Raw genomic sequence first — 452,568 nt, forward strand, 5'->3', positions numbered from 1 at the left:
CTATTTTATGCTGTTTTGAGGTGTTTTCAGTTATTTTTGGGCCATGTCATATTTTCACATTTTCGCCTTACTATAGCCTTGCCTTTTTGGTCATTTTTTCAAAATGCTATATTATGATGTTTTTGGCCATTTTTGCACCATTCTATGCTATGGCATTTCTGTGCACGCTATTTTATGCTGTTTTGAAGTGTTTTCAGCTATTTTTTCAACATGTCATATTTTGACATTTTCGCCATACTATAGCCTTGCCTTTTTGGTAATTTTTTCAACATGCTATATTATTGTGTTTTTGGCCGTTTTTGCAGTATTCTATGCAATAGTGTGTCTATGTACGCTATATTATGCTGTTTTTTTATGCTCAAAGCATAGTATGTTGCTCAGAAATCATAAAAAACAGTATGTCGTTTTAAAATATCATTAAAATGTTTTAGTACAGCATACTGTTCAAAATATTATAGTCAAGTCATAGTATAGTATGTCATCCAAAATATTAAAAAAAAAAAAAAAAAAACCATCATAATATTGTATGTCTTACAAAATGTATTAAAATTGACATTGCATAGTATGTTCCAAAAATCATTAAAATGTCATGATTTAGATTAATGTAATTTTTACCTTACAGGCAGTCCCGTTGCATCTGTGGCTGTTGATCCCAGTGGCCGTCTCCTAGCAACAGGACAGGAGGACAGCGGATGCATGCTGTATGACATCAGAGGAGGCCGAATCGTCCAGGTGTACCGGCCACACACCAGTGATGTGCGATCTGTCAGGTTCTCCCCTGGAGCACATTACCTGCTCACTGGCTCCTATGACACAAAGGTCATCGTCACCAACCTCCAAGGTACATCTGGTCTCATCTGCTGACACATTCAAGCAGCTACAGAGAGTTTTTAAGTGGCAATGAAGCAGTTTCAATGTAATACTGATCCTGTGTGTTTTTCCAGGTGACCTGACCAAGCAGTTGCCTCAGACCGTGGTGGGAGAGCACGGTGACAAGGTGATCCAGTGTCGATGGCACACACAAGACCTGTCCTTCCTCTCGTCCTCTGCTGACCGCACTGTTACTCTCTGGACACACAACCCATAACACACACACAGACAACCAGACACTATCTAAGAGCCTGTTCATACCTGGTGTTGTGTTTCCGTCATCTGAACTCGGCAGAGACACACCTGTATCTATCTTTCACCTCCATAGGACCACATGTGTTAGATGTTGTTGCTGCCTACGCCACTGGAAGGCCAGAGGGCATAGTGCACAGTTATTGAGGTCCCACAGTCGCTAGCTAATGGAAGCATTGGCAAACTTCTTCAAACTCGACATAAAATGGGCAAATTATAGAACACTAGCATGCTCTCACCAAACCACCACGCATCCTGCAGTAATGACGTAGTACTTATAGAGTACACGCATCACGATGAACTAGCATTTACACCACAAAAGATATGAGGTCAAATACATCCCAGACCACCTCGGCAAGTGGCTCGAGTGATCGAATCACAAAACGTCTCAGCGGTTCACACTTGTGTTTAGAGCCGTCTGCTTTGTGATCAATGTTGCACATTAGTACCAGGTATAAACAGGCTGTTAAAGACACACACCCCCCCCCAAAACAACACTGCTCCTATCAACATCGTCACACCCTTTCAACACAGTTAAAAAACACACACAAGTTAACACGCAAACAGGTGAATGAGCCTTTCACTTTCTGTCTGTCGGAAACCAAAATGAATACAAACCTGTGACACACTGAAAGCACACACGCTGCACGTCCTCTCCCCCTTTCTTCACGTCACTCACATTGCTTTTTTTCACGCTGATTGTCGTCATCTTGAGGGGTTAAACAGCAGGATCATTCATTATTCTCCACATCACTTTATCCTACATCTTACACACGCCACCCAGTTGCTGCATGTCCTTTTTCCCGGAGGAGTTTTTGAGGTTCGACAGGACAGAGTGCTTTGTTCATGATGGTGCCTTCCTTGAGTTCTCATAGCAAAAAACTTTAAAAGCAAACAAAAAAAAAGGTCATTTTTCAAGATCAAAATTTTGTTACATCATCTTGAGAAGCCCTACATTCCTTCTTTTGCATATGATTTTCTTACAGCTGGTGTTATGCTGCTATTATTTGAGGAAACAGGAGTTAAAATGGTGTAAAATGTTTTTTCCAGTGTGTCAGTAGTGAGCTTTTCCCGATCAGAAGGCTGAATTTGTGGAGATCATACTATCTGTTGCTTCCCTGTGGGACGTGCCGATGTCTAATGTCACTGTGTCCATCGCATCGCTACTACTCAAAATATGTAAAAATTAGCTTGTGCATTTATTTTAAATTTGAAATCAGTGTTTCTGCGCTGAAGCTGTTACAGTGTCTTGCGATGGCTTGCTTGCAATGGAAGATCGTTATTATGTTGCATCAAAGGGAAAAACAAAATGTAATTTGTTTTTGAGCGCCCTAACATTCAGTTTAGGAGTTTTCAGTGTTAAAAAGCTTTGGTTCGTCTCTTGCTGTAACAATATAACAACAGTAGGTGGCAGTGTATGCCCATAGCAAGGGTCTAACCATATGCACAATGAAATCTGAATGGGAGCACGGGTGTTTTGATATTTATTTAGAACCAGTATTTGGGGCATATGCATTGTATTTTTTTCTTGTATTTTACATGCGCACTTTGTCCTTTAACATTGTCTTCTGATATTGATTTACTTTCAAAGATGCATATTTTATGTTGATGTATAGTATAAATTGTTTTAACAAATAAGGCCAAACTAATACGTACATAGATGTATTTATTTCAGTTGTGTTTATGTATGTACAGTTATTCGTATGTTTTTGAAATGCTAGTGGCTCTTGTATTAAGCCTTTCTAATTCTTGTTTTTAAAAGTGACTTAAATTAATTCAAGCTAACTCAAGTTTGCTGGTACGTTCAATAAAGTGTCTTTTACACAAGCTCCATCTAATGTGTTAAGTGGAAATGAACAGCTCACATGCAACATTTCAAAAGTCAAAATAAGATGCCTACATGGACGGGGCTTTTATTCCTCGGACGTCATTAAATCATTTAGTAAAAACAAGCTTACGGGGCTGTACAGACGGGTTAAATTCATTCTTTTTATCAAATACTTTGCTTGAAATACAATTTCTTAGTCTGGCCTCTGTAGCTATTTAACAAAAAACCCTCACATACAAAAAACAAAGAATACATGGAAAGAGTGCTGTACCTGTGTGTCCACACTGACTCAGACAGCGAGTAAAACTATCTGATGAGTAAAACCAAATTACTTCAGCGTGGAGGGACGGCAGTTAATAGAATCATAACAATCATAAAATGTACAATAAATACAAACATAACTGCAGTTGTGTATTGAAAAATACACAAAGGGCGAAATGAAATCTGTAGGAGTATGGGAAGATTAAAAAAAAACACTTTAGTCCCTGATACTGCTGAAAATTTGTGTTGTGCCAAACAAGTCCATGTTAATTTGAAAATGTCCCATACTGTGTACTACATATGATGCTGTCAGTGCTTTGTTTCATCCAAAAGGACAAACGTAAAGATACGCCAGGTCAGTCCCGACACTGTCCACACCCTCGTGAGATGAGAAACAAAAAAAAAAAAAAAAAACCTGGCTGTCTCTTTAGTGCTTGATTCAGTTGGAGCTGGAGCCTGGTCTGGGTGCAGACGGCAGGGTGACACGTTGCTCGTCCATTCGTTTGGCCTGAGAGCGCATGATGAGGCTGAAGAAGTCCTCGTCCGGTACAGTCGGCCCTCGGACCGGAGGTGGGGGCGGCGCACAGCGCTGATCGTCCAAACGGGACCCCTGGTAAGTTAGGAGAAACAAGAGAGCGGCAGTTTGAGATCTGGTTATGGGTTTTTTTGCCCCTTGCGATAGACTGGAGGCATTCTGATCGTGTGAACTCGATATCTCAAAAACACCTTCAGGAACTTTCTCCAAAAAGGCATAAATGTCCACTTGGACCTTAATGATGGACTGATTCAATTTTTTTGACATTTTTACTTTGAACAATACTGTGACCTTGTTTGACATTTTTATGCCCTATAGTGTTTTTCATGATTTTCTCTGGTATTTTTTGCACCATGCTATACTATGATTTTTTTGACATGCTTATGCCATACTATTCATAGGATATCATCCAAAACAGCATAAAAAAGTCATACTGTACTATATCATCCAAGATGGCATAAAAAGTTTACAGTATAGTATGTCATCTGAAGCAGAGTAAGAAAGTCATCCCATAGTATGTTATTCAAAAGAGCCAAAAGAGTCATACTATACTATGTCATCCAAAATATCATAAAAAGGTCATACTACAGCATGTCGTCTAAAAAAAAACATTTAAAAAAACTCATAGTATAGTTTGCTGTAAATTTTGCCTGTTTTTCACATTTTTCTGGTATACTTTCATGACTTTTCATAACATTTTTGCAATTTGTGACTATTTTATACCATGATATATTGTGGCATTTTATTTCTGTGACATATTTTTCGATATACTACACTACCACTTTTTTTGACATTTGTTGTGGCTTTTAGTGTCATTTTTATGGCATTCTATGTATGCAATGACTTTCTGTGACATTTTATACACTATGAACATTTTTTATGGCTTTTTGTGACATTTTTTAGACATGCTGTACTGTAACATTTTTAATGCCTTTTTGTTAAACATAATACTATGACATTCTCTCATATAACTTGTGTGACATACTATATTTTGACTTTTTTTTTTTTTTTTTTTTTACAATTTTACTGGAGTACTATAGGATGGTATTTATGAATTTTTGTGACATTTTTCATTACATATTATACAGTGACTTTTTTGACATTTTTATTCCCTATTTTTCTACATTTTTTCACGGCTTTTTTGTCATTTTTGTGACAGACTATACCACAACCTTTGTTTACACTGAAAAACCATATTTTATTATGACATCTTTAATGCCTCCGGGCTGCGGACAGCCGAGGGTGGAGGCATTATGTTTTCCGGTTGTCCGTCCGTACATACATACCTGGCACTTGACAAGCATATCGAAGAAGTCGTCGTCAGGCTCAGCATTGTCAGCATTGGCCATCAGGTGGCTGAGCACGGCCTGGTTGCTGTTTTGATTGAGCCTGAGTCCGGGCAAGCTTCCCCCTGCTGCTGATGACTCCTCTAACCGCCGGCCGTGGGCACCGGAGACGTTGGCAGACTCTGATACAGCTTTAGAGTTTGACAGAATTAAAACAGAGAGGAGAAAGACAGCAGGAACATTTTTTTTAGTATGAAAGAAAAGATGTGTTGTGGGATTTGGATCTTTTTTGAGCGTGCACACATGGACTCACATTTCCTGATGGATCTGGGTGGTGACTCCGGGCCGCTGTTTAATGATAACCTGCTTCCCTTATCCTGTATTGAACAACGCTGGTCATCCATACGGTTGCTCTGGAAACGACTCAGGAGATCGAAGAAGCCCTCGTCTCCGAGCATGTCAGGACTGAGTCGCTGATAAAGTACAAAAAACATGAATTTGGAAAAACAACTCAACAGGACGTGCTTTGTCTGATGATAGCTGAAGGAAACTGAATAAGGTCCAGGGGCGTGTGTGGTTATCAGATGGATACACGCTATACTGCATACCTTCTGTGGTCCCTGTGCGGGTGTCTGGCTGGTGTCCAGGGTGTTGCTGGTGTCCTGGAGGACTTTACTGGAACCACCAGTCTTGTACTTCTTTCCACGCAGACGGCTGACAAAGAACAGCTTGGAAGAGGTTTTTGCCAAGGAAGGTTTGGACTGTTTCGTCAGGATGTCACTGTTCCACTTCTGACCCTTCAACACAAAAATTGATGAGTCACAACAATGCAGAAGGAAGTGAGGGAAATACTATAAGCTTGGAGAAGATTAAGCATCAAATTGAAGTCAAAACTTGAAAAAAAAAATGTTTGTCAAAGTAAAGTGTGACTTAGAGCCGTAATACAACATCCCGTGTGTTAGTGGGCGTCGTGTGACAGGAGTGACGTTCTTACATTCATCTTGTCTGGAGTGAGTTTCATCAGCTCCAGGTTCTCCATGCTATGTCTTCTGCTCATCCTGGGCCTCGCTCCTAAAGCACAATCCACAATTAAATCAATATAAACACCAATTAGACAAACTACACCATTAAAAGAAGATATATACAACCTCCGAAGGGTGTTGCGTTTGTAATAATAAACGCAAGATTCAATCAAATTTCTGTGGATTTTGGCAATTTTGTCCTATCACCACAACTATCCAGCAAATTTCACCAATCATCATAGTTCTCCATGAGTCTCAACGATCACAGCGGTCCCCCCAACAACGTCACTAAACTCACTTCCATTGTACTGACTGTGAAGAGGCAAACACATGAGACACGAATGTTTCACATTTACTACCAAAAATTACAAATGAATACCCTGTGAGGCAATACCCCGATGTTGTGCAAAACTGTTTTGCGCCATGTAGAACGTCATGGTGACACGCAAATGACATCAGCTGACAAACACTTTTCTACCACAAATGCATGGACGACTGTTGTGTCCAGATAGTGGTAGGGTTAGTGTCATTTAAATCGCACTCAGGGCGCTTTTATTCTCACTGGGAAAAAGTTGCCTTTGATTTCTCATGGATGCAACTCAATTTAATTTCAAAAGAATGCCATAGAAACAATGCAACATGCATCACAATTCTTCATAAAGGTGGCTTGAAATCAGGCATTTTAGGCCCCAACAATCCCTCCAAAAAAAGTCTGCCAAGTCCTGCAGGGACTTCATATAACTTATAACTTACCATGCACGTTGTAGTCTACATCCTTATTCTCTGAAAGAGTTGAGTTATTTGTGCTGTAACTCAGGCCCAGAACCGTCTGGAGATCAGACACATTCATACGAGCCGTCAGCTCTCCGCTCCTGTCACCGGTCTAGAAAAAAAAAGCCGCACAGAAACAGACGCACAAACAGACAGACACATACACAGGTTTTTAAAGTAAAACTGAATATCTGTTTGAATAATGCTGAATATTGTTTACAGTGCTTTCATTGACATGATGTACCTCTTTGCAGATCTCCAGATGTTTCTCAGCAAAGTGCATGGCTTGGTCATGGTTCCCCAGTGCAGTGTAAGCATTTCCGAGACTCCAGCATGCACGGCCCTCCCCAATCCTACGTCAAAAAATAAACGCATGTACAGGGGCATAGCTGCAATGAAGGAAATTCTTATTCTTGTAGTGTGTGTGTGTGTGTGTGTGTGTGTGTGGGTGTGTGTGTGTGTACCTGTCATTGAGGTCCTGGGCTATGATGAGGTGTTTGAGGTGGTAGTCTATGGCTCTTTCATAGTCCTGGAGAAGTGTATAGGTGTTGCCCAGACTGTAGCAGGCCTGGGCCTCCACAGCTCGATCCTTCAGCTGCCTCGCCAGCTGCAGCGTCCTCCTGACAAACACATCAGACAAGCTGCTTCAAAACACTGCAGAGAGACCTCAGTATTTGTGCCCGGCTTCTTTCAACGGGGACTTACTCTCTTCACACAGTCTGGAACCAACATATTTTGTCATTAATAGGAGAGTTTGCTTGTATTTTTCTCAGATATTAAGTCCACTTTTTACAGTGTATGAAGAGAAATATGTTCTCATAAAAGTGGTCTTGCAACAGATGAAATGTCGCACCACGCCCAACATTTATATCTTGGTGGCAGTATGTAGAGAGTGCAATGCTGAAATAAGAGTGCTTGCTGAGTTAACCCCTCTGTACCCTGCTGGTTCTAGCAACACTGCTGTTTTTAATAAAGAATGAGAAAAGGAGTACATTTTCAAATTCAACTGTGTATCTGTCCGGATAAGTTATTATTATCTATTCTGCCAACATTTTTTAAGGATAAATGTACTTGGCTGTGCAGTATGCATGTGTGTGAATAATTAGGAGAAAAAAATTGAAAGCCTGCTTGTGAAAGTAGAAATGCGTGAATATACATCCATAAAGCATCCTGCAGACAGGTCAGACAGGGCTTTCTATCACAACAATCCCAACGAAAAAAGGCTGTGTGGGCTGTGGCTTACTTGTAATGCTCAGCTGCCACTTCAAATTCCCCCAAAAAGATATAGGCATTCCCGAGGTTGCAGTAAGCTCGTCTCTCTGCAGAGCGGTCGCCAAACTCCTTAGCTATGAGCAAGCGCTGTTCAGAGAAAGAGACATAGAAACACATTTTATCATTTCAGAATAAATAACAGAAGATGTAATAACTGAGTCACACTTACAATGCTCCTCTATAGAGTGTGTAGACTTTCAAAATCTACTTTGACAGTAAAAAGTTTTTTTTTATTCACACCACACCTGTTCATGAGAAGCTACAGCTTTGCGAAAGTTTCCCAGAAGGTAGTACGTGTTGCCGAGGTTGCCGTAGGTCCGACCCTGAGCAGCGCGATCCCCGAGTTCCTTCACTATGGCCAAATTTGCTCTGAAAATACACACTCAGTCAATGCAATATATCTGCATAATAGCAGAAAAAAGGTCACCCAGACATATACATCAGTAGCATCTTGTACAGTCACTTACTCATAATACTCTGCAGCCTTCCGCAGTGCCGCCATGACGTCCTCGGGGAAATCTCCAGGCTCAGCTCCACTCCAACAGATACTTTTGCCTTTGGCATGGTACACGTTCCCAAAGTTATACAGAGCTCGAGCCTGACCCACCTAACACCAACCCAGGAAAAACATGTCAGTGCTGACGGTTGATGTCTTCTGAATCCTCCCACACACATAATACAGAGTAATTCCCTGCATGCCAGAGGTGGGCGATATATAAACATTACACTCAATGTATCAGCCCTTGTTCCATGTGGGATGTATAAAATAACTTAATTGTAAAGACCAAGAATAAATTGTCACTACATCTTTTTAAGGTGACTCACTCTGGCTTTGCTTTGTTTGTCAAGCACTTGGTCAACTCTGTTTTTAAGGTGCTATATAAATAAAGTTATTATTATTAGTAGTATTTTGATTTTCTCGCTCTCTCCTTATAGACACAACAATTGAACATTAAAAAAAAAAAAGACTCACAAACATGATACATCACACACACTTTTGAGCCATTACCTTGTGGGTGATAAAGTGTGAGCAGGCGAGGCGTGTTTTTGTATCTGCAGGGCTGCAGACTCTGACCGAGGAGCACCAGTGTGATATTAGTTACTTATGAACTAGAGAGCTGTTTATTTTATTTTTATTTTTATATTTCCAGCTTACAGTGAAAAGATCAGCTGTAACAGTTTGACATTTTGATAACTGCTAACATATAAGTGGCTCCGCTTTGATTTATTTAATTACAACAAAACATTGTTTAATTTAATTATAACAGTACTTCATTTAACTTTATTATACAATAACACTACTTATCTTTATTGTAACAGTCGATTATTTCACTTTATTATAATGATACTTTATTTAACTTTATTTTAAAATTCATTCATTTAGCTTAATTACAACTGCAGTATTTTTAAGTTTATTATAACAGAGCTTTTTTTTTTTACTTTACCGTAACAGGACTGGATTTATCTTTATTGTAACAGTAGTTTATTTAGCATTTACGTTTTTGAGTAGTCTACAGTAATTTAGAGGAGATTTATAGAAAAAACAATAGATTAGAAAGAGGAACAATAAATAGATTTTAAATATATATTTATATATTGCAATATATTCCAGCATCCCTATTGTATACATTAACGGACTAAAATATCTTGCTGCCTCACCTTGTCATTAATGTCTCTGCCGATGTCCAAGTGTCTCTGACAGCAAACCACAGCCTCGTCAAACCGCCCCAGCACCTTTAACGTGTTGCCAAGGTTTCCACTGGCTTTTGCTTCACCAAGCAGGTCACCGATCGTCCTGTGCAACACACATTATGTTAGCAATAATAAATATAGTAATTTAATCACTTACAGCAGTGTTGTGAGGTCCTTGTGCAGGTCCAACCTGGTCAAGGTGAGGTCATGGCGGTGGAACTCCAGCGCTTTAGCGTAGTCATGCAGGTGGAAGTAGGCATTGCCCAGCTGGCTGTAGATGGCACTGAGCACCTGCAGGTCCTCCGTGCCCACCTGAATGGCAGCTTCAAAGAAGGACACGCCTGCTCTGTAGTCGCCCACCTTACAGAGCCGCTCACCCTCCAACGCCAGCTCCAGGCAGGACACCTCCATCCTGCAGCAGAAAGAAGCAGTCCGTCGGGTGTCTAACAAGGATCTGACCTGCTGTTTGAACCAAAGTATCCAAAATAATGAAAACGTTGTAGAAAAACAGATCTTCTCTAGCCGAAACCTGCAGCCAACTGACCGGGCTCAGCTCACAACCAGGAAATAAAGCTTTCAGCCTTTGCTTAGAAAGAGGGCTTTGAGCTACTTCCTTCCACTTGCAGAGAACAATGGTTCAAACTGGGGTCTGTTTGTTATGGTAGATCTCACATCCTTTAGACATGCCACAAAAAGAGTGAAGTGGGCTCCTTTTACAGTAAAATGAAGCACAGAGCCACAGAAAGGTTTAAGTACACCAATGTTCACCATTCCCCTGTTTATTGGCAGTGCTTTAAGAATCAGAAATAGTTAAAATATTTGATGTTGTGTCTTTAGAGATCCACATTGGGTAATGTAGAAAAATCAGTCCAAAAATGGAGGTACAAATGAGGTAAGGCTTGGGCGTTTCAAGGCAAGATAAAAGCAGACAATGTTACGACAATGGCTGGTGGCTTATCTGCACATGAATGGATTATCTTTAGATTAAGCAGCATGTGTGTGCGAAGCAAAAAATTGTCAGTCTGCCAACTTTTGTTTTTCAGGAAACTGTAATGTTGGGAAGAGATCGGCTTCACACAAAGTCTATTCAGTTTGTTTATCGCAAGCTTCCCTCATCTACACGCCCAAGGTTTTTTTTCCCTAAAACACAAACATTAAGACACAATCTAGGGTCGTTACCTCACGTGAAGCAACAGTTTGCACAGTCTATGGCTGACAAAAAAATGTGTTGTTTCATCATCAGGCTAACGGCAAAGATGGCGCTCTGAATAGAGATTAAGCTCACGCAATCAGCAGTTTTAGGCCTTAAATTACAAAAACCTACTTTTTGTAGACTACCAAGTTAACCCCTTGAAACCTGAGCTAATTGTTTTGATTTCTTTCGAAAACATAAGGGGAGGGCAAGAAGCTACTTAACAAAACATGGCCCAAACATTAGCAAAAAAAATTATGAAAAAAAAAAGTTAAAAGAAAATTACCAGAATATGATTTTAAAAAGCCAAAAGCAAACAATAAAATGGCTTTAAAAAGTGCTGAAAAATAAATTAGAAATGATAGATAGATCGCTAGATCGATAGATATAAAACTATCATGAATTTTAGCAGATTTTTTCTGTGACATAATTTAAAAAATAAAATCATTATAATTTAAAAGATTTTCTGGGCATTTTTCCCTATTTTTTGCATCATTTTCTAATAATCCTCCCCTCTTTTTAAAGACAAATATTTAGATTAATTTTACTTGGATTTGTTGGGAAATTACTCAGCAAGTTGGCCATTGCCTTTTTTCCCCCATGTTTTAAAAAAAAAAAATCAAACCACTTTTCTCAGTTTGCAAAAGGTCATACCGCTTAAAGGCGACTGAACGCTGCAAAGTAAAACTGATGTCAATGCCAGGGGTTCAGAAGGTTAACAACATTTTTGCCAACACTGAGGGAAATACAGCTGCAACTACTATCCTACCTGCTTGCTTTTCTTGTCTTACAAAAACAACAAAAGCACAGGGAGCTTCGCAGAGGCATCTACCGAGGTTTCCACGAGAAAAACTTCCAGGCTGCACGTCCTTCTCTTTGTCTGAAGCATGGAGAAGGTAACTCATCCCAATTTAGTAGTTTGTACTAAAACAAGGTGGTCAAAAGCTAGTTTGTTCCCAATTTAAGAAAAAAAGGGTTAAAAATAGCATTCCTTCCCCGTGACATCAAAATCATCTGACATCATAGAGTTACGCATAGGAAAACTTTCAAGGCGACGCATGTGATGTTGTCACAGCATTAACTTCCAACGCATGGCAGCAAGAAAACTTCTCAGTCAGCATTTTCTTGGCTAATCTGCTTGTCTTTAAAGCTCTCTCTTCTGACCTGGTCACCTGAGATTATGGCTGTAGAGTGTGCAGCCGACAGATTACATCGCTGGTGAGCGCTAAGTGGCTTTATTAGACGTGTCAGGCACAAGCAGACGCTGTAGTGAAGTTTAATGGAATCAAGTCATTAACGATAACCATCCTCCCCACTGTAGTATGGAAAAAAACGTATCCTTCCAACAAGTAAATGTCTGCTCTATCCAAATAAGTTGTACACAGGTGTGGCGAAAAACAAAGCACGCAGTGATGAATTATTTAGGGCTTGTTAAATATTGAAGCTAACTGGAGCAGGTCGCACCTGCTGCCAGAGCTCTTTACCTGAGTATGTACTGTGCAGACAGCTGTCTGGTGCCTTTTTGGAAGACTCACCTGCCTTTAGTCAACAAACGCACAGAAAGTACTGTAAACAGACCTCCCACCCTATAATTTAACTTGACATTAAACACAATACCACACCACTTCCTCAACAAGGTAACACCAAATAATTAAGTACCTTAACTGTTCACTGACACGGATATGTTTAAATAATTAGAAATATACGGTGATTATTCTTCACTTAGAGTCCCTTTCAAACTAACAAGGGAAGGCAAAATGTTAGACACGGAGCCAGGAAGTCTACTTCAAAGAGGAGAGATTCCTACCTGTAGCGGACATGAAAGGACTGCTCCTCACTTCCCATGCTAACCACTGTGCCACTGGTATCCATTGATGTGCATAATATGAGGGAAAATCCCAGTTTAGTTCCCAAAAAAATGGTTGCGTTTAAAAACCAAAAGCCAACAAGAAAGAAAAAAAAAAGTCTTTGGGCAAAGAGGGCTGGGTGAGAGGAGGTAAACCGACCAAAAAGTCACGAAATGTGGTCAAGTGCGTGACCGTTCCTCTGCTGGATGCTGACAGGGAGAGGTAACCCCATGAGTGTTAGACAGAGCTGCAGAGTCCTGAGCATCAGTCCACACGGCTGCATTCGAATACTGTGTGATTTGCGTCACTGCACCTCAATCTGGTCAGCGGCCCTCTGTGAAGAGAACACAAGATGCTGTATGTGAAGCCTCACTCTGGCCACATGGTGCCATGGCAACACCAACCAAACAGCAGCGTGCACAAGCGGGGCAGGCAGACGGTGAGAGAGCAGGGCGGGCATGAATGGATGAAGGTCAGCACAGACGAGCTGTCTATCTACTGTAAGACGATGACTCAATTCATCCAAGCTTTGAGGTTTGCGTGTGTACTCCGAAGTTACTACAAGGTGAGAAGGCTATGAACGCCACAGAATGTAACCTGTGCAAGCAGAGATGGCAGGAAAAGTATCATCTCTAGAGTTTGTAAATTCAAACACGAGGTAGTTGCTGAAAAGAAAGAGAAACCAGCAACCTGTTGTATGATTTATGAAGGAAAAGGTCGCTAAATTAAAACTGAAGCTCTGGAAAAAAAAAAACAAAAAAAAAAAACGGAAGAACCTACTGTGCGTATGCAACTTCCACCAAAGGAAAGGACAGTGATAAGCAAGCTACATGGATAAGATAGACTGCAGAGTCAAGACCCGAGCCAACAAGCATTACCACACTTCTCCATGAGGTCATATTAACCACACCCATCTGCACCCCAAATTTAACCCATCAGCCCCTCCCCTCCTCACACACATACACACACACACACAAAATGGGAAATGGGGCAGACCAGTTATTTGCAAATGGGGTTAATTCTTTGTGCTAAAAAACAACTAAAAAAACAGCAGTCAGCTGGTAAACAAGCAGCATGTATATTTGAAAAGACACAGTTAAAACACATGGCATTAGTACATTAATGATATTGCATTTTAAAGACTGAGCATGTTGACTGACCACTTTTTCCAGCAATCCAAATATGTTCTGCCCTGCTTTACATATAGGTCACTTACTGGTATGCTATATTACCTTGTTCTTCTTCTTTTAATATTTTTTCACTGTGCTATAATTGCATTTCTTGATCGTATCTCTCTTGAATGCCTGCTGCTTACAGTCCGGCACCTGGTCACTACCTTTTTAAAAAGCCACAACCTCACTTGAGTGCTGTGGGGGTACGCAGCCACAGACATCGTCAACACAGAAAATAAGAAAAGACAGGCAGAGGGCAGAGTCTCTGCAGATAATTACACCACAACACACCTCGAGTGGGACATCAGTGATGATTGAGAGGGATTATTTTTGTATGAGTCTACACATTTTTTTAGGAAAATCCTGCATAGTATGTCTTTAAAAGTCAAAGAATTGACAAATATGTTCTGTGTTTAACAATCCAGGTGCAGTTTTACCTCCCGTACATAAAAAAGAAGGCCGGTGTTTATAAAGTTGTTGGATTAGGACCTTTGATCTACAATAGGTTTGCTGAGCGCTTCCTATTATTAGATCAGCGCTCAGCTCATACTGCAAGACGTATCACACATGACCACCAAACAGAAAAACTGCTTTACAATTGCAAAACTTATGCATGCCTCGGTGATGTCAGAATATTTCCTGATGAATAACATGGAACATTAGCTGTCAGTCAGAACCAACAATACAGTGACAACTGGTCACTTTGTTAGCACGCAGGTTGCAGTAACATAAGTTATAACAGCTTAAGAAAGATATTTTGCAAGATTGCTGTTCTTTTACATGATGATGATGGTGATTTGCCAAACTGACTGCAGATTTGTCATGAACTGGTTTCCTTTGGTATTTCTGGCACCTGACTTTCTGGGAGTCTTCTCTGTAAAATTTTAAACTATTCCAGATACCTGACCTTTTAACGTCTAGCTAGCGCATTAGCAAACATGACAAAGGTGGCCAAACTATCAGAATCACAAAACTAGGCCTCTTACTTAGTTTAAATATCATTGTCTGAGAAAACTAATGACCAATGATGATTTATAACAAATTATGCTGGATTACTGTTTCTTCATTTATGGGCTATGTGGGATTTTTGGGGTGAGGGGATAAAAAAACAGAGCATTCAAATACTGATTTGGAAATCCATTTGCATGGCCTGGATCGAAGCTTTTAAGCCTATGGGTCACCTCTACATTTTACAGTTAAGGACCCACTTAATAATAATAACCAGCTAAGAGCCTGCTTTGTGCTCATAAACAAGTGTGAGTATAAGGGAACTTTTCTAAAGAAGAAGCTTGAATCTCATGACAACCCATGCACCAACTAAACAAAACTGCCTGTGGCATCTTATGGTCAATATATGTTGACTACTTGTGTTTTAATAAATCTGTCCTGAACCTGAAAAAGAAAGGAAATAAAGGCATTTTTTTTCAGCAGCCTGATCTTCCTGCAGCTACATAAAGGTAAACAGTTGAAACACAAACTTAAGTCCTGAGCTTTGGGAGTCTGAGCAGTACATGTTCCTGCACATTATTATAATCACCAATTGATGTGTGCCAGTTTTGGTGCAGCCTTTTCCATCATTGTATGCCAACTGGGTGTGTTTAGGAGAGACCTGCCCTGCTCACACAGCTACAGTGAGCATAAGCAAGTGTGTAACCGGAAGAAATAATCCGTGACTAAAGGCACAACAAAAGAGGCAAGAGGTTGTTTTTTTTTAATGACAGCATCTAGGCTGGCAATCACTGACTCTCAAGTCACAAACAGGACATGATTTCATCTTAAACACGCAGCAGAATTGATCTATTTTCATTGTGCTTACAGCCCATTGATGCACTAAAATTGACTACTGCCACCGAGGGCAAAATCTAAATATGGAACCACTACTCAGCATTACACCATGAGCCAGCAAAAGCTTTCACCAAAACAAAAGAATGAAAACATAAGTAGTGTTGGGAAACTCACCGGTAAGTCTTCCACACAGGAGCAGGAAATCTGGGAAGCCTGCAAAGAAAAGTATGACCATAAATAACTTTGAAATTAAATATAATGGGGTTGTAGTAATTTAAGTTTGTGTATGAACCAAACATTTGAGTATGTTGCCTTAAGTGATTATGAGCGCTATAATACAGAATTTATATAATATTAAACCCACCCATAATGTGCAAAATTATTAAAGTAATAGAATAAGTAATAATAATTGGATTATTTTGACAATTGTTTAGTAGGGATGTTCTGTTGTTGTTTTTTTTTTAAATTTCATTTTCACTAAAAAAAGATTATGTTTTTTGCCGGTGTCTGTATAAAAATAAGCATACTATCTTGATATCTGGAATACGATTTGTAAGCTAGAATATCTTTGTTTCATCACAATACTAAATATATGATGTCACACATTTTAGGTTGGATATTGCACTTGCCAGATTATTGTTGATTAATTGCGCATCCCTACTAAATACTTGTTGATTTAGTACCCCAGATGATATACACCCTCAGCTGCCAATTTATTGCGTACACCTACCTAAAAGTAGAAGTACATGAACCAGGTAACTCATTAGAGGAAGGCTGTTTATCAGAAACATATCCCTAAACATTTTAATAATTCTCACAGGGCTGTCTCACAGGGCATTTCAGCTAAATGTACCTAAAAAAAAACTGACAAATGGGTGTAAATATGCTACTTGATGACATTACTGTGACATGATCAAAATATGAACATAATCTTAAACATTCTGTATAGACCATGCAGGTCCATAATAACTAGTAACTACCCTTGCAGTAACTACCTGAAATTTCACAGGTAGAAAAAATATATTTAAAAGGACACCAACTACGTTTACCATCCATACTGGGATATTAATTTGAAATAGTTTATATTGTATATTTGATCGCAACTTATGTTGAATAGTTTTTTATAAGCGAGGTATATTATTGCATATATTTGCTTTACATTTGCATTGTCTTTCATGCTAGTCTTTTGTATATTGCAGTCTTTGAAACATTTGTAATGCAACAGCTGCACAGCAAAAGCTTTATTTTATATTATCTTATCTTATATACTGATGTAAGCTTGAGTATGCCTGTATAATCGTATTACTATACTGGCACAGTATAGTAATACAATAATAATATGGCATATCTATGTGAAAGTGGCCACAATCACACATGACATAGTTTCACAATTACTATGTGCAATTGTTACAAGGTACTCTTGAAGTAAGGTTTAAAATACTACAACATGTTACAGCACAATTTTACTACTTGTAGATATTTCATATGACCGTAAACAAACAGCTATACTAGTGATTATCCGATTCCCATCGACTGATCAGTAACATGATGACTAATCTCTACTGTATACATCCCTGTTAGTATGAGCTCCATTAAGACATATTTTTTGGCGTTACTCTTCAATTGGAAAAGTTGAAAGAGAAGGCTGTAAACACTATAGGTTAATTTTTGGCACTATCATCACAATTTTAACACTAACTCAACGTTACAAACTCGGACAAACAGTGAGTTCACCACTTTCTGGTTACAGTACAACATCAGGCTAAACATTAGCAAGTTAGCTTGTTAGCTGCTTAACTTACGTTAGGCGATCCAGTTCGAACAATGGTGACTTATCCTCTTCGTGCCTTTACTGTCTCACAAAAACAAAAACATGAGGTCGATTTAAAAAAAAAACAACGGACGCATGTAATTTAGGACAAACTATTCTTTATCCGGCTTAGTACTTCATTATCCTTTAACTTTTGTAAAAACTTTAAACTTCGATGTGAACGGAGCAAAACTGTGCCTGTACTGGCGTCTGTTTTCCACAAGGAGCCAATCAGGACACGACATTCAAAGATAGCCCCGCCCTGAATAACAGTCATTGGACCAACAGATTTGAATAGAGATGACGTAGTGTCATTATTATCAGGGTACCTGACAGATCTGTATACATGTTCACTCCCTGTTGCTTGCAAAGTCAGCACAAAACATTACTTAATCGCTGTGTATCGTTATGGGAGGTGAGGGTGTAATGTTTTCCTTAATCAGACCTCATAAAAGACTCAATAAAAGACTTGATAAATACTTAAAATACTGAGATTAATTGTTTAAAACTGGGGTTACTTGTACACTCACAACTGCTGGATTATTTTAATAACCCAAAAACTGAGTTGAGGCTACTTTTTTTTAAATATATATTTTATGTTTGGGTTTTTTGCCAAGTAAGTTTTGGTATGAGGAGATGAATATGAACTGAGTTGTATACATTTATTTTATATAGTTTTATGCATTACAGCGTTAAATATAGGAAAATTTTATATTTTTTGCTTGAAGCAATAAAGAACGCCTGGGACATTAAGTGCTTGTTTCATCATTTCATAACAATTTAATTTTATCAAATCATTTCTCAATGCAGAAATCGACCACAATAATTGCATGCCAACACAAACATTGGGTACCTATCTATAATAATCTATAATATGGGTTGTATTTTTCAGCCCACTTTTTGGTAGGTTCTTTTTAAGCAAAAGAGCCTTTCTAACCAGTTTTGTTCTCTCCTTGTTTTTTCATTTCTACATTGTAGAAAACTGGGGCAAAATTATTTACTCTGTAAAAGTACGTGGACTAATTTGTGATTGTTGAGATGGGTAAATTATAAAACCTGTTTGTGCAAACTGAAGCCTCACAAATTCAAATTTACTATTTAATTACCTTTTAAGTAACTAGATCTGTCAAATAAATAAGTATCATGGTAAAAATCTACAATATTTGCCTCTGAAGTGTAATTGAGTAAAGTATAAAGTAGCAGAAAAATCACCAAAATTACATTATTTTTTAAGACATCAAAACAGAAATTTTTGATGGATTTATACATTTCCGGTGGTCTTTGAACACACTGTATGCGATAAACACAAAAACATAACCAAGTCAGAGCTTAAAATATTGATATTTGCTGTCTTCAACTCCAGGATCTCACCTTAATTTTTTTTTACTTTCAAACTTTAAAGGGTCAGTTTTAACAAATTTATGGTGGAGGGAGGGTCAGGCATTTTCCCAAAGTCACTCAGGGCTAAAGGAAAAGTATTTGTAGCTTAAGGAAGGATAAAAAAAAAATACAACCAAGTCACACCGCAGCCGCCCTTCTCTGATAAATAAAGAACAGTTCCTAGAGGTTTCACATACGTTACCTAGCAACCAGACTCCGCTTGTAGGCTGCCAGCCCGGCACCAGACGTCCAGCGCTGCCGTGCAGGCTGCATTATTAATGATGCCACAGACACTAAACCTGTCCGAGAAAACATATGGCAAGAAAGAAAGAGACAGAAATACGGCAGCTAGTCGCAACATGATGTCAGGAGCAACAACATGGCTGTGGATCGGATCAATTTAATGCCGTACTGCTGAAGGACAAGTCCAAAACTCGAGTAAGTTACCACCACAGCATCACAATATCACTGACAATTAGGCAGCATACAGAAAAGCAGTACAGATATTAACAAAAGCTTTTTTGACTGTATTAATCTGCAGGGTAGTGTAGTAGCCATACAGTCAGTCTATGGTGGGAGCCTATGTTAATAACTTTCTTGCATTGCCACAGAGCTCTCACAACACTCCTCATTCACTAGTGGTAAAAAGTAAGTGCATTTAGTGCAATTTTGGGCTACTTCTAGTCTTTAGTATTTTCATCTTCTGCTTCTTTATACTCATCACTACGACTCAGAAGCAAATATTGCAAATATTACTTTATTAAATGACAGGTATATTATATTTACATATTCTTACCATAGGCCTGCATGTTTTCATTTTACATGCAAAAAACCATGATGCCTTAGCCTACCCGACAGAATATTAATCACAGGTGTGGACTCGAGGCACATGACTTGGACTCAAGTCAGACTTGATTCATAAATTTGACTTGAAAAAATCACAAAAGACTTGCAACTTGATCTGGACTAATGAAGAATGCACTGTGACTTGTCTAGGACTTGAAATTCAAAGTTAAGGACTTGGGACTTGACTTGAGAATTGCTAGTCTTGACTTGGGACCCAAGGGCAAAGACTTGAGTCTTACCTGAGAACTGTAAAACGCTGACTTGGTCCTACCCTCTGAACTTGTTAATGAATACTGATAATTCTTCTACAACGTTAAAATGCCACTAACATGTTTATGAATGCATTTTTTAAAACTAATAATATACCGCTGACAATGTGGTTATGTTAACCTGCATTAAAATGTGAAATGAATATTTTTACTTTTACAGATACTGACACTTTGCTATCTAAGATTTAAAATGCAAGATGTTTCTTATGAGAGAATATTTTCAAATATATTCTAGTTGCTTCCCCTATTTAAATAACCGTCTCATTTCTCACACACACTTTCACCCATAAACATCATTCACACAGACACCTTACACATTTCACACAAACATCTGTGCACACAATGCATGATTGTTACATAATTGAACAGCTTAGCACATTTTGATCCAGTGTTGTCAGATCACGAGTAGCGTTGCTAAGTGATGAACAGGTGCTCTGTCCTCCTTTCTTACCCCCCGTCTTGACACGGGTGAAGACGACGAGTCCATGGACGGAGAACCAGAGGAGTCAGATGAGGACGTTCAGGGAGAGGACAGACCCACTGTGCTCTGGGAGAAGTGTATTCAGCAGAGCATCTTTGTTGACCTGAGTGAGGATGAAAGTCTCCACCTCAGTGATTTGGAGAGGTCTTTAGTGTTTCGTCTGTCCCAGGCAGAGTCTGCTGCCTCCGAGGCCAGCATCCATCTCACTGGTAAGTCCTGCAGTCACTATGTATTCTTTTTCTTCTTCTGAATATTTTGATGTAGCATTATGACGTAGGTAGCAAACTTTGCATTGAAGAGCAAGCTTTTACACAAATGCATAACAGATTAAAAAAGTGTTTGTTTTTGCTACTGACAGGCTCAGATTATTATTATAAGCATCTGACAACATTATGGAAAGGAGCCTGCAGAAGTTGACCTTTTTGTTAGAATAAGATCCTTTTTGTTTTGTTTTACCAGAAACAGACCCAATGTCCCCAAGCCCACCAGATTTCTTTTAAATAAAAAGTCATTTTAGTGTGTGTTGAGCCAGTATTTTCACATCTAACTGTGTGAATTAAGGGTCCATTTCAACCAAACCATTGGTGATTCTAACAGTGGAGGTGTTTGTTTTATCTTGTTCCTGTTGTCTTGAATGACGAGTGTTTTATGAAGATGAAATTATCTTTATTTAAATGATGTCTTGTGGGTTTGGCATTAGCAATTTCAGTGCTCTTTCTGGTTAAACAAAAACAATCTTACTCTTTCTTTAAAAGTTGTTACTATGTAGGGATCCTTTCCATAAGTTGCCAGACACTTATAATGACAACCTCAGCCTGTCAGTGGCAAAAACAAGCACTTTTTTTAGTGGATGTACATTGAAGGTACACAGTGGCTCTGAATGGTTACAGTGGTTGTTTCGTGGTTGCCACGGTTGTCGTGGTTGTTGGCTGTTGCTCTCATCAGTGACTTAGACACAAAAACATGGGAAGATGGGCTCCAGGTTAAAACATACCAAAGTTAACCTTTAAACTGATTCATGCAAACCTCTAATGTGGTATTTATGTTGTTGGGGTTCTTTAATTTGCAGAGAGCTCGGAGCTGTCAGCCTTGGATGTCACCTCCTCAGAGTCCAGTACTGTCAGTAGTCAAAGTGAGAGGGGGATTGAGAGCAAGACCAAGAGCAGCATACTGCACGTTTCCGCCCAAAGACCAAACACAATGCAAGATGAGCCCCCCTTAAAGCTGCGGGATGAGGACGCAGGGCAAGATACTAGTGATGAAGAACAGGAGGACCTACCTTATGACGGTGACCTTGGAAGCATCTACTTCAACCAGAGAGCTAACTCTGAGGGCAACATGGACTCGGATGGAAGAGAAACGGTTCATGCGAGTCCTGATGTTCCTGGGTTGCTTGAATGTAACACCAGAGATAGAGATGATATTAGTGAATGCTTGGTTTCTGCTGAGCAAAACATTGAGAAGCCAACATCTTTGTTGCAAGAAGATGCCAACACAAAACAGGACAACTTTTTTGATGCTTCCAAGCAAAGTGAGGTTTCCCCACCATGCCCTTATCCTGCAGACATTAGCCAGCTGTTGCTGAGGCATTTCTCCCAGGAGGAGCTGCTGTGGTCAGGTAGGCCGATCGAGGCAGAGACGCTGCCGGAGGTGTCCCTACTGGAGAGTGTGGATGACACCATTTTAAGCTGGGCTCCAACACACAACAGCACAGCGATTAATAGTAACCACTCAGAGAGCCCTGCTTGTAATTCTGAGATTAATCAGAGTTTCTGCTCCGACAGGACGGATGAAAAGTCAAAAAAATCAAGTTTGGAGGAAGAAGCAGAGAGCAAAAATGATAACATCAGCTTTGCTGCTTCTAACAGCATTTTATGCAGCTCTGTAAGAACAGACGTGGAGCAGGGCAGTGGAGATACAAGCGCTATAGATGTCGAGAAGCAGGAAAGCACAGAAGAAGATAATCAGATTCAAAGAGTCCCACTTGTGCGCACCAGGTCCTTCAGCGAGATGAAGTACGGCCAAGGCCAAGTCCATTACCCACTCCCTGACTTCTCCAAGGTCGCACCCAAGGTAAAAATCCCCAAAGCTCCAAGCGGACCAGCCAAACCTGTTCCTCAGAGCACCATGCACAGAGCCCAGTCTTCTCCAGGGATGTTAGACGTGATCAGCAGAGTCCTGGAGGACACGGTCCAGCCATCAGAGAAACCCTATGTTTTCAAAGACGAAGACAAACAGACTCCTCCAGCACTGGTGCATCACCTGCAGGTAGAAAACGTTCAGAATTTACTCTTTAGTGTTCTTGTATTTCCTCAGACAGTAACAAATATGAATGCCGTACATTGCACACAGAAATAACATTTGTCTCATATATCTTTAGGCTGAATATGATAAATTACTCACCAAATACGCTGAGGCAGAAAACCTTATAGATCAAATGAGAACAGAAACCAACGTAAGTAAAAAGCTGTTTTTTTGTTGTATAGGTGTGTGAGAAATCTATCATAATTTTAGAGTAATATTTTCAATGTTAGTTAAAAATGTGTGGATCTATTTTCACAGACTCAGCCCTCCTCAGAACTGATGCTTTATTTAGATTTTGGTGATGATGATGATGATGATGATGATGATCAGGGGAAGTTAGCTGAGGGAAGCCATCTTGGATTAAAGGCTCTTCGCCTTCCCCCATCAGGTACGTCTCTGTGTCTGACATCTGATATTATGACAGGTCGACGCTTTGCTTCGCTACCTACGAATTGCACAGCGAAGTGCAACTGGTTTCCATAGAGACAAATGGGGTCAGGTGACACTATTCTAATTACACAAACATCTTTTGGAGCATGTTAATGAAGTGGGAAATAATGGCTGTAAACTGGACAACCTCACCACACTTTCTTTGACTTTTTTAAGGCCCTAAATGATTTAACATTGCGATACTACTGTCTGAGTTCTTATTTGAGTATGTTACAAACCACTCAGTTACACTTTTTAGCACTGGCTTACTCAATGTACCAAAAATTAATTACAAAAGTATGGTAAGGAAGCTTTCTGTTTTTATGCATCTAGGTTTACAGTTTTAAGAAACAGCTGAAAACTTATTTTCATGATCTTGCTTTTAATTAATTACACCTTTTTCAAACAATATTGTAAATATTTGATACTCCCTTCATATTTCTTACTTTTTTAAAAATGTTGAATCTTTTTAAAAAACCTTTTTCATGAGTCTGTTTTTATGACAATTATCCTTTTTTAAAAAAAAGTTACTTCGTTGTTTTTGCTTCTTGTCTCCTGTTTTAATACATTTTATTGATTTGTTTTAGTTTTAAAACACTCTGAGCTGCATTTTATGTGCCATATAATAAAGATTATTATTACTATTAACTATGTCATATTTTTAAATCACAAGATTATCAGTAACTGTATGCATCATGTACAATTTTTTAACAGTTCACAAATTAAACAATTCTTTTCACGTACACTAAAGGCATAAAATACTAGCTTATTTCTACTATGAAGCACACTGTGATAAAATTATCCTTTGATTCACCTAAATCATGCTGTACCATTTCAATAGATGAGACGTAAATGTGAAAGTTCATCAAAGACTCAACATCAAGGACATGTTGCTGATAATTTAATGGCCAATGTTTGGTGCATATCACTCCAGTCTTGCTTCGCTTTCAGAAAACGTTGGTGAAAAACAAGAAACAATCCTCCAGAGCAACATTGAGGGGGGGACAACAATGTCCTCAAGCCAGCCTGAGGACGGTGTCAGTGATGGGGAAAGAATGACTGCTGAGCTGACAGACATCATCGACCAGTTCATGCAGCAGGTAAGTTTGACAACGTGCCAGAATGTTACTACCCTGCCATTAAATGCACAAAAGCATTTATGAACCTTTTTCTATTCAGGTGGAAGAGTTTAAAATGAGCGTGAGCAACATGTTAGTGAGCACAGCAGAACAGCAAATGGTAAGACTTGTTTAATTCCTGTACATAGTTCTTTATGTAATGCAACAAAAATAGGATCTACACATCTCAACTGTTTTTCTTTTTTTTCATCTGTATGTGCATAAATGTAAAAATGTGTTCACTGTCAGATGTTAAGGAGCATTATGGAGGCCCAGGACCAACTGGAGAGACAATACATCAGTAAAAAGGAAGAACACAGAGCTCTGGAGATGCAAAACTACATGGGCCTGTCCAGGAACACTGGCACCTTTGACCCAAACAGGTTAAGAGACTCTGCTGTCGCACCTGTTCGAATGTGTCAGTATGTAATGCACCTATTCATCCGTGTGCCTATGTGTGTGTTAAAATGAGTGCAGGCTGGTGGAGGGAGACATATTCAGGATAGGGATGCTCCTGGAGGACATAAAGGAGATGATAGACAAAAACATGTGCGAGCAGATTTCTCCTCCCCCCTCATCCTCCACCCCCACGCCCATGAAAGAGATGCTGCGTTTGAAGCCCGGTCCTCCCTGCATGCTCTCACCCTCACCTCCACCATCATTACATGAGGTAACTAGAACATTTCCCAAGAAATTTTGACGGGTGCCTGCTCCTGCGCTGAATACTAACTAGTACATGTACACATTTACTATATGTAGTAAAAGTATAACGATGTTGGTCAGTGTTTAAAGAAATCTAACCATAGTATTGACAGTAGCAACGCAAAGAGAGAGATATTTCTAACATTTATATCTGTCTATATTTATTATGTGTGTGTCAGTATGTTTGTTTGCGCACGTGTGTGTCAGACAGAGAGAAAGAAATTGTATTGGCGAACACACGCACACGCCAACATGTCTGTGTGTTTGTGTGTAAGTGGTGGTTGCTATGGTAATTAATAACCCACCTGTGGGAGTGGAGGGAGGAGGGGCAGACAAAGGAGACAATTAATTTAATGAGGATGTGAGTTCTCAAACTCCTCCTTTTCCCACCAAAACCATGGTCCCAATTGTCAAAATATGACATCTATCAGAGAGAGGAGATTCTCCTGACCGCACACATATCATTTTTTGTCTGGAAAATGTTTAAAAATGTGGGCAAAATCTTGAGTTAGAAAAAGGTACTGTCAGCTGATATCCAGTAATTTCTCATCTCAGTTTGTATTGGAGTAAATGGGGATTTTTTTGGCTCTCCCCTCATTTGGAGGCTCACTGAGCCAGCTATGTAAGGCTGTTTGCTTTCAAAAACACATCTGTGCAACTGGCAGACGTTTTCCTTTCTAGCGTTCTCTCAAAAAAAAAAAAAGCATACCTGAGCTTTAATGACCCTCTGATTTTTCCTTAAGCACCACCAGAGGGTTGACGTTTTTGGCTCTTGTGATTTGTAATAACTTTTTAAACCTCAGACTTTTCCTCTGGTACTGCCTTTAGTACAAAACTTTAATAAGTCATTTTGGTTCATGACCACTGACATTTCATCCGCCTCAACTGTATAATGTTAGTAACATAGTACATATAGTAATCATTATACTCAGTAAACATCAGCATGTTAAAATTGCCATTGTGAGAATGTTGTCGTTCTGACGCTGTCCAAATACCTGAATGTCTCAGGTTAACGTTACAGACTCCGGCCTGGCTGCAGGTCACTCTGTGTTTGTAGCATCTACAGCCTGCACCTTCATTTGTGATAAATTCTCTCCTGTGTGTCAATGTGTGTGTGAGTGTGTAACACTACACTAACTGTAAATTATCTGACTGGGTCTCATATTTCAGGGACCAAGTGCAGATTTTTCCACTGTGGGTTACAAAATGGAGGCACGGAAAGAGGAAGAAAAAGAGGAGGGAGTGGAGGACGTCAGAGCGGTCCATGGGGATGGTGGATGGCAGCAAAGCTGTGAACTCAAAACAACCACCTCTTTACTGAACAATACTGGACACATCTACTGCCATTCAGGGTTTGTGCTGTATTATTTTAAAAGCTGTCATCATTTCTAAGTTTTTAATGTGTAAAGCAATATTTGGATAGATTCTTATTCATCTTTTTGTTTTTTATAAATGTGAATAATGAATATCTTAGTTCTATTTATTTATTTAAAAGGGACCATGTATATTTTAAAAAATATTATTTGAAGCACCGCACCAGATTATATCACATCTGCAGTCCCTCAATAGGTCAGAACAAAGCAACAGCACAATAATATAATAAAGTGGTACAAGAAAAAAAAGAAAAGAAAAAAAATGCGACAAAGAATACACTGCACGTGATATAAAGTGATACAAAGAAGACAGGAGAAAGACAATGCAACATGAAACTACACAAAAAGCACATCACAAAAATCACACAATAAAAAGCCGCAGACAATAAAGTTCTGGACACGGAAGTTATTTGACTGAAATGTGAATAATTTGATGAGACAAAAAACATTGTTAATTCTGTGCAGACAAATATAAATATAAACCATCACTGTTGTTTCACCATTGTGTCCTGCTATTAATGCTTTGAGTGGTGCTTGCATGTGTGTTTGTGCTCAAATAATAAGCACATTCTCAGCCTCCCGCTGGCAGATAGTGTTTCAGATGCAGTGTTGGTGTTAGGTTCCACCAAGTGTTTGAGTTCATGGGTGCAGGTTTTCTCCTCTGTCCTGTTTCAGGAGCTCACGGGGCTCTGTGAACGGACTGCAAATCCAGACAGCTGAGGCTGAAGAAGAGAGGAGCTCTTCAGAGGTGACAGATCACAGTGACATCTTAGCACACTTGAGTGGAAGTGGCTCATCGTCAAGACGGAGGCAGTGGACATCCGACAGGTCAGAGTCGTGATATTAAGATCTACCATGCAAGAGCTAACTGAGACTATGTTGTGGTTTCTCGATACTGGTTTGCTCTTAAATAATGCACGGCTCATACAAGTAATCCGTCTTGTAATCCTGTCACAGTGTAAGTGTGATATCTCTGCATATTGTGTGTACTATTAATCTAAAAATAGTAAGCATCTTCCGCTATAATGTGAACTTTTGCACTAGTGTAGAAAAATATACAGCTCAAACAGCTGTATTGTACATATTTGTAATTATATAGTATTGTGACTATTGCAGTACTCTTATTTTTAGTTCCTTCTTATATGTGTGCACCAAAGGCCGAGGCAAATTCCCTCTAAGTGAGAACCTGGTAATAAATCAGCCTCTGATCTACTGTACCACAAGGTGTAAGCTTTATCACGCAATCCTTTTCATGCTATACTGTTAAAGTGCTACTTCCCAAAAACTTCATCCTTCCTAGATGCTCCTCATCTCCACTCCACAGACTCTACTTATCTAAATATCTCATTTATTGTTGTTGCTGCAGCCATAGCACCCAGGATAGTGTCCTGAACCCAGAGGGTGAATGTGATCTGGGTGATTGTGCGAGTCTGGCTGTGGAGGTCTCGTCTTCCTCAGGTGCACCCAGAGGCTCAAACACCCACAGCCTCTCAGAGCCTCCTCTCAACACCTCATCTGTATCACAGGTCAGTCACAGATAATAATTTACTTTGTTACAACAGAATTTCAGGCACTTTAAGGTTACAGTTACAGTAATGTAGAGTATGCATGGGCTGCTGGATTTTACTGTTTTGTTGTTTTTTGGGGTTTTTTTGAGGTGCAGAGGATTGTGAGCCCAGAGACAGACAGTGGCTTTGGGAGCTCTTATTTAAATCAATCAGCGTCTGGACCGTTTCAACCAAATCTGCTAACAGAAAGGTACAAATCTATATAAATAGTAACAATAAAATACTTTTTGAAGTAACTGAAGAGACAGTTTACCCAAAAATCAGCATATATTTCCTCTTACCTCTACTGCTATTTAACAGTTTAGATTGTTTTTGGTGTGAGTTGCTGAGTGTTGGAAATATCAGCTGTAGAGATGTCTGGAACTAGATGCCACTCGGCTTATGGTGCTCAAAGTACCAAACGAATATATCTGAAAAACAGTTTCATATATATATATAAGCTATTTTCTTTCTACTAAACTGCGCCCGCCAACCGTGTTTACTGCTAGCTCACCGAGCACCACTGACCTAGCTGATGTTACAGCTCAGCTGAGGAAGATCAATGGTTATATCTCACACTGTCACGAACATGAGCCTTTCGTCTACGAGTGCATACTTCTGCGCAGTGACATAGTTGGTGGGTGTAGTTTCGTAGAAAGTAGTAGTTCCTACATGAAACTGCTCACAACAAGGTGTGTGGATGATCTTGAGTAAGTGAGTCATGATTTCTAGAGAGAGACTTTGCTGCTGAGTTTTTCAAATGTATTTTTTGGCGCTTTGAGCACCACAAGCCGAGTGCCATCAAGTATACTGGAGAGAAGGCAGACATCTCTATGGCGTATATATCTCCAACACTCAACAACTCACACCAAAACAACCTGGATTGATAAACAGCACCATAGGTAAGAGGAAGAAAAAATACTTTTGATTTGGGCGTGAACTGTCCCTTTGATAAAATGATCCACAGACACTATCTACATACCACATAGATCTAATCTGAAAATCAGTAAGTTTAATCTTCCTGTCTACAGCGTGCAGTCTCAGAATGATGGTTTAAGTAGCTCAGACAGTGAGGGCTCCGGCTCCAACCTGCAGACAGCCATCCACCCAGCCACCCGGAGGTGGGCCAGTCCCCACCCATCTGTTCAAACACAGTCCTGTGGTGCAGCAGCAGCACTGGAGCGCTGGGTGGAGAGCACCACTAGGGAGTCTTCAGTCAGGCAGCAGGGTGAGCAAATCTGGCCCCATAAAGATTTTTTCCATCTGATTTAGTCAACATTGAAATGGTGAACACTTTTTTACCTCTGACCAAACAGGATCTGAACACAGTCTGCCTGCTCAGCTGCATCACCACATGTCTGAACCTGTGCTCAGCACCACCATGGATACAGAAGAGAGAAGCAGCCCGCTGTATTCCTGCTCTTGTAATAGGTGGGTATGTGCTCAGGAGCCAGACTGCTGCACCCGATGAACACTAGAAATTTAAAGGAATATTTTGCCAACAAAATGATCATTTGTATTTCAATTACTCACCACATGTTATACTGAATTTGTGAAGAAAACTATGTTTTTTTCTGACATGCTTTCACAGTGAGCAGAGAATCCAAAACTTGAGAAAATTATTGATGAATCTGAGTAAAAGGTGGACACGTTGTGCTACAGCAAAACTATTCCAAAAGATCTGTTTACAAATACTCACACAAGTTGTGCAGCATAATCCAAGTCAAACATTTCTGCATACAAGTAGTGCGCCTGGGCACACGCGTATGTTTGAACTTTGTACGAACACATGCAGATGCCCAGGTGCATTGCTTGTCCACGCATGAGACTGTTTATGCAAAACTGTTTAAAATCTTTAAGTTTCAGCAAAAATGCATCTGTTTGGGAGGTACTGAGCATAGATGAGTGAGACTTGGATTCTACTGCACAAGTTGTGTGAGAGTTTGTGAACAGATGTTTTGACATAGTATTACTGTTGTTAAACGTAGACCCCTTTCACCGTTTTTGGATTCTTTGTTCACCGTGGAGGCATGCGAGAGTTTTCTTCACAAATTTAACATAACACAGGATGAATAATTGACATACTAATGATCATTTTGTGGGTGAAGTATTCTTTTAAGTAGTTGTTTCACCAGCAAAGATAAAGATTTAAGCATCGTCTTCTGCATTGTTGCCTATTTACACAGTGATATGCATCTACGTGTGTTTCCATGCGTGTGTTTAGTGAGGCGATACTGGCCTTACAGTCAGAGGTATCCCGGCTGAAGAAGGACCTTGAGGAGGGCTTGATCCAGCTGCCTCACCTCACACAGAGGATGGACTATCTCACCTCTAAATACAGGCTGGATCGTCAGGAACGCAGGACTAAAACCAGAACAAGGACCCATCACAGACCAGCATGCAACAGGTGGGGATCCTACAGGCTTCTATTAGTGGAGAAGTAGAAATATAAAGGCCATTGTTTGGGTGTATCAATATGAACATTTGGTTGATATAAACATTTCTTAATAACACAACCAGACAAATGCACATAAAAAGTGTCCATGAGAAATACACATACTAAATATCAGATGATCCAATCATGTTCTTATTTAGTCATTATACAGTCCTTATCATGACGCTTTTTATTATCATCTTTAGTGAATGGAAGCTATCAAGTAGCACACAAAAAGTGAGCGACCTCAGTTTGAGTCAGGTGAAGACAGAGGACTGGATCTCTTCAGACATGGACCCCAGCAAGAGCAAAGGTGCTCCACCACTACCACATACTAATAAATTATATATATATATGTTGTTGTGTGTTTCATCCATCGTCTACTATGGTTTTGATCATTTGCTCCTCAGACACAGACAGTGGTGACACAGCCGGCTCTGAGATCATGTTGCAGTTTCACAATGTGCCTGTAGGGAGCAGGAGAGGCAGCGGCAGCATGCGCGGGGCACAGCAATCCAACAGAGGTCAGAGCCACAGCTGTTTTTCACAGTGTAGCACAGTATTTGTATTTTTATCATTTACATGTGTGTTATACTCTGTCAGGGTCAGAGGCAAACAGCTCAGTGAAAACCTCCGCTCTGACCAGCGACGTTTCAAAAGGAGGGACAGCTTCTGAGCTGTCAAAGCAGAGAACACAGAGTGAGTTATTTCATCATCTAATGTTTCTAACTCCAGCATTTTGTTGTCATCATTACTGATGAAACAATGTTTGTTGTCCAGTTTACGTATGATAGATATCAACTTTATTTTTCCATATTAGAGAAAGTGGTTTCAGAGTTCACTGTATGCTAGAAAAGCACAAGTGTAACAGCGTAGAAGCAGGGCAAAGACAACACATTGTCCTCAGAGTCCCTTCCACCATCATCACAAACGTCATTCATTGTCACTTCAAAATAAAATTCAGGGGCCTCACTTAAGAAAATTATCCTAACTGCTTGTTGTGGTTTAAAAAATAAGAAATTCTTTTCTGTTACTGAAGCAGTTCCTGAGTGTATCCTTTGCTATTTCAGACCGTCTATCTATCTATAACTGTAAATTATATTTTTTTAATTGGCACATGTCCTGTCATGCCTGTATGTATGTTTTGAATATACTGCTAGGCTTTTAGAGATGGACAAACCATAATATTAACTGGTTTTAACAGACAATATCCCATCACCCCAATCCTGGCCTCTCTCCACGGGCTTCCTGTGCGTTTTAGAATTGATATTAAGATTTTACTGATCATTTTTAAAGCTTTTCTGGGTCTGACCCCAAGCTACATAACAGAAGTGCTGACCCCAAATAAGCCAGGCTTAGATCCTCAGGTGAGGCCCTTCTGGCAATTCCAGAGTCAAAGCCTAAATCTAAAGGTGACTGTGCCTTTGCTATCAGGGCCACTCGGCTTTTGAACGACCTGCTAAAGGAGATAAGGCTCGCAGAATCACAGACTTCTTTTAAATCACTTCTTAAAATCCCTTTTTTAATGGACTTGTTTTAATGTGATGTTTTCTTTTTATTTATCTTTTTATTTTATCTTGATCCTGCTTTTTAGACTATCATTTGTATAATTTGATTGTATTTACTTTTACTGGTATGTTTTTTCTGTTGTTTTTATCTCTATTTCTCATTATCATTTCTACTTTCTAATATGTTCTGGCTTCTGACCTCTTGTTCAATTCTACCCTCATTTTGTCATGTTTTTAGTTCTATCGTTATGTTTTCTTTGGGGCATCTTGCTTCTGCTTTGCTTTGTTTATCAAAGTACTTTGTAAACTCTGTTTTTAAAGGTGCTATGTAAATAGTTATTTTTGTTATTATTTTAAAAAAGGTGTTCAGTTTTAGCTGGGAGGAGTTGGAGGCATTCATTAAAATGTTTAAATTAATATGATTAATATGAAGTAAAGCTTGGTCATCATCCATGCAGTCGATATAAAGCCATAGATACCAGGTCCAGGAAATTTCAAGCATCATCTTACAGTCTGAGTAGCCTTTCGATCATTATATTTCAGTGTTCATGTGTTTCTTCATCTTCACAGTCACTGCCACAGAGACCTAACAACAGTGCCTTTTTTGGTAGTTAGGAATTTAGGACAGGGTCTATGTGACCCTATTTAGGATTCCTAACTTGGGAAATCCCTAAATCAGGTCAGTCCTGTAAAAGCTAAATTCCTCCCCCAAGATATGATATGCCTTTTATCCCTACATGCAGTTAGGAATCAGGCTTCTGTGATATCAAAACACCTAAATGTCAACCTTAACTGAGTTAAGATAGGATTTTTAGACACTTTCTGCAATAAGACCACAGGGCTGTAAAAATGTGCAGTTTTGTATTTTATTGGTAAACATACTGTAATACCTCGTGCTTTTTATGTTCAGCAGCCGTCACAGAGAGTTTTTACTCCAACGAGAGGTGGTCTCTTTTCTCCTCTCCATCTCCTCAGAAGCCCCTTCTCCAGGTCAGCTACGGCTCCCACTGCAGCCTGCCTGCAAGGTAAACACAAAAACACAGCTTACTGAAAGGAGACAGATATTTATCAGCTTTTTCCCAAATTGAATAATACATAGATATAGTTCTGTTAAAGTGGAATCATTTTTTTTTGCCATCTGTCCTCAAACTCAGCTATAAAGTTAGGGAGCCGCCTCTGCACTCCATGTCTCATCACAGAAAACGCTCCACCCAGTCAGACACAGCGCTTCTACCCAGTAATGTGTACTTCCAGCGGACACCATCCCCAGCGTCAGTCCCCTTAAAGACTGGCAGCAGGACAGGCAGACGCAGAGGGAGCAAGGTGACATCTTTTCTCTATTCTGACATTTTAGAGACCCTGCCTGTACATAAAACTCTTTTAAAAGTCAGCTCATTGAGTTTGCAAAATGTTTTCTAGGAGGAAGAAATTAACAGGACTCTGGACCAGGCTATTGAGGTGGCCCGCAGCATGAAGAGGACGACCGCCCGAATGGCCAGAAGACTGTCAGCTGACCTGGCTGAGGCTCAGCTCCACAGGAAGCTGCACAACATGAAGCCACTAGGGGGCAGGAAACACCATGCATTATAAAAAAAAACAGAGTACAGATGGGTTTACTCTGTAATCATCAACCTGCCAGTCAGGATACCTGATGCTGATGTAGAATATGTCTTTATTTAAGGATAAGTCATTCAAAGACCTGTTTGTGTTCAGTTGGATTTTTTTTAACATGGTTATATGTTTGTGTATTTATACATAGAAAGTCAGAAATCACACTGCAAAAATAAAAACTGGATATTATATACCTGCATATTGTAAGGTTTTGGGATTTTTTTTCAAAAATTCTTCATTTTTTTGTAAATAAATATTTTTGTTTGTGCACTCAGATAACAGACATCTTTTGCTCTGTTTCACTGAATTAATGACACTATTTTCTTGCTAAATCAGAGAAACAAGCCGATTTTTCTGCCATGAAAACTTTTCTTCAAATTCTCAAAGAAAATAAGAAGAAAATACAACAGATGTTTTTTCTAAAGTGAATGCATTATGGCTCTTAGGCACTGAGTGTCTGTGAATTTTTAAGTGATGCCTTTAGTTTGTTGTGTTTGCAAAAATAATTCAGCACCTCAATTTCACTCTCATCAGTGTGCAAAATGTAACCAAAAATATTCTCTATAGTGAGAAAAAAATACTCTCTGACACAAAATGTTTGATAAAAGGCCAACATTAGATTAATGCAGTTAGATAAATTGCTTAGACTCTCATTAATTTTAACAGTAATGTTTGCATTATTGAAACTAAAAAGGAGGAACAATATGATTCAGTTGGGACCTTTAGTTAGGGGAAGACATCAGTTACAGCACAATATCAGTGATGCAATAAACACAAATGTCATCTTTTCACAGTTCTCCATATCAGTACTCTTGTCTCACCTAACGCTGTTGTTTTCTGTACATTACACCTGCTCCCCAAATCTTAGCTATCCAGTGCACACAAGCAGCCACAGGGTCAGGAGATAAAGTTAAATAACAGTAAAAGTGGGTCAGATATGTAATATTACATTTCAGGAAAATCCCTCTCTGTCTTTAGTTTGAATGAGTATCAACTTTGTCCTTTTAGCTAATAAGTTCATTTGACGCCTCTAATGTGCATCTCTGCTGGCCTGTGGCTGCTAGTGTCCTCTTACTGAGTTTCTGTTGGACGGCTTTATCGCTGTTGCAGCCTGCTGGTGCCGCGCTGCGTTCAGTTGTTGTTTGTGGGGTGTTGAGTTTCACTGTTGTTCTGTAGGGGGGTATCAGGAAGGGAGATGTGTCCAAACAACATTCCTGAGCTGCTCCTTCTGATTGTTTAAGAAACAGATGATCTTCTCAGTGTCCACTAAGCTTTAGGCCATCAACAGGGCAGACTGGACTCAGAGACTTCACAACCAGACTCAGACTCAGACACAGACCATTCAGTTTCTGAGACAGCTCAGGGTCACAGTCTGGAGCTTAGCATTTCAATGACTCATGTTGAATGCGTAACAAGTCATTTTTAGTTCATACAAATGTGGATACTATCTGAGGTCTTACCATATATTTTTTTTTACTTTTCAATACTAATCCTGTGACATAATTGCACAAGAGCACTCGTAGAATAGCTACGACATTAACATAACCACAGTAATTTCAAAGTAAATTTCTAGAAGGCAGCATTCTGGAGAAATTCTACAAATAATAAATAAAAACTGGCGACCTAATTTTTCTTAAAATAAATTATCTCGGATCATATTGGTGCATAGACTCATGTAATCCCCAAAACTCAATCTAGCTTTTCAAATAATACAAAAGGAATGTCCCACACTGATATCAATATCGGAACAATTCTGGATATTGTGCAGACTAATTTTAAATGATCAGCAGCACAATTTTTTGGAAATAATGATTCTTCATGAAACAGAAGCATGTATGTATGACTGAAAACTACAAGCCAACTTTGGATCTAAGGTTTCATTCCCTCATCACAACACTAGATGTTCTCACACCCAACTCATCACATACTGATGCTTGATCAGGCTCGATGGTCCTATGCTTCAAAATGTGACACTTCAGGTACTTCTCTAGCGTCAGTTTTGGACGTTCACAAGAAATTGAGAGTTTGATACTAGAACTACTTGGTTAGGAGTGATAGAAAATCATGGTTTGGGTTAAAAGTACATAGATTTTGGCCTTACGCCACCACAAACAGCAGTCTCCTGGGTCAAAGTCCAGTCCTGTGTTTGTTTCTCCATCCTTCCACCATGACCTCATCCTCATGCAAACTTTCTCACTCTTTATGCTACATCAGCTGATTTGAGTGTGTAGTATTGCTGCGGAAGGACATACTTTGGAATTATTGAAAGCCAGGTGAGTTTCATATAGATGTCAAAGCGTGACTTGTGCGTCAGTATCAGATGCTTAGGGTCATGACCAAATGTCAGTATTTGATGAGTTGGGCAATTAGAATGGGATGTGAGGTAGAAATAATTTTCCCAGATAAAAACAATCATAATTAGGAAAGAGAGATCATTAACTCAATACCTATCAGCAGCAACCCTGACACATGGAAAACTGTTGGTATTTCATCTATTCGTGATGGTCATATGACGATTATCTCAGTCAGAGATATCTTCTTTTTCTTAATGGTATTCCTGTACTCATCTGGAGCAAGGGTCTAAAGACTTGACTTGGATTGCAAAGTGTACAGTGAAAATAAATTGCAGAAAAAGCAGCTTTTCATTGGCCCCACCTACTATTAGACCTGCAGGGGGTTTAGGATTTTTCTTTAGTTCCTCTCTGTAAAGAATTTTACTGTTGGTTTTTCTTTGTTGATTTAGAGGGATGTCAACATTTTATTAATAGTGAGCTTTAGTGAGTCCTGCCCTTTTTATGCCTCTTCGGTGGTGACAGCCATGGCCAGAGGCATTATGTGTTTTGGATTGTCCATGTGTACATTCTCGTAATGCATTATCTCAGAAGGAGGGGATTTCTTCAAAATCAGCACAAACGTCCATTTGGACTCAAGGATTAGATTTTAGTGGTCAAAGGTCAAGGCCGCTGTGACCTCACAGTTGCTAAAACTTAGTAATTCAAGCGCAAATTATGACACATTTTCAAAAAAAAATCTAAAAGGAATGATGAAGTACTGGCATTGTCCAAAAGTTCAGCCTTCTTCACTTCCTCTCCCTGGACAACAACCAGGACAGGGAGCCTCCTGTTCCTCTGGTAGTCCTCCACATGCTCAAAGTTATGCTGATGTTCAGCTTCAGGTGTTTGTCATTGCAACATGTGACAAAGCTCTCTGTCAGTCCTCTCAATCCTCTGTAAAAAATAATCTCTATGGGGCTTCTGGTGGCTCAGTGGTTAGAGTGGGCCGTTGGTTTGATTCCGGCCTCGGTCCTTTGCTGCATGCCAACCCCTCTTTCTTTCCCCCTTTCACACTTGTGCTGTCCTATCAATTAAATGCAAAAAAACGCCCTAAAAAAAGTACAGAAATAATCTCTATGTGAAGACAGCATGTTTCTCACTGGAAATTATTCACTGGAATAATATTTCTATATAGTAATAACTTCAGTTTTGCCCAAAACATACACTTGATACTTTATATTAAATGTCTTCAAAATCTTCACTGCATATATTATGTGAGTTTTAACAAACATGGATGTAAACTGCAGCTTGACTGGATGGTCGAGGCATACAACAAAATCAATTGCATAACTCTAGTTTTCTAAATGTCCTTTGGGGATGTGAAACACATCGAACCAAACTGAAATTCAATGCTTAGAGCAGCCTGCAAGTCCGATCTGATGGCCACTGAGCAGCCCCACTGAAGTCATGGAGGGTTAAGGCTCAAGGGCATGTCAGTGGTGAGTGTCCTCGAGAATTTAGTGGGAAATGTACCAGTCTCCAAAGATATTCTACCAGTAAAGTATTATTATTAAACTTTACCATTACTCAGATGTGGGGGACAGAACTCGTGTTGTTTAAATGAACTAAGAACAAATAGTTTTCAACACTAATGTGGACTCATATCAGTGTTGATTCCTTTAAAGGTTGAGTTCAAAATTTCAAGTCTGTTTTAAAATAATACTCACGTGTATACTGAGTCAGTTTTTGCTTGCTGGAAATCAAAAGACTCTTTCCTAATGCACTTTTGCAGTTTCAAAGTGAGCAGTGGAGGAGAAAATCCAGTCCTCATTCTGTGAAAGAAGAGGAAAATTTGCAAAAATCAATTAATTTGGAAGAAATTCACCGTATCTGACTAACTTCAGACAACTTTAAAATACATTTTTGCACGTAAAGACAACTGTGGATTTCATTGTCATGTCATTTCCGCTGAAAATTTACGTATGGAAATGTGAGAACTGTACACAGTCTTAACTTTGGGTTATTCATTCTTTGTTAGTTGTTTCCAAAGATTCTTTAATGTTGTTAATGTCAAAATTTACCACACAGTAGAGTTACGCTGCATAATCCATATACAAACAATTTGACTGGAGATTTAGAAAATCTGACCCTGTTACTTTTTTTTTTCTTTTAACATTTTTTTTTTGGCTTTTTTGCCTTTATTAGATGGAACAGATTAAGCGTGAAAGGGAGAGAGAGAAGGGACGACGTGCAGTAATTTGCAGGATTTGAACCCGCGGCTTCTGCAGCGAGGACACAGCAACTGTACATAGGCATAGAGGTGCCTGCTCAACCAGGTGAGCTACTGGGCGCCCAACTTTTTGTTCTTAGCACTCTTTTAAAGCTGTGATCATCTCAGTTGAATGTGATCATCTCTTTTTCCTTTCGGCCTTAATGCACAAAAGATTTGATGTGTGATCCTCCCAGCCTACCTTCATAATACACACCTGACGCAGATACTCTGCCACTGGGGAGAAGAAAAGCTATTATAATAATGCCGCCTTTGTCACTTCAATTGGAACTATGTGCACGCTTGTTTCTATACATATAGTAATTCTAGAGAGTACAGTAAATTTCCTTGTAGTAAAGCATGTATGAAGTTACAGTTTTCAAAAAGTGTGCTGTGTGTGGTTACATAAACTGGCTTGTTTTTGCTGGTTTGATTCGTTGGTGTCGTGATGAAAGTGACGTTTTATTTATATTAGTGAAAATAAATAAGTGTTGTACATGTCTGATGGGAACCTAAGCAACTGTCTTCAGATGCAAATACAAACTTTGTCATCCAACCAACAGATTATATCCGCACTGAAAATAAACAAATCTGTGTTCATAAATTTGTAGTCGATAAATTCAGGACAAAATAATTAATGGCTTGAAAAGAGGTCACAGCATATAATGGAAGTGGAATCCAGGAGAGATCAAATATTGTTTGGATCAAAAAGATGTAGGTCATCATTTATCACATATCAAGTTATCTTTTTTTTCCATGTAACGTGTAATAATACCTATTTCTCAGCTAGGATTGTGATAAGTTTCTTCCATGGACAAAACATATCAGAACACAAGACAGGATAAAATTTGCCCTATTTGTGCACCCTAAAGACATGGTTTTCAGAAGAAAAAGTTTATAAGAGTTATTGTTTTTTGATCTACGTCCTAATCATCTAACAAAGATACTTACTCTCGCTCTGATAGGCCCCCTAAACACCCCTGTGGGGAGGAGTTACAGCCTCTGGGCTCTTTGGTATTTGCTGAAACAATGAAGGACCTGTCGTTCCATCTGAGAGAGGGAGGGATAGAGAACAAAAAAAAAAAAGTCAAAGTTAAGCCTGAGCTGCTTCCCTGCAGTCATTTTGAGAAACAGCATCACTCATCTCGCCTTCAGGCTGCAGGAAAACGCTGACGGCATGAGAACACTACAGTTAAAGATGCTGAAACTTTTGCTTTTGTTGACCTTCACAAAGGTAAGAGATGATGATTTTCTCATCGTACTCTGATTATCTCTTAAACGTTTTAACAAAAAGACAATGCAAAGAACACATGTAACGTCTTCAGAGTAATTAGTTGGCATGTTTTCTTATCTTTGCTATAGTTCATATTTTACATATCCAGATAAGAACAGTGTATGGAGGCAGGAGTTTTATGAACACAGGCTCTTTTGAGTGTCACTGCTTTCAACAAGTGCGTGTGGCATGCCCAACCTTAGCTCAATAGACAAATTCATTCGGACCTGAAAGAAATACCTGCGCTGTGACCAGTCCTGAAATCTGTGTTGAGTGAAGGTAATGTGCAGCCTGCTGCCTCTCATGCGCCAAGAATATGATACAGGCATTATATCCTGAGGCATAATTTGCCTCAGGATATAATGTGAAATACCAAAATTTTAGAAAGATCTTCTTGTTTTGAACATGCTGTATTTCCTGTTGTGTATCACCAGGTTATCTCCGCATTTCATTCATTAACTTACCATGTTTTGTCATTTTCAGATTTGTGCTGCTCAGAATGGTAAATTATCGTCTTCTACATTTGTTTTACCGAATGATGATGTCAGACTGTTTCAATGTATAGTATACATTAATGGTAAAGTCCCATAAGAAGATTTATATTCTCTTAAAAAAAAGCTAAAAGGAATACTTCTACTACTTCCCCCAAATTAACATTTGTATATCAATGTTGAATTTGCAAAGAATTTGTTTTTTTTACATGCCTCCACAGTAAACAAAGAATCCAAAAACTGAGAAAATTATTGATTAATTGAAGTGATAGGGGTTTAACAAAATACAAAACTATATGAAAACATTAATTTGCAAACCCTCACAGAGGTTAACATGACATTGCTGACCATAGGAGCAGCTGGTTTGTTTGTATTATTGTGTGATTTTGGTGTTTTTAAGGGTCAGTTCAGATTCACCAAAGTCACACAATAACACAAACAAACCAAGGACTGAGGCAGCGGTAGACTAGCAGCGTCTGCGTTCAGCGAGATAGAATTACTGTTTTTGTCAATGGAGTCTGGCTTTGAAGAGGGCATAGATCATTTAAATTTTTGATTCAGTTCCTTGTTGGAAAGTTCTGTCTGTTTGGGAAGTACTGAGCATACGACTGGATACAGGACACATGGATTGTTGTAAGAGTTTGTTAAATGGATGTTTTGATAAAGTTTTTGCTTTTGTGAAACATGGACTTCTATGACTTCAATTCATCAAGAATTTTCTCAGCATTTGGATTCGTCTTTAACTGTAGAAGCGTGTGGGAAAAACAACTTCCTCACAAATTTAACATTACACAATGCAAGTTATTGATATAAAAATTGTCATTTGGGAGGTGGAGTATTCTGTTAAGGCATCTTTTCTGAAATGATCCAAATATACAAATTTGCATTGCCAGTTTTTTTTTAATCACAATATAAAATCATCACCTATGAATCTTTTGAATGTATTCCATCATTGTTCTCTCTCTATCTTCCTCAGACATCCATCTGTCAGTATTTACAGTCACATCTAAGAGTATGACGGTGCAGTGGAGCGGCTACACCGGTGCCAGCTCCTACAAGATCACAGCTACACCCAAGAGCTCTCCAGAGCAGCCCGTCTTTGCTCAGTTCAGCGGCAACTCTGTGATGGGCTCTGTCAACTCCCTGTCACCAAACACAGTGTACACCATGCAGCTAGAGGCCATGGACAATGCCCTCAATGTCCTCAGCAGTGCAGAGACAGAGGAGACAACAGGTCAGTAACAGCAGCAGAGAGAGGAAAATGAGTGCAGATGCTATTTTACTGCCCATGAAGACAGACTTCATGTATCTTAAATTTCCACAGCAGTAGAAGTCCGCAGATTCTTTACTTATGAAAAAAGTAGCAACACAACATAGATAACTTTACTATCATTGTATGATTATAGTGATGCATCAAAATGGAGCTAATTTTAACTGCCTTATACATCATTAGTTTATTTAAAGCAATGCATCATATTTCAAGAGCTAAAAGTTGATTGACAGGATATTGATCTGCACCTATTTTGCTAAATGATTAATAATTACCTTTTCATAATATGCCAACCATCCTCTGGTTACTGCCTGCCATAAGGATTTGCTGCTTTTCTCTGTTTTATATCATTATAAAGTGAATATCTTTGGGTCAGCCGGACAAAACAAGACCACAATGGCTTCTGGGAAGCTTTTATGGACATTTTTTTTTACTATTTTTGTAGTACATTTGACCAAATAAAGAAAGAAATTCCAACCCTAACTTGTAAGACCTTATGAAACTAGTAGCTGTAGCTTTCAAATAAATTTAGTCAGATAAAAAGTACTATATTTCTTACTTAACTGTGGTAGAGTAAAAGTATACAAACTCAAGAAAATTACAAATATGTCATACTGTATCAAAATATAATACTGGAGTAAAAGTACTTTTCAGCACTACGTTTATAATACATTTTTATGTATATGCAAAATAGAGGAACAGTTTTAGAGTTTTAGAGATCTAGCAAAGACCTATTTTTGTCTTTTTTTAGGGGGACAGGGCGATCTTTAGGGGGAGATAGCAGGTCAACAGTACAAGACACACTGAAGTGGTACACATCCTCTGAAAGCTGGGAACACGAAGATGAATTTGATATCCAGCTTAGTATGGTGTGTTATGTTTTTCTATTCATAAATCTGAAAAAAACATTGTGTTTTGGTTGGGCGCCCATTCAAACTTTGAACGTTTAGAGTGTATGAGGGCTTAAAACATTTTGATGAAATTATATGACGGCCATTCCTGTGCTATATGGCTCATAAGTTGTTGTGGCAATTTTTTGGTTGATACCATTTGTTACACTTTTTGATGTCTTTCTCAGACATTCACAAGACATTCTATGAACTCTTATCTTCCATATTGTCAGAGTTACTTTAATCATTGAAATTCTGTTAATCCTGTCATCACGAGGATTAACATGTTCATTATTGTTATTCAAAAAACAGACTTTTAGCTGACTCATAGCACCTCACTGATTCATTTAAAATGCATTTCAGTTCGTAAATACAATTTTTTTAGTAATTTGTTTCTAGCAATTTTGTATCTATGCTTTGTCTTAAAATTTGATCAATTATGCAATCTTTGTTTTTATTTTTCTTTTTTGATGTATGATTATTGTTATTTAAGGGGGGAGGTATTTCCATAAGCCATTGTTGGCTTTTAACTTCCCCTACACAATGTTTAATCTTAAAAAAAAAAAAAAATCTGTATTTTCTTTACATACGTTACGATAAATAAACAAAACCTTAGTATTTTTGACCACTCAACTCTTGATAAAAATGGTCAAAAATCTCAAGTACTGTAAAGTACTGTGGTTGTTGATAAAATTAGTGTATTAAATGCATTTTATTTGTCATCTATTTAACTGGTTTTACTTCTATCATTTTGTTCTCCAGCTCCCGAAGTCCCCAGCATTGAACAGGCTTACTCCAAACACAGTGACAGCATCACTGTGGAATTCACAGAGGTTTCCGGGGCAACCAGTTACATCCTGAGGGCACAGTCCGAGATCGGTGATTTCTTCTCTGAGACCGTGGTGAGCAACTCACCAGGCACTGTAGTGCAGCTCCAGCCCTACGCAGACTACAGTCTGAGCGTCATGTCCGTCAACTCTGGGGGGAGGAGCCAGCCTTCGTACCCTATCGAGGCCAGGACAGGTACAGACGAAAAGTCTTTATGCTAGAGTCCTGAGATACTTCACCAAGTGACTTAAGGATTTCAAATACTGACAGAAGATCTTAGATTATCTAAATTTAGCTGTTAAGATCATTGAAAATGATTTTGACCACCACAATAATCATTTTTCTCCCACTTTCACTCATTCAGACATTTCATTTTAAAAGCAGTTTAGTCAAGATGGTAATCAGTGTATGAAAGGTGAAACGCAGCTTTTCTGTTGTTCCTGAAGGACAATAGTTTGTTGGTTCACTCCGCCGGCCATAACGGCGTGTCTTTTCACTGCCCATTGTCAGAGTCTCTGCTCTTTGCAGCCAAAGCAGGAGGGATGAAACTGTATCCAGGCCTTTGCACTATACTATTCTCATAATATGAAAAGTGAAACCATGAGAATTGGGTTGTCTCTTTTCCCGAAGGAGTAATGTAACATAATCACAGCGAAAGTTTTTCCATTTCACACCTCTTACAAAAAACATTCTTGAGTAGAAGTAAGAAATCAGTGTGTTTGACCAACCCTCTTTCCTCTGAACCCATCTGTAGTTGTAATGGCGCCCAAATTGAACACCACCTCTCCTGACAACGGCACCATAATTGTGACTTGGACCCCGGTGGAGAATGCCGTCAGCTACATGCTGTGTATCATCCGGGAGAGCTCCAGCTCCCGTTTCAAACTGAACACCAGTGACACCATGGTGACCTTTGATGGCCTTGAAGCAGGGACCACGTACTGTATAAAGGGCACAGCCTGGGACTCGGAGGGTCGAGCTGGAGACGACCTCACTGTCTGCCAGATCACACGTAAGCATGACAAGCCTACGCTTTTACACAGAGATTACATTACGGGGCCATTTGCGAAGTCCCTTTATGATTCCATTACATTTTTGCACACAACCAAACAACAGTGGCATCATACCACTCCTGTGTGTGATTTTAGACAGCATGCCGGCATTACTGAACCAAAAGAGGCATGTCGGGCATGCTAAACACAACAACATTGTCCTCTTGTGTAACATCTAACATAAGCATTGCCAACACTTTATAAACAATAACATTGTTATTGACATGTTATGCCAATAACAATCTTTTACCTTCCCCGTTACATGGCGTCCTCGTCCTCTGCTTGGGAGGTAAGGAGTATCCAGATCATATGGTTTTCCCAATTTTCAGACATTCTCACTTGTTCATAAATACAGTTTCTGCACTGTTACTGCCTTTCGTGGCGGCTTTAAGGTGAGACCACTCTGTCCCCCCATTCCGCAATCATACCTTACATACAGAACAACAAGACAGCATAACGGCACGATATTCCCGCCTTTAACAGGCAGTGTAAAAGGGGCTCCTGAATGTAGCAGATCTTGTTACTCATTTCTTTCTGGTTTTATTTTCAGGCCCTCCAAGTCCCGATGTGATCAATGTCCTGGTGTCTCAGGGTCGGTCTCTTTGGATCACTGTGTACTGGGTGTCAGTGCAGGGAGCTGAGAACTACATCGCTTGGACTACTAATGGTTACAACTGTACTTCAACACTTACTGGTTTCTGTTACATCACATCTGTGGAGTGTGGCCAGAACAACTCGGTAACTGTCGTAGCCTACAACAAAGCTGGTCCCAGCAGCCCCTCGCAGCCAGTACACTACATTACATGTGGGTATATCACACACAGCCACAGCCAAGCACAACATACTAACTAGCAAATCAGACACAAACTCCTATGTGTTAAAATAATAGTTTGACATTTTGGGAAACACACTAATTCAATTTCTTGCAGAGAGTTAAAGGAGAAGATCAACACCGCTCACATGTCTGTAGCATAAATGTGAAGCTGACTTAGCTTAGCTTAGCTTAGCACAAAGAGTGGGAACATGGGGAAACAGCTAGCATAATTCTGCCCACAAACAAAAGCAAATTTTGACTATCAGCACCTCCACAAACTCACAAATTAACATATAATATCTTGTATGTTTGTAGATTTTCAAAAACGCTGGTATCGAAAAATATTTGTCTCTATTTTTTACAAAATACCGTCCGATTGGTGGTCCACTGGAAGAGGAAGGACTTCACTTCTATATTCAACTACAAAAAAATGAGTGGTAACAGTCTATGATGAGAGCTATTCTCATGTAACTCTCTTCAAGAAAGCTAATTGCATATTTCCCAAAATGTTAAACTATCCCTTTAACAAGTGATGTAAAAGTACTCTTTCTCTGACAGATCCATGTCCCCCAAAGAACATCTGGGTGGAAGAGCCCGAAGCAGGCAACTGCTCCGTGGTGTGGGACGAGGTGCCACTGGTGGAGTACTACATAGCTTTTATAAAGAGGGATGACGGGACTGAGAAGTCATGCAACACCACTGAAACCACCTGCCCATTTTCCTGCATGTGTGGCTACACCTACCTCACCACCGTCTTCCCCTACAACCAGGCCGGCACCAGCCCTTACTCCCATGTCCGCAACTACACCACCAGTAGGACCAGAAGCACCCACATATAGTGACACCACCAATGATTGCTCCATTAACAATTTAAAGGACCATACCAGTGATTTTGCATTCTGATATTTAAAAGTTTCCATTGTGTTTACTTTCTATTACAAACACAACTTTTCCAAAGTATGCCATTGCTACATCTAAAATGTAACCTGTGGCTGCTCAACAGCACCCCTTTAAATATAAGAAACGCCCAAATCTACGTCCTTTTTACACCCCACTTGTCTTCTTGATTTGACTTGCAAGCTTTTTGGCAGCTAATTCTAAAATCTCAGATGATGGGGCTTCCCTTAATTCTTTACCGTGGCATAGTTGTGAAAAACAGATCAAATCCACAGCAGGTATTTTTAGATGCCATGACAGGTAAAGAGCAGGGGTAATTAATACTGTTTAAATGGCGTCATGCCACTTAGGTGAGCCACCTCTCCCACAATGCCAGTTCGCTGGAAATAAGTAAACAGGCATAGCTTTGTAGGACACATGGCTCAAAGCCTGTAGTAACTGTCACATGTGTGTCTTCTCTGATATGACAAGTCAAAACTTGAACATGCAAATCTTTAAGCAAATCAGGTACCTCTCATTTCAAAGACAGAGACCTTCCAAGGACAAAAAGCACACAATTTACAGCCTTAAGTAGAGCAAGCAGACTAATATTTAACAAAGTATAAAAGGCAAAGACAAATACAGGCAACTAACAACAAGTGAGCAGTTCTCATTGGTTGAACAGGACAGTGAATTCACAAGTGGGAGCTGCTTTTGCTATTGTTGATGCCACACCCCCTGCACCAAAATCACATCAAGAACCAGCCTGGTTTCTGTGTCCCCCACAGTTCAGCATCCATGTTTGACACACCAGACTTTCCACCAACTCCAATGTAAACCCAGCAACTGACTAAAGACCTTAAAAGTCCTCTCAGGGTGAGTGGGAGAGAAGCTGGATGGGTCAAACAAACGCCGGACTGTGACCCAGAAGAGCAGTATTCGAGACCAGCAAACAACATTGTTTGCGGTGTTTGTGGCACTCAGTGCTTGGCGTTTTTTAGCATCACGCCACTGCCATTCCCGCCACATTCGTGTCACTCAAAGCCAGATGCTTTTGGGTGACATCTAATATCTTTTCCTAACCCAAGCAGTTCTCTTTGCTTTACCAAACCAACCCCTTCTTACTGCCGACCCTTCCTGTGTCAACATACAATGCAAAAGGCAGGCCCCAGTGTCATGTTAGTAACACACAGGGCCTCTGCCCAAGAAATAAAAAACGACGAAAAGGGATAAGATCACCTTGCAGGAACAAAAAAAAACCCCAAAACAGCTATCTCTTTAAGTTATGAACATAAAAATCTCAAAGTACTGCATTTATCAGATGTAACAAATCTAAGAAAAAAAAAAATCACAAATTCAGTTCTTTAGGACAAAGGCCTCAACTATGTTAAGAGTATGAATCCAATATGCCTCAGTGAAGAATTGTGAGTGACACTGTCAATATCTAGGAAGAGCAATTTTTTTTTCTTTTCTCCAGATTTTTACTGACGCTGAAGAGCCATTTTTGGTCTGTGCATAGTGCAAAGCTTTAGTAAAATCCATGCTGTCTGTGAAAAAAAAAAACAATGGCAGAAAAGTGAGAAATAATTATTTTAAAATAATTATGTAAAATCATCAGTATGGTCCTTTGCACAGTGTTGATTATCATTCTCATCTGTTTTTTGTATTTCTCCTCCCTGCCTCTCCCAGTTCCTTGTTGCCCGCAGGATGTTAGCATAAAGCTGGTTTCTACAGAGACCCTGGAGATCATGTGGTCACCGTCAAAGGGGCCGAGCTGTACGAGACAACGGCAGCACAGACCAACGATGTCATCCACTGTAACGACACAGCGCCAGTGTGTGCGCTGTCAGATCTGAGGTGTAACACGGCCTATTCTGTGACCGTCACACCTTGCAGCGAGTTACGAGGATGCAACCGCACCTGCACACCACACACACATGAAACAGGTATTATGGTGCTATTTAGAGTGATATATCTCACTTTGTAAACACACACTTAACCACACGAGAGAAGGGAATCGAGAAATTCTCTGAGAAAGGATGATAAACCTAAAATTCCAGAAATAATATTGTATATATATCTGGTAGATTACATGATTAATAAAATAGCGCCTGCACAACAAGTCAATCCAATGATCTTCGTCTGGTCAAAATGCAAACTCTTTTTTTTTAAGGATCCAAGTAGGTTGAGTAGTATGTTGTTTCTTGATAGCCTTTCACCTATGTGATGTTGTTTGTAGACTGTCGTCACTCTCCTTCATATAGTTTGACATTTTCTCTACAATAATAACATGATAACATTGATACCAATCTCATGTCTAGACAATTAAGACTGGAAACAGCAGCTGGCCTGCCCCTGTTCAAACCTCTATAGGGAATTAAGTGGGGATTTCTTTTTACACTTTTACATTTTTGTTATATATTATCATATATTAATAATTTATATAATAAATTATATAATGCTCCATCTGTGAACTTTAGGGTTGTTGGTTTGTGGACTTTGCTGCGTGGCCATGCAAGAATATTTTTCTCTCCCAGTGCTAAGGAGAAGTTTGACCACTTGGTGGTGATGCTAAGAAAGAAGTTGATTTTTCATGACTTCAGTATTCAACAAAATAGCGATGAGCCTAACACAAGTGACCACAAGGCAATGATGAAAACGTGTTTCATGTGCAAAGGTGAAAGACGTCGGCACTGGACAGCACCAATCCTACAAACACATCTAAAATCCGCCAAAAACTATATGTCTAATCAGGCAACTGTGAATTGGTGATTAGGTTTCAGATGAAACAGCTATTATGTCCACCCATTCTCTGCAGTTCCTGTGCAAGCACACACACACTTACACGTCATAGGGTACATACACGGCACAAGCATGCAGCCAGGAATCTGACTGGGAACAGAACAGCTGGTTATAAACTTTTACATATTTTTTCATTTAAAGATAACAAGATACTAAAATGCCCAAAGGAACTTTAAGGTCCAGTGTGGAGGATTTATTGGCATCTAGTGGTGAGGTAGCAGAGCTGAAACTTCTCCTGTGTGCCAAGCATCTGTTCTGGGCTACTGTAGACTCCATGACTGTAGACATGTCAGACTCCACGAAAGAGATAAAAGCGGCTACTACACTTCCTGTCTGTCTTGCAGCGCCGTGTGCTCCAGAGATTCTGAATACTACGCAGACGAACAACTCCACATACAGAGTCCTCTTCACTACCCCAAACACCGCCACTACGAATTACACCATCAAAGCCATCGGACGCTATGAAACACACACCTGTCAGTCACGAAACAACCACTGTGACCTCACACATCTGCCCTGTGGTACAATCTATGAGGTCATGGCGGTGGCCAGTACAGCTGCCGGGCAAAGTCTACCTGGATTCAGTAAAACTTTGGAAACAGGTATGATAACATGATGGGATAAAATCAGTTTTATTTATGTAGGCCAAAACCGTGCTTGTTTAAGACGACCATATGCTACGGTCATATTGAGTGTTTATTATCTGAATGTGATTTTAACCCCTTTTTATTATAAACTGAACCCCTTAATACATATGTTTGACCATTTTAGTTATTTTGAAAATAAAACAAAACACTGTGCCAGCAAACAGTATGAAATCATGCAAATGCCAGATAAAAACAAAGGAGTTAAATGCTGATTCCGCAGGTAATAACAGGTTTACTAGCCTTCTTGCAACAAGAATATGAGTTTAGATATATTATTTTTAAATTGTTTTATCAACAGATGAATGGATGAGAAAGCATCATGAGGGCTAGCGGCAACTTAATATTCTCATTATGCATCCATTCACTCCTGTATTGATTATTAGTCTATAATTCACTCCCGAAGGTCCTTGCTGCCCCATGTCTGTGAACGTGACCCAAGTCACCCAGGCTATGACCAACGTGACCTGGACACCTGGCAGCGGAGCTCGCTCCTACATCACCACCTTGGAGTCCTCACGCGGACATGCTAAGTGCCACACCCTGGACACCCACTGCCTGATGGGATGCATCACCTGTGGCACAAACTACAGTGTCCATCTGGAGGCCGTCAGCAGCACAGGACACAAGTCAGAGTGCAAATACCGCGGATTCTCATCCAGTGAGGACGAACACATGCAAGCACGCACACAAAAATATACACAAGAAAGTCTGCTTGAGAGTGTGAGGCAAGGGGTTAATGTTAGAGGAATACTTCATCTACAAAATGATTGTTTATATGTCAATTAATCACCCCATGTTACTATGACATGTATGTATGCATTTTGATATTTTTGCATGGCAAATATTATTGTAAACAAACTCAAAGGATTGATTTTTTTTTTTTACTTATATAAATTATTAGTATTAAAACTACAAATCAAACTTTTGGTAGCCAACTAGAATAATAAATCCAGCATTTCTTCTTCCCACTTTACAGTTTGCTGCAATAAATATTACTGAGGTGAGATTAACATACTGAAAACTCAACAAAGTTTTCCTTTGGGGACATTTTTGCACTTGCATAAACATAATAAATCTCAGTGTTTATCACAACATATATTAATGTAATCAAAAAAAACATCAGCAAAATATCCATGACCACAGAAAAGGGCCTTGACATAAATAACACCACAAACTCACCATCTAAAAACTCATCCCTGTAGGTGCCTGCTGTCCAGCGAGCGTGAAGCTCTATCGCAGGGGCAACAACAACTCCCTCAGGGTGTTCTGGCGCTCTTTTGGCTCTCAGATGCAGAACCACACAGTAGAGCTGTACGGGACGGGAGCAAACTACACCTGCATCACAGCTGCCGGCAGCAGATACTGCGATATTGAGGAGAAAATGTGCGGGGACGTCTACACAGTAGTGGTGGCACCAGTGGGACAAAATGGGAACATAGTCAGCTTCTGTCAGCGCAGGACATACTCAGGTGAGTCATGAAGTGGATGGAGTGTGTAAATGGTTACTATTACACATTTTAATTTGTGGAAGCAAAATGTATTGATGCTTTTGTTGTTGTATTCTTAGTTCCCTGCCCAGGAAGTAATGCTGGTATGAGTAAGTATCCTTTAAATTTCACATTTTCTGTAGCAGCAGTTAGAGGGATAGTCGGATGAGGAGAATGATAACACTCCAACTGCTCTCGAGTTATTCCAAAAAACTGCTGAGGTTGGTTCACTAACATTTAAAGACAAAAAAGGCAGTATAAAACTGTCAATATTGTTTTCAATGGGTTAAGATGTTAATTCAAGTTTACTTATTAGCATCTAGTAAAATAAAATTAAAACAGTAAAATTACAATGTTTTTAACTGTTTTCTGCTAAACTGTAGTCTTTTTCTTATGTCAGTTCTGACTCTTTCTCACATTCATGTGAGATAACATGCGATAAATATTGTATCAATATCAGACATTTTTTTGGGAGTATATATGCTTCTTTCTTTATGGGAAATTAAAAAACATATCAAAATAAATCAAATTAAAAACAGACATTTTGGTTAAAATAACATGATTTATATGTGTTATATCATTAAACCAACGTATTTCTACACTTAATAAAGCACTGTTCCTTTACGTGACATTACAAAGAGGAAATGACATCATTTACAAGGTTGAGAAAGACAAATTCAAAGCCCGAACTCAGCCCGAACAAAACATCACTTAAAAAGAAACGGTGGTGCGTTGAACTCTCTGTTGTATTATGCAGCCAATGCCTTTAAATGCTGCCAAGCATAATTTAGTTCAATTAAGATGGGCTTTATTGGCATGAGAAACATACATTCACATTGACAACAATAAGGAAAGGTCTGCAATGATTTTCTTTGCATTGCCCTGGTTCATTTGCATATTAGCTTTTTCCATTACATTTGGGATTACTGCAGAAAATAAGCTCTTATTATACTTAAGTGTTTTGTTTAGCAAGATAATCTTAACAAATGAACATCACTTTTTATAAGCCTAAATGTAATAGCCAGAGGTAAAAAGCTAATGTTAGGCTATAAATGAACTACACCACAGTTGCATGACTTTAAAATACTACTACAACAAGAGTGTAAAGTCATGTTGAGTAGATGATAATGCTGTAGTCTCTTAAATCCACCTGTTAACAACAGTCTTTTTAAAGGCACATAAAAGCCTTAAAATTCACAAGTGTGGTATTAACTTTATATTTTATGACGTAGAACAAAGTCTCTTCAGCTTGTGTCAACCACACACCTTATGTCAGGCATCTAGGCAAAAAAAGCCATGAAATAAAATTCTGTTTTTGGTTATGCCAAAAAAAAAGGTCCAGTTTCAGCAGTTTCTATGGAACGACCCGCCCCCCTGTTTCCAGTCTCTATGCTATCAACACCTTGCTGTAGTTTCAGATCTAGCATACAGAAGGTGGATAATTGTATACAATAATATATGCTTTTAAATTGTTATTAAGTTATGAGCTGTTAACGCGCTGACACCTTATCTGTTTTCTTCTTAAGTGATCTCTCGCGGAAGGCGAAGCGTGGATTAATAACGGTAAGTTCATTGTGACTTCACTCCCTCCAGATGAGAACACACCGTCACCCTCAGAGCACTTGCAGTTATGTAACAACCTGAGACAAACAACAATGTGCTTTCCTTCACATTACACTGTTTTGTGATTATGAAAAAAAAAAAATGTGAAAGCTTCTCTCATAGGACTCATCCATTGTGCGACTTCACAGCTTGAAGCATATCTTGTGACAGCATCACAGGCATCCATAGAGTGTCTGTGCCTATAGTCCGCTGGTATAACAATAGGCGTGAATGTGTGAGAACATATAGTGTATAGACAAGCTCAGGTGAGGCTGATCTTTATCTGTCTTTACCTCTGGGACATCTCGGATATGCATCTGTGTATAAAACATGGGAATAAGAACAAGGGGAACGTGACTCAGGTAAATGAGGATGGACGGCTGCTGCAGCAACGTGACATCTTTTTGTGTCTGTGATGACAGATAGGATGATGGATATTTAATAGCCTGTGACTCAGTATGACAAGGCTGTATTTTGCTTTTTGCATATAAAGTTTCCCTGAACAACCACTTATTGAGCATGACGAATCAGTGCTGAAGCTATGATGAGCTATAACCGGTTTTCTCTCTCTCTCATCTTTCTTCCCTTGCAGTAAACATTACCCCCCCCCAGTACCACCCACCCAACATGAACAGAAGACTGTGTTTACACCACAACACCTCTAAAGATCCAATACACCCTGATGAAATATCACTCCTGTTTAGGAATGTAGGAAATGTCGTTTTTGCTGCTGTTTGCGAGAAACAAAACAACACAAACTGTTTGATACTGAATAAATGTGAAGAACTAAAGTTAAGATGCTGAATCAAAACCATAAAATATATTTAAAAAGTTTTTTATGCCTTTAAAGTAAAGCCAAAGACAGACAGGAATAAAGGGGGGATGACAGCAAAGGACTTGAAATTGAACCTGGGATGCTGCGAAGGCCTCAGTCTGTATGCAGCCTTATGAGCTAGAGGTCCCCGCTAAAAGAGGACTTCTGAATAAATAAATGTGGGCATTTATCCAATGTTTTTGCAAAAATGTTGTCTATATTCTTACTTTTTTAAGTATGCTGCATGTACATTTTGCTCTCCGATGTGCATCTCCTCATGTTAAATCAGATGTCCTTTGATAGGGACTTGATGTAACCCCAATTTGTAATAACATCCATCAAAAATGAAGAAGAAGCAGAAAGAGAAACTTTACATTGAGCCTCCCATATAAATATATCATGGCAAATAGTTATTTTCTATTAGCATATTATAATATGACGTGCATCATGTAATGTGACAAATTACGAACTGCTCATCTGTTAACTTCCTGTCAGCTTTTACAGTAAGGTTACCTTTAATGATCAAAGTGATCAAAGTGCTTTTTCATCGTTAAGCTAGTTACTTCACTTTTTAGTTAGCTTGTACATATTTATAGTATACTGTTAATTTAGTGTTTCTGAGTACTGTAATAGCAAAGTTTGTCAGTCAGCTAGCCCAGCTAGTACCTAAAATGAGGAAACATGTTGTCAACTATAGAAGGAGGGCTTTCAGCTCTAGGGAGTTTTACTGCTCGCTATCAGAAGACGGTGAACATAAGTCATGTTTTAAGCGCCAAGTGTAAACAAAACCATGACGACCTCACAGTAGCTATGGAGATACATGTGAGTGACAAACATTAGTTCATGGTTTTCTACTAAACAATTGAGGTGATAATTTAAATGATCAAAAACACTATATACAAAAATCAACATAACGTTAAATACTAGGGATGCACAATACAGATTTTTTTTGCAGATATCCGATGCCAATAGAAACAATCAATTTGAACCAAAAACCAAAAACCAATAGATATATCCACTTTTTTGCCTGACATAATTGTAATGATCATTGATCGTTGAATTAACATTGTATTATACATACTCTTACTGTGATGGCCCACTAGCAGTTGAAGACATCAAATACAAAGCTTTTCAAAGTATACAATGTTTATATAATAATTCACTGTGCAAAATAAGAAAAATAAATCAACTTAGGATTTATGTTTTGTGCAAGTTTACTTTGTCAATAAAAAAAAAGGTTGTGATGTCAGCAGACCGATGTACACTGTCTTGTGAAGTCCCGCAGTAAAGCTCGATTTCCACATAAACTTGGCAGTGCTTTTCCTCATTTTAGTAGCCAGCTAGGCTAGCTCAGGGGCTAACTTTGCTATTTAAAGGCTAAGGTGATGATCAAAATGATTAAAAACACAATATACAAAGCATTATGGTAAATACTGTTAACAATATGCACAAAGCAACTTGTGAAAGTGAAGTAATGTTAACCAACTTAAGAATGAAGAAGTACTTAAATCAATAAGGTTGGAGGGCAGCTTGTAACGTTACTGTACAGTTGACATTAAGTAATCAGAATTGAAGAACATAAAAGGGAAATACATCACTCTACACTGCGCAAGCAGAGAATTGACAAACAAAATAAATTTAATATAAGATGTTAGGACTTCTCCAAGTAGATGACCACCGCAGGGCGGCCATATGAAATGGCTCGGTTGTAACGCAGTTATGTGACCCAGAAAAGGGTCACAGTTAAAAGTGGGGCAGCAGGTATCGATCTCCTTAGCCTGGAGTCATGCACGTAGAGTCCTGTGGATGATATGTCTGATCAAATTGCTGCAGATAGATTCGGTGTTACCTCTGTACTCACTGTTTTCTCTCTGTTGACAGACGACAACAATAAAGCACATCGTTTTGGCATTACCACATTGTGTGCTGTCAATCAACTTGTGTGGCGTTTTCTTTATCAAGCAGAAGATGTTTTGTTCAGGTGTGTGGGATCAGATACATGAGCTAAATTAAGTCACCCAAAAATAATCCAGAAATGAATCCATCAGAGAAACTTCCTAAAATAGGTCCTATTCATTCATGACATTTGTTATTGAATCGCTCATGGGCTGACTTTCACTGAAAGGCGTATAATTGTCCCATGTGTCTGTGTTTGAGCTAACTGTATATTATACATTCTAGCGGTGGATGATCAGACTAGCAATGACAATAACAACAACTCTATCGGCAAAAGAGAAAATCTTAACATGCTTATTATATTTTATACCAGCTAATGATTTGATTACTTATTTCATTGTAATATGTAGGCTTGAAATTCAGTTGCACACTATCATATATGACCTACAAATCTTTCTAGGGTGGTCACAATATACAGGTGCAACAAGCCTGACATTACAAAATGAAACATTAATGTAAAGATAATAATAGCACCTGTGATTATATAACGTAAATAATGCAGCACCTCTGAGATAATTTCTGTTTCTTCGTGTTCTTGCTTTGTTTCACTGCCTTAACTCCATCTGGTTGCCTTTTCACTATCCATTAAGTGTAATTGTATGTTACGTACAGTTATAGTTACAGACTCAATTTCCACCTTTCTACACTCACATTTATTAATTTGCCAATACATAGACTAAATGCACAATAAATGTTTAAAAAAAAACTTTAAAATTAAATTGATTGATTTTTTTCTCCCAATTTTAAAGCATGATAGAGACTGATAGATGAATATAAACAGAGAAAAATATGTTTCATATTTAATTGTGGCAGAATTAACCTTTGTAACTGAAATGTTAGCAGAAACTAACATTTTTAATCTTTATCATTCTTGAATCTTTAGAATATATTGTCTGGGGATAATGAACGTCTAAAGCAGAGGACAATGCAAGATCCATAACCTAGCATGAGTAAAGAGAAAAACATTAGATAAAATCATCTGAGGCTTATTCTCTTAAGTGCAAAACATGTATATAATATATGATGAAGCACAACAAAACTATGCATTAATTCTTGGGTTTGTATCCTGTTTTTCTGCTATTGATCCAAAATAACAGATGGTTAACATGTGATTTGATTTAGGTACAAAAAACACTTGGATATGGTGAGGAAAAGATCATGTTCTGACTTAAAATCTGCTGGTTTGGTGGCACTATCCCAATATCCTGACAGGAGACACAGCAATGACTCACTAAATCACAACCAGTTTTGGTTTTTTTTTTGGTCTCAAATGGTGGTCTGTGGCTTGGCAGGTACCTCGCCTCGGTGATTCATTGTTTACCTTCCCCTACACCTCAAAATGTGAAAGTCAGCTCATGTACTATGTCACTTTCAAAATGTTTGATATTATGATATGTAGAAAATTACAGCTCAGGCAATGTCCCGATGCCACCTGGTACTCATCAAACCAATGTGCACTGTAACATCTTACTCAGCTGTGTTTGTGCTGCTGCTTTTATCTTTGCATAATCGTGATAAATTTTCCAGATTTTAATGCAATAGTCTTTGTTGTTTGGATTATTTCCACACTGTTAAATACCCAGTACAAAATAGATGTATGACTTCCTGAATGCATTCAGTTTATTCCCCACCCAAAAGGGCACATTGGCCAGAAATCCCAGAGGTGGACTTACAAAACAATTACTTGGCTGGATTCACAAAATGCAGAATGTGTCGGACAATAGCTAATCGACACTTAGGTGGATACATTTCACCATGATAATTTGCATGCTCACAATGGGACGTATAGCGGGAAGAGCTCAGAGAGGAGACAGAGGGCTGGACCTATTGTCAGCAGGTCTCACACTGCAACATGCACCAGGCTACCACATCCATTTACGTAACACCCTCAGGAGAATACAAAGAGCTTAAAACCAGGATACGGTACATATTATGAACAGAAAAACCCTGTAGCCATTAATGGTAATATAGGGACGAGACCAAAGTGGTTTGTGGTTTCAATATCCTGGGTCCCAAAATTCTTTGAAAGGTATTTTGTATCCAATCGTCATATGAAGCAATCCAATTGTATCTATTACAATTTCAACATCAGAAAAGATATCGAGAGATCGACTTTATCAGCTTTTAGTTTTGGACATCACATACGTTTGTATATTGTATCATAACTACTTAAGCAACCAGCAGAATACAAGGAACAAGAGATTTAAAGGGAAACAGCACATCAAAGGCAAAATGAAGAGCAACAGTAGACATTTCGGTCTCTTGTTTATATTTCAGCTTTTTTAAAGTAATACTCTTTTCCTTTTCCTGAGGTTTTCAATGGGGATTTTCACAGATAAAAGGTAAACTTGAGCTCCATTTGTAGATCAAAGCTTTTCACATGACGTGAAACGTGTTCGAAAAATATTTATCAAGTAGTGGAAAGAAACTGAATGTATCGCTTAAAACTTCCTTTCAGTATTTATCTACTGGAGTGCCTCAGGAGTCAATCATAGGGCCATTATAATTCTGTATCTATGTAAAAATCCTTATGCCAATGATACTTTTATTTATTTATTTATACTTTTATTTATCTTAAATTAGTAGTCTATTCAAATGCCAAAGGCCAAACAGTTTTGTTTTGGCTACATTTACAGCTGTGCTTGACTTTCAGGAGATACGTTTTAAGCATCTTCTTAGTTCCTACATGCTGTTTTAACAGTTTATTATGAGTATTGAGATTTCAAATACTTTATCTTGAGGTGGGCAATATATCAAATATACTTGATGTACTGCAGGTTGTTCCTCATGGGATGTAAAAACAATACATCTAATAAATAAGTTTACAGCTGTTTAAGGGAGATTGAAAATATTAACTATGATGATATAGCCTAAAAATATTGCGATGTAAATTTTTAAAGCCATATTGCCCAGCCTACTTTACAGCTGTGTTCAACCTTCAGGATATATGTTACATGCATCTTCTTAGTGTTCACTTTATTTATTTTTGGTTTATAAATACCTTGTTTTGGTAGATACAACTTTAACACAAAATTATAAGTAGACGTTCAGCCAGAGGAAATACTTCCAATTAATTCTTCCTGTGAATAACTTTGTAAACAATGTTTTGAAAAGTGCTTCAGGAATAAAGTTTGCCTGCTTTTTAATAACTTATTGTTTAGTGTCTTTAAACTGCTCCTAAGTTTTGATGTACGATCTTTCATAGGATTGTAATTTGTGATTTTACTTTAGAGTTTATGTGCCTGTTTTTTTTTTTCAAATTGCTGATCTTTTTGTGATATTACTGAAATCAATACAAAAACAAATTCCAATCAAAATATTATCAATACAACAACCACAAGATATTTTTTTTCAACATGGCACAAGTCCTGCAAGGGCAGCTACTATTCAATAATGAATAATGACAGAAAATTTCCCGGAGAAATGACCTCAATCCAGGAAGGATGTAGCAGGGACTTCACTCATAATGTCACACAAAGGACATCATATTACTTTACAGCAGGTAAATCCTGTTCCATATGCTAGAAAGTCAGCCGGTGCAGCAGCGTTTCAGAAATAATATATTCCGAGAACATGGAGGAAGTGCAGTTTGAGCGTAATGGGCTGGAAAAAACACCCCCACCTCCGCCTAACAGGCCACATACTTTGTTTCCTTCTCATGATGACAGGGGGCCCACAGGCATCCACCTGTCCTCATTTAGGACGTCCCCTGATTGGTTCCCATGAAGTTGATCTACAGCGCTCAGCCTGTAAAGATTTCAGATGAGCTGCTGAGTGCAGAACCCACATATGGATGTAACGCACTGAAACTCTGACACTTACAATGGATAAGATGTGGATGTTTTATTCTTCAGTTGTACTATTGTCTGTCATACAGGTAATTACACTTTTTAATGTAGTTTCTTTTCTGTTTTAATGTTGGCATTTAAGTATTTTGTAATAGTTTCTAACAAATTTATTTCTTATTTTTTAGACACAACAAGTTTTGGCTACAGGTGAGTGCTCTGTGTTATATATGTGAGGAGAGCCACAGGCAGTAATTTCTAGATCCTTAAATGTTTTTTTTTGGTCCTTCAGTGATATGGCAAGATAGACAGACATACTGATTTTTTTTATACTAGGTAATGTATAACATTTAATTGTCTTTCTTATGGCTTCAGAATATGAACCAAGAAACAGGGTTTTGGACAAACTGATGAGTCAGAAGTGGGCGTCGACAGACATACTGAAAGGCTTAAATTGGATTAGATTAACTAATTATTTGATTAACTGAAAGTGATTATAGCTGCTGTCCACCACTAGAGGGCCAATGCCTCATATATCATAGACATCCCACTTTACCAGTTAGTACAAGTGTTAATCATGTTTATGAGAGATAAAACTCCTTTAAAATATTTATTTCTTTTTTTTTTCCTGTTTCTTTCTTCAAAAGGAAAAAAATCAAATGCTACTGAAGTTTGTGAACTATATTTGTGCCTAATTTCTGAGGGACATTTGGATCATTCCTGTTATGTAGCAACATTTTTGTCCCCATGATTTACTTCTTCATATTTTCTATAAAATGTGTAAAATATTTTAACAAATGGCTCCTTTTATAGATGAAGGTCTGCTTAATCACGAGAATACCAATAATAACACGAATAATGCATATTCAATTAATCTTTTAACTTTACTGATTTTTTTGGAACATCTGCTTAATATAACCATTTCCCCTGTGCAAAGGGACAAATGTCTACAAGAAATAAAATCGATAAAAACATAAGATATTCTTTTCTTAAACTACTAATAATTTTACAGTTTTACAGGTTATGTTCAACTATATGTTTATGTCAGGAACAAGTTTTTTTTACCTTTTATTTTTAGTAAATTTATGATTCACTAGCCTTTATAACCCTGAAATTATTTTCCAACCTCTTTGTAGTTTCTCACTTTACAAAAAAACTTACTACAATTCCATTGAGACCATTTTCAGGAAGTGACATTTTTCTGGCGAGAGCTTGAAGAAGTAAAGTAGGTTGAGCATACATTACCTCCATTCATGTCTTTCTTTCCCTATATTTCATAATATAATTCTTTTTGTCACTTTAAAGTAAAATAAAGTTTCACACTTTCAGGCAAAATTATGAAGACAGTTGATCAGAAAAAAAATGTAAAACAGTTTCACGTTACTATATTGTTTTGTAATGCAAAAAGAAAAAGCTGTAAAGCCGAAATGTTGATGCATAACTGCAATGACTGCAATAACATTTTCCCCCATATCAAAAAAAATGTAATAAAATAAAACAAAAAATCTAACTGAAATCATGAATAAAATGCTCAATGTTAACACTACTTTACCTTTTTAACATCAAAATTTTGGAGAGTGATATTCCTAGACAGATAATGATCTTCTTCTTTCTTTTTTTCAGGATGTAATATTGTGTCAGTGACTTCTCCATCAGCATCAACACTGAATGTGGTATGGAGCAGCTTCTCAGGAGCTTCAGTTTATTTGCTGGACTTAAGAGTTGTGAACAGCACCAGTATCGCCCCAGTGGTGGTGATGCAGTCTGCACCCAGCACACAGAGAATGATTCAGGGGTTAAGACCCGGACATATCTATCAAGTCACACTGAAGGTCTTTGATTTTTTCACTATCGTATGCGAAGACGTGGATATAACCACAACAGGTAAAGACAAAATATGAAAAAAGTTGCCACTCAAATTAAGCATACCAATGCTTTGGTTGACTAATGTTGAAATCTTTCTCTTATATTTCCACAGTGCCCGCCACATCCCAGATCACCTATTCCAAAGCTATTTCCAGTACATCGATAAAGTTTGAGTGGTCCAGCGTGATAGGGGCGGATAGCTACATCTTGTTTGTTGTGAAGTTGTTTAGTTTTCCTGCACAAACGTACAACCAGACATTCACGACCCTGAGTGGACAAGTGGACGGTCTGACTCCGTCTACAACTTACAGCTGTTATGTTTACTCGTCAAACAGCGCTGGAAGAGGTGCCAGAAGTAGTACAAAGACTATCATGACATGTAAGTTTTTGTGATGTGTGAGCCAATCCTTTTTACTGAATGATATATGAAAACATGAATGGAGATTTCTAACGGTATAAGATATCACCTGTATTTTCTCTTGGAAGTGGTGCAGCCACCCAGTAGTGTGACTCTTGTTTCGACGGGAAAGAGCACGGCACGAGTGACGTGGATCTCTGTGAATAAAGTGCTGCTTTATCAAGTGACCATAAGTGACAATGACAACCCCAACAACGCTCCAGTCATCAGGAACACTTCAGCCACATCCATGGACATCAGTAACCTGGAGCCCTGCTCCACATACACAGTGGGAGTATCATCAGTCAATGTCTTCTTGGTTGCTGGGGAGGCCTTTAATGTTACACACACTACCTCAAGTGAGTATTTTATACAATCAATTTGTCAGCTTGGATACACTAACTTAATGTGTTGTGTTAACATTGGCCTTACTATTGGCCTTACAGACCTCCACTGCTACTTGTGTGAAAAAAATCAAAACCAATATGTAGAAAAATACTGAAGCTATAATTCTTCTTTTTGTTACAAACTGATCTTGCACATTTTAGGAAGATGACAAACCCAGAAATGGTCATGAAGTGCAACAAATGTTTCATCAAAGGTTTCATCAAAGGTGTAGATTAGATAGATAGTGCAGGACAAAGGGGACATGTCCACCTCTATATTTAGAACATATACATTTGTCTTCCCCAATGAAAACCTAAAAGTTGCAGAGGACTTCTATTTTAATTAAAGACATTTCCATCATAAATTGATGCAGAAAAGGTAAAAATTGGTGCATAAAATTGACCAGAAAGCAGGAAATTAAGTATTTGATGTTTAAAATTTGGTGGTTTTTGGAGAGGACCCCCGAACCCCCTAATTAAGATTTGTTCCCCCTGTTGAAACAAATCTTATGCCCGTGTGTTTTACGTCCTTTGGGCTCTGCATGAGCAACATGTAGTCATTTCGTTGGCCTAAAGGTAGTTCACATGGTAACATTACTTGTGTCGGAGGTCAAACAGATGCCAGAAAGGTCAAAACTCCCATTAAGACCTCCAATGAGTAAACTGTTATGAAACTCAAATAGCAAAAATCCAAATTAATTTATTCAGCTTTTCGTGTACAACAATCAGTGCAGGTCTCTCATACCCCAAACAGATGTATCACTGCATTTTCTACCACTGACTTCATGCTGAAACATTTTGAAATGATGTTTACAAGAAATCCTCATAAATGTGGAAAAATAATGTGTTTTTTGAAGTTGCTAAAGAGGTCCGAGTGTCTGCAGGACCATCCAGAACATTAACATGTAACACATTTTTCTTCAGCCATTAACCCGGTGACGACCGTCTCTGTGAGCTACAGCTGTACCAGCAGCATGGTGACAGTTACTTGGGATTTGGTATTCGGGGCCAACTTGTACAGGGCCACAGCTGTCGATGGCACCGGCGCATCCCTTAACTGCACATCGCCCACCACTACCTGCCAGATCATCAACCTCAAATGTGGTGAGAAGTACCAGGTCTACGTGACGGCCATCTCTGACGACTGTGAGAGCACCTCCAATGCCACCTCCTTGTTCGAGACAGGTGAGCGGAGCCTCTGTTCTTCTTGTTTTATTGTTATTATTCTTCCTCTATTTCTGTGCACTTCATAGGTATGTTTAGTTTAGCTATTAGGCTTTATCATGTACTTGCTCCTTAAATGCCTGGCCGCAACCCATTGCTGCGCAACAGCTATAATTCTCTTTTTAATGCTAGTATTGTCTCGACTTATGTGTTTCCCACATGCATTCATACACCTTCTCACTTTACCCGTCACTGTCACACACTCTCACACCTCTGGACATGCTCCAGGCTCTTTATCACAAACCCCCTATACATTAAGTGTGTCCTGTGGGAAGCTGTTTAGGTTCCTCCCATGGTGTCCTATGGTCTGTTCTCATGCTGAGCGGAGAAACACACCCTCCCATTACCCACCGAGAACTGCCATCCAACACCAGTCAATCTAAAGCTCTTTACAGTCTATTGAAGTCAGAGAGTTATCTCAAAGGTCAGCCATAGAAATAGTCTGGAAAGTGAAAAGGTGGAAGGGGACACATGTGCATACATACAGTCCGCCCAGGGGAATGATCTGATGTCTAGCACACACACCCAGCACCACAAACACCTTTAGTGACGTGGTCGATGCTTCAGAGAGGTAGATTACAAAAGAAGTCAAATGTCAGGTTCCTTTTAGGACTTTCAAACAATAGAAGGGAAATTGCTGACCAAGGAATCTCCTAAATTGCATCACAAAATTCACTGATGAATATAAACTCCACTTTTCTCTGCCTCTTTTCCCCTCATTCAGTCTGATTTTGGACATATTCCAACCTTTGCTTTTATATCCTCTCCGTTAATTTTGCATTAATGTCTTATTCCACTCCTCCAGTCCCCTGTGCTCCAGCTAATCCTCAGACACTTCACGATTGCTCCAGCAATGTGATCGTCTTTAGCTGGCAGCCCACCAACAACACCGCCTACTACGTGGCCACGGCTGTGGACAACACAGGCAAAGTGACCGAGTGCAGGACGCCAGACAACACGTGTTACTTCACTAATACGGGCTGCGGTCAGTACTACACATACACTGTGTACGCCGTCAGCTATGAGTGTAACAGTGAAGCCAGCCCACCGGAGTTTGTCAGGACCTGTGAGTAGGATTTGATTTGTTTTGTTTATATAGCTATCACTTTAAATGAGGGATTAATGTGGCATCTTTCCGACATCAACTTGAGGGAAAAGACAAAAGTAGACTAAGTAAAGTAAATCTAAATTTATATCTCTCCCTTTTTCCAGCTCCTTGTTTGCCAACAAACATAAGGACGGGAGCTGGGTGTCACTCCGACATGCTGATCACCACCTGGGACTCTGCTGCTGGAGCTCTTTCCTACACTGTCGAAGCACAGGGGAACACTGGAGAAACCTACAACTGCACCTCCCCCTCCAACAGCTGTGCAGTGACAGGGGTGCCGTGCGGTGAACACCTGAGTGTGTATATCGTCGCCTCCAATGACAACTGCTCCACTCACAGGGTGCTGGGAGAAGTTGCTCAGACTGGTATGAACTGTGGGAGCTCTGTGAGACACTTACAGCATATAATATCATTAATGCTTTGTTTTTCTGACTTATTTGCGAAATGTTCCCCTCTCTCCAGTTCCCTGCAAGCCCAAAAACTTTTCAGTATCAGTCAACTGCAGCCAGGACTCTGCTAGAGTTCACTGGACAACGAGTATCGGTGCTATATTCTACATTGCCACTGCTGAGGATGCAAATGGGAATTTGCACAGCTGCAATTCAATGGGCACTGACTGCTTGATTGAGGGCCTGAGATGTGGACAGAATTATACTGCCAATGTTATCGGCACCAATCTACAGTGCAACAGTAGCACTAGCCAGCAGGCCACCTTCATGACAGGTAGGTCAGATGGTTGGAATACATGAAAGACAAACCAAGTTGCTAAAATAAATATTGATATTGTCTGTTTCAGCAAACAACAGATATGTTACATTTGTATGTTTCTTATGTAGCAGATATGTTTATGATTTCAGTTTCCAATTTTATGTTTTCTCGGTTTAGGCACAAAAAACACTTGGTTAGGGTTAGTAAAACATCATGTTCTGGCTTAAAATACACTGTTTGGGCACTACAGACATGGCTGGACATATCACAAAGTCTTGTTAAAACACACCCACTTTTGTCACCACAAAAAGACAGACATGTCCCGAACTCTTGTCTCATTCTGTCTTGTTTTAGGTGTCTCATCATCCACTATCACCTCCTCCTATATACGTAATCTGAACAACGTTGCTTTAGAAATGTTGATGTTGATTGACGTGAGGGTGTAATTACACTGTTGGGCCACTATGAAAATTGGTGTCAAAGCCCAATGCACTTCCTGGTGGCCTGCAATGTAAATTCATGACTGTGTTAGTAAAAAGAAGACACTGTGACAGGAGATTTTAACTTACTGGAAACACTGGTTATTCATCTCCTTCTAGTTTTAGGGTTATGTTTAAAATATATATATATATGTCAATATACATCTCCTTTAAAAATGTGCCAAAGTCGGATGTGAATCTAATCGACTATATCTCTCTCCATCAGCTCCTTGTTCTCCAACCAACATTGAGGCATTCAGAGACTGCGACGCCAACCATGCTCTGATAGTGTGGCAGAACCATCAGCCCACAGGCCTCTACACAGCAACCATAGAGGATGAGAGCGGAGCTCAGCTCAACTGCACCAGCAACACAGTCAACAACTGTAAAATCACCTCTCTGCCGTGTGGAAAGAGATACAGCGTCGTTGTCACCTACAATGATGGAAACTGTCCGTCCACGTCGACACCTATCAGCATGGACTCAGGTAGTCAATTCAGAGGGGTGCACAGTTTCAGTCTGGAGGAACACTGAATGTATAAATGGCTGATGATGTCGCCTCTTCTTTCAGTGCCATGTGGTCCTGAGGATGTGCGGGCCAGCGTGGCCTGCGTTACCGGCGAGCTGAGGGTCAGCTGGAACATCTCAGTTCCAGCAGAGAACTATACCACCGTCATCACCAGAGGAATGGGTCAGCGTCTGTACTGCAACTCGACAGAGACAAACTGCACCATGGAGGGGCTGCTGTGTGGAAGCTCCTACATGGTGACCGTCTTCTCCGTCACTGGGATGTGCTTCAGTCTGCCGAGTGCAGAGGTCACAGTGCAATCATGTGAGAAACGCTAATTTATCATCTGTAAGGATGCAGACAAAGCAGGACTTCCTTAAATGCAGTCTCTGAATTCTCACTTTTTAATTTCCTTTTAGTGCCATGTCCTCCCACCAACGTCTCAGCCGCGCACACGTGTGCTCCGGATCCTGTCCCTGTGTCCTGGGTAGCCAGTGACACTGCCAAACACTACACTGCTGTCGCTGTGAGCGACAGAGGTCACAGATCAGAGTGCAGGACCAATAAAACTACCTGTAGCCTCCCTGGACTCCAGTGTGGGGAGGTTTACACCATTGGTGTTTCAGGAGCTGATGAAAACTGTACAGGTCAACTTAGTGACACAGTTTCTTTGAACACAGGTAAAACAACACCAGCAGGACTAAAAAAAAATAAGTGTTTTTATTCCTGTCATTCATAAAGACTTATAACTAAAATTTGATTTGTTTTCTATTTTAGAGCCATGTTCTCCCTTTAACGTATCCAGCCAACTGATGTGCAGCGCTGGCACTGCTCATGTGTCCTGGCCCGCCAGTGCGAATGCAGTGAGCTATGCTGTGACAGCCAACAGCAGCAGCCAGACCCTCACCTGTAGCGGCCCCAGCCCAAACTGCACGCTGAGTAACCTGGCCTGTGGACAGATGTACGACATTGTGGTGACTGCCTCTGACGGCACCTGTGTCAGCAACTTCAGTGCCCCCTTCAGACAAGAACAAGGTACTGAAAGACAGAAGTCGGGACACATATGATTGAGCCTACCATAGGTGCTTTGTGACTGGCACTCACTCTGATGTGGAAAAGCCCAACAGGTTTAAAAAAATACTAACGTCTGACGCCTTTCTAGCAGTTATTCCTTCAGCATGCACAACTATAGTTTTTCATATTAATGTGCTGATACCTGTGATACCTGAACAACTTTTCACCTTCTACTTGTGATACCTTGAAATCCTACATGTATCTTCTCTTTCGTTCTCTTTCACATTAAGTCTTCTCTTTCTTTCTTGATCAACTTTTGTAAAAGACACTTGATCTGATTGGAATCAGCAGTTTTTAAAACCTTCAGCCAACAGATAGTCAATGATGATAAAAGACTGAGATGTAAAGAGTGGCAGTTAGTTTGATGCGCGGAGAAGCCAGCTGTTAAAAATCCATAACTTAAAGTGGCAAATCTTGTTGTGTTGTTGGTCATTTTTAAGCTTTGTCTTAGCCTATATGACAGTGCATGTAAAAATACACAGAGTAATCATAGCATAATACATCAAAGGAATAGTTCCACTTTTGGGGAATATACTTATTTAATTTCCCATCAGGTATTAGATGAGAGGATTGATTCCACTCTCTTGTCTTTGGTGTATATATGAAGCTAGAGGACCATTAGATTGGAAGAGTAAACCCCCTTGCTGAATATGAAACTACCATTAGCAACAGATTAGTTGAGCGTAGTATACTGACAGGAAGCAGGAGGAAACAGTATCTAAAACTGTTTTTTACATATTTTAGCATGAAGTATCATACTTTTGGGTATCATCTAGTTATATGGAGAGAAAACAAAATTAATGGGCTTTACAGATGAAATATATAAACAAACACCATATCTCATTTGACTCTAGGAGGGCATTACTCCCTGACAAGAAATAGTCCCCCACATATTGCCGCATAAAACCAGGGTTTCTCAACACATTCATTTAGATATTTTTAGCAGATATACAGATTTCCCAAAATGTCAAACTATTCTTTAAAAAACTTCCCGTGTTGACTAATTTAAACAATGTTGTGTCTCTGCTAGTGCCATGCCCTCCAGAGAACTTCAGTACGAGGCTGATATGTGGCACTAATGATGCAACGGTCAGCTGGCTCACGTCTGCTGTGTCCCACAACTACAGTGTCACTGCTGTGCCGCTGGCTGGAAATATCAGTTCGGTCATGTGCCACAGCAGCAGTGGCAGCTGTAGGCTGAGTGATCTTCAGTGTGGACAAATGTATAATGTCTCTATCAAAGCGTCCTCTGGCAGCTGCGGTGGACCATCCAGCCTCCCACAAACTGTTGAAACAGGTAATAAAGATGTCGATGATGTAAGGATGATCATTTCCGTGAACTGTATTTTGTTACTTTGATGTATTTCATGCACTGTGATGTCCTCCTCCAGCACCCTGCCCTCCTCAGGGCCTGACAGCAGAGACGGTCTGTGGCACAAACTCTCTTCTGGCCTTCTGGAACGCCTCTCTCGGTGCCACCTCCTACAGAGCGACGGTGATGGGCCCCAGTGGCTTCTCTGAAACCTGCACCTCATCAAACCTCACATGTTCTGTCTCCGGCCTGCAGTGTGCCACTCAGTACAACATCACAGTGACATCCGAGGGCAACTGCACCAGCTCTCCGAGTCAAACTGCTCTGACCACAGGTTTACAGATTTTGTACATTTCATGTAAAGCGTTTTCTCGACTTGGATCATATTGTGTTACAAATAGCCTCTCTATCCCCTTTTCCACTAGGACCCTGTGACCCTGTCAATGTGACCAGCGTCCTCCACTGTGGTTCAGACACGGCCACGGTGTCCTGGAAAGCTGCTGCTGGTGCCGTGGCCTACACTGTACTGGCTCAAGAGGTCAGCTCTCATCATTACACTTCCTGTAGAAGCAGTACAACTTCCTGTCAGCTGAACCAGCTGCAGTGTGGAAAAGTTTATAACCTGACTGTGATGGCGGAGGATGACACCTGTAACAGCACCGGGAGCATCAGTACGGTCCTGATGACAGGTAAAAAAAAAAAAAAAGAAACCTGGACCAGGGTTCCCACACAGTTTCACTGACAAAATGTCCAAACTTTTCCATGATTTTATAAGGATCCATAACCAAATTCAATGACCAACTCATTGATGATTACCAAAGCGTCTTGCTGCCACACCAGAAAACAAACAAAAAAGCCTGATCAGTATCAGGCAATCACGCTTAACAAGACATTGTCATGTTATTACGTCATACAAACTTATAACGATAGAAGTGCTTATAACAGCAAACCCTTCTTGATGTAACAAGATCAAATTTATCTCGTAACATGAAATGTTTTATGTGAAAACATGATAAATTATAACATAAGTCAAAATAGCATAATTAATGGGAAAATATGGTGGCAGCACTAACCTTCCATAAATTACTGATTCCTGATATAATCAGTACTAACTATCACTTCATCACACAAAACAAAATTCCATGACTTTTCCAAAACTTTCAATGATTTTTACTAATTCCATGACTTTGACAGGCCAGAAAAATTATTCTGGGAAATACCATGACTTTTGCAGGTTTTCCATGACTGTGGGGACCCTGCTGGTCAGATGCAACTTTAAAAAACAACTAACTCATTCTCTGTTTCATCTCCCCCTCTCAGCTCCTTGCTCCCCCTCTATCCAGAACAGCACTCTGATCTGTGGCACCAATTCTTCCTCCCTGTCATGGACGCCGATGGCTGATGCCACAGGTTACATAGTGAATGCCACAGCTACAAACGGACACACAGTTTCATGCAGCCCAGCTACTGCTCAGTGCTCCCTGACAGATCTCCTGTGCGGTGAAACCTACACCGCCACAATCACTGCACGAGGACACCAGTGTGACAGTGCACCTGGCTCCAGCATCAATATCACCACAGGTGAGTGTGTCAAAGAGCATTTACTGTGTGCAAATTTCTTGCTTTTTGGTAAACCCACACCTTTAATGTTTGTTCTGCTTCCTTTACAGCGCCCTGTTCTCCAGCTATTGTATCTAAGCAATTTACATGCGGTGCCAACACAGCAGTGCTCAGGTGGACCGACCCTGTGGGAAGCCTCAGCTTCCTGGCTCAGGTAGCAGGAGAGGGGTATCGGGACAGCTGCCAGACTACAAATACAAGTTGTGTGTTTCAAAATCTTCCCTGTGGCTTGGAGTTCAATTTAACAGTCGAGGCTCAGGGGGCGCAGTGCGACAGCATCCCAAGCGTCTGTGAATCTCTTGAAACAGGTAATCCTTCTACCAATGCAGCTCTCATAAACAAGCGTAAACTGCTGAAGAGGTACTGCAATGTATGGTTTTAAAGTAGTAGTATCTGTTCAGTAAATGTAAGACTGCAGTCAGCACCCACTTAGCTCCAGCTTAGCTTATAATAAAAACAGGAAGCAGGGGAAACAGTTAGCCTGGCTCTGTCTGAGGAAACCCCTGAACATAAGTTACCAGCACCTCTTACAATAAACAATTTGCATGTTTTATGTCCTTCGTTTAAAAAGGAAAGCTCACCCCAAAGTCAAAAATACATACTTTTCTTCATAGCTGTAGTGTTATTTCTGAATCTAGATTGTTTGGGCATCTATTGTGAGCTCACCAAGCACCACTGAGCTGGGTAATGCAGCTCAGCTGAGGAGGACGACACCATTCATGTTTACATCTCTTGTTTATTTGTAGATGCACGCTTCTGTCTGCACCATGGTACGGTTAGTGGGTGTAGTTTGGTAGAAAAAATGTTGCAGAAACTGCTCATGACAAGGTCTGAGTTATCTTGAAAAAACGGGTTCATGATCTCTAATAATTTTTTTAAAATGTATTTATTTTGGGGGCTTTGAGCACCACACGCCAAGTGCCTTTTAGTTTCATTATATTGGAGAAAAGGCAGACATCTCTATGGCCGATATCTCCAACACCAAAACAAACAATGGATAAATAGCTCTACAGGAAAGAGTTAAAATATGTATTTCTGATTCTGGGGTGAACTGTCCCTTTAATCTGCCCTTAATCTGAAGTGTAAATAGTTGTCATGAGGTTGCTCCCAGTTTAATAGTCCAGCATACAGCTCAATTAAATTCAAGTTATGTGTTTTATAAGTTTGTTTTTGTAAGTATAAAACAAACAAGACATAATGTCTAACTGGTGAGCTTTAGAGAACCAGGCTAGTTGTTTACACCCATTTCCAGTCTTTCCACAAAACTGAGTTAACCAGCTGCTTGATCCTTTTTATATTTTTCCTTTCACTCCACAGTCCCATGTGCTCCGCAGAACGTTAGCGCCACACTGGTCTGTCATAATCACTCAGCCCTGGTCTCATGGGCGGGAAGCCCCAGTGCTGTAGGATACAATGTCACAGCGACGGGCCAGGATGGACACACACACCACTGCCACACCACCACTGCCAGCTGTCAGATATCTGGCATCCACTGCGGTGAAAGCTATGACATCACAGTCACACCGTACTCTCAGGCATGCACAGGAAACCCGAGTGCAGTTTACAGCCTTAAAGCAGGTGCAGAAAGAGTTAAAGTTAGATATCTGTATAAGAAAAAAACCCAACTTATTTCATATTTCAGCTCAAAGAGACAACTTTAACCCTATTTTCTCCCCTTCTCTCCAGGTCTTTGCGCTCCCAGTAATGTCTCCGTGTCTCCAGCGTGTGAGGACAGCACTGTCTCTTGGTCTCATGTAACAGGGGCTGATATGTACATAGCAACAGCAACTGCAGATGATGGACACAATCACACTTGCAGCTCAAACTATTCCAACTCGTGTAATTTCACTGACCTCCACTGTGGGGAAACCTATTCTGTTACTGTTGTAACTGTGGACAGGGGCTGCCGGAGCGAGCCAAGCCCAGCCGTGGAGCTGAGGACAGGTGAGAGGAAACTGTCATTTGAAAAATGTGCATGTAGCACTTGTGTAGTGACACTTTTCTCACCGATTTCTCTGTGTATTACCCTAGCTTTGTGTCCGGCTACTAACCTGACGGGCGAAGTCAGTTGCAATACCAACACACTGACCCTCACATGGGACCAGAGTGCAGTGCCTGAGGCCACTTACACTTTACAAACTGAAAGAGTAGGCAGCACACTCCCTCCTTCAGTGCACACTACCTCTAATACCTCACACATGATGACCAACCTGCAGTGTGGACAGAGATATGCTTTCCGCATCGCAGCACAGGATGGAAACTGCCGCAGCAGCTACAGTCCGCCCATAGAAATAAGCACAGGTAGGATGTGTTTCTATGGCAACATCTGCAAGAGTTTTACCTGCAGTCAAAAATGATCATAATCTAAAAATCTGTTGTTTTTTTTCCTCTTTCAGCCCCTTGTACGCCCACCAACTTCTCTGCTCGTGTAGACTGTGGGACTAACAAAGGAAATTTCTCCTGGTTTGAGAGCAGTGGAGCGAGTTTCTACACTGTTGAGGTGACGGGAGAGCACGGCCACGTAGCATCCTGTTCCTCCAATGACACCTCCTGCCCTGTCAAACTCCACTGTGGCCGGTCATACACGGCCACGCTGGTGGCTTCCACAGAGAGCTGCAACAGCAGCAAACATGCTGACATTACATTTGACTCTGGTAAGACACAAGTACAGGAACTTTTCCAATTACATTTCTATAAAAAGGGACAATCAAAAATAATAAAATATCAATAATTCCTAAAATACTCATATCACTAAACTGAAAGTGCAACATAACAAAGACACAATTCGATGTCACTACATGTCATTTATTAAATCAGACACTGATGGTGCAGCACTGTGTTGTACCTCTTTATATGTATTTCTATAGGCTTTTTTCTACCCAAAAACATTTTGCTGAAGTTGTCCAGCACTTGCCAGACAAAAATATGTCAAAGGGGGTACTTGAAAAAAAAAAAGGAAACCACTACTACAGAGCATGCTGTAATCTGTGATAAAACTCTCTCCTGTAGCTCCCTGTCTCCCAGAAGATGTCTTAGCTGACTTACAGTGTGACACCAACGTGATGAATGTGAGCTGGTCACAGACCCCTGGCTCAGACAATTACACCGCCTGGGCCATCAGCACTGACGGACACAGAGCCTCCTGCAACTCAACGTCCAATATCTGCTCCATTCATGATCTGCAGTGTGGCAAAGTCTACGAGGTGGTCGTCACCTCCTCATCAGTTCACTGCAAAACCATCGCTGGTTCTGACTACAAGGTTCAGTCTGGTCAGTGCAGCTCTTTTGTGTGCATAACTCAATATGAAATGTACATCTAAATCAAGTTTGCTAGAGAATAAATAATATGATTTTAATGACAGTGTTCCTCTTCTTTTTACCACTTCTAGCTCCTTGTAAACCTGAGAACACCTCTGTCGACCAGAACTGCAGCAGCAACGTCATGACAGTCAAGTGGAAGCAGAGCAGCACATCACAGAACTACACTGTAAAAGCCACGTCTGCCTCAGGTGTTAACTCCACCTGTGACTCCACTGGCAGCAGCTGCTCCTTCCTGGATCTGAGCTGTGGTCAGCTCTACACATTCGCTGTGATGGGACACACAAATGTGTGCATGAGCGAGATGAGCACTCCTATAGAGAAACTCACTGGTAGGCCGATTACGTCCACAAGTATTTCTCAAAGCAACAATGTGTCTGAAATAGACTTATTCACTTTCTTGCTGAGTTAGCTGATTGTCATAACTGTGTGCTAAATATTAAGCCACTGCTAGCCAGTAGTGGAATGTAACTAAATACATTTATTCTAGCACTGTACTTAAGTACAAATACTTGTACTTTATTTGAGGCTTTTCCTTTCATCCCACTTTATACTTTCGATCCAATACAATTCAGAGGAAAATATTGTTCTTTTACGTCATTACATTTATCTGAAAGCTTTGGTTACTTTACAATGTTTTTATTGTAAAAAAAAAACAAAAACATTTAAAAAGAGTTCAAAAAATATGATGTCAAATATTTTTATTTTATTTATTTATAATAGTCAATAAGCTGATTGACAGAAAATTTATTGGCAACTATTTTGAAAAAAAAACATGTAGTCATTTTCTTTTCTCTCTCTCTCTCTCTATTAAATAGATTTGAATTTGCAGGGGGGGGGTTTTTATTAAGATTAGTCTGAATTGGGTACTTTTACGCTTCATAATGAACATGTGACCCACTTTTAAACCGCAACCCACCAGTTGGGAACCATTGTGCTAGCGGTAGCTTCATATTTAGAGCACTAACATTCGAGTGTTGTCGATCTTCTCACAGAACTTAATCAAGTCAAACAAATCAATCAATCAAATCAAACAAATAGGCTTGTTTCCTAAATGTCAAAATATTATCCAACTTTAGTATATTTTTATATAACACTTCCTCTTTTCCACCTGTGTCGTCCTCTCATCTGTTCCTCTCTCCTTTTCTAGCCCCATGTCCTCCCACCAATGTGTCAGCTAAACTGAACTGCACCACGCGTAACGCTCTGGTCAGCTGGAGTAGCGCAGCTGCAGCCACGGCCTACAGCGTCTTAGCGACCTCCACAGACGGACACAACTCCTCCTGCAGTGAGATGGGCACATATTGTGATCTCAGCAACCTGGTCTGTGGAGGGGAATACTCTGTTGTTGTGGAGGCTATGCACACCGGCTGTCCTGGACCTGCCAGTGCTCCTGCCAGGCTCGCTACCGGTGAGTTTACTCCAACCTCACACGTTTTACTTTTTAACACAGCCCCAAACCTGAGGGAGTTTCATTATTCCAGTCAACATACCAGATCCTAGTCATAGTCTTGAAGAGTTATGTTTTTTTACCCTGGACCATACTTTCCCATGATTTTGTGTCTAAGTAACTAATGTGAGTGTTGCAACAGCAAAACAAGCTGCAATGTAACCACTCAGAGCAGTATGCATTGTCTATTAACTTCTAATAGACTGTCTATTAACTTCTAATAGCTTGTCTTCGCCACTAGCATGCTCATATTGTTATTGTATTGTCTGACATTATTAAGAAAATGATCCCTGCAGAGATAGACCTTTTGTTAAAGAATAAGATCCAGGGCGTCCAGTGGCTCAGTGGACAGAGCAGGCGCCCCATGTTTGAGCAGCATTCTTGCTGCAGCGGTCACGGGTTCCCCCTTTCAAGCTATTACTCTCATTTTTTTAATCAAGTCACCTTTTTAATCAAGCGGTATTGCACTCTGAACACTTTGTCTCATTGCAAGTCATATCATGTTGACATCTGTTGTATGTTACTTATGTCGACTTATTGTATCATTTTATGGTGTTGGTTGGTTTTCAAAAATCCTTGTTCCCATTAGTCACTTAGACACAAAAACATGGTAAAATAGGGTCGAGGTTGAAAAATACTAACGTTAACCGTCAAGGAATGGGGCTTTATTCCTACTTTTCTTACTATAAAAAGTGAATAATGAAAACCACAATCATCCAGGCATTTTGCTTGAATGAAACTAAAACTAATGCATCTTTTTCTCCCTCCAGAGCCTTGCGTCCCCATGAATCTCTCTGTCCACTACAATGTGAGCACTGCCAAGGTGATGTGGCGGGCAGCAAGAGGTGCCAGCTCATACTCTGTCAAGGCTGTGACTGACCAGGGCATGAAAATCACCTGTAACACCACCAACAACACCATGTGCTCCCTGTACGGCCTGCAGTGTAGTCAGATCTACAACGTGACGGTGATGGCACGAAACCTGGCCTGCGATAGCGAGATCTCTGAAACCCAACGCCTCATGACAGGTTCGTCATCTGATCGGTAAAAGATATCTCTGTGAAACTATGTACAGCGCAGATTTGATGTTCTTTAATGTGTCGTTTTTCACTTCCTTCAGTACCCTGCCCGCCCACAAACGTTCAAGCCACGGCGGTGTGCGAACAACACTCTGCGACTGTCTCCTGGCAACAGAGTGACCTCGCTGTGGGTTATGTCGCCTACTTTGACAACCAAAATGGCCATGATGCTTCTTGTATTGGCACAGACACAGATACCCAATGTGTTGTCTCAGGACTGATGTGCGGCACAGTTTACAGCGTCAGGGTTAAGGCCTTGGGACGGCAGTACAACAGCTCTGACAGCTCACCGACCACTTTTACATCAGGTAAAGACGTGCTCTCCATATATAGAGCTACACATATTACGCCAACACAGTTATCAAGATTTATCGCGAGGGGAACATGAACATCATCAACATCAAGTTTTATAGCAATCCATTTAATCGTTTAGACATGTCTACCTCACTGTGGACGGAGGAAAAGTGAAGGGATCACTTCATCCATTATAGTTCATCCTCTTTGCACAAAATATTATAGCAATTCATTCAGTTCAATAGTTGCTAAGATATCTAAGTCTGGATCAAACTGGTGGATCAGCCGACCAGTTGACTGATATAGCATCATATCTCAATATTTTGCGTGGTAATATTGCATTGATACATAGATGCCAAGTATACATTTCTAATTATATAAATTATTAATATTACAAATACAAATTCAACTTTTATTAACCTAACAGAATTATAAAATCAATTGCTTTTTCAAACCAATACATACATTTTGCTGCAATAAAAATGATAAAAGCGAGAAATTTTACCTTTAAAACTTAATCTCATTAGATGAAATTTGACAGTTTTTTTTTTCTTTGTGCAAAAAAAGTGATGAATCACAATATATGTTATCACAACATTCACAATACTGCGAAATGTTTAAAAGTGCAGTAATATTGTATTGTGATAATACCGTGTCACGGGGCTCTGGTGCTACGGTATGGCTGTGAATGAGAATTTTCTAAATCCCACAGGACCTTGCCAGACGAGCAGCATCGAAGCTATTATGGACTGCGAGACCCAGTCTGCTACCGTATCCTGGCAGCCAAGTGTTGGCGCCGAGTCCTACCTTACTAAGCTCACATCTTCATCAGGCCACATCATCAGCCGCACCACCAACTACACCAACTGTGAGCTGAGCTCCCTGCAGTGCGGAGAAGAATACAATGTCACTGTGAAGGCTCTGGGAGACACGTGCAACAACACTGCTCACATGGCAGGACGCCTCATCACGGGTACAGCCTGTTCACTTGTGTGTCTTTTTGTATCATGTCAGTCATTGTGTTTGTGGGAGACCAACTATTAGGGGAAGAGTAGTTCATATTCAGTTTCTATCGTACTGAATGTAAGTGCCACTAAGTTACCCTTCCTCTCTCCAGAGCCCTGTCCTCCCACGAATCTCTCTGTCCACTACACTGTGAGCTCTGCCCAGGTGATGTGGGGGGCAGCAAGAGGTGCCAGCTCATATTCCGTCCGGGCTGTGACTGACCAGGGCACGATCGTCACCTGTAACAACACCAACACCAGCTGCTACCTCAACGGCCTGCAGTGTAGTCAGATCTACAACGTCACTGTGACGGCACAAAACATGGCCTGCAACAGCACCGTGACCTCTGAACCCCACCGCCTCATGACAGGTTCGTCATCTATGGAAGTCCATTTCTGCCATTGTGATGAAATAAAACATCCTGTAATGTCATTACAAAGAGAAACTTTCTCGAAATGATAACTTAGTATCCCAAAAAGAATGACAAATCTCTTTTTAAAAAATATTGAATAATATCTCAAAATAATTTGGAAAAAATATCATTTTAAGAGTTTTATTTGTTTTTTAAGATATTAAGACATTGCTAAGTCTTCAAACTTCTTGTTATTTTTGGATACTAGGACATTATTTTGATATAATAAGTCATTATTTTAAGATCATGATTTTGAGAAATGTTTTCGATACTCTAAGAAAATTTCGCATTATTTTGATAATGTTTATCATTATTTTGAGATTGGATAAGATTCCAAACCATTATTTTGAGAGAGCCTCTCACTAGATATAATTAATTTTCAGATACCATGCCATGATTTTGAGGTACTAGGTCATCATGTCAATGTGTTAGGAAAATGTATCATTATTTAGAAAATGTTTCTCATTATTTTGAGATACTATGTCATTCTATTGAGAAAGATTCCCATTATTTAAAAAAAAAAAAAAAAAAAAAGAAATCATTTTGAGATACGTAGTTGTTATTTTGAAAAAGTTTGTCTTTCTTTTATAACAAGTCATTATTTTTGGATAACTCATTTTTTGAAACAGAAATTCTCATTATTTTAAATAATGATAATGATAGATAAAGGTTATTGAGTATTTATGAATTACTAATAGTCAAGTCAATTTATTATTTTGGGAAAGTTTCTCAAAATTTTAAAAAAAGTTTCTTTCTTTTTTGTCATCACACTGGTGGATATGGGCTTCCACAGTAACCTGATCTGGATGTGTAGATATTTCACTACATGCAGATGTGGCTCTTTATGTGTCTTTCATTACTGCTTATAAATGCATATTTTCACTTCCTGCAGAGCCCTGTCCACCCACCAACGTTCAGGCCAGTATGACGTGTGAACAACTCACTTCAACAGTTTCCTGGCAGCAGAGTGACCTCGCTGTGGGTTATGTCGCCTACTTTGACAACCAAAATGGCCACGAAACTTTGTGTGTCAGCACAGACACAGAAACCTACTGCGCTGTCTCAGGACTCACGTGCGGCACAGTGTACAACATCTGGGTCAAGGCGCTGGGTCAGCAGTACAACAGCTCTGACAGCATCGTGGTCCCTCTTCACTCCGGTAAAGACATCAGCAGTACATAATATGTAATTTTTGGTCCATTTTGGGGGGTTTTGGTGTCAGTCCATTCATATATGTCTTCATGCTGTTTCCTCAGCTCCATGTCTGCCCAGAGAGGTGGAGGTAGAGGTTGACTGCAACTCTGATGGTGCTGCTGTTGTATCCTGGAATGCCACTCATGGCGCAGCAAACTTTTCCCTGTCCGCCATTGTCAGTGGGAGTCTTCAGACTCTGTGTGAAACTCAGCACAACAGGTGTAATGTGACAGGTTTAAGTTGCGGGGAAACTTACAACCTCAGCTTCACTGCCAGCAACCAACAGTGCAGCCTCACAGCGCCAATGCACGCCAACCTCACCACACGTGAGTGTTTACAGCAAATGCTCGTAAGGGCAACTATCAGTCCAGGTTTTATTTATATGAGAAATAACCTTAATCTTTCAACACCTCTACTCAGGTCCTTGTCCCCCTGAGCGTGTAGCTGTGGACCTGCAGTGTGGCTCCCGCACCGCAGTCCTGTCCTGGGAGGAGAGGTCTGATGTTGAACTCTACGTAGCGAGCGCCGTCACATCATCAGGAGGGCCGGTGCACAGGTGTAACTCTACAGGCTCCACTTGCCAGTTTGCCAATCTGGACTGTGGCGAGATGTACAATTTCACTGTTACAGCACACAGTCAAGGCTGCTGGAGCCAGGAGGGAAACACTGTGATCATCCAGACAGGTACTGCAGAAACTAAACTGCTTTATTTATTTATTTAATGGTGAAAAGTAATTCAGTACACTTTGTGATTTCCGTTTTATGTTAATTTATATGAATAACTTAACTACATTTCAGGAGAAAGGATCACACTTTCTACCACATTTTTTTAAAAATTCATTAACTATGGCTACTTGACTGATTTTATATGATCATTTTATAAAATAGATGTAGTGTCAAATTACACGGCAGTGTGAAGTAGTCAAATTTAGCTCCACCAGTTGTTTCAATGATGCTTACACATCAAGGAGTCAGTAATACTAAAACAGTAATATATAACACTCTGAAAGGAAACATTTTGTATAATCAGTCATTTTAGATTCGATGCTTTCATATATTTTGTTGATAAAATTCTTATAAACTGTGACGACTTCAATCATCAAAACAGTTGCAGAAACATTTTGTCCATCTACTTATGTGTTTATTAAATTATCATTTCAGCTCTAGTAGTATTTCTTCTTCACTCAAGTAAAGGATCTGAGTAGCCTAACTGACTGTGGTAGACTAATAATCATTTATCTCTTTCTATTTCCTCTGATGCTCCCCTCAGAGCCTTGCCAGCCTGTGATTGTATCAGCCCAGGCGCTCTGTCAGAGTGAGGACGTCCAGATCTCCTGGCACCAAGCGAGCGGTGTTGTGAATTACTTGGTGACGGCCACCGGGAGCCTCGGCTATGTAGAAACCCACAATACAACCGACACCCTCATGACGGCTGCTTTACCGTGCGGACAAGACTACAACGTCACTGTGCAAGGACAAGGCAGCGAGTGTGATAGCGTACCCAGCAGCCCCGCCTTCTTCAAAACCAGTACGATCTTACACCACAACACACATGGACAACTTCTTTCACACACTTGTGTATACATGAGGTCACCACCTTACTCTCTCCCCAGCTCCATGTGTCCCCCGCCATGTGATGACCTATGTGCAGTGTGAGTCTAACATGGGTTCTGTCAGCTGGGGGCCCAGTGACGGTGCTGAAACATATGTTGCCATAGCAACTGGGCTTGACGGGCACACACACCGCTGTCATACTAACACCACCTCCTGCACGTGGAACGACCTGCACTGTGGAGAGGAGTACACGGTCGAAGTGAGAGCAAAGGATGCCAACTGCACCAGTCTGCCCAGCAACAGCTCTGTCATACATATGGGTATGTCTTTTTTAATCTTAATTAACTGCTAGTTTAATACGAGATTTAAGTCAGTGCACAACGGCAAGCAAAAAAAAAAAATTTGTCTACAGGCAAGCACATAATTTAACATGCAGCCCACTGAATAAGCACAGAAGTGAGTGTCATGCCAGCAAGTTCCCACTCAGCCCCAGACTTTACAATATGATCGACGGCGCCTCAGTGCGAGGAAAGTTTAAGAGATATAAAACCTCCATGGATCAGAAATTCATAACAGAGAGAGTCATAACTGGCCTTCTGTGTAGTTTGAGGTTTCCTGTCAACAATTTTACTGATGTCTCTTTTATAATGGTGGTTTATAGGAAAAATGTTTTTTGGCCGCAGGGGATTTTTTTTTGCAATAATACAGTAAGTGGCCACTGAGAAAAATTGGAGGCAAAATAGAGCAACATACCTGCGGGCCTGGATTAGCTGAAATGGGCACAGAACAGGAAAAGAAAGCTTTAGCTATATATCTGCTTGCTATACCAGATCTTCCAAAACGCTGGGATGGGTTCTTTATTGGAAAAATACAGACTCAAAAAACAGAACTTGACCAAAAAAAAGTTTCATAAATACATTTATATTCAGAGCGCCAGTGTGCTAAAACCTAACTGTAGTTAAAGATGTCTGTTATAACGTCCATCCTCTTTGTTTCTTTCAGTACCCTGTGAGCCCCAGAATTTCTCTGCCACTGTGAACTGTGATATGAACGTTGCGTCATTGACCTGGGACGCCAGTAATGGGACAAACTTGTACACGGTATCAGCTGAAGCAGGAAACAAAACATCTGCGCTCACCACTAATGCCACCACGGCCCACTTCTCTGATTTATCCTGCGGACAAAACTACAGCCTCACGGTCACACCTCACAGCCAGCACTGTCCTGGACGCTCCAGAGGGACGGCGTCCATACAGACATGTACGTACCAGTCAGATATGAATTTAGTTCACTTTTAAAGGCAAACAAGTAAAAGAAATACGAAAACATGATGGTAAGAGTTAGCTCAAACAGGCTTTAAATGAACCTTTACGCTGCTTTCCCAGGGCCATGTCAACCTTCAGGAATCTCAGCCATGCAGGACTGTCTCTCAGGCAACGTGATGGTAGCCTGGCAGGCCAGTAATGGGTCAGACTACTACACAGCCACGATGCACACACACACTGGCATCTCAAAAATGTGCATGTCCGACTCTAATGAATGCAGCGTCCCTGGCCTGAACTGTGGACACAACTTCTCAGTTTCAGTCACAGCCTCCAACCAGCAGTGTAACGTCACCTCCAGTCAAACCACGAGTCTGCAGTCAGGTGAGGAATCAAAAACACCGTGAGTGCTTTGTCTTTGTAATCAAGAGCTCACTGATATCATTTCCTTTTCTCCTCATATTAATTCCCACAGTATGTATTACTCTGAGTATGCAGCACAAAAGTCCTAAAATCAATTACAGCTTTCAAAATTATCTATCAATTTTATTTTAAAAAGTTCCCAAGATATCCCATTCTTTTTAGGAGTTTTAGGGGGTTTTCTAGATGATATTGTTTCACTGTAACTTAGCAAGCAGGTTAGATTTAAGATTGCTGTCATACCAAGCTTTCATGTCACGTCGACAAACATTCATGATGAGGTTGAGAAACAGGAATACGCCGGCTGGAGTACTGAAAGAAACTTGATTTCTCTGCGCGCACGTCAACACCATATTTATCCTGAATATAATCAGAGTGGGAAAACCCTCATAAAGGGGTTCCTCGTGTCCATGTAACCGACCTGAGAGATATTCCAAATAATATTTTTTGAAATCACATTTTTAAATCTATAAAAGAAAGACATACCAAATAAAGGAGCAAAGCACAACATCCACCAAAGGATATAAATGAAGAAACTCCTTCATCACAAGTACGAGTGATACTCATATTTGTAAAAAGTGCAGTATCTGTCCAGGACACTCGTTTCATCCAAATATTTGGCTCAACCCTAATCATGACCTGTTTCAGAAGTCTCACACTGAATTTGCCTAATTACTGCATTTTCATCATAAAAAAAATGAAAAAACCAAAAATCGAACCGACATAGATTTGATTAAACACAACATGGAATAAAAATAAATTTATCAAAATAACAACAGTTTAAAATTTGGAAGAACACATTTATATTTTTTTTTACCTATTTTGAGATGATAAATTTAACTTCACCATTAACAGACATCACAACTGATATATTGAATATTTTAAGCATCCTCAAATCCCTTTAAATGAGCTAGAAAAATGTATAACATTTAAATTAATTAAATCTATTATTATCACTTCAACATTAGTCTTTGGCGCTTTTAGTACAAAGTACATTGTCTGTACAGCATAGTTGTTACATCCTAATATTCAGCTCAACCTTAGAAAGGACTACTGTTACAATATGTTTTTATTAGCTTTACTCCAATATAACTTGACAGGGGAGTTTTGTGAAAGATGAGGACATTAAAATAGAGACAGCTCACTGGTCTGAGTGCAAGTCTCAGGCACCCCATGTCTTGATAATTGGTGTAAGGGACAGATGACAGTAGGGATACGCAACTTGCTTGGGGGCCACTTTTGCAAAAAGACATGAAGCAAAGGGGCCAGTCGCAGCAGCAGATTTTAGAACATTCTCAGGCTTTTAAGACATTTATAGGCTTTTAGGACATCCCTAGGCTTTTAGGACATTTCTAGAATTTTAGGACATTCCTAGGTTTTAGGACATTTCTAGGAATTTTAGGACATTCCTAGGTTTTAGGACATTTCTAGGAATTTTAGGACATTCCTAGGCTTTTAGGACATTTCTAGGAATTCAGGATGTTTCTGGGATTTCAGGGCATTACTAGGACTTTGGGATATCTCTAGGATGTTCTGTCTTTTCAGGGATTACAGGATGTTTCTAGGATTTTTGGACATTTTCTCGATTTTTTCAAAAATAAACAAGTTCTATTTTGCTGTTTTTATGCACTCTGGTACTTCATGTATACTAAAAGTAGCCTACAAAAACAAATGCCAGTGTGAATCACTTTATTTCTAAAGTAAATAGGGCCGTGAGTTGAGTATCGCTGCACTGCAGGAACAACGATGTTGATCTACAGCAGGGTCAGTGAACGCGTCGCCGTATTTTAAGCTAACATTAGCAGCTTTCACTATATCATACCGGTATATGTTTAAACCCAGTCCTAGCAAACAAAATATACCGCTTTGTTGAAAGAACAGCCTAAAACGTACACAATTAACTAACGTAAAGTTAAAACATGAGTAACTTCTAATTAATATTAACCGTCTTTGTTTGCTAATGTGCTAACTCGCTAACGTTAGTTAGCATCTTACCTTGGAGCAAATGAACATGTTTTTGTTGATCTTTGATGGATTCAGCTGTGAGTAAGGTCTTCCACATTTAGTCCACATCTCTCCTCTTGAGTTTTCAGCTTCGGAAAAGCAAAAATAAGTTCAACTTTGTGGATATCTGCGGTCGGACTTGCAGCTCTACATGCACACTTCACCTGTGCATGTTTTGATCCAGTTAATCCGCTGGGACTCTCGGTGATACCGGCACTTTGACCGTCCGAGGCGCTCTGATGGTGGTTAAAAATCCCCAAAATCCGGGATCATGGCTTCATGGACAGGTGTTAAAGAGATCACGTGTCACAGGTCACATGACATGTTGGTAGCGCCCACTTAAAAATGTCAATATTAGTTTCACCAAACATCAGTCATGTTATATATTATACATTTTTCACACTTTTTTGGTGAACTGTTCTTGATCGAAATTGTCACAACACACTAATACATTAATAACTGCTGAACTTTGAATTCCACATGATGAGAGTTTTATCCTGACTTTTTTGCAATAAATTAAATTAGAGTAATGTATTTTATATTTTCCCTAGCTGAAGCAACACTGTTACAAATGACAGTGTGTGGGTTGTTATTATTTATTTATTTGTTTATCACAAAAGTTTTTTTCACAAAAGTTTTTTTTTAATGCTTTGATTTTAATTTCTTTACTTTTTCTTTTAAATGTGTGGCTATTTTTACTGTAAACTTTACAAATGGGATTTTCTTTTTAATCTATATTTTTCTGGCAATTCTATAGAAAGTTAAAAATCTTGGGGGATTTTTTTCTTTATCTCTTAAACTTTTGAAAGACATCTTTTCATTAAAAATCGCCCAAATTACAGTATTTGTTACAGAAAATCTGTTAGATTTTCAAATTTCCAAAAGTCCTGAAACACATGATTTGGGGTCCTTGAAAAGTCATGAAAACGTTTTGAAATTTTGTCCATGACAATGTGTGGGAACACTGCATTATAGTTTAAACAGTCAAAGGTGATGACTAACCCTTGTTGTCTGTCCCGTACCTGCAGTGCCATGTGTTCCCACTAATGTCTCAGCGCTGATGGACTGTGTCAACAACACTGCGGTTGTGTCCTGGTCTGCCAGTCGAGGTGCTGTACAGTACTCAGTTACAGCCCACAGTAGTCATGGCAACGTCAGCTGCCAGACCTCTAATCTCAGCTGTAGCCTTGACAACCTCACATGTGGCAGCCGTTACACTGTTCGTGTAGTGGCTATGGATGACAACTGCTCCAGTATCCCCAGCCAGGCTATGATATTCAACTCAGGTAAGACGGGAAACACCAACAATTACACTCTCACACAGACTCCCAGGTGTATACTTTTGTGTTGTGTATAGCAAACATTTTAAACTTAAAACGTGTCCTTATTTCCAGCCCCCTGCCCGCCTCAGAATGTGAGCACCGAGGTCAGCTGTACCTCAAATGACATGACGATTTCTTGGGATGCCATCAGAGAAGCAGACCACTTTTTGGTGTCAGTAACTGCTGACAATGGAGCGATCACAGAGTCCTGTAACACAACAAACACTGTCTGTTCCATCAGCAATGTGACCTGTGGAAAGACACTCAGGGTTCAGGTCACCTCTGTCAGAGGCACCTGCCGCAGCTCACACAGTCAGACCCACAGCATCATGTCAGGTACGATAACGTCAAAAACCATCCATCCAATTACCATAAACCCTTTGAGACCCGAGCAAAGCGGCTTGATGTCTTTCAGAAGCATAGGTAAAAGGCCATGAGCAACCCAAAACTTAACAATCTGTAAAAAGTAAAAAGAAGATGACCTGAAAATTAGAAGAAGAAAAAAAGCAATCAAATAAAAACAAGTAAATGACCCCAAAAGAGTGCTTAAATAACCATATCCATTTATTTCAGGAAGTTTACTTAACAGTTATTGCAAAGCTGCTTGTTGCTTCTTTTTGTTTTCTTGAGTTTTTGAAAGAAACCAAACCAATTTGCTCAGATTTCAAAGGTTTAAATACTCATAAAGATGTCTGAACGCAGCACAGGAAAAGTGATGTTGATCTAGGTTTTAAAGGTTTAATTGTCATGTTTACTTTCTAGCTCCCTGCCAGCCTCAGGGAATTAGAGGCCGCCTCGACTGTGTGACCAATTCTGCCTGGATATCGTGGGATGCTGCTCCGGGGGCTGACTGTTACACTGTGTCAGCTGTGGGCGAAGGAGACCACACAGCCAACTGCACCACGTCCTCCAACACCACCTGTGAGGTGGAGGACCTGGCATGTGGCGTGCTTTATAACTTCAGTGTTACTGCCAAAAACAGCAAATGTGAGAGTAAGCCAAGTGCCACCATGGACCTGCAAACAGGTAACAGATTTCTGACTTAGTGAAAGACATATGCTGATGCCATTTTATGTCAGTGTTCAGTTAATAAGCTCTGTCTCTTCCCCCAGCCCCCTGCTCCCTCTCCAGCATCACTGCAGTACCTCAGTGCCACAATTCCTCCATCCTTGTCTTGTGGGACCTCATGGAAGGTGGCGAGGGAAGCACTGTGTACACAGCCACAGCAGAAGCCAGTGACCACACCTTCTTACACTGCAACAGCACCGGCACCAGCTGCTACCTCCATGGAGCCCGATGTGACCTCCATTACACCATCATAGTTTCTGCTTCATCAGACCAGTGCAGCAGTCTGAGAAGTCCACCGTACAGAATTAGCATGGGTATAAAGATTTCCTGCCATGCACTGCATCTTTTTAAGTACTAGCTTAGAAGAGCAGGGCCACATTCACGCTATATTGCTCAGTTGAACTGAACTGACTCATATGTGCAAAAAAACAATAACAAAGACATCACATGCAGCACGCTGTTGTACGGAAGAAAACAAGAAGGCCACTGAAGTTAGATCTTACAGTTTTATGTTTGCATTGCTGTGTAGCCAGGGGTCAATACCACATTCACATCTGTCCAGTAAACAGGTGGTGTAATGGTTACCCTGGTTCTGTCTAAAAATGACAAAATCCAGTTACCTATCAGCACCTCTCAAGCTCACTAATTAAAAATGCCTATATGTGATTTTATGGGGGATTAGGACTATTTCACTTATATACACCGTCAGAACTGTGTTGGGGGGGTTCGATCTGATTTCACAGTGACCATACAACCCAACAACTATTCATCCAATCAAATCCTGATTTGTATGCTGCTAAATCGTGATTAGTACAAGGGAGTACATCACCTATCTCTATGTTTTTCACAGAGCCCTGTCCACCCAGGAACGTGTTGGTAAATGCCACCTGTGAGGACAACAGCGCACTGGTGTCCTGGAGGCCCTCTCGTGTAGCTGAAACCTATCATGTTGTTGCTATGGGTACAGACGGACATGTGCATACTTGCAATTCCACGTCCAGTAACTGCAGCGTATCAGGGCTGCACTGTGACCAGCAGTATACAGTATATGTGACTGCCAGCCACGAGAACTGCACCAGCAAGACCAGCCAGAATGTCACACTCAACACAGGTATTTGTCTTTATATACAAAAGACACAGAGAACATGAGCGCATTTGCATGTCACCCAGTGTCACTAAACAATATTAGCTTCATCAGTTTGATCTTTTTGTTTCTGTGCAGGTCCCTGCCAGCCTGAAGGCCTCTCAGTTACTTTCCACTGTAACAATCAGTCTGCACTGCTGTCATGGACGCCCACAGATAACGCTGTGGACTACTACGGCTGTGCTCAGGCTGCAAATGGAGACATGCTTTACTGTCACAGCACAGATCCCCCCTGCAACATCCAGGGTCTTGATTGTGGAACAATTTATAATTTCTCTGTCCAGGCCTCAGATGATATTTGCAACAGCTCCTTCAGTGACCCGCTGCAGAGTGGAGCGGGTATAAGAGCTGCACCTAACACTTAATAACTTTAGTTTCCACCAAAAAGGTTCAGGATATCACCTTTGGAGCCGAAAGCAACCCCTATGGGGATGTACCTAGACCCTAGATCTGTTAAGCGTTTCCGCCGTAGACAGTACTCTTACATGTCGGCGGGGTAGTTGTCACCGTCTGCTTCGTCCAGCTTTTGCTAGACTTTTTTTACAGGGGTGGCCCAAGTGGGGCACTGACTTATGTGGGGGTGGTATGAAGTACAACGCGTCAGCATACCTTTAATTTATTATTTTTGTTTCCACTACCCATACCTACTTTAATTACTAACATTGTAGTGTCTTACATTCCTGATTAGAGTTTAGTTTAAAAGTTAAATAGACTTACCAATCACAACAGACTGACAGTCATGGCTGTTTCAAATCAAAAAAAAACTTTTCTGTGACTTTTTGGCAGGCTAGACACTACTCTGACGTTTTACTGCCTCTCAGGATTAAGACTGAATTGCACCTATAAATCGAAATTCAGTTTGCTTGTCAAACAGTTCCAACTGACTGGGCAGATAGCCAATCATAATGGGGTGGCACCCCAGGCCACTCCTTAGACATGTTTTTAATAGAAATGCAAAAAATGCATACCGAACTGAACTGAACTGAACTGAACTCCTTGGTGGAAACGTAGCTTTTTGTGTCATTTGCACTTAAATGGACTGATACATTCTCTCTCTTTCTTTTAGCTCCCTGTCCTCCAGACGCCATTGGGGTGCAGCTGTTGCCGATGCAGAATGAGATCCAAGTCATGCGTTTTAACTGGACACAGATCACCTGTAGAGACACAGAGTACCTGCTGACGTTAACAGGAAGTCTGCTGGGAGATAGCCAGGCCCTGTTCGAGCTGTCTTCCTATTGGACAAACTCAACGTACTTTGAGATTCCTCTGCCATGCGGTTCTTCCTACTCTGCAACAGTCAGGAGCAGAAACTCTGCCGGAACCAGCGACCCATCCGTGTCTCTCAATGGAACAACAGGTAAACTGAGCACTGTGTACAGTTTAACCCCTTGAAACCTGGACTGAGATCAGTTTACATTTAAACCTTTGAAACCAGATTGGGTTGGTTTCTTTTAAAACATGGCAAAAAAGGCAACAAGCAACTTGAGAAAAAATGTCCCGCAAATTGCAAGAAATAAGGAAAAGCTGACAGATAATGAATGAAAATAAGTTTTAAAAAATTCACCAGAGAGAGAGAGAGAGACTTGTTAAAAGATATATTTTAAAAATATATTTAAAAAAATATCCAGGAAACTAACTATAAATATTTATTCAAAATTATTTACATCCATAGCACTTTTTTAGGTGATCTATTTCTTTATTTTATTATTCAATCAGTCTTTTTTTTCATTCATTTTCAGCGGATTCCCTGTACCTTTTTACCTCAATTCTTGCTCATTTTGGATAATTTCTTGTTAATTGGCTCATTTTCTTCCTCCCTCATATGATTTTTTGTTTTAATTAAAAAAAAAACAGCTGAATTGTTTTGCCTCAGTCTGACTCACTAACACATTTTTAACAAAGCTGAAATTTCTGTTGTAAAAGAAAGCTTAGTGTTGTTTTATGGTTATAGGGGAAAGCATGACATCTGATACTGAGTTTTCAGATGTTTTACTTAATTCCAATTTCTCTTCTCTCAGCTCCTTGTCCACCATCAGGAGTGGAGTACTCTGGTAACAGCTCCTTCGCCACAGTTTCATGGGACGCTTCTGTGTTTGCCACCACGTACACGGTGTACGACAACAGCGTGACTCCAATAGAGCTGCTGTGCAGCACTTCAGGGCTGTCCTGTTCTTTTGCAAACATCTTCACCACTAACATGGTGGTCACATCCAGCAACGCAGCTGGAGAAAGTGAAGCGACAAGTGTCACGAATGGTAGGAACTGATCTGTGTGTGTGTGTGTGTGTGTGTAGGACTGCAACTAGTGATTGTTGTCACTGTTGATTAACTTAACAGTTATTTTCTCAAGTAATCGATTAGTCGTTTGCTCAATGGAAAGGGTGAAAATGTCTTCCAAAGCACAGGATGAAATCCTCAAATGTCTTGATTTGTCTTGAACCCAAAGATATATTCACTTCACTGTCATAGAGGAGAACAGAAACAAGAAAATAGTCAAATTTAAGAGGCTGGAATCATTTTTTTTTATTTCTAGAAAATTGATCAAACCAATTAATTGAACTTTGCATTAGTTGGCAATTAATTTCATACTTGACAACTAATCCTAACCAACTAAATATAAAGAGGATGCTATAGGGATTTGACACAGTTAAAATTGCACATTTACTGTATTTTTAAAACCCACCAATTGACCAAAGCCTCATCTCTTTAGTGGTGACACAAGGACGCAGGAGGAGAGATGTCAGTGGACAAACTTCAGAGAATGGTAAGTTTGTAGTTGTAAGAACAGTTTTTTTAAGGGTGACTTTAAAGGGTAACTCCGCTATTTTTAAAATTCATACATATTATTCCTATGGTCTAAGACAGTCCAAAATTGTTAGCAAACATGAACAACTTTTACAAAACCAAAAAGTAGAGTGCTTAAGTCTGGCTTTTGTTCAGTTTCATTGATTTCTAAATTATTGGATCCTAATTCATAACTGTGACTTGTTTTCTCTCTAACAGGCGGCCTCTCAGCTCCTGTGCTGAGTGCCACACCAGTAATTTCAGGTTTTTTCATTGAGTGGTCCGAAATAGACAGTGCCTCCCACTACAGCCTGTATATCACGAATCAAGCAAACTCCAGTCAACAGGAGATGACGGTGTACGGCCTGAGCATGATTCATACCGACCTGTGGCCCAACTCATCCTACTGTTTCACGGTGTCAGCCAGGAACTCCACCACCAGTGGGCCAAAGTCAGATCCTGTGTGTGTCCAAACAGGATCGGGGCTTACCCGTTAGGACAATTTGTGTAGACAAAGCTAGAGGTCTGCACACATATCCCGATTACAATGTGATGGCTGACTGTCAAAGTGGCAGCACTTTTGATGACTGGTAGAACATGGGAATTAGCATGGGTTTCTTCAACATTTACCTGCCATGAGCTGCACGATTGTTTGATAAGGCACGACAACACGGAGGATGTCTTTCTAAATAAGAGCCAAAGCAAAGAGGATTATCAAGTTCCTCTTCTCTGTATATGTAAAAAGCCTTATGTGATCTTTTGTCTGCTGTTGTTGGTTGAGGTTTTCTACTTTATATCTTGGGGTTTGTTTCTCTCACTTTTTTGTGTTTTAATCACTTTTTGTAAATGATGTATTAGTCATCTTAAAGTTAATATATCAGGAAGTGTCCAGAGTATTTACTATGATTTCTAAATGTGTATTTAATATGGAAAATATTTTCAGACTACATTCTAATAAAACTATCAAAAATATTGTTTGCTTTCATGATCAGGGTTTCTACAGCTTAGGGTAAGTGGGACTGAAGTGTTTTTAAGACTTTTTAATGCCAGTTGGAAATAAATTTAAGACTAATGTTATAGTAATCAATACTGAATGGAAAACATATACTGACATTACTTATGGATAGAGAGACTTATTTTAATTTTTTAAAATGTTTTTTGTTACAGAATATGACTCTTTAGTGATGTAAATGCAAGAGGCATTCTATTAAAAAAAAATTTAATTTTTGGATGTTACCCATTATTTTGAGCTTTTTCCCGTTTCTACATTTTTACAAATTTTTCAAAATCTTTTCAGGCTGTTCATTTATGTTTCAGTCCATTTCCATGACTTTAAGTAGTTTAACCTTTCGAAACTGAGAAAAATGACTTGATTTCTTTCAAAAACATGGGAGGCATCCCTAAGCAACAAAAAAAAGAAATTTTCCAAAACATAGCAAAAAATAAGTTAAAAAAAAAAAAAAAAAGCAAGAAAATTGCCGGAAAATTATTAGTTTTTGCAATTTGAGGAAAATTTCTTACCAAATTTCAGATTTCCTTTTCCCCATGTTTTGAAATAAATGAATCCAATTTTCTCAGGGATCAAAGGTTTAAATATTTTGAGAAGTTTCTGAAAGCTGCACAAGGAAAGTGATGCTCCAGGGTTAAGATGGACATGAACGCGCACTACCAAGGTTTTTGATAAGGAAACTACTAGCTCTTGCTATCTTTACTCTAAAGTTAGACATTCCTGCTGCCACCCAGCATGCGTCAATAGACCAGACCGGCACTTCACAAAACATCAACGCCACGCTTCTTTGTGAGAGGATAAAAAAAGAAGAACCCATCACACAGCACGGCACTAGATTTTAAAAACGTATTTTGCGTAATGTTCGACATGTTTTGAGTATTTTGGGAATATTATTTAAACAGCCAAAACGGTGTATATTGCTTTTTTCCCCCAAAACATCCCATTAATTTCAAACTACTCCCAGGCCTGGAAAACAGTTTTTCTAATGTCATAACTTTCGCAGGAATTTCATGACCATGGGAACTCTTTCAATGCAATGTCAGAAAAAAAGATTAACAAAAATCCTTCCTCCAATGTCTTGGTATTTTTAAGACATTTAAAGGCATTATAAGACATTTTAATGTCAATCAAGGACTTATTTTTAAATTAATGCATTAAATACCTTTTAAGACTTTTTAAGGATCTCCAGGAATCCTGTGTGACATCCTTTCGTTTCTGTAGTATTATCTGTCGTTGTACGACGCTTTCCCTTTTCTTCCAAAACCAGAACGATCTGTACTGTTTGTAAAAGTGTTTTATTAGAAAACAAAATGCAACAGAGCAATAATTCAAACACAGCACAGGCAGGGCTCAGTGTGTGCGGTAAAAAATTACCCTTTGCAGACGGCCCTTGAGAGGATGAAAACATTCTCAGGCTGTCTACGCACGACCATGGAGAGAGCTGCTTTGTGCTGAGCCACTGATGATCCACATCGCTGCTGCTGAACGCAGCACACCAAGAAGCTTAAACATGAAAAACTGCCAGACATATACGTAATATGTAATATTAGTCGAATTTTAAAATGCATGTTTTGGCTTTTGTGCTGCCTGAAAATAACTATTATTCTTTATAAATTACATAAATTATAAGATGACAATGTTGAGCCAAGCTTTCGGCACCGACTCAGCAAGTAAAGCATCTCGGACCATTCATCGTGTGTAGACAGCCTCCAGAGCTGCACGTACAAACCCACGTCTTGCTGGAGGGAGAGGACGAACGCACCATAGAAAATTAAAATGCCATTTTTTTCCACTTTTCAAATTTCAAGTGAAGACTAACAATTGTCTAATGGGGGAAGTGAAAAAGGCAGAAAAACATAAAATGGAAAGCAACATTACAATGGCCAAAGACAACAACTCCAGATGTCCAATGTGCTCACATTCCTTCTCTTTAGCACACGTGACAGAGCCGACAACTGTGTAAAAAAAAAAAAAAAGGAAAACACAGGAGTAAAAGAAGTAATATTGCTGGGAGGCGACATTTACTCAGTGCTCTGACTCCTTCTGCGTTCACTGTGTCTACTATGGTCATTACTGGACTCTCGCTGATGATGGCTCCTCTCTTTGCTACCGCTACGTTTGTGAGAACGCTGTTCTCCGTCTCTGTCCCTGTCTCTCTCTCTGCTGTGGCTGCGCTCTCTTTTCCTGCTCTTCTCCTCTCCCCCGCTTTTGTGCTTCCTCTCCCTGCTTCGACTCCGGCTCGACCTTTTGGCCTTCCTCTCATCTCGGTGCCTGTCCCTGTCGTCTTTATGCCTCCTGTCATCGGTCTCGCCTCTGCTCTTTTTATCCTTGGACCTCTCCCTCTCAGCGCCTCTATCTTTATGGTGTTCCCTGTCCTTCCTCCTGCTCCTGTCATCGCCGCCGTCTCTTTCTTTGTCTCTGCGTTCGTTCCTTCGGTCCCGGCTTCCGCTGCGACTTCTCCTACGTTCTCGTCGGTCTTGGTTCCTGTCTACACTGCGCGACCGCCGTCTCTCCCTGTCCCCTCGGTCCCCTCTGTCCCTATCTCGGTCGCGGTCCCTGCCCTCCCTCTCCTTCCTCTGGCGGTCACGCTCCCTCTCCAGCTCTCGGTCAAAACTGGGGCCGTGGCGTTCTTTCTCACGGTGGTGGCTCCTGCTCCTTGACCGTTTAGGCGACCTTCGGGGGCTCGGTGTCCGCCTGGGTGTCCTGGCAAAAAAAGTAAAATTAGCTTCAAGATATGATACCTTCTGGGGTCTGGCTGCACCAACTGGTGTTTACTGTAAGCCCGGTCCTAAACTGCTATTTTGATCTTTGTTAAGATCAGTCTTAAAAATAGAGTTTACATCAGTTACACCCACCAGACCTACGTAGATTCTTAACGGTCTTAGCGATGTATGTTCATATGCATGCCAACACAACTTTTGTTATTACCTGGCAGCATCTGGGTGACCAGGAAACATTGTTGACAATCGCTCACTGTCTAGATTATTTTTAACCGGATCATTTCTCGTTCGTGGTGGCGTTGCCATGGAGGATTGGAGAAAAAGACAAGGACACTTCTTGGACATCAAGATACTAAAAATAACAGAAATGTACAGGCGAGGCGTGTCTGTGTTTGACTGACAGCAGCTGGCAGGTAAAACTCCACAGGTTACGTGAATGAAGAGAATAAGTAAACAAACTTTGCTGCAGCTCACAGCTTTTGGACAGTGTGTTGCTGGCAGCGGTACACCAGCATCCAGCAGATAAGTTAATATACCTATGCTTTATGTGCTTCAGAAGAATCATCTGATAATCTAGCCATCCAGCTTCACGTCTGACATCAGCGGTTTGACTACATGCCTGCTCCTGACTAGACACAAGATTTACGCCTGGTTTTAGGACAGTTAAAGATGGTGCAACTGGTGCAGCTTTTAAGGCGGACTTAGAGTGCCAAGTTATGACCGACTTAGCCTAAGACCAGGGGTAAGCGCTGTTGGTGCAACCAGTTCCTCGTCATGTAAATTTATAGACTACATAACTTGCGATTACTGCAAACTGATAGGGTCAGGTAAGACTGGCAATGGAAAAAAAATTATTAAACAGTTTGAATAGTTTGCTGCATTACCTGGAGCGGCGTCGGTCCCCTTGCCTCCCTGCCTCTGCCACTGCAACCTCCTCCTCCTGCGTCTCCTTCAGAGCAACCTTACGAGGCCTAGCCTTCATCTGCTGGTCAATGATCTTCTGCACAGGCACTGGGATACGGGGGAACAGAGTGGAGAACCACTCCAGTTTGGTCAAGAAGGAACGCAGCATCTCTCCGATGGTCATCACACAGCCCCCTCCTGCCTTCACGTCGAGCTCCTGGAATATAACGGTGGGAGAGAGACGTAGAAAAACTCAACGAGCACATACGGGCAGGGCTTGGGATATTTTAATCGCTTTTTCAAAATTGCCTCAAATCAAAAAGTAATTTGTGATGACCAAGTACTGAGCCTTCACCTCTGTTCATCTAGCTTAATCTCTCATATTAATCAAATGTGTCTGCTTTACTTTGATAATAAAGAGGAAAAGAAAATGAAAAATCTAAAAAATAACAATAATGAGCTAAACTGTCTGGCATTTCTAGAGTCTGTATTTACAGTGTGAGCTTTAATAATCACGCAGATGTTATTAGCAATGTAAACTTCACCTCCTTTCCTTCATATCATCTGTTTAAAACAACATCTTCAAAAAGTGGTTGCATCTGCTGTTATAGACCAGAAATGAAGGGAAAGGAGAATGTCATCGGAAAACATTAATACACGTCCTCTAAAAGCCACGTGGCTTCATTCTGCAGCCTCCCAAAAGCACAATGGGCTCTTTAGGGGCCGTGGGAGCATAAAAACTGCCCACAGTGTAAGCACAGACTGGAGCAGGTAAGCAAGTGCACAGCAGTTGAAGAATTATTGACTTAATATTGTAGAGAACAGCTGCTTTCCACTCACACACGCAACCCAACAGTGCTGAGATACAATATCCAATTCACCTGCTGCACAATGGGCATCTAAAGAAAAAAACAGGGGAATTAACCAGTTGGGTAGGATTTCATATGATCAATTCAAATATAATACAACAGAACATCAGATGAGGCCTGGCTGCACAGCCTGGGATCAAATTAAATCAAATAACATTTAGTTAAATATGGCAAAAACACATTAGATTTATGCAACAGTTGACATGTGCCATAGTTTGCATTTACATCTGTTTGAGTGTGTATCCAAATGACGCTATTTATCCCAAATTTAGTTTTGTGCAACAAGTCCTGATAAAAAACAAAGGGCATGCCTTAATATATAACATTGGCCAAAAGATTTACTCAGCATTATATATGGTACTTACCCTGATAAAAAAAACAGCAGTAGAGCAGTGAGCGAATAACTTAGCTACTCAGGTTTACAGGACAAAAACTGGGGACAATTAAGCCAAATGAAGGCAAAGGTGAAAAATGAGCTAGGAGCATGAGAAGGGGGGGAGGGGGGGGGGGTGGGGGGAGGGACTGGCAGTTTTTAACATATGATATGCGATTGTGTATTTAATGGAGAGAAAGAAGCATCAAATTATTACCCGAGGTGACATACCTCCTCATCATCCAGGAAGCCGTCGTACCAATCTATCAAATCGGCTGGGGGCTGAGTATATCTGAGGCAAAGCAAAACAGAGAGCACAAAATGAGCATAAAGCATCACAGAATCATGCCGCAGTCAGAATTTCAATTATGTTTTTATGGATCTGTTCCAACGATACCTCACACGCTGATTTTTCAACAGGTGATATTAATTTTGGCGATAATTTAGTGTAATGTTGTTACTGCATATTATTATAACAAGGTAGTGTTGTCAAAAACATGTTTTTATGCACTTGCTGTAAGTAAGGTGTTTTTTTCCTTTATATGTGTTTTGTTTTTGTGTGTTCGAAATAAAGATTAATTCGTTAATTTATTAATAAATTCCCCAAATCAACATGTGCCAATTAATCTTTATTTTTGACAACACTAAAATGATTTCAGTAAAACCTTTTGTGATCTGAGCGCAGAATCAGAGATTTAACTAAAACATTAAAATTAAATTTCCATTATACATATTAGAAACATTTCAGCTGCATATTAGTAAATAACAGTAGCGGTTATTTACATCTATCTGATCACATCTTAAAAGTGATATTTTCAATAAAAATAGTTTTATGTATAAAGCATCTTTCTTCTGAAACATGCAGGAAAGTCAGCAAACAAAATGCTTCATATAAAACACGAAAATAACAAGCAATACGCAGCATCTTTGAAAGTATGAATGAAAAAAAACTTAACAGAAGAATTATGTTGGCCAACTTCGGCATTCTCAAACAACAAAAAAATACCTACCTTATGTACATGAAGCCAAGTGCTCTGATGTATGGAGAGTCTGTGTGAGTGATCAGACCCATCAGCTGTTTGCGAGTCAGCTTGAGAGTGAACAGTTTGTATAGAAGACAGAAAGCAGTGGACACAATACCACCAGTCCCAACTCCACGCACCTGACAAGGACGAAGACATATCCGTGAAGCACACTGTCGACAGTAAACCTACTCATAACGACACCAGTATTCCTGGGCAATAATCCAGGTACATGTGCATCACGTCAGTGTGTCATACTTGTGAATCATCAGTGTCCACACCGGTAAGGGAAATGCAGAGGGGGGAAAAGATGGGGAATATAAAAAGCACGTACTTCTCACTTACCCCTCCGCACATTCCTGTCTGGCCTGCGGTCTTTCTGCTTCCCTTTTCCCAAGGCTCTGCGTGAGTCACCTGTTGGCACACGGAGCAAAATCAAGATAGATTACACACTCAGACGTGTATATGGGAGCTTATTTGAGCTGCCATTACACATCTGAAAGATCCCATCCGTCTGCTTAACGACTCACATTAGAGGATTCCTGACAAACGCTTACTTAAGACTGAAGTGGATGTTCCTCATCCAAATAAATAACGCAGCTTAATGTGTTTACATAGCGATGGACTGTCATGATAATTCTTACACTTTTGGCCTACCGTTAAACTACTACATAATTATATATTTACTAAATCTGAATAAACAAAACGTTACGTTAAACCAACGACAGTTAAGCCAAACAACGGCACCTTGTTAGCTCAATCGCTAACGTTAGCCCTTAGCTTAAGAGCATTACTAATACGAACATTACATATTTGTGCTTAATTGTGTGGTATAAGCTGACACATTGGAGAGCCATGAAGCTAAGTAAGTCATAACTAACCCAGCCTGACCGCTATTTCCCTTGTTATTTGACTACTGCAGTAACGCACAGATGGTAACGTTAGCGGTAGCTTGACGGGTGGTTATTTAACTAGCATGCGGTTTAGCATTCGCTAACGTTACCTTGAAGTAGATTTCGTCCACAACTTCATGATAGGTCTTTAGTTCATAAAGCTGAACTTTAAAATACGGCGAAGACAGCACATTTGTAAGAATCATTGGGTTGAGGTTCATAGTCTTTTCGTTGCCCCACAGGGGCAATACATTTCCATGTTTTCCTGGTGCAGGCTTGCTAACGGCCTGTGTTGGTAGCTGGTTGCCGACGTTAGCCATGTTGGCTGAATCCCACGCCGCTAAGCTTAGAGAACAGTTAGCGTATTTCCGATTACAGATCCATCAATATAAAGTAGTGAAATGTCGATCTTTTACAATTTCTTCCGTTTAGTTGTCGCTGTTCGGTGGTTAAATTGATGATAGCAACTTCCCGCCGTCGTTGTAGCTAAGATGCGGTTGCGAGGTGGAACCGGAACTGTAATGTTAGTGGTGCAGTGTGAACCGACTGCTGCAAACGTCAACACGGTGAACGATTGTTTCGAAAATAAAAGCATGTCTGCACCAACAAGTTATTTGATTCTATGTCATGCACTCAAAAAACGCCACATTTATGACTACGCTAAACAAATATATCCAAATGTTTTCTAAAGATAATGTGCAATTATTTTATCGTGGTGTATTTAAAAGATGTTTTTATTTTGTTTTTCATATCAATGTTTTTTGTTGTGCCAACCGGGAGATATTACTGTTACAATATCCATTTGTCATTTTAAGCACAAATTTCCCTTTTCCCCCAGATTTTATTTTCTTTTTGACATAAAATATAGCCCAATAAGTAAAATATAATAAATTAAAATAAAAAATATAATGGAAAATTAAAATAAAATCTTTTTTTTTTTTTTGCCTTAATTTTGCCACCCCCTACTCTGATAAAGTGCAGTCCCTTAATGCTACAGGGGGAAATAATCCCTTCACACCCCCACTGCAAAAAATCCAAAACAAAGTAGCTGGGAATTTTCAGAGTGCATACTTTTTAATTTATTAAATCCTTAAATACAACATCAACATTCTACCATATTAAAAACAACATATATCTAAAAAAAAAAAAAACAAACAAACAAAAAAAAACATAATGACCTTTACACAGTTGATTTTCAATACATATATAGCTTACATACTTTAGATATGACGTCTTAAGTGGCAGCAAATATACATTTTACTAATTTTGGCACATTTACAAAAGCTGTGGTAAAAATAAATTCATTTCTTTTGACTTCAACACATATTCTCACTCAAAATAGACATCACAAAACATAAAAAAATGTCATTGTATTTTAAAAGCATCCTCCCTCACAACCAGGTGAACAGAGGTGTGAGGGCTACAAACACAATGGTGCTGTAACCATTGTACATTTCACAATGTCAGTTTTCTATTATTTTAAATACACAGGACTTTAAGGAACAGGCACAGTCCCATTCTCCAGACACTTATGGTATGAGTAAAATGTTGAAACAACATGTTGGATACATAGCATACTCCTTTCAATAACAGAGAACCCCCTTTACAGCTTTAAGATCATCGAGAAAGGTGAGCAAATGTGCAGAATTACAGTACTAATCCCTCATCTGACAGTTTTCATAGAGGACCAACAAAAATGTCAGTACACCAGTATTCTCAGTCACAAAATGTTCCAATAACATGGCCGTCACCTCCACTTCTTCAACACTAGGAGGCTCTCCTGCTCAACAGACATTGTAGGTCAGATCCAGAGGGATTGTGTAAGAGAAATTAAATCTCCTGGAGTGAGGCTGGAGCAAGTTGTGATGGCACCTCCACAACTCTGTCTTGTGTCCCCCGCATTGGTGTAATACAGCACCCTTTATGACAGGCACATGCTTCCCAAAGCCTAGCGCTTGATCACCACCTGCTCAAAGGCTCCAGCTGCGACCCTGAAAGAGAATGCCACAATGTGTTGCATGACAGGAAGTGAGGGTCGTTATCCGATCTGGCTGTGGTGCATTATTTTGGGTGCAGAACTAGCACTGTGTTGAGAAATCGAAAGCATCGCATCATGTGGTCAACAGATTCTTTCTTAGAATCCCAGTTTAGTGTATTTGCAATGAATTTAGATTTGTAATAAACGCCTGCTGCGTGGCACCCACAATCAACAGTTACATAATCACACCCACCTCATGTGCTGGCTTCCCAAGGCTGTACTCCCACCAGGACCAACAAACAGGCTGAGCCCCTCCTCTGCAGCAACACACACAACACACAAACATTAGAAATAAGGATGCTGCTAATCAGTCCAGAGTGGTTTGAAAATGATTTACACTTGGGCTACATCCACACTAATATGTCTTTTTTTAAAAATGCATAATTACTGCAACGTTTATGCCTACGACCACACTACTGTGGCGTTTTTTGAACACGAAGACCTCTGAAAATGTTGCTCACCCGTTTCTACTTTGTAAACCGCACGGTTACGTTTAAGTCTGGGGAGGCAGATAAAAGATTTTTAAAAACGATGACTGAGACATCCATGTTAGCTTCCTGATCTTATCAGTCATAAGAGTTAAGCCAAAACATTACAGCTAGGTCTGCACAGATTTTGTGGTTTCATCATTCTTGTGTGAGCGCTCTCTTCCCATCGCCATGGCTTCCTCCTGTGACATCACAGAATAGACAAACCGCTCCCTATTTTCATTGACAAGCACATGGCCAGTGTACATCAATCATAAAGTGATATGTTTTTTAAGACTGGTTAGTGTGGATGGAGATTATTTCTGAAATGTTGCTAAAATGCTAGCTTGTTAAGACCATCCTGACCATGTGAGCTCGACATTCTGTTTCTCTCCCTGTGTCAGTCTCGATTTTCTGCAAATCTTAAAGATTTCAATCCACCACGGTCTTGTTGAGGCAATCAGGGATCTGCTCTGTAGCTGAAAATGTCTGCAGCTAATCAGGGACTGCTGAAAGTGGATGATGTAGCATGCAGGCCCCTGTTTTTTAAACAGGAATGGCGGTTTATGACCTTAGTTTCTCGAAATTCGAAAAAATAAAACAACGTTCCATTATTGGGATATTGTAGCAAAAGGGATCAACTCTTTCAAAGTACATCCAGGTATGTAGTTGAAAAGATGTATTTTTACACTATGAAAAAATGCAACATCAGTCTCTACCTAGGTAGAGTCGCCATTTCTTAACATAATAAATGACTGACCTCATTTAAGTCTTTCGTTAAGGACATGGGCGTGTAACATGGCGGCCACAATGTGTGTTCAGCTATCAGTGAGGTTAAACTGACCTTGTAGTATTCATTAAAATGTTATGCAACCTAACCCCTGTAATCCTTTATCAAATAAATTGTAATATTAATATTCAAGCTGGTAATCAACACCCAATTTATGTTTTGCCAAAATGAACATCTAATATTTACTCAGCAACTCAACATTTGAAAAAAGTACTAAAAGACGTTGTGTTGTTGCATTGCAACACCTCTGAGTAATTTGATCCCATCAGCAGAGCGGTAGGCATCTTTCCAAGTCAGCCCTCATAAGTCCTCTTAAGTTACGGATTAGTTGTACACACCCTCTGCACTGGAGTCCAAGAAGCCATGGCTGAAATCCTGGCTCTGCAGGATTTTTTCTATTATGTCATCAGCATCCACCCTGGTGGCATCAACTCTCTTCAGCTGATTCTCCACTGAGTTCTGCTTTATGGGATGTCTGAAGGAAACAGAAACATGGTGGAATATTACACAAATGTGCTTCATAGGGGGAAAAAAAAAAAAAAAAAAAAGACATAAGACAATATATTTTGTGGAAATGTTAGAGTTTGTATAAAATGTGTGTGTTTTTTTTTTTTTATTTTAAAAAAGAAGACGTAAGAAGTAAGAAATAAAAACAACACCTTGGAACTTTAGCGGGGGTAGAAGGGTGTTCAGGTCCGTGGTGACAGGCTGCAGAGACTGGGGGAGTGGTCCTGCTCTCCCCCTGCTGATCACTGGGTTCCATGATGCTGCCGATGCCCGTGGAGGCAGATCCTCCTGACGCACTCCTCCGATGGCACAGATCTGTTAAACTGGAGTGATTTGAGCTGTAACCTACAAAACAGGAGAGGAAATAAACCCAACAAAGGTTATGCTCATGATTTTTCCAATTGGTGTGGTTGTAACAGTGCTTTTGTCTGAAGTGAATAAATATGTCTCTCTGTGTTTGGTACCTGAGATTTTGGATAGCTGACTTGCGTAGCTGGGTGTTCTAGAGTGACCATACGCTACCAGCTCCTCTGGAACTGATACAGACTTTCCTGGAGTCTCTGCAGTAAAATAAATACACATACATCAACATTTTACACAAGTATTCACAGGTCTTGTTATCAACATTTTTGTACACACAGCTAAAACTTCTACTCAGAAGACATCTTAATGGTAAGTCCAACAAGATTCATTTGTTTTTTTAAAACATGCTTTTTATTAAGAGGCTTGTGAAAAGAAAATAGTAATGATGCTTTTGAAACTGTTACTTTTGACTTTTGAATAATCATGGTACCCGATAAATCATGGGTCCTTGTAAATGCTATTAGAGTTTGTCAAAACTCCTGTCTACAACAAAAGCTGTTGCTCTGCTTTTGTAAAGAGCTGAGAAACTAAAATTAAAATCTTGCTATCGTGAGGTGCAGCAAACTCTTTTACACCTGTATGTACACACCGGTTAGTGAATGGGATACGTGCAGGTCCCCTCCCTTTCTGTCTTCAAGGAGACACTCTGCTTCAGCCTGTGGGATTCCCAGAGTCATGGCAGTTGATGGGGGACTAAAGGGAACACAGGGAAGAGTGATTTTACAGAGAGGCACGGTGGTGTCTGAAGTATCAGTGTTACGTTGGAAAAGAGCTCCTTCAGCTGCTTCATCAACATCAAGTATGTTTACATAGACACTGAAGTTTGACTCTAACCTGGTTAAAGTGAAAACAGAAACATTTTTGGAAAATGTAAGACTGCTTTCTTTGAGCCTAAACTTTACAAGTTGAGTTACTTCAAGGCTACGGGTAAGGAGAGCATGGGGACAAATGTCTTCTCAGTTTCTCCGTCACTTTAATGTCCACTTCATCAGTAGGACAACAACAACTCAACTGAACACACAGCAAGGTGATTCATCACTACACATCGCTCATATCACTTTGCCATCTAAACCATCCTTGACCTTAAAGGGAGGGTTCACCACATTATGTAGCTCCTAATCTTAACTTAAAGGGGAGCATAAAATATAGTGTATGAATTTACCATTAATGAAATTAACTTAGTTTTCTAAATAAATCAGAAAAGCCTTATTCAGATATTTTACCCTTACCATTATTTAAGAATATGCTCTGTGTTTTGCAAATGCTTTTAGATTTCTACCAATTTTCAAATGCTCACCCAGCTTCCTTCACACATATCTGTATCTCTACTGGTAGTAGAAGACACAAGGTATTGATTATTGTAACATCAAAATCTGCATATTCCTCTGCTTCACAGGCAAAAAGTGATGAGGCCAGAACCACAGCAACACTGGGCCGGTTTTTGTTTGCAGTCATCAAACATGTATAAACACTGTGTAATGGGTAAACAGTAGGCATTTAAACAAATCAGCAAGCAAACATCAACACCAACAGTCTTATGGTGGATAATAAGTCTATTAAAACAGATCAAAATTACTTTTTAGCAACTTTGCACCTCAGTACAGGAAACCCCACTTCCCTGCTACTGCGATGCAATGTTTAACACAGGAATGAGGGCGGTGAGGCAGACAAACAGTGTAAAAAACAACCAGCATCATCTCTCTTGTTCCGTCACACACATGAGTAACACTGTGTGGGATGAATGACTAGGCTTCCCTTGCGTTTGCACATTAGACATCCTTGGCTTGTGTATTATTATACTAAGAGGGAGTCAGAACCTGAAGGAGTACTGACTTGTACAGAAAGTTGTTTGCATATGGTGCAGGCTTTGGCCGGAGTATGTTGTTACATCACGCCCTTCATGACAAAGTGTTATGACAAAAGAGAAAATGCATCCTATGGCCTGAGCTGATGACATATCAGCTGTTGTTCACAACAGATGTCAGGTAGATTAATGTCTGGGTGAAGTGTTATATGCTCTCAGATCAGACTCTGATAAGAGCTCAGCTACAGTATAACACTTCACAACTTAACACTCGGTGAATGTTGGTGAGACGACCGAGTGTATTTTGAGTTTGGTGACAGACAGGATGTGATGAAGACGCTTCCTCTGTGGTTGCAGACTTTTGTAAGTGGGGGACATACTTCCTTTGTAACCACAAAATATAATGTGTGTATTTCACTTCAGTTGAGTACAAGTTAATAAATATGTAACAAGTTTCAAACTAAGTTTGTATTCAGACTTTCAGATTGAGTAATAAAAATGAACAGATACAAGATGAAGATAAGCTCTTACGTTTTAAAACAAGGGTCTCCAGACATAAGTTGTGTGGTGATGACAACCTGTAACAGGAAAAAAAACAATAGAAATAGTAATGTTAAAACTGTAAATGTGAGGCAGAAAAAAAGCTGCATATAACCTGTGCAGTGTTGGTTCAAAGGGTTACTGTTAATCATGGTCAGGAATAACATTTTGTGAAATATAAGCCTGTTGTAGATCTGAGCCCCAGGAAAAATATTTTAAATTCATTCCCATGTTTAGGGTAGTTCATAGCTCACAGACTCAGACATGTGTGGCATCTACTGTCAGGGAATCCAACTTTTCCATCCATGACATTGTTACTTTTGCTGGTGAATTAGTGATTATCAGAGCAATGCAGTTTCGCAAGAACAGGTTTTTGGCTCATCTACACTTTGCTAAATCACGTCATATTTGTACAGACATGTAAGAGCACATGATTAGTCTGAACCAAACACTGCCTGTGTGGTAGAGACTCCCATGGTAAAGGAGGATTGTGGATCTATGTGCTAAAACACTGCCGTACCTTCAGAATTGAGTTGTCCTGTCTGGTGTTCTTGGTGTCGTATCCCTCGAGGAGACACCGTCGTGTGGTGCTGCCAGACCCGGCAAACTCAGACAGGTTTAAGTCCGCAAAGCCCAGCTGCACAGGGAAATAAGAGATCAACAAGTTAGAAACATTTGACACTTAATGTCTATCAAAGTACCAGCTTTAACAATCTTTTCATACATAAAACATCTTCCTATGAGCTTGTTTACACCTGGTATAAGCTTGTGTCTTGGGTCATTCAGTCACCTGTGGAAAGTGCACTTGTTTTCAGATCACTGAAGCTCATGTTAATACCAGGTATAAACAAGCTCTATGATACTATGGTGTCACAGTAATGTACATTTGAAGAAATCCAGGCCAGCTCAAGTTTTTGGAAATGCACCACACGTGCCTGAGACATGAACTTCAGTCCTTAAGAATTCAGATAACCTAATTATTTAACAGACGTCAAAGTTATTGGTTAACATAGCGTAGGTTTTAATTTACAGGTTTTTCAATCAGTAACCAAAGCCGGAAACTAGAAATAAAAACATTCCTGATAAACTGACTCACCGAAAAGCCCTCTAAGGGCACTTGGAGGCCGACTGTTATCACATAAATTTTATGATAAGAATGCTCTAGCTGCTATGTTTACATCCAATGCCAGTCTACAGACTTCATAACAGGAGTATTACCTTTGCAAAAGTTTTTCCACCCTTCAATTCCTGAAATGTAAAAAACACAAAAATCAGTGAGGTTCCATTTGCCTGTTTTAGTACTATCTCGCACACTATTTTCATTAAAGCCTTTGTGACTTTTTTCAGTATGACTCTCTGCACAAAACACTTGGGATATGGTTACAGATTAACAGTTCTTCTGATCTCATGTGCATAAACATTTTCTTAGTACATTCATGCCCCAGTTAAGTATCTGGACTCTGCTGTGGAAAACTGCCATTATGCATTTTTGCAGTGTCAGCAAAATAGAAAATAAAGTCCTGTACCTTGCGCACAGACACCCGGCACACACAGGGGTCCAGTACACCTGTCCCAGCATTGGCACTCATCTTACACATGAAAGAGAATCTCTTCCTCCAGTGGACGCAGTTGGCCTGGACTGGCTCCCTGTGAGAGACGTGCATGTGGAAACACTTCTTCATACAGGAACAAAACCACAAAAGAATCCTGAGATAGCAGATTTTATTAACGAATCTACCAGATCTATGCATAGTTTACCCAGTGCGTGGAGAGGCAGATGTGTCACTAACCACCAGGAATGATGAAAGATAAGTTGTGCATTTTTGTAGAAGAATGTAGCAAATCATATTTTGTAGTGTAGTATGTGAAGTGTGCTCATAATCTTCATTCAGGCTTTAAGCCATTTCCAAAACCTTACATGATGCATATTCACTCATTCTTTGCAAACTTGATGAGTACAAGTGATCAGTTGTCTAATCCCAAATGTGCACAACACTTCATTCAAATAAAAATACTACTCGAAAGATGACGGCCCTTTAAGGCATTGATTTTTGCCTTAATTAATCAATTCAGCTTCACAGGGGACATGCAGAATGTACAGAGTAGACAATCACTGGCAGCAGCAATAAGGAGGTGTAGCTGTGCATTTTTGCCACTGTTATGTTATTATGACTTAATAAGATTAAGATTATCAAGTCATAATATAACTACTGTTCAAAATAATACTGTAATATAAAAAGAAACAATATACAAATAAGAAGAATTTGTTTGGAAAACAGAAGAAAGTTGTGGTTGGAGCAGGGTAAAACTAAGTATGCAGTGTTTGGAAAAAGACAGTTACCATGGCAAAGTAATGAGGGATAGCGGCTGACATGTGCGTCGCCTGTGTACTTTTTTCCAGAGTGACTCATGTAATGCTAACGTTAGAAGCAGTATAATCACAGGCCCGAGGGAATTTACCTTGTATGCTTCTTTGCAACAGAAGAAATCTAAAAGTACAAATAAAAAATAAACAGAAGACTTGCTTGATAAAAATTTGCCATCATAATTAATTTTAATCACCAGATAATCATTTTGATTGTCATTATTATTTGTAGCCAACTGCTGACTGAGAAACTTGAAATGTTAACTCACACTGTACTGGTTGCTTAGCAACTGCTCCGATCAACTGTGTAACATTAGGGATTATTCGTTATTTATGACAGGGAAGGGGATGGTGCAAAAAGGGATAAAAAGGGTAAGGCATGTCAATTATTTTTGTCAACATTAGTCCCTCCCGAGTTGACTAATGTTTGGGGTTTTTTTTATTTTGGCTTAAGGGAGTGGCATGCAACTTTAAATGGCTGTATTTTTGTATTTATTTTACAGCCAATTGTTAAAAAAAGCATGACTCCATGCTTTCTTTAAAATCGCCAAAATCACACCATAAATCATTGCCAGAAACTGTAAAAACATAAATTATCGTTGGATTTTCAAATTTAGATGGTCCTTGCACAGATTATGTAGGACTACGCTGCTGTCAGAAAAAAATAAAATACAATAAAATAAATCTAAAATTAAAATAGTGATAGGCCTATTTAATCAAAATCCCTTTATTCTACATGTCTTATTTAAAATGTCACTGAAGATCAACTTTTTGCATGAACTAACCAGCATGCATGTCAAGAGTGAAAAAATTGAGCCTTTTTTTTTTTTTTTTTTCAAATTCAGGATTTTGACAACTTTGAACTTTTACACGTTAAACAGTGCATTTCTAAAAATCTAATAACTATTTTAAGCTGGGGGGGGGGGGGGGGTCATGCATGTCCCTAAAGTCACTCAGGGACGCTCAAGACAGAGTAGTGTAGCCCCTGGGACAGTTTAAAATAATAATAATAATAAAAAAAAGTTCCACCCCAGCCACCCCCTCCTCTGATAAATACAGAACAGTCCCTTATATAGGACAACAAAAAAATATATTATTTCCTCCAATTAAAAAATAACGCTAAACCTCTTGTTTTATTGAACTTTTTAGTGTCGCTGGTTATTTTAAAGTTTGGCCAAACTGCCTCACAGCAGAAAGTCTTTAACTCTTGGCTCGGTACGTCAAGTGTCAGCTGGTAGCTAGCGTAAGTTTAACGTTAGTTAACCCATCGTTAACTACTGTGTTGTAGCTAAACGTTAACTACACGTTAAACGTTAAGTGTAAAGGAATGTAGAGGGAAACCATAACAGTGTCCAACAAACACGTAAACACGTTTCACTTAAATTCACCTACAGCTGGGTCAAACTGAACAGTTACTATAAATAGAAAAAAAAAGAAATCTTACCGAGACGACTCTTCGGCAAAGCCTCCATCCAGGAGTCTGACTTTACAGAATAAAACTCCGTTTACGAAGGGAACCGATGACAACTCCTCCAAGTCGAAGTCAACTTTAAACTTAAATCTCTTTTTCTTCATAAGAATGAACGACATGATTTCCTGAGCTTTGGTGACTGAAGTCCTGACACAGTCTCTCCCTGCTCCCTGCTGTCACCGCGGCTCGCTCAGCTGTCACTGACTGGAGCTGCTCACGATTCAAAGTTCAAATCTCCTCCTTCCCACCCACTGAAAAATATCAAACATGACGTGAGGGGAAAGTCCGCCGTCTGATTGGACACTGTAGCTGCACGAAACAAAGAGAAACACCGAGGTCACGTTGTTATGGTTGCACATTTCACGACTTCCATGCACTGGAGTGATCACAAGAGTGTAAAACAGAAGTGTAAAACAGAAGTAGAAGGGACTATTTCGTGCATTACGATGGCATGTGACAAAAAGAAGAAATGTTAAATGAACAAATGACAACTCTGAAAGAAAAAAATATATATACAGTAGGTTACTATGGTTCAACAGCAAAGGAGGTGACCATAAATGACACTGAAAGTAAGCCTATTCCACAAGAGCATATGGATATCTGCTGTGGAGGAAGTACTCAGATCATTTAGCTTTTCAAAGTGAAAGAACAAACCACACTGATTTCAGAAGATTTTTGCCTTAATTAATCAATTCAGCTTCACAGGGGACATGCAGAATGTACAGAGTAGACAATCACTGGCAGCAGCAATAAGGAGGTGTAGCTGTGCATTTTTGCCACTGTTATGTTATTATGACTTAATAAGATTAAGATTATCAAGTCATAATATAACTACTGTTCAATATAATACTGTAATATAAAAAGAAACAGTATACAAATAAAAAGAATTTCTTTGGCAAACAGAAGAAAGTTGTGGTTGGAGCAGGGTAAAACTAAGTATGCAGTGTTTGGAAAAAGACAGTTACCATGGCAAAGTAATGAGGGATAGCGGCTGACAAAGAAGAAATGCAAAATGAACAAATTACAACTCTGAAAGAAAAAAAATATACAGTAGGTTACGATGGTTCAACAGCAAAGGAGGTGACCATAAATGACACTGAAAGTAAGCCTATTCCACAAGAGCATATGGATATCTGCTGTGGAGGAAGTACTCAGATCATTTAGCCTTTAGCGAAAATTTTCAGTTGAATTCATTTGTTCATTTAGCAGTTTAGAGGTATCATCAGTAAAAAAATGGATTATAATACCAAAACCAACAGAATGGTCCTGTTATATACATATTATAATTTTGAATAATTATTACTAAACTATTAATGGTGTTGCTCACTAGTTGCCAACATGGAGGTTCCGACCCCAAACAGGGGTCACCAAATCTTCACAGGGGGTCAAGACGCCTTCTTGAGTTTATGGGTGTAAAAAAAAAAAAAAAAAAAGTATATATTAAAGTTACATATATATAAGTATATATGTATATATATATATAAAACTCTTGCCTCTGAGATATAAGGTAAGGTAGAAAAAACTGCACCTAAGTACAGTAATTGAGTAAATGTACCTAGTTATATTCCACCACTGTTTAATAGGTTATTATGCAATCATTTTACTGGTCTGGCCCACTTGAGATTTCGGCTGCATGTAGCCCATGAACTAAAATGAGTTTGACACCCCTGGCCTAAATATATCATGCTCAACAACAGTGGGGTCTCAATATGGCCAGTGAACTGAAGAAACTCTGACAGCCAATAAAACATACTTACCAGAAAAAAATAACAAGTCTATTTGTTTTGTTGAGGGACCCAGAGATACCACACTGGGCCCATAACCATAAAACTGGTGATGCCCAATTTAAATTCCACAGGCACAATTATGCCCCCAACAGGGTGCCAGGTGGCCTCCAAATCACAACTAATTCAAAATAGAATTAGTGTGATTTTTTTTTTATTTATTTTTTTTTTTACAAATCTTTTAGTATACATAAGATGCCAAATTGCATAAAAATACATCAAGATAGAGCTTCTTTATAAAAAAGTGCCAGTGGAAGATCCCACCCCACCCCTGTATTAAACATCCTAAAATGCAAGAAATATCCTAAAATCCTAGAAAAATCCTAAAAACCAAAAAAAGATCCTAAAACCAGAGAAAAGTCCAAAATCCTAAAAAAAATGCTAAAATCTTACACATGTATCAAAGTCCTATATGCTTAAGTCCTAGAAATGTTCTAAAATCCTAGAAATGTCTCAAAGTCCTAAAAACATCCTAAAATCCTTTAAAACTCCTAAAATCTCCAAAAACCCATAGATGTCCTTAAATCCAAGAAGGGTGGTAAAATCTGAGAAGTGTCCTAAAACAGAAATGTCCCAAAATCCTAAAAATGCCCTTAAATCTGAGAAATGTACTAAAATCATAGAAGAGTCCCCGAATCCCAGAAGTGTCCTAAAATCCTAAAAATATCCCCAAATTCTAGAAACATTCTAGAATCCTACAAACGTCCTGAAATCCCAGAAACATGTATGGGGCTGCTGTGACTGGCTTCGGGCCTCCAGACATTCTGCAAAAGTGGCCCCAAAGCAAAGCGAGTGGAGTATCCCTGCCACAGTGAGTATTATTTAGCCTCGGACTTATTTTCTTATGTGCACCACCTTTTGTGTGAGGAAACACCGCCCTCTGCTGGCCACTAGCGGTGCTGCTCTGCAGGAAACACGACGCTATGTGTTTCTGTCTCCACTGACACGTCCTGCTAGATGAAGAGATTAAACTCCCCTTATAATACACCACAACATATCACACAGAGCAAGGGTAAAAAAACAGATGGGGAGGTTCACTATGAGAAGCATAAACCGGATTATGCACACGGTTAATCCGGGGGTTGTTTATTCCACCTCTTTTCCTATTTTAACATCTTTCCTGCTTTTCCGTAGAAAACAAGCGGCTACGTCGCCTTCATCGCTCCGCCCTCGATTACTGCAGATCGCCTGAAACGTTACAGAGTCGCCTCCACCTCTGCGTGGGACAGAGTAAAGTAACCGGGGAGCGTTTTTCAACATCAAAACCAAGCGGAATTCTGGATTTTGCACGTTTTATGGTTGAATTTCAGTATGGATTCATAAGCAGATCCTGACTGCAGGGCGCTTCCTCTGCACCACAGCTTCCACATTTTAGCCCCACAATGTATCAAACAATACGGACGCTTTTACTATCAAATGCGCGGTGCTGGGATGCCGACAGCAAGAGGTCGTACCAGGACTTGTTTGAACGGCTTGATACCAATAAAGATGGGAAGGTGGACGTCGCTGAATTGCGGGCGGGCCTCAAGGCGATGGGCATATTCCGCCAGGGAGCCGCACAGGTAAAGGCTCAGGGGCCGGGGGTCCTGTACAGACAGGAGTTTAGGGCTTGGCCCGCTCGGTTTGCATGACATTCTTCAGCTGTGTTAAGTGTGTTTATGTTACTGCGCTAAGGGACTGTACTTTATTTATCGGAGTAGGTTTGTAGCTGGAGTGTGACTTTTTGAAAAATTTATTATTTTTATTTTATTTTATTTTATCTATTTTTTTTATTTTTTTTTTTACTTAAGCCTCTTTGAGTGACTGGAAAAAAAATGCACGACCTTTCCTTAACTATAATTAGCCATATTTAGAGATTCTGACTGTGATAAATGGTGTGATTTTGGATATTTTTTTAGAAGAAAAGTATGCATTTCAAACCCAAGTGCAGGTTTGATATTATTTAACCCTCCAAAACCTGGGCAAATGGGTTTGATTTATGTAAAAAATATGGGGAGAAGGCAATGAGCATCTTCACAAGACATGGCCCAAAGATTAACAAGAACAAAACAAAAAACTACACAAAAAAAGAAATCAAACTAGTTTGTTCGGGTTTCAAAGAGTTGAATAGCTGAAAACAAGTTGCATGTCCTTCCTCTAAGCCAAACCAAAAATGTAACCCCCTCCTCAATGCTTTAGAGATTGTCTCAAGTGACTCCTGTTTTTCACCACCTCCTCCCCCTCTCGTAAAAAATGAACAGTCCCTAATACTGCTGGCATATGAGCTATTAGATTTGATCTCCTCTCTGCAGAAAATTGTCTCATCTGGTGACCAAAACAAAGATGGGAGCCTGGACTTCAGTGAGTTCAGCAAATATCTGAAAGAGCACGAGAAGAAGCTGCGGCTCACATTCAAGAGTCTGGACCGCAACAACGATGGTAGGAGATTAGTGATTGCATATAATGTCAGTGAATGTTTACAAAACCACACATCCTCTGTTTATACTGCAGTATATTTGTGTGTTTTATGTTGTGTCAGGGCGCATTGATGCCTCAGAGATTCAGCAGTCCCTTGCAGAGCTGGGCATGGAGATAAGCAGAGAGAACGCCCTGAAAATATTACAGAGGTATGACCCTCCCATCTATATTTTTCTAAGTAGAGTGTGACCAAAATATTGATTGTGTGTAATCTGAAAGCTTGAAATGATAAGTAATGTGCTTATGGGACATAGCTTAAGAGGTTTTCTGTGTGTTTCCTGTAGTATGGACATTGATGGAACCATGATGGTGGACTGGAACGAGTGGAGAGAGCACTTCCTGTTATGCCCAGCTCACAACCTGGAAGAGATCATACGCTACTGGAAACACTCCTCGGTACAACACAGACACACACACCAAATTCATTCTGCAGAGTGGCAACTGCAGTGCAATGCATCACATGATATCTAGTCCTCTTGTGTTAAATGTTATGGATTTCCTCTGCAGTTTTGGCAGCAGCTTCGAAAGATTAGACTGCCCAACATAATTAGGTCACAGCAACACACTCTGCTTCCCTCAGCTCGCTCCTCCACTGCCTCCTAGTACAAATAAGGATGTCATTGTCAAGATATGTGCTCCGGCACGAGCAAAACACGGCCGCTTTTTTCTACAAGTGTTACTAGATGTTCAGTGCACTGCACATTTATAGCGTCTTGGGTTACAAAACCAGACAAACTGCATTCTCACACCATAAATGCGCCTTAGTTGTAACACATAACTAGCTGCAGAAGCCCCTGTGTTTGTCTGCAGAGTTGCATTAAATTGCCGCCATGTTTGTCACTGCCAGACAGCGTCATGCTTTTGGAAAAACACTGGATATGTTTATCTGAAACAGCGTATGCATGCAAAGGGAGAGTTCAGTCGGCTCAGTGATAATGATTTCATAAGCAGTTTTAGCTGCTGGATAAGGAGGTCAATTCATTGTTTGTTGTTAAAATTACTTGCAACCCCTGTGTTTTTTAGCCTTTTTCTCAACGTAAGAATGTTCCTAATAACTATGCTTAAACTGAAGTTTTAACTTAGACCAGTCGACTAGTCTAAAAGTAAGAAAACACCTAGAAAACTGTCAAAATTGAGCATAATTTAATCTTTATGTTTAAACATTGTCCAAAATAATATTGCATTTCAGAACTGTCTGCAAACCTTAATCACATTTTTCAACAAACAAATTGTATTTTAATTACCACTGAAATGTGTGGCACTTTTTTAGGAAATTAAATCTTGAGTAACCAAGCCTGATTATTACAACATTTTGACTGGGTGGACACAATTGTATAAAATAATAATAATAATTTTAAACTTAACTGATTAGTATTTTTTGTGTCGACTAGTGAGGGCAGCTACATTTAATCTACTTAATCCTGCACCTCCCTACCTCGTAGCATGACCTTTTTTTGCACAAGTTGTACCAAATATACAGAGAAAAGAAGTATGTTATGCGTCTAATGTGTTGACTAACTGGCTGCAACCTTACAGTCAAGGTTTTGTAAATGTTGCCCTCTCTCCAGCATACATCTGGTAATTTGTTAAGACTGAAAAGATGTTGCTGCATCATTGTGAAAGTAGATCTTAAAAGGAGAAGTGTTTGTACACTTGTGAAGTTTTTTTTCTTTCTTTTTTTTTGTCAGATTGACAACTGCACAAACACGCGCTCTGTGACATGTGCTTTCCTGAGAGAGAATCAATCTCAAAGTCAAAATAATTCTGCTCTAAGACTTCTTACAGTGCATATTATGGCCATAAACTGGCATATTACTGAGTTAAAAAGGGCTTGTTTTGACTGAGATGAAGACACTGTGGCACTGGTGTAATGGTAGTTGATGACACGGGTGGACTACTGGGTAGGCTTCAAAAAAGGAAGTTTGAATACTCTCCTATGTATTTCAGTGGCTTTCTGGCAGTGGGTGCACTGATACCTGCGTATACCCTCCATTCAGCTGCTGCATGGTGGTTTTGAAACATTAAGTCTGTTTGCGCTAATTAAGGCTGAAAACTGATCAGTGTGCTTCTTTTCTCCTTTCTTGGAAAAACACTGTCCTTAAACTGAGGGGGACCTAATTCAGCCACATGCTTTTAGATGATGTGTGGGGAACCCTGATACTCCTGAGCAGATATGTTTGTAGCTGTCACGGGAACAGTTATATTAACAGACGTGTCTTCAGTTTTTTCAGTTTTTCCCAGTGTCCATGTATGAAAGTGATCTGAGCAAAATGTGTTTATGTAATCACCAGGTGCTTGATATAGGCGACAGTCTCGCCATCCCAGACGAGTTCACAGAGGAGGAGAAGAGCTCAGGTGTCTGGTGGAAGCAGCTTGCAGCAGGTGCAGTGGCGGGGGCCGTCTCTCGCACTGGTACTGCCCCTCTGGACAGAATGAAAGTCTTCATGCAGGTGAAATATTTGGAGAGAAAGAAAACAGACAAGTGAATTGTTTTCTTGGATGGGGTGTGGTAAGAGGTATACTATGCAGGATTGTTGGTTACTGTTTGTAAAGACGCTCACCATCAAACTGAAAGTAAAAGTCAACCCCAAGCCAGCTTGCCTCTATTTTTGTGCTTTTTCAGTGCTGTGTGTCTTGGTTGCCTGTTGCGTACAGTCTTACACTGAGCTGCTACCTTTTAATAAATTCTCATCTGAGCACAGTGGGGGTACATGCCCATAAATGTCCCTAACACAGAAAACAAGAAAACACAGGCAGAGAGCAAAGTCTCTACAGAAAAAATGACACCGACACAACTTCTAGTGGGTCATAAGTGATGATTAACAGTGATTACTTCTTTATGAGTTTATACATAGTTTTTAAGGGAAATCCTAGAGAGTAAATCTATTGAGATGATCCTTACTTATGACCTACTCTCATGGTGTGACTGTATTTTCTGCAGAGACTCTGTATGCTGTCTGTGTTTTTTCATTTTCTTCTTGTTTTCTGTGGTCGGGACGTTTAAGGGCGTGTACTCCGCAGCGCTCAGGTGAGGTCAGGGCCTTTTAACAAAGTAGTGACCAAGCTGCAGGCATCCAAGACACACAGCGCAGAAAAAATGCAAATATAATTCAAAATGCCCAACAAGAGTGAATTTGGGGTTGGATTTTACTTTCACTTTTGCTGGCGAACATGTTGACAGACAATAACTGCCAATCCTGCATAGTATAGCTCTAAAAAAGTAAGTGTGTGTGTGTGTGTGAAACTGCCCTGTAAACCTTATATATGTGTACTGTAGGTTCATTCTTCTAAGACCAATAAAATAAGCCTGATAGGAGGCTTCAAACAGATGATCATGGAAGGAGGTCTGACTTCTCTGTGGAGGGGAAACGGGATCAACGTTTTAAAGATTGCACCTGAGACGGCCATCAAATTCATGGCATATGAACAGGTAAGCTCTAAAAATGCATATTGTATACATTTGATGGTGTTTAAATATTTGGAATATACATAATGTCTTGGCATTTGTGTGTGTTTTTTAGTATAAGAAGTTGTTATCATCAGAGGGACAGAAGACTGAGACACACAAGCGGTTCATGGCGGGCTCTCTGGCCGGGGCCACAGCACAGACGGCCATCTACCCAATGGAAGTAAGACAACTGTTGCGTCACTGTTACATCACTGTTTCATCACGAGAAAAAAGGAAGTCAGCTGTTAGCCCGAAAACTTCAAAAATCCACACAAATCAAAAGAATCTGTTTGTCAGTTTTCTTCTTTTGTATTTTCTTGCTCTCAGGTATTAAAAACTAGACTGACCCTGAGAAAAACTGGCCAGTACTCAGGAATGTTTGACTGTGCCAAGAAGATCCTGAGGAAAGAGGGCGTCAAGGCTTTCTACAAGGGCTACATTCCAAACTTAGTGGGCATCATTCCCTACGCTGGGATCGACCTCGCTGTTTACGAGGTATGCTGCCCCTTCAGTGATATTTCACAACAGAGTGCATTTTGTTTAATTAACTAATCAGTATGCTCGATAAAACGGTTTATATAATGGACTGCGGAGCTGTATTAAATCAGAGAAATACATTTTTGTGTTTTGCTGATGCACACTATTTAAAGTCATCTTTCTCCTGTGTGTCAGACTCTGAAGAACACTTGGCTGTCGCACCATGCGACGGACTCAGCTAACCCCGGGGTTCTGGTGCTGGTGGCCTGCGGGACCATCTCCAGTACCTGCGGCCAGCTGGCCAGCTATCCACTCGCACTTGTACGCACGCGTATGCAGGCACAAGGTAACCTTAGTCTGACATTTAAAAACAGTGATGACAAACTCATATATTATGGCACATAAATTACACAGTACATAATATTTTTCACTGTAGGCGAGATGTTTATGTGGGTACATACAGTAACTCTCTAAAGCCACCTTATATTTTCTGTAAACAAAAGCCCATTTAATAAGAGGTTTGTAGTGGAGAAGGGCTGCTTTTAAAGGGATAGACAGAATTTTTTGAAGCGGGGTTGTATGAGGTACTTATCCACGGTCAGTGTATTACCTACAGTACCTAAGCAGGCTGAAGCACTGCCATGGAAGCTAAGCAATGTACTGCTGTGGACTTGGGCATCAGAAAAATGTCTTTCAGCCACAAAAAATAGTCTGACCTAAAAAAGTTTTTTAAGTGTACATAGTTTCTCTGCTTTACCTTGTCATCAGACAGTCCGTTCTGATGGAAAAGCTATTAATTAGTTCAGTTTCTCATATATGCATTTGTCAAAGCCACCAGACTCAATTGACAAAAACAGATTGTAGATCACCAAACACAGGAGCTGCTGGTCTACCGTCACCCCAATCAGTCATACCCCTTTCCCACAGAAATTACCGCCTGCACGCAGGTTTTTCCAACATAAATAAATAGGCCATCGATTGCTATCCCATTGCCAGTAGAGTAGGGCTGTGTACACGGTGCTGCAGCAGACGAGTATGTGTGTGTGTGTGTGTGTGTGTGTGTGTGTGTGTGGGATGTTCTGGTGTGTCCGTTTGACATCACGGACAGACTGGATAGTAGGTTAAAAGTAGAAAGCAGCATGGACAGAGGTCTGTGAAATCTTAAAGGTAGTTACCTCTCTTTATATGTCTCTAACTTATACAATCTTTCAAACTCAGTGCAGACTAATGAGATTGATGTTTTAGCGCTGCTCAAGTGGGGACGGAGGGTAATTTCTTGAATCTGTTTTGTTGCTGCCCCCGTGCACATCAGTACGTTGCTCAGCTTCCGTATGAGTACTCCTGCCGTTTTCACTAAACCGAGAGCGTGCGTACTAACACCTACTGTATATAAAACATTGACCATGGATAAGTAACTCATACAGCCCCACTTAAAAAGATCCAAACTACCCCTTTTACATATAGTGCAAGAAAAAAAATGCTTTCAGGTGCAATACTGCCCCCCTTACTTACCTTTGTTTCTCCAGCGTCTCTGGATGCATCTGACCAGTCCTCCATGAGCAGCCTGATGAAGAAGATTGTAGCCAAAGATGGGTTTTTTGGACTCTACCGGGGCATCCTGCCCAATTTCATGAAAGTCATTCCCGCTGTCAGCATTAGCTACGTGGTTTACGAGTACATGAAGACTGGCTTAGGAATTTCCAAATGATGCTGCAAGCAAATGAAAAAGACTACTTATTTGTCAGACTTGAAAATGCCTGAAATAACTCCAAGAAAAACAGACAGATATTAAAACATACAGAGCATGACTTTCGCCAGCTGGCCACAGGAGCTCAGTGGATGGAAAACTATATGTATCCCACCAAGAGTCGTCAGTCGGTAGCTAAAGCATTTATCATTTCTGCGGAGCATGCTTTAATTTTTATCCTGCTGTTACACATGATGCACTCCCAAAATATGTACGCCATCCAAAGCAATACTTGACATAAAGATAGCACTGTACAGCCATAAGAAATAGAAATATACATGATGGGTTGTTAATTCATCCTGCTGTTTTTCCTTTAAAACTGTGATCATCCAAAGTTGTAGCTCATTGGGACATACTATTGTTCTTTTTGGTAACTAAGAAATATTGTCTTAAGAAGAAGCTGGACTTTATCCAGTGGGGATGCACAGCAGAGTTGATGGCCTTATTTTGAGGTCAAATTACACTACAGTAGGACTGCACGATATGCAAAAAATAAATAAAATTTTAAAAATCATATTGCAATTATTTTGACAGATATTGCAATATGAGTCACTTTTTTTGTGGGAATGGTAATTTTTGCATTTTATTTTAAGTGAGAAAAATATGAAAAATTAAGATGATTATTTACCTTTTGGTCTGTACCAAACAAGCATGTTCCCTTGCGTCTGAATGGAACATGATTTGTTAGTTGGGGCATCTCTGTAGCTCCAAAATGCTAGATTTATAATCGTATCTTGTGACCAATTTTATCCTTATCAAAAAATTGCAGCTCCTGGATTTTGGAAATTGCACTTGGCCATACTGCAATTTCTATAGTATTTCAAGTAATTGTGCAGCCCTACACTACGCCAGTTTAAATGTTAAAGTCCACACCCTAAAGAGGTAATTTAATACTTTTCAAAGTTGTAAACACCTGCCTCCAGAGTGACATCAGCTTCAGACAAACAGTGCTCCAGCCAGCAGCTGTTAACTAAAAATAACTGGCCTTAAAAAAATCAATAACTTAAACACTGGAAAACTGTGTGCATGAAGACAATGTAATGTGAAAAATTACTGATTCTGTGTGTTATTTGATAATAATTTCAATGTGCCTTACAGCCATTCAATGTGAACTCTGACATCAACAAATGTGTTTTTTACCATATATATACTGTATTTATGTACTGTATATATATCATTTGTCAGTTATTATTATTTAAAGGTTTGGATGATAGTTACTAACACTTTAAAACAGTAATAACTGCTTGTTGGACTGAAACACTTGCAAGGAGCATGGTTTTGTCTTGTGTCACTTGTCATTTCAACACACCAAGACCCCCACCCACAAACGCACACATACACACCCGCAACAGGATACTGTTACCTTTAACATTGTGTTACTTGTTCTCCCACACAGTGCTGGGACATATGTATCTGTTTACCATGTAAAAATGACAATCAGCCTATTGTCTTTACTACAAGTTACAATAATGTGGATTTAAAGAAACTTTAAAACTGGTCTTGATTTCATAGTAGTGAACCTGAACATGTGAAAACTTTACTTCGAAGTTTAAAGGGGAACTACACCCATTTTCAAAATTTATTATTATTCCTGTGGTTTGAGACAAGCCTAGAGTAGATGAGAACAACTCTCTCCCAAATCTGCAAACTAGAGTGTTAAAATTTGTGATGTCACATGGTACAAAATGCAGAGCTGCTCCATAGAAAATGAATTTGGAAACATGGTCTAGATTAGTGGTTCCCAACTAGTGGGTTATGGGTCCACTCTGAATGGACCGCAAGTGACTTGAGAATGTTTCAACTTTGTAAAACACACACACACACACACACACACACACACACACACACACACACACACACACACACACACACTTTATTTTGTAGTACAAATAATTTTCAGCAAGGAGATTTTATTTTGAAGTGCTGTTTCCTGCTGTAGAGTGAGTGAATAACAGACAACTACTTAACAGACATATCAAACCAGCTGGAAGACATGGCCAAAGGTCATGACATGCATGATGTATGATGCTGAATATATTAAACTGTGTGGACCTTGAATTGATGACTGAGGAGAAACCTGGACCCCTTGACTGGACCATCTACTATGACTGACACTGAGAGCACTCATGGGTACATTTTCTGTTTCAGAATTGAGAAAACTACAAAAAAAATAAAAACGATTTGGGTGTAAAAAAAAAAAAAAGACAACAAACAAATATGTGGTTCCACAAAATCAGACTCCCATTCATTATGAAGCAGCTCCATACTTTATACTTGATGATATCCCAAGTTTGAAACTGACCTCTCTGGTTTCTGGCTTTTAGAGAGAGTAGGTCATGTTCATTAATATTGATTTAACCTTCCCAGACTGTGGAAACAACATACTGGAATGCCTAACATCATCTTTGCTGTAAGGCTTACTTGAGATTAATGGCTGGGTGGTGTAAAGTTCAGCTCCACAGGGTGGGGATCGCTGGTTCAAATATCACTGAAGTGTGTAACAGCTCCATCTGGTGAATAATAAAGAAACAACACATGAACATATTTCCTTAAGTAGAATACAAATAAACCAGATCTGATAATATCTGATAATTATCTAATAATGCCTCCGAAATGGCAACAGCTGTGGATGAAGGCATTGTGTTTTCGGGTTGTTAGTCTGTTTGTCTCATTCTCCTGAACAAAATATCTCAAGAACACCTTTGAGGGAACTTCTTCAGATTTTGACACAAATGTCCACTTGGACTCAATGATAAAACTGAGATATTTGTGATCAGTTGTTAAGGTCACTGTGACCTTGCGTCCGTCTAATTCTGCTGAACAGTTTTTGGCAGTCACTGTAACCACACAAAACATGTTTATGACTGTACCTCAAGTTATATGCTAGTTGTGACAAAATTTCACACAAATTTTGAAAAAGATGAAGTGATGACATTTTATATCCAAAATATCAAAGGTGAACTTCACTCTGACATCTGGCCATCAGTCAACATCAACAGCCTCAACAGCAGGTGAAAATCATTGGGTGATGGAAAAAAAAAAAAAATTTTGTTTTGGTTATGGGGACATGCTTTTCTGACTCTTCCTCAAAGTCTGTCAGTTTTATTGAACTGGTTAAAAACAGCTTACTGGCAACAGGAAGTTATCAAACTAAACTGTCATAAAACACTTAAATTACTGTTCAACAATCTTAAAGCTGCTGAAAGTGCATAGGCTACTATATTATCACTGTGTGTGTATTGCATCTGTAAACATTCTTCTAGTTTTATGACAGTGATTAAGATAAATATTTGAATTTTAATGGCCACTGGAAACTTAATATTTAATCTAAACATCACTAAATTCATAGTATTTGAACACTTTACTTTGAACCACATTTGTTCAAATTTCACCTCTTGAAATAAGACATTTCTTGATTTGCAGTTTCAAAGACTGAATTTGATATTTGTTTCTCAAATCCTAAAATTATATTTTAGACTTTCAAATAAATAAACTGGAATTTTTAAAACTAAAATTTACCAATGGAAATTAAGCAAGTATAATTTTGGGGTAAAATTCTGAAATTTTAATTTTTGGATCTTAACATTGCAAATCAATAAATTCCATGTTTTAATTTCAAAGAGGTGGATTCAGAAAAGAAAGAAACGCCCAAAAACACATACATGGCTTTTAGTAGTAGTAAAATATTTCAATGCTATTTATTCAGTGGTGTTTATATTACAATACTGAGTATTCAGCGGCTGTTGGAATACAAATATTCACCACAATATTTCCACTTCTTAACCCACAGATTTTAAAAGTAACTTCACTCTGCTGATCTAAGACTGTATATATCACGGATGCATTATAGTGAAGGTATATATGGAGTAAAGTCTACTCTCCGCAAAGTCTATGCTGCCGATGGGTAAATTCTCCCTCTGATTTTGTCCTCGCCGCACACCGTAGTTGGGGCGCCACCGCGCTGCTATTGTTGTAAAGAGGTTGGCCCTCCGCTGAAAACAAGCTACATATTAACTTCAGCAGGTATTGTTGATTTGTCACTTTATCATCACTATTTGCGTATATTTTCGTTGTCATAATCGACACCGCCGTCGTAAAAACGACAAACGGCGAGCTAGGCTAGTAGTTAGAAAGTGACAGCTAGCAGCCAGCTAACTGACAGCTAAAAATATTCTCCAGCCGAAGTGATTTGAGGTTGGCACAGCTGAACTGGCAGAGGGTCAGCGAGAGAGGTGACAGCTAGCAAGCTATGCGCACTCTCTGCTCTTAAAAAAAGGACAAAATGATTATAACGTAATGTGGGAAGTTAAAACTTGTTGCTCGTTGAGCAGTCGGCTAGTGGGCGTTAACGGTCGGTGCTGCGTTATGTCTGACAGGATGATTGTGTTAACGTTGAGCGGTTGTTGCAGTCTTATCGGTTGTGCTGCCACAGTTCATGTATCTGAGACTGTCTAGTCGGCCGATAAGCTTTTTAGCCTCTCTGGAAAGCCGTTTAGCAGTATGGGAGAACCAGACTGAGACTCATTATGGGTGCATTCAATGTATCATGGAAATGTTTCCCATTACAAGTGTTTAGATTGTTTTAAGCCTTCAAAACCGGGATCAGCATCAGTTATCTTGTGCTGCATTCAGATGAACAAATTGGTTTGATTTCGTTATGAAAACAGAAATGTCCCACAAATAGCAACGAAGTTATTAAAAGGTGACTAGAAAATAATTTGAAAAGTACATATTTATTACATATTAAAAATGGAAAAATGTCCAGAAAAAAAAATAACAAAAAATAATATATATAATATATATATACATAAATAATTTTTTTTCTGGACATAACATAAATTATATATATATATATAATATATATATATATATATATATATATATATATATATATATATATATATATATATATATATATATATATATACATTTTTCCATTTTTAATATGTAATAAATATGTACTTTTCAAATTATTATATATATATATATATATATATATAATCAGTGGTCAGCATTTTGGGGGGTCATTTTTTTTGTTTATTTATTTATGTTTTTACTTCTTACTTTTTTGGCCATGACTTGTTAAATTGCTCATTGCCGTCTCGCCATATCTTTGAAGGAAAACTGGCCAATTTGCTCAGGTTTCTGTATATTTCTAATATATTTATTTATTCATATTAAACACGTATCACGCATTATATTTGTATGTTCTGCTATCACAATAGGCTGTGGCTAGCCCTGGTTTGTGCCTGACATTTATTATCATTAAAGTACTAAGGTATAGTAAGGTACTAAAATATTATGGTACAATAATACTTCAACACTTATAGTATAACACTTTAACTGTGTTATAATTGGTGCAGTAATTCAATTACAGTGATACTCAATGCAGTGCAATATTCTTCCCACTCCTGAATGTACATTTAACAGATGGTGGGCATATTGTATATATTTCTTATTCTGATTGCTGATTTTTGTAGCATTATACACCTATTTTATATTTCTCACTTTACTTTAGGGTCGCAACGGTATGACATTTTCACGGTGCAATAATTGTCTCAGAAAATACTGCAGTATTACGGTATTACAGAATTATTTTTATTATTATCAGTTACATTGACCATTACAGAAGTTTTTTAATAGATAAACCTTTTATTATTATATTAAAACTTGAAACCATTTTTTAAATGTACGTTTGAGTAAAAAGTCTCCCCTTTCAAAGTAAATAAACTAAAGGTGAGATTCTCCGTCCACACCAAAACAAGTACACCACTGCAAACTTACTTTACATACTAGATTTATACATTGTATTGTAGTATAAAGCACATATTCATATTTTACATACTAGTGTTTAAATTGTAACATTTTCTTTTTAGGTTTTTACATTCATTTGTACATCTTACATACATGTACTTCTTATTTCTGATTCCAATTTCGATTAAATTTGTCATGATAACATGAGAGACACAAATGTGGGCTTGTATTAGGCTAATATTCACAATATTTAGTATCTTCCATATATTGTTGTAGATAGTATGTCAAGATTATGCGTAGGTGGCATTGATCTTACATGAAAGCAAGTGTATACGTAACGTAACATAATATACCGTGATTCTTTAGGCTACTGCATTATTAAAACTCATTAATGTTCTCATTGTGATGCTTCTTATCTCATATACAGGCCCTATAAAAGGGACTGAAATCAACACCAGCTATTACGTTCTTCACTACCGATTCATTTTTAATCTATTTCTAGTTGCTGAATGGCCCGATTACAATAAAGTTGGTCCTATTTTTTGTGCCCGAGCATATAAGAAGTTGTCTTTTCTTTCCAGTAGCACTATAAATAGTGAGGCAACATGGGCAACACAAGTGACAGGGTGTCTGCAGATCGCCATGGAGCCAAGGCCCACCGCTCAGACAGCAGCGGCAGTCACAAAGACCACGAGCCCAGCAGCAAGATGGTGGACAGCACAGATGACCCCAACATTTTTAACACCCACGGGCCAGAATCGAAGGTACTACTGGAAAATACAGATTTACAGAATCTGGTGCTGGAATTTCCAAATTTCAAATTTCTGTGCTATTTGTTACCTATGATTGTTGAGATATCATTTAATTGCTTTTAGGCGTTAGGAGAGAAAGAATCAGATCTGGGTGACCAGGTGAAAACTGGTCCTCAGGCTCGACCCACGGTCATCCGCTGGGCCGGAGGGGGAAAGGAGGTCTACATAGCTGGTTCTTTTAATAACTGGAGCACAAAGATACCACTTAATAAAAGGTAAACTTGTTTTATTGTTGTCAGCACACTATAACTTACTGTCTAACAGGATTCCCATGCAAATGATCTCAGCTTATCCATTTTAGCTCAAACCACAGGTGACATTTGTTGAGATTTATGTGAGAAGACAGCCCAGTATTGCACTAATACTCTTTGTTTTCCTTCCTTCAAAGCCATAATGACTTTGTAGCGATCTTGGACCTGCCAGAGGGAGAGCACCAGTACAAGTTTTTTGTAGACGGACAGTGGGTCCACGATTCCTCAGAGGTACATCAGTGTCATTTTTATTTTACCATCATTCTTATCTTTTTGAAAGTTTTCCTTAAGCCCTGTCTACATGTATACTGATATTTTTGAAAACTGATATTTTTCTCTACATTTCAAAATATAATTCTGTCCACACAACCTTCATTTTATAAAATATCTCCAACAAGAGTTACCTTTTTTCAAAACACCTTCTGGAGATCTCATCATTGTTGATACCCACTCAATAAAAGGATGAACAAGCTCATTCAAACCTACAAGTGGTGCTCTGGAAACGCTAATGATTTACCTCCATTCCTCCTTGACAACAGTCTCACTCTGGAAATTGTCCCACCTTCTGCTGGTTCAACTGGGCCTGACCCAAAACTGTCTCTCCTGGCAGACTTTAAACTGAGATGGACCACTAACATTTGGTGCAGCAGACTGTTCATCTGTGAAGTGGTGCAGCAAGACTAGATTTAAATGTTAACCAACCAGTATTCCGCCGTAGTTACCGTTTCCGTATCAAGGTTATTACACAAAGCAACAATGGGTATAAGCGAATTAAGAAGATGACGTGGTCATTTCCCTAAATGCTCCGTTTTACATGCTGATGCTGAAACACATAAACAGGAGTTTTGAAAAATCTGCACCTAAGAAGGCGTCTCCGTTTAATGGACCCAAATGAGTTTAAATGAGAGGCCAAAACATAGAGGAAAACATCCTTTTATGAAAATAGCCTTAACCTCAGACAGTTCAGTTACAGACTCTTCATTTTGGCTTGTTACAAAGAGCTATGATGTTAAGTCAAGAAACTTTAGAAATTCACATTAAAATCTCATCCATTCCACACCCTAAAGTGCTGACTGACATTGCCAGTGTCATTGTGTTCATAATATTGTCTTTTACTTTGTTCAGACTACAGAAGAACCATACACACATTACTGTACGCTATTATAAAGTCTTCAGCCCTGCCTGGTTATTGTTTAAATCAAACTGCACTCATAGGATCATCATCAAACCCTTTTCTAAATCCAAGGAAAATGCATGCAGAGTGTTATAAACAACAATTATAAAAATGCCTCATCATCACCTTTTTGAAACTCTTTTGCAGCCGGTGGTAACCAGCCAGCTCGGCACCATCAACAACCTGATCCAGGTGAAAAAGTCAGACTTTGAGGTGTTTGACGCCCTGCACGTTGACTCTCTGGAGTGCTCAGATACATCAGGTGAGTTCATGTTCAGAATGATCTTGCACTACAATAAATACTGATAAAATCTTAAGTTATTTTGCAATGAAAAGTTTACTCAAGCCTTGAAACCCTGTCAGCCGTGTAATTGTTACTGTTGTATGTTTGCAGACCTGTCCAGCTCCCCTCCAGGTCCATATGGGCAGGAGCAGTACATCTTCAGACCAGAGGAGCATTTCAAAGCCCCGCCTATTCTCCCTCCTCACCTCCTTCAAGTCATTCTCAACAAGGATACCAATATATCTGTCAGTGCCACCATCTTTCCTATCACCATAACCCTTATCTACAGTTCTGACTTAACACCGTAATTTCCCCAGACCATAATTTGATATGTCTTTGTTGTTATTTACCAGTTTCTTGACTCTCTCTTGGCAGTGTGACCCTGCCCTGCTGCCTGAACCAAACCACGTCATGCTGAACCACCTTTACGCTCTCTCAATAAAGGTAGGCTTGCTGGCAAAAGCTGAAAAACTCTTTAACAGTCTCCAGATGTTACCGACACCACATGGAATACACATTTTCCCCCAGACTCTATAAACTCTAAATGAATTAGCAACCCGATTCAGTAGAGGGCGTTTGAAACTCTGCCACTTCTCAGCTTGTGAATCAGAAGGCCAGGCAATAACAGCTAACTAAAAACTCAGAAAAAAACCCTGTCTGAGCAGCTACAAGAGGGAAATGCTCAACCATGGTGTTGGCTGCTTTTTCACTCATGAAATATAAACTTAAAATATGCTAGTAATACCTTAAGACACATTATAATGCTAAATAAATACATGTTTTTATGATTCTCAGACATGCTGTTGTGTGGACCGGTTGGCAGTTTCGCGGGTTTAAGCATCTCGTCAATTTGCTGTGTGTGTTTTGATCCCGCTAATGTCAGCTTGCCTGTGTGTTGTGTTTCTGTCTGTGCAGGATGGAGTCATGGTGCTGAGTGCAACTCACAGATACAAGAAGAAATACGTAACCTCTCTGCTCTACAAGCCGATCTAAGCCTCAGGCTGGGTGCACCACAGTGCTTTTAGAGAGCAGCATGTTTGTATTCTGCTGTTTTTTTTGTTCCTGTATCATCACATTTAGCCAAATCTTGCACTGAAACAAGTTTACAGGCGAGCTAAAGGCCAGCGGCTGTGACTGTGGCTTGGTTTTTAAGAGGTTGCACTTCTGTCTACATAGGGCTCTGAACAAAAGTAGCGAAGTGTGTATGTGGCGGGTGTCGGAGAGAGATGAAAACTAAACTGTGGCTTTTACTTGTGACATCAACAGACAGAGAAGAGACTGACTAAATCACTGTGTGTACTTGAGTGTTTGCTGCACCTTGTGAATATATGCATGTTGTGTGTAAAATGAGATTTTTTTAATGTCAGGAGTGAAAGACGAAGGCGATCTGTGACGGATCAGTTTCTTTAAGATGTTCTCTTAAAGTGAGGGCTTTTGAGTGTTACTGATGCGGATTAACAGTTTGATTTTAAAGTGTTGTGCAGTCATATCTTTCTTGAACTGATTGTATTCAGTTTTGAACTGGTTTAATTGGAAGCATTCATGGCAAGTGCATGCAGAACGACTCAATCTGGCCCGAAGTGAGGGCCTGCAGGTGCTGAAGGGAGCAGCAGACTCGGCATTGCTTGAACATTAAGTGCAATAACCTGCTGTAAAGATAAGTGAATTTTAACTCAAATAGACTCACAAATATGATGAACTAGAACGGAAGGAGGAGGCAGCAGTGAGCATCATATTTTGTCTGTACATATTGTCTGTACAGCTTGAACTTAAGTATTAACAAATCCAAGATTGCGGTTTTGTTAATGTTACCAGTCCCTCCAGGATTTTGTCAGCTTTTTTGGGGATAGTTGCGGCCTAAAATCCCTGATTTCACAGCAGCTTCTCTTTAAAAAAAAAATGCAAATGCGTGTTGTAATATTTTTAGGTGCATTTAATGCAAAGAAATTGTGGGAGAAAGTGAGAATTGCAAATACAGTCGCGATTTCTTTTTGAATAATTCATAAAATGTTTGAGAAAAAAAATGCACCGTTCTGAGTTTGTGATTTATACCACACAAATGTACCACGAATCATGCATATTTAATCTAACTCGCCTCGATTATTTCAGCATGTGCAATAGATCTGGACCATAGACTGTGTGTAAAGATGGACAGCTCGTCTCCACCTCCTCTCACTGTACAAAAATAAAGATATAAAATATAAAATATCCCATATTTAGCTGCTGCCATCTCGCACTAATGACATTATTTAGAGCCAAAGTCTGCTCAGGAGGGATCTCCGCAATTTTGAGTTCCCACCCATACACCCGTCCAACCAGTCATGAAGAAACAAACATGACAGTTATAAGCACTAAAATGATTTAACGTGTACTTTGATCTTTTAGTTTGCCTAATGCTTCTTTCACTAACAGAGGGGGCAGAGTTTATGAACTTTTGCAGGCAGCCTCAAGGGAGTGATCAGATATTTTGGCTTCACTTTTGGGGAACTATCAAGTCTTCCATCTTTATACACAGTCTCTGATCTGTATCCAGCAGGCTCTGTCATGGTGAATTGTCTTGTCTCTTGTCCACAAGTTTCAGCCGTTCTCCGGTTGTGTTATGCGGTAGAAAATTGTTTGTCAATCAATGTAGTTTGTGTTTCACTCTGATGTTGAACACGATGCAAAAAAGTTCACCGCTGCTTTCGAGCACAGCATCAGGGAATTGCCTTGCATGATCGTTAGCAGTAATTGATAAATGTGAGATGTTCATCTTCCGCATGTCTGCATCCTCACAACCAGAATCCAAGGCTAGTAAATGACGGCTGAGGCACGGTCTTTTAACCAGTGGGAGCTTTGGGCTGTGACACGAGCATAATGTAAGTGGAGCTGTGACTTTTGTGCGCTTGAATTGATGGCGGCTGATATAAAAGAACGTTTTTACACAGAAAGCATTTGCTTATGGTCTTTTATTAATGACCTTTTTGATGATTGCAGAACTGTAATTCTTGCCTTTATTTTTATTTTTAATATAAAGTATATTCTTACCCAAAGCTGACTGTGGACGATAGTTGAAACAAATTATTGCCCATGTTCTGTGATAGTGCACCAGCTGTTGAGCCTTTTAACAACTGCATACCAATGACATGATGCGATATGATGTTGTGTCCCAGCCTTATTTAATAGCCTTGCCTGAAACAAAGAAGTGAGTTTTGTGACGCTGTGCGGGGGACTGCTGTGAATAGTGAAATTCCAGGCGGTGATTGGTCAGATTTGCAGCAAAAGTGTGGTAATTGGAAAAAAATTGTGAGGTTGGTGCAGAATTCACAGGAATTGGTCAAATTTGCATTGATTGTTATGATCGCGGGGCTGTGTTATGGTCACTATTGATGTTTGTGTCAACACTTTCCAGATGAGGAACAGAGGTCAAAGGTCAATGTTAAGTTCTGCTGTTGCCTTTATCCTGAGATAATTTTGCGAGCACTTTACCATCCTGTGAGCAGGAGTGTTGATATAAGCTTTTAACTATGCAGCAGACAACTCTTATTGTACTGTAGCTTCTTTGGATCATAGAACCCGATTTGTGCTTTTTCTTCTTTAGGTATGATGAAATTGCAGTGCTCTGTTTGTGTGTGCTTCTGTACTGAGTTTTAATTATCAAACAGGAATGTACTGTGTGTATCTGTGACACGTGTTGTCATACACACAGACAGTTTCCACTTGCTGCTTTGCATGCATTAAATGTCTGCAACTTGGGTTGATTCGACACATTTACTGAGCGTGGTGCAAATTCCGATGCTGATTGACGGCATTCGGATGAATTTACAGGGCTATGAGGATAGATAGTTGCCATAAATTTAAAAGTGTACAGTTTGCTCGTGTTCTTTAAAGTGTAACCATTTAAGGTAATCTGTATTTTGAGGTACGGTGGTTTTGAGAGTTGTTTTTTTTGTCACGTTGTGCTGTTTAATTGTCCGCATTTACAATACAGTATATATACCCACGGTTGATACACTCTACAGACTTTAAAAGGGGCTCTCATAAATCCTGTTGGTGTTCAACTAGACGCTCTGAAAGTATTTTGTGAATGTCGAGCCTAACCATGAAGTTTTGTCCAAAGAGTTTTTGAATCTTGGAGATGTGATAAGGGAGACTGGACAAATGGTGTGGATGTGGTGTTTTAAGGCTTAAACCAAAACTTGAATTTTACAACCGTTTCATGAATGTTTAAAAATGCTTTGCAGAATCAGTGTGATGATTCACTGTACAAGGTTTTACTTGTTTGCAAATAAAGAGAGGACACACTGTTCTTAATTCCTTTCTGTCTGTCTTTTTTTTCCTATGTTTTTTCCTGTATGTCCTATGTTTTTTGACCAGGACCCTATTTTTCCATATTTTTGTCTGAAGTGATTAATGAAGAAAACCATTTTAAATTGGTCTAGTACTAAGCAATACAGCTGCTGCTTGCAGCAGTGAAACAGGCTGCAATGTAACCACTTGGGGCATGTTGGTATTGTCAATGTATACATCCACTAAAAGTGATGTCCTTGTCACTGACAGGCTCAGACTGTTACTCGAGGTATCTGATAACATTATGGAACAGATCCCTTCAGAGACAGACCTCTTTGTATAATCAGAGACAGCCTTGATATTGTGATCCCAAAACCCACCACACTCCCTTTAAATATACATATCATTTTAGCATGACTTGTGCCAGAATATTTTCACATCTAACTTGGTAAATAAAGTTTTTTTTTAACTAAATTAGAGTTTGTAATTGCTGGGACAGTTGAAAGGTGAAACCAGGAGGATTTTTATTCATTACTTTTGTTCGTCGACTTTGAATAAAGTGTGTTTTACACTGACAAAATTACTCTTTATGGAAATGGAGTCTGGTGAGTTTGGCAGTTGCATTTTCAGGGCATTTTCTGGTTAAAGAAAAAGGATCTTACTCTTTAACAAAAAGGCCTGTCTCTTCAGTGATCCATTCAAGAGATATTGACAGGAATAAGCACTTTTAGTAAATTGACGATGCAAACAAGCCCCGAGTGATTACTTGCCACATTTTTTCTTCTTGCTGGCTGCAGTGCTCTTGATCAATACTAGACTAATTTCAAAAACTGTTGTCTCCATCAGTCACTTAGACACAAAAACGTGGGAAAATAGGGGCCATGCTGAAGACTAATGAACTTACTCTTTGAAGTGATAGTTTGGGATTTTTGAAATGGGGCTGTATGAGATCTATAGTCAGTGTAGAAATAATATACAGTAGCTGGCAGTTGGCAGGCTCTGTTTTGCAGAAACAGATGGGATTTGCACCCTAAAGTTCAGCATTATTGCTGTGGACTGGGTTGACAGCAAAAAATATTTTAGCCACTTAAAAATAGGCCTACCTAAGAGAATCCATATAAGTCTGAGTGGATGCTATATTTAGAGTTGTTTCAACGATTTACCTTGCTGTCACACGGCCTTTTCCTCTGGTTCATTTTTCCTATTCTTACGTAGAAGTGCAAGGTATTATGCTGTTTATGCCCAAAAGTGTTGTTGCACCATCAGACTGAAACAAAACTTTACTTTTCTAAAGATTTCACATGCTTGTGTTTTTCGGGCTGTTCAAACAAAGGAATGGAAACTGCTGTGGGCAGTTACACTGAACATAAACATCAACACTTCACCTGCAAGACTGAGACAACTCAGTTTGCAGCTAACTTCTCTCATATAACCACTAACAAAAAAAACAACAGGGACACAAACTGCGAGTGAGCACTGCTGTACCCAAACAATATACCAACATGAGCCTTGAGGTTTCACAAATCTGAAAATATATTTTAAATAATCTTAAACCTCTGGGATAATCTAGCTCAGATTTCACCAAGTATGGTTGTTTTTACGAGAGACCCGGTTTAATGATGTGGTCTATATGTGAAAAACGCTGTGAAATCTCTAGTTTATTTATTTATTTACTTATGTGCATTTTCACAAATAGAATTAAGATTTCACAAATACGAAACTATATTTTAAATAATTTTTAGCCTCTCTAGGATAACGTAGTCCAGATTTGAACCATCTAATTATAGTAGTTTTTGAACTGCACCTAGTTCAGTGTGGTCCACATGTGAAAGAAAGCTGTGAAATCTCCCTTTTTTGTATTGTCATAAATAGAATAAAAATTTCCAAAATTTAAGAAAGTGGGTTTCAGACAAAGTTGAGACTTAATTTAAAGCATCTAACATGCTTTCACCACAGCAGGAGGTGCAAAAAGCAGAGAATCAGTCATTAAGCATTGCAAATTAGGTTTCTCTTAACTCTCCACCTAAATTGCTCAATTGGAAGCTTCAAATCAGAAGATAACTTCAGTGTAGTACCATCACGTAAAATTACGTTAAATGCCTACAAACAAATGAAACAACTCACCAACCAGAGAGCAAGTGTGAAGTGCCGGCATCCTTTGATTTAGAAAAATCCTGGAGTTGTGTTGTAACAAACTTCAGGCAGCAGAAGCTCTCTGTGTCCATGATCATGCATTTGCAGTCTGCAGTTTCCCCTCCGTCTGTTTTTCAGTTCATTCAGACTCCCTCTGCAAAGTTCCTCTTCTTTATACTGGTTAATAAAGGTTTCCTTTTGTCTCTACAATGAGCGGCTTTTTGTCGCCATTGTCATTTTCTCATAGTTTTTGTATTTTCTTGTAAATCTCCTCGAGTACAACTTGTTCTGCATGTTTTAGATCTCTCCCTGCTGCAACACAGATGGATGAAATGATCAGTGTCATCAAGCTGCTTCAGGAGTTTATAACGAGCTGACCATTTGAATCAGCTGTGCTGCTAAAACATGAAGAACAAGTGGCACCCAAGGAGAGGTCTGGGAAACACTGCAGTAGGTGAATTAAATTATGGCCAGAAAAAAAAGTGAGGCATCACAGGGGGAAAGCTTGCACAGGGCACCAAAATTGCCAGAACCACCACTATATAGTTGAGAAAATGTAGCGCCAAATGAAAGGGTTGTGTGAGGGCTGGACAAAGTGGTGAAAACACTCTAATATAGCATCTACTTAGACTGATATTAAGTTTGTTGTGGGAGATCTCCCGATGCAGGAGGTTTATGTCTTTTTTTTTGCCTAATAAAATCCTGTCTGGATCATATTCATGTACTGTTGGATGATGGTGGGTAACAAACATACATTTTTGGCCTGTTTTTGGGTAATGTGTCTGAATAATCCCATTAGGGTCATGTAATTGTCCAGACACAAAAACTAAAATATTCATCGACTCATTCGATGTTGATTTTTTTTTAGGTAGGTTTTTTAAGTGCCTAAAATTCTTTAAATTGTCAGTCCCTTTCCACAGTAATGTAATGCTGAGCTTCTGTTGTGGTCGTGTCATCTGTTTCTGCAAACAGGGAGAACGCTGTTATTAAACCAAGGTACTAACTATTATCTTCCAGCAACAGCACAGACAGAAGCTCATCAGGATCCAGATATAAAACAAACCAGAACCAAAACTGAACAAAAGTAAAGCACAAAAGCTTTTTGAGTATTTTATTCATTCTTTCCCAAAATCGTTCATTGATAATACTTTTGCCAACACAGCAAACTGTTAACTGTCATCAGAGACAGGATCCATATGAGTCCTGTATCGGCTTCCTAGTTCATTATGCACAAACTCAGAAAAAGCTGCTTTCCAATCACATAAAAGCTTCACCAGTCAAATAGCAGTATATACATACGCAACTCAGGACCAACGATACATTGTTCAAACTGCCGTTTGATTCCCTTCTTAATATCAAAGAGCAAAAAGGCTTTGTTTACGCTCTAACAAGGTGCTTTGTGGATCCAACGTTTCACAATCTTTCCAGTCATTGGCTTCTTTAATTACAGTAGACAATTCATCAAAACTTTCCCTTCATAAATTTCAAAAGGAAATATCAAACTTTTTACCTCTATTTAAATTCTTGGCAACATTTGTCTTTTTTCTGAAGACGGGAGCGCAGACAAAACCTAATTTGGCAGATCTCAGGTAGACGAGCGTAGGTTCAAGGCCATTTCTACCACTGAGAGCAAACCCAAGACGCTCTCAAGCTAAATTTAAAGGCAAGCGAAGCAACATCAATCAGAGCTTTGTTATAGGTGGACGATACTGTGATCAGTGAAGTAGATATCATGAAGGCATAGTTTGTGATTTCTATGTGGCTAATTGATTCAAAGTGACGTAATCCTCTAACACACACTGCATATAAATCATACACTGCAGGAAGTGAACGCAGCAGACATACGCGTAATACAATGATGTTTAACATCAAAATAAAACATGTGAAGCTATTGCACAGCTACCCAGAAAATCAACTTTGCAAAAAGCAAATGTTGGATGTCTTTTTTTTTTCCACAAACACACACACACACACACACACACACACACTCTCCCACACAAAAGTTCATAAAGAAAAAGCTGGATATTTACAGCATAAAATGGCAAATGTACAGCGATAAAACACATCAAACTAAATTTGGACTGTTAGAAGCAAGTGAATTAAAGAACAACGATCCTACCAGTAGCCTGCCAAAGTTTGCGTCATCTATTAGAACTTGATAACCTATATTGCCATTGCCATGGGAATGCTAAGACGGCCTGAACCAAGAGAAATAACACAAAGACAATAGCATATGGCCACATGGGGAAAAAAAATCCACTCTGTTGGGTTTTGGTCCAAAAAAAGGAGCTCATTTCCATCGCACAATTCCAAATATACTGCACAAACTGTCTAACGGTTACCGTCTCTGTGGTTCTGGAGGCCCTAATATAAAAAGACACCTCGGTATCCCTGCGGTCTGATCCGACCCGGGTTTGTCATTCGCATGGATAAGGCAAGTCAAAGTGAAGTAAAGAAAGTTCAAACTTTGGCAAGTATTGGTAATCCCCTGTTCCGTAGCTTAGATTTTACAATCTCTGTCATGCATCAACACTCTGGTAAAAAGTACAATCTGACCGTGTCCTAACGTTATTAATGAGTGTGACTAATATTCCAGTGTCAAGCAAAGAAACAATAATAACCCGGTGCAGCATGATCATTCAAGAAACAACATCATTATTGCACATGCTCGTATGAGAACTCCTACAGAGGAGCGTGAATACGCGTGTTTAGCCCGGTTCCATTTCAGCACTTTCACCTCTTACTTTTGGTTGTTTTTATATATATTAGTACAGTGGTTCTCAAACCGAGGTTTGGGAAACCCCAGGGTCCTTGTGGGAGTTCTAGGGGGTCACCAGAATTTGGGGCTCCCACAGTTATGGGAAACTTGGAAAAGTCATGGAATTTCATAACCACACTTACCAGGCCTGAAATAAGTAAAAATCATTTTAAGTTATGGCACGGAGGGTGGAAAGAGGAGAAGTCACAGTTTTTAAATTACATTACACAGTTGAGGTATAGCACATGTGCAATTAAATCGTTGCCCGGCAACTGCAGACCACATTTTACTGCACATGTGTGGTACCCCTAATTGTGTAACATAACTTCAGTCCGTAACTTTTCCTCTTTCCACACTCGAGTGGAAAGAGTTTCGAAAAGTCATGGATTTTTTGTGTGTGTCTGTAATGTAGACGAAACAAAGCTCTAATATACGTTGAAGTATGACAATGTTTTGTTTAGGTCCGTGAGGTGAAATCATGGTAAATGATAGGCGGTGACCAAATGTGTATCAATTTAGGGATCCTTGATTTAAAAAAGGCTGGGAACCACTCCTCTAGCACACAGAAGTCACAACTAACCAGATTGTTCGAAGCCTTCGGCATAACTCCTTTTTTTTGGCCAAAAAAGCATCGTTAAGATCCCTAAAAGAGGAGCCTTGTGACTAAAATGGAACCTTTCTCCGGCTTTTGTTCTGCCATTCATAACTCTTGGGTGATGGCTGACAGAGCATTCATAAGCTTCCTCCACAAATACAGATAACAGCTAGTACACGACTACTCAGCAGTGATCGCTGACCTCCTCTACATTCCTCCACTGTGTGTAGTGATACGTCGTGGGTGTCATTGTTCTTTGCATTGCATTTGCAAACAAAAAAACGTCCTCGTTCGTAAAAGTGCCACGAGAAGTAAACTTGCATTTCTGTGGCAGTCAAAGTTGTCTTTGAGTGAGCCGATTTCGATCACACGTACAGATATGTGTACGCGTGTACATGTGTGCAGAATTCCTCTCTCAAGCCACGATTAAACATGCATGAACATCTATTTCGTCCACAGGCTGCCTGGCTCTCATGAAACGATGCTCGTAGATACAGACCCAGAGGTTTATTACAGAAACTTTTGATTTCAGCATGCAAGTTATTTTTTAAAAATCCTGCTGAAAATGTCTAAATCAGGTACAATTAAAAGCTTCTGTAATACAACCCCTGAAATGCAAATGCCTTCACTGAAGCCAGATTGAGCACACACACCTGGTCTGAGATCAGTGTCTAGGAGCATCTTGAGCCAGCTCCGTCAGTAGGACGCACATCACTGAAACCACCAGAGGCACATTTCAAACACCTTCTTCTGTCACACACACGACGAGGCAAACTGCCGACTGTATCACTCAAAGACAATAATACATGTGGCGGGAGAGTGTCATAAAATTGGCGAGGGGGTGCAGGGAGTTTGATAAGGCTCAAGGTGCGGATTATACTGCGCACATATTGCCTGGAGGAGGGAGGGTGGAAGCACTCTCATGGCTGGATGGAGGCTGAGGGAGGTTTGGGTGGGAGGAGAAAGGCTGGTGTCGGGGTCTGGGAGGAGGAGGAGGAGGGTGAGGGTGGGTCTTGGCTGTTTCAGCATAGAGGTTAGAGGTCAGAGGTGGTGGCGTTGAGGCTGGTTCTTTAAAAGTCTAAAGCAGGCATTGGCTGTTGCGCTTTCTCGCTGCTGGACGTTGATTGGCTGCGGCTCCGGAGGCACCGCTGGTCTTCAGGAAACTGCGATCAGCAGGCCGCTCTCTGTCAGCTCCTCCTGGGTCCTCAGCTGGGAAAGAGGGAAATTAAGATCTAAGTTAGTATTCAACTATCTTTCTGCAGGCTGATAAAACTGACAAACTGCTGGCGAGGTGAAATGTTAAAGGAATATTCAAGCATTTTGGAAAATTTGCTTATTTGCTTTCTTGCTGCGAGTTAGATGAGATGATCGAAAATAATATAAAGCTAGAGCCAGGAGACAGTGGAGACTGTGGAAACATGAGGAACATGTGGAGACAGTCAGGGTTAACCCTGACAAGTCCAACTGTCTCCTGGCAGTAGCTTAAGCTTAGAGTACAAATATGATTTTGGTGTTAATTGCATCATCTAACTCTCGACAAAAAAGAGAATAAGTGTATTTGCCTAAATGTCAAACTCTTCCTTTAGAAACAAGGAACGCCACAGCAAGAAGTTTGTTGCGTGTAAAGTTAGTTGAAATAACATTCCCAAAATACAACCGCTTGCAGATGAGAAGCTGAGAATGAGTGATTCAAGAATAAGCAACACTGTTACTGGAAACCTCTGAATCTCACAACACACACACACACACACACACACACACACACACACACACACACACACACACACACACACACACACACACACACACACACACACACACCCACACACACACACACACACACACACACTTGCTGTGTTTTTCCTGTATGCTGTGTGGCTGATGGTGTGTATGACTCCTCTCAATCCTAAAATTGAAGGGCAGCAGTAAATCCTTAAGTAGTAGTTTAAAGTAAAAGCTGTCACACACATGTTTTTGTGTGTACATCCTTAAGTGATACTGTGACAGCATACACACAGAATGGAAACTATGCAGCGTACGGTTATTTTGGTACTAACTGTGTGTGTAGAGGGCTCAAAAACTAAGAATAAATGGCACGTTAATACAGGGGACAAGCACAAGTAAACAACACTTAAGTGTAGTGGTGGATTAGTAAATGGGAGTGTTTGCAACTTTTGACCTCTTACTTATAAATACAGTTATTTACAAAAGCTGAGTGGTTGTAATGGGATTTTAAAAGGACCAAGAGACATTTATTTCCTCTTACCTGGAGTGCTATTTATTAATCTAGATTGTTTTGGTGTGATCAGCTTGTTTTCTACACAGGAAAACCTCCCATGTTTTATTTCACTCGAATAAACACTCCAGTAAAGCATAAACATCATAAAAAGTCACAGTCATATTTTCTGGAACTGTCCTGTTGTAAAAGTATATCTGCAAAAGATCAGCAGAGAAATTAGACGTGTGATTAACTTGGATATTTGTATAACTGATATTAAAGATAACAGCTAACAAAAACCTGGCTTTCAACATTAAGTCCAACTACAGAGAGGTGGAGGGACCTAGCATAACAAGTAAAAGAAATGCAACAACTTATATAAAGTATGAGGGTAAAGGGGGTGTTAGCCAAAAAATTGTAAATTGAAATTAATTTAACAGATAATTAATAATTATTAGATCAATTATGATTATGATTATTAATTATGATATTAATAATAGTTTTCTGTTCTTTCCCTTCTTTTTCTGTATTTATTTATTTTTCTAATGGTATATAAAAGCTACTTACTGTAAGAGAGAATGTAAGAGGAGTGGACCTAAAGGGACAATTCTCAAAAAATAAAGTTAAAAATAAAGTCGTAGAATGTCAGTTAAAACAGGATGCAGTTCGCTGTGACGGGATGGTAGAGCAGTGATGTCAGCATGGTTAGAAAAAGCAAATCCACACGGAGGTAAAAGCTGCCCCAGACCACAGAGTCACCCTCACATTTACGCTTACAGCCAAAGTTTAATCAGAGGGCCTAAAATATTATAGTCAGGTTACTGAAACAGCATCTGGGACAACATCCACCTGTTTGCAAGATCACGAGATGTCAAACAATTACCAGCGTAAGGAGAGGAAGAGGAGGAGGAGCTTAGAGAGGAAAGTCTCAGCTCATTCTTCTGTTTAAAGGAGGAGAGGAGAGACAAATGCAGGACGAAGGAACAGGTGAGGCAGGAAAGCCAAAAGTGATGATTTTACATCATAAAGACATCAGGGACAACACAACGTACAGTACTGATACACATCATACTGTGGAGAACGCATACTACGCACACTGATAACCTGCATTGTGTATGATATCCTGGATAAGTGAGGGTCTGTGGTTTTTGCTTACCTCTAAATTTGTCCTCGCTTTCTTCAGCACATCACGAGTCCTTGACACTGCAAAAAAACAGACAAAAATTATATTGTGAGCAAAAAACTGCACAAAACGCACACATGATACTGCACATCCAAGTCCAAATCCAAATTTTCTTTCATGTTTTTGTGCATTTGGACCTGGATACAAGATGATGAATGGCCTTGTTTATTGTTTCTGTGCAATCCCTTACCTGGAATGTCACCACACTTCCAAGAAGGGGCAAGTTATCTGCTGACTATCTGCCTCTCTCACTTCCTTTACTCTTACCATATTAGGATTTGTTTTACGCTTGCCCTTCCTAAATTTCTTTCCTCCCACACTCTTCTTGCTGCTGTGCGCCGGCCAGTGCAAGCACTGCTCAGTCTCTTTGGTATTTTATTGACCTTGAATTTTGTCTGTGCGCCTGAGACTCACTGCTTTGCATCAAGTCTTCCTCATGATGTCTTGCTCTCTTTCACACACACACACACAAAAATGCACAGAAACACTCACACTGGTTGACTATGAAGTGCTCCATGTTCTCCTTGGTGCGGCTGGTGCTCCTCAGTCTTTGAATCGTCCCCTTGAGAACCTCTTCCTGCTCTGACACACGCAGTTTCAGGGACAAGATCTCCTCCTGCATACACTGCTCCTACACACACACACACACACACACACACACACACACACACACACACACAGCAGGAAATGTTGCCAAATAAACACACTATTTACATTTTTTCTCAATTACCTTTGGGAAAAAACACAATGCCCAGCTGTTTTAGGAAACTATTTCATCTTTCTTGAAAATTGAATTATATATTTCTGACATGTTTCAAATATTTACTTCCTTACCGAGAACAAACAGGTTTGTGGCTGAGGGCCACAGGCATGCTGGGGAATATACTGAGACTAATGCATCGTTGATTTTGGTCCTTTCATGGGGATTGTTGACAATAAAACAAATACATCATATTTCCTTGGGGTGTCAGATTCACTTGAGTATCACTATATTATGTTTAATGATACTATATCTATTTTCAAAACACAATCAATTTTTAATTTATTTACCTAGAGAATCCTGCAAACACTATTATTTCCATGTTGTTTTTTTTATGATATCGGCAAGTAATAATTCCTTTGCTCAGATTAGACAAAAAAAATGAAGTTGCAGCCACTGTGAAAAAATACAAATACAGATCAAACTGTTTTGATTGTGTAAAACATGTAAGCTTCTTTTTTAATGCATTATGGTGGTGTGCTCGCTATACTGTGCGAATTTTTCTAAAATTGGATAGAAACATTTTGAATCATAACTCCTGTATAATGATACGTATTGTATTGCTAGATCTGTCATAAAAAATGGAAATGTGTCCCAAACCTTCTTAAAGTTCTGGATGGAGGGATCGGTGCTGGGCAGAGCTGCTCTCCAGAACATCTTCAGCAGAGACATCGCCTCCTCCAGGATCTGCCTCAGAGTCTTGGTGTTGGAAAGCAGACTCTTCACACATCCGTAGTCCAGGACCTGCATACAGGGCTCAGTTAGATACTTGTGCTCTGCCTTAATTCTTGGTGTCATTATTTTTTAGTTAAAACAATTTCTTTTGGTGTTTTGGCTCTCACCAGCTCACTGCTCTGCTTCTGGTTGCCCTCCAGCAGTGGTGGGCCGAGGCAGGCCTGCAGGGTCGTATCCATGCGCTGGACAAGGCTCCGTCCTTCTAGGACTTGCTGCTGAAGAGCGCTGAAATCATCCACGTGACCAATGGCGTGACGGCCATTACGGTTCGCAAATGATCCATCAGGGGCTTCCCCCTCCAGCTCAGAGTGAGGGTCAAGAGGGTCTGTTGGGGGTAAAACAGCGAGAATGTGTTTCAGAGTGTTTTGGTTTTATTTCATGTATTGCAAAAAGTTCAGAACTGGTTGAAACAATATTCTGTCGGGGAAAGTTAAAATAAAAAAATGTTACTGTTACAGAGATACAATACAACCTCTCAACACTCAGTCCACAAGTTAAAGACAGATTACGTAACAATCATGCAGTGCAGTTAAAGTCACACCATTGGCAGTGCTATGGCTGTCGTCCAGGTCTGAGTAGGGAGGACCAGGAGATCCACAGTTAAACAGACCAATGTCCCTGACTGGTGGAGACGGAGCTGGGTCTGTGGAGCACACAGAAACACACACCAGGCTTGGACACACAGCAAACCACTCCACAGCACACTGAGCCTCACAAACATTTTGTGCTGTTAATGTTGGCGACATATCTAGAAGCTGGTGTCTCACCGTGCAGCAGCTGTCGCCTGTAGAAGTTTTCTCTCTGAGGGCTGGCAGACAGAGCGGAGAGGGAGGGGGTCCGAGGAGAGCCGACGCCCAGCTTCTGCTCCAGCTGCTTGTGGAGCTCCAGTTGTTTGAGGGCGCTGTTCTCCTGGACGCTGTGTTGCAGCTGGGCTCGCAGACTCCTCACCTCCCCCAGCAGCTCTCCCAGCTCCACCGGGAGACCTGGGAGCTCACACAGGTAGCCTAAAGACAAAACACACAATCACTGGAGAGTCGGACTGGACATGCGTCTGCTTTGGTGCTCTGTTGCGGTTAGGAGGATCTCATCCTGGCTCAACGATACAAATATACCTGCAAGAGGTGATTCTGGGGTTCAAGCCAACATGGACCATTAAAAGTTGAAAATTGCTGTCAATATCATAAGACATAAATATCAGTTTCTGACACTTACATTAAAGATTAATAACAGTTTTTATGACAAATTAACAGATGCTCATCCATTTACAACCAAATCTGTGCTGTGTCTTTGGCAACACTGTGGCCCTCTACTGGTAAACTTTGAAAACACTGTGGGCACATATTTCAACAGAGTTTGATGATGTTTGACCAAACTGTCATATGGCCAAATTCAGCAACTGGCCCATGCGCATGTTTGAAACTGTTTGAAACATTGCACAAACAATTTCTGATTTGTAATCTGATTTAAGTTATGTTACCATTTTCTTTGGATTTGGAGTGCCCTCTTGGGATCTATTTCCATGAAACTTTCAGAGTATTTTTTCAGCTACTTATGTGGACATTTCAAACAAGTTTTGTGATGATTGCTCCAATATAATTTAAGATCCATGTACCCTTTAAAGTTCATTTGTCATTATCTTTAAAATGTAATGAGCTTTCAACAAGCTTTATACAAATTTTGATGAACTTGGTCCATTAATGATCAACAGAAAATCTAGAACAAATTAGATCTATGGTTTTGGAGGAGATGTCAGAAAAATGTTTTGGGTAAAAAAACTAATCAGGCAGACTTAAGTGATTCTGGAGGCAACTTTATAGAGTGCATAAATATGGATGTCAGTACCAAGTTTTATGTAAATTAGATTTACAGCAAGGAGTTGAGACTTTTGAAAGTTGACTTTTATTTATAGTGCCCCCTTCTGGTGGATTTGGATCATATTTGTTGTACAGCGTTTGCACACAGCTTCCAATCATTTGTGAAACTTTCCTGGGTTTTACGAGTACTATCTTACAGAAATCTGCAAGGACAATTTTGAAGGAAAAAAAACTTGTGTAGATGTTTTAAGTAGAAAATGTTCTGATGGTGTAACTAAAATGAAACAATCACAGGGAAAATTCCTCTGTGTTCCCTGTCTACAACATTGCCTTTCCTGATACTATCACCAGATGGCACCAAAGTATTTGATTTAAAGAGGCAGTACATTCAGCACAGCTAGAGAGCATTGAACAGACTGACCTTTGTTGGCGTTTGTGTTGGAACACACTCGGTCGTACACCTGTAGTTCGCTCTGCAGGGAGTGGATGAGATCTCTGCTCTCACAGAGCTGCTGCTGCAGCAGAGACACTTCATGCTGGAGCCTGAGGACACATCACAGCACATAACACTCAGAGAACATATATATATATATATATATATATATATATATGCACACAGACAGGAACTGTAACTCTAAGAATCAATCTGTAAATATATACACAATCCAACCTGTTGGTTTTCTCCTGACTGTTCTGCCGTTCTTGTCTCAATATGTGTATTTGCTGTCCCTGCTCCTGACTGTGAGCCTGAAGTCGTCTCAGCTCCTCCTTCCACTGCTCGGCCTCCAGCTCTGCTTGTTTCAGGCGGGCGCGTGCTGTGAAAACCGCCTCCCGCAACTGCACCACCTCCTCACACGTGTCTGAGGAGAGAGGAGAGCTCAAATGGGTTAACATGCATATATTTCGGAAGACAGTCATTTAAACCTCATTTAGCTTTAGGGTTGCAGTTGTGTACTGGTTTCAAGGTATGCTGTGATATGAAAAATGACACCATACCATGTTCATTTGCTTATGCACAGTATTTAACAGAATGTAAATGGATAGATAATCTCACCTTTATTTCTTTTCAAAAGGGAGACTTTTTATTTTTTTTATAATTCCATTAAAACAAGGCTTCAAGTTTCAAATATGGCAAAAAAATGTTAAACCAAATGAAAAACCATCTGTTTAAGGGTCATTGTTACAGATAATAACAATAATTCTGTAATACCTTGGTAATATGAAACTGTGATTATTGTACGGTGAAAATCTCACACAGTTGCAAAAGTATTTGACTGTCAGATGAAGTACCTGTGCTGGCCTGCAGGCGTGACTGTAGACCCAAGTTTTCCTCCTTCAGGACTCTGATCTCATTGGACAGTTGAGTGACTGTGTCCAGTCCTTGAATGTAGATGTTTGTTGGTGCCCCTGGACAAAAAAAACCCAGAACCTGTTATATTATGTTTTTTTCTTACAGAAAGAGAAAGAAATGTTAGAGTGAGGGCTACAATACCTCCATCGCGCCCAGTCGAGGCCAGTCTCTCTTCCAGCTGCTGTCGGAGCCTCTCGTTGGTCCGAATGGACTCCTCCAGACGCTGACGGAGACACCTCACCTCCCGCAGGTGCTCCTCTATCAAATTTTCCCCTAGAGATAAACAGTGTAACATTAATATTGTAATAATCATTTGACTCTTCTGTGTCAAGTGTCCTACAGAGAGACTTCAGCTCATTTAAAACTTTCTACCAAGCTACATTGCTATCTTTCGTCAATTATTTACCTTTACAAACACTGTGAACATCTGCTAGTGATTTACTGAAGGTTCCCAGCAATGACCAAAAAAAAACTGGGGATGTGGCCTTTGTCAGTTACACCCCAAAGCTATAGAAAACTTTACCTATAGAAACCAGCTCACTAAATATTTTTAAAAGAAAGCAAAAACAGATCTGCTCTCTCTAGCCTTTGACTAGCTCTGACTTTCTAAAATTCTTCTTTTTACATTTCAGACTGCTGCAATTCTTTTAAAATGTATAGTAATAATACTAATAAGTTATTTATATAGCACCTTTGTTTACAAAGGGCTTTGACAGACAAAGTAAAGGCAGGAACAGTCAGACATAAAGGCAAGACCAGAATGAATACACAAAAGGTCAACAAGAATAGAGCAAATGAAAGAAACACAAAAAATAAAACAGGCAGACCCTGAAAGACAGCCTAAATGAACAAATGCAATAAAAGACGATGAAAATAATATGAGATAACATAAGAAATATCTTACTTTATTTTATTATTTCTAGTGTTATCTCATAATATTATGATTTCAAGCACTTGGTTTTTGATTTTAACTCTTTGTTTTAAATGTTCTCTTATACTGAACTGCCTTTTTGGCCTGTATTATGTTCATTCTGTCTGTTGTGCTGCAATTTGTGCTAATAATGCCATTGTTGTACAGCAAAGATGCTATATCAATAAAGTTTATTATTATTATTATTATTACTGAGCAAATGAGGTGTGAACTCATGTTAATTACTAACAGACGACAGTATAGAGTCACACCTGCATGGCTGCTTCCTTGCTGGTGTCCCGATGATCCAGAGAAGCCTCCAACTTGCTGAACCATGTTGTCCATGTCCCACAAAGTTCCTCCTGTCACTAGACCTGAGTCGGACTTCAGCGAGTGGCCTTCAGAAATGCCACCCAGCTGATACTGTTGAAAGGCATGATGGGATAGCTGGCTGTAGCTGGAGAGGTCGTGCTGGTTGTGGGTGCCAGGTGAGAGAGTGAACAGAGTCTTGTCGTGGGGAACTGCAAAGCCTGCAAACACAAAGAAAGAGAGTGAAAATACTGATCAAAACAGAATAAACTGATCTGCTCGGAAGACGGTAGCTCACAAGTTAACAGGAGATATTATGACATTCACGTCCTTATTTTCACACACGACACACACACACCCTCTGGCCCCTCACCCCTGTTCTGCTCATTCATCTGTTTGTACAGCGTGTCCAGCTCTGGGCGAACAGCGATCACAGACAGGGCCCTGGGCCGGGGGTCAGAAATGACTTCTTTACCCCAGACGTCAGGGCCAGAGGGGACAGAGAAGGAGTAGGAGACGGGCTCACGGAAAAGGGCTGGAGGACAGGAAGTGACACAAACAGAACATGAAGGAGGAGGAAAAGAAAACATGATTTTGGGACACTTTGCAAGTCATCAGTGAGTCCCATACCTCTGAAGGACTGACTGGTCAAACCCAAAGGGGCTGAGCAAAGCATGTTGGGACAGCTGCTGGACGACTTGAGGAAGCCATGAGGAGGAGGGAGAGATGGACGGACTAAAGGAGGGGAATGGAAAGTGAAAAGATAGAGGAGACATTTCACAGACAGGCGAAGTGAACATATGAATAAACTTAAAAAATACCGTCTGGTTCTGATCCGTGTCCCTGCTGCCGCAGCCGGTGCTCCTCCTGATATTCTCTGGCGTCTAAATCAGAACACAGCTCCAAATCTTCATTGGTTCTGTACTCGTCGGACACCAAGGATGTTCTGTCTGATTGGTCGGTGGTCTCAGAGAGGGCGTGGCAGCTGGACGGGGTCTCTGGACGCTGCTGCAGCTTGGTGTGGAGTGACTCGATGATTTTATCCTTCTGCTGAAGCTCCTTGCTCAGCCTGCATGTGCACACAAGAGGATCAATAATCACATTGTGATGATTTTTTTTTTTTTTTTTTGCCATACATGACCTTGGATTGTGTGATCTTTGGACTGTTGATTGGACATGAGAAGACATAATATATGTTTGTAATATGTAATCAATTTCATTTATGTTGCAATGTATAAATCATTAAATATAGTGGTGAAGTCAGCCTGTCCAGCATCTTCTTTTTCGGAGCTCCCAAAATAAATATGCCTATATGTGAAGTGATTTCCCTTACTGTTTCAGTTGTCCAAGCATTAACTCCCTGTCTCTCTCCAGCAGCATCCTAAGAAAAGACATCTCTCTTGCTGGGCCTCGAGCCATAGAAACAGACCACAGAGAGTCCCTGTATATGGAGCTGTCCTTAGAAATCATCGATCTCCACAGAGGAGCCATCGTACCATCAGTCCAGTCCAGATAGCAAAGACTAAAGCTTTGATTCACTTCAGCCTGTTGTCTGTGAGGATCCAGACAAAAAACACAACTTTGCTGTCTTCTGATTCTGGTCACTTGACCGAGACTTCTACCTTCTGAATAATATCCGTATTCAGAAAGTAATTTTAAAAAAAAAATCTCCAAAGAAATTGCAGCAGTTACAGATGATTACGTCAAAACAAGAGAAATCCATAAATAAGTGCCTCAAAATAGATCCAACAGGAATAGTCTTCCACTAAGCACGGTACGACTGACACCAGTGAAGGACTGACACACAGTCACACTGAGCCTCTTACGCACGGCTGCAGGGACACCTGCACTTTAAGTCTATTCAGCTAATGCAACTTAACGGTAAAGGATCCATGCTGTGGCCTCTGTGTGTGGATTAACAGGAACCTTCTGTCTCCTCTGCACAGCAGGGAGCCATGTGGTGTGCCACAGAGCATCACATGACAAAGCAAACTAATCACTGAGGACAGAGTGCTCTGCAGAGTGAGCTAATAACTTCAAGCTTGGTCCACAAATCAAAATATCACAGATGCCTTGTGTTGTTGTTGCAAATGTTTAGTGGTTAAAGGAATACTTCACCTGCAAAATGGCTTTGTGTATCAGTTACTCACCCCATATTATGTTGAATTCGTGAAGAAAACGGCCTTCATGGTGAACAAAGATTTAAAAAATGGAAACTGATGATTTGGAGTAAAAGGGGGAAACTGTTATACAAATGATTAATCTGTGGGTGAAGTATTCCTTTAAGATTTTACAGTTTTAAAAGTGATTTTTTTTTTTTTTTGAAATGATAGTCTGTCAAATGATCCAGTAGGCATAACCCAAAGCAGTTCAGGACGCCAACTCACCGTAGAGCGAGCAGCTCGTGGCCTGTCTTGTCATCATGGTTCTCTGTATGGTCCCCTGTGGAAATGAAACAGGAAGGACAGAGCAAAGGCGAAAGAAAATGTTTTGAAAAAATACAGCGATGTGAACCACAAGAATAAGACACAACAAAAACTGAACTGGAGATGGATGATATGAGAAGATCTTCCTTACGTCCACTGATCTTGGCGACCACTCTTTGTGCCAGCGCAGAGTTCTGTGCCAGCTGCTCTCTGAAGCTCTGACCCATGTAGTAATCAATATCATTGGCTCGCAGCAGCTCCTCAAAGGCCTGTAAGGTGTTGAGAATAACACTCACAGTTTATTTTATCATCACATGTGGTTATTATGTAATAAAATGTGGTTTAATGATTGATTCAGTTTGTGCAGAGGGCTTTGCGGTACCTTGGTGGTATCACCCAGGTGCTGGGTGAGGATATGGCAGATTCCTTGACCCTCCCTCATCCTCTGCCTCAGGTGGGACAGCTCACGAGCTTGTGCCTGGATTAGAGAGTTGTACTTCCTGTGAGGGGGCACAGGGAAGCAGTGTATTAATAGAGTGTTGTAATCTTTCTCATGTGCATCTGTTAGCTGATTCTAGACTAAATAAAGGTGTCTTTTGGCAGCCATTACAGGTGAAAAGGGTAAAACTTTATTTCATTGTTTTTATTTATTCATTACCACATCCCCCTTTTTCTTTCCCCCCACCTATGTATTTGTTCATTCTGTTTTATTCATGTATTAATTCATTTTTTTATTTCATTTATTTATTTATTTGCTTATTTATTTATTTGCCCTTTTTACATGATTGAAAGGTCCTCGTGTTCATTTGGTTGTGTATTTTGTTTTTACATGTTCACATAAACCAATAAACCAATAACCAATAAAAAGAGAAAAAAGAGAATTACAAAAAAAAGGGAGAGGGAAAAAAATTGAACTGTTAGACATCACAATGAAACTTGCCTACTCAATTACTTACATTATTTTTTGTATAGCAATGATAACAATGTGCAATTGAGGCATTATCAAATGAGTGCTCATTTCCAGAACAGACAAAGTTTGGTTTATGTAACTGCTACTGAGGTGGAGATTTCTAGCTCAGAATATGAGAATTTTGTTTTTCAGTTTTAGACAAAAAATATGACTTTACAGGTGAATAGGGTAAAAATTTTAACCAACAGATAACATCGTGAAACCTCAAATTAACTACTTACATTAATACACATTTTCTGAAATGCTATATTTAAATATGCAAATTAGGCTTTATTTGATTAAATACACACTTTCTGAAGAAACCCCTAGAACAGAAATTAACTAAAATAAACAACTAAATGTTTATTTTGGATATTTTTTTAAACTACTCTGAAAGATGACGTTATGAAGCAAAGAACCCAAAATCTCAAGTTTGACCAATGCATCAAAAAAATGACTTTTACCTGCAGTGCCTCAGGTCCACATGGACAATAGAGGCACCAGCAGTAAGAGCTAACTTTATCTTTTGCTACTGTCTCTGTCTCTGTCCACTCACCCTGGCCAGGTGGCACATTTCCCCTCCTCTGCTTGACCTTTGCCCTCCAGTCTGGAGTTCTTCAGTTGCGCCTCCAGTGACGCAACTCGTGCCATCAGTTCTTGCAGTTCCCTGCTGGGCTTGGACCCTGGGCGAGTCCCCTGGGAGTCAGACATCCAGCCTTCGTCCTCTTCCACACCGCTGGGGGCTAGTGAGGTCTCAAAGGCCCAGTTCACCTAGAAGGTGAGGATAAAAGGCAAAAATACATTATAAAGGGCATCATCATTAAACTAAAATAAACTTCAGTATAGCTGGTTAATGTTAAAGTACCTTGCGCGGCGTTCGCTCCAGGCTGGAGGCGTAGTCGCTGGTGGCAGACAGGGAGCGCACACGCAGCTGCAGTCCACGGATCACCTTGTGGCAGCGGGTCAGCTGCGAGCGGAGATCCTGGACCAGATGCTGGAGTGACGCCGACTCTTCCCCCATTTCATAAGCACCTCTGCTACTGCTACCAGAGTACCAGCTGCCGCCCGCGCCCTCATAGTCCTGTTGATGGGACAGTGACGTGCACATCTCCAGGTCGTCAAACTCTGAAGGAGGGAGACATGAAGAGACATATTATAGATTATTGAGTGGTTTTTTTTGGGGGGGGGGGGGTTAAAAATGTTGGTTGTTAAAGTGTAAGAGAAACTTGGTTGTCACCTGGACTGCTGGCGTCTTCTCTCTCAGCTTCGTTCTCACTGCGGCCACAAGTCTCATAACCCAGATCCTGGAGATCCACCTGCACCTGCTTGCTCGCCTGCTGGACGGATGTCTCCGCTACAGAAACATAAGAAGGAAATGACTTTACTCTTGCATACTACAATTTGATTTTGAGAACTTTTTTTAGTTCTGACATGTGTCTAATAACATATTTGCACGTGTTCCTGAGAGAGACTCACTGAGCAGATCTCTGTAGTCCTTCAGTTGCTCTGCCTGAGCGTGCACCGTTGCCTCGGACACCATCAGCCTCTCCTGCAGCTCTCTGTTCTCCTGGTGGCTCAGAGCCAGATCAGAGCTCAGGCGAGCCGCCTGCTCGCGGAGACCCTCCTCTAGATCCTGCCAGAGAACGCTGCTGTCATCGGCAGGCTCCACCTCCTGCAACAGCAAAATGTTTAAGCAACACTGACATTTAAAAATGCACGAGAGGATATCACAGGCATGTCATATTCATCATTTTAACATATGTAAACTTTGTTTTTATTGACCTGCTTTATTACCACATATGGCAGGACACTAACTGCAGGCGCAGCAGTGAGGACTTGATTACTTGTACAAACAACCACAGGACTAAAAGAACAAAACACTCGTAAAGAGAGAGACTGTAAATGGAGACCCAGTGATGAGAAGAGGAGGGCAGGGCCTGGAGGCAAAGCTGCTCCAGAACACTTTTCCGTAATCTGCCCTTCAGCCAGCAAAGATTTAGCTTTATTCACAGAGATGGAATTTTAAAGCACTTTGCTAAATCCATCTGCCACCTGCAACTCTCCCTGTCCTTTATATATAGATGTTACTTACTGCAACCTGGATTATTGAAAATGTAAAACAGTTCAGTGGTTTAATCATGTTGTGTGCCATTGTTCTGTTATTTTTGTGTGTAATGTCTCTGCTCCATACTGTGTGATATGGTCTCGAGCTAAATAAAAAGAAGAAAGGAAATGAAATAATTATTTAACACTACTTTTGTGATTTAATCTTCTAAGTAAACGGTTTGTGGATTTTTTCCCCACCACCAAGTATTAAATTGTCATTTCATTCTCTTAAACACATTCTCAGATGTGTTGAAGAAAAAACAAAAATCTGTGTCGGTTTTAATGAATAAAATGACCATATTGTACAAAGGGAGGCAAAATAACATAATCTGATGCACAATCCTACAGACTAACACAACAATAAACCCATTAAAGGCTTATCACTTTTCTACAGACTATAGCAGAGGAGTGTTCGTGCAACTTTGTACCCTCATATGAAAACATCTAAAGATGAGATAAAGGGGAAAGAAGAGAAAATCTTTAACACCTCAGAATTAAAACCACTTGCAGATTCACAGCAGCTTCTGAAAACAATCTGAGATCACCAGTTAAAAGCTGCTGTTGTAAGTCACTCAAAGCTGATTATTTATGTAAATGTATAATGTGTTACCGAGTCAGGCTGGTGTGTGTGATGATGGGACGTCAGACAGCGTGGCCTCTTGCAGTGCCTCTCCCCTCGCTCGTCACTCAGACTAACGCACGGATGACCTCGCTTCCCCACCGGCGCTGGAGATGTTTCCTCCTCTTCATCCTCTTCCTCAATATCTGCCTCATCTTCCTCCTCCTCCTCCTCCTCCTCCTCTTCTTCTTCTTCCTGGTTCAGACCCCTGTGGTTCTTCTCTGGGTTTGTCCGCAGTCCCACCACTCTCGCTCGTCCTCGGCTTTCTATCAGCGCCTGGTTCTCCTGCTGCAGCCTCTGCAGTGCACTCCTGCCAGAGCAGAGAAACAAAGACAAAGGTGTCAGAGTTAACCTTCTTCTACAGCTCAAAAAAGCTATGGAAGCCAATTTCCATCAATGTTTTTAAAAATATAAAAGATGCTTTAGTCACTATAACGAGATTCAGTATGTATCTAGAGATAATAAGAAACTATCCTAAACCTCCTGATTATTTTGCAATACTTAAGATAGTTATTCATTATGTTACGATAAGAAAGTCATTATTTTGAAATACCAAGTAATTATTTTGAGAAAGTTTTTTTTATTTTGCAATGCTACATTTTATAATGTTTGAGATACTAAGTCATTATTACAAAATGCTTATTTTTTGATAAATTTTCATTATTTTGAGAAAGTATTTGGGATGCCAAGTTATTATTTTAACATAAGTAAGTCATTTTTTCATGAAAACTTCTATTTTTTTTTTTTAAATAAATAAGTCATTAATTTTGAAAAAAACTACTCATTTTGCAATATTTTGGATATTAAGTCATTATTTTGCAGACTGAGTCATTATTTTGAGATACTAAGTCATTATTCTGAGAAGGTTTATCATTATTTTTGCAATACTAAGTAAAATTTCTTGCTTCATATATGCATTTATCCTCCATGACAATCACAATCCAAACGTTTGCAGAGGATCTCAGAGACAAATATTCACCTCATCTGAGCCATAGAGGTATATCCATCCTTTTCCAGTTGTGACCTTATTTCTTCAAGCTGGCCTTCGAGTGTCTTCTTTGCGTCCTCCAGCTGCTTTACATCAACTCTCTGGGACACCAGCTGCCCAGTCAAACCTTCAGCTTCACAAGCCTGAGGAGAGGTCAAAAAAAAGCTGATGTTTGTTATCGTGCTGCAAGTAAAGTCACTGAGCAAAGAGCTTTCTTTGAGGTTTCAAACTGAGGTTACAAACTGCCTGAATTTAGAGGGATAAAACAGTGAAATGTATTTTACCTGAAAGGAAGCCAAACTTCTGGCTGTCACTTTATCATCATCGTCCTCTATGCTGTCCGTGAACTCGTCACTGCTGCCGTCTTCATCGTCTCCCTCCTCCTCCTCGTCCTCTGTGCTGAGCTCTGGAAACACAACAACCATATAAGGACACTTGATTTATTTCCTTTTTATTTCTTAATCCTCTCTTATTTTTCTTATTCTTGTATTTTGCCCCCCGTCTCTCCCTCTCTAGCGTCAACTCTCCTTCCCATTCTTTCCAGAACTGTTTGTACCCTGAATCACCACTTTGGTAGTCATGAGACGAAAGGGAAATGTTATGTCATACGCTGCCTGCCAGCCAAAAACACACTCAAGGCAGAGCAACCCCATACGAGCAGAAACAGAGACAAATGTAACAGATTTTTGGATTATTGACATTCACTCACATGGAATGTTTTGTGGTGATTTTGTGGACAAACTGAATATGTGTGCATGATCTTTGTTTTGTGTTATTTAGGTGTTGTACACACATGGGAGCACAGGCTGAGTGGAAAGTGACTGGCAGGAACTTCAAAGCAAAAAAAAAAGTTTTACATAATAGGCCCTGGTGATACACACCAGACACACACACGCCTCACATAACAGTGTGTAGCGGTAGATGTGCATTGTGTGAGTGGGTGTGTATCTACAGTTGCTCGGTACATTTTTTGGACTTATTATGGGATTATTTCATATAATCAGGGGAAAGTTCAAAAGAACTCAGTTACTACAAATGTCACGACCCTGAAACAAGCACTAAAGTTAAATATTTGAAATGACTTTGCACTACTGCTGCAGAGAGGGCAGATAGTTCATCCTGTGTTATTATAAATTGAACAATGTGCTCTGTGAGCTAAACTGTGTGAATGTGAGGCCCTGTTTACACACTGTGACACTACATACTGTGTCCACTATCATACTGCGAACATATACAGAGAGACTCTCCTTGAAACTGTGTAGGTTGTTGTTGGGTGTTTTTGCTATTTAAGGATATACTATGCAGTATATTTTTGTGTTTGGCACGTTTATGGGGCGAGCATGTTCACAAACAATTACCAACAGTCCTGCAACGTATATATTTAAAATGCCAATTTAAAAAAAATATATATATGTATTAAAGATGTTGAGCAGAAGGGCTCACATGAGCGTTCCTTCTTTGGTGTACAGTTTAGGGAATATTTATAACAGCCATGCAAACATGAAAACCATGCCACAATATCATGCATGAGGGAGGACATGAGGAAAACATTCATTTAGATTGGAAATATCTAGAACACTTTATAGTTTATATTTATGCATAAAGCCAAATTAATTACAGAAATCTGTTGACTCAAATATTTTTGGACATATTTCAACACATTTTTACATGTTTGTTCTCATGGTTATAAAACTATATATTAGGAGAAACCAGGAGTTTAGGGATGACATAGGGGTAAAAATTTGGGGTAAATTTAACACTGTGGGCTGATCTCGGGGGAAGGAAATAAGGCATATCAAGGATAAAGTGGGGGATTTCAGGTTTGGGATATTCTTCAGACAAATTCCCAATTAAACACAACAAACAGAAGTGCTTTTGACAAAAAGCAAGCACATTTTTATTTCTGTTGCATTAAAAATACAAAAAGAAGTGTTGACAAGGATTCCATCTCCGAGGCTAGATGAGAGATCAGGGCACAAATCCCGAGAAAATGTACTCTACCTAATATAAATATTTAACGCGGAAGTATTATTTCTGGCATTCACATCTCATGTGTCCTATAGAGAGCACAGTGCAGACAGTAAAATTAACCGATATTTTATCTTCCTGCTTTCTTGGTACAAATCTGAACTTATGTTCAACAAGCAGATTAACTAAAAACACATACTAAAATACCATAATGTTATTTTAAAGTGACAGTCCACCCCAAATCATTTTTTTCCTCCTACCTGCGGTGCTTTTTTTTCGGTGTGAGTTAGGATTGTAGGAGGTATTTGCTGCAGAGACGTCTGCCTTCTCTTCATTATAATGAAACTAGATGACACTTAGGTAGTGGTGCTTAAAGCGCCAAATAAAAATTAAAAAATCTTCACAGCAATGTCTCTTTCCAGAAATCATGACCTGGTTACTCAAAATAATCCACAGACCTTGTTGTGAGCAGTTTCATGAAGGAACTATTTTCTTTCTTCGTGCATCGACTAGTTAGGTTCGGAAAGAAGTTGCTATTGAGCTGTTAAGTTTTTCAAATATATGTATTTTTCTCTACGGCCGATATCTCCAACATTCAGCAACTAACACCAAAACAATCTAGATTTACAAATAGCAATACAGGTAAGAGGAAAAATATTTTTTTTGATTTATGGGTGAACTGTCCCTTTAAAGTGTCTACTGTGGCTGACCTTATATTTCATGCATATCTGTTTGACTAAAATGTAACTAGTGCAGAGCAGGTTTACGTTAAAACTCTAAGGTTAAGTTGAACTGAAGGAAACTCGGCCATCTTTTGGGATTTGTATCTTGGGCCTTAAGTTGAGTGTGCACATCCTGTCCATGAACAGATGATACAAAGACAAATGATGGATGGTGAGACGCTTCACTGTAAGGCATGAGCTTGAGTTTCCCCACATGACGTAACTTCACTGTGACAGTAAGGCTGGAAGAGCGACACCGGTGAGAGACAGTACACAGAAATGGCAATACAGAACAGTCGCACTGCAAAGCAATACGCAGGCCATCTTCAGAAACGATACAAAAACATATTCACACCAAACGCACAAAATATATTAATAAATAAGTCTCTGGGTTGCACGTTGCCACTTCATACCATTAAGGTTAATCTGAACAGGCTTCTGTTACGGTGAGTAGTGCTTGTGCTATCTGGATGAAGCTGCCTGAAGACTGAAAGTCAGCGTTTTCATCTATATTCACACTTACAGCAGAATTTTTCTCAATATATTTACCTTTTGCCCCATTTTTTTCATTAAAACTGACCATCAGTGGCTTCAGACAGCTCCATCACACATAAAGAGTGCTGTGGTCACACAGAGCATCACAGAGCGTTCGTGATAGTGCCCCCTGCAGCCCTGGAGGCTGGACCCTGCCCATCCCCACCTCCAAAATCAGGCTGCCTTTTAGCTGCCCGTTCCAGCACCAGGGCCATGTTACGGGTTCGGGCCAGGACCTCCTCCAGCTGTCTGCGGAGAGCCTGGACAGAGTCTAGCTCGGTGTGGAGGGCCTGGATCTTCTCCGAGCTGAAGAAAAGGAAAATGGGTTTAAAATTAAAAAAAGAAAAAAAAAAAGCCTGCAACTAAAGCTGAGTTTCAAGAAAAGTCAAAGATTTAGATTTAGTTTTAGAACATTGTTGTGAAAAGTTGCAGCGGTGTGAACTGGCTCAGCCCCACTCAAGCAGGCTGGTTGTGTCACCTGTGACTAAGCGTGTCATACTGCCAGAGACTGGTTTCAACAGCCAATCAGGTTGTAGCAAAGTCAGTTGGCGAATTCAGATACAAACTGTTCGCAGATAGAGCGTTCGTGTGCTGTGGCATCCTCCTGCAACAGCCCTATTTCCCTGTCGAGCCAGTCTCAGTTACATCTGTGGCTGTTGTATGTCGGTCTATGTCAATTACAGTACATCTGAAGCTCAGGTTGTTGTTGTTTGGGAAGATACAAATCATATTCAGCTACAAAATAAGCCTGAAAAGCTGGAAGTTAAATCGAAAGTACAAAGTCATTGCTATGTAGACGATACACCGTTTTTTTGAGTCGCATTTGTTCAAGTTATCAGAGCGCTGCAAGTTTTAACTCATCTCATTCCGAAACTTAACTGTATTCACAGGGAAATGGCCTTTCAGAGGACCTGGGTGCAGCTTCCCTACCTGTCACTCTTGCTGTGAATGTGCGTGAGATTTTGGTATAATCTCTTCTCCGCCCTCAGGGCGTCATTTAGCTTGTTGTACTCTGACACAAGCTGCTCCAGCACACACTTGATCACAGCAGGCAGGGTTGAGGAGAAAGGAGAGACATAATAAGTTCATAATATTAGTAGCACAAACAGGCAAATACTGTCAAATTGGCTGAGAATAATGCAAAATCCTACTAGATGGTCAGTGCCATCCTTAGTGTCCTGCTGGTGAGCCAAAGATAAACGCAGAGCAGAGAGCTCCTCCTGCAGGGAGAGAGCACACAGATATGACTTCTGAGATTTTTAAAAAAAGCACTATTGTTATGTTTCATCAAAAGATCCACACAGATACCTGAGCCTCCCTCTCCTTCTTCAGTACCAGCTGCAACTCCTCCTGGAGAGCCTTCGTCTCTGCCTCACTCTCTTTAGAGGACGGCAGCATCGCCTCCTCCTGGCCTTGCATCAGCTCCTGACAAAAAAAAGTGCTCTGTGAAGATCAGGTGTGCAGAGGATGGAGCGAAGGAGACATCTTATAGGGAGTAAATGAGCAGGTACCTTTATAAAGGCTTCTTTCTCTTTGACCAGACTCCGCAGATGCTCTGTCTCTCCTCCCATCTCTCTCTCCCTCTCCTGTTTCAGCTCAGACAGCTCTTGCTCTCTAGATGACAGCTGCCTGCGAAGCTCCTGCAGCTGGCCAGTCCGCTCACTAATCACAAGGGAGAGCCTGTAGGAGTAGTCCTGAGAAAAAGAGAGTGAGAAGGTTGACAGTTTACTGTTGTGAACAATTAGGACTCCTACAGCTTGAGGCAAGTGGGATTTAAGCCCTTTTAAGACTTTTTTTAATGCCACCTGGTTAAGAAATTTAAGACAAATTTTACCGTAACCAATATTGAAGGAAAAAAATGTACAGACATCAATTATCTAAGGTAATGGGATTTATTGTAACATAAAACATGACTCTTAGGTGATGTTAATGCAAGTCACATTCTGTATTTTTTCTTTTAAGTTACTACTATTTCAGCTTTACCAATGCAATGTCAGAAAAGAGATTTATAAAAATCCCACCTCTGATTTCTAAGCATTGTTAGAACATTTGAAAGATTAATTTAAGAAATTTTAATGCATATGAAGGCATTATTTTTAGATTAATGTATCAAATGCCATTTCAGACTGTTTTAAGGATCCGCAGGAACCCTGAGAATGTATCAGTTGCATCTCAGTAACCATTACCCATACCTGCAGATACTGGTCTTTGGAGCTGAGAGTGTTCAGCATGTCCTGGACCTGTGCTTGGTGTTCATTAGACTGACGGCTGCGGTCCGACAGCAGTTCCTGGAAGAGTTTTTCTTTGAGTGCCAGCCGAGCCTTCAACTCCTCTACGACCTCAGTGGGACCAGCCTGAACTCTGGCAACGAGGGCGGCTGTCAGATCCTGCACACACGCACACACACACACACACACGCACACGCGCGCACACACACACACACACACAACCACAAAATGACATACACCCTGAAAAACCTGTGTCAGCACACCTGTTGTGTTTGTGAGAGTGAAAACAAGTAGTGCAGGTTTGTCTATGTGGACTGGTTTTCCAGAGCTTTGAAAATACTACAGCAAACAATTAACAGCCACAACAACAAAGGCAATAAATGAGTGTGTGTGTGAGTGTGTGAGTGTGTGTGTGTGTGTGTGTGTTACCTGTGCCTCCTTGCTGTTTGTCTGTAGAGCCGCCTGCAGCTGGCTGATGATGGTGTCTTTCTCTCTCAGGGTGTTTCTCTCCTTCTCTTCGCTCTGCTGCTTCAGCCACTGCAGGTTCCTGTAGGCCTCGGCCGCCTGCTCCAGCTCCAACTCTTTGCTGCGCACCAAACCGTCCACACTCTGAGGGTAACAATCACAAGTGTGACCACACAAAAAGAAAAATATAGTATCCCATGTATGTCTAAAATGTTCACAAACCCTGCTGGCTGAAACCCAAAGCAGAGTGGTTCCTGCATGATTTAATACCCAAACTTCAAGCTGTGTAATGTTGGTTGCAAAAATGCATACCCATTTTATGTTAAAAACTTCCAAATAAGTTACTTTGTGAAGTAGTCTTTTCCAAAGTTTGGGTCACGTCCTATTTTTTTATTGCATCGCCAACTGGCAGAGTAAAATGCTAACAGTGTGTGAATTCAGTTTCCTAATTAAAATATAAAAAGAGCTGCGTTTTTGCTGCACTGGGGTGAGCTCAGATGCTGTCTGCCGGGTTGTTTACTCCCCATCTGTCCCTCTCTTTCTCTCCTCGCAAACCAGCACTCTTAATCACCTGCATTATGTCGAAATGAAAAAACAAGGAGTCTGTAGACATGAAATGCAGATGGGAGGCCATGTGATGTGTCTTCTGTGGGGAGGTGATCAGTGATCAGAGCCTAAAAATGAAATAATTCTCCAAACACGACATTCTCACAATTGGGGCAAATCAAAAGATTTTTTCTCATCTGAGTCTTTCAAGTGAAACTTTGTTTTTTCAATTTATTTTATGTTTTGGTTGCTTGTTGCTTATGTTATGTTTGCTTATTGACCCTTTGTTTGCCTAATTTGTTCTTATCTATCATTACCTATTTTTATCTGTATTTGGTTATTGGGGTGAGATTCCTCATAAGGTCCTTGAGGTTTACTAAATTTCACCTTCACAACTTGTTTTTTGTTTTGTTGTACCTCTGTTGTTTTGTTTGTGTGCAAGCACACCTTAAACCTTGTTCTGACAGCGGAAAAGTAAGTCAGTCATGTGCTTGTTTGTGTGCACTGAATTGTTTGTGCATTTGAATTGTGTATCTGTGAGGTTTTGGCTAGTGTGTTGCTAACAGTACTTGTCAGTGTAAGCCGCGATTGGTGACATCATCTTGCAAGCTGTGACTGACATTTTGTCCCAGAGTGACAGATTTGCCCCTAATATGGATCAGGCAGCAAAGTATATCATTGTTTTGATGGTGGAAAAGTCAGTAATGTGTGTGTCATGTTTGTACTGGTTCAGCTATGTGTGTCAGTTCCCATGCTGGACAAATATCAGAAAATTTGCATGTGTGTGTGCATGTGACTAACATTAATGTGGTGAAAAGTAAGAGAGGTGGTTATAAAAGAGAGTATCTGTCATCTACCAGGAATTTAAAGTAACTTTTCATACAGATAAAGACTGAGAATACTTTTTGAAATTCACGATTTGTTGTGGTCTTCATCAGAGGTTCATAAATGTAAATATTATGGCAATTCATGCTGTATTTTTCTATTTTTGCCTCACGCAGAAACACAAAATTTCTCTTTTTGGTCTCGATCTGATAAAGTCTGGGAATCCCTGTTTTAAAGGGGGGTCTCTATGTGACGAGCACAAGCCGGCAGGTCAGATATGTTTGTACTGTGTGCGATGAGCGTACCGTGATGGTCTCTTCGTTGTTGGACAGGATGCAGCGGAGTCTCTCCAGGTCTCGTTCCTTCTCCCTGAGGGCCAGCTGCAGCCTCCTCACCTGGCCCTCGCGCTCCTCCACACAGCGGAACTTGTCATCGATGGAGCGCTGCACATGGCAGAGGGGGGAGAAAAATCACACCGCTGCTATTCTGGGCAACTGTGATATTCATCACGTTCAGAGGAGGAGTGCAAAGCTCCTGCTCCTTACAAACTAATGCAATCAAATAAGTCAGGGTATGGAAATGAACATTATTTTTTAATCATCTGAAAAATGTGAAGCTTTTCCTGGTTAAGTTAACATGCACTTCTTTCCCACTACTGTACAGTTGTGACAGGACTTTAGGACAAAAATTATGTTTTCTTTCCTGTCTCACCAAGCCTTTTTTTACTACTTTTCTTTTTTTAGTTTTTACAAATTTCTTATTTCTTATTCTTTTATTTGACTATTTTTTGTTGGCTGAGACATTTTATGCTGATCAAATGATTTCCGAGGAGATTGCAGCATTACTGTCTTCCAGCTCCCCCTTTTTTTTACTGCAGCAGGACGCATACTTTGGTCTCTTCCCTCCATCTCCCCTGCACTGAGTTTACAGACTATCACATTAATCACACAGTATAGGGTAAATATAGAATATAGCTGTGGTCCTCTCACTCTTTTCTACCAAGCAAACATTAAATGAAGTCTCTGGTGTGTATATGAATGTGTGTGTTTTACCTCCAGAGCTCTGTCTCTATCTTTAATACGCTCTCTCAGTTTCTCCAGCAGGGTATCTCTTGGTTTGGAGCTTCCTGTTGACTCCAACATCTCTGAGTACTCCTGCAGGTATATCGTTTTTTTCAAACAGAGTCAGACATGTGTATGTGTGTGTATCTATGTAAGTACAATAAGGAATGTATCCGTCACCTCTAACTGTTGCTCCTTGTCCTGCAGAGAGCGTTTGAGCTGCATGATGCTCCTTTCTTTTTCCTGCACCACAGATTGTCTCTCTGCCTCAGCCTCCTTCAGAGCCGCTTCTTTTGCCTGAAGCTCAGAGCGCGTTTTCTGAAGGGCACAGCGCAGGTCCTGCAGCACGGAGAAGAAAAGTTGCACATGCTGCATCCTTCATACTTCCCAGACTTTCTTTCACACACACATTCACAACAGCACTAACCTGGTTGTGCTTTTCAGTGACCTCCCTGTGCTGCTGCACCTCCTGTAGATCAGAGTTAAGTCGGTCCTTGAACCTCGACAGATCATCTCCTTGCCTCTGGCTCTGCCTCAGGCTCCTCTGGCTTGCCTCCAGCTCCAGACCAAGGGAGAACAAGGAGCTTTGCACCCCCACCAGCTCGCCCTGCAGCTGGGCGAGCGTCAAGGACTCGCTGACCCCCTCTGGAGCCTAAACACAGAGCGGTATTTCATCAGCCTGGAAAGATTTCTCACAATCGATTAAGAATGATCCTGGATCAAAGTTTGCACCACTGTATGTGCACCGTGTCTCACCTTGCGTTGCGCAAGCTGGTTGCGGTGGACCATTTCCCTCAGCTTACACAGCGTGCTATTCTGCTCCTCCATCAGCCGGTACAGCTCCTGGGCCTGCAAGCAGAATAAATCATGAGTAAAAGCAACTTCTCAAACGCTGATATCATCTGTGTTAACAATAAAAACAAACTCTCACCTCACTGTCTTTGGTGCTGATGGACTCTGTGAGACCCTGAATGGTTCTTTCTTGACTGTGAGCAGCCTGGCGGATCGAACGCAGCTCACACTCCATCTCATTCAGCTTCTCCTGCAGCTTCTACAGATGGAAACATGAAATACTGTTAAGATCTCATCAGTTCTCAGATGTGGATTTATCAAACAAATCTTACTGTTATGAGGCGTACCATATTATTGGCCTCGCTCTCGTGGATCTTGGCCTGCAGGGATTGGACCTGGAGCTGGGCCTTCTGCAGCTCGCTGACACACTGACCAGCAGCACACTCATACTGGTTCAGCTGACTTTGCTGCTCCTCAACGAGGTTCTGTTATAAAAGTGAATAAGATATTAGAGTTTCAAGTTCTAAAAGACACTCACTGTGTCTGTTACACTACACCTTTGGTATTTTCAACCTGGCTCCATTTTCCCATGTTTTGGTATCTTAGTGACAAAATTGAGATGAGAGAGAGCACTGCAGCCAACAGTGACAAAACAGTCACGATGTAACCACTCGAGGTATTTGTGCAATGTCTATTTACGTCCACTAAAAGTACTTGTATTTGCCACTGACAGGCTCAGATTGCTGTCTGAAAACATTGTGGAAAAGGTCTATCCCTACAGAGGTAGACCTTGTTGTTAAGATCTTTTATGTTTGACCAGAAAAAACCCTGAAAACACTTTCAATTAAGTCACAAGACTCCATTCAAATAAAGTTTTTTTTTTAGCATGTATATAGCCGGCATAGTTTCACATCTAACTGAGTGAATTGAGGGCTTATTTCAACCAAACCAGAGGTATTGATTGTTGGAACAGTGCAAAGATGAACAAATTCAAGTTTTTGTAAGTTTTGTTTCTGTCGACTTTGAATGAAGTGTGTGTATTATAATGATAAAATTATTGTTTATTCATATTAAGTCTAATTGATTGGCAGTAGTGATTTTAGGGCCGTTTCAGGTCAAACAAAAAGAATCTTGCTCTTTGACAAAAAGGTCTATCTCTATATGGATCTTTTTTATAACAATTTTAGGCAGTTAGAAGTACAATCTGAGCCTGTCAGATGCAAAAACAAGCACTTTTAATGGATGTAAACTGATGATGCGCAAATGACCTGTAGAGTTACACTACAGCCTGTTTCACTGCTGCCATCTGTAGCAGTCTCACTCAATACTGGACCAAAAACTGTTGTTCCCATATGTCACAAAGACACAGGAAAATATGGTCCAGGTTAAAAAATACTCAAGTTACCCTTTAACCTGTTTGGTCCTCTGATCAAATCCAGCAGCTGAATTATTTGTGAGGAATATCTTTTGTTTCAAATTCATGAAAAATACAGGCTGCAGGCTGAATAACTCTCACAGTGGATTGTGTAATATGTGAACAACAATTACAAACTCTGCTCATTCATGTGTGTACTTAGTAAAAAAGCCATGTTGGGGTAGCGAGCCTCTGGGGCGGTGTGAGAGTGTCTACATGCATGAGTTAGCACGAGTGAGCGCTCTAAGTGCTCTGTGGGACTACTATCTTTACATAACCCTGTTTCTAACTCTCACTCACTATGGAAGGATGTCATTTAGATAAACTGACTTATATTTTGATTCACCAAAATCAATTTGTGGTTTAATGTGCTTAAGATTAAAAGAATCACATTTTTTTCTATTAGAAATGATTCTGTTGACATATCATTTAAATAGGGATATTGTATCAGCCAACCACAGTTGAGATGATAGGATGGTCTGACATTGCGTGGATCACTTTGCCTCAAGGGCTCTGAGCAAAAATAGGCCAGTAGTGGAGCCACTGTTTCTTAATGTCTCCCCACATCTAACCTACTTCAGTCGGCTCGAACATCACATAAAGACGAATACACACCCTCCAAAAATTATTGCTCAAAAATTGTCTAGAGAAAGTGAAGTATTGCACACATGCATACTGAAGAACACGTAGCGTCCTTGGGCAGAAAATCCTGAAACACACCAGTTTGTAACTGGAAAAACTGGGAGACTGTCATTGTCTGCAGGGTGTGTTCGTGCTTCTGGGTATTTGGCAGCTGTGATGAGAATCAGAGCGCAGATCCTGTAAAGTCTTAATTTGAAACCGTGTAATTATGAAAGCAATTGCATCTTAAATTTGTAAATATTGACTCGTCAAAAATTCACTGAATGCTTTCTCCTGGATTGACATGACTGATGATCTCTGTGCGTGCTCACAAACACACACACACACACACACTGAGTAATTAGGCCATGTCGAGTGTCACAGCTTACCCTCACCTGCTCATGTAATGTTATTCCCACACATAGGCAACTACGTGCATACACACACATATACACACACGGCACTGGAGCTCACATCCTCATGGGTGAAAGCTTGTTCGGGAAGCTGTAGGCAGGATTTAAGTGACTGACAGTGGGATTATGAGGCTAATTGAGCAATTAAAAAAAAGCGGAGAGAATGCTCGATTTGTGAGCTGACTGCACGTCAAGCTTGAATGCTTGTGGTGCTGGTTCACTCATAGCGCTGCAGATACTGCAAATTTGCAGTGCATAGCCAAAATGCACTACCCCGCTGTGTGTAATCATCCTGCAGTATCCTCATCACCATCCTTGTGTAGGTTTTGTACCTGGTGAGGACGTGGGGGAGGACACTCCTTGTACAAATCTTCCAACAAATCTTCCTCCATGTGAGCCAAGTTCAGATCCTGATCAACCAGCCGGATCAGAGGAGTCTCCAGCTCAGGTGTTGGCACGTGGTTGACTCTTTCTCCCTCGGGAGTGCCGTAAGACATTCCCAGAACAGGATCAGGAAAGGCCAGCCTTGAGCCTCCATTACTGGAGCTCTGTCGCAGCAGCACTGGCAGTTTGCTCCCCTTAGAGCTCAGGACGGGCCGATAGACGGCATAGCTCTGCAGCAAACAGAGGGCCAGAGAGAGGCTGGGTCCAGGTGAGGCTTGGCCATGTGGGGCCCCCATGTGCTCCTCAGAGAGGGAGTCTGATATTGGGTCATCTATGAATTCCCTTGGGGAGCTCAGCAGCCCATCTGTTACGGCCTCAGCGGTCTCTAGGGATGCTATAGAGGGGCTGGAGCTGGCTCGTCCAGCCAGGGTGCGATCGCTGTCTGATGTCCTCGATGGGTCCTGAGAACCTGGGACTAGAGTTAAAGAGGAGGCGGGTTCTTCTGATTCCTCCATGTTATTCTTTTCCCCTCCAACACCTCTAATTCCTCCAGTCACACTCCCGCCAATAACACTGGCAGAATATCTGGTTGATGGCCCACAGGAAATACTCCGTGCCAGCTTCCTGGGCACCTTACAAACCGCTTCATAGTCAGAGTCCGCCACCCGCCAGTAGGAACATCCCCGGCACCTCCTGGGAGTGCTGGGAACACGATGTGAGCCTGTAACCTCTGACCCTGGACCAGCAGGACACTGAGGGTGGTGGTGGTGCTGACAGTCCAAGCCGTCGTCGGCCCAGGACTCATACAAAGAGTAGACCAGATCATCCTGGAGTAGAGCGCAGTACTTTGCATGTGTGAGACCTGAAATGTCCACCATCCCATCACCTGGCCCTTCGTTAGGTAACGTCACAGCACCTTCTTCTGCGTTTGTTTTCCGGTAGAGCCCACCGATGCACTGCCTCAGCCGGTGTTTCTCCTGTAGGAGCCGCTGCAGCCTCTCGATGGACAGAGCCTCCACGCGGGCGATCACCGTGTCAAAGCGGTACATGCGGTCCAGCATGAAGGTGCACTTGGAGCAGGCAAACTCTCCTCTGCCATCCCGGGTCACCTCTTGCCCAAGAGCGTGAGACAGCAGCACCTGCAGATTGAGCTTGGGGGTGGGGTGGAAGATCCATCGCCGCTGGTTACCGCAGAGCTCCCGTCCACAGATACGACACATCTCCTTCATCTTGAGATCAAGCATTCCACAGGTTTATAATGATCCTTATTTACTCTGTCAGAGGGACACCTGAGTCCTTATGATGAATTTGATCCAGTGTGAACACAAAAGCTGCATCAGAGTGAGCACATGCTTTTAGAGCACAATAAAAGCTTTTTTTTTTTTTTAAATAGTATAAAGCTCCTCATCAGTCCTTGCAGTGGCTTTAAATCCAATGGCTTACCAATAAATTAAATGAGGTAGACAAGGAGAGGCTTGTAGAAAATGGTTGCACATGAGATTTTTGGCAGGACTGGAAACCACAAGGTAACAATAGAATTACAGATATGGTGACTCTTAATTAAAAAATATCAATCAGCCCGGGATCATTCATTCATTCATTTGCAGGAGGAGCAGGTGCAGTGGGGATATGGCGCATACTCCCACAGCAGAGTCATGTGAATGTGTCATCAATCAGATGCAGTATTTCTCTGGGAATCGTCCTCGCGCTGTCACCAAAAACGCTTTCTCGCGTTTCCGAACAGCACCGCACGCGCCTCTGCACCATCAGTCGGCTGTCACGGACACACGAGCCGCACCTCGCGCCGTCAGGTTAATAATGACCCGGGGATCCGTAATAATCCGGACACGGAGCAGTAACAGGCGTCCCGGGACAGTCCTCTGAGTCTCCCCCCGGTGTCTGCGTCCAAAGAAGGGACTCTTCATTCATTCCAGAGCCTTTACCGACAGCTCGAGAGGCAAACACGCGCTCACCGGGCTCGCTGCTTCGTGCGTGCGGAGATCCTCCGGGCTGATAGCGATGTGACTGCCTGAACCAGACCTGCAGCGGCGGAGCGCACCATTTACAGAAAACTGGGGGTGGAGAGGCACGGTGCAGTCACACGGAGATGTCCACGGATTAACATCCACCATAATTCCGATTCAGAACGGCGACTTTGACTTTAAAATACACAGCAGAATGTAAAACCCGCGAATATTATCTTTAAATGGGGTTTACTTTTAAAGAGACGGAGACGTGTTCCCCTGGGAGTCTGTTACTTCCTGCGGCCCGGTTTACTAAGCTCTGTGCGCCTGACTGAACAGGTGAAATTCCCAGTTAGCATGGTAACATTAGTGACGCTCTGTAAAATTAAAGAGTAGACACACACTCTATTCCATACCGTTATTTTCTATTTTTATTTATTTATTTTTTCTATACTGGTATGACCAAACAGTTTTGCCACCACATTTTGCACAAGCTTTAAGTCTAGAAATTCGTATTAGATAATAGCATATATATGGGCTGCCAAATGTGCAATTAAAATAATAATAATTAAAAAAAAATCGCGATTATTTTTATATTTAAAAGCAAAATCAAGATCTAAACCTTAGTTTAGCTTTTAATTGAACTTTATTCATCTATTGACTATTTCTTTGATTATTTTAGGCTGTTTCATAGTTTAACTACTTTCTATATAATTTTATTATTTTTAACATATTTATTTAGCTATTATTTTGCTTTGTGCTGTTATCATTTCTTTCACCTCTTACTTACAGTTTGAGTATTTTGTTTATTTTCTTTTATTGTTATTGCTATTATCATTTTATGTCTTTATTTGTTTTGTTAAACAGTTCCTGTTTTTAATGACTACTGTTCTTTATTTATTTTGTGTGTGTGTTTTTATTCACACGCTTGTGTGCATGTGTGTGTGTGTGTGTGTGTGTGTGTGAGGCTACTTTAAAGTTTATCATTAAAAAAATGAAAGAAAAAAAAAAAGCTAAAAGAAATGTTAAACTACAGAGCAGACCAATGACACTAATTATTTTCATTCTCTATTTTATTTCTATTTTTGTATTCAGCGTCACCTTTAGTGATTCATTTGTGTTTTATCAGGCAAAGCCAAGACAAAAGCATGTTTTCTCTACAGTGTGCATTAAAAAAATGACACATATCAGCAGTTAAAGATGGCTGCTGTGTGGTGAGGAAAACACTGCCTGAGGTTAAATATTACCATAAGCTCTGAATAGAGGTCATTATCATATTGGCAGCATAACAGTCAGTGCTTCATATATGATCATTTTAATAATAAATAGTCTGAGTCAGTTTTCATATATGAATGTCAGGTTGGGTTACAGCTTCAAGATTGCCAATATAATTGCTGTCTTTTTATTTATTAATAAACATGTAATTTAATGTCCAGTATATAGGATTTAGTGGCATTTATTGGCAGGATGATATATAATATTTGTAACTATGTTTCCATTAGTTTGTAATCAGCTGATATTGGGACTGATGTGTTTTTGCTACTTTTGAAAGAGCCTTTTATATCTACATATAGAGTGGATCCTCTTTCCCACCATGTTGGTATTAGGCACGACAAAGAATTCAAGCTAAATGAATAAAATATATAATACAGAAAAACATTTTTTGGCAATGTAAGAAAAATTGCATGTTTACAAAAGCTTACTGAGTTGACTTGCTATCATCTTGCTAAAGATACCGTTGTAATGGTATAATCATACTGGTGTGGTGATTTTAGTCCTTAAATAGCGCCCTCATCAGACCAGCATGACTTGTCAAAACATGTCATTGCTTCAAGGTTAGAGTCTGTATCCCTTGTTGCCGTGGTGCAGATATTATACAATGATTTGACTGTTTCGTCCAAACAAACAGGCCTCTCTCTTTAATTTGACTGTGCATCTCTGCAGTGACCACCAATTTTGTTTTTCCCGAGGGCACACAAACAGATGGTCATGCTGTTACGCTGTGACTCCCATGCAGATACTCCGTGCAAAATCTTCTATCCACCGTCTGTGTACTTTCGTCCTCAAAGCGCTTCTATAAGAGTACAGATCTTGTGCGTCCTCATTAATGTGTGAGTCGTAGAGGACATTGCGTCTGCTTCGAGATGCTTGATTGCTGATTGTTTGAAAGTTAATTAATGGGCCTGCGTCATTTCTCTAAATCTGATGTTTGTTTGAATTTGCCTAAAGGAGCAGCTGAGTATTGAGTCTGCTTAGTTTTTTAATCAGATATTTTGTGAAATGTTCAAAGATACTTGTCTGTAAATCAAATGCATAAAGAGTTAAGTCGTGTACCAATTACTACAAATTATTTTGGAAAATTATTGTCTAAAGAGGTTCCAGATGATATTTCCTTCCTGCCTCTTCCTCTTTCTCCAGACATAGATTTTATCTAAATGGCTGTGTCGTCTGGGGAACTAATTAAGAGCTCTTATTGCGAGTGTCTGTCTGAAACAACACAACTTGATATCAGTGTCGGGGTCGCTGAGCTCTCAAAGGTCAACCTGACCTATCGACAACCTGGCTGAAACCAGAGCCGCTAAACTGCTAACCAGCGAGATGCCTGCATGCACACACGCACATATGAAAGAAGGCACCTCATGGGAATGTGCGCATACACACACACACACACACACACACACACACACACACACACACACACACACAAGACCCCCGTCACAATGACCCCCGTCACACTGACCCCCACATGATTTCTGTAAGTAGATGCAAATGCAGCTGGATGATCAGTTTCTGTCACTGCTGCAGAACTTAAATTGTGAAAAAGTAATAATTTAGAATTATTTAACCGCAGTAAAAGACACGTGTCATTTAAAGCTAAAAAATATGGAAACACATTTCGTTTTAGCCATATTTTACCCGCAATGGAGTTTCCTTAAATTCTTAAAATCCAAAAATATTTCTCATAGCATACTGCATAATTTGGAATCACTAAAATGCTCTTTCTTTCTATATGCTGCCCCATTTCTGTGCACACACATGCGCCAACAACAAACAAATGTCCCCCCCTTCCCCCCTTTGCAAATGTCCTCTGCACTGACCCAAAAACCTGCATTTCAACACACAGTTCAAATTCACCCCTCAAAAGCAAACATTCTCTCCCCGCTGTACTCATACTAAGACTATGTCTTTTCTTTTCTATATAAACACTCAGACACAAATACATAAATAACTAGTCTTGTCAGACTCTAAGAAGCTATCCCACTTTTCTTTTAGTGCAGATACAGTATGCAGATACAGCTATCCATCTTCGAACATTCAACTAGTTTTGTTTATTTTTTCAGTGCACACTAATCGAGGCACTTCAATGGCCAACAAGGGCAAAAAACGCAACAGATGGACAAAAAACAATTCCATTAGGATGAGCCTGCTGCAGCTTCAAAAACACATACAAAAATACAACACTAAAAATGTGCTGCAAATGAAAAAAAGGGCTGCAGAGAGCCAAAACAAACACATATAAAGCAAACACACAACATACACAGAAATGATGTGGCTCAAAAAACACAAACCCCAAAAATAACAGCAACAGAGAGACGATGCATATCTCAGAGAGAGAGAGAGAGAGAGAGGGAGAAACAAGACAGGCTGCGTCAGCTCTGTCCACAGAGAGAGGCGGAGACAGAGACACATTTCCTGCTACACTGTAGCACATATGATGATATTACAACAAAGTTCTTCACACAAATTAAATGTAAATGCCAAGATTTTGATGCTCTCACTGACCAGACAAAAATACAGTATCTACTGGGGGAACACAGTAGATACTGTATCTACTGGGGGAACACAGTGTCTGTGTCATAGAAGCAGCGAGGTGTGTTGGTGCATGTCCCAGCCTACGGCACAACCTGAACATCAGCCTGACATGACGTTTATACTTCATTTCTTCTGCACATCTCACTTTTTATTTACATTTTTTTTGTTTAATTGCTATGTCTATATACAGTAGACATACCACACACATACACACACAAAACAAAATGTCCTTGCTCTTTTTTATTTATGCATCTATTTTTATCCAACGGATTGCTGTTGATTTGAATATCGTTATTGATTTTTTTTCTCCTTGTATTTATTTATATCATCATTTAATTGTATCTGAGGCTTTGGCAATATTGTTTTACAAACATTCATGCCAATAAAGCAAACTGAATTGAACTAAGAGAAGTAGAGAGAGGGAACAGCGGAGAGAGTGGGTTTCTTTTTGAAGTGGGAAGAAAAGTGAATTTAAGAAGTCAAGATGCCACATAAAAAGGCACATTTTTCAGCCTTTGAGTTTAAGATTATCATAAAAGAGCAACTGATTTATACAGCTAGTGTCAGTGTCATCCTGGTATTTCACTTAATACTCCCCCTAGATGCCTACAAAGATTTTGCTGTTTAATATAATATTTAATGCAACTTAATATAACTGTTGCATTTGTTTTCGGGGGTTTGTGACTTTGCATTGTTTCTGTATTAGCAGCGTGTTTTTTCATTTGCAGAACGTTTCTGTTGTATTTGTTTTGGATTTTCACATGAGTATTTGGCATCATTTCCCTGAATGGAAATGTTTTGGAGCACATTTGTCCTTCTCAGCCATAGTAAGGAACACACTCACACACACACACACTTTTACACACACATGCATCCAGTATGAAACCTAAGCAGAGAGCCTTTCCTGGTGAATACATTTGCATCTTCATTCACAACTGATTTCCAAGTTAAAATGCCTCACCCAATGACAAATATGTTCGCAGTAAACACTTAGAAGCATCCAGGCTGTATCCACATACCTCTAACACCAGTAACACTGCACTGCACCAGAAAAATGAATAATATGGTTCTGATTATTAATTCATAGAAGTGCAGATTGATGGTAAAGATTTCCTCTGGGTAGAGGAGCTGTCTGGAAGGTAATGGCCCCCCTCCATTTGTAGTTTCATTAGCCATCAGGACAGAAATGTGTCCTTGGGGATGTCAGAACAGCTTAAGCCTGTAAATGTAATGAGATTCTGGCACTTTGTGTGATGAGACGAACGCTCTGTAAGATCTTTCACTGAAGGCCTCACATGATGCTCAATGAATCCATCACAGTGTTACAGTACTAAGCACTTTCTTTTTGCGTCATGTTCCTCGCCTCTGTTTGATTTAGAGGAATAATCCACCACCAACGACTCATGAGGCATTCAGGGTTGGACTGCACAAAGACGAGCACAGTTTCAGATCACCACAGGATGTTTTTCTTGATGTTTACTTACTTTCTGCTATGCCATTGTATCACAGAGAGTAGCTGTACTGCTTTTATTATGCTAACTTCTTCACAAAACATTCTGCTAACACAGTACTGGGCATTTTGGAATACTACAAGTGTCTTCAATGAAAACATTAGAAAAAACTGTCAAATTTTTAAACAGTTTGTTGGTTATGTACAACAACCTCTGTGGTACTGTGTTGCATTTTTTTGATCTCCCTCTATCTTAAATAAATACTATAAGCAATTTTCAAATTATTCATGTCATTTTTGTCAGCTCTTGTGTGAAATAGTTTTGCGTCACTTCTCCGTAAGAGGGCAGAGTCTTTCTGATATTAAAACTGTGATACTGCTCTGACACTTAGTGGCCAACTCTATAATAACATGTGAAGACTAATGAACCAACATACCTGCATCTCCTGTTCGATGCGCAGCCTCTCTCGACCAAGTTCCTCCTGATAGAACTGTAACAGAGGAGACAGACTATAAACCTGCTGTGTGTACTAACACTAACACTAAACAATAAGATAAAAAAAAAACACATACTGAAACAAAAAAATGATCAAATACAGACATTGTGCCATGTCATCCATCTCATCATCTTTTCAGATTTTGATTAAGGGCAAAAAAGCCCTTAAGGCTACTCCTCCCATTTGTCATCAAAGACTTCTGGCTCTTACAAACACCATTTACTTGAAACAACGAGACAGGAATATAATATACACGTTGACATACAAATATGACATAAACATGTTCTTGATATTTCAAAAATGGGTGTTGAATAATATTTTGGACAGAGAGTGGATGTCACAATGTGACTGTTAAAACTGTCACTAAAATGTAAAAATAAATAAAAAGATACGTTCATTTGTTTTTTTTCAGAACAATAATATGATCAGTATTTCTTGGTTTTTTAAGAGAGGATCTGCCTGAAGCGTTACTGGACATGGAAACAATGTCACCGCCTGGCTGCCGCTTCATAACCCTGTTGCAGTTTTTGACTTCTGACCAGGACCAGTTTTGGTCACGACGTCACTGTCCCACTAGTGTTTGCTGTGCTGCAGCTGTGTGTTTGTTAAGTAGTAGTTTGTGCGTGTAAATAACTCCGTTGACCCACATGAATAGCTGTTAAAATAAGGTTTAGGAATGTCACATATGCTGCTTCAGGAGCCTCTTTCTAGAATAGAAGTCTGGCTGGAGGAGACATGGTGGTCCACAGGAATGCAGTAATATTAGAAGGCTCTTATAAATTGTACAGGGTTTGACTGATATGCTCTACATCAGTGATACTAAAATTACGGCCCACGGGCCAAGTCTGGCCCTCGGTAGGGCTCCGGGTGCCCCCCCCCAACCACTTTCTAATTCACTATCATAATAAAGTGATTTACACTGGAATTGTTTATGCACTTTTAGTGTAGATAAGGCATAGAGTAGAGTGTAGAGTGCATAAAAAAAGTATTAAAATAGAGCTTGCTTATCAAAAAATTGCCAGGAGGATCCCCAACAGCCCCTGACAGAGGTCCTAGCTGAGCTCCTAATGTCCTAAACTCCTAGAAACATCCTAAAATCCAAGAAGCTTCCTACATCCTAGACATGTTCTCAAATCCTAGAAACTTCCTAAAATCCTACAAATGTCCTAAAATCTGAGAATTGTCCTAAAATACAAAAAAACAACCTTAATTCCTAAAAATGTCCTGAAATCTGAGGAATGACTTCAAATCCTATAAATGTCTGAAAATCCTAGCAAGGTCCTAAAATCTTAGAAACATGTATGGGACTGCTGTGACTGGCCTCCTGTTATTTAAAAAGAGGCCCCTATGCAAAGCAAGTTGAGTAACGACAAAGGCTAAAGGGTTCCATCACCTTCTCAGGTTTGAAAACATTTTTGGTATCCATTTGCCAAAACCATTTCCTAAGAGGCCTTTTAACATTAGGTGTCATTCAAAACGGGAATAAAATGTGTACATACATCCACATCCTTGTCCTTCTGCAGCAGAGATGAAGACAGCTCCTGGACCTGTCCCTCCAGCTCTCCCACCCTGAGTGTGAGAGTCGTCTTCTCTCCGTTCAGCTCTGTGATGAGCGCCTCCTTGGAGTGAAGCTCTTTAGTCAGCTCCTCTATTAACCTGAACACAGACAAACATCTGAGAGGTGAGACAGGGACGTGGTTTGTGTGATACTGGTGATGGTTGAGATTTTTTTGTGTGTTTTGCACCTGTCTTTGTTGGTGCTGGATGGGGACAGGATGCTCAGAGGCCTCTCATCCTCTGGGATGTCCTCCATGGGGGTGTCTAGGGACAGTAGGGAGGCATGGGAGTGTGATCCAGCCAGTGAGGCCATCCGCTCCGCCTCACTGCGTGCAAGCTGGGCCTCCTGGAAGCACACAGGGATAAACGGTGATGGTTTGTGAATTTGAGGTACCTGTGTGTCAGTTCAACTTCAGCAGAAGGTGTGAGCGGACGAACCTCCTGCAGGAGCTGAATCTTGGTCTCAAGCACTTGCTCCATGTGGTCGATTTCTTGCTGTCTCTCCCGACACCGTCTCTGCAGCTCTGCCTCATTGTGATTGGTCAAGCTCTCTGCTGTTGTGCTGTTCAACAGAGAAATGGCGAATCAGCACTGATCGGAGGTGTTGCGCTGAATACCCAAATGAGTGCAACAGCTCAAATAAATTCACTTTATATGCAAGCACAAATACAGTCTGAGGGACCGCATTAGAAAATGATTTAGAGCCAAGAAACAATAATGTCATCACTTTCCTGTCAGCTGTGGTGTTCATGAGACACTCAACACTGTCCCACACAGTGCAATAACACTTAACCTTCTACCAGTGTGTGATCACACAAACAACGGCAGTCTCATTCACAGTCTCATATTATGACACAGTTCATTTTTATTTCGACTGTGTGTCCACACAAAAGGACAACCAATCACATCTGATAAAGGAATGCATCATACCTAGCAATGGGGTCAGCCACATCTTGAAGGAAAACGTTTCTGCTGAGGAAGTTAGGAGCTCTCAAATGTGAAAATGTGAAAACTCCTGAAACTCCTCACACACATCCTGTTTCTTCGCATTCCCAGTTCATGACGTACGTTCTCCTCTCACTCCTTCTGACCCCAACTGTGCGAGCATCTGTCTATATCACTTAGTCAGTCAACAACGCTACCCCAGAATTTCTGCTCCCAGAATGGCACACGCCACTCTGTCGCCATGAGCCCCGTCCTGGACCCTCTCTACATACGTTTTTAACTCTGTCCACCACATGCAGCAGCTCAAATAACTGGGATATTCTGAACCAGTCTGAGTAATGTAAATGTGTGTCTCGTGGACAAATGTGCCTTATGTGTAGTAGACAAGACATTCGTGTTGAGCCGCAGCCTTGCTGTACTTCAGTAATCTGGGTATGTCAACAATACCAACAATTTCAACTACTGAGAGAGGATGCAACTGCAAGTACACGAGGTTCAGATTAAGACACTGTTGAGACAGTGCTTATAAATGTGGCAAGAACATGTGCTGATTTGTCTGTAACAATGCTGACAGAATGTAAAGCGGGGGGAGAGACAACAGCAAACCAAAAAAAGGGACCAGTAATAAGAGCCCATTTATCCTGTCCAAGAGCTCCAACAGATGGCCAATTAAGAACCAGACCAATTTAAAGGTCGACAACCCTGACCTTTTAGCAGCATCTCTTTCCATTTCAGCAGCAGCACAAGGCCAACTGTTATGCAAGCCACACAGAGTGGGAACTGAAATGGCACCATGCTAACAGCCCAGAAAGTCATCTGCCTCAATGCAATCTACTAAACTCCAGAAGCAAGTTCAAGCTCCATCCTGGAGCGAGAGAAACCCTGCAGGTGGAGCAAAAAAAAGGGACAAACCATCGTCTTTAACTGGTCCTCTCTGTCTTAAACTAACAGTACTCATAACTCCTGCACATTATTACCTGAGACAACACTTCAATAATATGTAGCACTTTTGTTAACAAGGTCTCAAGGTGCTTTTCAGAAAAGCAACAGCTAAAACCAAGGCAGCAATAAAACAACAATAAAAGGCAAAAAAACAGTGAATATGTATTAATATAGAAAAGCACCAGTTTACCTTTCTTCTTATTATTATATTTTGGCTTTTGCCTTTATCAGAAAGGGAGAGAGGGGCTGACATGCAGCAAAGGGCTGCAGGTTGGAGTCCCACGGCAGCTGCGACAAAGACACAGCCGACTTGTACATGGGGCGCCCCCTCTATCAGGTAAGATACTGTGCGCCCCCACGCACCAGTTCAGTTCTGTTTGAACAGAAACAGGGTTGAATACTTGCTTTCCTGAATGCCTATTCCCTTGATTAAAAGGACAGTCTCTCTCATTATCATCACGTCACATTTACATCTCCAACAGTTGTCACAGCCTGTCAACAATAATCCTGAATAAGACCTTTGTAACATGTCAGGGGTTTAAGTTGTGGGTCTCACTCTCCTATCCATGAAAGTTTACGTGTTATGTGTGTGTGTGTGTGTGTTATCTCGATCAGCTGCTGCATGACATATGAGCTGTTAGAGATATGAGGTGTTACCACCCCTAAGACAGGACCACAGAGCCAACACCCATAGATGGAGGCGCACACACATACACGCACACACGCACAACTTTCAGAGGTCAAATGGGCCAACAGATGAATGTGAGCATGATAGAGGATTCATCTTTGTTATCAAAGCCTTAACGTCAAATAAGCATCAAAGTGTTGAAACTCTGAATTAATTACTGGAGCAACTTGTGTATCTGCTCACCAGTACACACTATGTCCTCTTTCAAGAACCAAAGAAAACATTAAAATAAGTATATCATGTTCAACAGGCTGTTTATGAATAAAGCAGTGAATATCTGCCTGTCTGGTGCAGAAAAACCCTTTTACAGTGTTACACTTTTAAAGACAGTGACTCATTTTGACTTCTTGGTTTAGTAAAACATTTACCTTAGTGTAATGTACCTATATAAGTAGTTGTTTTGACACCAACATTCACAATAACAAACTGACAAAACTTTAATTTATTAAAGTTGAGGGTTGCCCATTAATAAGTCTCTATAAACAGATATATGTATATGAATGCAGTATCTGTACGCCAACAGGACAAGCTTTTGGTATCCAAAGCATTCTGGTTTCTATTTTTCATCCCAGTAGTACTGAACATGAGCCGGTATAAGTCTGTACGGAGAGAGGCAGATTGTATTGGCCGAAATGCAACCTCGAAACCCATCAGCTATTGTCTGATGATGTTTCAGCTTTATATTCGCCTTTTTAAAATTCATTTATATGCAGAAATCTGTTTATAGAATTAAATACCTACTGCTGTACAGAGGAGGAAGTCTGGAATGCTTTATGCATGCATCTGCTGGCTTTATGGGAACCCAAAAAATATTGGCCATTGCCCCCAGAGGCTAAATTGTCGTCAAACTGATAATCGATGAGTTCCAAGACTGCACACTGATAAATAATTATTATAAATATATATAGACTTACAGTGCTTTGTCCAGAAGCTGCTGTTTCTCCTGGAGCTCCTGCTTCAAGCTCTCTACTTCCACCTTCAGCTCGATGTTCTGCAACAGATGAAAGAAGGAAAGTCAGTCATGAGTCACCAGGTCGTTACACATCAATACCACACATTATCCTCTTCAAAATCAGCGTAAAATCTTGGAACAGATAAATGACAATTTGTGGCTATATTGCAGTATCAGTGATATTGAATGGTGGCCATTTACTATAATATGCCTGTGAAAGTGAATTGTTTTTAATTTACAAATTATGCAATATCAGGTAATTGCAAAAAAAAAAAAGCTAAAAAATCTTCTACCAGGCTTGACTTTAAAACTTTTAAACACAAAAGGCTGGACATTTATACAGACTTGTTATTGTAATATTTATTTTTTAAAGTGTGAACTACAATTATCGCCTTGTGGTTATTTGCCTCGGTGAAGTAGTTAAGTTGCACTTATTAGTTTATATCCATGTGAAAACTGTGAAAATGTGGATGCTTCACACATAACCTACCGCCCTCGGGCAGCAGAAATGAGAAATGATGTTGAATAATGGACGGAAAAGGGTTTTTGCAGAACATTAAGATGTCACAGTGAAGTTGACCTTTGACTTTTGACCTTTTGGGTGTAAAATTTCATCATTTTATCATTTTATCCGAGTAGACATTTGTGTAAAACTTTGTCATGAGTAATGTATGAATTCTTGAGTTGGGGCCAAAAAAAGTTTTTAAGTACTGAATCAGTTCATCATTTCCAAGAGGACATGTGTGCCACATTAGTGGAAATTCCCTCAGGGTGGTTTTGAGATATCGCATTGATGAGAATGGGATGGGTGGACCGACGGATAAACAACCTGAAAACATAACGCCTCCAGCCAAGGCTTATGCCAACGCAGAGGCATAAAAAAGTTTAGAAATTTTGACATCAACTTGAATTTCAATTTCAACTTCTTCCATATAACTACTCATTTGGCTGATAAGCCATACTGACACATTCACCTTTTTCCCCACATAATTTCAGTGATACTCAAGTCTCATCTGTGGTGAAATTAACTTCATATTATGCTTATCATTATGGCCAACCAGCAGATGGAGACATAAAATACAATTATTTTCAGTGTATGCATTATTCTAAAAAGAAATTCTACCCAGGGCTGATTTGTGAATGTTCACTTTGTCAGTAACACAAAAACAAACAAAAAAACCCCAAAACAAATAAACAAAACATATATATATATATATATATATATATATATATTATATATATATATATATATATATATATATATATATATTACGTTTGTTATATTGGCAGAAATCATTGGCCAATTCTGATTTTATTTTAAAGCCAATTTCTGTTGATAGCAATGATGAGCCGATATTATCGTGAATCCTTGATTGATAGAATTAAAAACTAAATAAAGTCCTATTTAAAGTACATATGACGTTTGTGAATTTGTAAAGTTTGTAAACTCATGTATAGTATAATATGATTTAAAACACAAAAATAAAACCATTTACAAATGAGAGATATCACCTTACACACCTGACTTATCATGGCTGCAGCACAACATATAAACAATATCGACAAGAGCAACCTTGTCACATACTGCGGAGATAAATACAACACATATTTTAGGATCCTGTTGTCTATAAATCAGCTAACAATAAAACCCAAACATATCTCGAAACTCTCTGAGTGAGTCTGTATGTCTGCTCTTTATGTCAAATACTGATTCTATATTAAAAAATGTTTTTTCTAAACGTTTGACACACTGTATTTTATTGCTTAAATGTTCACTGGGTTTGTCTGAGTCTAATATATTTTTGCCTCCCTCACATCTCAAGCACCTTATTGTCGTGTTTGTCACATCTCTTCATCACACACTAATCTGTCAGTCTCTGCTGTGTGAATCAGAGCTGCTGAGTGTTGTGTATCATCAGTACAGAACATCTGACTGTGCTGTCATGGCCGGTATATTTAGAGCCGGGGAATTCAGGGCAGCTCAGATATTCACCCCTGGGGCCAAAGGCTCAACTCCACCGTTTGTTTACCTGCTGGGGTCCACAGGGGACATTAAAGGGCCAATCAGGGCTCTTATGTTAAGGGAAAAAGGATTTAAACAGCGAGGTTGGTGGAGGTCATTCTTTCCATTCTGACCTCAGAGAGAAGCGAGAGGACAGTTTATCTGTCTGTGTGTCTGTCTGTCTGCTGGAATAATCAGATAGCTGTTTTGATCACTACAGCTCAGCTCATGTTCATCTCAACTGAGGGTCCACTTTCTCTTGTCATTCCTCATGCTTTAGCTGCGTCTCTCTCCCTGTGTCTCCGTTTGTCTCTCCTCTCTTCCATTCTCTTGTATTATTTTCAGTATCTCTTTCAGTATGTCCAAGTCTGTTGACCTTCCCTGTCCCTGCCAGAGAGATTTTTCTGTCTGTATCACTCACAGAGAGCCGGGCTGCACGTGCACCAACACTCGCAGTCTGAAATCAACTCATAAACATGTTCCTGAGAGGCGACACGAGCGCTCACACACGCACATACTGCTGCCTACTACTTCACTCTGCACGTGACCAAGTACATACACATGAACTTGTCACGTCAAAACAGACAGTGACAAATCTCTGAACCACAGTCTGAAATCACACATTATCACATCTTTGCTGCCTGCAGATGGGCTTTCAGTTTATTTAAAGGGGCTGTGCACAACATTCAGAGTCTCATTCACGTTCCTGCACACGGTTCTCAACATGGAGATGACGGTGCTAACAGTGAGAATGGCGTTAACAATGGGTGCATTCGTAACACTAATCTGACACCCGACAATAAAATGAGAGAACAGTTCAAAGAAACAGAGCGTTTTTCTTCATGAATTAATGAACGATTAAGTGCACTATGCCGCCTCAAGAGTGAGGTGCTCTAGATAACCAAACAGTATATTCCAACAGCTCTCCGAATTTGCAAACAGCCCAGTTTGTGTCAGAGTGGGCTCCAGTGCTCCAAGTGAGGGTTTCTGAAGGCACCCAAAGGCAACAGTGTTGACAGAGTTAACACTGTTAACCTGGCAGAAACCAGAAGGTGGGCGCTATGCATCCACACGACACTGTGGATCTGGATTATGTTTTCAGCGGTAATCAACATATGAGCGGCGTGCAGAGAAGGGCTGCACCATTATGGCCTAAATGACAATCAAGATTATTTTGATCAGTATTGAGATTATAATTATATATCATGACCATTCATTGATTTTAGGGATAAGACATTTTTCTATTGCTCTTTCACATTTAAATAAACACAACACTGCTTTCACTTCCACATTATGATACATTCCTACCAAATATCTTTGCATAAGATGCAAATGGTCCATAATCACAGTGCGTCTCCTAGAAGAAGAATCTAGATAAAATCATAGCAGAAACCCAAAATTAAATCAACAGAACACTGCTTTTACTTTCACACTGTGCTACAATCCTGCTAATTAAGAAATATAAAATGTGATTGCGTTATTCCAGTCTGTCTTTGAGAGCTGGTTGGATTAGTATCTGCTGCTGTATTTCTTTAGTTTGACAGCAGACACTGTACTGCGATGTGCTGTACAGTGGTGATTTTATGGCTATCTGAGTTGATGCAAAGACGGGGATACAGTGAGGTAACTTTAGCAACGTTATTTATTTTGGCCTTGATGCATTTCTAGCGCAGACAAAAGTCTCAGGCACTCTTTGCATATCATTTGTTCTCTCCTAAATCTGAAATACCTCCAAAGAATGGATGATGATGGTTGATGAATAGATATTCGCTTTGCCCATTTGCAGTTGGAACATTCATTAAAGTTTTTCGCAGCTGCATAACAACACGACAGCTTTTTAAAGGTGTGGGCTGTTATTTTGTTGTTTATGGAGTGCTTGATTTCATCTGCAGTGGAGTGGCATTTTAAACATCAATATGGCGGTCGATCATGTTCATTTAATCGTGAGATATCAAAATCATGATCATGATTATTATTTGATTCATTCTCTGCTCAGGACACCATTACTCTACAACATCTTTACATAGCAAGAAATGATTTCTTTTCCTGCTATATTAATGTTATGAATATCGTATAAAAGCTCCTAAAGGCAAAAAAAGGAAAATGTATATTTTCTTACGATCATAATGTAGTTAATCAATAATGCTAAACTATACATGAGCAGTAAAAAAAAAAGGATGCCAGAAATAAATTCTAACAGACATGAAATTATTATAAGTAAAATAGATGCATTTTTTTAATAACCTACTTTTTGTATAATTCTTATAATGGATGAAAATCTATTTGAAAATCTGTTTAATAAAAATTTTAACAACTTTATACAATATTTTAAAGTTTGTTTTTGAGTCTTAAAGGACTCAAACACAAAGCTCGTACTGACAATTTTCTTCAGATTTTTTTTAACCTTTTAAGGACTCAACTGTACAGCACTAAGTGAAGTTCTGCAGCAGCAACTGCAAATTATGTAACACACGACCAGACATGTGCTTTGCATAGCTAATGACCGTAAATGATTCCTTTTAATGCTCTAATAATAAATAATGTAACATACAAGTAAGAGGAACACGTTTCACTGAGTGTGTGTGAGAGAAACTTGGCTTACAGTAAGAGTCAGTTCCCCATCTTGCAAACAGCTCTATATATAGATACCCATCACTGTGCACCTGCTATTCTGGCCCCTGCTGCCCCGCTGGCCCTCAGCAACAGATCCCCTAATAACCAAACTGTGCAAGAGGAGGGAGACGGCTGCACTAAAAAACACCGACATGAGTGTCACTCATAATTCAAACACAACTGCAATACTGTGATTGATCAACCATTGACAGATATTTGATTTATTTTCTGATGATGATGCTCATTTTGCCTTATCCCATACTAAATCAAAGAAATGGTCTGATCACTTTATTTACACAAATGACAACTGTTAAATGCCTTATTTGCAGATCAAGATGCTAAATTTGTAGCTAACAATTCATTTAATGATTTGATTTATCTGTAGATTGTTTTCTTTATGAAAGCTATTTTCAGTTTGTCTGTAAAATTTCATAAAATACAGAGGAATGAAAATTGAAATTAATTCTGCTTTTCTTCATTTTCATTTCATTTCATTTTGTGTCATATCATTATTTTCTCTTGTAAACAGCCGTGTTATAAACGAGATTATGTAAAGCCAGCTGATCATTCTTGCAAAGCAACCCCTACAGGGTGATGCAGGTCTTCAAGTGTACATGATCCCTTACCTAGATTTCATATCAAATAAATCTCTACATTTTACAGTGTATTAATGAAGTGACATGATGTAATATACATGCTCAATAAAACATAAACCAATGCAAAAATAGTGAAGTGAAGACAAACACCCACATACACGTGTCCCGATGCATGAGTTCTGTCGTATGGACACTCATATGAATACGTGTAATAAATAAATCAGAGCACTCAAGCTTGTGCTAAAAATAGAGTCTCTAGAGCTCTGAGAGAGATCACTATGTGCCCAGGACCAACACACCTAGTCTGTACTGTATTACATTGAAATGTTTTCAAGAGAGGACGGGAACACTGATACTCTGACAAAGCGATGAGCAACTCAGCTCAGATACTGCGGAACAAAGATTTAGTGTCCAATAAAACAGTGATTAGACCGATTAACCTTCAGCCACACAGAGTGAGAGATTGTGAAGAACAGGGATTAAAATCGAGTTGGATGACGTGGGATCAGCTTACTCAATCACTGTTGGTATGCAGTAATTGTGAAGGATAAGCGGCAGCACGCTCAGGTCTTGTTCGGCTGGATCAAACAGCCATTTAGTTTTTCTCATATCAAAGAGTTGCTGATGATCAGGAGGGATTTCAAATGAAAGAAGGAGACGCGTTTTAAGTGCTGACTGGCTCATGTAAACAAGACAACAGCTGAACCAAGTCACCTTATTGTAGGTGCACAGATACAGAGGGACGCACGCAAACAAACAAGAGTGCACAGGTGTACAGATCTGAACACTTGCATGGATATTATACACACGCACACACTAAGGATAGGAGTGAAAAATGTCAACATTTTAAGGACTGCAAACACATTGTCCGATTTTCTGTTGTGTCTTTGATTAATTGTTCAAGTAACATTGATGTTCATACTTTTGTGTTTGTGATATTGTCATGTTAACGAGAGAATTACCATTTCAGTATGAATAGATTGTAAATTCTAGAGGGAAGGATTCTTAACCTCTTCTGCACAATTCTTGTTATGTCTGTTTTTATCTACTTGTTTTTATCTAATCCTGTGTGCAAATAAAAAAAAAAAATAAAATAAAATAGCTCAGTGTAGCTAATTGTGAAAAATGTCTGCAGCAAATTTCCAGGGCCCAAAGTTACAGCTATATATTGTTTTTCTTTCATCTGAAAAGTCCAAACAATATGAAAATTATGAGGACCCAAAAAAAAAAAAAAAACACTACACATCCTCTCATTTGAGAAGCTGGGATGAGACAACATTAGCATTGACGTTAAAAAAGGCTCACAAGTATATCTCACTGAGTTTCCATCATAGGTGTAGTGCTCTGCCACTTTTTTCCTCCAAGTTAGGAAATTCAGTTCACAAAATCTATATACATTTTTTTATGCTTGAAGATCCAGTTGTTACCAACATGCATGTCATGCAAGAGAGCCAATACAAACAAACTGAATGGTCAAAGTTGTTATATTGACATTTAAAAGGATACTTTGCCAATTTTCAACCAGCTCTATATCATAACTATTATTCCCTCCATCTTCCCACCCAGCGAAACACCACCGCATCTATGTCATCTGAGACAGTTTCGCTGGCTCTCAAGGATGCTAACTGGACTACAGACTGTACCTCTATTTTTATATTTTTATATATTTTTATATTGCCCACTATCACTGACACAAAGAATATAGCAGTAAATCAAGATCAAGAGACAGACCTGCCACTCTCTTGCTCTCTCAAACTCTGATCAAATGGTAAAACGGATCAAATATTAATCAAGATTATGTTACTGCATTGCCTATTTCTTTCCTAAAATGTCTTCAGAAATACACTTTAGTGCGCTGTGTAGCTGTAATAGTGAGAGTTTGTGAACAGGAGGTGGAAGCCATACTGTTTCATGTATGGTGAAAACCAAGGCTGAGAAAAACTAGAACATCCCTGGTCCCTACATTTCCAAAGTTGTAGTTTAATATATCTGGGCTGTGGGGTAAAACTAAATGTACGCTGTTTAACTTGAGGGCATAAAATCTACAGAAACCTCCCTATCAGAATCTGAGTCAGCTTTAATTGTCAGATCTGTGTGTACGCATCAGGCCCCCAGATGGTACTGCAGAAAAAAACATGCCTAACGTTTTCCCCATTGACCACCAATGGGGTGATATGTTTGTAAAACTTGATCAAGAAAAGTGATTCAAATCTGTGAGTTCATCACAAAGTTAAGTTTATGAGGCAAGTGCAAACCTGCGCATATTCAGTGGCCCACATACTGTGGTAGTAAACCCAGAAACTTTTTTTGGCGCATGCACCAGGTGAGCAATTACATAGGACTGAATAGGCGCCATCTTGGCATCCAGTATCTAGTTATTATTATACATCTGTGGTACACACACACGGAGTTTGACTCCAGTTTTAGCTCTTTCGATGTACATACACAGAAACAGACATGCAGTTAAAACAAGGACAATAAAGCAGAACAAGGGTAAACACAAAACATTTGACTACTTATATGACACAGACACAATGCACAGAAAAAACACAGGTCCTGCTGGACAAATATCAGCTCGGTACACACAAACTAGATCAAATCAATTCATGAGCAAAGAGCTAGCTACTGTGTAGGCCCTCTCAGGGCAGCTATATCGAAAAACAGCCAGTTGGTAAAACACACATGGCAGGTCTCGTCACCTCAACCACATCAGTGCAACAGCTGGGTCAACAATATGCTCAATACAGCAGCTCTACACAGGGTTCCCACACATTTTAACAGTGATCTCAGAACTTTTCTATAACTTTTCCATAATAGTTTGCCCCGTTTCCATGATTGTATTTGAGTAGTTTAAAATGTGTAGGCCTGTAAACGTGCACTTTCCGGCAACGAGGACTTCGCAAAACGTCAATGATGTGCCTCTTTTGGGACGACAGACAACCACAGATCCAATCCATAGTCAAGCAATGATGCACAAGATTTTAAAAACAATGTATTTTAAGTAATGTCAGACATGCTTTGGGAATTTTACAAACGTAATGTAAACAATAGCCAAAACAATGTATATTCAAAACTTTTCCAACATATTCAGTTTATTTCCATGCATTTTCAGGCCTGGATTATAGTATTTCTAATTTCATAGCTTTTCCAGGAATAAGGTAAGACTGTGGGAACCCTGTCTACAGGATAGCATACCTGTATGCTGATGATGCATGATAACACTTACTTAATATGACTGATATGATAAGGGCATAAATTAGCTCTTTTGTATTTATATACTCTGATCTGTTTCTTCTAGATCCTCGTTTAGGAGAAATAAGAAGCAAAACAATAATTCAGCAGGAGTTCCCTTGCTGTGCTCATAGGCTTCTCAGAGGTTTTTCAACTCTGAGAACAGATAAAATACACAGAGCTGAGACTTGTTCAAATGTTCCCTTTGAATCTGAGAGCTGATTATTTCAGACACATACAAATTACTACAGTGAGAGAGGGAAAAGAGCATGAGAAAAGAGAAAAGAGTAAAGCTATTTCTTAGGAGCTAAATTTAAGAAGTATGAAAATATGTTCAAAATCTCATTTTAATGTTATACTGAGCTCAACTATGTCTAGGAGCAATAGGTGGGGCAAAAAAGAGATTTCATTTTAAATTTTCCTTTCCTCTGGGTTGACTCCCGTAGAGTAACTCCCCACACCACTAGTCCCTTTTTATCACCAGTCAAACAAGGTTTTTATGAGAAATTCCCTACTCACCGTACGATAGACATCCTCACTGCTCTCCTCGTACTTCTGCTGTATCCTCTCCTCCAGGAAGTAGATGCGGAGCTTGAGGCTGAAGTTCTCCTTCTTCAGGTCATTCAGGTGCTGTGACAAAGTACGGTAACCGTTAGACATGACCGTCAAAGAGCACCGTCACGTCTTGACATGTCCGTTATAGGTCAGAAATGAACAATCGTCTTCGACCTCTCCGTATCATGGGGGAATACGGAGTCCATTTTACAGGACGCCGACTGTCATGGCATGTCCATGTGTAAGAGTCCGGTAACCGTTAGACATGCTACCTCCTTCTCCAAAAGAGCATAATCTCACAATTAACAAATTATTTACAAAGTGGCATCCTAGCCTCTAACAGGCCACCAGGATACCATCGACAAACACACACTAAAACTAACACACACATACACACACACACACACACACACACGCACACACACACTCTATAGGGGTGTTTGCAGTGCAGAGGGCAACTCTGCTGCCCGGCCGGTCAGAGATGTGGCCATGTCAGCTCCATGGTGTGTTCTGATCTGCTAGGGGACGGGACAGGAGCTTATTTTACAGCAGGAGACATCCCTGGAATCCCAGACTGCCAGGGGAGGTGGGTGGAAGGGGAGTAAAGGGGAGGCGGGAGGCTAAAGGGGGGAGGTAAGAGGCTCGGAGCTCACAGGCACTTGTGATATGAAGGGAAATCTCACCCCTCTGCAAAACAGGGGCGCCAAAGGAACAAATAGGGACATGAAGAGAGAGGAGGGTGTTAGATGTGAGTCCCCTTCTGTCCTTTTCATTTTATATGTCTCCTTTCAAATGTACTGAATATGCATTTTGTTTGCCCCGTTTAAATTTGTTTTTAATATATTTTTGAGTTTGGAGGTTGATTCTCACTGAGAGAACAGCTGACACTCTGTCTGCACTAGCCTTCATGTTATATAATAGCAACAGTTTACATGCACAAAATACTCCAGATTTTGCCCTTATTCCGAAAAAGGCAATATTCCTGCAAAGCTGTTTACATGTCTAATGAAAATGAAAATTGCACTAATATTTGTGTTTACATGCAGCCCTGCACATTCTGATTAACCTGCACTAACATGTTGTTTATCACGCCAAAACATGGAAAAGTAGAACAGCTGGAGCCACTAGTCATTTTGCTTTTTTTGCATCAAAATATGATTTTTTTCCCCACAGTTTCTTACCACTGGGGGACTCTCATTCCTTCCTTCATGCAGGTCAGTGCTGTGATATTTGCTCATAGCCAAAAACCTATTTACATCTAAGTACTTCATAAAGTTTAAAAGCAGGTGTGATTCTCCTCCTAACCAGAAATGTGGGATTTCCTTTTGCACGCATGTCTACCCCACAGCTTTGCAAACTGTTGGTGAGTCGGTTTGTGTACAGCGCTTCTATGACAATGCACAGTGCCAACAAAGGTCCTTTTTTACAATTTGCAGAACATTTTATACCAAGTTACTAATTGCCTTTTTCCCGTGTTTTAGAAAGAAATCCAATTTTACAGGCATCCGAATGCTAAGCAAGAAAACTGCTGTCTATCCAGGTTTTAAAGGGTTTAATACATTTACTTAGTTACTTTCTATCACTGGCCTTATCTTTTCAGAAAATAACAATATTCTCCAAGTTTCAGCTCTGTAACCTCACAACTAGATGCCACTAACTCCAACACACTGGACCTTTAATAGGTGATAATGTCTGAATGGACAGTTTGTTTTGGGGATTTTGAGCCTCCTGTCACTCAAAATCCAGCTCATGTGGGCACATGGAAAAGCCCCAGAGACACACTGATATATTATATCATCTGACATTTGAAAGGGGATGCCACACCCACACTCAGTTAACCAGAGTTTATGCTTCTGTCTATTCCTTTTCGAACATGTAAGATGCAATTTCTTGTTGTTTGTTTGAACATTCATTGAGTTTAAATTATTATCCATTTTTTTGTTACTGTATTTTTTACTTGTTAGAGCTATCTATCTATCTTTGCATCTTTCTATCTATTTCTCATATACCTACAGTTTCAAAACATTTTGCTAAAAATCAGAAACTCCCTCGACAAAGGCTACACAGCGTGGGAAGGCAGAGGGGCTGATGCGAGCAGGACAGACAGGTGAGTGGTGAGAAGTTGGATGAAATAGGAGACCTGGGAGCTGTGAGCCTGGTGCTATTAATAGGGAGGTGTCCTGAATCTCACAGAGCGGTGAATCCCTGAATGTCCCACAGAGATATGAATGAACAGAAAGAAAATAACAGAAAGGAAGACAGGCTACACTAAGTCTTGAGTCTATGAGTCTCTGAAAAAAGCTTGATTAAAATCAAGTTTCACAACAAATGTCCAGTGCAATGAGCATTAAAAATGAAGTGACTGAGACGTATTACCATCACAAGTTACGTCATTGTTAGTTCTAAATGCATTCAGTGAGTGTGCCCATTAAAGTGTCACCTTACATGCTGTTTCTAAATAATTCTGAGCAAAGATAGGACAGGCGCCAAGCGGAGACTCCACACAACATTAGGGATGACATCATGTACACGGTGTGTGTTTTTAAACTCTCTCTCTCTCACACACACACACACACACACACACACACACACACACCTCTTGAAGACAAATACATGGGAGTGAATGTGTGTAAATATGTCCCTGTAGTATGTGTTTATTTCTGTGTAAAAGTGACACATCCAAGAATTAGCTGCCATGTAAGTGACTCCAGCTTTGAGTGCTTTCACAATGTAACCCCAGCTTTCGTGACTAGTTGGTGACACCTCCTGTTTTAACAGATCTCAGCACCACCTCCAGAATAGCATGAAAGGACTATCACTGGTGGTGAGTTAGTCAGTGACAGTTTTAGTGCTTGACCAGTGATTAATTCTGATCTGAGGCCTGTACTACAAAGTAGGATTTAGAGTAAACTGCCACACCTCTTATTATAACCCCAGTAATTATTATTACCTCAGGATGAGAAGGCTATCATCAGGCATTTATATGAAACTTTCTCCCAGAAAGGGCTTTCACCAAGAACACCAGAATTTGAGTCCCATGTAAACTCAATATTGTCATTCGACCGCAGTGTAGTTCCTCTATAGCAAAATGTTACCTCTTTATATCTGTGATTGCATTCACACAAAATGCCTAAGTATCATCAACTTTTGTCTGCAACAGAGCTTTTTTTCTTCATTCTCCAAAATTCAATGGAGAAATCCCATTGGCTTTTTGACAAAGAAACCAGGACAACACTAACTTCACCATCACCCTACAGACAAACATCATCCCTGCAGCACTCTATAACAGCCTTCTGAACTTACCAGTAGGTGTAGCAGGTCCCTACTAAGTCATATCTGCAAGGTTTATCACCACACATCATGTCCGTTTAATAGGCTGGTGACGCTGTGATCGGTGCATATCAGCACAAACTGCACAAAAACCCTTTTCATGTGTTCCATCTTAGACTCATCAGTTAGTCATTAAATGTTAATGTGTTAGTGATTTTTTCCACATTCATATTCTTGATAATTTCCCTTTAACCTCAAGACACCTACACTGTCAAATTTAATTTAAATTTAGCAAAAGGTGCTTCAGACACAAAGATCCTGCAGCTTACAGGAAATTACAACACCCTGCTGAAAAACATTAAAAGGGATCTTTAATATAGTTTTTTGTACAATGTGACTGATATAATGCCCAATAACAGTGCAGCAAGGACCGATGAGGAATCCTAAAGTGGGCCGTGATGTACCCAGAGGCACACTTTCACCACCAGGAGGGTTCAGGGTGTTTTCCATCAGATCTCATCAGCTGCGGGAATTTTCCTTCTCTGTACGTTAATAACACATATTCCAGTTTGGATGTGAGAATGGATTTTGGTATTAGACGTCCCTGATTTTCTCAACATCTGACCCTACAGTGAGGACACTGTGTCAGAGTAAACCAAAATCAGCTAATCACTTCTTGTAGGAAGCTGTGAAAGCCACAAGATGGCAGAGTGGAGCGTATTTTCATTGGGCATATCACCAGAGTATTGTTCTTCATGCTGAAGGACAAGGAAGAGTCACTCACATTCAGCTCCATGACAATTCAAAACAAAGTCTCTCACCTGTTCAAACTGCTTGAGTGTGTGGGGCTGAAGAGGAGGAGAGTTGTCTGTTTCATCGCTACACAAATCTAAGAAGAGGAAAAAAAAACATTTGTTTTGAAATCAACAGAAATTGTGGAATTAATAATTATCTTTTGACATGGCTGTAACAGATTTTTAATGAGGGCTACAAACCTGTCATGTGACCTGTGATGTTGGATGAAGGCTGCTCTTCCACAGCACTGTCAGGAGAAACAAAAATGAAGCACTGTCAGCACATTCATAAAGATAAAAGATAGTCAGATTATTCACCCTCTAAAACCTGGTTCGACATTAGTTTTCTTGTGCTGTGTTCAGACACCCCTCACAAGCTATTTAACCCTTTGAAATTGGTTAGTTTTCTTTCAAAAACAATGGGGGAAAAGTAATAACCAACTTTTCACAAAATGTGCCACAAATTGAAAGAAATAAGTAGAAGGTGATGAAGAAAATGACTTGAAAAATAATTTTAAAATAAAAATGAAATGAATCAAAATGAAAAATATATTTATAATCATTATATTAAGAATTTGGGAATTTTGAGATTTTTTTGCTATTTTTTTGGCAATGTATTGTTAAATTGCTCATTGCCTTCTCCCCGTGTATTTTTTTTTAAAGAAGTTGAGCCAATTTGTTCAGGTTTCAAAGGGCTAAATAAAACTATGTAATCAAAAATTTGGAGCAGTGTACACATCACAACATTTACAGAGGAGGGAACATTGTACAAAATTAGCTTTGTGATCCTGTAGTATTGTAAATCAGGGAGCTCATTGGGGGAAAAGAAGAGACAGAAATCTTTTCACTGCAACAGCATGATCTCATTTGCACCTCTGTGAGGTAATAGGGGTTATCTGGGAGTCCCAGCAGGGGAGAGCAGAGATAGGAGGAGCAGCTGAGGGTCAAAGTTCAACTGAACCAACCAACCACTGCAGAGGATGCTTTCATGACAGAAGCAATCAGTTGAATGATCCCCCTCTTAATCCTGTTATAACCACATGGTTAGAGTGCATTTTAACAGGGATGATTTGCAGAAGTGATTGACCAGCAGAGGCATAGATGTTAGGGGGGATGCAGAGTACACGTCCCCTTCAGTATTTTGAACACTTGCATCCCACCCCGAATAAAAACAATGAAGTGCTAGAAGGCAGCTGACACACAACACTGCCTCCAGTAAGGTAGGGGGTGACAGTGTCAAAAGAAATAACTGCAGTCTGCCATAAAATAGACGAAGATAAGCAACCATTCACAGTTGAAACATACAGTAGCATGATCTTTCCCACAATTGATGCAGAAAGTATTTGTGTTTTGCTACTGTATAGGTAGCCTCCTTTACAAAAAGACCACATTTCCAGCAGTGATAAATTTACACATGGCCCCCAAAATGTTTAAATAAAACAACCAAAAAACAACAACAGAAAAAAAAAAGCTATGCCCCTTTTGACAAGTAGCCTAAACAGACTGAGCACTAACCACAGCATACCAGCAGCATCATAAGCCCACCATACTTGTCTAATAGTTCTCCCCCTCTGGTCTCTGCCCTGACAGCTGCCCCACTAGAAAATGTAAAGACAGTTGGTGCATGCCAGAGGTTTAAAAGTTCACCTAAATAGTCCACATGCTGCATCATTGTGGTGGGCAGGGTATCACGACTTTTTCAAGAGCTCCTGTTTTCTTCGGGATTGTGCAAATATCAGTGGGATTGTCCATTTATAGTTACAGCGTGTGTCCCTGTATGTGGGAGGGATTTGATGATGCAGTAACCTACATGCAATACCACACATTGCATGCTGAATCTGAACTGAGTGCAATCACTCTCAATTAATAATAATGGGGGGAAACTTGACGTGGGTGCCTGTGAGGATATTTTTGATTATTTAAAGTCATACATTCATCATTATTCTTTCCTGTATGGCATCTGAGTTTATAAAGGAATTTAATCTTATCTATTACTCCTGGGCCTGCAATATTAAGTGTCTCCCGGGGCCCTATTGCCCCATTTCACAAGCGAGCCCTTAAAATATTTGCCACCGTATCGCAACGTAAGTTCAATCGTGCAAAGCAGGCCAAAATTAGCCCCTGAGGCGCATCCTTATAGAACATATTTCATCAGAAAATTGTGTTGCGAAAAAATGCAGACATCTGGAACCAATATGGCAATCAGAGTCAAATTTTGTATCGCCAGTGGCCTCAATAGTGTTAATATTTGATCCGTAAAGCATGCAGATGGCTACCGTATGTGATACAGCCACGGCCTTTATTACACCAGAGGATGCGCGACTGCTTTATGATACAAGACTAGAAACACCACGACAGAAAATAACGTTATGGTAACCGAAATGTGGGTTTAAATAGAGCAAGCTGCGGTTTGTAAGCCCTGGTCGTGTTTTGGTAAATACCTAATGAGGGCTATAGTGTTTCGCTGCGGTGTTCCGCTGCGGTGTCCCCCCGCAACACAATCGGCTGGATGCCGCCTCACCTCTCAGACTCTCCCCAGATTTGCTCCGGTGGCGATGAGCTCCAATCCATAAAGGCTGCTCCTTCAGTCATCCATGCCGGTGAGCCTTCAAATCAGCCGTCCATTATTCACTTTGACACAAAATACAACCACACGGGAACATGTTAATGTGCGCGGTCGACGCACCGCACACCGCTCAGGTTTGGAGTGTGTATGTGTGTGTGTGTGTGTGTGTGAGAGAGAGAGGATGCGCGCCCTGAGAAATGAAAGCAGAGCCCCATCCCACAGAGCAGAGTCCCTGCTGTTCAACCAGCCCACCAGCACATGAGCTACGAGGAAGAATATATCTGCCTCAAAAGCAAAAACGCTCTCTAAGGATACATGTTTCAAAATAATACTCTGAATATTCCCTGATTTTACTGATTTAAGCTGTTTTTTTCCAAAGTAACAGTACCACAAACAAGCTTATGGCATGCATTAACCCTTTGAGACCTGAGCAAATTGACTTGATTTCTTTCAAAAACCACAAGAAAAATGGCATGAGAAAAATAACAAGAAATTACTCCAAAATTAACAAAAAAAAGATACATGAAAATTTCCTGAAACTTAGCAAGATAAGAAAAGTAAAAAACAACAATGAATAAGGAAATAACCTGAAAAATACATTGCTAAAAATACATGTAATATTATACATACATAATTTGTAACATTATTTCAAATATGTAATATTAGGATACTTTTCTGGACATTTTTATATATTTCATATAAATTTCATAATTTCTTATAATTTTCTCTGTCTTTTTAAAAACTAATTTTCAGGTTGTTTTCTTGTCACCTTTTACCAATTTCTTGCTCATTTCCTTTTTTCTCATGTGCTGTGAAGAAATCAAACCAATTTTCTAAGGTTTCAAAGGTTAAAATGCTTGTGAAAGACATCTGAATGCTGCATAAGAAAACTGATGTCGATCAGAGTTTCAAAGGGTTAGATAGCATCATGTAGTCCTGCTTTTTATACTGCACAGCACATATACTGTTATTATACTGCTTTTAATGTACTCCTATACAGAACTGTACCAGAGTTCTCAAATATCAATTTCTTTGATTGCATCTTATCAAATGCATATTAGCCTACCAGTAGCTGAATACATTATTCAGATAAATGCCAAAAATGTATGCACAACAGCACCAGTGGGAGAAGAGGTATTTATAGCTTGTATTTAAGTAGATGATGCAATGCCACACTATTAAAAAATATACAATGCAATGTCAAGCAATGCATGCTAAATCTTGTAAAGTATAATTAGGTAAAATAAAGTAAAACTATTCATTTTGCAGCAAAAGAGCTCCTGACAGACTTTTGTTCTGATTATTTTGATATATTTGATTTTATTATGGACACTTTAGCTTGTAACATACATTTTAATTTAAAAGGTGGGGGTGGAGCTAAATTTAATTTAATTAGTACAAATGCATCTCATTTTACCACTTCTACTTGAAATGTAACTAAATGAGTACAAGGATTAAGGATGATCAGATAGAGATTAATGGAAATATTCAAATAAAGTACACAAAATTATACTTAAGTACAAGCACATCATCAATAAAAAGATACTGAATGAGAGCAGTGACATTTCTTCTAAGTGCAAAGCCTTGTAAGGCTGCATTTTAATCCCATGACATGCTCTCTCCCCTAGTTACTTATTTTAACAAGATTCTTGCTACATGCTTGCATGTTTGGAAAAGTGTTTCAACACTGACTTTGCACTTTGCTGTTCTAAGGATGTATACTTCAAAATAATTCTCTGAAGTTGAGTTTTCCAAAACGAAAGAACCACTGTTGTGTTTTCAGGATACATTTTACTGAAACTGAACATTCAACAGTTATCATTCAGGCCTTAAAAACATGTTGCTCTTATATAAATGTGGCTGATTACCTGGATTTTTACAATCTGACATCTGTTTTTAGCCACTTTTCCTCTGTAAAAACATCAATTCAGATACTGTTAAGTTTTGTAAGATCCCACTCAGCCGTTATTTGTATCAAGTTGCTTTGGTTACTGATTGGTTTATCTTTTTGAAGATTGACTCAGGAATCCTACTCTGAAAGAGTGGAGGGATTAGGGGGGGACAAAGTTAATGAGATTATGTCATTGTTTGCTTTGGCACTCAGTAACTGTATAAGTAGCCTATGTGAAGAGGGAGGCAGCTTTGGTTTATCTTGTTTAAGGGACAGTTCACTCCAATTTAACCCTCGTTTCCTGTGGTGCTATTTATCAATCTCGATTGTTCTGGAGTGAGTTGCAGATTGTTAGAGATATCATCCACTGAGATGTCTGTCCTGCATGAAACTGCTCACAACAAGGTCTGTGGATTGTCTTGAGTAACTGGACATGATTTCTGCAAAAACACATTGCTGCTGATTTTTTCAAATGTACTCTTTTGGCAATTTGAGCACAAATCAAAGTTTTTATCAATCACAGTAATATATAAAAATAAATCTATGAATGCAACAAATAAACATGGAAAATAACAGTGATAATGATCATACTACTACTAATAATAATAAAACTTAAAAATAAAATAAAAATAAATAAACAATGATGATAATCATCAAAATAATAATAATAATTAAAAGTTAAGGTAAAATAATATAATAAAGCAATTTTACAAGTTTTTATCAATCACTTATAATAATAAAATAAATCTATGAATGCAAAAAATAAACATGGAAAATAACAGTGATAATCATCAACTATACTAATAATAATAAAACTTAAAAATTAAGGTAAATAAACAATATAATAAAGCAAAATAACAATAACAAAAAAAGTTAAGGTAAAATAAACAATAAACAACAACAACAACAAAACAACAACAACAATAATAATAATAATAATAATAATCCTGAAATAATAATCAATACAATGAAAATAATAATAATAATGATGTCCAAATGTGCACACAAACTCATACCAGAACAATCCAGACTGATAAATAGCACTAGGTAAGAGCTAAAATGTGTATTTTTGATTTGGGGGTGCACAGTTTCTGTAAAGGCAACAGAAGAAGTGTTAAATTTCTCCTCAAAATATAAATACATCAGAGAGCTCTGGATGATGGATGCCTGTGGCAACACACATGAGCCTGAGGAATGAAGAATTATTACTTTGAGCTAATAAAAGACCCAAAATATCAAAACTAAGCATTTCTGTTTCACATTTGTTTCTCTACTGAAAGTTAGGTTTGTTGTTACTTCTACAACCATCACATTCACAACAGCCTAAAAAGCTTCCTGTGCCCTCTTACCAGAATGTTGTTGGGGGAAGTTTGCCTTCACAACTTTCAGACAGAGTCCTTCCTTGGTTCTGTTAAGAAAAAGATCACAGTTTGGGTTAAAATGAAGAGATTGCTTTTAGAAAGGACTTTCTGGCAGAGAGCCCTGAAGACTAACTTTTCTGATGTGCTAACAGTACAACAGGTGTAGTGGCATGCAGGTAACTTATGGGGACACTTTTACTACAGCGCCCTCTCCTGGAGTCATGCTACACCGCATCCTATATGTGTTTGTGCTGCAAAGCTCAAACAGCCCAAGCTTTGACCAGAGAACTGCTGGAGACTTCTGCTTTTTACAGACGGAGGACAAACTATAAACTACATGACTGATTGTACGTATATATATGTGCATTCAGATACTTGTCAATACAGGTGTAAATGGGAACATAATCCTATTTTATTTGGGTGAAATGACCCTTTAATGTGACGTTTAGCTTAAGTTAGGATGTTTTTCATGGTGATGATGCCTCTCAATCTCAGCAGTATGTATTCTGTGTAACATCAATGAAAAAACTCTGATTTCAGACCCCTTTAACCCTTTCATGTATGAATTGTGACTGCCTCAGTCAAGATTTTTTCTAAAGTGTTTTTTATCCCCCTTGTATGAGGTAAGTATGAAAAAAAGTTACATTTTTTTCAACGACTTTTTCATGTCCACTCAGGTGGACAGCATGCATTCGTTTTCAACTGAAACCGATCAAACAATTATAATTATGTCAAAGCATAAAAATATATTATTAATGCTGTTAAAGTAGTTTATTCACATGTTTGAACTTATTCTAATTCTGTTTAATGCCCCCCCTCCAACTAAATGACATGAAATAAACACCATTTTTCAAAAACATTGTCAAAATATTGTTTTGCTACAAAAACTACTGGTTACATTTTAAAGCATATATCCGTTGTTTCATCAGTCTCACTGCAGATTAAGTATTTTTCAGCGCAACTAAGTAGCAATGATAGTACTTATTGTAATCAAAACATTGCCAGCGATTCGTGATGTCCAGTTTAGTGGACAGACGATTAATCGTGATTTCCTCCGAACATAAAATCAGTACTTTGAAATTTTAAAGGCTGTGTTCCTGCTTAGATGTTACTTAATGTTATCAAATTGTATTTACCCGCAAGGTTCTCCTTTTTTCGAAGGATTGGCAAGATATTCCTGAGCTGCACATTTCTTGCAACCCGACGCCATTTTGGGTTTGATAAATTTGTGATGCAATTCCGTCACCTGGCCAGTAAGGGGCAGTGTGTGGTATGATGCACTGAGTCCCCTGTAGTGGCATATATGCAATCAAAACCCATGCATATACCAGAAAATGGCTCTTAAAAAGCGGTCTCTTGTACTGACCACGTGCAAAAGGGTCGGTGTCTTTAGTGTGTCATTTCAACAGAATTGTTGAGAGAACCTTATATATATATATATATATATATATATATATATATATATATATATATATATATATATATATATATATGATTTTAACTAATTTCTTGCAATCTGTGGAGCACTTCTTACTAATTGCCAATTTTCTTGCAGCATAAGAAAAGCGATGTCACTCAAAGTTTCAAAAGATTTATTTCTCACCAACAAACTTGTGCTGACACACTATCTGTGTGATGCAATTATTGCAGCAATGACCTCTAAAGACACTAGATGTCGTCATAACACCACTGTGCACTCAAGCATTCAGAGTAAAAGAAACCCTCCTGTGTCCACAATATGGCAACACATTTTCAGCCTCTCACAGTAATGCTTCACTACAGTCATTCACTTCTCTTCTCAGTCATTTCAGTCTGCATACAATCACAGCAGATACACAAGATCTGCATCAACAACAAGTCTATAATCAGATGTCATCTTCTCTTTCCTAAGTCCTCTTCTGAAAGACCACACGGGGGCCTGACTTGCTTCCCCGAGGTTCTGCAGATATGATCCAGATGGCGGGGGCTTTCATAAAGTCCCTGTCAATCACTTTGTTCTCCTCGGCCCGGGCCATCGCCTCAAGTTCGGGGGAGGTTTCTGGGCACCAGTCTGCCATGAACTTATCCTTGGCCTCACAGTAGTTCACCACCACTTCCTCAGGCTGTTCCCCAAACACCCAGTCTGGAAGACAGAAGGAGAGAGAAGAGAAGCAGAGAAAAAAACTGTGAGTGATCATATTAAATAGTGGAAACAGACACTTTCAGTGTCCTCTGACGTAAAGGAGCAGTATCAAGGATTTAATGGCATTTAGTGGTGCAGATTGCAACTGACTGAGTACCCTAGCCTAAAATCTGTCTTTTAGTAATGCATGATGGACGCACAGCCCATGGGTCTTGGGTGTCAGGCGGTTTGGGTGAGAAAGAAAATACAGAAAATATCACAGGTTTAGGGTGGGGCGGGCCATAAAATTAGCAAGCAGCATTCTGAGTAAATTCTTATAATTTACAGAAACATTGTGCAATGATCCAGTTTACACCTTCTCTTCCCATCTCCTCTCTGTCTCTCTCACACATCCATCAGTGCTGCTGCGCTCAGGCTTTCTGATTCAGCTTTTGACCAGGAAAATCTGTTAGGTCCAACATATTTATATCTCTCCAGTCAAATTTCCCACTTCAAATATGTAGGCCTAACAAGTGTTCGTACAGCAAGCAAAAATCTGTCCAAGACGACTGTGACAAATATGCACTTTTGCAACATCATGTAAGTAAACCACTGTACCAATCAGCTGTGCACTCATGTAAACAAACCGCATAGATTATCAGCTGTGCATCTGAGATCATAGGCTTAAGACATAATCACTTAAAAAGATGAGTAAGTGTTTGCTGTCTTTCTGTCCTTTGTACTTTTTAAAACAGAAAACATGTTTTAAGTTGTGATATTTACTGGAAATGACATACAATATAGCCAACACCAAGTGGGTCATTACCCAAAACTTTCAGCTCCGGTTCATGGGTTGGTGGTTTGTGTTCTGGTCATTGATTAACGCACATGTGTACAGGCCGGATGGGTCAGATTGGCTCTCATAGCATGCCGGGTTGGGTTGAGTTTAAAAAGTTCTGACCTGCGCATCACTACTGCCTTTCCAAGTGAACTTTCCATCAAGCTAACTTATGCTTATTTTTGTTCTTTCTCCCTCCATGACCTGAAATTTGCTCCTTATCCACCATTACTGAGGACTTCCAATCCCTAAAAAGCACCTTGAGGAGATGAGAAGAGAGGCTGATTCTAGAGGAGCTTAGAGTGAGGAAACATAGGTTCACACCTTCGTTGGAAGGAGCTAAGACGTAAGCAAAAGACACAAGTGACAAAAGTGAGGAGACACTTTAGCATAATGAAAAGACACCACAGCCTTAAGGTAAAAACTCCAAAGTTCCTCTCTATGTTTAGTTTATCCATTACAGGCTTATGTAGAAACCTTGTGGAGCGTTAGTGAGGACCTGATCCCTATGTAGAACTGCTCTTTCTAAGGAAATGCAAAACAATGATTTTTAGTTGTATGTGATTATACACTAAAGAAAACATACTTATTATATTATATTCCATCTCTGCCAATATATCCCTCTATATCCTACACACTGGTCCTTCAAGAAGAACCTAGATCCCAGTAACAAACCTGCAAAGTCATGGATGAGGTCTTTGATGAGGTGACCGATGATGGCGTAAAGAACGCCCAGCACGATAAAGATTGCCATGATCAGGTAGAGGACATAAGTAGGTAGATGGATAGCATCCCGAGAGGGGGGTATGTAGCTCTCAAACAACACTGTCCCATCTTCTTCTTTGAAACGAACTTTTAAGCTGTCCTCCATTGCTGTCTGTCTTCAAAGCTGCTGTCAGCCCGAGAATCCACTTAATATCTCAGAGTCATCGCTGTATCGAAATGAAGGCGACACAAAGGTTTCATCTTAGAACTTTGTATGCAAATCACAAAAAGATCAGAGACACACTCTCCAACTTTAGAATGAAATATGTATCCACAGTATTTGTGGAGAAACCTCATTGCTTCACACAGTGTAAAACAATAAACATGCATTTTACTTAATAAAGGTTTAGCATCCAGAATGTGAATAAAAACATCCACATACAGCACAAACGCAGGCGACGGTCCTCCAATTCACCGCGTGTCGTCACACTCCTGGCAGCACTGAGCAAGTAAGACTTAAATTAAAAGTACAACTATATCTCTCACCCTGACAAGTTCTTTATTTGGTTTCCTTGTACAAACTCCCTATCTGTCTGCCTGTGGTGCTACGCAGATGGAAACTAGATTAGCCTCAGCAGCTTGAGGTACTCAAGGTCAGAGGAACGATGCTGCGAGCAGTTTCCTAATGAGGCAGAGAATTTACCTGATGCATAGAAAAGCATGCAGATCTATCTATCTATCTATTATCTATCTATCTATCTATTTATCTATCTATCTATTATCTATCTATCTATCTATCTGTCTGTCTGTCTGTCTGTCTGTCTGTCTCTATCAATTTATCTATCTATCTCTACCTTCTTCTGCTTACATCATTATCAAACAGTATTTAATATGGCTAATGTGCAGTAATCCTCAGCATTGACAAATAAGGTCACTGCCCCTGACATACCCAGGTATTAGAGGAAGGTAAGATGGATTAAAGGACACAGATAAGACATGACAGCACTTGTGTATTATTCAGTTGTTTACTGGAGAGAAGCTTAGTCCAACACCAGAACAGGACAGATTGACTGGAAAATGCACAGGCAATTCATATACAGTTTTACAATTTTTCTTGACATTTTTCAAGATAAAATCTGGCATTTTTATTTGAACGTGTTTTCATGATAAACAATATTTGAGTTTCAATGTTAGTTATTGAAATAAAATGTACATTTTTACAGCTTTGACGTTTGTTTGGTACATAATTTACATTTCTTAAGTATGAGAAAAATGTTGTTGGGCAGTAGACAATAACACAGTGCAATGTATCTGGAATGACTGACAATATAAGATTTTTCTACATATATTTTTAAAACCATTCTATGCAGGATTTTTCTAAAAAAACAAGACTCATACAAAAGTAATCACTTTTCATGATCACTTATGAGCCACTAGGTGTGTGCAGCAGTGTATTAGTGAACATAGTATATCTTTAATAAGTTATCAAAGCATTTCTTAGCAAAATGAGTACAAACTTTACATATTAAGCAATGTGTTTTATATAAAACAGAAAAATACTTTAGCTCACACTTCACTACAGCAAAGAGACAACAACTGAGATATGTGTCAAAAACTGATCTGAACCACTGTTGTGACAAAGTGAAAATTTAGAGGGATGTGGCATAAGGGGTCACGGGGCAGGCGAAGGTCACACTATGAGTGGATATCCTTTTTTCTCCAATGCAAGATGGCGCCATTGTGCTTCTCGGAGGAGGAGGGGTGGATGGGCAGTGGCAGCCTCCGTCCTCCCGGTAGAAACCGGGCAGTGGGCCGTCCTTTTCCTTCTCCATCTTCAGCCCATCTTTCTCCATCAGCTTACTGCAAATGCTCAGCCACCGCTCCTCCTCTATTTCTGCTCTTGATTCCTCTGAGTCATTCTCCACTGGTTTGGGGCCAAGAATCCAGTCTGTGAGGAGAAACAGAGGAGAGAAAAACAACATGTGAGAGTGAAATGATTTTTTTGTGACTTGTAAGTGTGACTTTTGAAGGGGCACTCCACAAATTTTCTGTTGCTCTGGGAGGGGCACCCTAAAGTTAACCTTATAATGTCAGCAATGATGTCATCAAATTAAAGTTTCTTTTGAGTTACATCATGTGAAATACTGGATCCAGTGTTTAATGCAAAAAGTCCAGATATCTTCACTTAACTTCACTTCACTTAGCTTAAGAGAAAATAGCCCTTTTTTAGAGTGACTTTAGTGGTCATCCACTCAAATTTTAATCAGTTCTTGGCAATCATCTTAAAAGAATATGTCACACCCCAAATTACTTTTTGCTTGTCAGTTACTCAGCCCGTGTTATGTTGAATTTTGTTTTTCTTGCATGGCTCCAAAGGTTAACGAAGAATCCAAAGGCGGAGAAAATTCTTGATGATTTGGAGTCATCCGTGTTTTACAACAGCAAAACTATAACAAAGAGAAATGTGTTTGATGATGAGACTTGGATTATATATGACAGTTTGAAAATGGATGTTTAAAAACCAGAATGTTCTCCGTTTTTGGATTCTTCATGGACGCATGCGAGAAAAACATAGTTTCAGTATAGCACAAGGTGAGTAAGTGATATACAAATACTCATGGGAGAGGTGGAGTATTAATTTAATAGTAAATCATGAAAACTGTCAGGAAGGTTGAACTCTGCACACAAACCTAAGGGTGAATATGAAGGAGAGTCACTGAACAACACGGTCAATCAAATGGGGTAAAAAGGTAAAGACAAAACACTGGTGCACTTTGGGCCCAAGAGTTCGGAGAGGAAAAAGGACTCAAAGACACCAAAGAGGAGAGAGCGATGGGAAGGAGACGACACCAGCCAGGGGTTACCTGCTAGGTCATGCATAAGATCTTTGATCAGATGTCCCACTATGGCGTAAGTGGCCACTATAACCAGCACCACCCCGACTAGGACATAGACTACATTGCGTGGCAGAGTTATAGCATCTCTTGCCGGCGGTATGTAGTCCACGAAATACGCTTCCTCCTGCTTCCTCCTGGACAGCTGGAGGAGCTGCCGGTGCTCAAACACTAGCTGTGTGAGGTTCAGAAGAGCTCCTCCTGAGGCATTCAGGGACACAACTGGTTGTTTGCTCATGGTTAAAGTCGCTTTGGCAGAGGTGGTTTGTGCTGTCTTTATATGATGGTGTGTTCAGGTAACGTGGTGAAGCTTTGGAGCTGTTTCTTTGGACGATTTATTGTCTTGTTGCAGATCCAAGCTCTGTCACAATGCTGTGGAAACTTGAAAAATGGTTGATAAAGGCTTCATCAGAGACGAGGACGGAGAGAAAGAAGATCTTACGTAAACATTTTTATATTTTCAGAAGCTGGGAAGAATGGCAAGACTGATGACAGATGGAAATGTCAAGATGGTTCAGAAATAAGAACACGGCCTCTCATGAGTGACAGCTCGCTGTCACAAGACACTGCCTCAGAAAATGTAGTTCACCAGACGAGAAAAATGTGATACCGTAAGTGTGCCAACTGTCCTAATCTTTTGTCTAGACTTAAATCCCAACATTCCTCCTTCTAGTGTTTTGGAGAGGGGCCCTCGGTCAAATTTCCGGGGGAGCGAGAAGTGTGAGATGGGTGAGAGGTGAATATAGGACAGACAGAGTTAATAGGATTGAGTCTGTCACAGAGCAATATCAGCTTTCCATCTGTAGGGATTAGAGATATGAGCGAGGAGAGGTGGACAGTAATACAGCAAAGAGGCTTATGCTCCTCCATGCCCATGTTATGTGTATATATATATATATAGATATACATACACAGTATATACAGTACATATAATGTGTGTGATACATATATTATATATATTAAGTAAACCCACTTTCTCTTGGATTTATGGATTTTTCCCTATGGTTTAAATTCATCTTAAGCGCAGCAGGTCCATTTCTCATATTCCATAAATGTCCTGTCACATAATTCACTGATATGACACTTTATTTTCATGACTCATTTCTTGCTTAACAACAGAGCAGATGGTGATATCTCAAAATGTACCAATAAATATACCCATAGGTAAAAAAATGTACATCATCCAATGTAACTTATGAAATTTGCTAAAAAGAGAGATGAAAAAGAACAAATGTTGATGAAATGAAGATGTTATGTGAAGTTTTATGATTGCTTACCTTGAAATCAAGACCTGGAACAGCTCCTCAGTTTTTATCTTCAACTTGTGAATGAAAGGAGTTCCAAACTGGTGTGTGTAGTACACAGACAGCTCTGGAAATAACCAAAATCACACAGTAGAAAGTTAAAGTCATGCAGACAAATAGACTTACCATAGTGCTGTATTAAAAAAAACCAACCATCAGTGATTTAGGCAGTGATTCAAAAATAAGATTTTATCCACTCAGATCTTCTCGGTAAAGCATCAGGACAGGAATCAGGAAGACTGCTTCTCTACTCTTTAGGTTCATTTTCTTTTTGCTGCTCAGGAACTTTGCAAAACTGAGAAATGAGAAATTGCCATTCAATGAAGGTGATGGCAACATTCGCAATGAGGATGAACCAAGAGACCGGGTGGAGACCAAAGTAGAAGACGTGTTCTGTCATGTTGCGTGGAAGCCGAAAGAATTAGAAAGAAAAAAAAATTAAAGGATGAAAAAGCTGAATGAAAATCTTGCTGAAGAAAGAGCCAGGTGAAGAGAAGACAAAACAGAGGAATGGATGTAATGAAAAAGCAGTGTGAGGTCAGTGAATGTGTCTCAGGATGAGGCTGTCAGGAGAGACAGGCTGAGTCTGTCAGTGTCAAGGTGTTCTTTAGTAATCCATGAAAGGATTTGGGTGACACATGCCATTGTCACCAGCAACACCTTTTAACTGAGTCAGCAGATGGCAAAACAGAAGACGGGTTCATTTAACAACGGCTCAAGTACCTGTTGATGCTACAATGCAGCTGCTTCACAGCCATAAATATCACTACAAGTAGACATGCATGATAATATCGGCACGTCATCAATATCAACAAATATAAACTTTAAAATGAAATATTGGAACAACCGGCCAACATGCTGATATCACAAATCCTAAGTTAAAGTATTTTTCAGATTTTGCACAATATGAATGAATGAATGAATATTATACACACTGAGAAGCGTATATTTTATTCTTCATTTGATGTTTGGCCATCAAGATACAAGTATGCATAATATGATGTTAATTCCACAACAGAAGAGACTAAAATTATGTGGGGAAAAAAGTGGGTATCGATATGGGTATCGGTTATTGGCCAAATGAGTTGTGATATATTGCTATATCAGATATAGGCAAAAAATCTAATACCACACATCCCTAACTAGAAGACAGATCACAAACAATAAAAACAAGCAATTTGATGCATTTTCTACGCAAAATATTTAGATAAAGCCTGGGCATTACCTGTCAGAATGTCTCCGTCTCATCCACTGCAGTGTCCATTCAGTTAAGTGAAAATTTCAAGTTAACAAAAAGAATTTCCAGGTCTTCTTCACATGAAACAGGAAGCAGATCAATTGAAAAATCTCCACTGAGTAAACTACAAGCTTTTCTAGCTCTCTAGTACTACGCAAAAAACCCCTAAAGTCAGTCGTTCAGTCCATATTGACTGTGACTCCCTCAGGCCGGGGTGACCACCTTCTTGGGTTTGTCTTCTGGCTCCATCAGCCAGCTGAAGTAAACATCGCTCAGGAGGAAAGCCCAGTAGACAACAGTTAAAGAGGTGTTCACGGTCATGATGCCAATGATTAAAGGGTGCAGCATTGCTGCAGACTGGGTGGGTTCTTTGAAAGAATCTGTGTCACTTTGAAAAACGCCGCTCGTCTGCTGTCCAGGCCAGGGATTGTCTGTGCTTTAAACGCCTCTCTGTGTGCTTCCCCTCTGAACTCCCCACCCCTCTCCACTCTCTCTTTCCACTGGCCACTAAATTCGTGTGGCAGCAGCAGCAGCATAATCCTCTTCAGCCGCTTTGTTGCAGAAGATGAGGTTGCATTAGATGAAGGCCTGCTTTACAAATGTTCATCTGTGAGATGTTGTTGCGTAATTCACATGTTCATTCTTTACAATGTGCAGAAATAAGAGTGTATGAGACAGTATTTTGGAAAGAAACTGCTCAAGACAAGGCTGTTTTGGCTGTAGCCAAATCTAACCCCCTCCAGGTTCCACTGTTTGGCTGTATACTGTAATACTAGACCACCACCACCAATAACAATAACAATAACAATAACAATAACAATAACAATAACAATAACAATAACAATAATAATGGCATTTTGTTAAGTAATTTAAAATTAGGTATCAATTTACTGATGATTATTTCGGATGGTCGCGCAGATGTGAGTTTGCTTGTCGTAGCATAGCAAATTTTGTTTAATTTTTTGTTTTTAACAATATATTTCAGGCTACCGATAAAAGTGTCCCTGATATTCTTGGTGTATTTTTTACCAGAAGGCAGGACATATCTTTTTATTTTATTCAGATCCCAATTAGCTGCTACTAAAGTAGCAGCTACTCTTCCTGGGGTATACAAATGACAAAATATAAAATAAGACTAACACACACACAAAATGTCTAATTAAGAATGTGATCAAGCTCAAAAAAGGAGTGGGATGAAGAAGAGTTGAAGACTTTCTCCATTTGTTTAAAAGGCAGCAAAAAAGTTGAAAAAAGCTGAATATTATAAAAAGTATAAATAGTTGAAATGAGAAACTTCATAGCAGGAATGTCCTGAAAGAGCTGAATATTTTTGATAGTTCAGTGGTGTCAATAGCTGAAAGTATGCAGAAGAAGTTAAATGCCAAAAAATGTACATAAGAAAATTGAAATAGGAAGTTGCAGGATAAAGAAACAAGATAACAGTGTGGCTGCTGAAGCATCTACACTAATAAAGAAAAGGATAACAACAGTGTGGATGCTTTGAAGTGTCAAGTCATACTATAGCATGTTGCAAATGCCATACTATTGCATTTGGAAAAAATGGTCGAAAACTTCATCGTTCCAAATGTCAAAATAAGTCACAGTCTAGTATTTTGAAGGAGTTTAGAGTGTAGAATTTAAAATGTTGAAAAAATTCATACAATAGTATGTTGCAAAATGCCATACTATGGCATGTGGAAAAAATGCTCAAAAAAGTCATCCTTCCAGATGCTGGTAAAACTTATGGTACAGCATTTTGAAGTTTATAGTGTAGTATTTCAAAAGAACGGTCCAAAAAGTCAACATTTATAGGTAGCTTAGGTCATTCTGATAGGTACAAATGCCTATCAGAATGGTCTACCACCTATATACTGAAAAAAATGAACTATAGTAAGTCGCAAAATGCCACACTATAGCATGTGGAAAAAAATGGTTGATAAGGTCATCGTTCCAGATGTCAATAAAATTTCTGGTATAGCATTTAGAAGAATATTATAGTGTAGAATGTCAAAAAAATGGTCCAAAAAGTCAACACAAAACCCATACTATAGCATGTCTAAAAAAGCCATACTATAGCATGTGGTAAAAGCGGTCAATTAAAGTCATCGTTCCAGATGCTGATAAAACTTATGGTACAGCATTTTGAAGATATTTATGGTGTAGAATTCCAAAATAACAGTCAAAAAAGTCAACAAAACATTCCGTCGCCATTATAAATTCAGAAAACGTCTGAACACAGCATAAAACTTTGACAGCAAAATTACAAAAACCGCAAAAGATGTCTAAGAGCCGAATCATAGCTGAAGAGTTCAAGGTCTTGGGACCCATTTAAAGTTCAAATGAAGTTTCTAGCTGAAAGTTCAAAGTGGAGTGGCTTGAAAAGGATTTGAAGATTTTATCCATTCATTTTAATGGGACAAAAAAAGTTGAAAAAAGCTGAATATTTTAGAAAGTATAAAGAGTTGAAATGAGAAAAGTAATGGCCATAATGTCCTGAACGAGCTGAATGTTTTGATAGTTGAATGGTTTAAATAGCTGAAAGAAGCGGAAGTAGATAGGTGCCAAAAAACATATGGACATGGAAAAAGAATAATAAAGATTTGAAAACCAATAGTTTGGATGCTTTGAAGCTTAAAAAAGCTAATAATCTCCCCTTTTAATTGTGTACTCAGCTATTTAAAAACAATTATTTGTGTTATTCCATTAATAGATATATGGGGGGACATTTTGAATGTACACGAATACCTTCCTTTAGTCAAGAAATAGAACAATGACATAAAAAACCCCAGTAACTGAAAAACAAACATAATCTTTGTTCTGAACTTTATGCTCTCTCTCAGATATAATCCAGAAACTAATCAAGACTGGAGACATCAGATGGAGGAGTTCTTAATCTGACACAAAACAGGACAGATGGCTCTTTAATGGAACCCCAGGGGCCACAGGAGCCCAGACAACACTTCAAAATGTGCAGTGTGACCTGGATTTCTTTTTCATTATAGTGCATGTACCTAGAATTCGAAAATTTGTTGAAATTAGAAAGGAAAATGACAAAGGTCGAATTCAGTGTTTTCAAAAAACCATCCAGGAAATAAAGCTAAATATAACGGATGTTTCTCCAGCAGGTGGCAGTCTGTACAAGCAGACACTGAAAGGTAATTGACCAATTGCATGATTCAAATGGTTTCCTAGACACGTGGAATCACAAAGCAGATAGTTAAGCAGCAATCAGTTGCACCCAGAAATGCCATCGCGCTCGTTGTCACTAGTGCGCATTTTACGCATTACGCATGATCCAGAAGTCCATTTTCAGCACTTTGCACCGCTCATCTTTAAAGTTGCGCTCATTAGACGCGACTCCTGCCCTTAGCTGAACTTTGAGATCTAGCAGACAGCACACGCACTGTAGCTGTTTCATCACAGATCAAAAGGCAACAGGAGTGACACTCCTAATAACCTTTTTCCTTTGGAGACAGCGCAGAGGACATTGGCTTCTGACATGCCTCGCTTCACAGCCCAGCGTGTTTAGCGGGACATATTTCTATAGGGACATTTCTTTCTTTAAGAGGTCAAACTGAGTTTTCTACAATGAGGCCGCCGGTGGAAGTCAGCGTGTTGATCCCCTCTCTCCTCGCTCCTGGAGTTTTGTTTGCCATGAACAACATCCCCGCGCTTCAGGAGTAAGTGTGCACGCACTCTTTGATAATTTCACTGTGATCTCGGCCCGCTATATGGAGGCATCGGACGGTTATATTAATAGGCTTATAAAGCGGCCCACCGCCCGAGGGAGAGGGAGTTTTAGCGAGGGCGTGTTTATCCCGAGGTAACCTCGTTTAAAGTCACTGTTGAGATTCTTAAACCAACACAGAAAACAAGCCTCACTTAAGCCTTTAAGATGAGTGAATCTAAGGAACGTGTATTAACTCTCAAAGGTAAATTGCAGTGTGAGGCCTTAAAAATGCAAGTATCACGCAAAGTCTTTAGTCTTTAGTCTCTGTTGGTTCCAGTTTAACCCTTTGAAACCTGGAGTGACGTCACTTTTTTGTGCTGCTTACAACCGCCTTTCAGAAGTATTTCTACCTTTAAACCCTCAGCAGAATGGTTTGATTTCTTTCAAAAACATGAGAAAAAAAATCAACAGCAACTTGACAAGAAATGTTCCATAAATTGCAAGAAATTAGTAGATTTAGAAATGTATTTTTTAAAAGCGAGGGGAAAGGTCATGAGAAAAAGAAAAGAACAATGGAAAACTATATTCTAAATATCATAATTCAGACTACATAGATAAAATTATGTTACAAAATTATTATATTCAAAAAGCATTTTTGCAACAAGGTCATTTTGTTTTTTTTAAACTTTCCTTTTTTCGTTTTGTAAATAACAATTTTGAGGTAGCATCGGGTCATTATTTCTTTGGTTGTTTACTGCCTTCTTCCCATGTGTTTGAAATAAATCAAGCCAATTTACTTGTTTCAGTGGATTAATTAATCCATAGAGCTGCATTTATGCTGCTGCAGTAATGGCTCAACTATAGTTTCTTAACTTTCTAAGACCTTTGATTTTGTATAAATCTTGACCAGTGTGACACAAAACAGAGAATTTGAATATCAGCAAACAAATAAACAATCCCCAAAGTCAATAAAAACTCTTTCAATATGAAATTTAAATGATAGTTGGGGACTTAGGAAATGAGTAGAGGAGTTTGTTTTGGAGTTGTTGAAATGCAGCCTGTGTTTTTTTTCACAACCTATAAACCTATCTATAAAAATGGAAGAAATGCCTATGATGATTTTACAAACTACAATTTGTGAACTGATGTACAAACTCTCACCTCATTCCTCAGACCTTATCCTATCCTGGGAATGGAAATTATCGTCCTGGGGTTTCTTCTCCTCCTCCTCTTCCTCACTGTGCCAGACAAGAATAAAGTGGACCCATTATTCTATGGTACATCCCGACAAACACACTTTTTAACAGTGAAATTAAGGCATTATTTTCTAATTGTGTCTCTATGTGTCTGTACAGTATTTGCAGAGTTTTCCTTCACCTGCATGGTGGGCCTGATCAATGCTTTGGAGCAGGATGGGCTAATCTCTGGCTTCATGGGTTTTTATATAAAGAAGGTAAGAGGAACGACACTGAGCTGAACCTTTAATTTCTTTGATGGTTTAGATTTCAGATGCTTATATGTCAATAGTTAAAGGGGACCTGTTATGCTTTTCCTTATTTTCTGTTGTATATATTTATGGTTACAGTGAAGGATGTTCATAGCTAGTGTGATCAAAGTTTCAAATAACGAGGAAGATGTTTGTAAAAGTAATTCCTGTGAACTAAAACCTCAGACTTAGGAATACATAAGTCTCTGTTACAATAATTCCCTTGGCTGCAATGATGGTGCAAAGACACAGACAGCAATAATATGGAAGAGATGGGGAAAAAAACTGATCATGTGGTGATGTGTCTTCAGGGTGAGCCTCATCTAAGTACCGCCTACGCTGTGCTGATGTCTTACTGGGAGGGCATCGTTCACTTGATCCTCTTCCTCATCATCATCCACCGCATGTTTAAAGGGTATGCTGCAGCATCACCATCAGAAACCCATCTACTTTGTGTTCAGTGAGTCCTCTGATGAGACATGTTGATTTTCTGTCCATGCAGGAAGTCCTATCGTAGCCTGGGGCTGCTGTGGGCTGGCTCCTCAATCGCCCATCAAATCGTACACATCCCAGGAGTGGTCATTGGTGAGGGCTGTTTGCACTGGATTCATCGCATCATCTGTATTGGTTGTCTGTTTTCCATTATTGATGTCGTCGTTTGTGCAGGTAAATACGGGTCAAACATTCGACCAGCCTTTTGGAGGAATGTCCCATTATTTTTGGTGCCTTTCTGGGCGGCCTCGCTGCTCTTCAGCAGACCCAGAGAGATGCCAGTCATCACAGCAGACAAGGTAAATCTCAGCAGTTAAGACACTGACAATATGCAGTTTATCTTAGAAAAGTGGTATCCAACCCTTTTAATATCAAATTATTTCATTTCAGCTATTGTCAAAGGACTGAAGTGGTGAAACTTTAATCTTTGCAGTGAGAAAAAAAACAAAGATGAAAGAAAAGTATAAATAGATTAGTTTTTTTCTTGTTTCCTCGCACTGATAATAATCTTGGCAACGTCCCAAACACTAGGTTGGGAACCTCTGCCATAAAGGGTCCATTAATTTGTGCTTATTTACTTGTATTATTGTATCACAGCCTGACTGATGATGAATTTGTAAAAGCTGGTATCACAATTAGCTTGTATTTGTAAACAGTGGTGCATGGCTTTAATGTCTAGTCAGGACGCCATTCAGGGTTCCCACATACTCTCATGGACAAAGTTAAAAAACTTTTCTATGACTTTTCAAGGACCTTGTTTTTTTTTTCTTGCCCTACTTGCCTGTAAGTGTAATTTCAGCTATTTGGCAGGTATGAAGGGAGAGACTGAACGTTGGTTAAAAATGACGAAACATACGTGATGGTAAACAAACACATTACGTCGACAGCTTCAGAAAGTAATTTTACATTACATTAAACGCAACAAAATTCCATGACTATTCCAAAACTGTTAATGATTTTCACTAATTCCACAAATTTTCTAAGCCTGGAAAATGTAATTCTGAAATTCTATGACTTTTCCAGGTTTTCCATAACTGTGGGAACCATGGCCATTACTCCACTACATCTTGAAATATCAAATATTGATTTGCTGCTGAATGTATCGTACATTTGTTGACATTTTCCCTGTGTTTCTAGATTTCAGTAGAGCAGAAGAAAAGTCTGCTATCTCGACCTGTTGACCTGCTTCTGTCTCTTCTGTTAATTGGAGCTATGGCCTTCTCTGTTTTCAGAGGTTTTGTGAGTAAAACTACATGGAAACTGTTGTATGTGCCCAGCATTACTGATTTTGAATGAACCCACTGAGACATGAGGTCACATGTGCAGTGTGGATACTATAACTCCTGCTCTGCTCCAGGTGGTGCTTGACTGTCCTCTAGATGCCTGTTTCACCTACATTTACCAGTACGAGCCCTACCTCAAAGACCCAGTTGGCTTTCCCAGGGTTATGGTCAGTTTGGAGAAAAATACACCAAATTAAACCAAATAGTGTGTATATTCTTGACTAAAATGATAATGATCTTTGTGTGCATCATTCCTGCAGATGCTGGTGTATTTGTTCTATGCTCTGCCACTGCTGACTGTCCTCATATATGGTCTTAATACACCTGGATGCAGCTGGATGATGGACTGGACCATCTTCTTTGCTGGGGCCATGGCTCAGGTAAATGTCTTTGCTGTTAATAATATTCTTTGGAAAAACATAATAAAGCATAAAGCTGACTTCCTCCTGCTGATCTCACAGACCCAGTGGTGCCATATCGGAGCATCTCTGCACTCCCGCACTCCCTTCACGTACAGAGTCCCAGCAGACAAATGGTGGCCTGTTATCACCCTCAATGTGCTACTGGCTGCTGCGCCGGCTCTGCTGGCCCTGCGCTGCTGCATCAACCCCGCTTATTTTATGAAACCTGTTCCCAAAGGACAGACCAACAACGAGAAGAAGAAAAACTAGACCACACAACAGCCAGGGACTGTCGAGGAATACTTTACACTGTGACAAGGCTAATGTTTTCTGGGGACTCTCTTTGACGCACAAACTGCATTAAACACACAATTTTTCAACGTTAAACCCAGACGAAATCTAAAAATGTTGCTCTCTGAGTCAACTGTTCAAAATATGTCACCTCGCACGACAGCAGCTGCAGCACTCCCTGCATGGACTATTGGACCCTGATAAGAAGGCTGTTGATGGAGTTGAGGACTGTGACTCATGCAGTCACCCAGTTGGTATCTTCCCAAACTGAGACTATTAACCTGGATCATGCAGTTTGGCAACACACTGCTAGAGAGCAACAGTCATCATTATACACCTCTCATGCAGAAATCCACAGCACAGCTCCACAGCTTTAAGTTTATATTTACTGATCTAAAATCGGCAGTCACTGAAAACTATTAGATTTCATTGTTTAAAAACTGAATATTCTCTGAAGATTCTCTGAAAAGGCTGAATGACTGCAAGTTGCTGATAAAAGAGATGATAGCAGATGTTACTTAAGTGGAGAATTTGATGAAGGAAAAACATCACCTGGTGCCTGATATTGTGAAAAAAATTTGATCCTACATAATGTCACAGGGGTGCCAACCAATTAATTACTTCCTGGTTAATAGTTTAATCATTTGGTCTAGAAAATAATGAAAAATGTCACTCACAATTTCCAAAAGCCAAAGGGGACATCTTCAAATTGTGTCGCCCAACCAACCCCCAACGATATAAAACAGAGGAAAAGCTGCAAATCCACACTCTGGTGAAGCTGAAACTGGAATTTTTTCACTTTATTTTGTACACTAAAAACAAATGGAGCACTGGATTTGGCATGTTTTTTGTATGGGGCACAGATTATATGAGCCAGGTATTGGCATTATCTTTGCGTGTCTTAGCTGATGTCTGTCTGCACTTTAAATAAAGTTTTCAACGTCAATATTGTCTCCGGATGGTGATGTCATTGTGCCCTATGTGCGGTGAACCGCTGGCCCAGTTAACTCTGCTGCCGCTGTCAAACAGATAAGAGCTGAACCCTGGATTTAGGTGAGCAGTGGTACACAACGGCAGCACAAATGATCACATGACACGTCAGTCAGCTGGCCTTGAGCTAAACGGTTTTGTTTTCAGTGACAATGTGTAATTTTCACATGGTGGATCATGGTGGTTCTGTTCTTTTTTCTCAGAGGTTGTCGGCTGAAGTTCGCATTTTAAAATTTAAAGATACACTTAGTGTTTAGTTTTCTAAACAGTTACCACAGTCATGAAAAACCTGGAAAAGTCATTTCACTATCAGATTTTCCAGGGCTGGAAAAGTGATGGATTTAGTAAAAATCATTGAAAGTTTTACAGAAAACACGAAATTGTTTTGTGTGATGAAACTGTTAATTATCTTCCGTGGACAATTCCATGTACTGTAACATAACAACAAATTTATATTCTGTAGCTGACCCCATGACATTCCTCTAATATTCATCAATGTGTGACATTTTTGTTTGTCATCACATCCTTCTCTCCCTGCATGTATGCCAGCTCACTGAAATTATGTTTAAATAGAGTCTGAGTCTGGTATTTTTGAAAAACGCCAGGCAAGTTGGACAAAAAAAAGAAAAAAGTCATGGAAAGTTGTGGAATTTTAAACCATGAACCCTGTAGGAACCCTTTTAAAGGAAGATTATGTTTTTTGATGTAGTGTCCTGAAATTTGACACTCTGGGCAAATTGCAAAATAAATAAATAAATAAATACATAAATGAATGTATACAACAATTACACATTGATACATTTTCCAAATAGAATGGAGTAATGGCAGAGGAAAGAAAAGTAACAGAAAATTAGCTTTTGGACTATCCTGACGAAAAACACTGAGACATGGGAGCTATTTTAAATTAATAAAAATTGACAAAAAAAGAAAAGAAATATGAATTACTTAAAGGTCTAGTATGTAAGATTTAGGGGGATATATTGGCAGAAGTGGAATGTTTTATTTAGTGTATTAACAAACGAAAAAAGGAATTGTGTTTTTGTTACCTTAGAATGAGTGGTCCATATCTTTATGTGCAGCAGGTCCTCTTCCTCAGCACCCGCCGTGTTGTACCGTCATGCTTCTACGGTGTCCCAGAGTGGACAAACTAAACACAAGGTTCTAGAAAGAGCCATTTGTGTTTTTGTATCAGCCGCTGTAGTTCTCCTGCACACCTGGCACATGGGGGAATTTGAAGTTAGATGCAATCTGCAAAGTCAGCCACTAAGTACCATTAAATCCTACTAGACCTTTAAACATAGACAAATATCCAGAAAACAAAAAATGTTGATGAATTTCCATGTCTTCTACATAGGGGCTTTCTGGCCTTATTAAAAGTGTTATAAAATCTTGGCTATGGCCCTAAATTAATCAAGTTTCTACGGAAGGTAAAATCTACAGAGAGAGGAATCGTGCAAATTCCCGTGTTTGAACTTCAGTATCAGATTAAAATCAAACACTAATGTACCAGAATAAAGCTGAATGAATATTTTGACAGCAGGGTTTCTGTTGTTTTTTTTAGTCATTCTGGCAAACAGTCTTTTCTGTCCCGCTTACCTGGTGGGCCATCCTGCTCCCTAAAAATATTCTGCTCACAGACACAGCAGAGATGAGAAAATTGCCTTGTGAGGCAAACAGGATGAAACTATTGCTGGCTATGTGGAGTACAATATGAAGTGAGGAGGAAGGCTCAGAAAGATAAAGCCAAAATAAAGGGGTTTGATTGAGTTTCATCTGCTGGGCTACCAACCTGACGCGATAGAAACAATCTCTAAACAACACAGTGCTTTCCTGTCCAAAAGTAATGGATTATCTGAACACACTCCAGTAAAACAAAACTCAACAGTCTACAGCCAGGCAGCTCTCTGTGGGGTCAGTGTGCTAACATGATTACAGAGCTAACACGTTGACGTTTAGCACCTTTGATGTTCAACATTTAAGTTTTAGGTTGCAAACATTTGTTAATAAGAACTAAATCTTTTCAGGGTAAATGTCAATTTTTAAAGTAACCAATGTGCCGAGCACAGTTTTGACCTGATGGTGATGCTGTAGGGGAAAAAATCAAAGATTCACCAAAATAATCATTAATACTATAAGGAAAATAAATTTGTGTACCAAATTTTATGACAGTCAATTCAATATTGTTGAAACTTTTACTCAAAACAGTAAATGTCTTCATGGTGGCACTCAAAAAAAAGTTAGGTATCACCAATGACACAGTACTGCAGGGACGCATTTTCTCTATTCCAACCTGGAGGCTAGAATCCCCCTGGTTAAGTCAATAAAAAGCCTCTGGGATTTTCCCATTGGATTTTGAATTACTACAGAAAATAATGGTAATAATGGTTAACAAAATTTTATGATACTTACTAATTTCTTCACAAATGTACACAATTTCTTTTTTTAAGCACAGATGCAGAAGCCCACTGTCAGGAGAGAGAAAAAAAAATTAAAAGTGGGGCCCTTTATGGCCACTGACTCTGGGACATTGGCACATTTTACAATGTCAGTATTAAACTTCCTTAAAACTTGCATAAGTCATTATACAGTCCACCACTGTTGCCCAAAAGCTCTCTTAAGTGGGCCCCCTTTAAGTTACTTTGGGGCTTCGATGACCATCCTTGCCTGGGGCCCCCCACAGTGTAAGATCACCAATGTGGAGGCGTAATTGCCAGAAAAGCTTGAAGAACAAACAAGGCCTTTACCACCGGTGCATGACTCCAACACTTCCAATTTAAAACTCAGATTGGAAAACAGCCTCCAACAAATTTTCAAGTAGAACAACAAGGCTCTAAAGGAGGACCTGAATGAGTTTGCATGTTTGGCGTGACGTTTAACCAAATGTCCCCAGCAACCTTATTTAGCTGCTTGTGAGCAACTGCCTTTTTTCACCTAAAAGCTTAAAAAATTCACAAGTGTGTTAGCTTACTGACATATTTAATCATGTTGAACAAAACATGAAAATCTCTTAAGCTTATTTTAACCAAAAAGACCTTATTTCAGGCATTTAAATACCAACTGACTTTGAGACAAGGGAAATGGAAGTGAACTTGTTTTTGTGTTTCAGGACTCACCCTGCATTCATGTGTTGTTGGAATAATCACACAAATTAGCTCCCGACTGGAAAAATTCAGATGAAGACTCCCTCAAGTCAAACAACGTGAAAAGTTTTCAAAATATTTGGTACACAACTTGCCGAATTGATATCATATCATGCAGAAACATGGTGGATTAAAGTAAATATTTGGTTGATGATAAGATTTGTTTTCTATTAATCCATGTATTGAATATTGTTTTTTGCTCACACGAAGTTTGTAATATTATAATTGGTTGTTAACTGTCCAGGCAAAGTGAGCTAGATTTTAGATAAACAATGTGGGTTTTTTTTTTTTGTTTAAACAATCTTAGTGTCACAGTCTCACTCTACACAGTGCAAGACCCAAATGCAGAAGCAATGTATAAGACAGCAGGGAGAGTTTAGAGGTTTAATCAGAAAAGGGCTTATGACCACCAAGGCAGCCGTCTAACAAGTACATCCAAATTCCAGTAACACAAAACACTTGGAGAAAACTAAACTCGAGCACAAAAGGCTGGAATGATCAAAACAGATAACACAGACCTCAAAACTCCAGGAGACAAACAGAGAAAACACTAAAGAAAGAAAACACTACTCACTAGAGAAGCACAGACAAACTGACAAAGAAAAAAACACACAGAGAACAAATCACAAGAACAACACACAGCTGGAGTAGACTTGCACAGGAAAAAGGAGGGAAACAGCAGGATTGGCTGACAGTGAGGGTGTGGTGGGTAACTAAGGTGGAGCAAACATGACTGATACAGAACAGGTGTGCAGGGAAAACTCTCGGAAAAGGTAAGGACTCACCAATCTGATAGAAGGCAGGTGTGACAACAGACAAAAGTAGGAAGTAAAACATGACATGATATAACCTACAACATAATCAGAAAATGACTGAAAACATGTATACATACACAAAACAAGGAAAAACACAAAGAACCCCCAAAACAAAGTCCACAAGATAACAGACAAAAAAAAATGATTATGGAACTGAGCAACAAAATACAACAAATCACAAAAAAACATATTCCTTTAAGTGACATGAAAAGATTGACACCACCCTCAAATGATCCCTGTCCCCCACTGTATGAATGTTACCGCAGTCGTAGAATTTCTGCAGATGCAGAGGTAAGTAGTGAGTAAATCTTACGTAAATAAATTATTCTATAAACGTCACTATAATGGCTGCAGTAAATGGGCTATTATGAGCATTTTTTAGATAATAGGCTTGGGCAGTATGTGATATTTCATACCTTCATATCTTTGTGAAATTTCATGGGGGTATACGATATATGATGGTACAAGTGTGCAGCACCCTGCCCCCAGTGGACTGTGTGCTACTTACTTTCAGCTTTTCAGACTAATAAATACACAATAGAAACTCACAAAGTTAAGTGATGTAATACTCTCATCCATATTTTCCTGATTAACCAAAGAAATACAACTGTAAACCTTTTGAATTCAACTTTCTCTCAGTCACAGATGACTGGCGTTGTTTATTTGCCTCAGTAACTCATCGTAAAACACACTTCATTCAGACTGGACAGAAACAAAATAAAACTCACCCAAACCATCTTGGTTATATTGACTAGTAATCTAGTGTGTAAGTCCACTGTTCCAACAATCACCAGCTCCTGTTTGGTCAAAATAAATCCTTAAAACATGCCATTATTCCTCAGTCTCTCTCTGTCGTTGCTGGTTGCCGGCTGCTTACAGTCCTGTAACTTATCCCTCCACTACTTAGTGTTACGTGTCTTTCAGCACAGCTGCCTGTTCCATCAATATAGACCGAAGACTGAGCTCTGATGGTGCGTGCTGTGCACTACATACAATGAGTTTAATAGAAAGAGGAACTCTTGTATTTATGCTGGCACTGAGAAACATTTGGGATTTCTAAATACCCCAGTATACCGTAATACCGTGATACTGCTCAAGCCTATTAGATAATTTGTTTATAAAATATCCAAACGACTTATTCCTCTCATGCACTTCCAACTATTCATCAAAATGAAGTCTGCTGTATCAATCAAAATTAGCAACAAAACATTGCATTTTGTAACAGTTTTGTTGCCCCCTCTATTTTGCTCCAGCTCTGGAAGTTACACTGCAGTATTAGTTTTAGTGATAACGAAGGTGTGCTGTCATGCACACTCTAAATGTCTTGTTGACCAATCAAATTGCTTGGCTGAAACTACTTGCTGTACAATGAGATTTTTCAATGTGGAACAAGAAGCAGCAGCATGGCTAATTAAAATGTGGAAGGTAGCAGCTGAAACCAGTTTCTGCTTGAAAAAAAAAACAATCAGAAATGCTGTTGTTCATTTGTATACTTTATTAAGAATGGAATACAACAGCAGGACAAAAAGTCATAAGAACACCAAAAAAGTGGATGACCGATCAAATATCAAAGGGACAAAAGACAAAAAAGTGACATTCTACCCATCATGTAAATATAGCCGTGCAAAGATTGAAAGTGTTTAGCAATTCAGATACAATCAAGTGGTTATCTCCAGAAAGTATAATCCCATCCACACTATCTATGTCGACGGGACATATTCATTAGCTGAGAGTGCCTATGAGGATTGGGGGATCTAATTGATTAGACAAGGTCCAGCTATTGATCAGGGATCAGCCAATAACAAACACCACAATATTTACAATACAGAGATTAGAGGCAATCAAATGATTAATTTAGTTTATTGTTCATCGTTGGACTTATATACTGGTATAGAAAAATGATGTTATGTCGGCTCTCTGCAGTATAAGTAAAAAAGAAGCATATTCACTAGCAAACAATTCATAATAAATAGTAACATAACACAAAAACATAGCAAATATTAGAAAAAAGCATGTCAGTAGAATAAAGCAGACTAGCTATTCAGATGCTCTATGGAAAAAGTAACAGCTACAGTACACATACAAAAAGCTCGGGGTCACCAGGGACTGAACGCTATCTTGCATCAATTACATCTGTGCTTTGTAAACAGAAACTAGGATGAGAGTCATTTTTCATGTAGAACAAGCAGACCTTTGCAAAAAAAGAGTGACTCCGCACTTTTCTAAGTTTCTCTCTTACATGTATACGCTCACACACGCTCACACACTGCTGTCAGAGTGACAGACCAAGGGAGGGTTTTAGTTCATATACAGGAGGAGGAGTTACTGTACTGAGATGTTAGGGAGGGAGGTCGTTAATAAGAGTTAGTGTTATAGTTAGTGTTCGCATGGACCTCGGTTAAAGGAAGCAGGAAAACAAAAACAAGCATCAAAACACCCAAACTTGGGGATAGAGGTTATGGAGATAAACTGTAGAAGCAGGAAAGGAAATGGGGGTGATGTGAACTACTGTCTTTCTTTATGGGCCATGGTTAGCACCTAGGCTTTGCAGATGTTATATTATTTGGTTCAGTAGTAGCTGTGTGCGTCCTCTCTGGCCTTGTGTCCCTCTCCTCCGTGTCTCCTGTGGCCGCGGCGTTCGTTGTGCTGATTGTGGTGGTGGCGTCGGTATCGGTGTGACCGCCGAGCTAAAAGTGGAGGGAAACAAATGGATTTTATGTTGTACATTTACTGTAGTAGATACACCTCTCCTTAACACATCCATATTAATTTATGAATGTTTTAAGGGACCATAAGTTTGTACTAATAGCTTAACTACTTAGCTGATATTAGATTTCAGGCTGATGCTGAAGAGAGTTTTAAAATCCAGTAACATTGAACTGACAGATACTAAAAACATTTTTGATAAGGATCCATTCAGCTTGCTTTTTAAAGGGACAATCAACCCAAAAATTAAAAAAACACATTTTTCCTCTTACCTGTGCTAGTGCTTGTTGCCGAGTGTTGTAAATATCAGCTGTAGAGACGTCTACCTTCACTTGAATATAGTAGAGCTAGATGACACTCGGCTTGTGGTGCTCAAAGTGCCAAAAAATAAACTTGAAAAACTCAACAGCAATGTCTCTCTCCAGAAATCGTGACCCAGTTACTCAAGATAATCCACAGATCTCGTTGTGAGCAGTTTCATGTAGCAACTATTTTCTTTCTATAAAATTACACCCACCAACTGTAGCACTGCAAAGAAGGAAGTGTGCATCTACTAATGAATAATAGCCTTGAGATGGCATAAGATGTAAATCGTAATGTCATCCTCCTCTGCTGAGCTGTAATTTTAGCTAGTTCAGTGGTGGTGCTGATTCAACAAGGTGCATAGATTATCTTGAGTGACCGGGTGATGATTTCTAGAAAGACATGTTGCTGTTGAGTTTTTCAAATTTATTTTTTTGGTGCTTTGAGCACCATAAGCTGCATGCTGTCTAGTTCCATTATATTGGAGAGAAGGCAAACATCTCTACAGATGATATCTCCAACTCTCTCCAACTCACAGCAAAACAATCTATATTGATAAAAAGCTATACAGGTAAGAGAAAAAAATCTTTATTTTTGATTTTGGGGTGAAATGTCCATTTAAAGAATTGTGACCAATATATTTAGTGACAAACTACGTAATTGTGACACTATTTTTTAAATGGCCTCAAATATATCTTGCTATTTTTACTCTGCGAATCAGCAGATGTATCCACCAATAACTCCAGAAGGACTTGTTCGCAAGGAAGCAGGGACGTTGTGGCTCATGGTTGGTCCCCTCACCCCTATGCTGCAGGGCGCCCTTAGGTTATTTACAATCTACTCTTTGCTTTGAGTTGATTTTAATTACAGTGAATAAAAGAAATTAATCCTATTTTACTGCTGCACTAACTGTATTGTATGTTTTTCTGAATAATAGTAAAGACCAGAAATGAGATAAATGTAAGGCGAAAAGCAACGAAAAACAAATAACTGTTTACAATGACAACCTGTCAGAGGATGTAAAAGCTTGTCAGACAAGTCAGAATGTGATTGATTAAAAAACTGACACGGATCTTCTTTAACTTGAAACCAATTGGTAAAGAAGAGCTCTTAAATACACGACACATGACATGACAAGGTTTAAAACTGAACACTCACACTTTGTGCAGATGATCCGGGGTCTCTCCCAGCTTCCGTCGGCCCGGCAGCGAGCTGTAGGGATGTGACGTTGAAAGAAGCCCTCGGCACACTGGTAGCGCACCACTGCATGGATGTCATAGTGTGATCTCCGTCGGCCTATCAAATGGGCATTCTCAACTGCAGGCGGGGTCCCACACAACACTACAGAAAATAACCAAATCAAACAATAAAAATCAAACAGGTAATGGTTGGTATCTATTCAGCATCTATTTCACATAAACCTGAAGATGTACACTCTGCCAAAAAACTAAATTAGTATGACCCTCTATAATGAAACAACCAGCATAATAGTCTGAAGTTACTGTTCATCAGTTTTGACCAAATAAAATTTTTCAAGCACGGTATTGCAGGTGTGTTTGGCCTGTAGATGGCAGCCTTGTGTCTGTGTCTGAGCAGAGCTGTGGGGAGGCTAGAAGGAGGTAATGGGTCTCTGCAGTAGACAGGGAGTACAGCCAAACCACAAAGCCATGAGCCCACAGCCAGACAAACAAACACTCTTAAACTACTTAATCCTTTTTTCCATGTCCTCCTCCATCTTTATCCATCTTTTTTTTTAACTCCTCCTGACCATCCTCCCTGTCTTCAGTGTGTCTCAGTCTTTAGCTTTCTTTACATCCTACAAGCTCTGGGTGCATTTAGATTCAGGCCGGCTGAGTTGGGTCAAAAAGTGAGGGTTTGGGAAACTATTAGGAAAACCTGGCGAACTGGCTCAGAGGAATTTCAGATAATAATTGCGAACAAGGCGGTAATTGGCAATAACGGCAAGTAACGGTTCTGCTGTCTGGACAAGTGTAAGTGAGCCCCGAGGAGGGAGACGGCAATAACAGGAAGATTGAGATTGATATTGCTCTCAGAAATCAATACAGGTTTGAGATTGAATCACAATCTTCACTTAAGTTCGTGTTTGTTGTCATTTTTTAAGCATCTGACCTTCAAAGAGATACTTTGCCGATTTTCAGCCAGCTTTGTATCACAACAATGTGGGAGGTTTGTGTAAAAAAAAAACTATGGTAAACTTCCCGCTATCTAACCAGTGCCCAGATCTCCTGTTCCTTTGCCAGTGAGGATCCACTGAACGTTTCGTGTCATCTAGCGACTTTTTGCTGGCTCTAAGGCTGTTGCTCGAACTACAGATTGTATTTCCTAATTTTTTTATGCCCATCGCCACTGTGGATGGAAAGAGTATAGAAACAGATTAAGAGAGAGAGAGACAACCCCCTGAATCTCTCTCTCAAACTCAGACCAAACTATAAAACTGCATATTTAGGCAATACTGATCAAATATAAATCAAAATTCTGTTACGGCATTGCCTATTTATTGCTTTCAGTGTTTCAAGAAACATATTTTAGTGTACTGTTTAGCTTTGAAACAAGAGTATAGAAGTGGATAAAGAAACAACCACCCCTCTCTCTCTTAAACTCAGATCAAAATTGTATGTAAACATTTTTTAGCTGACTGTTTAACTATAATATGAGATTGTTTATTACCAGCCAGCTTTTGTTTTTCGGATGAGCAACTTAAATTACGAGCAGGAGCGTTAATTGTTAACATACAACTATTTATCTCTGTTTTTTTTTCTTTCTGGTCATACAGAGACAACCTTGAAGTATTTGCATCGTACTGCATAGACAGCCCAGTTTTGTGAATAGACCATCTTTCCAGCAGTAAAATACTTCCTTAATGGAGAAAGAGTGAAAGAGATGCAAAACAGCTGTTTAATTTTAAATCTTTTCTGCATCAAGAGCACAAGAACTGATGATGAGCAGTGATGACTAACAGGTGGCCAGCTGGTCAGCAATAACACACACGCAGCCACATAGAATAAAGACAGCAAAAAAAAAAAAAAATCTCTCCTAATAAACTGATTGAGCTTTGATTGCTGAAAGAGACACACCGGACCTGATTCTGTCAAACAAGCTCTCGTGTGTTGTTTGGTTACACAGAGTCCAGCAATGTTACAGTACCTGTGCCTTTCTTGCAGATGTAGGGCAGGTTGTAGTTGCAGGGCACGTCGTTCCACTTGCCGTCCTCATGGGCAATGGTCACCACACAGTCCTCTCCACCTGCGAAGAAGTTATCTGGCTGGCTCTCTCTCCAGTTCTCATATACCTGCACAACAACAGCAAATCAACAGAATTCAGCTGCAGTTGCTTTCATTTGTCAGCACTGTCAGACTGGGAGGCTCCAATCTCCTCTCTTGTTGAAAACAGAGATGAACACTTTCAGATGAATTCCATTTGTAGGATGACACATGAGATCTTTCACACAAATGGGGACACAGTTTTAATTAAAATGCTAAAAAAAAATGAAAAACTTTGAAGGTCCTTAAAACAAATTTTTTTCATCAGTTTCTTACTTTGAGCATTTGGGTCCCGAGTGGTTATAAAACTTTCTGCCAATGTCAGAACAGTTTTGGCTATTTAACAAGAGATTTTGTAATTTGTATTCTTTTTCTGTGCTATTCTCACTGGTTTGAAGTAATTCAGCCCAGCTCAGGATCTAGCAAAATTTGAATCACAAATCTGATGCCAGGCGTGGAATTGTCTGCTGATGTTAAAAAAGCTGCTATCTATTTAATCTGATCGATTTTTTCAAGCATTGAACTTTTAATCAATTAAAACTGATGCTTTTTCCAATACCCTAGCTTTGATTGTTGCTCATTTCTTAATTAATGTTATCAACAAAGACTTAAAGCAACACACCCCACACACACCCCAAATGACAGCTTCATGTTGAATACACAAAGAAAACTTGTTTGCATGTCCTCACAGTGAACAAAGAATCCAAAAACTGAGAAAATTCCTGATTAATTGAAATCATAAGTGGCTGACAACAGCAAAACTATAACAAAACATCCATTCACAAACTCTCACACAACTCGTGCAATATAATCCAAGTCTCATTTATGTAATTGTATGCTCAGTGCTTCACAAACATATATTTTTCGCTAAAACCTTCCTATTTTTAAAAATGAACAGTGAAACTTATCTATACTCCATTCAAAGCCAGACACCACTGACAAAACAGTACTTTTACCTTACTGAACACAGGAGCGACTGCTTCACCACTGCCTTTATCATTTAGATTGTGTTATTGTGTGACATGTTAATGTTTTAAAAGTTTAGCTCAGATTCACCAAAGTAACGCAATAACACAAACAAACAAACTGACTGAGGCAGCGGAAGACCAGCAGCTCTCCTGCCCAGTGAGGTAAAATTACTGTTTTTGTCATTGTAGTCTGGTTCTGAGGAGATCATAGACACATTTAACTCTCCATTCATTTTCAAATAGTAAGATTCATAGAAAATCTATGTGTTTGATAAGTTCTGAGCATACAACTGGATAAATGAGACTTGGATTGTATGGCATGCGTTGTGTGAGAGTTTGTAAACAAATGTTTTAATATAGTTTTGCCTTTGGATGTTTAGTTTAGCGGATGCAAATGACCTCAATTTCTCAAGACATTTCAACATTTTTGGTTAACTGGAGGTATTTGAGAAAAGTTTTCATCACAAATTCAATGTAACACAGGGTGAATAAAAGATACAAATGGTAATTTGAAGGTGGTTATGTATTCCTGTAAGATTTTAAGAGGGGCTGTAAAACTGAAGCTGGAGGTTCTTGCATGAGGGCACGAATAAAAACTGTTCACTGACCAGATCGTTGCTGTCAGTCCACTGAAAGTCTTCCTCCACTGTGCGGTCATTTAGACCGATCCAAGCGTTGTCATGACCCAGACCTGTAAAAAACAACAGGACAATATGTTCTTTTGACTGAATAACTTAAATAAAAAAACTCTGAAAAACAAACAAACTTCTCCTTCTTTTAAGTCCTTTTAAACCTGTTCTTTTCCCTCCTATTTGTTTCATCGCCTCTTCTCTCATCTTCTCTATCACTTTATTCTTGCATAATTTCATCTGTGACTCACTCCATCGTCTCCACTTGTCCTCTATGCATCACACAGTGAATAATCACATAAGGACGACTATGAAAATAAGTAAAATTAACATTCGTGTTTCCGGCTTCAAATTTATGCATAACACCTCGTCTTTGCTATATAATTCATGCCATACTTTTATTTTATTCTACATTTGTTTTGTTTCTGGATATACAAACATTTGCTACATTCACAGATGATAACTGAATGTGTGTCTTTTTTATTGGTTTTGTTTTGTGAATATTTGGGCAAGTGTGTTATGTGTAGGTTGTTTAAGACAGAAATGTACACACACCATTGATAAACTCCTGCTCAGTGGCTGAGATGACACTACTGAGGTGGGCACTGTGCTCTCTGCAGTCTTTCTCTGCGTCCTCCCAGGTGTGTCTGTGGGTGAAGTATCTGTAGGACAGCGCAGTGAAAGTGGTTATGAAAATACATATTTCATACATTACCCGGTGAGACAGGTTTAAATGGTAAGTATATCATGGATAACTCCAGGGTATAAAAGAGTAATGCAGATGGATGAGGCACCTGTGGTTGCAGGTAAATACATCTATTTCAACAGCACCGTTTTTCATCATTTCTACCTGTAACAGTGGCCGTGGAACTTCCTCCAACCGTGCTCGCAACCTTCTACGTCTGTAAAGATGAAGAGAAAAGAGGAAAGGAAGTGAGAGAAGCTAAAATTATTTCTTGAAGGGCACATGAAAGCACAGTTAAGTGCAGGGAACACGAAGTAAGATAAAATGGTCTGTATGAGATGGGAGGAGAGAGGAAGCTTTTATTTAACCATCCCATTTGGCAAATAAAGACTAAAATATATAACTCTGGCATCTTAAGAGGCTAAATGCATGAACTGTAATTGCACAGGCTCGATTTCAATTCACAGCACATGTGGCCTTCTCTCTGCACTATTAGTATTCATTAATAACATCACAGCCTGTGGATTCATTTATAACTGCAAAGCTTAGATATTCATTAATTCTCATTACTACTAGTGCAAGGCAGACTCAAACACATGAGGACATATTTGGAGCTGGAGGTGGCTGAAACCAGTTTGGTGATGAATCAGCGATTGTGTGCATATTGGCGTGAGTGTTTAGTATGGGGGGTGATTTGTGCCACCTACCACACAGACACACTTGCCTTATGCTCATGAGACTAGATTTCCTCCTTTTTGATGTATTAGAGGCTGCTGGCCCCATATTGGTGGGTTGATTGCAGCCATAGGCCTCTTTGATTAACTCACACTGATCCGAATCTGACAGACTTTGACACCAGATCGCTAGCATCAAACTATTTTACAACCAGCTACTTCTTTGCTATCTTAGCATGGTTTATATTTTGCAACAAATCCATCTGCCGTTTGTCTTCCCTGGCTTGTTTCTCTAGATTCCCATCCTTTGCTGTGACTGTTATTTACTTACTTATTTACTTTACTTACAGTAGCTTAAGATAAAGACTGGAAACAGAAGGAAACAGCTAGCCTGGCTCTGTCCAAAAGTAACAAAATCTGCCAACCAGCACCTCCAAAATTGATCAACACATTTGTTTTCTTTGGCTTTGTCTTGATTTTACACATCTTATTTTGTGATTTAAAAAAAAAAATGTATTCAATTTTTGCTTGTTTTTACATAATTTCTTATCTCCCTTTTTCCCATTTTCTTTATCCTACTAATCACCTTTTATGTTCTGTTTTGCAAAGTGCCTTTTAAATGAATTTTGGTTGCCTTCTTCATTGAGATACATATTAGTTTTAACTTTGGCAATAATTACTCTTGCTAAGGCCTATGTCAAAGGAATATTACAGTATTACAAGCAACTGTTTATTCTTAAAGGTACGTTGAAATTTTAACCACTAGTAGTAGGGTTTCCCTTAGAAAAGTTTTTAGGTGAGCGGCCAAATATCTTTTGACGTGGGGTTAAGTTTTATTATGTGTAATGTAACTTTATCATTATCATCAGCTCACATTGGGTGATGGATGACACAGTTAAAAACTGCAAGAGGTTCTTTTTTGCGTCAGTGTTTGTCACTGACATCACTGACAAAGCGGTGGTATTTGACGAATTGGGAGTGAGATCAGGCTCGTGGATACCACTAATTGACAGCTGATGGCACTGACACACAGAGACACATGGCAATACACTGACAAAAGCATTGAAAAAGAAGGCTGCAAGCCAGCAAGCACGATTATAAACAATGTAGGATTTAAAATGTTTTTAATTCTTTTAAAAAAAACTGCTTTGTAAGTATTTTTAAAGAGAGGAAATACATGCAACACCTTAATATTGACCTCAATAATACTGAAAGAATGTCAACATTACTTTTGTTTGTTTACAAATAAAAAAACTCAGGGTACCTTAAAACTCTATGCAATAAATTATACAGTTACAGCAATAATCTCTAACCACTAAACAGCATTGACTGCACCAAACACATGTCATGGCCATATGGGAAACTGTGCATGTACTGTATGTAGGATGCTGACTGAAAACTGATACATGGAAAACAGTGTGTCTATTGTTGTGCCTGCAGGAGATTCAGTCAGTATCTGTCACCCTGCAGCCCTGTGAGACACTCACATACACTGATAGCTGCTGAGAGATGCATCTCTGTGATACTGTTATGACATGCAGCTGTAACACACGCTGCACACTGATCAGGATTATTTCCACCATGCAGCACAGTTTGCAACAAACCTTTTTCCTGCAAGTATAAGATGACCGAGAATCTTAACAAGTTCACCACTGTGGTTGTGCACACGGCAGTGATCTGATGCAGTGTTCCCACTCTCACCTTTTTCACACGTGTCTCCTCCATAGCTGGGCAGGCAAAGGCAGAGGAATGAATCAATCTTGTCGATGCAAGTGCCTCCATTTTCACATGGCTCAGACTGGCAGTCATCAACATCTGTGAGGAGGGGAAAAAAAGAAGCAAGAGCAGGCGGGTTGCAAATCTCATTAGAGTTCAGATTAAAAGGATCCATTCTGCAGAAGACATGTTGCACACAAAGAAAGTGTGTGGGTGTGTGCTGTCATTCAAGCAGGTTTTGGTTTACGTAGTAAAATGCGTCCATGTTGGTGAGTACAGTATCGTAATTCAAACAGGGTGTGAGGAGAATACAGACAGTCTAATCCCCTTTACATTCCTTATTTGTCCTCATTCTCCCACTGAGGAGGACACGCTAAAAGCCCTTCAAGTGTTATTACATTGATTCTATGCATTTGCAGAACCTAAGGTTGGCTTGGTGTATGTATAATCTCTCCTTTTGTCTTTTGTCCATTGTCTCCATTTACAAAAAGGCTGCATGAGAGAGAAATAGCACGTTGCATTGCTTTTCCACTAAAGCAGTGAAAGTATAGACATAAACGTGATGGAGTACTCAGCAGAAAGGATGAACCCGACCGGAGGATCTGGGTTCAAGCCCTCATTTTGGCAGCCGTCCACCCTGCTGAAGCAGCCTGAAGCAACAATAGATACCCCACCAGCTCCAGGGCTGCTGAGCTGCTGTGCTCTCTAACCTCTCTGTGGGGGGAAAAAGCAAGCAAAAGGAACATTTCTCCACAGGGATCAATGAAATATCACTTTATCATTGTAAATGGAGGGCATGTAATCTCCTTTCACCACTGTGGGGGGTTTCTGGACCTGAAATAACAGAAATACCCCAGGACTGCAGAAATCTATTAAAAGTCACAGCAAGAGAGCAAAAAGAAAGCTCCTTAGAAGTTTAAACTCACCTAAAAGTATTTCCTCACATCTTAACGAGTACTTAGTCCCAAACAAAAAGCTGAAGACACTGAAAAAGGTCAGCGGCTGTAAAGAGCTAAATGTGTCAGACAGATCAAACTCGAATGACCTTTAGCCTCATACGAGACATTTGACTGTTGTCACTCCGCCTGTCAAGAAAACTACTATTGGTGGATTATATGTTGTCACAGAAATAATTGAGACAAAGGTATTATTAGCACTTTTAGATCATTTTCCCCACTGATATAATGGTTTAAATACCTTGGTGCTATCTAGTGAACCAGCCATTTCCACCACTTTTGAAATGAACAGTTGTTATCAAGGATGTGTCATCAACGGAGGGTGTTGCACAAAGCATTTTGGAGATAAACAGAAGTAGCAAGATGACAAGTTGCATTGATTCCCTGCAGGATTTTGTTCTGTTATTGCAGATATTTGTTTTTTTATCCAAAAAACAAACCACTATTAATAATAAGACTTATGCAAAACTTCATCCTCTTCAACATGTAGAATACGACACAGCCACTGTTGTCATCAAGGTTTACACTTTAGGTCAAGTAGAATATGTTTATTTTTTGTCTTTTTTTGGTTACAGCAGGGAGCCAAGTTTTGGGTTTCAAACCAATTTATTTTTGGTAAAAATACTCTGAATGTTTCAAAATAAGAGGGCCATTATTATTATGTCAACAAACATTCATATAAACACAAGGGCATCGAAAATCTTTGCTGACCTCATCATCCTGACAGAACCCTGTATGTTAATAACATACAAACATACAAATTATGTTTGTATGTTACTAAACTGCTTTCTGCTTATACACAATGTTTCTTTGAGCTAACAAAATGCTACATTAATGTGGCACATAGAAAGCACAGGACTTTGACATCAGAACTTCAGGTTCGCGTCCAGACTCTTGTCTTAGGTTTAGGTAACAAAAGCACTTATTAAGGTTAAGGCTAGGGGAAGATCGTGATTTCAATCATATGATGAAATAAATAATAAAAAATAATCCTGTGGTCACTACGATACTGTATTGCAACATTGCCTATTTTAGAAGCAAACAACTCAAATACGTTTTTGGTGAACATTTTGCTGACACATTTGGTATTAAGATTTTGGACTTGCCAGATTAATTATTGACAGTTTCCCATGCTCGACATCACGTTTCCCTCAAAACGTAGTTGCTGTGACAAATTAGTTGAATATAAACATAATTTCTAGGAGGCAGGACAGCTCACCTGGGTGTCACTGGACAATTTGAGGGATGGCTACACTAACAAGGTTTAATTACACATCAGTACTAAATTGTGGTTTATCAACACAGTATGATGCAGGGTAGCAGTGTGGGACAAAGTAGGACTGTTTTTGAATCTATTCCGTTTCTGCTGTGGCTTCTGATGTTTAAGGTTTGATCCAACTTTAATCTGACAGCTGAGGCTGTCTATCTGTTTATAAAAATGGCAGCTGAGGCAGTTTTTTGAGGACAGATATAGGAATTTAAACCAGAGATTTATGCTAATGCATTTTCTCTCCAACAGGCTCGAAGCTCTGCGATCCATCAAACAATGTTGTTTGTCTGTAAGATCAAATAGCAATTTAAGAGCATAAGTAGCCGGAGAGTTTTTCAAATGTCAGTTTTCTTATTGAAGACGTAGCCTTCTTTGACAGCTCGGTTCATTGGTTTAAATCACTTAAAGCCACTGTGTGGAGAATCTGAAAATGTCCTAGTTTTGCAGCACAAGGAATGATCCTTCGACAGCTCAGTTTAATTTTTCAGAGATTTACCAAACTATGGTGACACCGCACAACAACTTTGATAACTTCAATCAAGATTTTAAACCTGGTTTGTGCATAACTCATTTATTTGAGATAAAATAAAAACATGTGGGTGCAGCCTGACACCTTAACTGAAATGAGACAATCTCCAAATGTTTCAAGGCAAGAGAAAATTAATCTGAAAATTACACGAGTGTGTTTAACCAAAGAGTGCAGAGGCTGAATTTCCTGCAAAGTGATGGAGATTTTTTTTAATTTTGCTTTCTCTACACTGGAGAAAATACCAGCAGTATGTACTCAATACTCTTTATGAAATAAATGATAAATGGTTTGTATAATACTGAAACCTAACATATAATTTAAAAAATGTCATACAAATATGAGCTACTTATGCCTGGCTTGAACTTGGGTGACCCCTGGATGTGTTAGTTCATAGTTAAACACACACCACTGACTCTCTCTCCCCATTAAAATCCGCCCAGCTCTTTGTTGTTCAACATAAAAAGTCTGATCCCCTCGTCCCTCTCATCCATTATGCAGAGGGGAAGCTGCTCCTCAGAGAGATAATACTGCAAATTCTGCAAATCCATAACTAAGCCCTCCAGCATACCCACGCATCAGCTGCTGGCTGTCAGTTTGATTGTCTGTCTGTTCGTCCGTCTGTCTTTCTGTGACACACATCAGAAAAAAAAAAAACTTAGCACTCAGTAAGTATTCAGGTGTTCATTAGTATGTTACTGTACACTTATTAATAAAGCGATCACTCTTTGAGGACTGGCTGCCTAATGAGCTGAGCAGGTTGAGGAACAAATTAGGACCCTGAAGGCAGATTAATACCTTCATGTCAAAGTATCATAGTACTTCTGAGCAGGTGTTTGCTTTGGGATGTAGAGGGCTACACTGAAGCACGCACTAGAAAAGTGTCACTGAATCAAGGGCACGGTTTAGTTTTAAAGTAGATATGGTAGATATGGATGGATAAAATCTTCAGTCACAGTATATATAATCATGGGTATGTAATACGTAACCCAGAAAAACAAGGTATACATCACATTAATGCATGACCTGGTGATTGTATCTGCACCACAGGTATTAATCTGATAGCTATCTTGGTATAAACACTGTGGCAAAATGACAGTTGACACATTTTTACTGTCTCATATTTATCGTTGTGACTCTTACCTTGTTATTGTGCTGTGTCTATGTTCTGGCCTGCCGACGGACTACAGATGCGAATTAGCTCGAAGCTATAATCTAGTACTGTGCATCAAATGGTAACGTGTGTTTCAAACTGCTTATGGTCCCTTTTAACTGAATGAAATTAAAAAATATGGGTAGACATACTAAAATTTGTTTGTGTTAGAATATACTGTAAAAACTAAATATGGATTTAAATATGAACTGAAATCATAAAACCAATTTAAATTTTTTTATACTGTATCAGTGACCTAAAGGCCCTGGACACTTTTTATTTTGATGCAACCTCTGTTGAAGTTGAAAGTACAGCTTCAAACTGCATATACCGGTAAGTGCACAGTCAAACATGGACAAATATTCACCTCCCATTCACTTCCATTCAGTGCAAGCAACAAAGTAAAACATTGGCTTGCACTGGCAAAGCAAATTTGTATCTTATCATCGTGTGGAGTTCAATTTCAATGAACTTTGACTAGCAAAATTGTAGCCCCAACCGGTATAAAAGAACAGCATGTGGTTGATCTCGCTTGACTGTCTTTGGCTATAGTTTCTCAAGTAAGCCAGGATGAAGGAGATATTATTTGTTTCTGTGTCTAACCAGCCAATACTGTATAATATTGACCAAGAAAAATACAAAACACCCAAAGCGAGAGATGTTGGCTGGTTGGCATTGGAGACAGACATGGGTTATAAGAAAATAGAAAATGTACCAATAACATTCTCTTCCACGTTATTCATTAGCAAAGCAAAGAAAGGGAATTTTATTTATAGAGCACATTTCATACCCAAAGGCAACCCAAAGTGCTTTACAGATAACCACGTCAAAGTTTTTCTTTCTTGGCCAGATTCAAAGCATGGCCCAAAAGGCTGAACAAAAGTTACTCAAATTCAATTTCAACTTGATCTATGAAGTCTAATATCACATATCAAAATTTTGCTGTGAGGGCTTTACAACACACAACATCCCTCTGTCCTTGGACCCTCACAGTGGATTCGGAAAAAATCCTCTCAAAAACCCCCTTAATGGGGAGAAAGACTAGCTTTCGTATGCATCACACACTGGAATCCAGCATGAACATCTCCTCAACAGACAATGATCACTCGCCTGCAGTCCCTCATGTATGCTCGTGCTACAATAACGATAAAGATTTACCACCCGAACTGGTGCAACAGAAGAATGAGCGATAGGTCAGTACGCCGTTATTGAATTGTAACAGGAAAATAAAATAACATCAACAATGTCTTTGTGGGAACACCTATAAAACCTGGTTCTGAGAAAACGTCTAATCAGGAGAAGTGAGTGAAAATACCTTAGTGGGTGTGTTTGGGCTCTAAATCAGGGTCAATGATTTAAAGAAGAAATTGCAGTGGAAATAGAACGAGCCCGTGGGTGGAGTTATGTGAGTTGTAAATTTTGCTGCAGTCAATGGCTGCGTTTAATTTCAGTTTTCTGCTTTTTTTCCCCACAGTGGCACTGAAATGAAACACAGTGGGTGCACTGGAGGTAGCTGAATGGTTAAGGTACAAACCAAAGAAACACCATCATCTGCTGTTTGTCATACAGCACTCTCTCTTTTCCTCATTTCCTGTCTGGCTCTACATTATTAACTATCTAATAAAAGGCAAAAATGAAAAAAAGAGAGTTCCCATCATCCTCTTCAAACTGCAGCAGGTAGCTGAGATGCTGTGTTAAGATTAAATCAAAATCTTTATACAGCTTTTTGTACCCTCTCCATTTTAGCCACAACAAGCCATGTTAAAATGTTACTTTTAGTCTGCTTAGTTAGTTAATTAGTTTACACAATATGTATTGTACATGCTGCGTGAGGGAGTTGGACTGCACCTGATAATCACAGTCAGCTGATTGTCCGCAGATGTTATTTCTTACCTTGAAAAGACAGGATCACATCTGGCGCTGTGATACCACCACAGAATAATACAGTTGCTATGCACAAGCATAATTCAGAACTGACCTTACTATGCTACAGCTGAACAGATAGGGAAAACAAAAGGGGAATCAGCACAAAGAAAGAGGAAATTGTATGTAGATAAAGAGGAATTCAAGAGGGACGGTTCTGAGGCGAGATACTGTCACTACCTCTCTGTTTTGCAGGTCACAATTGGTTCTGTGCAACCAGGCAGCCTGTTGGCCCTGACCTCCTGCACTGAAATGTATCTAATCTCTACAGGTGTCATCACAAACAACAGTGATCAGCACCTCTCGGCTATCTTTCTATCTGCGCAAGGAGCTTTTCTCTGCTGTTAGTCGCTCCGTCTGTCAGCAGCTTATCAACGGATTCTATGAATGGATTTACCATGAAGCTTGTTGGGCATAGAGGCCTTCAGGTGAGGAACAATTGATTTGTTTTTGATGCGCATCTGAATCTGGGATTTCCGTCATTTAACAATTTTTTTAGCTGATGATAAAACTTCAATCGACTCAGACCTCCAGGTATTTTTGTAGGAACAAGAAATCAATTCAGCTTAAAAATTCAATTGACTGTAAGAAGATCTTTGCTACATGCCGGAGTAGGTAATAACACTTTACAAGTAACGCACATGAGATAGATTGTTGGCTAACATAAGTTTTTAATTTTTTTTTGTGTAATGTTAATCTTTAAAGTTATGATAAGGAAGAGAGGGGTAGAGAACTTTTTCTTTTCATTATTTTGCATTGGCTTGCACAGAAAGTGACTTGCAGAGGTATGGACTCAAAACTTGGACTCAAATCAGACTTGAGTCACTAATTTGGTGACTTTCTGACAAAAGCAAAACAGACTTGCAACTCAACTTAGTCTTAAACACCAATGACTTGTGACTTCACTTGTACTTGAGCCTTTTGACTTAAATATACTTGATACCTTCCACTGAGGCAAACGATTAAGAAGTAGCCCTATGCTTTTTCAAAAGTGTGCCATGAATCAATTCATTTCCCTTTACTTCCTTAACTAGCTCACCTATCGCTAACCCCATTAATTTCCAGCAAGTTGACATTTAATTCTCCAGATCCGCTATGTTTGAACCAATCCGAAAGGCATCCAATCAAGTTGCAGGAGAAAATCAACTTTACTTCACGTTTTAAGAAATGGTACCAAATATATTTTTTATCACATACAAACACTATGTGATTGTCAACAATCATGAATTACACAATGCAAAACTTGTTTTAACAAAAGAAAAGGCAAATTTAAAAAAGCAATTGATTTTCCAAATTTAATAAATTATTAATCTGTTGCAGAAACAGCATTACATTTGGTGAAGAGCATAATTGACTTAACTCGAAACTAAAAGTTTAGGACTTTTGACTTATCAATTTGGACTTAAGACTTGCTTGCAAAGACTAGAGACTTACTTGTGAATTTCAAAACAAAAGGTGGGAGTGGAATCGACACAGCATAGAATAACATTATTTTGTGGGCAATATTGTAATTACACACGAATGCCAAATACAGATTACAGATTTTTTTAAATATTTAAATCATAAATATTGCAAATATTCTACTGCCCACTGGCTACATGACACTACAATGTCAACCTTGGCAGTAAAAGCTTCCAATACTTTGACCTTGAGGTAGCAATAGCATTACTCTACTATGGGGTTTTGAACCTAACCTTTGACCCCAGCCTCCTTTCACCTCCTCTGTCAATGTGATGAAAAGCTCCACCTCTGACCTGCCAATAGCCTTACGTCAATATGTACTGAAGCAGGGCTGATTTTATCATGCCAATGAGTGGATACATGCCAGTGTGTGTGCTCGTGTGGGATGTGTGTGCGCATGTGTGTGTGCAAGTGAGTGTGTGTATGTGTGTGTGTGTGTGTGTGTGTCATCACTCACCAATCTCGCAGTTCTCCCCAGTGTATCCTTGTGGGCAGTAGCAGCTGTAGCCCGTTCCCTGTGGAAGGCACTTTCCTCCGTGCAGACATGGGTTTGTCACGCAGGGCTCTACCTCGTCTGCAAGAGACAGACGGATGGGGGATGGAGGGGGAATTTTTAGAATATAAAACATGAGTGTTAATTAGTGATACTGTAAAGGAGAAAGTTTCATCTTTTTGTAAATGTGATTTGTTTGGCGAGGATAGAACAGGTGTATCTAAGCTCACGGGCTGGATAAAGCCTTATTTATTTCCATGGATATGCTCTAAAGTTGGACGGTGCAGACACAATTTCCCTCGCAGCTGCTTTGATTTGAAGTAAAAATAAAATAAAGGCATGACTCAGAAAAAAAACATGCCACCCTAATTTTCCATCATTGCGGCTGAGCTGAAACCAGTGGTTACAACACACGCATATCCATTTCACACTCTGTCTCTTTTCAAAGGGATCAGAAGCCAGAGCGGCTCAACCTCGCCATCCACTCACAGCCACAGTTGTCATGGTTACCATATGGAAAGCGGGGCCTTGGCTCACTACAGCGAACGTAGTGGGCAGCGTGAGAACTTCAGACATTAGCCACCCTCAACAGAAATGAGCAGACCTCCCGCTGAGCGCCTCTGCCCCGCTATTCACCCCCTAAATGTGAGCGTGTGTGTGGTCTCCTTCCACAATTAGAAATTTCCATATCAATTGACACACCACCACGTGTTTCTCCCCTGAGCCGCTCATTATAGCAACTTAAGGTCTTTGAAAATCACCACTCGTTCATCCTGGCCGCAAAAGCTGGGCTGTGGGAGTCTTTGTTCTGCCAGCTCTCTCTCTGACACTGAGGACTGCTTAGGAGGGGGTGGTGTGTGAGGTTGACAGTGTGTGTGCGTATAGGTTTGTGTGTTTGTGTTTACACGGTACAATGAGTGAAAATCAATACCTTAGCTATGATTAGCCTTGAGGCTGATCCCATCCAATAACTACCCAGAGGCAGATATCACAAACTCACATCCTCTGAATTATCATGATGCCGGCTGCAGTGTCGGGCGAAATAAATGTTCGAGGATCAAAAAATAAAAGACTGAGGGTTTTCAATCACAAGAGCTGGATTTCTCAGTAGCGTCAGCTCCACAGATTTATGTTAAGTTTTGCGAGCTAATCCGCTGCTCATGGTTTGAATTCTGCTGAAGTCAGGTGCTAAAACCAGCCATGCATTTCATTTAATGTACATCGGTCCAGGCCGAAGTGCACTTGCACCCTCTGCATCAGTCAAGGTCATGGCACGGCGTGACAAATACCAACTGTTATGACAACCAGATTTACTACAGCATGTGTGTGTGTGTGTGTGTGTGTGTGTCTGCCCATGTGTGTGTGCGAAAGATAAACTCTGTGCGATCGGCCGTTCATTAAAGCGAGCGGTGCAGAAAAATCAATAGTCTGTAGAAGGAGCTGACAGAGTGGACTGTCCCTCGCTCTGCACAGCAGCCGACACCACCAGCACAAACAACAACAATAAGCTGGCAACAGCAAAATCCAACAAATAAGTTTACAGAAACAGGACAGAGAGGGGATAATATGTGGTAGCGACAATGCTGAGATACCTCAAAGTATTAATCCACACATCACACATTGCTTCGAGTAATAACAGCAGCGTTGGAAATATGGTTTACTTTTGAAATATGATTTTTTTGGATAAGCGCTTTAGAGCTCAGAGGCAGCGTTGACATTTCAGTGAGGGCAGGAGAGCACAGAGGAGAAGGTGGAAACAAAGATGCAGCGTGCAATTTAAATGTTACGGAAAGATGTTGTGATAAAAATCTGTCTAAAAAGATCAGACAATGCAAAGAAAGTTGATGGAGTTGAATCCTCTTGTGTAAAAACAGTGTGCTCTGCTAACAAAGGTCCTTGAATGTAACCTGCGGCGACTCTTTTTTCTCTCCTCTCTCATTGATTGAACTGACTGATGAAGTGCTCCGTGATCCAGTCAGGAGAGAAAACACTGACCACCACCATGAAACCAAACCTCAAGGGACTCAACTGGAGCTGAGAGTGTGTACACATCCGAGGGAGAGAGAGGTAAGCCATTATTCTGGTCCAATCTCCTGCGAGCGCATCCATCCACTTCTCCTGTTTGTGTAGCAAAGATATCACTGTGTGTTTGTGTGTTTATGGCCTTCTGCCTGCATGACTCCAGGGTGTCAGTCAATCAATCAACCCTCGTACTGTACACAAGGAGCCCAGATGGTTGCCCTCGGCTTCTTGTCGATACAGTTTACAGCTGTTTTCCATCCGCAGACTCCTCATACACCCCGAGCAGGCAGCTCAGCTATGTCTGCCGCAGCCATGAGCCGCTTTCAAAGGGAGCAGATAAATCACCATAGAAATGTGTGATAGCATGATGCCCACAGGGCTTTCAAACACCAGGCTGATAGGATGTTCCCTGTATGAGCTCTCATTATCAAGCGAAAAATAAGTAAACCAGGTGGCCAGCCAGGAGCTTCACAGAGATTTACCGTGCTGCAGACTTAATCAACAGATTGTGCATGGTGGCGGGAATGTGGTCTCTGCTTCTGGTGGGAATAAAAGGTGTGTAGCCGAGGGAATACATACTGGGGTTTTTGAATAAATATGCCAGTGGCGAGGTCAGGGGAGGAAATGAAAAGGCAATCTTAAAGGAAGTTTTTTTTATTTACAACATGGGCCTTTAAAAAGAAAATTCAAAAAATCGGTGCTCAATTCCTATCAGTTAAGATAGCAGTGTTGCTACAAAAATAGTCCCTGAGACATACCAGCAAGAAACACAAATAGATGATTAGACTAAAGGCTCATCTATGCTCAATGTTAGATTCGTACACGGAAACAGCTTTCCATCCATACTCTGCGTTCATTTAATCTGAATTTGTGAGCGCTTTCTAAAGCTTACAGATATGGATGAAACTGTGCCATACCAGTGGAAACTGGGGAGGCAGTGTAGCATAGCTCATACAAGATACAACTATAGGAGAGGACAAAGACATTTAAAAAAGGTCGATTGGAACAAATTGGTAAATTAGTGAATGATCCGTCCACATGTTGCAATGTTTTTCATCACCTCACAAACCACCGCCATCTGCAGCACCTTCTCCATTTAAAAGTGCATTATTACGACCTCCTCGACCTTTACCTTGTTTGTCTTAAAATTTTGACTCCGCCCTCTGGTGCCATCTATCTATGTGATCATAAATGAAGCATGGAAGTATGATGTCAGTGATGTTTACAATGTTGGAAACGGACACATATATTTTAAAAATGAGGCCTTAAGCTCTTCACACACTGGGGCCTGATGAATAATGGACATAAAAATGCAAAATATTTACCTTGCATATTTCACATCAAAACTATATATACCAGAAGTGCGACAGATGCAACAGGTCTGCATCATGTGATGTCAATTCTGCACAACTTGATTGGTAGAAAAATTGACCTTGTTCATTGAAAATTTACATTGCTTTTTTGTCATGTAATATTCATGTTCTTTGTGAAAGTACTATAAAACAGTTAGAAAAATCTTTTTCTGTGTAATTTAATCACATGGGGGGAAAAACGCCCCTGTTATGTGAAAGCCTTTAGACTGAGGTTATAAGGTTTTGGGTTAAGTTACCTGAATTACTCAACAGCAAAAGTAACTGTAACATTTTACAGTAAAGACAAGAGCCAGGTTTTAGTGGGATGCCCAGTAACTGCTCTGAGCCATGATATAGTCCCGCACACGTAAAAACATTAACTGTTTTTTGTACACTTTTGTACACAAGTTTTAGATACAGTGTGTTAATAACTGAGCGTTAGCATTGCTGGTAGGTAGCTTTTGTTACCTCTGAACAAATCCAGAATAGCTGTTTCTAGTCTTTGTGCTACACCAATCTAAGAGACATGAGGGCTGTCACAAGACAAGAATTTTAAACTTTTCATACAAAAAGGACAAAACTCCTAAGCACATAAAATAGGATTTTTTTCTTGTTTTACAATAACAACTTGCATACAGTATTGGTACAGAAAAAGTCACTAAACACACCTCCAGTTACATGTAGAAAATGCCTTAACAGCCACAGGTTGAGAATCACTTGGCTTTCATCCCTGTTGATACATTTGTGCAGATTTGGGTTCAAAATCTGGTACTTTTGATACTATCAAATATAATTAATGAAGATTGAATCGTTTTAAACACTGATCTCAAAAAAGTACCAGTACTTTTGACAAAATGAATAGCTACAAATTTAATGGGCAGACATGACAGTGGTTTTGATCCTGTCATGTAACTGCAAAAAGTACACATAAATGTATCAACCAAAATGTCAAAGTTTTCTTTGACAAGCCGCCAGCATCTGATTTTAAGGTATTTTGACCATCAACAACTAGCTTGTCCTCACAGTGAATCAGTGTGGTTCACACATTCCTTCTGTTGCCATAAATAAATGATAGACAAAACTACACAATAAGACCTAAGTTGAAACACATCAGAATAATCCCTTAAGGCAATCAAATCTGCTTTTTGTAGAAAAATATCAAATAATTTCAATGAATAATAATCAAATACATGGATGCAATTATTAGACAAAGAAAATCCTACCAAGAAGTGGATTAAACGTCTGAAAACAAGCAAACGATACTAACCTGTCATGGTACTGATGTTGACTCCCCCTCCTTTGCTCTCCTCCTCCATGTTGCCAGGTAACAGGGCCCCTGACCCCACAGCGTGAGACCAAGCGGGCTCCTCCACCTCTGAGGGTCCCGACAGTAATGGAGGATAATCCAGAGAGCTGTTCAGAACTGCTTTCTCCACTGGGACCCAGTGAGGCGATGTCAGCAGGTCAGTGGAGCTGTCCCGGTTGTCTGAGCGAGGAGGTGGAGCTTCTGATCCAGCAGTTTGGAATGGGGAGTGGGGTGATGATGGTGAGGTCGAGAGGGGCGGGCTTTGGGAGGTGGATGGAGGTGATGAAGTGGGTGAAGATGGTGAGGAGGGCGATGGAAGGGACGGGGATGGGGAGGGAGATTCAAACAGGGATTTAGATGGGGATGGCGATGGCGACGTAGTAGCAGATTGCGACGGTGCTGCAGATGAGGTGAGGAATTGGTGTGGATCTGGTGATGGCGATGGGGTTCCTCCTGGTGTGGTGGACGAGGATTCAGAGGTGGAGAACTCAGCGCCTTCCGACCCAGTTGTGGTCATCACTGTGAGCTCCAGAGGACTGGTAGTAGCAGTGGTGGTCGTGGTAGTGGTGGACTGTCCCCTCCTGTGACCCCTCTCTCGAGATCTTTCTCTGGATCTTTCTCTCGGTTTGCTCGTTCCAACTGGTCGACGTGAAACTTGTATTTCCCCTTTAGCTTCAGCGCCGGTGATTTCTCCACTACCCTCGTCTTCTCCTTTCCCCTTGTCCTCTCCTCTGCTCTTCTCCTCACCTCTGCTCCTGTCCTCCCCTCTGTTCTTCTTCCCCCTTCCTCTGCCTCCTCTCCCGCTGCCTCTGGAGGTCACCGTCTCCTCCCTCTTATCACCTGGCTGGGTTGTGGTCTCCGATTCAACGCGGACCCAAGTCTCCCCACTGGATGAGGTGATTCCAGGTGCAGAGCTGGAGGCGGTGGATGTGTACGTCTCTGAAGTCTCCCAGCGCTTGGTGCTCTCTGTAGTCACAGAGCTTCTGGAGGCGGCCAGAGTAGATGCCAGACGAGTGGGTGATTCTTCACTAGAGTTTTCCCTCGAGGGACCGTTGAACCATGAACTTCCCCAAGAAAACAGACCTGCAGAGGGCACAAAACAAACAAAAAAAAAGAAAAGGAAAAGAACGAGTGAAGTCAGTGGTGCAATTATTGTAGACAAAGAAAAGTGCAAAAGCGACAGTGAAGAGTAAAGAACAAAGCAAAAAATCATCTTATGGATTCTCTCTGGTTTGCCAAGGGAGACAAAACAAACACTTCTAAGCTGTCTGAGCTGTCTGTCAGCTCTTTTTCTCTTTCACTGTTCTCCTTTACAGTATGTTAAAGATTATTCTCACAGGGATAAATATAATTAGAAAACAGTGTATATATAAGGGATGGATAAACAGAGGCAGTGAGACAGGTGAGATGTATTGTTTGCCAATTAGCAGAATGATCTTGTCTGAGGTTTAACACTCTGTACTGAGTGTACGTAGGAGCTTTCAAAATAGCGTTATGCTGCCTTTATGTCACATTAGAGTTACCATAACGACCTGTTCCTGACTTGTGAATGCCGTTCATGTCAACATTAAAGTTGAAATTACAGCTAATTAATTGCCACTTTTTTTCCGAAAGTTCAAACATGTTATACTTGAAGCCATATTGAACTGCTCTTTTTTTGGCCTAATCAATAATAATAATAATTGAGCCAAATTTTTTTCTCTTTTTTTTTTTAAAATTTAGAGCCCTTTGAAACCTGGGCAACTTGGCTCAGTTCCTTTCCAAAACATGTGAAGAAAGCAATGAGCAACTTAAGACCCAAAAATTAGCACGAAATTAGGAAAAAGTACAAGTACATTACCTAAAAATTAGCAAAGAAAGAAAAAAAGACAGAAGGGAAAACCGAATAAAATATATAAAACAGAAAGTAAAACAAACAAACAAAAACACCATGAAAATATCTCAAAAGGCTGCTTGAAAATATTGATCATTTTGAAAAATAATTTTAAATATTTTCTGTGGTAATTACAAATATAGCTCTATGGACATTTTTACAACCTTTTTTTTCTTTAAAGCAATTTCTCTCTCATCCCTTTAGGCCTATAAATAATGCAACAAATAAAAATACATAACCTGAGAATAAAACAATAGCAGCATATAATTAAGACATAGCATATACTTAAGACAATAGCAGCATATAATGAAACATAATAAGTAATTAAGTGCTATTGTTCAGTGTAGACTGACCACCTGTGCTACCTCACTCCATGTTGTTATATTGCATTGTTCATTGACAAACCTCAACTGCACAGTTACTACCACCTGAAAACTTTACTGCTAATTTCTCTGCTCCGATCGCCAACACCCGTCTACTCTGAGCACAACCACCGTCACTCTCTCTAAACTACACACACACACACACACACACACACACACACAAACACAAACACAATATGCACTGAGGTGCTACACTGCTCTTATCACTTGATGATAGCTGACCAAATTGGAAACTGTAATTGGATCAAAATTCTGAGCCATCCAAAAAAAATGTAACACCAGGAATGAAACAAACCTTTCGAGTTTGATCCGGACCACGACCACCACTTTCTCATCATAACAGGGTCAGCTATTTGGTATTGCAACAGTAATTTTGGTTCATATCATAATGACAGGTCAAAAAGTCCAAACCACTTGGGGCAGAAGTGAAAAGGCCCTTAACCTTTATTTTAACAACAGAATTGTCACTGAATTTTCAAAATCTTTTACAAGGGGGCCCTGGCTCAGACAGCAGCAAACTAAAAACACAGGGCTCCCACACATTTTTAGAAATAAAATTTCAAAACTTTCAGACTTTCTATACATCAGATTTAAACTCTATTCAAACTCAATTTCAGCGAGCTGGCATAGGAGGGAGAGACGGACTGCAGGGAGACAAAGACGTACGCGACGGTACACAAAACATCACACCCTGAAGCATATTAGAGCTAGAGCTACGTTACGCGGTCAGCCACAGAAAATAATTTTGCTGTTATTTTACATTATGTGGAAGGTTTTCCATGGAAGGTACCTGTAACAATTAATTACACATAAAAAACTATGACTTTTCAAAAACTTTCAATGATTTTGACTAATTCCATGACTTTTCCTGGTTTTTCATGACTGTGGTAACCCTGAAAAACCCAAAATGTTTAAACAAAATCATAAAAGTTTTGCATACAAGAGGCAAGCATAAGACCTAAAACAAACATTTACAACAAACAGTTGAATTAGCAGTATTTAGTAATATAAGTGCATTCAGTGGTCAAAAAATCAAATTCAAAATCTCCCGTGCTTATTATGTTTTATTTAAGGTGACACTAAGACAAGGAAGCAAAAACTTTAGAAGCACTTTCACTTACAAAGGCAGTTAACTACAACAACTTCATAAATGAAAGGTCTAAAACCTCTATGGACACACATACAGACAAAACACACACACACACGCACACACACACACACACACACACACACACACACACACACACACACACACGGTCAGGCCAAACAGAACGAAACAACAGCCTCAGAATTGAATCAACTCTCTTTAACACAGTTTCAACAAACTGAATTGAGACGCCTGCCATTTGGAAACCATTTTTGTCCACATAAAGCGCATAAAGACGTGTAAACTTGCTGAGACAAAAATGAGGATAAAGGAAAGAGGAATACAGCCTGATGAGATTTCAATTTCATTTGCTGCACCCATGTTTGAACTCACAATGCTACACCTCAGTGTTGATAATGAACACCCAGCTCAAGAGGATTTCCCCTGTACGGATATCCCCCACATATACTGTAGAGATGTTTTGTTTACCTATTGCTTGTGGTTTTGGCATCAAGTCTGCTCAGCTTTGGATACAAGTTGGAGCTGTGTGATTCGCCATTAAAAGAGACATGCTGAGTGTGAAAGTTATGAAACCATTATATCTCAATTTGGATATCTCAGTAATTTTTTTCAATGACTACAGTGTTTGTGCTCCTCACCGTTCATGACTGTTACACTGACATAAAATCGATAATGTCCTCCAGCTGCCTCGGCTGTGAGATGGACATCCCTGGTGTTTAGTTCAGCTGTATGTACTGCAGAGACCTCATCACAACTGTATACTATAACAAAAGTAAACAACACCCTGCCTGTGTAACAACAGTGCCAATCCATGTAAACCCGTAACCCCTCAGGCTTCTGGAGTCACCTAAACAAGCAAAGTTGTACCTCATAAGTTGGCTTTTACAACATACACAGTAACATATAGGCTAGAGGCCTACAGTCCTTTACAACACTCTGTTCCCAGGACCTCTGTTTGTCACAAAGTTAAAATACAGATGTACCATAAAGTTATTCAGGATCTTTGGAGCTTGGCTATCCTGATTTCATTAGCATCTTTACCCCTCTGGTGTCGGTACAGATTTGAATAAATCACAGCAGATTTAAAAAATACTATATCTAGGCTTGTTGCTCAGCAATGTCCACTTCAACAAAGCATAAAGTATAAATCTATTCACATTTTGTGGAATTAATTCAAGAGTTTGTAGGATGATATTACACCTGAAGCCCAAAGTATCTTGCTCATGTGAGCATGGGTCAAGTTATAAAAACACTCATATTTTAGAAATTATAACAGCTGCAAATGGAAATTCAACAATAAATGAAACTTTAACACGACCTTTGTTATAAATATCAGTGTTAAAATCGCTAGCATTTGCTTGTATTACCATTGGATTTTCATCTGACTTTGTTCTGTTTATTTAACAAAAGACCTAGGACTTATCTGATCCCAAATTTTGCTCTCACCTACAAACATCTGCAAAAGGCTTCTCTGATCCATTTATGTGATCTGATCAGCTGTGAAAGGATCTACAGATCAATTATCCATCCCAACAGTGACAAACTGCTGCGGAGGAAAAAAAAGTCAAGGAAACTCCCTCTGCTGCACTGCATGCAGAGACTCACAAAAACACATTGCATTTTGGAGTTTTAGAGTTGAGACACAGAATGATACAAAGGAACATACAGGCATTTAGAAAAAAACAACCAACACTTAAGTCCCCACCACATATACACAAATATCCTGTGGGAAATGCTGTACTGTCAGGATATAGAAACAGTTTTAGCAAATATTACAAAATGTATTTTTTTATAAAAGTTACCGACTACAGCTTTAAGGAATGCTTTTGATATTCAATCTTATCCTTTATATCTTTAATGATTTAATGATAATTTTTCATTTCTAACACTTTGCTTTGTATCCAAATGTGAGGGGAATCACAGCTGGAGACCATCAGCTGTCACACCTGGTGTCACTCACATCTCATTAGTGGCCCTACAGGTGAGCCAGCAGCTACAGAGAGACGGTGAGCCAATTTTTGCAGAAGAAAGAGTTGATGCTGGACACACTCCCTCTGTTCTCTTCACCGCACACTGGGGCTCGGAGGCCTCTGCTCTCCCAGTTACCCCTTATTAATTCTGTGTTTCTCTAATGAACTTCATTCCTGCGGCTTCTTTGTACTGTAATTAATAAGCCATCCTGTTGTGTTGCCCAACTGATGTTTCCACAACATCACAGACCTGAGCCAATTAGTGCCTCAACAGCAATATGTTCGGAATAATGTACACGCTCGTAAATATACACCGTCATCAAGCCTTCTGGTTACTTTATAATCTCTATAAACAGATATCTACATGCAGATTCTGTAGGCAATGGTACAAGATTTTGGTGTCGGAGCTGCACTGGTTTCTGTTTGTAATTGGTTTGCAGTTCAAGTAGTACTGACCAACCACATTTGAGCAGGCTTTGGTTGCTAGTCGGTAAAGATTGTGGAAGGCAAAAGAAGCAGAGTGTATAGGCTAAAATGCAATTATGGAACCAATGGGCTATCATCTGATGATGATTAAACTCTTTATTAGCTTTTTTTCTAATTTGCCATATTCAGATAGCTATGTATTTATAGAGATTAGCTAAAAATATTGTCTGGACCTCTCTCAAGTTGCTAATCACACTATTAACAATGAGCACTAAATGGAAGAGGAAATCTTGGCCCGGATATCTGCTGGCTACACTGGAATCCCAAAAAGGTTTATTGCCTCCAAAGCCTTATTGTATTATACCAAGATTCTGAGATTGATGCTGCATATCCAAATGATCGTGGGTGTCCTGGTTCCAGACTACAAGCTGTACACTACCAACTGTAATGTCAGTTTACACACTAAATCATTTTGTTTGTTGAGAATGCTGTTGATGGAAACGATGTACACAGGAGCTGTTGTGGATGGCTTTGAGACAGCACCAGAAACATCTCAGAAAGCAAAAATAAAGCATTCAGTCTTAAAATCTTTGGCTTTCTCCTCCACAATTTTCCATTTTTTTAGAATGACACAAAATATTTATTTTTTTTAAGCTTTTTCCAACCTATAATACAATGTCAATAGTTTAGGTAGCAACCCCTAGTGGCTGTAGTAATAATAAGGGGACCAAAGGAGGAAGTGAGTTGACATAATATAACGAGAGACAAGTCAGCCCAGAGAGGATGGATGTTCAAGCAAACACAGGACGAGGATCCACGTATGCACGTAACATCAGATTTTTAACGGATGTATCGTCATGTGTGTGCAGGTGAATGCAGTTTGGCTTTGTTTCGGCATCTCGAAAACTGAGCAGGAAGCTGCATCAGATTGTCAAGTTACATAATTTAAGTAGAAAACAAACATACTTATTTTAAGTCAAACCATTATTCTTTTCCTGAACCTAATCACACCTGAATGGGGGTTACTTTAGGCAACTCTTCTGTGAGTCATATTAGAGGGTAGGAAAAACAATGTATGTGGTCATTCTGGTTGGAGGATGTTTTTCCTCTGTTATCCATTTTCACTCATAAAGCTCTCTCAGGGGGGCTCACCCCAGAGGAAAGGCCATATTAGTTCATGCATTAGGAGCAGTATAACTCCACTCACCTGGTGATGATGCACTGGATAGATCTGACCCCTCATCTGTCTTTTTCGTGGCCTTCTCCACTCCCTCTGTCTGCTCACTTGGTGCTGGGGTTTCTTCCTCATCTTCAGCCCCTGCCAGGTAGTTCCAAGGTTTCCAAATGGACTTGACAATCTTTGAGATCACCTATGATAACAGGTAGATACACAGAACCTTAGTTGTCTCAGTGATGCTGCTTCATATCTAAAATTTAACCGAAAAAGCTTCAACCCAGCAGTAGCCTCAGAAAATGAAACTAACGTGGAAGTACCAAAAACTGCAGTTCCTTAAGTGGTCACTTGGAGCTGCCTCCAAAACAGAATCTATCCCCATAGACAGTGTTAAATGTCCAGTGTTACAGCAGGAAAACATGTTTCATAACACACCCGTTTATGTTTTATTAAAGCTTACTTAATTATCAAAGCATAAGTAAGGGTGTGGCCACTTTGAGTTACAGGTGTTTGGTGTCCATTGAAAAATGACTACCTCTGCAATGTTAGTGAGGTAACATTAACATGACATAACCCCACATTCACAGAGTTAGCTGTCACCATTTCAGTGTGTTTTTCAGTTTATGAAAGTTACTTTCATGAAATGAGTTTTGGTCTTTGATAGTTTTGGTCTAAAAAAAAGTCTTGTTCAGCATTACGTTGTACTATAAGACACTCTAAGGAGTTGGATGTTCAGTATTTACGAAATGCACCGTGCTAACCACACAAGCACCTGGTGCAATGATTTTCTCTACCCTCTTGTCCAAATATTATCACTCCTGGCTCCAAAAATCCAAGGTGGCGAGGGCTAAAATGCCAAACTCTATTCTTCAAAACGAGAGTTCATAAAGCAATGGGTGACATCCATTATTTTATAAAGTCGATGGCTTAAAGCCAGACCAACCTTCTTTTCAGCAGGAGTGGGGTGGACAGGTGGTCGAAGAAACTCCTCTGAGTCCGGCCCAGGCTCCAGTGGCTCTCCCCAGTCTGAGAGGATTTGTCCTGGGATTAGCTGGAGGGTCACAAATGACCCTGAAGACTCTGAGGACCAGGGGTCTGAGGCTGCGGACACAATCAGTTGGATTATTATCGCATATCCACATTATTTAAAGATCAATACCCATAATTATTTTAATATTAGAAATCCGCCTTACAGGGATCAGTGCTTTGAAGGGACGCCTCCTCTTCAAGGTCAACCAAGCCGGTCCAGTTTGAAGGTGAAGCGTCACTGCCACCTGAGGACCCTGCAAGGATGTGTTTGCAAAAAAAGATAACGATTGTAAAACCAATTTCACGTTATTTGTTATACTGATTGTATGGCTGATTATTTGATTCTGCAGATCGGAGAGAAATGTAAAAACCTCTGGTAGTGTTAGTTTGCTGTGTAGTCACGTCAGGACTGCCGGTCCCCGCGGAGTCTGCATCACTTGAGCCTGTGAGGTAGCTCCAGGGCTTCCACAGGGAGGTGTAGATCTGAGAGATAGAGCCTGAATTCTTCACTTTACCTGAGAAACAAGTTGAAGAGATTTGCTGTTCACATGGAAACTCTGAAGGATTTTACCCAGTTTGTCTCAAAGCTTTGCTGCGTTTTAATTTTGTAGGAATTGGCCGACATCAGTCAACACGGAGAATGAAAGCCGAGCATCTAGATATTTAACCTCAACACTGTTCTCTATCTGTCTCTCCCAGAGCTGCTGTCAATCCAGTCTCACAAATATATGAGAAATAGATAATGCGGATCAGAAATCAGTGTTGCCATAGTTACAACAGTGGCAATGACATTTATTGTCATTGTAACTACATTAGTCTGACTTACGGCTTCAGCAGCAGCATACAGACTTCTGTTAGGAGTGGGATGGCAGTAATATAAATATGTATCCATCAATAGTGTGCAAATGCAGCCAGTCCTCTTATGGTACAATACCTCTGTAGCAGTAAGCATCATACAGCGCTGTGGTGTTGTCAGTAGTGCTGTTGGGTGTGATGGTGCGGACTCCCGGCCGGCTCCCTCCACAATCCGGGCGAGGCCAAGTCACTGGGTAGCGGACGCTGCCATCGGACAACCAGCCCGGCGCGCAGCTGTCCAGGCCGGTCTTCCAGGCCAAATAAAGCTGCCCTACTGTGGCCAGCTGTCCCCCGAGGGAGACGCAGCGGTCTGAGGCTGAGGACAGAGAAAGCCTGCCTGGGACTGACGAGTGAAACACTTCACCTGGAGGACAGAGACACAAAAACTTGTAAATGAAGGCACAAATAACATTGCCTAATTATCATGATACTTAAAGGATAAGGCTGATTATATTCTTTTTTTTTTTGTTATTTCAACAATTGAAAAGACCAACAATGTGGTTCCCCGCCCCGTGTGTGTTTTTCAGACCGCTGGTTGCTAGTAAAGACATAAATCCATAAAAACAGAATCAACGAATGCAATCCTTTATTTTTATACACAGATGTAGTGTGACTTTATTCTCTGCTCAGGACATCAGTATATTTGTACATAGCAAATGGTGGTTTGAGGCTTTACTAATACTAATACTAGTAGCAATGAGCTACTTCAAAAATCAAATAAGATGAGGAAAATAATATCACTGCTCCCTTAATATTGTAGATCTTGTAGCTGAATATGATGCAAACATCAGTGTTAAAGCCAAAAGCTGTGACAGGTTTTGATGTGTTTTGATGTGTTTTGTGTGTGTGTGTGTGTGTGTGTGTGTGTGTGTGTGTGTGTACCATCCAGTTCTTTTGCAAAACAGTACACATCAAACAGCTCTTTCGGGTCCCTCTTCCCATAATTCCTCACTCCAGCTGAGTACTCCTTGTGTCCATAGCAACCAAGCTCTGGCAACTGGACAGAATAGCTGCGGAGAAAACCATGTGGGAGTCATAAATGGGAATGAACCTACTTTTTTTTTTTACTAATCACAGAAAATAAGTGGCAATGTCTAGCGAATATTTTACTGTATAACCATTTTCTCATCTCACATATCAAAGCGTTTATTCTCATTAAGACTATAAATGTCAGTTAAGAATAAATTCTTATTTGCATTCTCTTTTAAAGGGCAAGAGATTAGAATAAATTAAAATACAATTAACAGCAAAGAAACAACAGCGGTAAAAAGAGGAACGTGAATCTGAAGCAGATGAGGTGACAAAAGAGAAGAACTGAATATTAATTGAGACACCATGATGATCCAAGAAGAAGGGGAACAAATTGTACATAAAACAAAACAAACGAAAAATAAGAATAAGCAGGCATACAAAAACAAAGCGTCATTCAAAACAGAGCTGAAATGAGCATGTGATTAATAAATCGACAATTTTAATAACTGATTAATTATCTAAGTTTTTTTTTGTTTGCAGTTTGACATTTTTGGGAAATACAGGTTTGCTTTTCTTTTTGAGACTTACTAATTGTCAATCATAAGTTGCAACCCTAGCCGAGACTCACATGTTGCCATGACAGCAGACTCCCTCAGACTGCCTCTTATATGGGTGTTACTACAAAGCTACAAATTTGACTGCTTCACACACATCTTTAACCTGGCAGCACAGAACATCTCTACACTGAGCACAGTTTTAAGGTGGGCACCAAAGATTAGTTTCACCAATTCAGTATCTGACCAAATGTCTCCCCCCCTGTTCCTGAGTTGTGATGTTGAGTAATGGCCAGAAAAGCGTTTTTGCAGAACATTATGATGTCACAGTGAAGTTGAACTTTGAGAACTTAGATATAAAATTTCATCACTTTGTCATTTCATCATGTAAGGGATTTGTGTCAAATTTTGTCATAGTCAGCAAAAGAATCCTGGAGGTACGGCCAAAAACATGTTTTGTAAAGTCACAATTACATTGACCTTTGACCACCAAAATCTAATCAGTTCATCACTGAATCCAAATGGACGTTTGTGCCGAATTTGAGAAAATTCCATCAAGGAATTCTTGTGATATTGCATTCATGAAAATGTGACAGAAAGCCCTTAAAGAAAATGTAAAAGCCACGTTAGCTGTTTCCTCCTGTTACCACCAAGTCTTGGAGCTAAGTTAATCTAACCAGCCTCTGGTGGTAGCTTTATATTAACAGCCATGAGAGTAGTATTGATCCTCTTATCTCACTCTCAGCAAAAGAGCATAAATAAGTATGAGTATTTCCAAAATTGTCGAACTATTCCCATAAGCACAAATGCCTAAAGCTCATGGCTCTCCAAATGTGAGATTCAGTTGGCTGTCTTTGTCTTGTAGCAAATGACCTCTGGGTTTTGGACTGGGAGTCCAGTAGGACAATTTGAGCACAAATACTTGGACTAATCAATTAACAGAGAAAATAATAAATATAATTGTTACCCTGCTTCAAAGCACAGCCGACTCACTGCAACTAGTGAGCAACACTACATGGGTGTGACAAGCAGAAGGAAGTTATTGAACGTCTCCTCACCGGACAGTCTGATCATCCAACCAGCCGGCTGCACAGCTGGCAAAGCCGTCATAGAACGCTGCCCACAGCTGTGCCGGCGTGGCCATCTGAGCCGAGTTTTCCTGGCAGGCCCTCTGGGCATCGGTAAATGAGAGGGCGTATCGGGTGCTGGGAGCCTGGTAGTGAAACACCACACCTATACGTGTAGACACAGGGACAGGTGGTGAGGTGAATTTATTAGAGAGATACGCCGACACTACTGGGTTTAAAATCAATAAATCAATAGGATGTATTCAATAAACATGCTATTGTGGCCACAAACAGATCAATCTAACACAGCTGAAATTTCACAGTTGGGCACACAGAAAAATTATCATTGGTATTCAGTCCAGACTCTTTAATTAAAAGAATTACACAATCACTCAAGTGGAAAACTAGATAACAAAACAACACAAACAGAGAGAGCAGTGCGCGATGTTAATTAAGTCAGTCATTATGATATTGATATGGAGAATCAATGTTATTAATGTTTAATTAAATTAAAAAGCTAAAAAGGGCTGGCGTTGCTCCTGTTCTTAACTTTATCTATGTTACACTAGCACGACAAGCCTGTAAAGCATTAAAACACAAGAATCTATTCAGTCAGAAGAGGAATTTTAAAGCTTTTTTTATGTAAATGCTGCTCAGTCTGTCAGCAGTTCCAGTTTAAATGTGTGGTTTGTGTCAGGAAACTTTTCTCACAGTGAAATCTCCTGTCAGTGGCTGTTGCACTCACCGGAGACCACCAGGGGCACAGCGTCTCTCTCATAGTCGTTTCCCATGACAACCTGACAGTGGTAAGTGCCTGAGTCGTTGGTACGGAGACTGGAGATCTCCATGGTAGCATTCAGAGGATTGGCAGTGTATCCTGGCAGCATGACGCGGCCACTGAAAGCCTTATTCACCTTGATTACATCACCTTTGGCACAGAAAGAGAGGTTTCTTCATTATGAGTGTCTACTGGCATCTTGCAGATTTTAGAGATAAACATAAACTTATAAGAGGCCCTAAAAAAACACATAGGCTGAGTTAAAGGCCTAGAAATTGGGTGACTGGGTCTATGTAAACAAACAACCGTCTGCCAAACACAGTTCAGGTTATTTCCCACGAAAGACTATTGCGTTTGTGTCTTTGTCTTTACTTTTCCCACTGGCTGGAAGTGGGCGGGGCTCAGCTGAAACAATTTCATGTCACTTCATTCTGTGGACCAATCAGGATTAAGCAACACTTGAATCAAAAACTGGCAATTGTTTGCTCCACTTTCCAGGCCACTATCAATCAAATGTGATCAAACTACATCCGCACATTCCTGACAAAGCAGATCAGCTCCGTTTTAGGTTTTCATTTCTTACTTTATATTTAATTGTTGCTTATTTAGTCATTAACACTTGACACTGTGGAGCAGGCATCACTAAATGGCAGCCTGCAGTCCGGCCCCGGACAGATTATTCTATCTGGATCCCTGACCAATTTACTATGACTATGAATAATAATCTTATTAGATCATTTTTTCAACGGTGGGCACAACTCATCCAGTTAACACAGCATTATTTTCACACAATTACCAATCAAACGGATTGCTTACTGTGCATAGAAGAGAGATGGCAACACAGAGCATGAAACAACTGACCTGCTGCTTTCTAGCTGTGTCTGACACTGTTTTCTCTGGTCTAACTACAGAAGTACTACACACCTTGTTTGATTTGACTTACAGCTGTGACTCAGCTTTTTCCATGATCAACATTATTAAAACCAAGCAGCATTTCTGGCTCACTGGTTAGCACCTAAATGTGCACGAGAAAGGCACTAACTTTGTTCAAGCCAAGATTCAAACTACCAGCAGAGAAGTCACAGGCCCGTTCCTCTCTCTAGGAAATTAAGTGGAAATAAATATGGTCAACAGAGCTCTACAGAACTCTACACACTCTACAGAGCACCAAATAGCTCCTCTGGTAGGGCGGGCGCCCCATGTACAAAGGCTACGTCCATGCTGCAGCGGACGCGGGTTTGACTTCAGCCTGTGGCCTTGTGCTACATGTCATCCTGTGTCTCTCACCCCTTTTACATTTAATCTGACCTAATCTATCAATAAAGGCAAAAATTCCCCAAAAATGATCTTAAAAAATTAATAAATTAAAATTTTAGAAAATAAATAATAGGGGCTCTAGATAGAGGAATTAAGTCTGAGCTTAGATTTGACTTTACTAAAATCCTTTCACTCAGGGAGGTTTACATGCACAGTAGAAAACCTCTACTAAGAAGGTTTATCTCATTTTAATTCCAGGAGCTGCTATTGTCAGCTTGTTAAGGTATTAGTCATTGCTTTACTTGTGAAGCCTTTATTAAATACCTCAAGCTGAGGGGAGCTGCAGAGTGATAACTGCCCGTGAACGCACACATCTGTAGCGATACTGTATTTAAATATCGTGCATAGTCTTCTTTGGATGTTAAATTTAGTATTTCCTTTTTATCTCCATCTTGTGTGATATCTTTTTTTTTATCATGCATCTTACTATTTTCTGAAATTCTTCTATTTATATTCTTACCTTGTGTTTGTGGGTCATTTTTCTTTTGTTGCTCATTGCCCTGCTCCCATGTTTTTAAAAGAAATCACTGGGTCTTTAAAACAGTGTCCAGAGTGAAAGGCAAACGAAGAATATCATGCCTTGGCCTTGACCATAGTCATTTGATCCACTTTCAATATTGAATTATTGATTAGAGCCCTTTATAAGTGTAAGTCTTACAATGCACTTGTAGAAATGTTATCTGACTGAGCAAAGTAGAGTTATGTAGGTCTAATGAACAGCTAAACTAGATCATCATGTCTTTGTTTTACCTTTAGCAGAAAGCACAATCTGCTCCAGAGGAGCGCCCTCTCCTTTTGCTGGTGCCCCGATGCGAGTCCACAGGAGGTGGGGAGGCTCACTGGAGGAGCTGGTTTGGAGGGTGAAGACACAGGGGAGGACAGCTTTGCCTGCAAGCGTTTGTTGCACTGTAGGATGGGTGATCCTACGCATGTTCACTATGGAGGAGGCTGCACCTAGTGAGAACAAACAACAGAGCAAAGCATAATTAGATTATGCAATTAAAAATGTTGGAGGACATTTTGCTTACAAGGAGGGAAAACAATGGACAGCGTGTTGCATATGTCTACTTTTCTACTAATCTCACGTTGCCAGTATCTCTGCTACGCTGTGTCATAGCCAGAAAAAGGTCTGAAAGTGTGTATTATCATTATGCCACAGGAGAAAAATGCTCTGGCTTATTTGTATTTCTTCAAACCAATCGCAAGTGTTTTCGGCAGCGCTAAACCAAGGATGCAGCAGCGGTAAGCTCGTAAAATAGTGTCAATGGTGGAACTTGTTTTGATGGAACATTTGCATGTGGCGAGACAAGCACTGCAATTAAAATTGCTTGTTTTCTGCAAAAGAAAACCCCACAAGTAATAGTAGGCCTTGCAGACATATGTCAACAGAGTGGTTTAACTTTTACTGATAAAAAAGACAACAAACATAAATGATAATTGGTGCCGTAGAGGTTGGAGCCTGACTTTAGCTCTAGAGGAGCTCACTGGACTGGTTAAAACCACAGATGATTTGCTGGCTGTATGTGACTCTTTCAGAACATTATTACAGTGATATCACATATGCTTTGAAGTCTGTCATGGTAATAAGATGTGTCAAATGAAGTCCGACTGGCTGTTTCTTAAAACAGATCAACATCGGGCACGAAACTGCGGCAAAATGGACTCTGGCTTTTTTTTGACGAAGGTTCACAAGTTGTTTTATTCATTGTAGATGTTTTCAGCAATTAACAGAAAGAACAAAGCAGGCATGTCTTGTTGCACAATCTGACTCTTCGTCAAAACCTGGCATTTTCATCGGTGTTGTGAAATAATGATTCAATATAAAAGTGTTTGTATGTCCTCATGTATAAAAACAGCAATTTTATGAATGTCTGATTCATCCATGGGCATGTATTAGTATTTTCTGAGGCCTCAGAGTCCTTTACTGTCTGCATGCAGGCATGTGAGGGGGCTCAAGGGTGTCTGAAGGTTAAAATACTGTAAGATAAAGTCCTTGTAGATGTTCAGACTCTGATGTTAGACATACATGATGTGTGAAATATACTTTATAAGGGTATGTTGTCATTAAATGTATATATTAAAGTAAGATCAACTGTGGCTAATTGAGTTTTATTGTTCATCAAAATAAGGATCGACGAAGAGAGCAAGTTTTTTGCCATATCAAGCGTGTAGGTCGTTATCTCAGAGGTTGTTATTTCATGTAGCGAAGGGCATTTCGAAAACAGTAACATGTAGATAGCGGAAGGAGGCTGGGAATGTCAGCCAATGGCAGGCTTATCATTTGATTGAGAGCAGCTTCTCTTCTCTCTGACCACATCGTCTTCTTAAGGTGGAAGATCACTCGCCACAATTTCAGAGCTTATTATCAGCGTATCTTTTTTTGTTTTTAAGTACATGCATTAAGACAGTCTTATTTGATTTTCACAGTCTACATTTGGTGAGTCCGACTGCTTTTTGACAGACATGAATAAGTTAGCTGTTTGATTAAATGTCAAAAAGTACTTGACACTAAGCGGTAGAGGAGATATATGGAAAGTGTAGGCTGAACTGTAGCTTCTAATCATGGTGTCTTCTACAGTAACAAGACCTCAGGGATTCATTAGCAGTTTCACACTCATGTTTCCACACGAGAACAAGGAACTGGTTTTATCATTCCAGCAGAGGAACATAACGCAGACCCATTATAAGGATCCCAGCCACTCACACACAATTAAATACGCACAGACATGACTAGAAACACACACACACACAAGTGACCATAGTTACTCACAGGCTCCAACTTAATTATTTCTTTTAATCGCTAACCTTCTCTCTCTGTCTTCGAATAAATGACTCCAACTGTCACTCAAACTAATTAATTTTTAGTTATTTCATGCAAAGAGAATCAACAATGTAAAGCCAATGTCGCCGGGAGAGTTAGGTTCACGGTGCTGCAGATTGAAATCAGCAATTCACTCTGTCTGGTTACCATGACATACAGGTTCAATGTAACCATGACAACAGGATCACCTGTACAGACAAACCTATTCCTGCCTCTTTGTGGCTTTATCCTCTGTGCATCTTATTGCAACATACCAAGAAACTTACCTTGCCCTCAACTTGCCTTAATTCTATTCATTTTAATTTTATTTATTTATTTATTTATTTATTTTATTTTAAAGAAGGCTGATTTTTTTCTTCTTAAACATAAAAGACATTTTCAAACCTTATAATTTAATTTTCTAAAAATGTCATTTATTTGCATATCATAATGACAACTGAGCTATTGCCATGACAACTGAGCTATTGCCATGACAACTGAGCACGCTTCATCCATTAATGAGGGTTGTGATATGCGGCTGAAATCTATAGAAACAGCTGGTTAAAGGACCTTGAATTAAAATGTATTTGTTGTTATTGCTCTTTTTTAAATTTATTTTGAAAAATGATCAAAAACAAACTATATACTCATTAATAATCCATAGTAAGTTAATGAGCTGCTCACAAAATGAAAAAAGACCACAGACAGGTCTGGCAACATAACAACAATCAGGCAGAAGACACAATTACAAAGCTTTAATAAGCTTAAAGCAAATTTGCTGAAGGATTTTTGCCTTGTTTTCTTTCCTGGTCCTCTTCATTCAAATTCTCACCATTAGTCAAATATACCAATTTGAAGAAAAACTAATATAAGCTTCACAAAAGAACCTGTGCAATAAAAACAACTAAGCTTTATTTGGAATATTGTACACACTGGAATTGAATCCCCAAAAGATATTTCCATCTGCATTTAGATTGGACGGTGTTCACAAGCAGAACCCCCTGAGAGCATCTCTCTGTGCTGAAGAACGCCTCTGCAGCCTTCCCCCCAAATCAGAGGTAATCACAGAATCACAAAAAACAGGGGAAAACATTTGAAGAAGACAAAGAGAAGGAGCGAGAGAGGGATGGAGAGTAAAAGAGAGGTGATGAAGATGGAGAAACGAGGGAGTCTAGGAAACTGAATGGAGAATATTGAGAGACTCTGGATGACAAGTGTAGCCTGTAGCATGGTGCTGACAGATGGGACAAAAGAAAAACAGCCTATAAAGAGGAAGATAGAGCTGGAAGTGACATGAAAGGACACTCTCTGTCATTAACAGATGCCATCTCTTATTCCTGACAGTCCTCTTCTGGAGTTCAGTGAGCCGTCCAATGAGGTGAACTACAAGAAGGCTTTAGAGGCCGGTATCAATGTTTCTTAGACTGAATCGATTGTGCTGGCTTATTGAATTTGATTATTTCGTGTCTACCTACAGACAGTACAGAAAAAAAAATGACATACTGGTATGTATTTTAAATGCTCAACATGAATGTTCACTTTTGAACTTGGAAACTATCAGCTGATCTTCTTATTAGCTTTTTCTGGTGCTTTCAGCTGCATCTTCCTCAGGGGTTTGCTCAGCTGTCAAGTTGTTGAAATGCGTAAGCAAAATAAAAAAATATAATAATTCTTTCTTGTGTGAAGTTTTTAATATTGTTCCAGCCATTACAAGGTTTAAAGCTCTAGAAAAATCCTGTAAGTGGACCTTTCATCAAGAGTACACTAGCTGTTTAAGCTAGTCTAGTTGGTTGCTTGCAATAGTGTCACATTCAACAAACAGACATGAGAGTTGTTTAAATATTCTCATATACCTCTCTGCAAGCAACCAAATTGCCAAAATAAATGTTGGCATTGTACATTTCAGCAAACCACGGATATATTGAATTAATAAGTTTCATATAGCAGCTAAGCTGAAACTTTACATTTCAGTTTTATGACAATGCTATGGTTAACGTAGTTGGGTTTAAGCACAAAAAAAGGAAAAGAAAAACATCATGTTTTGCCTTAAAAGACCTCATTTGGTCACTTCAAACATGGCAGGGTATATTCTGAACAAAGTTAAGACACCTCTTTTTGTTGCTGAAAACACAGATGCTTAAACTGTTGCTACAAAACACATGCATTTGTCACTACAGGCATGGCTGGACATGTCTGGAATTGTTAAAAATCACCCACTTTTCTCACTAAAAACACAGATAGACATGTCTGCTTCTTGGCATTATTTTAACTTAGGTGTCACATCATGCACTGTCACCTCCTCTTCCTGGGGAGAAACTTGGCTCATATATATGTGATGTAACTACATCAGACGTTTGAAGCCTAAAAATGTAACATATACGTAGTTTTAAGAAATATGCCAATGCTAACATTTTATGCTGGCAACTGGGCTGCGACAGGAAAGCACATAAACACTGTTTCCAACTTTTTTAGGATGAATTATGTACATCATAGGGCTGATAACATGATGCTGTTTCAAAACCCCTAAAAAGTGTGAGAAATGTAGCCATAAACAACTGGTTTATTGTTACTCTTACAGCATTTTGTATCCCACAATCCATTATGCACTAGCTAAAGGTTTACAGGCACATTAAGACGATTCTTATCAACTCAGGAAATATGTGACAATTAATTTACCAGATATTTTCGAGCAATGTGCATCTGCCACAGAGTCATGATATCATCACTGTGAGTTGCTGAAGTTAAAAAAGAAAAAGTTAAAATCTGAAACAAACAGCCTTAAACTGCACTTGTTAGCAGGCTGAACATGTTGTGAACAATAGCACAATACAGAGAGAAATGGATAAACAGTATTTACCATTAAGCTAGTACTGTACACCGACTGCCAGCTGTCCGTCATTACAACTCATACGGTAAACTCTGCTATCCAGATGTCCCAGTTTGTTTTTTGGCGCTTTGTTGACTGCTTGAGGGCAACTTTGTGATGACTTTTCATTACAAAAGTGAAATAATTCAAAATATAGATCTTTTAGCAGCTTTTACAACAACTTAAAACATAGAAATGATGTCAAGTTCTTTTTTTTTTTTTTTTAGTATTATGAGTACATCCATTTGGTTATTTTTTGATGCTGGATTGTGCAACAAACACGGATTAAAAAAAACTTGATTGAATGTGGAGTAATAATTTTCTGCTGTCAGAGCATGATGATTTGTAAGGTAATGTTTTAATTTTGCAAATGAGTTATTTGCAGTTTCTCCCTTTAATGAAAATCCAGGCTGACCAGCTACCGTCATGCATGCCAATTGCAGGAAAAGTAATTAAGGAGAGAAACTTATCTTTACTACAAGCAGTCAGCTGGCTGCACGTGGGACCTCAGACTGCGATACTATCCACCAGAGACCTGCGTCTCAGAGATGTTTTGTCTTTTTTGTTCCATAATTGTGAATTTTATGCATAGTTGTAATGGAACAGATGGTCGACTAAACTTGCATAAATGGGTTTGGAGGTGTTCCAGCTCAGTCCCACCGAGCATGTCTGCAAACATCCTCAGCATGTCAGCTCTCGCTTACAACACTCAAATTAGTACAGGCCTGTCTTGCGTATTCATGTCTCTGGAAAAATTTATGTAGAAACTGATGGTTTTTTTCTTTAATATGGTCCAGCTGCTTCTTCCCTCGCTCATTTCACTGAGCCAATTTGTGTGGCAACATTATTTGTTACTTTTTTTCTTTACATCAGAAACTGCTGGTTAATTTCTGCAGCACCTGGAGATGTAACAGAAACAGGTTGAGGCAGGAGACAGACACTTACCCAAGCCTAAATAGAGCAGCAGCATCAGAGCAAAGAGGATCTGCCGCCCAGCTGCAGACTGAGTGAGCACCATCCTGAACCTGCAGAGAGAGAGAGAGAGGGAGAGAGAGTTGGGAAAGAAAGCTGATATTCATGATAAAGTTTTATCTACATGTATAAAACATAAACTTTATACGCAGTGTCCTAGACCCCTCCAGACAATAAAGTTCATGTTTTATCTTTCAGTTTAATTGCAGCTATTTGACAGTTATCCTCCATCTTCCCAAATGTTATCATCATTATAAAACAATTCTTCATCAATAGTCTTACAATAAGATGATTTATTGGTGTATGTATCTGTGTCCAGTGTTGTCATCCTAATCATTAACATAATGATCTTGAAGAGAACAGATGTCTGTTAATATGAAACTTTTACACTTTCCCTTTAAAGTTTCATGGAAAGTGCTCACAGTGGTTTGGCCAGTGCCTTGCATGGTAGCTTGCTGCTGTTGGTATGAGTGTGTGTGTGTGTGAATTTATGTGAACTCAAAGAAATGTGTGAAATGACCACGACTTCTTACATGGCAATCTGGGCCTTCCAGACCAAACACATCAACGGCATCACTGCACTCTGAAAGCCATAATTTCCAATGACTTGTGACGCACCTCAACAGCTTTTTGTGGCATTGAACAAAGCATTAGCGCAGCCACAGCACAGCCGCCAGCGAGTTGCCAGCGAGCTCGCACTGTTGCTGCACCCTGAATTAAGCCAAGTTGCACAGCAATGCGCTGTGTGCACTGAAGCCAGCACAGAGCTCAACTAAAACCGTGTTTGGTCTAAAAGGCCCATGACATGGTGGCAGCACAGTTGGGTTTAAGAACTGAAAGGACAGTACTTGGTTAGATTTAAAAAAGAATTGCAGTTTTGATAAAAGTAACTTTTGTTATGTTGTGGGTAGAAGTATGTTATAAAATGACGTAAATACCATAGAATGTATAAAATAAAGGATTTTGAGGCCTCAAGTTCTGCATTTTGGCCATTGCAGTCTTGGTTTTTTTGGAGTCAAAGGGTACCATATTTGGATGAGAGGCTGTAAAAAAGTTTGTTTTTTTTCTTGTGCAACAGGCTGTAAACAACAATCACATATTTCTGCTGTAAGTTGGGCATTTTAACATGGGGATCTATGGAGATCAGCCATCAGAGAAAATGCTGTTTTTGCACTTTTGCTTCCTTTTTCAGCCCTGGAGGTTGCCACTTGGCAAGTAAATAAAGAACGTAAATACGTAAAGTAAAAGGAAGTCAACTTTAACTAGTTTTAGTTTGACACTGGACATAAACAGTGGTCCCCTGGGTGAATGTCTGTTGTTGGTTTGACCAATCCACCATCACAACCTTCGTCCCTACACGGACTTCTTTGTTCTGTATAATACCTATCAGGTCATAACATTTAAAACCTACTTCAGTGTGACGTCATTGAACCAGGGAATTCATTGGTCCACTACAACAAAGGATCCTAATTGAATTTCCATTGGCATCGTTTCCCTGGTGCTGGCATGTAATTTTAATACATTATGCACCACCACCTCGTAATGTGGGATTAAGAGTTTGTGGTCATGTCACGTATGTCTGTGAGATCATGTTGCTGTGAATGGGTGACTGAAAGGCAAACTGAAAAGTGCTTTGAATAAAAGTGGGATATAAATGCATTCCATTTTTCTGTCAGGTGAAACAGTTTAGTGATTTTCGTGTTTCAACATGCTGGGCAGCTTGTTCCTGTGTGTGCTGGAAAAAAAGCTCCAAAGCTCTTTGCTTTACAAAAACCTTTTCAAAACTAATTAGACCAACTCAAATCTAATGCACCCCCCTCCACTAACTCTGCTGGTGATGTTCACAGACAAACACACCAATACATGTCACTCATCCTGAGGAGCTGTCGAACATGAAAGCAGCTTTCTCAAGTTGAGGTAGTCAGCATCTACAGGTGTTCACGCTGCAGCATGAAAACTTACTGACAGCAAAAACTAACGCTAACCTTCACAAGGGTTTCGAATGGGCAAATTACTCACACTTTGTTTATCTCTCATCTTTTATGAGTTACTGCACAGTGGATACACCTATAAAATAAAATACCCCAAAATGGCCTTGAACACTGAATCCTTGAAAAGCCAATGTCACGCAAATGAAGTGATTTAGTAGCAAAGTATGCACATGGTAGCCTATCACAGACAGGGACAGATAATGTATCGTGTCCATTTTATTTATTGGTGTTATAATGTAATGAGAAATAAACAATATTGCATTTGTAAGGGCATTTGAAGGCCCAGACACAGTTCACTGGCTTGTATTCAAGCTGTGCTTTGCATTTAGCAGATGTCTGTCTACAGCCATTTTAATTTTTCACCCTTTCTGCCACCTGAGCGAGCTGCAGCTGCTATTTAACTCATACCAATATTGTCATCCAGCACTGGTCTTACACCTGGTTAAAGAAGTATTTTGCTGGTGGAAAATGGTCTTTTCATAAAACTAAGCTGTCGATGCAGTAGAAAGTGTCCTACTGAAGAGAAACTGAAACTGGTGTTACATGGCCAAAGAAAACAGAGAAAAAGAGCTGTGGCATTGCTTTTGCTGAGGTATGAATCCTACAACTACCAGTACTGGTGTTCTTGGTCAAAGAATTATTTCACTGCTGAAAAGATGTGTGTGTGTATATATATATATAGGCCGTCATTGCCATTGATGGTATAATCAAAGAAAAAGGGCTGTGCATTCACGCTTGCTCAAGACGTAGAAAACCTACAACTACCAGAATGAACTGTGCTGCATTGTACCAATAAACGCTCCTGCTGGTGTGTGATGTTATATGAGCGTTTTTCCACAGGAAACAATATGAAGGCCAGCTGGTGACAAACAATGTTGATTTACAGTTAAACTAAACTGTGAGCTAAAACACGTTTGCTAAAACATTTAGGAGATAAAAAGGCAATACAGTAGCATAATGGTTTACATTTAACCATAACTGATTAGTTTTTTGTTTTAGTTTAGTTTTCATCCAAGATTTTCACCAAATAGCAACACAGCATGGCGCCTGCCGCTTGTGCACAAATTCTCGTGTTACAGCCAGTGCACTAAAATATGTATCTGAAGACAGTTTCCGGGAAGAAATAGACAATACAGTAACAGAATCTTGGCTTATATTTCATCAGCACTGCTTAGTTTTACTGTTTGGTTTCAGTCTCACTCTCTCGATCCACTTCTATACTCTCATATCACAGCTGAACTGTGCACTAAAATATGTTTCAGAAAACATTTTAAGCAAGAAAAAGGTAATACAGTAACAGAATCTTCATTGGATCATCACTGCCTTATTTTTAAGCACTTCTATAATCTGTGTCCGTGGTGGTGGGCATACGAAAATGTGGAAGTACAATCTGTAGTTTGAGCATGCGAAACGAGATGAGAAAAGGTTTAGCACAGTTCATTTATACACACCCACATTGTTATGATACAAAGATGGTTGGAAATTAGCTAAGACTGCCTTTAAAAGCGGCGATCAGACATTATGAAGTCTGTTGGACGTTAAACCATACACAGAGTGATACATCTAATCAAGGAGCATGATTGGATGTAATGACAGCCACTCCAGAGTAAAAGATTGGATTAAGTTTTTGTACACTGCAGTGAAAAAGTGATTCTGGTGCATTCCTACTGCACAACATAGAGGAAATCCTACCACACATCAGAAATGAGCTGCTGACTTTGCCAGAGGATTTGGCTTGGGGCCCGAAGCTTCTTAGCTCAATGGAGAGACGCCTGAGAAAGAGCTTTATTGCCCCGTACTGGTCTGAAATGAAGACGAAGACAAGAGTATGCTGCTTGAAGAAAACAAGCTTTGTTTTATAACTCCTATTTCAAGGGGCAACACAAACTCTAAATGATTAATTTACAAAATATTGGTACCTTCCTGACTACACAGGCGTTACCCACAGAGGCTTGCAAATAGACCATTTGAAAAATTTGAAGTAGCTGAGCAGAAAATAGTCCAACTTATTGGGAAGGTCTAGATTTCAGTTACATAAAGTAAATAATTTATCCAGGAAAGCAAAAGACCTCTTTGCATTCACCAAGGTAACAGCAACTCATGGCACCAGCATCCCTGATGCTCAGAAAGAAGATTATGCAACGCCAGTTCAACCCTTTATAAATAACAGGAATAATGGTCGCTCTCTTCTTCGACCATGTGAAAGCTCAGTAAAACCTTCAGCCGTATAAAACTGGAGCGTGTGAGGAAAAGAGAAACATTCCTCTCAGATAAGTAAAGCACTCTGTGACACCAGCCAAATTATACTGTCATTAAACAACAATTTGTTGAGTGATTTTTAATGGTGGGCACAGAAGAAGTTGGTGTCTGGGCTGTTGGAGAAAGGGGGTTCTGGTGCGGCTGGGACCCTGCTGTGCCACACACTTTGAGGCATGCCATCTCTGAAGGTGGGTTAGGACCTCGTGATGGGCTGTGACAGATTGGGGTCGAGCCGTTGGACTCTTTGCATTTTGAAGGCCTGAACCATTGGTTGAGCTAGCTGGGTGGGTGACAAGAGATTTCTAAAGGCTTGGAGAGGGTCATGACACCGAGGGGTTTGCCCAGTCTTGTAAGCAGAGAGCGTTAGAAAGTGCTGTATTGGAGGGCCTGGGACTGGCAGGGGCCCAGCAGCCACTATCCACAGCTACAGAATACAGGGTTCAACCTATGGACATCTCTATAGATGCTATACAATGTACAGCGCTGTGTGCCTATAGACAACCGCCTTTCAAAGTTTTACCAGAGGGGATTTACGACATACAGTGCACTGGCCATCCAATCGCACCAGCCGCATACTAACCAGCACCACCTTTTGTTAAGGAGGAGACATCAGATGTCGTGAACGCCTCCCTCTAAATCGCCCCTCTTCACTTTCACAGGCACAGCTGTGTCTTGCGGAGAAAAGAGCCAGAAGTCTCTAAAATGCTTCAGTGGACTTCAATGTGGATGTCCATCCGACACATTTTCACGATGTTGTCTGAATAGGACGCATTCTCAGCTCATTGTAAGAGCCGGCGAGCGGAGTGACAGAGATCCAAAGGGAGCTAACAGACGATGCTGGCAGACCTACATCATGGCTCAGCACTAAGCTGTCAATCTGTTGAAACAGGAGACCAACTGGCCTCATGTTCATCATGACGCAGGAAAGACGGGCCCCTCGACCCAAATCTCCTTGGGTCGGTGGGAAAATTGCTTGAAAAAAAAAACATGAAAAGTGTGGAACTCATCATGTCAGCTGCTGTTGTGGCTCTAAGATAAATCGTGTTTGTGAGCACAGCACGACAGCTTTATGCTTACAATGCCTCGATCATGCTACAGTGAAGCATGTGTGTGTGAATGTGTTCACAGGCTGCAAAGGTTTACTTAATCAGGCCAGGTTGGGTCCCAAGTTGATTCATGACACACACACACACGGTGCTGTAATGGCACAGCTACTATAAAGCTCTATATCCAACACAAGCCAATGCACAAGGTAGGTCACTGAATCTCACCTTCTGCATTCATGCACACAGCATGTACACAATCATATAGGTTACAGGCATTAAAACACACACATGCCAACACACACAATGGCAGCTGGCATCTCTGTTAAAGGCAAGTAAAGAAATGAATGACTCACGTTGAAAGGATTTAGCACGAAACGGGGACTCTCTCGCAGAGAAAGGCACCATCAAGGAAAGTTTATCATAAACAAATCTCTGCTCAGGAGATCTGGGGTCATACACATGAAGGCAGTCAGCGAAGGCACAGAGATCCGTTCGGGGAAATCACAGACGGAACAAAGTTCATAAATCCAAGCAGGGTTGAAAACCAGCGCAGCAAACAGGAGAAAAAGGCTGGAGAGTATAAACACACTATGGTGACAATGACAAACTGGCAACTGAATGGAGGAAACACTGGTCTGAAAAAACACAAGGACTGATAACTGAATACACACAGGTGAGTGAAACAAGACACAGGTGAAACACATGAAGTAATCAACAGGGAAAAAAACACATGAACCATCTTTTCTCTCTTTCTTTTTTTTTTTTTTTTTTTTACATAGAGTTGAGAACAAAATTGCCCAAAAAATTATTTTAACATAAAACATTACATTTCCACTGAAAAAGTTAGATCTGGTTACAATTGGGACATACCTAGCATTTATTGGTAAATTTGAGCACTGATTTTATGTGTCTAACTCTCTATGTGGGATTATTCTAGTCCTTTAACACCCAATATGAAGAGTTTAAGAAGAGGGATTTGGTAAATTATGTAAGAAAAAAAAGATATTAACAATTATTTTGAGATTTTACAATGCATCCTCAGAAAAAAAAAATCATTTTATCCTACTTTAAATGTCTTGTTGTCTGCGTTTTTTTCTGACTTTCCAAAGATTGATTTAAGACATTTTAATACCAATTAAGGCCCTTTTTTCAATTAATAAATTCAATGCCTTTTAAGATGTTTTAGGGATCTGCAGGAACCCCAATTTACATTACGGTGCCTGATGTCCATCAAGAGTTTGGTGTTAGATGTATAAAATTTGTATTTTTGACTTAAATAATTTAATTCTACAATAAATGAAATGAAGGAAAATAAAGAAACATAACAAAAACAAAATCTTTCAAGGTCCGCTAAACTGATGGAATAAACTGAAATAACGTTTTTTGCCAATTTAAAATTAAAAAAAAGAAAAAAGTGTTTAAAATTTTCAGTAGTTGTCAGGTAAGTGTCAAAGTCAGTATCTTTTAAAACATAAGAGGAGGGAAATCTTTGAAGCCATGTAATTCTGTGTATATAAGATTTTGCTAAAATGATGATTAAATTAATTATGTAACTTCACAACATAAGATGAGGAATTGGGACTGCTGGATGGGAAATGGGTCAAATTAAGAAGCAAATGGCAAATAACTTTTTTACAAAAACAGCCATTTAAGGTGGTATGCCCCTCCCTAAACCAAAATAAAAAGCACAAGTTCCTCCCCAGTACTTAAAAAATGATATAACCTCCCATAAATAACAGTCCTTTACAATCTTGTGTTTTTGTTTTTGTAAAGTGTATAACTGTCGAGACCTTGATTATATGCAATATTTTCCTTTTTACAGAAGAAGAAGAAGAAGAATATTCTCCACCCAAAAGAAAATGGCTCAAGCTCTCTTGGCCTCTTGGGAAATTGAATTTCTGATGGAGGAAAAATCCAAGAGATTCTTTTTTTATTTTTTACAGGAAGTTCCAAAACCTTTCTTGGGCAACAGCATGATGATGAGAGGAAGCAACAGAATAAATGTCTAAAAATAAAATGCAGCTTATGAGGAGAGGCTGAGGACTTGAGATAAATCTGTATTATTAGACTTCAGGACAGAAACAGAGTCAGTTTTACAGTAAGGAGTCAAACTGTCAGTCTCATATCCCCCTCCAGGGACCTGACAGGAGAGGGTGATTTCTCTCCTTCACTTTTCTTTAATCATGTCTCACAAAACTATTACCTCCAGAGAGCGGCAGCGTGAACAGCAGAATAACAGCTCCGGATGAGTGACAGACAAAGTGGTGAGCTGGGAGAGGAAGAAGATGAAGGAAGAGAAATGAAAGGAAGGTCATCTTTATCACTGTTGTGATAATGCTACACTGCTATGATGAAAGCTCTCCAAAATAAAGCTCCATAATTATACTTAATTTTCTGTTTGCAAAAATGCTGCATCTTGAATAGATCTGTGGCTGAAATTTGAACTTCTCACACAGACACGATTTTCTTTAATGTATCATGAAGACAGAAGAAATTACACTGTGAGTATGTTGTGGTGGTGATTTGGCGCCATAAAAGAGACATTAAAGCAGAGTGCATGAACATTAATTGCTAAAGAAATTAAAAACAGAAAGAGGTTTGTTTCAAGAGCATAGTGCTGAGCTGAATCAGGTGTATCCCTGCTCCCTTCATGCATCCTGAACACTCTCACACACACTCGCACACACACAAACACAGACACTCATTGTGTTCAGTGTGCCTGTGTGGTGACTAATCACACTCAAAGCAACTAATGACTCATGCAGCTCTGGCCCTGGCTTCAGATGGAGAGAGGACTCTGGAAAGCTGGTCCCTCCAATTCAAGATTACACACTCTTTCCTCTCACACTGACACCATTGATCTCACTGGGCATGGAGACAGAGGTTATTTAAACCGGCTCGCTAAGGGGAGGCCAAGTTGAAATTTGGCTATATGTGTGTGCAGTAAAGCGCAGAAAGGAGGCAATTTAGATCACTCTGAAGGATCCTCAACAGACAAGACGAGAAAAAAAGAGACTTGTAGTCACTGTAAGTAGGTAGTTACAACTTTTCTGTACTTTTCTTTAATTATTCAGTGTTGGACCCAAAAGGAAATATACTGATGTAATGTTTAATGCATGTGTCACTAATTTGTGCATACCTGTGAGAGTGACAGCTCTTATAAAATCCATCTGTTACCGAGCTTCCTTTAGAGCAGTTAAGCTGCTGTAGAGCGACACTCAGCAGACCTGCAGCAGATGATCTCAGAAATGCTCATTTTCTCTCTCCACCTCTCTGTTCTCAGCCTCATTCTGGCACTGTCTGTTTTTCTTGAGTGTGCGTGTGCAAAAAGTGGAGGATGCTGTGTATGTTATCCAACAAAAAAAAAAAAAATCAATTTAAATGCATTTTATTAACATATGAGGGAGCCACTCTATTTATAAGTGTGCACATAAATATGTGAGAACAGAGTATTGTAACAGCTTTGAGAGGAAACAGAAACCAGGGAGTGCCAGACAGCGACCTCGGTTGAATCAATCGCCGCTCTTTTTCTGTGATGCATCAAAACGGATCAAATCACACCCACATCAATTGATTTGCTACTAGTGCACCTTTTACTGGAACAGGAACATTTTTCTTTTTTTTTTTTTCCAAAGAAGGACTTCAAAAAAACAAGCTGATTTTTTGTGTGTGAAAATTGTCAGGAATATGTCCTTTGAGTGATTTCCTTCAGATTTGATTCATTTCTGCCAGAAAAAATAAACAACGGATGAAATATCAAGCTGATTTAAAATAAACGTAATATTACTAAATTAATAAGAGTGGATTCATCTGCATTCTTGTGAAAATGGAGGCCGAGGTAGCTACAGCAGTTGCAGTTGCTTCAGTGATCAAGCAAACAAACAGGCAGATATTTTGACAGCAACAATCATGGCAATTTGAAAAAAAAGAAGAAGCAGCCAAATCTTACAGTTATCATTTCCTTTAGGTGCACAACAGCCTTGTTGATTCTGAGACACTATCCTGTCAAATTTCACACACTACGCTGCTGAGGAGTGTATACTGTGTGCTAACGTAAGTATCACACAACATATGTTCACCAGCTAGCTGCTAATTTTTCCATTTAGTGCTGGACAGCAGGAGTTATTTCTACAGGCGACACAGGTGGGGTGCTAACCTGAAGGGGGAGCGCAAAAAACAGAGCCAAACCAAAAAACCGAAAGATTCTAAAACGCTCCAGTGGAGGAAACTGCGGTTTTCTCTGTGGGTTCATCACGAAGAGCGCCCCCTTTCACAGACCATGTAGAATTTTAATCCGCTGTAACATGTAGAGATGAAATGGTTAATATATTCTATATCAGGATTAAAGTGACCGAAGTTATCACTGTTACCAGTATTATCATGGTATTGTTTAATGTGCTGAAAAAGTACTGATACACTGAAGCAAGTTTTCTAAAGAAAACCAAAACTTAGCAGCACTATGCAAAAAACATTAAAATATTACCATACTCAGTGCGTTATAGGAAAATATGAAAACCGTATCAACCGTGCATTAACGTTAAAGATAGCCTGCCTTGAAAATGTTTGCTCGAGTGTCTTTGTCACTGTACATGAGGACAAGGGACCAGTAGCATCACTGGGTTTGCTTGCTGCACGCCTACTCTGTAAACAAGGGAATAGAAAAACAAACCCACGTTGCATGCTGTGCCTGAATCTGGGAGACTGTTGTTAACTTTGGTTGAGTACTGCACAGTAAACAAACCTGGTTTTAATGATTATTCAAATTTGAAACAGCAAATTCTAACCACCAGGAATTTCACTGTAGTTTATTAGTGAAACCGGTAACTGTTTCATGAAATTTTTGTTTAAGTAAATAGCAATAGTGAAGGGGATAATGATTTTAAGGTCGGAGGTCAAATATGTGTTGCTTGGGATTGTTTAAGTAGCCTCTTCACCAGCTGCTCCTGAAAGACACCAGAGGTCAAAGGTGAAGGTTCTGAGGTCAGCACTTGGTGACAAAGTCAATAAAGGATCAGGTGCATGAGGCGCAGCTATGATCTTGAGTATATTAGTCTATGGCTTCACACACACACACACACACACACACACACACACACACACACCACACACACACTGGATCACACTGGCTGGATCATGAGAGATTTCATAAACAGGCCACCAACCACATTTTCATCCATATGGAAAGGTTGTTATAAAAACAAGTAGCTGTGACATTAAATGTAATAATAGACAAAACATATACATGTTGGTGGGACTTTATCCAACAAGCCCTCATCTTTGATGAGTCTGTGGAATATCTACACGGTTAGGAAAGACAAAAAACCCAGAGAGATCTGCCATTCAACTGTTCATCTCTAGCACCAATGAAGCTTTTTCCTCATTCTCAATTCATCATTGGAACAATAACAAGAAAGAAGTATTTCAAACAATGTGGCATTAGGAAAAAAAAAAACTGTGATGACTTTTAACTACCCTCTCCAAAAGTGACTAATCATTCTAATCTCTGTGTTGCAGAGGCGGATAAAACTTTGGTGCTGCCTCAGAGAGCTCCTTCTGTGAAGCCAAACATTTGTCTTCCACCAGTCACTACCTTAGAGGAGAGCCTCTGGCCAAAGACAAAGAGAGGGACCTTTCTCTTTGTGTGGGTGAGCTGTTCAGCTGTGGTCTCATCTACGCTTGTAATGATTGGCCTGGTGGGCTGCTTTAGTCCCTCCCAGGCTAAAGACGGAAGTTGATTGATGGATTGGTTTGTCCAATCCCTTTTGGGTTTTGGCAACTGGGGACTCACTCGGGTTTCAATATTCCAGGGAGAGAGGGAAACGTTATTCCATCCAGCAGCTCAAAACACAGCTGCTTCTTTTCTATCTGGCGAATGTTTGTGGTCGGACAGTTGGGCTCTGAGATTTGGGAGCTGTCCAGTGCTGAAAACATGGGCAGTTTTAGCCCCAGTCGCTGTGAAGTCATTGTTAGTCTAAAGCCTATTCTCCTTCTGCCTGTAAACGCACCACAAAGTTCAAAGAGATCATAAAATTCCCACTTTAGTCCACAGTCTAGTTGGATCTGCTGTTTATGAATTACTGCAGCAGCTAAGACGTCTCATACATTTGCTGCATTGTACAAAACAGCACATCACATTCAGATCCAAACACAGTCAACACATTCTCAGGGCAGCATAACCAACAAGCCTGTGGCTGACTCAGAGGTGAAGCTTATTTTGATCGTCACTTTGAGCGAGTGCTGGTGCCCATTTGCATTTTTATAGCGCTATTCTGTTAGCTATAAGCACTGTATTAAAGGGGAACAGACCCCATAATCACCTGAGTGACATATAAGAGAGGGCACTTGAGAGAATAATAGCAAACCTTGACTGAGATCTACCTTTAGTTTCTACTGAAAATACACTTCCGGCAAGACTTGTGACAAAACGGATCGCTTTTAACCAGCAGGGTTATTTCATTTTATTCTGAAAAAATGACTTGGGCCTGCATCGAACAGCTGTTTCATTACCAGTTATTCTGCAAGTGATTTTTTCAGTCATACTTTATAATGTCAGAAAATTTGGAAAAATCTTGTTCAACAGCCCAAAACACAAAGATATCCATTTTATGATAACACAAAAAACAGAAGAACAGCAAATCATCACAGTTGTGATGGCACCAGCTAATGTTTGGCATTTTTGCTTGAAAAATAACTAAAATTATTAATATCACAACAGTTGCTGTTGCTACATAATAGTTGCTCACCATTTATTTCACTGGTTTGTTGCATAAATTACTAGAAAATTGTGAAAAACATTATCGATTTTTGATTGATTTGTTCACGAAAACCCACAAAATAATCAGTTTAATATAGGCATAGGTTTATCAGGGGAGTGCATTTGTGCATTTGCCCCCCACAATAAAAACATTAAAGTAGCACAAGACTTGTTGGTGAAATGCAAGTGACATTTCAACCATAAATTAATGCAAGGGCAAAAACTGATGCAGAAATTCACCGAAATGCAGGAAATTATGTGTTTTATGCTGAAAACCCAAAACGCAATCAGTTTACTATTATGCCTAGACGTAGATTTCAGTTGGGACACAAGGGACACATCCCACTCAATATTTAGAACATCTGCGTCTGTCCCCCTCCTCCCCCTCAAAAAAAACATTTAAGTAGCAAAGGGCTTTTATTCTGGCAAAATTACCATAAATAATAATAATTACCATAAATTGATGCCAAAGAGGCCAGAATTAAAAAAAAATCATCACAATGCAGGAAATTAGGTGTTTGAAATTAAATTTTTCAGGAGGACCTCAAACCCCCAGATTCATGAGTCCCCCTAATTGTGAAAAAAATCAAAATGCTTAATTTAGAAAAATTAAAGTCTTTTCCACTTTTTTTAAAAAAAATGAACAAATAGATGTGAAAATTCATCAGAATGCAAGAAATTAGGTACTGGACAAGCAAATGTTTCTGGGGTAAGATCTTCAAACCACTGGTGTAATATGTTTCCCCACCAAATGTTGGAACAAAACCTATGCCCTTGCTATCAAATTAGACAGAAAAGCTACAAATCCTAACAATTAAACTGAGCAACAAGGAAATGTTTGGCATCTTTGCTTGAAATATAATAACTTCAGATATTCTTTTTCTTATTTCTAAGTGATAAATCGTCTCATCCTTTCACTTCTACAGTATTTCATCCATCTGAAAGCATCCAAAATTACTCTTTTTTTCCCATCTACCAGTAAAGCAAAGTGACTTCTGGAATTGCGGACATCTCAGAGCCCAGACATGATAAACAACACTGAGGCTGATTGAGTGCAAAGTGTGCAGCAACAGACTCGTCTATTTTAGTCAGACCTCTTATTTCCCAACAACACCGCTTTCTGATCCCTCTGCTCGTGTGAGTGCACTCATCTACATACACACACAACCCTACTGTATGCGTGCCGGGGCTCATGGATGCCCTTTCAAATAGGCTGCACACTCGCACACATCCGGACAGAATGAAAAATGCATGCTGTAAACTTTCAGCTGGGTCTCTTAGCCTCATTCCTCACTATTCTCCCCTCCTCATCCCACAGGCTCTCCGTTATCTCTCACACACATACGTCTCCTCAGCTTTGGCTTGTCTGTAGCGTTTCCTGGTTAACCACATCTTGCTTTGTGGCACTGACACACAGCTGGTGGTGGACGCACTAACAAGGCCAAAGAAGAAAAGACTTGGAGTTGGTGAATAGAAGCAGAATGGGCTTTATTGGGCTACAGGGGCTTTCATATTCTCAGACAATACAGCTCATTTGTCAAGGTGACCCAAACTGTTCTCCTCCTTCACTGTGATTTGTACATGCCAGTGCTTGTTTACAGAGCAGGCAGTCATCAATACAAGACTTCCCAAGATCCGTTCACCTGCTTGGCAACAGGCGATCACTCATTTTACACTCATTTGGCTGCTTTTTGTATCATTCAGGTTTAGTTTACAAGGCTTGGAGACTTTTATGCAACGATAAAACACTGTGTGATCACTGTAAATCCACTTTCTATACATATCAGGATCTTTGATGTCACGCCCAGGTGACAGCTCTGGAGTTGGACCAACATAAGATGTGACTCTGGCAGTTGTTCAGCACATGCTGTTTGTTCACCTGTGATTTACATAATACATTTGGCAAACACCTGTTCAAGTGTTCAGATGTGCTTCCACAATTGCATCACTCAGCAGAAGGCATCCTCCCCCTTTGATTTACAAAGATGTGCATGTAAAGTTCCTCAGAAGACATATCCTGAGAGGAAATCATGCAAAGGGCACACTAACAAGGTTATCTAGTGAGTTGATGATTTATGCATGCCTCTACATGCCTCGTAAATATAGACCAATATTAAAAGCTTTGACCTGTAAATAATTAAAGATATCCCAAACGGGTGCGATTTGTGTGCGTCTCAGAGGCTGAGGATGTGATCGTGCGAGAGGAGAGGCGTTGATTGGTCCACAGGAAATAGTTATCGCATATGCATATCATTATTGCACGGATTCGGGACGTTAAGGATACAATTTCCATAAATTGCCCTGCTTTTAAAAGTGCGTTTTATATTATAACCAAGAAATGAAATCACTTTAAATCTTCCTCCAGCAGCTGAGCGGTCTCCGGCGCCTCCTGCCACCCGGTGACTTGAGATATCACACACTGACCAAATAATTGATTTCATGAAAGCATGCATGCAAAGCAAATCGTCTCCGTGCTTTTCACTCTTACCTTTTCTCCTGACAAAAACCAGACGCGTCTCAGTGGTGCAGTCCTCAGGAATGTCAGCTTTGCGCCTCAGTGCAGGTGCTCTCCAAAGCACCCACGGGGTGCAGAGACGGCAAAACGACGAAACAAGGGTGAAACAGCACTTTGCAGGGACAGAAGAGACCGAGGGGTGAGTGTGTGCACAAGCGCTCCGCGTCCTGGACTTTTCACTCCCTCTCCAACGCTATCCTCTCCTCGCTGAGCAGCAGCACTAGGCGCCGTTCATCCTCACACGTTGATAGATCGGAACGGATGCTCTCTCTCTCACACACACACTCACACATACACACACAGCAAGGTGCTGCCTCCGTCCGTCCCCCTCCTCGCCAGCAGCAACGCTGAGGGAGAGAAGCGAGATCAGTTTGAACAAAGAGGCAAGCGGTGACAGGCAGACGGCTCCAGCGCCCCCATTCAAAGAGGGGGAGACAGGGTGGTGGTGAGGGTGGGAGAGGGAGGGTGGGGGTGTCGGAGAGAGAGAGAGAGAGAGGGAGAGAAAAGGGGGGTGTACTTTATATGACCATAATCCGATTCCTACATAAACCTCAAAGGTTGATCCGGTGTCTGTGAATTTAATTCAAATTTACCCATGAGCTTACAATGACAGTCTGACCATCAGCTCACCCCCTCATATCCTCATTCATACCCTCGTGTCTCTACACACACCTCATGTGAATCAACTTGTATAATTACAATTTCTTGGAGTAAGCATCTTAACTACGTTTCCTATGGTGTTCTTCTCCCAGTTTTTTTGATTCCTTATTTTATCATTTTTTAAATTATTATAATTTATTGATTTTTGGGGGAGCTTTAATTACTTAATAGGGTTTGGAGTGTGTGGCTGGGGTGTAAATATAAGGTGATGTTTTGTTTTGTTGTTCTGTCACACCAACTCTGTCACTTAAACTCTCGAGCATATTTGAACTTTGTATTTGACATTGTACAGTACTGGTTCCTAATAATAATTAAACAATTAAATAAAAAAAACTTGTGTAATCATAGGTGTAGATTTTTGGGGGGATGCAGGGGGCACATTCCCTTAATATTTCTAACATGTGCAGATTATATTTCTATATTTTTACAATAAACACACCAAATACTGTGTGTGTATATCAGTTATCCTGTGCAACTATTAATCATGTAGACACAGTATCTTTATAAGCAAAATGTATAGTGCATATAGATTATATATATTTTTATTTATTTTTTTGGAAATATTATCTCTTTTTTGCACTTAAATCACTGTTTTGAATTTTTCTCTTCTGACTCTTGAGCTGCTGTAATGTGTGAATTTCTTCGGTGTGGGATTAATTAAGTCTTATCTTGTCCAGTAACAAATAAATAAGCCTAGAACTTTTATTTGGGCAAAATGAATAACATTTACATCATAAATTGATGCAGAAAAGGCACAAATTGGTCCATGACAATTCACCAGAATGCACCTGGCACACAATGCTAAAAAAAGATGTTGGAATTTCCAATGGTGTGGGCACTGACATTGGGATGTTTTGCAGATGTTGGGTTTTGTTTTCCATACCTCATGACTAAATTTCATTATTATACGTCAAGATGCAGATTGTTCTAATGCCCTGTTCATACATTTTCCAACTCAAAGTACTGCACCAAAATTTGTACGTATCCAACATAATGATGAGCCACTAATTTGTGCATAACTCACGTATTTTGGAAGGCTGCGATCATGTGACCAATGTGCTGACAGGAGTAAAGAAGTAGGAAACAGGTTGGGGCAGTGGTCAGGTCACAAAACATAGGACTTTCCCCAGGAGACTGCTGTTCGGAACCATGCCATCCGTCATTAAATTTTTTGTCATTTTAAAGTATGCCCTTATCATGTTTCTTTTCCACAACCTCAATACAGTCACTTGACTTGCCTAAATCTAACCTACATAACTTAACATTAATAATGTAACGTTGCGCTAAGGACATACCAGATGACGTTGGCATGAGACCATAGACTATCCAAGTTTGGAATTTTAGCTTTTGCCATCTTGTTTTCATGGAGACAGAAGTGACCATATTTGGATGAGAGGCTGGCGCGCTGGAGGAGCGAGGGGTGGGTCTGACTGAGAAGCCAAGGACACTATTGGCAGACAGCCTTGTACTAAATGCAGCTCGCCTTAGTATACGCAAAATGTAAGTGGATGAGCAAAAAAAAAAAAAACAGTGTTAGTGGCCATTCATGAAACCAGAGGTTTTGGCACTTCAACACTGGCTTCACTTTTTAGCCTCAGCAGGTTGCCACTTGCATGAGATGTTTGAGAGACACAACTTAAAACCAACCAAATATCAGCATCTTCAGTATTCTACGTCAGATTGATATTAGCATCAAACGTTGTCCTGACATTAAATTCTGGTCACATGACGTCACAACCTAAAGTCAACCAGTCAATATTAGCGAGTAACAATGTTGGTGGCCAGCTGGGAAAATGAAGTTTTGGGGTATGGTGTTATTGTACGCCAGCAGACGGCTGAATGGCACCTGCTTCAACCGTCCAATATGCACACTGGTGGTGTCACTTGAGAACACGGCCAGACAGAACCTGTTGCATATGCATGAAATGCAGCATGACAGTGTCAGGTTGAAATGCTGGTGGTAACGATGTAATATAAGGAGTGCAAGGTTGCCTACAGGGCTGGTGGATGGGTTGAACAAACCCGGACTTTGATGTGGGAGTCAGGTGTTCGCTTCCTGTTTAGATGTGACATTTTATTCTTCACCTACCCATGTGGCTCCTTCCCCTAAACCTGACCATCAGTGACTTTTTCACTTAAACCTAATCATCTGCGCCAGCATGTGCATTTGTTGATGTCCCGGCATTGGTTGCCATGTGCTGTTGTTGCCTAAACATAACCACTCACATCCTCATTCCATCATGCGCATTTGTTGTCATTATGGCATCCTGGAGCGTAAAGAGCAGATGCAGACAGATACTGAAAACATAACATTTAGACGCGGAGGTCCACTGACAAATCTGTAATATGTGATGACTTGGAATGAAAATGTGTTTGTGCCCGTCACCCTCAAATCTTGAAATCAAAATCTACACCCTTGAATATAATAATTACATATAACCCCTAAGCCTCTTGTTGTAATAGGACAAAGAATAAATATCATACAGTATTCATCCAATTAATGCATGCATGCAGAGATAACATTTTGACTGATGCTGAGCCGAATTCATGGTGACAACTGCTGAGTGAAAACACAGCTGCCTCAGATGCATCTCACAACCTGGCAACAGCCATCATCTCATCACTGCAGCAGGGTCAATACACACCAAACAGTCAGTCTTCATCAGGGCGTAGTAAGGAAAGCCTGTTCGTCGCTGGTGGCAGCTCTGACCACAGGTTCAGCTCCTACACTGATTTCTCTCCATGATAAAGTGAGCGAAAGAGCAGCAGATTTCTTGTTATTCATCAAACTGTAGGTCTGCAGTCTGTTCCTCAAGATGGTTTTGAATTATGCATCTTCCCTTGTGTAATGGAGGCAGGAGTTGGTTTTTGGAATCTTAATAGAGCCTCTAATCATCATAATCACAATGACTTCTAAGCTGAAATCTGTATTTGAGGAAAACGTCTCCATTTCACCCAGTGACATAGTATGTTTGTTTGGAGAAGTCTGTGTTGGAGAGAATAATGGTGAAATGTTTCTGTCAAACTTTAGATTTATCAGTGTAGACACAAAGTTTTAAAGTATAAGAAATAAAGCCAAAGACAGCAAGTGATGAAGGACTTGTCTTGAGTTTTGTGCATCATCAATTTCAACCTTACGCTAAAGGTGCAATCTGTGAAATATGGCCCTGAATTTTAATTTCCGAAAGTCTGAAAAATGTCCCATTTGTCCACACTAACCACACCTTCACCAGAGCATTGTTAAGAAACGTTAAGGTTAACATAAATAACATATCTGTGGTTTACAGAAACATACAATGCAAAAAATTCTGGCAATTGGGTTGTCTAACTGCAGGGAGTGTATATTTTCAGAGAAATGGGACTTTGGAGCAATGAGCATTTGTTTTCTGGAAAAATTTGCTCTCGGTCCAGTGGGACATTTTTTGGACCAATGGGGCTTGAGAATTTAACAACAGGCAGTTTCTGTGGGGGATAATGGGGAAACAGACATATTTTTACATCCAATTTACCCAAGTTTGGTCAAAATAAAGGCTCTATTTTGACCAAACAAGAGTATGTGATTATTGTAACAGTGGAAAGTCAGTTGGTGAGTTTTACTTTGTTTCTGTTTGGTTTGAATGAAGCGTGTTTTACAATGAGGAGGTTTAGCTATTCTTATTTCTATGAGAGAGAGGCATGTAGTTGTGTTTTTCTGTTTAATAAGGAAAATAGAAATAAGAATATTTCCTTTCTTGACATTTTGTTTATTTTCTTCAACTTAAGAGAGCTTGTACTACTTGGCTTGGAGGTGAAATGTTGCCCTCTATTAGTTTGGAGCATGTGGCCATGCATTCCACACTTCACCTTTAACCCCGCTGACCTGCCTGTGGTTTCTGTCATCAGAAAATTACACTGTAAAGCCAAACTTTGCTCAACTTTGTTTCAAATTCTAGTGGAGATATAGTTTCCGAAGGCACCAGCCTGAAAAATGTTTTCAAAAAAATGCACAAGGCATTTAGAATCATTTCATTTGATGGTACAGCCATAAATACAGGGGTGTTTTGTTCAGGTAGAGCTCCCTGGGGCCTGAGCAGTAAAACTTTCAGAGTTTAGTTCTCCCGCATCTCCTTCCGGTCATCTTCCTGTTGTGTTCACAGGGAATAAAAGACGCAGTCAGAGCCGGATGAATCCCCCACTGCCCTGTTTGTCTCTGTTTTCCCCATCACTCTCTCAGCAGCGATGGGGGCCTGTAAAAGTGTCTGCTAGTAAAACAAACACACTGCCTGGTTTAGGGGCATCAGTGGTCTGCCTTAACCGCCGTTAGTATTTCTGATCTGACGTTTCTTTGACTGCAAGTTGTATATATTTTGTCTTTTTTTTCTCTCTAAGTATTACAAAACACACCATTGTCTTTTTAGGAAACAACAAAACTGAAGCCAAGTACTGACGGATACGACCGGATTAGAGGTGAACCCAAATGCAACTGTTTACACATTAAATACGAATAAATATGACTAAAACATGTTCTCTAACACACTAAACAGCTTTGTTTAATCTGAATTTATGCATTTGAAATGAAGATTTTTGTAAGAATGTCTTATTTTTTGTATTTTTGTGCAACAAAGTAAAAACACCAAGACAGCATGATTAGGTATATAGCTGGTTGAATGGACTAACATTTGCCTGGAAGATGTTTAGCTAGCTCGGGCCTTGTTGTCACTAATAACGTGTCTTATCGAGTCACTCAGCACTGCAGCTACTATCCTGTAGATTTATGTGCTGACAGAAAGGAAGAGCTTATGTGTTCAGGTGCACTTATCCATATTTGCACTTCATTGTCAATTCTGCAGCCTCGAACAGAGAACAAAACAATATCCATCAATCTCTGTAATATTTATGTCAGAAGACCACAAACTGTAAGTCTACACCGTTCAATAACAGTAATGGACTAGATCAATACTTGTTATTGGAAACTCTCATACCTCTGTGGACTGGAAACAGATCAGTGCCACTGTGGAAAGACAATCTGCCCTCAGCTTCAATTCCAGAGGATCAATTTCTGGCTGAATTATAACAAGTCTTTCCCCATACAGTCGACCTTGTTTATCCATCCTTTCCGGTCAGCACAGCGTTAGAACTACAGGTACCAGAAAACAAACACTATAAAGATGTGCCATATTTATGCCGGTGTCTTCTCTTCATCTAAAGTGTCTCCACTATCTGAGTTTATAAAAGAAATAGTACATTGCATTTCAAACCAGTATATGAGTGTTTCAGCACATTGTCTACGCCTGCAGATGCCTTGAAATATTCAGGAAACACTATCGTCAGCACATTTTAAAGCTTCACATGACTGTTTTATCCCCTAACATCAAATTTTACCATTATTTCACATTAGAGCAGCTAAAATTAATATTTTTTACGCAATGGATGAAAAGACTGTGTAATCTCCCTTGTAGTGATGAACTCACATAGAATGAAGGCCTTTGCACAGTCTGTATTTTCAGTATGTATTTTTTAAAATCCACTATCCAGTAAAAGTCATTACACACAGAGACCTTGCACACTGAGTCTGATGCCTGTTTGTGTTCTATTTTCAGCAAAAATTTGCAATGTGAGGCAAAATGAAAAGACTTATTTGCTCTCTTGCTTCTCTCCTCGCTATAGGTCGCCATTCTCTGCCTGTATCTTGCATTTGGCATTGGAGGGACCTGAGTTATGAAATGATACTGTGCTACTATTAAACTGCACACTGCTGTAAGCATCATCATTGCTGTTGTTTAGTCTAGATAGGCAAATGTTACTTGCTCTTTGTCACGAAAGATTTCAAGAAGGACACTTTTTCCACATATCTCCACTTCTTTTTAATGCTGGCCCCAGTGCATTTGCGGATGTATGTGTCCTGCAGATTTTGCCACATTTTCTACACTGCGTCTTGGTCAAACAACTCTGTAAAGGCTTTGAGAGATGCGGAAAAATTGTACCTGTACCTGTGTGTAAACTTTATTGACATAATGTGAGGTTGCCTTTATTTTCAAATGTGTGGCAACTTTGAATGAAAAGTAGACTTTGTGTGCAAAGGCCTTTCCTCTGCAGTTCCCTTCAGCCTTACAGGGATTATATAGCATCTTTTAGCTCATTGTTATGGTTTTACAGTGAGAAAATGTACCATTTTGGATCAGTTTGCAACCCAAATCAGCAGCATTGCTACATATAGCAGGCAGCTGTTGATAAAATCAAGGTTTCCAGTGTCAGTTTAAACATGCAGAGCTATGCCCGAGATGGACCATTTCTGGAGTCACGCCAAACTCACCTCCAACCACTTTCAAGCAGATAGCAATGACGTCTTGCCAACCACAGCCAACTCGATGATTCCCTTCTCCCTCTAACACAAGTGTGTTGTTTGTCCTTCCAGATATCTGCTTTATTTTACTGTTTCATGATAACTTTCACATATGTAAGAGGAAAAGTGCTGGGGGGCTTTTATTGTAAAGAATTTAAAGGAAATTAAATGTTTAGCTAGAACTTTGTTCATGGTTTTTCATCCATAAAAACAAACTAACAGCCTGCTGCAGGGAGGATGAGTACTAGCAGAAACAGCCACAGTCAGATGTTTGATGAAGAGCTGTCTTCTGCCAACACCTCACTTCCAACAGGTGAACTTCTTTAACCTGCTGCGCTGTGTGATGGAAAAACACTCACATCAAAATAACAAGGGACTTTAGCTGTGGATCAGCCAGCTGCTTTGACACGTCATCCCTCCAGACAAGCCCTCATCAGTTAAAGACACTCCATCAAGCCAGTAGCCCTGGTGTAATAGAGAAGCAAATTCCCCCCATGCTGGTTGACAAGTCAATTCAAGTCAAGCTGTGGCAGCATGTGTGTGTAGAAAAATGCCAAAAGTGGAGCATTTAGCAGCTTAAGAGGCAAATATTTCCTTCAGGAGTTGGTGGAGACCAAAAACAAAGCAAACATGACAGGAAATATTGGACTTTATGGAGTTATTGGACTTTTTGGAGATATTTACGTTTTACATGACAACTTAATAATGATAATATGTTACTGTTACATTTAAAGCTTGTTGCTTTCCCCACAGGGCCAAAAAATTAATTCATACAGCTTTAAGGTAAGAAGAAATTCTTATCTCACACTGTCTGGCAGTATCATAAATAACGGTTGTTACCAACTGTTCCAGCCACAGGGTCGATATTTCTTGTTAGTCTTAGTTTAAGGTCCACAAATAAGATAAATGACTACATATACTATATTTATTCACATAATTCAATCAACACATTGGCTTAGGACACAATGACATAAAACATATTGCACGTATACACAGCAATAGGACTTAAAAATGAAAGTTCTGGGGCAGAAATACACTGTTCTTCAATAAAGTCTGTATGTTTTTTTTTTTTTAAACAAATATGACAAGTTCACAAGTCACTTGCAGTCCATTCAGAATGATCCCATGACCCACTTTTTGACCTCGGCCCACCAGTTTGGAACCACTGATATATACTGTGTTCTGTATCAGTTTGTTCCAGCTCTGCATTGAAACCATATATTTAAAGCAACAGAGCAGGTGCAAAATATTCTAAACTCTGCATATCAAACATGTATTTCAATGCAGAAAATAAAAGTGGATATCTGAGCATACGTACGCTCAATGTTAATGAGCTTAAACTCTGAATTACACAGTTTTACAGCATATACATACTGCACATGAACTGCTCATAGTCACTAATTCATGCGCACGCACACACACATACATACACACAAGGAGGCTTGGCTCAGCCTTAATGTGAGCTGTGACTTTTAGAAATGTCAGGCGCCTCGCCAAAGAGACAAACAATGTCAATCACTCTCCAGCAAGGGAGCAGCCATCCACGCACAATGGAGAACACACAATACTCAAGGGAGGCAGGATGAGGATGATGACACAAAAATGACTTCTGGAAAGCTATTATAGCATCTTAACGGGAGCAAAATAACACAGCCAAGTAACAAACGCTGCCCTCAGTGGGAAACGAAAGAGCGTAATGAGGCTTTCAGTAGCGTTGTGATTTTCTTCACACCGATAGACACGTGTGGTGTCTTTAGGCTCCCGTGTTTGCTTATAATTTGCTGGGCAGATTCCGTCTTCATGGGTTTGCGTTTATGGTGATGCTGTTAATGGGAAGAGATCAAACAAGCCAGTAACCAAGCCACATAAAACGAGAGGAAACAGGATATCTCCCAGTTGAGAGAAGTCTAAACTAAACTGGATTTTATAAACTCAGCAGTTGCTCAGATTTGGTTTAGCCATCATGCTGCGTTTAAGTGTTTGCGAGCCAAGAGGCCCCATCTGGGCGGCAGCAGAGCAGTCATGGAGGAAGTCTGGGAGACGTGGGGGCACCGATGATAACCACATGGTATACCTCCATACTGTCTAACCACAGGCTGACTGGTTAATGTTTGCTCTGGCCTAATTTTTAAGATTCGTGGGACCACATAGATTGTCATTACAGGGATAATGTTATATTTGGTTATGTTTAGTGGCTGCACAGTAGAAGCTGTGAGATTTTCCTTTCTAGGCTTGCTGGATGTTAGTGGAAAGAAAAGGCTTTTATTTCAGTGAATAAGTGGAATATTCACTGTGAAACCTCAATGTGAGAGTTGAATACAACAGCTCAGCAGGCTGTTCTCTTTCACTGTAAATAAAAGCTTGTGAATTCCTGCGATCAAATTTTTACAGTGTGCACAAGAAGAGACCATATGAAAGCCCTGCTCTTGTGGTGTTCACAACCACTTAAGTTTCAAGTTCAATTGTAAAGTGTTGATGACCTTTTCAGAAATGGTGCAGGCCATGGACGTTCATTTTTCTGTGGATGGTAATTATAATATCATCATTTTATTTGTATAGAGTTGTTCTCTATATTTTTATAATGTGTCTAGGGTAAATATTGATATTTGCAATGTCCTCATTTCCTTGGTCGTTATGTCTTTGCATTTTCTGCATTATGTGACTTGCTCGCTAGTTTGTTAAACTGTTAGCCTCGATAACTTCATTTTCATACCTGTTGCCATTGCTGTCGCTCTCATGACAAAACCACTTGAACACATAGCATGTCATGTACACATCTTTCCATGTCGTAGTCACAAGCTTACAGGTTCCATCTAAAAAATCAGCATATAACCCATGTAGTCGTGACAAAGAAGGCTGTGATCATGAGACCTATGCACTGCAGGCTGTCAAACCTCATATGACAGAGGCAAAGAAAGTCAGTTGACATATTATGAGAAACAACAAAATCAGGTGGCAGCCAGGCTGGTGGACGGGTCAGACAAACACAGGACTTTGATCCAAGAGACTGCTATTTAAGTCCAGAGTGAAAGCAAAAGTCAACATTGTTTCGAACCTGCATCAGGTCAGGTCATGTTTATGTACTTAATATGGCATGATTGTAAGGTATTATATAGGTTGTCGTATGTGCATATTTTTTCGTAACATATCATGTGAGCAGTTGTATGAGGATATGCTGAGTTTGGTAGTTTACACTAAAAAAACACTTTAAAAAACACTTTACTCAATGTCAATTTAAGTTTAGGCAATGTTCAATTAGGAATACTATTTTTATGCTTACACTTTTAAAAATTTTCAGCCATGCTGGTGCTGGTGTGTTAATGGACGATATGTTGGTCAGTTTGACCACCACTGTGGCGGAGACTAAAATATCCAGGCAGCAGAGATGGCAGAGTACATTTTTGAAAAGAGACAGGTTAAAATGACCCCTATTGAACCACCTGATGGCTCCATTGTCATTATGTGACACAAATATTAGGGATTCACTGATTCACAATACTGACCTTAATAAGAAGACCGGATATCAGCCATTAACCATGTTAAATAAAGGGAGAAATAACATCATTGTAATATTCTGTGTTTTTGTATCAGTTGCATTCTTTCAGTTGGGCTGCCGAATTTTTAGTAATACATTAAACCCTGACCTCATGTAACCTTTATTAGAAATAAATCAATAAACAATAACATCCCAATGAGTTCCGCATGATAAAACCTGGACCATTTCTGTGACAACTAAGCAAACCTCATTTGTTGATGGGATGTGATCAAAAGCTGTGGAAAACGCTAGTTGAATACTATATCGACCATTACTTAAAGATCTAGAGTGAAGGACTTAATGGCAACTAGCGGCTGAGGCTGCAACACATTGACACTTCTCCTGTATGCCATGCAAGCAAAAACCCATAACCACGTATTGCCCCTTTAGAGCAAGTGTATGGTTTGTCCGTTCTAATCTAAAAGCATAGAGGTGCAACATAGCGGACTATGTGGAGGAGCACCCGCTTTGTATGTTGATAAACAAGGTAAGAAGATAAGGTAACAAAAGCACAATTATCCTTATTTTCAGGTGATTATACACAAAACAAAACATATTCTGTAGTATTCCATCTCTGCCAATAGATGCTTTTATATCCTACACGCTGTTCCTTTAAGATTTTTTTTTTTGTCAGTTATTTTAACTGTAGAGGTTGTTACAGTAAGATTTGATGGAGCATGTCACTGAGCCTGAGGCCTAAATGTAACTTTATAAGTTGATACATTAGAGAAGAAAATGTCAGGAATGAAAGAGAAAAGAGGCCTTGGCAGCCTGGACGAGATGAGAAATGAAGAAGAAAAATAGATCATAAACAGCAGTGGAGGGACTATTAGCAAACAAAAGAACAGAGAGTTTGGAGGAGGAGAGAACAAAAGAAGATACAAACTCCCAAATCAAAATGTTTTCTACAGTGATAACACAAATGTTTGTGTACCACGCTACTGGGACAGAACAAGACTTTTGTTTTTTCGGAGAAGGTTTTTTGTTACTTTTTTTTTTTTTATCTTTGAAGTATATTGTTCAGTTTCAGAGTTGGTTTGTGCATCTGAGCTCGTCTTACTGTTTGGCTGATGTGTGAAGGCTTTTAATTCAGACTGGATGACAGCTTTAACATCCCCAACCCCCCTGACAACACACATGCCAACATACAGACACACATGCAAGCACACGCAGGCTGGAAAAGGAAAAAAAAGAAAAAACCCTTTTACATGCTCAATTAAACCCTGATCTACCTCGGCAGTTAAAATTCAGGTCATGTGTGGAGGAGCAGCTGTGTGTTGATGCTTGTGCACATGTGTCTTTGTGTGTAATTGTGTACATTCTCAGGCGTGATTGGGTTGTGTAGCTATGACTGAAATTATGTATTTGTTTGTGTGTGTGTGTGTGTGTGTGTCTCTAATGAGCTCTCCTGTGCAGCATCTGTGGTCTGTGTCGCACTCAGCCTTCGTCCTTCTCCTCCTCCTGCTTTCATCAGGTATCTGTGGCAGTCGCTCTCCTCACAGCAGCAGATAAAAACCACAGAGCTTTGAAAAGAAGAAGCTCTGCTGTCAACGCTTTCGGCTATTACACTATCCTTTACACACATACACACACACAGAAACAACACACAGAGATACAAACACACAGGTTTATTATATTCATTAACATCACCCCAGATACACAACTTGACGACAAATATTCCAAGAGGAAAACATCATCATATATATTCTTACGTGCTCTGCCTCGACTCTGCTGCAAGTCGTCCTTCTTCTACTCAACTCTGCGGGAGCTAAACTGTACTCAGCTGTACTCTGCTCTTCTCCACTTTACAGTAATAACTCTACTTTCAGTTCACTCCATTCTGCTCTGCTTTGCTCAACTCTGTAAAGGCTGCTTTTAGCTCCATTTCTCTCTGCTTTTTTGTATTCTATAATGTTCTAATACTTTCCTGTGACATGATTCAAATCAAATATTGTTTACACTTCTGGTTCATGGTTATTATAGCGTTGTACCTGGGATATGAGAGTGCTGTGGCAAAGCTAAAATAAAGTCCAACCATGATGAGATGATCAGACTTCATTTTATGAGAACCTCTCACTCAAAGTAATAAAAACCAAAATAAATAATTACATTTGGATCACTGAATATAAACATCAAAGTAATGAAAACCTAAACAAATATATATATATAAATCTGGAACTGAACATCAAACTAACTGTAATAAATGTAGGTGGGAGCGATTTTTATTTTTTGCTGCGTCAACCTGTCATTCTGAGGTATGAAATGACATTACCTTGATTTCATGTATGGAGCCTTCATGCAAAACATCAGATTAGAGGTAGTAAGCCTATTTCTGTGGAATACCATTTTAGTCAATATTAAATGAATTCATAAATAAATAAGGCAAAAACAGGCATAAATAAATAAATTAAGGGGATATATTGACAGCAATGTAAAAAATATATATATATTCATGACAATGTTTTTTTTCAAATTTATAATCACCGGAAAATAAGAATTGCGAATTGTGTTTTCGTAACCTTAGAATGACTGACCCACAGAGTCCGCCATGTTTTTTTTTACAGGAGCCCAGAGGGGACTAATCAAACTCTTTGCCCGCCCACCTGTGTTGTGCCTAGTAGGAGGAGTCTGCGCACAATTTTACAGGCATCGTAGACAGCAGATACGTCAGATACGCTGCTAAATTTGAGCAGTGAGAGCGGCATATACAGCACTGTAACCACGTCTAAAACAAACACAAACAAATAAAGGGAGATTGATAAAACAGCAAACTGTTGAATGTCCTTCAGGCTTAAATAAAATCATATTGTGAACATTACTGTCCCTGTAGGCTATTATTTATCAACTAGGAAAGCCACCATGGCTTTTGTCCTGTCGACCAACATTGTATGTTTTGTCAGCTCACAATTATGTGGTCACTGCCGCTGGCTGACAGATTACACTCCATTTAAACATCCCTCCCAGCCTTCACTGTTACGCGTTGAGCCGGTGCACTAGTGCATTGAAATGGACCGGACCCACATTTTTGTGTCGGCCACCATGGTTATCCTACACGCTTTGCAAACGGGAGAAGTTTCATTTCTGTAACCTCACTAGGCAGGTGTCCATTACAGATTTGTGCAAAAAAACTGCAATAAATTTGAAACGTTAATAAAACACAATTGTGAGATGACTGCGTTTCCACTGAGTGATGATATGTTACTTTTGTTGTGATGTTATGAGCGATAATGGAAAGGCAAGCCCCTTATACGTGGGAGCGGACAAGAATGGGTGATATCTGGGAGGTGATAGTCCAGGATTTCAGAGAGGAATCATGGACTCAAAACTTACAGATGATCAGCTCAACTTTTGAAGTTATGCGATGCAATAACACCTCTTGTAGCACCTTCTGCATCATACCCAAGTAAGCCAGTTCCTAACAACAAGTACATTGCCACAGCATCATGTGACCTATAAAAGCGAAAAAAAAAAGTGTTTCTATTGCAGTTTTGAGAAATATGCCTGATTTTAATCACCTGAAATACTACCTCAAAAGGAGTGTAAAAACGTTTTATGATGAATGGGTGTTTTTGAAATTGAGGTCTTTCCATTGACTGTATTTTATATTCGCAATTTCTGTTTGTGCAGTTAGAGGGTTAATGGAACCTGCCTACGTTTAGATCCCATCCTAAACACAAGACATGTAAACAACAAAATTTCTAAAATCATACAGTGTGTGCCCAGCTACATTTTTTAAAACTTTGCAAACCTCCTCTAGAACCACAAAGATATTTCTATTTTCTTAGTAGTCGTGACAAGTAAAGTTAACTCCATGTATAAATTGGTGAAGTGCTCCTTTAACTCTCTTCAGCTGTTAATCCACTCTGCTCAGTCCAGTCCGCTCTGCTGTAACTCTCCTTCACTCTACTCGTCAGTACTCCTCTCTCCTGTTACTGTATGTTATCCGAACTCTACACAGTGATGGAAACTGTAACATAATGAAAGAATAAAACAAGTAGGTGAGCTCTTTATTTCCTCATCGCTGCAGGTAAGACTTGCCCTAGTTGGCCTGTTAATAGAGTGTGTTTCGGTCTTATTGCCTCACTCCGCCTCCCTGACACTGAGGGGAATCTAACTAAATGATCACATAGATCTGCACACTCACTCCTTAACCTACTTTACTCCAATTTTAAACCTGTTTCATCACCCAGGTCTTCAATCTATGATTTTTTTTTGTTGCAGCCTCATTCTGTTTGAGAGCAAGTTACTAAAAAACATGCTCCACTTTCTCTGCCGACCAATGATGCCTCCGGATGTTCAAGGACTATATTTCATAACAGAGTAAACACCTCTTGTGAAGCCTTTCATAATGCCCTTTCCCTGTCTGTTATCTGCTTTCTCTCCACTGCTTCCTATTGAAATTGACAATATGGACCTTGGCTATTTCCAGTTACTGAAAACACAGTATGGTGTGCACAGGAATGCATGAAATTCACTGTAGCATAGCCCACGAGTGAAAAAGCAAATCAGATTAAATTATAATGATAAAAGCCATAACAGATTGCTACTAGAGACTAAATTATCCTGCACTGTAGACCTATCAGCATGGGGATTAATGCTGAAATAAATTGGATATAAAAGGACAATTTCACAGTAGTTTTAGCATTGATAAATTTCTATGAAATGCTTATGGATTAACAAAAAAGCCCCACAGAGAAGCTTTAAAACAGTTTTTGTTGTTGATTTTGATAGGCTTTTTCGCCCCAAAACCTGTAAATTGACTCTGAAAACTTAGATTACCTCCCTCTCTCTCGTTCTCCCTCTCTCTTTCACACACACACACCCACGTTAAACGCCTCTAATGAAAATGCCCATCTGTTTGTTTTTCCTAATTACAACACATTTGGCTTGTCAGAACATTAACACAGCGTGAATCCAACATATTTTTTAAAACGCATAACTCCAGTAGAAATATTGTGCATCTTGTAGGCACATGACTGTTAAAGCGCCAATTAGTGCTACACAATCCCACACCGGCACTAACACTATGTTCAGGTTGATGTAACAGCATTTCTGAGAGTAACAGTAAAACATTTTGGGATATGATGCTAATTTGTTTACAGTCCTCCCAGGGAGAGCGACAGCATCAGTAGTTTCAGCGAGTACCCCAAAACAATATGTATGTAGGAATTATGAGGGGTACAAAGGATGAAGTCAGCGTTATAGAGCAGTAAGGTCCATGCCGAGAGGCTGGATCATCAAAACATTGGACTTTAACCAACAGACTACAGTTTTTTTCCTGTTTCTTTCTTTGAGACACTAACCACATATTTTCATTGTAACCATGATGGCAAAGCACCCCTCACCTTAACAGAGTACTAGAAGTTTTAACCCAAACCCTGATCTTTCCCTAAACCTAACCAAACCTTAACCCTTAAAAGTCTTAAATATCATTGAGAAGTTTTTAATAACCCAGATAAGTCTTAAATGACCCTGAAAAGTATTCAATAACACTAGACACTAGTCTTTCATATCCCTAAAATGTCTCTAATAACCCTGAAAAGTGTTCAGTATTGTAAGATGAGATTTGTTTTTGTGAAGATTCCCTTTATTTGGTAGTTAACCTCATTCCATTCAATGATTTATTTAAACAAATGAGTTAAAATTAAGAACTACATAATGTGGTGCACCTTCCCTTAAAGATCAAGGTGATATGAGATGTGAAGCGACAGATCACCTTGCTGTGTGTTCAGTGTAGTTGTTGTCCTACTGATGAAGTGGACATTAGAATGACAGAGAAACCGAGAAGACGTCCACATGCCTTCCTTACCCACAGCCCTTCAGTAATTCAACTTACAAAGTTAAGGTTGGGAGAAGGCAGCCTTACGATATTCTTGAAAAGTCTTTAAGTCCCTGAAATATCTTTAATAACACAAAAAAGTAGAAAAAGTTCCTGAAACATCTTTAATAATCCTCTTTTTTAAATATTCATGAAGTCTTTAACCATAGCACTGTCACATCATAAAACTGATTGATTTTCCAGCTGTGATCTGTAACAGTTTTGTTAGGCACAGAAAAAAAGCATCAGGTCCTCCAAACCATACAGCCACATATTTGCTGTTTGTTCTTATTCTCTATGCTATAACCCTGAGTAGCTTAAAAAAAAAACACAGTTAAGGGCTGTCAAATTATGTACTTGATATAATGTGATGGCATGACGTTATGTACATTATGTTACTGACAATATCTCAATGCTGACTTTTGGCTTCACACGGGACACGTGTCTCCTCGGTGAAAGTCCTGTCTTTTTTGACCAATCAGTCCAGACCTTGTCGTTGGTCAAAGATTATTGGCTGTTCTCCTTTATTGAAAGAAGATTAGGTGGGGGGGGACTCAGCCTACTTGGGGTGAACACTCAACCAGGTGAGCTTGAGGTCGCCACTTTGTTGCTCATTAAAATATGTCACCTGACTTCCTCCATTCTCCTACCATCATACTACTATGGTCACTAGAGGTCGCCGCCTACACTAAACATAAATCATAAATGATAAATGATCATAAAGCTCTTTTCAAATATTATCTATAGTGTCATCTCTGGTAGAGGACAGTCTCGCCAAAGATGTTACACTGCAAATAGAGGCTTCACATCAGAAAAGGCATAGATAAATGACATATCTTGTTGGTTAAATGAGAAGATTAATGCAACATTCATATTTGTACAGTGAATATAAAGCAACCAAAAGCAAACGCTTGGCTTAGCTTATCAAAAAGACTGGAGACAAAGGGAAACAGCTGGTCTGGCTCTGTTTAAAAGTTTTTAAAAAATCCACTAACTAGCACCACTAAAGCTGACTGATTAAAATGGATCTTTTTTTTTTGTTTAAAGGCCGTGACACACTACAACTAGTGTGTGCGGGACACACACCTAGATGGACTTTGGACTGAGCCAGCCGAGCTGTTTCTCTGTCCAGTGGTTTGTGCTAAACTAAGCTGCCTGTAACCTTATATTTAACAGCCAGAGAGAAATAAGGAACATCACAGCAAAGAAATTCCCAAAATACAACTTCTTGCAGATTTTTTGTTGAGGATGAGCGATTAGAGTATAAACAAAACTCTTACTCAAATCCTCCGTCCCTCATACACCATTAATTCTAAAATTTGCCCTTCATGCCTCATTGTCATCCTGAATAACCCAGTCGTCCTTCATTTGTCCACAAGACGCAACATCTTTCTCCTCCGTCTCTGCTGTGTTGCTGCGGTCTGTCTGGCGAGGTGAGGGGGACGTGTTGTGTGAAGATTATGCAAACAGGCCTATAAATCCTCCAGCAGCAGAAATATTCATGCATCACACAGCTGCAAATCACAGCACCATACCGTCACTGAGCGCTCAGACACCTTAAAGCAAAAGATCAGTAGATTTGATTGATTTTTAGCTTTAAGGCTAGTATACTCTCTCACACACACACCTGGCTAACAATGCCATTGATCACTGGTCTTTAACCTCCTGGGTAAAAAAAAGGTCAGTCTAATTGAAACCTCAGCAGCCTCAGGAGAGCTGAACTGTGACATTCACTGAGTCCTGATTTCAGGTCGCCTCCTCCTGCCCTCTGTCTCCTCCTTCCGCAGCACTGTGCCGCTAATGGTCTCATCACTGCAATGCAACCACTGTTTCTCACATCCACAGCTCCCTTTTTGCTCTCCGCTGTCACTTCTGTGCTAATAAATGTTTGGAGGAACTCTCTTGAAGGACACAGTGCTGCCGGTGCTTGTCCTCAGTGCTCCAGTAAATTACACCTCAGGGTCAGTTTGACCCGGCTGACAGAAAGTGATGAGCAAGGCTCGTCCAACTTCTGTAACACCTCTGACACTAAAGATGCATCCATGTCACCAGACACACTGCATTAAGTGTATAAAATAAACTGAGAAGTTTCCAGCTGTTGAAAGCTTTTGTTTTTTGTTCTGTGTTGAAATAAAATCTCCTATTTTCCTCCTCATTTGAGAAAGCACAAGTGTTTTAATGTATTAAATCTTTCACATAAATGAACAGGGCAAGGGGAGAACATTCAGGATGGTGCTGCAGCAGCCCAGATAATGATGTTTTAGGGCCATCTAGTGGACATAATTGGTTTCACATGCTATTTAATGGTCAAAGCAAGCAAACCAATCAAACCATCAAAATTTGAGAAATGAGGAGAGATAAAATTCAAGCTCAATTTTAAATGCATGAATGATTTACAGTTCCCAATAAGTTTACTATTCTTATTGAGTTGTGGAACTACTTCACTGGATTTCAATTTTTTTCTTATTTTGTCATGTTTTATTTTGACTTATTTTATTTCATTTTAATTAATCTGTTTTTATTATGTTTTGTTTTATCTCTTTTTACGTTATCAGTAAAAATTCTGAAATTTTTCAACTGTTTTACATAAATACAAAAACAACTTTTAACTAAACAATAAAACCATAATGATAATGCTACAAATCATGTCAGACATTATGAAAAGTAGATGCAATGCAACAAATTATGCATTCCCATCAGACTTAGTGTTCGACACTGAGGTGACATAGAGGCCATACTCTGATTTAATAGGTTGACAGACGGAGGAACAAAAGAGTTCCTCAAACTGTTCAATAAAGCCTGTGGGACTAAAAATCTTCTGGCAAAATCTAGTGTTCTTCAAATAAAGTGTGAAAGGGATCAGATGTAATATGACCTGTCAATGACAATATTCTTTTCGTATACGCAACTTGAAAAACCGACTCAAGCACTGACTCAGACTTCGAGCAGATACACAGCAGTCTAGTTTATAACTCAACAGAGAGACAGCTGTAACATGCATTGATTTCATACTACAAAACACTGTATTATAGTTTGGAAAAACAGTATCAGGATCTGTTTGTTTGCTCCAAATGACCTCAGCCTCTTACGAAAGTAAATGCATTGTTGCACTCTGCTGTAAATGTAATCTGCAATTTTGGGGGCTTAGCAACAAATTTTGAGCCTTAACAAACATTATATAAATTTAAATTTATACTTTTTTTTAAAATTTTTTTTAATTTTTTACTTTTTATTCTATAATTCCCTATGTAAGAAAAGTTTCACAGGTGTATTTTTTTCATTACTTATCACTGTATTTGTCACTGCCTCTGTCACAATAGTAGGGCTGTAATACATGATGCATAAATGTACTGTTTATTGATTGATTGATTGATTTTATTTGAAAAGAGAATGCCAAATATGTATTTCATTTGTTATGTCCTTTGGTTGTTGTTGTCATTTTTATTTAACCTGTCTTTATTTGCCCTGATATTTATGTGTTGTCAAAATGACAGCAGTGACTGGTTGATGTGTACCTGCAAGTTGCGTCGAAAATATATAAAAATAATTAGTCAAAATAAATTGAGCCCTAAGCAGTCTCAGTGGGCACCTGGTGTTTGATATTTATATTTTATGATATTTGATCAAAGTCTCTCTGGTGTAACTTTTGTTTATTGTTTTTTTTTTAGTTTGTCTTTTGTTTTTGTTTTTTACAAAGTCAATTTGCTTTGCTTCCTTTTCTTTTTCTCTCTTTTGAGAGCGCTGACTTCACTGTCTTGAGGAAAGACAGGAAAGTGTACTTTGGCGTTGCAGCAGTCACTCACTCAGCTTTAGTTGCATTTACAGAGAAATCCCAGTGCAGGGGGCAGTCTAATACCCTTTTCCCACCAAACAGTCAGTCTGCTAAAAATTGGCTATATACTCTTCTCCCATTGCCAGTTTTGTGTGTGTGTGGTTTTGTTTTGGTGTGTCTGTGCGACGTCAACCGGAGAACAGGTAAACAGTAGACAGCAGCAATAACAGAGGTTTGTGAAAAAATAACAGTGATTACTTTTCTTTATATATCACTTACTTATTCAGTCTCATGTTCAAAGTCAGTGCAGATTTATTTGGATCAATGTTTGAGCGCTACTTAGGAGGAGTTGGACAGTCATTTCTGGTGGTGCATCACTGCATCTTGCCAGTTAAAGAGCTGAAGTTAGCCCACTCAGCTGGGTGTTGTGCTCCCATCAGTGTCGATCAGACCCAGACCCAGAGTCACTTGACCCAGGTGTGAGTGCCGATCATACACATTCATTGCATTAAAATGCCAGATGTAAGCAAGTGTTAGCTTTTTTTTTTTGTTTGTTTGTTTGTTTGTTTTCTGCAGTGGGAATGAGGCATGAACCATTTTGTGCCTTTCAGGGACAGCTAAATTTAATGTAATAATGGAATTAATTTCTTATAATAAAAAAATGCAAACAAAATCACAAAATCAAACTTTTCATTCCATTCTCTTCAAGCCCCACCCACCGATAAAAGAGTCCTAATCTGACTTCTATAGGCCCCTCTCAGGTTAAAAGATTTGATTTGATGTGCAGCAGAGGGCTTTTTTCACACCATGAAACCAACTCAAAGCTAAATTATTCACTCGAGGTTCTTTATATGAACGCACACTGGCCCTGGTATTATAGATGCGTTGAGTGTCAGGCCACTTAATCAGTGAGAATACAAATAATGAAGGACATAGGCTTTTGCAGCTTCTAAACAGACGCCGTTTAGCTATATGGTGAGCTGGGTGTATTTGGTTGTACTCACTGTTTGGATGATCAGGGAGATTCACGTGTCGATTTGAAGGATGTGAGGGGAATTGCTGAATGAGGCTAAACCTATTTGTTTGACTGCCGGGTTGAAACGAGAAAAAAAAGAAACATTCATCCCCAAATAAACAGGCCTTTACAGAGTTCAAATCAATGCGACGATAAATGAATTGGTCAAACAATACAACTAAGATTTAACCAAACACGGTTGCGACTAATTAAGCACACCTGTCTTTAATCAGAGCGTCCTGCGATGCCAGGTCACGTGATGCACTCGTGAAAAAAATATAAATTATAAGGGTTTACGAGAAATATCTTAGTCTCTTAAAAAATATTTTATAATAATAATAATAGTAATAATAATAATATTCAGTTCTTAGTGGTGTTTTTCTTGTCCTTTTCTCTTGTTGAGATTTTTCTTTTTTTTAACAATTTTGAGTTTTGTGGTGTTTTAAAAAATAATTTAGTGTTTGGGGATTTAGAATTGTGTTTTGTTAACGATTTTTCTGCACTGGGTACTTTTACTTTTTATATTTTAAGTAGGCCCACATCTTTGTAATAATACTTGCTTACTTTTACTTAGGTAACATTTTCAATGCAGGACTTTTACTTGTAGAATATTTTTTGTAGTGTGGTATTAGTACTTATTAGTACTTCTTGCACCACAGGTGATATATTACATATATACTGTAATGATATTATGTTGCATTACCTGCAGTTTAGCTGGCAAACCACTTTGAATAATCAAAATGATACTCAAAGTAGCGTAACTTTTACTTTGTACTACTATTCAGATAAAAGTTGAGATGGTTTTGTATGTATACACCACTGCATTTCTGTTTCTGCCACTAATAGATTTTAAGAATTATTTATTAGAAAAAAGATAACCTGTTTGTACAACATACACCATTTTCAATTCATATGTTTTTTGCAAATGTATACGCATAAATAAAAATAGTAAAACGAAAACAAAATAAAAACATACAAACATGCAAAAAAAAATGCAAAAATTAAATACATTAATTGGTAAATAATGCAAATGAAACAGAAAAACAAGCAGACAAATATGGAAAGACAGTTAAGGGGTTGTTGAGGACAAACTGGGACCTCTGTAATGCCTGAAAGCCCCCAATAAAAGATCCCAGTTGAAGTTTTGAAGGAGCAGTTTTATATTCTGCTGTTTGTCCAGCAGGGGTCGCCTGCTGCCTCTGTAGCGCCTCTTCATGAGGGTCTCTCCTCTCAGATGGAGCTGCAGGCCCCCTCCCATTCATCAATCTTCTTTTATTCAGTGACAAAAGAGACATCAAATAGGGAGGTGTGGGAAAACACAACAATGCATTTCAGAACACAGACACTTAGCTAATATATGCAAAGTGGGAATAAAGCGAGTCCAGGCGCTCAGTGTGTGTGTGTGTGTGTGTGTGTGTGTGTGAATTAGTGAGTTTGTATTTATAATTTATTTGCCCTTACCTTGCATTTTTTGCATCTGTGTAAACAGAATGCAAATTAACTGTGACATTTCACAAAGCAAATTGCAATTTAAAATATTTTTTTATGTTGTTTTATTTTTTTAAAATATGTTCCTACAGAGACATTTGGGTCAGCACACATTCAGTGACACAATTTTCCTACACCAAAATCTAAACAGTTTTTTCTCCCTCCCTTCTCGTCAGTCTCACAGGATCCGCACCCACAGTCCGCAAAATGAACCTGAAATGATCTGTCTCTCTCCTGGCTGGCTGCTCGCTGTTTCCCACCCAAATCAAAAGGGGCGAGTGGCGGGGGGTCATGTCTGGCGACCCCTCAGGAGAATAACGGGGTCTCTGTCTGCCCCCCAAACCACCAACGGTTCTCCACTGTCCCTATGGCAACAGCCAAGGACCCTGGAAGACCCCCAGACTGGGGCGTCCAAGCAGATGCCCATAATTAACGTTGCTATACGGAGGTGTCAGTCCTGCCAGTCTGCCTTACATGGAGGCAGACCCTCTCCCAGACCTGTCAGAGGCCCGCAGGGCCGGGTGAAAAATGACTGCCCTGCGGTGTGTGTCTGTGAGGCTGTATGTGTGTGTGTGTGTGTGTGTCTGTGAGGCATGAGTGGTGGGTTGGGGGTGGGTAATGTCTGCCCACCAGTGTCTGCCCAGTCCTGTTTATGACTGAGCATCATGCAGTGGCAAAATAGAAAAAGGATTTTATACTTAACATCTAATTCATTAAAAAAAAAATCTTAAAAAATGTGTCATTTATGAGAAAGTCCAAGTTAAAGAAACAGCCATAAAATAAGTAAAAAGTAAAGTGAAAAATCTGTTTTCATCACTGAAGTTCATATTAAATCATACTAAATCTCAAATAATCTGTAAAGTCACCGTTGTACTTCACTGAATGTATGTCAGGTCAGTGTTGTTGGTGACGTGCTGGTGTGACACTGACTGACTGGGTGTCTGGCTTACACGGTTGGCTGAGGATGAGATTGTGTCCCGTCCTCTCATACAGCCAACCCAAACATGCAGAATTCTCCATAAATACTGAAACAACCAGACCTCGGACACATATCAGACCTTTGGACGTTCATCATGTCACAAGCATTTTGTCTGAGATTCATTATTGCCCCCCCCCCCCCCCCCCCCACACACACACACACACACACACACACTTTCCGAAAAAGGTAAAGAGAAGCCTTTTTGGTAACACTTTATAGCGTGGTGCAGGATGAGTCCTAAAACTCAAATAGCTTTCACCACTCCCAGTTCCCTCTTCTCAAAGTCAATGGGTTTTTGGTTTGATGCCTAGAATAAGGTCTGTGGTTAACACCAGCTTAAGAGCCTTTCATGTTTTGTTCTACAACATAAAATACATCAGTAAATACTCCACTTGTGAATTATGACCCCTTTATGTGTCTTTAAAAAAGGTGATTGCTAACAAGTAGCTAAATGAGACTACAGATATCATCCTGCCTGACGCGGCTCTCCGGCCTTAAAGTGATGGCTGAAGTTATGCCACCCAATAAATCGTTTATTGCCTAACATTAGCTCTTTTTTTCTGGCCATTGCATTTTAGGCTTCAGAAATCAGTGTGGTGTAAAAAAACATGTTGCCAAAGAGCTTGTTTCCTGCAATAATCCAATATCCAATGGAAAAATCTTATTGGCTTTTTGACAAGGCGACAATAACCTTCTTAGCAGCCTGCAAAAAATGTCATCCCTGCAAGCAACACTCTATTGTAACCTTATTTTTAGGATTCATTCATAGCATATAAACTGTAAAAGTTCTATAACACACTAAAGTGTAAATATAAGTAGACATGGGGGCATTTTCTGAAAATGTTCATGAATGTATTTGTGAACAATTGTTTTAATAAAGCATCAGTAACTTGTATCTAAACAGATACGTTTCGGGGAGTAACTAGCTACATGTAATCCAGTTAAAAAATGAATGTTTATGTGAAGAATAAAGCATTAATTTAGCAGAAACTTTTTAAACCTGCTTATAAATTATTCGTACATAATCATATCAATCAATATCAACATCGTACATTTTTTTTATAATACAGTGGAAGGATTTATCGATAACAGTTGTGTTATACTGTGTCATATGTACCAGTTATGAATGCTTCAGGAATTATGGTTATTAACAAATACATTGTAAAATAGTTGAAAATGTCCTCATAAATATGCGTACAAGTACATCATTTCCACCATTCCACTATCAAATTTTTGTTGCACATATTTTCTTTGCTCTATTGTGTTTTTTTTATTTATTATGGCAATATGCAACAAAAAAAGAACCTTGAAACTTGAAGTTATAGTAAGTAACTTATAAAGTGTGCATACTGCTTACAAAAGCTATATGTCTGTTTTAAATAAAGTTCTGCCGTTTGTTCTTGAAGTGACTGTACAAAGAAAATGTCCAGCTGGTTTTCTTTAGTCGGCCTGGATCAGATTCAATGATCCTCTGAGGCAACATCGTCCCTCCCTGTGGTTTCCCGCCTCTACAGGTCAACTGATCATCAGAGCTGATCGGGTTAAAGACACATCCGTCTGCTGTCCGGCAAGTGACACCAAAGGTCACCAAATGCACTGTCCAAGAGTCCACGAGTTCATCATCAGCCCTGTGGTCACCGGCACGCTCCGCGGGCTCACTGGGGGTCAAGGGGTCATCTCACCTCTGACCTGGCCAGCCCTCTTTGTGGTCATTACATAATAAGATGTTTCCCTCCATACTGATGAATCTGTTTCTTTCTTTTTTGCAGGACCACTGAGAGTTGCATGTAAAATAAATGCTTTACGAGGTTGTTCAGCCTTTAAAAGCCGAACTGAAGAGGTCTGTAAAAAGGAGGCTAGTGAAAAGGTATATGGGCTCGTAAAAGTGGAACAACAGTAAAGCTGCATGCTGCTCCAGAGGTTCTGTCAAATTTAGTTTTTGTTATTAGCTGCAGGATTGTGATGACCGCAGCCAGACTGGCTTCCACTGCAGATGTGAATGTTAAAATCTTAACAATATTGTGACAGAAGATTACAAATTATACAACACAAAGTAGAGCACATTTTAAAGATCTAGCATGAAAATATAAGTAGGGGAAATATGGTGGAGTAACTTCCTGATATGTTAAACTCCTCACTTCATGATCACAGACAGAACCAAGGCCAAATTGTGACTGAGGGCTTTATTCCCTCGGGGGTCGTGCGATCAGCGAGCCAGACACCGTTTTATGGGGACCTCAAACGCAGGAACATGGGGAGGTGGGACACGGCTGTCTGGGACTGAGCCGGCCAATTATACTCTGGCTAGACACATCACACTTACATGCCTCATACATGTGGGAATCTTCTGCCTCTGCTGTCTCAGCTCCTGCTTATGCTGGTGCTGAAATAACCAGGGAAAACTAAACAGCTGGTTCACACAATTTTATCTGAATACCATAAAATAAAAATACAGAAATAATGTACGAAAGAGCAGAAATGCAAAGCTTTGTTGGCAGTGTAAACTACAACAAAGACATATATTCGCTGTTTTTTGCATACACTATAAGAAAAAAAAACTAGTTCTTCACAAGTGCTCTGGAAAACTTGTTTTCTGCTGTTTTTGGTTCTGTGGAGAACTGCATGCAAAAAGAAATCCTTGAAGTCACACCTTGCAGCATTTTCGGGGCTTTGAAGAACCTTTTTATGTTTAATAATTTATTTTTTTAATTACTGCTGTTGTTGTTCTCCGGTTGTTCTATTGTAAAAAATAATAAAACAGTGACAGTTTGTGAAAATACACGTGACTTTAGCTAACAGCTATTAACCCCATACAGAACAATAAATCAGCTTCTGAAAATATGGTTGTTGTTGTTGTTTTCTCATATTTACACATTTAGTATGTTGTTTTACTCAATTTGTGAAAAGCGCCTGGACCAAATCTTAGAAAAGCATTTTTTAAAAGGTTTTTTTTCTGTGATTTTGTCAACTAATTTGAATTTGAGCAGGGTGAAATGTAGCCCCATTGTGTTTTCTAGCTAATACCTCCCAGTACCAGCAACATCTTTTTTCAAGAAAATATTCAGGCAAAAAAATCCCAAAAACCCAACACTTTTTTTTTTGTTTTAGTGCGTTGAAACTCTAACTCAGTGACAGAAGCATTAGCACTGATGCTGACTGCTGGGGGGAAAAAAACTTCAGTGTTACACTTTAAATGAGACCGCAGCTTTCAGTTTACTCTGAGTGTGTTGGATGGGGGTTTGAAGTGAATTTAGGTGAGTTTTACAGGATGCTAAAGAGGTTTAAGGATAAAAGTGACACTGAAACAAGTCCAGACTTTGCAAAGATATATCAAACAGAATATATTTCTTGCTTTTGAGTCATCATAATGCAACTGTCATAAATATATGTGTAAATGTATATGTAAAATGTTTTAGAAATGAAGGAGCCCTTGAGGTGTCTTTAATAACCCCTGACTGTCTGAACAGTAGTTGCTGTCTTGATTCAACTTTTATCACCCTCATAATAATAAACACAATTCAGTTTTAAAATTTTTTTAAAATTTTTTTTAAAAAATCATTTGTCTGCTCAAATATTAATCAGATGATGTGGCTGTCGAACAAAACTCTTTAACTTTTAAATTCACTGTTCTCAAAGGGAAAATTGTCTTGCAACGATGAATCTAAAAAACACACAAACTAGGACATAAGGTGTAGAGTTTGGGAAGATGTAGGGGACACATCCCCATTAATATATAGAACATTTAAAGTTTCAAGATTCAAGGTTTCTTTATTAACCAAGGGTAAAAATGTTGGGCAGATGGTACATTCAGTATTCCAAAACAAAAAGGACATTAAAACAAAACACATATACCGTCAAAAAAGTAAAAGAACTCTTATGAACCTCATTATAAAGTTTCTCATCCATACACACACACTCACTCCAAAGCTTTGAAGTGCCAAGTGCATCATCTTGTGCTAAGCTTTGTTCAGTAGTGCAATAGCTGAACATACAAAAGTATTCCTTTTGTTCTGCACTTACAGAAGCTGCAAACCGAAGGCCAGAGCTAAGAAGCTGAAATCCACTGAGGGATGGGAACAGTCCCGAGGAAACACAGCTGGCCTTTCACTTCAGCTGGGAGGAGTAAAGAACTGAGTTGTGACTCACCTATGAGCTTATTAGCCCATCTGGGAATTTGGGTTAATTTTTTTGTTTTACAGAAATGTTTCATGAGAGTTTTTGCTTTCATTTAAATTGTCATTGTCTCCCCCTTTAAACACAAGAAAGTAGCAGAGGATTTTTTTAAAAAATTTGTGCACATTCACCAGAATGCAGGAAACTAAGTGTTTTTTTTTTTTTTTTTTCTAATTTTCTGGAAGAGGAACCCCAAACTCCCTGTTCCATATGTTGTAGTGAAACCCACACCCTTTGACAAAAGATACAAAAAACGTAGACACATAAAAACATTTAAACTCACAAATAACAACTAACAAATAATAACAAATAACATGAAAACAGATACAAACAGCCCATATATGCCCACAGATGAACATTTATTATTTTAACAAACATATTAGTATCATTATCTGTTCATGCAGAGTCCTGCAACTGCCCCAAAACGAGCTCTTCTTTGCTCCTCCAGACCCTAAAAAATTTTCAGGAATTTGTTTCCTTGTAAAAGGACTGTTAAATTGTTAAATTGTGAAGTTTGTGCCAAAATGTGAAATATTTACACAATAATTCTCATTTCCTAATGTTTTTTCTTTGTCAAAGATTCGATTATTATTATTATTTGAGGACTCTAAATTAAAATTGAATTACTGCAAGTTAGTTACCATCTTAAGAAGAAAAAAATCAACTGAGAGAGGCTACAAATATTAATGCAAATATTAAAAAGCATTACATGATCATCACGCCAGAGCTATTGGTCTCTTTTTTTCTTTCTTTTGTTTGGTTAATATTTAGGCCCATTATATCTGCACCAATAAAAACATTAAAAATGTTGTAATACTAGAAAACAGAGACCAAAAAAAAAAAAACAACAACATTGTTTTAGCCATTAAGAAACATTGTAACTTTTCATTTTAGTAAACAATTTTGAAATGACATTTTTTTTGTTGTTTGTTTACTTATTTACAGTTTTAGAAGCCTTTTGTCTTGCTGTTTGTTTGAATGTTGATGACAGCCTCACAGTGGGCCTATCTATCTATCTGCTGCTGCATTTGAATACAAGGTGACGAACTCTCCCACGGCGGGGAGTGCGCGCCTTTTTGGAATTAGCCACGCGGCACGCCTCGCATAGTAATCGTGGCTCGCGCTTTGAGCTTGAACTTGACCGCAGGAATGCGGCTCGTGGGAACGCAGGCTTGAGGGTGCCCTCCTCTATTCATGGCGCACAGGTCGGTGTCAGCTCTGATTATCATAAAACCCAGCCTGCTTCAAATTAAGGCACGAGGGCTCGGGCTCGCTCTCCCTCTTTCACACCAGGCAGAGGAGGAATTAACAGGTCTCTCTGCACGAGCCTGCGGTAAGAAGTTTACTCTGTTTAATGCATGAATACTTGAAAGTTTGGCTAAATGTTTATCACACAGGGCCTGTCCTGACTAAAGATACTTAAACATTCACACAAATGTCTGAAATTTTACTGTGAGAAGTTTTTAACATTGTGTTTGTTTGGGGAAAAGTTCACCGTCTTAACGTTTCATCAGTGCAATGATTTCTTCATTTTGGGTACTTGCTGTAGATTGATTTATTTATTTATCATCATTATGACTTCTTTACATCATTTTGAGCAATATGCTTCTTTCTCTGCTCCTGAAATATAACGTTAAGGCTATGTTTAATTGGAATGTGTGTAAATCTCATATTTAAGTGCACTGGCTATTGGCTAAAACTAACATTGTCAATGAGGCGAAAAAAAAGACTGCCCTACTTATTCAGTTTAATTATAAATTTAGCATTTTTTTCCCTAATTTTTATTTATTTATTAACTGTCTGATGCAGATAACTTATAACAAAGTGTATGCTTTTAATGAACACAGTATTAAGCCTCATATTTGTTAAGTTGCCTCTGTTAAAACCTCACAGGCCATAACTTTAATTTATATATATTTATATATATCTTTATCAATAAAATTTAGCCGCTGACCCAACGAGATCGGAACAAAATTGAAAATGAGTGTATTCATATAGAATATTTTCTCTTTAAAATATATATTTTAGTATTAAAATTGTCATAAATTATAGACAGTACAGGCCATATTCAGAAATACTTTCTCAGTGTATTCTTAGTCTTGCATTTAACAACTTCTTTTCTCTGTCTTTTAAAAACCCAACAATGCAATCTTGTTGACTTTAAAATGTAATTGTTCACAAATTGTATTTATGGCAGTATTCTACAACCCAGTCTACGAATGTAAATTTAAATGCACAAACAACATTTTAATTGCCAAATACTAGATTCAGAATAAAATAATAGGCTATTTTCACTAATGTTAAAATTGTAAAACATACTGTACATGTCTATTTCTTAGATGACTTAAAAAAATTATCCTCACACAGGCCAAACTTGAGCCTGATGCTGTATTGAGCTGAGTTAAGCAGAGTGGATTCAGTCTAAAATGAGGCCTGCGAGCTTTAACATGAAACATTAACACAAATATTGTTGGCAGACAGTTTTTTAAAGGAGACACAGCCCATAAGAACATAAAGAAATAAAACATTTATATATTTCTGTCAAAAATTGGTTTCAGATCCCCCTTTTCTACATTTAATTCAAATAACCGAAAAACTGCAGAAAAAATATCAACATGATCACTGAAAAATTAATAATGTGCTCAATGTTTAATAAAAGAAGTGATACTGTTCACGATAGCATTTTAAAACAAACATCACATTTGTTTTACACAGAAGTTGGAAAATAAATTCTCGAAATATCTTTATGACCTTTGAGCTGTTTCTTTGTGAGTGAAAACGCTAAAATCATTACAAAAAACTCAGAGTAAATTATTTTCTCATTATAGATCAGCCCTGCACAATTCTGATGCTTCACTAAAATAAAGAAAACATTAACTAAGTTGAGTGAGTTTAAAATTTATTGTAAATGAACGAAGTGTTTTTAAGGTCGATATGCCGTACTCAATAAGATACTCTTTAATTCCTTTCTCCTGCATTAAATAATATGGTGCTATTAGTTTAAACTGTGAGGGGGGCTTATTTTGGGATAAAGTGTAGCCTACAGTACAGTCAAAAAGCAAATTAAATCATGCCAACATGCATAGTTATCTGCTTGAAAACGTGAAACATGAAATCCTATTGATTAATGGTAAAAAAAAATATATTTTAGAACATCAAAATAAGTTAAATATGTACAAACTAAACATTCAAACATGCAGTAGGCCCGAAAAACTCTTATTTTACATTTACAGTATTAGCTGAATGACCACAATAGTGGTTTGCTTTTAAATTTTGCAGTGTGTTGAATATGAGCATGCTTTTTATTCAGGCAAAATTGTAAGACTGCTTTAATATCACAGAAGATGCTAAAGAACATATAGACCAACATTTTGTCATGATTAGAAATTGCACACTTTTTTTAAAATTAAAATACAATTTATCTAACAGTATGTCAGCCTCACAGGCATTGGAAACGAATAAATGCTCATACTGTTTCACTCCTTGAAAATTTTTTATAATCATTACAGTACAGACTTATTGTCATCTGCTGTGTGAGAAATAATGGCAAGAAAGATTAGGAATATGTCATTTTGTAGCTATGTGAATTAAACATCATTACACTTATTTTTCAAGTTTTCTCTGCCTGCAGCCTGATGATGATAATAATAATAATAAATAATAATAATAATAATAATAATAATAATAATAATAATAATAATAATAATAATAATAATAATGATGATGATGATGATAAAGCATTTACAATACAAAGTATTTCCACCTGTGATGCAATCACCTTTAAATCTTTCAACCTTTTATTTTAGTTCCAGTTTCAACAGGTTAACTCATGATAAAAACTTAAATAATGTACTGAAGAAATGTTAATTAATCTAAACTTACATATCTAACATTATTCCCCACATTTCACATGGCCTATTAGTTTATTATATTAATATGAAACATATCTTTTTTATTATTATTTGATTTCTTAACACCATTTTCCTTTATATATTTTACAAAGTTTCCAAGACGTTACTATTTCTTGTACTAAAAATATGCATTTTATTCCATAAATGGAGACATTTGGATATTCAACTCTAGACTTTGGTATAACACGTTTTCACTTAAATATACAGTATATAATCAGCTTTGCACCAGATTAAATTTGGGTTTTCTAGTTTTGTTTTTATTCATTTTTTTTTTTTTTATCTCAGTGGAAACATAAACAAGCTTTCTTCAATAATTAAATCCGTATAAAGCAAAACCACGGTGTCACTGTACTGTAAACGGTCCTGTCGATTCTTACCAAAGTGTGTCGCTGTTTCATCCTGTAGATGCCTTTTTTTTTACTGTAGGCTTCACTGTATTAATTTTAACATGTGCCTTTTAGAAACGAGGTTTGCAACGTATCGTGTATTTTTTGGATCTACACAGTTAAAACTAATGTATCCTGCTGCTGAAACAAACACAGTTTCTTGGTCTGCAGGTGAGAAGTGGTCAAAGATAAACAATAATGTTACTGCAGTTATTATTACCTTAATGTAAATACCAGGCTTACACATCGGTCATAAATAGGCTGTAGTCACCCAGCATGCATTACTGCTAAGTAGCAACCTACATACAGTACATTATTAGATTTTTTTTCTGTATCTGAATCATTTTTGAATCTTTGTCCCGTATGTAAGACTGAAAAAGCCTATAATAGTCTGTGATGTTAAGTCTTTACTTACCTTCACTATATCGATTTGTAAATGAAGGTATAAAATGGTTGATCCTGGATATTAGAGGATTTCATCCCATATATGGTTCCTCCATAAAAAAAAAAGCGTGTTAAATAATACAAAAAAATGTAATTCAATAAATTCGTGTGCAGTATTTTAATTAAACAGTAACAGACAATTTTGGGTTCAAGGAAATTTAAAAAAGCAATATTTATAAATTGACTCACAAAAAATGCATATTTTGAGAAAAGTAACACAAATTAGAGATGTTGGATTTTCTTTTTTTTTTTTGTCTTTCTTTTTTTTCATTAAAAAATATCAGATTTTACACTAGAGGCTATTTGTCTAGGACGCTGACCTCCCTATATCGTTACAATTTTCCAGTGTGGCTCTAATAAGTGTAGCAACAGGCTTCTGACGATGCTTTTCTAATTTCTATGATAAAAACAAAACCAGCAGCAACCTACTTTCAGGCTGTTTTATATTCCCGTTTATTCCCCCCAAATATCATAGGGCCTGTTTGACACATTTGATAGGCCCTGAGCCGGCTCTGTTCCCTCCTCCTCCTCCCCATCATCATCACCATCACCATCATCATCATCCTCCCTCCCCTCGCCTCTCTCGCTGCCTGCAGCTCTCACACTCCTGTCTGACCCGCTTTATCCGGTAAGAGGGGATTTTTCTACATAATATGGCAGACAGCTCTCCGTTTATGCAGCATGTAAAAGAAAAAAAATAAGATTTAAAGGAAATTTGTTTCAAACAGCAGGCGCTGTGGTGCACTTTTGCCACGCAGGTTATAGGAGGCAGATCACTCTGTGAATATCGAGCCCAGTTTATTTGGATGGAGCGCAGAAAGGACGCGTTTTGAGACAAATGATAAAATACACTCAATTAGCCTTCGTATTTCTAAAATCCAGAGAATCTTTGTGGGCAAAATTTTTGGATTTAAGTAAAGTAAAATGTAAGTATAATTTCACATAAATGCAACATGTTATTTCTTTATTTATATTTTTATTTTAATTGTACAGATATATGTTTCAGTAAGAGGACATATTTTACTGTGTGTGTGTGTGTGTGTGTGTGTGTGTGTGTGTGTGTGTGTGTGTGTAACCTTCAGATGCTGAGAAGTAACTAGAAATTTTAGCAAAGCCTAAAAACCTTCTACAAATCTGTTTATTCTTGTAAAAATATTTTTTGTGACTGATTTAATTTATTTCCAGAACTATAAGCAAATTGTAACTGTAATATTACAGTAACATTATAACATATTGTAAAATACTATATGGCCTCTTGAGAACCACATCACCAGACATATCTTAGACATTTTCCCCTTCATGCATATCAATCAGTCTGCATTAAAGTTCATGCAAACTCCGGAATATTTAATGAGGCTCTTCGCTGCCATGTGCTCATGTGAGAAGTATTCATGTGTAGTAGTGGAGAAGGAGGAGGTGAGGGTGGTGGTGGAGGAGGAGGTGGAGGAGGAGGAGGAGGCCCCAGGCAGCGCTGCAGTGCAGAGTTCAGCAGAGAGATATTGTTGTGAGCCTGGGAAAGTGTAGCGGGGCTGACGCCAGACTCTGTTGTGCAGGGTGGGGGGAACTCGAGGATCCCAGACCTGATTGTCATGTAAATTTCTCTCCGGCACGTTGTTGAACTTGATGTTGACTTCTTTCTTTTTGGGGGGGGGGCCTGTGGTGGGGGAGGTGAGAAAGGAGGGAGGTGGGGGGTTAAATTTTCCCTGTCACTTGTTTGTGGGAAAATCCATCTGAGGACACACACAGACACCTAATTCAACAAATGTTTCAAACCTTCAGTACAGTGACTGAATACGGTTATATTATGTGATTTTAGTCTGTTAATGGCTTAACAAAGCATGTTATAAATGGTTCTGAATTAACAAAAGTTTCAAATTGTTTTATTTTATGAAAAAACAAAGACGTTTTCTAAGATATTTCACAGGGCTGCTCTAGAGTGTTTAGATGTTATTTAATTGGTTAAAAATGTATGACAAAAAAAAATGTTAAATTTGTGGGAAACCAACTGTGTAAAAGACAAAATGTGTAAAAGACCAAATGTGCTGGAGACAAAATGTAGAAGACAAAATGTGTTTGAGCCAAAATGTGTTTGAGATCAAAATATGTAGCAAACAAAATGCATAGAAGACAAAATAGGAGACAAAATGTAGAAGACAAAAGGTGCTGGGGACAAAATGTGTAGGAGACAAAAAATGAGTTGTAGACAAAATGTTTAGCAAACAAAATGCATAGCAGAAAAAATGTGTAGAGGACAACATTTAAACAACAAAATGTGTTAAGGACAAAATGAGTTGGAAACAAAATGTAGAAGACAAAATGAGTTGGTGACAAAATGTAGGAGACAAAATGTGACAGGGATAAACTGTGAGGGAGACAAAATGAGTTGGAGACAAAATGTAGGAGACAAAATGTGACAGGGATAAAATGTGAGGGAGACAAAATGAGTTGGAGATAATATGTGTAGGAGACAACATATAGGAGACAAAATATTAAGTCCATCATCTTATTTTTATTTATTCAATAATTCATTTTGTAAACGCATTTTAGAAATTAAAAAAACAGTGGTGATTGTAACATTTACTGTTGTTTTTATGAATACATTGAATAGGATAGTTTGCAAGCAGATATGCTACAATATAGGCATGCACGTGCACTCTGGTCGCGCATGCTCAGGAGCAATGAGGATTGTGCATCCAATCAAAATGAGCACAGCTCTCATGCTAATGTACCAGCAATGATTTTTATATATATATATATATATAATTGTGAAGGCCTTCCCGCTCATCTTAAACCGTGGCACCAGCACAACGTGGTGTAAGTTCAATTACAGGATGACAGCAGCAGAGGCCACAGCTGATTGCATCTATTTATAAATGATGCAGAGTAGAAAAGGATTCATACAGTAGAGCCGGATCTGTGTGTGCAGCAGCAGCAGGATGACAGGAGAGCTGCACCTCCATGATACTAACAGATTGCCCATGCGCAATAATCAGATATGTAACTGCTATCTGATGCAAGCTTCGTTTGGAAACCCAGACTGTAGCTCGCTGCTTCCTTTATTGGTTTACCTGCACACACACACACACACACACACACACACAGAGAGAGAGAGAGAGAGAGAGAGATTCCAGCCCCTTTTTAAATATCCTTTCAAACTTTGAGAGATATTGCAAGTTGCTATTCGGGTCTTGTCTCTGCCACTGGCTCCTTTTATCAAAGGGTGTGATTGTTATCGCGCGCACTATCTCATCTCCTCAGCCTCAGATATCACTCATATCATAATATCACAATCGATAAGGCTGCATATTGCCTGAATTTGCTATCAGGGGTTTGGCTAAAGGCGTGGGCCTTTTCTGCACCAAGGACAGAAACCCTGAATTCCTCTGCTCGGAACAGCGAGTTTTTGTATATTAGTCTATTAAAATAATAAACGGAGCAACATTTTCTCATCCTTTCTGGAGTCTCTGCATCCTGGAAACAGCATTGATTACAAGATATACTTTAATATTGTTGTCAAATGCTCTAACAAGGCTATTGAAGGTGTAATTCGTATGATAATGTGACAATAATGGCAAACAATAACCCCCAGCAGCTATAATCAGTTTGTGTGAACAGGTAAGGAGATTGTAGGGCAGCTAATTGGCCTTTTTGTCCCCTTAAAATGAATTTAATCAGCATTTTGCAGCACGCGCACAAAAGAGGACAGATGACTGACTAAAATATCTCATAGCGATAGTATTTTGTCTTTGCAAAAGTTGTGAGCTTTTGCGTTTTGTTTAGCATTTTTTGATTAGAGTTACAGTAAATATAGCATATCCAATATGAGATTGAACTATAACTTCTGTGTCTTGATGATGTCTGAATCAGAATTTTAGCTATAAAAAAGAGATTAGAGAATAATGTGTTTTTCATTTAAATTAATTTTATGAAGTTTGTGGTCCTTATACATGGTCTCTACAGGAGTACAGAGCATAGTTTATTTATTTATTTATTTATTTATTTATTCATAAAGCAAACGATCCCCACAAAACTTATTTTCCAAAATCTAAAATTTTAAAATATCTTGTTAATTAAAACAAAAAAAAATCAGCCATTGTTCTCGATGGATCATGTTCGACCCTGCTCCATTTGCCAATGATTTTACGCACGACTCCGTATTTTATTAATGGGGCACAACTGTTAAGAGTAAAGTCTTGATTTAAACACACTTGCATTCATTTTCAAATTGGCTTTAATGATTTCAGATTCCCGCCTCTCTCTCTCTCTCTCTCCCTCTCTCTCTCTCTCTCCCTCTCTTTCTCTCTCTGAGGCGGAGTTTCTCCCCTCTGCTCACCGTGTGGACTCTCTGCACTTGTCAGTCGCAGCTCGCGTGTGTGAGGGAGAGGACATATGCAAGTCTATAGAGAGATAGGAGCTCTCTTTGCAGCTTCAGTAATACTTTGTCTTTTCTTTAATCTAAACCATATTCTCTAACCTGGCGCGCTCAGGCGCATGCAGGCTCTGATTAAACGAAGGCGGGATTTGAAATAGCTGGAGGATAACGACTGTAGTGGAGTGGAGTTAGCCTGGTGTGCAAGTAAGTGGGATGCTGGCATTATTTTTGTTCTCTTTTTTGAGTTGATGTGATATAAAAATTAACCTTAAATTATAATTAATGGGCTTTGTTCTGTATTTTATCACATTGACTGTGGCATTGTGTTTCCCACGGATGTAAACTACAGCTGTGATATTATTTGAGGCTGGTTTATGGGAAGTTCTGTTGTCTTCTAGGCCTGACGCCGCGTAATAATAGCTCTAATGTAGCAGTATGAGCCCACAATGTTAACCAAATGCAGCCTGAACTCCTTAAAATGTTTTTATATGTATGCATAAATGGTTTTTGACAGGGTTGCAAAAAGACGAGGTTGGTGTGTGCGGCCTCTAGGTGCATCATGCACTTGTGCTGCTTTGTAAAACAAGATGCTGCTTCAGCACCAAAGTGGTGATGTTGGTTTCAGCAGCATCAGTTTACTGTGGTGATGCTATTAAGTTGATGGTGATGGAGCTAATAGGCAATCAAAGTGCGTGTGTGTGTGTGTGTGTGTGTGTGTGTGTGTGTGTGTGTGTGTGTGTGTGTCAAACTATACATGGGAGTCAGAGTTACATGCGTGTGGTTAAACTTAATTTCAACTCATTTCATGATAAATAAAAGCTTTTATGATGCCGAGCAGCAGCTTTGTTGCATCCCTCTCTCTCCCTCTCTCTCTCTCTCTCTCTCTCTGTGTGTGTGTGTGTGTGTGTGTGTGTGTGTGTGGCTCTCAGTGCAATGTGACCATAGACAGGCTCTCTCTCTCCCTCTCTCCTCTCTCCTCTCCTCTCTCTGTTTGTATCGGAGGAGAGGCGGCCCCTTTAAGAGACGACGGGTTAGTTTGTGTCTTTGGTTATCTAGCTGTATGAGTTTTAATTTCATAAAGCTAGAGAACCGAAAGTACGAACTGACGCCGAGCACTTCGGAGCATGGGGCTTCCTTCCTCTCGCCTCGGCATGGAGGAGGAGATGCCGGGGCGGGCAGCAGCAGCAGCGGGAAGAAGAAGCAGGAGGGACGGATGCTGAGGGAGGCTGCACGAAGCGGCTGCCGATGAGGAGGAGTGGTGGTGCTGTTGGGGAGGGGAGACTCCACTGAGCCAAAAAGCGTGATTTTAGTGTCCACCACATGTGGACAGGTGTTGGCACGTTCAGAGGAGCCACCTGCGTGTCTGTGAGGGCGTGCATGTTGCTGCTTCGTGTTTTGGGCATCGCGGTGATGCTGCTGGGGCCTGTTCAGGATCAGTGGGCTCAACTTAAGCTAGTGATGCATGTGGGAAAACATAGTTAAAAACCACATCTGTTGTGCAGTTGTCAAAACTGTGTGGGTGCTGTAACATTAATATCTTGAGGGTTCAGAGACAGAAATAGTTAAAGGATTCGCGCGATTGGTCAATCCAGGACTCACGTGATGATGTTGGCAGCAGCAGCAGCATTAGATCGCTTTTAAGATCTCACATGTTTGTGATTTTTACAGGCCCAGAAGTTCATTTAAGACAATAATTACCCTGCAGAGCTGCATCCACTATAGACTCCCAGACTCCTCTAACACTGAGTGTTTTTCCTTCATGAGTAGTGTAGGCTATAAGTGATGTCCCCTGGCTGTAATTTACTTGACATTAGGAGTGTGATGTATAATTGGATGCACATGCACATCACTTGGTGCAAGATGAAGCCTTATTAGAGCACAAGCAGGGAGTATAGGAGTGAACTTAAGTGTGCTAACATGCCTGATAACAACAGTGCTTTTGCATCATGTCAGTGCAGTTTGGGGTTTTTGCTGCCCGAACCTGCAGGGAACAACACATCAAAATCCCACTAGAGCAAAAAGAGACTGTGCACGATCATCTTCAGCCCATTTCGAACATGCTTTCATCACTGAATTCGAGTCAGACATGGCAGATATGCTCAAATTTGTGTTTTCACTGGGTGGATTATTTTTGTGTTTGCCTGCTAGATAAGAACAAAATAGGACATCGGCTCAGAGTTTGATCTATTCTTAGAGCGGAATCAGCAAGCCTTGGAGATGACTGAATATCCCTGAAGTCCCAGCATGCTCTATTTAGACCATGACTGACAATATTTGATGTGCGCCGTTAAACAAGAGTGCTTGGATCATGTGTGACTGTGTATGTGTGAAGTTTGCATACGAGAGCCAGTGTACAGATTGAGCCAGTGAACACACACGGTTTGACCTCCATGTCCTCCATCTTGTTGCGATACAAAGAAAATCAGGGATTAAAATATTGGGATTATGTATTCTCTATCTTTTGGTTTGATTTCATGGTCATAGCAGGGATGATTTCGAGAATTTAGACTCTATTCTGTCTACGACATCTTTGTGTTCAATATTCAGTAGCTTAGCAACTGCTGCCCAGATGAAGCACGCTCAATGCTTTGTGGTATACTTTCCAACTTAGTGTGGCTTTTCCGTCACATTTTCCAGTTCTTGCTTTTCCCGAAAACAGTTTTATCAAGCTTGACTTATTTTTCATGCAACAGAAAATATATTTAACCTTCCAAAGAAGCAAAATAATGAGAAGTGCGTGGGAGAAAAACACCTGCCAAGTTTGGTGGAGTGCTGTTAGCTGCAAGGTCAACAACGCTGTATTTATTTCCCCACTTTTATATTCCCCTCCACTGCCTTGCAATTTATTCCTGAAATATGCTGCTTTATTAAAGCATTGATTTCACACATTCTCTTTCTCTTTTTTCTTAAAAGGAACATGACGTCAGCACCGAAGTTTGCATCAGCTCACAGCGAAGACAAAGTGCCACCAGACAAGATGAGGAGCTTGCAGGTAAATATTTTTAAACTAAGAACACATGCATGTAGAGAAGTGGTTCAGCTGTTATTTCCACATGTGCAACACTACTGTTGCCAAAATGCTCAAGCAGTTTCTGTGTTTTATATTTTGGGTATAACCATGAGTCCATGGAGTTAAGAGGCAGGTTCAGGTCAAACTTCAACATGCTGGAGGCTTGCAGATAGTTCCAACGATGGTGCAGAAAGGCTGCTTGATTGTTGTCCATATTTTGCAGAGCTGTGAGAATGCTTGTGCCTGTGTGTGTGTGTGTATGTGTGTGTGTATGTGTGCGAAAAAAGACTGAAACCTGAATTTTGAAATATTGAGGATTTTGTATCTTGCATCAAGAATGCTTTTTAAAGCATGCAGCCCTGTAGTAATCATCCGTGTCTTATTCAAACCAAAAGGGGCATTAAGAGGGACATTTATGGCTGGTTTTATTTGCGCACAGTGTAAATGTCAGTTTTACATCATTCATGTATAAATAGCAGAATGCATACATACAGTGTGGGGCTGCAGTAGCCTACAGCTACAGAGTGTAAACGGTGTGAGGTAAGACCTCCATGTTGAATCCCATCATTCTTTTGAAGTATTAACATGTTTCCACTGCACATCAGCCCCCCCATCCTCCACACACACACACACACACACACACACACACACACACACACACACACACACACACACACACACACACACCTCTCTTTCATTCACATACATTCAGCGTTTTATCCCTTTAAACACTATGATCCTATTTGTCAGGTAGAGTGTGTGGTAGGTGCAGGGGAGGTGGCCGTGTAATCTTTGCTGCGGTTCTTTATCCCGTTAGGAGAGTGCGGGCAAGGTTTGGACCTGCTCATGTGGAAAGAGCGTTTGGGTGGCTCTGTCCTTTTTGGCCCTAATGCCTTCACGAGGCGCCCTCCCCTCATCCAGAGTCTCCTGATTACTGTGAGCAAAATATGCACAAAGATATAGCATATGCACAATGAGTCAAAATGCCTGGAAATACTGTGAATTTGCAAAGAAAACACATTGCAAGATCAGAGCGGTGAGATATTTTTAAAATTCCCAAATTTAAGGCTTCTAAGGAGGAGAAACGTGAGCCTGGAAGATGCTATTTCAGTTCTATCGTGGCAGAAATGTTCCCAGCTTTAAGGTTGTCAGTTCGTTCCCTCCAATTCCTCCTTTAATAGTCGAGCATTAGGAATTAAACAATAAGTACATATTGTTAGCAAGGTCAAATCTTCATGGTTCCACAACCTTGAGGCTCAATATAAAGCTCAGTTATTCAAATTTAGTGTGGAGTTCTTTGAGTCGCCCAGATTTTCCCAAGCTTTATATTAGCATATGCAAGGGCCGGCCTGTGCTGCTGTTTTCTAAAGTGGATGTAAATTATAACCTCAGTATTATACAGGCTGATAGGAGATAAATCTCTGCAGTAATGCATTGCAGCGAATGGGGTGGGGGTAGGGGGGGTGCTGTGGAGGGGGGGTTTGAAGTGTGTGTGTGTGTTTGTGTGTGTGTGTGTGTGTGTGTGAGGTACTGTACAATAGCCGATGGCAGATGGAATACAGACTAGCAGAGCACTTGCTAATAGTCATGCTAAACTCTCTTTTCACCGGCTTTAGTTTCTTCACATTTTCTGTCACGTTTCTAAAAAAGTAACAGAGTAACTTCGAGCAGTGTAAATGGATATTGTTAAAATATCAAAATAGCATATCATAAATCAAAATTTGGACAATCAGCTTTTTCTAGAAAGGGCTGTCAACTCGGGAAGGCTTTGCCAACTGAAATCAAATGACTCCAGAATTGAAATTATTCACAACAGAGCTGTACACACTCTCAGCTGACTGTGCTGTAAATTTCCAGGAGCTATTTGTTCAAGTTTATTAGTGTATTGTGGTGTGTGTACTGCAATATGTATTGTGGTATATGTACTGTAGTATGCGTATTATGGTATATGTATTTTATCCTGCCTTCCATGTTATGATGTTTGAAGCTCATTATTTTAATAACACTGTAGGTTTGTATGTAAAAGCCCAACTTTAGAGAAAAAATTAGCAATAGCTATAAACTCTTTGTGCCATACATCAGTCTCATACTCTGTATTGGAACTATGTTAAATTGCATCAGACTATCAAATAAATTAATTAATTGATTAAAAAAGGGGAGAAATTTTATGAGGAAGCTGCATAAAAATAGAAATTTTAAGATGGTTGCAGTGTTGGTTTAATAGTTTTGCAAGTGTGCACACGGCGTTTTAAAACAAATATTAACACAGGGAGATTACTAAGTCGAAATTTGCACTTGTGCGGTCCAAAAGGCTGAGGGGCTTCAGGCCTCACGAGCAGAGTGGAGATCTCTTTGGAATCCCTATGCAAACTAGGGCTTGAATAATGAGATGTATTTATGAAGGGCTGGGAAGGGGGTCCTGCTTTTGAAAGCCAGTAGGCCGGAGCCTGAATGGGATGGAAGGAGGAGGAGGTGGTTGGTGAGGGGGGTGAGTCGGACAAGGGGGATCGGGGGGTGTGTGTAGAGGGGGTACAGGGGGCCCCCAGCAGCCCAGGCCTCGTCCGAGGCAGCTGTGAAAAGGGGTCCCGTCTTTTTCCCACGCCCAGCAAGACGCGAAACACTGCTGCAGCTCGCTAGGGTCAAGTCCCATCGCTAATATATACACACGCATACATACACACATAGAGGCAGAGATGTGTGTAAAAGTTGTGCAAATTAACAAGCTGTCTGGGAAGCTCTGTGACAGGGGAGGGGAGGGAGGGGGGGGACACCTGCTATTCTCCCAGAATGCTTTGCACTCTCATCAGGGGCCACTGGGCTTGATGGGACAACAATTAGGTCATAACTTCAACTTGAACTCAACATTTTTTGAAGATAAAAAAAAAAGGCTGGATTGCGATATTCTGTGTGTGTTCATTTTGAAATAGATTACATAGTGCATTCAGCTCTTAAAACATTTTAACACAATCACTTTCACAATTGTGTAAATTGTTAATTTTTTAACCATATTAATTGTCTATTTTTTTACGTTTTAACGCAAAAAATTTTGAGGCAGTTTTGAAGAAATCGGGATGTTTTTTCTTCTGCAGTTGTTGATGAGTCCTCTTAGTCAGTCTGCAGAGACAAACTTGGCCTTGTGCTTGAGCTGAGACCCTAACTGTCAACTTGGCATTGTCTGCCTGCACACACACACGCACACACACACACACACACACACACACACACACACACACACACACACACACAAACAGCTTGCTTTAAGGTGCACAAAAGAAAAATTTAAACATGAAATGGAGGAGGGTTGGAGGAAGATATGGCAACTATGGAGGAATGTTTTTGGAGCTGAACTCTCACTGTGACCTTCTGTTCTCTAAATAAGGAGTAGAAAGACAACAGCATTGTTTTAAGAGTTGAAGAACACAGATCGCCATCTCTTTTATCAGAATAATCGAATGCATTGCAACAATATCTCGCATGCAAACAAAAAGCAAAGAAAGAGAAAAGCAGTTATTTAGTTTATTTGCTGCCTTGATTTCTTTTTTTGTATTTTTCACTTTTTTTAATGGCTCGTTTGTGTTTAAGAGCAGAGTCTCTCACACAGCTTTTCTGAAATGCCGTCCAGCTGCTCTTTTTCTGCCTTCCCCATGAAGCCGGTGTCACACCCATTCCTTCCCTCTATCTCTCTCCAGATACTGGCACACCAATCAAATCGGTGCAGCACTCAGTTCCCTCCCCGCTGCACCAGACCTGCACAGAGCGGTGTCACACTAATTCAGGTCCCCCTGCCTGCGAGAGCTCCTCACTTTAATTCCACCCCGTGAAAAACTGCTATCTCCTTTGAGTATATTAGCAAGCATCCTTTCTTCTTTCTCTCCCTTTCTCCCGCCTGTCCCTCCATCTCTATCTCCTTCTCTCCTCCTCGTTATCATCTTCCCTCCTATTCAGATGAGTTCCAAATAGAGAGGGGGACCCTTCTAATTAGCTCTGTAAAGATGCTTTGTTGTGGCCAGTGTGGCCACCAGTGTGTGCATTGAGAGGGGATGTGTGACAGCTAGTGTTAGCATTGAGAAAGTGTGTATGGGCCCTTAATGAGGTTTGTTAGCTGAGTGTGTATCCTGCTGTTTGAATGCACTCTCGGCAGCCTTTGAAGGAACAGAGATGAAGAGAGCGCGGAGGAGAGAGGAGTCTTTCAGCGTGGCAGGTTGCAGAATGCAGATGATGCATTATGCTCAGCGTGGTTTCTATTTGAGCTGCAGATGAGAGGAGAATAATGCTTTACTTGCATGTAAACTCTGAGAAATATATGGGGATCATCATGCTCATCAGATGTTGGGAGGAGGTCGTCACCTCTGAGATTTGTAGTGACTCCAATAAAACCTCTGTGAATTTGTTCTCAACAAATTAGCTGTGTCACGATACTGGAATTTCTAACTTTGATACAATACCTTGAAAAACATCGATACCATACTCACATCCCTGTCTCCTAGAAATTATGTTTAGGGTTCCCACCGTCATGGAAAACCAGGTAAAGTCATGGAATTTCACAATCACATTTCCAAAAGTCATGAAATTAGTAAAAATCATTAAAGGTTTGGGAAAAGTCATGCAATTTTGCTGTGTGCAAGGAAATTGTTAACAGTAACCCTTCGTGCATAACCTTCCATTTAATTTAACATAACAGCAAGTTTCTGTGGTGTGTTGACTATTTATTTACCATCATTTACATTTTTTTCTTTTTCTTCCTGCATGCATGCTAACTGAAATTATGTTTGAATAACATTTGCATCTACTTTATTTAAAAACTGCCAAAAATGAAAAAAAAAAAAAAAAAAAAAACATGGAAAAGTTTGGAAATGTTGTCCATTAAATTGTGTGCAAAGTATGGATTTTGATATACAACTAATTTGAAACAGCAAATACATTTTGATTTCGAACAAAGTAAGCAAAGTTTTCTATCAACATAATCAATAAAATTTTGCAACATACATATCTGACAAGTTACAAAAAAGTTGATACTAAATAAATCAGCAAACGGGTTTTTTCCTTAAGTCTAAATTCTTGCTTGTGTTGTACGTCGCTTTGGATAAAAGCGTCTGCTAAATGAAATTGTAGAACTGTAGAATTGTCTCTGAACAACTGGCACAACTAATTAAGAAAGAAGTTTAGTAACGCATAAATGAAATTTCTAAGTGACAGGGATGCATTTTTAATAGCACAGGAGAAATCTGGCATTGAGGGCATGAAATTTAAATTTTCTTTTAAATGATGAATAACCCTGATTCTAAAGTTGGAACGCTGTACACGTAAAAGAAGAATGTAATGATTTGAGAATCCTTTTTGACAAACAGTAGTGAAAATAAACATTCACAACTGTATGTCCATCACACATTTTCTCAGCGCAGCATTCACATGAAATTCAGACCAGTATTAACCCAATAAAACTACACTGATAGGTACATTTGAACATTTCAATTGAGAAAAAATATAAAAAAATGAACGTTAAATTTATTTACTACTCAGAGAAGCCTCTGTTTACAATCCCAGCTTCAAAACACTTCCTGTATGAAGGAACTAATGTCTCACAGTGTTCAGATGGGATTTGGGCCCATTCTTACACACAGATAGTCTTTAAATCTTGAAGATTTGTTTAGGCCAGCTTGTAAATCTTTAGAAAGACTTGAAAAAATTGAAAAAAAAAACTTGAACAATCAGAGTCCTCAATTACGCTCGCTGACTGTTGTTAAAAGACAAACACAGTGGAAAATGCTGCTGTCCCAACATGTTGCAAGCATCAAATTCATAAAAAATGTATATTTGCAAAAAACATTAAAGTGTCCCAACTTTATTGACTTCAGGATTGTAAAATAAGGTTATAACATGATGACAACTTTAGCATAGAACAGCAGAAAGACTGTAGTAAACAACAGTTAGAGAGCAAGAAAGTGCAGCTGTTAGCAATGTAATGATATTGCAAAAAATGAAACCATTTCATATATTCAAATTCTATATGTATCAATACATATCTGACCCTATTTTTTTCCTTTTATTTAACACTACAACAGATACTGAAGTAGAGAAACTGGATGCTGTTTTTTTTGGAAAAGTTAGCTAATAATTCATCCACTGGTTTAGTATGAAAGGTGGTGACGCTTTTTAAAATGAGTTATGAGTTTTCTGATGAATGGGAGGCTGAGTGCAGACAGAGAGAGAGGGTGATTCAGCTCATCATTTATGGTTATGAGATGAAGCCAACTCACTAAAGAAGAGCCAGCCTGTCAGAAATCTTTATTGTGCAGCTTCCCTATCAGGAAACCTAAAACTTGTTAGTATGGATGGATTACTGAACATACCATCTGGGCACGGGCAAAAGCTCACGGACCCAAAGTGTCAGCGGCCCCCATGGCCTTCACCTGCAAAATGTCAAATGTCAAATTAACAGGTACCAACAAGAGACCAACCGATGAGAAACAACAACAAATAAAAACACAAAATCACCTCAAAGAGCAATCTGATCACATTCCCAACTAACAACAAATACTGCTGCTTTGTCAGTGGATGTCAGCGTCAGACACGGACACACAGAGGCACCCTCTGTGGCAGTGTGTGAAGTCGCTGGCAACTACTGTAATATAAAGAGCAAGAAAGTCCATATGGAGAGGGTGTGAGGGGTGGCGGCTGGGATGCATACTGTACCAGGTGAGCAAGAAGTAACCACAGTTTTTTTTTTCTTTTCTAAACCTTGCCATGGACTTTTGTTGCCTAAAACTAATGAAATAAACCCAAAAACTCAATATTTTACTATTATGAAAAAGATCGTATGCACAAAACGAGCAGAAAATGAACATTTCCTGTGAAAACATAAGTTGACATAAGACAATGCATTTAACAGGCATAAACTGGCACACTGCCCTGAACATCCAAAGCAGATGCAGGAGGGTACTTCATTATATTTAGACAAAGTAGCAGTATCTCATGAATGTGTTTCAAAGAGATACAAATCTTCAAAAAGATGCATTACAACTACAAAAAGATGCAAAATCACCACAAACTCTCTGTGCCTCATTGTTATGGAAAAATGTAAAAATGAGCAACGATCACATATGCAAATTCAGAAGAATAATCCTTATCATCCTCTTTAAGATGTGCCTTTATTTTGAAATTATGTGTCACCGCCACAGTGTCGGTCAGATGATGGCAGCAGACAAGAGAAAGACCATGAGGATAACTCTATTTACTGGGGAATAAATTGTTTGTTTTCAGAGAAAATGGATGTGAACAGACAGAGCACGTCATATGTAAACAAAAGCCGTACTCAGGAAACAGGATGTACATGTGCCGGACATCTCGCTTTGATAACTTCTTGCTAGCTCTTAGCTGCTTTGTGTCAACAATGTTGGACTAGAAAAAATGCATGCTGACTAGATTCATCCATTTTCTTCTGTTGGAAGATTCAGTGACTTTAACCAGCGGTGAGTAAGAGAAAGCATAGATAATACATGTAAATTGATTAAGTTATGAGCAGAGGAAAAGTCTGCTAGCTGCTAAGCTAATTTATGCACTGTAAAATGCCATAGGCTTATGCTACTAACGTTAGCATGTTGTATCTGTCTTGAATACAAAGACAGTGGTTTTGTTTATGATACCTGACAGATACTATTGAGCTGATTTTTATACTTTTGTTACAATGTCTTCTTAAGAAGTTTGTCTTCCAGTCAGATAGCTCTGAAGTTTTCAGGAAAATCATCATTATTTCAGTTAAAATAAAAACGCTTCTTCCAAAAAGTGTTTTCTGACAGATTAATCTAGTTTTATTTATTTACAGTTATTTAGACGTTTTTATCTTTTTTGGCCAAAAACAAAATAAAAAAAAAAGCAAGGCAGCTTTACCCTATTTGTATAGCACATTTTATACAACAGGGGAATTAAAAGTGCTTTACAGAGCAATAAAATGCAAAACATAATAAAGCATACAGATTTACAATAAAAGAGTATAGACATTGGATATAAAAGGTAACATTAATTGGCCTGCTAAATTATTGAATTTGTTTTTAAATAAAAATTACCAAATAAAAATAGCAAAAGGAAAAATTTAAACAGAAACATTTACTCGCCTACTATTTAGCAGAGGTGGTGGGGCCCTTTGCATATGTGTGCCCATCAGCTCATTGTCTCATAATCCGCCCATGGATAGGACTGGCATGTTGTCGATCAGCACAAGGACAGCAAAGATAATGGTTAAAGTAATTGGTCATCAGTTGTGAACAGTGAGAGGAAACGTTATTTTTAAGATGTAGATAAAATGCAGAGGACAGGTGTTGGATGTGGAGATTAGAGATGGAAACAGATGAGAGCCAGAGGTGGAGAGAGAGGAGAGAGAGAGAGAGAGAGAGAGAGAGAGAGAGAGAGAGAGAGAGAAAAAAATAGGTTGAGAAATGAGGGATTGTGCGGAGCCAAAGAGCCGACCTGCTGGGCCTGCCTGCTGCCTCAGAGATTGTAAACTGTCACTCAGGATGCAGACAGACAAGCAAGACAGACATCATTTCCCCATATTACCTTCTACTACTGAAACTGGGGTCCATGCAGCCCCTTCTGCTCCTCTTCTTTCCCATCCTTCCCTCCACTTCCAGGTGATTTTTTCTGTGCACATGCATGAATATGAACTGCCTAATCTATTTCCTCCATCTCCCTCCTCTCACACTACTTTCTCCGCGTCTCTCTCTCTCTCTTTTTTTTTTTTTTTGCATTGATGAAATGAGTCAGCTTGCAGTATACTCTCCCCTCTCTCATTGTTCGATGGTTCGTTGCCTCTCCATAGGAGGCAGAGAGTGTTTGGACTCTTTCCCCTGTTTTACCAGTTTACCAGTGTAATCCTTTACGCTGGCACAATGAGCTCTCACTGCAGCCACAGGATTCTATTAGGCTCCCAGAGAGACACAGGATCTCCATAAACATTTTATGCCCCTACACCCCCCTCCTCGCCTCGCCACCTATACTGCCTCATGGCCTCAAACAAACTGATAGCTTCCTTTATACATTTTAAGCAGAACCCCCTCTTTGTTGAGCCAGAGGAGATTTTACCTGTCTGGAGGAGGAAGGCAGAATAAAAGCGTATACACTTACATTACCAACGGCTTGTTAACGCTGTCAGCTTCACTCCCAAACCGACTCCCAAAACAGTGTTCCTTTACAACCACAGAGTATATAACAAGCAGCTACGAACAAGCAAATGCTTGTTATACGGTCTTTGGAGGAACGCTTAAGATGTTTTTTTTAAAAAAAAATGCTGAAGTCATTGGAGGATGCGATTCCTGCTCCGTGCTGCAAACATGATGCCATTAAAGGCTGCAGATAAACTCCCCAATCTGTCATTTTATTCAAAGGGTGTAAATCAAACTCACAACTGGGCCTGTGTTTCAGAGACACCTTTGAAATGTACAAAATACATTTTTAGTGTTTCATTTCAAATGGTGCTTCAAGCGCTTCAGGAAACGTTGACAATTGTCGACTGCTGTAAGAAAATGGTGCTGATTTTACAAACTGTTGCCAATATGTCACCCCTACATGCACAGCACAACATGCACCAAGCTTCTGTTTTTTAGATTTTTTTTTTTTTTTTTGGCAGACAGACACTGTGAAAGAGAGAGGGGTATGACGTGCAAAAAAGGTCACTAGTGAAATTCAAGCCAGCCAACATTGTGGTTCTATGGTGTATTTGCAGCAACAGGTTTATCCTGTACTCAATAATGTGTTATTTTATAAAATAGGCATGCACTGAGTTTTTCGAGTCAATATGCATCAAAAGTTGGGCTGCAACTAACAATGATTTTTTTTAAATCAGTCAATGTATTGATCATTTTCTAAATGAATGAAATCCTTGTTTGGTATATAAAATGTAAGTAATTGGTAATTGGTCAGTGAATAGCTCAAACCGTTTTTTCAATTATCATTTAGTTGCTGATCAAGTTAATAGTTGACAACTTGCCAATTGATTATTGCAGCTCTAATCAACAGGCGCGGACAGTGTGGATACACTGGCATCACTGGCATTCCTTAAGTTTCGTATGCATAGTGTGTTAATGATTCTAACATGATCTTTGACAGTAAAAAAAAATGCCTTAATACTGATTTATGTGGTTATAGAAAATTGATTAACAGTCTGTATTTTATCTATTTTTTAAAATATGTATTTATGTAATATATCACTGTACATATGCTGGAATAATAATAATAATAATAATAATAATAATAATAATAATAACTAACCTTCAGCTTCACTGGTTGGTAAAAAAAAAAAAAAAGTAAAATCACAATACATATTATAAATAACACAACATGCAAAGTACAGACAGTAAAAGATGTGTTTTCAGTGTGAATGCTGTTTCCAGATATAGCAAAGTTATTGCATTTGTTATGAAAGAGTTCTGTCAAATGTTCTTGGTTGCTGCAATAGCTTAATTAGAGTAATTTTATGAATTATTTAAGCAGGATCAAATACAGTTAGTAGGGCTTTTTCTTTTGCCTGTATTTCATGTATACATCGCAGTTGTTACTGGACAGTTTTGGACAGTGTTTTTATGTTTTTTGTACCCATACACAATGTACACATGTATACAGTCTTAACACTTTTAACAAGACTTCTGTTAATACTCTCTGTAATGATTTGGCTTATATGATAAGAATAATGTTTTTTCCTAAAATGAGACATGCACTGAATTTTTTTTTTTTTTAAATGTTACCTGTGTTGCTGTAAGACATACATGCCCAAGTCTGCCCCAGGAGCCAGTTGTGGCCCTCAAACCAGTTTTTAAATGGCCCTCAGCTTAACTCTCAAATTCTACTAGATGTGGCCAATATTGGTTAATCAATAAGCAAAATCACTTTGCATTCTTTCCCTTTGGTGAAAAGTTTAATACATTTTCACTGAGCGATGAAACAGTTGCATTTGTCTCATTTTTATGGGATTTTTTTTTTTTTTAAATAACCCATTTCATGTGAGACGCAGTTGGCCCCCAGGTACTTTTCACATTATCTAATCAGGACCCCATTCAAAAAAGTTTGGATGCCCTTGCTATGAGCGATATGGCTGATTTCCAATTGTCGTTATTTGGCCAAATGTTGATTTTTCTATTAAATATAATAAGATGGACAAGATGAGCCAAAAGGAAGCAAGCGAAATCTGACCATATTCACTGAACAAGCTGATGATGACCATCTTGTTAAATGTTAGAATAATAACGCTGAATATTGAAGTTTTGTAAATATTTAAGGATGCCTGATGCTGCTGCGATGTGTGTTTTGTTCCTCAAGTCCAAAGCCATGGGTCACAGGCAGGCCTCCTCATACACAAACATATCCCTCTATCTCCTTTTCTCGCCCCTCTCCTCCCCCTCACCCATCCTTCCCTCTCCTCCCATCTTAATAATGCAGCTCTTTTCTTTTTTACCGGGTGGAGGGCTGCCCTGAACCAACATTGTCCCCTACGCCGGCTCTAGTGGGGGGCCCTATTGTGTGTGAAGGAATGGGGAGTTAACACCCATGTCTGAACCCTCTCAATGGGTGCATTGTGTCTGAATCTTCCTCCGGCTCACCCAATCTCACCCCACGTCACTCCCCTGCACCGGCCAAGCCAGGGGCTACGCGGGTGCACCCCTATTATATGATGAAAACATGCACATAACAGCCAACTCCAGAACAAACCATCCAATAACTGACCTTGCACACTTTAACCCCTTACTTTCCATGTCCCTATTAATTTTCCAGCAAACCACACTGAGCTGAATGTGCTGGTTTGTTCTAGAAATGGGGGCCAGTGGGTGTATGGTTACTGAAGGAGGCCCCTGCAATTCGTTTTTCTTATAGAAAAGAACAAAGCGACACATAAAGGACGATGTTGTATTAGCATGATAACAGAATGCTTTCAGAAAACTTCACAGCACTGAAGGAATCCACGCAAATTATTCGTTTAGCATCAAAACTGTTTTATTATGCCAGTCATAAGACACGGTGAAAAATGACTAAACATAATGCCCGTCAATTCTAAACAGAGTAATGATTTTAATGAATGATTTCTGGAAAAAAAAGAAACATTTTAAAATCTGAGATGGATGTGTCTGTGTTTCATACAGCCTGCTGAGCATTTTTTATTTGTTTCTGTATAGCAGCGAGCGCCTTGGGGCAGGTTACAAAAGAGCAAGTTGGCGTTTTCTTCCCACATATATTTTTAATCAAAGTGTTAGTGTTTACATTTGCATTTGCATTGAGCAGAGGGATGCTGAATGCCAAAGGTGAGATTTTGAAAAACACTCTATTTTCCCTTTTTCAGATGGAAACAAGGGTGGGTGGTTGGAAGGCTGGATAAAGGCTGGTAGATGACTGAACTCAGAGACCCGGCGCAGCTCATCATCATTGCCACGGGCTCTCGTCTTCCTCCTCTCCTCCTGTGGCCCCGTACCTCCATCCAGGGGTCCAGCAGAGCCAGCGAAGCCCAGGCGGGGAGCTAGTGAGTGGGCTGGGAAAGATGGAGAAGGTCCCCGAAGGCGAGAAGCACCTCTGGAGCTACCGGCATGCAGGAGAAATCAATACGAAACACAGAGCCTGCACAGCTCTGAGTGGGGTTTCCTGTGTTAGTCTGTGGCCTAGGGGCCCGCAGACCTCCAAAGGACAGGCCCTGCGTGGCCCTCTCAGCTGCAGCCCCGGCTCCTTAGACTGGACCTCAGTCCCGATCTCCACTGGCTGTGTGTGGTTCCGCTGAAGGGGATCTCTCCCCAAATAATACTGAATGTTGAGAGACCGCCGACAGGGATATTCCTTTCTCTTGATTTTTTCCCCCCTTCATAAGATTGACATATCCCCCACCTTCTGCCTCTGGCTGTTTAAAAACCAGTTTGGGAGTTCTGCTTTTGACTCGCTCTCCATCCTCGACTCGCCCGTTGTTTATTCCCCAAACAGTTTTTACATTTGACAAAGAGACAGTACGATCTTTATTTTCTCTCCACTCTTGGCTTGCTGTTACTATGGTGAGCTGTCTGTTAAAACCAGAAACACTGGCAAATGAAGCTTTTTTTCCCCCCTCCGTGATGTCTCTTATTCACTTCCAGACTGTTTAAAAAAACTCAACAGCGAACGCAGAAGATCACACAGCAGAGCGACCCTCCCCCACCTTGTAGTGGAGATGGTAAAAAGGCAAGTATCTCTCTTTAGCACTCCACATTTTCCACTCAGTGAACAACTCTCAATGTGCTCTTATTACCTAAAATAGTGTGCATGTGTGTGTGTAACTTTGCACCCTGCTTAGATCAGAAGCGATCATTTTAGGATGTCGATTGCAGAAGATGTTTGGAAGTTAACAGTTTAATTAAGTGTGTTTTTTTTTACAAGACGCCACTCAAATCCGAACGCATTGAATAATATAAAGAGAGCTCCTTTCTTTACATTTCCCACCTCAGAGAGCTGCGTTTGTGTGTATGAATGGACTGTATATGCTCGGCCTTGAGAGCCAGCGAGCAGCAGCAGCAGCAGTGTGCACCCACAGCTCCCAAACTGTCGTCACAGCAATGCAGCGTGGTTGTTTCCATCCAGATGGGCACAGCTTCAGACAAAATGGCCGCCAGTCTCTCCCCTCTGCCAAAGATGGCGGGCGCATCTCTGTTGTCTGCCATCTGTGCATCCGTTAGCTGTTGTCGAATGCAAATCGGGGCTAATTGCATTTGCATAACCTCCAAGCATCATGTCATTGGCGTCCGCTTGATAATTGCTCCCGTGAACGTAGCGGCGAGCGTTCAAGAAGTGAAGCGATGTTTAAAAGTGTCTCTGTTTTTCTCTTGGGGTATTTGCACCCTGAAATGTGTCTGATAGGTTTTGGGTGCATGCAAGATCAAGAGTACTGCGCCATATGGTGTTTGCATGCGATTCCCTCGCATGCAAATGTGACACTGTACAAAAGATTAAGTCAAGCCCGTTTTTTTTAATCAGATAGCGCTCTGTCACGCATGCACAGTGTTTTTTTTTTTACACGTGGACATACATAATGCACCGACGAAAGCATTAAGCAAACAGAGACGCGCTCAGACATGCACACAGACTCTAATTAAAAAGGGATCCATAGGCCCAACAAACTCCAGACAGACAGACCATAATAGTCTCATTTTCATGCACATGGGTGTCTGGTTACCATGGCACTAAACAAATCACGGGGTGACTGATTTTGCTCGAAAAGAGGCTGCATATGAACCATATAAATAGGCCGTGTAACAAAAATTGCCGCCTTCAGAACACTTTGAAGTATCATATTGATGCTTTTTTGAAGAAGAAGAAGAATAAAGGAAGATGAGGGACGACTGAGCTGCTTGTCATCTCTTTGAGACTTTCAAATAACCTGAAATATACTGAACATGCAGATCTCATAATAAAATCGGAGCCGTTTATGCAGTCAGAGGATTGAAGCGTTGTATAAATGAATATCTCACGTTCCTGCATTTGCGTCATTTCATGGTCACATTTGATTGAGCAGGTCTTGTTTTTTGGGGGGCGTTGAGAGATGAGAGTCGTCTGAGCGGCTGAGCAACAAAGCAGCATTCGTATTTGCATTCGCCCATCAAGGCAGCTGCTGTACAGTTAGCTCTACTGTGGGCAGCAAAATGGCGGTCACGCGAATCATAGGGTCTGTCTGCTGGTCGTGGGAGCTGAGGAGAGGAGAGAGAGGAGGAGGAGGGGGGATTTTTTGGGGTGTCTGGTTCAAGAGTGAGAGAGGGTTGCGGGGTCTAGACTGTGGGGTGGGGGGTCGCTCATATGGGGAAGATGGAGTGGGGGGTGTTAGTGGAGAGGTTATTATTTAAGGGGGGGGCGTCTGGTTTTAGGAGGAACAATTAATGAGGGACGGGAGGGGAGGAGGGTAGTTTGTCTGCATTTGTGAACATGTGTCTGTGTCTCGGCCATTTGCATAGAGCGACGAGGGGCGTCCATATGCTGTGCGGCGAGGCAAATTCAGTCACAGGCTTTTGCACGCCTCTCAAGGTCTCTCTCACATGATCTGAGCGCAAAAAACCCCGCCGAGTGTCGCATGCCTCCACATCTGACTGTCACATTTTCTGTAGGAGAGCAGGAACACACTCTACCCCATTTCTCACAATAACACTTAAACGCTGCTACTATACTGAAGCCTCATGTTGGACGCATCACTGTTTCTGTCCGTCACGGCAGCCAATAAGGAGACGCGAAGCTGCTTTTAGCCAATGATAAATGGCAAAGAATCAGGAAGAGGAAGGAAAAGGCGAGGAGAGTTTACCCTTGATGTGCCGGGGGAAAGAGAATCAACAACAGATTCAGCAGGAAGGAATCAAAGAAAGGGAAAGATCGTGGGAAGGGGAGAGCGTTATTTTTGCACAAAAAAAGGAACAAAAAAGATGCACGTGTTACATTTTCTTTGTGCGCCAGTCAGACGCGGCATCGTAGAATATTTCCAGGCAATTTGAGGTGTAAAAAGAACTAAAAGAAAAGCCTCCCCTCTTGTGAAAAGTCATGAGGGACAAGGAGGTCGTCATGAGGCCCAAAAAAAAGTCAGACACAATGCAAATCTCCATAATGTCCTGTATGAATACCGCCATATTTAAAGTGTCTCCCGAGCTCGAAGGTCTGAGCTCGGAGCGTGGGAATGTCGGAGAAACATATGCAGAACAGGCAGGCTCTGGCGAGACAGCCCTGCTAGCATGAATGCTGTTGTAGCAGGTGAAAGAGGACCCTAGAGTTCATGGGTCAAGGCCAGTGAAGGGGTTGTCTGGCTTGTGTGTGTGTGTGTGTGTGTGTGTGTGTGTGTGTGTGTGTGTGTGTGTGTGTAGGGCCACTTGGGTTGTCGTCTGGGTCTTGCAGGATGCTAATGAAGTCGCCAGGCTATTTGATAAGCATGGCCGTCTATTGTTAGCTCAGTCTGGTTTGTTCAGAGACCAGACCGGGTGTAGACTTGGACAAGAGCTCCTTCATCATCTTGTAGTCGCAGCGGAGTCGCAGACAGGCAGATAGACAGGCAGCTTAAAGTCAGACCTCCCCTGCTGAAAGTGTGATTGTGTTGTCGAGAAGCCTTTTCTCCCCACATCTCTGCTTTCTGTGACATTTTTTTCTCTGAGTGACACGTTGGTCTCGGGCTCTCCAGCGTGGTGCCTGTCTTTGTTTCTCTCATAGACTGATGGCAGCTTTGTAGCGGGACTACATGTTTCAGTGATGGAGGAAATCATCAAGAGTGCGCTGTTTTCAGAGCATGTTCTGATGTCAGATTTATAGATTTACTCGCTGTGATTGCTGTGAAATCAAAGTCTGCCGAAATGTTACAAATACCTTAAAAACTGCCAGTAGGCGAACAATCCAAAACAAAAGTGTTACATGAATATGTCTTTCATTATAAAAAAATTAAAAACAGCAATATGAGCCACACCGTTGCACTACATTGTGTGTTCTTTCATTTCAATGAGTGTGGGCACTGTGGTTTCTTTTAAGTCAGTACTCACACTGTCTTACTGCTGTAAACAATAGACACAAAATGTGTATGAATCTGCAGCTGATAATAGTCCCCTAAAAATGCTCAGTTTGTCCCAGTTGAGTAATGTTTGCTTAAAACTAAACTAACAAATATATTTGTGACTTTATTATTACTACTTTATTATATTTATTATTTATTCTTATAAAGATTTGTATCTTCAGGATGAACATGGACTTGGGGCTGACAGGGAATACAGAAAACCAGCTGTGCTTGTTTGTATTTTTTGATAGGGTTTGTTGACTCCAACATGTTGGCATTTAATGTGTCTGCCACACTGATTTGCTACATGTGTACATTATTGTTTAGTGGATACACTAAAACTTTATGTTTCAGCAATGTAGTGGTTTACGTGTGGTGGAGTTTAGGCACAGAGAGCACTTGATTATAGTTCAGGAAATTATCATGTCTTGGCTTAAAATATACCGTTCAAGGGTTAGGATTTTCTTTTTTTTTTTTTTAAAGGTTGGGGGGGTTTAGGTTACAAAACCACAACTTTTCCAAGCCACTATCTTGGGAGGAAAAGTTTCAATGCCTCGATAAATAAACAAATGCTTTTTGTGCCTAGAAAGCCGCTGCAAATCAAGCAATAAGTCGCTTAATCAGAACCAGTTTTGTTGTTTGTCGGTCTCAAACAGCGGCCTGCAGCTCGGCAGGTATGTTGCCAAGGTGACGTGCTATCCACTATCCCTTCCGCCATCCAATAACAAAGTCAGCTTATGTATTATGTCCTTTTGCAAACATGCATGTGGTACGTATAAAACAAATGAAGGTGCAGAATGCAGAATTTCCAGCCTTATACTTTAAACATACAGTTTTTCAAATGTTTTTTTACTCTTTCATCGCACATGCAAATAATTGTTACTTGACATGTCCTGTAGTCGTAAAGAGCTGCATGCGTAAAGGTGCATTACTTATGGTGTCCCTTTAAGAGAGAAAGCATTACCTCATCAGGAGCTGTGTAAAGGAAGGAAGTGAGTGAATGGGTGAAGGAGCGCAGTGCTAACTCTCTCCACTCCTTTATGCCTGTGGGTGCAGGCTTCATTAGCTCCACAGAAAGGGACAGCTCCCTCCCAGTCCCCTCAATAGACCCATAGACCTGTCTGACTGGCACAGGCTCTGGCTCAGTGGGGAGTGTGTGTGTGTGTGTGTGTGGGTGTGTGTGGGTGTGTGTGGGAGCGTGCGTTTGTGTTAATGTGCGTGTTTGTGCCTGCGGTCTGCGTGCGTGTTTGCATGTGTGCTCCCGAACCATTCACACACCACCAGGCCTCATAGTTTCTCACTCATGCCTAAAGGAAGCCCGGCATTGACACTTTTTTGAGACTCACATCTCTCTCGCACTCTCTTTGTCCCACATGCTTTCCATTATTCTCCATTTCACAATTTTTCACTCATTGTGTTTTTTTTTCTCTCTCAGTCGCTTTATCTCTTTATGTCTCAGATCTCTCAAACAACTGGACATTCAGTAAAGCACCATATGCTGTACAGGACTTACACTGCTGTACTCTGCAGCAGATTTAGGCTTTTAGACTCATTTTACAGGTTTTTTTTATATCTCTTCTGAAATTACTTACAGTATTTTTAACCCATTTTGAAACTATGGCTCAATCTCTCAAAAAACACAAAGAAAACAGTTAGCCAGTCAAGTCAGTCAAAACTCCACAAATTTCTTGCAAAATAAACGCAGCACTCTTTACCATTTTCTCTGAACTGATTTATTCCACAAAAACGATACACACAGCTTTCATATGAATATCTGTTACAAAGCATCAGTTAAACAGGGCTGTGATTAATTTAAAACATTACTATCAAAAAACAGTTCATATAAAACTAGTTGGCTGAGGAGTGCTATGCCACATATGCAGGTATCAAAAACAGGAAGTCTTTGGATGCTAGTACAAATATGACAAAAAAGAAGAAAGACACGCTGTTTTGCAAAGGTTTAAGAGCCTTTAATAAATGGGCTTAGTGCTTATGTGTTTCAATTGTCAGTCTTATCAGGGCATGTAAAAACAAGTGGCAGTTCACAGACATGCCAAGACTGATGTCAGCTGCAGGCAATCAGAGCGGCACTGGATAATTGTCACAGGTGCAATCAATGAAGTGATTGTGCACACACTCAGGTCAACTCGACCAAAGTGCTGAAGACCAGCAAATTCATCACACAATCAACAACATCAGATAGTCACATAAGTTCATACAAAAACATCCATGAAAATAAAAATATACAAAATTTGTCTTGGTACAGTCAGGGTTGGACATTAGCACCAGTCAAATGCTTGTAAATTTTATAAGAGGCTGCCAGACTTGTTTCATCACCAGCCAAAAACAGTTGTACCAATGCAATGGTAATGTATTCAGTGGCTGGGAGATTTTGAAGTCCAGCAGCCACAGTAGACAAAACCAGTTAATTTTCAAATCTGGGTGCAGTGTACATGATTCCTCAGTGTAGGCACTGATGCTTCATCGAAGCTGATCGTGTGTTATGTGGAGTAATTTTTATATGTGTTTTGACTTTCTGACTCCATGTTTCAGATCTATAAACACTGTTTAGAAATGTAGACATTGTTTTCTTTCTCCTTACAGTAAAGTTAAGCTTTTTTGTCCCAAAATAGGCTGAATTTTTCAGTGCATACAGTATAAAGACTTTTGCTATATGTTAATACACTACTGTGACTATATCATAGAAGCATTTCATTGTGACAATCGTATCAGCAGACAATATATTGCACATTTGTGTATCAAGTGAGCTCCAGTTGAGCTAAATGTTGACTATTTTGGCAAAACTCACAAAAAGTGCTCTGATAAGTTAAATTATAAGAGCTACGATGAGAAAATATTTAGACTGTCTTTCTGGAGCTGCAACGATGAAATCAGTGCACAAATGCCAAAAGGTAACAAAGCATGTATTTATTTGTTACTGTAATACAGCAAAGATGGATGAATCGACTGCAAAAGAAATGTTTTTGTGGGTTTTTTTGTAGTCCTTCCTCTCTGTTCTCCATACTGCTCAATTTTCCCCGAACACAGCAGAGGCCACCTGAGGCCTCTTTTATGCTTTGACACATGACTGGAGTATTTGTTGATTGAGTTTGAACAGGTGAGACGAGAGTGAAGCTAATCAGAGATACATGTGTGGCATTTTCAAGGCTAGTGTTTTCCAGATTAGCAAAGTGTGTTAAATGACACAATTTGTGCATAGAGTTCTCCAAAAATTCTGAATTTTTTATTTTGAAGAATTCAGCCATCTGGAAACTTGTTTTTGATAAGTGAGCTTCAAAGTTTTCAACACTGTGTGCATTGCGTTTGCATTTTTTTTAGTATATACAATGCACCTTAAAATGAAGTTACAGCATAAACTACCGTATGCATGCTGAACAGCTGACCTGTATCCGTATTTGCAACAATTACTCAGCAGAACTCTGACAGTTCACTCCAAAACACCAAGTGAGCTCACAGCATGCAGTGATTTGAAGATGCTAACGCTGAATTTTTCTGATAGCCGAGGACATGAATTCAGTGCATGCTCTTGTTTACAGTGAATTATCTCATAAAAAGTATTTCCCATCAATATCTATGTTATATCATGGGTCTCTGAGGTAATTCTGATACAATCACACATCTACCTTATCACGTTGTTTAAAAAAAACAGCCTAACTATAATTTAACTGTGATGGACAAATACAGGAATTCAGTGTATTATTCACTGTCATAATATTAATATTAAAGTAATAATATTCAGTGTAATATTTTTGTCTTCATTAAAACCCTTTCGGACAGTCACAATGCTTAAAAGCTGCCAGTAAAAAAACTCAATTATCTAAATTAATAAAAAATACAGAGATACCAAAGGAAATGATGGGAAACTATTCCCCAAAACCCTGCTACGGTGCCTCCGTTTCCCATCAGGCACTGTGTGCAGGCAGCTACTCGGGGTCCTCGTCTAGTGAGGGGGGAGGAGACACCACGTATATAGGCAAAGGTGCTGGAAAGTGGCGTGCTAGCAGAGATGATTAGCATGGGCAGCCGCTATCGCGTGCTTCGCTCATTGTTGTAGCTCTGCATTAATGAGGCCAGACAATCTGCTCATAATACACACATCATGGCTTCACTGTCTACACACACACACACAACACAGAGGCGTGGGATAAAAATGCACAAGTCATCCTTTTAGTGGCATCATACAATTGTTTAGTCAGATCAAGGAGAAGATAACTTCATGTGGGTGTTTAACGCACCTGCTGGTTTTAATTATTGATTACCAGTCGAGTCCAGGTCACATCTCTGGGGGTTCAAAACTCGGGTGAAAGTAGAGCTAGAAAAAGTTTACCATACCCAGAGAGAAATGCGAGCTTTGACTCAGAAATAGAAGCCTTGATAGTGAAAAAGAGAGAGAGAGAAAGAGAGAAAGAGAGAGAGGCTGACAGAGACGGAGGAACGAGAGTACAATACTGTGGCCTGGTTTGTGGTTCCAGAGGGATAGAGACACTTTCACATTCCCCCTGCAAAACGAGATAGGATGAGCTCTTTTAACACACACACACACGCACACGCACACGCACACACACACACACACACACACACACACACACACACACATACATACAAATATACACACCTTGTTCCCTCCTTCTAAGTGAGCCAGGACTAGATTCATGCGGCTTTGTTGTTGAGGCAGCAGGAAACTTATTGCCCCAGATTTAAGCAAACCTGCTTCACACATGCAGCAAGTTAACTGTTACAACACTTCAACTGAATTCAACTTTTTTTTAAAAAAAAAATCATAACATCATTCTTTTTTTCCTTCTCTGCATCATCTCAGATCAGTAAGCTGCGTGTGTGTATGTACATATGTATGTAACAGACAGCCTGACCTCCGACCTCATCCTGCTGCGAAGCTTTCATTCCCATAGGCTGGGGGGGGCTGTGGTCGTCTCTGCACACACACACACACACACACACGCACACACACACACACACACACACACACACTGTTGGCTCTCTATTGGTATAGCTGTCGCTCGGCCACCCATTCAGGGCTCAGTCACGGCCACTTAGAGCGCAGCAGACTCGGGGATTCAGACGAGCTGTGATCCAATGACATGTATTTATAATGAGGGGGCTGTGGGGACGTCTTTGTTGGATGGACACAATGTCAGCATAAGAGCGTGTGTGTGTGTGTGTGTGTGTGTGTGTGTGTGTGTGTGGGGGTTGGGGGGGTTTACTGGGACTTAACCCCCCCCCCCCCCCCCCCCCCCAACACACACACACACACACACACACACCTCATGGATACAAATTCATGCTTTTTCTGCGTCTATTTACACCTCTCCTACTTCTCCAACTCTTTCACACACATTCTCTGTCCCGTCTTCTTGATCCGTAGAAAAAGTTTTACTTCGTTACCATGAGAATATCATCTAAAGCATGACCTTGTCAAGTAGAGGAGAGGAAGAATTTAGTGGATTAGTCTGTTCTCGTGCTGGAAAAAAGTTTGACGTAGAGCTGTGTGGGACGAGTTAAAGTCAAGTTTCAAGTCTTTGCTGAAAATTGACAGGTCCAGATTTCTTTTAGGGCTCCTATTGCTGACTGCTAAAATGACACGGCATGTGAACATTTTCCTGAAAAACCTGTCAAAACGTGATGCTTTTGTTATGAAGTTTCAAGGCAAGCAAGGACTTTAGGGAGTCAAGCATCAATTAAAACGAGCTTCACAGCTTGAAATCACAGCTCAAACTCCCAAGTCTCTGATTAAAATGCATTTCAGGGTTCAACTTTCCTGATATAAGACAGAATTTTCAACTTGTTACACTCCGTTACCATCTTCATCATCAGAATCAGTCAACTCGAACTCTGTGGAGTGGGCGGATTTAAAGGCAAGGGTTCAACATTAACTGGAAAGTCATTTCGTGGCCACTAAATCCCCTGTAGTCGCTAAGTTTTAGCAGGTTACTCCTGATAATGAGACTGTTTGTCACAGTGAGTACGTTTACATGCGCAAAATATTCAGTTTTTGGCCCTTATCCCTACAAAGACAAATTCCTAATGAGCTGTTTACATGTCTAATGAAAAAAAGTATTCTGGTTTACATGCAGCTCTGCATACTCTGATTAACGCTCTCCAATGTGTCGTTTGTCGCATCAAAATAAGGAAACGTAGGACAGCTTGAACCACAAGTCATTTTGCTTCTTTGCATCATGATAGGATTTTTTTTTTTCCACCGGTGGTGAACACAGCCTCTCTATTTCATTCTTTCACCCACCTTCTTAAAAGGTTGGTGTTGAATTATTTGCAGATTTCCAAAAATATGTTGGTGTCCAAGTGTTTTATAACGTTTAATAGTAGGTGTGTCTTATTTCTCGTGCAGAAATGTGGGCTCTTCTTATGGGCGTACATCTCTAACTCAGTTTTAAAGTGAGTTGGTATGCTTACAACTCACTGAATCAACTGTAAATCGACAAGATGCCATGTGTGTCTGCAGTAAAAATCCCAGTTTAGAAATATATTCCAAATGTGCTGTATGCATGTGTAAAGAAAGCTCCTAATGCCCGAGTAACGCCAGCATATCCCTCTTTATTTAACCTGAAAATGCTTCATTCGGAAAAAGGCCTAATTCAGAGTATTCAAATGGAGTATGCTGTTTACTCGCCCTAATAAAATCTGGAATGTTGTAATATTCAGGAAAAACAGTGAAATATTAGTGTACATGTAAACATAGTCAGTGAGATTACCTGAAGAATGGTTAAATTAAGATTAAAATAAAAAACACAATGTTACAGTGCCACAAAGATCCTGATTAAAAATGATTCTGATCTTAATCAATAAGTATAATTCTTTAGTCTTTTAATGCCTTTTTACCATTAAATAGCCTCGTGTCCTTACATAAGTTTATATCCGGGTTATTAAAAATTTACATTGGCCACCAAATTTAGGGGCTTGGTGGCCTGTAACATCTGTCAGTGCATTGTGAATAAATCGAGGTCATCAAAATAAGAGCATGTTGCATAACATGTCCTCAGTATTTAGAACAAGTGCATTTGTTCCCCTAAATAAAAATGTAAAAAAAGACTTTTACTAAAATTAAAAACTTGTACACCATAAATTGATGCTGAAAAGGCAGACTGATGCATAAAAATTTACCAGAATGCAGGAAATGAAGTGTTTGATGCCCCTGCATGGCTTATCCACCAAATGTTTTAAGCTGTTTCGCCCTCATCAGAATAACATCTGTCCTTATAAAGGCAACAGTCCATTAATCAATAATGTGACTTATAAATCACCATAGATAGTAAATATACAAAACATCATCGCTATCATGTTTTAAAACAGCTTATAATGCATTCAAGATAAGAGAAAATGTTTGATTAATACAGCATGGAGAAAAGTTTTAATCCTGATACCTAAATATTAGATTAGGGACAACAAATATTTTTCAGCGTGGAGGAGATCTTTTGCTCCCAAAGATATGAACAGTCGTGTTTTATTTTAGGATCATATGACAGTGTACAGGAGAGGCAGAGAAAATATAATTGCTAACATAATTTTGGAAATGGTCCATCCTCTGACATCCTGTGTGTCTTCATATTGTTGTTTGATGCTGTTACATAATTTTAAGGGTCAAAATAATCTTGTTAACCTTTACTCCCCTAATTCCCATATTTTTTGAAATAGGAGTCAAAATGTAAAGATTTAATAATAATACACTCCTTGCAAGTTACTGTCTGTGTGGTATAGAGTGAGTGTGTGGTGTGGAGACAGAGCTGCATGTATTAGCAGGTTGTTGGGACAGCGTGGGCAGCAGAGGAGCCCTCGAGAGCCCTACAGGCCCCTCATAATTGCCCGATGTCTGAAACACTGCGATCTACCCGGGGACTGTTGTCCAGCTCTGATCTCCTCAACCCTAACTCTGCCTCCTCCTCACAACCCACACACACCTTCATTTTTACTGCCCAGCTGTCAGTAGGAAGCATTCATAGGAATAAGAAAACCTGTGTACCAAGAGCCATTTCAGGTTTTATACAAATCCAAATGTAAAAATTAGGATTAAATCCCTTATCTCTGCTGCTGCTGAGATCCTTATCTTGCTCAGTCGTGACGTTGCAAAACCAGACAGCAGAAGTGTGTCTTGTGTGTGTGTGTGTGTGTGTGTGTGTGTGTGTGTGTGTGTGTGTGTGTGTGTGCGCGTGTGTGTGTGTGTGTGTGTGTGTGTGTGTGTTTCCCCTCGGGCATAACTGTGGGATTCCCTGCTGACAATGTGTCCTCTCGACGCTCCAGACTTCAGAGGTCAGAGGTGGACGAGTGTAGACTCAAACACAGACAGATATTGGTAGTCATGAGGAGGGAGTCCCTTCTGTATCTCCGCTCTCCCCTCAAACCCCCCTCTTTCTTTTCCTGTTTGAGTCCAAAACTGCTGTGTCAGTGCTGTGACGTGACACATAGCCATGATTATTCACTGTGACAGTTCAAGTGTTGGTTTATCTTAGACAAAATCACTGTGTTTTATGGGCCTGGCTGTAAATAAATGTGACAATTTTATTTTGTTTTTTGGTTTTTTTTATTCTCTACCTAATTTCCTGTCTTGTCTCTCTGCAGATTGGTGATGGTGAAAAATCCCTGATTGGCTGAACAACTTTTGGCTCAGAGAAAAGGATTTTGGGCCCTGATTTCTGTCTTGTACATGTTTTTATATTCATTCTTGTTTTTTTGTACTTTTTGTACACTTTGTTTTAAAAGGTTCTATATAAATGAATAAAATTATATGTTACTTTGCTTCAGACCTATTACACACAAGGTAAATCACTTCATCTCCAAATCTAAGGAAAAGACCAGATGAAGCAAGAAAATGATATTATTACTTTTTTTATTTTACATCAGCTGTATGTTAAAATGTGTTTTCACTGTTAAACATCATAAACATTTAATGGGATAATAACATTATGTGTGTGTGTGTGTGTGTGTGTGTGTGTGTGTGTGTGTGTGTGTGTGTGTGTGTGTGTGTGTGTGTGTGTGATGCTGATTGATGTAAAATATATCTCTGTAAAAATACATCTAGGTTTATTCTAATTGATTCTGTTATGCACTCTGGAAGAGTCTTCTTTTAATTTTTATTTTTTAAATATGTGCCAGCTATCACTCTGTTCTGTGTCTTAGTGTCAAGATTGAATTTGCTGATAAATACCCTGAGGTGTCACTTGATCCTGTAAAACTTTGTGTGTGTGTTTTGTGTAAATAAATATATGGTCAATAAAGAGAATATTGACTTTGACATTTTCTCCAGTAAATGTATTCTTTTTTTATACTCTCATCACATTTAGCATTGACTTAAGTTGCTTTTATTAAATTAATTTCAGTCTGATGGTGTCAGTTATGGTAGAAACTGTAATAAAGAGACATTTTCAATTATGCTAAAATATGGCTAAGACTTATAAAAACATAACTGACTTTTTTTCCTTCTGATTCTGCAGCTGTTATAGCACTTTTAGTGACTGGGGGCTTTTTATGCCACAAATATTTATCTATAGGCCCAGCAGAAGCTACCTGATCTAAATAACCATATCTCTTGTTTTAATATCAAATATATTATTATATAATAGGCAAAATTGCCATAAAAAAACTGCTCTTATTTTGTCTTTTTTTACATGAGCTGTTATCTGAAACAAATGTAGCATTTTCTTTTTTAAGGCACAATTTCCTGCCTACATGATATTATCCTCAGGCCCAGAGTACAGAAAAAAAATTTTTTCCTTGTATTTTCAGTGAAAGAAAAAGTGGTTTGGTATTCTTAAAAAAAGTGTTTTTACAGCTTTCCATTTCAAAATCAAATAAAATCTAAAATAACAAAAAAATATATATCTTATTGAGGTTTTTTAGAGAGCAAAATTTTGCCTTGGCAAAATCTGAATAGCACACAGCTTTTCCTCAAGTTAGTATATTTTTGACTCAGTCTTCACTGGGTTTTGCATTAAAATTTAAAAAAGAAAATTGAGTTATGAGGAATACATTTGAAATGGAGGGAAATCGGTGTTTTTGCTGCTTTTATTTAAGCGAGAGAGAGATAGAGAGAGAGGGAGAGAGAGAGAGAGAGAGAGAAAGAGGGCAGCCATCATCTGAATAAATGCAAATTGGCTCTGCCTCCACCTGGCATCATGCCAAGTATCTATAGCAACCACATCCTCTGACAGCCTCCGTCCATCCCTCCCTCCTTCACTCTCTAATTAGTCCTCTATCTTCCCTATAGCTCTTTTCTTCCGGCCCTTTCTTCCCTCCAATGTTCCCAGAAATCTGTGCACAAAGAGTCCGAGCTCCCTGTCCGGTTCACAAAGAAAACCAAATATTTCCCCTCATTTAAACTGCAACAAACACTCACTAAAATACCCGTGAATAAATAAAAATGATCTTGTCTCTTAAATAAATAAAATCTTGATACATCCAAATCTTACCTGAAACAGCCTATATTTTATTAATATCAGAAAATGTAATTTAATATAAGTATTATCAGCTTGCTTCGTGTCTTCATCGCTCCTGTGTTGCCGTGCGGCGTTCACGGTCAAGTTCAAAGCTGCAGCTCGGCCTCAGGCAGAGAGGCAGCTCCGTCTGACCCAGCTCACCCCCCTACACACACACACACACACACACACACACACACACACACACACTACACACACACACACAGCTCCCAGCGCCGGGCTGCAGTGCCACACACCGGCCGTCTGTGGCACTACAGCGGGAGGAGCTCACTCATTTATGGACATGAAACGACCTCAAGGGGTCACTAGATGTCATTACATGCCATGTGTCTTCAGCCTGAACAAAGACACCGTGTTATCTGGGGGTGAAATGGGAAATATACAAAAAAAAAAACCCAAATAAATTGTATCTGTATATGTGTATCTCTCTCTCTCTCTCCATATATATATATATATATATATATATGTGTGTATAATATATATATATATATAAAAATTATGTTTTTATGTATATCTATATGTATCATATACATACACACACACACACATATGTATAAGTATATGTATGTTTGTGTGTGTGTGTCTGTGTTTTTTGTGTGTGTGTGTGTGTTTGTTTGTGTGTTATGTGTGTGAGTATGTGATACAGATAGATATACATAAACACTTGATTTAAAAAATTAACTCCATGTCGTAACCCTGGAGATAAAACAAGTTCAGGTAAATTTTTTTAATCCAGGATTGTGAGCATTTTCCTTGCGGTGTTAAGTGCCTGTCATTATGCCTGAGCATTTTGGCAAGAAATGTCCTGGAAATTGCAGATTTAATATAGATTCTGAAAATTAGCACGTCTTTTATGAGCTGGGGTAAATTTCAAGAGAGCTATGTTTAGAATTATCACTATTAAAAACTTAAAATAATTTTACAGAATTATTATCATTTTATAGCACAATTTTCAGGTAATTTTCTTGCTCTTATATTTTAACTTTCCCATGTTGTTTGTTTGTTTTGGGTTTTTTCAAGTGATTTCCTTTCCTGTTGTTTTTTTTTTGTATGTTTTTAATAACTTTGTTGTGTTTTTTTTTGGGGGGGGGGGGTTGTTTGAGGGTTTTCAGATAATTGTATTGTACGTTTTACTAATCACTTGCTTATTTTTCATTTACTCTTAAGTTGCTCATTGCCTTCTTTCCATGTTTTTGAAGGAAATCAAACCCATTAGCCCAGGTTTTAAAGGGTTAAAAACGTTGTCGTCAGGAGAAACGGTCCACTGGTGGAACTATTTTACAGTCAATGTTCCAACCGAGAATATGTATGAGTGGGACCATTTGCGGAATTTTGTATTCATGTAGGTTGTTACGCACAACTCACGCCCCGCGCTCGTTTCTGAAAGCTGCGAGTAGCAGCTCAACGACTGCGGAAAGTGCGTAAACCAGCAGCGGTGATCGGTTCATTCATAACAGTGGAGCAGGTTGTCACCGGGCGGAGGTAACAGTTACGTGATTGCACGTTTTATGAGCTAATTAGTCTTAAATAGGGAAAAAATGGTTACATTACAACGGCTATATGTAACGGTGGCTTTGTGAATTTCAGTCATATTCGGCAACAAGAGCGTAAAAACGACATGCAAGCTAACAGTAGCTATCAGAAGCTATCTTTGATTAAGCTCAACCGACGCGATTTATTGTGTCTCATCTTTTGACATTACTTTCTTTATTTCAGAGTGGAGATTAACGGGCGAAAAAATGGCGAAGCGGAGATCACACAGGAAACATTTGATGCTGCTGTCAGAGAAAACATGGAGGAGTTTGAGATGGACCCTGATGAGGCTCTGAGGGAGGCTGTGGAGCAGTTTGAGTCTCAAGGTAAGCCAGACAAAAACGACAAAGGGACTCTGTCAGTATGAGGCCGAGCCTGCTGTGATCAATATAAACTTCAGAACCACGAAGATATAGGTGAAACATAGCACGTGCATCATATCATTGATGATGTCATTGATGATCAAACTGCTTATGTCAGTCAAAGCGACTAAATTATTAATCATGTCAGAGGATTAGTTACTACTACTAAGTAAACTGTGTTGTATCATACTACTAGTACACTACAAAGAACTTGAAGAGCTATACTTTTCAAAAATTTTACTTACTTACAAATATAAGTATTTGGTATACTTTTAAATGTACACTAAAATCAATCTTAAAATAAAGTTATAACAAAGAACAATTTTAGTAAATTAGATACATTTGTAATGAGGTGAAATTAAAGTATACTTTAATAATGCATACAAATAGTATAGTACAAAGTACTTGAAAAAAGGAAACGTTCCATAAGTACACTAATATTATCACTATAACTGTTTGTAGTATTTAAAAGTGCACTGACATGCGATTTACAATACATTTACAATAAAGTTGTAAATGCTTTTTTTAAAACATTTATTTAAACAAGTCCTTTGACTGTAGGTCTCAAACAACAAATAAATGAATAAATAAATAAAATGATTTAAAACATGACATAATTGACACTCCGATAGGGCCCCTTGTCATCCCCTGCCAGTATTTTTTTTAAAAATAAATAAAAAAAGTTTTATTTGATTTGACCCATGGGCCCAAAGTTGATTATCACTGCTGTGCTCTTTCAAGTCGGTTTATCTCTGTAAATTATGCTCATCTATAATCCTTTCTGTTTTCTACTTGATATTTTGTGTGAAAGCATTAAGCCTAATCTTTCATGTGGTTGCAGGTGTGGACCTCAGCTGTATAGTAAAAGCCGTACCAGCTGTACCATCTGATGACAAACAAGAAGAGCAAACACACGAGATCTTACAGGTAAGTCTTGATATCTTTTGTGAAAAGGGTCTGCTGACTGCAAAAGTATCAAAATCTCACTCTGCGCATGTCTTCCAACAGGTTTTGGATTCGCTGCGGGTCGGAAAAGACTCTGCGAGTGTCTTGGATGTGACTGCAGACATTAAAAGCTTCACAGAGCATTGCTCAAGTGGATTTGCCCAGAGGTACCTGGCTGCCCAAAAAGACGCCTACCCCGTCATCTTCTCTTACTGCAAAAAAAGCGTGGAGGAGCAGGAAGCTGTGTCGACCTCCTTGTCTGCTCTGGCTGCGCTGACAGACGGACAGCCAGACTTGTTGGACGCGGATGGCCAGCAGTTCCTTTTGAATGTCCTCAAGAAGCACGAGGCAGATTCCTCCGTGACGCGTGTGGCCATCTGCACTGTGCGTCACTGCTGTTTGAAACACGAACAGAACAGGCAGGATTTGGTAAAAGGCGGCGTCCTGCCCCTGCTGACCGGTGCCATTAAACAACACAGCGGATGTGCTGAGCTGGTGAAGGAGGCCTCCGCAGCTCTCAGGGTCATGACCTTTGACGACGATGTCAGAGTTACATTTGGGCATGCTCATGAACACGCCAAGATGATTGTCCTTGAGCACAATGGACTGAAGGTTTTAGTTGAGGCTGCAAAAGGTAAGGCCAGCGGATGTCAACTACTTAATACGACTTGTATATAGTCTTATTGTATTCCTACTTATGTACATCCCTGTTGTCATATTGCACACACATTTCAGATGTTTAGATTTTGAGCTTACGTGCTAGTTTTATTATTGTAGCATAAGGTATAGTGTTCTATTACATACTTTATACACTCAGCACATTTTCCATATTGTACTTTAAATATTCACATATTAGTAGTAACTGTCTATTTATTTCTTTACATTTATATTATTACACATTTACATACACAGCATATTATACATACTTTTAAAAATATATATATTTACATACTGTGGTAATTGTTAACTATTACTGTATTTCTATTTTTACATTTATGTTTTTACATATTTGTGCTTGTACTTCTTTGTACTTGCTATAATTCTGTATGCTGGCATCAGAGCGACTCTAATGAACCTCAGTTTCCCCCCGTGGATCAATAAAGCATTTCTGATTCCGATTAAATCAGCTTTGATTTCATTAACGTAATTCCTTCTTGTCTTGTGTCTCCATCGCAGCTCACCTTGATAACACTTCTGTTCTGAGTGAGCTGTGTGCAACTCTGTCCCGTCTGGCTGTGAGGAACGAGTTCTGTCAGGACATCTGTGATCTGGGAGGATTGAAACTCATGATGACACTGCTGGCAGACAGCTATGAGACACCGGTAGCCAGCTGAAAACAAGGCGTTGTGATACAAACTGACGTGAGATTCAGCTTCTGCATTTGATCCGCTCACTGAACCGGTTTTTCTTTTCTGCTTGCAGGAGTTGGTCCGGCAGGTCCTCAGTGCGATACGAGCCGTAGCAGGAAACGATGATGTGAAAGATGCCGTTGTTAATGCTGGTGGAGTCCAGCTCATCGTAATCGCCATGAATAGACACATGAGCAATTCTGCTGTGAGTTAACCCTTTGAAACCTGGGCCAATGTCATTGTTTTTGTGCTGCTCTTAGACGCCTTTCACAAGTATTGAAACCTTGGAACCCTGAGCAAAACAGTGTGATTTTTTTTTTTTTTAAACAGGGAAAAAGGCAATGAGCAACTTTAAAATAAATGTTCCACAAATTGCAAGAAATTAGTAGATTTAGAAAATTATTTTTAAAAAGGTCATGAAAAAAATGTATTGTGAAAAAGGAAAAAAAAACGGAATAACTATATATATTTATCATAATTAAAAATGTAAAATAATGTTACAAAATTTACAATTTTTAGGCATTTTCACGTCATTTATTTATTTATTTTATTTAATTTATTTTATTTATTTTATTTATTTTATTTTTGTGTGCAAATGTTCAGGTAATTATTTTAATATATTTAAAAAATTTTTTAGGTCATTTCTTCTGTCGTTGCTCATTGCCTTCTTGCTTTTTGAAAGAAATCTAACTGGGTTTGCTGAGGTTTTACAGGCTTAAATGTCATGCCTCTATCATCCACCACAGAAATGTTATTATATACTGCTGTTTGTTGGATAAAAATACATTTGATGTATAAATTCCTCCTGCAAATACCCAGAGATAATGTTCATGTTCTGCTGTAGGTGTGTGAGCAGGGCTGTGCGTGCCTCTCTGTGCTTGCTTTACGTAAACCCAACAACTGCAAAGTCATCATGGAAAATGGAGGCGCCTTGGCCGCTGTGCAGGCTATGAAGGCACATCCTGATGCGGTCAATGTGCAGGTAATATGAGGTCACTGATGATTAACATGCTTACTTAAAAAAAGCATGCTCTGTCACAGTCAGTCAGCTCTTTCTGTCTCTTTTTTCTCTCTAAACAGAAACAGGCGTGTATGCTGATGAGAAACCTGGTTGCGCGTATGCGTAACTTCAGCCAACCAATCCTGGATATGGGAGCAGAGGTCCTGATAACCCAGGCACTGCAGACCCATCAGGACTGTGGCGACGTGGGTAAAGCAGCCCTCAGAGATCTGGGATGCAAGGTGGAGCTCCGAGAACTGTGGACCGGCAAACATGGCAGCCTCACCCACTGAAAGTAGAGGAGAGCATCGCCGTACACCCGTACGAATCAAGAGTTTACCTGAAACGCAAGTTCTAAGCACGATATGTTACGTTGGTATACATAGCCAAGATTTTAAGCAGATCCACACAACGCCTTTGAAAGGTTGGATATGTTTTCCAGTCCTTTTTCTGTTTCTGGATAAAAAGGTAATTGTAGTCCTGTTCTAATTTTTGTATATTTCATTTTCTATTAATATTTTGTTTGCAAATTTGCTCATGCCCAATTTTATATCAGTGCCACATTTATGTTGACAAGATGCTGGATGCTAGTTTTTTTTTGTTTTTTTTGTCATAGCGATGGGCAAAAATGAATGAACAAATCTTTTTGAATGACTGTTTAGTGTGTGGTAAGAACGTAGGTCAGCCTGTAAAAAAAGAACTCTGGACTTTCATGGCTCAACTGAGCCATGAAATATGATCAGGAACTCATTTTTCAGATTATTCCAACACTACAAAAATGCAACACAAGGCTGCAGAAGTAACTGGGATGTCTTCCTCAAAGAATGACAGATCGTTGGTCAGTGATATTTATGTAACATCGTATTAAGCTTATAAGTCAGATTCGGAGTCAATGCAATTAAATGAATATGAATCTTTATTGCTGGTAAGCACTGACTGAAACTGTGGGGTGGGCAGCGCTAACTGTTGAACATGCATGTACTATAACAGAGTGTCATTGAGAAACCGACACTGTGTTTTGCAAAAAGTACGGAAGCGGAAATGTTTGATACATTTACATGTATCAACTCAAAGTAACTGATACTGTGAAAAGAATCACTCTGCCCATCGCTAATGCACCATAGGAGAACAGGAAGTATTAACTGTTATGCAAATTGTTAAACTGCACTGCTTTGTTCAGATTGCTTTCCCATGTTGGCTGAGACACATTTTAACATGTATTGAATGCCTTATATTTTTACTAATGTTAATCATTCCTTTTTATGTTTTTTTGTTTGTTTATTTTTTAGTGCATTATTACAGTGTAAAACCGACATCTGTGATACTTTTACCCACCACTGACAACATTACAGTGTATATTCTTAATGATTATGATGAAACTCTCTTTTAGTGCTTCACCTCTATTTCATTTCATTTATTTTATTTATAAGGACAACACATATGAATAAACACTTACGTGAATGCACCAGTCATCTGGCTAATTTTCAACTGTAGTTCTTTGTCAAGATGTTTTGACACCTGTAAAATATGGTTGTGTGGAGATATCATCACCGTATCTGGTGAGAGTGAATACATCCAGACAAGAAAAGACTCAGTCCAAACTATAGTCAGCCATCTCATTACCTAATAAATTCATTTTTCCAAACAAGATTAAAGAAATTCACTTAAAGATATTACATATGCAAACCCTGTAATACTTTATTAAAACATTTAAAGATAAAATTTCCAACTTGTTTTTTCTGTAAACAAAGAAACTGAATTAATCTTTCACTTATTCTATGACTGTTCTTAATCTCAAGAACTCTGCATTGAAGCTTCTCTGCTGATCTATACGTGTTTTAACAGATTGACATCAATTTTGGAAGACATAGTCTTGTTTCTAAACTGTAATACAGGCTTTCATTCCACTGACGATGTACTCAGACTTGTCAGTCTTATTGGCTAATATCACATACACAAAGACAAAGTGCTTCAAATTACTCCCAATATCCATTTGTTTGTACTGAATTACAATATCCCCTTGGCTGTTTCTGAAATAAAAACAAATGAAAAAGCTATGAAGACCTTTCAAATAATTATTAAATTTATATCGAATACAAATCAAATAAGGTGTATATGTCTTGGTTTAAATGTTATCTGTGTTATTGTTTTTTGTTTGTTTTGTTTTTTCTTTTTATGTATTTGAAATTGTTTCATATATGTTACTTAAATTATAGTTTTTCAGTGTTTTAAAATGAATAATATACCTGTACAATGTACTGTAGAATTTGAACAATGGTTAAAAAAAAATAACAAAAAATCCCCCCAAAAAAACTCGTTGCCAAGCGTGTCTCCTGCTCACGCCCCTCCAACCGACCAATCCAAAGCAGGCCCCTCCTCTTTCAGACTCCAATTCCCACAATGCCTCTGTGCTCGTCCTTGTCAATGTTCACTGTGGTCAAGCTAACGTTAACAGCATCGGGTCGCCCACAGGAGACGTAACAGCAGAAATTAACAGCATGGACCATGCGAGTCACTAAAAGTCACTGCGTGGAGAATTAAAATGACAACGTGTTGAAGACAGTGCCTTCAACACCAGGAGACATTTTTATAAAAACACCACTAATATTAATTTCTCAACGCTGTCGAAGAGAGAAACATTAATGCAGCAGTAAGCTAAGTGCTAGCTAATGTTACTTAACCTGCTATCCGGCTAACTTGGAAACAGTTTCAGAATAACCTGCGAGCAACTCCAAACATCGCAACAAGTGAGAGACATCAACGCATCGGAAATCTTGGTGTCAAATTTATAAGGTAAGAATTGTTGTATTTGTAACTACTGACAGCTAGCTGGCTGCAGAAGGTGGCTGTGATGTTAGGGGACAAGTTTAGTCATGACTGGTGAGTCCACCAGCCAGAGACACATGAGAGACATGGAGATTATTTTATGAATGAAAGTCTAATTCCAGACTAATACTGCTGGATTATAACCACACCCTGTTTGTGGTTATGCAGCGTCAGAGCTTGCAAAAATGATTTAAATTAAATAGAAAATGCTCAAGATAATGATAACATATGGGATACAGTACTGTTACAAAACTATTGTATGACGTAACAGAAATTTTAGGACAAAATAATGTAAATGTAGGAATAGTAAAGTCTACTACAGCAGCAACACAAGCTTCAGGATTCTAATAATTTACATTTAATTTAATTTAACTTCATCAATCAAAATTATTTTTATTTATGTAATTGTGATAAGTTATTGATTATTTGTGCCACATGTGAGGTTATGGTTCCTTTCTCTATTTAATATCTAGTACAATATTTGTTTTTTAAGATGCAGGTCTGACAAAAAACAACAATTTCAAAATGTCATTTGCTCAGAAAAATTGTGAGCACTGTTTGCTGACATTTTGTAAGCTATAAATTGAATACAAAAAAACCCACATGCTTTATTTGTTTTCACATGAAGTAAAGCAGCAGAAATATAACTACAAAAGATGAAGCAAGTTTTGTAGGTGGCATTTAAAAAAACACTATTATAGAGGAAATTTCACCCCAAATACAAAAGTCATTTAATCAACAAAAATAAACATAAAGTAAGCAGCATAGATAAATGAAAAATCCATTTCAAACTCTATTTTTTTAGTGAATTTGCTGAAAAGTCATCATTATCATGTGTTTGCCTTGTTATATTTAATAAACATTTTTAATTGCATGTCTTCAATAGCAATATTTGCCTGTGGTATCATGAATGGTATTGAATATTTATTTTTTTTCAAGGTATTTTATTGAAGTTACAAATTCCAGTATTGTGACAACACTAGTTAATGTGTGTGTGTAACCAATAATAAAACAATTGTTAACAGCTCTCAAACTAAATGGTTTTTTTTTTTTTTTGTTTCTTTTTTTTTTTTTTTTTTGCATGACTGCCCTAGTGGAATGAACTGGATAAAAAACCTGTTATTATCTTGTCGGCCCTGAATCTGCACTAACTGTTGCTATGAGTTTCAGGCAGTTGTTTTCATGACACAGTCTGAAACAGTTTAATGATTTCTCACAAAAACATCTCAGCACACAAGAAGGCACTGCTGTGTAATAATTAACACAATTAATTCGGAGAAACAGCTCTTCATTTCTGTAGAATGGGGAATTGAATCGTGAATGACAAGTGGGAAAAATCTTGCAGCGGCAGCGGGGTCTGAGGTGAGCACTCAGGAACAAGGAACTATAAAATGATCTGCCTGGGGACAGAGGCTGCTGGGAGGGGTGAGGGACGGCCTCTGAATAACGACAGTAGGTGAGGTGAAAGGGGACACATTAGGGGTCTAAGTGCTCATTTGAGGCTCTGGCATGAAGCCCTGCCGAACTGATGCCAAGATTAGTTGCCCATGACTACGCAGCTTTTCAGCAGACCCTCTGTTTGCCCTCTTGTCTCATGGCTTTCTCTCCATCTTGTTTCACTTGATTCTCCTTTGTTGCTTAACTCCTCGAACCCTGACGTCTCTAAGTGGAACTTTTCTGAATAATGTTAACAAATATTCATAATAGTAATTGCTTTGGTTTGAAGCTGGATCAAGCTGTTATTTAGTGAAGCATTACAACTAGAGGTGCTCTCTTTTTGTGGCTGCATGATAACATTTAATGGAATAATCTAGCACTGAAAAAAATCAGAATAGCATAATTTATTTATATATTTAATATAACAAAACTTTTCACAGCAGAGACAGCAATGGTCACAATAACAAATTTACTATATAAACTAGAGCTACAATTAACGACTATTTTCCTTGTGGATGATCTGTCGATTTTTATTGCATTGAAAAAGTAAATGGTAGGATAATTATTGCAGCCCTACAGAAATACACATTCAACTTAAACATTCTCCTGCAGTTCAGGTTTACATATTTGACAACTTCTGAATTGTGACTGTGATTTAAAGTGAAGTTGGATTGAGCCATGCTTCGCTGTAAAGCATGTGCAGTTTGTAATAATGGACTAGTGAACCTGTGACGGTTGAAGGTTGCTTGAATAGGTGATTGGTCCATTGAAAGGATTAGCTCATTCATTGACATTCAGATGTCTTTGTTTGTAAATGTAGCAAGATCATTTAAGATAACGTCCCTCTTCTTATGTTCATCTTATGTTGTTCTGTTCTGACTACAGAGGCATGAATGTCCTGTTTGTAGGAAGATGTGGTGAGACTGTAATCTGGTATTTTAGCAAGAAAAGTGCTTCAATGGTGTTCTTTTGCTCAAACAGAAACCTGTCACCTACAAGTCTTAAACTGAGTCCTACAAGAGATATTTATGTTATACTTTTACTTTACTCAGAGTCCTTATATAGCCTTAAGAGGTGTGGCAGTTGGCTAAAGGTAACTGGATTATTAAGGTAACTTATTTACTCGGGGTGGGTGTTGTATTTACAGTTACTTGTTTAAAGATAAACACCCTCTGTCAGTCATTACATGCTGTCATGACACTTCTCTAGTCAGAAAGGGGAGTGCAAAGACACACAAGAATAGATTTGTCTGCCTTCAGGTCATGCATGTCACTTGATCCTGACACAGAAGCTTAGTCACAAAAATATCTTGTCAATTGTTCTATATTTAGACTGAATTTCAACCTAAATCGGACCTCTGTTTCTCTCTCTGACCTCAGCTCTCAGCTCCTGGTGTTGCTGCTCCCCTCTGCTGGTGCTTCAATTCGTGAGCACGCTCAGCGACAGCCGGCGTAGTCCTCGGGGATGGGGAGTGGAGTACAGGATGAGCGGGAATCACACATGCAGGGAGAAGTGCTGCTGCAGGCCTCCTCCAGTCCATCAGCAGTGAGCTCTGAGGTGAAATATGACCCTTCCTTTAATGTCTAAAGGGACAGTTCGCCCTAAAATCAAACGTACATATTTCGTCTCTTACCTGTAGTGCTATTTATCCATTTTTATTTTTTTGGTGTGAGTTGCTGACTGTTTGAGATTTCGGCTGTAGAGATGTCTGGCCTCTCTCCAATGTAATGAAACCAGATGGCACTCGACTTGTGGTGCTCAGAGCGCCAAAAAGCACATTTGAAAAACTCAACAGCAGAAATCTTTTTCCAGAAATCATGACATGATTACTCAAGATAATCTACAGATCCAGGTTTCCTGTGGATCTTAAAAGGCATTGAATTCATTCATCTAAAAATAAGGCTGTAATGGGTATTAAAATGTCCTAAATCAGCCTTTCAAAAGTCTTAAAAATACAAAGACATTGGACGTAGGGTATTATGAATTGTTTTTTTTTCTGATGTTGCATTGTAAAAATCACAAAATAATTGGTAATATTTAAAAAAAAAAAAATAAATACTGAATTCCTCTGCTTAAACTCTTCTTGATGGGGATTAAGCAGTGGAATAATCCAACAAACATGGTGAGGCACACAAAATCAGTAATAAAAATCACTAGTAAACACTAGGTATTTCCTAATTCTAACCATATCTGACTTTTTCATTTGACCAAAAATGACATTTTTTATGTTACAAAAAATGTTTAGGCAAAGTTGTTCTTAACCCTGTAAAAAATGTTTTTTTCAGCTTAGGTTATTGTAAAATCGGTCTAAAATTTAATCCTGAGTAGCATCAAAAAGTCTTAAAAAATAATGAAATTAACTTGCCCTTAGCTGTAGGCAATAGACCGCGTTGTGAGCAGTTTCATGAAGGAACTATTTTCTTCCTGCCAACCTGCAACATTACCCGCCAACTGTATCACAAAGCGTCAGGAGGTGTGCATCCATTACTAGCTCACCAAGCACCACTGAGCTAGCAAACATTACAGCTCAGCTGAGGACGCCAAATTGTTTACATCTCGCGCTGTGATGAGGACAAGCCTCTCGTTCATGAGTAAATGCAAGTGTTCTGCTGAATGGTGATACGGTTGGTGCTTGTAGTTTCCTAGAAAGAAAATCAGAGTTTCTACATGAAACTGCTCATAACAAGGTCTGTAGATTACCTTGAGTAACCGTGTCCTGGTTTCTGGTAAGAGGCACTGATGTTGAGTTTTTCAAATGTTTTTCCAGTTTTTTGTTTTGTTTTGTTTTTTTGACGCTTTAAGCACCACAAGTCGAGTGCCATCTAGTTCCATTATATTCAAGAAAAGGCAGAATATGTGTCATTATGTGGAAATCTTCAATGGCAGAACTGTTTTGGCACTCTAATGCGAGCTCAGATGCTTATGTGTTATCTGTGTGCTTTCTGTATTTGAATGAAGTCATTTAAATACATACGCTCTTATTTGTAAAGTTTTATGAATTGGTTTTGTCAGATGTCATCTTTTATTCTATCATAACTCAGGTTAAATGATCAACAGCATCTCAAACACAACTTTATTCTCATAAGAAGGCAGTTTTTTACAGGATTCACTGTGTTTGTGATCCTGAATGTGATTCCTTGATTTCTGTGAAGGAACTCAAAGACACGCAGTCTGTCTTCAGCCTGCTCTTATCCAGGAACATCCTTCGCTCGCTCTTCTGCGGGGCTTTAGCGGGCGCTGTGGCCAAGACAACTGTCGCCCCGTTGGACAGGACTAAAATCATTTTCCAAGGCAAGTTGGATTCTCTGCTGATCTAAAAGTGAAAAACTGGTTTTGAATTAGAAATGACCCACATGGAAGCTACTGAGTTATATCTAGAGTTTTTTTTTTTTTTAAGCTGTGTCACTCCTGCATTCATGTTAATGAGAATATTAGAAAATGCGTGATGATTTACAGAAACAGTGGACACAAACATGTTATTTATATTGCACTTTTGTTTTTTTAGTGTCTTCGGCAAGATTCTCTGCCAAGGTAAGTCTTATCACATATTTAATGTCAGTTTCTCTGTAAAAGCAATTGTCATTGATAGCAAAAGATTAATTCACACCCATTGCAGTTAACATGAGCCACACGTTTAGAGTTAAACTCACAGTGGAAATTATGTTGGATAACTTTGGATTCATGCAATGTTCAGTGATTAACATTCATTTACAGTCAGACCATCAAATATTATATCAAAGGAAGAAGCTTAAAGAGAAAAATAACAAAAATTATCATCAATATGTAATGAGCATCTATGTGTTTATTTGTGTATACTATATACAGGAGGTCTACAAATTTATCTACCGCACATACAAGAAGGATGGCCTCCTCAGTCTGTGGAGGGGTAACTCTGCCACCATGGTGCGAGTCGTCCCGTATGCTGCCATCCAGTTCTGTGCACACGAGGAGTCCAAGAAGCTGCTGGGAAATATCTATGGCTTCAAGGGGAAGTAAGTGTCACTTAACTCCAGGAGTGTAGCGCCACACAAAAGTCGCAGTTCTGCTCATACGCTGGTTTTGGAGTCATAGTTCAATGCAAGTTTGGTATAGCTGAAAACAAAAGAAGCTTAAGATTACATTTTTATCTTTTCATTTATTTTGAACAGACAGTAGTGAAGAGTGTCAACGACTAACACAATCTTATTGCTGGAACTGAAGTAACACTTCACCTAATGGCAACAACGGTGAACTCATTTCTTCCTAAAGAAATGAAGAACATATTAAACACTTCTGTATTATGTTTTACAGACAACAAACCAGGGTTCCCACGGATCATACAATAGATTTGTAAATAAACACCTCAATGCTAAAAACCTACACCGGAATCGAAAATTGACAGTGTGCTCCCGCTATTCAACAATTTGCATACATCTCTACACAGGAACAGCAATATAAGGAAGTGAAAATTACTATGGAAGGGTGCATCCTGTCACCTGCGAACCTGCACACAAAGAGAGAATGAGAGAGAGAAACAAAAACTTTTCTGAAGCTGAAATTCACGTTTTTTTGGCTGAAGTGGAGTTGAAAAAAAAACCCATTGTGGAATAATAAAAAATCCGACAGGTGTAGTGTATGCAAACAGTTGTTTTTCTCTGCTTTCCAGTGTCCTGCCTCCTGTTCCAAGGTTTCTGGCTGGGTCTATGGCTGGTCTCATAGCAACCACGGTGACCTATCCTCTGGACATGGTGCGAGCCAGGATGGCTGTAACGCCAAAGGAAATGTAAGGTCGTCTTTAACTGCAGACACACGGTCATCAGTGGGTTTGAAACACAAAGCACACTGACAATAGCACTGCAGCAAAATAACTCCACGGGCTGCATTGATCCTCTTCCTGTGGTTTCCACCATTTTTTCCGTGTTTAAGGGTTTTTGAGGAGAGTTTTTCCTTATGTGGTATGATGGTCAAAGGACAGAGAAATATCATATGTCGTAAAGCCCTCCGAGGGTAATTAGTGATATAGGGCTTTGTAAATATGATTGGAAATTCAAAGATGAGTGTTGCTACAAGGTTCAGGTTTCAGATGAAATTCACAACATTTGTAAGTCTTTTTTTTAAAGTCATGAAGGAACTGATATGCATTAACAATAAAAATGAAATTTTTTTTAATGTAGGGTAGGCATATATAAGCACTGTGCTTCTGCCTATACCTTTTCAGTCATTATCACCATACATTATTTATTTTTATGTTGTTATCAAAAATGTATATACTTATTATTACTTATACATTAGAGTATATATTGTGAGTAGTTTTTGTCTTTGCTGTGTTGTGTGTGTGCTGATTGAATAAAAATACTACTACTAATAATAATTGGCAAAATTCCAAATGTCAGGCCCAATAATCGGCCAAGCCGGTAATCTGTCGACCCTTATCACACACCGTTGAGTACTGTAGTGTATTTTTTCTGGGGTTAGGGCTACAGACTTGAAAATGATCCCAAAATCAGATAATAACAAGAAGTCCTTTGCTGCACAACTTCTAATCCAGTTTCGTGCTTATATGTTTTTGTTTATACTGTCTTCACTGTTTAGGTACAGTAACATCCTGAACGTGTTTGTGAGAATATCCCGAGAAGAGGGTCCGAGGACGTTATATAGAGGCTTCGCTCCCACCATGGTGGGTGTCATTCCCTATGCTGGTCTCAGCTTCTTTACCTACGAGACACTGAAGAACCTACATGCAGGTGTGTACTACCACTGCCAAGTCTAAAAACATATGTGTATTTATCTACAACCGAGTTATTTCACCACCTGCTGTTAATGTTGCATATATAAAATGACACCTCTTTACATCCTCCTCTCCCATGCAGAGCACAGCGGGCGCTCACATCCCTCCGCAATGGAACTTCTAGTGTTTGGAGGCTTTGCAGGTTTTGTTAGCCAGACGTCGTCTTACCCTCTGGATGTGGTTCGACGCCGCATGCAGACTGCAGGAGTCACCGGTCACACGTACAGCACCATCCTGGGCACCGTGAGGACAGTCGTGTCTGAAGAAGGGCTCGTCCGTGGACTCTTCAAAGGTCTCAGTATGAACTGGGTCAAAGGGCCCATTGCGGTGGGGGTGAGCTTCACCACGTTTGACCTTACTAAAAGACTCCTGAAGAAGCTGCATGAGATGGGCTATATATCTTGATAGTATCGATACAGAGAGAGGAAAATGGGGATAACAGGATGACATTTTCCTCATGCATACAACCTATGAAGAGAAAGGAAGTAAGAGATGTGTGTCGTTGGATAGAAGCAAACACACACTGGCTCAGGATGCGTGATATTAATGTATTCTCTCGCTTTGTCTGCGTGCGGCGGTGGATGCACAGTCTCTACAGGCAAGAGGTATTTTCAATGGTACACACTGTTGTCTTGTACAGCTAAGTGCAATATGCTCCGTGATTTTATGTGCGTTTGTGTGTGTGTGTGTACACATACATTTTAACGCTCCTGCTCTCGTGGACCAGGCCTGTGAGTGTATTAATCAATCTGAGAGGTTCACACACGCTCACTGAGGTCTCCCAACTGCCTTTTGTGTCTGCTATAAACTGACACCTTCCAATGCAATGCAGGTTGCTACTCATTTATTAACTTTTTAAGATGCATTTGATTGAATTAGAGTAAAATATGCCCCCTTGAGATTAGTTTTGTTGTGAGTGCGTTTGTTTTAAAAAAAATTATACCAAAGGTTTTGGATATGAGTTAGTTGTGGATATTACGATGTTAGGGGCGTTTTTATATTTAAGCACAAAATTTCTCAGAGTATGACTAAAAAGCAAAAATCTTGCCCAGCACAGACGTGACAGCATTGGTACTGCCATTATATGGTCAGTTTTTGTTTGAGTTGAATATATTTAAATCACTATGAGTCCAGTATCTGTGAGTGGAGCTCCTAAAGACTATATAGGCAGAATTTTATTTGTACAGCAGATAGATGAGCTGGATTTTATGCCAGTGCCAACAGATTTGAAGTATAAAGAGTGCCCATATGATTTTTTTTTTTTTTTTTTTGTGTGTGTGTTCACTGTGATCATGTAACGGTCTTTTGAAAAATATCAGTTGTTATAGAGCATTTTGTTGTTGCAAGTATTGATACAAACACATTTTGTGCTAGTTGGGAATTCTAGCTGAAAATAACTGACATACAGTCCCAATAATGCACATTGAGACATTTAATAGGTCCTTTTTTCAAATGTGAAATCATAAACACTGATTTAATGCTTTAGTAGGAATTTGTGTCGTCACAATACCAGAATTTTAAAGGCATACTATGCAGGACTTGTTGCTTACTTTTTATAAACTTTAAAATTTGGTCCCTCGTCTTTGGCTCAGTTATACGAAGAGAGCAGTGGTGGTCAAGCGAGCTAGTGAGTGAACGAAGAGAGGAAACAGCATTAACAAGAACAAAGCATTGAATCGGAGAAATAAAACCATTTTTTAAAATTGTTTCATGGCGATTTCGTCAGAAAGGCGAGATAAACACATCCGCACAACCCTGCAGGAAGATGCTATATTTCTGGATTTGGTGTGAATTTGGCTCAAGCGCATGCTTAATCCTGTTCACTAGGCTTTTCTGGTCTGTGTGTGTGGCTCAACTTTGCCCTCAATCAAACAGACACATGGACCTGCAGCTCACCACTCACTGCTAATGGCTCATAATTAGTGATTGAAAGGGATTATTTTTTTTCAAGGAAATCCTGCATACTATGCCTGTAACTTCGATACAATACCAGTATAAAATACAAAACTATACGTGTTACCTCTCTCATTACCACAGCAAAAAGACAAAATCTAAGCACACAAATATGATTTTTTAAAAAAAATCTTTATAAGAAACAGCCTACACACAATGCTGGAATAGGCCGGTTGCATAGAAATGTGTGAAATGGAATGGGTTTAACGATGCATTATGTGGTGGGGAGAACAAAATGTGTTTTATGATATGCTGTTATCACAAAAACAATACCAAAGCAAAGTCGATGGGGATCTTTTGATGTGTTGGACACATGAATCAAATATCAAGAGTGAGAAAGTCCTTTTAGAGCGTTTAAAAGGGGTGGATGAGTCAAACATATGTGGACTTTAAACCAGGAGACCATGGTTTGTGTCCTGTGTGAAACTAAAAGTCAAAGTGACGTGACTTTACGGACTTTGCGTAACTATGCAAAGTACATAGCGTTATACACACAGTTTCAGTTAGTGTAGTTATTTTAACCTAATTTTAACCTTAACCAGGATCTTTGCCTAAACTTTTCAAAGTATGATTTTGATCTCTAAACCCAGAGACAAAAAAACAGAGTCTGCACACAGGACTATGCTACCGTAAATATAAAATTGACTGACTTCATCTGCTTGTCATCAGACTGATGTCTGGTGCATAGCATAGTCCGGTGAGCTCACACTGATTTTTCATCTCTCGCATGAGTTCTTGTCCAGCACTTACTGTTTATTTTCCCCTGTTTATTTGTTTTTCCCTTATTCTGACAAACTGTTTCACAATAATTCTACAATCATTTTCAATAGACTTTGCTTATGCATTGTTTTTCTGTTGCCAGCAACCTGCTTTAACACATTTTGTGCTCACTGCCATGTTTATTTAACGGGGACCTTGCACAACACCACTGTTAAGACAAAATTAGCTTATATCGCTAATTTGCATCTGCAGTCCTTATGCAGGACATTATTAAAAGACAATTTAGCACAATACAGACAGTAAATAACGAACAGTTAAAAGCAAAACGTTTTACAAATTTACAAACAGTACATCACATATACAATTTAACAGAAAATATAAATTATTTTGTCTCCAAAAACAGTTGTTACCTTACAAAGGTTTAGATCAGTGATCACATGATTGGTTTGTCTTGAACCATGTTTCAGTTTTAAAAATTCTTGTGCATTGTCCGAAAAGCAATTTTCCTAAATTTAGCTGAGCAGTCAGCTCTGACTGACGCCTTAGTCTCCCATCTTTCTGTCTGCAGAATGATGCACATTAACCACATACTGCATTTTAAGAGGTCATGTCCATTTCATGTATTTCTTTGAGACTTTGTTGGCTGGTTAGCCTTGGGTTGAAAATCTGATTGTAGAGCTGTTTTTTGTTTTTTTGTTTTTTTACAGCTTTGGTACTTTCGATTAGTGTTTCTATTACCATGTCCACCTCCTGTGTGTGACTGGTAATGGACACACAGTCACACATACAGCACACACATGTTGTCTTCCATTTGCCGTCGGTTCGGCAGCTGCGGGGGTTTGTTTAACACTTGGCAAAAGTCGTAGAGCTGTAGCGGTATTTGCTAACGGACTAGCTTGACTGCAATTATGCACACACATAGTAAAGCAATCAGTTGACCTTTGTGTTATAGGCATGATTTAGTACATTTTACTGTTTTTACTTTACTTTACTTTACCTCAGCACATAATCAAATGCTCACTAATTCTAACATATCAGTGTTTTATGTTGAATAGTGTCAGAAAACTGGGACTAGGTGCTCAGTTTTTGTTTGTGTTAGACAGTTTGAGCCATATTGATGCGAGCTAACAGGCGTTTGAATAGTGTCAATAGTTTCTATATTTAGAGCGTGCATGCTGAGGGAGCAGCTGAGAGCAGAGAGCCAGGTGGGGCAGAGGGCAGGAGAGTGTCATCTTCATCAGAATAAAGCAGCAAGCTTTCTCCACTGACACTCAAACTAAGAAACTCAAAACACATTATTGGAATACTAAAGGTATACTATGCAGGATTTTTCGGTTACTGTTTGTAAATACAACATTCAGACTCACCCCCTCCTCTCTACACTGCTTGCACATAATCTGCAAGCTACTATTGTAGGAACATTACATTTTTTGTAATGGAAAATACAATAATATAGCACCTAACTAGGCTAATCACTGGTATCTGTCAAACAGAAAACAGGCCAACTTGTAACAAGCTCTGTTTTGCGCTATGTCTGCAATTTCATAGCTTCCTCTTGGATGCATGCTGCTACTACCTGTTCGCTACCTTTTTATAAAGTTGCGACTCACCTGCAGGAACGTCCCGACTGCAGCAAAATGAGAAGAAAATAAAAAAATATAGGTAGAGCCTCTGCCACACACTTATAGTGGCTCATAAGTGAGGCTTAAGGGAATTACTTTTTGTAATTATTAGGAATTACTTCTGTATGAGTCCATGTATTGTTTTTTGTTTGTCGGTAAATCCTGCATAATGTACCTTTGATAATATTGTATTTTTAAAAAAAACTACAAGGGCTTCACTAATTTTTTTTCACTTTTGTTTAATTTATTCATTTTATGAATAACATTGTAATGAGTAATGTCTAATCATTGCTCACTGTATTCTAACCAGCAGACAGAAAACCCCAAATATTCACAGCTTTAGAGTGGCAGCAGCATTTTTATTTGAAATCTCTAATGAGCAAATGTTTTGTATTCTCACTATTTAGAAGATTAACTGATTATTAAATATTAACTGATTGTTTTTGTTTTTTTGTCCTTTAACTTATCAATTATCATGTGATTATCTCTGTTCTAGGACTTAGTATCTGATGCTGATAATGAGTTTTTGCAGTACGACAAAAATGCTCTTTTGATAAATAATATTTTGTAAACCTTTTTATTTTTAATTTAACAGGAGGCCAGACATGTCTAAAAACAAGTAGCATACAAACATTTTGCCTGAATAAACCAGTCAAATTTATTAGTTAAGTCATAAAGTATATAAACTGAAATTAAGTAAAGAAGAAAATTTGGGTTTGTCCCAAAAAACCCCAGTTGAGATTTAATGCCCAGCTGCAGGCCACTGGTTCCCAGTATGGAGGGTCCTGACCCCCACTAGAGGTTGCCAACGCTTCACAGGCGGTTAAGAGACCTTTATGATTTCAAAGAATGTCAGAAAGTGTTTTCTTTTTAAATATATAGTAGGCCTATATCTCCATATTTCTTTCATTTCTGTGAAGAAAATTGAATGAGTGTTATTTTAAAATGTAGGTAACTATTCAATTTATTAACTTAAAAAAAATCTCACAGGATAAGGGCGCAGTGACTGATCACAGAGACCTTCACTCTTTGCCAAACAGCCTCGTCCTGCATTAGAAAAGTAGGCAGTTAACACAGCCAAAGAGCTAAGAGATCAATGACCAAGTGTCAGGGAGAAGATGTCATTGAATTTGTCAGAAAAAAAGAAGCAGGTTTGTTTTTTTTTTATTAATATAGACAAAACAGAAAATTGCTTAAAAAGTATCAGCAAAACTCATCTCTAATGCAACATTCACAGGAAATAATACGCTCAAAATTTGTTCAAATCTCTTGTTTTACACAAATGTCCTACGGTCACTTTTTGGGTTAGTTGTACAGTTTAGTAGTTGTACTTTACTGTTATTGTAATGCCTTGAATATAATACAAAATATCCATAAAAAATGTAACTTAGTCAGGAATTGTCAGTGATAGAAAAGGGGTCTTGTAAGAAAAACTTTGGGAACTATGCGGCTAAATTTTACTCCCCATTCACTAAACTGAACTCTCTCCTGCCCTGCCTGTCTGACCTTCGTCATTTCGTCTGTTTCGTGGATGTACTTGTTGTTTTCTTCAGTGTTCAGTGAATCAGGAGGATTGTAGCAACACTCTGGTGACAAGCAGTGAGACAGTGAGATTAACTCTAGTCAGCAAACAGTTGTGATGCATTTGTGATACAAGTGTAGTCTTTTAATATCAGTGTGTTATCTTTACATCTTGCCCTCATTTGGTGGGAAATATGTGTAGCTATGACATTTCGAAACTTGCACGTTCTGAGCTGGCGTGTGCTGCAGAAAGGACACACAGTAACCGAAAGCTGGGTGAATACTAACTCATAAGTGCCTAGCGAGGAATAGTAACATTTTTACTATGACTGAGCTTCTTCTACTAACCTTTTTGAAGGTTGCTTCCATTTTCTAGCCTTTGCTTCGGTCTTGAAGTTACGAATATTTGAGGGGCAGCAGATGGTTTGAAGTTTGAGATTGTTAGACCTCTGTGACTGAATGTATTACTTCAGGTGCAGTTTTTGTAAGTGAATTTTGTAAAACTTTTAAACTGCCTTGCAGGGTTTTGCTCTCTAGGGTGAGATGCATGACCCTTGGCTCACTAGCAGACTCGAACCAATCCATTCCAACCAGTCTAGGACTAATATGAAAGTACATTTAAGGTAATTTAAGGTTATTTATACCCTGATTTTAATTGGAAGAGCATTTAAATGTTATCTCTCTTGATCCAGCTATAGAAGGAGATAAATACAAGAAAAACACGATGATAGGGAGTGTCAACAACAAGCTTGGTAAACTTCCAGACAATCATGGACTGCCAAAAAAGTACATTTTTAGTGAAGAACCTGACAGTGGCTTAATGATGAGGAAGACTGAAACACTACAACAACAAAAAGATAAAAGATGTGATTTTTTTTTCTTTGCTCTTGTAAAAGCAAATTTAATTGTTTTAACCCTACTTGCGGGTAATCCTGTATCGATGTGCAGACATATGATGCTACTGTGTTTGCATGTTTCAACAGATCACCTTGTGCTGTTTTTGTTTCGGTGCAGCAGTGATACAGCGGCTGTTTTGTAAATCCTAGTGATGTGTGCCAATTGAATGTAACCGTACCTACGACCTGTGTCTGGTCTCTAGTGATGGTTTATCTGTTGGAAAGTTTGGAAATAACAAGTTCTCAAATAAATCTGGATGTTGACAACAGACTGATGCTTGGTCATTATTTCTGTTTTTTATTATGTCCCTGAATGATGTTCATTTGCACTTGTGCATTTACTTTTGGCGTAAGACTAAAACTTTAGAAAGTTTAGATACAAATATGTTCACATTGGTCTCCAAGCACAGATAATATTAACACTAGTATTAACATTAACACCCAGAATCACACATCCACTGTGTCAAAATTGAAAAAAAAACTTTTAAGTATAATAAATTAAACATCAAATTGCAAATAAAAATAAGAAAATACAAAAAGTGAAATGTAAAAATTAAAACATTAAGTAAACTAAGTGGCTTATTGTAATTATGATTGGGTTTTTTAAATTATGAAATATTGTTTTACAGCCTCTATTTTGAAAATATTGAATGTATATGCATTGAATGTCAATAAAGTTCGAAGAATTTGGGAAAAAGGGGCACTTTTACTTTAAAGTTTTATTTGGACGACTTCCCCTTCAAAATAAAGGACGCAATTTAGTAATATGTAAAATTTCCGCGATAAACTCTCATGTATAATGAAGACCCTATTTCAGTTTAGCGTCAAATACTTAATTGTTGTTGTGTTAACTAGAATAACTTGAATTACTGGAGAACGTGAGCTGTGTTTGTCCTGTTGTTACTCGTGTGTTTTTATTTTGAAACAAAGAACACAGGAAGTTTTGACTCCTCCCGCTAGCTTAGCGCTAGCTAGCGCTCAGTTTCATTTCAGGTAGTAAACATGGGAAGCTAGCTGCAGCTGTGGACGACTCCGGCGGACGTCGCTCCAGCTGTGAATTTATACATTTTGTTGCTGTTTTGTCTTCCGAGGACTTAAAATGGCAGCGAGCACAGAGGCCCCGGAGCCCTGGTACCTAGCCCTGCTGGGCTTCGCAGAACATTTCCGCACGTCGAGTCCGCCGAAGATCCGGCTGTGCGTCCACTGTCTGCAGGCAGTGTTTCAGTTCAACCCGCCTCCGAGGGTCGAGGCCCGGACTCACCTTCAGCTGGGCTCGGTGCTGTACCGACACACAAAGAACAGCCAGCTGTCCCAAACTCACCTGGAGAAAGCGGTGAGCAGCAGGCACAGTGACACCAGGCTGTGGTACATTCAAACTACCTGAAACCTGGATCCACATCACTTTTATTATGCTGCATTCAGGCGTCTTTCACAAGTTAACCCTGAGCAAATTGGTTTGATTTCTCTCTAAAACATGGGGGAAAAAAAGCAATGAGCATCTTCGCAGGAAATGACCCGCAAATGATATTAGCAAGGTTGTTTTTTTTTAAGTTTGGGATTTTTTCCCCATAGAACTACACTTATAATTAGTGCAAATATAGATTTATTTTATAGTGTCATTTTAACATTTTAGCAGTTTTTGTTTACAGGTCATTTCCCCAGAGTTGTGTTGTATTATCTTATGTGCCAGTTTTCTTAATTTACTTTATTTAGGTACTTTTAATGTACTTTTTGCGAGGGATCGACAGATTTTGGGCCTGGCCAATTTTTGGAGCTTTTTGCTGATTATCTTTATCAACCTTTTATTAATTAAAAAGTGCAACCATGGGAGGAACTTTTACTTTGTAAAACCTCAGGGAGCTATTTTTTTCAATCATTTTTTAAAAACATTTTACTTGACTTTATAAAAAAAAGTTGCTAGAACTTGATGTGTATGATGTTGAAAGTTTCAGCTTTTATTAAACATTCGTTAAAGGCATTTAAACAAAAGTTCCTCATTGCATACTTCCTGTGTTTTTGAAAGAACACAAGCCAGTTTGCCCAGTTTTAAGAGTTAAAACACATCCACCAATGCGTAATGCTTAACCGTTAATTTGCCCAGCTCAGTGTCAAAATCTATTCTCACTGTGATGCTGACTCTAATATTTTGCTTTCTTATGTTTCCACGCAGTGGTTCATATCACAACATGTATCCTTTTTGGTGTGTAACATGAAATTGCACACAAATTGATACAAGGTGTGTTACCTCTGCAGCTCCTCAAAATCATGTTTTATAAAGAAGATTTATGTCTGCATTAACTTATCTGATGATGAAACAATAAAGTCCTTTCATGATTTACATCAGATCTCCCAATTTGAAGATGTGAAGTTTGAAGCAGCAAGTATCCTGTCAGAGTTCTACTGTCAGCAGGTAGGTTTAAGCATCTCTTACATCCAGTCATCCTGTTATAATGTTATGTGAGAAGCAATTGTTGGGAAACTTAACCCTTTAACAGTCACACATTTGAAAGAATTAGACAACATCATGGACTGTAGAATATGTTAACAAAATGAGAAAAAAACATTTCATTCATTGTGAAAAGTGCAAAAGTCAATGTAATAGAATAGAAATCTGAAAATAAAAGTAAGTTAATGCAATAAATATAAAATAAATTGACACAAATAAAAAAGAATCTAGTAAAAAACAAATCTGTATGAAATATATGTTTAAAAAATTCAATATTATATAATAAATATCTGAAAATAAAATTAACTTCAGAAAATCAACAAATAGAAATAAATATAAATGAGAATGAACCAAGTAACAAAATCAGTTAAAAATTTATGGTAGAAAAAAAATAATTAGTCTTTTTTTATATATTAAAAAGATAACTGAGTAGAATTACAGCATAATCAATATACTAAAATGCATTGAAAAACATCCTTATAAAATTAAGGGTTAACTTAATAATGTAAACTGTTTCAGATATTGCTTGGTTGTTTTCTCTGTGGTAACTTATCTCTTGGCTTCTATTTTCAAGAACTTGGTGGACTCTGCAAAACCAGTGCTGCGGAAGGCCATCCAGATCTCACAGCAAACACCCTACTGGCACTGCAGACTACTTTTTCAGCTCGCAGTAAGAAGACGTCTTGTGTTACAAGCTTATTCATATCTGGCAAGTTCTTTTGAAGTATGTTTCGTTCATGTTTGGGATGTTCTTCTCTCAGCAACTACATGCACTGGAAAAGGACTTGGTATCTGCGTGTGATCTCCTTGGAGTCGGAGCAGAGTACGCAAGAGTGATGGGCTCAGAGTACACAAGGTAAACAGATTAAATTAATGTTTAAGTTCACAGAGATTGATCTATGGTTTAATGCTCTTTATCTCACTTTAAATCTGTTCTTTTCTTTTCCCGCAGAGCTCTGTTTTTACTAAGTAAAGGAATGGTAAATCGTTGTCTTTTACTTAAAGCCACTTTTCACATTATTTGTGTTGATTTCTCACTATACTGTAAACATCACGTGCATCTGTTGCTCTGCAGCTGCTGCTGATGGAGCGGAAGCTGGGCGAGGTGCACCCTCTGCTGTCACTGTGCGGGACCATTGTAGAGAACTGGCAGGGAAACCCCATTCAGAAGGAATCCCTCAGGGTCTTTTTCCTGGTGCTGCAAGTTACACACTACCTGGATGCTGGACAGGTACATCAGAATCCCAATATCTCACCACTGAAAATCCACTAAAATCCTTTTTTGTACATTTTTCACACAGAAATTGAACATTTTAAGGAAAAGATTTGCTCCTAAAGCTTGTGTTGTTGAGTATTATAGAACTTCAGTTAATAGCCCCGACTATTAATTGCTTTAGTCTTTGAACTCAACAGGCTTATATTTGGGACGGGTGTCTGACTGTGTGTAACCTTTTGAAAGCTAAGCACATTGGCTTAAAAAAGGGAAAAATAAGACAGAAACATGGTAAGAAGAGATGACCCAAGAGTTAGCAAGAAATCTGTGAAAAGTACTAAAGGAGTAACTGAATTGATTTATTTTTTAAAATAGTCTTCTACATCTATCTCTTTTTGCATCTTTCTTGTTTACTGTGCTGGTAATACTTTTTTCTTTGAGCACATGATGTCAATAAAATTAATGATTGAATTGTAGAGAATTAGCTAACATTGTGTGAAGCGTGTCCATATTGACAAAAGTTTAAATATATTTATATATATATTTGTATGCGTAATTTAAGCATATAACTAACATTAACTCCAGCAGGTAGCCAAAAACACTGTTTTATACATCCAAAGAGCCTCTATAAAAATTAACTGCATGGCAGTCAGACCAGGCCTATAATTGAGACAGGCCTTTATTTGTCAAAATGTGTAGCCACAGCAGGCTAGTAAAAGGGACCGGGCATCTAATAGAGATTAGGCTTTTAGAAGTTTTATGGTATGTGTAATTGAGTATCTTTGTTTCCTGCTTGTCCCCTAAGTAGATTACGTGTAGTTAATATGATGAGAGAAATGGCAACTAATGCTTATGCTGCATTCAAGTGCTTTTTGGATGGTCCCATCATCCGAGTTTGACAGTTTGAAGCATAATATTATAAAGCATTTTTGTCCCAGACTAATGCTTATAGATATACTTCTAAATAAGCTAGGTCACTCTACATAGACAGCAACTAGCAGGTACAACCTAATACCACAATACATGTGAACAAAAAATTGATATGCAATATTTGAACTGATAAAAAAGTTTATTACCATCAACCAAACATTTACTTTCATCTGCCGTGTTTTTGCATCCATGACATCAACTTGCGTACTGAAGTTTTCACCCACCTCCAGAGTAATTGTTCTGATTTGAGGGGGCGTTCAGGTGAATTTTTTTCCGGTCTGGAACTCGCTTTTGTGATTTTTCCGACACCACATGAATGCAGGGTTAACGTGCTTGTTTTATTGTCAGTTTCCACATTCTAGATAAGGTATGATGCTCAAAGTCACAAATTCAGAGTCGTTATCTATGTGTTGGCTTTAGGTAAAGAGTGTGAAGCCGTGTCTGAAGCAGCTTCAGCAGTGTATCCAGACCATCTCCACTCTCCACGATGATGAGATCCTTCCCACTAATCCAGCGGCTCTCTTCCACTGGCTGCCCAAAGAGCACATGTGTGTGCTTGTGTACCTGGTGAGATTTTGATACATTGTTATCCTTGAAAATTTATCATAAACTCGGAAATAGAGTTATTGTGATACAAATACCAGTATCGAAAATGTCTCCGATAGTGCCTAAAAATGATAGATTGTGTATTTACATGTACACAAGTCCATGTACCGATTTGATACAATATAATTTTTCACAAAAATTTGAAGTTGTTTTACACCCAGATGAAATGGCAGTTTTCCGGGTAATCGGGTCTTCTTGGCCGCTTTTAAACAGTAGCCTACTACACACTGCACTGTGTAGCCACTGGCAGCTGCTAAGTGAAAGCGACCAAGAAAAATATATTTCTGGTAACTAGTGTAATGTTAGATCAGAGCCATGCCATAAAACAATAGCAGTCTTTTTACATCCAAATAAAGTTAGTATACAGCTATTAAATATTTTTTTATCACAGTGGTGTCAAATCTGTATTGGATATTGGCTGATACGCAAGTTCAGGTATCAGATCAGTATCAAAAGTAAAAAAAAATGGTACTGGAGCGTCTGTACCATTATAAAAAAAAAAAAAAAAGCGTATTCTGTGTGATGCAGCTGCAACATGATTTGCCTTGTTTTGTTTTTTGTACATAAGGTGACAGTGATGCACTCCATGCAGGCGGGCTACTTGGAGAAGGCACAGAAGTACACAGACAAAGCTCTCATGCAGCTGGAGAAGCTGAAGAGTAAGTTTGTTGGAATACGCTCTCTGCTTATCTTCCCCTTGATGACAACTCGGCTTTGATCCGTCTGTATGTCTTCAAAGTGCTGGACAGCAGTCCCATCCTGTCCACGTTCCAAGTCATCCTGCTGGAGCACATCATCATGTGCCGGCTGGTCACCGGACACAAAGCCACAGCTTTACAAGAGGTACAGTAGCAGCTCATGTGTATGCTGCCAGGCTTTTGCCAATTAAGAATAGAAATAGAATAAGAGTAGAAGAGACATTCAGCTGTTTGCTGTGGTTATTTGACAAGGTCAAAAGAAAATGGTGATTGTTGTTATGGTGAAAATACTTGTCTGTAGGGCTGTTAAAGGTGTCACACTTACTAGTATGAGAGTGCTCTTTTGGCCTACTGTACACACTAACCCAGCGATTGCCTTTTGTCTGACTTATCAATATAAATATGAAGCAATTGCATCCAGCAATACTCAGCACAAAGGACGCCTACCTATGCTTTGTACTACTAACACACCGCTTGTTTGGTGGTTACTGCAAAACCTCACCTCAGGGAGTTTGTGATTTCCTGGAAGTCAGATTGTATAAAAGTTGCTACCTGCTACAACGGTCACAGTTTTTCAATATCAACAGTCCACATTAAAGTGGCTGCAGCTCCGATCATCCTGCTGTGTTGATTTGGATGAGAGAGTACGTTCTACTCACATTCTAATTCTATGAAAAACACATATTCTACAAATTTAGTCTGGAGGTCGTCCAGAGTTGTTGATCACATTGTAAGGTTGTGATGATTTTGCTCTGTATTTAGATTTCTCAGGTTTGCCAGCTTTGTCAGCAGTCTCCCCGGCTGTTTACAAATCATGCTGCTCAGCTTCATACACTACTGGTAAGTCTACACGCAACTTCAGTTGTTTTATAAACTCCGGGGTTTATTGTCTCTGCTTTGCTGAGACTGCCTTTTTTAAGGTGCTATATAAATAAAGTTATTATTATTAGCATTATTATTATTTGCGAAAATAACAACATAAATGATTGTCTTTTAGCTAGATAATGATATATGCAACAAAAATGTGTTTGTTACACTCGATAATCTACCATCACATATTGTTGGACATCGTTTTTTTTCTGTTTTGTTTTAGTTCCTTGTTTGCAGGAAAAAAAGTGGCTTACAACCTTCACAAGATACATTCCTTCTAGATAATCTGAAGCATTCACATCTGTGTCCTCTTTTTCTGCGTCAGGGCCTCTACTGTGTTTCCGTGAACTGTATGGATAATGCTGAAGCTCAGTTCACTGCTGCTCTACAGGTGAGTTTCATAATGTCACTGACTACATTTGCATGCACACTAATAATACCCTGTTAAAGTGAATATGACAGTATTTTGAATTTGATACCGGTCATATAAACACTAACAGCATAAAATAAGTTAGATAATGACGTGGTATATGGCAGTATCCATCAGTTTTATGAGCATTATTTGGACACATATACAGCACTTTTGGAATATGCACATCAGTTTGGGTTTTTACCGCAGTTTGCTACACAGGGCCTCATGTCTGTTTGCAGACAGCTCTGCATGTTGTCATCAATGTCTTTCAGTTTGTAACATTTTAGTGTAGAGATGCATGCATGCCCAAAAGGAAAGCTCACAATTCTTTAGGAAGGAGAGACACACTTGAATATCAGCAGGTTTGTCAATATGCACTACTTTCCCAACTCTGACTTGTTCAAGAGGGTGACGGCAGCAATGAAAGAGGGAGGCTGGGTTCACCGGGTCAAACAAGTCCCGCTCTGCAGGAAAACTGAAAAAATCCTACTTAACTGCACAATAACAAAGATGATGAGCAGCTCCAGACATTCCTCTTTTTTCTTTTTTTTTTAACATAATAAACGACATGTTGGGGCATGTTAATTGGCATATTCCATTAGCCATGTAAACAACTTAGCTTAACTTAGATGTATACACAGTTGTCTATAACCGTTTTAATTTGCTTTGAATAAGGATCAGTTAAGGAAGCGTACACAGTTCAGGCGTTTACATACATGTCTGACCTCTTGGGGTTATCCAGATCTTAGAAACCTTGTAGAAAAAGAATATCTTGTCATTAATCTGCGAACAAGTCTATTTTTGTCGGTTTCTGAAAAGTTCAAACTTTGAAAGACACAGGGTGATCAAACATGTAATATTTTTGGATATTTCAGAAAGAATAGCTTTGTTTATGAAAGCCCTGACTGTGTGATGCTTAGATGACTCAGTGTCTCTGTTTTTTCTTTTTCTGTTAGATGACAACGCACCAAGAGCTGTGGACATTTATTGTGACCAACCTGGCCAGCGTCTACATCCGGGAAGGCAACAGACATCAAGAGGTCAGGCAGCCGCTCCTTCCCTCAGAATTTAAACATTTTATTGTTACATTTTTTCTTTAAACCTTTTTTTTAACCAACAGCTTTACAGCCTTCTAGAGAGAATTAATCCTGATCACAACTTTCCTGTCAGGTAACTACAGATCATGATGATAATGTCACATCATGTACGTTTACATCGTGCTTTTTTGCTGAGTTCTAAAGTACACAACTTCGACTTCTTCAGCTCTCATTGTCTACGAGCTGCAGCGTTTTACATCAGAGGGCTTCTGTCTTTCTTCCAGGGACGTTACAACGAGGCCAAGTAAGAACATTTACCTTTACTTTTTGTGTTTGCTCGGTAAACTATACGTGTAGTCTTCTGTTCTGCTCTTATGTTTAGAGCAAGAGAGCCTAATACGTAATCTTACATCAACAGAAGATTTCTGAGGGAGACCCTGAAGATGTCTAATGCTGAGGATCTGAACAGGCTGACTGCCTGCTCACTGGTCCTGCTGGGTCACATCTTCTTTGTCCTGGGCAACCACAGGGTGAGTCTACATCCCCACATGTCCTCTCCATTATGCTGCGCTCCTTTGGAAGTTGGACGTGAATAATTATGTGTCGGTCTTTCCAACTTCCGATCTTAATGCGTTACAGTGCATCTGCTCGGGAAAAACATGGATGCCTGCAGGAAACTCGTGTTTGTGTGAATAGCCTCTGAACATCAGAAGCATGTTGTCAGGACCTGCAGGAGCTACCATAGCACCAGACTACCCACCTCCCATAGAAACCTTTTTGTCAGTTTTTAGATCTTACAGTAGGTTACATGCAGATTCAATGATGTAGGTAGCAAATAGAGACAGGAGGAGTAGGCTAGTAGGCTACTACATGCTCACAAAGACTTCTATCAAACACAAATTAACAAAGTGGAAATTACACTACAAAGTTGTTATAGAACGTTTCACAAAGTAAAAATTGACAGACGGGTAATTCTGAGTACAATAAAACATGGCATTAGACCTCACACTGCAGTCCGAGTATGTCAGGACTGCAGATATGATTTTGACGACTTGTTTGCTTCCATATTTTCTTCAGGAAAGTAACAATATGGTGGTTCCTGCCATGCAGCTGGCCAGCAAGATCCCAGACATGTCCGTGCAGCTCTGGTCCTCTGCGCTTCTCAAAGGTACAGTGTCAACTGAGTCTTAACTCACTGTGAGGTTTAATTTCAATATTATGTTACAGGGAGTATCTTCCTGTCAAAGGACAACAAATGTAGGTTTTCACTTTGGCCAGTTGGGGGAGCAAGAGGAAAACTCATGCAGTGTCCCAACGTGGAATAGGTTCATTATGCAATGTGCTCAGTGAATTGAAATGCAGTCTGCCTGCTCAATTTGGATTTTTCTTGTGTACTGATGGACATTTGAGTCTGATGTTTGCCAAAGTCAGGGGGTCACCAAAAACTTTGAATAAATATCCACATCAGATGTCATATGTATGGAACCCCAAAGTGGTCAATGTTAAATAAATCTTTAAATTATTATTAAATAGATAATTACATGGAAAAATAGCTTAAATGTAGGAAACAAATAATAATCTTTAAAATTATCTAAGAAATTATTATTAAATCATATTTTCTTGTTTTTGACAGATTTCCTTGATTTGGTTTCTCTTACTCACAACAGTCACACAGTCATCTTTTGTTTGAGACTTTTACAGAGTGAACCTTTTTTCCATTTTTTAACAATTAAGAAATGAAAAAAAAAACACATGGAATATGGGATGTTTTACATTTGAGATAAATGAATATTAATAAAAACAGAGTTGAATAAACATATTTGAACACATGGTCGTTGGCAGGCTGTTCACATTGATTCTGAGTTACAATCTAAACTCACGAGACAGCTTCAGCTAGTGAGCCGGAGGTTTAGTTTCTGTACACTGCGTGCATTTACCGCAGCAGCTCATTCACAGCGTTGTTGCTATGGTGATGATGTTGCTCACCAGGTAGCAGTTGTTTAGCTTGCTAGATAGCTTAAGAGGCAGGGAAAGTGTGATTCGCTGGAAGGTGAGATGGTGGTCATTTTGTATGCAGGCACAATCCAGCAATGTCCAGCTTAGTTCTACATCAGTGTTCACAGGGTTCCCGCAGATCCTTAAAAAGTCTTAAAGGGCATTGAATTCTTAGACATAGTAAGAGGGATTTTATGAATCTTTTTTTCTGACATCTCAAAATAAGTGGTAACATCTTTTTTTTCCCAAAATATTTTAATAAATTACTTTTCCTCAACTCCTCATGATGGGAATCCAAGCTGTGGAATCTCAACATGCAGATTGAGAAACACAAAATCATCTAGAAACTCTCCAGAAATGCCAGATATTTCCCACTTCTGTTGGTAAACTAAATAGATACCTTTATAATGATATAATATGGTCATTGTGCTTTACACCAAAATTACTTATTTTTCCAACATTTGATGCAGATAATCTAATTTTTCACAGGACAAAAAAGTCCTAATTTTGTTACAGTAAAGATTTGGGCAAAATAAAACTGTCCATTTTTGGATTTTGGTTATTAGAAAATTGTTCTTATTTAAAAAAAAAAAAAAAAAGAAGGAAGAAAGAAAGAAAAGATATAAACCTGCTAATTTTTTGTCTTAAATTGGTCTTAAACTTAATTCCAAGTGGCATTAAAAAGTCTTAAAAAGTCTTAAATCTAACTTGCCTTCAGCTGTAGGAACCCTGTGTTCAGCAGTCATGCAGGGAGAGAGCCGCTGCAGAGGAGGCAGAGATACTTCTCATTCAGTAACAGCATCAGTACACCACAGGGAGAGTAATAAAGCCACAACTGAATTAGAAGTGGACATGGCTTCGAGAAAAGAGCACAGTAACTGAAGAAACACTTAATCACTCTGTAATAACTTGATGAGTCGAAACATATTCAAAGGTAGAGCTGATGTTAGGATCCGAAATCGATAAAAACATCAAACTGCAGCCGTAGTCACCAGTTTTCACAGTCATCCTTTCCCAGCAGATCTGAACAAGGCTTGTGGAAACACCATAGATGCCCATGAAGCAGCCCAGATGCACCAGAACTTTTCCCAGCAGCTCCTGCAGGACCACATCGCCGCATGCAGCCTCCCCGAACACAACCTCATCAGTGTAAGCACAATGTCAATCAGTCAGCCTGTAAAGAGTAAGTCAATCCACCCTGCCAGGATTTCAAAAGAAACTGTGATGTGCTGTGTTGCAGTGGACAGACGGCCTCCCCCCTGTGCAGTTTCAGCCTCAGAACGGACCTGCTACCAGCCTGGCCAACCTGCTCTGAGAGCAAAATCCCGACCTGACTTGCAAAAGGAGACACAGAGGAGCAACTGCAGGGAAAACTACATAAAAAAGATGAACAGAAAACATGAGAAGCAGCTGATGAAAAGGGTAAGAGGAAGAGGTGGCACGATATTAAAATTGCGTCCTTTTAACAGCATTCATTCACTGCACCCTCTTTGACTGGGTTTTAAGAAATGTGATTTTTTTTTTTTTGACAGCAAAGGTGTGTCAAGGGCACGTTTTTTATTACACTGACACACTTTGGAGGGGTTTTAATAGTTTGTTCCACGAGACAAAAAAAACCAACAAATTGCATTAAAAGTTGTCTAAGAAGATTAATACAATTCTCAAATCTGTATTTTATGATGCTCCAGACAGCATCTGTGCAGCTTACTTAGCACAAAAACAGTGGGGCTAAGTGTTAGTCTTGATGAGCTTTAGAGGTGCTGGTAAGTGGATTTTGTTAGCTGTGGACAGCTAACAAAATCCACCAGGCTAACCCTTTCCCCCAGTTTCCAGACTGTGTGCTAAGCTGAGTTAGTCGCTCTCTTGTAGAAGCTTCATATTTATCGTACAGACAAGCGAGCGGTTTCCACCTTCCCGTCTAATTGTCACTAATAAAGCAAATAAACATACTTTCCAAAGTAACTCAAAACCTTTCCATTATAGGTGTCCTCTGGAGTTTTCTTGTAAACAAGTATTTTAAAGATCTACAATGCAGGATTTTCTTTAACTGTTATACAGAGGCAATCCCTCTCAATCAGCACCTGAGACCCACTAGAAGTGTGTGGTGGTGCATTTTTCTGCAGAGACTCTGCTCTCTGCCTGTATTTTTCTGTTTTCTGTATTCGGGAAGTTTATGGGTGTGTGTCCCTACAGGTAAAGTCAGGCCTTTATAAAAAGGTAGCACCAAGGTGCCAGACCGTCAGCAGCAGGCATCAAAGAGACACATTGTAAAGAAGCGCAAATATAGCAAGGCAAAACACCAAACGAGAGTGAATCTGGGGTTGGCGTTTATGTTCACTTTCAATGTCAAGTGTTTACAATCAGTCAAAGACAATCCTGCATAGTATACCTTTAAATCTAGCATTGTTTACATCCATGTTTACAAGCTTGCAGTCTTATATACATATCAGCCTTTGCGGGGACATTGCCGTGTGACTTGGCGTGTTACCGTCGCCTGTTAATCAGCGTGACACCATTGGTAAGACAGTGTATCACGTGTGTACTGTGCCTGCATGCATGAGATAAACAATAAAAAAACACCTCCATAGTGCTACTAGAGGTCAAAAACTCCACAGGGGACTTCTAAAATCAACTGATTTGTCCCACCTATTTAGTTCCTCTCTTAACGCTCTCCTGCACAACTGTCATGGAGGTGTTTTTATTTTGGATAAAGTAAAATGGGTTGTCAGGGTTAGGAAATGTTAAGAGAACATTAAATAAGCTTAAATTAGTACTGAATTTTTACCATTCATCACCCAAACAAACAAATGTCAGTCTATTGTTGTGCATGAACTCAGTATGTGTCTTTTCAAAACACTGGTTGTTCTGATGCACAGTATACAGTATATAACAGTATATTATATATCTGCAATGATCGTAATGTAGCGTATGTTTGATATGTTCCTGATGGTTTGGTTGACAGCTGCACATGTAGTTTATTCACTGAAGACAGTTCAAGGTTATAATATATTTACTAGACTCTGGAACCAGCTGACCATTTTATGTAATGGCAGATACTGGCTTGCTTTACACCCACTAGTATTAATTAATGTTATGAAGGTATGAAATGTGAACTTTAAACATGTTTTGAGACCTTAATGTATACAAAAAAAAAGTATTTAGATAATTTTAAACACTGCAGTTCAGTGGACTTGCTGCCTGGCCTTTAGATTTTTACCTTTTCACTCTCACTGTATATTTTTATGCTGTGCACTTTTTGCTTGGAGTCAAGAAAACAGTAATAATACGATTATAATAATGACTGTTACCTGTTTGCACACAATGTTGTTTCACGATGAAACACATTTTTATCTTTCATATGTCAGCATTTTTGAATAATATTTTATTCCTCTCAGTTCCTGTTTTACTCATGTCTTCCAGTCGATGGTGGTATAAATCTTTATTTAAATATCTTATTTATTTAATTATGTTCATTATACCAGATGCAGTTGTTGTTTTCCAGTTAATGCTGATTACCGTTTGATATATTATCAAATAACTGGTAGGACTGTTGATTTAGTTACACTTATGTAGGAATGTTACATTTTTAGTTTTATCTAGTAAAGACATATGTAATAACACAGTAACACAGACTAGTTCAGTCATTTGCAAAGTAATTACTGCAATAAATACTACATTATGGATGCCATTTATTTTATTGGCATTTTGCATTATGTTACAGAACTGAATGTTTTATTTATGTTTTCTCCATTGTCATTTGCTCTGCTCAACTTCAACACAACTATGACTTTTTAAAATAAAACATCAAAAGTAGAATGACTTAATCATTCTTGACTATTATTTTTTTTTACTTGATGTTTTTTTTTTTGTTTTAGTCCACTTAGGACAAAACACACAACACACTTTACATTAGAGATGACCCTTTTGCAAACTGTTTATACATTTTAGTTATTACCTTTTATTTCAGTACATTATGAAAACACAGGGTGCCTGCACACAGAAATGAATGGAAGCTTGGAACAGTGGGAAAAATACATCTAAAAATCTAAAATTTAAAAGCACTGATTAAAAAATAATTAGCAAAACTATTATCTGTATATGGTACATAGTGAAGGAGCTTGAACTTGCAAATCTGGTCCTTTTAATGCAAAATGTAAGCGTTTTATATGGAAATCCTTATTTGAGAAAAAACCTTGAGGAGAAGGCAAAGGGAAAGTTAAGAAGACCTGGCCCAAAAATAGCAAGAAATTAGTCCTAATCCGCAAGGAAATTACCTGAAATAAAGCAAATAAATAAAAGGTTTTTTTTTTTTAATATAATAAAATAAAAAACAAAAAAGCCCCCCCCCAATTAGGAAAAAAGTGCAGAAAATTGAAAATATATGTATTTTTCTATGTAACATAATTTTAAATATATAGTGGTAATGGTTATAAATATAACTTTCTGGACATTTTTCCATGGTCTGATAATTTTCTTTTTTTAAGTAATTAAAATAACTTGCCCAGGCTTTAAAGGATTAATTGCCTAAAACATGTAATAAGATGTCTATTATTTTTAGATTATATTACTTGATCAGCTGAAATGTCAGTCACATGAGGGCCGATTTTAAGAAGGTAATCGCTGTAATACGAAGGTAAACTCACGGCGGAATAGGCTATTGAATCAAACTGTTGGTTGTCTTTACTCATATATTTAAAACATCTTATTTTGAAATTAGTGACGTAATCGTCAGTATTTTTTTACACGAGGTTCTGCAGCTCATCATACACACATCGGTATTTAATGAAGACCTACTCCGAGGGTTCATCTTTTTAAAACATAAAAATAAATCTTTTTCAAATATATTTCCATATATTTATAATGTGTATGATATTTCTCGTGTGTCCTCGTGTCCGCTGCTGCCGGTAGCCGATGTTCACCAGAGGAAGAGGCTCAGTGAGAAGTGAAAAGTTTTGGGACGCTCTAGGTGTCTTGGACGCAGCTGAAAGGAGCCATTTCCTGCCAAATAGTGAGCCCGTCTAATCGTGACTGCAGCAGCTACTTCCTGCATTGTTACATTACTTAATGAGGATTAAGTTGAAGCTGTCATGTTGTACCGGGCGGCCATTAGGCCTCGTCCACGCGGAGGGAGGAGAGAGACTGAAGGCTGATGTTTCCACTGTTTGGTTTCAGAGCTGGTGCTTTCACCTGGTCAGGACCTGCTGAGGGACTGTCCTGTGGAACTGTACATAAAGGCCTTTATATTTATAAAGTAGAGCCTATATGAAATCATCAACTTTTAAGTCCAATCTTACATCATGTCTTCATTTGAGAAATTATAACACTTTTAGCAATTTAAAAAAATCACACATCATCATTGTTATGTAACAGTTATGAACAGTGGGTAAACAAAGTATTTACACTTAAATATGTGAGGATGACAAAGAAACAGCACCACTTGGCAATATTATGTAATTCAATACAAAATCACAATGTTCAGCCTCAAAAAATACCACTAAGACTACGACCTGACCTTTCTTAGATACTGTAATTATTATGGTAGTCTCATTGTCCTATTATATTTCCAAGTGTGTTGTGGTATGTGTTCCACTTTTGTACATTTATTTAAAGAAAAATTCACCTCTCATTTACTAATGTTTCCTGTAGCCAGGATTTTAGAAATACGAGAAATACTCAGTGACTTTTATTTTCAGTTAAACATTTGTCTTCGTACACTTTTCATAATGCAAAGTAATTTTATCAGAAGGTGACCATAGAAACATAGTAGAGTAGACTGGGTTTTCTTTTTGTTCTGTTTTTTTTTGTGGATTTTTTTTCCCACCTATCTTCTCTATGTTATCGTGAGTGATGGGAGGATAATGTCTCTTTTTTTTAACCGTTTAAATGTTTACTGTTTTACTGAAAGAAAGTTTTTGGCCTAATTAAAATATCTTTTAAAAAATAAAAATAAATAATGACAGTCGTAAGTCCAAACCAGTTAACCAGTTAAAAGCCTCCAGAGACGATGAAGAGAGCTGACAGTAGTCTATGCAATGATTATATGTCATCATTTATTCACTGAATCTGTTTCCACTGAAGTTAGTTGCATTTACATTTATCGATACAGCAACTTTTTCATCTTTCTCAGGCATAAAAACTTTTTTTTGCAATATTTTTATGTTTTTGTATTTTTTATGTGCAAACTTAATATGTGCATAAAAAGAGGTGGATGGAAATGCACATTTTTATAATCATCGAAGATCCTCAACTTGTCCTCTAGCGCCACCATGAGAGTAAGATTTTTGTGTCTTGACAGCCACCCGACGGAGCCGTAACATTTTGTACAGATGTGCCTTTTCCCCAGAGGATTGATCCCTGTGACTTTTTATCTAGTGCCATCAGCAGGCTGAGCTTTTACCTATCCAATAATGTATCTATATCACAGATTGTCACAAATTTCAGCACAGAGATTTCTGCTCCCGAGAGGAGGAACCCTGATGACTTTGGCGATCCCTTCACTTGTCCTCCAGTGCCACCATTGACTTGTTTCACAGTGAAATGTCTTAACAGATGCTGGAGGGATTGCCATGCAGTTTGGTGCAGAAATTTACAGTCTTAGTGAACTACAGCGACATACTTTTTATGTTTTCATCAACGCATTTCTGATTGTGGGCTTCATCGGGGTTATCATACAACACTTTGTAGTTATACCAGGCACCCTGCGCTCTACTATAATGTACACTCCCTAAAGGTTCCTGAAAATGAACAAAAAAATACTGAGGACCTAAGTGTCTTCAAGTGAGCCTGATTTTTCTAAATAGTTATGTCTGGATGGCTAAGGTAACAATTACTTGTCCCTTGGTTCTGAGGAACAGTGACAATATTGACAGAAACATTCGTCATTACCTCTAAAATCCAGAGTGTTGTTTAATTACTGCTTTGGCTGGGGTGATTATGAGAAGATGGCCCCTTGGTGCAGATCTGATTGCATTTATACGAGACAATCTGTGGCCTCAGGAGATAAAGTGGTAGGATGAGAGGACGGAAACAATCAGACCTGATGACACAGCATCATCTAGAGAGAGCCCTTTTTTTGTCATTTAAAGAACAGCAGCAAAGAACGCTGACAAAGCACTCAAACCCCCCCCCACCCCCCCACCTGTTGGTGAGCAGCCCCCATCCCACTTCAGTCTATTACTTAGATCACAGTATTTCATACCCACATGTGTGAGTGCACGTGTGTGTATGTGCATTTCTATGGGTGTTTGTAGATGATGAGGACTGGTTCAGTTCACAGGGATGCTTTGAAGGGATGCCATGAAAGAGGCAGCCAGCTGGATCCTTTATGGAGGTGGTTCTGCAACTTCTGACGTAGTAACCCTGCCGCGTGTGCTCTGGACCTGCACGTATGGATCTGATTGTAACTGCAAGCCCGGTTGGCTTGTTATTAACGCGGCCTTCCTGTTAACCGCTACGACAAAGTGAGACTGTGTTGGGGTTGATTGTTTGTATTTTTATGTGGGGTCAGGGAGTCATTTGTGATGCTGGTGTAATTATATGATGCTGAGTTTGGGATAAAGATCCTAACATGGTGCTGATGCAGGTCCCTGTTGAGAGTCGGTGTACATGAAGCTGAGGTTGCTGGTGTAAGACCAAAGTTTACGTTTGCAGGATAATATAATGCTGGAGTTGTTTTTATATGAAGGGACAAACATGAACAGTTTTGTAAATTTATGTAACACAGTAGCCACGTGGAGGCTTGTTGTGTAAACTTCCTGGAATGGTCTGATTGACCTATTACAGTGCTCCAGGAAAAAAACTCCCCACCTCCCACCCTCAGTGTACACACATGTTGCCTCAAAGTTTCCATTCAGTATAATGCACACAGAAGACTGTGCACAGGGGTTGCATCTCATTTAATTTTTGCATTTTTTTTTTTTTTTTGCTAGTAACTTGATTAGACACTGCAACCTAAACTAAAATAATTAGATCCTAAAGGGGCAGTGTGTAGGATTTAGTGGCTTCTTGCAATGAGGATTGCAGATTACAATCAGATGAAACAGATTTACTGCAGAGGTATCCTTCTCTCCAAAACAAACAGACCAGGTGATTAGAACTGGCAAAAACACAGAATAAACCATTTTCATTGTTACAAACTGGTGTTTCTCCAACATTGTTCGGCTCGCCAAAGCACCTGCTACTGTTAGCTCACCTTTTTTGTGTTGAGATCTAGAAGTTCATATGTTTGTTTTTTTTTTTACCAGGAACCAATTTATAAGCAGATTGCTCTTCCTCATCAAAACAAATATACCCGGTGATTTAAACTGCTAAAAACACTAAAGTATAAACAGTTTGATATTTAAAATCTGTGTTTTTCAAATGCTTTTTGGCTCATTTAGGGGGGGCTGCTAACTATAGTGGCCAATGCTAAAATGCAAACACAGAAATGGGTCTATCTACAGCAGTGTTTGGTTGATCAGGTCTGGGCTACTGGAGAAACATGGCAGACTCTGTGGACAAGGACCTGTTCCCTGTGTACAGTGTTGGGGAGTAAGTAGTTACGTGTAACTAGTTACAGTGATTAAATTATAAAATAAATGTATCTTCCACATTATCATACAATGTATATTGTGCTTTGATAAAACAATCAGCACACAGTAAACCTGAAGGTCAGTTTTTTGTTCCTGGCTGTCTTGAAAGTGCCCTGCGATAGTCTGGCGACCTGTCCAGGGTGAATCCCGCCTCTCGCCTAATGACAGCTGGCATAAACTCCAGCCTCCCCCGCGACCCTTGAGAGCATAAACAGTTACAGCAAATGAATGAATAAATGAATGAATGAATGTCTTGCACAGTCAGTGGTGTAGTGGTAGCAGATGAAGTGGGTGTTTACTTTATTGTCAGTATGATGAGCACACTGGATGTGGTTATACCAATACATTACAGATATGACAATTAAAAAATCTGAATACTGTATTACTGTCATTGTAAGAAGAGCATACAACGAAATTATGAGCACAGCTCCACTTAGTGCATACAACAGTTAAAAAGGTAAAATAAAAAACATAAATAAATAAATAATTTAAAAAAAGATACCATGTAAGACACATGGGCGAAATGATCAATATTGCACATATATACATACACACTAATATTGCTTATTGGAGGGATTATTACATATTCACATATCTAATGGCTGTGGGGAGGAAACTGTTTTTAAGTCTGGATGTCCGTGCTTTTGCTGACCTGTATCGTCTGCCTGACGGTAGGGTTTCAAACAGGTGATGTGCAGGGTGTGTGGGGTCTTTTATGATGTTATGCTCCCTGCGGAGGTAGCAGGAACTGGCATTGTCATCAAAAATACGCAAAGTGTAAAACAAAATCAATGTACATAGTAAACAGTGGGCAAACAGCAGTTGTAATAGCATGCAGCACTAATAGTGCTTAACTAATACTGTGCACAGTGGTAAAGTTGAGCAAATACACAGGCATACGGAGTATACTGCATCCTCCTCTTGCAACCACTGTCTTCTAGCTATGCTTACGTACACTTACCTCATCAACTACCACTACACCATTGTCTTTGTATGTTAGGAAGCAATTGTGATACTGATGAGTGCAGTGTAACAGTTATGCCCTGCTAGTGCTGCATCCTCCTTTTGCAACCACTATTTTCTTTCAGTGCTTATGTACACTGATTATTTTCTACATGTTACATGTTTTGTATCATCATATGTTTATTGTATTTGACATAACCAGATCATGTGTGCTCATTATACTGGAAATATAGTGATTTCAAGTCCTGCTCTGAGGTAGCTGTTGTAGGTTTTTATTCAGTGGTTTAGTGGAGGTATATGCAGGTATGCAGGATTTTTGGACATTTCTAGAATTAAGGGACATTTTTAGCAAGTTTCTAGGATTTTAGCATGTTTCTAGGATTTTAGGATGCCTCTAGGACGTTTCTTGGATTTCAGGATGTTTTGGGGGTTTTAGGACATTTCTAGGATTTTAGGATATTTCTTGGATCTTAGGATATTAGGGGCTTACCTAGGACCTCCTTCGGGGGCTGTGGGGAAAAATTCAGTGGCACTTTTTTTGATATACAAACTCTGTTTTGAAACAGTTCTATGCACTGTGGGGGGACACCTTGTGTATCCCACAAAGTATTTTGTGTGTGTGTGTGTGTGTGTGTGTGGGGGGGGGGGTTATGTGACCGTTTACAGTATGCACCTATCAACCAAAACGCCATATATACATTACAGGAGGGTATACCCACTTCCTCCCCCGTAACCTACCCATATACGTATTAGTGCATCCACCTCATCAACTATCACTACACTACTGTCTTTACTGTATATTTGGGAGGGAATTGTGATGCTGCTGAATGTTTTGGGTGAAATGTGTGATGCCCTCAGTTTTTACAGGTTCTCACTGGGACTGTGTGTGTGTGTGTGTGTGTGTGTGTGCTGGAGGGGATCTCTGTACTTGCTGGTACAGTCATGGGACGACCTAAGGAGCCTGGGGCCCCTGGCATGCTCGTCCTGCTTTGGCCCTTGGTGGTCAATGGCTTACATGATGTGATCTGGTCGCCCTGGTATGCCGAGGTGCGCATGCCCACTAAGAGGACGCAGCGGCTCCATGTGTGTTGAGGCGCATTATTTGGCAACAGACGCGGCAGTGGGGAGGGCCGAAAAAAAGAGGATATCCCCTGGATTTAAAAAAAGCAACGATTTATCGAGGTTAACTGCAGATTAAACATTCCTTGGTCGACCATCGGCGAAGAACGGGCGACAAAGCAACCGAGTAAGTTGACTGAGGTGAAGCCGAAGTTTTTTAGTAAGTGGATCGAGGGGAGCCTTTTATTCGGAGTCGTCGAGAGGAGCCAGGTTTTCCTCCACCTATCTGTGACGATAAAGAAGCTGATGGGCTGTTGAAAAGTAACACTTCTCCGCAGAGCCAAAGGTTGAGCACTGGGGAGGAGAGGGGGGGGCTCGCTCAGCCAAAGATTATTTTATTTTCCTGTAACTATGATCCCTGGACTTGATTTTGTGCCGTAGAAGTCGTTAAATGAGGTAAGGATTATAACGTTTCATCGCCGGCGGCTCCTCGGCGGCACGCGCAGTCCTTGGGCCGGTCGATGAAATTTATGAGTTCGGTTTTTTCTCCGGGAGGGGACACCCAGGTAAACAGTCCCGGTGAGCCTCAAACAGCCTCACTTTTAGGGCATAAAAGTTTGTACCCGCTTTTTTTTTTGAGCTGTTGGTTGTCCCGCATCGGGGTGCAGTAAGGTCACTGATCCGGGTTCGGTTCTGGTTGTGCGGGTCACGCTCGGGAGCCGGGCTCGAGGAGTTCTACTAGCTTACTTTGACGTAAAGTCTCAAACAGCCGTTGACGTACAGACGTTAACCGTTATTATCAATAAAGCTAAAGTGGCTTCGTGTTTTTGTTTGTGTCGATGTTAGCTAATGTTAGCACGCTAACTAATAACACCTCCTCCGAGGCGGTGTCAATAATAAAAAAGCCGGCTAGTTGCACATGTAGTGTGGGCTGGGTTTAGTTTTTAAAGGGCTGAGTTTGGTTTGGATGGTGTACTGGGTGGTGTTACGTTAATGGTGGACGCCGCTGCTCGCTTTAAGCCCCTTGGCACCAGTGTTGGTTCTGCTATCTGATAGCTAATCTTCCTACTTCTCTCTGTGACAACCGTAGTCTTCCTCCTCTTAAAGCTGAACACACACACACACACACACACACACACACACACACACACACACACACACACATACACACACACACACTCTCTCTCTGTCTCACTCAGACAGGCACACACACATACACATTTCCAGCCACCACAGCCATACCAGTTTGCTGCGCTTCGGGACAAAGCTTACGCTCTGGATTTCTTTCAACAAACCAGTTTATAGTATCTACTGTCTAATTATTTATCCGGATGCAATGAAAAGCTTTTAAAAATCGATGTTTAAAAGTGACGGAAGCCGTGTGTTGACAAAACCACGTATCGCGTTATGAAGGCATTAGCCACTGCTACTAACTTTATTTGGGTTAGTTTAAGACTTACACTTTTGATTATATACTGAATTAATTAACGCTTTATCACATAATATCTGCACTGTTATTAGATATTTAAATTAACTGCTTTCTCAGTGACAATGATAATCTAATGTACCGTTTTGCATATTAGTATGCTCCTATTCAGACTCAGGGGCGTTTCTACAATTTTAGGACATTTTGGGCTTAGATTAGACCTTAGAAGTGGGGATCCCTCCCCCAGCATTTTTTCCTGATGAACAATGCTTTTGTAATGCACTCTGGTCCCTTATTTACCTTTGAAAACCTTTTTTTAAATAAACTTTCCAGATACATTTCCAGAAACGTTCCAGATAAATCATTAATTGCAGAGAAAATATAAGGTGTCATCTGTAATAAGCATTTAGCATAGAATATTTCGTAAATTCTGTTATTAAAAAAATGATTATTTATCAAATGTATGTATATATTTTAACAGTGGTGAAAACGATATATTTATTTAAATACAAGTACAAACAGACAGATTATTAGACCCCCCCCCCCCCCCCCCCAGTATATATTGTAATTACTGCCTAGCTAGGATATCAAATATTGAGTTCAATATAACGGAAGAGTAAGAAAAAAAACTGAAATATTATTGTATTTTGGTAATTTCTGGCTAACATACAAGGCTAAATTTAAGGTTTAAGGAGCATCTATTAGCAGAAATCATACATAATATTCAGATCTATGATTTTATTCGTGTATAAGAACTTAATAAAACACGTCTTTTCGTTACCTTTGAATAAGCCGTTTATATCTACATATGCAGCAGGTCCTTTTCCACAGAGACCACCATGTTATTTTTACAGTATCCCAAAATGAACAAACCAAACACTGGCTCTAGAAAGAGTCATTCATGTTTTCATGTTGGCCACAGTAGATCTCCTATACACCTGGCACACTGGAGAAGTGTCAGTTCTGCAACATTACCACTGTCAATGCCAATAAATCCCACACACTAGACCTTTAAACGATTGGTCATCAAACTTGTCGCTGAATCAGTTATTTTGTTAATTGAATAATTTTTTGCAACTCTACTTTTTATCAAGTATATTTCACACCCTTATCAGTAACCATTGGTTAATTAGGACATGTGCACAACAAATCCACTGGAAACCAAGCACAGTGCATGCCATGTAGACTAAGGATGGCATGGTGGTAAAGCGATCTGCTGTTAGGAGACTTTAGTGCTTCTTTTTGGAGATCTGGAAAGAAAAAGTCAGTTGTTTGTGTGAACAAAGGTTCTTTTAAAGTGTTATTTGCGTGTTAACTGTTTGTTGCATTGATGCATTGTTTATGACCTGTCACTGTGAACAAAAACTAACACCAGTCAGAAGAGAAGAAAAAGCTCTGCTTAGACGTACTGAGCTACCTGTTATGACAGTGTTGAAGCTGTACATCCGGTAGTCCTGTCCATCTCAGAGTGACAGTGTTCATTCATAGTATTACAATTACAAGACCAAGTGAGTCAGAAAGTATTCAGAAGTTTCAGCCTTGTAGTTTCCAGAAATCACTGTTCCAGTGATCACACACAAGACCAGTCCAGAGCAGTTGTATAATCAGCCACTGTTCTGGAAAGGGTCGTCTGCTGGCCACATTTTAAGCTGCTGCACATGACTGCAGGGGTCACAGGGCAGCTGTTTAGTCAAGCCTCCATGACTTTGTCAAATATATAGGCAGCAATTTGCTCTCTAATTGCCATTTCCGACTATTTAGAGTAGACAGAGGTGTTAGTTGCTGCATCAAGCATTGGCTTGATAAGAGTTATTTCATGGAGTAAAAACAAGTGGCCAGCTATAAAGCTAAAATGTTGGATCATACCAGCTCAGACGTAATTGTTTTATTGTGAAATTTTTATTTCTAGTTGATCCTTGGAGAACGCCCTCGCCATCACTTGTTATTCTGAAAGATACAACCAGATAATTGATAGAAAATTTTGCTGTTGCAGCACTTCTACAAAGCAGTGCAACTGCGTGGGTGCACAGTGTTCTGAAAACACAGTGCGGTGTTGAAATATGTTTTCACAGGTTAAAAGGTCTGTCAGTGGGTAAATAAAACACTGAACACAAGCTGTATGGGCAGCCAGACATGGCTGATGGCTGAGAGCGAGTCTGCCAGTCTGAATGAAGGGTGATTGAGTGACTGATGGTTGACATGATCCATGAGTGACTGGATAAATAACCACCTCGGGGCAGAAAGAAAAGACACTCAGCAGAAAACAAGACAGGTGTAGATAAACTGTAGATTTGGATGAGTGGCGCCCTGATAGCGGTAGAAACATGATACCAGATTAAAGTACGCGTATTGTGCGCTGGTGAAAGCCACACTCGGCAAGAGTCAAATGCCTGTAAAGTGCAGTGTGATAATGAGTAGTGATTTTTGTGATTTAATTACACAGCAAATGTTAATTGGAGGATTGAGTTTGATAAGATAAAACTTCTTAAAAACTCCAAACAGACTGTGTGATCTTCTTCCCCCCTGTGAAGTAGTGAACCAAATAGAGCGATAATGACATATGAAGTCAGGACTTAGATCTCACTTTTCATGAGCATAAAAAAGACCAAGCAGCATCCACAGTAAACAGCTGTTGGTTAAGATATCTTACATGTTTATTCGAGACGTTTTAAGTCTAATTAAGATAAATAAAAAATTTTGTTTGTTACAGGATCAGCCTTTTTATCGTGGCCTGATTAATGCACACAGAGACTCAAGTGCTGCAAAAGGATTGCAAAAATTATGTAATGTAATAAAAAAAAAACCAACGATTATTATATATTTGTATGCAGCAGCCAATTTTTAGCGGAGACACCGTCGACGTGAAGCGACGTGAGGCGATGCAACAGTCAGCATTCTTCATGATGCTGGTTTGTAGTATAAGTGTGTCTATAATGTGTTTTGCCAGAAAATTGTATCAAGAGAAAGACAGCCAAAGGCAGCAGTCAACACACTTAAGGACACATAACCATGACCACCACCAGCACACAACGCACAAAGTCTTTACAGTGTCGTTTGATACTGTTTCGGGATTTCCATCTCATTTGAATATTTAACAGTATAATATTGTGTAGTGAGATAATTCTGATATTCATACCACGAAACTTTCATAACCAATGTGATAAAAACAGTATAATATTTAAATGGGTAGTGTAGCCTCTTTATCCTGATGTGTGTGTTAGTGAACAGTCGCTTTACTTGTGTGTGGTAACCTTGTGTACGCAGCAAGAAGTTTAAGTGTACAGTCAAGTTTTCCTTTCAGTTTTGGCTGCCCTTAGAACCTTTGCACTGGTTGCATGTGATGTCAAGTTCTTGGGTGGGTAGGGGTTTGACCCACTGTGTGTGTGTGTGTGTGTCTGTGTGTGTGTGTGTGTGTGTGTGTGTGTGTGTGTGCTTGATGGAAATGTGTGTAAACTGCGATGGAGATGAAATGTGAAACCTGTGAGCCATTCGGATGCCCTGTTACAGATCCTGGGTTGACATGTCTTAACTTCTCCTTCCCAACATCATTTCACAACAATATGCATCAGAATTAATAATGCCAGCGCGTGCGCGCGCACACACACTGACACACACACGCACACAAACACACAAACACTCACACACTGTGTAATGGCCGTCACTGTGGAAGCCTGGCGTCTGCTCCAGCACCTGAAGGGTTAAAACCAGCTTCAGCTTCTCTCTCAGTCATACACACACACACACACACACACACACATACACACACACAGTCACACACACTAGGCGACCGGTTTAAACCGGTTCTCAGGAAAAGTGCTTTGTGTCCCACTGAATCCTGGGAAGGGTCATGTCATGTGTGTCTCAGTGATGTCAGAGTATTAAAAAAAAAAAAAAACTTAGTCAGCTCTCTGTTATCAGATGATTGCTCTGCACACTGCATTGGGACTCTGTGTATATACTGTATAGGTACATGCTGGATACACTGTGTGCTTTATGCCCGCCGCCATAACCATTCTGAGAACAGGAAGGGAGAGCGTGTGTACAGTGTGAGAAGTAGTAGGATGTAAGGGTTAATTGTGCTCCTTCTTTTCCCCTAAAAAACATAGCTTCCTGTAGTGCGTCGCAGGGCAGACCGAGGGCCTCAGCAGACTTGGCAGGACGGGGTCTCAATTCTGTAACCTACATGCATGAGTATGATTCAGGACATAACGCTGCCGTGTTTCTTCTTTGTGGTTATCCAGTAAATAGCGACTGTCTGAGTCAGTCTCTGAATCTCACTTGTGCTTTGTGTTTGGGATTCTGAACTTTGAGCACAGGTCATCTCCTGCAGCAGGCCATATGGGCCCGCACATGTTTGCCTTTTACACATTTCATAATGGCGGAAATCATTTCAATGAGTGAGTTTAGATGAACGATAGTATGCCGAGTTTGAATCTTATGCTGGTTTTGATTTGATACTGAAATTGGGAGAAGAATGAGGGTCTGGGCTCCTTACCGTCCGAGCAGAGGGTGAGATCAGTTGCTATACTGATCAGTTGATCAGTATAGCAGGGATAATAAATGATTGTTATTGGCATGTTATGACATTTTTATTGTTTTAAGAGGGCTGCCTGGCGTGTATGTTGTTTTGTTGTGTGAATAGGGACTTTGAGGCAGTCCTATGGCCAATCTCTGTGTAAAAACCCGTTTTAGGTTTCCGACCATCTACATGCAGGTCTGCTCCACCCTTTGACATTTGAACCACCTTGTGTCATTTCTGTTCTGACGTGAGTTAACTCAGCAGCTGAGGATAAACTGTCATACTTTCCCTTTATTTCAGCTTGTTGACCATCGTTACATCATGAACCATCATATTTTTTTTTTTTTTTTACTAACTCCAAAGTTAACAGGAAGCCTGGATAAAGTGTTCACATGCCACAGTAGTATCACAGTTTCTATGAGAGTATCCCAGCAAGGGACAAAAGTTCAACCATATTTAAAAAAAAACCAAGATGTTTACATTAAAGTTGCAGTGCTGGAGCTCGGTCTTAGTCTGGAGACCAATTTTTGAATTTTTACCCGGCCTTTGTCTCGGTCTTGGTAAAGGAGTCAGGATTTTATTTTGTTAGGTAAAGATGGGTTAAGCTGATTTCATTTCCTTAATGTTTGTATTTGTTTTCCGATAGACAACAAAGGAAAATTCCATCACATAAAATTCACCTCTGTAATGCCTTTTGATTATTTTATTAGGGGACTTGTACTGCTCTGGTCTTGATTTCGAGTTGGTCTCAACCCCCCCAAAGTCTTGGTTTCGATACACTTTGGTCTTGGTCACTATCTTGGTTAACGTGCACATAAAGAGGATAACTGAGTTGATACATATGTGAACGCACTCTGGTTTGTCACTGTGTACACACACCACGTGAGAAGGCATACGTTTATACCCGATCCTCAGCCATACTCCATGGTAAAAAGCAAGGGACGAGATGCAATACAGTTGTGTATTATTACTTACTTTTGCACAGCCCCTGCTGGAAGGCGTTCATAATGTTGCACTCAGCTGTACACTAGAGAGACGGAAATCTTTTTGTCAAGAATGAAAAGAGAGAGTTTGAGGGAAGTTTAAACCTCTCTTACCTTCTCACACCTGTCTGAATGCTGCTTGAGTGTGTGTGCTTATCAGATTGTTGGTTTCGGAGAGTTACAAAAAATCCTCAAACACAGTTCTGCCAATTTTGATGTAGAAAAGCTGAAAATAAATAACTATATAGTGAGCTTTGACGGTATCAAGGTAATATGGTATAGTGGGGTTTTTCAAAATCACAGATATGATTTTTAATTAAACCAAAAATTCAGATGCTCATCTTTCTGATAAACTCATACAGAGATATTGTGCTGCAGTGATGTATAGTAGTGCACAGCTTATCCATCAGAGGTCAGTAGTAGTTGAACAGGTAGCTGAGCTGAGAAAGATGGAGGCTGCAAATGGTGGGGATAATGTTACAGGACTAGGAAAAATAAAAAATGCCACAGCCCTTGTTTGGAAGTATTGCCAAATATAATCTTGACCTGATTTCTTCCCAGTACAAAAGTATTTGAGTTTATGATTTTATTTAACACGTCATCTCTGTTCAGCCCACTTATGTGTTGGAATCCGTAACAAGTATGATTGGGTCCTTTAGCGAGATGGATGTTTATTACCTTTTTATTCCTTATTTTACGGGCCATAAGTATCAAACACAGAAAAACCTGTCTAAGTAGCTAATTATGAAACTCAGTATTGTAATATAGACAATATCATACATGCTGCAATGACTTTCCATAATCAGTAGCTCAGCCTTTAATTCTTTTGTTTCAACACAAAACCAAACCATCATATCCTCTATGCTACGGTGAAATGTTAGGCATGAAAACATAAAAACCGCCCAAGCCTACTGTACAGGTGTAGAAGCATACCAGCCCTGTTGCCAGAAAAAAATGTTGGTTTTGTATGTTTATGCAAACCATACATACATTACAATTGAACCCTGTAATAGAAGTGTTAGAGGGAATATGATGCCCAAGACCACTGATTTATCAATAGTAAGATTTACTCTCTTATAGTACACATTTCTTTTGTTATTGTGCAGATGAAAGTTTTTTTTATACACTCACATTACATTATAAAACCGTAAAAGTAATGCTCTATTGATCCACGCAGTCTCTCTTCTCTCATATCTGACCTGACACTGAGGCATGCAGAGCAGCCGCTGTAGGGGTAATGGAGCTGATATGTATTGGTGCCTGACTCAAGAAAAGAAATGTTATACACAAACTCTTTGAAATGAATTTAAAAAATAATTTCACTTACACATAAATTACTAAAATACTTGAAATCGTGGGTTGTAATGAATATTTTATCAGAATTTATGCTCCAGTTAATTTAGGATATTTCCCAAGTCCCTTTTTAACTCTGATTTGATTACAGAGTTGACATGTTCTTCCAGCTGTTTCATGTCTCACTGCTGCATTTTTTGTTGTCACCCCTCTTTCAGAAGACCTTGTTGTTGCTGATCCTCATTTTTCCTTTTTTTGCACTAAACATTGAGAACTTACTGAGTACTCCCATCTTTTTTTTCACTTTTTCCTTCTTTTTGGCTTTTGGTTTACACTGACATTTGGATAATTGGATGTTTTGAAATATACTTGAGTCAACATCTTGGTCATGTGACCTTACTAATCCCACATGTTTTGTCTGGAGGCCATTTTAGTCACCCTGTGTCCCCCATGGCTGATTCAAGGTCAGTTTTGTCTACCTCTGTTCTGAATAAAAGGACTACAATCACAGCCGCACTTTCAGTAAAATGGATTACTTTATTATTATTATTATTATGGCTCTGTACTGTATGTTTGTAGACAACGTCAGCATCGAGGGAATAAAATGCGACATCCAATCAGAGCTTAAAACTGTTGTTTTAAAAATTGTTCAGTGTGGCTGTTGTTTCAAATGGCTAAAATCAACTTGCTGCTTTTATCACTTTATCTTCAGTTGATGTTTTAACGTCTTTTAGGACTTACTTAAAAAATGACAACGTAACTGTATGTTGGGTTTAACCTTGAAACTGAAATCAAATGCTTTCTCTGGTTATGCTTCCTCTGTTTTAGCTGCTTTTAGCTCCTCAGCTTCCACTTGAACCAACACCTGAAAGGAGCCCCATGTAGTTTTCTTATAATCAAATGTTTTATTTTAACCTAATTGAAGCTTAAACTTTTAAGTGTTCAAACTGCAACTCCCTTACAATATTTTACAGGCAAAGAATATATTTATTTTTTAAATTTGTTTTAACATGTGCACAGTCTGCACACATCTGCAGTGACCAGCCAGATTCAGCTACTTAAACATTCCCACTGCTTTCAACAGTTACTATTTTATCTTGCTCACAGTGTTTACACCATAGATCAGTGATACTTAAGCGTGGTGCGCTGACCATTTCTTAATTCATTATGAAAATGAATTGATTCATGATTTTTTTCTGTACTTTGAATTAAAATAAGTTGCCATAGTGCACAAAAAGTATCAAAAAAGAGCTTATTTATTAACAAAATCCTCAAATACTTTTTTGCCCAAACTATCTCCAGACAGCAGCTTCCCTGCGATAATCATCATCTTCTCCAGGCACCACTACAGTCAAGCTCTCTATTTTGATTTTCTATGTGTCATTAACCCGTACCTACCCATACCTCCCTGTCTGTATGACATCCCTGTATTGTTGTTATTTTTATATATTATTATATATATTATTACACATGGCTACTGCAACAGGATATGCCTCTTGGCAAAGATGAGTGGTGAGAGTAAATGTTGAAAAGCTAAAAAAAAATCAATTTATTTGTTATATTAACTAATAAATATAATTGATGTTTGTTTATTAACTGGCTACCTGGCCGTAGCCACTGTGACATCACCAACTAGTTTGAGTTTGAGTTTTGTAACCATAAACGCCCATTTTTGGATGAAAGTTTGGAGCAGTAGAGGAATGAAGGGTTGATCTAACTCATAGACTGTGGCGATGCCTCACAAATAGCCTGTCAGTCAAAGTGGCCCCACTTTTAATTATGCTTAACTCTCAGTTAATAAAATGTAAATGGGTGACATACATAAAATTTCACCCCACATAGTTGTCATGAATGTTGAAGTTTGCCGTAGAGACCGAGCTGCAAACATGTTAATTTCAGCTATGAAGTTGGGCATTTTAACATGGGTATCTATGGGGATTGGTTGCTTTTAAAGTCAGCCTCAAGTGACCATTCGAGGAACTGTTTTTGGGACTTCTGCATTAGCTTAATTATTTAACCCCTGTAGGTTGACACTCATATTGCTCCTATTTTCAGCATAAGAGAGTACACTTAACACATTTTTCCTATGATGTTGTGCCCATTGTAGTTTATAAGACCAACAACTTGTTAAAGCTCTGCATTAAACATGTTTTTCTGAATGTTTTTATTCTGTGCCATGTATTTGATTTGTAACCATTTTTGGTAACACATTTTTGAATATAATAAGACAGATATTACAGTAATTATTTCCGTTATCTGCAGGGGATGTCTGAAGAGGCTGTCCGCCAGACACGCAGCCAGAAGAGGGCACTGGAGAGGGATGCTGCTCCTCTGTCTATAGAACCCTCTGATGCTGACAATGAAAGCAAAAGGCCTAAATTGGACCAGAATGAACCCACAACACAGGCACAAACTGACCCTGAACCTGACCCTGTACTGGCACAGGACGATCAGAGCTGGACTATGCTCAAATCAGAGCATGAGAAGGGGCAGGAGAGAGAACAGAGCCGGTCGCCGTTATCTTTAGCGTTACCTTTGACCTCTCAGCCGGTGACGGACGATCAGGAGCGGACCCAGAGACAACAGACGACGGTTAAACCCAGCTCAGACAATCGGACTGACTGCAATGACAAAAGCAGTAAGGCGAGGACAGAGCCAGGTATGGATACGAGGAGCCAGGCCCGACTGATGGAGCAGAAGGCGTCCGGTGGCATGCTGGCTGCAGGCGAGGTGAAGGCCACCATCAAAGTGGAAGTTCAGACGGGGGAGCAGCCTGTGGACATGAGTACCTCCAGAGGGTGAGAGCTGGTTTGTGGTTGGGTTGCAACGATATGCGATTTTCATGGTACAATAAACATCTCAGAATATATCACGATTTCCCAATATTACACAATAAGCATTGTTATTATTATCGAATACAGTTAGCCTTAAAGAAATAAAAAAATAGACAGTTTTGGGTGCCGAACAAACACTTATTATTTCCTATTTTTGTGCGTCTATGCAGGCGATAGTTGTAGTCAGTGACATTATGTTTTTGGGTTGTCTGTCTGTCTATACAGCATATTTTGCACAAATTTTCACTTGGACTCAACAAGGAGCTGATTAGAATTTAGTGTTCAAAATCAAGGTCACTGTGACCTTGCATCCATCTCATTATCACTAACACAATATGTGAAGATGGCCATGAGGGAGTTTCTTTAAATTTGGCACAAACGTCCACTCAAGACTCAAGAATGAACTGATTAGAATCTAGTGGTCAAAGGTCAAGGTCTCTGTGACCTCATACAACATGTTTTCAGGACAACTCAACAACCTTCAAGTACCACATTCAAACTGTGCTGATTATACAGATCTTCTGTATGTGAAGCATCCATGTTTTCACAGACATGGATGTAAACTGTAAGTGCAACATCTAAATACATTTTTTCCTGCAGATAAGTACACAATATGATAACCATCAACTTTAATACCACGGTATACATTGAAACTAATGTATTGCTGCCACCCTAGTTTATGGTAAACTCTATATATGATACTTTATTTGAATCTGAAAAGTGGGAAAACATTACTTTTACTGTCCTGATGTTCTTTAAAATGACTGTGGAGGATAGAGGGGGTGAGATTGGGGGGTGAGATTGGGGGGGGGAGGGGGGGCTGTTGTCCTAAGAGGTGATGTTTAACTGTATCTTTTAGTCTACCTCCATTTTCCCCCCACTTGCCACCTGAACCCTAAAAACTCCCCTCACACAAAATGAAGCCGTGTGTCACAAACCGGTTCCAGCCGGTTGTTGCCATGGTTTCCACAGTGGAAGGAACAGTGAGGGCAGGGGGGAGGAGGAAAAGTGAGTGTGTCACGTGACGATGACTTTGAGGTCATGTGACTTCTTTGGAAGAGTAGTGATTAATCCACAGGAAGTGATGATGGCGCTAAGCTCTGAGGAGAGACACACACGCGCGCACACACACACACATACACACACATAAGGAGGACGGCGGCGAGGACAGACAGGCCTCATGATGTCATGTGTAGACTTTAACGGCTTCATTGGAATACATAATATGTGTGATCACAAGACTGTACTTGTTTATAGGAGGAGCATTACTCATGTTCTTCAGTTTTTAAGTACCAATAGTTAAAGAATTTAGGTCATCTACTCTCACATATGGCCTGCAGTTGAACCAGCCGCTTTGCAGGAGGCGCTTTATGTGTTTTGAGGGAGTGTGTGTGTTATGTGCATGTGATTATTGTAGACAGAAGTGTGGGTTTGATCCAAAACCAAGATTCCTGTATGCTTTAATCTCCCTAGCTTGCTTTTAATGACGTATGCAACCCAATGCAGGTCACCCCTAAATGCGTCACATGCCTATGCACTGCAACGATATCCTGTTTAAACAGGAAATGCATGCTCTCAAACAGGCGTTGCATTGTGGCTGAAAGACCTTTTACAGTAACTTTGAGTCCCACCTTGCCCCTCCTTGGAATTAAAGGGGGATGTCATCTAAATTCAGAATTCCAAAATGTCATTTCCATGGCCCGGGATAGTTTTATCAATATTTGTGAACGCGAGTTACTCTCTCTCAAAGCCAGAAAACAGAGAAGTATGTCTTAAACTTGTGATGTCATTAAGTATAACTTCATGGAAAAATCAACAGGAGACTGAATTTGTGGACCCACACAATGTTTGTTTTATTTTTATATACCCACATGAACTTTATTCTATTGTTGTTTTTAAAGTTCTGAAACAGATAATGCAACCATATACGCAGAACCTTCCTCTGGGTGCTCTCAGTGTCCTAACAGCTTTTTAAATGAATTGTTTGTGGAGCAGCTGCAGACTTTATACCCTATGACGGCACTCTAGTTTTTGGATGGGAGATGGGAGAGTGTTGTTCATTTTTACTAATATTTTTGTACTGTGTGACTGTCTGAGACTGTAGGAATAAAGTGTATGTTTTTTTTAAATTGGGTGAAGCTCCCCTTTAAGGCCCCTTTATGCTGTCGGAATAGCATCAACATGAAGATAAGCTGTGCAGAGCGATGTCTGGACTTTCTATACTAAACCAGAGCAGATCAATACATAGATTCTACTTATAGTTGAGGAGCAGATCTCTGCGAATACAGACATTGCTGATTGATGCTAAAATTTGAGCTACTTGAGGTATATGTCTTCATCTGCCTGAAACAGCCATAACATGTTTTTAAACTCAGTTCCACTGGATCAGTAAGTACAGACTCATACTATGCATTAAAGGTGTGCACTTTGATTTCCATATTCAAGTGTTCACATTATATTATTATCACATATCACAAAAGAAACAACAACACTTGAGAACAGGGTTAGAAATGAATGTACAATTGAAAATGCGTGTAGAGGTTTGGGTTATCTTTTTGTCCTGCACAGACCGTAGAGATTACTTATGATAGTATAACATTACATAGTGTGCACTGCAAATGTAGTTTGTTTATATAGTCAAAATACTTCCAAACATCACTCTAATGCTGAAAGTTATCTGCAGCTGTGCAGATCTATCATTTTTGCTATATTAATCTGTGCAGATATTCATAGATTGCGGTTACATCACTGCCTCCCATCCAGAAAATTTTCATTTCAAATGTGATCATTTATACATTGTATGCCAATATAAGTTGAGTATATACTGACATCCAAAACACTGTAAAACCAAAGTTTCATTATTCCAAATTCTGTTGGAGATACCAGTGTTTTCAAAAAATGTCTGAATTTGGCTGAAGTATAAAATGCACCAGAATATCTTATTTGATGGAATAGCACAGCCATAATAATATGCCCTGGATTATTTCACATCATAACGCTTCAGTAAAGAGCTATAACAAGCTGATTCAAAATATTTGCGATTCTTTCAGACAGTGTGGGAATAAACGACTTTGCGAACCTTGAATATAACTAAGGGAAAACAAAAGGGTTAAACAGGATATTAAGTGGTTTTAACAAGTAACTTTTTGCCATAGTGCCAAACTTTATACATTTTATCTGAGCAATAAATTTGACATAACTGATACAATACTGTTTTGTGGTCACTGTTTGTAGTGTCAGTGCTTGATTTATAAAATACTGAACTATAAATTGTCTTGCTTATGTGTTCAGCAGTATAAAAAGGGAGAAGCGCCCTCCGTCCCCTGAAGATGACGATGTCATCATCTTGTCTGATAATGACTCCCCCAGTCCACCGATGAACGGCTTGAGCCACTTTAAGGAGCTGGACACAGACCTGCTTATGGTGAGACACATGGACCCACAGCTAGCAGTCATGCATTTCTACTGTTGGGAAGGTTTCTTTTAAAAACTGGTGCACCACAGATTACAGGATACATGCCCAAATATGTCATTTGTATCATTTTAACATTAAATAACTCAGACTAAGTAATGCATTCTTAATACTTTACTTTTGGAATATGTCAAAATCATCTTGTTGAAGTAAATTTGTCTGGGTCTTATGTTTTCGTGCCAGTAACACATTCCTGACAATGTTGTGGTTGTGCGTCTTCTCTGCCATTGTCATGTGGCAGCTGCACTGCACACACTTTTAAAAAATCTTTTAAAGGGAAAAGCGTGTTCATATGAATTTTACACCGTGCCTTAACAGCAAGAAAGCCTCGAAACCAGTTAAATATTCACTTTTGTTACAAATCATGTAAGCTACCTATCAACTGAAGATGGGTGACTACTTGTTGTCTTTCTTCATTTGTACTGCTTATAAGAAAAAACACACATTTTATACTGTGATATTTACTGGAAATGGCGTACAGTATAGCCAACAGCAAGTAGGTTGTCATAAGCAATTGTCATTTACTAGAGACTTTCAGCTTACTGGTGATCTCCCTCCAGCCAGATGCCACCTTTTTCAGGTTTTTGTAGTGAAAATAAGTGCTGTTGTGTGGATAATTCTTCATTTCACTTCCAAAATCGGCTGTTCATCATCCATTGCAGAGCTTTTAAAGCAAGTGATAGCAATACATAGAAACTTGTGATTCATTGTATTTTAAATCTATATCACCAATACCAGTTTTCTAGCATAACCTGGTGCATTTCATGCTCTTTCTCCCACTGAAATGGATCCTGAGATTGGTTTAAATCATAATTTTGGCTTGTGCTATTGGCTTTTCATGGGAAGTTGATTAAGCTGCACCTTGGTGTGAACAAGTTATTTTCTAACCTCAAAGATTTACGTTACACTCTACAGTCACACCCTTCCACATTGATGCTCAGAGCTCAGAAAATGTGTCTTAATAAAGGTTGTTGCTAACAAGTGGCTAAATGGGACTACAGAACATCATCATGCTGAACCGTACCGAACACGGCTTTAGAGCCTCGTAGTGGTGGCGATCTGACTGTAATTGTTTTTGTTTTAGCCTAGCATTAGCTTTTAATTAGGGCAACTGCATTTAGGCCTCAAATCCTGAAAGTGGTGCTCATTTGTGAAGATTGTCTTGCTGAACAAACATGAACATTTGTTTACCACAGAGCTCATTTACTTCTGTAATCCAAAACCCTAATCCAAATCTCGTAGGCTTTTTGACGAGGGAACCAAGGTGATGTTGACCCACAGAAAAACGTCATCCCTGAAGTGCTCTATTTGTGGACAGTTTGGCTACATTGAATGTTTTAGTTACTGGACCAGGTTATTGTCTTTTGTAAAAACCTGTGGTGTAAGTGATGTTGTTGTCTGCGGCGTGTAGAAGAGCAGCCCAGCAGAGAGGGAGCGCATCATTAAGCAGCTGAAGGAGGAGCTGAGACTGGAGGAGGCCAAGCTGGTGCTGCTGAAGAAACTTCGACAGAGTCAGATACAGAAGGACGCTCTGCAGAAGGTAAACAGTTGTTATGCACATCAACGCAGAAGAGTCCTGACAACACATCCTCCACTTGAAGCATTCTGTTTGTTGTTTAATATCTCTCTGCGTTTCCTCTTCAGCCCTCAGGTCTTTCCGGCTCATCTGCTCCCCCTCCTCTAATTCGAGGAACAATTACAAGCAATAAAGGATCTCAGCAGGTGAATGGTCCACTTTGAAACATGCACTCAGGCAGCTTTTCTGTGTGAAATCATTATCATTTGATAATCATTTCTTTCTTTGACCAGATTTTGACAGGCAGGAGTTCAGGCACGGTCATCCCTCCTCCGCTGGTGAGAGGAGGGCAACAGGTGTCGTCCAAACATGGCTCTCAGATCATAATGCCGCCTCTGGTCAGAGGAGCACAGGTGAGTCCCGAAGTTAGCAATACTGTTAACATACTAAGATATTAAAATGAAATTTTTCATATTTATATTATTTGTCAGGGCAATGATAGTCTGAGTTGTACCATCTTAATTCTGTTTTACTCTCCGGGACAAACTGCAGGGAAATAATTACACTTAAACTTATGATCTTTTTTTGCGCTTGTCTCTCTTTGTGTGTTTCCTTTGCCTCGGTGCTTTTGATGCCCCTTCCTCGTCCTCCACTACCTTTGTCTGTGATGTCCCACCGTGCCATCCCTCTCATTGTCCTGGTTAGCCCATCTCTGTATCTCCACAGCAGATCCAGGCTCTCCGCCAGCAACAGCAGCAGCAGTTGGCCGCCGCGGGAGGCTCAGGCTCAGGACCCCCTCCTCTGCTGTTGGGCCCCCGGACCTCAGCCCCTGGAAGCCACAGCCAGAGAGGCATGGTCCAATCAGGCCTCATCAGAATTGGCAGCAGCGCCAACACAGTGGTCAGTATTTACCAGGTGTTTCAAAGTTTAAAAAAAAAAAGAATAAAATGTTTACAATTCAGGGTGGAAAAACATTAAAATGTCCCACTTAAGTAGATGTATTTTTAATTTGCCTGAATATAAAATGTACAGTTTCTCATTCATTTGCCTACATTTCAGGCAAAGATCTTTAAGTATAACTACAGAACAATGTACTATAAGAAAACAACAAATAATAATAACAAATACCCTCTTACACAATTACCAATTTGCATTTCAAATGTAGTGATTTTTATATTTTTCTTTGATGAATTTTACAACATTTGGGTGTAGCAAAAGTGCACAGTGACCCCATACTATTATACTGAGTTCAAATCTCAGTGTTTCATTAAGCTGCCTCTGAGTTAGCCAGTATAACTCAGCAGGCTGGATGACCACGTATGCTTTACGGTTAACATTATCTAAAATCAACTGACTGTCTTGGAGTACGCAGCGTGGGAGTTAGCCCTTGTTAGCCCACGTAAGTAAACATATCAACATATATTGTAGATATCTGATTAGCCAATATTTAAGAACTCATTTTAGCCAAAGCTGATATATGGCCATATGTTTTCCCACCTAATTGCAGAAAGTATTATGTCTCTCCTGTGCTGGTATATATTATGCCTGCACTTACCGCAATGGCCCACTGATGGCAGATGCAGGCATAAAATACAATGCTTTTTTCAAAATCTGCACATTCACTGGAAAATGCAAAAGCAAAACAACTTCAACTTAGGTTTCTTGTAAAACATGCCATATTTATTTTCATGTAACAAATTTTAAATAAAAATGCTAAAGTCATCTGACCTAAACAGGCACAGATGATGCTCTCCTTAAGAAAACCCTTACAATAGTCAAAATTAGGGCCGACATTTCATCATAAAGCCATTATCTGCCGAAACCGATTACATGCCAGTATTATCGTGCATCCCTAATTACCTTAATCACAGGGACTTTTTCAAGGAATGTTTTTTGGTTAAACAAACAATCAAAACGTAAGCTTGAAACCAGTTTTCTAATCGGAGTTTGCTTTTGAAAATAAAGGTGAAATTCACTGTCCGATTGCATTCTTTTTTCAGTACTGTAGGTAAGCAGAAGTACCCATGGTGTAACTGTCAGTGTTCATACCACGTTATAACTTGAAACCAGATGCTTCTGAAACTCTAATGGTCACAGGAGCTTTGAATAGGGCCCTAACTGCCTGATCACTGTTGTTTGATCATTTAACACACTGCAACACCAACAGCCCTTTGGTAACTTTTTTAGATGAAAGATATCTGGAGCTTGTCTGGATGTTTATACCTGTTTTGTTTTTTCCTGTCTTTGCTTGTTTGTTAAGGCCTCGACATCCAGTTTGAAAGGCTCTTCCGCAGGGAGCAGCAGCGTGTCTGTGGTTAGCTCGAATGACTCTCCAGCCAGCCGCCAAGCTGCAGCTAAACTCGCCCTGCGGAAACAACTGGAGAAGACCCTACTGGAGATTCCCCCACCCAAGCCCCCTGCCCCAGAGTTTAACTTTATGCCTTCTGCAGCCAATAATGAGTTCATCTACTTGGTGGGACTAGAAGAAGTGGTACAGAATCTGCTGGATACCATCCACAGAGGTGTGTTCATTTTCTTTTTGAATTGCTCTTGTTTACATGTCGTAGAGGTAAAATGATCAACCAGTCATAAGACAAATAATCACCACTAATCATTAAAAATAAAAATGCTTAGGATTTTTTGTTTCACCTTCCAAAATATGAAGTTGGTTGTAACACATGATAGTAAACTGAACATCCTGAGGTTTGGACTGCTAGTTTGACAACACTGGCAATTTTGTGATTTCTCCTTGGGCTGCTCTAGATTGTGACGGGCGGTTTACATAACTAAGGGAATTATTCATTGAAAAAATAATTGACACATTCGTCAATAATGAAATTGTAAGTTTCAGCTCCAGATGTCAGGCTGAGGTGTTGGATCTGTTTCAAACAAGTATATGTAGTCAGGAAGTCCCAGCTTTCACCCAGGATTTAAGTATCTATCTATCTATTTATACACCATATAAGCACCTCTTTCCTTTTTTCATTAGTCCCTCCTCCATCTTTCTCCATCCAGGAAAGACAGGTATAGCACTGTCCAAGACCATTACCAGAGACCCCTTCACCTGCACCCAGTGCAACACCGACTTCACCTGCCGCTGGAGGCACGACAAGTCAAAAGGCGGGGTAGTCCTCTGTGAACAATGCATGTCATCCAATCAGAAAAAGATCTTGAAAGCCGAGCACACCAATAGGCTGAAAGCTGCTTTTGTCAAAGCACTGCAACAAGAGCAGGAAATAGAGCAGCGCATTTTTCAGCAGACGTCCTCACCAGTCTCCCACAGTAGCTCGTCCTCTTCGTCGATGAAAGCAGAGCAGCTGGTGTCTCAGCAGCTGAAGCAGGCTCACGCCAGAGCGTCCTCCCTCCAGCACCTCCACCAGGCCAGCCGAGGAGCCAACATGGTTCACCATCACTCCGTCAAGCAGGTTGGAATCCGTTTCTCCCTTAAAAACAGGGTTTAGACACTTTTTACCAATAAATTAGAATAACTTTTCCATAATGTTTCCATGCAGTTAGGACTTATTTTCATGACCACGCATTGTCGGAGATGTCTGTATAACATGAAAAATAACAATCCATGTAAAAAAGCAATAATACGTTTCTTAAAATAAGGAGCCAGTTCAAAAGTGCATATGCTGTATGTGAGCACTTGTGCTTACTGCATGCAAATGAGGGAGCTGTCTGGCTGTCAGGTAACATGACCTGAGAAAGTTGGCTTGTATCTTCACATGCCGGTAAATTGTAGGAATCGTGAGAATTTGATATCTTTAGTGCCCATAGTACCTCTGTTGTTAAGACTTCGTTTGAGGACACAGAACCTGAAATGGTCCCTGGTTTGATGGTGGAGGAGAGAGAATCAGTGCAGCTCGCAGTGGACATCAAGTTAGTCATCGGGGGAAGTTGCCAGACCCATTTTTGAAATTTTGAACTTTTAACTACACAGTATGCATTTTGAATGTCATGGGTCCTGGTTTTTGTCAAGCCATATGTCAAACTTCTCCAAGTGAAATGAGTCGCTAATAATTGGCATTTTCTCAGAATTGTACAAATTTACATCTTGTCAAAGAACAAGTTGCAACTCAGTTCTGAGTCTGACGTCACCCACGCAGAAAACAGCGTAACATCAAGTGACTTGACTGATTTGCCTGAACATGACTATAAAAATATCAACCTACCTGAATATTAATATAAACTATACTACCTTATTTTTTTTAAAGTGAAACTCATCATGCTGACTGTGCCGACCTTGACCAGGATTTCTTTTTAACTTTTTGAGAATTAACATATAAAAAAAAAATTAAAAATTCATAAACTCTTATATTTTCTCTTATATTATATTCTCTCTTATATTCATAAACTTTCAATATCCAAGCATTTTAAGACTTCTTCGGTGCCTTTAAAGGCTTGAAAAGGGGACCCTGGAGGTCTTGTATCTCAAGGGGACCTTCCTGGCTAAATAACAGATAAGTTAAAAAATACAAATAAATTCTATCATAAAAGTTTCCGTTTCAGTTTCCCTGACTTTTCTAAAAACTTCTTATTTATTTTCCAAAACTTCTACAGGCATGCAGAATTGCTTTTTTAAAAATTCCCTGACTTTTCCTGTTTTTTCACAGTCATAAGAATCCTGTGAACTGGAGCATTTGTGCAGCTGATGTCACTGTTACCTCTCTGTGTTCTTCCCCTCAGAGCTCCCAGGGCCAGCTGTCCCACGGTGTCTCATCATTGGGGGTGAGGGGCGTCCCCCACTCCTTCTCCTCCTCCTCTCAGCTGCAGAGTGCAGTGGCGGCTGCAGCTTTGGTCAGCCGGCCAGGTAAGCATGCCCGCAATTCCCACCGCTCTGTCCCGAGTTCAAAGGTGAGCAGCAGTGGAATCGGCGGCGGCAGGATTATCAGCGGAGGTAGTGCCTCATCCACTGCATGGAAGAAGCAGAGCAACATCAATACAGGTAGACTCACATTAATACCAGCTTGCCGGCTGACATCTACTCTCTTTCAAATTCCTGTCTGGTCCAAAAGCAAACCTTAAACATCCTGCTTTCAAATTTTTCTAGCAATCTAAAGCAAAAGTTGCCTTCTAGTTTAATCTAATACACTAGAAAAAAAATACAGTTAAGGAGGAGATGTTTTAGGACAAGTCAGTCCCAGTCTCCAGTTCACCCCCTGCCAGTGATCCCAGTCTTCCTGCTTTAGTCCCTCAGTTTGGTGGTTTATTACTTTTCCTGGGTGTCACCGCTAAACCTTAGAGTAGAAATTCAGGCATTTTTCCTCTGTGTCTGTCTGTGTTGTGGGGAAATGGGTTGAATGTAACTAAGTACATTTACTCAAGTACTGTACTTAAGGATGAATTTTAGGTACTTGTACTTTACTTGAGTATATTATTTTCATGCTACTTTATACTTCTACTCCACTACATTTCAGAGAGTATTGTGCTTTTTACTTAATTATTTGAATGCTTTAGTGACATTACAGATTAAGATTTTCGCATAAAATTCATAAGAAGAGTTTTTAAAATATTATTATTAATAATATTACACTTTTTTTTTTTGCTTTTTTACCATACCATTTAGATTTATTTGGATTTAATTTCTTATTTTAAATAATTGTGAGTTTGGGGTGTTTTTTTTATTTTTTAAAAATATAGATTTTTTTCTATTGTTTTTTTCCTTCGTTTTCATGTGTTTTCTTTTTGAATTCTCTGCATTGGGTTACTTTTAATACTTTTAAGTACATTTATCTGATTATACTTATTTACTTTTACGTAAGTACCATTTTCAGTGCAGGACTTTTACGTGTTAGTGTATTTTCACAGTGTGCTATAACTACTTCTTTCACCAATGGTTGTGGGGTGCAGGTGGCTATATATTCAGGTGCTATTTCCAATCATATTGCTTTTTCTTATTCAACTCAAACGGCACTGAATTGCCAGCACGCAGCTTTCTCCAGCTCTTGACCTGCTGCTCTGTTGCATGTGCGCAGGAGTCACTATGGCCTACGTGAACCCCAGCCTGACAGGCCACAAGACGTCAGCCACCGTCGACGCTCGCCAGAGAGAGTACCTGCTGGACATGATCCCCTCTCGCTCGTCGATCTCGCAGACTGCAAACACATGGAAATAATTTCAACAGTACTCAAGTACTATTACATTTATTTTCAAGTTCCTCAGCTCCATTAATAAGGTCAACAGCAACCCCTGGAGGACTGTTCAGCAAATACAATCTCTCAAAGTGAAGAAACGTTCCTTCCTTACCTAAGTATGATTGTATTTTTTAGTTTTCTTATTTTCTGTTGTTTATTTTGAGAATCGCTGTTTTTTGGTAATTGTGCAGAAATCATTTTGATTGGGGCAAAGAAAATACTTGAAGGGCTTCCCCCGGGGTACTCTTGTCCTCTAGACTGGGCGGGTAAATGATGGTGTACAGAGGGTTATGTGTGCATTGTACTTTGATTAAAAGTAAGTACTCTGTTATGGGCTTGTTAGCCCTTTCTGCCATGATGTGGGTCAAACTGATCCAACCTATTGACACTTGAATGGTTATATTCATACCCAAGAGTTCACATTCAACAAAATACACATTTATTTTAAGCAAAAACAAAATAACTGAGTTGTAAAATGTTCAGTACATCACTCCTGTAGTTAAAGGTTTTGAATTTTATTTTGTATTTACAGTAAGTTATTTTGTTTTCTTTTTGGTTATTTTTCAGTATATTGTGGTTTCCACAAATGAAGAGTTAATTCTAGCTTTTTTCTCCCCTGTTTAACAGCATGCTTACCCGTAACCCCTCTGTTCCTTTTACACCGTAGCTGAAGAAGCGTGGTGTTGTTGCTTAACTCATCTGTAATTACCATCCGTAATCTGCTTATTTTATATCAATGTCAACATTGTAAGATTATTTTGAGTGTTATGTCATTGCTGAGAAAATGCAAACTCTGAAGGAGCTGAACTTGTCACACTGGAGCCAGAGAACTTGCCTGAGATTTATTCAGCTATAATCCATTGCATACGCGGCGTACATGTAGCCCTGAATCATTTCTATAAGGGGCGATCTCCCAGCTACCAAGAACCTGGAATACACATGAAACCTTTATCTTTTACCCCTCACCATACTACAGAATTTCTCTGCTTCCCAATCTTAACTGCATTGTACAAACATGTTAAAATTTATTTGGTTTACTTTTTTCCTAGCTCCTAAAGAAATAATAAAAATATACATTTTAAAGACTTGGTTTCATCTATGGTGTTTGGGGGGGTCAGTATACATCCAAACATAATGACTCCTCCAGTGCGTAGGTCAAACATTGAAGCGAAACTTAAGAGTAGACAAAGAACATTTCACTGAGCAAAAATGTAACAAAGAGGGCTCAGATAACCGTTTGTAAGCGAGCTGATAACAGGAAAGACAGGTTGTTGAAATCACAGACAAAAGGAGAGAACACCATAAATGAACAGAGAAGAGTTTTTACTATAATTTTTATTCTTATTTTTTACAAATTGATTTAAATGCAATAAAAAAAACAGATGGTAAGTAGTTTTGTAAAATATGCTACCTTGTTTTTTTCAAGCAAATTGGTTTGATTTCTTCTCAACCATAGTAAGAAAAAAAAAAGCAATGAGCAACTTGGCAAGATTGAAGATTTAAAGATAAGCCAGAGAACAGCACTTCTAATTACCATAATTATAAACTGAAAATTATGCAATGCAATTACTAGTATTTTTAAACACCCTTTTCAAACAATTTAATTGTTTTTGTGTTTATTTTCAAGTGATTGTAACTTTTTACTAATTCCTTGCTCAATATTGGATCATGCTTCCCAAGTTGCTCACTGTATTTTTCCCGTTTGTGAAAGAAATCAGTAAAAATAATAACGTTATTTACAGAGCACTTTTAAAAGGACGGTTAACAAAGTGCTTTGACAAACAAAGCAAAGCCGAGGCAGTGAACCCCACACTTTTTAAAACAATTCAGGTTAGTCAATAATGCAGAACAAAGGCCAGAAAGAGTTATGGCAGAGTTAGAGGTGGAAATAATGGTAGAAAAATACAGTAACAAAATAAAGGCAGTAGACACAGAGCATTAGTAATAACTCTAACAGTAACCCTAACCCTGGAATTAAAAGATAAACAAAAAAAATTAAAAGACAACATCACATAAAAGCAAATCTATAAAAATGGGTTTCAGGAAATGATTTAAAGCAAGTCACTGATTCTGCCGGCCACTGTGCTCAGGTTTGAAAATGTACAAAATACAAACAAAAAAAAAAGAGCAAGGCACGAACCATTAACTTTGACATATGACAACAGCTTAAGAGCTTTCTTGTCTTTGACAGGTTTCAGTGATTTTCTCATTCTTCAACAGTTCAAACTGCTGAAAATATACAAATTTATGTATGAAAAACTCACCCAGCAAGAAAACAATGCTGAGAATAAAGTCCTTGTTTTAAACACAAATGTCTTCACTGTCAAGTGTGACAGCTCAGCCTCTCTGAACTGTAAGCAGCCCCGCACGTCTGCCATGTGTAAAAATAAGTAGTCGTCAGCCGGACAGGTGGTGGCGGTAGAGCGACAGAATCCTCTCCGCACCAAAGAAGAAGATTTCCTGCAGTGACGTCACCGGCGTTGTGGAGAGGAGAAGCCGGAGTAAGATGGCGGGGTCCAAGGTGAAGCAGGACATGCCTCCTCCGGGAGGCTATGCTGCTTTTGACTACAAGAGAAATCTGCCGAAACGAGGACTCTCAGGTACTTACATGTCAAACGAAGTTAGCGACACAAACAAATCCGCACACGAGCTGTTAAATACGCACAGGCCCGAGGACATCTGCTACTTAGTAAACACAAGCTAATGCTAACAGAAGCTAACGCTAACGGGTCAGCGTCAGTTAGAAACAAAAGATAATCTGATAAAATGGAAATGATAAAATTGTTGGAGGCTCGGTAGTTGGTATCTATCATATGGAGCAACTATGCAAGTTTCGGTTTTCTGTATAACATGAAAGTCACTAAAAATGTTTACTAGTTGTTGACAGTGATGATAGCTACTTGCTAACTAGCTACCATAGCTGCTTGGTTTACAGCAGGCTCAGTCTGAGTGTGCTACATGGCTCTAAAAAGGGTACTAGATTAATATTTGATGAAGTGCAGTTCACTGTGCAACTGGAATAAACCATACAGCTTACCAGCTGTGTGGGTATCTTGAGATCAATCTGTTTAAGGTATTGTTTGAATCAGGACTGATGTTGAACCTAAAGGGGAACACCACCTAACTTATTATTATTTCCATGGCCGAGGAGAGTTAGTCAGTGTTAGTGAACATGAGCTACTCTGTCACAGCCAGAAACTACAGAAGTAAGTCAAGTCTGATGCCACAGGTTATAAATCAGGGATACTCAACTTGCTTTGGTTGAGGGCCACTTTTTCAAAATGTTAGGAGGCCAAGGGACAGTTACTTGCTAGGATTTTGCAGGATTTTAGCACGTTCCCAGGACATTTCGAAGATTATAGAACATTTGTAGGATTTTAGAACATTTCTCAGATTTTAGGACTTTTCCAAGATTGTTGGACATTTCAAGGATTTTAAAATGTTTATTTGAGTGTAGGACATTTATCAGGTTTCTAAGGAATTTCAGTTGGGTTTTTTTTTTTTTTTTAGGATTTTGGCATGTTTCTAAGATTTAGGATGTTTCTAGGACTTTTAGGATATTTATCAGATTTTTTAAAAGTTTCTAGAATTTTAGGGCATTTCTAGGATTATAGGATGCCTCTAGAGCTTTAGGCATTAGGGACTTAGCTCTGACCTCTTTTAAAGGGTGCTGGGGATCCTCCAATTGGGACCTCTTTTTAAAGAAACAAGCTCTATTTTGATGCTGTTTTATGCACTCTGGCACCTATACTAAAAGTTCAAAACAATTCCCAGCGTGAATCACTGGCTAATTCAGCTCCTGGTAAAACACCTCTTGAATAATGAGTACTGAAGGAATTTCAACCCTGGAGCCGTTTAAGATGGTTGCTATCTGCAGTCCTCACTGCAGAATGCCACAAAATCACCCTAAAAGGGCACACTATTCCTTTATATATACAGTATGTGTCTGTATACTGTGTTCTGTATACTGTTGAGAGGACAGATTTCATGAGTGTGAAGTCACTTTCACAAAGGTCCTGACACAGGGAAAAAGCCACCTCTATGATACGCTGTAAGCAGCCTTTTTTTTTTTTTTTTTTTTTAATTCTCAAAGTTGTTGTTGGCTAAATGCCAGAATATTTTATCAAATAAATTATTTTTCATAGCACTGGCTGCCCTAAAATGGTGCAGCAGGTCCTGGCGATGTTGAAAAAATGGGTGTGAAGCTGAGATGCGCAGCAAGTCAAATATTTCAGTGTCTGAATATATAACTGCTGCCAGTCATCAAAAGCCTGTTTGTATGTGGATGCCGTATGATAGTGGAAACCACAGTTTTTTCTCTTCGGTTAATGTTGGAACACTGAAACTTGATAATGTAGCCTGGATTTTGCACCAAACCCGGCATTAATTATCTGTGGTAAAACACAATGTTGCCTTAAACCGTCACTAATCACTTTTTTTAATCTATAGGATATAGCATGTTCGGCATTGGCATTGGCATCATGGTGTTTGGTTATTGGAGGCTTTTTAGCTGGAACAGAGAGAGGAGGTAGGACATTTCTTCCAGTTATGTCACACTCTGTATAATATTTCACAGCCCGGCTGGAACCAGTGCTGATGTGTTTGTTTGTTGCAGGCGTTTGCAGATTGAGGAGCTGGAAGCCAGGATAGCCCTGCTGCCCCTGCTGCAGGCGGAGCATGACCGAAAGTAACTAAAAGAAAACCCTCGTACCCAACACATTTGGTTTTTAAACCTACTGGTAAATCTTTCATGTTAGCTGTTACGTTAACAGATTATTGGTTGTGTGTCCAGGTCCTTACGTATGCTACGGGAAAATCTAGAAGAGGAGGCGATCCTCATGAAGGATGTTCCCGACTGGAAGGTAAAGAAAAGCTGTGATTTCTCACTGAATTGCTGTTCATATGTGATGATTTCAGCCCACTGCTGTTGTGAAACTCCTAGTAGCCTTCGACTATAGACGGTATGCCGATGACTTATTGCTTAATTTTCATCCAAAAACTCACTCAGCACATTCAGACATTAGGATGGTGCAGGTTTATCACAGCCACGATACTTTTATGAACCCATGGATACACAGGTGGTTAAGAAATGACTCTTCCTGTCTGTTATTGAAAAGAAAAAATATTTATGTGAGATAATTTAGCATTTTATATTGAGGTGCAAGGTGGATTTAGTCGTCTTTTTTTTTAACGTAGTATTCCAGGTGTTATTCAAGTAACTCCCCCTTCAGTTCTTCAGTTTAGTACATAAGTGGGTCAAAAGTAACACATTAGTTTCCATTTTACATTTATATGAATACTTCACTTTATATCCACCTCATATTACTGCAACTAGCTAAAGTAGTTACATGAGAGCGCACACAAAATTACGTTGTTATGTTCAGAATTGTTTATTTTGAGCAAAAAAATAGTGTTATATGTCGATACTTTGACAAACAGAACTATGGTGTTTTTTGACATTCTATACTAAGATTTGATTTTTTTACACACACACACACAGTTATTTTTTTAACATACAATACTGTGATCTTTTTAAAAAAAATGTAAAGATTTAGAAGTATTTTTAGGGCTTTTAATGCCTTTATTTGATAGGACAGATATAGTGTGAATGGGGGAGATAGAGGGGGAATGGCATGCAGCAAAGGGCCGAGGCCGGACTTGAACCCGCGGCCGCTGCGGCGAGGACCTAACCTCTGCTCCTAACGACTACGCCACCAGGCGTCCCATGTGATTTTTTTTTTTTTTTTTTTAGACGTACCATGCTACAATTTTTTCAACACGTCGTAGGATTATGGTTTTATTTTGCACATTATACTATGTTTTTTTCAACATACTTTCATTTTTTTTAAAAACCGTGTCCTGTTAACACTTGTGCAGGTCGGTGAGAGCGTCTTCCACACGGACCGCTGGGTCACCCCTCTGTCGGACGAGCTGTTCAACCTCCGCCCCCGCGAGGAGCTTTTGCACACCCGTTACGGCTTTACGTGGTATGTGTGAGACCCACAGTGTCTGGAGCTCCACGGCCAGCACCTTGCGGACCTGAGCCCTCGCTCAATTCAGCTTGTACATTTTCAATATTAAAGTATCTTTTTTTCTGTACCTCACTCTCCTTTTCCTGTTGGCATTTGTTTTAGTTTAGATTCAGTTTCACAGCATGTACAGTTCCAGTGGTGGAACTTGCATTTATATAATTACCCAATATGATATCAAGCAAATTATCTCCACCTTGACCAGGTACATTTAACCCTCTGTACCCCCTTTAAAAATTTTACTCTGAAACCCTTAGGTCCCAAAATGGTTTCCGAATACTGCTTTAATATTATTTATTTAATATTATTTTCCAGTTTTTATGGCTAAATCTTTTAAACAACTTCAGTGGCACTGTTTATTAATGAGGAAAAATACAAAAAAATGAATTATTTTTCCTTTGCTTTGGATTTTTTTTGGGCAGAGGTTATCATTGTGTGGGATATGTCAATATTTAGCAACAACACTGACCTCTGCATTTTAGTTTTTGTATAAATTCAAATAATCAGAAAAACTCCCTTTTAGACCCCTAAAACTGCTTAAAAATATTATACTTTTTTTTTTAACCGTTTCTTTGGTTTAATCTTTTAAACAACTTCAGACCTGATCATTAATACCAAATAATTATTCATTTTCAGACCTTTTTCAACCCTTGAAATTCTGCTTTGTTTACACAATGCCATGATTTGGTGAGAAAATCACAAAAAAGGCATATAAAACTAAATTATTTTCACATATTATAAATGCTAAAGAGATTTTTTTGGAGGGGATTATTGCATACTGAGATATATCAAGGATTAGCAACAACATTGATTTCTGTGCATTTAAAATTTTTGTGCAGTATCAAATAATTGCAAAATTCCCTCTCAGACCCCTAGGTCCCCAGAAGGGACCTTTCTGAGAACTGATTTTAAAATACTATACACTAATATGTTTTTCCAGGTTTTTTTGTTGCAACTTCAGACCTATAAGGATTTTTTTAAGGGGGGTCATTGTAGACTGGGATGTGTCAGTGATAACAACACTGATCTTCATATTTTTGCGCACTTTTAGATAATTAGGAAAACTCACTCAGACCCCAAGGTCCCAAAATGCAACCTTTCTGAGAACTGCTTTAAAAATACTATTAAGTAACATTATATTTCATCTTTTGTATCTTTCAAACAACTTCAGACCAGTACCAAATATCTATTCATTCTCAGAATTTTAACCCCTTAAAAGTTTTTTATGAGAAAAACACAAAATTGAAATATTTTCAACATTTAAACATATTCAAGCCATATCTGCACATATTTAAACATTTAGCTGTGCCAGCACTTGTATAAACTCACAAATGGTCTCAAAATCTACTAAATCAAAGACATACTTTCTCACAATTTGTTTCGGTGCCCCCTTGTGCTGCAAAATGCCCGGTGTTTACACTGCTTGAAGGAGCGCAGGTGTGGGGGTGTGTGTGTGTGTGTGTGTGTGTGTGTGTGTGCATGTGCATATGATCAGGACACATTATTTAGGGCATTGTGCAAAATGTAGTAAGGGTCCCACAGGGTTAAATGCTGCTTACACTCATGCAAAAGGAATAGAGGTGAACTGAAAGGACCCATTCAGAATGAGTACATTTAATACATTTAGATGGAAATACTTGAGTGTTTGTATAATGCAGCACTGGAAGTTAAGGATCAAAGTACTTTGTAATCTCATATGGAAGTAACCATTTTTGGATGCCAAAAATAAATTAGTAGTGATGGATAAACATTTGAAGTAGCATTTCAGGTTTTTTCAGTTACAAAGGTTGTTTATAGGGCTGCCCCAAATGCTGATTATTGCCGTTGTAGTTGACGCCAAATTCAGAATCCAAATCCTACAAATTTTTATTATTACTCCAAAAGCGCCAATATATAGTGAACAATTAATTTTGCTTCGAGTTTTAGTTATTCTCCAAAAGATAACTTTTTAGAGCGGTAGGCCGAGTTTTATCACAGTTTGACCACCAGTGACAGGTTTACAGAGAGATGATGGCTGTTAGTGCAAGCCTGCACGCCTACAAAATGACTACTTGTCACACTGATTTAGGTGTAATGAATGGATTAATGCCTCAAAACTGTTATTAACCCAAACTGTTCCACAAATCAGACACTGATGACAGCGCTGTATTGTACTTTATAGCAGCTTTGTTTTAACAAAAATGACATGTGCTGGTTGGAGGGTAGTTGCTGTAAAAATTATTCAAAAGCAGGTAGATTCAGGTGAAGTTTGAAAAACGCTATTTTTCATCATCTTAATCTTGCTGTAATCTGTCACACACTCCCCCCCCCACCAGGTAAACAAGACAGCACAAAAGGTAAGTTCTGATTTTCTGCCACAGTTTTACTTTTGAAGTTGAAATACACAAAGATCAAGAAGTAACATCTCTGAACTTCATCTTAAATGTAGATCTGTTGCTTTAAAATGACTTATTCTCACATTCAGACCAACTTAAATCAAAGAGTTTTCAGACACTTGGGTGTACAGCTCTGTCATCTTATACATTTTTTCTCCTCTTTGGGACCTTTGAATGGCAACCATTACATTTTTTTTTTTTTTTTAAAATGCGTCCGACAGGCAAATTAAGGCCTCGAACATTTGGTTGGATCCCCCCATGTAGCCACCGCTTACAGCTGCGCCACTGCTGCTGCTGCATGTTGGACCTGAAACAAACCAGTGACAGATCATCAGCTAGGTGAGTTTTGAACGCACCGGCAACAAAACATTTTTTTTTTTATTAAAGATTACACAATGATTTACCCGATTACTGGATCTGCGTCGATCACTGCCCTCCAAAGCCTGATACTTCAGCTGTGAGGAGATCCACTGAAGCCTCTGACAGCCAGTTCAGTCTAAAGAAAAAGATAAGAGACAGGTTAAACCTGGCAATCAACATGTGACACAAGCCAAAACACACAATGCATGCAGCACTAGTTGAGTCTGAAACTCACCGCTTATTCATATGTAAGGATACAAAGAAAAACTGAATGCAGTCTAGAAACCTTAAACATCAATTAGGACTGCTGTGGGACATTATTGGAGCAAATTTGAGGACTAATGCGGTGAACAGAAGTGGACTGAGCACAATACTACCCATGACTTAGAGGCCAATGCTTTTTTGTGGACTCAGGAGGTGGAGCACTACAATCCAGATGAGCTTCACAGAAACATTTTCTCAATGAACTTTTCCAATCGGGGGGGGGAAGAGGCCATGGCATGTTGTAGGCGACATCTGAAGCAGGGGACTAAAAACAACGACTAACTTGAAGGTATTCATGGAAACAATGAGAACTGAGTTTGAAGGATGTGAGCAAAGCAAAAGGAGATTTTTACCTCACGTGCATTGGCCTACTTTCTCCACATATGACCTAGGCAAGAGAGCAGCTTTCCTCTCTGATGAGCACTTGTTGGAAGGCGCAACACTTCACTCTCCAAGGACTTGTTGGTTTTTGAAGTAGCTGACCTCTTGAACGTAATGAAGCATTAACATGACCAGACACCGGCTGATGTTTTCCCAGCATTACCATGTGCCACTTTTAGGGGTTTTTTTAATATTCAAATCTCGCTGCACGAAAAAAAATCAAAACAAACAAAAAAAAAAACTAACTTGCCCAACACATTTGGCGAAGTCGATGGTTTTTAGACATGTACAGGACGCACTGGGCCAAAAACCATCTTTAATTTTGTAATCTTAAGAGGGCAGCTCGGACTAGACGTGGACGTTCCTCCGTCGTTAAATTAACTTCAGCTAAACTGCCAATTAATAATTGCCTACCATTGAAATCCATGTTTAATTTCAGAGCTCTAGCAGTTGACGTCGTTCTCACGCAGCATTACATTAACATATGAGCCTACAGCTCGCAGTCTAATTCCCCCATGCGGTAGTTTGAAAGGCAAAAGAATCAAGATTATTTTCCACAGTCTGTTTAATAGGCTCCATGAAGCCAAACTGACAAAGAAAAAAAAACGTTGATCATACAAAGAACAAAAAGTACAAAACTGTTCCCGGTTGAGATATTACTTTGGGGAAACTAAGTTACATTTTTCGATCACTTAAACAAGATTAGTCCATTTTACAGCACATTTAAAATGCAGATGTTGAGCAGAGCACAGAAGATACCTTGGACAGACTGTAGCATGCTGCAATTTGCAACTTCATGAACAGCCGGCCACTTCGGATGTGTAGTTCACCAGTCTGAAAGGAATTCACTCTTTTGGGAAATTGAACATACAGGAGCCTCAGCTAGACTTTTTAATAGTAAAAAGGAATTTAGCATAAAATCCCCCAAAAGTCTGTTTTTTGGAGTTATTTCTTTCCTCACTCAGTTTAAAACCTGTCAAGAGGTAGGTTGGCCACAGAGACTGAGAGGGGAAATGAGCAAAGGGAAAAAAACAAACAAAAAAAAAGCCCCATCGGATATCAATATAGATATATATAAAAAAACTAAACAAGGAATCAAAAATCAGGAGACACTTTAACGTGCTGGTTAAAAAGTCTAAAGCGATGGTAGTGGCTGTTCAAGGAAAAGCCATGTAGAGAGCCGTTGTTCGATCCCCAAATTGGGACTTGACAGTACTAATCAGAGAACACAGATGCCTTGTAGTTAACAAACGACCTTTGAGGAATAGAGGTGCCCAATCAAGCAAGGTAAGGGTCTTGAACTGTAATTTGTAACATGGTTTGTTAAGGAATGACCAAAACTCATGGCTACATTTTTTTTTTTTAAGATGCTTGAGCTACTACAACAGAACTACAAAACTAAAGGTCAGCAATAACACGTGGACATTTTTCTTGAGGAGCGCATCTTTGAAATACAGCCAGCCAAGTGATGATCTTGAATCAGGGAGATGTTTACTCGTGTGCAGCTGAGGATAAGAAGTGGGCACACAGGTAAAGACACTGCAAGTTCCAACACTGGAGTTTCAAAACATCCCCCTCAACCCACCAGACAAGTCCATACACCCCCCCTCAGTTTTTTTTTCTTTTTTTTTTTTGCACAAGGGGCTCCATCCGCTGAGATATGAGCAACATCAGAATAACTTAACATTTGTGTTAAATTGTTTTTTTTGCCAGCCTCTTTATCAGAGTGGGACGGGTGGGGGAGGGGGCTAGCAAAATTTGGGAACCGTTAAGAGGCATCAAGTTAGGCTCAGGGACAAAACTGAGGGACATACATTATAACAAAGCTTTATATGTTGGGGCTGTGAAGTTGTTTTAATTTAATGTTTGATCACGCCTAGTGTGACATTAACAAATCAGCACACCACAAACAAGTTCATATATCTAACTTAAAAACAGGTATACAATTATATTTTATCAGGTATACTTATATTGGTTTTTAAAAATTAAAAAGGTCTAAAAAGCAGATTAGATATAATTTTGAAATTTGATAAGTACAGCCCCAACATAAGTCTACATACACAGCAGAAATGCATATCATTGATGCTTACCATAGCTGTCGTAATTATCGCGGTAGGATCCAGAGCGATCACTATATCCACCCTGCCCCCTGGAAATTGAACACAAAAAAAAAAAAAGATTACATTGCATTTTTGTTCAAGAAATGTCAGATTGTCTCCTATGCGGCTTCACAAATTCTTACCTGTTTTCTCTATAGTTTGAGTATCCACCACTCCTGTACTGGCTGCCGCCGCCACCGCCGCCAAACCTGCCCTCATTACCAAAGCTCCGGTCACCGTAACTCCTGTCACCGTAACTCCTGTCTCCATTGTAGCCTCCACCTGCGACAAAGACATAATTGGACATGGTGAGATGCAAGGAGTGGTGAGTAGAAGAGATTATGCAAACGCAGACAGCTAGTGTCCACCTCTGGAGTAACCTCGTCCACCTCTCCCACGCCCGAATCCACCCCGCGATCCTCTTGGTCCTGCTCCGAAACCTCCTCTGGTGCGTCCACCCTTGCCTGCTTCATCCACGCGGATGGCCCGTCCATCTAGAGTCTGCAGCACAAAGAGGAATCATAGCAAATTTAGAATTATATTAACAAAAAAACATTTGTACACGTCACTTAAAATCAGATATTTAATGGATCCCAGGGGGAATGTGCGATTTGTTAGTCACTCTGATGTTAAGCATTAATAAATATTAGGAAAAAAAGTGGTATATAAGTTAGTTTAAAAAAAAATAAAGTACATTGGTGAAAATTAGAAGTTTCACATCATTTTGTGGGAAAAAAAGGTATACTTGCAATATGTTAAATGTGTCAAAAAACAAAAATAAAAATGTGCCTGATGCTACAAGTCAACCTAATTTAAGGCATAGACTGAAAGCGAGAAATTGGATTTCGGAAAATAACAATAAAAATGAAATGTGATTCAATTTCCCGCCACTAAATTAGCAATACCATGAAAACATGTTGATAGTGATAAAATTAGCAGTGCATCGTTACCTTGCCGTTCATGCCTTCCAGCGCATCTTTCGCATCTTCACAGTTATCGTATTTCACAAAGCCGAAACCGCGAGATCTCCCCGTCTCTTTGTCTCTGATCACATCCACTATAAGAGGGTAATAAAACGCACACAATTACACTTAAATACAAACATCGTCAAAGAGGAAAGAAAAAAATGCATATGCACATCAGTGATTTCCAACCGACAAAGCAAATGTTGGAAGAGATTTACCTTTTTCGATGGTTCCATATTTGCCGAAGGCCGCAGCCAGAGACTCCTCGTTGGTCTCGAAGCTCAGTCCTCCGATGAACAATTTGCCCTCGTCCGACATTTTCAATATAGCTGAAAAAAAAAAAACGCAGCACACTCAAAAAAACGCCGGTAAAAATGTGTGTAATACTCCGAAAAACAGCATCAAACACCGTCCGCTCGCGCAGCACCAAAGTAGGTCAGCGGCCATTAAAATCCGCGCTACGTATATTTTTCACCAAACCGTTAATTCTTTAACCCGCTGCATTAAAAACGCGTTAAAGCTGAATAAAACTCAAACGAAACCACGCTGTTTTATTAAAACACGTGTATTCGGCTTTCCGCCTTAATATATCGCCGCCATTGTTCGACCAAAATCGAGTCAGGCTTCGGGCCTCTAAACGTGGTACCGTTATGTAGCGGATTAGGTAGCTAGCATTTTTCCTTTCGGCGCCATTTTGTAGCACCGAGCTCGTGGGCTTCACTTTTGTTACACGGGCCGACATCGCGACAAGCGTCACGAGCCTAAATGCCGTAATTTCAAGTGACATAGTTTCAAAAACACACTAATACAATGATGCACAACTATGCACAGTTTAAAATGTTTTCACTCAAACACTGACATAATGTGATAAATTTAGCAGCCGTTTACTAAATGTGCTCGCTTTTTTCTTTTTTTTCTTTTTTTAACACGTAGCTATAAATAGATAACGCGAGGAAAATAGTGAACGTGTTAAGTATAGCTTGTTATTACGACTGCACGGGAACACGTCGCCTTTACACGACAAGTACAATGAATAACGGTGATAAATGATGAGCGGTAGTTACCTCTTCACTGGCGGTAGACAGGAGCGGATGAGCGGAGCTGCAGGTCGACTGAAGGAGCGGGGAGGAAGGGCTCCTCTTTAAACAGCGCCGACGTCTTTTTCTGCTGCTTTATAAGCGGTCACAGAGTAACGTGGGCGTGTTATACCGCCATCTACTGCACCGACGGTGTAACATCATGGTTCATGCAGGCATGGCTTAGCACAGGGGTCGGCGGCCTTTACTATCAAAAGAGCCATTTCTGGCCCAAAACAAACAAAAAAAAATCTGTCTGGAGCCGCAGGTAACACAACACATATAGTCAAACTAGCCTATCAATATTATTAATGGGTCTACGTGAGCATTCATCAATATGTTTGACCACTATTTATTATTTTTTGTTACATTAACCTTGCAAAAGGTGGTAAAAATTAAAAGATCTATCCATGCACTGTTATTATTATCTCTATGCACTAATAACTTCTCCATTTTCCTCTGAGACTTCTCCTATCTTGGATTTGGAATCCATAGCTAGTCAGGCTTTTTTGATCCAGGACCGCCCACCATTTTTTAAATTTGGCAAAATTTAGCAGATAAGACACCAAGGCCACAGAAATATGATGCATATTTTAGTAAATGAAATACATTTTCATATTCTGTGTACAGGCTACATATTTTTGCAATTGAAAAATTGAATGAAAACTTTTAAGAAATAATCTCGATTCATTTCCATATAATTTTTAGTCAGAGACACAGGAGCAACTTAAGAGGGGCTAAGTCGCCTACCCCTGGCTTAGCAGGACCCGAGCGGTCAGCGAAGGCCCTCTTGAAACTGAAAGAATTACAAAAGCTTGAGTTTTCATAACACCATGTGCCCCTTGCAAGCATGTGAACATGAACCAGGAGGTGGTATGTTACTGCTGTAACTGGTCCCATCTGCCCAAAACTTTACATGTGTGATGAGAGTTTTGCCCTGAAAACATGACACTTTTAACTGATAGTCAGAGCGCCACCTATTGGCAACAGAAAATGACATGTTTTACACTTTGATGTTCAACTCCTTGCAAGTTGAACTGATTGATCTCAAAATTGGACAAAAAAGCCTTAAGACACTGATGGAGAATTTCAAGGTTTGGGTATAAAAAAGAACGTTTTTGTAACTTGACACCAGATAGTTAGGGCTTTACATAATTTCACACATATGAGGAGAGTCCACCATAGAAATCCATGTGTAATATGTCTACTGTCTAAAGACCTGTGCCATTAAAAGTTATCAAAAATGTTGACTTTTTGTCAGGCTGTGACGCTGAGGTGCTGAAGAGGGTCTCCGGGGACGAGTGGAGGCTCCACTGTTGATACAGGACACGTGGGGCCAAGGAAACCTCACTCGTCAGGAGTTCCTCAACACTTCAGCGGATTAGCAGGACTCAACAACATGGACGTCCCATCCCCGGGGCCACGCATTTCGAGGGGGTCCCTCATCCTCTCAGACTACATGGCTATCAGAGAGGCAGTGCTGGCAAGCCCGAGGCTGATGGTTCAGACCGAAATCCAGCTTTTCGAACCAACAGACCCTGTCCCAGTGGTGAGACTTAATATGAAGCTGTGCTGTAATCTGTCCTGAGATTTATCTGTCGATGAGAGATGAAGGAACTAAAAAGAGCCTGTGTTTGTCTTCCAGGTACATGCGCCGCCAGAAACAGGCGGTAAGGACTGTGCTGCTGCAGGGAAACAGCATTGTCCCTGTAGCTATAGCAGCACAGCCACTGCGTGCAGCAAAAGGGACTTCCTCTGTCCAGGCGGGTTAAGGGCCCTCCTCCTCATCCTCTTCCTCCTCAGACACACCTTTGCATAGGATGTTGCAAAAACTGCCAAAAAACACCATAATAATGCATGTGACAAAAATGTGTGAAAAGGCAAGGCTATAGTATAGCAAAAATGTCAAAATAGGACATGTCCCAAAACCAGCTTAAAACACCTCAAAACAGTCTAAAATAGCATGCCAAGACATACCATAGCAAAGAATGTTGCAAAAATTGCCAAAAACAGCAGAATAATGCATGTCAAAAAAATGAGCGAAAAGGCAAGGCTATAGTATGGCAAAAATGTCAAAATATGACATTCCAAAAAGAGCAGAAATCACCTCAAAACAGAATAAAATAGCATGCCAAGACACACTCTAGCTAGGAAAGTTGCAAAAATTGCCAAAAACAGCATAATAATACATGTAAAAAAAAATGAGCGAAAAGGCAAGGCTACAGTATGGCAAAAAACGCAAAAAATGACTTGTCCCGACACTAGCTGAAAACACCTTAAAACAGCATAAAATAGCATGTCAAGACACACCATAGCATAGAATGTTGAAAAAAGTGCGAAAAAAATCACAATAATGCATGTCAAAAAAATGAGCAAAAAGGCAAGGCTATAGTATGGCAAAAATGTCAAAATATGACATGTCCCCAAAACAGCTGAAAACACCCCAAAACAGCATAAAATAGCATGCTAAGACATGTCATAGCAAAGAATGTTGCAAAAATTGCCAAAAACAGCATAATAATGCATGTCAAAAAAATGAGCGAAAAGGCAAGGCTATAGTATGGCAAAAACCGCAAAAAATGACTTGTCCCAAAACTAGCTGAAAAACACCTTAAAACAGCATAAAATAGCATGCCAAGAGACACACCATAGCATAGAATGTTGCAAAAAGTGCGAAAAAAAATCACAATAATGCATGTTAAAAAAATGAGCAAAAAGGCAAGGCTATAGTATGGCAAAAAAGTCAAAATATGACATGTCCAAAAAACAGCTGAAAATACCTCAAAACAGCATAAAATAGCATGCCAAGACAAGTTCTGGCATAAAAAGTTGAAAAAAAAAAACGGCCAAAAGCAGCATAATAATGCATGTTAAAAAAATGAGCAAAAAGGCAAGGCTATAGTATGGCAAAAAAGTCAAAATATGACATGTCCAAAAAACAGCTGAAAATACCTCAAAACAGCATAAAATAGCATGCCAAGACAAGTTCTGGCATAAAAGTTGAAAAAAAACGGCCAAAAGCAGCATAATAATGCATGTTAAAAAAATGAGCAAAAAGGCAAGGCTATAGTATGGCAAAAATGTCAAAATATGACATGTCCCCAAAAACAGCTGAAAACACCCAAAACAGCATGAAAATAGCATGCTAAGACATGCCATAGCAAAGAATGTTGCAAAAATTGCCAAAAACAGCAGAATAATGCATGTCAAAAAAATGAGCGAAAAGGCAAGGCTATAGTATGGCGAAAACCGCAAAATATGACTTGTCCCAAAACTAGCTTAAAACACCTTAAAACAGCATAAAATAGCATACCAAGACACGTTCTGGCATAGAATGTTGCAAAAAGTGCGAAAAACATCACAATAATGCATGTCAAAAAAAAGAGCGAAAAGGCAAGGCTATAGTATGGCAAAAAAATGTCAAAATATGACATGTCCCAAAAAAAGCTGAAAACATCTCAAACCGCATGAAATAGCATGCCAAGACACACCATAGCATAGATTGTTGCAACAAGTGCCAAAAACAGCATAATAATGCATGTCAAAAAAATGAGCGAAAAGGCAAGGCTATAGCATGGCAAAAAAGTCAAAATATGACATGTCCAAAAAACAGCTGAAAATACCTCAAAAACAGCATAAAATAGCATGCCAAGACAAGTTCTGGCATAAAAAGTTGAAAAAAACGGCCAAAAGCAGCATAAAATAATGCATGTCAAAAAAAAATGAGCAAAAAGGCAAGGCTATAGTATGGCAAAAATGTCAAAATATGACATGTCCCAAAAACAGCTGAAAACACCCCAAAACAGCATAAAATAGCATGCCAAGACATGCCATAGCAAAGAATGTTGCAAAAATTGCCAAAAACAGCATAATAATGCATGTCAAAAAAATGAGCGAAAAGGCAAGGCTATAGTATGGCAAAAACCGCAAAAAATGACTTGTCCCAAAACTAGCTTAAAACACCTTAAAACAGCATAAAATAGCATGCCAAGACATGTTCTGGTATAGAAAGTTGCAAAAACAGCAAAAAACAGCATAAATAATGCATGTCAAAAAATGAGTGAAAAGGCAAGGCTATAGTATGGCAAAAATGTCAAAATATGACATCCCAAAAACAGCAGAAATCACCTCAAAACAGCATAAAAATAGTATGCCAAGACACGCCTCTAGCTAGGAAAGTTGCAAAAATTGCCAAAAACAGCATAATAATGCATGTCAAAAAAATGAGTGAAAAGGCAAGGCTATAGTAAGGCAAAAACCGCAAAAAATGACTTGTCCCAAAAACTAGCTGAAAACACCTTAAAACAGCATAAAATAGCATGCCAAGACACGCCATAGCATGGAAAGTTGCAAAAACTTCCAAAAACAGCATAATAATGCATGTCAAAAAAATGAGCGAAAAGGCAAGGCTATAGTATGGCAAAAATGTCAAAATATGACATGTCCCAAAAACAGCTGAAAACGCCTCAAAACAGCATGAAATAGCATGCCAAGACACGTTCTGGCATTAAAAGTTGCAAAAACTGCAAAAAAACAGCAGAATAATGCATATCAAAAAATGAGTGAAAAGGCAAGGCTATAGTATGGCAAAAATGTCAAAATATGACATGTCCCAAAATAACTGAAAACACCCCAAAACAGCATAAAATAGCATGCCAAGACACGCCCGAGAATGAAAAGTTGCAAAAACTGCCAAAAAACAGCATAATAATGCATGTCAAAAAAATGAGCGAAAAGGCAAGGCTATAGTATGGCAAAAATGTCAAAATATGACTTGTCCAAAAACTAGTTGAAAACACCTTAAAACAGCATAAAATAGCATGCCAAGACATGCCATAGCAAAGAATGATGCAAAAAACAGCAAAAGAACAGCATAATAATGCATGTCAAAAAAATGAGCGAAAAGGCAAGGCTATAGTATGGCAAAAATGTCAAAATATGACATGTCCAAAAACTAGCTGAAAACACCCAAAACAGCATAAAATAGCATGCCAACACACGCCCGAGCATGGAAAGTTGCAAAAATTGCCAAAAACAGCATAATAATACATGTCAAAAAAAATGAGCGAAAAGGCAAGGCTATAGTATGGCAAAAATGTCAAAATATGACATGTCCAAAAAACAGCTGAAAATACCTCAAAACAGCATAAAATAGCATGCCAAGACAAGTTCTGGCATAAAAAGTTGCCAAAACGGCCAAAAAGCAGCATAATAATGCATGTTAAAAAAAATGACCAAAAAGGCAAGGCTATAGTATGGCAAAAATGTCAAAATATGACATGTCCCAAAAACTAGCTGAAAACACCTTAAAAACAGCATAAAATAGCATACCAAGACATGTTCTGGTATAGAAAGTTGCAAAAACAGCAAAAGAACAGCAGAATAATGCATGTCAAAAAATGAGCGAAAAGGCAAGGCTATAGTATGGCAAAAATGTCAAAATATGACATCCCAAAAAAAAAAGAGCTGAAAACACCCCAAAAACAGCATAAAATAGTATGCCAAGACACGCCGAGAATGGAAAGTTGCAAAAACTTCCAAAAACAGCATAATAATGCATGTCAAAAAAAATGAGCGAAAAGGCAAGGCTATAGTATGGCAAAAATGTCAAAATATGACATGTCCCAAAAACAGCTGAAAACACCTCAAAACAGCATAAAATAGCATGCCAAGACATGCCATAGCAAAGAATGTTGCAAAAATTGCCAAAAACAGCATAATAATGCATGTCAAAAAAATGAGCGAAAAGGCAAGGCTATAGTATGGCGAAAACCGCAAAATATGACTTGTCCCAAAAACTAGCTTAAAACACCTTAAAACAGCATAAAATAGCATACCAAGACACGTTCTGGCATAGAAAGTTGAAAAAAAACTGCAAAAAAACAGAATAATAATGCATGTCAAAAAAATGAGCGAAAAGGCAAGGCTATAGTATGGCAAAAATGTCAAAATATGACATGTCCCAAAAAAAGCTGAAAACATCTCAAAACCGCATGAAATAGCATGCCAAGACACACCATAGCATAGATTGTTGCAACAAGTGCCAAAAACAGCAGAATAATGCATGTCAAAAAAAATGAGCGAAAAGGCAAGGCTATAGCATGGCAAAAAAGTCAAAATATGACATGTCCAAAAAACAGCTGAAAACACCTCAAAACAGCATAAAATAGCATGCCAAGACAAGTTCTGGCATAAAAAGTTGAAAAAAAAACGGCAAAAAGCAGCATAATAATGCATGTCAAAAAAATGAGCAAAAAGGCAAGGCTATAGTATGGCAAAAATGTCAAAATATGACATGTCCCCAAAACAGCTGAAAACACCCCAAAACAGCATAAAATAGCATGCCAAGACATGCCATAGCAAAGAATGTTGCAAAAATTGCCAAAAACAGCATAATAATGCATGTCAAAAAAATGAGCGAAAAGGCAAGGCTATAGTATGGCAAAAACCGCAAAAATGACTTGTCCCAAAACTAGCTAAAAACACCTTAAAACAGCATAAAATAGCATGCCAAGACATGTTCTGGTATAGAAAGTTGCAAAAACAGCAAAAGAACAGCGAATAATGCATGTCAAAAAATGAGTGAAAAGGCAAGGCTATAGTATGGCAAAAATGTCAAAATATGACATCCCAAAAAGAGCAGAAAAAATCACCTCAAAACAGCATAAAATAGTATGCCAAGACACGCTCTAGCTAGGAAAGTTGCAAAAATTGCCAAAAACAGCATAATAATGCATGTCAAAAAAATGAGTGAAAAGGCAAGGCTATAGTAAGGCAAAAACCGCAAAAAATGACTTGTCCCAAAACTAGCTGAAAACACCTTAAAACAGCATAAAATAGCATGCCAAGACACACCATAGCATAGAATGTTGCAAAAAAGTGTGAAAAACATCACAATAATGCATGTCAAAAAAAAGAGCGAAAAGGCAAGGCTATAGTATGGCAAAAAAATGTCAAAATATGACATGTCCCAAAAAAAGCTGAAAACACCTCAAAACAGCATAAAATAGCATGCCAAGACACGCCCGAGCATGGAAAGTTGCAAAAACTTCCAAAAACAGCATAATAATGCATGTCAAAAAAATGAGCGAAAAGGCAAGGCTATAGTATGGCAAAAATGTCAAAATATGACATGTCCCAAAAACAGCTGAAAACGCCTCAAAACAGCATGAAATAGCATGCCAAGACACGTTCTGGCATTAAAAGTTGCAAAAACTGCAAAAAAAACAGCAGAATAATGCATATCAAAAAATGAGAAAAAAGGCAAGGCTATAGTATGGCAAAAATGTCAAAATATGACATGTCCCAAAAATAACTGAAAACACCCCAAAACAGCATAAAATAGCATGCCAAGACACGCCATAGAATGGAAAGTTGCAAAAACTGCCAAAAACAGCATAATAATGCATGTCAAAAAAATGAGCGAAAAGGCAAGGCTATAGTATGGCAAAAATGTCAAAATATGACTTGTCCCAAAAACTAGTTGAAAACACCTTAAAACAGCATAAAATAGCATGCCAAGACATGCCATAGCAAAGAATGATGCAAAAACAGCAAAAAACAGCATAATAATGCATGTCAAAAAAATGAGCGAAAAGGCAAGGCTATAGTATGGCAAAAATGTCAAAATATGACATGTCCAAAAACTAGCTGAAAACACCCAAAACAGCATAAAATAGCATGCCAACACACGCCCGAGCATGGAAAGTTGCAAAAATTGCCAAAAACAGCATAATAATACATGTCAAAAAAATGAGCGAAAAGGCAAGGCTATAGTATGGCAAAAATGTCAAAATATGACATGTCCAAAAAACAGCTGAAAAAACACCTCAAAACAGCATAAAATAGCATGCCAAGACAAGTTCTAGCATAAAAAGTTGCAAAAACGGCCAAAAGCAGCATAATAATGCATGTTAAAAAAAATGAGCAAAAAGGCAAGGCTATAGTATGGCAAAAATGTCAAAATATGACTTGTCCCAAAAACTAGCTGAAAACACCTTAAAACAGCATAAAATAGCATACCAAGACATGTTCTGGTATAGAAAGTTGCAAAAACAGCAAAAAAACAGCAGAATAATGCATGTCAAAAAATGAGCGAAAAGGCAAGGCTATAGTATGGCAAAAATGTCAAAATATGACATCCCAAAAAGAGCTGAAAACACCTCAAAACAGCATAAAATAGCATGCCAAGACATGCCATAGCAAAGAATGTTGCAAAAATTGCCAAAAAAAACAGCATAATAATGCATGTCAAAAAAATGAGCGAAAAGGCAAGGCTATAGTATGGCAAAAACCGTCAAAAAATGACATGTCCCAAAAACTAGCTGAAAACACCTTAAAACAGCATAAAATAGCATACCAAGACATGTTCATAGTATAGAAAGTTGCAAAAACAGCAAAAAACAGCAGAATAATGCATGTCAAAAAATGAGCGAAAAGGCAAGGCTATAGTAGGCAAAAATGTCAAAATATGACATCCCAAAAACAGCAGAAAACACCTCAAAACAGCATAAAATAGTATGCCAAGACACGCCTAGCTAGGAAAGTTGCAAAAAATTGCCAAAAACAGCATAATAATGCATGTCAAAAAAATGAGTGAAAAGGCAAGGCTATAGTATGGCAAAAAAACCGCAAAAAATGACTTGTCCCAAAAACTAGCTGAAAACACCTTAAAACAGCATAAAATAGCATGCCAAGACACACGCCATAGCATAGCATAGAATGTTGCAAAAAGTGCGAAAAACATCAATAATGCATGTCAAAAAAAAAAGAGCGAAAAGGCAAGGCTATATAGTATGGCAAAAAAATGTCAAAATATGACATGTCCCAAAAAAAGCTGAAAACACCTCAAAACAGCATAAAATAGCATGCCAAGACATGCCATAGCAAAGAATGATGCAAAAAAAATTGCCAAAAACAGCATAATAATGCATGTCAAAAAAATGAGCGAAAAGGCAAGGCTATAGTATGGCAAAAATGTCAAAATATGACTTGTCCCAAAACTAGCTGAAAACACCTTAAAACAGCATAAAATAGCATACCAAGACATGCCATCTGGTATAGAAAGTTGCAAAAAACAGCAAAAAAAACAGCAGAATAATGCATGTCAAAAAAATGAGCGAAAAAGGCAAGGCTATAGTATGGCAAAAATGTCAAAATATGACATGTCCCCAAAAACAGCTGAAAACACCCCAAAACAGCATAAAATAGTATGCCCAAGACACGCCATAGCAAAGAATGTTGCAAAAATTGCCAAAAACAGCATAATAATGCATGTCAAAAAAATGAGCGAAAACGGCAAGGCTATAGTATGGCAAAAACCGTCAAAAAATGACTTGTCGCAAAACTAGCTGAAAACACCTTAAAACAGCATAAAATAGCATGCCAAGACATGCCATAGCAAAGAATGTTGCAAAAACAGCAAAAAAACAGCATAATAATGCATGTCAAAAAAATGAGCGAAAAGGCAAGGCTATAGTATGGCAAAAATGTCAAAATATGACATGTCCAAAAACTAGCTGAAAACACCCCAAAACAGCATAAAAATAGCATGCCAACACACGCCCGAGCATGGAAAGTTGCAAAAATTGCCAAAAAAACAGCATAAATAATACATGTCAAAAAAATGAGCGAAAAGGCAAGGCTATAGTATGGCAAAAATGTCAAAATATGACATGTCCCAAAAAAAAAAGCTGAAAACACCTCAAAACAGCATGAAATAGCATGCCAAGACACACCATAGCATAGCATAATTGTTGCAAAAATGGCCCAAAAACAGCAGAAAAATGCATGTCAAAAAAAATGCGAAAAGGCAAGGCTATAGTATGGCAAAAATGTCAAAATATGACATGTCCCAAAAAAACTAGCTTAAAACACCTCAAAACAGCATAAAATAGCATGCCAAGACACGTTCTAGCATAGAAAGTTGAAAAAACTGCAAAAAACAGAATAATAATGCATGTCAAAAAAATGAGCGAAAAGGCAAGGCTATAGTATGGCAAAAATGTCAAAATATGACATGTCCCAAAAACAGCTGAAAACACCTCAAAACAGCATAAAATAGCATGCCAAGACATGTCATAGCAAAGAATGTTGCAAAAATTGCCAAAAACAGCATAATAATGCATGTCAAAAAAAATGAGCGAAAAGGCAAGGCTATAGTATGGCAAAAATGTCAAAAAATGACATGTCCCAAAAAGCTGAAAACACCTTAAAACAGCATAAAATAGCATGCCAAGACACACCATAGCATAGAATGTTGCAAAAAGTGCGAAAAAAACATCACAATAATGCATGTCAAAAAAATGAGCGAAAAGGCAAGGCTATAGTATGGCAAAAAAGTCAAAATATGACATGTCCAAAAAACTAGCTGAAAATACCTCAAAACAGCATAAAATAGCATGCCAAGACAACGCCATGGCATAAAAAGTTGAAAAAAAACGGCCAAAAACAGCATAATAATGCATGTTAAAAAAATGAGCAAAAAGGCAAGGCTATAGTATGGCAAAAATGTCAAAATATGACATGTCCCAAAAACAGCTGAAAACACCCCAAAACAGCATAAAATAGCATGCTAAGACATGCCATAGCAAAGAATGTTGCAAAAAATTGCCAAAAACAGCATAATAATGCATGTCAAAAAAAAGAGCGAAAAGGCAAGGCTATAGTATGGCAAAAATGTCAAAATATGACATGTCCCAAAACAGCTGAAAACACCTCAAAACAGCATAAAATAGCATACCAAGACATGTTCTGGCATAGAAAAGTTGCAAAAACAGCAAAAGAACAGCATAATAATGCATGTCAAAAAAAATGAGTGAAAAGGCAAGGCTATAGTATGGCAAAAATGACAAAATATGACATGTCCAAAAACAGCTGAAAACACCTCAAAACAGCATAAAATAGCATGCCAAGACACGCCTAGCATTAAAAGTTGCAAAAACTGCAAAAAAAACAGCAGAATAATGCATATCAAAAAATGAGCGAAAAGGCAAGGCTATAGTATGGCAAAAATGTCAAAATATGACATGTCCCAAAAAATAACTGAAAACACCCCAAAACAGCATAAAATAGCATGCCAAGACACACCATAGCATAGATTGTTGCAAAAAGTGCCAAAAAACAGCAGAATAATGCATGTGAAAAAAAATGAGCGAAAAGGCAAGGCTATAGTATGGCAAAAACCGTCAAAAAATGACATGTCCCAAAAACAGCTGAAAACACCTTAAAACAGCATAAAATAGCATGCCAAGACACGCCATAGCATAGAAAGTTGCAAAAAACAGCAAAAAACAGCAGAATAATGCATGTCAAAAAATGAGCGAAAAGGCAAGGCTATAGTATGGCAAAAATGTCAAAATATGACATGTCCCAAAAAGAGCAGAAAATCACCTCAAAACAGCATAAAATAGTATGCCAAGACACGCTCTAGCTAGGAAAGTTGCAAAAACTTCCAAAAACAGCATAATAATGCATGTCAAAAAAATGAGCGAAAAGGCAAGGCTATAGTATGGCAAAAATGTCAAAATATGACATGTCCCAAAAACAGCTGAAAACACCTCAAAAACCGCATAAAAATAGCATGCCAAGACACACCATAGTAAAAAGTGTTGTAAAAATTGCCAAAAACAGCATAATAATGCATGTCAAAAAAATGAGCGAAAAGGCAAGGCTATAGTATATGGCAAAAAAATGTCAAAATATGACATGTCCCAAAAAAGCTGAAAACACCTCAAAACAGCATAAAATAGCATGCCAAGACACATGCCATAGCAAAGAATGATGCAAAAATTGCCAAAAACAGCATAATAATGCATGTCAAAAAAATGATGAGAAAAAGGCAAGGCTATAGTATGGCAAAAATGTCAAAAATATGACTTGTCCCCAAAACAGCTGAAAACACCTTAAAACAGCATAAAATAGCATACCAAGACATGCCATAGCATAGAAAGTTGCAAAAACAGCAAAAAACAGCATAAAATAATAATGCATGTCAAAAAAATGAGCGAAAAAGGCAAGGCTATAGTATGGCAAAAATGTCAAAATATGACATGTCCCAAAAACAGCTGAAAACACCCCAAAACAGCATAAAATAGTATGCCAAGACACGCCATAGCAAAGAATGTTGCAAAAATTGCCAAAAACAGCATAATAATGCATGTCAAAAAAATGAGCGAAACGGCAAGGCTATAGTATGGCAAAAATGTCAAAAAAATGACATGTCCCAAAAACTAGCTGAAAACACCTTAAAACAGCATAAAATAGCATGCCAAGACATGCCATAGCAAAGAATGATGCAAAAAACAGCAAAAAACAGCATAATAATGCATGTCAAAAAAATGAGCGAAAAGGCAAGGCTATAGTATGGCAAAAATGTCAAAATATGACATGTCCAAAAACTAGCTGAAAACACCCCAAAACAGCATAAAATAGCATGCCAACACACGCCCGAGCATGGAAAGTTGCAAAAATTGCCAAAAAACAGCATAATAATACATGTCAAAAAAATGAGCGAAAAGGCAAGGCTATAGTATGGCAAAAATGTCAAAATATGACATGTCCCAAAAAAGCTGAAAACACCTCAAAACAGCATGAAATAGCATGCCAAGACACACCATAGCATAGATTGTTGCAAAAAGTGCCAAAAACAGCATAAATAATGCATGTCAAAAAAATGAGCGAAAAGGCAAGGCTATAGTATGGCAAAAATGTCAAAATATGACATGTCCCAAAAACTAGCTTAAAAACACCTTCAAAAAACAGCATAAAATAGCATACCAAGACACGCCATAGCATAGAAAGTTGAAAAAAACTGCAAAAAACAACATAATAAATGCATGTCAAAAAAATGAGCGAAAAGGCAAGGCTATAGTATGGCAAAAATGTCAAAAAATATGACATGTCCCCAAAACAGCTGAAAACACCCTCAAAACAGCATAAAATAGCATGCTAAGACATGTCATAGCAAAGAATGTTGCAAAAATTGCCAAAAACAGCATAATAATGCATGTCAAAAAAATGAGCGAAAAGGCAAGGCTATAGTATGGCAAAAATGTCAAAAAATGACTTGTCCCAAAAACTAGCTGAAAACACCTTAAAACAGCATAAAATAGCATGCCAAGACACACCATAGCATAGAATGTTGCAAAAAGTGCAAAAAAATCACAATAATGCATGTCAAAAAAAATGAGCGAAAAGGCAAGGCTATAGTATGGCAAAAAAGTCAAAATATGACATGTCCAAAAAAACTAGCTGAAAATACCTCAAAACAGCATAAAATAGCATGCCAAGACAAGTTCTGGCATAAAAAGTTGAAAAAAAAACGGCCAAAAGCAGCATAATAATGCATGTTAAAAAAATGAGCAAAAAGGCAAGGCTATAGTATGGCAAAAATGTCAAAATATGACATGTCCCAAAAACAGCTGAAAACACCCCAAAACAGCATAAAATAGCATGCTAAGACATGCCATAGCAAAGAATGTTGCAAAAATTGCCAAAAACAGCATAATAATGCATGTCAAAAAAAATGAGCGAAAAGGCAAGGCTATAGTATGGCAAAAATGTCAAAATATGACATGTCCCAAAAACTAGCTGAAAACACCTTAAAACAGCATAAAATAGCGTGCCAAGACATGTTCTGGTATAGAAAGTTGCAAAAACAGCAAAAAAACAGCATAATAATGCATGTCAAAAAAAATGAGTGAAAAGGCAAGGCTATAGTATGGCAAAAATGTCAAAATATGACATGTCCCAAAAACAGCTGAAAAACACCTCAAAACAGCATGAAATAGCATGCCAAGACACGTTCTGCCATTAAAAGTTGCAAAAACTGCAAAAAACAGCAAATAATGCATATCAAAAAATGAGCGAAAAGGCAAGGCTATAGTATGGCAAAAATGTCAAAATATGACATGTCCCAAAAACACTGAAAACACCCCAAAACAGCATGAAATAGCATGCCAAGACACCATAGCATAGATTGTTGCAACAAGTGCCAAAAACAGCAGAATAATGCATGTCAAAAAAATGAGCGAAAAGGCAAGGCTATAGTATGGCAAAAACCGTCAAAAATGACATGTCCCAAAACTAGCTGAAAAACACCTCAAAACAGCATAAAATAGCATGCCAAGACATGTTTCTGGCATAGAAAGTTGCAAAAACAGCAAAAAACAGCATAATAATGCATGTCAAAAAAATGAGCGAAAAGGCAAGGCTATAGTATGGCAAAAATGTCAAAATATGACATGTCCCAAAAAGAGCTGAAAACACCTCAAAACAGCATAAAAAACAGTATGCCAAGACACGCCATAGCTAGAAAGTTGCAAAAACTTCCAAAAACAGCATAATAATGCATGTCAAAAAAATGAGCGATCGAAAAGGCAAGGCTATAGTATGGCAAAAATGTCAAAATATGACATGTCCCAAAAAAAAGCTGAAAACACCTCAAAACCGCATAAAATAGCATGCCAAGACACACCATAGTAAAGAGTGTTGCAAAAAATTGCCAAAAACAGCATAATAATGCATGTCAAAAAAATGAGCGAAAAGGCAAGGCTATAGTATGGCAAAAAAATGTCAAAATATGACATGTCCCAAAAAGAAGCTGAAAACACCTCAAAACAGCATAAAATAGCATGCCAAGACATGCCATAGCAAAGAATGATGCAAAAATTGCCAAAAACAGCATAATAATGCATGTCAAAAAAATGAGCGAAAAGGCAAGGCTATAGTATGGCAAAAATGTCAAAATATGACATGTCCCAAAAACAGCTTTAAAAACACCTTAAAACAGCATAAAATAGCATACCAAGACATGCCATGGTATAGAAAGTTGCAAAAACAGCAAAAAACAGCAGAATAATGCATGTCAAAAAAAATGAGCGAAAAAGGCAAGGCTATAGTATGGCAAAAATGTCAAAATATGACATGTCCCAAAAACAGCTGAAAACACCCCAAAACAGCATAAAATAGTATGCCAAGACACGCCATAGCAAAGAATGTTGCAAAAATTGCCAAAAACAGCATAATAATGCATGTCAAAAAAATGAGCGAAAACGGCAAGGCTATAGTATGGCAAAAATGTCAAAAAAAATGACTTGTCGCAAAAAACTAGCTGAAAACACCTTAAAACAGCATAAAATAGCATGCCAAGACATGCCATAGCAAAGAATGATGCAAAAAACAGCAAAAGAACAGCATAATAATGCATGTCAAAAAAAATGCGAAAAGGCAAGGCTATAGTATGGCAAAAATGTCAAAATATGACATGTCCCAAAAACTAGCTGAAAAAACACCCCAAAACAGCATAAAATAGCATGCCAAAGACACACATAGCATGGAAAGTTGCAAAAATTGCCAAAAACAGCATAATAATACATGTCAAAAAAATGAGCGAAAAGGCAAGGCTATAGTATGGCAAAAATGTCAAAATATGACATGTCCCAAAAAAAGCTGAAAACACCTCAAAACAGCATAAAAATAGCATGCCAAGACACACCATAGCATAGATTGTTGCAAAAAGTGCCAAAAACAGCAGAATAATGCATGTCAAAAAAATGAGCGAAAAGGCAAGGCTATAGTATGGCAAAAAAATGTCAAAATATGACATGTCCCAAAAACTAGCTTAAAACACCTTAAAACAGCATATAAAATAGCATACCAAGACACGTTCTAGCATAGAAAGTTGAAAAAACTGCAAAAAACAGAATAATAATGCATGTCAAAAAAATGAGCGAAAAGGCAAGGCTATAGTATGGCAAAAATGTCAAAATATGACATGTCCCAAAAACAGCTGAAAACACCCCAAAACAGCATAAAATAGCATGCTAAGACATGCCATAGCAAAGAATGTTGCAAAAAATGCCAAAAACAGCATAATAATGCATGTCAAAAAAAAGAGCGAAAAGGCAAGGCTATAGTATGGCAAAAATGTCAAAATATGACTTGTCCCAAAAACTAGCTGAAAACACCTTAAAACAGCATAAAATAGTATGCCAAGACACGCCTAGCTAGGAAAGTTGCAAAAATTGCCAAAAACAGCATAATAATACATGTCAAAAAAAATGAGTGAAAAGGCAAGGCTATAGCATGGCAAAAATGTCAAAATATGACTTGTCCCAAAACTAGCTGAAAACACCTTAAAACAGCATAAAATAGCATACCAAGACATGTTCTGGTATAGAAAGTTGCAAAAAAAAACAGCAAAAGAACAGCATAATAATGCATGTCAAAAAAATGAGTGAAAAGGCAAGGCTATAGTATGGCAAAAATGACAAAATATGACATGTCCAAAAAACAGCTGAAAAACCTCAAAACAGCATAAAATAGCATGCCAAGACACGTTCTGGCATTAAAAGTTGCAAAAAACTGCAAAAAACAGCAGAATAATGCATATCAAAAAATGAGCGAAAAGGCAAGGCTATAGTATGGCAAAAATGTCAAAAATATGACATGTCCCAAAATAACTGAAAACACCCCAAAACAGCATGCAAAAATAGCACGCCAAGACACACACCATAGCATAGATTGTTGCAAACAAGTGCCAAAAACAGCAGAATAATGCATGTCAAAAAAATGAGCGAAAAGGCAAGGCTATAGTATGGCAAAAACCGCAAAAAATGACTTATCCCAAAAACTAGCTGAAAACACCTTAAAACAGCATAAAATAGCATGCCAAGACATGTTCTGGTATAGAAAGTTGCAAAAACAGCAAAAGAACAGCATAATAATGCATGTCAAAAAATGAGCGAAAAGGCAAGGCTATAGTATGGCAAAAATGTCAAAATATGACTTGTCCCAAAACTAGTATAAAACACCTTAAAACAGCATAAAATAGCATGCCAAGACACAGCATAGCATAGAATGTTGCAAAAAGTGCGAAAAACATCACAATAATGCATGTCAAAAAAATGAGCGAAAAGGCAAGGCTATAGTATGGCAAAAATGTCAAAATATGACATGTCCCAAAAAAAGCTGAAAAACACCTCAAAAACCGCATGAAATAGCATGCCAAGACACACCATAGCATAGATTGTTGCAACAATTGCCAAAAACAGCAGAATAATGCATGTCAAAAAAATGAGTGAAAAGGCAAGGCTATAGTATGGCAAAAATGTCAAAATATGACTTGTCCCAAAACTAGCTTAAACACCTTAAAACAGCATAAAATAGCATGCCAAGACATGTTCTGGAATAGAAAGTTGCAAAAACAGCAAAAGAACAGCATAATAATGCATGTCAAAAAAATGAGCGAAAAGGCAAAGAGGCGAAAATGATGCATGTTAAAAAAATGAGCCAAAACGCAAGGCTAAAGTATGGCAAAATGTGTCAAAATATGAGTGGAAACTAGCAATTAGTTATAATTCTACATTGTCCTTCCCCCTGAGGGAAATTAACCACTTCTTCAACGTGCAAAAACGGCTGGACATTGGCTTATGAGCATGTCTAACATGTCCATGAATCAGCGGTAGCAGCCGTTTTAGCGGAAACTCCCCAGCACAAAAGCAAGCTTCTACCCACAGATGACAGCCCATGACGGAAAAAGAAAGTTTCTACTTGAACAAACCACCCCAAGACCAGCCAATGAGGAGAGACAGATGAAGCGACAGACCTCCAGATAAAGAGGAAGAGAAGATCAGTGTGTATGCTTTTTGGGGCTTTTTCTGCTGTTGCTTTATTTCGATGGCAAAAAACATAATATGCAACTCCTGTGAAAAAAGTGAGATTATTGTTGCGTTTGCTTTATGCTTTTGTCAAAAATTTCAAAATAAAGCCTGCTTCAAGCAAAACTTTTTCTACCATTCTTGGGTGTTTGCATTTCATCGTTCTGAGAATCTGGTGAGTGGCCATGGGCATGACATCCCAAAAAAAAAGGTGAAAACAACTGTAAACCTCATGAAATAGCGTGTCAAGACAGGCCATATCCATAATATTGAATGTCGAAAAAATGACAGAAAAGACACGGCTATAGTATGGCAAAAAAATGTCAAAATATGACATTTTCCAAAACACCTGAAAAACACATCATAGAATACGCAGCCAAGACATGCCATGGCAAAAATCATTGCAAAACTGCCAAAAACGCCATAATAAATCATGTAAAAAAAATAAATAAATAAATACTGACAAGGCAAGGCTATAGTATGAAAAAATGTCAAAATATTACATGTCCCAAAAACAGCTGAAAACACCTCAAAACAGTATAAAATAGCATGCCAACACACACCATAGCATAGAATGTTGCAAAAAATTGTGAAAAACAGCATAATAATGCATGTCAAAAAAATGACTGAAAAGGCAAGGCTATAGTATGGAAAAAATGTCAAAATATTACATGTCCAAAAAAAGCTGAAAACACCTCAAAACAGTATAAAATAGCATGCCAACACACACCATAGCATAGAATGTTGCAAAAATTGTGAAAAACAGCATAATAATGCATGTCAAAAAAATGACTGAAAAGGCAAGGCTATAGTATGGCAAAAATGTCAAAATATAATGTGTCCTAAATATAACTGAAAACACCTCAAAACAGCATAAAATAGCATGCCAAAACATGTTCTGGCATTAAAAGTTTCAAAAACTGCCAAAAACAGCAGAATAATGCATGTCAAAAAAATGAGCGAAAAGGCAAGGCTATAGCATGGCAAAAATGTCAAAATATGACTTGTCCCAAAACTAGCTTAAAACACCTTAAAACAGCATAAAATAGCATGCCAAGACACGTTCTGTATAGAAAGAAAGTTGCAAAAACAGCAAAAAAACAGCAGAATAATGCATGTCAAAAAATGAGCGAAAAGGCAAGGCTATAGTATGGCAAAAATGTCAAAATATGACATCCCAAAAAGAGCAGAAATCACCTCAAAACAGCATAAAATAGCATGCCAAGACACGCTCTAGCTAGGAACGTTGCAAAAATTGCCAAAAAACAGCATAATACTGCATGTCAAAAAAATGAGCGAAAAGGCAAGGCTATAGTATGGCAAAAATGTCAAAATATGACATGTCCAAAAAACAGCTGAAAATACCTCAAAACAGCATAACATAGCATGCCAAGACATGCCATAGCAAAGAATGATGCAAAAATTGCCAAAAACAGCAGAATAATGCATGTCAAAGAAATGAGCGAAAAGGCAAGGCTATAGTATGGCAAAAATGTGAAAATATGACATGTCCCAAAAAGCAAAGAAAACACCTCAAAACAGCATAAAATAGCATGCCAAGACACATCCTGGCATAAAAGTTGCAAAAACTGCAAAAAACAGCAGAATAATGCATATCAAAAAATTAGCGAAAAGGCAAGGCTATAGTATGGCAAAAATGTCAAAATATGACATGTCCCAAATATAACTGAAAACACCCCAAAACAGCATAAAATAGCATGCCAAGACACGCCCTAGCATGGAAAGTTGCAAAAACTTCCAAAAACAGCATAATAATGCATGTCAAAAAAATGAGCAAAAAGGCAAGGCTATAGTATGGCAAAAATTCAAAATATGACATGTCCAAAAAAAAAGCTGAAAACAGCTGAAAACAGCATAAAATAGCATGCCAAGAAACGCCCTAGCATGGAGAGTTGCAAAATCTGCCAAAGAAAGAATAATAATGCATGTCAAAAAAATGGCCGAAAAGGCAAGGCTATAGTATGGCAAAAATGTCAAAATATCAAATGTCCCAAAACCAGATTAAAACACTTCAAAACAGGCTAAAATAGCACGCAAAGACATGCCATAGGAAAGAATGTTGCAAAAATTGCCAAAAACAGCATAATAATGCATGTCAAAAAAATCAAGGAAAAGGCAAGGCTATAATATGGCAAAAATGTCAAAATATGACATGTCCCCAAAACAGCTGAAAACACCTCAAAACAGCATAAAATAGCACGCTAAGACATGCCATAGCAAAGAATGTTGCAAAAATTGCCAAAAACAGCATAATAATGCATGTCAAAGAAATGAGTGAAAAGGCAAGGCTATAGTATGGCAAAAATGTCAAGATATAATATGTCCCAAAAAGCAAAGAAAACACCTCAAAACAGCATAAAATAGCATGCCAAGACTCACCCTAGCATGGAAAATTGCAAAAACTTCCAAAAACAGCATAATAATGCATGTCAAAAAAATGAGCGAAAAGGCAAGGCTATAGTATGGCAAAAATGTCAAAATATGACATGTCCCAAAACCAGCTGAAAACACCTTTAAACAGCATAAAATAGCATGCCAAGACACATTGTGGCATAGAAATTTGCAGAAACTGCAAAAAAAAGCAGAATAATGCATGTCAAAAAAATGACCGAAAAGGCAAGGCTATAGTATGGCAAAAAATTCAAAATATGACGTCCCAAAAAAAGCTGAAAACACCTCAAAACAGCATAAAATAGCATGCCAAGACACGTTCTGGCTTCAAAATTTGCAAAAACTCCAAAAAAAGCATAATAATGCATGTCAAAAAAATGAGCGAAAAGGCAAGGCTATAGTATGGCAAAAATGTCAAAATACAACATGTCCCAAATATAACTGAAAACACCTCAAAACAGCATAAAACAGCGTGCATAGATACACCATAGCATCGAATGTTGCAAAAATGGCCAAAAACACCATAACAATGCATGTCAAAAAAATGAGCGAAAAGGCAAGGCTATAGTATGGCAAAAATGTCAAAATATGACATGTCCCCAAAACAGCTAGAAAACACCTCAAAACAGCATGAAAAAGCATGCTAAGACATGCCATAGCAAAGAATGTTGCAAAAATGCCAAAAACACCATAATAATGCATGTCAAAGAAATGAGCGAAAAGGCAAGGCTATAGTATGGCAAAAATGTCAAAATATGACATGTCCCAAAAACAGCTGAAAACGCCTCAAAACAGCATGAAATGGCATGCCAAGACACGTTCTGGCATTAAAAGTTGCAAAAACTGCAAAAAACAGTAGAATAATGCATATCAAAAAATGAGTGAAAAGGCAAGGCTATAGTATGGCAAAAATGTCAAGATATAACATGTCCCAAAAAGCAAAGAAAACACCTCAAAACAGCATAAAATAGCATGCCAAGACACATCCTGGCATTAAAATTTGCAAAAAACTGCCAAAAACAGCAGAATAATGCATGTAAAAAAAATTAGCGAAAGGCAAGGCTATAGTATGGCAAAAATGTCAAAATATGACATGTCCCAAAACCATCTGAAAACACCTCAAAACAGCATGAAATGGCATGCCAAGACACATTCTGGCATTAAAAGTTGCAAAAACTGCAAAAAAACAGCAGAATAATGCATATCAAAAAATGAGTGAAAAGGCAAGGCTATAGTATGGCAAAAATGTCAAAATATGACATGTCCGAAATATAACTGAAAACACCCCAAAACAGCATAAAATAGCATGCCAAGACACGCCCTAGCATGGAAAGTTGCAAAAACTTCCAAAAACAGCATAATAATGCATGTCAAAAAAATGAGCGAAAAGGCAAGGCTATAGTATGGCAAAAATGTCAAAATACAACATGTCCCAAATATAACTGAAAACACCTCAAAACAGCATAAAACAGCGTGCATAGATACACCATAGCATCGAATGTTGCAAAAATGGCCAAAAACACCATAACAATGCATGTCAAAAAAATGAGCGAAAAGGCAAGGCTATAGTATGGCAAAAATGTCAAAATATGACATGTCCCCAAAACAGCTGAAAACACCTCAAAACAGCATGAAAAAAGCATGCTAAGACATGCCATAGCAAAGAATGTTGCAAAAATTGCCAAAAACACCATAATAATGCATGTCAAAGAAATGAGCGAAAAGGCAAGGCTATAGTATGGCAAAAATGTGAAAATATGACATGTTCCCAAAACAGCTGAAAACACCTCAAAACAGCATACAATAGCATGCTAAGACATGCCATAGCAAAGAATGTTGCAGAAATTGCCAACAACAGCCAAATAATGCATGTCAAAAAATCACCGAAAAGGCAAGGCTATAGTATGGCAAAAATGTCAAAATATGACATGTCCCAAAAAAAGCTGAAAACACCTCAAAACAGCATAAAATAGCATGCCAAGACACGCCCTAGCATGGAAAGTTGCAAAAACTTCCAAAAACAGCATAATAATGCATGTCAAAAAAATGAGCGAAAAGGCAAGGCTATAGTATGGCAAAAATGTCAAAATATGACATGTCCCAAAAAACAGCTGAAAACACCTCAAAACAGCATAACATAGCATGCCAAGACATGCCATAGCAAAGAATGATGCAAAAATTGCCAAAAACAGCATAATAATGCATGTCAAAAAAATGAGCGAAAAGGCAAGGCTATAGTATGGCAAAAATGTCAAAATATGACATGTCCCAAATATAACTGAAAACACCCCAAAACAGCATAAAATAGCATGCCAAGACACGCCCTAGCATGGAAAGTTGCAAAAACTTCCAAAAACAGCATAATAATGCATGTCAAAAAAATGAGCAAAAAGGCAAGGCTATAGTATGGCAAAAAATTCAAAATATGACATGTCCAAAAAAAAAAGCTGAAAACAGCTGAAAACAGCATAAAATAGCATGCCAAGAAACGCCCTAGCATGGAGAGTTGCAAAATCTGCCAAAGAAAGAATAATAATGCATGTTAAAAAAATGAGCGAAAAGGCAAGGCTATAGTATGGCAAAAATGTCAAAATATGACATGTCCCAAAAAGCAAAGAAGACACCTCAAAACAGCATAAAATAGCATGCCAAGACACATCCTGGCATTAAAATTTGCAAAAACTGCCAAAAACAGCATAATAATGCATGTCAAAAAATGAGCGAAAAGGCAAGGCTATAGTATGGCAAAAATGTCAAAATATGACATGTCCCAAAACCAGCTGAAAAAACCTTTAAACAGCATAAAATCGCATGCCAAGACACATTGTGGCATGGAAATTTGCAGAAACTGCAAAAAAAAAGCAGAATAATGCATGTCAAGAAAATGACCGAAAAGGCAAGGCTATAGTATGGCAAAAATGTCAAAATATGACATGTCCCAAATATAACTGAAAACACCCCAAAACAGCATAAAATAGCATGCCAAGACACGTTCTGGCATTAAAATTTGCAAAAACTGCCAAAAACAGCCAAATAATGCATGTCAAAAAATGAGTGAAAAGGCAAGGCTATAGTATGGCAAAAATGTCAAAATATGACATGTCCCAAAACCAGCTGAAAACACCTTTCAACAGCATAAAATAGCATGCCAAGACACACCATAGTATAGAATGTTGCAAAAAAGTGCCAAAAATAGCCAAATAATGCATGTCAAAAAATCACCGAAAAGGCAAGGCTATAGTATGGCAAAAATGTCAAAATATGACATGTCCCAAAAAAAGCTGAAAACACCTCCAAACAGCATAAAATAGCATGCCAAGAAACGGCCTAGCATGGAAAGTTGCAAAAACTTCCAAAAACAGCCAAATAATGCATGTCAAAAAATGAGTGAAAAGGCAAGGCTATAGTATGGCAAAAATGTCAAAATATGACATTTACCAAAACCAGCTTAAAACACCTCAAAACAGCATAAAATAGCATGCCAAGACATGCCATAACAAAGAATGTTGCAAAATTGCCCAAAACAGCATAATAATGCATGTCGAAAAAATGACCGAAAAGGCAAGGCTATGGTAAGGCAGAAAAGTGAAAATATGACATGTTCCAAAATAGCTTTAAACCCCTTAAAACAGCATAAAATAGCACGCTAAGACACACCATATGATAGAATGTTGCAAAAACAGCCAAAAACACGATAATTCTGCATATCAAAAAAAATGACCGCCAAGGCAAAAATGTCAAAATACGACATGTCCCAGAACCAGCTGAAAACAGCATAAAACTGTGTGTCGCGACACCCTATACTACAGTTTGATGTTTTCAGTTGTTTTTTCAACAAGGTCTATTGTGATGTTTTTTCAAAATCCTATACTACGATGCGTCTGGACATGCTATACTATTTGGGTTTCAGCCTTTTTTTTTGACATTTTTGACATATTTTGACACTTTTAGACATACCATTTTATGTCATTATTTGCCTTTTGTAAACACTTCTATTTGTGAAAGCGAAACTTCCTCTCCTCAAAAGCAAGTGCAGGTCAAGACAGAAGCTGATATGCACTTTGGTCTTTCAACTTCCATCTGCCCAAATTATCTGCTGTCCAATTTTATACAATATATGTGATAAGGGGTCCTTGCTCCGTCTCTCTTTTGGCTGAGGGGTCCTTGGCCTCATAGATTTTGAAGGTTGCTGTTTCAGAGTTTCATACATGGTCGAGACAAATATTAGGTTCTAACCTAGTCTTGTTTTCATTTATTTTTTTTTCCTTCTTTGTGTTTACACATTACTATTGCATATGTTACACATTATAAAGAGGCATCCTCTGCACAGAACATAACAAACAGTTTACATTCAAGATATTTAAGGCATTGGAATACATAGACAAACATACAGTCAGAGTTCTTTGAACAACAAACCAAGACGTATAACATGAAACTGTACACTGAAACGTTTTGTGGTGCACGCTACATGAGACAACAAGAGCCAACAACATTGACAGACAGATGAAATAACATGCTCAGCACAGTGACAGCCGCAGGAATCTGACTCCTCGGACCTTTTGGACTTACATTCTTCAGAAATTCTCATAGTTTAAAAACAAAGTTTCTCAGACTCAGAGACCTTAAGTGGCCCTGAGTTCACTCTGCAGTTCAGAGGTCAGCTTTGGTTTCGACAGTTGTCCCCTCTGGTCACCAGAAAGCTGCCATCAGAGTGAGTGGATGTTTTTTGTCCAGGGGACTAGGGACGATGCTGATATGGGTGAGTTTGTGAGTTCCTGCGAGTCCGCCTGCGAAGACGCCTCTGGTGCATCAGAAACTGCAGGCGCTCTAGCTTACAGTGCAGTGTCTCATTTTCCTGTGTGGATGAGCAGATGGGTTCACCGTCATCACCTGCAGGAGACCGGAGGAATAGCAGCTTGTCAGACATATCAGAGAGTGATAAAGTTATTGTTTCTGTCGCGAATAATGCAATTTATTGTGAGCAATAGATTCATGAACTTTTCATCCAAGTGCTCATGGGAAATGCAGTTCATAATTGTAGGTCAAAATGCATCAGCACACAGGAAACTCCAGAAAAAACATAATAGAAAAACTAAATCAAAAGAGAAAGATGAGTAGTGGAAACACTTTATAGAGGTAATAAAGGAAATTATATGCAGAGAAGCAGAAATAAGCCCTTTACACACGTGCCGTCTGTGCCGTAAAAGTTCAGGAACATTTCCTGCTTGGGGTCATGTGTGAATGGGAGCAGAGTTGGATATTCAGTATTGTGGCCTCAAGGGTCAAAGCACAACAACATTTCACAAAACGGAACATTTTGCAAAATACCACAACATTTTACAACACATTAAAACATTTCACAAAACAAAATAACATTTCAGAAAACACATCATTTAATAAAACACTACATTTTAAAAAATCCCTAAATGTTGTTGTGTTTTCTGAATTGTTGTAGTTTTCTGTGAAATGTTGAGCTGTTTTGTGAAATGTTGTCTTTTCTGAAGCATTATAGAGTCCCCTGAAATGTTGCTGTGTTTTCCGAAAATGTTGTGAAAATGTTTGTGAAATGTTTTTTTTAAATGTTGTTGTGGTTTCTGAAATACTGTGTTTTCTGAAACATAGTTTTTTCTGAAATGTTGCAGTGTTTCATGAAATGCTGTTTTCTGAAACATTACCATGTTTTCTGAACTGTTTTGTGAACAGTTTTTTTATGTTTTTTAAAATGTTGTGTATTCTGAAATGTTGTTTTTTGACCCTCAGGGCCACCTTAATTAAAGGAAATCTGTTCTGCCAATTTCCAACCTCATGACCCAATAACATTTCAGGGAAAGTGTTGGCTGTGTTGCTAATAAAGTCAACATTGCAGGGACAAGGACATAAAGGGTAATGTCCGTCTGACAAAAGCACTTTTATGTGGAGAGAGTGAACTCATCATAAAACTCAGCTGATGACTTTTTTGAATCTGCAACTTGTTTATTGTTTAGCATTTACACCGATTCTTTTCAGAGTGATTTATAACTAATAAGCAATACAAGTTATTTTGTTTGTTTCAGCAATGCCCTATCTTCCTCTTCTAGATGCTGATTTTTATGGCAGGTGGTATTCATAAGTTTTGCATTACTGCCATCTGCTGAACTGCCCCCGGCCCCATCTATTCTGGCATGGCCATGGCATGTATGAAAATTAGTAAAAATGTAAATGTTCCTGAATATAGTGTGTGTAGTGAAAATGAAATCTGTAAGGATTAAAGCTGAAAGTTAATCCCTGTAATTTACTGGTAACTAAGTGTGAGAGAGGCGATAGACCCCCACACATGCAAAACAATGAATCTTTTGAATTTAAGCATCGTAACAGTCTTCACTCCTCACTCAGTGGCGTTTGAATAAAAAACACAGTTTTATCACAGCACCAAATATCAAGTCAGTGTCATTAAAGCCTGCTTGAGCTCTCTTGAAAGCCAAAACATCCATATTCTCCCTCAGTTTTTAAATATATCCCCCCTTGTTTTCTTGCCCTCGTCCCTGAAATACATATTTGCACAAGGAATGTATTCTGACTGAAATCTCTACAGTGTTCAGGTGTATAATATTATGTGCTCACCTGGAGTTTTACGGAGGTGCTCTGCTCTCTTAGTTACCGGTGTTTTGCTTTTTGCTTTGCAAGGCTCCTTTGCTGTGAGCAGCGGGCTGGCTGGAGGATTCGAATCAGGACAGTGGAGAACAGGGGGGGCAGGCTGAGCCCCCTGATGGTGGTAGGCGGCCCTGAGGAGGTCGTTGAGGATCTGGAGAATGATGTTGATGCCACGTCGAGGGTGACTGATGCCGCTCTGACTGCAAGGGGCCAGAGTGCCTGATAGGATGAGAAAAAAAAAACAAAATAAGAGAGGGACAGGTGGATAACAGGTGATGAAAAGAACAGACTGAGATAGTAGACATTAGAGCTGCATAAATAAGCGTCATCTATTTTTAAAGAAAATAATATTAATAATCAATTAAAGGTTTCAGACATTTTTCAAGCAGATGTCTGATGGGTTTATTTGACTTGACAGTCGCTCTAATGGCATGATTTGCTACTTTTCTTTTTCATTAATGTAATATCTTTGTTTTTTGGACCATTTGTTGAATAAATACTGCAATCTGATCACATCTGGGCAATGCCAAATTTCAATACAGATTTATCATAGTGTTTGTGTACTACGATCCAAATGTTTCAAGGATCAAAACCAAACAAGGTGAAGCAGCTTTTAGTGTCTATGCTCCCTGAATACATGAGGTCTGCTAAAGCTGTGTACTCGTTTAAATCAGGGCTTAAAACAACACTACATTACATAACTTTTTCTTTAATCCGCAGCTATTTATTTGCATGCTTTTGCTTGTTTTGATTGTTTTCTTTTGAATGCAAATTTAATATTTTCTTAATAATTTCTAAATAAATAAACTTGCCTTGTTAACATTAGACTTGCAGTACTAATGTACACAATTGCATCATTATCGTACAGTGTTTGCATTCAGCATCATACAGTCAAGATTATGGTCCATCTTTAGTCTCTTCTCAATTTTTCATCTTTTGGTGGAAGAGCTGTCTCTCTCACTATCTATCCATAAAAATGACTGTATTCATTGTGTGGTTGTGTAAGTCTTCAGGCCTCTGCTTACCAGAAAAAGTCCCGGAGAAGACGCCTGGCGAGCGGCTCACAAAACTCTCGATGACTGCTCCTGGCTGTTTGTGCCACTCTGCAGTAGATGAGGCATGAAAGTTACTCTGTAAAACGAGAAGGAAAATATGCTTTATTTTCAATCAATTGTGAAAAATAAAACTGGACATTTCGAACTCTAATCTGACTTTTTATGTAGTTTGTTACTAATGCATACAAAAAATACATAACAATGAAACCATGGTAATGCGCAGCTATTTAGATTCATTTTCACAGCAAAATATGTAAGGCTAACCTCTTTGAAGGTTGAGGCTGGCGCTGGGCTCCAAGGTCCAGGAATGGCACCAGTAGGAGCAGGTGAACAGACTGGTGTGGCTGCTAGTGAAGGACAGCTTGGATGTGGACAACCAGGAGGCAAAGAAGATGTTGAGGTAACAGGAGAAGACGTGACGTCAGAGTGGGAAGGACAGGACTGATGTGGAGGGGCAGCCGGAGCTGTTGAGTTAAATGCAGTTCTGGGTCTTTGAGCGCTCAGCTCGATCGAGGGTGTGGAGTCAGATGACTCTGGGGCTGGAGTAGAGGTTTGGGAAATGGTGGATCCTGTGGTGTTGCTGGAGCAGTCAGGATGGCTTGTCCTGGCAGCAGGGGGCAGACTGGTTTGATGCTCACTGCTGCTCCCAGCTCTCAAGTCCCGGTGCTGCTGCAGCTCTGCTACGTTCTGTGCCGACAGCTGGAGCTGCACATACATCATGTGGGCACCGATTCCCAGGTTAATGGTCAGAGGCGAGCGCCCAGACAGGAAGTCATTGATCTGTAGGATTGTCAGGAAAGAAAGAAAGAAAGAAAGAAAGAAAGAAAGAAAGAATTCCTTTCTTAGTCCATCATGGGGAAATAAAAAAATAAAATTCACTCTGCTGCTCTGCTGCTACAGACATGAACAAACAGGACTGAATAGATGTCAGAATGGGGCTGCCCATGTAGAGGCACCCTGAGCAGTTGGAGGTTTGGTGCCTTGCTTAAGGGACTCTCAGCAGTGCCCTGGGGCATCACCTAGCACCTCTCCAGCTACCGGTCTGTGTTTGGTCCAAACGGGTACTTAAAAAACAGCAGCCCTCCGGTTCCCAAACCAAGTCTCTAAAGAGTGAGCTACTGCCACTATTGCCACACTCAACTTCACAATCCAGGTTTTTGTGACACTAACAGTCACCGTGGTAACAGCAACTGTGGTTTAATACTTAAGCAAAACATTCACTGAGCAGCTACTTTGTCAAAAATACAAAAGAAAAGCAACAACACATAAACACTGATTGTTTTAAAAAAGGCGAAAGTCATCATGAGTGTATTAGATTACACATATGCAAAGTTTCTTATTTTTTGTAATTAACTTCAGGCCTAGAGGTTTGCCTATTGCACCGTAAGCACTGCACAAAGCTAAAAACAACAAAAATAAGGTTTTGGAGACATGGGTTTCAGAAGACAGCGATGTGCTGGTGTGCTACATCCTACTCCACAGTAACAATAAATGGAAAAGCACACACCACTGCATAGTTTGAATTCTTTAAGGACAAGATTTTCCCCACCTCATTCATGCATGCAACAAGTTTCCATCTATTTACAGCATGGAGTTAAAAAGACATTAAACTCACCTGGACTTCTGTTAAACTTTCCAGGACGTCCATCATAGTTCTCTCAGCTCTGGCAGAGGAGCACTGTGGCATGAAAAATGCAACACAAATTCACCACATTAAGTGTGATCAAATCTGCAGTGTAACACGTACGTTTATCCCTGATGGTTGATAATATTACATTATATTGGACGTCTGATATTCACTGTACTTCAGTGTCAAAAGTAAGTTTATCATATTGAATGTACTTATTACTGAAGTATAATGAAGTAAAATTGAAAGTAAAAGCACAAGTAAACGCTGTTAATATAAAAGCAAGCAATAAGTGGCAGCTTTTTAGTGTTTTTTGAAGAAAAACTTGACCAACATGTCTTCATGTTTTCTTTAAAAATCAGCAGTAATATAAATAAAAACACTGCCATTTAAAGTCATATGCCCCTCCCCTAAAGCCAAAATAAAAAACAACAGAAGTCTCTCCTCAGTGTTTAAAAAAAATGATTTGACATGTTTTTGCTCCACCCTCTCATAAATAAAGAACAGTCTCTGAGTTACATTTAAAGAATCACTTCTAATCCTGTTCTGAATTCACCATTTTTTCAATGGGCTAATTTATATATATATATTTTAAAACCATTATATTGTAATGAAAAAGAACTGATGGGGAGAAGAAAATCCATTTTTTCTCTAGTTATTTGTTGATTGTTCATTCCTCCCTTTCTTCCCTATTTTGTAGTAAGTAACAAAGATGTGTAGTGCGGTAGAAGTATTCATTTTATTTGGGAAATGCAGTGGTGACAGAAACATAAAAACTCAAGTAAAGTGCAGATACTCACAAAAATACTTAATGTCACATGCGATGCATGTTTTTACAGTACACCACTGACGTTTATTGTCTCACTTACCACTAAACCAGCTTCAACAGCAGGGACCAGGGTCAGTTTGCTTCCATCTGCTACACCCAGGTCCAACAGTTTGCCTGAAGTCAGCTGCCTGCCACATGCACAACACACAGTCAGCATAACTCAATAATACCAGATGAAGATTGAATCTACTTGAAGCACGGCTCACCTGTCTCTGTGCAGGAGGACGATTCTGTCTGTCTGCAGTCTGAGTTTGTGGGAGATGTGTGTCCTCAGTCCATCCACAGTCTCTCCTCTGGGGACAGTGAGCTCCACGGGGCTGCCGGTGGTGGAGGTGATGGACAGACGCATGGTGGGCTGAGCGGTGGAAACAGCCCCGCAACCTGCACACTCTCCCGGGGTGAAGCTACAGAGGCCCCGCTGCTGCTGCTGCTGCTCCATTCAGCTGAATTAGTGTGAAATGTGAAGCAGATTCTGGTCGCTCGGTTGAGTTGAAGCAAAATGCGAGTGCGTTTTTCTCTTCAGTCTTGCTCCTCATTCCTCAGTGGACACCGTGAGACAGCCCTGGACATTTAAAAACACCACCGGTCGGTTTTGTGGCAGCTCTTGTTTCTTATTCTGACAGACGCAGCACTACTCCACTGACCGAGCGAGCGTAAAACACCCCAGCCCTGCCGGTGCAGGCTCCGCCCAATTCATACAAACAGCCAATCAGAGAGAGTCCCGGCACCAGTATGCCTGTACCGTCCAATCACAAACGCTCGTTTCTCAACGTGGCTCCACCCTGTTTTGTACCTCACTCACCATTCATAAATGATGCAATCTGTAGAGCACTACTACATTTTGTAAACCACAGAATGTCATCATGTCAAGATGTTTGTTTGTCAATCAAAAGAGACAAACCGCACTGGGATTTGTAAAACTTTAACTGGTTGTTTACACTACTGAAAGCTTCCCAGAGACAATAATTCCTTCCAAATATAGTCCTAAAATGACTCACAGTCTTCACCAACGACAAGGATGATGAACAGCCCTATTTTTACTCTATAGAGAGTTTTCCCCCCATGATGCAATTTAATATGTGACCTGTTAACACAGTGTCCCCTTCTTTAACCCTCTGAAACCTGGATGGACATCAGGACATAGAGAGATGGTCAGAATGGACATGAAACCTGAGCAAACAGGTTTTAATCTCTTCCAAAAACTTGGAAAAAAACAACAACGAGCGATTGCAAGAAATTGGTTAAAGGTGACACTAAAAGGGAGAAAGAGAAAAAAAAAAACAAATGTTAAAAAATGATTAAAAAAAAAAGNTTTAACCCTCTGAAACCTGGATGGACATCAGGACATAGAGAGATGGTCAGAATGGACATGAAACCTGAGCAAACAGGTTTTAATCTCTTCCAAAAACTTGGAAAAAA

General features: G+C 39.3%; 18 protein-coding genes and 3 long non-coding RNA genes across 39 annotated transcripts in view; 12 read left to right on the forward strand and 9 right to left on the reverse strand.

Moving 5' to 3' along the window:
- Nucleotides 1–2,341, forward strand: part of wdr47a (WD repeat domain 47a) — an 18,141-nt gene extending 15,800 nt beyond the window's left edge. Inside the window, exons 10-11 of the mRNA XM_042497521.1 lie at nucleotides 612–841; nucleotides 945–2,341. Coding sequence (XP_042353455.1) covers nucleotides 612–841; nucleotides 945–1,087 — 373 coding nt within the window. The 3' untranslated portion in view covers nucleotides 1,088–2,341. The remainder of the gene's footprint in view (nucleotides 1–611; nucleotides 842–944) is intronic.
- Nucleotides 2,342–2,995: 654 nt separating this feature from the next.
- Nucleotides 2,996–17,792, reverse strand: gpsm2 (G protein signaling modulator 2). Of its 3 annotated transcripts, XM_042497312.1 has the most exons (16): nucleotides 17,588–17,792; nucleotides 15,960–15,998; nucleotides 12,789–13,162; nucleotides 9,980–10,201; nucleotides 9,757–9,892; nucleotides 8,565–8,704; nucleotides 8,343–8,466; nucleotides 8,069–8,184; nucleotides 7,290–7,445; nucleotides 7,070–7,178; nucleotides 6,808–6,937; nucleotides 6,027–6,103; nucleotides 5,641–5,829; nucleotides 5,346–5,505; nucleotides 5,033–5,223; nucleotides 2,996–3,821 (listed from the first exon to the last, which is right to left on the reverse strand). In XM_042497312.1, exons 3-16 carry the CDS (start codon nucleotides 12,851–12,853, stop codon nucleotides 3,651–3,653), a joined length of 1,986 nt encoding a protein of 661 aa, XP_042353246.1. In that variant the 5' UTR covers nucleotides 12,854–13,162; nucleotides 15,960–15,998; nucleotides 17,588–17,792; the 3' UTR covers nucleotides 2,996–3,650. The 3 variants fall into 3 exon arrangements, with proteins under 3 accessions (XP_042353246.1, XP_042353247.1, XP_042353248.1); XM_042497313.1 differs by lacking the exon at nucleotides 12,789–13,162; XM_042497314.1 differs by lacking the exons at nucleotides 15,960–15,998; nucleotides 17,588–17,792 and having other exon boundaries at nucleotides 9,980–10,251; nucleotides 12,789–12,851.
- Nucleotides 17,793–20,575: 2,783 nt separating this feature from the next.
- Nucleotides 20,576–33,576, forward strand: LOC121951013 (protein AKNAD1-like). Its single transcript, XM_042497172.1, has 21 exons — nucleotides 20,576–20,784; nucleotides 21,645–22,839; nucleotides 22,952–23,026; nucleotides 23,134–23,263; nucleotides 24,256–24,404; nucleotides 24,484–24,543; nucleotides 24,672–24,805; nucleotides 24,900–25,092; nucleotides 26,295–26,476; nucleotides 27,173–27,325; nucleotides 27,864–28,023; nucleotides 28,161–28,255; nucleotides 29,076–29,272; nucleotides 29,361–29,475; nucleotides 30,269–30,451; nucleotides 30,685–30,791; nucleotides 30,889–31,002; nucleotides 31,082–31,177; nucleotides 32,897–33,011; nucleotides 33,141–33,309; nucleotides 33,406–33,576. Exons 1-21 carry the CDS (start codon nucleotides 20,576–20,578, stop codon nucleotides 33,574–33,576), a joined length of 4,002 nt encoding a protein of 1,333 aa, XP_042353106.1.
- Nucleotides 33,577–39,316: 5,740 nt separating this feature from the next.
- LOC121950913 (fibronectin type III domain-containing protein 7-like) lies at nucleotides 39,317–52,127 on the forward strand. Its single transcript, XM_042497033.1, is given in 14 exon segments — nucleotides 39,317–39,373; nucleotides 39,896–39,914; nucleotides 40,880–41,137; nucleotides 42,826–43,086; nucleotides 43,646–43,903; nucleotides 44,494–44,748; nucleotides 45,316–45,570; nucleotides 47,323–47,388; nucleotides 47,391–47,579; nucleotides 48,780–49,037; nucleotides 49,486–49,740; nucleotides 50,285–50,551; nucleotides 50,650–50,679; nucleotides 52,096–52,127. Coding segments are annotated over 14 exon segments (2,460 nt in total).
- A 39,875-nt stretch (nucleotides 52,128–92,002) lies between these two features.
- On the reverse strand, nucleotides 92,003–98,033 carry prpf38b (pre-mRNA processing factor 38B). The gene is made up of 6 exons (XM_042498279.1): nucleotides 97,617–98,033; nucleotides 96,959–97,027; nucleotides 96,602–96,753; nucleotides 95,823–95,883; nucleotides 94,331–94,566; nucleotides 92,003–93,429 (listed from the first exon to the last, which is right to left on the reverse strand). The coding sequence occupies exons 1-6, from the start codon at nucleotides 97,824–97,826 to the stop codon at nucleotides 92,748–92,750; spliced, it is 1,410 nt and encodes a 469-aa protein (XP_042354213.1). The 5' UTR covers nucleotides 97,827–98,033; the 3' UTR covers nucleotides 92,003–92,747.
- A 528-nt stretch (nucleotides 98,034–98,561) lies between these two features.
- LOC121952010 (protein FAM102B-like) lies at nucleotides 98,562–108,016 on the reverse strand. Its single transcript, XM_042498517.1, has 11 exons — nucleotides 107,825–108,016; nucleotides 105,542–105,662; nucleotides 105,234–105,263; nucleotides 104,536–104,652; nucleotides 104,007–104,053; nucleotides 102,261–102,364; nucleotides 101,773–101,868; nucleotides 101,461–101,653; nucleotides 101,140–101,276; nucleotides 99,738–99,801; nucleotides 98,562–99,497 (listed from the first exon to the last, which is right to left on the reverse strand). Exons 1-11 carry the CDS (start codon nucleotides 107,968–107,970, stop codon nucleotides 99,455–99,457), a joined length of 1,098 nt encoding a protein of 365 aa, XP_042354451.1. The 5' UTR covers nucleotides 107,971–108,016; the 3' UTR covers nucleotides 98,562–99,454.
- Nucleotides 108,017–110,822: 2,806 nt separating this feature from the next.
- Nucleotides 110,823–120,118, forward strand: LOC121951007 (calcium-binding mitochondrial carrier protein SCaMC-1-like). Its single transcript, XM_042497167.1, has 10 exons — nucleotides 110,823–111,197; nucleotides 111,927–112,053; nucleotides 112,154–112,241; nucleotides 112,377–112,488; nucleotides 114,384–114,542; nucleotides 115,370–115,522; nucleotides 115,614–115,721; nucleotides 115,868–116,035; nucleotides 116,213–116,363; nucleotides 117,544–120,118. Exons 1-10 carry the CDS (start codon nucleotides 111,018–111,020, stop codon nucleotides 117,723–117,725), a joined length of 1,428 nt encoding a protein of 475 aa, XP_042353101.1. The 5' UTR covers nucleotides 110,823–111,017; the 3' UTR covers nucleotides 117,726–120,118.
- On the reverse strand, nucleotides 117,659–132,725 carry LOC121951009. The gene is made up of 3 exons (XR_006106375.1): nucleotides 132,432–132,725; nucleotides 120,186–120,274; nucleotides 117,659–117,727 (listed from the first exon to the last, which is right to left on the reverse strand). It is a non-coding gene; the product is annotated as an uncharacterized LOC121951009 (long non-coding RNA).
- Nucleotides 121,705–130,331, forward strand: prkab2 (protein kinase, AMP-activated, beta 2 non-catalytic subunit). Of its 2 annotated transcripts, none has more exons than XM_042497169.1 (8): nucleotides 121,705–121,787; nucleotides 124,100–124,282; nucleotides 124,394–124,545; nucleotides 124,719–124,812; nucleotides 125,903–126,017; nucleotides 126,150–126,283; nucleotides 126,414–126,482; nucleotides 126,954–130,331. In XM_042497169.1, exons 2-8 carry the CDS (start codon nucleotides 124,124–124,126, stop codon nucleotides 127,029–127,031), a joined length of 801 nt encoding a protein of 266 aa, XP_042353103.1. In that variant the 5' UTR covers nucleotides 121,705–121,787; nucleotides 124,100–124,123; the 3' UTR covers nucleotides 127,032–130,331. The 2 variants fall into 2 exon arrangements, with proteins under 2 accessions (XP_042353103.1, XP_042353102.1); XM_042497168.1 differs by having other exon boundaries at nucleotides 121,716–121,787; nucleotides 124,103–124,282.
- Nucleotides 132,726–133,537: 812 nt separating the features above from the next.
- Nucleotides 133,538–192,661, reverse strand: LOC121951508 (myomegalin-like). 5 transcript variants are annotated; one of them, XM_042497861.1, is made up of 49 exons: nucleotides 192,525–192,661; nucleotides 190,205–190,251; nucleotides 190,031–190,098; nucleotides 185,904–186,014; nucleotides 176,905–176,981; nucleotides 173,854–173,977; nucleotides 173,604–173,761; nucleotides 173,358–173,514; nucleotides 171,799–171,852; nucleotides 161,650–161,787; nucleotides 161,442–161,561; nucleotides 161,267–161,359; nucleotides 160,938–161,162; nucleotides 160,691–160,849; nucleotides 160,502–160,603; nucleotides 159,755–159,892; nucleotides 158,043–158,222; nucleotides 157,578–157,772; nucleotides 156,897–157,079; nucleotides 156,694–156,810; nucleotides 156,537–156,605; nucleotides 156,316–156,422; nucleotides 155,552–155,691; nucleotides 152,446–152,567; nucleotides 152,153–152,304; nucleotides 151,165–151,483; nucleotides 149,925–150,120; nucleotides 149,686–149,802; nucleotides 149,314–149,573; nucleotides 149,005–149,219; nucleotides 147,882–147,999; nucleotides 147,651–147,768; nucleotides 147,461–147,515; nucleotides 145,895–146,142; nucleotides 145,704–145,808; nucleotides 145,447–145,608; nucleotides 145,037–145,294; nucleotides 143,996–144,127; nucleotides 143,794–143,910; nucleotides 143,174–143,363; nucleotides 142,925–143,046; nucleotides 141,457–141,693; nucleotides 141,231–141,332; nucleotides 140,797–141,014; nucleotides 140,555–140,698; nucleotides 139,687–139,825; nucleotides 139,168–139,214; nucleotides 138,895–138,952; nucleotides 133,538–137,002 (listed from the first exon to the last, which is right to left on the reverse strand). In XM_042497861.1, the coding sequence occupies exons 1-49, from the start codon at nucleotides 192,593–192,595 to the stop codon at nucleotides 136,872–136,874; spliced, it is 6,915 nt and encodes a 2,304-aa protein (XP_042353795.1). In that variant the 5' UTR covers nucleotides 192,596–192,661; the 3' UTR covers nucleotides 133,538–136,871. The 5 variants fall into 5 exon arrangements, with proteins under 5 accessions (XP_042353795.1, XP_042353791.1, XP_042353793.1 ...); XM_042497857.1 differs by lacking the exons at nucleotides 171,799–171,852; nucleotides 173,358–173,514; nucleotides 173,604–173,761; ... (4 more) ...; nucleotides 190,205–190,251; nucleotides 192,525–192,661 and adding an exon at nucleotides 164,083–165,508; XM_042497859.1 differs by lacking the exons at nucleotides 138,895–138,952; nucleotides 171,799–171,852; nucleotides 173,358–173,514; ... (5 more) ...; nucleotides 190,205–190,251; nucleotides 192,525–192,661 and adding an exon at nucleotides 164,083–165,511.
- An 8,087-nt stretch (nucleotides 192,662–200,748) lies between these two features.
- On the reverse strand, nucleotides 200,749–217,252 carry LOC121950877. The gene is made up of 6 exons (XR_006106357.1): nucleotides 217,228–217,252; nucleotides 215,923–215,978; nucleotides 214,560–214,727; nucleotides 209,732–209,808; nucleotides 203,637–203,730; nucleotides 200,749–201,413 (listed from the first exon to the last, which is right to left on the reverse strand). It is a non-coding gene; the product is annotated as an uncharacterized LOC121950877 (long non-coding RNA).
- Nucleotides 208,166–213,469, forward strand: tm6sf2a (transmembrane 6 superfamily member 2a). Its single transcript, XM_042496963.1, has 10 exons — nucleotides 208,166–208,580; nucleotides 209,744–209,847; nucleotides 209,926–210,023; nucleotides 210,368–210,471; nucleotides 210,559–210,641; nucleotides 210,723–210,847; nucleotides 211,686–211,787; nucleotides 211,906–211,998; nucleotides 212,092–212,211; nucleotides 212,293–213,469. Exons 1-10 carry the CDS (start codon nucleotides 208,489–208,491, stop codon nucleotides 212,500–212,502), a joined length of 1,131 nt encoding a protein of 376 aa, XP_042352897.1. The 5' UTR covers nucleotides 208,166–208,488; the 3' UTR covers nucleotides 212,503–213,469.
- Nucleotides 217,253–218,991: 1,739 nt separating the features above from the next.
- LOC121952038 (neurocan core protein-like) lies at nucleotides 218,992–275,941 on the reverse strand. Of its 2 annotated transcripts, none has more exons than XM_042498555.1 (20): nucleotides 275,575–275,941; nucleotides 261,010–261,089; nucleotides 255,149–255,352; nucleotides 253,049–253,231; nucleotides 252,295–252,469; nucleotides 250,593–250,720; nucleotides 249,790–250,074; nucleotides 249,227–249,370; nucleotides 249,020–249,109; nucleotides 248,770–248,927; nucleotides 247,860–248,022; nucleotides 240,854–241,975; nucleotides 236,177–236,293; nucleotides 228,416–228,529; nucleotides 226,206–226,257; nucleotides 225,911–226,017; nucleotides 225,335–225,417; nucleotides 223,643–223,787; nucleotides 221,636–221,818; nucleotides 218,992–220,155 (listed from the first exon to the last, which is right to left on the reverse strand). In XM_042498555.1, exons 2-20 carry the CDS (start codon nucleotides 261,080–261,082, stop codon nucleotides 220,037–220,039), a joined length of 3,645 nt encoding a protein of 1,214 aa, XP_042354489.1. In that variant the 5' UTR covers nucleotides 261,083–261,089; nucleotides 275,575–275,941; the 3' UTR covers nucleotides 218,992–220,036. The 2 variants fall into 2 exon arrangements, with proteins under 2 accessions (XP_042354489.1, XP_042354490.1); XM_042498556.1 differs by lacking the exon at nucleotides 275,575–275,941 and adding an exon at nucleotides 266,686–266,941.
- A 28,719-nt stretch (nucleotides 275,942–304,660) lies between these two features.
- LOC121950894 lies at nucleotides 304,661–328,450 on the forward strand. Of its 2 annotated transcripts, none has more exons than XR_006106359.1 (3): nucleotides 304,661–304,696; nucleotides 315,390–315,468; nucleotides 327,809–328,450. It is a non-coding gene; the product is annotated as an uncharacterized LOC121950894 (long non-coding RNA). The 2 variants fall into 2 exon arrangements; XR_006106360.1 differs by lacking the exon at nucleotides 304,661–304,696 and adding an exon at nucleotides 312,488–312,680.
- Nucleotides 328,451–344,233: 15,783 nt separating this feature from the next.
- Nucleotides 344,234–349,050, forward strand: armc6 (armadillo repeat containing 6; the record flags this gene model as incomplete). The annotated part of the gene is made up of 7 exons (XM_042497523.1): nucleotides 344,234–344,336; nucleotides 345,214–345,299; nucleotides 345,381–345,951; nucleotides 346,494–346,639; nucleotides 346,740–346,871; nucleotides 347,511–347,648; nucleotides 347,747–349,050. Coding segments are annotated over 7 exons (1,389 nt in total), but the record flags the coding sequence as incomplete, so codon positions are not given.
- A 1,071-nt stretch (nucleotides 349,051–350,121) lies between these two features.
- LOC121951382 (mitochondrial coenzyme A transporter SLC25A42-like) lies at nucleotides 350,122–364,677 on the forward strand. Its single transcript, XM_042497681.1, has 8 exons — nucleotides 350,122–350,459; nucleotides 353,309–353,486; nucleotides 355,082–355,220; nucleotides 355,435–355,460; nucleotides 355,755–355,921; nucleotides 356,575–356,691; nucleotides 357,501–357,652; nucleotides 357,779–364,677. Exons 2-8 carry the CDS (start codon nucleotides 353,394–353,396, stop codon nucleotides 358,099–358,101), a joined length of 1,017 nt encoding a protein of 338 aa, XP_042353615.1. The 5' UTR covers nucleotides 350,122–350,459; nucleotides 353,309–353,393; the 3' UTR covers nucleotides 358,102–364,677.
- A 740-nt stretch (nucleotides 364,678–365,417) lies between these two features.
- mau2 (MAU2 sister chromatid cohesion factor) lies at nucleotides 365,418–378,393 on the forward strand. 2 transcript variants are annotated; one of them, XM_042498472.1, is made up of 19 exons: nucleotides 365,418–365,741; nucleotides 366,579–366,596; nucleotides 366,753–366,818; nucleotides 367,429–367,524; nucleotides 367,616–367,710; nucleotides 367,807–367,834; nucleotides 367,930–368,085; nucleotides 369,418–369,564; nucleotides 370,172–370,262; nucleotides 370,343–370,446; nucleotides 371,064–371,141; nucleotides 371,497–371,562; nucleotides 372,540–372,623; nucleotides 372,704–372,753; nucleotides 372,847–372,924; nucleotides 373,039–373,150; nucleotides 373,698–373,788; nucleotides 375,637–375,764; nucleotides 375,856–378,393. In XM_042498472.1, the coding sequence occupies exons 1-19, from the start codon at nucleotides 365,508–365,510 to the stop codon at nucleotides 375,928–375,930; spliced, it is 1,797 nt and encodes a 598-aa protein (XP_042354406.1). In that variant the 5' UTR covers nucleotides 365,418–365,507; the 3' UTR covers nucleotides 375,931–378,393. The 2 variants fall into 2 exon arrangements, with proteins under 2 accessions (XP_042354406.1, XP_042354407.1); XM_042498473.1 differs by lacking the exon at nucleotides 366,579–366,596.
- Nucleotides 378,394–385,250: 6,857 nt separating this feature from the next.
- Nucleotides 385,251–408,470, forward strand: LOC121951347 (transcriptional repressor p66 alpha-like). 6 transcript variants are annotated; one of them, XM_042497630.1, is made up of 11 exons: nucleotides 385,251–385,394; nucleotides 395,691–396,226; nucleotides 399,554–399,686; nucleotides 401,146–401,274; nucleotides 401,379–401,456; nucleotides 401,544–401,663; nucleotides 401,956–402,150; nucleotides 403,511–403,772; nucleotides 404,266–404,675; nucleotides 405,940–406,198; nucleotides 407,229–408,470. In XM_042497630.1, exons 2-11 carry the CDS (start codon nucleotides 395,694–395,696, stop codon nucleotides 407,366–407,368), a joined length of 2,259 nt encoding a protein of 752 aa, XP_042353564.1. In that variant the 5' UTR covers nucleotides 385,251–385,394; nucleotides 395,691–395,693; the 3' UTR covers nucleotides 407,369–408,470. The 6 variants fall into 6 exon arrangements, with proteins under 6 accessions (XP_042353564.1, XP_042353569.1, XP_042353567.1 ...); XM_042497635.1 differs by having other exon boundaries at nucleotides 405,940–406,063; XM_042497633.1 differs by having other exon boundaries at nucleotides 401,977–402,150.
- Nucleotides 408,471–409,848: 1,378 nt separating this feature from the next.
- On the forward strand, nucleotides 409,849–413,491 carry ndufa13 (NADH:ubiquinone oxidoreductase subunit A13). Its single transcript, XM_042497129.1, has 5 exons — nucleotides 409,849–409,987; nucleotides 411,837–411,915; nucleotides 412,003–412,074; nucleotides 412,180–412,249; nucleotides 413,265–413,491. The coding sequence occupies exons 1-5, from the start codon at nucleotides 409,894–409,896 to the stop codon at nucleotides 413,382–413,384; spliced, it is 435 nt and encodes a 144-aa protein (XP_042353063.1). The 5' UTR covers nucleotides 409,849–409,893; the 3' UTR covers nucleotides 413,385–413,491.
- Nucleotides 413,492–415,753: 2,262 nt separating this feature from the next.
- cirbpa (cold inducible RNA binding protein a) lies at nucleotides 415,754–421,007 on the reverse strand. 4 transcript variants are annotated; one of them, XR_006106369.1, is made up of 8 exons: nucleotides 420,925–421,007; nucleotides 420,079–420,189; nucleotides 419,846–419,952; nucleotides 419,264–419,396; nucleotides 419,039–419,177; nucleotides 418,887–418,945; nucleotides 416,196–416,287; nucleotides 415,754–416,098 (listed from the first exon to the last, which is right to left on the reverse strand). XR_006106369.1 is itself a non-coding variant. In XM_042497128.1 (7 exons), exons 2-7 carry the CDS (start codon nucleotides 420,176–420,178, stop codon nucleotides 418,288–418,290), a joined length of 531 nt encoding a protein of 176 aa, XP_042353062.1. In that variant the 5' UTR covers nucleotides 420,179–420,189; nucleotides 420,925–421,007; the 3' UTR covers nucleotides 417,344–418,287. The 4 variants fall into 4 exon arrangements, 3 of the variants coding, with proteins under 3 accessions (XP_042353062.1, XP_042353061.1, XP_042353060.1); XM_042497128.1 differs by lacking the exons at nucleotides 415,754–416,098; nucleotides 416,196–416,287 and adding an exon at nucleotides 417,344–418,301 and having other exon boundaries at nucleotides 419,285–419,396; XM_042497127.1 differs by lacking the exons at nucleotides 415,754–416,098; nucleotides 416,196–416,287 and adding an exon at nucleotides 417,344–418,301 and having other exon boundaries at nucleotides 419,276–419,396.
- Nucleotides 421,008–445,232: 24,225 nt separating this feature from the next.
- On the reverse strand, nucleotides 445,233–451,773 carry LOC121952029 (midnolin-like). The gene is made up of 7 exons (XM_042498539.1): nucleotides 451,356–451,773; nucleotides 451,190–451,277; nucleotides 450,309–450,371; nucleotides 448,958–449,473; nucleotides 448,664–448,769; nucleotides 447,609–447,857; nucleotides 445,233–445,898 (listed from the first exon to the last, which is right to left on the reverse strand). The coding sequence occupies exons 1-7, from the start codon at nucleotides 451,586–451,588 to the stop codon at nucleotides 445,747–445,749; spliced, it is 1,407 nt and encodes a 468-aa protein (XP_042354473.1). The 5' UTR covers nucleotides 451,589–451,773; the 3' UTR covers nucleotides 445,233–445,746.
- Nucleotides 451,774–452,568: the final 795 nt, after the last annotated feature.

This window comes from Plectropomus leopardus, chromosome 12, assembly GCF_008729295.1.
Source record: "Plectropomus leopardus isolate mb chromosome 12, YSFRI_Pleo_2.0, whole genome shotgun sequence".
In the NCBI taxonomy this organism is placed as follows: Eukaryota; Metazoa; Chordata; class Actinopteri; order Perciformes; family Serranidae; genus Plectropomus; species Plectropomus leopardus.

Bases quoted from the DNA above. Each gene is read 5' to 3' on its own strand.
- gpsm2 (XM_042497312.1), bottom strand. From the start codon at position 12,853: ATGGATACCAGTGGCACAGTGGTTAGCATGGGAAGTGAGGAGCAGTCC. The intron at 9,893-9,979 runs GTTGGACCTGCA...TGTGTTGCACAG, and splicing joins CATGACCTCACCTTGACCAG to GACGATCGGTGACCTGCTTG. The intron at 5,506-5,640 runs GTATGCAGTATA...GTACTTTATCAG, and splicing joins CCGCACAGGGACCACAGAAG to CGACTCAGTCCTGACATGCT.
- LOC121951013 (XM_042497172.1), top strand. From the start codon at position 20,576: ATGGACGGAGAACCAGAGGAGTCAGATGAGGACGTTCAGGGAGAGGAC. The intron at 24,405-24,483 runs GTAAGTTTGACA...TTTTCTATTCAG, and splicing joins TCGACCAGTTCATGCAGCAG to GTGGAAGAGTTTAAAATGAG. The intron at 28,256-29,075 runs GTACAAATCTAT...TCCTGTCTACAG, and splicing joins CCAAATCTGCTAACAGAAAG to CGTGCAGTCTCAGAATGATG.
- prpf38b (XM_042498279.1), bottom strand. From the start codon at position 97,826: ATGGCTAACGTCGGCAACCAGCTACCAACACAGGCCGTTAGCAAGCCT. The intron at 95,884-96,601 runs GTAGGTATTTTT...GCTTTGCCTCAG, and splicing joins CTTGGCTTCATGTACATAAG to ATATACTCAGCCCCCAGCCG. The intron at 94,567-95,822 runs GTATGTCACCTC...GTTATATTCCAG, and splicing joins GCTTCCTGGATGATGAGGAG to GAGCTCGACGTGAAGGCAGG.
- LOC121952010 (XM_042498517.1), bottom strand. From the start codon at position 107,970: ATGTCGTTCATTCTTATGAAGAAAAAGAGATTTAAGTTTAAAGTTGAC. The intron at 101,654-101,772 runs GTACCAAACACA...CCTGTTTTGTAG, and splicing joins TCAGCTATCCAAAATCTCAG to GTTACAGCTCAAATCACTCC. The intron at 99,802-101,139 runs GTGTGTACAACT...GTGTTGCTGCAG, and splicing joins CTTGGACTCCAGTGCAGAGG to AGGAGGGGCTCAGCCTGTTT.
- LOC121951007 (XM_042497167.1), top strand. From the start codon at position 111,018: ATGTATCAAACAATACGGACGCTTTTACTATCAAATGCGCGGTGCTGG. The intron at 115,523-115,613 runs GTAAGCTCTAAA...TGTGTTTTTTAG, and splicing joins AATTCATGGCATATGAACAG to TATAAGAAGTTGTTATCATC. The intron at 116,364-117,543 runs GTAACCTTAGTC...TTGTTTCTCCAG, and splicing joins CACGCGTATGCAGGCACAAG to CGTCTCTGGATGCATCTGAC.
- prkab2 (XM_042497169.1), top strand. From the start codon at position 124,124: ATGGGCAACACAAGTGACAGGGTGTCTGCAGATCGCCATGGAGCCAAG. The intron at 126,018-126,149 runs GTGAGTTCATGT...GTATGTTTGCAG, and splicing joins GGAGTGCTCAGATACATCAG to ACCTGTCCAGCTCCCCTCCA. The intron at 126,284-126,413 runs GTCAGTGCCACC...CTCTCTTGGCAG, and splicing joins ACAAGGATACCAATATATCT to TGTGACCCTGCCCTGCTGCC.
- LOC121951508 (XM_042497857.1), bottom strand. From the start codon at position 165,378: ATGCTTGATCTCAAGATGAAGGAGATGTGTCGTATCTGTGGACGGGAG. The intron at 143,911-143,995 runs GTATTGTAGCCC...TTTTTTGTCCAG, and splicing joins CTCGACTGGGCGCGATGGAG to GGGCACCAACAAACATCTAC. The intron at 140,699-140,796 runs GTGAGAGCCAAA...CCCTGTATGCAG, and splicing joins AGAAGCAGAGCAGTGAGCTG to GTCCTGGACTACGGATGTGT.
- tm6sf2a (XM_042496963.1), top strand. From the start codon at position 208,489: ATGAGGCCGCCGGTGGAAGTCAGCGTGTTGATCCCCTCTCTCCTCGCT. The intron at 211,788-211,905 runs GTGAGTAAAACT...GCTCTGCTCCAG, and splicing joins TCTCTGTTTTCAGAGGTTTT to GTGGTGCTTGACTGTCCTCT. The intron at 212,212-212,292 runs GTAAATGTCTTT...CTGATCTCACAG, and splicing joins TTGCTGGGGCCATGGCTCAG to ACCCAGTGGTGCCATATCGG.
- LOC121952038 (XM_042498555.1), bottom strand. From the start codon at position 261,082: ATGGTGCTCACTCAGTCTGCAGCTGGGCGGCAGATCCTCTTTGCTCTG. The intron at 226,018-226,205 runs GTAGAAATGATG...GCTGTCCTACAG, and splicing joins TTCCACGGCCACTGTTACAG to ATACTTCACCCACAGACACA. The intron at 223,788-225,334 runs GTCAGTGAACAG...GTTGTTGTGCAG, and splicing joins GGACTGACAGCAACGATCTG to GTATATGAGAACTGGAGAGA.
- LOC121951382 (XM_042497681.1), top strand. From the start codon at position 353,394: ATGGGGAGTGGAGTACAGGATGAGCGGGAATCACACATGCAGGGAGAA. The intron at 356,692-357,500 runs GTAAGGTCGTCT...TTCACTGTTTAG, and splicing joins GCTGTAACGCCAAAGGAAAT to GTACAGTAACATCCTGAACG. The intron at 357,653-357,778 runs GTGTGTACTACC...TCTCCCATGCAG, and splicing joins ACTGAAGAACCTACATGCAG to AGCACAGCGGGCGCTCACAT.
- mau2 (XM_042498472.1), top strand. From the start codon at position 365,508: ATGGCAGCGAGCACAGAGGCCCCGGAGCCCTGGTACCTAGCCCTGCTG. The intron at 371,563-372,539 runs GTGAGTTTCATA...TTTTTCTGTTAG, and splicing joins AGTTCACTGCTGCTCTACAG to ATGACAACGCACCAAGAGCT. The intron at 373,789-375,636 runs GTACAGTGTCAA...CTTTCCCAGCAG, and splicing joins GTCCTCTGCGCTTCTCAAAG to ATCTGAACAAGGCTTGTGGA.
- LOC121951347 (XM_042497630.1), top strand. From the start codon at position 395,694: ATGTCTGAAGAGGCTGTCCGCCAGACACGCAGCCAGAAGAGGGCACTG. The intron at 399,687-401,145 runs GTGAGACACATG...TGCGGCGTGTAG, and splicing joins TGGACACAGACCTGCTTATG to AAGAGCAGCCCAGCAGAGAG. The intron at 406,199-407,228 runs GTAGACTCACAT...GCATGTGCGCAG, and splicing joins GCAGAGCAACATCAATACAG to GAGTCACTATGGCCTACGTG.
- ndufa13 (XM_042497129.1), top strand. From the start codon at position 409,894: ATGGCGGGGTCCAAGGTGAAGCAGGACATGCCTCCTCCGGGAGGCTAT. The intron at 411,916-412,002 runs GTAGGACATTTC...TGTTTGTTGCAG, and splicing joins AGCTGGAACAGAGAGAGGAG to GCGTTTGCAGATTGAGGAGC. The intron at 412,075-412,179 runs GTAACTAAAAGA...TTGTGTGTCCAG, and splicing joins CAGGCGGAGCATGACCGAAA to GTCCTTACGTATGCTACGGG.
- cirbpa (XM_042497126.1), bottom strand. From the start codon at position 420,178: ATGTCGGACGAGGGCAAATTGTTCATCGGAGGACTGAGCTTCGAGACC. The intron at 419,953-420,078 runs GTAAATCTCTTC...ACCCTCTTATAG, and splicing joins ATATGGAACCATCGAAAAAG to TGGATGTGATCAGAGACAAA. The intron at 419,178-419,263 runs GTGGACACTAGC...TCTTTGTCGCAG, and splicing joins TGGACGAGGTTACTCCAGAG to GTGGAGGCTACAATGGAGAC.
- LOC121952029 (XM_042498539.1), bottom strand. From the start codon at position 451,588: ATGGAGCAGCAGCAGCAGCAGCGGGGCCTCTGTAGCTTCACCCCGGGA. The intron at 449,474-450,308 runs GTGAGTTTAATG...ACAATCCTACAG, and splicing joins AAAGTTTAACAGAAGTCCAG to ATCAATGACTTCCTGTCTGG. The intron at 445,899-447,608 runs GTGAGCACATAA...GGTCTCCTGCAG, and splicing joins GCACCTCCGTAAAACTCCAG to GTGATGACGGTGAACCCATC.